The 576716-nt window shown below is 37.3% G+C and overlaps 2 protein-coding genes across 11 annotated transcripts; one reads left to right on the top strand and one right to left on the bottom strand.

Moving 5' to 3' along the window:
• Window positions 1–112096: 112096 nt before the first annotated feature.
• On the top strand, window positions 112097–493785 carry TENM3 (teneurin transmembrane protein 3). 8 transcript variants are annotated; one of them, XM_018070569.2, is made up of 32 exons: window positions 112097–112225; window positions 176288–176590; window positions 190603–190881; window positions 317049–317258; window positions 357018–357255; window positions 376393–376631; window positions 397433–397555; window positions 402153–402367; window positions 408881–409091; window positions 409590–409691; window positions 409837–410031; window positions 411338–411538; window positions 414429–414614; window positions 427580–427606; window positions 429177–429194; window positions 430118–430264; window positions 437756–437972; window positions 439022–439141; window positions 439540–439801; window positions 446328–446595; window positions 447151–447294; window positions 450044–450293; window positions 450715–450735; window positions 455851–456083; window positions 456646–456800; window positions 457632–458506; window positions 475036–475211; window positions 475898–476133; window positions 481124–481420; window positions 482631–484242; window positions 486164–486294; window positions 490179–493785. In XM_018070569.2, the coding sequence occupies exons 2-32, from the start codon at window positions 176359–176361 to the stop codon at window positions 490932–490934; spliced, it is 8376 nt and encodes a 2791-aa protein (XP_017926058.1). In that variant the 5' UTR covers window positions 112097–112225; window positions 176288–176358; the 3' UTR covers window positions 490935–493785. The 8 variants fall into 8 exon arrangements, with proteins under 8 accessions (XP_017926058.1, XP_017926098.1, XP_017926083.1 ...); XM_018070594.2 differs by lacking the exons at window positions 112097–112225; window positions 176288–176590; window positions 190603–190881 and adding exons at window positions 295988–296194; window positions 314293–314382; XM_018070584.2 differs by lacking the exons at window positions 112097–112225; window positions 176288–176590; window positions 190603–190881 and adding exons at window positions 296733–297011; window positions 314293–314382.
• A 32751-nt stretch (window positions 493786–526536) lies between these two features.
• On the bottom strand, window positions 526537–545909 carry DCTD (dCMP deaminase). Of its 3 annotated transcripts, none has more exons than XM_018070549.2 (7): window positions 545809–545909; window positions 544479–544529; window positions 541738–541849; window positions 540206–540341; window positions 531032–531148; window positions 529754–529850; window positions 526537–527839 (listed from the first exon to the last, which is right to left on the bottom strand). In XM_018070549.2, exons 1-7 carry the CDS (start codon window positions 545841–545843, stop codon window positions 527761–527763), a joined length of 627 nt encoding a protein of 208 aa, XP_017926038.1. In that variant the 5' UTR covers window positions 545844–545909; the 3' UTR covers window positions 526537–527760. The 3 variants fall into 3 exon arrangements, with proteins under 3 accessions (XP_017926038.1, XP_017926050.1, XP_017926043.1); XM_018070561.1 differs by lacking the exon at window positions 545809–545909 and adding an exon at window positions 545649–545682; XM_018070554.2 differs by lacking the exon at window positions 544479–544529 and having other exon boundaries at window positions 545809–545908.
• Between the last annotated feature and the right edge of the window lie 30807 nt (window positions 545910–576716).

Genomic DNA, 576716 nt, shown 5'->3' with positions numbered 1-576716 from the left:
ATAATGGCCAAATATATATGCATCTATTAATTTTATATATGTATATATTTTTTAAAATATATTTCTTTTTCAGCATTTGTATTAATATACTGCTTTGGTTTTCAGGTTTAAACTAATAGTAAAAGCTATTAAAAAAGTGAAAAGTACAGTACCAGGGCTTCACCAAGTATACCCTAGTCTTCACAGTGTGAGGTAGGAATCATGGTCTTGAAGGGGGAATGATGTGGGAGAAAGATTGGGGACAGAAAATTGATGTCATAATCAAAGAGAAAGGAGAGTTGTGTCAGCCTTTAAACAGTTTAACACAAGTTGAGCCTCTGAACTGAGCTTGACACAGCATCACAAAGTAGTTATCAAGTCCGATGCTACAGTCATCTCTCCTTTCAGTTCTAGAGATACTATGATGCCTGGCTGAAAGTGTTATCCCACCACTGCTTGTTTTCAGCATCTGTTTTTTCTGGAAGAAAGTTTATGCTGTCTGCTTCTTAACAGACGTAGAAATTCTTGCTTTTCACTTTCTCTCTTACAAAAGAAGGTACAACCTTCCCCTTTTATGAGGAGAATTAATGAAGAAATCTATGAATGACAGTAGAGGATGTTTTGTGCCTTTCACGTTTCTAGTGCATCCTCATATATATGCTGTACTTTGGTGGTCCTCCTCAGCCTTACTGGATAGGTGTACAACCCCTTTTCCAGAAAGCCTGAAGTCTTTGAAGGTGGGAAGCTTAAAGCTGTACAGAAAGCAAGCCAGGCAACACAGTCAGTGTAAATAGAAATACTTGAGAGGCAGAAATAAAATAATGAGGAAAAATGTCAGCTGCTAAAGAAAGAACTTTTCCCTATCATCCTCCACAGATGACATAGTGAACCATTTCATGCTACCTGCAAAGATGAATCCTAAATATTTGGGATATGAAGAATGAACAGCTATGTCACTGAAAGTAATACAGAATCAGAAAATTTGTAATTATTGCATATGTTTCTGTGATACTTACATTGTTAAGGTCAACAAAAGCCTGAAAAAAATGTAAATCAATAACCCTAGAGGAGAGCAAGGTAATTTACTTTATTACTGAATAATGTACCATGGAAAATTATTAGGCTTGAGGGGGCAAGCCTTTTCACTGATAGGATAAACAAAAGCAATTGTAACACAAGGAAGAAGAAACACATTGGTTGAAACCATAAGTTTTTGCCCATCTTCCTTTCTTCTCTAGAAGACTGAGGGCACCCACGTTTATTGCAATGATCAGAAAAGGTAGTGTTGTCAAGGCAGAGGGGCCTTGAAGCCATTAAGAATCTGATTGCCCAGTCTCACAAGCTTGCTGAGAAACTGAACCACCAAAGGCAGGTCCTGGTGGATGAGTAAGAATCATGTTTTCCTGATGTGCTTCTGTTGTACAGTAATTTTTAGAACAGCAAATCTATTCAACTCTTTCTGTGAGAAAATGCAGTAAGCTTATTCTTGGCATTTTATTATTATTAATTATTATTATTCTAAAGGTAACTCTGACTGACCAGTCCTTCTGTAACTTCTTTTAGAGAACAATTAATTTGATTAGATTATATACTAGTTCTGGAGTAGGTCGCTTCAGATACCTCAATCAGTTTTAGGATTCCCTGGGAAGCCCCAGGTCAGTAATACAGCAGGGAGCAGGCAGCAAGCCAATAGCATGTGATGCAAGCTGAAGAAAACCAAACATGTCTCTTACTCTGAACCTATCATGCCACACTATGGAAAGGTAGTAACATTTTTAGCTCCTAGGAAATCTATGGGTTTGTTGCAGAACACTTGTCTTAGTAGGGTCATTTAGAGACCAGTCTTGACTACTTGAACCTCTAAGTTGAATCACTGAGGAATGTAGAGTGCTACCACTGAAAATAGCCTACTGTCTCATCCTCAGCTATACTGTGTCAGGATGGACACTGGAGAACAGAAGTGACTTGAACTTCTTTCTAAACTCTTATTTTGTTCCTTTCCAAAGAACCATCTCGGGAGATTGAGATGACAGAATAAAAATTACGTCACCTTGTACAACTTTGGGGGAAAAAAACAAACAAAAGAACATTTTTAATCTGAAAGATTTAGGCAATCAAACTGAAGGAAGGTGTGGGGCATCCTATGACAGCTGTTTCCTCTGACATTGGCTATTTCTTAGCTGTGACTTTTCTGATGCCATAAAAAGTTGTACAGCCAGAAATATCTGCACGTGTGGATGGTGTATTTTCAGTGTATACAACTCTGGGTTCTCAGAAGAGCATCAGTTGCTTTAGCATTTGTCTTAGAGTTTGAGTCTTTATTATTGGAGAAATATCACATTTCCAAATACGCACAGGAAAGCTCGTAGCTACAGTTTGAAGTACACTTTACAGCATCTTAGGAATGGAAGTATAAATGCTGTGCATTCCTTCTCTTCTTGTATATTTAATATTAATACTTTGAGAAAAGGTTTTCCAACAAGCAGAACAAATTGCTTGAAATGACAGCACCTCTTCTGAGCAGTTTATGGTGCCTTTATACTAACTTAATGTCTAACAATAAAACACATTTCTAAAATCACACCAAAGATTTTAACAATGTATGACCAGCAGGTCAAGTAAGAGAGAGCAGAGTAGATTCCAAAGCAATTTAGGACATTTTGTGACTGCCAACCGTTTTCTGTCTATGCACTTTAAATCCAAGCCAAGGTGGAAATGAACTGATTCTGGTGATCTCAACCTTATCTTAAATAACAGTATATATATTGCAGAATTACTGCACATTTCAGCATAGTTATGGGAAATAGTATGTCTAAATGAGGAAAGCTAATGTTTGCTCAAGCAGTGAGGAAGCTTCACAATGTCTGTAATTTTTTACTTTAACAGAATATACCAACTTCCAAACTACCAGCATTCCTCTCTGAGATTATTTTTCAGGAAGAGCTTTTATAAGAACCTGTGAACATCGTTGATAACATTTTAAAAAATTTGTTGTTTTATTAGACTTTTTTTCCCCACTGGTGTATTATACTCCAATTTCTTTTTCTACTAAAGATTGTTGCAAAGAATACCACCTGTTGTTTCCAGTTTTGTGAAAGGTTTTCAAGCTTCTTATTAGTCATAACACCTTTCTTGTGAATATCATTCCAACAGAGTAATTCAGCCAAAGGGATACAAAGGTCTCACCAGGAGGAAGTCATGACAGAGCACCAAGTTCTAGCTATGTATATATAAGCAATTATCTGTAGCTACTCACTATTTCAAAATCATTGGCTCAACAGAGTGTTTTCTTGAGAATAGAATAACTCTTATTGCTTGGTTTTTGGCCATACATTTGTTCCTGTTTAAGCAAGGCACAAGTCTCGTATATAATGAAAGTTCATTACAAGTTAAAATGGGAGGTACTTGTTTATGTCATTTGGTTTTTTTGTTGTAGATTACAAAATATCCTCTTATGGTTTTGGTATGCTGTATCTTAAGAAATACAACCAAATCTAAAATTTCTTCTTCAGCAATGAAATAGGATTATACGGTTTGGCGTTACTGATTTCTGGCAAAAACCTCTGGGCTTCCATTTTAATGTATAAAGGTTCTGAACGCTCCCCCCAAATTCAAAGATGAATTACAGATAAAGTTAAATTAAAAAATTAATATCTTCAAGAAAATTCTGATGATATGCTGCATGCTTTCAATTACTGAGGTAGGAAGAACATTTAGTCACATTTAAGACATGGTATTTTAATATATGGATTAGCCAGCATATCATGTTTTAGAGACTATATATATGTTCAAAGAAAGAATAATTTGTTCACTTTGAGTAAGAAGAACTAAATGTATATTTATTCAGATTAATGCCAGCTGCATTTATGACATCATTAATAAGCATTAAAAATAGTAAACATTCATGTGTTTAGAGAACAGTTTGCATCCCAGTGCATGACAATAATATGCTATAATGTTCCCTTTGCCAATGCCTTATTTTATCATCAGGAGAGGATAGAGAGGATCTTGGATCTAGAAATGATGAATTCTGTTTTTCCATTGTCTTCATATGATACTATCCATTTTAGAAAGATTTGTTTCCCTTTTCCTTTGCCTTCATATTAATATGGTATAGCAAGACATAATGCCACCTGTTCCACCCACCTACAGTGAGAACTACAGAGATTATGTTTAAAAAAACTTTCTTTTTCCAAGTTTCCCTCTTTCTTGGAATTAGTTTCTACATCTGTCTAGTGATATGGTAAAATAATGCTTTTTTAACAATATTTGAAATTATACAATTCATATTTCTAACACTGTTTTTTAAAATCAAAAATCAAAGATAATGCTTTTGATCAGAATTTCAATAGTTGGTTTGATTCCTGCAACGTACATTACCTATTGTGGTAAGTGTAAGTAGTGTTATTACTGGTTGGTATCCGTGATGTTTTGCCAGGAACTGGCATAGTCCCAAAGACTTTGTATCCAAGCTTCAAAGGGATTAAGAGTAAGAACTTGTTTTTGCAACAGAGCCATAAAATTTATGCCAAAGTGTGTCTAGCTGTAATGCTTGGGTGTACATTACTTCATATTGCCTTCTCTTTTATCCTAAAAGAAGAATTATTTGTTCCAAAATAAATTCAAAGCACAGAGCTGAGCCCACACAAAGTACCATTGCTGACTTTTTGCCAAGCATGTCTCATCTGTCATTCCAATGTCAGTCCTCTAATTCCAGACACCTTCCTATTGCACAGACCAGAGGAAGAACACTGTATGTGAAGCAATACACGGAAAATCCAAATACTTTATGTGTGACCTGTATAAAATTATCTGAATATTCTTTTTGTGGGTTTGTGACTATTATTTTTTCTGAAGAGTTAAGTTTTAATCAGCCAACTTTCTAATTATTATTCCAAACCTCTTTCTGATGTACTCTGCAGCCAACAGAAACTGTCTATTCCTACAATGCTTATGATGTGTTAAACTTGTTTTTAATTAAGGAATTTTTGAAAATTAATTTTTCTAGTTGCAGCATTGTATTGTCATAATAAGGTAAAAATGCAACAGAGAATCTCCAAATTTTTGGCTCTACGGATCTCATTCTGTGACTAAAATTATTCTTTTTTTCTATCCTATTTTAAGAATTGCATGTAAATGATAACTCTTATTCAAGCTTAAAAGAAAAAAAAAAACAACAACAACAAAAAATGCCCCCTGGAAAGTACTAATATTTATCTGTAATGCATGTGCATTAATTTAAAAAATAGTAGGTAGTCTCTTCAGTATCAGTATGAGTGTAAGTTTAGCTTTCTCTGTGACAGGTTCAATATTTTTGGATGATGAGATAATAGCTTTTTTGTGGTTTTGTTCATTCGTGAGCTTGGTAGAAGTGAAGGTGAATAGACAAAGCACTGCACCAAGATTCTTGTATTAAACTTTTTCAAAGAAGTTTAGTCAACCCAACTGGTTTCTAAGTATCTGCCATTTGAATCAGAGCAGAGTATGCATAAAATGCTGAAAACAGTACAAGTGACTATTACAGTCACTAGGCCTTTGTACTTATTTTCACAGATGTAATTAAACAATGTGCAGCACAGAAAATAATTAAGTCTAGTAACCTTGACAGTAAAATTTTTTAGTTTATGCTGCAGTAACTATTTTTAAGTAATACAAAAACAATAGAAACCATATGAGGAAATATGGTGAAATTCCCATTTGTCTTGAATGGTCTTTAGCAAATTGTTATAAGTGTAAAGGATTTGGCAGAAAAAAATTACAGGTTAATGGAACTTAGATTTGATAAATCACAAAATTAGGAAGTAGAGCCCTTAAAAGAACATAACTATAGCATTCGTAAGGAAAACTTAAAGTTGTGTCTGTCATCCTGTTCATGATAACAGAGTTTCGTAGTAGAAAGGCTTGTACTGAGGGCACTAAGATTTCAGGTCACAAGCTCCTATTTTAGATAGCCATGTCATCGTGTTCATGATAACAAAGTTTCGTAGTATTAAGGCTTGTACTGAGCAGGACACTAGGATTTTAGGTCACAAGCTCCTGTTTTAGATAGCCATGTCACGAACTTTGAGAAGATCCACTGAAGTTGGAAGGCCAATTTTGCTATCCCTATTTCTTCAGCTAGTCAGCCATGACTTACACTTAGTTCTGAGCTTCATCCCTTCATTTGCTTGTTTTGGACCCAATGGCTCTGTCTAAAATTCTTTGACACCTCTTCAGTCTGAGAAAATTGCTTGTTGGTGCTTTCTCTTTTGTCACTAATGTGTCTATGAAGAACAATTTCATTCCTTCTCGTTTTTCCAAGTTTTTTTTACTACTGAAACGTAGGCAAAGAATCTGAGATAAAACCATGAATGCAGATGTCTATTTTCCCCCTTATCTGTATAAGGTTGTTAGAATATTGTATGCACTATTGAATACTGTCAACATATGACAAGAACCAGCAGAGGCTTAGCTGGCTTTCAGCTAGAAAACATGCATTAGGTACAGGTCACAGAATAAGTATAGATATAGGAAAAAACATTCAGAAGGAAAACATGAAAATTAATATATACAAGCACAACAAATTTTTATAAAGTACACATTAACTCTCTCGGTGCCATCTCATAAGATGTAGTCAAGAGTGACACAAGGGTCTGAAGTAGTTTCAAGTCCTAAGTGATCTTAGAATATAATTCCACACAACAGTGCTTCTGTATGTTAGGGTTTGGCAGTGATGGCTGTTGTCCTAAATGTAACGTTAGAGAGTTACAGCAAGAAAAGGGAATATGAAGCCCTGCTGGAACTCATTAACCCTTGCAGAATGCCTATGCATGGCACATCTTTTCTTCAGCACGTGCTTCCCTGGGAAGAACATTAAGCTAACAAGGCTGTAAGAATGGCAAGACTATACTTCACAGACCTGCTCGTGTGTCACTCACTTATGGCTGCTGTCCTGAAATGTCTAGGTGTTAAGCTTTAGCAGCAGTCACAACGAAACCTGCATCAAAAGCTGAAACTGAAGCCAGACCATCCTGTGCCTAAGTCAGATTCCTGGGTGCTTTCTTTCCCTAGTGAATATTACTGCTGTTACATTAGCACTGCCTCATTTGAATGTAGCAAATAGAAGGTTAGGTAACAAATTAGGAAAATAATTTAGCTCAATCCAGTTTGCAGATTTTTTTGAAGCGTCACTCGAGCAAGGGAGTAACAAAGACCTATTTGGTACAAAAACCCAGTGTTAAATTCTATTTTATTTAAAAGAACCAGTGCAAAAACTTAATTCTTTTTTTACTTTTAAAATGTTCACCATTTCTCTGAGAACATGCAGCGTTTATTCCTCATTAGAAGGTGAGATAAAAAGTCCTTTCTGCAGAATTTGTTTTGCTAAGGGTTCATAAAACACACGGCTGTAATTGTGCAGTCTTTAAGCAATACTTATTCTTTTTACAGATTTATTTTTCAGTTATTAGAAAGAGTATCTATTAGAAGAGTTACTTACACATCTGAACTTCAAAAGATTAATGGTATGAGCAGATACAGGGTATATCATGACCCATAGAGAAAGCTGCAAGGGGAAAGGGGAAATCTCAAGGAGAGTTTTAAAAACTGCTTGATGTTAAAAAGATAGATCCTAGGTTAAGCCCTAGGGAGCTTAGGTTTTAAGTCAGCATCCAGAAATTTTGTTTTCCTTTTACCATGACTCTTGAGTGTGTATATAACATTTTTCCGCAGAGAAAAAGCTGACATTACAGGTGAGTTAAATGAAATTTGATGGGTTAAAGATTAAAGTTATACCTTGATCCAGACTCTTAGGAAGAGGAGAGGAATTGTGGTGCTGAAACGTAAGCATACACTAGATCATTGAAGCTCTTATCTGTATATTGTTTATTACACTCAGTATATACTGATAGTTCAACAGATAGAAATCCAGAAGGATATACAGTTGGCTATATTGCAGGACCCATGTGTATTTTTTCTCTCAGAAACAGTTTTTTCTTCTAATTGACCACAGATGGTTAGATCTCTTTCCTTTAGAACAGTAAAAGCCAAAAAAACCATAACTGACAACAAACTGACTGCTTTTCCCTTTCACAAAAACTTGCATAGATTACAGGTTCTCTGAAAAATGTCTCTAGAGTTTTAGAAATTTCTGATACACAGTCACATTAGAATTAACAAGCATTTGTGTGTGACAGTTCTTTTATGCACCAGTGTAACAAATTGAAAATCAGCTGCAAGGGTGATTCCAAACTATCATTAATTTAGGCCTTTTGTAGCCTTAGAAAAAGCTAAGACAAAGAATAATCAATTTCATCTTCTTTTATTGAATCTTCAATTAAGAAATTAATTACAGTATTTCTAATAATTTCCCTTTATTATTGGGGAAATATGATGTTTGCGAAGTGGAGTGCAAATGCTGAAGTTCAAAAAGTTCCAAAAACTATTGTCTGCATATCTCTCAGGAATATTATAAACCGAAGTTTCAGCAATATTGAAAAGAGTAAACATAAATTTAAAAAAAAAAAAAAGAAAAGAAAGAAACCCAATGACCCTTAAGGAAACAAAGAGAGAAATACAGTAATAAAGACACTAGAGACTTGACTCAAAAGATCTATTATACTCCTAACTCTTCTAATGTTTTCCTGTGTAGTTGTAGGCAAATCTCTTTGTATTTCCATTAACCTTCAAAAAACATCAACACTGACTGCTTCTTTGTTTTTGTTGTTTATTTAAACATACTAAAGGCATCAGAGAAAAAAAAATAGCCATTTTTCTATAATTTCCTGTTTTATTATTCCTACACTACCTTTTCTTTGCTTTCCAACTGTAGAAGTCAAATATAGATCCTGCAGATCTACCAACTGCTGGAAAAGAAGTTGGTCTCCCTCTTTCCAGGAGGCCAGTTTGACAACAATTTTAATCACTTTATAACCCACCGTGGGCCATTAGTTGGGGAATGGAACATAGATCTGAATTAAATAAAATGCCACTCATAGTCAGGAGTCCTTTGGAGCTGTTACCATTACAATAAGTTATTTTTATGACTGCATTGAAGTATTGATTTATGAGCACACAGTAAATCCAAAGATTAGCACATTTATAACACAGAAGAAAGAAATATGAGGAAAAAGAGAAATGTAAATTCCTCCACAATATGTTCTTTAGAGTAGCCAATGTTTTTAACGAATAAAAGAAAATATATGTCATAAAACTGAAATGATAGGTGTAGTAACTTGCAGTAGGATAGTAGCATCATATAAAAACTCTTGGAGAACAATAGCATTTAAGTTCTCAGCTGCCAGATCTCTTTTAAAAATGGACCAAATATCCTTTGTCTTTCATACAGTTTATCAGAATCGCCTGAATGGTTCCAGGATAGTTCCACTCGTACACCTTGTTGCAATGCCAATACAGAATTTTGTCTGAACCATACACCTTGCTGCCTCCTGATTGACATTTATTGGTATTAACCCTATTCTTCTAATAGTATCGTGGATGAATTTTTGATTTCATGGACTATGGAAGTTAGGAGGACCATATATTCGTTACTGACCAGATGCCAACCAATACTCAGCTTACAGATTGCTTTTTATGTGTATGTAACAAACCCTTTATTAAGGATGCATTGGCACTGCTGCTCCCATTTAGCAAATCAGAAAACTGAAACATATAATATGTAAGTTATTAAAAAATTTGCTGGCAGGACATAGCTGTTCTCTATGGTTACTTGTTAGCAGAGGATGCTACCTGACTTCCACCAGATTTTCTGGTAATAATTATAGCATAAAAGGCTGACCTAGGACATACAGTAGATAATTTATCACTTCAAGGTGGAGATATAGATTTTTTTCTATCCCATTGTTTTCCAACTGTTCTCTCTTCATACATACACACAACTAAGGTCTTTTGGATTGTTCTGGTTTTGGATGGAAAATAATGAATTTCCAAATATTCTTTCATTGTCTGTTAGCAATTCAGAATAAAACAAGTACACTGACTTGCACTGTATATTCATGACACTGAAATGAAAACTTTGAAAGGTCTTTTATTATCAATAAAATTAAAAGCAGTTGTTTACCCTGACACATGTAATTTTGACTAAACAAAACCATCTTAAAATCTTTCCTTTCTGACGTTCACTAGTTTTAGTAGAAATAATTTGATTCCAGTGCTGCATTTTTTTACCTTAACACTCCTTCCCTTAGATGCTAAAAAAATGCCGAATACAACAAGGTCTTAAAGGTTACTTAAGCCTTTTAAGGTTTTAGTGGGTCTTAAGTAATGCCATAGTCCTTATGCTGGAACACAGCCCAGGATGAATTTTACTTTTGATGGCAACAGCTGTGTACCTATCAGGTTTCTGAATATGTGAGGAGGGAAGAGCAGGATGCTGCAGTCCCCAGGCAGCTGCCAAAAGCAGGGGGAATACAACTGCTGTGCTGGGATCAGGGCTACCAAGTAACAAGGCACCAGCTGGGATTTTTGTCCTTTTTCATTTGACCCTTCTCATTTTGCTCCAGACCTTTCTAGGAGTTAGGTGTTTTGGAAGGCACATTTCTACCCTGTGGACCACCTCTGTTGCAGGTGTTAGTCCTAGAAGCAAGTATACTGCTTCTTTTTCTCCTCTTAGTAATCCTACTGTTAGCAGCAATTTCCCATGTAAATGTGACAGCTAGTGGTTGCACTCATGAGTCTTGAAAATGAAAAGATTATGGGAGAAAAACTTTGCAAATAAAAAATTATAAATATTGAAATGCTTTGAATATTGCAAAATCAAGAAATTACATCTGGAAAGCAATAAACAAACATCTAAATAATGTACCAAGCTTTTATGCTTCACAGAAGATACATGACAGCTTGCTTTTTATTACTATTATTATGGATGTTTATACAATATTTTTTAAGATTCAGCTCTATTCTTTGATAGGGTTTTTAAGAATGGACAAAGAGCAAAGCTGAGATTTTTTTCTACTTCCTAAAGAGTTTAAGCATAAGAAAGGGAAAACATGATGGCTTTGAATATTTCTTCTAATTTTAATTTTTATTGCTTAATATTGAATAATGTCATCTTTGATTATTTTATCATGTGGAGACTGAATGACCTAATGACAATTTAGCTAAGAATATGCACAGAATTATAAAGATTTGGGCTTACTCATTGAAAGACTGCTGATCATCACACTTCCAGGATTTTTCTCAGTGATTCACATCCCCTCCACACCAGTGATTCATGTCCTCTCTACACTGGCAATATAATCTAACACTTCCCCAGAGCTGTCAAGAAGGGGGAGGCAGCAGCACTGCTCTATGTCCTCTCTCTCATTGCACTATAAGCAGAATCTGCAGCATCTCCTGTGTGTTGTCTTCATCTGGGGGACCCCTGCAGGTTTGGGACCTGTGAGGTCTGCAGTAACTGGAGAGCACAGGAAAGGAAGAGGGACCACATGTTGCACCAGGCAGTTGTAACTAGTCTGCCTGCAAAATAGCACAAGTGCTTTAATGTAGCAATCTCTAGTTCAAATAAGAGTCAAGTCTTTCTTAGCAGTTTATTAATATAAAAAGGGGGACAGTAGGGTATAAAGAGAGCAATTATACTTTCAGTTAGACATTTGAGTTGATTTAGGTGATTTGTTTTCAATGTACCTCTTCTTGTCTATTGGTCAACATCCACTGAAATCAAGATACCTTCCTGAAAATCTGTTCTATTTCCTTCACCATCTGAAAAATAAAGACATAACTGTGTTGCAGTAAATATCTCTATATAAGGAACTTTTCACTGCATTTCACTGTCTCACCCTGTATGTCCTGAAAATCAAAAACTCAATGAAATATGTTAAGAATTGAATAGTCTCCCAACTGCTTTAAGGCACCTCAGATATAGTCTCAGTCATTCCTGAGCTCCTCTTTCTTCCCTGCAATAATGTTTCAGACAGATATTTAAGATCAACTGACCCACATTTTTGTATTTATTCCCTTTTCTGTCATGTTTTATGGTTTTATCATTGGTACATTTTTACTGCCAGTAAAATACTACTTGTGGCCATTCTACATCTCCTCACTCTCACCCCATTCATGTTTCTGTGACCCTCACAAAATGTCTGGGGCTCCCTTTAATCCTTTCTCACTTTTCTGAACTCTAATTTGATCTTGTGCCATTCCCATTCTGTGAAGTCCCTTAGAGAATGTTTTTTTCTCGTACTATCCCTACTCCTCGTCCTCTTCCTTCTCTTGCATATAAACCATACTTGATTGTCTACCTGAATTTTTTTCCAATAAAGACCATGAAATACACAAAGCCTCATGACTAAGGAAGATCATTATGATTTTCAGCAATATTTGCAACCTTGACATGAATTTATTGGTTTTTACTGTGGAGGTTACAAATACACTATTTAATTCTCCTTTCATTTACACCTATTCTAATATAATTCCATTTGATTCAGACAAGTTATTCTTAAATTAGCAATATATTTGAGAGGTTAATTGAACTAGAAGGTCAAAATTTGGATTTGCCTTCCTCCAATCCTTTGTAATAAAAGATGGAATATTCCCAGGGAGAAGTTAAATAGAATAAATGTGAGAGCTTGAGAATAGCTTTTTCTAAGTATCTATTTCTAAAATTTATTTGGAAGGCTGTTGGCTGTGTATATATTTTTTCATCTCTTACTTTTGTCCTTTCTGTTAACATAAATCCTGCATACATTATGAGAATTTTTAAATGCTGGAGATAGCATATATTCTCTTTGCTGAGGATATTTTCTGTTGGTAGATATGAGAAGAGAAAGTGAACTGTGATCCATATAATTGATCAAAAACCTAATTCGTTTATTTAGACTGCAAAAGGAAATTCATCTGTCATCTTCACATGCATCTTGTTTCCTTCTCATAATTCTGACCGCATTTGTCCTACATAGAAACCGAAAGTAAAAAAAATAAAATTACAAATAGCTTAAAATGTAGACGAGGTTTCCAGGGTGTGGGCAATCGGAGCAACTTTGTACTCTAAGTGTTTGGATTTGTGTTTTCCAAGACAAAAACTTGATGCTGATTAACAAAGATTTTATTTCACTTTTCATTTTCTGCCTATAGTATGTTTCATTCATTCAATTCACAAAATCAATTTTTTTAGATTTTTTTTTTTTAAATTCTGTTGTCTGAGCCAATCATGACGTAAATGCAGACAAAAAAAAATCTGTATAACTTGTTAGAATCAATGGAGACTTCAGCTCTGATAATTTACAGAAAATACTGTTGTTTCTGCAATTTATAATCTAAAAATATTTACTCAGAAAAGCATTTACTTCAATATTACCTAAGAGACCTAGAAGGCTCTTATCTGAAAGGCTGCTTAATAGAAAAAAGGATGGTTCCTAAAAATACTTGATAAATAGTAAATAAATGTAGAGCTATTAAATGAAAAATAAACTAGCAGATACACTGCTGAAATGTAAGCAGAAAAAGTTTGAGAAAAAAAGGGAAAGAGAGTAGAAGCTGGAAATGGAGTAGAGAAGAGAGAGAATGATGGAAATATTCTTGGATACAGGGAAGAAGAGTGGAGGCTTAATAATAGTCAGCCTGCTCCATTTCTGCCAAATTTGGTTACTGTTGTTTTGAGAAAGCAGACTTTGTTCAAATAAAACTTCTGCTCAAATAACCTAAAAACATTTGAAGCAAATTGAAATCTGTTCTTAAATGTCCATTCCTTATGTGTTACAAAAACAGAGTCTTTTCCTACTTTAATGTTTGTTTTACTAGCATGAGGACAAATACCATAATACTAATAAAGTAGATCAGGAATAGGAAATCTGTACTGATATGCAGACATCTTTCTTCTTACAGGATTATCCTTGTGACTGGGGCAATTACTAATTCACAAATATTGAAATTAGTACTGATAGAGATAAAATAATTTCTCATCATTTAATAATGCTAATTACAGGAGCAGTGAAGACCTACAACTGTTGGCAGTAGGGCAATGTGAATTTTAGTACAGAAATGTAAGGTCACAGATTTCACAGTATGTTCTGCACTGGAAGGGCCCCACGAGGATCATTGAGTCCAACTCCTAAGGGAATGGCCCATATGGGGATCAAATCCACAGCCTTGGTGTTACTAGCACCATGCTCTAACCGACTGAGCTATCTCAGGGTCAATAACAGTTTTTCCTCTGCATTACATGAAATTATGTTGCTAAATACTTCTTTGGTTAATCTACATTATTTTACATTTCTTCTGCTATTTTATCTATTGGCAAATCTTTAGGTCAAGCTCTTCTAGCAGACAATCCTATTCAGTTAAAGTCATGAGAGATTTTGTAGCTGAAGGCCAAAGAGATTTCATGGTTTTATTTTACCCATTCTGTGTTCCCAAATGGCAAAATATTAGTGCTAATTGGTGTCATTTAGTCTTTCATCATCTTATCTTATTCAATTTCCTAATAAAATGGAGAAGTTGCTTCATGTAGGAAACTTGTGCAGTAAGTTTCTTATAATAATATTAGTAAATTCTGATACATTTAAAACATGAGAGAGAAAGTGGTTTTCTAGTTGCCCATATAAGGCTAACGAAAATGAACTAATTTTGAGAAAGCAAAAATCAGCGTCTTTATAACCTGCACTTCCTTAGCTGATAAAATGCCTTATTTTGAACATAGTGTAAATGACCCTCTAAGTCCAAACTTCTACTAAGAAGTTTCATTAAAGTACATAAATTACTACAACTGTCAGAGATGGCATTAAGTATTCAATAAAAGTAGACTTAACACAATTAATAGCAATTAAAATTATACTTTTATGATGTCAGCCACCAGCGCTGTAAAGATATAATTGCCTGTAAGGACTTCTCTACCATATTTATCCTCTAAAACTGTCCAATTTATATGAAAAATGCCAAAAACATATCCCAAATGGGTACCATTATCTTCTCGGATTTTTAAAAGTGATCTGTCTTTATCCAGCCTGTGCACATTAAGCTAATTTACTTTAATTAGTTTTTTTTCTCTTTGTCTTAATAGGCATGTTGATAAGGTTTTATTGGGGAGGGGAGGGGGGGATATTGGTTTTTTTCTTTTTCTTTTTCTTTTCCTGACTACGGATGTTAAACTTCATTCATTAAATATCTTCTAAGAGACTACTACCTGGAATCCTGTACTTCCCTGTTCCTATGCTTTGTCTTCTGTTTGGTTGTCAGATACAAACATACTGAATGATAGAATGTTTAGTATTTTTTAGAAACATAAAGCAATTGTACTTTGGTTAATTAACTGGTAATTAAATAAGAGACAACGACATTTTAGGCTGTGCTGTGAAAAGGATCTTTGTTTTGGACATAACAAATTAATTAATTCCTAGAACAGTTACTTGTGTCTCTAATATCCAAACAATACAATATCTGTGAAAAAATGCTAGAGTCTTCAAGCGATATTAAGAACAAAATACAAGTGTGTCATCAACAGGTTGGTGTCTGACATTAAGATCTAGTCTCAGCCTTTGAATTTAAATACAAAGTTCTGTTAGCTCCCAGTGTAATTGGGATACCTGTGTAATCAATAGCAAGAGTGAAGCTCCTAGCCTAGGTCTTAGGAATTGCCTTTGGAGACATATAAATCACTCTATTGAGTGTGCAATTGAGTTTCTAGTGTGTCATCACCAAGCTACCTGCAATCTGGATGTGTGAAGTTTAACAAGAAAATCTTCCCCACCATATCATCTTCAGAAATATTCTCTGCTATCTAATAAAGTTTGGAAAGGTATGTCCAGTGTTTCAAAAGCATTCCTGCAGGGCTATTTTTTAATTCTGTAAATTTCCCTTATACAAAACGTGAGAAACCAAACCATTAGCAGAGTTTTATCAGATTACACTGTGATTTGCTCCTTGCTTTTCCAAACACATTTAATGCTCAATATGAATACTTTGCAATACTGAAAAGACAAATTGATGACTGATTTATGCTACTGGATGGATAGTTCAATTTTAAACCAGCACTGCCACAGAGTCTAAAAATCAACAAACTATAAAGAATGCTCAGAATTGGATTACATACAAATTTCTGACAGTGAAAATAGCCATGCATGTGTCTTAAAACTGTACAGATATGGAGAGTTTTAAAAGTGCTTGGGATTCTTTAGAAATTAAAAATTTGTTTTTGATAGAAATTCCTCAGAAAAGCACAGAATTTAATGATGAATAAATTCTAAACACTGCAGAATCAACCCCTGATTCAGCTGATTCATTTGAGAATAAGAAACTTCAAATACATTTTGGATACTGTTAAATTAATTTGAACTCATTTCTCATTCTTAAGCATTTACATGAATTTGAAGAATGCCAGAAAATTATATCCTGAGGAAAAAACTGATAAACTACTTTAAGAATAGGTAACAAGTTTATATATAATATAATATTATAATAATATATATTATTTTACTGTCATGTATTGAATTACGTTCAAAGTAATGATAAGGAATTCTTGGTAACTAAAGTATTTGTATGAAGTAAATGAAGGAGGGGTTTACAACAGAGCCAGTTTGTGTAAGGCGGAACTCTCCAAAGGTTTGCTTCCTATCTGGATTGTAGCCTCTGGTGATGGATGTTCAGCGAGAGGCTTGGCCCTAACCACTCAAAAACTCACCTCCTCCCCTTTGTGGGGTGCGCCCTGTCACCTCCACAAATCAGCAATTGTTCTGAGTCATTAACCATTAACATTTCAGTTTCTGACAATAATATGTAAACTTTTGAAATTCTAGTCATAGGGTATTTTTCAATATAACCATTTCTTGGCATAATAGGTGAGAAAAAAAAAGAGTAAAATAACCCAAAAACCCTACTTATAGGAGTAGCACAGTTCAACTTGAAAAATTCAGTTAAGATCTGAGATAGTGCCAGGGTATTGTGAAAAAATGTACAGTTCTTTCCTGTACAAGGTAAGATGAAGGCTTGAATTTGTCTATTCTTATTCTAAATTGTAATAAGCCAAAGAAACAAAATAGATGTTTGAATATTCTGGACAAGTGTTTGGAACTTTATTAAATCTTTACTTTTAAGATAACTTTTAAAGGAGAACTGTCTCATAGGAACACTCAGTGTTGTTTATAAAAAATTTCCTTGAATATTTAATGCATTACAGCTCTGAAAACTAGAAATCTGGTTTTTTGCTGACATTCAGGGCTTAATTACTTCCTGGTCCAAGAACTAAACTCCAGACACAACAGTATCAGAAGAAAGAACTGAGTAAATTTAGGTGTTGTTCAGTTCCGACTTTTGATATGCTGAATTTGCAGGATATTTGATTTTGCAGGAACATCTCTCCAAAGCCATAATCAGTAGAAGTGATATGGGTAAGAGTATAAGAACAGAGAAAATGTGTGCAGCCAATTCCATGAAATAAATCAGATTACTAGAGTAGCACCTGAACCCCCTGTAGAAATTCTCACAAAAGGTTTTGTGAGCTATGTCAAGTTGTAAGTAACATGCAAATTACATAGCAATTTTATGTCATCTGCCTCTCAGTGATGTGATTTGTAATTCATTTAGACTTCTTCTGTATCTAATATTTATCTAATAAAATCACTTGTCATAATGGAATTGACAATTGAAAGTAATGACATTGAAAAATAAATTGGTGTTAGAAAACAAGTCTTGGGATTTCCTTATGAAAGCAAAAGCATTCCAAGGGAAGTGGCACAAGGAGCCATAAGTATTCCAGATGGTAAATTATTTTCTATATGACATTTAGATTTATCTGTAAGAGATCAGCATTTTTGTACTTTTATAAGATCTGCCTTGTCTTTAGCTTTTCAGTATTGGAATATATTTTAATCAGTGATGGAAATCTGATAGAACCTAGCAAATATTTCTCAGATTTGTATGCTGATTATACAAGCAGAGTTACTGAGCTATTGATGACATTGGAGGTGGTGATTTTGCACTTTAATACTAGGAAATATGAATAAATCAGACTATGGAAGAAGTTTCATAATAAAACAGAACTGAAAGCATAAGTCGAAAAAATTGAGAATTCATTAGCCTTAGTGTTTTATTAACTTTTACAGTGTTATATCAAGGTGTATGGTTGTCTTCAAAACTAATACAACTGATTCTTCACAGTTGTGTCCAGATATTAAACTTCCAGTTGCTAACAGAAATACTTTTTGTATATAATCTTGATTTACCTATTGTTAAACTTCATCCCATTTCTATTACACCAATCTTCAAGGTCATCCACTGTTTCTTGTATGATATAACAGTCATCTTCTGTATTGGAGCACCTTCACTTACATTGTGTCATCTATAAATATCATCAGTGTGCTCCTACTATTTTTCCTAGCAAGACCATTAATTAAAATATTAAATTGCATAACTGAAAAATCAGGCTCTGAGAAATTCACCTATGTTTGGCTTTTACCACTTCTAGCAGGTATCTTGCCTTCAGACAATTCCTTGTGTAACCTCGATTACCATGAGCTAAGTTTATGTGGCATTCTATCAGTTTACTGATGGTGGTGGATGAGAGCTACTATATTTCCTATTTCCAGAAATAAAATGGATATTTTTATTAAAGAGAGGGACCAGTCTAGCATGGTTTAATTTTGATGCATAAGATACAAACATATGGAGTCAAACAAGTCAAACTTCTAAAGGAAGAGTACAAGAAGCATTTCTGACCAATTCCTCCCTGTGTATATCCTCCCACCACTTGGTAGGCAGTGGTTTACAGTCTTGTTTTATATCAGAGGCCATATTTGGGTCATTATGTTTGATAAGTATTAATGAACCCACTAGATCTTTTGAATTATTCATGTTTTTGGGGTTCATCATCTTGTGATGGTGACTTGCACAGCTTAATTATGATTTTCTTTAGGAAACCATTGTGTTTGTTTGTTACAACTTCTCTTGTGATAGTTAAAATGAAAGATTCCTATTCTAATGTCATAGTAATGAGAATTCCCTATATATCTTTATATAGGCCTTTGTCATATCCTTATTCAATTATCTCTTTTTCAGGTTGATGAAGCATGGTCCATTCCACCATCTTCTGGTATGGAATGACTTCAGAGTCTCTCTATATTCTTTCTGCCTTCTTTTCCGCTTTCCTAGATCTCATCCTTTTTTTTTTCTTGAGATGCAGTGATCAGAAACTAAGTGTTGAACTTGAATATACAGTCGATGGATTTATTGCATTAAAAAAAGTTTCTCTTTGTGTTTTTCTTTTTACCTAATAATTTCCAATGTTCTAATGCAGGGTTTTTTTGACTGGGGTTGGAAACTAGTGCTTTGACAGAACTAATCACAATGACTCCCATATTCTATTTCAAAGCAGAATTTAGAATCCACTGTTTTGAATGTATAGAAAGGGATATTTATTCCCACACAGACTGAGTTGTATTTATTGGCACCATTTCACTCATTCCTCTTCTATGTACCATTCACATCTGTTGTTTCAAACAAATAGCTCTACCTGATGGAACTGTCATCAGGGAGGACTCTTGAATTACATGTTCCCAGAGAAATCCCAAAAACTCTTTCTAATAAAGGAGGTCACGGTACAATATTGATGCATCTTTTACTGATGCATCCTCAATTAGTAATGTCGAGTTGAGAAATGGTAAACTGCAGTGATGTAGAATTGCTTCCCGGACAATGACAGGCTATGCAATTGTCATGAAATAAGTAATCTTTATTTGCTTGTCCTTTATGATAGGAAGAGAAAGAATATATTTTAAAAATATATCATGTTAACATCATGTTAACATCATGTTAACAAAGGATATGTTTAAGGCCAAGTTGGATGGGGCCCTGAACAACCTCACTGAGCGAGGGGCATCCCTTCCCATGGCAGGGGGATTGGAAGTAGATGGTCTTTAAGATCCCTTCCAAGACACAAACCTTTCTATGGTTATATGACATTTGCATGGAACCTGGATAATTACATGAAATTCTTCCACATTGCTATGCAACTGAATGAAAACTTGCATACAAAATGAATCACAAAGAGTATTAAAACTAGATTGTCTTAATTTTGACCCTTCAACTTCTATTCACTTTACTTTCTAGTGTCACTTACTTCCTAAACATTAGTTTTCAGACTGCAAGTGCTGTGTGGCACCAATATTTTTTTTGTGGGTTTCAAATTTGGCAAACTTGTGACATTTTCAGCACTTCTCTGCTAGTCCTACATATTATTATATAGATAGTATTGAAGCAGCTAATTCAGATTAGTAGAAAAACTTTCATTAATATCAATGGAGAATCAAAATGATAATGTATATAAAGCTATGCTATCTTTCAGTATGTAAAAATTAAATGAAATGCCATGTCATTTATACCATGGCACAGTAGTTCTGTTATCTTTTGAAGATATCACAAATCCAAATGAACATATTTCTTCAAATGCCCTTGCTTATTTTTGATAAGACTAACAATTAAAGATCAGAAAATCTACAAGATTAAATTATCTACCTTTATTTACAAGAATCTCTGTCTTATCTGTAGGAAGAGAAATATAATGTGTACAAGATCTTCTGAGGGGGCTTCACTGTATCCACCATGATTAGTTCAGTGATGATGAAAGAGTTCAGTTTCACAGTATCACAGAATCACAGAATATGCCGAGTTAGAAGGGACCCACAAGAATCATCAAGTCCAACTCCTGGCCCCACACCCATTCCCAAGAGTCACACCACGTGCCTGAGAGTATCATCCAAACACTGCCTGAACTCTGTCAGGCTTGGTGCTGTGACCAAATTTCTGGGGAACCTGTTCCGGCATCCAACAACCCTCATTTGATTTAGCAGAGATTGCCTCACTGACTGTAATTGCTTTGTTGGCAATGTATGTTCTCTATATCTTAGTGCACAGATGCCTGTATTAGGTTTCAAATTCTGCATGTGCACATAACAAGAGACTTTATCATTGTTTTCCCACATTTCAGCTGAACTTGTTCATTCTTGCTTGTATTAGTTGAGTTTATATTGAAAAAAGTTAATCAGATCTTGCTTTCTTTTACAGGAAATGTGAATTTCTTAAAAAATTTCAGACCAATAAAAATACATAAATTAAATATAGTCAGTGAGAACACTTTTTTAGAATAGACATATTTTATACAGAGACAAACACTACATTTTTGTCTGCTTTTCTACTGGTATTTTACTCATGATAATGTGTACATCTTTAGTGTAAAACAAAGTATATATGCTGTTAGGAGAATAGAAACTCTGCCAGTAAAAATCATAATTCATAAGCAGAAGCATTAGTACTTTGGTGTAAATGATGAGAGGTGGTCTTCGGTGTTCCTGTCACTGCAAACTGCAGGAGGAAGGCGAAGACTCCAGCCTGCCTATAGTGTCAGTGAATGTTGATTTTTGCATGCAATGTTGTTTTCTGAGGAATAACACACGTGCATAACTTGCTGTCAGTTTGCTCTAATTATTGTAGATCATCTTCATGATCTGCCACTTGCAGCCTAATATATTATGATAGTTGAAGTAATATGTTCTGGTTATAATTGGTTGCCACTATTGATATGGGTAATGGATCTCTCCTGTGAAATACAAACAGTAACTAGATGCACAGCATGCAGGTGAGTTAAGTACCTACACTACCCAGAAATCAGCAGGTATTCTTCATGACTTAGTCTCTAGACATATTTTTTCTGGAAGCTCAGCATATCTCTAATTGCAATTATATTTTGTGTCCATCTTGTCTCAGATCTTAGAAAAGGAGTTTCTGTGTATAAATATTTAAGTATGAAAGTAAAAGGCAATACCAAGCACTTTTCTGCAGACTTGGAGAAGTATAACTGGCATAGATCTTTTCACAGAATTCCAATTTATATAAGTAGAGTTGGTCTCAAGGATACAGGAAAGAAAAATAAAGAAGAAGATCAAATCTTTAAACTGGAAACTGTGAGCTACATTTTGACATGACAGGTCTTCATATTACATATTTAGTTCAGTGTAATCAATAGCATTAATAAATCAGGGCATTGACTGAATTCTGAAAGGATTGTATCTCTCACACAATTAATTGATTTTTTTGTTCTTCATGTGAACGCAGAAACACCACAGTTAAGTGCACAGTTGGTGTAATATTGACTTTTTTTTTCCTGATATTTAGTCACTAAGTGTTCAAGGTTGACAAGGGTAGTTATATCCCACTGTTTTCTATCAGTAACCATATTTTTCTAGAGCACTGGTTTCCCCCAAAGCACTTCTTGGATTTAAAGGCCTACCCTCTTTTACATGTTTTGTTCCAAACTTCTGAAGTAATCTGGAGATAAAATTTACATCCTTGCAAAGTATTATCAGAAAGTTTGATAAAAAAATGTATGCTTGAGGCAAATGTTTGTGGTTCAGCATAAGCTCTTTAAGTATTTCACTTGGTTTCTCTAAGTAAATCCAGTTATAGGTATTGAAGAGCAAATTGTCAAACCCCTTAAAAGGCTTACCCCCACTTTTCTCATCCTCCCTGGTTTACACCTTTCTAAAAAGACTTCAAAAATAAAAGGAAGTGCAAAGGACATTGCATCCAAAACCACACACAGGGTTAGCCTGGGGTGGTTATCTAGTTTTAGTGAGCAAGGTCTCCTTTGACTTTGTATATTTCAAAACTAACTTAGACTTGGATGTTATATTTGTGACATCCGTTGCAAGAAATCTTCAAAAAGAATAAATTGCATTCTATTCTATTCATTTTTATTTATTTGACACTTTCATGTTGCCTCTAAAATACATGACAACAGTTTTTACTGAATTTTCTGCTCTAATTACAACTTATCTAATACTAACCTGATCAACTACCAGACAGTGATTATATTTCTGCATAACTTGCAGAGTTAGTGGAAATGTGTGACACAATATAAATTAAATGATTTGAAGGAAATTTGTATTTCGTTACAATTTGTCAGTTCAATAGAAATAGTTAAGTAGATACCATGCATATAATACATAGATAAAGCATAAGAGAGAAATGATACAACTGGTGAAATCTGTGTATCACTTTCATTGATGTTGGCAGCTGGAATGAGGGGGCAAAAACCACTTGAAAATGTTGCATGCTTGGGCTGGGATCAGAATTGGGGGCTGATAGCAGAGGTCCTGGTACTGCAAAACATTCATTTTCAGCATCTTGTTGTCTCTTCTTAGAAACACTACTTTTGCTGGTCCATAATCTAATCTCAAAACTTATTAAAATAGTAATTATTTGATTCATCAGTGAGGAAATAGAGTTCTTTTAAAAGGCACTCTCCATTTAATTAACAACAATTTGAGATTTTAGACAGTACAGTTCTGAATACTAAAATTGTCTGATGACTGGTTTTCAAATATGTTCTCTCCTAAGTGTTCAGTGGTAATCTGTGGTCATATATGCTCATCATATCATTCCATGTACATTGCCCATTCTTGGTTTCATCTGAATGTTTCTCGTGATCTAAACATACAGTATCAAGGGAAGGGCAGAAAAGAGGTCTATGCATATGATGACAATCATAATATATCTTAATCGAAAGTAAATGTAGAAATGCAGTCTTTATATTCCTAAAATTGCCTTCATATATGCAGTCATCTTTTGACTTTTCAAGAATATATATTGATAATTTTCAATCTACAACTTTGCTTAATAAATTTTTCATAGTGCTGTTAGCAGCAAAATTAATTGTATTCTGTGTAAACAAAAACTCCCATTCTTCTATTTAAGACATAAATCCATGTTGAAAAGATAGGGCACATTGCTGGTTTATGCTTATTCAAAGCTTTGTTGAAAAGTTAATAAAAGTGCAAAAATTAATGTAACCTTATTCATAATAATTTAAGCAATTAAATATCCCATTTGCTCATAAACTCTTTTACCTTGATCCCTCCTTTTTCTCATGCTTTACTCTTCCTTTCTATTAAGAAAAATCCAATAGATATTTAATGGCAAAAGTGTAGTTTGCTTTCCTGTTTGTTTTGCATAGTGGACTTAGTGTGAGATAACACGAAGCTGAAACAGTTGCATGCTATGGTTGAACACATAACCGAAGTAAGTGGTCTTTTGTTCAAAAGAGCCAGTAGTCATAGCACGAACTTCATACTTATAAGCAGTTTAAGCAGTGCCAGGATTGATATGAAAAGGGACGCACAGTGCTCTAATTATTACACATATTTTTAACATATGTTCTGCATTATATCACAGAGAGACTTGTTCTTTAATGCTGCTTCCTCTTGTGTTACTTTTCCTGTGATACCAATTATTTTAAGCATGTATGACAGGTAACTGGCATCTTTATAGCATCTCAGCAGGTTTTACCAGTAACACTGTGAACATGAAGATAATATGTTAAAAATCTGTTCTATGGAAAAGCATATCACAGACATAGAAAAGGCACTAAACATCCTTCAACAAAAAAACCCCAACAGTTGTTCATGAGCTGAAATACATAGTTTCTAAGTAATGACACTTTAATATTGAAATGTTGCATAATCCAAGGTTGTCTTTCAAAACTGTTCGAATTTAGTATCAAGAGCTCTAGTGAATGCACATCACTGTTAGTAACCAAATTAATTAACAGCATGTTGAGGTTCCCTAGAGACCATATAGATATCCTTCTGTTGCAATTAAATAAAAAATGTGAGTTTCTGTAGAAGGAGGTAAATCTTTATAACTAATATACAGTTATATAATTGGGTTTTACTGTGGCAAGGTTATAAAATATGTCTATAGAGTACACTTGTTTTTTCACACAAGCAACAATGTAACAGTTTTGTACAGAACAATTATATGTTTAGTTATATATAACTGAAGATGTATAAAACTAAAAATTTATACAAACATAAACACATAAATAACTACTTATACATGACTGTAGTATTTGATACATATTTTTCTATGTATGTTTGTTCTATATAAACTATATGTATGAATATATATATATATATATACGTACATACATATATATATCACAGAGTCACAGAATGGGTAAAGTTGGAAAAGGCCACAATGGGTCATCTGGTCCAACTCTCTGTTCAAGCATGGTCATCCTAGAGCACATTGTACAGAATATCTATCTATACTTTTTAATTTTCATTGTATTTTTTACATGAATTTTACCCAGATGGATTTTCCTGGACCTGATGTTCTAACTGTGCCTTTCAGTTTTACATAGTTGTTTACATCACAGTTTCTATTCTTAGTACAAACACTGTGGTCCCTAGTTTCTGGCATCTCTGGGATCATGGTAGTAGACTGTTGTTTACCACAGTAGGCTGTAAAGGCCATCCATTCATACTGCATGAGGCTGGTGCTGAGAACCTGGCGTTATTTATTCTCCACAGAACAGCAACTTTTGACTGTTTCTAATGCATTTGTTACTAAGAACTTCAGATCAATTATGCTAATGATTCCACTCAATAAACTAGTAAATAAAAACTACCTACATGATCTTTGGCTGAGGACTTTTTTCTACCTGTGTCTAGGAACATGACTTAAATACAATTTATAGAAAAGGACTATTCACAGAAGTAGCCAGGTTGCTTCTTTGCATTGATGATCAACGTCTAGCACTATCCATTCTGTTCCTTATAACTTGTACTATGGGGAGGGTCCCATTTTGAGAGAAGGTACTTACGTGCTTAGTTTCAGTGTCATAAATTGTAGTTTGTTAGATGGCAACATCAACTCTACCTTATGCTAGCTCCTCAATTTACAAACACTTGAGTCATTGTTCTTAGGGTTCTCAGGAGTCCCTATCAACAAAGGTGGAGAAAGAATATTTGTATGGAAAAATTCACTACCTATTTTTACCACCTCAACATATAGCTGGGCAAAAGAGGAGGAAGTTGAAGTTCAGTGTCCTGAAACCATGCACACTTTTCTGGTGTGCAAGGTATTCTTCCACAATTCAAATCAGTTTAAGCTTTCTCATGGATGTTAACATAGCAATATAATCACTTGAGTTCCAAGCTGGTAGAACTTTAAAGTTAATAGTCAAACAGATAGGATGTGCTCCATCATTTCAGTGTTTTATCTGGCAGGCAGCAGGACAGTTTTATAAGGGTTTTTTGAGTCATTTTTTAAATAAAATAGCATTGATGTTTTACCATCTCTTCTATTTTGCGCTTTCTCCATGGGATAAAATGTTCCACCTCAAAACGTATAATATAGATTCCATTGACTTTGTGTGAATGGTGAGCAAGAATCACTATCTCTAGCTGACTACTAGAAACTGATGTCATTGCATAACCCTATATGTCTTGTCCTGCAGGGATTAAGACCTACTGCCTCTTGGAAAGGCAGCTGAGGCAAGGCAGTCGTATTGCTGCCCTGTTGTGTGGACTATATGACTTTCTGTTGTCTTCTTCCAGAAGATAGTTGGGAACAATTGGGTGTAATTTTAATTTTCTTGTTCAAGTTTGGCCATTTACATGTTCTAACAATAAATTCCTCTTCCTTTTCTCTACATGAGCCTTCTGCGATGCTGGAATACTTGTCCCAGGTCTGCTGTGAGAGCCTGTGCATTGATTAACAGTCACTTTTTTAATTTTAAAATTCCTATTCACAACCCCTCTGCCAAAGATTACATTTCCTGTTAAAACCAACAGACTGATTAATTCGACTGAATCAGGTGAAACTGAAGAATTCCACATCGGAGCACCTCAGAAAGAGCTGATCGGGGATAAGCATCTGTTGCTATTTGTTGGACTTTGGCTGTTATTTTCAGTTTTCTTTCCCATGTTACTGAGGGCAGCACTCTTTGATCATGCTCCAGTAAATGAAGATCAGAGCATCAAAGGGAGTTTAATATGTTGGCAGTGGGTGTCACCAAGCCTGACTTTCAAGTGTGCAATGCTAAGAATATATTCAGAAATGCTCATTAAGTGAATCAGGACAGTTAGGCACCTAAGAAATGAAATCATGAAGGAAGGAAATTTGAGCACAAGATCAATTACCTAAATCTAGAAATAGGAAATGTTGAAGAGAACAGAGAGATAAAGCTTCCTGCTTTTTCTTGAATCTGTTATTCACAGTCGTAAAGTCATAACTAAGAACTTATTCCTGAAAGTGATAACATATATAGAAAACATAAGGTTGTCTTAAAACTCTTTTCTGTCTGGGGTCCAGAAGCAGGCTATGTTAAGATCTGTGGTGCAGATACTTTGAAGACACAAATAAGAATGCTTAGACACTAGGTGAGGAAATTAGGTACACGTCTGTTTTGTAGTTGTGTTTATACCAAGAACAAAATTTCTCTCATGGTATGAATCAATGATGTGGTAAATGGTCACCATGTGATAGAACATTTTTAATAGTGATCTTTTAGATTTCAGTACCTTACCACCATATTGCTACCATTTTATATTAGTATTTGTCTTTTCTGTTTATTTTGCCTGTACAGTCAAGTTGTGTATTCATTTTATTATATGTCTGCACATATATTTAAAAAACATTTCATTTACAATCTAGGACTTAAGGTAAGAGACTTAAGTTCTGTGTTTCAGTAACATATGGGAGAGTTTTTACTGACTTTTTGTATCTAGAGATACCATAGGAAATTATTTTCATGGTTCAGGTAGAACTTGGATGCACACATCCAATATCTACCCACTTTTTCAGGCTGTAGAGCCAGTCAATCTTATGATCTAATGTAGCATTTAGCCAGGTTTCTCCAGAAGTTAAAAATAGGATGTTATCCTCTTAATCTGTGCCTGTCAGAAGTTTGGAGACAATATTAAGAATGACTTTTCTGCTTTTTATGGATTAATCCAGGTAGGCAGCCAAGTCCCACAGGGCCAACCACTGCCCCCAAGTGAGATGGGAAAGAGAATGGGAAGGGTAAAAGTGAGACAACTCATGAGATAAAGACAGTTTAATAGGTAAAGCAGAAACTGTGAGCACAAGCAAAGCCAAATAAGGGATTCATTAATTACTTCTCATCAGCAGGTAGATGTTTAGCTGCTTTCAAGAAATCAGGGCTTCATCATGCGTAACAGTTATCTGGAAAGACAATACCATAACTCCGATCATTCCATCCTCCTCCTCCTTTCCCCAGCACAATCTCATATGGTGTGGGATAACCCTTTGGTCAGCTGTCATCTCCCAGCTCCTTGTGTATGGCCAACTGACTCTGTGGTGGGACAGTGTGAGAAGCAGAGAAGGCCTTGACACTGTGTAAGCTCTGCTCAGCACTTACAGCCCTGAAAACAGCCCTGTGTTATCAATGCTGTTTGGCCACAAATCCATAACACAAACACATACTCGCTACAATGAAGAAAGTTAACTCTCCCAGCCAAACAAGTACATTAAAAGTACATTACCATTATTTGGATCATATTGATACCTCCTCATCTAATTCTTTGATCAGTCAGTCTAACACATACCTCCAAAAACAAAAAAATCCCAGAGACTGCTGATCTTTTACACTTGACCTGTTTTGCTTGAAGTAAAAAATAAATAAAAGAAAATATTAAAAAAAAAACCCACCGGAAAAAACTCCTTCACACCACATTTTTAAAATGAGAAAGTACAGTGAAATGAAAACATTTTGTCATGGGAAAAAGTATTTAAACAAATATAGGAAGTGTGCATTTTTTTCACATTCCATCCATCATTGTAAATTATTATCATCAGTTGCAAAATCACAGCTTCATCAAAGGTTCAGAGAAAAACTGTGTAGGTTGTTTGGATTCTTGTTTGAAGAGGAGTTCTAGCAACAAAAAATTGTGGTTGTTCAGTTCGACATATTGTAATTTTCTTCCTTCCCGTTTTGGTAGACAGTACAATGTGAACATAATTAGAATGCAAGAAAGATAAGAATGAAACAAGATTTTCAGATACTTTTGTCATTTGCAAGGGCTTTATTCCATGTATCCATTTCATTTATTAAAGCTCAGTCTTTATATGTGAAATGCTCCCAAATTTCTGTTTATTAAACCAAAAAATCATTTTATAGTTTATTTCAGAACACTGTACGCTTGTAATAGTTATGAAAAATACTTTCTGAAAATAGCTCTTTGTATATATTCTAAGTGCCATTAGGTTTGGTTTTTTTTAAAAGATTATCTTTTCCATATGTTTTATGTACATTACTGTTGAATATGTTTGCTTTGCAAAGCTATGACAGGGGATTTATAATATATTTGCTAGTTCATACATCAACAAAATTGCTAAGTTGCAATTGAAAATTCATGTCAGCTGTGTTGAAGTTAGGAAGACCTTTCTCTTAAAATTTTTATTAAATTATCAGCCACGTGATCCATTTTCCACAGTGTCAAAAAGGAAAGAACATTTTCATGTGTGACGTGAAGGAATCATATGTGAAAGCAAATGAGGTACAATGAACATAGACCTCTAAAATGCCATTTTTACATTCAGTATTCAACATACAATCAACACTTCCATATGGTTCAGAGAAATAAAATTGCGTTTTACAGCATAGTAACATGTCAGTCCAGCAGTAGCTATAATAAATATTTTATTACAGATAATCTGCATCTCATTTAGATTTTAGGAAAGATACACAGTTTATGAACACATCGTATATCACAATGAAAAGAGGAAAATAATGGTGAAGAAAAAAAATTATCATCTATCATATTCTGTTTTGATTTTTGAGGCTACTGCGGTATTCTGTAATAATAATTAAACAATTACAAAATAAAAATGTTTGATAACCAAATTCTTTATAATCTGTTCTCATTGCAGATCCCTGGCTCTTCAGAGACCTGCTCACATAACACCACATAGAAAGCTAAAGGTAGGATGAAACATCCTACAACTTCAAGCTCTGGTGGAGCCTGTGTATTGTATTGATGTTTTTAAAATGACACCCCACTGTGTAGCTGACAGAATACAGCAAACTACAAAATTTCAATAGACCAGTATGTGCTCGGTATACATTTTCTACTGACTTGCCCATTACCAACAATTTATACTGTTGTATCTAATTTATTGTTTTTGCAATAACAGTGCAGGTCAAAATATAAAATGGGATAAATTCACAGAGCACAAACTTTGACAGATATAAACGTTTTGTTCAAGCAGGAATATCTAGGGTGATAAATTCTCTGCCCTGATGCCAGACTCATCAAGAATAGAACATAATTGAATAAATAATAAAATTCTTAAAATGACCTATTAAATCTCTTGTGAGCACTCAAGTTTCCACAAGAAACTACTGTTGCCTATGTATACCCTATTGTGATGCTTTTTAATGATGGTGCTCTTTAGATTAATAATTTGCAAATGTAATTTGTAACCATGACTTCAGCTCAGCTGAAAGCACATGAGGTACCAGAGCTCTGAACTGGTGTCCACTCAGAAATGTTTGAATTTGGCAGCAATCTGGCTGTGAGCAAACCTTACTGTCTGATCAGTACTTATGTAACAACTGTACTGAATTGAACAAGTACATGGAGTTTAGGTTTTCTTCCTTTTGGTTTTAGGTCTCCTTTGGATTTAGTGATTTTTCTCAATGGTAACCAAAGTCAAGTAATTTATAGCTTGTGAACCTCACAAAAGGGTCCATTTACAACCATATTCTGCATTTTGTGACACCAAATGGAGAGTGTGTTCCTCTATGTGACTACAAAAGATTTTATAACAGCGATCAGAAACGTGTTCTGCTCGTTAATGTTTGTACAGTAGCTGCCTTAAAAGCGCTACAGTTTCCTAGAGCAAGTCATTCAGAATTCAACTAGGCTCTTTAAGTTTAATAGGTTGAGCTCTTTGAGTTCCCCTACCTCCTCCTGATTGATGGTTTGTTTCTTCTTTTAATACAAAATTCAGTAAAATTTCCCACAGTGAAAAGGCTCTTTTAATTATAAAACACCAGCGTGTGGGAATGATTCAATTTACACATCAGAAAAGTTCAGTTACTTGACTATAATTTATTTTTTGTGCTGATCATTTACAGACCACAGATTCTTCTTCATCTGTCCCCCTCCCCTTCTTGCTTGCTCTCTTTCTATATAATAGAATAAAAATCTCAATAATCTGGAAAAGGCTTTAGATATTGTATCACTTAGTCATCAGAACTAGAGTCTTCATTATCAGACTTTTTTGTACCAGCTTTTATTCCTTTCTCATTTCCTAGATATGTTGTCATATTTAATTTAAATATGTTCTGTAATTGCTGAGTAATACAGTTTTTTCTTGCATGTGACAAAAGGATAGTGTAAGGAGGAGTATGGTATCACACTAATGGAACTGTGAACATAAGAGATATTCCCAAAAAAAGATATTTGCAAATCTAATGTTGCATGTGACACAACTGACCAGCTGTTGATTTTTTTTTTTAATCTAGTAACTAATTAATATTGAAATAATGGTCTGGAAGGGATGGGAAAGTTTCGTATTTCCATACATTTTCTCTATGCAGTACTAGTTGTCTTTCTTGGTTTATTTTCAGAATACAGCTTAGGACTTGTATTTGTAGATAAAGCAGCTTTTAATGACATTGCTTTGTAGATTCTGGATATGATTTTCCTAGCAAAATCAAAAAATTTAATCTTGCTTTGTGCTCATTTTAAGCAAAAGAGAAATAAGCAGTAAAAATATCCAGAGTAGCATTTATACAAATAGTTTTAAATATAGTTACACATACATTCTTAAGTTTATTTTGGTTTTAATCAAATATGGGTTTTGACTATTAGATTAGACTATGGTCATTTCAAAATGAAAAAGTACCTGTAAGGAATTGTAGGTATGCATCATTTATTCTAGGTTGTATATATAATTTTGGTTCACCTGAATACTTAAGTATATTTATTGATTTGCGATTTGTTGTCACATACGTATGATCACAATATCTGTAATACTGAAATACATTGTTATTACTTCCTTGCTTTCTTGGCATTTGATTTACTCTGTTTTCCACTTTGGGAGGGATATATTGAATGTCACTCTAGCAAAATATGTCGTACTTGGGGGCAGGGTCATTTCTTCTAATCTTTTCAAATACTTGAAAGGTGCTCCTCCTTTACCCTGAACTGAGTACTTAAACATAAATCCAACATGAATGTATGTTTTGTAGTGTGTTTATGAGAAAGAAACTAAAAGGCTATTTTGGAAATATCTGTACCTGCTGCTGTTTGGGGATATGCTTTTATGTAGAAATACAAACGTATCCCTGGATAAGATCTGAGAGCTGAAACTAGCATGTATAAGAAGCCGATGCAAGACGTTCTCTTCCATTGCCCATTTAGCCATCACATGCTAAAGGAAGTCAGTAATTCTACCACTTTGATTTTACAAATTTAAATTTCCACTACTGCAGTTTTTTCTAATTGAACTGTACCTTACTGTATCCTCCTCAGTAAAGGGAACAATTTTGATAATATGAGGACAGCAATAATCAACATCAATGAATAAAGTAACAGGTATCTCCAGTTCTTATTCATGTTCATACAGGCAGGCATCTCAATACTAAGTGCACTCAGTATTTATTTCCAAAAGATAATTTTTTAAATTCTTTAAGATCCCTGAATAAGCAATAGACCTTTATATCTTCCGAGTGGCACACCCTGCTAAGATGCTCACATATGTGATCTCACAAAGATTCACATGGAAAACTGGTTGTACTTCTCTTACACAAAGCTAGTATCAGATATATACAGTTATTCTGGTTTTTTGTTCATTCTTTTTTTGTTTTAATGCAATCAAACTCCTCTCTTCGTCTACATCAGTACACCTGAAACCATGAGTAGGCGGTGGTTTCAAATGACTTCCAAGGTTGTTACACTATTCGAACATCGTGTATCCTGAAAGATGTGACCCACCACTTGGTACTCCTGCTGCTGGTGCAGCAGATGTCCTGTGATGATGCACCTTATTCTTCTTGGGGTTCTTTTGGTATTCCACATAATTACTTCCGGATCTGTTTCATTTCTCAAGTAAGCCATGTAGTGTTATTCTCAGTAGGTCTGTGTTCCTGCAGTTGTCAGCAGTTTGCAACAGTGTAAGTCCTCAGTAAAGACATCTACTGTAGGGATTAAAAAAAAAAAAAGAAAAGTTCCTAGTATCAAGGGGGTCTCTAGAGGGAAGAAATTTTTAAATAGTTTTAAATCTCTATTCTTCCAGACCATTATCTTATGCCATTATCTTATGACTATTTACTACTGTAAACAGTAAGTTAAAATCAATATCGGTGTACAAAACTTACTAATTTTGATGGAAGTCTTTGCTCACAATTTTTATCATTAAATTTTTTTGTGATCATTTATTTCCAACTTCTCTTCTCTGGCTTAAACACTAACATTTTGTATGAATTGCATTCATGACAGTAGAATGGTGTTGAACACTGTGTTAAAGGTTGGTATTTTAGCAGAGGTTTCTATATATAATAGGTGTCCCGATGATACAGTTTTATGGTAGAAGTTATTATTGTGACAAGCTTTTTTTTTGTTTTCCTTTCATGACAATTACATGGGAGTGTTGAGCGTCCACAAGATTACAGTGTTCTCACACAAATACAAAGAGCTTATGGTTTCTGCTATGTTGTATATATTTTTGGACACCCATGGAATTTTTCATTTAGTAGGTAGGGATTGCTGTGACTTTGTCCTGTTGTAATTTGACTCTCTCTCTATGCACTAAATGTTACAGCATCTCAAGTCCTTGCATTGCTGATATGAGAATCAGAGATCCCAGATGATAGTAGACCCATCTCCTTGGTACTACACATATCTTATTCTTTTGTTTTGTGTTTTGGTTTTTTTACAGTTGACCATCTCTATATTACTGTTTAAATGCTGCTAAGATTCCTCCACATTGCTGTCAAGTTCTTGTCAGGCTACCTATATTTATGAGCTGTAGAGAGGCATGCCAGTGGAAATAATTTTTTCAAATTGTCCTCAGTAGAATAAACAGGTATCGTAATCAGTCTTTTGAATTATCATCTAGTCACAGCAATCAGTCAGTCACTATATCATTGGATGAATGTCTTCATATTTTCAGATGCTTCTAGCATCTTTACACAAAATTGCACTGTTTGGCATATTAGTTGTAAATCTCAGAAATTATTTAAAAAAAAAAAAAATCTTAGCCACCACTAGTCAGTGGTTGAAAATGAGTTTGAAATCACTGCATCGAAGATGAGGTCCACTTCTGAAGTCCTGAACTGCAAATCAAGTTATCCTGGGAGTCTCCCAGGCCTGAATTCCTGGACATAATTGCCATAATTGAAGACAATTTCTCACTTTTTCCATTCAAAATCCAATATGGGATTACTGATGAGGCTAGTTTCCGTATTTAGAAAATTATTTCCTTGAAATTGGAAAAAATTCTAGGTCCGTCTCACAACCATGTATCTCCTTTCTGAGCAGTAGGAGGAAACATCATGATTTAGCCCAGTGCTTTGTGTAAATAGTTCTGGAAATATGAATTAGAGTGAGGATTCTCCTCTCCTAGTCAAATTCCACCATTTCAAGGGAAGTATTTCTGTCTCTAACATTCAGGAATGTGGTGTACCTCCAGTGTATAGCCCCTGTTGAAAACCTCTTCTTGAGAAGTATTAATTTATTAATTCAATCTCTCAAGCCAAGGACAATACTAAAGCTATAAATTTTAGTCTGTTATCATCACAATCCACATCATACTTCTAATCAGAAGTGACCAAAGTCATTTGATCACTAATTAGCTCAATTTTGTCAGGCTATTAAGTTCCTGAGCATATCTAACTTAACCTGTGTAATAGCAGAATAAAGTATAGAGATACCTCCTTTGAAAAGTTCAGATGGCCTCAGGTGGAAAGCAACTGCTAAAACATATTCCTGTTTTGCCACATAAGCAAGATCCTAAACCTCTTGGGATTCCAGCAGACAGTGGAAATTAGCCCTTATTCTTGAGCCTTAGCATAACCTACTGGCATAGCCACAAGCAAGAGACAGTAGCTATAGAGTTAGTGCTGTTTCATCAAGGCAGGGCTGACCTAGTGCATACAGTTCATCAAGTGACTCGCTGTGAAGCGTTCTGGCAAATATATCCTCTGCGGACATGGCACTTAGGGACATGGTTTGTTGGTGGGCTTGGCGGTACTGGGTTAACAGCTGGACTTTGGTGATCTTAAAGGTCTTTTCCAGCCTAAATGATTCTATGATTTTTTTGTTTTCTGAAAACCTGAAACCTTGCCTTTGTCCTTAGGAGCAATTTCTGTTCTCTGTTGGAACATAAGCAGAGATAACAGGCAAAGTCATGGGTTCCCTTTCAGAATACAGAGCAATGGAGAAAAACACTGTGACTAGGGAGGTGCTATGTCAGAACAATCCAGGATTTTCAGTAATGTCTTTTAAGATCCTTTACTGTTTGGCAAAACTTGCTTTTAGTTCTATGGCTTGTTGCTGTTAACAGTGATGTTATTCGATCCAGCATCAGAGAGTAAATATCCCAGATTATAAAATCTAGAAGATACTGTCATCGCTGGTCTATAAAAAAATTATACTAGCTGGATAGTGGAATAGTAACATTTTGCTTTCTATGTAGAAAACCAAGGATGTTTTTTAGGAAAAATATTTACAATTAAATAGAAGTTGGGGTTTGCCGCATACTGTTAATACATTTGAACTAATTAGGGTGTGGGTGTTTAGAGTAGTATATCAGATAAAAAAGAGCAGAAAAATTTCCTTTAAAAAGTCTCTCTTCTGTTTTTCTTTTTTTTTTAAATGTTCTTTTGTTCATACTGTTTATCACTTGCATGCCAAAAAGAGAAGGTAATGAAATGAAGATTTTGTTGCTTTCTTAAGAAAAATGTTAAATAAGTTTGACACAGTTTCACTTTTGTGGCATAGTAATAACATGTCTAAAATAGCCCAGTTGATGCTTTGAGTTGCCACAAGTATTGCAGCCATGTTATTTGAAGAGGCTCAATTATTTTTGAGCCGCTGAACTACTGTTTCAAAAAGCATTTTTGTTATTTCCTTTCAAGAGACTAAAATCACTTTCTTGTGGTTTGTTATGGTTCTTTGAACTACTTTTTAAGGCTAATTTATGGTAGATTTTGTATTATGATTTTTTTTTATTTATTTAATCTACTGAATCCTTCTGACCTGAATAGCCTGAGGGAGCTAAGTCAGGAAGCATAGAAATCAAGAAAACCTGAAGTTGGTACTTCGAGCTGAACCAGAAGCTGGTAGAACTCAATTTGTCAAGTATTTTGCTGACAGAACTAAGAACTTGATTTTATTCTTTTTCCCAGCATTCCGCTTTTGTGTTAAAAAAATTGTGATTTCTAAATGTTTTGTGTGAAATAAGAAACAACATTTGATTTTTTGCTGGTTTGATGTAGTTTAACAATCTCTATAGGAAGGGGTAGAGCTTTCTGAAACCAAGATTTGACCTCCAGATCTATTCTGAAGAGGTTTGAGGCATTTTCCTCAGTTAACAGTGACAGAAAAGGACATACTGCACTTCTGAGTTGATGGGAAATTGGTCTCTGGTCCAGTCATCATCTGTATCCTTTTTTTCAGCGTCAGACAGATATAGAGAAGAGGCTGTGCACTGGTTCAGTATACTTGATGCTACTGTACAAATTATGTTGTTCACAAAACTCATTTTAGCATTATAGTAAGACAAGCAGAAAGGTGAACAGAAGCTTTATGGGTATCAGTAAGATAGTCATTGACCTAATTTTCTTTTAGCAGAAAAAAAATAAATTAGGGCAGATCATTTGAGTGACACAAGTCAATGAACCAGGCAAAACTCGTCAGAAAATAGGGAACTGGTTGGTTATACAGAGACTGCAGAGACTTCCCAAGAATTGTTCAGCAGTATATAAATTAATAGTAAGTACCAAAATCCAGATGTACAAAACGTGTAAGATACAGGTTCCATGTTAAAATTTTTATGTAGTTGATAATAGTTGTGTCAGAGAGTATAAAGCAGTGTAAAATGTATGCTTCCTTTATTCATTTGTTATTAACCAGCCACATGGGCAATGCTGTTTATACAAAAGTAAGAATCTTCAGCAGGGTCCTACTGAGTTTTGGTAAAGTCTCAAAAAATTGAAACTCCAGCACATGTGAAGCTGAATGTGAATGCACGGTCCGATTGCAATTTGATTTTTAAGCGGAACTTAGGTACATACTATTTCACACCCCATTTGTGAGCAATCATGTAACTATGCTGGTTTTAAAAGACAAAAAAAAAAGTTTAAAAAGTGAATGATTGTATTCCTCTGTTCTACTCGCTGCACAGTTGATGAAGGTAGTTATTTAGTCACTGAGACTGAACCTGCTGCATGATGCAATACAAGCTACCTTCCAGAAATATCTAAAAATATGGTAAGTGTACCCAAGTACACAAGCTCCAGGTATGATTTTGGAGACTTTGCAAGTATTCCCATTACTGAGTACATGTCTATCATGTGGAAAAAAAGGTCTAATCTCAGCTGTAAATGCTGAGAATTACATGTCATTTCCATTTAAGCAATAAATGCTCTTTTGTCTATCTAGATTTTGTTATATGTTTTTCACAATAATTCCTAACAGTATGCTATGTCATTAAAATATCAAAATCTAATAAGTCAGCTGGCAATAAATGGAAAAAATAGAAATCCATAGCAAAGATTAGGGATATCTAAAAGTGGTTTATGGGTCCTAGTGGGATTCCTCCTTTTTTAACAACAAAGTGCAGAGTGAAAGAATATGCACAGCTTTCTTTGTCTTCCTATTTCTTTTGATCTGAGAGAACAATCAGATAAGGCTGATTTCTGAAGACAGTTCAGAATGAAGGGATCTCAATTGCCCCCAGTGATAACCATCATTGTCAACAGGAGGCATTCCAGGTACTGACACTAGAGCCTTAAATGTTCAGATACTGAACATTTTATCTTTTATTTTAAAAACTACTGCTGGGAACTCTCTTTATAGAATGCAATGGATGATGAGTATTTAGAAGAAGAATGAACCCTGAAGGAGAATAAAGCCCAAGCCTCAGAGACTGCCACTGAACACCAGAAGGACAGAATAATTTAAGGTTATGGTGGGGAATATCACGCACACAGAAAATCTGAAGCTGTGAAAAAAAATGGAAGGTTAGAACTCAGGAGTTACAGGCTACAAAACAAAAATTAAAATAATTTTAAGGCCCTGGCCCTTATGGCCATTTGTCCAGATTAGTGAATCAATGCACATTCTGTCAGAGTTCACCAAAACTAAGTGCTTCTTCATAGGGAAAGCTCAGAGTTGGAATATGTTGAAGTGTTAATAATGAAAGTTGAGGTATCTGGATTAAACCAGTATGCAGAAATGCTAATAGCTACCTTCTGTAAGCCTTGTCATTTAACAAGTGTTATCAGTCCCTCTAAGCGCAATCTTCAGTTCTCAATTTTTGAAGAAAATATTGATTTTTGACACAGTGTGACAAGTTGTGTTTTACATGACCCATGTACATTCTACAAAGCTCACTGAACATGGCACAATGCCAGGCAGTGTGCTATGAAAACTGATGGCTTACAAATGTTAAAATGATAATATTTTTCTAATTTAAGGTTATTTACATTTTACCTGCTGCCCAATGCTGCTGATTATTTTTTAAGTTAGTACTTAACTATCTTTGTGATTATCTAAGTTAGCGTTGATAGCTTAACATACCTCAAAAATATAAAAAAATACTATTATCATTAATGAAGAATAACTAATTTTGAATGAGCAGATGCCAATGAATTCATAATCAGAGGGTTTTTATGTGCTTCTTACTGCCACTGCAAAACACATGTTATTCCTTATCTAGTCTGTTTTCAAGTAGTTTTCTTTGTCTACCAAACCCACATACTGCATTTAAACACATTGACTCCAGTCCCCAAACTGGTGTCATTGTTCCTTTCATGAGGTTTGGATAAATGCCTCTGTTTGGTTTTACTCTCATAACTGGAGCACAGTTCAGTTTTGGAGAGTTTACAAATAGGACATATGTGTTCCCCTGACATAGAAGAGAAATACAGAGTTTTTGGAGATAGAGTCAAACCATACTGATATTTGTGAGCCTGTGGGTAACACTTCTTTTGTTTAAATCTAAAGAAGTCTTAAGATTATCTAATTTTTACTAGTATCTGGCCAGACTTGAGTAGAAGGCAGTGAATCTTGTAGTCCAGTAGGATTTTTCAGGTTGTTGATACAACAAATGCAGGTGCAGATGAGCCGATGGCCAGGTTTGTGATTGTGGATGCCTGTGAGTAGTAAAGTAGATCAAAACACATATTCGAAAGAATATGTGATAAGTACAACTAAAGGTCTCTTCTCTTCTTCCTCCCTCCAATACCTTGATTTAGTCCTTGATCTTTTCACCAGTTTCTACCTGTGTGAGAAGCACATGGTTTTCAGTGCCCACTCAGTATGTATCTTTGAGTTGGCTGTAACTATAACCACCCTTGTGGCACATTACCCAGTTCCCTAAGCGTACAGGAGTGCCTGTTTTTCCCCTGAGTTTCCTTTATTGGTAAGTTACTGCCAGTTCTGACCTGCAAGGAAAATGCAACCCCATAACTTTCACCTATATCCCTCAAAACAGATGGAAGTTTTTCTGCAGGAAGATCGGGGCAAGAAAAGTTAGGAAGCACCAGATTACTTTTGGGAACTCCATGCGTGCCTCTCTAGCATCTGTTTTTCCTACCACCCAGCAGCAATACGTGTTAGATAATGTTCTAGGAATACAGTTTTAAACAAAGGGTTGTACGTAACATGAACATAATTACTTGTCACATTGCACAAAAAAGGTTGCAGTGATGGCAGGTGAGGAATGTGATTTCTCATTTATGTATCTTGAAACAATTTTTTGAAATGCAAATGTAATATACAATATACGAAAAACAAATATCACTTTGACTTATTGCATTTTATAAAACAGTTTCTAAATATATGTGTATGACGGCAATTGAAAACACTGTATAGCAAACACGTGTCAGAAACACCTGTAAACTTTAGGATGGGCTCTAGGTTACATATTTATGATGGTGAAATACATATTAAACAGAAGCACTTAAACTGTAAAACTGAAGAGAGTGTTCTCTTTAAATAAGCATAATCCAAATTTTAGTCATGTGGGACCTTCAGAATTTTTACAAGATTTGTGTATATTGGGCAGATAAGCTTGACCATTGTGGTGGTGTACTCTACTGCTAGCAAACATGTACCATTAGGCAACTGGAGATTGAAACTGTACTGTCAGCTTATATAAAACTAGACAGCTCCATCTTACATTTAAAGTATGTAGAGCAAAAACCTGATGCAAAAGAAAATACATTTTCCAATATATTTTCCCCTAAAAAATGCCAAAGCTGTCTTTATGTAGTGAGTTTTTATCAATGACACTGATCTGAAAGCCCACCTTGTTGATCTTTTTTCATGACTGTAGTGCCTGCATATTGCTTTAATTTTTATGTAAAGTTATACAGTGTTGACATGTTCTGTAGCCCTTCTATGACAGGGCAGTATGAAAACCTTTCTTTCCATCCCAACTGAAGAAATCATTGGGGTTAAATGACAGGGCTCTACCAGTGATTTGCCTGTCACAGAGGACTGTAAATTGTAGCCTGTCTCCAGGATAGTGTTTAGACACATTTTGAGATTAATGGTTTTGCATAGACACTTTTGACTTCAAATGATTTTGAGACAAGCTCCATCAAGAAGATTCTTCCAGTTTGAACCCAACTGAAAGTGCTTTGCATTTCAGCTCTGTTTATATGTGACTTTGTTGGTACAGAACAGACAGAATCTGATACAAAAATGAAATGGTTTCTCTTATGTTCCAGACTACATAAAAATTTTCACCTTCAGTTTAACTCTTTGTGACAGATTTCTTTCTTTTTTTTGGTAGTTCTTAACACTTTCAGATAACAGACAGCAATGAGGTATTTTATTTACATGACCGAGCAGGTCACATATTTTTCTCTTAAAGGAGCATAGCTTGGAAGGAAGGTCTGTATCATAAATTTAAGGAAGATCAAGCTAAGGTGTATTAATCACCTAGAAAATCTATTTAAGAATGTGTTAATTCGTTCACTTTTCAGAACCTCAATTAGTAGTATGTGTTCTGCAGTAAATGAGATGTTATGATTCAGAAACTCTAACTTAAGACAGGTAATGATAGGGTTTCTATTCTGTTTAACGTGGAAATGAGAAAATGTTTATCAGAAGAATACAGTAAATGTAGACATTTCTTTATTCACATGTTCTCCAGTCTCCTCTTAAAAAAAAAAAAAAAAAAAAAAAAAAAGAGGAAGAAAACACCTTTTTCATTATTATCAATTGGTTTTCAGCTCTTCTAGTAGGTACTGAAGGTCATGTCGTTTCAGTAGAATAGCAGACAGTCAGATGCCACAGCAGTGGTGGAGCCATGCAAGAATCAGCATAATGGGCTAAATATTTGTATCTTTCTTATAAGTAATGTAAAGTTCATGTACACTGCCTCTCCCACTGGGGTAGGAGAAAGAATCTATTACTTAAGCAGACATTTTAAAAGATTCATTGTATCATTGACCAAATATACCCCACCAGAGTCTGACAGCTTGTGGCCTCCGTGTGTTACTTGGAGTAGGAGTGGGTGACACCGTATATCTTCCCTGTTCACCTTAGTGCAATTACATGATCTCAGGCTTCTGAGTCAAATCATGTGATTAATGGAGAATTAGACGGTCTTTTCGGAGGGAAAAAAAAAAAGCTTTTCTTTGTGAAATGATATGCAAATTTGTTCAAACATTTTTGGAAGCATCTTCATGATTTTTTAATTTCGGGGTTTAAGTTTTTACACACAACATCTGTGATTCTTTTTTATATTTGTGACTGAAACATTGATTAAGATATACTGAAGACTGAGGTGAAAACAGATAGATTTGAAAGCAGGTCAGAAGTTTAATAACCTCATGTACCAAATATTAAATGGAGTCCGGGCAGGAAGTTACAGGGCTCCCTCCTTAAAATCCCACAGCAAATGCATAGTGTCTTCAGCCAACATGTCAGTGATTTTGATGATCCCTCTTTCTCCTCCATGTCAGGTAAATAAGGTAGAAGCTGGTTGCTATGGATAACAAAAACCTCACATTGCTGATTTGAAGGACCAGCATCCACTAGGAGAATGCAAAAAATTCCAGCTTCTGGGAGCAAACCAACTGGAATTTTTTTCACAATTGGCACGGGCCCCAGCCTCCTAGTCACTGATTAGCAACCATACTCTTTAAAAGCCATTAAAAAAAAAAAAGCTTTCTTCCATGATATTGTGAGACAAATATATCCAAAGCAAGCCAAACTGAAATCAGTTTGGGTGTGGAAACTGGTTAGAGCCTCAACAACTGGGGACAGAGCTCCTGTAGCAGCATTGTAGTTCAGAGTTCGTGAAGTGACTAGATGAAGTGAGGGGCTTCTGAAGTCCTAGGGTGAAGTTTGAGTGCTGAATGCAGGAAATTAATTTAAAAGTCCCTACTTCCCTTTGTCAGAGAGGTCATCTTTCAGGAGGAACCAATTTTATGTTACTCAGTAACATGCATGATTTTCTTCTGAGTAATGAGGTAGACTACCATTGCTTCACTTGCTGAAAACTGGATAGGCAAGTGACTATTTAAAGTAAAAAAAAAAAAAAGACAACTCCAAACCCCAACATAGTGCCAAAATTCTCAAGCTATAATCGCTTAATTTTTTTGTTTTAATGCAGCAATGGAATGTCTTCATCTTTTTTTTTTTTTTAAACAATCAGAGCCAAAGTCTACAAAAAATGTAAGGCACAAATAAGTGTATGTAAAAACTCCTATTCTGAATGTGATTAGTGCATGCCACTTGCAAATGTCAGCAGTTATTTTTAGAGGAGAGCATTTGTAAGATCTGGCAGATAACTTTTGAAATGTCAGGAGGGTAAGAGGAAGCATAGCAGAAGCCAAATACATATATAAATATGTTAGAGGATTTTAATACTAAGTCCATCATTTTTTGAAAAGCAAGATGCAGCTATCTTGAAACCGACCTGATAGACCGTAGTTCGCCTCCCATGTCATAGGTATTGTGCAGACATGACATAATTACTTGAATTTTAGAAAGAAGCTTGGTTTCCTTGTAACCTGAGGAAAGAGCTCATTCTCTCTTTCCCTTCTTTTTCACAGGTGGGTATTATTAAACAGTATTTTGCACTCTACTTTTAAGTAATGTGTGTTACACTTATGTAATTTCTTTCTGGCAGATTTATCATCAAGATTTGCCTCAAAATATCTAAGAAAGCTTATGCTCTGTCTTATATGTCTACAAAAATACCTATTAAACCCTCCTGGAAGCTATAAAGTGAAGGGCAGTTCTTTCACAGTGTTGTTCCCAAGCTCAGGAACAGTGCTGTTCAGTGCTGTTATTGTTTTGTTTGATACAGTAAAATACTTGCCAGGTATACTCTATGAAAAATATTTTCACAGTGAAATATGGATCAGACTTGTATGCAGCAGTATTTCAATCACACCTTTTGTCTCACAATGATTCTCACTTTCTCTACTGTTTCTATTAACACTAATTGTATATTTCTGCTTGCATATAGCAAGGAAAGCTACTGAGTCATTATTGGTGCAAAACTTGATATCTCTTAAGATTAAAAAATTTAGGTTCACGTTTGTGCAGGAATAGCACTTTCTTCTTTGATAAACATTGTACTCGCAGATTTCATGTCAAACTCAAGTATGACATTTTCCCTTACAGGTTATGTAGAGGTTTTTGTTTGCTGGTTGTTTTGTTTTTTTCCCCAAAGTCTACTACCTAGTTCCCATTGTAAAGTAAGTCCTGTATCCTTCACACTTACCAGTGCTGGTGTCTTTGCATCAGAACTCTGTCCTCAGAAATCAGTCTGAATCCCTACAGTTATTAAGGTCTCTTTAAAAAGACTCCAGACATTGGGATTACCAGGAACAGAAGGCCTCCCAACGCTTTCTTATTATACTTTTCTCATTGACTATTGAAATATTGCAGGTGCTATACCCATTTTACAGATGTTACATGCTTCATTGCTTTCTTGGGTTACAGGAAAGGTACTTTTCATCCTTTAAAAATAGAACAGGTTATGGAAAATTACACTCAGAGTTGAAGATAAAATGGACCATCTGGGTAAACAAATTGCATACTAGTGGCCAAAAAATCAACTCTGAGTTCTCTTCTATTGCAGTGCATGTTCTGAGAATTAAAATATAGGATTTATTGATAGACCAATATATTTCTGCTTAAAAAAGAAATTACAGGATTGACTGATGGAAAATGAAAAAGAAGAATAAACAGTACCTTAATTGCATTAATGCAATTAACAATTTTAAATGTGATGCATTTTTCTTGTTTTGGAACAAGTTAAAAGTGATTTTTCAGAGTTCCCTTAAAAATCTATAGCAAGTAAAAATCCTGCTCTCTGCCTGATCCTGGAGGATTTCAATAAAAATAAATAAATAAGTAAGGTTAATAAAAAAGCTTAAGGGACATAATCAAATTTTGACACATCCAAAATCTGAGCTAACGTTCAAAAAAAAATCTGGTTTTATATATGCTCTTAGCCTGAGAATCCTGCCAAAATTAAAGTTTCAATACAAACAAAAAAATCCTAACTAGGCAGTCAGATCACATTAACATAACTTCTTCCTTGCGTTTGCAGGTAAATCTCCTTTGTCTGATTACTTCCTTCTTGTACTGAATACTTCAATACATACGTACAACATTCTGAAGCACTTATAAAGTATGACTCTCCTTTGCTCTATTACAACAATAGAGCAGGCAGACAGTAGACTTGTGTGTTACCAAAGTTTGAAAATATATGTGTGAATAGGATCCATGTTGTGAACTCAATTTACAAGTCTAATGCAAAATAGTGTTTTCTAAATTTATATAATTATTCTGTGAAATTTCAGCTATTTAATATCAAGTATTTGGATAAATACTAGTTTTGGTATGAACCAAAAAGAGGAAAAAAAATACTAAACACAAGACCATTTCTTTTTGTTGCACTTTATTCATACAGAATATTACCAGTTTTATTGTTGATGAAACTAAAAATAAGAGAAGATAGATGTCAGAAGGCAGATCCTTTTGAACTGGTATGAAAGAAAAATGGTTCACTTAAAAATAAATAACCTTGATATTATAAAAATATTGAATATAAATACATTTTTTCATGACAGAGTAGGAATTTTTTTTTAATGGGGAATGGGTAATGGTATAAGAATGATTGAGAAATTGCCAATGTCAAAGTACTGTTTCAAGAAAAATTACTAAGAGGAAAAACTAGGGCAGGGTTCTAAAAGATTAAAAAAAAAAGGCAACCTGAGTTTAGGACCTAAATCCAGATTCAAACCTCTTATTTTAGAGCTCATATTTGAAAAGTGGTTAACACACAAGTTTTCCCACAGGGTCCTAGGGACCTGGGCATGAATACAGACATTTAACTGAAAGCTCCTATTTTTGTGATGCTTGATTAATATCTTAATAAATAGCAGAGTATAAAAACCTTAAGGTAATCTGTAGAGGAAGGGTGAGGGAGAGCTGTGTTCTTCATCTGAATCCATGGAGAACCCAGAGCAAGAGATGTAGGAAGTTTTACGTTGGCACTACCAAGAAGATCCAGTTACCAGGAAGGATGGAGAGGAGACTGTCACTTTTCAAAATGTCTTGTCTTGGAAAATAAATCAGAGATTGATTAAGAGGACCGAAAGTGTTGAAATGAGGTGGAAAAACAGATCAAGATGTGCTGGACCTTAAAGAAGTCTAGAGATAAAAAAAAAAACATCGTGGAAAAAAAAAACCACCAAGATGCAGAGTTCTTAGGAAAGCAGAATTTGTTCTCAAAAAAATGCTAATCTAGCACAGTATTATTTGCCTACGCAGTTTGAGTGATGTGTGGGCCGTGGTTGCAAAATACACCAATTCATGGGATATACATCTGTGACATGAATATATAGAATTATAAGGAACTGAGAGACTTAGGGCTATGAATCTCCTCTTTCTCTATCCTATATGTCATTCCTGATTTTTACTTGACCAAATAAGTTATGAGTATATCTTAGAATTACTTGAATCTAAAAAAATAATAATAAAAAAAATAGAAAAGCCTTAGGAAAATTGTTATACATAAATTTGCAGAATTTTTAGTGTGCCGTTTTGCAGTTTAAGAGATTTGCTTTCCAGGCATTTGGCCTACACTAATCTTTGAACCTAACAGAAAAAGAACACTGCTGTGGCAGTTGCATTGCAGCACAGTGAATATATATTGCTGGCAAGCTGGATATTTTGGTTTTTCTTGGGGAGTTCAGACACTGCTAATAACTTGGTAACAAAACAATTAAATATGAAAATAGTGTTGTATAGCTTGTCAAACAAAAGGCATGCAGCATCATTTTAATTTCTCAAAAGAATCAAAATTATGAAACTCTGAGGATGTACTTGCACTTGTCCAACCCACCTATCTTCTGTGGCTATTCATTGCAGTCTTTATTGTAACTGTACTTCTGTTGATTTTGTGAAACTAGAAAAATTTTCTTCAAGAAAATGTAACAGACAGTAGTCTGGTTCCTTCTGAGATGTCAAATGCCTACTTTATTATAGCGAGAAAGTGACAGTCAATTTAAATCAGAATTTATTGAGAACATTAAGAGCTGGAAGGGCTTTGGCTAATCACTGTAATGTCCTCAACAAATGGTAAATGAAAGCACGAGGAAATTGAGTTAACACAAGTTAAAAGTTCACATACTTACTGAATTATATTAAAAACCCTATAACCTAATTAAATTATCTAAAACTACTCATTTCACTCTGTCCTATTGTACTAGTGAATGCATATGATGGTATTTTCTTAGATGTGTAACAGTTGACAGGTTTAGCATGAGTCAGATAAAAACCCAACCAACAAGACAAAAGGATGAATTATTTACTAATCTGCAATCTTCTGAATAGTTATACTTAATGAAGAGTTTTCATTGGTGCTTGTTTATATACTTCATATTTTTAACTTTAAAGATCAGTGTAGTCAGAACTTGCATATATAGATAAAATGTACCCATTTCTCCTCCTTTATGGAATTTTGGAGGGGGAATGCTAGAGATGGTATAGTAGCTTGTGTCATGTATTTATATCCATAGGCATGTATTTCTGGTAACCTGACTGCAAAAGCTGTATTTTATCTGGTTTACATACCATCACATTACTTAACAAAGATCCTTTTACATGCCTAGATTTTATAATACGATGTAACTTTTGAGATTGTGTTTTCTAAGTTCTTATCTCACTGGAAAAATCTTTCAATTCCTTTGCTTTGGTTTTAAAATAAAGTCAGAAAAGTACTTCACTAGTATAACTGGCAAATTTTCTACAATTCCTCTTACAGATTCAAGGTTTATTGAAAATAATGGGTAAAGGACCTTTTTGTGGTTTCAGGTTATGGCATAGTAATTCGTATTTGAAAATAATAGGCAGATCTTTGAGTATCTATGAGAAATTTGATTCAGCAGTCAGATAACGGCAGGTATGTGAAGAATCATTCTCACATCTAGCAGCAAATAGGACTGTTTCAAGAGAAAAAAAATTGGATAGTGAACAGCATAAATTTTTGCTATTTGGAGAGGTTTGGGGTTTACATATTTGCTGGCTTTGCTTCCCTGAAATGAAGAGAATCGTGTAGGATTTGGCTCAATCCTTTGGCTAACCACAAAGGACAGAACCACCATCTGAATAGCTTTTTCTAGAAAAGTCAAGCACTACAGAGGAGTCATCTCTGTCACCTAACACACAAATGTGTAAGGAAAGTCATTGATAATGGCAGAAGAAAGAGACAGTTTTCAGTTCTATGGGGAAAAAAAAGTGATAATGTGACTGTAATAAAATATCAAGATGGCATTCCAACAACATTCAAATTGGATGTATCCCATAGGAAGTTTCATCTTTTATTTCACCCTGAGAATGTATTCTTCTCCACAACTCTTACATAGAAAAATAGTTGATTTTCAGACAGAAATAGGGTGTTACACATTTGTTTTTAACTTCTTGCTGAAAGAGAAAAGCAAATGTAGAAATGAAACTGTTCTCCAACCCTCAGAAAAATAATTATTTTATGAAATGAGATTTTATGGTTCTGTGACCTGTCTGCTCCTATTCTAAGTGCTTCCTTACCAAAAAGAAAGGCTATCATTGATTGTTTACTGCTGACACCAAGATTAAAGAAATTTTGTCAGTTTGGCTCCCTGATGATTAGTTTGACTTACTGAAAAAGAAACAAAAAGTACTATCCTTTTTTTCCCCCCTCAAATATTTGATACTTTTTCTTCATTTAAAACTAAGAAACTTAAAATATATCAAAGGTAATACATGTATTTGAAATAAATAATAACAGCTTTTCTGTGTAGAAAAGAACTGCTGGTTTTGATGCTGGTTTTCAAACACACACACACACACAACCAAATAGAGAAATAAACAAAAAATAAACACTCTATATTATAAAAAGGATACTTTGGCATTTCTGAGTAACTTGAAAGCAGCTTTAGATAAATGTTTGAAAATAATCATAAGTTTACTTCTTGCAAATGCAGAAAGAGCTCCATTTAAAATTGAGGCATTTGTATATATTTTCCCTCATGACAGATAAAATCCCATCAATTTCTGTCACAGTCAGAAGCGAATGGAAGGTAAAAGTCTCTGGGAGCACAGACCAGCTCAGAAAGCCCATTACAGTCTAAGATGATGACCAAATCCAGAGCAACTTTCAAATCTGCAGTGTACTCTAAAAGCATGAAGAATTATTCCAGTGAATGATCATTTTGAAGTGGGGTGTTTTTTTTTCCTTTCAGTATGAATGCAAAGAGTTGTTTTTAACAAATGAGGAGAAGGAAAGAAATATATGTTTTAGCTCTGAAGTGCTTTCTGAAATTCCAGCATCTGTAGTAGGTAATCGAATTCCCTTCACTTTAGCGGTAAGCTGCTCGTCCTTGGTGATGAATGCCACATATCTTACAGTCCTGATCCCTCTCTCTGCTAAGCTCAGTGCTGGTGAAAATTCCACTGAAATCAATGCAGTTATACTGATGTAAATCTAGCCTAATGCAATGAAGGAACAAGCTCTAAAACTCAAAATTCCTTATGTGGCTGTCAAGTGAAAATAGTCCCTGCTTTTAAAACCATTTCACAAAAGACATTTGTAGATATTTTAGTGGGATTTCCCAAGGTCTTTTATCTTAGTACTTTTTCCTTTAGATTGCCCAAGTGGAGGTGAAAAAACCTTTCACTTCACTCACAGTGGCATATGTGCTGTACATCTTTGTGCTTTCAGAATATTATGCAATTGCTCTTGCTCCTGAGAATACCACATAACACAGAAAAAGATATTTCCTAATACATAGCTTATATTAAAGAAATAGGACATGGTATGTCAGATTCCTTACAAGTAAATTCTAATAATGACTTACAGAGAAATGAGAGTATTTGGTTCTCTTAGCTCTGAATTTAAGAAATGTTGCAGGATCTATAAGTATCTCTGATTGCTGCATAGACATTCCTTACACTGAAATTATTTCCCATGCCCAAACAAGCTTAAACAATATTTTAAAGACACTTCTGTAAACCCATTCTTTAATTTTACTAAAATAATGAAGAGCATATATTACTGTAGTTTGCAAAACACTGAAATGGTAATTCATATGAAGTGTTTTCACTGAACATACATATTGAAATATGTTGTATTTTTGTATGTGAAATTAAAAACTGTTCCTTATTTTTCATTTTTAGTTTTTCTTTTTTTGTATATTTTGCAATAAGATGCATGGACATGTTAAAATTTTACCAAAGTCTCTAGACTTTATCATCAGCTTAGGCCATCTAATATTGAATATTGAATACTGCACATAATAAACATGAGTTAAATAAGAATATTTGTTGTCAACAGACAACAGTGAAACAAGTAGCAATTTGAATATGCAACATCTATGTGTGTTCAGATAAAAAAGATGGAATTAAAATGAGAAAATTACACAACAGAAAAGAGAGAGGGCCCAATTATTAGTAGGTAAATGGAAAATTTTAGCATAATGAGAACAAAGTAAACAGGGATGAAAATTCTTTTAAATTGCTATATTCTAACAGAGGAAAACTATTCTACCATTATTTATGAAAATTAAGTTACACTAAACTATGAATTATGTTTATTCATTTTCTAGACACCTTTAGAAGTGAAACTTTTCCTTTTAAAAAAAGACTATCCAGATCCACTGCTATAATACAGATGACTGCAATGAGTTTGAGATAACAATTCCTTTTTTACATATTACATTATTTTTCTCTGTTAATAGAACATATTTGCATGCAACGTCAGGTTGCTTTTGGTGGGTTTCCATCAAGGTAACCTGTCATTTCCAATCATCATTCAGAGGATCTCAGCAAATGACTTCTTTTTTTTAATTATTATCGTAGTTTTATATTTTTCTCCTATTCTTTTTTTCTCCAGCACTTCCCTAGAATGCTCTCCTTCTCCCAGTTGTCTACATGCAGTTACTAGGGTTGAGAGTTTATTTGGGTAGAGTAGTTGTAGTTACTCAGGTACATGAGATCCCTGAATGTTTCGAGGTTTTTTTAATTAATACACATTTATGGGAAAGTATTTTGGGGTTGGGTTTTTTGAGGCATTTTTTGTCCCCAAAGTATATCTAACATTGCGACACACAATTTATATGGATTTACACCAGGAATTAAATTGATGAACTACCATTTCTGCTTTGGGAATTTTTGTAAGAACATTCGAGGGATTTGGCTAGTAAATTCAATTACCTAGCTACAGTGACAGGAATGCAGACCCTTGCATATGGAAAGATCCCTGTGATTTACAAAAATAAGTATTCAGTCTGAGATGCTTATTCGCACAGATTTTCCTGACAGATGTATATCTTCTACTGCTTTTAATGGGCCTTCTTGTGGGACTAAGGATTATTTCTGCAGCATTTATGTAGCTAAACTCATAGTAAACAAACTGGAAGCTTTTTAAGCATAGGAACTGCATTACAGATATCTAAACATATTTACTTTTTGTTTTAAATATACCAGTATACTTTTAAATAAACTTAATTTTTGTGTACCAAACATCTGACCTTATGTTGTTACTTTCAGAGGATGAAATCTGAAGAGATGTTACTGAAACGTAGTTCTTTGTTAACATATAATGCCACAGTTAATAACTGTGAACAATAACATATTGCAGAGTGTATTTGATTCTCAAAACAAATACATGTGCCTGTTAAGCACTGGAGCTCTGTGTCCTGTAAGTTCTTAGTGTGTACCATACCAGTATGCTATAGCTGAATATAACATTAATATTAATGGAGAATGGAAGCTGAGAAATAGCAACTCTCATTCTTTTCCCAACCCCCTACATGCTAAATCCATTAGTATAGATAGATTAGCATTAATAAACAAGGAGGACAAAATAGCTTTCAATGTAGGGACAGTTTTGCATGACCTTTGGTACAATAAGCTTGTACTTGGTCATTGTGATGCTCTGAGTTGACCTATGCAGCAATGTTAAATCTGATGTATCCATAGAGAAATATTTTCAGTGCTTCATGTGCAACTTCAGTGTTACAAGCTGCTGAGTTTTAGGGGAAAGTGTTGAGCTTTTCTGTTTGTATATCCTTATACTGATTGCAAAAAGGTTTCATCCAGGGATCTCAAGTGTAAATCTGTAGAAAATTACTTGTCAGGGTCATTAGGGAAAAGAGGTCGTTTATTGCTTTATATTAAAAATTAGTACTTTTATGCTGTGATATGCATAAAAGCAATACTGTCTCAGGATCCAGATTGTTTCTGGACATCCACTAGAAGATTTGTTTTTAATTGTTAAGGCTCAACATAGTCCCAACAGATTTCAGCATCTAAAGAATTATTCATCTGATCAAATTTATACTTCAAGACACTTAGAAATTTCTTGGAGATTAAACACTATACTCTTGATGCATTACAGGTCTGATAAGAACACTGATTACACGAGTTTTGAGAGCTACAAAACTTTAAGAACTCTTTTTTGGAAAAAAAATGACATACAAAGTATTATTGGTTTCATTCATTTCCAAGATTACACAAATGAAGCTTTAAATGTAGCTTCCACATCTTCCATTTTATAAAGCTTCTGTCTGATACTGCATGGCCAGACAGAGGAATTGTGAATACTTACAAATAATTATGAATGTCCTAGAAAAATGACAAGAGCATTCTTGCATTTTAGTGTGTGTACAGCAGTAGAAATGACCATGCTTACAGTATATTAATGCTTCAAATCATAAATGGTACTTGCAACTCACAAGATAATTCACTTTTGTAGAAGAAGGTTGTAAAGGAGGCAAATACTAATTTTTAAGTGATGTGTAAGTAATCTTCACACAAAGCTGCAGGCAGAGTACAGTGAGCATAAGACCAGGGCTGAGTGTGATCTCCTAAGCCAGGATTTAGAGTGCTAGCCTCACTTCTTTCCCAAAACTGTTTCATATATAAAGCTACTTTAGCAATTTTAAAAGTATACCATTCTAGTTAGGCTCTTTTGAGTACATCAGTATGTGCTTTTTGTGTACAGCCTGAGGGAGGTACCTGTGTCTTTATTCAGCATAGTGACTCAAACAATTTTGGTTTCTGGTTAAACAGTTGGCTTTTTTTTTTTCCCCCATAACTGCTGGTTTTTACAACTCCCACAACCCCTCCATGTTCCCAGCAATAATACTGCTGGTTGATGTGGGGAAATATGGACATAATCCTACTTCAGATTGCAGTGAAAACTTAAAATTATGACCTTCTGGGGCAGGGGGGAAATCCTGTCGTATTCGTAACAATGAGTCTGTCACTAGGCAATATAGCTGGGCTCTGAAGAAATTTCCCTATGTGTATTTTCCCTCTTATGCATTATTAATACTGCCACTTAGATGCAATCTAGCTTCCCCTCTTCTTTTTTTCTTTCCCCCCTCCCCAGTACTTCTGTTTACTATACTATCTGGACTCTAGCTAGCTGCTCTGGTTGGTTGATGGAGACTGCTGTTCAGAAACTCATCATCTCAGCAGGATGTTGACTATTCCTGAAGCATCATCTCTGCTATAGGAGGAAAGGCAGTGCCCTTCTCTGGGTTGAGTCATCAACAGTTGTGGTAAATACTTCTCAAATGAAAATATTTTGTAGTATATTAAGTTCTAAAATGGATCTAGATTATAAAAGACAAATTCAGACCAAAAGGAAAGAAGTGAAATGTCACTAACATTGATGAAGTAAGACTCGGATAAATTTTTGTATTCTGTACTCCTTTTCATTCCATTTTAATCTTTTGAAAAAAAAAACAACAAAAAAATCCTTCGCTTTGTTAATTTTAAGCCATTTCAAATTAAAACCATGTTAACTTCAGGAATGTTACCTCAAAAAATTTCACAATATTTCTCTCTGCACTCTCTCTACAATCTGAAATATGCTCCCTTTTATGACCAACAAAAATATGATCAGCAAATCATTTGATCACTTCTAGATAGTATTTTGTGAGTCATACAGTAGGAATGTGACTGATGAGATCCATTCTGGATGCCTTGAAAAAGATCATCATTCACAAAATGCCTTGTAATATGTGCTTACCCCAACCATTTTTATGTTCTGAGCGATACTAGATGTTACCTTAGAAGGTTTGAAGCCTGAAACATTTTAAGTAAATACTGAAAAAAGAGAGAAAAGGAGGGAAACTGGAAACAGTCAGGAAAGGAACATACATTAATTCTATCTCATCTCATTTGTCTGATTATTTCCTTGAGTATACCAAACTTAGAGCCTCTGCTTAACCATATATTTATGCTTAACAAAGTTCTTGTGTTAAGGGAATGCAACAGATAAAATTTAGAAATACTATTATAAACAAGAGAGGGGAGATTGCTATCACACGTGTTAATCAGATGGATTGGCTCACTTATTTGGAACTGAAGTCTCCCACTGCCTACATCCAACCTCCAACTCTCCTGGAATAAATCCTCTGCCTTCCAGATGATAAATGCTGATCTCTCTTTCTTTGGGTAATCCATATAACTAAGACCTTCAGGCCACTCTGAAAACACTCTCCCTCTTGAAGCTGGTTCCTTGGTGTTAAAAATTTCTTAGTGTTATTTTACAATTAGGAATGTAATTATGTAGAAGTACAATGTTAGCTGACTAGTTTGTAATATTGGTTAAGAGGAAGGCATCAAAAATATTATTAGAGTTTATAATTTTTTTCTCATCCTTGTCCTAATTCCTTACTGTGCAAAACACACATCCTTCTCTGCTCCTTGCATTGTTTCTGTTAGCAATTACATCAGTTTAGTGTCTGTCAGGCGGAGAAAGCTGGTTATCATTTTAGTAGGTTATTTGAATTAGGATGTTTCAATAATAGTACGGCTGCCCCACCAAGCTCAAGTATGTCACCTTGGTAACATGCTTAGTTTTCATCAGTCTTAGATTGTTTATTCACTCCTGAACCCAGTTTCAGCTGGTTTTTGAATACACTCCACCAGGACACAAGACCAGCTGTTTCTCCACTCATTTTGGTGAAATCCATATTTCTCCTCATGACTTAAATAACTTGTTTTCCTGTTTTACCTAAATTAAATCATGCAGATACCACAGTGTCCATGTTAGAAAAGGCCAACTACTTCCAAAAATTATTCTCTTTTTTTAAACCTCTACTTTCAGACGCATTTTCTGAAGGATCTATGAAGACTCATAGAGGTCTTCTTGGTTCAGGAGGAACATCCAGTATTTTTCTCATAGTGCATACTTGTCTAAAAACTGCTTCAGTCTTTCCAATACTACAAGGAAAAGGGAGGGATGAGAAAATATGTGTAGCTTTAGCTGTCACTTTTGTAGCTTTTCTTTTCAAAAATATACAAATTATATACAGGATATACTTCCAAAATATCTTAGTTTTGTTCAGAGAGAGATGTACATTATTTACAAATTTAAAAATCATCACTGCATCAGTAAGAAAGGGATCAAAACCTTTTAAAAAGTAAGTTTTAATCTAACCTCTGTTCTTTAAATTGATACTTTTCCAATTAGTCTTTTTATGTAAGAACTTTGAATATTATCAGTAAAATTAGAGAAAGCATTTATATTTTCACATGCTTAATACTAAGAAAATAATATAGAGGATATATATATTATGTAAAAGTAGGATTTCTTTATGTAAAAGTCTGCATTAATGAGTATGTATCTAGACTGCAGAAATATGATATTTCTTTCTCAGGCAATTATTATGTAGGACTCTGGCATTAAAAGAGGCCTAATTAAAAGAAAGAATATAATGATTTTTTTTTGTTATGATACAGAGCAAATATCAAACCATTTCAACTAGAATCTAGCTCTTTCACAAAACTAAGAAGTATTTGGGAGCTCCTAAATCCAAGTTCTCTTGTTTAACTGTGGGAATTAGATGTTATTGTAAGCATCATACCAAAGAGTTTTGACTTGCCATTTTCAGTATTCTAAAAGAAAGGGTAGGAAATGCAAAAGTAATTGCTAAGAAAAACTTTATTGATAATTTTATGTGATAGGGAAACTACAGTGCTTGTTCCTAACAACAATCAAAAGCGACATTCATACTTGACAAGTATTGATTTTTTGTAAGTAGAAATTAAAAACTGCATATGCAGAAAGGTCCTGTTCGGATTGGCATTGTTGTGTGAGAAAAGGACTTGTATTTCACATTCTGTGTACGTTGTTTTCTGATCCTGAGAAATAAGATGGGCTCTGAAATTTGAATTTCTTGCATATAACCTGCAAATAACAAATGGAACCCTTTTTGCAAAAAAAAAAAAGAGCAATTATAAACATATGACTGAAGGGTTATAACAAAAAAGTAGTATTATTAGAAAGACAAATAGATCTGGCAGTCTCAGATATTAGCAGGAAACAAAGATAAAAACAAGAACTACTTTTGGTGCCTACACTACTGTATGCTTGATCTATGCCATGATTTCCATATAAGGCGTACATACAATAATTACTTATTTTTTTAGGCTGCTTTTTTATTTAAAAAATACATTTATTTGTAATGTGCTAAAGGGATGTTGATCATTAAAATACAATAAATCTGAAGTGTGCATTGAATTATTTTTCTTACCTGCAATCTTAAAATCATAAAGTGTATGAATAATGATCTTATTAAAAAAATTGTTTAGTTTTACATAATTTTAAACATCAATGGTTAATAAAGATTTAAAATAGGATGAATTGAGAAGTATTCTTATAAACATCAAGTAAGTGAGCTTTTACATTGGTAAAACTGGTAGCAATCCCATTTATCAATAAGAAACTGGGAAAAAACCCTAAATTGTCCAGATATATAATCTTTAACTGAATTAAATTCTTTAAATCATGAAATTTTTATTGCAAGTTCCTCCTTCATTCCTTAAAAAATAAATAAATAAAGGGGAGAAGTGGTGAGGGAAAGAGAAACTTATCTAAATCTCCCAGCATTAGTTTAGGAATATTACTACTTTGTCAGTTAGGGCTTGGTAAACAAATTTAAAGGTGCAAGACCCCTGAAAAAAAGAGATGTCCTTTGTGATTTTTTTTCCTAAATTCAGGCCCAGCTTTTGGTTTTGTCTGGTGTCACATGTAATAGGAAGCCTTGGTTTCTCTACTTTACAGTGGGCAATCAAATAAAAAAGGGATGAAATACAATCATTAAAACAGTCTATGTTCTTATTTGAAATGGCAAAATTACTCAGGCCATGCTTTAATTAAAATCTGTGTATTTTTGTTTCATTTTTCTTCCCCACAAAACAAAGTTCTTCATGTTTTTACCATGTCAGGGTGAACTATGTGATACTGAGAACACATCTTAAGTGACTGATCCAAACCTAAATAGTTTTTAAAAACCGAGTAGCTTTACCTTCCTCCCTTTGGAGCTGCTGGTTCTTCTGGATGAATCACTTAAATCCTAGTATTTCCAGATTTTAATAATATTGTTAATTTTAAAACTAAGCTGAATCATTAGTCTGATATTCAACTACCATGCACAAGTTATTTGAGTTTCTTAGATCCACCTTTAAAAGTAACCACACTGCGAGGATGTGGGTTTTGGGTGATAGAGCAGCACTGGAGGTGGTTTCGCTGCAGCCTCTGGTTCCAGGTGCTGCCTGGCTGAGCTAGACACCTTTTTTCCCCCCCTAGTCTGGGTGAGTCTTTTACCTACTCTGCATTTTGCTTGGCTCCTCAGGGAAATAAAGATGTTAATATTCTAGCTGTTAAACCTGGTTTTAAAGCCTGTTTTCTCAAACAACTTCTGAAATGGGCTTCACTATATTAATACCTAATAGCACAGGTAATAATCATAAGGAAGACAATTACTATGTTATTATTTTGATTTTATTTGTCTTGAATGATAAAGGATATTGACAGCGTATAGTATTTAAGTGACTGTTTTTACTGAATCTGTATTTACAATGATCTTCTTTGAAAAATAAGTAATGGGAAGAAGTCTTCATATGTATTTGAACCTCTCTATTAGAAAAGAGGAACAACTCATTGTTCAGTTCAGGTGAAGACTTCATTGTAAATAATAATCAGCATCACTTAGCCTTCAGTGTGTATCTTAAAACCTTAAGGAAGTTTTTTGGGACATAACCTCTTATAGTACATGCACTAAACACAGCTGAAAAACCTTTAGTCTTGTCTCTTGGAGAAGCATGGTTACTTTTGTGTTGTTGGCTCAACATTTTATTTCCCACTGCTACAATGTTAGATAGGTGATGATAACAAAAAGTGCTTGAAATCCCTAGCAACTGATGAATTTTGATTATCATGAAATGTATTCTTCTGTGGTTTATGTTAAGGTATTGAATTATTATTTATAGAATGACTATTGAGAAAAAAAATTTTAAAATTTCTACTGGAAATACCAACAGAGCTTTGACCATAATAGCATAAGTGCTAAGACAAGCCAAAGGAGTTTGCAAATTCCTATGCGAACTATGCTATGCACAGGACAGAGGGGGGAATGGATAGACAGACAGATAGGTAGCTAGGTACATATCGGACATTATAAGGTATAATTGCCATAGAGTAAAGGAATGCATGATATGAAATTAAATACTTGTGTTAATGAAGTAGGGAAATTGTATACATTTCAGAATTGTTCATCTTTCATTCACATGGGTACACAGAATAATAGTACCTGACAAAGAACTAAGAGGAGGGTTAACATCCAACGTGAGGTGGAGTGTTTAATGGATGAACTTAAAAGCAGATAACAATATAGCATCCCATGTATACTTTCATAATTGTGCATTCCCCCAGAGATAATGGATATCATTATCAGCGGCGCCTGTCCTAAGAAACTTGGCAAGGTTATGATTGTTTGTTACAGCTTTGGTTATATTAACATACACATTAATATTTATAAATATTTGATGTCATGTTAATTTTTCATATAAGATGATTTATGTAATGCTGCTGTGCCCTGTTAGAGGGCATTTGCAGTGTGCTTCATAACGGAAGAGAATTGATGCATGTTCTTTAAAAGGACTTGCCTGTGTATTGCAGTGCTCACAGTGCATTATTCTGGAGAACAGTGATTTAAGGATAAATTATCTGAATTGCAGATACACTCCATTAACATTTTAAATAAAACATAAAGAAAAGACCACTATAGGAAATACAACAATGATATCAACATGGGGGTTTTTTTCCTCCCAAATAATAAGACTCCTTGGTTTGACCTACATTCCAAGGCCGTTTTTGTATATTGGGAGAAATTAATAATTATATTCAGGGTATAGCTGTCAAAATTTGTGAGGAAATACTGCATCAATTTTGCAAATAATTATTGAGGAAAGAATAATTTTATGTATATATGTATGTATATCTCTCTCCTTTGATGACCCACACAGCTTACTATAAATCCAATCATAAAGAAACATAAAATTTAGCTCTGTCTAAAGCAGTATCACATGAGAAGCGATAGAGATGTAAACGATTACACTGTTCAACCTCACTATTTCTCACTAATAACTAGAAACATAATAACAAATCTCTGAGTTTTTGAATTAGTGTATAGAATAGTGTCTAGAATCTCTATAATCTGCACCACAATTACCCAAACACCCACCTTTGTTACTGCAAAGTCTTTTGACTTTTGAAGTCAGATCTTGGGATTTCACTTGAAATCATAGATGTGAAGGAACAGTATCTCTTGACTTTAGGCCAATCTGTTTTTAAAATATTTCCTCTGTTTTTGCTATGAAATATAAGCACATCTTCAAAACTGCATCTATACTATTACATAGACTTTTGCTTTCAGGGATAATACTTTGATGAATCTGTGATTGGATTTGGTCAACAAAAATGATAATATTTTAAAATGAAATGAAATAAATAAATAAATATAAAATGAAATAAAATAAATAAAATAAAATAAAATAAAACCTGGCAGCACTTTGACCCAGAATTGGATTAGATAATGTAGTGTGAGTGTTGTGTAAGACCCTACACTGTAAGTGAGAGTACTAGAGACAGTATACATGGATTTAGGCTACTATTTCTTAAGTCCTCTTTTCAATTTTCAATACCAAATGAGAATTTCATCAGAGTTAACTACCATGGAAGGGGAGGGTGAGAAGAAATTACAGAGAATCTCTGGGCTGGAACATGATTAAGTAGTCATACAACACAGTAACTGAAACGACAGTGGACATTAATTGGTCTTCTCTGTGGGAAATGCCAGTATGGGCAGCAGATGCTGACAGTGAGAAGAAATGGCACATTTGTACAAAATATAAGCCCTTATTATCTAATGAAAATCTTATAATAGATTTGATCACTTTTAATGGGAAGATTGATTTATGCAGGGTTTAAAAAATAAATCTGTGTTAGGCCAAGTGCTGATAGCATTATTAGAAGTATATTTCACGCAAAAGGCAAGTGTAAGGCAAAATTAACAAAAAATATTCTCATCACTGTTTTTTGGACCAGTAAAATGAGTTGTTATCAATCATATTTTTTACTGATAAAATCTTAATGTTTGCTAGAAAGAATATACAAGGATAATGCTTATTAACTTTCTTTACCCACGTTGTGAAAAATTCAAACAATAAACAAAAATCATATATAATGACAAGTACATTGAATAAGCAGAGGGAGGAAATTCTAAGTAAATCCTGAGTGCTATTAATACCAAAGCATGGCATTTGCAATATATGTTTGTACGGTTTCTAGCCTTTTAAGCTTTTAAGTGCTGAAAACCTGCCTGAGGAGTGATCATAGACATGCACTGGCAGCAAGAGGAGCTAGGGAGGGAAACTCCATAGCTTAGCTATGAGCATAGAAGCAAGTGTCCTGTGTTTGGTGTAATGCAAAGTAAAACAGCATAATTCCAATTAACAGCTAATTTCAGATTTTAAATATTCACACGTATCTAGAGAAGTGATTCAGTGAGACTTTCTTGTTTGTACTTTTTTTTTCTTTTTCCTATTTTCTGTTTTCCTGTTGCGATACTGGGCAGTAGGTAGAATGTAAGGTGTCCAGATAAGAATAGATGTGGCAGAATGTGCTGGAGAAAAGAAAGCAATAAAAAGATCTTGTTGAGAAGTTACTATCAGAGTGGTTATTCTGTAAGGAAGAAGTTCACCAGTTGATGATACAGTCGGAATGGAGATTCCTTCTAGCAAAGAGAGATCTGGAACCTGCCCTTAATTTACAAAATAAAAGGTGGTGTAAAGTCTTGCACTATCCATGATATTAAACTACAACAGAATAAATGATCACCACAATTACAAAAGGAAGACAATAAGTACACAAAATAGCAATGCTCTTTTTAAGCAATGAGTGATTTTAAATATTCATTTTAATAAAATATTCTAGTAAATAGAAATACTACAAATGCTCAGTACTCTATACAAATCAGAGTAAAATACAAATACCAGTAAAATATTTAACATTTCATTATAAAATGGTGATATATACACAAAAATTAGTTTTTAATGCACTGATGGAAAGGCATCCAGCTGTAACTGACATTTCTATGCAACAGCAACAAAGAAAGGTGACTAATTCCTTCCCATCAACTTAGCAAAAATGTTTTGAAGTAGGAAAAACACTTAATGGAGCCTTTGCAAGGTAAATTTAAAAAACTGTCTCTTTCCACAGCTTAACTTTCTGATAGCTTTTTATTAAGTATTTTTTAAAGTTGCTAGTACAAAGTAAATGGTACAAAGTGAGATCAGTAAAGTCATGCTATTTTCTTCTAACCTAAGTGTTTGAAATTCTCACCTAACATATTAATACTCTCTTAAGCGGAAGTAGGGTGTTTTTTAATTATTTATTATTTATTCTAAATTTATTTACTTGTGCACAGATGGATACAACGAGTGCTCGGCATCACAAGTGACCACAGCTAATCAAAGAAAACCCCGTAACGAAACTGCAAACCTCCCATTTCTCTTCCTTGTCAAGCAGGAGGCAAAGCAACAATCTAGCCGTTTGAAACTGTTTCCTATATTTGACACAAACAAGGCAGGCAGATCAGGAGAATAAAAATAACAGCAGAGGGAAGGAGGTGAATGATACATGTTTCCTACAATCAATGACTAGTATTTTGAAGGTCTGGTTAGATACATTATTTACAAGATAGTAAGCGCTGCTAGTTTTCCTCCCGTTCATTCACACTCCAGATATATTTTGCAATGATACAGATTATTTGTTATTCTATTTTTAAATTTCCACCAGTTGTATAAACATGGCTGGGAGTATTGTACCTGCCAGCCATCTAAATATAAAATATATTCTAGTGAAATTTTGTGTCAAAGTAGTGAGAGTTTGTAACTCCAGTTACCTTAGAGCTTCAAAAGACTAATTTATTTTATCACTTTGTGAACTAAATTATGAAGCATCTTCTAGAAAAAGTGTAAGTTTAGGCGAACTAAGCAGTCTGAAATCTATCGGCTCAGTATTAAATGCTTGGCATGGCTGAATGAAAAAATAGCTGAAAAAGAAGGTTTACAAGTAACTATTTTGAATACAATGTTTCAAAAATTTGGCTGTTCTCCTAAAACCATTTCTTTTCCTTTCATTGAAAATTGAATTTAAAAATTAAACCTACTTTCTGCTATACCACCTCCACCATTTTTGCACCATTTGGAGCTAGCGCAGAAGAGAAAGATTTTAAGTCACTTCTGTGTAGTTAAGTGAAGGTTAAAATGGCCCTAGAAAATCTTCCACTCATTTTCTGGTTATTTTGAATTAAATGGGTTGGAATGATGACACAAGGGCTACTCAAAGAGCCAAGGTTAAGCTAAATCACTTCACTGATACTGGTAGAGTGTAGAAATGTCTTTTAATGAAACCCTTACTGGCTGACAACTAGCAGCAAAGAAGAGGTACAGTGGAGCTAAGTTCTGGATAATGTTCCCTGCTGGGAAGGAAATGTCCCCTTTGGAAGGTGAGGTTTCTGAAGATACTTTCTGAACTAAGTATTTCCTGCTTAAAAAATGCAGAAGTTTCATCTAGGCCATTCTGTCTAGTTTCTGAAAGGGCACTTGTTGATGACCAATGGAATTTAAAATAAAAAGATTTTTCTTTTCCGACTGTAGTCTGTCTGCTAGTCCCAGCACAGTCATATTTTAGTGCGCTGATGCCCACACATCTCCTGTGGTCAATTAAAGTGTAAAACTGAAGAGAAAGTATTGCAAGCATGAGAGCACTGACAGGAAAATCAGGTGGACAAAGCTGTGGAAAAAAATACAGGGCTTAAGTAAGGTAGATTTCTGTCTGACATGCGTGAACTGGAGGGGATGTACTTGGGGAGAGCGAGTGAATGTCCTCAGAGAAGCTGACTGTGTGATCACTGATTTAGTCTGATGTCCAAACAGAAAAAAATAAAAGTAGAAGAGGACTGTTTCAAGTAGAACTGAAACAGAATAATGGAGAGGTTTAAAGTGACCAGGGAAGGAGAGTGGGAATCAGTTTCCTAAAGCAAACTTTTTTTCCCTCCAAGTCAGAAATGAAAACTCTTCCTTCATTTCTGATCATTTAACTTTGGTTAACATTTTAATTTCAAATTGCATTGGGTTTTTTTCTTTCTAAGAAGGGCATTCCAAAATGAAATGTGATATTACCTAGTTTATTTTAATGTTTTTCAAAGCTGTTTGAAGGAAACTGATAGCTGAAACTGAATAGAAAGAGAATAGAGAGATGTTCCTTTCACTTAGTCCACCATCATACAAACTTATTAGTTGATAAAGATTTTTTGACCAAAGACTAAAATTTTTGAATACTTACTGTGAAAACTAATGTTTGTCCACCGAATATAAGTTTTTCATTTTCATGGTTTTTTGCCAAGAAGTTATAAGAATCAAATAAGTATTAAAATCTGTGAAACTATATTCTACAAGAAACAGCAAAATGTGGGGTGCCCGTGAAATATTATTTCTGTGGTAGTGTTATGTGATTTAATTAAATGATTGCTTCATGCACAGAATGGCCAGACCATAGAAATGAATCACAAATTTGTAACAAATGTGTTTTCCTTAGAGTCTTTTCTTCTTTAGTTGAAATTATGAATGTGTGTTTGTGAAGGATTGGAAGGCAAAAGGTGATTTCATGGTTAGGGAACATAACATGTCACCTGAAGAACGCAATCATCAGTTTGCCTCTGCTAAAGGTTTTTATATGGTTATGGCTGAGTCAAGCCCAAATGTTCTTGGCTCTGCTGGGTTAGGTATTTTCTAGAAACCTTGGCAATGCTATGCAGCACAATGCTTTCTGTCTTCAGTCTGCTTGTATATTCCAGATTAGGCATGCAAAATTTCTACAGAGTCAAATAAGTCTAGAGTTTGAATTCTGGGCCCCAATATGTTTCTTTTCAATGTAAAATACTAAAACATCATGTTCACAGTAGCACAGAACTCCTATGACAAAACTGATGCTTTCATAGAATCATAGAATATCCTGAGTTGTAAGGGACCCACAAGGATCATCAAAGTACAACTCCTTTTTATTCAGTGCATAATTCTAGTGGCATGTAGTAAGAAGGTCAGGCAAAATCTATTGATTGTAGGAGATAAAACTACATAGCGATTAACAGTCTTTCCTGTAAATAAGATGGTTCTTCACAAAAACTAAATATTTAGTCATTAGAGTATCCTTATATCTAAAAGCAGGATACAGAATTACAGTTACACAGGCAGCCTTGAGTATCAATGGCATTGGCTGCTTTTTGATTGATATAGCAATCTCATTGCTCTTTGTATATCACTTCTCATTTTAAGGTGTAATAATGAGTATACGTGTTAAAATAGCCTGGTATCGTACATGGGCATTAACACATGCAGATGCATTTTTTGAAGCCAAAGTGGTACTTACAAATATAGAAAACATAGAAAAATGAGGAATATTATCAGCATAGACACGGAACCTATTATCAAATTACCAAAGGAAGTGGTGTGTGAATTTGATTATTGCCAATGTTGTTACTTATTTGTATTGCCATGGCTTCGATGAGCACTCAGACTGTGAGAGCTCTCAGACATGCTGCATTAGACATAGCAGAATGGAAAAAGACTCTTCCTGCTTCCAGAGAACTTTACTTTCTAAGCATTAAACAAAAGCAGCAAGGCAGTGCGGATAATGGCAGCACCAGGAGTACTGGTCAGCACAATCAGAAATACTGTCCAAGCTTTTTGAAGTTACCATGGGAAATAAAATCTCTAAGCAGCAGTTAGAAAACAAGTGAGATAGCTGGCTTTGTGGTTTTTACCAAGAATTTCTCCCAAGTGTGAGAGGAATCAGGGCGAGGGGGAGGGGGAAGGAAGAGAGATGTATTTCAGACTTTAAGAGTTGGCAACAGCGACTGGCATCATATGCCAGGTTGACATGGGTGTTGAGCTCTTGACGGAAAGAAAGTGCTCACTGGCAGGGTGAAAAGGGGCAGTGGGAGAATAGTTAAAAGGAAGACAAATAGCTTAAGTTTGGTACTAGAGAAGAAGCTGCCAGAGGAAGTAAGTGCTATTGCCACAGTGCCTGAAATAGCCAAAATAGCAGGCTGCACAGATACAACCATTGCAGGAATACTCAAGAAAGTCAGTACTGAATGTTTAGGAAAGAGGAACTGTAGCTGTGTGCTTTAGAAAGCTTCCAAGGAGATTTATGTTGTAAAGTGAAGCTAGTTAGAACTATTTCCTTTTCCATTTTGCCTTATTGCAAGTCCTGTTCCCAGAATAGTGGGACAGCTTTCCTCTGAGTAAGTAAATGCAAGAACTGACATTAGGGCTGAACTGGGATTTAGGATTCAACCCTTTCATCTGAATTCAGGGACTTGCTATGATATCATCAACACATCACCAGTGTTCACTGGTCTGATGACAATTCTGGCTTTTAAAAAATCCTGCCATTTCATCTGCTATTGATAGCCTTAATGAATACACTATTTTGGATCTAGAGAAGTAATGTGGAGTCAAACATGCTCTGTGCAATTATACTGCCATGAAATCAGCAACTCAGATGTTGCACTGCTATGTTAGTAGCTGTGAACTGAAAATAGGAAGATAATGAAAGCAGAAGTGGGTTTTCTCTTTTCATCTTCCATTCTGCTTCATTTTTCTGTATTTAAATTCCTGAAAAAAGGAACAGAAAGAACTCATGCATCCAGAAGTTGTGGGTGTTTCAACATCACCTCAACTAGTATAGGCGATATTTAATAGACAATTGACAGAAAACACAAACAGAAGTTTGAAAGCATATGATGGAAGAGATTACAGCAGTCCAAATTTCTATCAGTCTCAAAACTGTCTCCAGAGTTGATGGTTCTCCAGTGCTGAGATGAAATATGTCGAAGAGTACAGAGTCCCACTCAAATTGCTATGTTTCTGCACCCACATATAGAAGTCATGTTCTGAATATGAGCTGAATATCATTGAATCCAAATTTACATAACTCTAAGTGACTGAAACCACTTCTGTACTGAAAAGCTATTTGAGGGCAGAATTTTTTTGTATGTGTAATTATACTGAAGACATTTGGAGTTTCTTTAGTTAATTTCTAGTGATTTAAGAACTCCTTATATTCAATTCAATTTATTTCTGTTTTTAAAGCAAACCAACAAAGAAGCAAAAGCAAAAACAAAACTATATTTTTTAAGTGTTGTAAATTTTTCTCAAGCTTTAAAAATAAAGACATTTGAATAGAAAAGATTTGGAAATCAAGAATGAGGATAATTCTTATGTCCTGAAATAGCATAAATGTGAAGTTAAAAATTTAAGTTCTGGTCTAGTAAAGTTGGTAAAAGGACATCAATATTAGCACGTGTGGTAAAGTTTCTAGTTGATCTGTCTGTATAAATCAATGCTTTTTTCTCTGTGTCACTTCCTTGGTTTTCCTAAATGGAAATCTCTCTGAGAGGATTGGCTTTCTGTGTTATATTTCTTGTAACTTTTTAAAAGGTAATGGTGGTATGTTGTGATGCTGTTAACATGCCATATTAACAAAAATCTTGGTTGTAGTTGCCATAATGACTGGTCTGGTAACAGAGTGAAGGGTCTCTACCTTTTAAATTAGGAGTTACCATACTCTCTCATCTTCATAGCTGGTACCTGGACGGTGACGAGGTTCTAGAGCTTATCTGTGTCCTCGCTCCACAAAATAGTAGGTAAGAAGGACCCATGAAGTCTGAAGGAAGGGGAGCTTACATCTTGATTCCTGGCTAACACTCCTCCTCTTCATGAGTTCTTCCATCATCAGGTTGCCCTGCTTTTCATAAGCAGAAAGAAGACTCCTAAACAGCCTGTGGGGCTCCACATGTGATTATACCAGCATACACAGCATAGTACCTTACCAATATAGGAAATTAGCATTTTAGCTCATATTATTTTCTTTCCCACAAGACTCGTGTTTTGAATGTCTATCAGTAGAACTCATTTCAACAACAACAAATATTTTTTTTTAAAGAAATCTTTCACTAAGAAGTTACATTCCATTGCCATGGAAACACATGATAAACCCTACAAACCAGGTTCAAAAAAGCAAATAATGTTAAGAAAAACAGATTCAAAACTGACTGGACTTGCATATATTAGTCCTTAATCATAATACATCATTTATGTTGCCATAGGTGAGATATTCTGAGAATATATGAGAAGTAATTGTTTAAAAAAACCCCACAGTTATTTTCTCTGATTAGCTGATACGATTGGGAAAAGGACACAAGCTTTCAGATATGGAGTTCCTTCCTCAGAATCTTCTCTAAGGTATGATAGGAAAGTGTTTCCATTAAAAACTAAGATAGTACTTGACAGAGAAAGTGAATATATATATGTTTATATTTTTTAATTTTACAAAGAAGCACTGAAACATACAATGTTTTTGTGAAAGCAGGGGAGAAAAGAGCTCTATCTTGAGGTTGCAAAGACCCAAGATGGTTGGGGTCTAAATTGGTATTTTTTTATAACCTGAAGTTCCATAGTGTCTGTGCGTATACAGAGAGGTTGTAGCCCCATGGTAAATGTGTGATGTGCCAAAGTTAGGCTCAACAATCCAGCTCTTCTGAGGCAACTCCTGTGATTCCAAACCTCTGAGTTACTTCAAAGAATTCCTGTTTTAAAAAGTATCAAAGACATGCTGGGGGAAAAAAAGAAAGTATCCTCTGAATAGAGAACAGTACCTGTCCAGTGGTCCCAAAGAAAAGTTAACTGGCAGAGCACTGTACGGAGTAGGCAATATTTAGGCCACAACAAGTACTTAGTTTAGCATTTGCAGCCCCATGACATACCAAAGTTTTTGTACTATTAGAAAAAAAAGGAAGAGTTCCCTCTTCCAAATACAAATCAGTGCTTGCTTCTGGCACTGAACATCCACACTGCCATTCAGGAAACAAGGAAACCTCTTACCTCGTACAACATAGAAAGCACAAGATTCCAACACAAAGTATTAGAAAAACAGAAAAAAAAAAAAATTAAAAATATGTTATTTATAGGTTTGGGTTGGTTTATTGGTTTTTTTTTGTTGGTGGTTTATTTGTGTGTATGTATGTGTAGAAGAAACATGAGGTATGTGTAAGCCCTTTACCAGCAGAGGAATACTAAGAATAGTTTAACAAGCAGAGTACGTATAATAGTCCAAATACAATAGGTATTGTAAGAGTACTCATTTGGAGCAATCTGCCCACCTCTGCTTTGTAGTGTATATCAATAAAACCAATGAGCCACAGCATTGTGTGCTTTCCTTTCTGGAAACAAAGGCATCAGCATGAGTTTTTAATGTATGTGCAGGTTTGTTATAAACAACACATACATTAGTGAAGATATTTCAGGATCTTGTGGTGCGGCTTTTCTGAGTTAGAGAAAAATTATTAGGCTTCAAATTTCCATTTGTAGAAAGACCATATCACCCAATTCTCCTTTAAATACATTCAGGTACTATTTATTTTTAGGCTGCTACAATTATGCCATATATGATTTGATTATTAGGGTTAGCAGAACCATGGCTAATGGAATCAGTACCATGGCTACAGCAAGCTTTGTCAATTCTTCCTGCCAGTTTTCTGCATAACTACACTTGTGTCACTCACGCGGCACAGGAGAACTCTAACAATTAATTGTAAACCAGGGGGAAACTTTTAATGGACCTCTTCTTGAGATCTTGTGTTAAAAAAAGAAAAGTTCCCATGAGTGAAGTATAAGTTAGCTTTTCCAGGAGGAAAAAAAAGGAATGAATTACATTTCTCTTCTTGTCCTTTAAATGAATAGCATAGTTTGGGTGAAATTATCAGGCAATTGCATGCCTTTTATGCAGATAATGCTATTTGATGAAAGCGGTGTTTTGATCTGCTGAGGATAATACAGATCCAGGGCTGGATTCATTGGTAAGAGTAAAGCTGTCTTCTGTGATAACTTCATCTCAGCATGAGGTCAGACGGGGAAAACTGGGATGGGGGATTAAAAAATGACACAGTCGGAGCAGTATTCAGTTCCCTGCTGTGCTCCTGGCTGCACACTATAGCTTATGTTTCTGATCTGTTATGGTATTGTCTGCTTTTCTCTCCCAGAGCAGAAAGAGATTGCTTAAAACTTTTCTTTTTTCAGCTAGAGGGATTAGTTCGGTGCAGCTTTTTTAATTAAAGAAACTGTATCTTTTTCAATGTAATTTAAGGCTGTACAAGAAGGCCATCAGCATTCATAACGTAGCACTATTACCTGTAACAAAGCCAAGCCATTCATTTTAAGTTCAGAAGAAGAAATCACTATTAAGAGTTTTGAGGGTTAAAAATTGATAATTGGCCCTATGACTGAGAGAATCACAGTTAACCATTGTCTCCCAAGAGTTTTCTGTGAAGGAATTTCAGATTGCTTTGCTGTTAGTTTATTTGGGTTTTCTTAATTAAATCTCTGTGACGTCAGAATGGTTAAAAAATATTCTGATATGCGGAAATAGATCTAATCATATTTTCTCCCTCCCCAAAAAATAAAAAAAACCCTCAAATATTAAAATGACATCTATAGAAAATGACTCTATAGGATCAGCAACTTCTGCTTTAGAACAACATTTATTTCCACTCAACAGATTTTCTAAATCTCTAATTAGTACCTTTATTAATTAATAATAATATGCAAATAATTGACACATATTCATTATACCTAACAGTAGTCAGTGTGTATGCATATCTGTAGATATAGATGTGTGTTTATGCATATATGTGTGTGTATGTATGTCTGTATTCATACATATACACATATATATTCATATATATGACAGATATACATATAAATACACAGTTATACATATTTTTCAGCTCTGAGAGTTGAATTTGGAGCACAATTTAAACAGGGTTAATGGCTAAAACCTTCAAATGTTTCAAATAAGGCCCATATGGTGATCACTTTACAAAGCATACAGGGACTGTGCTTAGGTTGCAACATACACATTTCCAACTAAATTCCATGCCAGATCAATTAGAAACAGTTCTCCTGAGCAGACAGGAACAAACACAGATTGTTACCACTCCACTGCCTGAACTCTTGTCTTCCAGGAATGAAAGCAGTCATCTTGAATACAATATATTTTACTACTAGCAGCCTAAGAATTCTTTTTAAACTAGTAGTATTTTAATAAAATCTCTGTTTAGGCACATCAGAGCAATTAACATCCAAATTATCGCAATAAAATAGCAGATTATTGTCCCTCATTAGAGCTTTTAGTTAGAGAGGTATTTTTCCCAGACTGCATTTGTTAGCGATGTCTTCTACTCGAAGGAGTACATAGGAGAAGAAGAAAGGAAAGGATCAGACAACAGAAAAGCACATTTAGTTTCTTTTTTCTTCATTCTATGTGCTTATCTTTTCTGTACATTTCCTTTATTTGAACAATTAACTGGTGGTATTTCTTATAATGATTTCTAATACATCTTTCAGCCAGAAAGCTATAAAGGAAAAAAAAAGTTAATTATGACTATGAAGCTTAGTTAAAACAAGGTTTCATTCTTCTTGCAAAAATCATAAATTCTGAATAAATGCGATTTACTTAAACTTCTGCATATGCATATAAGGTCTGTATATTGACTTCTGAATTGCTATAACTATTCTGCATTCCTCCTGTTAATGGAAAATATGGATAGTTACCCCCAGCTATAGTTGCTGGGAAAGTTATACCAGCAAACACAAATCTTACATTTTTTTTGTCTCGTGTACTAACTCACGCACTGATGGCAGTAACCGTGCTTTGTGATGGCTCCTACTTATGAATACAAGGTGATTAAAATGATTATGTGTTTGATTTTAAGGCCATAAGTTTAGCTCAGGCAGTAGTTCCTAATGCAGAATTAACACCAGATGAAAGGCATTTTTGTATTCCAAATCGTATGCAAACTTCTTCAGGTTCTTTCCTAAGGACCCAATGAAGAGGGTCAGCAGTTTTGTGCAGCTGAAGTGCATCATTTTCACCAGAGGTCAGCTTCCCATATAGCTTTGTTTTATGCAGTGGAACACAAACTAATGTAGTGGAAAAGCATGACCCCCATTTAAAGGTTGATTTGTATGATAATCAGTACATTTAGTGGCTTCGAAATGAACGTGTGTAAGGCCCTATCTTGCTTTAATTAAGGTAATTAAGACATATTTCCCTCTGCAGACAGCTATTTAATTTTATGGTTTTGTCAGTGATCAGATTAGAATATTTGTTTTACAATTTCACCACAACTCGATACTCGAGAAAAAAGTGCCTCTCGTTCCGCTGCTGGCAGTGAGACGGACGAGAGAGCTCAGCCCTTCCCGCGGAGAGAGATCCCAGCGCAGCTCCGTGTGTCCCCAGACCCCTCCAGTCCGTCATTCGCGTTCCCCCAAGGGACTCCCCACTGGGACTCCCCCCTGACTGCGGCGCGGCTCGGGCGGCCCCTTCTCCCCAAAGTTTCCCTGTTCCCAAAGCGGGGCGGGGCGGGGCGGTTCTCTCCGGGGCTCAGGGCACAGCGTGGTCACGGCCGGCTCGTCACCTCCTGCCCCGGTCCCGCCGCGCTCGGCGCGGCGCGGGGGCTGTAGGGGCTCGGTCGCCCCGCCCGAACACCGGGGAGGGGAGCGGGGCGGCTCCGCCGACTGCTCGGAGCGGCCGCTCGGGCGGCTGCGGAGTCGGTCCCTTCGCGGGGCTTTAGCAGGAGCAGGAGTCGCGGAACCGACAGCGCGGAGAACTAATGGGAACAGCTGCTGTAATGTTAGGAGCGACCAGCAAGACTGAGTTAAAAGGGGCACTTTTTAATTTTATTTTATTAGGGTTGTGATTATGAAGTATCTTGGTGAAGGGTAATGCTGCTACTTGTTTCCATCACGTAGAGGCAATCCCTACCTAGCTGCACTAAGCCGCATCTTGACGCTTACCCCGAAGGAAAATGGGTGGTTTAAAACAATTTCTTCTTCCCTGAGCTGTAGACCCGGGACCGTTGACGATGCAGAGATTTTGAGATCTGTTGTTTCAGACACGCGAGTATCCTAAAGAGCGTGGAGTCCTGGTAGCAGAAAGTGCCGATAAGCCTGGCAAAGCCCGACCTACCATTCAAGTACGGAAGGACACGTTAAGAGCAGCTTAAGAAGTTTGAAAAGAACGTGACAATGTCTTGAATTTGTCTTATCTTTTGGGGTTACTGGGTAGATTAGTGCAGAAGCCGACTGCGTCTCGCATCACAGGACGTCCTGCTCTCACTAACACCTACTGTCCAAAAAGATTTGATAGTCCCATTTAAAAAAAAAAAGTCTCTCTAAGTCAATAAGGAATGCATATTCTTTTGGGTTTTTTCTCTGCTAAAATACGGAGCTTATTTGCAATCCAAAAAGTAAGGAAGAGCTGGAGTGTGATTTTAGGGAATTTAGTCACATTTAATAGTTGACATTAGGAAGATAGTTTCCTACAAAGCTCTAACTCAAATGTGACTGCACACTTTTCAAATTAACTTAAACTCTGAAGACTGAAATTTAATTAAACTTTGGTAAGCCTAGTAATGCTGCTTCAGTGATGTCTAAGTTAAGAGCACCAAAATAACTTACTCTGAACTTCAATGTGTACTGATAAGTAGTTGACGTTTGTTGTTTATCTGGTGGGTTTTGCACAAGGAAGGCATGATGTTATCTTTCTATTTATAATGAAGCAGCATCTTAACTCAGTATATTTGAAGGTGGTAAAAAGTTCAGGTTAGTACTAGATGAATGGATTTAGCAAAGGTATTGCGAATGAGTGTATTAATGCAAAACTGTAGTGCTTTAGACTTGCATTTGCAAAACACCATTTTAAATTTAGTGTTAGAGGACTGTAAGCCCAAAAGGGAAAAAACTGTAAGTAAAGCCCTGAGTCTACAAGATGTGCTTTTAGTTTAGCAGAAATACTATTTTGTATAATATGCAACAACAATTGCAGCATTTGGTGTAAATTCAGGGTTGAGATTATTCCTGCATGCCTAGCCAAATGCTATGAATTTTGTGTAGCTCACGTTTTCACACCTCGAGTGCTTTCTTATAAGGACTAAACCCTTTGTAGGATATTTTATTTGAAAGACAAGGTCATGATGATTCCAGTTCTACCTGTATTGTCTGTGCACTTACCTGCACAGAACTCTCTCTAGAGAGGTCTCTGTGACTCCTACCTTCTAAAATGAAATCCCTCCATTTCTGAGCCACCCACAAAGTCAGCACAGATTATTCATTTCAATCTCATTTGTTTAGTTGTTGCATCTTTAAAAGAACTTTTCCAAACCCGTATTTAAAAGTAGTTACTTTTATTACATCTTTCCTGGTGATGAAGACAGGTTATTTCCACTATAAAATACTTTTTTGGTTTTTTTTTTTTTTTTTTTTTTTTTTTTTTTTCAATAGTATGAATTACACCTTGGCTGTCCACTTAAAAAGGCTTGAGACAGTTGTGGTTTTCTATTACGCTTGCTGCATAACGGTGCTGTGTGATGCTGGCTCTGTGTGTGTGGTACCTGCTGTAATTCTCAAATGCTGACCTCAGCACTGTCGAATCAGTTTATACACCCAGGTACTTTGCCTCTCAGGTCGAGCCCAGCGCAGCACAAATAAAAAGGAAAACACAGGGGTGAAACACGGGCATGCGAGAGAAAACTGCTGGACTTATCACAGGTAGACCCCTCACAATGCCCGTCGGTAACACCTGCAATAATGTATCCATGATTAGGAAGTATTTCTAGTTATTTCAGGAATGTAGGGATTTTCCTCGGGAGCGTTAAAGATAACACATCCGCAGAGATGCGGAGGATAAAGTTTGGAAAATCAAAGTACTGCAGTGGGTAGCCAGCTAAACGTTCAAAGCTGCTCATCTATCTAACTTCGAGTGTTTCGTACCTCGTGTGTGAAACGCCTTTGAGTTTAAAAGGGAAGGATAAAGGAGTGAAAAAGAGAGCGGTCCTATATAGGTAGGTAGGGAACATCTCAGTGTGTGGAAAGTTACAGCTACTACTTTGAGCCGAGAGGATGCTGAGGAATCAGGGAGAAAAATAAGCAGAAGCGCCTTTGTAGGCGACGGAGAAATGGCTTTAAAAGCAGATGTTTAAGCTGTAATCAGGTCACTCGGAACCCGGATCCCGCCCAACTCCGAAAATTGCCGGGGTGAGACGGGAAGGCCGGGCGAGAGGGTTGCGTGCGTCGGTGCAAGGGGCGGGCTGCCGGGCCGGGGAGCCCTGCGGCACCCGGCCTGCGGGCCGGCCGTGCCGTTGCCGTGCCGTGCCGTGCCGTGCCGTTGCGTGCCGTGCCGTTGCCCAGGCTATGGCGCCAGCGGCCGAGGTGCTCGGCGGGCGGGCTTGGCCCGCGGGCGCCGGCTTCTGCTCGGCGAAGGCGCACGGGTCCCTGCGGTGCTGCAGGGAGCCGCGGATCATTTCCCCAAATTCTCCCCCTCCCCTCATAAAAATAAACAAGTCCCCGCGGAAAACAAAATGCGGCGGAGGTTCCTGCCCCGCCGGGAGGAGGGAGCGCGCAGTGGAGCCGTGTAAGTTCATTAGTGTTTGCAATCAGGAACACGCAGACACGCTCATCAGGGCAGACAGCGGCCAAGAGCCATTCATCAGCCTGAAGAGCCGCTCGCGGATGACCCCTAAATCACCGCCGGCGTCGCGGATGCGCTGATTAGGCTCAGCGTGGGAGCCGCGCCAGGCACTCCACGCGAGCCGAGGGCACGGGGGGCAGAAGGCTGAGGGTCCGCAGACCAGTGGGTCGGGTCCCGTCCCGGGGCGGCGCGGGGGAGCAGCGGGGCCCTCGACCGGGTGTCCCCGCGCTACGGCGCAAGTAGGTGCTGGTGCTGGCAGCGGCGGCTCCTCCCCGCGCTCCTCCCCTGCTCGGCACGTCGCTGTGCGCGATCTTCGCCCTCCCCTCCCGCAAGAAGAGGGGCCAAACTCCCTGCCCGCCCGGCGGGGCGCAGGCAGGTCTGGGGATCACAGTAGAGCTCCGCGGAGGCGCGTAATGCTGCTCGGGCGTGGGGCGCTTGTGGCCACGACAACACGTGGCCCTCCGCTACTCCCGCACCTCGGCCCTACCGGCCTCCCGCTCAGCGCGCCCGCCCTCCGCTCCAGCGCCGCCCGTGTCCTGAGCAAATTGCTGGCGCGTGCGCCTGCTTCTATCCCCGCGCTGGCTGCCAGGGGCGCGAGGGCGAGGCTCGCGCGCCGCCCGCGGTAAGTGGCGCACCCCGCTCCGCGGCCTGCCCCGGCCGGCGGCGGGGCCCCGGGAGCCGGTGCCTCAGCCGGAACGAGGCGGGGGCCGAGCGGACTGGCGGCCCGGTGCGCGGGGACGGGCGGCCGGGTTCCCTGCCGGCCCCACACTCCCTTTCTCCCCTCCCCTTTCCCACCGCCCCCAGGTGGCACCGTTGCGCGGACCTTCGCCAGGCGGTGGGCGGAAATCCCGGGGTACCCCGGACGCGCGGCTGCGCTGGAGCGCGGCCGCAGTAGGGCTACGCGGGCGCGGGGGAGCTGGAGAAAGGGACTGGGAGCAACTTGAATGGTGGAAACTCCGCCGTGCGGAAAACTGAGCTGGAAGGCGGGGGGGGCCGGGGTGTGGCAGCAGCGGCTGCGCTCTCGGCGGCCCGCTCGGCTGCGCCCCGCTGCTGCGGGGAGCGGGGCCAGGGCTGCGGGCGCTGGCGCAGATGCTGCGCGGGGCTCCCCGGCCCGCAGGCCTGGCGCGCTCACTGGGGGCCACTGAGCGCGGCTCAGTATACCCACCGGCGGCGCTTGGCGGCGGCGGGACTGGGCACCACAGCAGTTTCTTGGTGCTTCCCCCAAGTCGGCATCCTCACTCTCGGAAGGCAAATGGAAGTGTCCGTACTCCTGTCGGGTGAGGGTAGTGGCGCGGGCAGAGGCGCGAAAGTTCGTCCGAGTAAGTTTGTGGTGGGTTTGGAAGTTGGCGTTTGGCGCTCCCGCCGGGTCCCGCGTCCTCGGGCAGCGCGTTTGTCAGACGGCGGCAGGCGCTGACAGACCCTGCCGGGTGGTCTGTGCTCGGAGATGCTACCAGGGCTTTACCTGCCGTCCTGGTAAAGGAGGGGGTTTCTGAGGCTTGTATCTCTAATGGTCTCTTCAATAAACTATAGTGAAAATCGTGTTACTGTGCAGCGAAAACACACGCTCGAAAACGAGCAAAGAAATTGTGTGTCACTGTGGTCTGGGGAGAGAAAGGGGTGCTCTCCCTCGTGAAACTGCATACATTTCTGTTATCTGGTAGGGTTTTTCTTCACGTGGATGTAGGAAGCAGATCCATTTTTCTGTGGGCTTAAAAGTTTTATATTATGAAGTGGCTTTAAAGCAAAGTAACGTAGCAAGATAAAACACAACAGAGCCCCCATCCTTATGTGCTCACACACTGTTAGAAGTTTTTTAATAGGAGCTATTTCTGTTAGATATGCTGTTGTAGGCTCCTCTGAATATTTAGATATAAAATACTTTTCTTATACAAGAACTTTAGCAGTTTTATTTTTCTGCTTTCTGAGTATCATGTCCTTTACGCTGAGACTTCTTAGTTGGATGCTTGTTTAGTTTCATTTGACTGTTATCCTCTGCATTTTAAATATACTTCTTCAGGCAAAGTATTTTGAATCATTCCATTGAAGAGTTACAGTAATATTCTGTGGATGCTTGCATCTTAAAATTCAGTCTAGTAAAGAGAGTACTGAAATATAAACATTGCTCATCTATGGTCTTACAGAAGAGTTAATTGTAAAACGCTTAAAGACACTCTCTGATGAAAAAGACAACTGCTTTTCCCTTCTAATATAATCCAAACGCTATTCAGAATTATTATTGCATTCACATCTAGGAGATTGGTTTAATATTGTATGTGGGGAAAAAATTTCATAAATTTGTACTTTGATGTAATGTAAGAATAGTTAGGAAGAACAGGCCCTATATGGGTATGAACATATATGAAAAATGTATCATTTAAATTTTCGAAAAATGTAACAGGCTGAGAAAAATATTATTTTCCGGTTCCAAAGATTTGCTGTTATGACCTTGCTGGATTAGATTCAATGGTCTAGTAAATTAGGGGAGGAAAAAAAAGCCAACAATGCAAAAATATTAGATACGTACATCTGATTAAAAAGTAAAATGAGTGAACATTGAGATGAAAGATGCTGTTTGGTAGAAAAAATACTTGACCACATTGAGAAGATTCTTTTGTTTAATATTTTTTGAGGAAAAAAATCCAGAATAACATTCATAATCCAGTTAGCGAGTTAAGACTAGTGCTTCAGTCAAGTCTCTTTGAGCCAGGAGTAATAATTCTTTGTTCAAATGGAAAAAGGAAAAAAAGGATTTATGAGTAGAAACTAGATATAAAGTTACATATCAATAGACAATATCTGCTTTTAATAAGAATCTTTTTGATGCAAACCCCATAAAATATAAGAAAATTAAATAAAAATCAACCTGAAAGTATTTTTTTGTCATCTCCCAAGCCCAACAATTAACATATTATAGGCTTGGCTCAGTAAGATACTCAGTACCTTTACCTCTAGTTAAAATCAGTGAGCATTAGTTAGGCAGACTGATGCCCCTGTGCCCATGTAGATTGATGCAGAAGCTCCCATTGACTTGCATCAGTTTTGGATTTGGCCCAATAAAAACTGGGAGTGATCAGCAACTTAGAGGATCAGGTGCTGTTTGTGGAGGGCCATTGTGTTATATAGACTTAAAAGAAAACACCAGAGCTCCTAAGGCTTTAGGTCAAAACTACTCTTAATTTTATGGTTATACTGCACTTACTCTACCGAATGCTGCATTTCTGTTATAGAAAATTCATCTCTGTCAGTGTACAAAAGAAAATACAAAATTCTTAATGAGAAATCGTAAAAAAATATTTTTTCAAAATATTATGCAAGTGTGTTGTGCTTGTGTAAGATTTAGAAGCAGATTTGAACTGTAGTGGTATTACACATTAGAGATTGTTAATAAGATTAGCATATCTATATAATATTACTGTCTTCTAAGAATAACTTTATTGTATAATCTGTTCTATTAAATGAATGTATGTAAATTTGTTAGGTTTACTGTTTTAGCAAATGTAGTGATAACGTGACTTTATCTCCTGCATGCTTGTGCAGTATCAAGTCCACAAAATATTATCAGAAATAATTTGCGTGTTTATTGGAAAGCCTTTGGTTTGATGAAATAAATTTTTTACCTCAGGCTATACTGGTTCAATAAGTAAGTTCTTTCAGGATGCCTGCATGCGATTTTTCTTCACAGACTGAAGAGTATCTTGTGATCTTAAAATAAATGCTTTAACTTTGTAATAAAGTAGTATTATTTGCAAAGAGTTTTAGCTTGTGGTGAAATATATCAGGGACCCAAAGTAAGGATTGGGGTCCGTACTGTCAGCTGAGTAATTAAAACAAAACCCTGAACATTTAATTTTTTGAAGGTAACAGAGGCTTTAAAGAGTTGCCATTGTAAAAATGTGCTTTAACAGCCTTTCCTTAGTTCTAAAACTGATTAATTGCTGTGTCTTATAAAACCTGATTTATTTCATACTTTTTTCATACCAGGCATTACCATTATGAAGCTCTCCTTATAATTGAGATTAATGTTTCTGAGCAAAGAAGTGGTTTGGAGGGCTGCATTCATTTTGAGTGCTATTCTAATCAATTTTAGATACAGTATTTCACAATGTATCAGTCTGCATCTGATCCTGCCTTATTATGTAGAATTAACTTGGTAGTGATTGATAGGAAGCCTGCTCTATCTCCAGAGGTGATTTGTTTGAAAACAAGCGTTACAGCTTCCAAGAGTTTACATACAGGGTCAAACGACTCAGGTGTCCATTCTGTGGCCTGACTGAAGCTTGGCAGAGTAGTTAGAAAAAAATGCTGTATGCTTATGGAAAAAAAAAAAAGCCAAAAAACCAACAAAACCCAAAAATCCCCAAACCAAAATGTTACACCTCTGTTGAATGGTGTTCCTTGAACTGTGGTATTGGTCTTCACAAACAGTCTGGACTTACAGGTATAATGCACAGGCAGTGTCTTTGTGCACCACTACGTATTGTCACAATGCATGTCTGCTAGATTATTTTAAGAAATAACTTCAGTGTTTGAAATCAAAACTTACAAGGCTAGTTTCAGATGACAAGGTGCACACCTACTGCATATTTCCTGCATAGTTAATGAAAGACATGCTAATTTTATTTTTTATCTTTTAAAAGTAGCAAGGCTAGTACTCGTTTCAATAGCTACTGAAATATTTGCACATTTTGTCTCTGCAGCTTCTGGTCCCAGTTTCACCACTGTTTAATCCTTAACCAATAGGCTATGGTCACACACTCTGCTGAGTGTAATGCATAAATATTTAAAGTTCAGGAAAAAATGGTTTCTCAATAGTGAGAGAAAAATAAGTTAAAAAAGGTCAAACTGAAAAAAAAATGTGAGAAACTTATGAAAATGGTAAACAATTGTAAGAAGACGTGTGTGCATCTATTATCAGGATGGTGATTTAAATCTGAATTTTAGTTATTTATGTGTCTTGCGAGACATGGTAATTGCATTCAGTACATCTTTAAAGTTTGCATATTGGACTAGTTACGTCACTCTTTTAGTTCAAGTATGCATATAAACAATAACAGAACGTTGCAACTGAGGCATTGCATAAAAATATTTCTGATCTTATGCAGATCAGAAGTTAATAAAATTATAAAATGTTTACCAATACCAGGCTGCAAGTGCTCCTCACCACTTAGTTCAGTCTTTTTTTTATGGAAGAAACAGTGTCAGTAGAGGTCCATTTTAATATGTTAAATAGCTGCTACTGAACTAATATGAAGAGAATAACATCTTAAACATATTATAAAATAGTGAGTATAACACAAACTGTATCTTCGATTACCTTCTTAGATGGAAGTCTGTCCACGTTACATACTTTCATCCTACAGTATATTTACTGTTGTTGTAAAATACTTTTTATGTAAAGCTGATGCTTGGATGACATAAGGTAGAAAAGTAGTTTAAGCCTGGAATTGTTTTGTGCTGATATATGTTATGAGTCTTGCAAAGGAGTGGGTATACTTTTATAATTTAGACTGAAATCCAACATATAAGTTCAAGCCTAGCTGACCTAATTATTTTAAGTTTGTCAACTTGAGTCTGTGTAACAGATTGAGGTTGTTGATACTTGATGTGTATGTTTGTGTCTACAAAAAAAGTTAATTGTAAACATTAGTGCCTAGATATACAGAAAGCAAACAGTAAACTAGAAACTTCCAAGTGCTGTACTAAATCCAGCACTGATTAGCATACTCTGCAAATCCACTGAAATCAGCAAATTACCTGGATTGCTATGTACTAATGAACTGCAAGGCTGTTGTAGCTCTTTGTGTTAAAATCTCTTTATATATTAACTGAGCGCTATACTTTATAAAAGCAACCGTGGATTACTTTTACAGTAGGCTTTCATGAATGCAAATTCAATCTTCATGTATAAGAGAAAACAGTTTTCAACTTGAGAAAAGACATGTTAAATTATTTTCGTTTACTTTCCTGTTTTTTTTTTTAATATTTTTAGCACACTTCTAATAAATGTTTGAAATGAGAATCTTAACATGTGTTACCTATAGATTATAATTATGTGATAGTAGAGTCTCATATGTGATAATAGAAGCTCTGTTTCTCTTTTTTTGTTCTCCTTATCCACCACTCCCCCCCATCCCTGGCAAAATGCTGGAATGTTAGCAGAATTTTGTAGTGAAAAACAGGTTTGCCAACTTTGTTTACTCTTTCAAGTATTTTATTTTAAAAGGAAGGAGAATATCTTTTATAACAACAGTCTAAAATCTGTAATCTATAAAAGTTTTAATTTAAAAAGTTAACACACCAGAATTTTTGCATCTGAATTACAGAAGTGTAAAATAGCAGTTTGCAAAAATCTTAAGATATTACAACTTCAATTTTTCCTGTGACAGCATAGAAAAACATTCAGAAAAGCAGCAGATATTATTGTAAAAGCTGTGCTGATGTAGAACTTAAAATGTGTTGTGTTGAAATCAGTGGTGCTGGTGGTGTTATTTTTCAATATTATGTTGAATTTCTAATAGTATTTCTTGACAGAGGTTAAGCCAGCATACAAAGGAACTAATGTCTTATTTCCTTATTTGAGTCTTGACAATTTTTAGTGTCTTAAGAAAACTCCTGTCAAGGGTAAAATTGGTGAAATATAGATTTAAAATATTTTTCTTGGCAGGAATTGAATAGAAAGCTACACATTAGAGTTTTTAGCGGAGGGGGGAAGAAATTAATCAGTACGTAACTTACTATAAAACAGCAATAGTTTCCTAAATCATAGAAGTCCTTGATAAATTTTGGCTGGATCATGAAGGGGGTGACTGTGTAGTGGTTGAAGAAATCATCATTGCTAATAAGTGTTACTTTAGATTAGCAAATGAAAGACTGCATAGTCCTTCAAAGGCCTCATCCATTCTCATTATAATCCTTTGAACGTTTGTCTGACCTTTCTAAAGAAATCCTATGAAACTTTATGCTTAGAGTTCCGCATAAATAAACTGACCAGCACTTGTCTCAGGAAGGTTGTAATCTAATGACAGGAGCAATAATACATCTTTTTAACACAAAAATATCAAATCTTACTTGCCACAGCAAATTGTTAATTTATTTTAAAATCTCCTTAATGATGTAATGCCTGAGACTAATGAATGTGGAGCAGCTTTAAAAAAGCAAATAGTATCACAGTTGTCTAACAAAAATCTAAAGCCAGATTGTATTGCTAATATTTTTCCTCTCAGCTTTATTACAGTCTATACATTTAGAAAGCTGGGGTTGGTGGAATAGTTTTGGTTTTATGGCTGAAAGTGTGAGGGTTTTTGAAGCTAGCATATGCCCAGCTAAAGCAAAACAGCATAGCTCTACTCACCCCAGTGAAGATGTTGTCATTTACCTTCTAGGTGATGAAACAAAGGGCTTATGCTCATGAAACACTTCAGATTTCACTTTAACTCTTCCTTTTTTTTTCGCTGTTGTAAAATACATTGCTAATTTGAATAGGCTTTGGTGCCCATGAAAAGAACCATGGCTCATGTTTTTTTCCATTAAAAGAAAAAGAACCTCATTCTGTTAGTAAACTTGGCAAAGCAGAAAATAATTCATGTTATTAAATCAGTTTTTCTTAGAAAGACATTCTTTATTCATGCTACTGAATATAAATAAAGTGCTTGATATCTCCCTACTCCTCCTAAGAGATATTCTTGATTTCAATGTCAAAAGGTTGAGTGGCAGCATCCAAACCTATGCAACAGGAACCGAGAAAAGATTTGATACTCCAACAAATCAGCTGGTTGAAATCTTGGTTACAAGTTGTGAGCTTTTGTGTATTGCTTTAGCAACAAAGGCAGAGTCATTGGAAGCCTTACTGTTCAGGCAGCAATTACTAAAGTACCATTTGTTCACCACTGTTCCCATGCTGGAAGGTAGAAATGTATATTTAAAGTAATGATGGAACTTGAGAAATACTGGCTCTCTGCAAATGATTGAGCTTAGTCCAAACAAATAAACAGCTAATTGGGAATGCTGAGAACTACTAGCTTGCGTTTGGTATGCCATACTGATAAGTGATAAGCCTTCAAATTTGATTTCCCTTCATCCATAACTAGTTAGAAAATTAAAATTTTAGGCAGAAGAGATCCCTTTAGTACTCTACAAATGGTAGGAAGAATTATTTTTCATACCTTGCTTTGCTGATAATACACGCAGGTGCACACACACACACACACACGCACACATGTTTTTAATTGTCAAATCTTCAATAGTATTAATATGATTTTGATATAAATTGATGGCAAATGAATGAAAAGCTTTTCTGACAGCTTTTAAAAATATAGATATGTCTCTGTGTGTGCATGTCCTTTGACTATTTGATATGGTTTGACTTAATAAGCCTACAGTACAAACTTATAGGAGGATTTCCCCCCATTTCCTTTCACTTATCTGACAATTGCAGAAGTGTGTGATTTCAACAGAGGCAAATATGTTGGGAGATGTCAAGAAAACTTAGAGTCTGAAGTCCACAGTGACATCTCAGTGAATGCTGGAAGCAGAAATGCTCACCACCTTTCAGGAAGTTTTTCAGTCATTTGTATATTAATAGACTATGAAACAAGACTCACCTAGTAATTCAATCTTTCTAAATGTCTGATAACCCAGAACAACATCTATGAATGACTGTGCTCTACAGGAAGCTTAGAAGTAATAAGTGATCAGAAAAGCTGGAGTTTCATTTTCTTTTTTTCAGTGAAGAATATCTTAGCATGAAAATGAAATATCAACTACTACTTAACATGAAATAGTTATAATTGCATTTAGAAATGTTTTAAGTGGCTTAAAAATGCATATCTACTTTTATTATTCTTTTGATAATTTTATGTTAATTGTGCAATGATGCAGGGTTAATGATATAAAATATTAGCACTTCTAATGATATGTTTAAGAACAGCACAGTCATTAAATTCAGTAAACTGAATATGTTGACCTCATAAATAAATGCTGAATTATAATACAAAGCACACCATGACCAAATTAATTAGTATGTTTAATCTAGTGAATTCCAGCTAGGCTGCATACAATATGGACAGGTATTTAACTTCTAAATTTAATATTAGCTGCATAAGTCAACTGTCACTTAATCAGTGCAGATCAGTAATAGAAATTTATTATATCTGGTGTTTTACATATATTTTTTCTTTTTAAACTAGATGTTTTAACATCGTTAGAGATTTTAAACATTGTCATTAAAAAAGGGATGTGAGTAGTAATGTTCCCCCTGTTTTCCCCATAATTTGTCATCATCAGGATATAGAATTCCTGAGGTCCAAAATAAAAAATTCATTCAGTCAAAATGCTGACACTCATTAAAATTCATTCAAGGATCTAGGGCAGAATATTTTGTACTTATTTGATACAAAATTTTTTGTTGGTTGCTTTGCTATGATTATTATATCAGATTTTTATTTATTCAGGGAGAGTTAAAATACCAGTAGAATCCTCTTGTTTTTTCATTTGAAAGCCTTACTTCTCAAAAAAAGTTGAAAATACAAGACTATTTTATTTATTTATTTATTTTTAAAATTACTTGTAAGTACTTTACTTTTTTCCTCTTGCAGATTACAAGTATTATATTTTTATCGCATGAATTACAGGGCATACAGATTTTCTTGAACTTATTGTCTGAATTCTCAAGTGTGACTTTTAGGACAGAAGTAGGAAGTTGGGTGGTGTTGAGTCCAGTTCTGCAAATCTTGAAATAATCTGTTCGGTTGGTAGTTCCAGGGACTTCAATGAGATTGTGTAATGAATAGGCATTGTGCCTGTGATCAGTGGAATATAGGCTTAGGCTCATTGCTTTCAGAGAATAGTCTAAGATGGAGGAGAGTTTGAGAATAATCAACATGTTTTTTCTTTTTTTTTTTTCTTGATTTGGGATTACATGCTCTGCCCATAACCTTTGATATAAATCTATCTTTGTTTTGTGTTTTTTTGTTTTTTTTTTTTTTTTTTAGTAAATACTTGACTAGAAGTGACTTGATGAATACTCGGTTTTCCTGGAGAGCCCATAAAGCACTGAGCGGTCTGACTGCACTCTGCTCCTCAGTCAAACTTTCTTGTTAAATATATTTAGGATGATTTCCACCCTCACTCCCAGCATTTTGAACAAGCAAATCGAATTACTGTTTATTTGCTGGACCACACAAAAGAGAATACTTGCCCAAGAGGGAGCACAATGAAGTAACGCCTGTATTACCATATTAAACACCATGCTATAACTTTCCCACATAGTGGGACACAATCAACTGTATGGCTTAACTCTTGAGTGTCCTTAGAGCATTTTGATCTGTACTGATTTGTGTTACCCTCAGAAAATTCTTGGGTGTCGTTCTGAGTTTGAGACTGGGGACATGTTCGTGGGACTTTTCTCATTAAGCACTTCGTAACTCAGAAGTTAAGACTTCTTACTAGCACAGCTTTGTTTTAATTAGACCTGGTTTAAGTATGGTTTTGGACAAGATGACCTCCGTAAGTCCTTTCCAGCCTGAATTATTCTGCAATTCCAAGCACGCTGTCTGCACTCCTTGCAGTCCTTCTTGGGGATGTTGCATGTACTAGTTGGGTGTCATATATGAGTTCAGTGTTGCCAATGATAATTCTATTGACTACACTTCCAAGAATAGTTAGGTTTAATAGGCTCAGAATTAAAAGCATTGTATTTCTGTTTTAATCAGTTTTAATGAATGAATGTTAGGGTTTTATAATCTGTTGTAGGAGTAAGTTTTTATCCACTCTGCTTGTATAAGATTGTTCCTATTAACTCATCAAGAGGATTTGTGGGAGTGGACAAGTACAAAGAATGTTAGAAAGTTCAAGGTGTTCTTGAAAAGAGATATCTCACCTTTGGAAGTTAGCTTTTGTAAAATATGTTAATCACAGAAAAAGAACTGTAGACCTAAGTCTTTTTTCAGCTCTTATTTCGAACTCTAGAATCGTTGTTGGGTGCAGTAAGTTTTCCTGCACTAGAAACTTCATACAATTAATTCAAATATTAAGAAAGAAAAAAATAGCTTCATTTTAGTACACATACCTGCTAGGGATACTCACTGCTAACCTGACAGAAGTTTATTGTATTCTATTAAGTGCACAATAGCTAGCATTACTGTTTATGTGCAACATCGTATATGGAACCCAGATTGACAACTTTTTGTCAAGGTTTTTATTATGAGACTGGATTAAAGAGGATATTAACTGACTTATTATGAGAATCACAAATCTGTGGGAGTTCTTTTAAAGTTTTTTTTTTATGTGATTTGTTAAAGAATGGGCAAGAATATCAAACTGGTTTTTTTAAGATTAATGAAAAAGTAATAAAAAAAATTGTTCACTAACTCCCTGCTTTTCAGCTCTGAAGAAGCTTTGCTTACATCTAGCCTGAATGGAAACTACCATCACCAGATGTTGCACTGAATTGACATAAACCCACTTGGATCTACAGATTAGATGTTAAAGCATTTACTTATCATGGGATTGAACAGCAGTCAGGTACCTGAACTGGCAACTGTGTGGGCTATAGTCCACTGAGCACAAGCAGTTAAACCAAACCTAAGGGCAGGTGCCTTATGAAGCCCTTCTTTGCAGTGCTTCAGTGTCATACCCGCTTAATGGAGGAAAATAAATGAAACAGCCTATAAAGGATCTTGTCTGTCTCAGATTAGCACCCAAACGGGCTATCGTTGGGAAGGTCTTTAAGGCATGTCATGACCTTCTCTCCATTGCTTTGAAAGTTGGACACTTTCTGCAGTAGCGCTGCTTTGAAATGCCTAAAGCATAGTCTCACTTTAGTGATCTAAGCTAAAGAGACAGGATTTCATATATGCTGCCTCAACTAGAACTGCATTAACAGCTATGAAAGTATGTAAAAATAGTGTGGAAGTTAAGGGTTTCTTTAACTGGAACTAAAATAATTATTTTCAGGTTTGCTTTATTTTTTTAATATTATAACTAAAATCACATTAGAAATATTTCCAAACTGCTTCATTATTGATTTGTAGGTTCAGTGTTGTCCCTAGGTTAAAACAGGACCTTGACCATTAACATACATGAACTGCACATTAGAAACAAATGTCGCTGCAAATATGTAGGAGTTTCCATGTTTTTAATATGACTTGCATTGATATTGTTTCAGAAGAAAATACTTTGTAAGTTATTTACTTACAAACAGATAAGCACTGTATCTACTGCTATTTTGAATATTTTTGCTAAATGCAGTTCAAACAATTTTAAATTAGAAAATGTGCAAGAATTGGATTAAGTGCATTTAATTATTAAAACTCTTCTAGCTCACTGATATTTTAAAAAATGTAAGGAGATAATGGATGTAGATTTTCCTCCCTTCATAACATTACCAATATATTTAGTTTAATTTCATATCCTACAAATCAAAAGTATCAAGGATTCTGAAAGCTTGGTGTTAATATTTCTTCTTCCTCCTTTACTGTGCCATTCATATGACTGTTTCACTCAGCCCTGTTATATTTCTCCCTGATGGCTGAAAATGACTGTTAGATACCAATTTTTACTTGCAGAAGATGGGTTATACGATTTTTGTGTGACAAGCACAGGAACTGCATGTTCTTTCATCTCCTCTGTGGTGGTTCATAACTGTCTTAAAAAACAGTAAGGCTTTGGTTTGATTAGCATTTTAAGCTTTCATAAGCTGCCAGTACTTTCTTTAAAAATAAAAAATTACCATCCTGTACCCTTTACAGCCTGTCCTCTTTGTTGCCCTCTTCCTTGTTTAAGCTCAGCTGTTTGCCTGTTTGTATACTGAGTTCAGAGCAGCAGTACAGTTAAAAAAGATTTTGAATGGTTACTTTTCAATTTTTATGATTTTCATTTCTTTTTTGCCAGGTTGGTAGTCAGCTCACTGACCCAGTTCAGCAGATAGCCACAGCATAGTGGTAGGTGGAGGACAGGGATATAAGGAAGATAGGACTGACTTTTCAGTTTATTATTTTTAAAAAAAAGAGCACACCACCTACATTTTCATGACTTATTAAATTAGAAACACCTACAGGAGAAAAGCAACTCCTGAAAATGAGTTTGCAATTAATGTTTTTTTCTTCTCTGTGAATTGCTGTTTCATGCTCAGCACCACAGCAGAAAACTTTTGGGAGCAGGTTAACCAAGAGAAACCATAAATAAAAGAGAGGAAAGTGAAATACAAGACTGCCTTTTTTCCTTTTTTTCTTTCCTTTCCCCTGTCTCCCTCCAATAATTGTATGTGCATGCATATAGCAGGACCACACGGTTGCTTTGTGGGGTTATTTTTCCCCATATATACCATTTTATAAAAGTAATGATGCTGAGAGTCTAAAGGAGGGCCACCAAGATAATTAGAGGTATGGAGCATCCCTCCTACAAGGAAAGGCTGGGAGAATTGGGTTTGTTCAGCCTGGAAAACAAGGCTTAGGGATGCCCTTCCTGTACTTGAAGGCACCTACAAAATGGATGGAGAGAGACTTTCTACAAGAGTGTATAGTGACAGGACAAGAGGTAATGGCTTCAAACTGAGAGTAGTTTTAGATTGGATATTAGGAAGAAATTCCTAACTGTGAGGGTGATGAGGCGCTGGAACATGTTGCCCAGAGAAACTGTGGATGCTGCATCCCTGGAGGTGTTCAAGTCCAGTTTGGATGGAGCTCTGAGCAACTTGGTGTTAAGGAAGGTGTCCCTGCCCATGGCAGGGGGTTGGAATTAGATATTCCTTAAGGTCCCTTCCAACCCAAGCCATTCTATGATTCTACGATTCCCTTGCTCTGTATTCAGATTGCATTAATTCTTCAGGAATTCAATCAGCAGCAGAAGGGAGGTTGCAGCAATCAGCACTTGTTTACAGAGGATATAACATGGCTGATTTCTCTAGCATATGTATTTTGTATTTGAGGTTTTTTTAAGAAGCAGATGTTGTCAGTATAGTGTCAATGCTATTTATGCCTGTATTGGTACTTTCTGCCTTTTGAAGTTTTTTTAGGAAAGGCTAACCTGAAATTGATTGTTTTGTCTGAGAAACAAAGAGAGGTGATGCAGCTTTTCCCTCTGCCCACCTATTTCTCTTTCCAGACATGGATTTATAAGGGAGTCACAGGGGTTTTCACACTTTAACCCTGCCCTCCAGTACCAGCTGATGTAACAGCAAGTAATTCTGCATTCTGTGATGGACTTATGGTTATGCCTTGTGCAGCCTTGCTGTTTTGAGGCGGCACAATTCAGTTCCTGTTCTTTCCTGGAGAAGGTCATCATCACTTAGCTATAGGTTATGATGCTGCTACTTTTATTTTTCCTATTGGAGCTGTTCTGCTTCCCATGAACAACTTAAAGATTCATTGTATCAGAAGAGGGCAAAGAAGGGAGGATGTGTCATTGCAGCCTGATGCTTAGGGCATGCATCTGAAAAGGGGAAAAATTACAGCTTCCTTTAATCTGCCAGAAGTGTCCTTTTCCTTCATTCCTGGTGCTGACACGAGTGCTGGTATGCCTTTGGGCTGAGCCAGAATTTATCTGTCTGAAAGCTTTTTTTTTTTTTTTTCCCCTGAAGTTATTTTTCCTTTTCCTTTATTTTGGGGTTAGTCTTTGCTAACTCAATTTTCAAAGTGTCTCTTGGTGCCACAGTACAGTTGCTAGTGCTGGCATGCAAGAGGAAGGAATCAGTAGCCAAAGCTAGGAATAAGATATTGCTAAGAAGGCTGGAAATACACTTTTAAAAGGGGTTATATGGTATTAAAGTGAGCGTGTATCTACAACATGAATGCATAGATATTAAAAAGCTAGAATGGGGAAAACATGATCACTTTCTACTTGTAAGGGATGTTACCACTTTCCTAGCCCAAATCTGAGTTTAAGCAGTCCCTTTTTGGATCAGACTTTTGCCTTTCTCTCTGGAGGAACAGTTGCCAATTTGCCCTTTGGGTCAGACTGTGGTCCTGGATCATATGGGACTGATTTTGTACATGCAAAGGGAAGAAATATAAAATGAAAATAATGTGGCAAAGTAAACAGTTCCAAAATTAAATATAATAGATTAAAAAACAAATCCTTATTTCTTATGTTGTAAGCAACACAGTGTTTCTGATGTAATTCCACAGATTATTCCTGAATGCATGGGTATCCTGAGCTTGCCCTCTAATCACTTGTGTGCTTGTCTCCCCCCAGGAAGAGAGGAATGACTGCTGTTGTTACAGGCTGAAACACAACTGACAGTATAAACCTTTTTCAGTTGTTAATGAATAAAAGTTACCAGTGGGGTTTTATTAGATATGATAAAACCTATGGAGTTTACCCTTATTTTACAGACCTGACCACTTAGGCAATGAAAGACCAAAGGCTTGTAGGAGCACAAGAACTTAAGAGTAGAGCCCTCATATAACCTGACTCCTCATTAGGCTGTATGGAAGATGTTTCTTGTTCTTTACAGGTTTATTTTTGGCTTGCTCTTAATTTTGACTTGGTGCATTAATTTGTCTTAGAGTTTTCTGGAACCATTCACATATACTTTTGTATAGAATTAAGATAATGTATTGAGCTCTGGATTTGAGTTGCCTATCATCAAATATGACCATACTTCAAAGTGGAAGACATTTTCATTCAATTGCTTTGGTTTAAAAATCACCCACCACTGTTGCTTCCTAGTTCCAGTGTGATTACATTTCCTTGCAAAACTTTGCTGACTAACCTAACACCTAAAAAGGTGCTGACTAACTGTGTTAATAACATTTTTAGGTGACAGTCTCAGCAACTCACACATTTTAATACTATGAATTTCTTGCTGCTACCATCAGTGACAAGAGTGATTGCTTTTAAGTGTACATGGTAGCACAGGCATAGCCTTAAATTAAGTAGTCTCAAAAACGTTCCTGTGAAGGTGCACATTGTGCCTTCTGATTGTAAATTTGTTGTTTTTTTTCTTAGTTGCATCTTATGCTTTAAAGCTATGAACCAAAGATGAAGTCAAAGAGGAGAAATGTTTTGTATCTAGACACTGATGAGCATGTCCTTCAACTTGGGTAATAGAAGTCTGTTGTTTTGGTGTTACAGAACTGTTATTAGGTAGTTAACTTCACAGATTTGTATAGATCACAGTTAAAATGGGCAGAAAATTATTGTCTTTCTATTCCCTCAACAGCATAAAAGTGTACAGTAACAGCTATATGAACGTATTTCACAAAATCATGTAGTCTGGCAAAGACCTTATATGACTAAGAATTTGCCAGTAGTAAGAAATAATTAAATTTCAATTGAAATATTAATTTTAAAAATAATTTCTTGGATTAACTTTCTCGATCACAAACCTACTTCTATATGTATAGTTGCTACTTAAGAGAATTTTGATGCTGACTCATAGATGAGGTAGTTATCAAGGAAAAGAAATATTAAAAAGGTAAAGATACTGACAGTATTTGGAGCCTGAGCATGCTTCTCTGTAAGGGAGCATTGAAAGAAAAGATAATGACATACAGCAGTCTGTTCCACCCATGAATCAGTTACCTGTTCAAAAGAAGATGGGAACTCTTTCTAATAAAACAATGATAAAATTCTGGCATGTTTGAATCCAGGCTGAACAGGTATTGTTGTGGTATATGTGTATATTGTTGAGCTCTACTGGGTTTTTACCTACTTACCAGTTTACTCAGTGGACAAGTTAATGTTAGTCTGGTTTCAAACAGTGGCTGAGCTGTGCTGGGGCAAAAGAGGCTGGATGGAGGTGGCTGAGCTCCTGGTTGAGTGGTATTCCCCTAGAGGAGGAAGATTGTGGGCAGTGCTCAACCTCTTTAGGTCCATAACCTGTCACCCCTCCTTCTGCTTCCCTGTATGAAAAGGCTAGGGATAGAGGATGCAGCTCACCAGAAGGGATTATTTTTCCAAAGGGGAAAAACATCTTTAGAGAATTCCTAATCAGGTGTTATATGTTTAGAAAGTTCTCCGATAACAACTGAGATGAAAAAGGCATACTCGTTTAGTGTGTAAAACATTTAGTCTCGAAAATCTCCTGAGATTAAGGACAGTTTTCTTGAACAGAGAGAATGTTTCATCCATCCCCTTTCCTGATTTCAGTTATGTAATGTCCTTGGAGCAACTTGGAAAAGTAAGGTTAGAGACATAAGATTTTTAAGCTGTCTTTAGAGAGAGAATCTGAACAGGTGAATCTGAATAGATGAACTATGAATCATGAACTGAAGCTTTGCCTATTGCTTTGGTCCGTGGGTCACTGTTCAGAAGGCACTGGAATGAATGCATTGTACTCCAGAAAAGAGACAGGAAATTGACTTTTGGCTCTAAGAGATGTGCCTTCCCTTTCTTCTACTGTCAACTGATTGTTAACGATTTGTGGTACGTCTGAGATGGTTGGTTTTGATTTGTCAATAGGGATTGGCTAGATTATTTTGTAGTTCTTCCAGCTAGACTTTTGTATGCTACTTTGGCTCAGTGTCAGTTTGATTTAAATCCTAAAATTTTTTCTCAAATTTTTAGTGTCATTTTTAGCTGCTTTTTCATTTCTATATGCACTTCTTATGTTCAAGTGATGTACAGAACAGAATATCTCCCTACAGTTTTTTAGTGTTTAGCATTGCTGAAATGTTTAATGTAATAGTTTTTTTTCTTTAAAAAAAACCCCAGTGATACCTAGTGATCCTGTTTAGGTGTTGTAGTTATTTCTTGTTTTAGACTTTGCTTAGAGAGACATTGCCTAGAGTGGCTTTGTGCTCTGCACAGTGAACTAACTCCCAGAGCTGGAGTTCTGTACTGCTATTGTAGAAGGAGTGGGTGTGTTCAGGACGGAGGTAAAAGCTTGCTCCGTTGGTGTGGGGTTAACAAATGCAGTGGGCAGGAGAAGTCATACTGTTCTGGTACTGATGCCAAGCAATTAAATTGGATGGTTTTACAGACTTACTTTGCCAGCTTTGAGGACTAGATACCTATATCTGCTGACATCAATGTGAATCATAGTGGTCCAGCTCCCATGCCCATGATTTCAGTGAAACCAAAAGATTTCCTTCTGAGATGAGGAATCGAGGTGTTTAGCTAGCTGATTGTTCTGGTAAAGTAAAACTCTGAACGTGAGACTATATGCCAACTGAAATTGATATTGCACCTTTATGTAAGTATTGGGAGTGTCAGTGTAGGACACTGTGTCCTTCTTAAGCAAGACAGGCATTTTAGTTAAGCTGTCTAGTGTGAAGGTAGACTCATGCCTGTGAGGTCTGTGTCAGGGTAGCAAGTGTGCTTGCAGTAATATGTCTTCAAAAGCTGACCTACTCTAAACAGCAATGGTAGAGTGACCTTGCAAGTGTGCATCTGCTCTAAGTTTGATACAGAGGTCATTTTATATGCTGTTTTCTTTAAAATCAGGTTGCCTCTGCCTTCTGCAGAGTCTACATTTTTCTGTTTCAAACTACTTTGTGTAAACGTCATTTTTTACCTTAGATTGCAGAAATATATGAGATATATGGTTATATTGGATTTGAAAAGAAAGAAAACTAGTCTTTGTAAATCACCAGCCTATTCTTTTTAGAGTATTATGTCACTAAGAAAATATTTTACTTATTAATGTAGAATGCAAGTATATAAACATAAATATTCACAAAGAAAACTAATAATTTTACAGATACCTATCCCACTACTTTGCTATCCTGTTTCTTCCTCCAAGTTGTTACTGTGTATTACAGTTGAAGTGTGATATGTCAGATGTGCAAAACCCCTCAAATTTCAAATAGGGTAGCTTTTTTATCATACTTTATATAGCATTTTTTATCATACTTTATATAGCATTTTGCCACAGGACAACTTTCTCCCAGTGGCAGGGCACTGAACAGCTTGCATCTGTAGGAAAGTGGTGGCAAAACTGATGGAACAGTCTGTTCCTGACGATGTTCATTTTGATGCCCCAGAATACGGCTTTCAGTATATATGCTGCCAAAGCATACCCTATATTGATGGGACAAAAGGAACAGCCTGGATTTTCGTGTGTTAAAGTGAGGAAATAAAATCTTAAATCTCATTTGGGTTTGGAATTAAGTGGGTTTGCAATGTTTGTGGAGTTCAAATCGGGGAAAAGATGAGTCTTACTCCTTCCTATCATGCAGGCCTCTGAAAGGGGTCAGAAGTGTTTAGTGGAGGGTAGAAGCAGACAAACAGGAGAGCTTTTCTTGCAACAGCCAAAACTGAGATGAAAACTAAGAGAAAGGGGGCAGATGTGAAAGTCTAATGAAAAAACATGTGGAATTTAAAATGTACCTCAGGAAATATTTAGGAGAACAAAAATGCTGTGCTGTCTGCAAGGCGAAAATATCTCTGGTTTACTTAAGACCAATGATCCCTTCATGTGATCTGCTGAAATGCTGAACTCTCTGGGGCAGCCCTAATTTATCATCTAATTTTTTTGAAAGGGTTCACAAAATTCCCAATAAGGTACCAGAAATCATGTTGCTCATAAGCAATTTTTTTCTTCCATTTTCCATTTTTTTGAAAGCAATGGGACCTCCCTCTTCTCCCATTCAAGCTGGAGAGAAGGCTCCTGTTGGTGTGAGCAATTTAGGATTGGGCACTTTTTATAAAGGAGGTTCTTTTAAACAAGTGTAAACAAAGAAATTGCAATGTTACTTATAAATATCTTCTGCTACTCAATGTGAAATTGCCATGAAACAGTAGGGTCAGGAATGCTTATAGAACAGGGCTTTTAGACTTGGATACATGCTCAATGTACATAAAGTACGTACATATGCAGTGTGTGTATAAAAACCCACACCTTTATTAATTTCTTTAATCCATGTAAGGTAAGTTTATAAAGATGCTGGTTTTCATTCCATTCACAGTTGAAGCTGTTCTTGCTCCTTCTGCCGCACTGAGGTCACCAGTATATGAGTAGGTGTCTGTTGCAGCAAAATGCAATGGCCACCTTCCTTCCTGGCTTCATTGGAATACTTGTTTTATTCCTAATGGTCCGTTAGGAAGTGTTGCTCCATTCATCAGTCCTATAACCAGAAGACCGAAGGAATCAGCTGCAAAGCTGTCTACTGCTCTTTGACCTTACTGACTTAGGTGAAGATGCCAGCATGGTTTTTGGCATCAGTAATGTAACTGGGGCATTCTGTCCTATCAATGACCCTTCCCAAGGACTACTGTTCAAGAACTACTGTTCAGAAGTATACACTTTGATTTACTCATACATCATTTGTATAAATTATGTTTTTACATAAGCACACGCAAAAACTGGAACATAAAAGTTCCTTTTTTTTCCCTGAGGTTTGGTTGTAAACTGCATGATGTCATTATTCTAAAAAATTAATTAAAAATTATAAAATTATCTAAAAAATTTTTCTGTAGCTGAAGAGTAAGCTTAAGATGTCCCTCAAACTATGTGATATTTAAAAATACCAGTGTGTCTTAAATTTTAGACTTTCCCCCACCATTTCTTCTGAGGAAAGCCAAGTACATAATCTTTGACTTTTTTTGTTCATCAGTGAACTAATAAGACATTTCTATTGTAGTACTAATGTCGGAAGTACTTTAGTCTGTGTCTTGCTTATAGAGCAGGTTTGTTCCATTAGGGGTTAAGAATATTTAATCCTTTAATGCTGACATATACAACACATAGCCGTGTCAGCTACAGCTGTTTCCAAACATCAGTAACAAAATTATAGATGGTTTTGAAGCTTCTGTGTTGGAAATGAATACATTTGAGGATTCAACTTGCTGACAGTGTTTATGTAATTTAATCTTGCCATCTGGAAGAAAGTAAACATTTTTTAGGAAATTGAAGTTAAGGTAGCAAGCCCCTTGTGGTTTCTGGCTGCTGCAAATAACTTAAGTTGTACCAAGTTGATGAAAATCTTCAATAAGGAGGGATCATGGTTATATTTAGAAGATTGTTAAGCTAGTGCATTAATGCATAAAATTTTTTCAGAATATCTGCGTTATTAACTTCCCTGCTTATTCAATAGTTAGGTGCCTTTCTTCTGCTCAGACAATCCAGCATGTTTTTCAGTGAAATATGATAAAATGTAAGAAGCATATGCTTGCAGAATGCATAGGTGTAACTGAAGCAGTTATATTTTCAATGTGGGTTTTTTTCCTATTATTCCTTGGGTTTTTTTGTTCTATATTATGTTTTGCTATTTTTTTTTCTTTATTTGTCTGCTTTATTATTTGCTGAGGCTATTCATTCAAGGTTTTTGCTTGGTGTTCTAAAGAAACAGAATTTAGACATGCCATGTGTGCATCAGTCCCACTGTAGTAATTTTAAACCTGTTAGCCAATTTCAAATAAACATGAGAGTAAGAAAAAGATTCCAAAGGCATTGATTTTCCATAATGTTTGAGTCCAGGTGGCTTGGGAGAGAGGAAACACCTTAACAATGCCCTACAGCATGAGCTATATGGAGAGAGAGGAAAGATTAGAGATATTTTTGCAAACTAGGTTTAATTACGTTATTCATAAAATTGCTTAAATGCTAGCCCATTCCCTTTGCTATTCCATTCTGTTTTCTGTTTGTGCAGTCTGATGAGAAGTTCTGCATGATGGTGGGGAAGACAAGATACTTTTCATAATTGTCACAGCCTAGAACATTTATATAAATAAAAAGGTATTTATGGTAGGCACTGATTTTAGATATGCATGATTTGAAAGGGTGGACAATGTCAGCCATTTTACCCATGAAGATTGTGTGATTGATGGGAATGGGTGAGACAGAATTGAAGCAAAGCACATGAAAGTTTGCCTTTAGGTTTTAAGTCTTCAAGATTATCTTTGTCATTTTGGAGGATATTTACTTTTTTTTTACTATTCTTTAGTGAAATCTTTATGTTAAGATCTCTGAATTAGGCAGGACTTGTTGAAAAATCTAGGATTTTCTGAAAAGGTCAACAAGGGGAGAAGGGAGGGAAAAAATAACAGAGATATGAACTCACCAGAAATAACTTGGTAATAGTAAAATGAGAACAATGCTTCTCAGACTCTGTAAAGGGTCCATAAAACCAGGAAAAAGCTATAGGCTGTTCCTGCTTAACTTTGGTGTCTGGTGGTTTCAGCTGGTTCTTTCAACCTCTGTTTTCTCTGCTCTTTGAGATTATATTCACCTTTCCTTCTTGATGTCTAAATTCTATTGCTTTGCTCTCTTGCTTGAAGCATTGGTTTATTTACTTAGGCTTGTACAAGCATGCTAGTGTTCTGCTAAAGTTAAAAATATTGTTGCCATATAGCAGCTGGTCAAAGAGTGGGATTTTAGAGTAAAATATCTAACTTCATATTCAGTGGAAGCTGCTTGTCAGCATCTTTATAGGTTTGAATAGGCATTTTAAAAAGATTGAGCTCTAAGCCTTGATAATTGAACTTAAGCTCATAAATTTAAGTCTTATCTGTTCTTGAAATTGAAACCTGGACCTTGTTGTCAAACTGCAATGAAGATCTATATGAAAATGAAATAGGATGTTAATGGAGAATTTCTCATTTAGATTTGCTTCTTAGCTGTACAAGCAACAATTTTAGGAATGTTGATCTCATTTTTATTGTCTTGGATATGAATGACTTTATAGAGTGAGCTATTGAGTGCCCAAATCATGTCGCATTCCAACTTTGTCAGTGTAACCTAGGCATTTTGCTTGAAATAAATATGACTGGTGACTTCGTAAACATTTATAGCTGTACCCTGTGTTAAATAAGGACTATGCTTTATTTTCATGCAATAAAATTTAATTAGTTGTAAGTCAGGTTTTGCTTTAGTTGTAATTAGTTTAGCATATAATTATTTTGTCTAATAGCAATTTGAAATCTGCAAGCATTTTGATCTTATTCCAAGTTAAAAAAAACCTCCTCTTAGTAATGTATTCAATCAGTAGCTATAATAGAATCTTATTAGTCAACCATGTTACAGACTGTGTAAATCTTTAAGTGACTGAAGCAGTGTTTTCACTGATGCTTGTTATATATTGCATTAAGAAGGTGTATAAATAGAAATGTTTTATATTGGACTTGGGGCTTTTATGTGATTCAGAAAAAATCAATGATCTGTGTTTTCTTGGTGAGCTTAATATTTGCTGTTTGATTTTTAGCTTGTTTTAAATTTTTTATTTCAAAATTAATTTTTAAACTCTAGATTTCATAAAATATAACTGGGAACTGTGTGTGTGAAAATAGTAAAACTTCAGTTTTAACTAATGGATATATAGTAGATCTCGTAATTTACACACACATATTATTGCCTAATAAAATGTATTATAATGGTTAATAGTTATTTTTCAAATAATATCTTGTGTCTTCTATCTTTTGGTTGTGGCTGGATTCCATTTCTAAAGAAGTTGCCCTGCCAAGGAGTCTTCTGTCAGCTCTGCCTGTGGATTTCTTTATGGGAACACCATTACAGCAAGAGATAAATGCAGAGAACTGCAGTGGAGTAATGAGGAGCAGAGCTTCTGTTCTTACTTCCAGTCCAACCAGCTTGTTTTTTGCTAGCAGTGGTTTGCAATATTGCTTGCTGGTAATGTTGCACTAAATTAAATTTCACCTATATTATTAATTTTAAAGTTCTTACATTTCCTTCATAAAAGGGCTCATCTTGCTCTCTGCTGATCATTTCATCAGCCTATAGGTCAGGAAATTATGACTAATCAGAGCATAGAGAATGGTATTTTTTAAGGAATTGAATAAATGGACAGTCAACAGCCTTGTACTTGATGGATTTTTTTTTTTTTTCAAACACTATAGTCTGATTGATAGGGATAAATGACTAGAAAAGAGACAACTAGAAAAGAGACACTTGAGTATTGACAATTAAAAAGAAATATGTACTTTGGCCTAGGACGAAATTGCCTCATCTTTAAGGAATAGGATTTTCAGTTCCTTCTCTGTTTTTGCAACTACCTGCCCTATAACACCCAAAAAAACGCAGATATTTCTGTTAAATTTAGCAGACATATCATGTGAGTTAACTTGTAATTTTCCCTTCTAGACTTTCTATTTTACTATGATGACTAGGGTACAGTTCTTAATTCTGTTTCAGGTATTTTGAAAGCAATCATATTTATATCATCAGACATATTTTTAAAGTATCTTATAAGAACAAGTGTGTATTATTACCTGTATAATTCTTTGTATATAAATACTTAAGTATGGAGGTATCGTATGTAATTGTAGAACTCAATACTCTGTGTAAGTGGGAATATATGTATAATACAGAACTAAAAGCTTAAAATATAGAACACAGTTGTGTAGAAACTTGAAGATGTTGCACATTTCACTTGTTAAATACCATTATACTAAGGCCTCAGTGAAAGGCTGTTGAAAGCTCTCAATAACAATGCTGTTTACTTGGTGTTAATCTCTAGACTAACAGTAGGGAAAATACAATTTTTTAGTTTGCCTCCCCCCCAACGAAACTGACCTAAAAATATTTTAATTATCAAAACAATAGGGAAAATAATCTTGCTGAATATAGAGTACTATATTTTGTTTATTGTGCTTATTTTTTGCTTCTAGGCTACTTTAAAACTAGCTTTAAAACAGCACCCTTTAGGTATCAATGGGTTGAAGTTCATTCGCAACACAAATGTAATAATAAAAATAAGTCAAATATATTCCCATTATCACTCAACATGCTCTAGTTAGAAGATGGATGTAGATATGGCAAAAACTATCCAGCTGCTCTACATCAAAAACTAGTCTAAGTATAAATAAATACTTGGAAATGTTTTGTCTTTAAATTGAAAGGAGTCTTAAAATAAAGAGTGATTCAATTCACTGTGACAAATGAAGTATGAATTCAATTTTAAAATAAGTAATAGGAAGGGTTTTATTTTTGTTCCTTTAACCGTGTTTTACCCAAACATATGAATATTGTATTTAGTACTGAACAGTTTTATAAGGTGAAAGTTGCCAATTGTTGGAGTCAGTGCACATTTTCCAGGCCACAGCCACTGAGCTGACCCAGGAAAGCAGAGAGATGTGAAAATCTAGAATAATAGAAAGCATTCACGTCTCAAAGCTGAATTTCAATTGTGTGCTTGAAAGTAGAAAAGGGCAAATATGGGGGGAAATATCTCTTCCCCAACTCAGACAGTTTCAGAGGGTCTTGCAGCCATCTAGGGCACTTCCTACGGGGTTATTACTCATTGCAGATATCCAGCAAAAAAAAAAAAAAAAAAATCCTGACTTTTTCATGTGATAAACAATGACAGAAGCTCTACTTTGGACTCAGTATGATCCTTATATTTTATGTAGTTACAAGGGTAAAGCATCCTGGACAGGCAAGAAATTATTAAATATCCATGTCAAGGAATTGGAAAATAACTACCTTTGCTTTCATTTGTGTTGGGGTATTTGGGAGCAGCACTTCAGGAAATAAAAGCAGTGTTTTGCTGGGTGTAGTGAGGTAGAGATCAAGAGCAAAATAATGGGAAAAATGCTCCATTTATTAAGCAGGTTTTCTAGAGCAAGGATCCAGTGATTCTGTTTCCTCTTGTCCCATCCTTTGAGGGAGCACATGATTCTGGCCTACTGTGTAATTACTGAGCAAGAAGTTTTCAGGTTGATTTATATGGGGTACCTGTTGGATAAGCAAACTAGACATTTCCTACTTGGTAACTTGTTCAGTTTATGGGTTTGGTTTCGGACTTTACTTGCACTTTTGTTCCTTTCAGGATATAATAAGTTCAAAAATGTTTCAAGGTTTGTTAAAACTTGCATGAGATTAAGAGATTATAAGACTATGTTAAGTTTTGAGGACTCATGGTGGACAACTAGATGAACTTCTGGAGAAGAACGGACAGAAAAGCCAGAAGAGCAGGTTAAGTGACTAACTTAAGGAAGATGGATTGGGCACCAGGTGGCACCCTTTTCCCATATCAAGCTAGTAGTTGATGGATGATAATTCATCAGATAGTTTTGATAGGCTTTCAGTAATTTCCTTTTATTGACACCAACATCCTCTCCCCATAGTAGCTTCTTACTTATCCTTTCATTGGTTTTGGCGTTGTTGTCTTTGGCTCAGCAATTTGGGAGGCAGCAGATGTTGTGATTGATGCAGAGCTGCCAGGGTGCTGGTTGGCTTGTTGATCAGGAGCTGATGCATCTGTCCACTGGCTGCTTCCTCAGAGCTGCTAGAGGAGAGAATCAAACAGGCAAGCAAATGTCTGCATCAGATGAAGAATATGTAGGAGGCTAAGTGCAAAAATAACAGCAAAAGGATTGGGAGAAAGGAGGAGTCAGGAATTTATCAGAAGTCATAAATAACTGAAAATCAATGCTATGGACAGCAAGGAAATGGAGAAGCATATAGATAAGGAGACTATAATAAATTTGAGGTAAAGAAAATCATGGAAAGAAGGAAAAGCAAATGTTCTGTCTGCTCCTACTTCAGGAGTTTCAAGAAAAACACCTAAAACAAGCCCTATTACGAAGAAAATAAGTAGTCATAAGGAAAGAAAGAATCCAAGAGAAAGTCAGTTCAATTTTTTTTTTTTTAAGGCAGTTTATGGAAAACCTACTTCAGGCTTTGATGTGGGAAGACGGAAGGGACAGCTGAAACAGAGTATTGGATACCTGATTATATTGCTATTTTATTGTCTGCCCAGTCTAGCTTAAACCCCTGGTTGTTCATGATTATAGAGCAGTAGCTTTTCCATCTGGTAGCCAAGTTTGTGCTCTTCAGATTTGCATCTCCACAATTTGAATGGCACTGTTGCTTTTTACACTTTTTCCAGAGAGGCTTAAGGTAGAGAATGTAAACATTGAAGCTGCCAAGACAAAATGCATTCTGAACCTATAGTTAAAACCATCATGTTTCCAGGTAGTACTTCTTGCTGAATCCTGAAGCATGTAATAATGCATTGCTTTGGAAAGCATTTTGTATCCTTAAGATAGAAAAGCATATTTCAGCATCTGATAACTAAAAAGAAACTTTTCCAAGGCTGCTGACCCAGATGCTTTAAGATGGGTTTGAATTTAGTTAAATTTTATTTCAGGCTGCTTTTACTGACCTTCCTTCCCCCTCTCCTCTTGCACATTCCCTTGGTGGTCTTTCAAAAGCCAGGTGTCTGGGATTGTCTCCAGCCTACTCTGAAAGCACCCCAGGCCTCGGATTAATATGTGAGTGCTGCCTTTTATTTAAGTCCATCCATTTACATAATGCCTGCTCAGTCAGACCTACTTGTGATGTACAGCCAAGTTGAACCAAAACCTCAGCAGGTCAGTAGTGCATGGCCCTGTTTTTTACTGAATTTAACTTAAAATGTCAGACCTTTTTGCAATGAAAACCAAAGAATATTGCAAAGGTGTTTTGGATTTATGATTCACAGAGGGATGTTCTAGAGATGTTTGATCTTTGTGTAAAAGAACTGGAGAATGAATAGTATGTGAAAATGTGCTTCTGCTTAAAGGGTGTGAGTGTCGATCTAATATCAGGGTGAAAATTTCATTGTGTATACGTGGCATGACAGTACGTTATTAGTATCAAAAATAATTTCTGTTACACATAGAACAGATTTACCTGGACTGCATCAATGTCATTCTGTTGTACCAAGTTCTCACTATAAAAGCATTGTTGCCATTAAATGAAAGACTTTGAGTCTCATTTTCTAAATGTAGTTCTGAACTACTGAGACCTCAAAAACCAAACAAATAGTTTCTTGTTATCCTTTGCAAGCATGTTGAACTATGGATTGGTTTTTTTTTTGTTTGTTTGGGCCTTTTCTGATGGTCACAATTGTCAACTTTTATACCTTGACATTGTTTTTTACTAGAGTCCTTCTCAGTATTGTTGAAAGTGGGTGACAGGACCTAACTCAGGAGTGGAAGGGACAACTGCACAAAATAGTGAACTCGACTTAAGACTGTGTTTTAAAATGTTCACACTGCTGAATTTGCAAGCAAATGGTGTTATTAGAGATTGTTTTGGCAAAAGGTAATATCCAAGTTCTCCTGCCTGGTTAGCACTTGAGCAGCAAATAAACAAAGTACGGACTTCTATGAAAATAAAAATGATCAGTTAAAAGAGACAAATTTAGGAATACTTGTGACTTAGTGTAGTGATAGGCTTTCTTGTCACAAGTTTCTATTATTGATGTTGTAGTTTAGTATGAATGTATTAGAAGGGCATTATTGTCTCAGTATTTGTCTCTGCTACTTTTTGGGGGTTTTTGCATGAAAACAGAGCGTTTGAACCATCAGTTGATTCCAGAACTTAGATATATAATATTCTTGGTACTTACATAATATGGTACTGCTTGATTTCCCTGATGAGCAAATAGTTGTTTCCTGTACTTTGTGTATGTGATTCACATCTTTATGGATATATTTCTTTAGATTGGAATACTGTATTAATAAACTGTCAATATGAGATTATTCTTGCTCTTAGTGTATGATGCTATTGTTTATAGTTCTTCAATGACTTAAGAAATTATAGTGATTGCATTTTATTACCATTTCTAAATTGTCTTATTGATGAATGTTATCTGACTTGAAATTTTTAATTTTATAGATATTCTGAACATGTGCATGCAAAAATCATAATTTTCTTTTGACCCTGAGTTATCTTTTTCACTTTTAAGTTGCGGGTTTTTCCATATAAATCAGAATTTTTTGCTATATTTTTTATAAAATGTCAAGATTTTGGTTTTGCCCTGCACTTACACTTATGAATAAAGCAGACACTCATTAGGAATAGCTTAAGAACACACTATTTAGTCTACAAACTAGTTATCTACATTTATTGTAAAATCTTGACAGTAGGCAGTGGAGTTATACTAAAAGTTTTCTTAAAAAAAGGGAACATAGAAATTATTAGATTCACAGCTGATCAGGTCTAATATGGGGAAGATAATTGCATAAAATTGGTGCCAGATTGGGTCTTGTTTCTCTATTACAGCAAATGGTTAGGCTAAGAAGAAAAAAAACTTCAACTCTTAAGATAGATTATGAAAAGAGATATGAATATTTCTAAATACAGAAGTGTGAAGGTTGTAAATATTAAAAGTGATACTTAAAAGTTTTCATAATATTGACAAGAAAATAACAGAAGTAAAAATAAAAAAATTGCAGATTGAAATAAAAATTCAGTGTATATTGTGAAATAGAGATATTTATTAGGTTTGATACTCTGTTGGTGAAATTGTTACTATGACAGGACATCATCTTGCTCATGGATTTACCTGGTTCACCATGGTGTAGAGTGGGCAGCATAGAGGATATTGGGATCCTTGGTGGTATTCGATAGAATTTTTTTTCTTGTTTCACCATGTCATAGTTTAGCTGAAAGGTAAATACTATAGAAATTACTGTGCTCTTTGCTAGATTTTGATGTTACTGAAGGGGAGAGCCTTTCAAGAAGGATCTGCCTTCTATCTAAAATGTCCTGTCAACACCAAAAATGTGTGCGTGACAAAACAAACCTTTGGCATCTAATATTTTCATCATAGTTAGCAAGCAGTGATCCACTTAAGAGCAAGTGCTGATTTTATCATGGAGGTCAAGATTTGATGGTAATGCGCCTTTTATGTCCAAGGCAGCAGGGATGCTTTGCCTTTCAAAGCATACCTCTTGGCCCACACTTCAATGCTAGTTGGTATCACAATACTTTTCAGTAGTCAGGGGCCCAACGTGTCCAAATAATTCTTCTTTGTCAGTGGCTTCTGGAAAGAGTTCTGTGGAGCAATTGGCATGGATTGTGGTGAGAGTTTTCCAGTGCATGATGGTGATGGCTTTACCCCAGCTTACGCCAGCATCTTCAGCACAAATGGTCTATGGAGCTTTCCATTAACTTCTGCAAACACTGAGCTCCCCTTTTCACAAGGTCACCATCTATCATGAGAATTAGTATATGACCTGCAGTGTTTTACATAATGCAGTGGCACTTTACTCTTCCTATCCTGCCTTTTCTTCCCTGTCTGCAATGGTTGAAGCTTATCTTGGCATCTTGGTATGCAAACCTCTGGAAAAAGCCCCAAATACAAGTAGCTGATAGTGTGTTAACAAAAGGTGAGCACTGAGAACACGTTCAGTGCCATTGCAGGAAACTTGCAGAGTAACTCATTAAAAAAAAAAGTCAAAAAGTTTTAATACTCTTGGAAATTTAGTTCTGTGGCCATATTTTGCTGTTAATGAAACACATCTTAGTCCTGGTTTCAAAATGAAGTTTAAAGAGATGCACTTGGTCTTTCAGTGTATTTCACTAATGTATATTTTAACTAAAAGTAAGAATTTCTGAGCTCAACTTGTTGGAAACAATTTCTATAGAGGGTTGAAAAAAGGTTGAGTTAGTGCAGATAGTCTGAGGGAAAGGGCTCAGACAAAAACTTGGTCATTATGAATGTATTGATCAGAGAGAAAAAGATAAACCATTGTGACTTAAGGTGAAAAGGAGGGAAATGCTAATAATAAATGCATTGTAGGTATTTAGGGAGAGGAGGAGGATTTTGTTGCTCATCTGGCACAGATTTCTAGATACCCTTAGCCTAATTTCATGAATTGTTCAGTCAGAACCTCAAGAGAAAGACAGTTGTGACTTAAAAAAAATGTCTTTGACTAAGTATTTTGTGGTTGGAGATTAGCTGGAAGAATCATATGTAACAGAAATCATATTTCTCTCTAAATATTTAGGATTTGACAGAAATATCTTAAAATTGAGAAGCTTAATTACTTTTGTTTATTGTTACTTGATTATCTGGCACTTTTTTTTTGTTTTTATAAATAATGCAAAATAAATAACAAGAGAAGGGGGAATTAAAGTATTCTATTTTCTGGGGTTTTTTTCCATATGTGATTTTTTTCTTTTTTTTAGGGTTTAAAGAGCATTAATATTGTGAATTGTGAAACAATTTCAAGTGTGAGTATAGTAAGGCAGGATCCTTGATTTAACCACTTGAAAGGGTATAAATACATTATAAGCAGAAAGCTTCTATACAGAACTGACAACAGCTAATTCTGACCACAGTATAAAAATTATCTATTTTAAAAGGCTGAAATGCACATAAATGAAGTATACAACTTTAAACATTTTAAGTGGTTATTTTTCAATCTGCAAAACAAATGCTATTTCCATACTAGAAATTCTTGTTAAAGAGCAGGTTTTGTGATGACTATTGGATTTAAATTACTAGCATTCAAAAGGCTTCTGTATTGACTTATCTGTCAAAAAAATTGTCTTAAATAAAATTTATTGTAGCATGTTGCAGTTTTAGTGGTATGAAAATTGCTTAGCAGACTGTGTAACAATACTTGATTCTTCCTTTGTGCTGCACAAAACTCAGCGATAACAAGAGAGTTTTTTTAATATGTGTTAATAAGGCATGTAAATTTCCTCCCACTTTTTAACCTTTGAGTCATCCTGTCAGTTTTGACATTTTTCAAGTCTGCTTATGGAGGAGATTTGTGTTGTGTTTTTGAATATGGTAGGAAGGTTCTAGAGATACATACTGATACCTTTTCAGTTCCTAAATATCAGGAGGAGATTCAACAATGCAACAGTGGAAGAAAATTGAGCTTCTGTTATCCTGACAATAGGTATTTTGAGATGAAGAAAACATATGGAACTTGCTAACAGAGAAGTCCTAGAAGTAGCCAAGCTTAAGGAGGTTGGGTTGTTACTGTTTTTCTTGGCTGGTCTTGATGCTGTGTAGTAATTACTGAGGAGTGAGTGGAGCTGGAAGTCATGGGTTCCAAGCAGAAACTTGAGTTCAATCTGGTTTTTCAAGGATGAAATATAAGAAAGCTTCCATTAGAGATATATCTGATACTTCAAGGCATAATGTGTGAGGCTGATCTTGGGGGAGAAAAAAAATCACACTGATAATAGACTGCAAATTTTAAAAATCAATGAAACTTTGATACAATATCACAAGAGAATGGGAAACTGTCTTCAAGAAGTAGAATTTAAAATTCAAAATTGGGAAGCTTTTGAACAAATGCAAGTTGTTCAACTTGTTTTGCATTGGCTAAGATTAGGAGTAGTAATGATCTCAGATTAAAACTTGAATCTAATGCATGACTCTGTAAGACCCCAGGCTCTAAGATACAAGCTCACCAAAGGGGTTTTGCTTTAAAAATATACAAGGCTCCACATATTTGCCTGCTGAATTTATTAGAAGAGCCTTCAGTTCTTCTAAAGCCTTAGGATAGCAAAAAGGAGAAATGCTGCACATGTTTTCTCAGGGGGTACTTTTACTGGTAAACTTTAAAGAATAAGGGAACTTGGCAAAAGTTTAAAGGGCAACATTCAACCAAAATAAAGCATTCCACAAAGCATTGACTTAGCACATGCTAACCTATACAACTTGGCCAAATCCAACCTGTCCGGTCATAAGCTACCCAAAATATTAAGAAAGGAGATTAGGAGAATAAGAGGAAGTAAAGAGGGGGAAAAAAAGAGAATTATAGCTACCACCTCTAGATCCAGGGTAGATCCACATACCAGGAGTCCAGAAGATAGTAGGGCTCAAAGGAGCATGGAGAGCACATTGCTGCTTTTGTTTGCTTTGGCCCCCCTATGGCCACACCCCCCCAGCCCCCAGGTGGGATTTGCGGCCCACTGACCACTCTGGGGCTCCAGGGAGGGGTGAGGGGCGAGGGGCACTCTCCTGGTGTGTCAGAGGCTTGTTTAGGGAGAAAAGGGGATGTGGTGTAGGGCAATGCTCCCGGGCTGCTTTTGACTGACAGCTGCCCTGGGGTTGCCCAAGGAGACTCCAAGGGTCTGAGTTATGGCATAAAGAGTGTCACCTCACCTTTGTGAAACTTGCCCTGTCGCTTCCCTCCACCCCCCCATTTGAGATGGTCCAAGTCAATAACAAATATAATAATCCAATGTCTCACAGACTCACACAGCAAAAAATAGCTGGGGTTTTTTTCTCTGTTGCACAAGTCTGGATCTTATTTTACATTAAGTTAAAATATTTTTTTTTCAGTTGTAGCAAAAGTACATGTTGAATATCAACCACTTAGAACTGAAAAGATTTTAACAATTAGGAGAAGGAATGTGCTTGGTATCCCCTGCTTCAGGCTTTGATCCTTTAGAGTCTCGCCCATGCCTTGACAACAGAGCTCAGCTATGATGCAAGGTTTGTGCAGGAACAGGTAGGAGCAAGCAAGAAGTGACCAGGTGAAGTATCAAATGAGTGAAAAAAACGCATGGTCTTTGGTTTGGAATAGGGAGTGTTGAGCGATACAGGTATAGTGCTTAACTGTTTACCTTTGCTAGGAAATTTTTTAAAAGAGCTTTTTAAAGAGACTGTAAGTCTTTGTGATGGATTGTTTAGTGTTTGGTTATGTTGTGTTTGTTTTAGAGGGGTTTGGGGAGTGGAATTGTTTGTGTGTGTGCTGGTATATTTTTCTGGGCCAAACAGGTACCTCAATCATATTCCTTCAAGGTAGTTTTAGAGCAAACTGCTTTATTATCTGTATAATTCCTTGTTTTGTACAAAACATATTACCATAATTCATAGTATTTTTTTATGCTACAAAAACCTCTGAGACAATCTCAGGATTTTCTCTCAAAACCACTCAATTTTGGTGGATTTAGCACTGTTATACGTTGAGACACCGTTGCTTTATTTTCTGTATACAGAATTTTGCAGTGCTTATGGTTACGTGTGGTTAAATGTAACTGTAAGGCCCCAGTCTCGAAGGGCAAGTTTCTTAAAGGGGCCTTGGTTTTTTTATACCATGAGAGGGCACAAGGGAAAAACCACAACAATGTTTTTCAGGAGCTTAAACCACAAACTTTTACTGGCAAACTTTAGAAAATAAGGGAATTTGGCAATTTTCAAAGGCAAATTCAATCACAGTTAAGCATTTCACGAAGCATGGACTTAGCAAACTGCAGCCCATCCAACTTTTAAGTTACCCAGATTGCAAGAAGAGGAAATCAGAAGAAAGAGAGAGAGAGAAAGCAAAAATATAACTACTGCTGTGGTTCCAGCATGGTAGGAGCCAAGGACAATAGGGACACAACACATGGAGGCCTTGTGCAACGATTTTTATCTGGTCTGGCTTCCTGCGGGCCACCTCCCCCCCAGGTGGGGCTTCCAGTCAGCCAGCCATTCTGGAGCTGGGTTAGGGGTTCCAGGGCCATGTTGTGGAGCAGTGCTTCCAGTTTGCCAGTGAGCTCTGGAGCTGTTCCAGAGGCTCTGGAGGGTGGGGAATGTGAGCAGTGCACTGTCTCACTTTGGCAGAACTTGCCCTGTCCCCTCCCCCACACACCTTAGTTGTTTCAAGCCAGTAATAATATTTTCCAGTCTCTCACAGTAACTAAGCTGGGCTTGCAGCTTAGGCTGTGCAATATCTGGCCTTATGACCTTTTTATCAGTTTCCATTTCCTAAACACTTCTGTTCACTATTTTTTTTTTTTAAATCATTTTGGGAAAGATGTATATCCGAATTGACTAACATCTCAATCACACTTTTTTACCTAAAATCAGTCAGTCCTGTGGGATAAATCAGACTGCTGTGTGGACTTTTTTTTGTTACTGAAACAATCCTTCATATATTCTGTAAAAGTCTATTTTTATTTCTTTTGTGAAAATGAATATTAAAAGTTTAAAAATGAAACTAGAGTGCATGCTACAATGATTTGTTTAATTGAGTGACTTCTGTTTAAGTAGTTACATGAGCCACGTACCGTGTTCATATATATATATGTAGTCATTTTCAGCTCTTAACTGGAGGTAATAAGATTTAAATTTATGAATAAACAGTATAGTCTATAAGCACTTGAGTGTTTGACCAGAAAGTGTTATAGATCCTTGCAGTGATCCTCTGTAGAGACCTTATCATGAACCTGACCAAAGTTACTGAGTCACGCAGGTGGTTCTGACTTTCGGAACATAAGGTCACAGTTTGAGTGAAGTCTCAGATAGCAAAAATGCTTTCATTTTTACTGAGACAACAAAGGCCTCTTAACACTGCTGGGTAGTTAATGTTTTCTGAGTGGTCTCTCAAAGACAAAGTGCTTGTTGGTTACAATTCCATTATTGTTCTTCCTCGTGGTCTGACAGTGCCGTACCCTTCAAAAGAAGGAGAGCACTGAATTATGTTGTATGCTGTATGTGTCCAGTCATCTTTTCTGACCAAGTGAGTGAAAAAAGATGTGGAAGATCTTAAACCAAAACCCTTTCTTTTCAGAAAGTTTCCTGCCTCTATTTACTGAATTCATCTGTGAATGAAACGTGCACTGCATGTACAATTTACAGTGTAAGATCAAATTGTCCAGAAGAAAATACTATTTGTCTATGGCAAATGCACCAAAATATTCTATCTGGCTTATTTTTTAAAAATGTCAATGCTTTCAGTATGTGCTGCTGCAAGAAAACAGGACATTTTATCAGCAGTTAAGAATCTGTCTGAGCTGTAAACCCTAGGATAATTAGAATAATTAGTCTCTAGCCTAAAATATTTCTACTATGTAGTTAGTTATTGTGAAGTAGGAAGCAAAGTACATGTTTCTTTGGTAAGCAGATGATCTAAAAGTGTGTCAATTAAAAGATTCTGGGTATGAAATTCTAAATGTACAGGTATCGAAGGGGGCAAACAGAATGAACCAAATGTTCAAAAGCACTCTAAGATGCTTTAAAAGAAAAAATTACAGAGAAGAAAAAAATCAAGAATAGAATATTGATGATGTAAATAAACATTATTTCCAATTTTAAATTAGTTTCCTGATGATATAAGTATACACCAAGATGTGCTGGGCAGCTTGTTTATTCTGTACTTTCATTGAATGAGTTACAGATATTAGGGCTTTCAGGTAGATATTGTTGATGTTATATTTATGTAATCTCAATTTTATTTAAGTCTTCTATATTTTGAAAATCAGAGCACACAATTTAAAGATATTATATTACCTGCATCTAGCACATCCTCAGTTTTGAAGTGCGTGGAAGGCTTGTTCACTGTTTATTAGTTTTTTGGATAAAGTTAAGGAAGTTTCACCTGAAACCAATATTAATATTACAAATCAGACAATTAATTAGTGGTTAAAGATATTAACATTTGCTCTATAGAATACCGTAAAGGTATCGTAATTATGGACTTGGATTCTTTTCATGCCTACCACCAAATTTATGAAAATAACATTTCTCCCCGGTTTTCCCATTATCAAACTGGAATACTTGCAGTCCTGATCAAGTGCTCTGATGCTTGTGGAAGATAAATCTCCTTTGTGAGTGTGTTCAGTGTTATAAGTAGCATTATCCCTAGAACATCAAGAGTTCCTTCAGGAGAATATATTTGCAAGGACAGTTTTTTTCACTTGGGTTGCATGCTCTTTATTTTGCTTCTTTGTATACAAATTTAAGGCTAAAATGGGGCTCGCATGTCAGCATAATATCTGATCAGCAGAATGCCCTCTGCTGAATAATACTGTGAAATATATAGCACAATGCAATAAATTGGGTAGGAAGTAGTAGCTTCCTATTTTGGATGTAATTAATGTAGTTTTATATTTAACACCTCAGTCTTTGCATTCAGAAATAAGTTGTCTTTCTAATGCTTCTTATTAATGCTTTATTTTAGTAAGTGGATGTACAAATAACTTTCCAGTTTGATCCTAGTTAGTGTGAACCTTCTAAAACAACACTCTAAGCTTAAAGCAACTTACAAAAAGTGTGTGTTATATACCTACTTATAGTTTTCTCCTTTTCCTGCATTGTGAGAACAGGTGTATTGATGGGGAAAAAATATTCACTGACATGCCTGAGAGATGAAAAATAAGCATTTATAGGAAAAAATGAGAAACTTTATAAAAATATGAAAATTGTCTTAAAGTTTATTTTCCCTTCATATGACTAAGCAAATTGCAAATAATAGTGAAAGAGATTAAAAGGTGTTGATATAGGATGGAAAAACTAGAGCCATGCTTAAACAATTATTTTTCTCTGTAAAGGCTAAAAAACCAACCCCCAAAAAACCCTACCTTCCTCCTCATCCCCCAGAAAAACCAAACCAAACCAAAAAACTCAAAACAATAAGAATACTCAAACAAACAGAAAAACAAAACAAAACAAAAGAACTCCCCATGGCCTCCCAGAAATCAATTGCTGAAAACATAGTTCAGGAGAAGCAAGGAATATCCTTGTTTTTATTGCTTAGCTGTAACATAGAGTAGCCAGTAGCCAGAAGTTTAGGAGTGGGTTTTGGGATTCTTAAGTAGAAAAATGCAGTAATTGATATCATAGTTAATAACTGATTTGGGCTGCTGCTCTTGTATACATTGAGTCTTTAAGCTGTATAAAGCTGCGTGGTCAGGAACTGTAAGTTAAAGATGTGAGTCAATCAACTACATGGTTTTATCTTTCAGTCTTTGTCACAGTAAATTATACAGGACTCACAGATACGACCCCAGGTTTGGGTGTTGTTTGGTAGAGGAAGAATAAACAGTAAGAAGTTGCAAATCAGAAAAGATAACCACTAAAAAAAGTTGTTTTCAGACTACTTTATCTGAAGGGTTCTTGGGATGTGGGGATCGCTCTGGGTTGCAAGCAAATATTTTGGCTCATGTAGTAACTATTTTTAGACAGTAAAATAAGGATAATCTGGATGATTCTTTAAAATGTTGCTAAAGCTGTAAAATGGGAACAGAAATGGGGAGTTAACACCTTTGTAAGCTGAAATATCTTTTAATATAATTGAATTTTTACTAAATGTTCTAGTATGAAGAATTTGTGTCAAGAATTGAAATGGATTCCTTAGGACAGCTACCAATATATGGTCTGTTGACTGGTTTAACTGTATAGAAGAGAAATAATTAAAGACAATCTGGCATTTGTATATGTGGTTCCTACAGCACAGAAACTACCTGAACATTTTAAAGGTAATAAGATGATATTTTTTCTGTTAGCTTGTCGTAATTTACTTCCTTTTTTTTTAATATGTGTAACTGACAAAATAGAATGTGCCATTTTACTCAAGTAAATGCACAAGCAATTTAGTTAGGCCTTTATGAAGCATGGTACTTGTCTTACATAAATAATGTCCACAATTCAGATGAGTATTGCACTAATTAATGCTATGTGGTCTGCATTGCATTTAACAAACAAAATAGCTTTGTTAATGCATCATTAGCAAAAAACTTCATTCTTTTTCATCTCTCATAACAGGGTATGCATATGTAAGCCACGTGTTTGCTGTCCTGGACTATAGTAGGCTTGTTTTTTCAGTCTTGCTAAGTTTCAAATACTATGTTGATTAGCTGTACCAGTACCGTGTGTAGTATGATAAATGGCTTGAGCACCAACACTAAAAAATATCTCAAGTAGGCTAAACTATATTAATGACTTAATAGCAGTATGTTCTTACATATTTCTGTGTAGCAGATGAAGTGTCCCACACAGGTACTTGCGCCAAGTACTTAATCTAAAGCACTGTCAAGTGTACTTTTGAAGGTGTCTGCAGGTGAATATGCAGTACTTCTTGTCTGTCCAAACAGCATAAACATGGAAAAATCAACTGCAAATGCAGAATGGGAGAAAGTAATGTCTTGCCTGCTGTGAGGCTCATGAATCGAGAGTGAGTTTGTTAATGATTCCTGTAGCGGAGAAGAGCATAGTAAGCCTAGACTTTTGTTTTGAAAGGTAAACAGAAGTTACTGGAATAGAGAGTTGTTTCCTTCTTCATGAACAGGTGTGGACTGACAGGTTTAATTTTGTGGAAAGAAAAATTTGTCATGTTAGTGCTAAATTTAAGGTATTGTCTTTTAGCTGCATGTTTCTTCTGCTCTGCCTTTGTAGTCTAGATTAACAGTGGAAATATGTCCATAGAAAATCTATTTGGGAATAAAAATTTGCAGCAGAATGAGGTGCTACACAGAGATTCATAAGGTTTGGGCGGGGAGGAAATTTACATGGGTTAGCTAAAATGTGGAAATATTCTCTGGGGTGGTATTTAATGAGATATAATTAGATAAAGCAATCAATCTGTTTTTATACTATCTTGGAACTTTCTTGTAGAATGTGACAGAACAAAATTCAAGTTATGTTGTTTCTTTTGTAGTATATAAGGCTGTATCCAGTAAGGAACTTAAGGAGAAAGAGGAGGGTGGGCAGGAAGGAAAATTTCCAAGTACCTAGATTATTTTAACAACTAAACCATGGAAGAATATGCTATTAAGTTCAAAAAAGAAATGGAATGTGTTGCCATAGAGCATTCACTGAAGTATATTCATGCAAGTGAAATACTGTTGTCTGAAAAGGATGAGTTAAGGAAGGGCTCTCCTTTCTGAATGAAGAGCACATAAAAGCTTCTGAAACACTGGGAACCTTCCCTCCTATTAAGAATTAGTTTCACAAAATCACAGAATATGCTGAGTTGGAAGGGACCCACAAAGATCATCAACCTTAGCCCTGCACAGGAGCATCCCCACAAGCCACACTATGTGCCTGAGAGTATTGTCCAAACATCTCTTGAACTCTTGTCAGGCTTGGTGCTGTGATCACTGCCTTGGGGAGCCTGTTCCAGTGCCCAACCACCCTCTGGGTGAAGAACCTTTTTGTAATATCCAACCTAACCCTCCCCTGACTTCAGGCCATTATCTCAGGTTCTATCACTGGTCATCACAGAGAAGAGATCAGTGCCTGCCCCTCCTTCCACTCATGAGGAAGTTGTAGACTGTGATGAGGTCTCACCTCAGTCCTCTCTTCTCCAGGCTGAACAGACCAAGTGACCTCAGTTGCTCCTCATACAGGTTCCCCTCAAGGCCCTTCACCATCTTCGTTGCCCTCCTTTGGACACTCTCTAATAGCTGAATATCTTTCCTATATTGTGCCCAAAACTGCACACAATATTCAAGGTGAGGCCGCCCCAGTGCAGAGCAGAGCAGGACAATCCCCTCCCTTGACCGGCTGGTGATGATTTGCCTGAATCCCCCAGGACATGGCTGGCCCTCCTGGCTGCCAGGGCACTGCTGACTCATATTCAACTTGCCATCCACCAGGACCCCCAGGTCCCTTTCTGTGGCACTGCTTTCCAGCATCTCATTCCCCAGTCTGTACGAACATCTGGAGTTGCCCCATCCCAGATGCAGAATCCAGCACTTTCCCTCGTTGAACTTCATATGGTTGGTGATTGCCCAGTCCTCTAATTTGTCGAGGTCTCTCTGCAGGGCGTCCCTGCCTTCGAGGGAGTCAACAGCTCTGTGTCATCTACACTTGCTTAGTATCCCCTCCAGTCCTGCATCCAAGTCATTTATGAAGATGTTGAAGAGCACAGGGCCCAAGATGGAGCCCTGTGGAACCCCACTAGTGACGGGTCACCAGTCTGATGTTACCCCATTCACTATTACCCTCTGTGCTCGACCCATGAGCCAATTGCTCACCCACTGCATGATGTGTTTATCCAGCTGTGTGCTGGACATTTTGTCCAGAAGGATAATATGAGAGACAGTATTGAAAGCTTTACTAAAATCCAAAAATATTACATCAACTGGCTTCCCTTGATCAACTAAGTGGGTTATCTTGTCATAAAAGGAAATCAGGGGACTTTCCTCTCCTGAAGGCTTGCTGGCTGTGACCGATGACAGTGTTGTCTTTCAGATGTTCTTCAGTACTTCCCAGGATAATCTTCTCTGTAAATTTACCATGCGCTGAACTGAGAGGCCTGCAGTTTCCAGGGTCCTCCTTCTTTCCCTTCTTGAAAATCAGGACAACATTCATCAGCTTCCAGTCAACTGGGACCTCTCTGGATTCTCAAGACCACTCAAAAATCATTGAGAGAGGTTTTGTGATGATGACAGCTAGCTCTTTGAGGATTCTTGGATAACACCCTTGATTTTGGTTCCCTCTCTCCTTTTCTTTAAGGGTAGTGGAGGGGGGGTAGGGATTGAAATTAAATGATAAATAGTTATTATATCAACAAAATAAGAGCATATCCCAGTGTCCTGGAGGCTGTTAGCTCTCTGAGTGTTAATCTCAGAAATTCTAAAATTCACTATTTTTGCCATGTGCCAGTCATTTAATAATGTTTTGTGAATCATGAAGGATGCTATACTCTTCAGGCTACTTGCTATGGCAGGAGTACAGCGAGTCTGAATGCAGAGGTTGTATTACTGGAAAAAGAAATGCTGTTATAAATTGTTCTTTGATTGTATGTGAGTAATTATTTAGGTTCAGAGGGACCTCCAGGTGTTTCCTCGTTCTTCTCCTTGGTCAGCCCAAAGTAGGCCTGGTTAGATTGGGTTACTCAGTGCTACGTCCAGCTGAGTCTCGAATACCTGCACAGTGGAGACCCCATGCCCTTCTGAGCAACCTGTGCTGGTGTTGCCCATCCCTATGGTAAATACTTACTGGTTTCACATGAACTAGCAAGCAGGAACAGACTGCTTCAGCTTTCTGTTACTGTCTGCTGACCCCTTTTCCTCTTCTTTCTGAACCCGAGCATAAACCAGAGAAGATGCTTTCATACTGCACTCTTGCTGGACTGCAATGAAATGCAGAACTTGCTGCTTCCCCCACCTCTAGTCGGCGAATAGATATTTTGAATAAGTATGCTGCTTCCGTCTCTCAATGGCAGTAAAAAAATACTTTAGCTGTTTGTTCAGTTGTTTAACTACGATAATGGACTTCATAGGAGTCTATATCTGGGGATATAGTTTTTTGCTGAGGCAAGGTGAATCACAGTTTTTGCCGGAATGGTATTTCCCTGAAGTTTCTCACAGTGAAAAAACTTTATTGACTGAAGATGTGTTTTACCTGCTTCCAAAATAATGCACTTCTCAGCCCCTGTGCCCCAGGTTTGAAAATTGGGCACTCACTGTTTGTATAAGGGTGGTAGTAACTCTTAATTTATTGGGCAAGGGAGGGGCTACCAGAAGAATGAACTATTGATTTTATTTTTTAACATCTCAAAAACTTATATTTGGAATATGCTGAAATATAAATTTGAGTAAGATTTCTTTTCAAAGAAAGAACTGCATAATATGTTTCTGCACTGTGGAGTGCAACAATTTACTAGGCTAAGGATACACCAAAAAGGTTAATCGTGTGTCCTTGTTTTCTGAGGCAGCTATTTCTAGGAATAACTGTTTCTAAGCTTTTCGTTCCAATGTCTGTCAACTAGATTTCCACAATGAACAGCCCAAAGGAGCCTAAACAGGAGCTTCTGTTGTGGAGTGCATTTTCTTTTTATTTTAAAGCAGTGATTAACCCTTTTTAAAACTTGCTTTTGATGTGACCAGACAAAGAGAGACTCATATAGCCCTTTGGGATTTGCTTGCAGTGTGAACCTTCTTCAAAAATCATGACCTTGGCTGTCCAAGTGATAAGGCTCTCAAGTTGTTAAAGTAGATTTAAATGAGAAGAAAGCAGAGTGTCAAGTGTGTGTATTTAGTGCTGTAGATCTAGTGTAGCAATACTTTGTACTAGTTAAAGCACACGTGAGTATATTAACCACCCAGGTTGTTGCTGACAGGATAGAAACCAAAATTAACGGCATGCAACAATACAGTGGGAAAAATATACCAACATCCTCATATCTTAACATGTAAGCATTTAATACATAAAAATGAATATAGGTTATACTTAGTTTTGTCTGGGGCTAGGAATATTGATGAAGTCTTTCTCAGTAACAAGGACATTCTTTGTGATGTAGATATATGTATACCTTTTCTTTACAGTCATAACGACTTCTTGTCAAATGAACCAAAAAGTCCCAAGCGAGACTTTCCCATCATGATAGAACAAGAACTCAATAACTTGTTATTCAAAATCCTGTGATAGAATACATTTCTGTCTTGAGAAATTGGGTTCTTTACACATTTCCCTGGGAAAAAATGCACTCCAGTGATTGTTTCAATGTATGCAGTGGGTTATAAAGGGAGTTTCAGAGATACTGTACTTATCAGCTGCACATGAACAGTTTGTGGTTTGAAGAGGGAACCTGGGATGGTGAAATCCAACCTTCTGTATCCAATTTTACCCAGTGGAATATGGCATTAAACAACCCTATTGTGTGTTTAAAATTTCATTTTGTCTGTTGGAACACTAGACCATATAGTTTATTTGGAGAAGCTTATGGATAGTTTGTTCACCTTTGTTTCATTTTCTACTTTATATATCAGATAATGTGAGGAAGTATATTGTGAAAATCAAAGGTAAACCTCGAAGCTCACTGTGGTGTTAAACTATATCTCATGTCTTAATTATTTTAGTGGAGCACAAAAGCTGTGCCCCTTTGATTTAGGTTGTACCTTTGAATTAAAGTCAGATTGAAATGAGGACTAAAAATCAGATCATTGTGAAATATTTAATTAGGAAAGGGTATGGATCTTTTGTTTCACAAGAACTAGCTGCAGACTTAAACGTCCTCAGAAAAGAAATTATTATTCCTTTTAATATGTGAACCAGTCTTTGGCTATATATTCTGACATCAGCCAGTCTTTTTGATTTTTAAAGAATGTGCTAGTGGTGGTGGTTTTTTTTATTTTTTCCACTGTGGCCTACATTTATTTCCTTGTCATCTTTTATACATTTGTTTTTATACAATAGTTTACAAATGGAAGATTTTCTTAAGATATATATTTAGGATATAGTATAGCTAATCTGTAGAAGTGCTTAAGCTATGCAAATGTATATGCTGTCTGTGTGACATGTACTAGAAAACTGTATCACTGTTTATAAAGCTTTTAGCATTGTTTATTGCAATTTATTTAGATCCATGTTTTGAGCGTGTTGCATTGTTCATTACTTCTGAGACTTGAAGTGGAACAGCCTCACAAAGAAATACCCTTTGATGATAAGATTGCAAAGTAAGAATGAATGAGCAGAGAGAGTATGCTAGGACTATAATAATGTTTGTAGCATTCATTAAACTGTTGGTTAAGTAATGTATTCAGACTGACTAGTGTTTCCCAGCTTCTACATCGCCCATTATATGTTCTAGTAAATTAAAACTAGGAAACCTTTGTTGGAGTTAGAGTGCTCAGACTGACATCTAATTCCCCCAGACAATAGGTACAAGCCTGCAAGCCTCTCTAATTCTTTCCAGCCTTTACATTTATTGATTCTTTTGCAAATGTGTTTCATCCAATCTATTACAAACAGCACTGGTTAGAAATGTGAAGTTTACCACCTTTGACCTAAAGCACATTACAAATTATAGCTATCTGACATACAGTTGGGCATCCCAGACATACTTCTAATCAGAAGAAAATTTGGACCCTTAACTGCTCAACATACCAAGCTTTGCCAAGAAGGACTGACATTAATTCTTTGATCTGTCTGGTTTGGAACTGAATTTAGTTCAGCTATCATTTGTATTCTAGGCTGTAAATGTTTTATTACTTGAGTTTGCTTATGTAAGTAGTTTATTTTGATTCAATACTTCATTTTCCCTAGTCTTGATTAATGTTTTGCATATACAGATGTAAGTTTCTTACTGCAAAGTATGGATTCAATTTTTTTTTTTAACGTCAGGTTTTTTTCATCTTTTATTATTGAAAAGTTACCAAATAATCCATTCATAATCTCTGAATGGATAGAAAGAACAGTAAATTTTAATGAAATGTACACAATACATTTTTATTATTTTCTGCATAACTTATACTGTAAAACATATGCAATAAATAATTGATAGTAAACAAACACATCTTATTCTTCCCACTATATTCGTCACCAGTTTCAAAGCTTTGAAGTTTAGTAAATAATTTATGATAGTTGTTAGTGTAAGGAAGTCTAACTGTACTCCTGATCCTGCTTGTTTTTTTGTCCTTGTTGCTCTTGAGCAGAACTTTGATTGGTAGCCAAACTGAATGATAAGAATGTATGAATAACCAATGGGATTCATTAAACAGATTGAAAATTAAACCAACTACTTTTTATTTGAAAAAAAAAAAATTCTTAGAAATACCTAATGAAAATTTTGGAGGTTTTTAATTGGGTATGAATTGCATAAGACAATGATGGAAGTGAATGTTTTTGATACAAAGTGGAACATGTTTTCTACCTGCTTTTGTTCTCAAAACTTCAATCACAGTGTCTTTTAGCCTGGTTAAATATCTTGCTGAGATCTACTGTATTTGCTGAGAATGTAACAAAAGATGCCAGAGTTCAAAAATAAAGAAATACATGTTTCTGGCCTTTACTGAAATGTTCCGTAGAATACATGTTTAATTTCCTTTTGTTTCCCTTGTTTGCATGAAAAAAACCAAAGACTTTAGAGAGATTTTTAATCATTCAGGCTCTTCAGGATGGCTTTTAATTTATGTTCTTATAAAAGTTCTTAAATACTCCAGTAATATATTGTTAGTTTTTAACCTGTATTCTGACATACCTAAAACTTAAAATACAGCAGAAAAAAAAAATACATGACTTCAGGCAGAGATATAAAAATTCTGTGTAATTCTGTAACTTCTAGGTACTATTTTGTGGTGTCTCTAACCCTCAAAAAAGAGTGAAATCAGAGCAAAGAGATTTAAATCCATCCTCATTTTGGCTGCAAAAACAATGCAGCATAAAACCTCCCATCTCCCGTGGGTGGGGAACCATGGTAAAAGTTTTTACTAAGAATTTCTCTGTTCCTCTTTTGGCATTTGTTTTTGTTTTGTTTTGTTTTAAGCATTGTGTACATACAAATGCAGATGCATGATAGTAATTATGCAGGTGACAGGACTGCATAGGAATCTTTGGCCATTCTAACTTCTCTGTGTGTGGCTGCAACCTGCAGTACTGGTCTTGCTGTGTAGTTTTGCATATGTGAAGCTCTAGGTCTCTGCTTTGTGTCTGACAGAGTTGGGACAGGGAGCACAGCATATAAATAGGTTCTGTTTTATACAGCTCTAATTATGATGAGGCATCACAGTGAAGCTTTAAAGAATATTTTCAAAGCAGGGCTGAGTATATTAGACACTAAGAGGGGAAGGCTGTTAAGGTATAGGGTCTTCTGGGTCTGAGGTATAAGCTGGTTTGTTAGGCTTTTTATTTAAAGGTGATTTATAGGTGTCATGAGCTAGATGTTGTGAAAGTTAACAAGAAGAGCAAGAACTTGTTCTTGCCTTTCAGAAATTTGTTGTCTCTCAAGATTTCCTGTACACCACTGTTATTTCCCTTGGAATCAGTATGGGACCTGCCTTATATTGACAAGACCACATTAAGCTAGTATTGTCATTAGCTCACTAATTTTTCTTGTGTGGCAAACGACAGAAGAGGAAAGTTTTGGGAAGTTTCTGACTTTGACCAATATGGTGATAATTTCTCTTGGCAAAGGCACATTACTACTTTCTCCCTATTTAATAGTGAAAAACTTCTCCAAAAAATGAATTTTGGAGAAATTAGATCATTTTTGGGGGGGGAGAATAAGCCACCATCTTTTATTGTTGAAAGAGTTAGCCTAAATGCAGATGTTATCATTGACTGCTCAGTGTTGTTGGACAGTGGCAAATTGTTTCCTTTAGGGATTTGTAAATGCTGTGGTGAGCAAGTATTCAATCTTCACTTGGTAGCTCTAGTTGCTTCTTGAAAAGTACTTTGGTTTGGTTTTGTTCTAAAAGCTCTTCTTTTCCTTTCCTCTGCATGGCTTCTGCAATGCTTGTCTATTTTTAGCTGCTAACACTGCAAAACCAGTGATAAACAGTTGATAAAGCTAATGGTGTTTGCAGATGAACACCCATATTCTTTTAGAAGCTTTAAAATTGTTAAAAGATTATCAGCAAAGAACATTGCAAGAAACGTGTGACTACAGTGTGACCTCATGCATGTTAATTCTTCAGTGCAAGAGGAACCTGTATACTTGCCTAAAGCATCACTGGCTTCATAGATCACTTTGAAAGATTGGGGCTTGCTTTTTGTAAGGAACATGGAAAGTATTGGTCAGCTGCAGCTCCCTGTTTGCAACAATACATCACCTTTGTATCTTTCTTTGGTCGTAGAGAGAATCTGCTGACAGCAGGGTTTTGATAGAACAGACCACATCCACCATTGACTTTTTACTTTCAGTGTCACCTTGGGGCATCATCTCTAGTTTCCAAGTAATGATAATGTCTTAACGGCTTTTTAGTACTTATCTTTTTTGTTGTCTTGTGCAGCCTACTGGTTCTTCAAAGGCTAAGTTCATGTGTTGCACAAAGTGGGCACAAAAATGCAATAAATCTCAGTAATTTTCAAACTGGCTTCTTTTGTAGTCAGGTTTTGTGAATATTTTTAAGAATTGCTTTAATTTTTATTAAACTGTAATCTGTTTTTGAAGACATCTGGATTTCTTGGCAAGGAATATGAAGGAGAAAAGATGGAAAAAAGGCTAACTTCCAGAAGGGTAAAATGAACTTCAACTAAAGGAAACAGGTTAGCAATTATCTGTGCACTGCCAATGTTCAAGATAGAATATTGTTCACGTGCAGAGCTCAGTTATCTGCAGAACAAAGGAACAGCTTCTGTACCTGTCTGTACAGAAAGATCATATTAGTAATCATCGTGACCCCTTATAACCTCATAAAAGGTTAGGTGTTCTCCTTATTGAAAATCTTGGGAGTTAAACTAATAAAACAAACTTGCGTAGCTACCGGTGAATGCCTTCATGAACTAAATGTTCGTTTTTAGATCCCTAGAAGCACCAGTTATTCCAACTATCAAAAGCAGTGTGCTTTAATTAAAATAATTTTTTGGGTGAAAACCTACTTGAAGAAACAAGTAATTTATGGTAAAAGAGATGAAAATTGGAATGTGTATTTGTACATAACCTTCCTATAAGTATTGAACTCTGTCTTTAATGCGTATTAGTTGCTAAATCAAGTCAGATGTCTGGGGCGAGAACTGGAGAGCTGATAGCAAATATTCATAGTGCAAGCTGATAACAGCCTTAATTAAGCTGCTGCTATCTTTCCATGATAAATTTAGAACTTCTCCATAAGTCACCTGACTCACTGCTCTATTTGCATCCAGGAGTATTTGATTTAGATCAGTGTTTTTGTTAAGAAGTCTGCAGATGTCTATTTGATAGTCTTAGCTGTCTCTCAGAGAAGAAGAGCCTGGGAGCTTTGTTTCTGCTGTGTTCCAATGTCGAGAAGGAGGTGTACATTGACCTAAAGCTGACCTTCCAGCATTTAGCTTTTTCAGGATTGACATGACCTGAGAAATACTTCTAATTTAACACTAGTGTTTTCTCATACCAGTTCTTGAACTCAAAATTCCTTAAATTTTCAGTTTGAGGAAGATAAAAGATATGTGCAATTAGGTGGCTAATAGTTGTCCTTGCTAACACTTAGCAGTGAGATCTGTTTCACAGAGGCTGTTCCACGCAGCTGTGTCACATATGAAATTTTGCGCATTTTGTTTTATATGTTACATTTAGAAAGAAGGACATCCAGCTTCTGAGGTCATGAGGCTTTTATTTGGGGACAACTGCTTTACTGAAATAAACATTTTGATGTACTTGAAATTATATTGGGGAAGACACTGAAGGTGGGTACTCTCAGGGCTTAAAAAAGAGCATAGTTTTTGGAGATCATTCAAGATATCATAATCTACCAATTTTACAAAACGAGCTCAAAATCTTGATCTAGACTAAGTTGCAATAGTTGAAGGTAAGAAAAAAAATATATATGTTGGTCGGAAGTTTTCTCATGATTATGGCAGATTTTTTCCATTTGCATATCGGTGGTGATTTGAGAGTCATTCTACCCATGTGTCTTATTCCCTTCTGGTGCAGATTTCACTGCAGTTGCCCGTTTCATCTTCATATTCTATTACTGCACAAGATGTCTACCTCTAGGCAAAAAAATAAGAACAGCTGAAGAAAACTGTCACCCACTTAATTTCAAGAAGTTTTATCTTGAAAACTTTGGCTAACAGGATAATTTCAAGCATATTTTTAGAGCTTTGGTGAACACAGTCCAAGACAAGTCTGTTCATGTAGTGTTAACTGCAACTAAACTGAAAGGCTTTGGGATAACAACTCATTTGATGAATTTTTCAAGTAGCATGTTTAGTATTATGTCACCAAATTATTTGGATGGATTTATCTCCTCTATTTTGCTTTCAGGAATGGTACACATTGCAAATGTGTCACTAAATCATCATTGACTGAACTGTCTGACAGAGATACTTGTTTTTATTTTAATTCTTTTCAGGAAAGAATAATTTGAATTGAAAGTTAATTCTTGTATTGGAATTTTTTGCTCAAAAAATAAAATGCAACATTTTTTTCCTGTCTAGAAATTCTGTCATTGTTTCTGAACTAGTACATTTTAAGTATTCTTCATTTAAGTATTCTTCTTTATAGTTCACTTAGAAAAATTAGAGGGAATGTCCAGTTATACTTCCTCACAGATAGTGAATAAGCACTGTTCAGAAACTGTAACTCTTACAGTTGTCTAAATTTGAGATGAAGCGGATCATTAAGTTGTTGTAAATTACAAAAGTCATCTGAATGTTTGGTTAAGAGTCCAGTAGTCCATTTTGTATCAAAAGAAACTCAGAAGGAGAGTTGTGTCCCACCAGAATTTGAGAACAGGTTTGAAAGAAAAAAGAGCTCTGAGTGAATGGTGTAGAGACTCTGATGCATCTGACTCCTTATAACAGGCAAAAGAAATCAAATGTGTTCTGCCATAGTTCTGCTGGCTATACTTCTATGTGCTAACATTTTTTCCTAGCAATTTTTTTGCTTTTTACTTGTTTTGCTTTATCTTTTTTCTTTTTTTCCAACTTGGTATGCCTCTAGATTAATTTTTAGGATTTTTTTTATTAGAACCTTGAAATTTAATTTTAATTTGTGTGTGTGTTCACTTGTGCATGTTTGTTGCACTATGATACTGCTGATTCAGCAGTGTTTCATAGCTTCTGGGGAGTTAGGATTTCTTGGTGTCATGCCTTGGGGGCAGGAGGCAGAAACCGGTAAGAAATATGAGCCAATATGCAGAACTGACATGCTTAAAGTTACAACAGTGATTGAGGTTTTTCTTTGGGCAATTGCCATTTATGAGAAACTAGTGGAAGAATATAATATTGGTAGTTTTCTTATCTATCCAGTCATTAAGGCAGTGGCCAGTTGAGTGGAATTTGTACCTGGAATGATAAATTTTTGCAATGGCAAATTTTTGCAATGACATCTCTGGATGATGTGTGTGGTACATTAACTAATCATATGTATCTCAGAAGTAGATGAAAAATACTTTTATATTATAAAATTATATTTAAAAATAATTATACATTTCTCCAGTCTGTAATTAATCTGTTATAATGTCTGCTTGTAATCAGATCAGTTGCATATTAAGGAAATTGAAAACAAAGGTGTAAATGTTTCTCTGTGCAGGGTTATGTTACTTTACGGAGATAGTATGAATGTTTCTGGACAAATAAATATTCTGTTTGAGTAGTTCTGCATACCAGCAGGTGTAGGAGCGTCAAAGAGGAAGATACAAATCCAGGATGCATGTGGTGCTTACATTATCTGAAGAGATTCTCTGGTTTATGATTAGAAAGGTGACATATGTAAGTAACTCCTACAGATGAGTGGATATCAAAGTTTTGCTTTGTTGCCTCTCTCCTCTCAGTTTACATACTACTCTCTTCACTCCAGTATTTGGCAAACACTTCACTGAGGTAGCTGTGTTTCCAAAGAGCTGCTGAGAACAGAAGCAGATGGCAGCTCAGTCGTTTATCCATCCTGCACTATTTATTTCTATTATTTCTCTGGAAACTGAAATTAATTGATGTTTAACTTCTTACCTTCTGCTTGTTTGCTTTTTTTAATTTTTTTTTTATTTTTTTTTTTAAGAGGAGAAAATAGAAATCATGTCTGGTATCTGTTGGTACTTTTTCTTTTGTCCTCCTAGTCATGAATATTTCAGAGCTGTAATGAAGGGTCTTTGAGAAGTGGTGGAAGATGACATACCAGAAGACAAAAAAATAACCAAGATAAATTAGTTTATTCTGTCTCTAGAAACACACATGTCAAGATGATGATAAGAGTATGCCTGAAATACAATTAGAGTTGAAGGTTTGTGTGGGTCTTCTGGGGGGGAGGGAAGAGGACACCAGTCTAACCTAACTTCCTTCCATTTTGGGTCCTTTTGAACAGTGTGCGTTTTTAAAGGCTTTTGATGACTCCTCATGTGAAATAAGCAGCTACCTTCCTCTCTAGCAGAAGCTGAATTTTTTTGCTTGCTTGTTTGTTTACATGAGATGGTGGAAAAGACTGTAGGCTTTTTGAACTTAGTCATCAGTGCTTTAGTATATGGTTAGAATTAAATAATCTTAAAAAAATCAATTGACATTCAATCTGGTAAAAGAGAGGATTTTGCTCTTCGGAAAACACCCCCTTCTTTGGAATAGTAGACCATCATTTTGTGTGGGCATATTTCACTGGATATATTTAAATTATTGCTGATGGGTTAGAGAAATGAACAAAATAAATCCAGGATGATGAGTGTATACGACCCCTACTGCCATTTCAGCAAAGAAAAATATGTAAGGTTAGAGTATATCCCATTGCCTTACAGTTGAGGGAGGGGGATTAAAAAATTTAAGCAAGCCTAAGGTTGAGCTGAAGTTTATGTTGCAAGATCTATAATCAATACTGCTAAGACTTCAGCTAGAGTTGTATCCTCTGTTTGGCATAGTCCTTAGAGAAATAGAATGATCACATAAGACCTACGTGGATAGACTTAATTAATAGAGATTGTTAAGCACGAAGAAGATGGTGGGAGAGAGAGAAGCCATTAAAATGGGTTCCTGCTCTCACCTCTCAATTTGCATTCTGGTATTTGCCCTCATATTTGTGGAAAAAGTAGTGTGAGTGAGAGAGCAGGCAAACAGTGTTGATCCGTTTGAATATAGTCCCTGCAATCTTCTGGGTATCTCTGATTTGAACTAGCATGCTACCTTGCATTTGTGCTTTGTGCTGTTTGGAATGTTTAACTGGTGGTGTTACAGCAGAAAGCAGGCCGACAATTAGCTGAGCTGTTACTCACAAGTCTGTGTGGTGCTCAGATTCCCACTGAGAATAATGTGGGGTAAAGAAAGCAAAGTGACTTGTTTTGTAAAAGGTGGCTGCATACTTCATTACGAATATTACAAACAGCGTGGATTTCACTACTGATTTATGTGAATGATACTACATTTTGAATGATTTTTTTCATTGCCTTTCTTCAAACTGAAATCTTGGTCTGGAAGAAAGAAAGGGCCCCATCCTGGACTGGCTTCCCATAGCACAGTAAATGGGGCAGGAGGAGGCTGCTCCTATACAACTTGTGTATGCCTCCTGAAAATTCAGCTTCTGTCTCCTCTTGGATCTGATATACAAACAACTGTGAATGCAAGAATGATATTATCAATAAATTGCCTCACATTAATTTCTATTCCAATTCTGAGTAGCAGATGTAAGTGAAAATCTTGAAAATACGTTTGCTAAATCATGTGGTAAATGGCCTTGTTGATGACTGCACAGTTGCTCTGGGGTTGGAGCTGTTAGGTACTTATTATGGGAATCCAACAGAGCAAATTAAGAGAAACCTGTGTGTGTCCTTGTTATTTTAGAACTTTTATGCTTGTCTTCTGAGACCTCATGTAGGACCCTATGACCTAAAAAGACTTGATATCTTTTAGTCAGAGGTTAACTTCTGAAATCTCAGTTACTGACCTATCAACAATGGAAATAATCACCTCCAAGGGAGGGTTTAGTGTTATTATTCTTTAATGCTAAATAGCTGAATATTGCTGCTAACAATACATATAAAGTAGCTTTTTAGCATTCTGTTTAGTTGTACGTGGTATTTTCACTCATAACTGAGTCTTTTTATACTTGTAAATTGAGGGGGAGAGGGGAGATATTTTGTTTCATTGTAAGTAACTGTCGAGTGGGTTTATTATTTGTAACACCATTATAAGCATTTCTTTAATCTGAGAGTATTCAGATACAGTGGGTGGAACTTAAATCTATATGTGAGTGTTTCTTGGAAATAGAAAATACTATTCCAAGTACACAAAACTGCTGTACATGGTAGAATTTGCCATTATAATAAGTTCTGTCTTAGAAGAACTAATGCATGGTATTTTTTGCTGGTTTTAACTGTTACATTTCAAGATTTAAATGTGTAGTCCATTTAAAACAAGTATAGCTGCTGTTTAAAAAGTTTATTGGATACTTTTCCAGATGTAGGTCTTTAGAGATTTAACAATTTTTAATGCTAGTATACAAATGTATACTTTTACATAAACTTCAAATTTCACTTTGGAACAGGTGAATCATTTTTCTCCCTATTTCTTTTTCTAACTTCATTTAGTTTTCTCTTGAATATCAGATATCTGAAAACCTGTCATAGTCTTCTAGTGCCATTTTACCAGGATTGTATTTTCAGTAACGTTTGTGAGCAGTATTGCTGATAGGTCTTGAGTTCCAGCTAAATTAGTTGTCTTTTGATGGCATAATTGTTTTGCTAGCCATCATGTTTGTAACAGTGGAACTCACCTTTGAGGAAAAAAAGAGATCATTCGTCTTTTCTAAGATTCATACATGAGCTTTATCACTATAGTAATAAAGTTCATTGCTTGCTTGGTAATCAGAAAGGGCTCATACCACTGGAAGATGTAACCACACTTATGTACATTATCATGTGCACAGTTAAGTTTTAGAAAGCACATGGTAATGTGAGTATAGCATACTAATAAATACGGAACATGTGTTTTGGTTTAATTTATGGAGTGTTGCGAAGTTTGAACAAAATCTTAAAAATACCTGAACAACATTCTGTCCTTCCTGTTTTACCTCAGGTTCCTTTGGTAAGGTTTAAAGATTTTTCTTATTTCTTATTATAATAATACTTATTATATATTATATATCTAATATTCTAGGACCCTATGTTGTCTTTAAATAGCATTTTCCCACCTTCTTTGTCAGTTTATTTGTAAGGCTCTGTATCTGCAATTTGCATAGGCAGTGTTTAGATGGCTTCTCCGTAAACTATATTCTAACCATGTATATTCACTAGTATTCACTTTTCATTTTCATATCTGTCTTTTGTTTGAAGCATTAATAAATGCTTCCAAAATTAGTTGTATGTATGGTTACCAGCTGCGTTGCATTACTGAGATACTAATAAGTAATGAAGAAAAGAAGAGAGCTTTTACTCCTGCAGACTACAGCTGCAGAGTATTTCAGAATGTTGTGTAACAACAAGTCACTGCAAGCTATTCCGTACAAATGGTGAAACTGGATAAAATACCATATGGTGCCACAGAGTACTTCAAAGAATTATTTCAATATTTTGAATGGGCTAAAACATCCCATGCAGATTTACCCAGTCTAATTGGGATTTCACAGTTGTACTGTTGTAAAGAAGAATATCTGTGCAAGCTAAGTTGTGGACAGGGGAGGTGAAATCAGGCTATAGTACAATATAAACTAGATGAGAATTAACTTTTCCTAAAATGCATAACAAACATGATCATGCTGTTAGTAGCACAGTGGGTTTTATGGTGCTTTTGTAATTTGGATACTCTGATTTGGAGTCTAATTGGATTCCTGGGCAACACTGAATGTCTTACATTCTTAAGTTGTGTAAAGACTATTTGAAATAATGGGATTGACTTTAACCTTTTAAAGTTTCCTTTTTAAAAATCCATTCGAAAAGATTTAAAAAATAAGCCTCAGTAGAATTAGAGATTTCAAGAAACATTCTAGTCTTGTGTCTTAAGACTATAGGCAATCATTCTGTTTGGCTCTGTAATGGATAAAATAAATTTACATTTTATTTTTTCCTGACCTCCAATTACAAGTGTAAACCAAGGGGCTAAAAAACTTACAGTTCAACTTGGAAAGAGCAGCTGCCTTGAAACAGAGCCAAAAAAATGTCATTTAGGAACTCAATAAATACTTACAGCTGATCTTAAAATCAGGAAGGCACAGTGTATTCAATGATTTTGTGTTTCAGGAAAGAGATGCTGATATAGATGCGTTGAGTGCTTCTTCTGTGAGGGCTTTTGTTTTAACTGCAACTCGTTTATGAGCTTGGTGTTCTGTTGCTGTTTAAGCAAAAGTAAGGCAGGAGTGTGCTGTTCTTTTGTGTCATTGCTGGTGCTTATATAAAACCAATTAAAGCTGGTTCAGAAAGCTACTCAGAGCAAATATTAACCTTAAGCTCCCTGTATTTCCTCCAATATTGTTACTACTTTCTGAAACAGTGCACCTTTCAGTCATTACAATGTCAGAGCAAAAGAGGAACTCTGTGGCCAGGGCAATGGGGAAGGACAGAAACAGTAGTGACTTTGATTTCAACTGTTATAAAACTTCATTAACTTCATTAGACTCTGATGTACTTGGGATTCTTATCAGTGTGTGGCTGAAAGGATGCTGTGATGTGTCAGGTAATCTGATGTCTTTGGAGTATTGATTCTGTTTGATGCTGGTCTGTGGAAATACAAATGTTGGGCTGAAAACATCACAGGAAATAAAATTCATAAGTGCAAAAACCTGTTACTGCAAAACTTTCATCTGTCATAAGCCTAATAATGATGTTAATGTTTGGTGCTTTATTATTAGTATTATGTTTGGTGCTTTATTATTAGTATTAAAGGGAGCATCCTTGGCAAAGGAATAGCTACTGACTAGACAAACTGGTTTTTCACATCTGAACTCACAAGCAGTTAATCGTGTTTTAAGGGGTTTTGAAGACATTTTTAAGTCAGATCTACAGGCCGCCACAGAAAGAGAACTGAGAATTCTAATGGGAGCAGTATTTCCCAAAGCATTTGGGAAATATGTGGAGAAAGAGGGAATATGTGCAGTCTGGTCTCAAATTCCTTGATGGAAAGAAAAAGCTATGTTAAGAGAAGTTTGGATATGCAAAATAACTTTAGCTTGAGCAGTTTTTTCTTGCTGGTGAGGAAACTGAGGCAGGGAAATGAGTGTGCTCTTACAGTTCTGTTTGCATATCCATGTGTTTGTTTTTACATCATTTGAAGTTAAAAACCAAATCTGGGCTCACTGTTTGTTTTGGTGCTATCCTTCTCACTCATTTTCCTGGAGATATGACCTGTTAATCTAGAATGCCTTCAAGTTTTAGAGCCCTGTGGAGCATTGCACACAAAGTGAACAGGATTTCATGAGATCAGACTCTTACTAGGAGGCTTAATCATCTCAACCGCAATGCCTAATTTTTGGACTGTGCTAAAGTCTCTCCAGAGCCTTAAGCTCCTGAGACCTGCAGTCCTTCTTTGTTAACTTTATTAAAATACTACATCTCTATTAGTTTACTGGAAGACATTCCAATTGATTTTTCACCAGAAATCACCTTTTCAGGGTAGTATAACAACTTTTTGTTTATTTGTTTGGGAAGCTCATTATTCAGGTCCTGGATGTATATTTTGTTGTTCTAACAGCTCTTGTTAGTGTCTTATTAAGGGGTTGTCCAGTGTGCAGTAAGGTAAATCAGGGAATAATTGCAGTAGTAAGGGTATTCTGCAGGTCTTGTAGTCCTGCCCCTTGCTCAAAGCGGGGCTACCCTTGAAAGTGTGGTTGAGTGGCTCAGGGTATTTTTAAGTTAAGCTCAGAAAATCCACAAGGATGAAGATTTTACAGCATCTGTTGGCAGGCAGTTCCAATGCTTAACCACACTCATTTTGAAGCTACAGAAAGGGGTTTTCAGTGTATTTTGCAGATTTTTGATTCTGATGCTGACTTGACTGTCTTATTTTTTACTTCTGGGTAAGATGCAGATTAATTGAACATACCAAGCCTGTTTGGTTTTGAGCTAGAGCTTTTAAGTTATGCCCTCTAAGAATACTTAATTGCTTTTAAATTGGTGTTAGGATTTGATTTGTTGATATCTGTTTTGATATATTGGAGCTACCAGGGAGTGTTTTGTAAATCCTGAAACGTTTATTCTGTTACCATATACCATAGTTTATATACATTTGGTTTTTTTGTTTCAGAAATATGTAATGGGAGTCCTCATTCTAGGCTAATGCTGAGATGAGGAGCTTTTACCCCTATCTCCAGAGAGTGTGTCATTATTTTCACCTGGGTTCAGAAGAAGTAGTGTTGTGCATCAAGCTGCTACCTTGAGAATAGTAATATTCCCCAAAGAATAAAGGATCTGAAAGTAGTCGATAAGCTAGTTAAAACTTGTTCTTGAGGGGCAAGTAAAAGTGGAAAGCTGTAAAGGTTTTTCTCATATAACCCTCTAGCTAATCAGGGGCTTCTAAAATTACATAGGCGGTTGAAGATCAAGTTATCCATAAGGTTTTATCACTTTTCATGTCTGTGAAAATGATTTTTTTTCTGTATGAACACTACCATCTTTTGAAGAAAGGGACTCAACTGCGGTGCTAATGAAGTGTAAGGAACTAAAGCTGTCACTGCTGCAAATGATATTTTCAGGAATGAGAAGTTAGTTTACTTGATGCCTCATAGCAAATGTCTTCAAAAATCTAAGGTGCTGTCTGCGTGAATTGCGATGAAAGCATTGAGAGAGGAGGTGTTTATATAGTCTGTCTGGTATGTCTTTTCCAAAATACATCTTTTGGGTACATCTTTTGGGAACATATTTTTAAAGCAAAACTAGTACGTTTGGTGCACTTCTGTTCCATGAGTTAAGGGAACTGGCAGCTGGTGAATTACATAGGTGATTCCAAATGTATGTCAGAAAAACCCATGCATATACTCTGCTCTGGAAGTTTTGACCATTTCACTGAGAAACTGTTATAAAAATATTTTAAGAAATATTCTCATATTACTGTTACTAATTTTATAGCTTTTTAGAGAAAATTTTGTGATGCATTTTTCCAAGACTTTTTTTTTTTCAAGATCCCTTGATACCTGCTCATACTAGAAGTAGAAATTAAGTCTTTTTTGTAATATGAACCTAGAAGTTGGAATGCGTACTGATCTAGTGGAATATTACAGCACTTCTGTTCACCTATGGCTAACTTGGTAGGTCACTGGTTCATCATTGCAAGGAACAAAACAAATAACAGTTATGCACCTGTTACACTTATATTTTTGTGGTAGTCTCTGATCCTGTTAAAAACCACTTGGACTCAAAGCACTTGAAGTGAATTGCCAAGCATGGACCCTGCCTTGGAAAATGGGAGCACAGTCCCTATTCTGAGTTTCAGTAATAATCTCTTGTCAAGAGACAAGGGTTAAGACCCTATTTGTATGTATGGAATTAGGTTGGAATTTGGACTTTTGAGAATCCCTGGATACACCCTTCTGGTATCTGCAGTACCCTATGTATTCGTAATAATCTTTCTGCTAGTCTCCTATGGATTTTTATTTTTTTGTCAAGTATGTAAATATATATCTGTTCTTTGAAACTGAATATTATACAATATATTTTATTAACATTTTAATTATTTCAAGATTGCTGAAGACTTGTTACACTGACTTAGTGTCGTAGTGGATCTATTGTCTACTTGTTCCCCAGTGACCCTGACCTTAATGCTTCAGCATTTCTAGTTAGCATGTTTGTCAATAGACCCTTGTTGGAGGGAGCTGTACTGCACTGCACGTTGCACAGAGATGGACATGATAGTCCTTGCCTTAGGAATACATAGTGTTAAAGGTAAATCTAGCACGTGAAGTCCTCCAACCAGCTATGTGAGTATGGGCTGAGAAAGGTGGAATATGTGTTAACAAAACCAGTTGATGATTTTACCATCTAGCTGCATGAAAAATTTTCCTTTTAGTTAGTCATGATAAGTACACTATTACCTACACTTTTACTAAATACGTAATTGAATCTGAAATGCTGAATACCAACACTTTTTTCCTGATAAAATAGTATTATTTGTGTCTTAGAAGATATGCATTAGAAATGCAAGTAAATCCTCGATTTATGCATAATTTTTGTCTTGCAATCACATGTTTACTGAAAATATGAATAGATGTGCTGATCTTGCATCCAGGTCTCTTCAATATTTATATTCCTTACTTGTTCTTCTAAAACTAAGGAAGATTATTGTTGTGTTGCATAGTCATTTGTTATGGGTTGTTAAAATGCTGCATAGTCATTTGCTATAGACTTAAAATCGTGTTTGGCCATTTGTTGTGGAGAGTTAAAATGTTGACTGCAATGTGAAAAATTGAACTCCACTTGGATTATTAACTTCCCTCCCCAGTTGATATCTCAAGTGACAGAACTGTCATTAAAAGTATTCGGCTGCTCTAGCAATATCTGACAATCGTGAACTTATAGCCATAATAGAATTGCATATAATGGATAACATCAGAAATTTGGGTGGGGAATTCATAGCTATAATTTACTTTCTGGTTATGCTGAGTTTTCTTTCTTAGAAAACACTATTATGATATTTTTTGCGGATAACTTAATTGCCACTTGACAACATGTATGTTTTTCTTTTTGTGTGTCAAAAGTCATAAATTTACTAGAGATTCACTTGCCAGTGTGGGATGGAGAAAGCAGAGTTCTAGCTACATTTACTTCATCTCAATCCCATCTCCTTGACACCTGCTTTTCAGCTGTGGCATCGATGACTTGCCCTCCAGTTTGCTGCTGTGACTTCTCCCTAACTCAAGCCCTGTGTGGTGGCTGGGCTCTGCTTATCGCATCACACTTTCCATCTCTTTAGTCAAGTACCTCTGGTTTGTTGTCTTGAAAGTATGCTCTGGCTTAACAGTGCAGTAAATCGATCCCTGGAGTATCCAGTACCTGAGCACAAGGTCAAAATGCAGATTCTGATTCAATATTAATTCACTCTGCTGGTTTTGTTTTATTTCAAGTTTTTTTACTTCTTATAAGAAGTCTTTATGTTGACTCACATTTCACCTATCCATACCATTCTTACTTGGGGCAAGACTGGATGTTGTCTTCCTTAAACTTACATAAAATCCAAGTAAGACCGGCTAGTTTGGCAGATGTAATAGTCTTTTTGGTTGAGACCCAATTCTCCAGGTCAAATTTGTACCATTAGTGCTCCTCTCAGCTGCCACTGTTCATAGAAACTTTCCTTGTTAACCTAGTCAGCATTTTTAGTTTGAATGTTGACAGTTCAACCATTGACAGAGGTAAATTTTACTCTGTATTAATGCAGAAGGAAGGAGGTCAAGCAAGCATTTTTCTGCATTCTTTTTACAGTGACCAGTGACCAGTAAAGGCTATGAAGTGAGTTAGTCTTTTGGGTTTGATTCTGTGGAGTTGGTGTTAGAAATTCTGAAGTGGTCAGAGGTTATGAATTCTGAAAACAAATACTTACACTAAAGAAGAGGCACTGTGAAGAACTGAAAGATACCTTTTTCTGAAAAAGTATAGAATTGATAGCAAACTTTTTATGACTTTACTGTATACCATGTGGTTAATGTAAGTCAAACTTCTCTGGCAGAACAAAATTTTCAGCTCTATTTCTTAACACGAAGCTTAAAATAAAAATAAAATATTCTTTAGTTCTTGCACCAATTCTCTAATGTATGTTTGGGTTGTCATAGAAAATATTCGTTGTATGTCTCACTCTTGGGACGTTCCCTCTTCCTCATGTATTATAAGGGGAGAGGCATGTTGCTTTAATGTTTAGGGAAAGAGGCCATAGTAAAATTTTGCAGAGAGAAACTGAGGTAGTCCAGAAGGTTGGATTTGTTGTTTTGGTTTGCTGTTGGGGGGTTGTTTATATTTCTTTGTGATTTTTATGTTTCCCCCCCAACTTATTTCTCTCCTTGTGCCTGTGCTCAACTGAAAAATACTGCACAATACTTTACTGAAGTCTTCTTCAGTTTCTGTGAGTCACTAAACTCCTTTGTTTATGTCATATACTATATGGCATAGTTACAAAATTGATCCAGAAGAAAGGAAATGCCTTTCCTTCTGGAGACTTCCTTTAAATTTTCCCTGTCAGTGATGTAAAGATAGTGGTCAAGTTGAATAGACTTATAGGGTGCATCCTAGGAAACGAAACCTCTTCCAGACTGAAAACCACCTTAATATCACTATCTCATTCTGGTTATTCATGCACATCTTTTTATGACAGCATTAATTGTTAAATCTCATAAATACTATATATAATAAATTTAGACATCAAAGTCAAGTACAATAGACACACAAAATTTAGGAAGTTGAGAAATTGTGTTTGCAAGCATCAATCTTATACTGTTTTCCTCTGGTATCAGTCATGAACTCTGTAGCAAATATGTGATTATATAATTAAAGGTTGCATCAAAATGCTTGAAACTGAAAGAACATATCTCAGTTTATGTATTAATATCTAGCTTTAAATGGGAAAAATCACCATCATACGCATTTCATTCCATAAATTCTAGATGATCACCTTGCAACATGTAGTTTTAAGCGTGGTTCTTGAACTCTTAATTCTTCTCCATTGCAGCAGTCTGCCATATAAACTGCACAACTATTTAATCAACACCTGGAGAAGATGACAAGTTTAGATTTAGGAGACAAATTTGTTTGAGAGATCTGGTTGAGTTCAATCCTTGTTTCAGTAGTTTGGAAGATCTCTGTTACTCTTAGCGGGCTCCTGAACTGTTTCACTTAGAGGGCTCTCCGGCCAAGTCCAAGCTGTCTCCTCTCCCCTCCCGCTCTCCCCAAGCGAGGCAAAAAAACGAACCAAAGAAAAAAACCTGAAAGAAGTCTGAACAAAATGGGAGTATATCAAATATATATATATATATTACATATATTTACAATTATATATATACAATTTGAATATATTATACGCAATAGGGAACTGCCGAAGGGGAAAGGGAAAAGGGAGGGGGAAAACAGGGATAAAAGAACTAAAACCAAATATCTTCTAAATATACACCTTCAATAGAGAGCTAGCGAATAAATAAAAAAAACAAATTAAATACTTCCCTGAATGGGACAGCAGAACTAACTCCCCACACCTCCCGAATGGAACGGAGATAACGGCAGGGCGGAGCAGCAGGCCCTGGCCTATACAAGCAAAGCCGTCTGCGAGAGGGACCTGTCGTCTTCAGCCACTGGAAGAGCGAAGAGGGCGAGCTCTCTTATCTCCGCCTTTTTGTATGTTGTGCTACGGAAAGGGATGATATGGAATCCTTCCTTAGATTTCTGACCCCGTTACTAAGGAAGGCCTAAAAATCCAAGAAACCAACCTACTACAGCAACACCACATACCAGACTGAGTGACTGTTGCCTCAAACGAAATCCTGATTGCTACATAGGTTCAAGTGTTTACCCCAAGAAGCAATAAGGTGGCATGAGGCTTGCTGTTTCCAGCAGCATGGACTTCATACTTCTGTTTTAAGAGCATAATCTCTCTCCTATCCCTTTGGCTGTGTTCTTACACTGTTAATTGATTTGGGACCTTGGACCATACCTTGAAAGTGTAGTGATAATCTTCGTGGAATATGACAGAATTTTACTGGCCAAGACGTGAAAGCAAATAGAGGTTTCTGACAGGTAATAAGGAAATTGGTTGTGAAACAGCTGATCGAAAGAAGAAAAGATACTTTTGCAGCTTGAGACACATATTCATTCAGAGTCCCAAAGTCAATCTTTGCACAGTGGGTCAATTTATCTTTAAAAAGTTACTCTTTTAGTTTACAATGACACTTGTAAGCAACCAAAATGCCAGGTGTTCCCTTGTTATGCTGTTCAACTTGGTTCAGTCACTTCAGGAATAGATTCTAACCCTGAAGTTAGCAGAGAATCACCTATGAGAACAAATGGGAGTCATGTGCATCTGAAATAATGGCTTGTGTATCACTTACACTATTACCTTTCGTTTTGTTATTTAGCTGGTCGAAAAAAGAATCTCCTTAAGCAGAGTGTTCACTGTCATAAACCTAATTTTTTCTGCCATAAATTAAAAATACTTAAGGAATAGGTGTCTGAGCTCTAAACAACTGGACCTCCTGTTTCTATTGGTCTGAAGGTGTAATATCTCTAGCAAGTTCTGTGAGCTAGTGAAAATAGTGAACGTCATTTTATGTGATGACTTTCCAGTACATTAAGAAATTTCTAGGAATAAGATCAGTACTGTTACTCAAACATACTTTACTGATACATATCACTGAAAAATGTTACCAGTTTCCCTGCACAGAGTTGTGCATTAACGTTTGCTTTCTAATGGATAGTTTTGGTTGGAAATGTCTGAAAAAAAGCACTACTCCTCTGACTTTAACATTTTAAATTAAAGCTGTTTCTACTTCACCATTAAAAGATATAATTTGAGAAAACTGTAACTTTTCTAGGGTTCTTCTTCATACAGATATGTTTAAAGATGAGTATCAGGGGTAAATAGAATATGGTGCAGAAAAAAATAATCTTAGAACTGAGAATTCTCTTCTTTCTTGGCTGTATCTAAGTCAGTCTGACCAAGAGCAGTGACTCTCATAGCCATTGTTGTTAAACTGTTCAGGTCCTTGACAGCTGGATCATTTACTGACCCTTCTCTTCACGTGATTTTTTTCTGGGATCAAATAAAGTACTGCCATGCTGAGCATTTCCCAAATGTAGGAGGACTGATAAAGAGACAGACTTATCTGAGGTTGACAACTAGATTGATGGTAAGCAGTGCAAGAGGTTCAAGCCTCATGCTAGCATAAATTCATTTGACAGATAGAAATATTTGCTTATAAATTGAAAGAGTAGGTAATAATAGTGTTTTTTATGATTACATTACATGATATTTTATGATTACACAGACTAATAGCTAGCAGATGGCAGAGTATACGTTGTACTTGTTTACCAAGTTGATGGATGGCAGTGATTGAAAAATGTTTTTTTCCTTGTTGCATTACTCTGAAAGCTTGTAGTGGACAGGCAATTTACAATATGAGTTAACAATAATTTATATCTGCTCTAGATTTTGGGGGACATCAGTTATTCTATTTCTTATTTTATTGGACTTCTTTACTTCTTTCAATGGTATTTTCTTCTCAGAGGAAGGGGAAAAAATGAAATGTACTTTGAAAACCAGACCTTTAAAAGGATGCATGTGTGCTTACAGTCCACATATACAAATAATATTTACTTGTATGAAGAATAAACGGTGAGTGGTTTTTTCCACTGTTCTGTTTTAATGTTTATCATATTGGACATTTTGATGAAAAGAGATATGCTCTGTCTTTTGTTTAGGCACCTCAGCACAAATCTACATTGCTATATTGCATGCTCCCAAGATAGTTAAAGCTGTCCAGTCACAGTAATAATTGCAGTGGTTTTCATCCCTTTTGTTTAATTGGTATTGACTTACTCAAATTATCTATGTGTATGTTCATATGTATCTGCTCTTCAAGTGTTCTTTTGTTTTTCTTTCTTAGGTGCTATGGCTTGAGAATACTCCATAAGTGTGGAGTTGTTTCATGAGTAGTAGACTTAAAACCTGTATTTTTTTCTAGGTTCGTTCCCTGTGTATTTTAGTGTCCAGTGTCAGGTACCCCAGGTCCCTGCCATGTCCCTCAAATGCGCCATTCATTTCAGTCTCTCTCAATAGTTTTTGGCTTTATTAGGAGCATCATGCTTGTGGTTTCAACAAATAGAACCTGAATTCTGATTAGCTAGTAGATTGCTTTTTCTTTAAGCTGTGGTTACTTTTCCCTCAAGAGTTGCTGTGTTGGGTCTTATTTTTCTGTAAAGTTTCTAACTTCTGTGAAATTCATATTGGAGACATCAAGTATCTTGCAAAATTTGATAGAAGTGGAAAACATGGTTCAGATTTTATGTTTTCTGTTTAGTCTTCTCATAATAGCATTATTTTTCTGGAAAAATTAGGCTAAAACGATCAGATGGTACCAGAATGTCGTTTCTCTTTAAAGAATCAATCAAGATCATGGATTTTTTTCCCCCTAGTAAAAGAGGAAGGGAAATCATTGCAATAATTACTGGGACTGGACAGGATAAAGCATTACTTGAGATTTTTTTTGGATAAGAAGACTCTTGCCTTTTAGCCAGAGGACGCTTCATAATTTAGATTTCTAATAGCAATATTGAGTTTAAAACTGTGCCTTGAATTCCCTTTATGAATTCACACACATGACACCTGAAAATATATTATTAGTAGTGTGTTCAGTTTTATATCAGTCATAGATAGATCCATCTATCTATGGAGTTCTCCATAATTCTACCTTACAACTACTGTCTCTCAAAGGGTTTTCATCACTCCAAACTGCTAGTGGCCTTTCAGCAGTGACAAAGCCTATGATATTGTCTCACCTTTTGTAATGTGAAAAGAAAAAAATATATTCAGACAGTTGCTGGCAGCTTTAGTGAGCTTGTTTTCCATAGTCCTTATTCCCCAGGTGCACTTCTTTCCTGTGCAGTAATTGATTTATTTTCTGTTTCCTTCATCTGCTTTTCACCACTGCATTCAGATTTGGGTGGCAAATATATATGTATACGTGTGTCAATGATAACTGTGTTGTTCAGCTTCCCACCCTTGACTGAATTTTTACTTCTCATTCTCCACAAGATCCAAGTTTCAGACCAGTATGATAATATGACATTTTCTAGCTTGTATGAGTAAAGCTGAAATGCCTTTGGTAATGATGCCTAGTTCTGGATGTAAAGAAGAGAATAAGAGCTAAACAGTAGAAATCTATCTACCACGACTCCAAATTGATTTTGTATGGAAACCGGACTTATGCACCTGAATGTCACTGGTAAATGCTTAAGGTCAGCAGTACAGGAGAAGAGCAGGAGTACACAAGAGGAGAAAGAGCAGGGCTTGTCTGGCCTCTTTAAGTTTTTATGGTGTTTTTGCTGGGAGAAGGTGAATACTTGAGCAAAAAGTGACGGTTACCTCAGAAACGGTTTTCAGGTCTGGATTCACTGTGTAATGCTTGCCAGATTCAGATGATGAAGCCAGGTTATGGGGTGAGGATCACAGTTTCATGAACACTGCAGGAGTCCCTGCCTGTGCCTCTACCTGCACGAGCATTGAGTGGCTGGATGCAGATACAGGCAGGGGAATGGACCCAAGTTAAAACTGACTTGGTGAGCTCTGATAACAGCGACCCCCCAAACTTTGGGATGGAATAAGGGGCAGGGGTGCGCAGACCTGGGCAGAAGCAGCAGAACACACAGTGTTGCTTTTAGCACTACTGTGGGCTTATACATGTGTAAAGTTCCATTAAAACTAATATTAATCTTATTGTAGAAATACACATGCACATTTCTGGTTTAGAAAATGACAGTGGTTGATGTGCAGGTGGTGTTATTGTGCAAATCACAGAGTTTTGCCAGGATCATAGATCATAAAATAGGCAATAGGCCTTAATTAAAGAATATATAAAATGTACAGTTGACTTCAGTTGTCTTTGTTCAGATTTTTATTAGCTTTTTGTTTGCAACATTGATTCTTATTTATGCATGAGGTCTGCAGACTGGTGGATGTCCTTAGTAAAATAATGTAGCAAAATTTTAAATAGTGGCCTTTTAAGAGTATGTGCTTGTGATATCTATCTTACTGCCACAAAGCTGCACAGCAGTCACTTTGTTGTTAAAGTTGCTTTTTTGTATATGACATATATTTTAATATTTCTCTTTTTGAGAGGGAAAAGGACTTTGCATTTTGTGTGTGTATCTAAATTATGCCTTCCTGGTTTCAGTAAGATATTTTTAGTTCTATTTTCATCCTGTTTACATGCTCATGTAAGTCACTTTGTAACTCTTCTAACGACTTAATACTTCCATTAACCATCATCAGTATTTGCAAACAGCAGGTTTATTCACATTGGGTAACAAATACTTTAATGGTTCTTCAGAGCAGTCTCAAGGAATATACTGCAGCATTTTTACCAATTAACTTGGTATGTAAGATGGTGTAAGTATCGATCAAATTTCAAAATTGAACCTCTGTATTTTGGGAACGTAGTGAAAGTTAACCACAAATTGTCATAACTGATTTGCTATGTATTTAGTCAGTGAAGTGTGAAGGAGTCTAAGAAGTCTATGGAAACTTTTAACTGTTGTTTTCCCAGAACTATGTCCTTCCAGGTACATTTTTCTTTAGACAGCCTTAAGAGCTGAGGGAAGTTCTTAGAGATTGTGGAGGGAAGTGCTGTTGTCTGTGCAAAGCAATAACTAATGTGCCTGCTTACTCCCAGATTTGCAAGCACTGGTTCAAGTACCTGCATGCTGCTAATTTGTATGCTGCTAATGTGTGTGTCTCCAAGAAAGGTGGTTCAAGTGTATGTCAATATTAAAACAAATGGATTCAGGTTTTCTGAAAAGGACTGTCTACCATTCAGAGTTTAGCAATAGATTTTGTGTCTCTACAGGAAACAAAATGGGTTTCATATCAAAGATTTTTATCTCTTAACTGTTTACTAACTGGTATAAGTAGAATTTGTTATGACTCTTAGAGATTTTTGGTTTTACTTTAGTTTTTAGAGAAGACAACCTATTTTATTATTGTCTTGCTTTAGCTTCTAACCAAAACCAAAGCTGAAAGTATATAAAATGGTGCACTGGTCCATCACTACATCAGTCGCTTCTGTCTGATCCAAGATGATTGCTCTTCAGATTTGAAAATCACTACTTCATAAGGACAGTGACAGCAGTTTTGGGGAGGTGGTGGAATTGATGGGTTTTGTTTTGTTTTGATTTAAAAAAAAAACCAAAAAACCCCAAAAACCTGTTGTGTCTCTTTAGCAATTAAAAAAAATGTATATATTTACTGTCTCACATATGACAATGTTTAAATGCCCAATTCAATTTAAAAGAAATATTTTACAAATAGTTTAATTTTCTGAATTTTGGAATGGAAATTAGCCATTGTATTCTGTTCCTTAGTCAAAAAGCTGTGGGTTCAATACCAATGCTAATACGAGGCAATGCAATTGTATGCATGAAGGGATGAGGGAAAACAAAAAAAATACAACAGAAAACAGTTCATATCTCCACGAGAGATATTTTTAGTAACAAGAACACTTTGTTCTTTTGTACATTATGATTTTTAGTCACTCTTCAAAATTAGACTCTGGTATTTGCAATAGATTTTAGTGCAATTTGCATATTGCATACAGAAGAGAGAGAGAATATATGAAGTATATGTGTGTAGCTCAATGCAGAAAAAACCGCGTCTTACAGAATACACCATCTAAGGAGTCTTTCAGCTGTGCCTTTTGCAATCAGACATGTCTATCTCGTATTGGCCTCATTAGCCACCAGCGTGCCTGTAACTAATGTGGATAGAGCCTTCCTAAATCTTGGTTTGTGAAGCCCAGCCATGATGGTGATGATGATGTGTGTAGGTATATTAATTTATTGCAACAAGTCACTTTAAAGTATTAAAATTGAACAAATAAGACCCAGTTCTGTACTTTAAAAAGCAAATTGATTAGAAGTTTTCACTGCTGTAGATTCGCAAGATGTCTTGAAAGAATGAAGGGGGGGGGAATTGTTGTTGTTTCCCCTCTGTCTGTGTTGTCCATGGTGTCCAGTCCCCTCTTCCCTTGCTAAATGACACTGATTTGTTTATATGTTTTGATTAGGAACCTGGGCACTTGATGTTGCTCATCTTCTAGATGCTAATGTTCATGAGATAGGAGCAGACATCTTGCTCAAGGTCACAACAGGCAAATTCAGGAGACTGAATCCAAAATTTGTTCTCTCCACTTAGTTTGCTCTTTACCCTGTTAAAAGCTTTTTTGGAAAATTGAGTAGTATCTGTTTGTGCTATCAGTTTTCTGTGAGAAAAAAATTATAATAGTGAAAAGTAGGATATTGATCTGGATGACATCCCTATATAATGAAACATTCACTGACATATCTTGTGTATTTTCAGTCTCTTCCTTTTAGGCAAGATCACACTTTTTCCATTTACTTAAGAATAAATAATAATTTTTTAAAAACCACTCTTCTCACCCTGCAAATGATTGACTGTATTTGTTTAGATCAGTTACAGTGTCTTAGGGAAGCTAGAGGGGGAATTGGAAATGTATCTACTGTATCTCTTGTGTAAATTAGTTTTTTTATCGTTTTGATAGAAGATAATTGCTTAAACATGACAGTTAATTTGTGTTTTGTGTTTCAGTGTAGAAGCTTCAGAGAAAGTGTGTTACAGCATGTACAGCTGACTTTACTTTAAATTTTTTTTACTTTATACCAGAGGCATTTTTATTTCAGCTTGAAGTACAGTACATGTTTTTTGCAGTATGCTAATACAGCAATCTGTGCAAGGAATACAATCTTGGGTTTAATCTTACTTTAGAAGTTACTGGCAATGACCATGTCTTTGCTATAAAATGCTACAAAATTGGGAAAATGTAATATTTAATGTCTGCCCTTTAGTACATAGGGTCTGGAAATCTTAGCCGAAATCAGTTTTTCCAAGCAATGAAAATTACAACTGCATATGTTTTCTATCAATAGCCTATAGACAAGTTAGGTTAAAAGACTTATTTTAAACACCCCTTTATTGGCTATATTCATTTGTTATAGTATATGGATGATTAGAAACAAATAAATTTTTGCTTCATAATAAAGCCCCTAATATTCTATCCTTGGATAATAAACAGGCGTTGGCTTTTGATGAAATAGTAAATGAGTGAATAATCATATTTACAGTTCTGGCTATAAAAGAAGAAATCCAGATGTTCACTATTTGCCTGTCTGAATCAGTTCTCAAGTTTTGATATCTGACATAAATTGAAATGAAACAACCAAATTGTAATCTAATGCTGTGTTGTTACACCTCAGTCTTAAATTGTGCTTGTGCTCAGAGTAATTTGAATAAACTTGGATATATTCATGGAACTGATGCTGCGTAATTAATGGGAGTAACGAATTGCTGTATAATTGATCCTGCTGTGGTGTTGCTGAAGAAATGAAACAGGAAGGAAAGTATCTGAAGGGAGCAAAACAAGCAAGGAACTTCTGTGGTATTGGTTTGTTGTATAGGCTCTGTGCCCGTGCCTTGGCATGCCCTGCTAGACAAGGAGTGCTTATGCTGTGGAGACCATTGCGTTTTCAGTCAATCGTTTGCGTTAGTTGCAGGTCAGGAGTTCACTGAATGCCCTGCCCCAGTACTTTGCTATTAAGACAGCACCATATTTAGCTATAAGAATTAATTTTAAAATAGTGCCTTGACCATCTTTCAGAACCTTTTTGCAAGAGCACCGTATTTGTTGTTAATTTATTTTTGAGCAGATGCTTTTAAGATTCAGTATCCTTTATCATAATTCATAACAGCAAAAATCTTAGAGAATCACAGAAATGCTGATGACCAGACACTGACTTAGAAGTAATACTTTCACTACTTCATCGTTATGAGAAACATAGCCAACCTCAATGATTCTTAAGACCTGAAGCAGTTGCATGGAGAAGAACAAGTCTAAGGAGAAGTGTTAGGCTTGAGAAAGCACTGATATTTATGCCTCTTGTTTAATGTTTGTCAGTCTGGATTTTGGATTTATACCGTGGTTCCTAATGCAGCCAGTGACTGTGATGGGGCAGGCTGTGCTGCTTAACCCATCCTGGGTTCCTGGTAGTTCATTGTGTTGGAGGGGGCCTGGTGGCTCTTCCTTCTTTCCCCTGCCTGCAGTGAGCATGCGATCAGTAGGGACGCACTGACTAAGACCACAGCACTTTGGCATTTGAAGAACAAATGTAGCTTACCCTTTCGGTGCTTATCTTAAAATTGCTGTACTTGTGAACAAAAGTCTCAGTAATGGGTGTAATGGTATTTTATAATGTCATAAAAAGTAAGTTTAATCTTGATTTGTTTGCTGCTATGGCAGAGTTCCTGAAACATCACCTCTGCTTCTTTTCCTGAATAAATTTATTCTCTTATAGATTTTGGTTACTGGCCTGAAAACTCTGCCCAAATGTAAGAGTGCTGCTGTATATTAAAATATATCATTATTCCTCTTGGTACCTAGCATGATATATCTGAAGTAAAACATTTTTAAAGGCACACATACATCTTCCTGAGACAGATTTTTGCAAATCTGTCTCCATTTACTCTCATTAGTATTAAGTCAGTACAATTGATAACAAATGTCAGACTGTAATGTTTCTGGTGAAGCAGACCATCTGCCTGTTTTGTAATATGAACATTTATGCTTACAATCAGTATACTTCAACGACTGGGCTCAAAATGCCAGGTAGTAATGTCTGTTATTTGAGGTCTTTGAATACATTATGTATATTGGAACAATAATTAGTTCCATGCTTTCTAGCAAATGTAGGTATTAAAGGAGATTCTTTCTGAGGATTGCTTGCCTCTCTTGAAAGTATCATCCTCCTCTTAGCCTCTATTTTATTTCTCTGTGATTGATTGATTGTTTCTTACCAATTTATTTATTTTTAAACTAGTTATCCTTTCTTTGAATACATTTAATTTATGAAGGCTGACAGTCTACCAACTAAAATACTGTTGTGATATTCAAACAGAATTATCTTACCATCAACTTACTAATTTGTCGTGATGAAAAGTTTTCTTATGAAAAACAAACACTAAACAAACTGAAAGAATACAAATATCTGCAAAATCCCTCAAAACATCTAGGACTGAAGTATAACTTGCTTTTCTTCTGCAGGGAACAATGGAAAGTGAAAAATGAATTGTATTTCAGGTGACTGCTTAGTTGTCCTTCCCATATTGATATATGTTCTTTTACTGGGAAGGATTGAAGATAATGGGCTTCGGTCTCTTCAGTTTCCCATAAATCTGACTTCTTCACATCAGCAGTTGAAATCCGTATGTTTGTAGTGAGACACTATCGGTTTTTGATTCACACTGCCAGTCCCTGTGCCGCATGCTTTGAAAGTGGAGTCACTGTGTTTGGGAGTGCTGGAACACAGCTCGTTCCTGTACACCTCTGGTCCTGCAGAATAGATGGCACCCTGCAACCACAGAAGTTGACATGGAGGAAGCAGGAAAGGGTTTAGCACCAGGTCATTTTACAGAAGTGCTGTTTTGCAGGTCAGTTGCCCAAAAAACAGGGAATGCCTGTCTGAACAGGTCATTTATTTAGTAGCATGACTTCATGAAAATCATTGGCAGAGAGGAAGAGAAGATGGGAGAGGGATATCTCTGCTGTTCATTGACACAGCCTGGGGGAAAAAAGGTTTTTTCCACTTCAGAGATAGAGGATGAAATGGACCTTTATTGAAGGGAGGAGCCATCTTATAAAGGGTAGGGAATGGAAAGTGCTGGAAAAGTGGGAGGAGTTAGGGAGGAGAATGCTAACGCAGACCATATAAGGAGAAAAAAGGGAAGTCCTAACCAAATAAGAGATTACTAAATAATGAGTTACTGCAATGCGACACTTATGAGCCAATCAGGGAGAAGGGCATAAACTGGGGTACGGAATGCTGAGGATTTTTATAAAAACCAGGGAATAGGTTACAATAAAGGGTAAAAATACAATTAACATTGAACATGAACACAAATGCAGAGTCTCAACAGTCCCATTCATTGTCTAAATGCAGAAAAGGTGTTGTCCTCAGGGGTGCCGGAGATCTCTCCACATATATCTATTTCTTTTTTCCGCTGCTCATAATCAAACCTCTCCTGGTCTCCCACAGTTCATAGTTTTCCTCTAGCCTTTTTCATGGAAGAGGAGACTCTTCAATGTCTTTGACTATGGAACCTGTTGAGACTCTGGTAGAAAATAGGGAGATTGGGGTTTTCTTGAGACAAACATTACTATGCCTGAAAAGAAACTGGAGAATTGTGGTATATTAATAGCAAAGTTGTCTGTTATGCAGGCATTTTCTTTACGAAGAAAAGCTGTAAATAACATCCATGAAAAAAATGCTAGATGCATTCTTTCATCTGTTTTGCAGTAACCATTTCGATTTGAAAATGAAACAGTTGTTAACACTTAACACTGCACTTACAGTGGGTAGAGAAGGTTTGCTGAGTTATTGCTAGTGATACATGAACTAATCTTGTGCTTACTAAATTTCTTTCTCCATTGTGATTAGAGAATGAAAGATAATTTAGCTATTCTTTTGATTTTTCAAGATCAGCTGACTTGAAATAGTATTTGACAAAAAGAAACTTTGTTTTTTGCAGGGTTGGGTTTTTTACAGGGCTGTGCTACTGGTTTTCAAACACTGGCAAAGCTACTTCCCCACTTGTGGAATATGACACTGTTTTTAACAAACTTTCCTCCCTTTGCTGGTTTATTCAGTGTTTTCAGAGCAATATGTTACACTCCCAGTTTCATGCTTGGCTTGGAAACCTGTTTAAAACTTGAAAATAAGCAATATTCATTCATACATCTCGAATTCTTTTTATTTACTTCTGCAAGGTTTCTTAGAGTATTATGTCTGAGTAGCTACATATGTAACTTGTAGGTATATATATAGTGTATGGTGTGTGTACTTAAACATTTATTTATATGTTAGATTCTTGCATAAGTACTCAGCACATGTTTGTCTTTACCAGTTGAAGCAGGGCTAGTAATCTGTCCTGTAAAATATAAATATCTGTGTTTCTGCAACATTTGTATTTCTTATTTGTCCAGCGAGTCTTAGTCTGACAATGAAACAGAGATGTATTTTGTGTACTGAATGTTAACAATTTTTGGATGCTTCAAAGCATCAAGATTTTTAAGCTGAGGAGTTTAGACAAAGAAAAATCAATTGAACAAAACCTTTGCTTAAGATTAGTTCTTGATGCCGTGATTCTAAGCAGAAGGTCTGGTAACTTGTATGTAGAGTTACAATCCTATAATAAAATCAGGGCCTGCAAGTTCTGCCAAGTTTCTTAGTAAGTAAATATTTGGCAGACTCTGTCATTTGATGTTGAAGAATGTAAGAGGTAGCAGACATGTAAAATTGCAGCAGGTTTTAAAGCTGTAGAGCTGCTTCAATGGAATTAAAATGTTTTAAATCACAGGATATGGTATGCACATCCTTATAGAACATTTAAATATAATCATATTAGGATGTTATGTTTTTATGTGCTCTGTAATGATGTGCATATGATGCATTGTTGTGATTTAAAACATTTAAATCTTCATTTATTCTTTTCTCTTTCTAGGTTTCTTTTTTTTATTCTGATTTTCCTGATCTCAGCAATAAAAGGCAGCTTCTGCTACTCTGTTTTCTTTTCTTTTTTTTTTTTTTGGAAGACAAAGTTTTGGCAAAAGGATGCAGTACTTTTTGGATTTACAAGCCCACTTGTTAAGATGGACTCTGCTTAATTCATGTAAGAACTGGAAGACTAGAGAGGACTTTCCCGTTTTCACCTCCAACCCATGTGAAGGACATAACAAACATTCATAGGCCATAAATAGTTGTCATATGAGTTACATGAAGCTTAGAATGTAGATCTGTTTTCCAGGCTTAGAGTTAAGCATCCCCTAATATTTGATCAATATCTACATAGTAAAAAAAAAAAAAAGTTACAAAAATTTGCAATTAGTTAAGACTTCTTTCTTAACAAAACAGTACTGTCCTACTGTTTTAGTTTTGAGTACATTGATATGTATGACATTGATAATGTCATTCTGTTTTCTCATTAGCCATTTTTTACTGTTATACCATTATACTAACATATGTTTATTAACCATTTATATCATAAGTGTTTCCTGTGATGACAGTTTAGTTTTTTTCAGATATTATGCATATTCTGTCAAATCTTCAGTTTGAGAGAAGCAAGGAGGTGATCTAGAAACTGTTCTGGCTCTGAGAAGAAACTTAGGCATGGACTGAGTTGTTAGTTAGTCAGATGCTTATAGAGTCTTCAATTTTGGTTTGTTTATGAAATGTGCAGCACCAATTGTAGTTGATATGTGCTGACAAGTGGTATTTTCGCTTTACAATTCTATCTAGTTAGGTAATTTAAATAAATGGGTAAATGTACTCAGTACCTGGAGTGAGCTAGCCTGCCTACTGCTTTACTTTCTAAGAGTTGGCTTAGATTGTTCAGTTCATAACGGTTTTAAATGTCATGTCTGTAAAAGGCCTGATATAAAGTCCTCCAGTGAAGGAACATTTTTATCATGAATTGTTTGGTAGTGAAAAGAGAAGATAGTCAGTGTTAGACCTTACTCATAGTCTTTTCCATAGTAGTTATTAAGAAATTACATTTGAGATTGACCTAAGTCATAATAATGATGCCTGCTGTAAGGAACTCTGTGCAGTCTCTATGTGCAGGTATTATTTCTTTCATTTTCTCCTCCTTATATAACCACTATATTTCTACAAATCTTTCATCCAACTGCCTGCCCTATCCTTTTATTGTGGACATTTTTCTACACATCTCTTAAAAAATAAAAGAAGGTGTGTGTTCATTTCTTATGTGACAAGACCCTTGCTCTCTCGAGTCCCTCTCACAAGGGTCACTTCTTGGCCATTTGCTCTTTCTTATATACTGTGTCTAAATTATGCTGCTAACTGACAGTTCTGTGCTTGTGATTTTCAGCTGTACATATTTCTTGACACCTTTAATGACTCTTCTCTGTTTTCTTTGCCTGCTGGTGTTGACTTTCCCTCTAAATACTTCACATGGATGTGTTTCTCCTGAGGACAAATCAACTGTTCTTCTTGTATAGTTGCTATTTAGACTTTCTGTGAATAACCTTGGTAGCATGCTTGATCCTGAACTTCTCAAATGATATTTTTCCTCTACTTGCAAATATGATTTAATATATATATTTAATATATATAACACTGGCATTTTTTTTAGTACCTTGTGGTCTGAATTTCCTGTCTGGGCAGTTTCATTTCTCTCTGTCTCTTCTTTGTTTCTGTATTTCCAGCATATGAAAGAAGCATTCATTCTTCTGACTATTCTATAACTTGGCTGGCTTCCAATCAAATTCAGGGATCAATATGCTGTCTCTTATATTTTGCTTTCAGTGTTTTCCTTTCATTTTAGCACCGATTTTAGTTACACAAGTAAAAGGTATTTTAATAGGAGCTCTTGAGTAATGCATATTGCTTGAAAATAATTTTTAGGCTGTCATGTTATTTGGGTGAATAATTTTCTTAAAACTTAATTTTGAAGTTGTTTGCAGTTGTTTTCATTTGTTAGATTTTCAAGTGTATGTATGTTTACTGTGATTCATGCATGACATTGCATACAGTCCTTCAGCTTTTGGAGAATAACAAAAAACCAAACTCCCTCTGCTGTGATGGCTATTAAGAGTATTTCTACACTACCAAGTCCAATGCTGAGGCTTGTTGACCGATTTAGGCAGACTTTAAAAAGTACCAGTTCTAGAGGTCTAGTGGCTAAGAAGATAAAGCACTTATTACCTACTGCTTCTACATTTCTCTGTGTAAAGTTTCAAGATACCTGAATCCATTTTGGGCGGGATGCAAGTGTCCGTCATCATTCTATTCCGTATAAGCACTTCTGAAGATATAGACATTTTGCTGGAACAGTCTTGTAAGACTTATGCATGTTTTGCTCAGTGAACTGCCTGGGAAGACTGCTTTAATGGCTACTGCAGTGACTATTCACAATTAAGCCTACGGCTGATTTTGTTTTGACTTTAAATCAATGTTTACTCCACTCGTTTTCACCCCTGAAGTTTCTTTGCTCGGGATGATCTCTGCATTACTGTTGCAAATAAAAGCAAATAAAAGCAAATATTTTGTAAACAACTTTGATTTGTTCCAGTATCAAAGAAGACTATTTGAGATCCGATCTACAAACTCCTTATGACTGCTTTGTGCACTGATTTGTACCCCTTTCAGTGTCTTCTCTAATTTAAAATTAATTCTCAGCTTGCATTTGCATTCAAAGAGTCAGTCTGCCTGACCAAGAGGTATTTATATGGGAGCGGTGAGAGCTAGAAGCTGATTTTGTGGAAACAAGACCTTGCCTGTATGCAGTGCAGTGGAAGCTGCCAGCTTGCACCACAAGCAAGGTGTGAGAGGCAAGGGGACAAATCCCAAGCTGTGTTGCTGTGTGATAGCCATAGAGGTGAACGGCAACAAAAGCTCTAGCTCTGAACTTGAGTCTTACCTATATTGACAGTGTTTCAGCTCTCACCATCTCTCATCATCTGCAGAGCTGATATAATGTTCCTACCATCAGATTCCAGCCAAAGGAAGTGTGGGATTTTTTTCTAAATGTCAAGGGTTGAGGCACTTTGGAGATTGTTGAATGCAGGCAAATTGTTCATTAGTGTGTTGTTGCTGGCTACAGCTGCAGAACTTGAAAAGAGGTGATCGGTTATGCAAAGGTCAGAGCCTATTTGGAGGCTTGTGTTTGTTTCAGTCAAAATGTTTTAACTTCAAATGTGAACTAAGGAAAACCAGTTCCTTCCACATTGGTGTTTACACATCGTGATAAATTCAGCTAGACTTCACTGACCGACCAGGGAGTAGCTCTGAAAGGTATTATGTTTTGAAGTTAATTCTGTCTAAACAGTTACAAGATGTTAGCAAATTTTCAAGTACAAAAGAAATTTTTACCGAGAAGACCTTAAAGTCTCTTACTTTGTTTGAAAGTTTAAAATTTCATTTTTTGTTGAAACATTTTTCTACTGTAATATTTTGTCTATCATATATAGTATTTCAATATTTTAGGAGTATGCAGAGATCTGGAGGGGTTTTTTTCAGATGTAATTTAGTATCTTCTTAGCAGCCATAGTGCAGACAAGTAATTGTTAGGAGAAGTTATTGTTGGGATTAGTCTTCTAAGTTGCAGAATGAATGTTCTTCTTTTGAATGGAAACATAGTTTAAACATCTTTAACAGAGATTCTGCAAGGGTCTAATGATAATTTCTTTATCGTTTAGATCTAAAGGCAAGAATAATAAGATGTCCTTAAGAGCTGTCTTGGAATAGAAGTTGGGGATCAAAAATTTATGGCTTAATCAGAGTATGAAATTATGATGCCTCTGTCAGTGTAGGCATATATTTATTATTTTCATTAAGTTTACCTTAATAATGACTTGTGGTAGAAATAAAATTTTAGGTTTGATATATGACTAAGATTAAGTTAGTTTCTTATTATAATCTGGAATATTGTTTTATGTTGACTTTACATTTTGGTGTAAGGGGAAAAAAAAGTTTTATTCTGTTGTTACTATTGGTCTAGAAAGGGATGTTATACATGTGAATACTCATCTAGAGGAAGTGGACTGTGGTTAGCTAAACACCTCCCTTATTCTTTTGTAGAAATTGATTTCTTTTGCTTGGTGACAGCCCTTTTTTGTTTCTGAACTAGATTCCCCCCCCCAGTTGCTGAGTTTCTGGGTTGTACTTGTGGAAATGCAAGTTCTTTTCTCTCCTAATTCTTCATTCTTGCTCTTTCCCTAAGATGGTTGCTCTGACAGTCAAGGCAGCACATCATACACATCAAAGCAGTCCCCTCTTACTGTCAGATAATAGTGCTGAATGCTCAGCTTCCTTGGCTACTTACCTTGCTCATTCAGAACCAGTGTGTTCTCTGTCCTTGGGAACATGTTCTCCCTCTTCCTGGTTTGTAGGTGGCAGGGTTGTAAGTACCAAGCTTTGCTACTTGCCATCACTTTGTCATCAATAGTGTAAGCAGTCTTCTCAGCTCTAGAGAAGCGGCTGCTGTGCTTCACTTTCTACTACAGGGGCGAGAGATTTTCCTACAGCTAGCAGCTGTGTATGCTGCATGTGTTTCCATCTGCTGGAAGATGCTGTCATAAACAGTATCACTGTAGAAGTGTCCAGCAGCTGCGCTCGCAACAATGCTCAGGCTTTGGCAGGTGTTACTTGGAGCACTCTTAGCAAAAGACACCCCAATGTTTTTCACATTCACAAAGTTAAAAGTGCTAAGTGGCTGTGAGGTACTGGTGGAGGCTGATGCGGCTGGCATCCACACCTGGCCATCTGGGATCTGCAAGTAAGTAAGAGGGATAAACCTTTCCAGTCTGGACGAAAGGATGCCAGTAATCTTAGAGTTCTGCTGCCTGCTTATGACCAGGATCAGTGACTGCCAAACACTTTGTGTTGATATTAAGAAGATTATTTTCTTTTTTCCTGGAAGGCATAAAACATCTATTAAAGGGTTAGGAACTTGGAAGATACTTGTTTTTCATAGTCATGCTATTAGACATTCATAAGTAGTTTTTTCTTTTGTGCTTTCTTGCTGCCATACTTGGTGTAAGTCTTATGCAAGAGACTCACGCAGACTCCTCAGCAAGCTTCATACAGAATATAAATGTAGCAATATCCCTAGTGATGTAATATTTCTAGTGTATTTATTAATAAAGAATAACAAAATATTTTTATTAAACTAATGGAACAATCTGTAAACTTGGGGAAATTGAGAAAATAAATATGCAATGTTTCTCACTTAGTCTGTCTAGGCATCCTTTGCCTAAAGACTGCAGTAATATTTTGCTAAATTGTTCATACAAAATAGACATCTCTGAAGAAATGTTGCTTCAGATGAGTGTTCTGAGTATTCATGAAATGAAGAAACTAGAACTAATACTTTTCACACTGGTAAAATTCTACTTGGTCCCCCAAATCTAAGAACTGTTCATTTCAGAGGGACAGAACACATGTATTTCTCTTAAACTATAGCCTTCTGTATGTCCATTTCAATGGCATTTCTACTTGAAACTATTTAACCAGGGCAAAGGAGATAGACCTGTCCTCTGTCCTTTAGTTATCTTGCACTGAATTTCTCTTTTAAGCTTAAAGATTTGGTTTTAAAAGCTCTCTCCAAAGTTCAAGATGCACTTTACAGAATATTGTTAAATAGATGAAATCCAAATGCAAATAGATTTTTGTTGAATTGTGTTTGATTTTTTTTTTGTATGAGCAATTTTTTTATTAGTAGTAAAAATAACACAATACTGGAAAAAATATTGAAGCTAGGGTAGATGGCGAGATAGAATGTATCTGAACAGAAAGTTAACCTTGCTGCAAACAGACATTTCACAGTACTGTTTTCTATCTTAGAAGTAGTAATTAATACAGTGAATTCATCAGAATATCTTACTTAGAGCTATGGCTATGATTGGCTCTTTCAAGCTAGGTATTCCTAAGAATCCAACACTTAGGTATTGAATTATTTTTTATTCGTACACCATTCTCAAAATTAAGATTGATTTTACCTGCCAGCATGTGACCTTTACAAATCACAACAGTACTTTATCACTTGATCCTTTTTCTGAGGAAAATCTACGTAGATAACGCAGGTCCCATTTATTATTATCTTGGAATCAATACATTCCTCCTTTACAGAGGTTGCTGTAAATAAAACTGTATAATATGGAAGTGATTTCTTTAGGACAGTATTTGTGAACTTAAGATTTGATAAGTATACAATATTTGAAACAACCCACAGTTAGATTTGAAGAGTCAGCTATTATGAAGAAGTTACAAGCAGTAGATTTTGTTTTGGAAGTGTGTAGATGGAAATAATTTTTTTGTAGATATGATAGCTATTTTTATTCTGTATGCCTCAAATAATGTGCACTACACAACTGTAAACCAGTAACATTGCATCTTAGATAAATATGCTTTTCAAGCTAAACAAAACACTTTCTGCACGTGAACAATCTTCACTTACCTATAGGTTTTCAAACTTTCTTTAGTTATATCCTGAGTCTTCATTAGTTTTCCTGAGTTTATCCAGAAAAATAAGTGTTTTGTAACTATTATTAATAGCCTTAATAGAATGTTTAACTATGTTTGTTCTTTTGTATACACTGGTATGTAAGAGAATGGAGACAACCTAAATAACTTGTCACTACCAAAAGATACCCTTCTCTGACCTGTGCCATTTCTTTCACTCCTTACACCAGCTCTGGAACTAAGCATGGTTTGAATTTATATGAGTTGAGGAGGTTGCAAAAATGGTGTTTGTAATTGTAATGGCTTTGAGTCTAGGCCTTCCTTCCTGGCAACCAGGAAGGAAGGAAGGAAGTATTCCATCCTATTCCTTTATGTAATCAAACATATAAATAGACGAAGAGAGAAGCCTCTTCCTTTTTTCTCTTCTGGTGAGGTTTGGGGAGCTGAGGCCTGGCTGGCCCTACGGTGTCTGTTGTTTCTGCCGATCCGGGGTCCGGTAGCGTGGCAGTGGCATTGAGTGCGATTGTGCTATCTCAAGGAAAGTATTAAGGTTTTCTTTGGATAGTTCTTTTTTTTTTTTTTCCTTTGATTTGGTTTGGTTTTTTTGTTTCTTTGTTTTTTGTTTGGTTGGTTTTTTGTTTGTTTTTGTTTTGTCCCTTTTCCTTTTCCCTTTTTTGTTTTTGGGTGTCGGGAGTTTCTTCCTTATGTGCATATAGTTGTTGTAATTGTATAAAAATGTAATATAAGTGTAAATATATTTATATATTGCTTTAACTCTGTCTTATTTTAGTTCTCCTTTTTTTTTTTTTTTTCCCCTTGGTTCTGGGGCGGGGGGGGTAGCTCTTACAGTGGGGTTTGGGGACTTGGCAGGGAGCCAACTCCAAACCACCACAGTAATGGTGGTAATCTACTTACAGTAAGGTCAAAGTTATGAAATTTTCCATTTTTTCAAATGTTTTTCCCAACCACCTTCTTGCTATTTGCGTAACTTGCAACTCTCCATAGGATAGGACCTTATTTTAAGTGAATGTGTGAAGCCAGTGGCTTTTTTTCCTCACATACTCCCTCTGTGGACTGATGAAAAACAAACCCACCAAAATCAGTTGGCTGACTTTCTAGCTCATCCTGACATACAGCTACTAGATAAAGCACTGCAAAGTATGGATTGGGGAGAAGGGAGTGGATACCACTTTTGGCAGTGGCCTTTTGATAGTTTGAATTAAGAAATGCTGCAGCTTGTGCTACTGGGATTTTCTAAAATAAAAGCATAAGAACAGACATACTGGTGAGGCCCAGCATTCAGCTGGTTTACTGTACTGTTTCCGTCTGTGCGCGTATATAAAAAGATATGAAGAAATCCCAATTTCTTTAGTTGTAAGAGACAGTGAACAGTTATATCTTCAGTCTCATTTAATTTCCTTTTTTCCGTGTTTTATGAGGTTTTCAGCACAACTCTCTGTGGGACCTTTCTCCATAGAGGAAGCATTTATTTGTACACTATTTTGCTATTACCTGTCTGTTAGTTTCTCTTTGGGAGTATTTTCCCTGTTACACCACAGCAACTTAGATTTTTGGATCCTATCTTTCAAGGAACAGTATCAAATGTCTCGTTTTACTTCTGTAAAAAAAATTTCTTCTAGAGACTTGAAAGATCTAAGAGAGCAGTAAAAACAGTAGAGTATTCTTGACTGAATCAATGGTATATTGGATGTATATCTTGTGTGCATGTGTAGATAAACAAACAATTTCTTTACCATTAATTAACCATTCATACCTTTACCATTTCTTGACAACTACTCTTCAAAAATCTGAATTTGATTATTGTAATTCAAGAAGTTACAGAGCTGCTTTGAAGTTTAAGACCTGAACCTTTTGTCTCCGATGCAGCTGTCTGACAGATGTCTCCAGGGCATTGTTTTCAAATGTTATCAAATTGTCGGGTCAATGAAAAAAAAAGTTCTTCCACAGGGTGAATTCAGACTTTCCTGCTAGTTGGTCTCTTATGCTTGTTGTTTTATTGCATTTATATTCTTATGACTCCCTAATATTCTGAAATAGTTTTCAGTGTGGAGGAGTTAGAAGACAACATCTGTAAAACTAGGGATGAAAAAAATCCTGTGCCCTCTTGCAATTATCTTACTGTTCCTGTTTTTCATCCCTTTTTTTTTTTAAGGAGTCTTTCTGTGTGTATAAAGTAGATTTTCCTAATGTAATATTATAATCTTAGAAGATCATCTAAGATAAACATTGTAAAATATTTGTTGTTGATCACAACATTTTGATTGAAGGAAAAAATTTTTACATTTTTTCATTTACCAAAAATACTCAGGGCCAGGTAGCTGGTCTTGTCTTCAACTCTATTTTCAACAAGCCAGTAGAAAACCTTAAAAGTCACCTTTTACCCCCAGTATGACACATGGTAGCTATACTCAGGGTGTTAATCTTTTCAGATTATGATAAAATGGGATGATTCAGATCATTTGCCTTGCAGGGAAAGTTTGGAAACCACTAATGCAAAGGTATATGTTTTTGTAAATTAGCAAGCTTTATATGACAAGTAATGAGGGATATTGAATTCAGCAGCCCTTAAATGAAAGACACTTTCTTTACAAATCCATTGGGTTCTATGCCTGTAATTTATGCCTGAAATCTTTATCTCCCTTACCTGAGTTAAATTCAGTGGTTAGCAGTAAAACCAGAAGAGTACATGGTGTGGGAAGAGGTATAGGAAGAGAGAATGCTTGCAGCCCCTTTGCTGTAAGCTTGTTTTTGGTGGTTTTGAGTTGTAGCAAACCTTGACCTGCTATAGAGGAAGGGAGGGAAACCCTTTACTTCCTCCAACAGCTGCTGCTGGCTCCTGCTGGAAGAAAAATCAGTGCAGGTGTATAAATTGGCAAAGATTCCAAGACTGGAAGAGACAGGCTTATTTTGGCACATAAACCTAAATTTTTATATATTTAAATTGTTTACATTTCCCAAGAGAGTGCTTCAAGCCATACTTTACACATTGTATCTTTTAGTGAAGGTTGTGATTTGTGCTTGTTTTCTCTATTTGAAACACGGGTTTCAAAGCATTATGCACCAGTGGGGCTTCACTGACAAGTATTTTTTACACTAAGTAAGCTTGCTATTATGTGTTCTTTATGTAGTTTGTAATGTAGCTTCTAAAAAAAAGGAAAATTTGCAATAAATCTTAGTCTGTGTTGTCTATTAGGTTTGCTTTGTTGTCATGTAAAAGCGTACTTGGAAGCCTCTTGAGAGGCACCATATGAACCTGAACAGCCAGATATGAAAATATTAGGGGTTTTGGACATTTTTATACAATCCAGTTCAAGACTTTTTTGTACAGAATGCACAGCTGCATATGGATTGTAAATTATTATGGTAGGCAATTAAATAGCCATGAAAGAAACAGCTATGGTAATTATAGATAGCATCCATACACTATGTTACAAACAATGCTGTTCTTAATACTCATCACAAATTCTAAATTCTGACTAATCGCTCTAAGGAGAGTTGTCAAAGCTTATTTAAAACTGGAATGCTGGAATGCAAATTATTTGATGAGCAAGACAGATTTTTCACAGTGATATTTATACATGTGTGCAACCTTGAAAACTGCGTGTATGATTTTGTTCCAGGCATCCGACTCTGCAAAGTAGTAAGATTAAGCATATATGTAAGTATTAGCAGGTTTAGCGGCATATGGCTGTGTACACACTCCAAAAAATCCATTTGTTATCATTTTTATTTAATGCCTGTTTTCCTCTGAGCCTGGACCATAGTGCCCTCTTCCTCCCTTCTCCACCCTCCAATAAAAAATAATGAACAGGCTTTTTTACTGCTCCCAGTAATGCTTAATGATCTTAGTTGAAAGAGACAAGCAATTCGCAGTTTGAACATATTAGGAGGAGACAATGGGAATCTCATAAATAACAAATACAAGTATCTTTTTAAGATTTCATGTTGATAATGCATTCACTGAACATACAAACTTTAAAGCAAGTACCAATGCAAATCTTTCATGTAGGTGTTTTCCATCATTCATCAGTGTTTTCATGTTAATTCAAAATTTAGGAAAGAACCTTAAACTGAGATGCTTTAATGGGTTTGATTCATTCTGACAGTTGTGTATATTTTCTAGATATTTCTTACATGCGATAGTTTGAATATAAAAACTACAAACTGTATCAAAATTGATAGTGCCTAACATTAATGTTTCTGTTGTATGCACTGGCTGTGTTTTAACAAGAAATTAGAAATATTGAATTCTTTTTTCTTAGTATAATTTGCATCAGCGATTGTTTTGAGGCATATAATACAATAAACAAGTTGTTCCTGGTAGTCTTTAAACCAATTCCTTGTTTACAGCTGAAGACAAATTCTTAGCTCTCCATTTTTTTTGCCTTCCTTTTTCTTCATGGTGTACCATGAAGATTATCAGTGGTAAGCAAATCCAGCAAATATTTCATGTTCATGAGCACTGGTTATCAGTGTTCATCTCAGCAGCCCAGAGGACAGGGTTCTGAAATGGACAGTGAAACCTGCTGGTACAAATTTATTTGAATTAATTAGATTGAATGAAATGTCTCTTTTGCTCTGCTGCTCAGTTTTCTTTCACTCTTCACCAGTAGAAGTGTAAGAAACTGAAACATTTGACTCTTTCCAACATGGAAAATCACCAACAATTTTACAGAGCACAGTGATGCTACTGGTTGTTATTGGCTTGAGACAAAACAGTGGGATACGAGTTATTTCAATTTCTTAGTTAAAAGTCTTGGTCGAAGTGGGAGTTACTGTGCCTATTGATCAGTTGAATGTAGTCTGTATTGACCTTACCTTATGCTTTTTTGTCCCTTGTTTATAAAAGCTAAATAGCTACAGTAATTTGCTGAACCTACAGTATGAATTTCTAGGTAGGTCTCCTGTGTGCTGGTTGTCTTGCTCTGTCATGGCATTTTTGGGAAGGGGGGGGGTATTTTGTCCTGAAGAGTCAGGCTGGTTTCTAAGACTTCAGTATTCATTTTAAGATGAGAAGGAGCAGCCTCGAGTCTCAAGTGGTGCTGGGGGGAGGAAGTGTTTAGATTGGATATTATGACAAATTTCTACACCAAAAAGTTTGTCAAGAACTGAAGCAGACTGCCCAGGAAAGTGGTTAAGTCTCCATCCCTGGAGATGTTTAAAAGACTTGTAGATGTTGCACTTTAAGGACGAGTTTTTGTGATGGACTTGGCAGTAGGTTCACACAGTTGGACTCGGTGATCTTAGAAGTTTTCTTGAACCTAAATGATTCTATGATTCTACAAGTTGTTTGCCTAAGGAGAACCTGCAGTTGCCTCTCGTGGACAGCAGCTCATATTACTCCCGTTTGTAAGTGCAGTAGCTGCTCTGTTAATTGGTAGGAGAGTAGCCTAACAACCCACAGTTTCTTCCTGTCTGTCAAATACACAGGCAGCATCCCTGTTGGGTTTTTGTTGATTGGTTGTTTTTTTAATTTTTGTGAAATTGAGTGGTCGTGAGTGAAGGACACTTGGGAGAAAGGTTACCCTCTTCAGGATAGAGTGCTGCTCTTCTTTTTGCTGAAGCCTGAGAGAGGAGTTCATTGATCTCAATAATGAAGACATTGAAAAGTCCTTCAGCAAAACCAGGGAGACCAAATTTGACATTGTGATATATCTAAAGCTATTTGGTGAGAAAGAAGGAAATGGGGAAAAGATGTCAGGTTATAAACCACAACCTGCTAGACCTTACTTGAACATTAGGGATTGTGGAGGGGTTTAGTTTGTTCCCTAGAGAGGGGGTTTGGGTTTTTTTTACAGATTTTACTTTTATTTGAGAGGGAAAGCATCGTAGTTTTTCATTTACCATTAGGTGGTCATCTTCCTTGATCATTTAGTTAATTTCCGCCAGAGGAAGAAAAGAATTAGATGGGTAAAAATACTTAGGTGCTATGCTCTGCTGTATTAACTAGGATTTTTTTTTTAGTATCAAAGAATACTCTAGCTTTCCTCATGGTTAAACACAAACCTGTGAGTCAGTGCAGCAGCCTTCAGTTGGGTGCATGTTAGAGTTCACTACAGTGTCAAGTTAAAGTTTTAACTCATCATCTTTTTTGGAAGATGAAGCATTCACTATAATACAAATCCTTTGCATATGCATTTAAAATAAGATTTCTTGGCCAAAAAATGGTTATAATTTAAGTGAAGGGAGGAGAAGACTCAAGTAAACAGTAATTAATCCCTGAAACACTATATTGCATGAGTCTGTTTTGCTCTGACAGATACCATTTTCAAATAAAACTGCATATTGTATGTGTATATATTGACAGCCTTCTAGTGCACTTGTTAATCACAAGATTAAAGAGGAAGTGGCATTGAATTTACAGACTTGTCAAAAAGGCTTGGAGTGGTGTATTCTCAAGTGTTAGTCTTTGGGAAACAGGTGATTATAGTGCTCATACTTGTGTTTAAGAAATGTTTTTCAAGTACCACTGTTTCTGTGCATCACTACCAGATTGCCCAGTTACAATACGTATGCTGGCATCTGTCTATTTTATAATTAAACATAGGACTATACATCAAGTATCTGAAATAGCTACAGCGAATGTGAGTCCTGGTACTGGGTGTGTAACCACTGAAACCTGTCATTCCTTTGTGCTCCTATTATTTCTGGAGTCTAAGCTAAACAGACTAACTGCTGCTAAGAAGCTGTCAGGGGATGCATGTCAAACACTAGGTGTATCATGCGATCGGACCAGTGCTGGGATAGAAAAGTCAGTTGGAAAAGGAAAAAAAGTGACCTTTTTCTCTCAACATTGTCTTTACACTGAAAGGAACAGATGAGTTTCTGAATTATTCACAGTACTGGAAGCTTGTAATCGTTAGCAACAGTGGCAGCAGCAGGGTATTGAGACGGGCTGGGTTTTTTGTAAAATGCCTGATTCTGAAGCTCATCAAGGGATTCATTTCACAAAACAGTCTCTGGGAATATGAGTATTTAAGATCTGTGGGAGCAAGGGCAATTTCTTCCAAAGAATCAAGAAAGAGAATATTTTCTTCTTATTTTTGTAAGGATCTGTGTTGAAATAAACATTAATATTAGTCACAGGTCTTATGCAGTAGTGGAACAAAGAAGCTCTGTGAAAAGGGTGTGCTGTTTCACTGAGTAATCTCCAGGAGTCAGTTACAGTGTTAAAAAAGCAGATCTTTTAACCCATACTATTATTATTAGATCTATAAATTACCTATCCATCTAAATGAATAAACCAATTCCCATAGTAGCAAAAGGTACTCCAAACTGATATTTGGTGGAAGGTAAGGCTTTTCTTGATGTCATGCATAGTTTTGCCTGCTTAAAATACAGACTGTTTATAGTTTCCTCGAAGCAGTTAGCTTCTAATGATACAGTGGTTAAAGTTCTTCTGTTCCAGTAGGTCAAATTTAATACTATATTCTTTAAAGTTTCTTCTCCTTTTTAAATTCTGAAGTATATTGATGCTTATTATTATGAATCTGGAAAGCAGGCAGTTGGATGCAGAGTGTAATAATTATGCCATGGTTTAACATGTCATTAGTGTCCAATGACAAACAATCATCAGTCAGATGCTATTGCCCAAATGAGAGCTTGTGTGGCAGCATCCATTATCATCATTACTCTCTACTGCATATTACTAAAGACAAAGGTTTTGCATATGCAGAGAGTAAGGGAAAAGCAGCAGAAAGTGACTGGAGAGTTAGTCTACAGCTCTCAGGAAAACATGTTTTTTAAAATCTTCCAAAGCTTTTGCAGTTCTCCTTTGCTTTTAAAAACTGTTCCTCATGGATGAGAAGGTGCACTTCGTTGATCAATTCAGAACCAACTTAAAAGGACACATACTATAGGTAAAGAACTAACAGTTTCCTAGTAGTCCAGTTAATGTTTTAACAATCTAATAGTCCATGGAATGGAGAAAAGCATCTTTAATAATAACTTAAGATTTTTAAATGGAACTTCCAAGTGCCTACCATTTTTTATGTTAATTGTTCCTCTGGGTTGTGAGGGTAGAAATGAAATGGTGAGGGGGAGGTTGTTTCCATGAAGTCACCAGCATTCCCTGCCCTCCACCACGGAGTGTTCATGATGGGTCTGGCATCTTGATCATGATCCACTTGGGGCTATTTGTATGTGCTTTATTGTAGCCTGCTTTGTTCACATCAGTTCCCAGCCTGGGTTTTGAGGGTTGCTCCAAAGCCTTCCCCAGCCTCAGGTGACAAAAAGGGTTCTCCTTGTTACCCAGTGATTACCACAGGGTGTCAGACATTTCCCTCTGTATTTTCAGGTTCAGGTCAGGCAATAATTGCTCGACCACCTGGCAGCTGTTAAAACCAGCTCGGGTCAAGAGAAGCTCAGGCACTGTCGAGACCCTGCGCTGACCAGTCAGTGTAAAGCCTCTGGCCTTTCACCAGCATTGGCAAGAATTGTATTTATTAGGCTACTTCGTATACAATTAGATTAAAGCTTTCTGAAATCATGTGCATCTGGCTTTTATTTTCTGTCTGAGGGAACTGTGTTGGCCAATACTACCAAATGCACTCAAAACCAGACTGAAGTCATAGCTGCAGGTCAGAAACTTCTTATTTAAATCTGGATAAAAAGATCCATTTTTTTTTCTTTAGTGGTAAAGCAAAGATGATACAAGCAATAAGCTAACACTGTGCTGCCTGCTTTCTCCAAACCCTGTCAGACTCCTTGTTGCTACCCCTGCCTCATGACCCTCCTGTGTGCTGCACCAAGGCCCAGCTTCAGCGGGAGAGGTGTGGGATGATCCCGGGGGTGCTCAAGCCCATTCAGTTGTGGAGCACTGGAGCACAGAGTTAGTCCTCTTGGATGAGTATTTAAATGAGGGCACCTGCAAGGGGGAGAGGAGGGAAGGGATCTCTCTTACAGTTGCTATTGCTCTTCATCTTGCTTTTTGAAAAAACAAGGAAAAGTGTTCTATTTGATTTTTTAAATTTATTTTAAGTAAATTGTAAGCTTCATTTCTGGTAAGCATCTGCCGAATCCAGTTTGCTTCCTCTTCAGCTGATAGTGAGAACACAGACTCCCTGAAAAGACTCCCTGTAGTTTTTTTTCCTGTAGTTGCATGAAAACCCAGACTATAGAATTTTATCACCAAGATTCTTGCAAACAGTACTTTGCAACTCTGAACTATGTCTCTTTTGAGGAAACCAAGGTGCTTCATGATTTATGGATAAGGGTTTCAGAAATTCAGTTCGATTCAGAAATTGAGACTGACAGATTGCTTTCGAAGGAAGCTGTATTGTGTCCTATCACAAGCACGGCACAGACTGAAGTGCTATGTGCAAGCGTTCAGGACTGACTGAGCGTGCTGAGGTAAGGTAAGGTACTACTTCATTAGTTCCTTATATTGTAGCTGTTACTGAGTCACTGTGACACAATCTCTAATTTAACAATTCTGCAGGACAGTCAGTGCCCTTAAATCAGTGTCATGTACCAGCCCATAGTGGTTTTGTTGTTGATAACATGCTTTTGTGAAAGGTAAATAAATGCTTAAATAGGAGGTGGAAGATGCAGCCTCACAGCAATGTTTTTGACTTGCTGATAGGCAGTATTTCTTGGGCAGCAGCTCCTGATAAATCTGGCACCTGTGCCAAAAGCTGCTAATTTCTCCCTCAGGTACACTGGAACATAGCCCTGAGGGAATAACAGGTTAGGAAATATAGTAGCCATATTTTGCTATTTTTAGTGGTGCTGGTTTTGTTTCTGTAATAAATTTCATTTTAGTTGAATAAATAGATAAAAGAAATTTGGAAGCAATTACAGTCTTATGTTTTTCTAGCTTCGAAGTTCACAATAGTACTTTGCACATTTGACTAATTGTTCTGCAACCTAAATTTAAAAGCTTATTCTTCAGGGGAGATGGAAGAGAGACTATTTAAAAACTCAACTTATAAGAACATTCCTGCCTTGCCTCTTCCTCCAATGCTCTCTGGTTGTCTTGGTTTGGTCACTTTTACCATAATTTTATGAAGAGACAAATTATCAGCATCTAGTTGGTTTGGAATATACAATTGCTGAAGGTGTAGGGGAGTCAGATTAGTTACATGCATTTCCCAAGCTGATTTGACTTAGCTTAGTTACATAGTGGGTTTTACTTTATATTTAAGAGAAGTATACTTCTAACAATACTTTCCCCATGGCATGTCTTTTGTGAGTGGTTTCTATTAGTATATATAAAAATTTATTTTTATGTGTACATATAGCTTCACATTCACAGTTCACTAGCTTTGTAGTGTTCAATTAAGCTTTTTAAGCATTAAGGAAACAAGAGCTGCGCATGGATTAAGATCTGATGGTTATGTGTCTAGTCATTCCACAGAGCTATAAAATGTCTCTTCGTCTTTCCAATCTCTTTTACCTGCTTTGCTCTCCATCAGTATACTTCAAACTCTTTATGCAAGTCCATCTTTGTTATAGCTGTACTTGGTGTTTGTGGGTTTGTTTAGTGTTTTTTCTGTGTTTGCACTGCTTGCTGAATATGTGTCAGGATTCTTTGATTACATATACTTAAGTTATACGGAGATATAAAGATATACTAAGATTTCCTTTGTCTCTCCTGTTCCCCCATATGAGATATAAACTCCCCCAATACCAGCAAATAACCTATGTTAAATCTTTTTCTTTCTGTCACCTGTTTCTTGGAAACCTTGATTAACTTACAGACAAAACCTTGTATTACTGATCCTACCCAATGCCTTTGTGCAGCTGCGTATGAGGCAGTGCGAGCTGTATGAGGCAATCTGTGTATGAATTGGAGGTGTGCAGTAGCACATTCATTGTTCTCAGCTGAATGAAACCTCTCCAGAAGATGAGTGTGTCCAGAAATGATAGCTGAGCACTCTGAACCCCTTCATTCATCCTGCTGCCTGTGCTCATCCTTTCACCTGGATGCGTTAAGAGCCTATGATATTAATCAGAACGGCTCCAGTCTCAGAGCTTATCTACATCAGTGGTTTTAAAAGTGCACTCTTCTGTCAGCATCACTGCATCTGCACAGTAAATTTTGCTAGCTTAAGCTATGACTTCTAGTAAATTCAACTGTGCTGGCAGAACTTTTCAGTACAGACTGGATCTCTCAGTACTGTGCTTTTTGACGCATGTTGTTCAGCTGTGCAAATACAGAGACAAGATTTTGATGCCACCAAGTTCAAGTACAGGTGTTAGGTGTTTTTTCCTTTTTCTAATGCCTGCATTTCTTCAGTCCTGGACCACCCCTCAGGAGTAGGAGAAAATTATCAATTTTTTTCTGAAAGTTAAATGTTTCTAAGCATAGCTAATGTAGTGGAAAGAACTTTAACTTGAGATTACTACTATGCTATAGAGTTCTTCACTTTAGGAGGGGCATGAGCCCCTCTACTCCGTTGTGTAGATCAAGGCAACTTCCAGATCCTGCCTCTTCATGCATCCCATGCTCTCTTTCTGTTTCCTAGACAATTTGGCAAAAAGTTAATGCTTGGAAGTGCCTATACTGCAATGAGATTTGTGTCCTTCAATATACAATAGGAAAATCACTAATAATTTCATATTAGGTATAGGACCATGCAAAAAATTAATGTTCCACTCTGTGTTTCATATTCAAAAAGAATTAGAAATACTTGAAACGAGATGGAAATTAAAATGGCTGCTCATCCATCCATATAGTCCATATGGACTTGTCTGAGGCATTTTGACTGTCGCTATGGGAAAGATTCTCTTCATTGTTCTGCTTGTGTTTTCCATGTCCCGTAAATGAGTGGAAGCCTGCAGTGTTCCTGGCTTTCAGTCTTGCACCTGTGCTTGCTAAACTTACTTGGTAAGAAATACAATTACATATTGTTTAGTTCTGGAGTAACTGAACTGTGGAACTTCTCTACAAACTCTTATTGGATATAAAAGGATTTAGTTGGTAATTGTGAAATATTTTTATTATTCAGTTATAGTTAATTGTCCATGTGTTTAGAGACCAGATTTTCATTTATGTTATTAAGAGAGATTTTTAAAGGATGGAAATTGCCCATCCTTTAAAGGTCACCTTCAGATCTGTTCCTGAATTAGAAGGATTTTTAATCAATTATTGTACTAAGAAATTCCTAGTATTATATTATGTGGTAATTTAAAGGATTTAAATAAGCAACTTCCCTTTCCCCTAAAAGCATAATGTTAAGCTGCTCAGTACTTACTGTAGAAGCTTGTGCTTATTTTACAAAACTGGGATCACTTGTCAATAAAGCATTTTTTCAAATTGAGACCGGTTTCTCTGAGATGTGAGTGCAGTGGGCCAGGTGCTGTCACTGGATTCTGCCAGCAGCAGGTCAGCTGCATCCTCATGGTCAAAATTTGGTGGCATGTGGAAGCACAGCCAGGTACCTTAACTACAGATAACACACACCAGTGGAAGAGGAGGTCAGCAGGAGGTAGTTCTTTGTCCTAGTTCCCCAGCTTCCTGAAGGAGATTTTGAATTATTAAAAGTTAATTGTTCTTTAAGTACTGTTACCAGAGAGGATCTTGGTTGGTAGTCATGTAGGGCCATGCCAGAGTAGGCTGTGTAGACACTTTCAGAGGGAAACACGGTCCTTTGAACACAATTGCTAATTACTGTGGGAAATTTTGCATCTCACATAGTTAGCCAAAGAATTTACTTTAAAAATGCGTTATTCTTTTGTTTCCCCTAATCAAAGTCTTAGTTCTGTTGAAATTGGAGACAAAACCTGGGAGGTAAGAACGGAATGGGGTGATTACAGGACAAAAAGGTTTTGTATGACCTTTAAGGTAAGGCTAAAAATCTGATGCAATGAAAGGCATGGTCTAGAAGAGAGTTAGAACAGAGATTGCAGAAAGGAAGTGATCCAGCAGGGCAAACAACCTCCAGTCTCTACTGTCCACTCGTTGGATCGTGGTGAAGAAGAGACAATTAGAGGTTGTGACAAGAGGACACAGCTTGTGCAGAGAGGGAAGCAGGAACCTGGGGAATAATAGAACACATGACAGCTGATACAGTCTGAATAGATGGGAGAGTTAAATACAGTAGAAGGTATTGCTAATGTAAACATAATCAAGCTAAACTGTGCTTTACTACATGTTATGTAGGCATTAGCTAGTAATTTTTCACACTACTGTGTTAGGAGCAGTAAATGAATGTTGTGACAGTATGAATATAGACTACTTGTGTTTCTGTGGGGATTTTCCATATTTGGGACTTTTCTTCTTTGTATCTGCGTGGTTTTGATTTGTTGCTGTTTTGAGAAAGTCATGGGGTGCAAGGGGATAAGTTTGAACAAAACAGAGTTCTTGAGCATTAAAAAAATTGGCAGCATGCTTTATAAATCTTCCTAGTCACTCTTTATTAAGATGAGTCACTAAATAATTCTCCAGGCTGCAACAGGATTCTAATTATAGTGTGACTCGGACTGAAAAATCTGGTTACCTGTCAGATCCTGATGAAAAGAAAAATCTTGTGAATGTCTCCTCTTCATGTGGAATTTCAGTTTTCACTATGAGAATCTGTACTTGAAAACTAAGGCTGATGCTGCATATCTCCTATGCCATGCCACCACAGCAATAGCTTCAGCACCTACCCTTAGCTATTTTTTAATTCCCTCTCCCATGTGTCCTCAATGACGTTCTTGTTGCAGTTTCCTCATGTCCTCCTTTCCTTTCCAGACACTTTTACAATAGTACTTTCAGCTCACCGTTGTGACTGTATGCCCAGCTCTTGCATGTCACATGCAATATATTTCATTTCCCTTATAGTGACTTGAGAGATGGATTGTTTCTGAAACCTCACTACTGTCAGATTGAAATTAACTCTGAGTTGTTGAAGGGGGAGTTGAATGATCGACAGCTTGTTCAGATGGTGAAGCTGACATACTGAGAGCTTTGTTCACCAAACAGAAATGCAGAAACAATTGTGCAGTGCATGCTTGGGGACTTGGCGACTGTAGCACCTTTGCTGATCTTCATGGCTTGCTATATGTTGTTCTTGTGTCAGATTCTCCATCACACTTGTTTTAAAAATCCCTAGATTTCTGTGGCTTTGTTCCACAACAAAAGAGGACTATGTGGAAGAACTCAGAAGGTGCAAAAGTAAATTTGAGAGACACCATTTGAGAAGGAATTATACTCACATAAATGAGAAGACCATTAAGATAGGTTGAGTAAGAACATGGTGAGGGAGAAATAATGTGTAAAAGATGGGAACAGAAGGAGATGATGTCATAAAGGATGAATTTCAAGTTTAAATGAGTAGAGGGAAGTATTTAGGCCTTTTTAGTTGCTGCTGAGTAATGAATTACCCAGTGCTGACTCTCTCCGAGTTTATTACTTTTCTCTGAAATGAGTCACAAAGTTTCCCGCTTCTAAAGTTTTCTTTGTTCTCATCCTCTACTCCCTTTTTGGTCTTAATAAGTGTTGCTATAATGAGTGCTACTGATTCTGTCTCCCTCCACCTTCTGTCCTGAGCTCGTTTTGTTATTCATTTTTTTCTTTATCCTGCAGCACTTCTGCTCTCTTAACTTCCTTTGCCTCTCCGTCTTTTCATCACATATTATCATTCTCATTCTTTCTACAGGAGCACACCACATTATTACATTCTTTCGTTCTTCATATTCTCTTTATCACTTAGCTCTCTCAGCCCTTTGAGTTAAAACACATCTTACACAAATCCCCCAAATTAGAGGCAGACACTTCCACTTAAGATCAGAGTTCATTGACAGTTCCTACAAACCATTCCTCCAATGGAGGAAGAGAAATTGTCAGTTTAACCCTATACCAAGTTCCTCTGAAGAGGCTGTTCTTTTTTACGGAGCAGTTGGTCCAGTGTCTCAGTCCTTCCTTCTTGCAAGTTATAGTTTTTCTGCAGGGCTTCCTTGGCGACTTAATAGGCAGCACAGCCCTGGGCTGTGTGTGTGCATGGCCAACTCAGGGTTAGTTTCAGTTTTCTCTTCAGGAGGTTTGTAACCTTGCTGTGGGAGGGCTTCCAGGGCACAGAAATAGCTATAGCTCTGTCTCAAATGCTGCTGTATGGTCGTAGTACCCTTACAGGAAAACGCCATCCAGAGAAGTACTCCCTTGATTCCCATCATTACAGAGGGTGCATTATCTCTTTCTGCTTATATGAGGGAAAGCATGATAATACATGTTCTTTCCCCTCCCCCCCCCCACGCTCATGGATTTCAATTTTAAGTAATGGCAGCAAAATTGTTATACGAACATCAAGCTCTATGACTAACCAGGATCCTGCAGAACTCTTTATCTTGATGATTTTCCTGACTCTTATTGCAAGAAACTTTTGTAATGAACATAGAGTACATTTATTTGTTGTTTATCCTGTCTCTAATGTAGTTAAGATTTTTAGATAGACTATGAAAGTAACTTTTATATTAACATTACATCCTGTAGTGATGGTAGATATGAGTGTTCTGTTCCCCTGACATGCAGAAAAATACAAAACATTTTTACTGATCTTCCTTATTATTCTTGTGGTTTTCTGTTTCAGTTTTTTGTTTGTTTGTTTTTAATCTGATTCTAAAATGTAGGGTTATTTAGTGACTTAAAGAGTTTGTAAACTGCCTGTCTGACAGGCCATCTGTTTCCCAATCCCCCTTAAGAAGACTGACTTGGGATGCATCCTCTCTAGTGTCTGTGCTGGAAGACAGACTTTTTATATTAAGAAGTGAGTTTCTAGATATGTCCATGTATTAAGAGTCATCAGTTTGACTAATGGCATACCATGGCTACAGATCATCCTAAGCACCTCTTCAAAGTGTCATTTTTCCAGCTCAGTTGATTTCTGACATATCTCACTTTATCAACCATTGAAGTGGAAATTTCATCACTCTTTTATGCTTTCTGAGTTTTTCTTAGTATTTGTTTGTAATAGGTTTTATGGGTGATTAGTTGTGTGAATTGTGAAGGATTTTTTGTGGACAGAGATTTTCTTAATTTTTGCATATTGCACTTTGGCTTTTTAATCTACTTGTTTGCATGTATCAGTTGAATTTGCTTTTTTTTTTTGCTATTAAGAGGCATCCAAGTACTATACCTAATGCAATTTGTAACTAATGCAATATTTACATTAGTTTAATCTGTAAATAATTACAGATTCAAATGAAATTATTATTACATTAAAATAATGGCACTTGCAGTCATGTGTCAATTGAACAGCACTACTTAGATGCTATTTTCAGCAGCCATTGTCAATGCTGAGAATAGGCACTGTCTTGACTCACAACCTGTAAAATCCTCCTCTGCTCTTATTCCAGACAAAAGTTCAAGCCTGCTTCTTCTCCCCAAAATCTTAGGGTTCTTGTACTACCTGTGTTTATGTAGATTCTTGTACTATCTGTGTTTATACATTAGTGTATCACAAAAGGAGATTTGGTCCCCATCTAAGCCAGTGTTCAGACTGTGCTTGTACTAAGGGGTCAGTGTAAAAAGAGTGATCATTCTTAATTTGTAATAATGATAATTAATAACAAACATAATAGTAATTCAATAATAATGAAGGAATTATTGGGAATACTATGATTCTTTGGAATGCATAAATTTTTTAATTTAGGTGCTAGGAGGGAAATTTGTGATGTGTAATATTTAAGTTCCTTCCCTGGCTCTGTTTTGCTGGCCTCAGGGAGCAAAGAAGGGCTCTGCTCCAAAGAGCATGCTGCTTGCCTTACTGCTGCTTCTCCTTGTGAGGCTGAGTAAGAGAGATGTTGTTTGGCCTTCCTAATAACAGTATTTCAAACTCTGTTCCTCTGTAATAAAGAAATGTACAAGTTTTATCTTCCCATTTTTTAAATATTTTCTGTTCCAGCCTTGCATATATTAATGATGCTCATTATTCTCAGAACTTATTCCAATTTTGTTCTGTGTGTTTTGTCTAAAATGGAGATAGACATTGAAAGGGACTATAAAACACACTATAGTAGATCCATAAATCAACCCAAGAAGTGACATAATATTTTCTATACAATTATCTCTTCATTTTGGTAACAAACATTTTATTTCTTACCTCTTTACTATGTCATGCCTGTGTAAATTTTTAGATATCAAAGGACATAAAATATTGAGGTATATTTAGACTTCTTAGTCAGGTACCTTGGTGTTCATTGAATCAGATTTATTGCTGGGAGAAGGGTCTCTGAGTGAGAGATGGGGAGGGGGCACTGTGTAGAATAGACATGATTACCATCCTGTTGGCTAAACTGTAATAACCCCTTGAGGTACTCACAATTGAAGCTGCTGAATGAAATGCAATAATTTTCCATAACACTTTAAGGGTCCTGCAGGCATGCTAAAATTGTACCTGGTTGTTTTGGATAACACTGTAGCATGACCCTAATGCCTCTTTTACATCTTGGCAATTAAAATACATACTATGCTTTATGTCTGTTGTACTTTTCTATATTGCAGTGTAGAACTTTAATGTTGAGGCTTTTTTACTGTAAAAAAGGTAAGTAACTGTATTGTGGAGTTTTTTTTTCCTTTTTACTACAGTGGCCTTATTTCATGTTGCAATAGATGATTAAGAGGAACTGATGAAAGGCTGTTTTGGGGAATTTTAAATGCAATATAAAACTTCTAATGGGCATCTGTCAGCTTTGTATCTGAGACTTCAGTTCGTTTAAGCTCCCATGTTAGCTTCCACATTTGTGTGTGAATATGCCTTGTGCTCGGTTTTGGTGTTTGCACTTGGTGTCTCTACAACACTTAAAGTAAATGAAAGAATTTTGATAATGTATTTGTTTTAATTATTGTCTGTCACTTATCTGACTTGGTAATTAAATATTGTACTAAATGTGTTAATGATGTCAGAGGTCTGCAACGTATCCTGACGCATAAGGCAATGAGCTCTCTGGTCCCAGTGATCTGGTCATGACAAGAATTGCTTCTCTGGTTCTTCTGCTTCTCTTCTAACTTAGTTTGAAAGAAATATTTAAGTATTAATTTTAAAATGGGCATTTCTTCTTTATGGTTTCAAACCGTTTTTAAAATTTGGAGTGACACTGAGAAAGTACAGTGTGAGTCTGCAATCAGCTAAGCTATGTAAAGAAATGGGATGAGCATGACCGTATAAGAGCTGACATGTCAGTCTTGTGATTAGCATACACCCTCCTGTGTAATTCAGCCAGGAAGATTCAGCCTTTGGAGAGATCACTGAAAAGGTCATGGGAGATCCCAATGCTCAGTGACACAGATGAGCATCCTCAGTTTTTATACTTCGAAAAGTATTAGACCAAAACTTGAAGTAGTGGCATTCACCAGTTAAATCTTTTTCAATTTTCTATAGTATAAGCAGACAATTTTAGGTTAGCATTGCAATATAATGCGTAGCGTTATATAACACAGTTGTTTTCACATGCTTTTGTGAGTGTGTGAGTTCAATAGCTTTGTAAATATTGCTCTATGAAAATTTCTTAATTTAGTTGGAATGAAGCTATCTGATAGACCATAAATATTGACATATGGGCAAAAATTCCTTGCAGATGAAGGCAAGTGTTTTTATAACACCACAAAATAAATTTAATTTTATTTCCTTTAGAATTTTAATCAGATTTTTCAAATCAGTTGCTGTGCATTTGGGTAACTCCCCCAAAGATACCGCTTTTATATTATAGGAAGCAGAGAAGAAGAAAAAAAGAAAATGTATTCAATTTTGTGCAGCAGTGGTTCATTTAAATCTGAAGATTTCAGTTGGAAAATTTGATAATATTTTAGCTACAGTGATCCTTACAAGAAAGAAACTAAACAGATGCAGTAAATGACAGTTTGGATTTTTTAATTAAAATAGTTTTCTCAGTATTTGAAAATAGTTCTCTTATTTGGGGGTTAGGGGTGTTTCTAGAAAAAAAAAAAGGCAATGATTCATAATGGGACTAGTTAAGATTTTACAAGGCCATCTGCAGGTCTTCTTTTGTTTGACTTGTCACTTCTGACTTAAACATTAATACAGATATTTGTTTCTGTGTTCTGCAGCTATATTTGTGCTCTCTCTCTTTCTGCTTGTTGTCTGATCACTGTAGAGAACATTTATTTGTAGACAGATCTTTAAGAGAGCTTTTATTCTGCCTTCTTTTGAATAGGTGCAGTAGTTCACTGAGGAAGTAATTTCAAAGACAGGAGCCTGAAGATGTTAACTGTTCCCTGAGACTTGCTGAGAGATACTATTAGTCTTAAAAGTTAAAGTTTACTGAAATTAAACAGGTGTTTCGTATAATGCCAGATTCAAAAAAATTAGGTTCTTAAATCCTAACAGATTTTTTTTTTTTTCAAAAATGCCCACAAAAAAATGCACTAGTCTTCATTATTGTGGCAGGCTAATCACTGCTAAAGTGTCTCCATAATGTGGAGCTTGAGTTTTTTTAACCTTTTTGTTCTTTGCCTGGACAGGCAATACATAACTCAGAGAATTGCTTTTTGAAATTTTATTGTATTCATTGACTTCTGTGGGAAACAGATCAGTACTTCCTCCATGCTACAGCAAAGATTAAATCTTTGAGGATTTCAGCTTGCTATAGTAACAAAGTTTTGAGCAAAAAGTTTGATTTATTGGTTTGGGTTTTGTTGTGGTTTTTTTTTAACGTTATAAAGTATTTTGAAAACTTGGAAAAAAATTAAAATTATTTCCTCTTGGATGGTGAATAGCATACATATTTTTCCTATGGTGCAATTTAGAGATCCTAGGAATTAGTGGCCCTTTAAAGTCTTGAAAGGCTTAGATAAAAGGAGAGATATGCTTCCACAAAGTTGTTACACTGCAAAAGAATTCCTGTGTGTATTTGTTAATAATTATTTTTAAATTACAACTCAGTCTAGTGTTAATAAAATGCAAAGTTTATAAAATGCCTAGAATATTGTTTTCACATGGAAAGAACTTAGATTCATTAGTCAATCAAATATTTTAAAATCTGAGTGTTTCATATACCTAAAAAGATGAGCTATGTGGGCATGCAGATATCTAAACAGTCATAAATTTAATAAATTGCCCTACTATAATACTTCATTTTTTCTGATCATGTAGAAATTTCTTTTTTACCATTTAACATTTGAGAATAAAAATAGAAGAGAAAATAAGCATAACAGCTTAAGTGAAAGTCTTTGTTACTTTTTTTAGTCTAAATTGAGATTTACATGGGTCAAGAAATACAAAAGCTTTTTTGGAAAATTTCAAAACAGAATGATAAAGGACTAGCTGCCATTCACAAGCTTGAATTATATTTCTGTAGTAAATTAAATATTCTCTAAAATATTCTAAGTGACAGCTAATTAGTTTGTTTGATATTATATGTTTAAATAAGTAAAGAGATATAAAGCAACCTCATTTTTGCTGAAAAGGGTGTAAATGGAGTTTGCTGTTGCTATGTGGTATGTGCTGTAAACTGTCATTTTATTTCTACATCACAGAGGACTTGACTAATAGTACCTTGTAAAATAATCAGTTGTGTATTTTTTTTAGTTTAGCTTTTCTCAGTTTTATTTTTTTACTGTTAAGCACTTGAAAGTGAGGAAAGCACTGAGGAGAAAGTTCTCCCTGAGACAGAAGAAAGAACCCTAGTATATTAAGGTATTAAATAAGAAATATCAAGGTATCAGTTTAAAAAGTGCAGTTGCAAAATATTAAAATTGTTTATATGTTTTGTCAGCTGTTTAAAGATACAAATTATATTCTTTATTTTATTTTAGCACTTCTCTTTAAAAAAGAAAAGCAAAATTTTACGGACTGTTCCTTTCTGTCAGAAATGTCGATATTTTGGTTAAGGGTTAAGTCTGGTTTTGAAAACTAAGTGTAATGAAATATTAAAGAAAAATAAATAGTCATAAAACTAAGATTCTTACTATAATATTCCTTAAAAACTTGAGGGAAGGAAAAACTTTTTCTGTCGTTTACAAATCAAATATTTTCTTGCTTTCTAGCACAACTTATGTAGAACATACTGGCTTGGAGAAACCTTCCTGAACATCACCTAAAATGTTTTTGTAGCTTCCTATGAAATCATGTGTTCATGTTCTTTGATGAGAACAATATTCATAGATTAGAAATTACAGTAAAGTTAAAGAAGTCTTAAAGTATAAAAAGAAGTATAAAAACCCAAACATTAAACCCACAAATTTCTGACAAGCAGAGAAGGAAGTCAGATTTGTCCTTAAAACGTACATTCTTCTCAGAAGAACAGAAAACAGCTTACATACAATTAAATTTAGGCAAGTAACACATTTCTAAAGCTGAAAAACTTTTTTCCCACCAAGTTCTCAGTCTGCTTTTGATCTTCTAATCTGTTCTGTAAAATTCAGTAGTATTGTATTGTTGTTCACAAGAAGTTCTTTGTTCATGCTTTAGATCAGGGTAGCTTGTGCATGGAACTCTGGGAAGTCTTGCAGATATGCACAGAAGTGCTTCTCACTCGTTGAGCCGATCTTTCTTTTTTTCTCTTCCAGACAGTTAGGGAGCAATTACAGCAATTAGAGATCATTGTAACACATCAGTGGTTGTCTTTCTAATTTTATTATAGGTGAATGTAAGCTGAATGTAGAGAAGACTTCCAAATAAGCTGGACTGATGTGCACAGAGAAGGAATGAAGTATGGATGTGAAGGAACGTAGGCCTTATTGCTCCCTGACAAAGAGCAGACGGGACAAGGAGCGGCGCTATACAAATTCTTCTGCAGAAAATGAGGAATGCAGAGTGCCCACGCAGAAGTCTTACAGCTCCAGTGAAACCTTGAAAGCTTTTGATCATGATTCCTCTAGGTTGCTGTATGGAAACCGGGTAAAAGATTTGGTCCACAGAGAAGCAGATGAGTATACCAGACAAGGTAGGCAAGATGTTTTAATTCAGAGTGTGTAAATTCAGTAGTTCCAAGGCATTCTTGCTGCAGGAAGAGTATGCCATTATATCAGTTTCATTGGTTTTAGTAATATTCTACACACATTGTACATTTCACTTTTATCTCCCTAAATGTTTACAAATATGAGGAAGCATTTTGTACTATCTTTGAAATAAATAATATAAGATGCATAGGAAGTAAATGGCCTGTGTTGGGCAATGGGTCAGTGACAATATTGCAGAGTCAAGTGTGAAGCGTTCAGGCTTAAAATTCAAAAACTAGACCCCCAGTTAATCAACTCATTAACAGATTTCCCAAAAGTTTGAAGCTCCTGTATATCTAAAGTGTAAATAGCTTTAAAACTAATAAAAAATAAACAAATACAACCTTTTCAAGAAGGCCAAGCCCTAAGAATAGGTTTGTGGAAACAGTATGTGTGGATGAGCATCCAAATAATGCATTAGCTCAGTGCCTTTATTTTCTAGCTCACAAGGGCAGTAACAGAGCTTTGTACAGTGAGTAAGGTGAGTTAGTTCACAATTTACGCATTTGAGTGTGTTGGAGGATTTTTTTAGTGGATATCTATGATATCTAACCAGATGCTAACAGATTGCTAAGACTCACTGGATTTTCAGGTCCATCACTGGAAAGACATGAGAAGTCTAAATATCCAAGGAGATTCTATGATCCTGGGCATTGTGCTGTAACTGACTGTACTTAAGCAGAGGGTTAAGACTAGATGATCTCAAGAGGTCCCTTTGGACCTCAGTGATTCTGAGAGATTGAACTTGGCTCCAGTGAGAGTTCAGCACTTGTGCATCACTATTGGATTCAAAATTGTAGTGTTGGGAATTGACATTTTTCCATTTCCACAACTAAGCTACTTTATTATAAGGAGGGGAAAAAAAGAGTTAGAAAATGTGTAGAGTATTGCAGCCCAGTTATCTAAAAGTATAAACCTAGACCCAGGACTGTGTGAACTTAAGCCTCAGTCTACTGTTTAAATCTATCTTCTCTTTTATGCAGAAACAAGAATAGATTTAGGTATGGAAAAATAAATTTTTCTTCTTGTGAGGAAGTCCTTAGTTTTAACTTCAGAATGCTTAAAATTATTTTCCCCATTGGTGTCTTTTCTTTGTTCCACATAGAATAACTTTACGTTAGAATGAGAGCTGGGCAGGTGGTGTTGACTTTTTTACCTACCAATGTTTCTAAGGCAAATTAAAATATTTCTCTTAGGCTTATGTAGCTGAGGCTTGCTGCTACTGTAGTCTACTTTCTGCTGTTTATTTTTGGTTTCTGTGATGTGTTGAAACTTCAGGTCACCACTGTTTTCTAGTTTTCAGGTCATTAGTCACCTTGACATCATTACTTTTATAAGGTAAAGTCAAGACGAAGTTTTCTAAGACCTGTACTCTAGGCACTTTCTTAGTACTAGTGAGGAAATTATATCAAAACAGGCATCATTTATTTAATGAATTCATAAACTATTACCTGAATAGAGTGCTATTCTTTTTTAAATAGCAATAAAAAATTGGAAGAAGTTATGTGGTCTGGCAGATGACATATGGTGGTGCACTGGGCCTTGGGTTTTTTTTCCCCTTCACTCTCTTCAGAAAAGCACATAGTATTTAGCCAATACTTATTGCCCAATATGCAATAAATTATATGTCTATAGGCCTAAAATGGTAGTCTGGGATGTATAATGTCCTCTTCACCTTTCAGTGGTCTCAGCACTGTCATCTGTGCCCACTTGATTTCCCTCATTATCCTTTCAATTCTTTTTTTGTCACTTATTGGCTTCCTGTAATGCGTGCTGGTGTGGCACCTTTGGGGACTACCTGCAGGATTGATAGGGTCAGGTAATAAAGGGCTTGTTTTGCAGTCCTAAGTAGTGTATTCCTTTGATTCATCTCTGACTGAGAATTTTCAGCTTCTGGCATGGGACGTATTTTATGGAAAAGGTCTTGAAGTTCATTCCAGAGGATTTTAAATAATATATAAAACATGCTTCCCCGTGGTTTTGGGTTTTTTTCCTCCCTCTGCCTAGAAATAGAGTATAGATACGTGGCTTTGTTAACAGGCTGCTAAATCAATAAGAAATAAATCTATAAGAAAAAAAGGCAAGCTTTAATAATTAACTTTAATTGGGAACTTATTTTAAAATTAATCATGATCACTGTTTCACTTCTTTTGGCCCAGACTGTGTAAAATAACAATATGAAATTTCCAGTGTCCTCGGGAAAGTTACTGGAGCAGTTATGCGAGTCTCTCCAATGTGGCAGAATTAGAAATGTCTGTCTTTTTTTTATGAACGATATTTTAGGGTAAAGCCTTTCAAAGCTTTCTGCTAATGAATCAGAACTTTCCCATCTTTTCTTCCTGAGTTGATTCAGTACACGTCTTTGTGCTTCCTGCTTCCCAAAATCCGAAGGCAGAAACTCAGAAAGGGATACCGCTGTTGGAGTTAGGTGAGCTTTATTTAGTGGTAGCTTTATGCCTTGAGATCTTTACTTGTGGAGAGGAGATTCTCCAGTTGTCAGGAGAATCAGTTACAGGATCTTTTTCCTCATCTGTTGAATTTCATTTGCTTTAGATTAATTGTATAAATAGAAATAAGAGTCTAAAAATATTTGTTTGTCATTATAATTCTAAAAACAGCATTTAAAATATATTGTACAATATTTAAACATGAAACTGTTATATAAATGGGTTTATCTTGTCACTTTTGAACCCAATTGACAAGATTGAAAGAGCAGGTGTGCTTGTTTAGGAAATTGTAGCTACTTCTATTCAACATGCTTTCAGGTAATGTCAATGAAGACCATTTTTCTCAAACCCCTTCATCTGTTGTAAAACTGTTTTCTTTTTTAAAAGCTTTAGGTAAGGATTATTTAGCCTACTCTTTTTAGAACTTCTAAATCAGTTTTTTATAGTTGCTTAGTTTATAAACCCCACATAAGAATGAAAAAAAAATTGATAAGCCTATGAATACTTAAACTCAACACCCAGCCATGTAAATGAAGGCCATGAGCTTTTTTTCTTAAAAGGAGTTTTTAGATACTCAATTTTGTATTGCGTGTTTGAGAATATACCTAATCTCATGCTTGACAATGGACGAAGCTCAGTGAAATACTATTTACTTTCCTAGATGCAATGGTATGATTTTTTGCTGTTTATGTGTTAGGGAGGAAGAAGACACTTATTTTCTTACACTTTGAAGTATCCAACTATAAAGAGCAGCTGATTTAAACTTCTCTAATTGAATTTAGCAACCCAAATGCTTGTAGTTGATCATGAGTCCCTGCCTATGGCTTCTTCCAACCCAAACCATTCTGTGATTGATTCTATGATTATATATTGCATTCTACCCAACTCTTGCTGAATTCAAGATTAAAGCTGACTATATGAAGTTGAATTTCTGTATAGAGAAGAATTCCTATGTTTAGGAAATTAAACTACTGTGTGAAGTGATATAAAGTACAGAGACTGCTATGCAAAAGTATCTGAAAGTATGACATGTCTGTGGTGTGAGTGGAAAGGACTGTAGAAATATAGAAAGCAGTATTTTTGAAATTTTATTTGGAAAAAATAATTGGAAGTTATATTACAGCAATATTAAAATAATTTGAAAGACATCATGAATCAAACCTAGATTCAGAAGGACTGAAAAAATTTTGTATTATTAGTAAGAAAAATGCAGGCAGGCAAAACCTGTGTTTTATTTACCATCAGATACATGTTAAGGGGAAGAGAGGAATACTCAATATCTCTCAGGTAGTCATTATTCCATTTCAAAGATTTTTGTTGTTGCAGAAGAGTATAGTGGTCCTATAGAGTGACTCATGTATCATGTCAGTGAGTTTTTTCACAGGAGCAAGAGGCTGAACCGTAAGCACAGGTGGCAGGATGCAGTGCAGATTTGTGAGCATTCATCTTTCCTCACAAAATAATCAGAGCACTTTTTGCAAACTGTGTGCATTGAAAAGCTGAGCTGCAGGGCACCTTTTTCTGTTAGAAGGTCCAATGAGGTAGTGCAGGTTTTGTTAATTTTTTACTTTTTGGAAACCTGAATCAAATATGGTTTTTACTGCAGGTAAAGGTATTTGGTCTTTTTAGATGGCTGTGAGAATGACTTCACTGTGTTTATCAGTCAAACAATTTATTGTCAGCCAAGCCTCAATATCAATTTATTTTCATGCTATCCCTTTCAGTTTTGCAGGAGAAACTACTCTTATGCACGGTTTTGTACCTTTACTTAAGTGCCTAAATTAGATTAAACGACCTAAGAACTCCTTGAAGCTGCTAAAAGAGAGACTGAATGTACCAAGTGAGTAAAGAAAAAGAATTCCTTTCCTTCACAAGTCCACCCTGGATCATTGATACCAGGGTGCTAAAAAGCAAAGCCATTTACAGTACATTACAGTGTGTGGATATATCGCAGCTATTGTTCAGCTGCTATTCCCGTGACAATTAGATTTAGGTGCTGGAAAAATATCACCATTCAGCAAAAGAGGGACCTGAAACAGTGATATATATGACAATTTTATTTTATTATATAAGATATTAAACACTGTCAGAAATACATTTTTAATACTTCAGAAACCTGAACCTTAATTGCAACTTCTATCCTAATGTCTAGACTCCAAAGTCTATTGCTTTTAAATACTAGTTGCTCAAAATGAATTATTTGGATAGCAAAATGTTTAATCTTTTTAGTCACCATAAATGTCAACTGTAGGATTAAAGGATTTAAATGGTCATGTTTTTAAACCTAAAGTTTGAGTAGTTTAAACCAGCCTGTCTGAAGCAGGAGAAGGATAGATACCCAAGACCATTTTTGATTTTCCACTACCTATGCCTTATTGGTGAGCTGGCTTTTGACTATTGAGTAGACAAGTGATCCTCAAGAACTGAATCAGCTTGCTTTGCAGGTTATTTACACAAAGGTATGAAATAATGTATTCCTGACTTTATGATCTCCCAATGAACAAATTAATTACCATTCAGTGACATGTCAAGCGCTGTCTCTCAAAATCTGAGGCACATATTAGAATTAGTGTTTTATGTTTCCTGGCTGCAGTGCAAGATGTGTCCGAATTGTTGTCATGAGAGATCCTTTTTTGTTATGCTAAAACATGGCCACCTGCAGTGTCTGCCTGATTTCAGTGGGTAACTTCTGTAAGCAGCATACAGTGCCAGTATGTTCTGGATAATTTTGTGGCCTTGAGCTAAGCACATAACCTTCTGCCAGAGGTTTTTTTTTTCCTTTTTTTACTTTCTGTATTATAGGAATAATACCACCTACCCACCTCACAGGCATGTTGGGAAGATTAATTAGTTTCTGTTTGCAAAATGCTTTGAAGATGAAAAGCACTGCAAGTGCTAAATAGTCTTATAATCTCATGTTGCTATACTAGTTACTTAAAGCAACAATAAGAAGTTAATTGGTTTTCAGGTTCCAGGTGATAAGGATCTGTTGACTTTTAAAGTTACTCTATTAGCTACAAAGTGGTACTAAGAAAAACATTTCTCTTTTTTTTGATTAGAAGTATATTTAGCTCACACTCAGTGATATGCACACATGCTCTAAGGTATTCATCTAGTTGAAATTGGCCCCTTGTGGGTCATGGCCTGTGTATGAGCTACAGATCCAGAGACAAAGGGCAGTTGTGATTCTCCAGGGAGAAATCAGCCTTGGTTATTGGCAATAGACTGCTTGATCAGGCATTTCTACACAGCTACTACAGGTCCATGGAGTAAAAACCTTGTCTTCCAATAGTCCAGTTGCAAAATAGGAGAGTTAAGTTCTTGGTCATAATGATTAAGGATTTATAAGATGAACAAGGGGCCTTCACAAGGATTTTCAATCTCATGGAAAGGAAGATACTGTAGAAGGTCTGTAATCCTTTTATGTCTTTCTTGTATCATATACTGAGATGTATGAGATGCTTCCGATGCTTCTGTTCATAATAAAAGCTAAACTGAGGACTAGGGAGATGAATGGATCACATGCATGGCTATGAAAGATGACTTCAGGATGTTAACATCTATGGAGAGAATAAAGCCAGAAATGTGTGTGGTTAGAGATGGGGTGAGGGGAGAATGAGAGAGGCTGAAGAGTCCTGTCTCTGCTGTCTGTTGATTTAGTGCTTAGGTCTGAGATTCAGGGCTGGAGGCCAAGCTGTGAGTGATTGCTTATTCCATCAGTGGCAAATAAATGCATAAAGTGAAACAGAAATGTAAAATAGGAGTAATTCCTCAGAAAGTTCCATGATACTTTCTGAAATTAGTTTGTAAAGTGTCACAACCTACTGGCTTGAGAGACAGTACTCTGTGTTACTGAGCTTATTAAAGCCAATGGAGGAAATGGCAAAGCCAAGGGAACATATTTGCTTCAAGCTTTGTTTTCCTGCCTTTTTGTTTTGCAGTGCCATAAATACCTCTGAGTCATAAATCCCTTCTTGTTTTCAGCATAATGGACATTTCGTTAGAACGTCTAAATTAGGACACTGCTACACTACATTTATTATGGGGGTTTACAAAGTGGAAAACCTCTTGAGGGATTGTGACGGGTAGAGTGATAGAAGGAATGAGAGGTTTCATTTCTGCAGAAGTTTTTGGGTCTGTATTCTGTGTTGTGGCTTGCATGTAGCTGCAGTGATGGTCTGAGCACCTCACTCTGTCCATGCATTGAAGAGTCAGTTCCCGTACTTGTGGGATACTTCTATATGAAATTCCACAAATTGAAATGTATAGGCTACTTTGAGTAGGAGTGTTGGGTTCTTCCTTTGTACCAGTTCATAGCCTGTAGAACTAATCAAGTTTTCTACTATGCAGAGGGTCTATATGCTCGCTTGTGGAGGTGGACATGCTTTTCCCTCATGGAAAGGCATAAATAACTGTGGAGTTTTCTCTCCTCCCCATATGGAGGAATAGCAGTAAGCCTGAGCTCTAGTTTGCATGCTTCTCTTCATGCTGCCTCCTTCCTCTTCTCCTGCTTTCCCCATTTCAAGCTGTATGTCATATTATTAGCATTGTACTGGCTTTAATGTGACAGTTCATACCTGTCAGATCTGTGGTTGTAGGCTCTTTACATACTGGATATCCATACATTGCTTACCCTTGGGTCAAATTTTCTTCACATCTATCAAATTTAGGCTTTATTCTTATCTTGTAATAAATGGATGCTAGGATGTTGATGATTTGGTCTCAGGATGCAAAGATTAAGACAGAGGCCTAAAATGTCTATACTGTCACTCTGCTCATGATCAAGACTTTGTGTTCTTTGTCAGTCGTGGAGTTGTATTTCTTTTCTAAATCTTCAAATCCTTTTTTCCCCTCTTGCAGCCTGTGATCAGGACAGCTGTGTTAGTTTCTCTCAATTTAGTTTATATGCTATGTAATTGTAGTAATAAAATCAGATTTTTATATCAAATCCCCAAATTTGGAACCATAATATTTAAATTATTAATTCCCTTACTGGAACATGTTTTCTGTAGCTTCGAAGCTTTGAACTGTGCAATTGCGAAATTATCTTCAGCTGACTTTAATCTTACTCTGCAATAATTTCAGAAGGGCTTGACAAACAGTCTTTATCCCTATACTGGTTTAAGCAGTGTTTCTTATGTTCTAGTCTGTGGATTAGTACTGAAGATCCCCTGCCACCTCAAGCCTAGCAGGGAATAAAGTTTATGAGTTTCCCATTCTGCACTGGAAAACCAGTGGCAAGATGATACTGTTTTGTTCACATCAGTTCTTCTCTATATCAAAAAATAAAAACTTTCCCAGGCTATCTTTTCAGTCAGTGTCTCCTTGTGATTCTGTAGTAATAAAAATACATGGTTGGTTTAAATAACAGATTTAAAATACTTTATTTCTCACAAATGTATGTATGTACTTTTTTTTCCCCCAAGAATTGACTTGGGTTTTGAGTATTGCTTAAAGCTCTTCTATAAAGAGTTGCACAGTAAGTACAGCTCAGAGAACTTACAGTATCTGTCACTAACCTTTTCAGAAGTCTCCAAGACCACGTCTTATGGCCCCAAATACTTTTGTAAGTCCATGAGGAAAGGGAGAACTGTGTGGTTAATATTTTTTGAGAATAATGAGGATTTGAAAACTATATGCACACTCGATGAAATTTAATATAATTTAATACTCTTTGTTATTTGCAGTTTACTGGATATATTAGAGAAGCAACTGTGTTTCATACAAATCTTACAGCTCCACTCCAAGTCACATGATGACAAGAAAAGGAGGTTAAGATGGAAGAGTGAATAGAGCTGAAAGGTCAAGAAAGGGAGATTAAGGGGTGACAAGGAAGATGGTTGTGATGAGTGAAAAGAAAAACAGGAATTAAGAACAAGAGGAAATGTGATACAGTGGATTAGGATGGTTTAAATTTCACAGATAATTTTCTCAAAAGCAAAAGAAAAAAATCAGTCTGAAGTAATAACAACAAAATACTACACCAAATCAGAAAGAAAACATTAACATAGGCAAAGCTCATTGCTTGTCATTCTTCACTGCAATTTCCTGCATCCTAGCAAACAGAATTCTGCAAGTACAGCTTTGAAAACTCCTCTTAACTAAATATATTGTGACGTTTGTGTGACAGAATGGATGTATTACATCCATTAGACATTCTGTCTTTTGTATAATTGCATTCTACCCACCTAACATTCTGACTTCTGGAGGCAGCATTTGTACGCTTCTTGTTGGAGTTTTCTACAGCATCTGAGGTATCAGTTTTGCTATTTTTAAAAAAAAAACCAAACCTTCATCCTTTAATTTCCAGCAAATCTGTAATCCTACTATACATTTATTTCCATTTCTATGTCCTTCCTCTCAAGACCTTTCCTTACAAAGGACCTCATTGTAAGTAAGTGTGTCACACTGTATTTGCCCCAGTAAATGGAAAATAACATTTTCAAAGAAGTTACATATTTTCCCTTAAGAAATCAGCTAGAATTGGCATTTGAAAGATGATGATTCTTGTTAAACAAGTCCAGCTCTTCTTTGATGATCTAGGAAGATGACATCTACCCCATCTACCCCATGTTCTTATTGGTCCTGTAGTGACTACTTAATACCCTGCAAATAAAAGGTCAGTTTTACTGCCTACTATCATATTAAAAGAAGCTACTTTTTGCATTTTGACTAGCATGCAATTGAACACTATTTTTCAGGAATTAATAAAGTGAATAGACCAGCTAGTTTGCATTTAAAAGAGCCATTTCTTCATACTTGTCATGTATATGAGTTAGGATGGCAAAGTACTGTTGAATTAGGTCAGTAGTGTTGAGCTCTTGGTTGTACAGACATTATGAAGCATTTCAAATATGGTGCAGCTGTGTTCTGGCTTGTGCTTTTTAGGAAGTGTTTGGAGGTATTGAGAATGAGCTCCGCATCAAGAGCTTCAGCAGGAAAAACATATCCCCTGTATAGTGTCTAAATATGAAATCAAAAGGAAGTAAGTACTTTGCCCATATCAGAATGGCAGATTCTGCAGTATGGTCCTGCAAGAGCCAAACTAAACAGAATTTTGAGTATGTACTTGAATAGGTTTGGGACTTCCGCCTTTTTGGTACTGTCTGTCCTGTTAGGACAGGACCAAAGTCAGTAAAGGCTATAATTCCTCTGGTTTAAAAACTAGGGGAGTATTTTTATGCTAACTAGGCAGGTGCTTGGGAGGCTTTTCAGATTTATATTTTTTTTTCCCTCTTTTTCAAAATAGTCTATTGTTATTAAAACCTGACTTGTCAACTTATCAGGGGTTAATGAATTAGTAAGGCCAGTGCTGATGTCTGGAGATGCTGACGAACGTTCTTTTGGCTATTTTTTTAGTTCATTCCTTCTGTTCATTTCTTTCACCTTTTCACAGTTTTTAAGATAATATCTCTGTGTATGTATTTAGTATAGATCCAACTTAGAGCAAGGACTGATAACTGAATAAACATGGGATCTTTTCTTTTGGTTAGTAGTTCTCTTCAAAAAACCATTTCTGCACATAACATTTCCAATTTGAAGGTGAAGTTATTATGGATATCTTTGAATGACTTCCCCAGTTTAGGCCAGGGAAACAAATGTGGCACAAGTGCGGCAGCTTTCAGTTTAATTCTAGCTTTTTACTTTCTAAAGTAATACGTCATTTCTGAATACATCAAACTTGCTTTTAGCAATATTTGATTAAACTAAAAAAAAAAATCACCTCCATTTCTAGACAATATAACCATTGTGATTCTGGCAGAGAAATATATATATACAGTTTTTTAAGAATAATAATTATAAATATTGACTATATATATCATAAGTAGTTGGTATATGTACAAAAAAGTATGTATTTAACTTATTTAACCAATCGTATGTGGATCATTGTTTACACAGAAAGTAGTTACAACATAACAGGTAGGCTCATATGATTACTGTTGGCAAATGCTGTGTTTTTAGAAGTGATTGCTGCAGAAGCTTCTGAAAATTTTTTTTAGAGTTACTAAGTAATTTTGTTCTTGTGTACACAAATGGGGGATGTCAGCAGTCCTTACAATAGCCATTAATTGATATTCCTAGACAAGAGAAATATAGTATCTAATGGTTGAGTGGTGGTAAACAGCATTATTGTCAGTTTTTAAAATGTAGCTTCATGACACATCACCCCAAATTGTCCAAGACCCCCAAAGGTGTCTCCAGAACAAGTCTCCTTGAAATGTTGCGTCTAATTTTGTTTCATACTTTTTTAAACGAAAGGAAAAAAACCACAAAGCATTATGCCTATCTGTTTGTTCTGTGCCTACATTTTCTTCTTAGAAATTAGTTTATTACAGTGGCCAAACTGTTTTTAAATCTTTATGAACTCTTGAGGCACTTACTGTCAGTGGGAGAAATTGCAAATGTGTGTATAGTGTAAGAAACTGATGATTAAATCCCCGACATGGAAGTCATTCTGGAAAGGCTAATTAGAAAATCTACAAACACAAGAAGAACATCCTCTCTTCATGCTCTTTTTTCCCCCACTAAGCTCCTACAACCTCCTTTTCAGCTTTTATTTTAATTTCATAGTATTTTTCATTATCAGGTAAAAGCTCCCAGCTAGTCTGCTACCCACTAGGTCTGGGTCCCAGCTGTGTTCAGCTTCCACGGGATGCTGAAAGATTTCCTGTTTTCATTGTTCAGGAATCTTAAGGTGATGTAAAATTTTTCTATTACATATATATAATTTCCTTTGGGATATAAATTCCTACACAAATAAATATTTTTATTTTTCCATATCAACTTTTCAGTTTGGCGTTTGTGGATTGTTTGGGGTTTTTTTGTTTTGTTTTTTCATTTGTGTAGGCAACTTACATGGAGTACAATCCTCTTAGTGAAGCTCTTAGGAAAGCTTTAATTCAGAAGATTATGTAGCCTGATGATTCTAAAGCTGTTACAACATTTCTGGGATATGTTGTAAAACTTCTTAGTGTAGTGAAAAACTCTAATATATCGAATGGGATGAGAAAGCAATATTCAAAACTGGTTCGCTTTTCTGTTTTGGCCCTATGACATGCAATCTTGGTGGGGGGTTTTTTAGCATTCATAAGAGGGGGAAAAAAGAAGAAAATATTTTATGTGGAGGTAGGCTGTTGTAAACTTAAAGTAAAAAAATAAAATACATTAATAGATGGTAGAGGTGGTATATTGTGCCTGATACCGACTCTCCTAGAAAGATCAAAGAAGATGTTGTTATATAATGCCTGAAGTAGTTTCTCCTAAAAATAAGTGTTTAAGAGGAAGATAAAAGTGTGTATGTGTGGGGAATAGTCTCTTCAAATCACTATGCCTGCACAGATCTCTCCATGAGTGCAAAGAGGCTGTTTTTGCAGTTGGGGAAGCCTGGAGTGTGTGGTGCAGGCTGGCAGAAGAGCTGCAGGTTGTGATGCTCAGCCGCTGCAGCTGGTCCTGTTGTGGCTAAAGAGGCACTTTTTGTTTCTGTCTGCATCCTTCCTCACCTTCACATCTCAGCTCTGTAAGGTTATGGGGACCATAGGAATAACAGCTTGCAGCATTGAAGTCAACAGCAGTTTTGTTAGTGGTTTAGGTAACCTTGTCTTTGGTCAAAAATACCTCTTTCCATTCCATTTTGCTTCTCAAGCCTCCTTTTGTTAGAACAAATGAGATGCTGCGTGTGCAATTGTGTATACACCTTAGCCCCTCCATATGTGTAGAGACACCTGTATACATACACTCGTGCACATAGGCTTCTCCTATACTTGTATCTGACTTGAGGCAACTGTTTGAAAATGTAGGTTCACATGATAATGTACCAAACACATAAACTAGTGTTCTAGACTGTCACCCTTAGCGTATGTATATCAAAATGCAAAATAATAATAAGCATATTAGACACTTTACTACTTTCAGCTCTGACCCTATTACCACTGGGCGGTTTGTTTGGCCTGTTTCCTTCGCTGATTAGTTTCAGCTCTCATAAAACTTGAAAATTCACATACCATGACAGCTTAAAAAAATTACAAGATACTATCAGTATGCATGGTAATCCCTTTTCTTATACGTTTCACACTGTTCAGACATAGTCATGGATATGCTTACTCCTTTATATTTACCTCCCCAGCTATATTTTCATTAAAATAATATATTCACGCCTGCATAATAAATACTTAGATTTTTACCTAATTGTAGTAACTGATTTTTATTATTTATGAAAGTCATTGTCAGAATTCTTTTATGGTTCTGGCTGCTAAGAAAATTATAGCAACAGCTTCATGTGATTGCAGCAATAAAATAATAGATCACTTAAAAAAACTCAGTGACCAGTGCATTAACTCTTAATATTTCAGGAATTATTTACACTTCTGTATTCACACTTCTGCAATTCTATTACTTTCTCATTGATAGGATTCTGTTCTTGCCATATTATAAGCTTTAATTATCTTGCTACTGTGTTTTTGTGTTAAGTGACTAATTTTGGAGAAATTAGGATGCTTGTCAGATTCAAAGATTGAATATATGTTCTAATTTGTTCTCAGAGCTATGAAATAATTGTGGGCTAGGGTGGAAAAGCATTATGGGTATAGGCATGCAAAGGAGCTTGCCAAGCGTCTATATATCATAAAATGTCTTAAATTTACAGACATAAAAGTAAGATGAAGACACAGCCATTAAAAAGGCAGTCATTTTTGAGTGTCGCATAATTTAGACACTCTAAGTTATTGAAGTGTCACAAGTTTATTGCACCTAATTTATTAATACAATCATTTGGGATTCACTTATGTCTCTTGCTCTGCCCCAAAACAGAGGCTAAAAGTCTGTTAAAATGCATAGACTCTGCTTCAGCAGTAAAAGTGAAAAATGCTTCTCAAAATGTGGTGACGCAAAAAATAACAACTTTTCTGTAGTACTTGCAGGTAACGGGTGGCCATATTTCTGTTTATTTGTATTTGCGTATTAAAGTATGGCAGAGGGATCAAATAACCAGCTGAGTTTGATTCCCATTTAGTTTTCCCATTGTCACATTAGGGGACATCTGCATGGGGAAAATAGCCTGGTGCTTTGGCCTCTAACCAGAGTAAACAAACAAAAAAACCACTTCAAAACCAACCAACTAAAAATCCTGACAAATACCCTGTTAAGTGCTTTGGAAGATAATTAAAAAAAAAAAGTAAAAAATTTATAATTTATTTTTAATCCTTTCATGTACTGAATTGGCTTTTCTTAGTTAACAGGTTCTGTTTTGTTTATTTGCTACCCAGGAGCACTTTTGATGTGTTTAAGCAGTTGACAAAACAGTGCTGAGGTCTACTGTGAATGAAAATGGGCACTGCAGAGAGCTGGAGACAAAAGAATCCACTTGATTGTAGTACAGACAGAGCTTTGACTAAACACCTTATGTGATATCTGAGACAACAATTATACATGTGAAGAGTTTTAACTTTTAGATTCTTTAAAACAAAATAATTAAAAAATTCTCACCTTTTGTTATCTTTTTTTCCCCTAATCAGGACAGAATTTTACCCTAAGGCAGTTAGGAGTTTGTGAACCAGCAGCTCGTCGAGGACTGGCATTTTGTGCGGAAATGGGGCTCCCCCACAGAGGTTACTCTATCAGTGCAGGGTCAGATGCTGATACTGAAAATGAAGGAGTGATGTCTCCAGAGCATGCCATGAGACTTTGGGGCAGGGGGGTCAAATCAGGGCGCAGTTCCTGTCTGTCGAGCCGTTCCAACTCAGCCCTCACTCTGACTGATACCGAACATGAAAACAAGTCCGACAGTGAAAATGGTAAGTTCTTACACATATGCCCCTATATGAATTAATGTTTCATTGCTGTTTTGGTTGACACCCAGTAATTTTAAATCATTAAAGGAATGGCCTTGAATTATTTACCTTCTTTTTTTCCCCCTCTCCTCTTCCAGTAAAGTCAATATTCAGTGTCAGTCCTAACTAATGCAACCTTTGGGTGTGATGTTTTAGCTGTAATTTTGAAAGAGTTTAATCACAAAAATAGATTATTATTGTCTCAGGCCAAGTCACCTGTTACCCTCTGGGGAACAGCTTAGCGGTAATAAAGTTGTTCCCCAAGCCAACTTGCATTCAAAAGTTTCATTGTAAACTGTTCTTCAAGACATCTTGGAGAAGCTGCAGAATCTAGAATGAATGAATGAATGCAAAGAATAGCCTATTAACAGGACTCATGTGATTGGAAAAGAAATTTGATTGTGCTTTAAACTTCTTAGCTGATGAGGAATTGGAATTGTGGTGAAGAGGGACATGTGGCCTTGGATGTGCTAGTGGGACTGGATTACTGTGCAATTACAATCTATAACAAAAATCTTAACAGAAGCTTTGTAGGATGTGGGATATGACCATTGTATATTAAGTCTTAGTGGTTAAATGAATATAGGTTAATACAATTGACTGATTCATTTTTAAAGCTTTTCAAAGTTTTTTTACTTCCTCTTGATGTTATGAACAGAATCTAACGGGTTGTTAAATGCTAAATGCACAGATCTTCTTTTTACCTGTAGAAGTTTTTCAGCTTTACTGGAATTAAAATGATTGTTCTGTTAACTTCATGACAAATTCAAGAGGAAATTAAAAAGAAGAGTGACAATGAAAATTAGTGATGGCTATTGCCTGCATGTCTACGTGTAATTTTATTAATTTATTAAACCTGTCTGTTCAGCTGTACAAAAGTCAGAGCAGTTTTATTGCTATCCTCTGGCAATAGCTGTAACACATTGTGGGAAACAGCAATGTAGGTGTGTATGTATGATAATCCCTAAAAGAACAGTGTGTTTTTATTTTAAACTACAAGCAATAAAGTTTAATTTTTCCTATTTATTATTTTAACTTCAGTTTGAGAAAACAAAACCAAAGCTATATTTTGGTATTATTCACAGTTGTTGTTTCCTCTGGTGGCTGGTTCTACCTGAAGATGCCTGTGCAAAACAGCTGTCTCAAATGGGACCCTCCTTTTTGTGTTGGACTGAATGCTCCACGGTACCTGAGCAGACAGCTCTGTGTTCATGGGTGTCTTGTGTCATGCTTGGAAAACTTTTTTTGAGTCAAAGGCAAGTTCTGAAAGAGGAGCACAAGAGTACTTGCCTAAAGCTTTTTGGCAGTGAAGTTTCTGTGGGATAATGTTTGATATTTCGGCTGCAAAGCAATCTAGAATAAATTGTTGAGCAGTCCTGCGATTTTTCCTTTTGAAAGGTCTCTTGAACCTTTTGTAAAACCCTAGGTTAATGATCTTGAAAATATGGATTTATATACACATGCATGCAAATAGACTATTTCCATAGAAAGCCATATCTTTACATTACCACAGAGGTGACTGCTTCAGAAGTACCATAGGTTTGCTATACTTTTTAATAGGTTTTATATTTACAATTTTTAAAAAGGCAAATTGTCGATTGCGATATGCCAAAACTTCCTCCATCAGTTTAAAGTTAGTGTTTTGTTTTTTCATGTGTGAGAAGACTGTCAATATGTTAACAAATACATTATTCTGCAGTGGTTAAAATCATGCAAGGAATGTCTGGCGTTTGATACAACTTCAGTGAAGAGTTTAGCCACTAAAAAGGATTACAGTTGATTTATTTATTAATAGGGAGGCCAGCAGTCCAACTTAAGAATATACTGGGACTGCTGTGAGGCTAATGAAATTTTGATGGTTTGAGAGTCCCCTAGGGTTATGAAACATATATAATGTGGACCATGTCACGGGCTGCTGTTTCAGTGGCAGTGTTAGAGTGGTGAAAAGCTTGATCTTCTTTGGTATTTTTCTCTGAATTTTTGTTCCCACTGAACATGGAAGACTTGGCTGAGAAATCGTTTTATACACGTAGTTGGAATTCCGTATGTTTAATCCTCACAGTAGAATATAAAAAAGAAAAAAAAATCACTTAAAACCAAGGAAGTTGGTTTTAAGTTGGCACCTGTAGTGCCCTGGCAGGAGCAGGTGCCCTAATCAAAGGACTAAACTGCAGATGTGAGTTTTGTTAATTTATGGCCTAAAGTTAACAGCTGTGCCAGTATACTGTTAAAATCTGACAAACCTGATAAGGCTACGAAACCAAAAGTAGAGTTACAACAGGTCTGCACTGCACTGCATCCCCCTTTGTTGTGTGTGAAAGATTCTTGACTGAATTTTGATGGAACTGTTTTACAGGTAAATGCATTTCTATGGAGCAGGTTTATCTCTAAGGTGAATAAGGAGCAACCAGTTATGATTAACAAAACACAACACCACCAGATCACACTTTCCTCAAGTAAAGGCCTCATTATTTGAGTGATCCCAGTAAAACTATTCATTGTTTAAATAGTCCATGTCCATAAGCAGACATTATTGGAGTTAATTGGACTTGTCAGGGTGATGATAACTTTGACTTATCCTATAGATCTTTGACCTCAGGATTAACAATTTGATGAAGTACTTGGGGTTTGCTTTCTTGCAAGTTAGGCAAGAAGAGGAGCTTGGCAATAAAATACCATTTCCTTTCCTTCCTTGTAACCATTGTGTATATTTGCTCTTCTGAAATAATTGTGGATTGCATATCCCTCAGGAAGCAAAACTTGCAGTTCTGTTGCATAGTTAAGTAAGTGGCATAGTTTGCTGAAAATACTTTTACTTGTCAGGTCTTAACAAAATGTTTCTAAGATCCTAAAAAAGTGACTTAAATTTGTAAATAATATTGGGATGTTTAGAAGTTTCTTTAAACAAATAACATTGCACATGATCAAGTTGCAAAATTTTATATATACTAAGAACATACCATGAATGCCAGTAGATTTTTTTTTTTTAAGAAAAAAATACAAGGTTTATCAAACATAGGGTTTATAGATGTATTCTCACATCAAAGTTTTAGGTTAGTGCTCAGTAAATAATTCTGAATAGAAATATTTTTCTTTTACTTCATTCAAGTTCCATATACGACTCTTGGCATCATATTCTGAGAGATTTGTCATGTCAGCCTCCCTGAAGGAGGACCTGCATCCGTTAATCTGGGCAACCTACCAGTGTCACGTACAGTATGGTGTATTGGTTGGAGCACACCGAGATGTTTCTTCAGGCTTTCTTCTCCATTCCCATTGCAAGTTGTTTCATAAATGCTGCATCTAGAAATTTATGTTGGTAATTGTGCTAGGAGCTGTCACTTTGAAATACAAGCAGCCAGTTACTTTATGTTGTTAAGATATTCTAAGATTACTAAATTTGTCTTTTAAACTGGATAAATATTCCAGCAGAGTATGAGCTAGAAGCTGTAGTTAGGCTTCAAATGGCCCATTTCCTTAAAGGGTCAATATATTTTTAAGATATCTTAGAATCCACTTACATATTTAAATTATTTTTAAATCCATTAAACTGCAATCTCTGACTTAATGAGACATCAGAAGGTTAAAAAGCAAGACATGAAAGCTAATTGAGCAAGTTACTCCAAAAGTGCAGCACCTTATTATTATTTATCCCTGTAAAGTTATTTGATCAGTTTTGTATGCACTTTTTGTGCTGGCCTGAAAGTCAGGCTGTGGCAGTGATTCTGATTGGAATGTCACTCATATATAAGACTCAAGACTTATGTCAAGTCCATGTCACTTTCTACTCCTTTGGAAGCAGTAGTGACAGTGCTTGTGAGAAAGAGTGGGGTGCTCCAGAGGCATGCATACCACATAGCTGACAACCACGAAGACTACCTGGGCACATAGAAAGTACTTCTGATGGCACTAGAATATTGGGATTATTTTTTTTTTATTTAGTGAGAGTTTTGCACTGATGGGTGTTAGAAGACCAGGGGAGATCAGGATGTAACAAAATAAAAAGAATAAAGGGAGAGAGGAAGTGTAAGTTCATGGTCTCAGGCAGTCATTCAGAATTGGTTAGATAAATGGTTTGAAACTTGAACCGATTTTTCACAGCTACAGAAAAGTAGGTATTGCTGGTAGAATGTTCATTGCTGAGAGCTTCTATAAAGAGAAAATATCAGTTTATCAGATGTGTGAGCACCTGCTTGTTTGCTCTCCAAGTTCAGACAGTTTCTAAAGACAGCATTCTTGTGAACCTAATATTCTCTTGTCCTTCCAGAATGATGAATTTACTGGCATTCAGATATCTGAAGCCCAAGAAATACATTGGTAAGATACTTGTCAAGACATTTTAAATCTCTTCTCTCTAACCCAGTTCATCTGTAACATATACCTGAACTCTGTATTCTTAAATAATGCACATAATTCAGGAAGTAGTGTTACACGTTTTCACCCATTTAACGTCTCTCTTTATGATAAGGCCCAAAACTTGATTTAAATAAACTCTATTGAATAAGAGCTGCTTGGTACATGCCAACCAAATGCTGAGCCTGCGGATCGAAACCAGCCACGTAGCTGGTGAGTTAGTCCTCATCTTACTCCCATATCACCAATTACAGCTTCTTCACTCTTTCCCATAGTGTTCCATCCAGAAATTGTCTACTTCTCATTGAGCATGCCAATACCTCTTAAATCTTGCTTTGCTGCTAAGAAATTTCTTGTCCAGGAAATCAGTCTGTTTTATTGTTGACAGCAGTCAGCTCTGAAATAATATTTAATATATAAATAGGTATACAAATTTTTCTTTGGTTACAGAGGCATGGAACAGAAATCCATAAACAAAAGTAGTCATCTGTTTTTTTGCAATATTATCATAAGTTTTCTATAGTTATGCAAATTTTCAGATTCTATTATGATTATAGTTTAGTGGATATATTTCAATTAATTATCTTCTTAGCATTCACTGTTAATGCAGTTGAAAATCACGTTCATAATTCCTTTGGCTGATGGCAACAGCTGGGCTGACCTTTTTGCAGTAACTTTTTGGGATCTCATAGATTTCAGAGGTTTAAGTCTCACTAAACCTGCTGTTGAGGAAAAGCATGAGATTCCAAAGGACCATCTTAATTATGCTTTCACCATGGGAGCCTGGTACAGAACACAGGCCAGAGGATGAGGCTCTTTGGCAACACTTAGACAAATCTGATGTGCAGGAACTCTAGGTTTAACAACTGCTGACAGCAATAAAATTAGAATTGGAGTCTGTAAGGGAAAACAAATCAAAGCACAAAATTTCAGAGAATTCACTTTTGGCTGTTAAGCTTATAAATCCTTCTAATTTTAAGGAGTGGTGGAAGAGGTATCTAAAGACCAACTATCATAGCTCAGGATTTCTCCACATATCTGAGTTTTAAGAAAAAAAATGCAGAAAAAGGAAGGAAGGTCAAATTTTTGAGGAGGAGCTTACAAAGATGCTTCAGGAGGACTTTGGGGAAATCCAAGCATACAATTAAAATTGAGACATGATCAGTAAAAAGTAGAGTGTTATAGAGAAATATGAATGCTAAGAAAAGGGAAAAGACAGAGTTGATTTATTACTTAACAGTGAAGGAAGACTATATTGCTGATGTGTTTTCTTCTGGTTGTTTGAGTTTCAGCATTTGCTACCTGAGTAACTGAACACTTATACTCTTAAATAAAGGATTACAGATTACATAGGTAAATAAATTTTGTCCTGCATGTATAGAGTGTCTACAGCCTCTGGGCTTTTTATGATTCATGTTTGAGAAACCACTGATGATGGATATGGTTCTGGAAGGTAAAAAGGAGGACGAATCAGTGCCCAATCAGTTAGATGGGAAACACCCAAGAAAAAAATTGTGAAAAGTTTATGCTTCTTAACAATAAGTATGTGTTTGTACTAAACGAGTCTTGTCAAGGTGTAGTGCTTTCCTTCTGTGAAAGTGTAAGCCACTCCTTGATAAGGAAAATGGAGCAGATGCTAGTAGTAAAAGGTGTTTTGATACTGGGGGGGGCTTCTGACGCTGCCTCACTCCTGACATACTCATGAATAGGAAGATGAGGTCTATGTTCATTATTACAAGACAAATGTACAACTTACTGGAAAAATCCACAGGAAATAATTATCATTACTTCATGAACTGACAAGTTGAATCAAGTAATGTGCCACGTAGTGTGTTGAGATTTTCTTAATGACTTAGATAATGCAAATAGAATGTTGTAACTCAGAAAGAATCACATAGACTTTGTAGGACAGGATGTAACCTGAAGAAATAATTCTGCAAGAAAAAATGCAGTTCAGTAAATACAAGTGCAAAGACTGATTTAGGTGAGCTTGCTCAAAGTCTTGTTCAGTAGAGTTTTGAAATCTGCAAGAGAGAGAGCACATCATTTCAAGGCAACTATTCTGGTGTTTAACCAACTTAATTGGGAATTTTTTTCCTCTTTATATCTAATCAGAGTTTCTCTTGCTGCAGTTGTGACCACCAAAGTTAGATTTCCGCCTTTTGCCTCTTCCGAGCTCCCTCAGCTTCTCCTCAAGTTGTATGCGCTCCAGTCATCATGGGCAGCCTTCACTGAATTCATTCCAGTTTGTCAGTGTTGGACTGGCAAGCCCCACATGGAATACTGTACTCTAGGTAAGGTCTTCAAATGCTGACTAAAAGGAACTAATGGTTCCGTGGTATGCTGGCTCCATTCTTTTGAATGCAACCCAGTATGTGGTTAGGCCTTATTGTTGAAAGGGCACACTGCTGAACTTGTCCACAGTGACTCCCCAGGTCCTTTACTGCAAAGCTGCTTTCCAGCAGGCTTCCAGCTAGTACTGTTAGATGTGGTTATACTGCCTTTGGAGTTCATGAGGTTTTTTTCAGCCAATTCTTACAGCCTGTTGAGATCCCTCTGAAAGACAATCCTGCCCTGCAGTGTGTTGATCACTCTTTCCAGCTTGGTATCATCCACAAACTTGCTAAGGGCACATTCCATCCTATTAATTCTCAATATGTTAAATGTAGTACAGACATAAAACACTATCAATCCCAATATTAGCCCCTGAGGAATGCCAGTAATGTCGACCAACAGTTGCTCTTTGCACTACAAAACACTATTCTTTCAGCCTCTTCATACAACCGATTTTCCACAAACTGCACTTTGTAACTCACCCAGTCAGTCCATCTCTCTCCAGTTTGGCTACCAGGATACTATGGGAGACCATGTTGAAAGTCTTGCTAAAGTCAAGGAAAACAATATCTACTGCCTTCCTTTTGTTGACTGAGATTAGCTGTTCGTTAGCCTAATGAGCAGTCAGGTTTTTTGGGTGTGATTTGCCTTTAGTAAGTAAGTACATGTTGGCTCTTCTCATTCACTTTCTTTTCCTGGAGGCCTGTCCCGGTGTATGAAGAATGACTCCAGCAGTACTTGTTCCATAATCTTCCCTGGGAGACTGGGGTGAGGCTGACTGCCTCTACTTCCACATATACTCCTTACCCATCTTGAAGATAACATGCCCTTAGTCTTCTGACTAGTCATTAGGAGCCTTCCTCCATTGCCATGACATTTCAAGGAATCAGACAGTGGCCTTTCAATGACAGCCTCCTGTCTGGGCCCCTGGACTTGTGTATGCCCGTCGTGCAAACATGGTGCCTAAGAGCTCGCTTTTCCTCTGAGGGCTTCTCAGCTGTGGTTGATCTTTCGCTTCTCCATTCCCCATCCTGCATGTCCAGGAAACATGTATGTATTCCCCCTGCATAGCCGTCACCTCAAGGTCATAGTGGTTATTGGTCAGGAGTGTTTTCTGTGGTATGTAACTGTTTCTTCCATGAGTTTATAATGTGCCTACTCAAATAATCCTGCTGCTGCATCAGTGCAGTGCAGACAGAAATAACCGCATTTGTGACTGGTCTTGGGACTTTATTTTGAGGAAAATGCCAGACAACGGGAGGCTTAGAGAAAGGTTAACAAGCATGATCAGTAGTTTTAAACACATGACACTAGGACAGATTGGGAGAACGTAGCCTGCTGTGTCTACTGTGTTCTGTCTAGATATTGCTGCTGTTACAAAGGCCACATATGGCAAATAGGGCCAGAGGCAAATAGTGTGAATAGCAAAAAGTACAAGTTAGTCAGACAATGGCATTCCAAGAGTAGCTCAGTGAAAGAGATTGCTGAAAGAGATGCGGATATTTAATAATCTAACATATTTTCTAAAACAATTTTTAAGTGCTGGTGTAGTTACTGTTGGTCTTTGTGGAAGAGGGTGGACAATAGAAATTCTTCACTTCCTTTCTGGTTTTGTTTTTTGTGAGTCATTTGTTTTATTCAAACCAAAAATTAATAAGCAGGAAGCATGTTGAGAAAATTAAGGCCATAAAAATGTTGCTCCACAACGTAATATAATATTAATATTTATATAGTTTTTTCTTCTAATTGGAAATGGGTAACTTTTCATAGACTTTTTTTTCTTATTATAAGTTTTATATAAAAATATTGCTTTTCAGTTCCCCTAAACAAAATGTGTCGTTCTGGATGTACTTCTGCAAAGAAACCTTAAAGCAAACAACTCTTTTTCATCTAAGTTATGTTTTAATTGTGGCGTTGCTATGAGAGTAAAGCATGCTTTGCACAGCTATAAACCAATAATCTCTGCTGCTTTGATTTGGAATGTGGTTTTTATGTCCTTGAAAAATAACGGTGGTAGCAATAAATGGTTTCAATTAATGAATTAGAGAGGAAAATATTTGCTGAATCAGATTTATTGACATAATTGTTATTAGAATAAAAAGGAGGAAAAAATATCTGTCAGCTGTGATACTATTTGATTTTTTGTCATTTGTAAGAAAGTTTCTCAACTACCATTTTCTTAATTTCTTGTATAGTTATTTTGATACAGTGTGGGGGGGTGGGCATACGTACATATATATAGATAGATATTATTATATTCATCAGCTAAAACCAAAGAAATGGTAGAGGTAAAGTTTGAATAATACCTGTTCTATATAAAAAGCAGGCTTATTCATATTCAATTGTTTTAAAGGTGTTTTTTAAGCTTTATCTAATTTTGATTTGCAATAAGATTTTAGTTGCATTTACTTTTATAATTAAATATGTCATATTGAGAAATAATCTAATAATGATTTCAACTTTAAAATAAACATAGGTTGTGCTATTGTAAGAGTATCAGTAATAATTACAGTTGACAGCTTTTGTATGCTGGTCAAATAACAGCCAGAGAAAATCTATCAAGAAGATTTCTTTTTTATAGAAAGCTGCAAAGGCTTTTGGAATAGATAGTTCTTTGAAACTAACTCTTATTAAACCCATGTAATTACTTACTTTGATGTTTTCTGGATAAAAAGTTTATTTTTCTTTGATTCAAATGAGAATTCACTGTAGAATTAAATTTCAAGTCAGATTTGAAAATTAATTCTTTTTATAATTATTAATATGTGGATGAAACTGTTCAGAACTTCTTTTGGTCTATATAATATACTGATCTGTTGGCAAAATTTAAGCTGCTTTTATTGATTTAAGGTGAGAAGAGGATGAAGTCTCAAATCTCAGAAAAAGAAATGCTTGATAAGAAGCGGTGGTTTTGATTTTTATTCCACATACTCCTTATCCCTGCCCATTCAGTATACCATTTTTTCCTTAGTTATATCAGGTTTGTGTTTAATTATCTATTGTTTTCACCTGTAATTGTAAAGAAGAAGAAATGTGGTTTTAGCTCACTAAAACTAGGAAGAACAATTTTTTTTTCACTCTACCTTAGAAACCTTTCAGTGGAAAGGCCTTTGATGACTGCTGTGATTATTGTGGCTTCTGTATAGTACATGGAAATTTGCAAAATTCATATCAATATCTTACTTTGATATTATTTCTTTTTTTTTAAATTTCACATTTGTGAACCCACAGCATCAAGTAAAGAAAGATGAAGGGAAACCCTTATGGATTAAATTACAAATATACAAATGTTTAGTAGGTGTGTGTATCTCATATCTGCTCTAAAATGTCCATAACATATAACAGTTTTCCCAGAGTCTGAAGATTCTGTGCAGCTGCTGTGCCAGATCTGTACTGCTGCTGCGAATCTCTCCCTGGGCTACTGTGGCTTCTGACTAGGTACATCTGAGACAAAATGTGAGCATTTCCATCTTTGGTGCAGTATTTGCAGCAGAAAAAGAAGCTACTGACCTGGGAAATCCTGGTTCTTGATTGTCAGGCCACGACAGAGAAGAGACTGACAACAGGATGATTTCTCTGGTTGACTGCATTATGGTTACTTTTTGTCTTGTGGTGAAATATATTAATAAATGCGTGTATATGGCTATGTGTGCATATATATGGCTATCCTTACAACAACTTTTCTTATACGTTTTTTCTTACAGCTCATACATGTGGCTTTCATACAGATTAAACATATAGGGCTGAAGATTGGTTGTTTCTTCTTCAAATGACCTAGAAACTTCAGAGCATTTTCCTGGTGAATCCATGTGCAATCATGAGCATGGGCAAAGGAACTGGTGTAACACATCTGCCAGTTGAAATACTGTATGCTGGAGAAAGAGATTTGCTCCCCCCTCCAATCACTGGGGTTTAATAAATGTAATACTTCTATAAACTACTTTAAAGTTACAAATAAATTGTTTTGGATAATTGCTGATGACTAATACTATGAAGTCTCAGTCTGCACCTGTGGCAGACTAAAGAGTTTGAGTTGCTTTGTTTGTCTACAAAACTTAAATTTGTTTTTGTAGTGGGTTTCACTGAACCCAACTGTATTGGTCACTTGTGCTGTTTGAAGAAAAATAGCAGAAATGAGAAGTGTAAGATATTTTTGGGCAAAATTTAGTTCTTTGATAGGGTTTCAGAATTGTCTTTTCTGCCTGCTGTTGAAGATGGATATTGAATATATCAAGATAGTTTCTAATCTTTTAAGTTCTTTTGAATATTCAAAGTTTCCAAGATATCTGGGTCAAAATGACTTTGAAAGAAATGGCCTTAGTTAAATGAATAGTATCCAGTCTCCTTCCATGTAGATTTAACTAGAATTGTTCAGGCTGCTAAATTCTTCATTGCATGATTGCTGTATACTCTATAAGGAGATTTATTTAAAATTGCTTAAAAGCTGCACTCAGTAGTGGGGAATTCTACTGCTCATTCCCTTAACTACTTTAGCTGCAGAGAACATATGACGTCTTTTTCATTAACTGTCTTTGCTGCTTGTTTGCTTTCAGTGGAGTTCTAGGAGATTGTTATATTGTTTTGTAAACTCAATATTGCTGGATCCTGGCTGCTTATGGCAATTGAGATGAGATTAGATGCTTTTGTTAACAGGCCCCAGACTTTAAATTTATAGGGACTAGGCACCATCTGTTCTCAATTAAAGGTCCTGAGGTCTGAAATTAATTCCTTCCATTGGTCCATTAGACTCAATCTTTTGACCTGAAGTCATGATAAGGTTATATTAGCCTCTCGAGTCTTGGAAAAGTGAGGAGTTCACGCAGGGGCAATGCTGAATATTCCTATTAGTCCTTGTATCAGTGTAGTTAGAAGGCAGAAAGCAATGATTGTTTTTCCATTTTACAGGTAGAGTGAGATTTTTTTAAAAGCGCCCTGGAGATTTAGACCTCACATCCTCGTGAGTTGTAATAGGACCTGTGCTTCTAAATCATAGAAGTGCTATTGAAAATCTTTCCCAGAAAAATCAAATTAGTATAGAGAATGTTGATTAAATTCACAGAAAGACTTGATATAGAAGTAGGCTCAGCATATAAGTCTATTGTTCCCAGACTCACGTTTGCTCGTTAGATTAGCTGTGTTGTGCTTCAGCTGTCTTTCATTGATTCCTTCTGCAGCTGCAAAATGATGGGGGATCTTACCAGAAGTCCTGGCTCTAGAATTGTTCAGCTAGTGCATTTGCTGAATTTATATCTGTCCTGTTGTGTGTAGATGGTGCAGAGAAGAAATGGATGGATGGACAAATTGGTTCATATTTTTGTGGTTGTTACTCCCCCTCCTTCTCATTTCCTTTCTATATTTTACTGAAAATTGAGGTTTGCTCTGTCAAAATACAGCAGGAAATACTGTGGAGTAGAGGGAATCTATAGCCACAAGCCTTTTAGTTTCAAAGGAAAAGCTCCAAGGTGCCAAATAGCTGTGCTAGTTACTTAAATTTACTGGCAGTTCCTATACACAGTTCTAGTTTCAGGATCTGGTAGTTCCTCAGCAGACTTTGGTTTTATTTACACAGTGCTAATAATCTCCTGGAAGACAGTTTGTATTGTTTTTGAAGCTGAAGTTTCTTGAATGTCTTAAGAGTATTGCTGCCCTAACCCAAAATGCAATTTATCAGAATGTTTTGGGATTTGCTGGCCATTAGGCTATGAATAGCAAAGCAAAAAGAGAGTTCATATTCCTCTTTTTGTTCCTATCCAACGATCCCCGTGACATAAAAAATGCAGCAGCATTTGACTTCATACAGGGAGCAAACAAAGTCAAAGTGACTGCCTTCTCGGCATGAAAGGAATGACTTGTGACTACTCCACCTAAGTGTTGCTTGTTGGCGACCTGTCAGGCAGAGGTTAAACTCAGGAATTCAGGTTTTTTATTAGTTCTTCTCAATATTTTCCTTAAGTTCACCTCACTCTCTGTCCAACTCATAAATTTCTCTGGGCAGTGAGGATACTTACGCACTTACAGTTTTATCCCTTCAAGGCTGGCTGCAGTGCAGTTTTCTTGTGCCATCTTGATGCTGCCAAAGCAGTTTTATGTAGTTGTGTCGTTCCTCTGTTATTTCTTAGGTTGCCAGAAGATGGGTAGCTAAGCCCTGTAACTACTGGCTGAAAAATACCAAAATACTTTTTCATGTCGATGGGGAAAACCACTCTTCTTACTATTCTAGCAGCTGCAATGCTTAATTTCCAGCAAGACCATGTCTCAAGCTGACCAGAACCTGACTTGAAAAAGTGGATTTCACCACAATCTGTGTGTAGCCATGTACAACTTTCTAATAATTCTTTTGTCTTCTGCCTGCGATTAGGAGTTCATAAAATGTATTAACTTGGAAGTTATCTATTTTTCAACCCTACTTAAACTAGAATAATGTTGAAGTCCCTGTGATAAAAGGCATTATTTATCAAGTGTGGCTTAGACGGCTCTGTGACATATAGATTTTGAAATTCAGTTTTAGTCGTTACAAATGCCCAGACACATTTTTTAAAAGATAAGTTAGAGTTCTTACCTTTTTCCCAAATGTAACGTAACATATAAAACTATTAAGTGAACTTACCCAGAAAATGCTGGTGTCCACTTCGCAGACTTTAATAACATTCTCCTTATCCAGAGAGTCATTTTTGCACTTCTGAGATTTAGGGAACACATTTAACAATGCTGTAACAATATTGAAAATATGGTAACAGATTCTATGTACTTTTAGTTAGCAATTTTCTTTAAAAAAAGTTCATTCTTTTCTTGTTTTCCTGCAAATTCTTTGTTCTTTGCAGTATCAAATGCATTGATTTTTATAAAAAAAAGTTAATCAGCTTATCTTCATTCAAAATGGATTTTTGTTCCTCTGATCAGCTCTACACAATTGAATTTTTCATCCTCTTTTCGGAGGTATTTCAATGTTATGAAAAAAGCATTAAAGAGAATTCTGATAAATTATTCCTTTAAAAAAGATTCTACTGCAATGTTACTTTTGTTGAGGCTGGAGAGTTAATTGAACTGAGAAATTTCTCTTTTGTTTTCAATGAGAAAGATATCTATGCTTGGTAAATATGAGACAATGTCTCATGGGGAACTGGTTCCCTACTGATTCCGGTTACCCCAGAATTTTTAATGTGAATTTGAAGTAACCGTTTGGTAGTATTGATTATTTGAAAATTTGTGATTTAAAATATTTTAAAGTAGGGTTTGAATATGTAATTTCTGGTCATATAAACAAACAAACAAACAAACAAGGCTTTCTGAATGTTTTTTATCACACTCTCTGGTTCTGCTTTTATGGAGCAATGGTTCAGAAGCCAGACAGTGTAATATGTTTTTATGCAAAATGTGTGATCATGCTCTTTTGCCTTAGGAAACAAGAAAACAATAAAAAACCAAAACAAAAACAACAAATAAAGCCCAACCCAAAAAAACCTCCCACAACCTTTTTTCCCATTGTTGTCCTTCTTTATATTTCCTTTTCAAATCAAGCCTGACCTAATCTTTGAGTTGTTTTTGTGTCTGTATTACCTCAGGCTGTGCTCTCATCAGCATTCACAAGCTAAGTGTACTTGAGTTTTGGGCAGTCTGTGGAAATAATCAAAAAAAATGTACCATACTCCTGGATGTGATGATAATGGTTCATTATGTCCATTAAATTTAGTACTGATTCAGTGCTGTGTGTTCAGGTCAGACAGGTTAGACTCTGTGTCCTGATCACTTGTAATTACTAAAGCTCAACTGTTAGCTCGGCTAAACTTCGGTTCCAGTGACTTTCGTTCTGCTTATCAATTTCTTCTGAACTTTACATATGGGAAGCCTTCAAAGTATTTGCTTTGAAGTAAGAGATTCTGCAATGAAATCCTGATTTGGTCACTAATTTGCTGTCTCTGCATTTGCACATTATCTTTCTAATTTTGTTTTCCTACTTAAAAATGAACATCATACTGCTTGTTGTCTATCAAACTTATAACTCTGCCTTTTTTACCTTCTTGAACTAAATAAGTTAGGAATCTCTTGTGTATATATGTGTATGTGTGTGTGTGCGTATAAAAAATAAAAATACAATTACATTTTCAGTAACTTTGCCAAAGGCCTAACTTTTATAAATTCAGAAGGGCTTCTGAATCCTGCAAATAATCTCACTAAATTTTATGCAACTAAAAAAATAAGATGGGTGCAAAAATCTAGACAATCTCTCATAATTTCAGATGAGATTGCAGTAAAACTACTGCACAAATTATATGCATTTTAAGATGCTCGTGTGTGCACATTCTGAATAAATGCATGTATTTTTGTACATTCTTGAAGTGTATGTCAAATTGCTATCACTTTACCTACTTTTACAAGAGTAAAAAAGCAGAGATGTTACTGCCCCTTCTTTGGTGGCATGGCACCTCCCATTATAGCAGAGTACAGCTGAGCTAGTATTCTTGTACAGGCTTTGGCTAAATTGCTACAAACTTCCTGAATTGATTCTTTTGATTTTTGATTATATCAGTACTCTTTGATCAAGTACTGACATTTTTCACACTCCTCTATAATACCATTTTTATGTTTTCTCTTATCTCTTGGTCAGGGCTCTTTAACCTGAGGCTTCAAATTCTATTGATTAAGTAAGAATAATTTTCTTTTTTTAGAAAATGGGCACAAGTGTCTCCCTCTCCTGTTTTGGAGAGCTGCACATGCTGCCGTGTTCAATGTGCTTGATATTTTCCCAGAGGATTCACAAATCATGAGAGAGAGGAGGTAAAATTGACTTTCTGGAACTATCTGTACTGGTCTCATTGCATCTAGATGAAGCAATGGCCTTTCCTCCCATTCCACCAAAAGCATAGTAGCAGCCCTGTCTGGTCAAAGCATCACCTTTTTCTGCTGAGTGCTCCGACACCACGTGCATGTGCATCTGACACGTGTCTGCCATGCCATATTTTCTATGCAGCACCTACCCAGTCCCTCCTCAGAGTCTGCTGTAACCAGAAGTGGCCTCGTTTGTTTTGCAGCTGTAGATGATGACACGGCAGAATTCAAGAGAAAATGCCTGTGTGCGTATTATTTTCTCATTCTGAAATGTTGGGTGACTTTAACCTGTCAGATGTCAACATTTAAGAGATTCAATAAATCCATACATTTCTTGTTGGTAAACCTTCTCATTTTGGTGCTTCCCTTCTTCAAACTCTTCTGGTGCACAGCTTTTTAACTTGTAAGGCTCTTTTGTGAGAAGTATTCCATTTGCAGTTTCACCACATGGCCTGTAACACAGGACATAGGAAAAAAAGGATTTTCCAGACAGCTAAACATGACAATTTATCAGTTCTGGAAGTGTGCTTTAGGGGGGACCGAATCTATGTGCAGATTGACTGACGTTTCCAGAAGACATGTAAGGCATGCAGGATCAACCAGAATGTCATAAAAGCTGTAACATATCAGCTTATACTATTCTAGATTATAAGAGTTGTTTGGAGCCATCACCAATCAGGTGACTGAGAGATGGAAAAAAGTGCAGCCCTATGAAGGCAGTATGTGGATAGCTGGAAATGTGAAATCATGCATGCAAATGTATTGCTGCTTTCAAGACTTCACTCATAAGATATACAGGTTTGGCTGGAGTCTGCATACTGCCCTTCCAGGTAACACCTGAACAGGCTGATTACATGGTTCAGACTGATTTTATGGAGCAAGATTCAACTTGGTGTCTGCATGCCATGAACACGTGGAGATTTTGTTCTTTTCTTTGTTGTGACTCTTCACATCAAATGCACCAGGCAGGCTGAGTAACTTGCAGATACTTGTGATGTTAGAATGAACACAAAGTACCCAGTCTTTCTTCCAGGTTTTGAAATTTGTCAAACTGTCCCACACAGTGTTTTTCTGCATGTCATTTTTGTGACGACTTCAGAGAACAAGTCCTGAAAAGCAACACACTTGAAAGCTAAAAGGATGTGACATTCATTCATCTCATCTTTGCCAGGAAGGAGTCTGCTTCACAAGGAGATCTTATCATATAAAGTCTCTATTTCCACGACTTCTGCAGTGATCTGGCATTTTCAAAGTAGTTAAATGATGACTTAGGTGTGGCTGCTGAAGGGGTTTGTGTGGGCAGTGTGAGAGTGTCCTACCTATAAAAGATTCATTTGCCACAGAAGAGAATACCAAATTAATAATTTCTACTTCATTGTGAATTGGGTTCATTGCCAGATACCTTTATTTTCTAATCATCCTAAACTCATCTGTGTGTTGGGGTTTTTTTCCTGATTGTCGAGAAGTGTCCGAGCTTAGCTGGACAAGGCTGCAAGAATATTGTTCCAACCAATTTCAAATACCAGAGCTATCATCAGTTACCTCCTGCGCAATGGATTGTCCTAGTTGGGGCATATTCTTGCAGAACCAACATCCTGTCTGATCCAGTCATTTGGGCTCACTTTAAATGTCAGTGGCTTGAGCACCACTATGAGTTACTGTACTTTGCAGATTCAGGTAATCGCTTTACAAGGCAGAAAACATAAGACTTCTACCCTAAAGTGGATGGATTTTACAAGTGAGATGTGGGATATTTGGATCCAAAGAGAGCTCGAGTAACATAGAACCTAGTCAGGCAGGACCAAGTTTCACATCTGCAGTATTTGATAATGAAACACTGGTACCCGAATTCCTTAGGAATCTCTCTCAAACAAAATTGGATACAGCTAACCTGTGGAATACTGTGCATGTGTTCAGTACTTTTTTCTAGAGTTTGCATTTTTCAAGTAGCATATACGACTAAATTAAATGTGGAGACAATGGACTTTTTATTCCACTTCAGGCCTTACTGCTTTCAATGGCAAAATGCAATTAAAATCAGGAAGCATATAGAGATTTGAAATACATCAGTTTAAAGCCTTTGCGCTGAAGAACTTGCAACTAGAAGTCTTTAAAGTAGGCAATAGACTATTAAAAGTCTAAACAAACTGCTGACTAAATTCGTTCAGAAACTAAATTATTCAACAGTATCCAATACATGTTGTCATAGCATGAATTTATAACTAGCTACTCTTCTTGGGAGCATTTTGTGCAATTGCTATGACTTGAATAGTAGGAACTAGATTATTCAATCACTTCAAACGGATCTGCAATATCTGCAGAAATTGGATATGCATGCCTCCAAGTCCCTGGCTTTTCTCAGATTTAAAGAAAGTATTCACTTATGTAAATGTGAGTATATGCAGAAAACGGTGCAAGTCTGTAGCCTATATGACTTTAATGATGTTTTTATGATAGCATACTTCATAGAAACACAAATATGATCTTAAGATTTGGAAAATGCCTAAAGGGTATTTAAAAATTGGTATCTACACCTTGTTTTATTCAAAGAACTATAATAGAAATGATCTTGTCTTTCAGAACATTATGCACATATCATGCTGCTGTATTTAAGGAATTTTAGTTGAAAAGCTTCATAGAAAGCAGTTCAGTATTTCTCTGGATATATTAAAAACTTAATATTGAAGAATACATCAAGGAGTAAAAAAGTTACTAAAGCACTCCCCTGAGCTGCGATTAATTTGTGTATTATCAAAGTCTTTATTATGAATGCAGTTCCTAATGTAGGCCTGTAATAAACAGAGTGTAATTGAATTTTCAATATTTTGCCACCAGGGAGTGATTTTCTTGCAAGACCTCTGCTCCATCTTCTGGCTAATTGTCAGCAGTTACTCAGTATTACTGCATTAATGTCACCAAACAGTGAAAACAGAAGTTACCTGCTTCCATTCCATGAAAAGATATGTGATTCCAGCCCTTGTCTATTTACTGATTTTGATGAGTGTGCCATTATCACTTGCACCTTCATTAACAGCAGGAAGTTTTTTTAAAAATACAACCTTGGAGACAAACTGAACTTCTCGCAAATTTGTCTTGGTGTAAGGTTTCAATCAATTTGCGTATTCCGTGTAGTAAATACAGAAGCAACCACAGCATTACAATTGGACTCTATGATCTTGAAGGTCTTTTCCAGCCTTAATGACTCGATGATGAGGATTTTCAGACACACCAGTGAGAATAGCCTTTTATGTAACCCAGGGATGAGTATTTTGTTTTGTGTCTTAGCAAATGGAGTGATAAATTTGGGAATTTTAGAATATACATTGCATTTCACTTCCATTACATGTTGTGTTACACCTCAAATATAAGAACAACAAAATTACAGACCACTGTATATGCAGAGGAAGGCTGATCAGTCTACCAGCTAAACAACCAGTTGCTGAGGTTTTGTGAAAATGTTGGTTCCACTCCTGGTGAATATTTTCATGAAGGTTTTGCAATGTTTGGAGTAATTCTATAAATTTTTCCTATCAGTGCCAGGCTAGGAGGAGTCACAAACACTTGGCTGGAAGGCATGAGCATTACAATCTTCATATGTTGGACTTGTGAGCATAAAATTTTAGTAAATAATCTGCAATTCAATAAGTGAAAGTGCAGGTGCATTTTTAAAGTAATAATAATTAATTCACAACAGGATGGGATAACCATTTGACTTGCAGAAATTCTGTAGGAAAGAAACTAAGTACTGTAAGGGATTGTTTATAGGCTATGAATCAACCAAGTAATCATTTTGTGAATTGAAAGAAAAAATAAAATCTGTTGGGATGTGAGCATGAGTGTCATATGACATAATCATAAAGCAATTCCTTCAGCATCTCTCAGCACTTGTAAGACCTCAACTATAGTACCACCCACCATTGGGATTCGCAAATCAATAAATTTTGGACCTAAGATATTGGAAAAGAAACAGAATAATCTGAAATACGAAGTGCAGAGTATTTCCTGTGAAGAAACAATGACCTAACTGGACTTTTTCTGAAGAAGGGAAAAGGCTTGAAAGATCTTGTACATTTTCAGGAATGTACAAGACTGATAATAAGGGGCAGGGAACAACATTCTGGGTCGTTCTGTCAGCAGGTCAAGAAATAATGTGCTAATTGTTGCAAGAGAGATGTTGCTTGGGCATTAGGGTAGCTAAGCAGTGTTTGAGATGTCTTGGGAAGACTGTGAGATCTGTCTCCCAGAGGTTTTAAGACTAGGTTAGTGTTCTATTAAGAATGGATAATCCTTCTTACTGTCTTTTTCATTACTGTGAATCTATGGTCCCTGCAGATTGCTGTACACAATGTGTAATAAAAGGTGCATTTTGAAAGCTGACAAAAATAATATGTCTAGCATCTTTCACCTATCTCAGTTAGCTGGTCTTAAAATAGTATTTAATAACTATGCATATCTGTTATTTTTAACACTTTTGCAAACTGGACAGTTGAGAATTGTTTTGATAATTTATTTATTTTCTCAAACACCTGCTGGTTTGAGAATTTGCCAGTTTTTTTGGAATCCAAGTGCTGTATTTCAGATTCCAGCCCAAACTTCTTTATTAGCACGAGAAAAAATAATCCCAGAGCAGCAAATGTCTTACAGGATTCTGCTGGCAAATATGCAAATACTGTTAAGTGTATTTTCAAACTGACAAATGAACATCAGTCTATAGTTATGTAAATCAGTAGCTTCCTTCCTTGCAGGGGGAAACACAAAGAAATGTGAAGACAGAGAATGTGCTAGAGTAGGAATTGCTACCTATACTACAATCATGAGAATTAATTGGAAATGCTGCTGGGTGGTTTGGAGCATTGACAAAATGGGGGCTGATAGTTGTGCTTGAAAATGTGGATGGATTCAAAACTGAGGCAGGAGAAGTTTTCAGTGTGGACAATCCTTGATCAAAGGAAGAAACTTAGGCATGTTTATAAGATAAGAAAGCTGACAATTCTCTTTCTAAGGAAGATTTGGAATAATAACTTCACAATCAATTAATCAACAATATTGTGTGATGCTATACTTGTTAGTTATGTATAAAAAATTAACTTACATAAGACATGAACTCAGACTCAGTAGCTGGATCATAGTTGTAATACCCTTAAAAATGTGTCCAAGATAATTTTGAAGGTCAGAATTAAGGTACAGATGCCATAGTCTATTTCCTTGTCATCCATTAAGAATTACTTGCACTTCGCTGTTCAATATAGTCAATATAATTTGCTGTAAAGCATGCACCTGAAATTCCATATACTATAGTCCTATTGTACCTGAGCTCTTCTTCCAGCATAAAGAATCTGCATGCTTTTGATTCTTTCATGTTACTATGCAAAGAATATTTGCCCTGAAAAGACATTAGAATAACTCTATAGCGTTCTCATGCCTCCTGGAAAGCTTACAAGAAGTTCAAAGTGAGGAAATGCCTTTATTTCCCCCTGGTCTCTTTTGGTATGAGCACTAGGACTCTGCTTTTATCAGACCTGTCAGGTCTCATGATTTTAGTGGGAGACTGATTTCGCCAGAAAGGTTTCTCTGCCATTGCTTTACAGGAAAACAGTGCTGGAACACCTTGTGGTACTGTAATGCTTTGGCTGATGCATTTGATGGGTAGGACCCTGTAGCAGGGTCTTATAGCAAGTGAAGAGCCCTTGAAATAGTGTGATCCTCTACTTTGGCCTTGCACTGCCGTTCCTCACCTCTTGTGTTACTTGTTAGTCCTGGCATGTTTCATGAGTTTCATCTTTTAGATTGTTTAACCTTATAAATTCTCTTCCCAAATTTTCATATTGACAAAAATAGCTTTTCTGGTTTATACCTTTTAGCTGTAAGTTTTGAAGTGCTTCATACATCTTTATTTTTTTTAAGGTGTCACAATTCCTCAACATTTCTGCAAAGTGTATGGTGGTGTGGCTCCTCTTCAGATGCACAGCAGAAATGTAAAGACTGGTTTACTGATTGGGCCAGGCATTTGTTATAGGGAAAGCAAGTATATACGAAGTTAAAAGTATTGTATTTTTCAGCTAAGGAGTTAAGAACTGCTTGTCAAATAGTACACAGGCAGGTTGAAGGCACATGTGAAGATAAATGTGAAGATTTTAGTATCTGGTTCTTGGATGAAATGTGCTGGCTGTATGAAGAATGGGAAATTATCTATTTCAGGTGAGATCTATCCACTTAAAACCAATTGAAAAAAACCAAACCACAATCACCATCAGTAAAAATCACTGCAAGATTTTGAGGTATGTTCCTACAGCTCCTCAGCAGCGGGATGGTTTTGATAGCTAACAGGTAGACAGTAATTGGACTGAAAATTAGACAGCAAGGTCATTTACGATGACAACACATAGGGTGAAAATTACTGCTTTGGTTGGAAGTGTACACTATGGGTTTTGCAGCAGATGTAAATTAGAAGAAAAATTTGCATGTGGTCAGAGGTTTAAAGTGGCTCTCTTTGCCAGCCTGGTCCCCTTCCATGAATGGTGGAAATGTAATGTCAGATCTTCTGGGAGTTTCTGGAAATTCTCAGACTCTTAACTATATCCTTGAAATGAATTTGCATAGCTCCTGTTGAAATAACAAGGACATGCAAATATCAGTGCGAGATTTAGATGTGTGCTGTGTTTTTTTGCTTTTCAGGTGGATAAGGAGTTTTTTTTGACCCATAGGGTGAGAATACTAAGGTGCAGAGCAGACAAAATCGAACTAGGAGTGAGGTGCAGGTAGGTTGAATAGCTGAGCTCCTCAGGACCAATGCTATATAATTTATGTGAAGTGTCTGTAAGGGACGTGACATAATCCCAGTTAAGACCTCAGAATATAAAGTTCAGCAGTTATGTGAATTCGTTCTTTTTTCAATGTCACTTAAAGCTGCTACAAATTCAGCACACAATATGCACTTGGTATTCAGCTTCTGAAACAGAAAGTGTATCTCAAAAATTGTCATTAAAATGTGTAAAAAACACTTCTGTAACAAATAATTTTTCCTATTGAAAGGATAAACTTCTCTTTACTTGTCATTTTGAGGCTGGAAAAGGTATATTGAGAAAATACATTATATTGAGAAATTACAGCCGTATGTTATCTTATATTATTAAACATACAAATAGATCTTGTGCATTTCTTGATTGCCTTAAGAAACAGTGTTAATAAGGTGCTAGTGAAACTGCCTTGAAAATAAAAGCAGCACTGTTTTTTCCCCTCTTCTGTATTCTTTCTCTTGAGGAATAAGATAGTATAACTGTAGTCTGTGTTTTCTTTGGATTTAAGGTTTAAGGTGATGTGTGTTTGATACCACATGCAGTTTTTGACATTGCTTTTTCACACTCTTTTAAAATACCATGTCTCATCTTCTCACAGCCTCTCTGAGTTACGCTGCTTTTCTAGCTCCCTGAGGTCTTGTCTGTATTAGCACAGTACCTCTGATAGGTGTTTTTATTTAATATACTTAACTAATGCTTTCCAAATGCATTGAAGCACATGGATGTATTCTGTTCGACTTAAAGCATTGGTATAGGGGGGATTCATCTCCCTGCAGGTTTCTGTCAATTCTGTATTCTTCAGCAGATTACAACCTTCCCTTTTTTTTTTTTTTGTCTTTTATGTATGTAATGAATGTATGAAATGTATGTAATGAACTGGAATGAATAATTTTTTAGTCATGAGATTTATGTCAGCTGTGCTTTTTTTTCCTTATAGTTATTGCTATATTGTTTTGTTTAAATTCAAAAAAATCTGTGATTTCTTTGACTTCTTTTACAAGCATAAGTTCTCTACGTGCAAATGGCAATCTTATTTGGCGAAGTTAGCACAGGAAGGATTTGTCTAAAGGGAGGCTATGCCTTTACAATCAATGCAGAGAAACTTTAGGATGTGGTTCAAGTACTTTGGGGCATAAGTGGATGCCCAGGTTGATTTTAGATTATATGCTTTTAAATGTGTGTTTCTTTGATTGTAGAGGAAGCATTAAAAAGCATTATACCTGAGTTTAGTTGCATATTTGGACTATTGAGATTTTAAGTCAGTTTAAAAGAAATAATCTTTTTTTTTTTCCCTGGTGTAAAATGTCTTCTTTGTTTATATGGACAAAAAGTTCATCCACAGTTTGCTTGGGAAAATGTGATTTTCAGAAATTAGATTAGAGGAGTTGAATAATTCTGTTGTTAACATAGTGCAGGAAACCCAAACAAACCAACCCCAGTCCTCCTTCCCACAGCAGCCACCACTGACAACAAAACTGAGAAAGCTGTGGAGCAAAGCAAAGGTTCAGGTGGTACTGATATTGAAGGGAACGTGTATTTTGCAGCAAAAATGTCATTAAAGTGTAATCATTCCAAAGACTGAAAATAGCAAAAAATGAATAAAAATCATAGAATCCAATATAACTCTTCTTATAACTGGCTGTTTCCTAAACGCTCCTTGTTTTTTGGGAAGGAGTGTATGTATTTGCCTTTTGTTCCTAGTTCAGAGTACGTATTATAGGGGCAACAGATACTGTGCACTGCACAGAATATGGGAAAAACAGAGACCCTCTGTGCTGTAGTCAAATGTGTGTGTGTTTTCATGCCTCCAAGAATAGTGTAGATCATGGTACCATATGCCATTTTAAAGCTTAGAAATTAGTTTGGTCATTTCTTCAGCCTTCAGGGATGTAGAGGTAAAACATATTTTTGTGACTTTGCTATCATATTTAGTGTACTTATAGTATTTTTTTATTCTTTATGAAATTTGTAGCATTTACCTAGAAAAATTAATTATTATCGATTAAGCTATTTTGTATTCACAAGTTTTTTCCAAACCCAGCTGCAAAAATTAATCTTTTACTTTTCCTGTACATGTGCTGTTGATGCTACTGGCACCTTCAGGAGGTGACACACTTCTTTTTCCTCCAGTAGTAATTACTAAGCAATCAAAATTTGGAAGCACATGCATCATGTCCAAGCTGAGAAAGAGCAGGTCAGGGGGAATGCTAAACTTGGTTTGGTTTGAGGGGTTTTGTGGCTGTGGTATGGCCAATGACTCTTCTGGTCTTTAGCTCTGAGAGAGAGTTGTCTCTGAATTACCAGTATTACAAACAATTTTTTTCCCCAGCAAATAACATTAGGTATGCAATAGGCAAGAGGTCAGGTCTCTTTCAAATACAATGTTAAGATTTGATTTTCACTTGTTCTGCTTTACAGTATGTTCCTAGCTTGTTTGCCTTTTTTTACCATTTTTTCCTATGTCATTTCACAAACATATTCTTCTTTCCATATCATACACAGTTTTTACTCTGGTCTGTTCCTAATAGTACAATTTTCTTTATCAAGATCATAAAAAATATCATGTCCTTGTTTATCATGTTCCTCGTGATAGTACCCATCAAACCCAAGCTATTGCTCTTCTGATAAAATGGGATAATGTGTTTGGTTGTTCTACTGATAAAACAGTTATGAAAATGCTTCCACAGGCAGTGCAAGTTTGATTTTTAAAACAAACCAAGAAGCCAAGTGAGTTTCTGGGCTTTTACTTGTCACTGATAAACCACTGGCTGCTATAATTTTAAATTAGTCCCTTTAGCAACTAATATCTGGTGTGCTGAAGTGTGAAAATATGAAATGCAAAGAAAACACAAACAAATACATATATACATATGGTAGTTCAATAGAAAGAGAACCAATGTAGTGCATGTATGTCATTGGGAACAAATCACAAACATCAAGGTGTTTTTGCAGATGCAGGGAGCTGTACTTAATTTTCTATAAGAAGGTGACTGTTTAAAGGTCATCTCCCAACGCATAAATCAGATTCTTTGGGGATGTATCCTTTAGCTTCATCTAATGTTTCATTGACTGTATAAGCATTAAACTCGGTGAGAATGACAGGTTATAGTAAGTGGATCCCAGGTGGGCCTTGGGAGCTGCAGAGCCAGCTGTTCCCCAGCTCCGATAACTCTTTCAGATTTGCAGATCCTTTTGCATCTGACATGGCATGCCAAGCCTTGGTACTGCCCAGTGCTGATGTTATAAAGGAGAATGGCTTAATAATTTATTAACTGCTGCATTTTCTTTGGGCTTTATCTGTGTGATGCTGTTGAGTCACTGAGATGTATAAATAAGTAGAAGTTAACAGAAGCACAGTCTTTAAGAAAGCCAAAGTTTTCAAACTTTTTATTTTTCTTTTTTTTTTCCCCAAGGACTCCTCTGAGAATTTATTGGTTTTTTTTTCTTTTACAAACAGGTAAAAAGTTCTGCTTTTTAGAGCTGGGCTGAAATGTGTTTTTTGCTTGTAAACTTCATGCCCTTCTCAAAATAATGCTAATTAATAGTATAATGATGCTGTATTTTCCTGTTTATATGCATTTTTACCTATTGATATTTTTTCAACCTACTACCAATATCAACCTTTTTTAATTTCTGTCTCAGCGTGTAGTGTGTACATGTGTCAGTTCTTTCCCTTCAAGCTCAGGAAACATATTCTTGTCCATCACCTGAGCCTTTTTATAGGCTTCCGCCAAGCTTTTAAATATCCCAAATGCCACCTGCTCCACAAATCTAGAAAAGGATGATGAAGAGACAGTAGTACTTCTTCAACATTTCCCAGCTAAGAAGAATAAAATTCTGTCTTCTGGTTCCCTGAATAAATACAGTAAAAACTGCCTAAAAATGTCACATTTTGACACTTGCTTCTTTAATCCCTACTATCCACTTCTAGAAAATCAAAAATTCATCTTCATGCATACAGATTTATATCCATTTAAATATCAGTCCATATTTTCTGTTCCATATTTACAAATAAGAACTATGACACAGAATTACAGAATTTGCTATTACTCTTTTCAATAGTATTACCCGTGCAGCAGGAAAGCTGTGATGTAGTCACCATCATGGAAACATGGTAGGATGACTGTCATGACTGGAGTGCTACCTGGAGTACTGTGTCCTGTTCTGGGCCCCTCAGTTCAGGAAGGATATTGAGGTGCTGGAGCAGGTCCAGAGAAGAGCAACAAGGCTGGTGAAGGGACTTGAGCACAAGTCCTGTGAGGAGAGGCTGAGGGAGCTGGGATTATTTAGTCTGGAGAAGAGGAGGCTCAGGGGAGACCTCATCACTCTCTACAACTCCCTGAAAGGAGGTTGTAGCCAGATGAGGGTTAGTCTCTTCTCCCAGGCAGCTATCAGGAGGACAAGAGGGCGCAGCCTTAAGCTGTACCAGGGGAGGTTTAGGTTGGATATTAGGAAGAAATTCTTTACAGAGAGGGTAATCAGGCATTGGAATGGGCTGCCCATGGAAGGGATGGATTCTCTGTCCCTGGAGGTTTTTAAGATGAGACTGGATGTGGTACTTAGTGCCATGGTCTAGTAACCACGGCGATAGTGGATCAAGGGTTGGACTCGATGATCTCAGAGGTCTTTTCCAACCCAGCTGATTCTATTATTCTATACTCTCATAAGCTGGAGTACTGCAGTAGTGAATTTGGATCTTTGCAATATTTATTGGTCAGATAGAAAACCCGTATAGTGCTGTTTTTTAAAAAAAAACTACTATTTTTGTGTGGTCATGTAACATAAAGATGTCCAAAAATAGAAGCATGAGAGACTGCCTTTAAATACAGTTTCATGTCATTATTTATACTTATGTTGTAAAAAAAAAAAGAAATTGCCAACTAGAAACTTGAATAATGTTCAGTGCCTCCTCTCTTTTCTTCTATCAGGACTCCACTTTAACTTCATGGAAGGACCAATAGGTATTGGGAAGCAAGGTGATAGTTCTCCTACAGAAGAAACAAAAAAGTGGGCTTTTTAAGTTTGTGGAAATCAGTCAAAGAATATCTTTATACCTGAAAATATGTGGTAAATAGTGTGGTAGAATAAAGTGATAGAAGTTAATCCTGATACAACTGAGTTTTCCTACTCCAGCTGGGGCAGTCACTTTCTCTGTGCGTCCCTAAGCTGGGGGACAATTCCATACAGATTTTCACATGCTATGTTACTGCTTTTATTTCTGTGAAATCACCAATGCTTCATAGCTAAAAAAAGCTGAGATAATGATTATAGGGCACTTGCAGACTGTATGCTGGTTTGAGCATCAGGATATGATAACGTGATTTATTTTTCATCTGTTCAGCAGCATTCAGTCTCCGTGGAGGCTGAGAGCATTTTCATATCAGAAAAATAGTAGACCAAGCCTGATAGTTATCAACATTCAACAGAACTGGTTCTTAATGGAAGCAATGATACATTCTTTTCTTTAGATAAAATAAGCAAACAAGTCTTGCCATTGAGAGGCATTCAAGATTTCCCTGAATAGGCTTAGGTTTTCTGGTGGAGGTTTGATGTGTAGCTCTAATATGAAAAGAGGCTCTGAGGAAATGCCCATTTCTGACTCCTCTGCTGGGAGCTTTATATGCGCTCACAGTTCAGTTTAGTAATGAAAATGCTGATTTATAAATCCTTTGGTCTTGCAAAGTTAACAGAGCTTTGGATTAGTGAATTGTATATTGTCTGTCCCGGTCTTGCTTGTAAATTAACAAAATTAGGTAGCTTTAAGTAAACATTCAAACTTTTCTCTTCACTGCTTTTCCCAAGGTGTTTACAGTGGTGTTTTACTGATGCAGCTGAGACAGAATTCCCCAGAAAGAGCAGATCTGATTTAGACCCAGGAGGAATTGTTAGCATTGGCAACTATAAAGAGATTTTATTTGTAAAGGCAACAAATCCAGCATTGAAGTTATTGAACAACAATTAATAAAGAGTTTAGACATGCATCTTCAAAACAAAATAATTTCATCTCTTTTTTTTTTTTTAAACTCAGATTATATCTCTGTGGGTTTCCACAGTTTCCAGACTTACAACTGGCTTTACAAACACCCAAACAAAAATACAAAACTGTAAAAGAGATCATTATTCATTAATGTATTTGTTCTTTGTGTTCAAAACTTAACAACCTCCTTTTTCTTTGTGAATGAAGTTTACAAGTCAGCATTTTTAAAATAGATTTCTAACACTGTTAGAGGAAACATTACTTCAGAGGAGATTCCACCTACAAGCATGTGTCTCATACTACATATCCACAAAGCCAAATATCAGTTTGGTAACCCAGTTAAAGAGCTCATTCCTTTGTGAACTTTAAATAATTTTTCACTTGAGGCAAGTTTGTGTTTTGAGCTTTATAAAGAAAGCAACAGTTACTAATTTTTTCTTATTTAAACGGGCCATATTCAAGTGGAAAACTATGGATGTTCAGTAGAGACTGAACTGTAGGAGAAACTGCTGGCTGATCACTGGTTAGCTTCCTTGGGTAATTCTTGGACAGACAAAAAAAAAGGAAAAAAAGGATGGAAATAGTAAATGATTACTCTCAAATGTAGATGCATTTAAAGAAAAAAAAACCACCAAAAAGACAACATATGTAAAAAAGGACAGTACTTTACTTTTACTGAAGTTACTGTTTGCTTCAGTAGCTTTGCTACTTCAAAAGTTCTATCTTATTAAACAAAAACTATGTTTGATATGTATTTTGTAAGGGTTGTAAATCAATCTCACCTTATTCAGTAGTAGACTTTCATTAATTTTGTAGATCATGTTCCTACCGTGATATTGCTTAGCTGAGCTCCTTTGACAGGTGATATTACGGAGAAAATTTTATCAAAATAGATGATACATTTCTTTAAGAAACTAATTTTTTCTCCAGTTTGTTGTATCACCTACAGACTACTAGTATCAATAATGACACTCTTATGCACTCGTTAAAAATTAGCATTAGCTAACTAATATATTATGCCTGGATATGTCTACATACACTGGTCTTGTGGGAGTGATCAATATACACTGAATGGCATAATTTGGTCCCTTCTTATTTATGTTGCAGTAGTACAATACTATAAACCAAAGAAGTTGTTCTTGTTTTGTCATTTTTAATAACATTCTGTTTTGATTTAGGCATGTTTAATCTGTTCATTTCTGATCCATTGATCTGTAACTAGGCAGAAATGAAATATGCTCATGAAAAGGAAAAAAAGTTTTCATCTTAATCAGTCAAGTGCAGCCATGTTTGGACCTCCTGGCTTACCTACTCTAATCCCACATTAGTTTTAGTCAGATAAATTTAATTAGTTCAATGCACAGGAAGTATTATGAGAGGAAAAACAGAGTTTTAAAATCACAAGTTTAGAAGCCCTGATTAAGATCTATTTGTTGTGGGTTTTTAAAAATTATTTTAGTTAATCAGACAGACTGAATGGAGTACCTGTGGTAAAGTCCAAACACCACAAGCCTTTTGTGACTAGTTTAATGTTAAGAGATTTTAGAATGTTTCCTTGGTGTGACTGGTTGGAATTTGTGTCTTATACATACTAATAAATACCAACACCTTATAAATAAAGAGCACTAGAAAAGCATTGTCCCTAAGAAGGGATGCTAATTTCCAAAGTCCAATTAAGTGCCATGAAATAAATGGACAGGAAATGTACTTGAAGTCAAGCATGGCTATATGTTTTCTCTCATGATTTGGGAGGTTTACTCTTAGCAGGTAAATAGGTGATATACATTGTTGATTATTTTATGTGTGTCTCCTACCACACTGTCAAGGAATACTTCCTAGTATATGAGTTTAGGTCAGATTACCATGTCAACCTTAGCATGTACCTTGAAAAATTCTTTGGTTATGACAGAGGGCATGAGCAAAAGATTTGCGTCTACTTAGTTGGTGGCCTCTGAGGTCTTACTGCCCTTCATCCCATCAGTCTTAGTATCAGTATGTGCTTATTATATTGATATTCTTTTCTTTTGCAAGGAAATAGAAAAAAATTATTTTGAAAATTAAATTGCAAAATAATCTCTTAGCAAATGTTAGAATTGCATCAGTCTGGTTTATTTGGGCTAACCTGATTTTCAGAGTATTTTATTTGCATTTTGTTGATTAGCAAAAGCTTTATTTCTAGTCACCTTGCCACTGTTGTTTAGAAATGCATTTTTGAAAATGGAATTGATTTTTTTATTAAGGAGCCTTTACTTTCAGCTACAGATAAGCCAAATTGACACAGAATATTCTTACAACATATGCAGTGGATTGTCTGAATTCCTAAGCTGTCTTCTCAGGTGCTTTGTTAATGTGGCATTGATCAATCTGCAGATCCCGAACTGCAGAGAAGTGATAGGAGTATCGGCCACAGGCTGCACTATGGGCCAGAAAGATAAATTGTTTGGGTTGTCTTTTTGTAAGTTTAAGGTCACAATTCATTCATCTTGTTACTTTTCTGTATCCCTTTAGTGGCTTCAATTGGAGGATTAAATATTGAATGGTGGCAGATCATTCAATATATGGCTCTTCTACTTTGGCATTAGAAGCCTTTCCATGCTTAAAATGGAACAATGTGCACACAGAGAGCCAAAGGTAGTCGTGCCGACGATCTATTCTGTAAGATTAATCCCACAACAACATTATCAGGCAATTCTTAACACATCGATTTATTCCTGATATGACACTTCTGAAATGAATGGATAAATGCTTGGCATATACTCAGCATCCTAGAGGGGAGAATGTGGAATTGAACCCTCTACAGAAGAGATCCATATCTATAATTAACCCATTAAAGGCTTAGTCAGGAAATAGACTGAAATTCATGGCCCCTCATGCAAAACTGGTCTGTAAGAAACAAGAATGGGGTAAGAGAGAGGATTCTTCCCCAGAGACCAGATCATAGTCTGCAGATTCACCACACACCTTGTTTACAGAAATCATTGTGACATTATACTTTTCAGCTAGAGAAATGTTTCATGTTTCAGTGTGTCTGGCTTCCCTCAGAAAGGCTCCTCTTTGCACCCCTGCCGGAGTCTGCTCCAAATCCCACAGGAAGGAGCAAGATGCCTTTCAGACCTTTGCCAAACAGCTCTCCTCTTACAGTTAGCGAGCAAGGGCAGGCTTTACAAGGCTTTTAGTTTTCTGCACCAGTGAAAGGAGCAAGAGAATTTTACCTCTTAATGATTGTCACCAGCACAAACTGCATAAACACCTTCTGTCTTTTCAAAGAATATTGCAGAATGTGAAAAGCAGCACAGCTGTTGAAGGTAGATGCATTTGCAGGTTTTCTAACTAGCCTTATGATTGTAGTACAAATCAGCTAGAGGGAGTTCTATTGATTCTACTTTTAAAGCTGTTTTCTATGAAGCTTCAAAATTGACGTATTTTGTATGGTATGGGATTTTTTTGTTAAATCTGTCTGCAAGTTAGGAGAGAGCCTCTGGATTTGAAAAGCACATTATTAATTTCAGCATGTGAGAAGTATCAACAGAGATAGTTTTGCTTTTTCAAGTTGTATTTAATGATTAAATATATGTTACATACGAGTTCAGACAAATGTGAGATCCAGTTTCAGTCCTGCATCTGACTTATGGATACACTTCCTAATGGTGTATTAATTACATTGCCTGTGCAGATGTCTTACACTGATATTCACAAAAGATTGAGCCATTTTGCAGCATCACTCATGTACCTAAGCAAGTGCTAAAGAAGAAGGTGCTGAAGAAGTAATACCCATGAAGGAACTTGTGCCCGGGGCTGTAAGGTGACACCTGAACATTTACATTCATAATAAAGGAATTTTTTCCTTTGGATCTGAGTGCTCCAAGCATGTCTACACTTTCTTGCAAAATTAGGAAATGCCCTCTATAATTTTGTCTTTTGGCATCCCTCAAAAATTACTACAGATAATTAGGTTATTTACACATACGTACATATATCTAGAACGTGTATGTATTAAAACCCTCTGTTTACAGAATTATTTGAACCCTCATCTCATGAGAAACGTTTGAGACTGCTGGAGTGTCAGTACTTCTGACAGTCATTTGGAATATGGAGGAGTCTGCTACCAGTACCACATGTGACTAAAAGTTTTCTAGGCAAGGAAGAACAGTTTTAATAGAGAAGGCTGACAGACACTTACCCAAAGATGTTCAGTGTGGTAGTCTGTCAGAACACATTTCTTGAAAGTCAGAGATCTATTTTAAAGCACTTTCAGAATCAAATCCTTACAAAGAATCATTCTTGTGCCGTATTTGGTCATTTGCTTGGTCATGATTCCTCTCATTTGCTTGGTCATGATTCAGTCTGTGTGTGTCTGTAAGTGAAGCATACCCCTGGTGCACTTTTCAAAACAGAAGTTCTCTCTTGTAAAAGAAATGAGCTTAGTGATATTAGCTGACTAGAGATATTAGGACAAATTTTCTAAGGTTTATTCTCAACCATTAATTTAGGTTATGGTCTTAAGTGTGAAAAAAACATATGCTAGGCAAGGTCAGGTTCTTAAATTAGTGGGTTTTATCCTGTTGGACTTATATAAATATTAAGATGCATGAGTTCTGGTTGTCTGACTGCCAAAACTTCATCTGGGTATGGTTACTAAGTATATATAGCCACTGTTTTAATGTCTGTAAATATTCAGGCTAGCTAACAACACTGTTGCTTTCTTTGCTGTTTCTTCATGTAAGCGATTCTTTAAACAGACCATTTTAATACGTTTGGAGTTTAAATATCCATTGAACTGATTGAGTTGAATTGAGAGTTGAAGCTTATGCATATTCAAGATTTTTTCCTGCTACCAGTGAAATGTTTTTGTTGTATACACCACCTTTTACAGTTTGTTTTAAACTGGTAATGTATTTGTTTATTTCTAGTGCCAGTAAGTATAATGACAACTTACTTGGCAATGGTTTTTACTGGAAAATGGTGTATGTGAAATCGTCTAAGGCTGACCATATGTATGTTTCAAAAAAGTAACTTCTATGTGAATAGTTGTCTTGGTTATGAAAAATTGGCATCCTGTTTCCTTTGAATTTGGTGAAAAGTAAGTGATTATATTCAAAGATTTGCTACTAGAATCACAAATAGTCTTGAACATAGAATTAAAATATATATTATTAGGGCTTTTTCTTTAGCCAAAATCCTTGCTTGTACCAAGGGGATATTTTAATTAATTTGGCTGCTGTTCATGTCATAACATCATGTTAAAATGAAATATGAGCAAAAGCTCCTTTTTGTGGATCAACAGTCTGTTCCAGTATTTGTGCTGTAGATTCTTTTTTATACTATCCACCTATCATCATGGCAGATTCCTTTTGATCTCATGGAGAATTACACATACAAATTATCTACAGAATATGAAGTAATTCGGATTCAGAAGACAAATTTCTCCTTGGTGTTTGAAAACTTTTTTTTTAATGTCTTCTGATACAATTAGATCCCATATGAGTACATTCTTAGATAGCTACATGTGCTCCTTAACTACTTACTTCCTGTAACATAGATTGCAGATAAATTGCTGCATAGGTGTCGTAGTGTAGACACCACAAATTATAATGAAATTCTCTTTTTTTTTTAATTGATGAAAATGTTTCTCCTGGGCTTGAAGATGAAATAGCAAGATGAGAAAAACAGCATGTTACATTCTTAAATCTACAGGATGATAGAATGGTTTTCCTTGTTTTAAAAAACCTACTTTGACTTAGAGGTTGATTTTTCTGCTTACCAAGAGATTTAATATGCTCATTTCCTTTTTCTAGATTCTTTTTTAGCACTGTAAAATTAACCTCATTATCGCATACTCACTAGCCTTATATTTTATTGTTTCATTTTTGCCTGTTAGATGGACATACAACTCAAGGTGCACTTTTGGAGGTGAAAAGCGTCACTGGCCTGGAGATTTGACTTCTGATATTTATAAAAATGTGAACCCACACTTCTCTGTTGATAAGCAATATATGTGACCCATGACGGGCAGCTTGCAATTCTGATGGAGCAAAATATTACAGCTAGAGCATGCAGGCTTCTGCTCCACTGGACTTGGAATAGATTAGTAAAATACTTCCCCAGCTTCAGGGATTTTAGTTTGGTTTTTTTTTTTCCTCATGATGGATTATAGATAAACTCATATGCAAGTTTATTGCAAGATTCCTTTGAGACTCTTAGATTTTTATGAATGAAAAGGTCATTTATAAATGTTCAACATCATTGTATTTTATTATTTTTCCCATAGGGCAAGATTGCTGTGTTTTCTGTAAGAGACTACAATCGGATTTTACAACCACACAGATTTAATGTTGTACATATTACTTGGGTTCCATAACTGAAGTAAAAATACTTTTGATTTCAACCCATAGAGGTCTATTTATTCATACATTACAATCTTCAAACCAGAACACAGACTTTACCAAGGCCAGAAGCTTTCAATTCTAAGTTATTGATGCAGGGTTGATGTTTGTCTAGCATGTGGTTTTCTGTAATGCTAAAAGCTTCTAAACAGTTTTCTCTGGCATGTCTGATACTTCTTTGTTGGAGTGGCCTTGAAGTCTACTATTCGTAGATCTCTGTTTGAACCATGGGGTCATATTGATGCTTAGTTTGGTCACTCCATTATATTTCATATTTGTATTTGCTGGTCTTATTTCCTGATCTTACTCCTTTGGGCATAACACTTCTTCAGTCACTATAACATCTGGTTTGTCATCATCTATTTTAAAGGCATTAATATTAACTAGAAATGTCTTTACCCAGGAAAAGTCTAGGACTTGAACGTCTTGCCACAAGCTGAATTCATTATTGCAACATAAAATGGCAATTAGTAAATTTGAGAGTTAAAGCCATAAAAACATCTCTGTGATCTGATAGAGAGATTCAACGTCAGGCACTGAAATTATTCAAGCATTTCTTCCCTGGCTTAAAGCTCTAAAGGCAACTTGGATTTTTTTAGTAAGGATTGGTAGCAAACTCCGTCCCTGTATTTGCATTATCACTTCTTCCAGAACCCCTGTGCTCAGTCTTGCACTGGGAGAAGAAACACTGTTTCCAATTGCAAAGCTGTCTATGAGTATTTGAAGGAGAATCACTGAAGTATAGAAGCAGTTTCCCAAAGTCTTGGGAAAAGCACGCGAGTAGAGGAGTTCTTCATCATGGAATATTTTGCATATGGGAGAGGAAATAATCTTTCCATATTCCAAAGCAGACAATTGGTGAGGACCTCAACTATTCCCAAGAAAGCTTCTAAAAGATTTGTGTGGAACACGTTCTCCAGCATGCAGATGTATCCATGACTAGTTTGATATTTGCATTTCTTACATTAAAGAGAATGGTTAGATTGCTTTCGAAGTGCAAGGTGCAGGACTGTATTCCTATCTCAAGGGAATATTAAACTTGGAGTAGGAAGGAGAATGGGAAGTGTCTTGCTCACACACATCAATGTGGGAATACCTTGCAGTTCAAACTCACGATAATTCCTCTTAAGAGGCTTAGGAAAGATGGTTTCTAGACTAATAGATATTTTTGTCAGTAGTGCACAGCTATGTTGAGTACACGTTCTCCATAATGCATTCAGGGTCTCATGAGGCTTTAGATTTGTAGATTCAGCTCAGTGTGTAGTGTTGGACGCAGATGTTGGGTATCTCTATCGTATCAGTATTTAAGTGGTGGGTTAGGTAGGACTCTTAACATACTTTACCAGAAGTTTTGACTGTTTATGAATTGCACTGTACTAGTGGGCTTAGGCTGCACAAGGCCATATTTTTAGAAACTGTTTAACACAATCCATTGGCCAAAGAGAAGTGAGTCTGCTCTTTTCACAGTGAGGTCTGTTATTTCACAAGGTAGTACAGTGGTTCCTTGTTCATTTGTTAGTGTTCTAAGACAAATCAGTTTATTCCCTTGAAGAGAGAGCATTATGGGCCCATAGTGTGTTTAACAGCTTCAGAAACATCAGCTTATTGTGTAGGAAATCTAGTAACTCTTTTCTCTGAGAGGTGTCTCCAATTTTTGTGTTGAAATTTTGTAAATACCAAGGGGTAGATGAGGTTCTTGCAAGTACTCATGAAAGATTATTTTGATAAGACATCCTGAAGCCAAATGATTTTGAACCACTGCTTGTGGGGAGTATTAGCAATGATAAAGGCAAGATAAAGGCAACTGTCAGTTGGCAAAGAAAGTAGTCTCATTCAAGAAAGTGTCAAAAGCGACAGTATTTGATAGAGACAAAACAAACTTTTTTCCTTCCTCCTATGCATTTTCCATAGTTTTTTTCATCTAGCAATAGACTAGTTTATGTTTTCACTTCAAATACCTGAACTCCACCTTGCACACAGAGACATGCCCATACTGTTTTTCCTAGTAAGTATCTTGAGTAGACAGGATATGTAACAGCCTTTTTGGTTGGTCCAGAGAATAATTGTCCATGTTCCCCTGAAAATAACAGAGTGCACTTTCTAAATAAGGACAGCTGGCATTCATGAGGAGATGCAGAATAAAATACATGTATACATGCGTGTATTGTGTGTCTTTTTTGAGGAAATCTGTGATTCCTCTAGGTTGAAGTTCCTGTGTGCTGTCTTGGTAAAACACTCAGTTGTCAATATGGGCAGGCATACATTGGGTTATTTTATCACAAATGCATAGGTTTGTTGCTCTCTGTAGTATTTGTTCATGTGTGTTACATAGAGTTGAATATGGCAGTGTAAGAGAAATTACATTGTGTGGCACAGTTGAGTTTGCACATCAGTTACCTTCAGATTTCTTCCCCTCCTTTACTCTCCCTTCCCCTTCCTTCCTATTAGTGAAATTTAAATCTGTTGTCTGGGGAAGTGAAGTTTGCCATGGTATAACTTTACTTATGAACCAGACTGGATGTTCATGGAAGTTCAGGCACATACTGACATGTAAACTCTGTCCAAAGCTGGTTCACCACCTTCTGTGTGTTCATCTGTGTGCTGTAAGAAGACATTAGGCAGGGTTCCTCCTTAGCGCTGCCTTGCACTAGGTAAGGTCTTTTTTAGCTCTGTTTTTACAATTCTCTTTTCTGAAAGACAAGTTGTAATAAAACCAGCCAGGGCTTTCTCATGAGGTTCAGCTACTTCTACAATGTACCCCTCAGGACTTCTGAGTCCACTCGACAGTCTGTGGTTTTCAATTACTGGCCACAGATGACTTTTAAGGGACCTGGCAAAGGAAACTCAGAAAATTGAGCTTGGCAAGATCAGATTTGCTTTATAGAGATCTTCATGGGAAAATTCTTAAGGCTTTGTGTAGAAAAAAAAAATTAATGAAAAAGGCTGAAAACTACACATAACTCCTCTGAAAGTGACTTTTATATCATGATAGTTCAAAAAAATCATCTGGCCTCTAGCCATCAGAATATACCAGCCTTTGGCAGGTGGGAGAAAAGATTCTTTGATAGGTTATTGGAGTTAAATGTATCACATAGTTACATAGGTTTCTTCATTCTATATGAATTTATGTTAGCTATGTTCTTATTCACTAGACATTAGCTTGTTCTAAAACTGAGTAGCACACTTGTGCATCTGATGTCTGAAGATGAGAAGTGTATCTGAAATGTGTTATCTCCCTTACCCTTTTTCAGTTATGTGTTTCTCATTCTTAAAATGATGAATATAAGAACTGCTGTTTTATCTCAAAACATTTGTGCAGCTATTGGGTATGTAGTATCACATTTATGGAGTGTATCCTTTGGATGTTTCTAAACTAGTGACATGGATGGAATCTACAGATAGAGAAAACCCTAAGTGAAAGTTGTGGCATTTGGATAGTGAAAGTATTTCATATTCACTAAGAAAAACATGCAAATAGCAGCAGAGTTACTCATATTTGTAGGCATATTGTACCACAATCCTCGTTGTAGTAGTATTGTATGCTATTTTGTTGGTTTTTTTTTTTAATTTTTGCTAATCTGTATTTCTTATATAGCAAAGGGCCAGAAATAAAATTTGGGCTATAAGGAACTGCTGGTTTCCCTTTTAGCATGAGCAAGAGAGCACACGTGTTACCAACTGAGCAAAATATGAATAGTGATATACAATTTGCATTAATTTAATGTTTGTGATGTTAAAGTGGCTGCAGTTAAAATTCACCTCTGGATGGCAATGGAAATACACATCCAATCTGCTGAGATGGTACTGACCTGTATCAGGGGAGGAGTTACTTGACCTTAGTTTCCATTAGTTGTTTCCATAGTTTGTCTTTTGCAGCCATTCCCCATCTGAGTTATTATTATAAAATACATGAATATATTTTTGACAGCAAGGCTCAGAAAGTACAGCTTGCAGTTTATTAGCAGAGTTGTAGTATTTTGCCCTAACAATTTAGAAAATTATATTCCCAGAAATCTGCAGCCAGAATGCAATTTGCTTACCTATAGAAAGCTCTGCAGTTGACTTTTTCAACAGCTGGTTGAAAATTCAGGCTTGTGGGGCCCGAATTATTATGTCGTCTTCCCTTCCTTAGTCCCTTGGGCCTGATCTGCCTTTCTTGGAAAGCCTCAATCAGGAACACTCAATGTTTGTACCTGCTTATTCACTGGGTTCCACCAGCGTTAATCACCAAAGATTCTGGTCCACTGTACTGCTGATGATACTATTTATACTTCTGGCTGAATTTAACTGAGGGAATTACAAATTGAACTTAGATACCCTCATACACACCTGCTTATAACTCCTGAAATATCTGAACAGAAGTCATCATTGCAACACTATGTAAAGTACCAAGAGAGACATTTGAGAAGGCCTGAAGCATGATCCAAATGCCAGACCCCTTCACAGCAGTTTCAATATATTTATATTTATATACTATATTTGTATAAAATCAGATTAGAAATGTTTTTCCCAAGATGTGTGAATAAAATCCTTATTAAGTGAAATATAATTTGATATAAAGGAACTCATAGGTCATCTTTATTCTATTTTAAGATTGTGTGTTCACTGTCAGGAACAATAGATGCTTATACATTATATAAAATAGCATCTTTATTCCCCCTCCAGTTAGTGTTCTAACTAATTGGCTTTTCATACATTCATATTATTGTACTTGAAGTTTAATATTTAAACTGCTTAACATGCTAATCAATTAGTAGAGGGTCAGACCCTGCTATAAGCTTTTATCATGTAATTTTATAGACCTATCTGCACCTAGTTAATCTTCTCTTATGAATGCTATCAAATTGTCTATCTGAGGTACTTGCAATTCCTTTAAAGGCACAGATTTCCACTGGAGACCTATATTGGTTAGATCTTATAATGGTTGATAATTCTGGCAATTTTATTTATATGGTGTAGTACTCTAGTCTGTCGGAGCAGAAGATGTGTGAACTGGGACATAAGGTGAAGACTTTTTGTTGCTCTTCTTTTGTCAGTCTTCTGGAGTGTCCAAACTCCAGGTTTTGTATGTTTCTTAGCTGTTATATAGCTGCAGATTTGCTAAGTTACCCATTAATGAACCTCAGGAGACTTGGACACTGTGTACTGCTAGATTAGAAACCCTCTATCATCTACTCCACAGTGAGCTCAGTCTGTCAGAAAACTTAGGGACCAAAGGCAGGTACAAGTCTAAGCATCTTTGGGTATTGAGCGGGTATGATTCCCTCATTAGCACCAGCACAACAAAGGTTGTTTTAGATGGATAATATCTGGTGATTCTTGCTCAGACAAGCTTCTTCCTACTGGCAGCACAGCAATCCTGATTCAAAGAGAGAGTGAGGATGTATACAGGATTGGGCCAAGAAACGAGGTTTTCCTTGGTGCTCTAAGAGAAGTTGTGTGCATGAAGGGCATTTTGTGTCAATGCAAGTGACGTGCTGTGGGATGGCTGCAGTGTGTTTGGATGTGGGTGGATGCCAGTGCGGGGACTTGGAGGAACCTTTGGGAGTGGCCTTAATGTCCGTCTAGTTTTTTGATTTTTCTAATTTTTATAAGCTTTATAAGTAGTTATATAGCAGAAGTAGATTTAGAAGCAGCAGCCCTTATTTCCTTACCCTTAGCACAGAAGTAACATAGATTTTCAACCCTATTACCCCATTCCATGCTCCCCATATCAGTTCTACCCCTTGAATTCCAGTGGAAATGTTTAGTCTCTCTTTACGATAGGCCTATTCTGTTTGGAGAATGCTTGTACCTTGGCCTAAACCGCAAAAGTGCAGTCAAGAACTGGGTGCATATATACCCCCTGTACCCCGAAGAAGATGAAGATTGATGAAAAAAGGGTCTTGAAATGCCCCCAGCCCCAATTCCCCAGGGGCGAGATGGGGGTGGATCAGGGCAAAAGCCACAGGGTGGACGAAACCAGGGATTGGACAGGCAGTATTATAAATTGTAACATCTCAGACACAGAGGTGCGTGCGTCTTGTAATCTTATGCCTGGGCACAAATTAAAACCCTTTCCTTATCTCACCTTCAAAACTAATTTGCGTTGGAGGTTTTTTCCTCCCTGAATTTTCTTTTAGGCATCAGCTTGGGAAGCCAGAGGTCACTGTACTGCATCATAGGGGAAGGATACGAGGGATACATGATGTAGGAACAGTATGTACAATGGAATGGCAAAAGTAGGGCTTTTTTCACCTTTAAAATCTTTTGTGCTTTGGAAAAATGAGGGTATTAGACTTGAGCTAGCATGGTATTCCTTTTTCCTTTTCTAATTCAACTTTCTGACTGCTAGGGACAGCAGAAAAATCATTAGTGAGTTGTTTGATTGTTTTCTTTGTGTTTTTAAAGGATGAGGCAAGAAGTCAGGAAAATGCACTTTATGTTTTGATTTCAAATTTAGTGATTTAATCAGCCAAACTTAGTTTTGAAACTGTGAAGAACTGCTGTTTCGCAACTTGGTAACATTATTCCTTTCCAAATATTATAAGGCTGTAATTCCAGGCCTAGACTTAGCAAATTACAGAAAAACAGAGTGTAATTGCAAACTCTGTTTTTCTTTACAAGAGCTCATCATATTTTTCTGGCAGCATGTCAATATGGAAGCATTTATATGACTTCCTCCCCACTAAGCCCGTTATATCTGTCTTTGGCCATGGATTTGCTCTGTTAATATGTCATAGACAGAGCAAGCGGGTTACTAATCAGAAGGTTAAAGGTGACTTGCTGAAATGGAACTACATAAGCCAGACTTAATGCAAAAAGACAGAGGAAAGCAGGGAAGAGACAAAGAAGAGAACAGCAACAGCTTTTCTATGATCTGTGAAGTGTGGATGAAAATAGCCTGCATGTTCCCAGCTTATTTTGGTGCAGTTTGCCCTATTTCAGCATATCTGAAATGTATTTATTCCAGCAGGGGTAATTTTGCTAGGTTTTTGTCTAAGATTAAACATTTCCTTAAGTCTGATTTGTGTCTTCACTACATGATCTGTAAAAATAAAGTAAAGGTAGCAGTGTTTCAGAGAAACCAGTGAAAAGATGGGGCTTATTTTACACTGAGCAATGAAGTGCAGAAAAGTCCCAGTTTGTACTTGACCACGGCTGATGGATCTGTGTGTTAAAAAGCACCACTCCAGTCATGCCACTTTGGGTGCTGAAGTCTGTCTGCATTAGCCAGGAGCTTCACTCAGACTAATAGACCTTGTCAAGAGGTACGGCATAGTGCTAACATGCTTTGATGTTTTGCAGCTCAGAGGTACTTGCATACTTGCCAGGTCAGGTATTTTAGCATCTGTATGTAGACACCCATCCTTAGATGTGTAACTGGAAAAATGTTTATATAATAAATGGAAGGAAGGCATTCCCTATTTTACAATACAGCAGCAAATTCTTGAAAGTAACTAAGTTTTTTGTTTGGCACATTTGTTTTTAAATCTACTCTGGCTCTGAAAACAAAGAGTAATCAATTCCAGAATCAAGATGCAAGTGGCAGATTCTTACTATCTTTTCATTACCATAGATACTTGTATGTTGGTTACATGGTAATTATTGCTAATGTCGCACTGATTTTACCGAGAAATGAGATTTGTTTTCCATATAGAAATTTAGTAAAACCTCAGCATATTAACTCTAAGATAGAATGAAAAAGCACCCTTACCCTTTTTAACATGTGATTTAACATGCACCCATATAACTAGTGTCTATAATATTTTTCCAGTCATTAAAATCATTACTAGTGAATAATGCATTGTGAAAAAGCATTGTAAAACAATCTGTAGCCTTTCAACTAATTTCTTTCAAGCCATTTCATTCAATTTAAACCTGTTTGACACTGTCCAAGTTAACAAGTTACTCTTTTCTGTTCGGCACCTGCTGGTGGCAACCCGTAAATCAACGTCTCATCCAGAAGCATGAAAGACCTCATTAAATCTATTTTTGTGTGAGTTAACAGATCTCCAAATTAACCTTTCTTTAAAACTAAAACAAAATAAGGTAGTAAAGGTCAGCCTTTTTGTACAACAAAGTTTGCTGACCACAGAGATTTTCAAGCCTGATGGCACATCTGACTGTGTGGTTGTCTCATCATTTTGGCAGTGATCTGTTTGATGCCAGTGAGGAACACTTAGACTCTAACTGTCTGAAACATGTTAACATGTACATTTTATATTTTTTTAAAAAGTAGAAAGTGAGAAGTGAAAGAGAAAATGCTAAAACATTCTTCTTTTTTTTGGTTTGTTTTTTTTTCTCAACAGTAGTAAATCATTGATGTGAAATGACTTTGCTGACAATTTGTGGGGAGAATTGTTCATCTATTAATTCATTTGCCAACTCCTTGAAAGGCAATACAGTCTTGAATTTTACATTTTCTTTTGTGTTATAATTCTCTTTATTTCACTAACAGGTAAATACAAATAAATATATTTTGACACAATAGTTGCAGAAGGACTACCTAAGAAAGCCATGCCTTACTTGAACACAGACTGTTAACAGTTTAAGGCAATTAATTGGACCTGGAAAGCAAAACTTAAGCTCATATATGCCGGTAGTCTTAATGATATTCAGGTATGTCTGAAGATGAAGGAAAAATTTATTTTAAGCATATTACTTTTTCAGTATAGGGTATAGAACCTAATGTACTTCCAAAGGAAATCGCAAATGTAATTCACCTACCTTATACATAAAAGACAAATGACAAATATTTCCAAAATTACAAATGGGAATGCTTATAAATAAAAACACTTTAGTAACACCAAATAAAGGTAGAAGAAAAAGGACAATAAAGCACTAAGAAGAAAAATGAATATGCTAAGAGTACAAATAGCATTTTAGTAACAACGTTATTACAGCAACATCTATACTTCTGAGTTGGTGTGTATCATAGAGAACTAAAATCTGATTATAAAATATGTTGAGTAACAGACAGTGCAGAATGCCAGTATTTGTAGTAAGGTGCAAGACAATTTATTTATGACATTGGTTAAAATTACTGCTACACTGAACCAGCTTCATTTTTTCTTGTCATTTTTATTTCAGTTTACACAATTTAAATAACAAATAATATGTTTCCACAGAAAGACTGTATTGTATGGCCAATATGGGGTTTTCTGCCTTTTGTCAGTACCTAACAGAACATGTTAGCATTAAAGTAATTGAGTCTGAAAACATGCTTAAAGTTAAACTTGATCAAGAAACTATGACAGAAAATCACACTGGGGGACAATGTGACTCATTAAGAACCTACCTATAACATCTAAGGGGAAAAAAATTGTATGTGTTATTGTGGGGACTTCAACAGAGAGATAATGTTCTGTATGCCTTATGAAAGCAGTACTAAAATTATTCAGAGCATTCAAAAAAATAATAGATGACTAAAATATCGGTACAATAAATTCTTTATTAAACATATATTGATGACTAAAAAAGAAGAAAAAAATCACAGTTAATGTTGGCTTAGATGAGTGAACAGATTAATTTATGACTGTTAAATAGAGGAAAATGAAAACCAGAAAAGATTCTGTGTGAAAGACTATTAATGGAAAAATCTATCTTGGCAAATTAAAAATGTACTTTACAAACTCAAAAAAAAAATTCAAATCCAAAACCTGAAATGATTCTTTCAAGTTTGTGTTGAAAACTGCCTTAGATAGAAAACAAAAAGCCCTGTTAAATAAATCAGTTTGAGAGGATGTGTATTGAAAAACAACTGGAGGAGAGCATAATTTGATAATAAGGAGGATGTATCAGCTAAGAAATTCATAAAACTGAAACAGCAGAAGGGAAAAGTAGGGAGAAATCCATGACCAGTAAGTTTGGTGAGTTCTTTTCTTTTTTTCTTTCATTTCCTTTAATGGGGCAGATGTTGGGTTTCTTGTTGTGGCTGTTAAAATGAAATTGAATGAATTCCAACAATGTTAACCAAATCTAGACAAAAATAATAGAATTCCCCAGAGTAAGGCAGAAAATGCTGAATTATTCAATAAATATTTATCTTCTGTATTTGGGTGGAGGAAAAGGAGGCAAAGAAGCAGTTAGATCATATGATAAAATATTTAGGTTTTCCATGGAAATATTAAATTGCAGCTATCAGTATTGGATGTTTTCAAGCACTCTAGACAGATAATTTCATTCAGGAGTGCAAAATATGTAGTGATACAACAGATAGGCATAAAGAAAATGAGTTAAGACTGCAAACAGAGGTGCCAATTTATAGTAAAGTTCCATTAGGAATATTAAAAGATCGGGCTGAAAGGCTTTTGCAGTTGTTAATATTGACTTCTATAAAGTTGTCTAACACTGGAAAACTTTTAAAGAAATGAAAGTAAGACAGTACTGTTCCCTATGCTTTATAAATATTGACTGTTTATAATTTTACAAGGCTGACTGTTTTTCTGGCAAAATAACTGACTGAATGATGCAGAAATCATTCATGTAAATTTTAACATTTTACATTCAGTGGCATTTTAGCATCAAGACTGATTAACCACTGAATCCACCTATACGGTTTTATGAAAGATTTTCAATTGACAGAAATTTTAATCATTGTCACTATTGGTACTTCTGTGGCCGGTGTTCTGTGTGCTCATAGTGAGGTCTTCGAGTCTGGCTTCCATTTGTAGCGTGCAAGATATGCAAGACCATAAACCTTGGCAGTTTTATGCCATGTTACAATTGCATTCTTTATTTAAAAAATCTTCATGGAGAAAGATACTAGGAAACTGCTTCTATAATGTCTGTTTTATTTCCAGCAGCTGTCTGAAGGCTGCTCTTATAGACCCATAGTTAGAATAATTGATATAGAACCTTTTGAGATGGTAAGGAATGTGATACTTCAGACCATCTGCAAAATGGTGGCCTTACAATAAAAATGAAATGAATAAAAGAAGCACCAGGTACTCACTGTATTAATCCTTTTTTCTCTGTCTGTGATCTTTTTTCTTTTACCTGTAATAGAGCTCTAACCTTTAAATGTTCTCTGAGTTGAACAGTTTTTCATGATCCAGCTGTGTCAGGATTGTTTTAGTTCAGTTTAATATATTTTTTGATTCACCATTCAGAGGGGTTTGTTTGAGTTATTTATGGGATTTATCTCCTATGCCAGACACGGGTTAATAAATCATAATTTGAATCATTACAGAATTATTCCAGTTGAATAAATGAATACGACCTCATTATAAAAAGCTCTGAAGACCATTGTTTTTTTATAACAAACAGCTGTTTGATGTTACTTTTCTAGGCACTTTCTCCCAATAAAATATAAACATGCCAAATCACTGATTCATAAGATTAAAAAAAAAAAGGTGAATTGAAGCATATTGATATTTTCTTGATCTGTTGAAGTAACAATTTTCCCCCCACAGTATCCAATACAACATCCATATGTATTTAAAGGGGATGATCCCATCCCACTTGACTCCAGACAGATGCTGTGGCCATTTCTTTTGCAGACTTAGCACGTAATTACACAGACACAGAGCATGTCAGTTCACTCACTGGATGATCCAGGAGTGATGGTCCATGCTAGTGTACACTGTGTTGGTACTGCCTTCATCCTGAGTCTTGCTATGCAGTGGCTGTCACTTCTTTGTATTGGGGCAGGCTTTCATCCAAATTCTTAATGATCTAGTTGAGGCCATTGAGCCAGCAGAGTATTATTCCCTGATCTTCTCCCCACCCCCTCTACTCCTAAATTCTTTGCATAGTTTCCCCGAAGATTTAGTAGCTTGAACTTGCTCCCCGCAGAGTCAGACAAACAGCACAGTTGACAAAACACAGGAGGCAGGATTTGGAGAAGATGGACATAATTGCAGCAGCACTAAATATTTTAATGTCAACTTTAATGGAACCTAACCCTGAAAAAAAATCACCTTACATCGCCAGCCAGCTGAACTGACTCACCCTGCGGCTGCATAGGCTGATCTAATAAAAGGAGTAGGAGGGAGGCAGGCAGGCCTGGGACCTCCCCTTTTGGCAGCTTTAGACTGGCATAACTGTAATACAAAAATGCTTAGGGTTTACTGAAGATCTGGAAGTGTGTGATTGAGTTTTACATCACCTAATTTGTGCTTGCATGTACTTTCTCATTGCTCATTGCAACTCATTTACATGACAAAATTACTTGTGAGGCAGCAAAAGGAGGAAATTAATTCAAAACAAAAATTTAAAAGTGCAAATTGGACTTTCCATAAATAACTAACCAGTCAAAATATCTATTTCAAAACTAAATGTAAATTTATTTTGGAACCTGATGGTACTCCCTCTTGTAGTACACTGAACTCCTTGTACGTTGGTACGTTCCTATTTGACCTCTCATTCCCAGGAAGGCACAAGGAGTAACAGGAATTCACTATCTGTTCACTTACTTGTTCTGCCTTTATTTTCGTGGGCTTTAGAAACTGGGTCTCAAGTTAGAGGGAAGAGGTGGATCTTACCATTTTCATCTAGTGCTTGGATCAAGCAGGAAAGGGTCATTAAACAGGAGGGAGCAGGACTGTTATGTCTGATGCAAGTTATTCCTGCTCCAGTGTCACTTGTCTCTTTCTGACCAGGTTATACAGAGAGGAATCTTTTATTAGGTAGGATGAAGAAAATAAACTCGTTGGAGGGTCTGGTTTTAACATCCTGTTAAGGAAACCTTTAATACGTAAGTTTGTAACTTTCCAGATTGCCGCTTCCCTGTCCTTAGGCAGAAACTAGAACCACCATAGTAAACGTGAGGTAGCTGGATGTTAGTTATCCTATATACATTGATGAATTATGACTCAATGCTGCGTCATCTAAAAGTAGCCATGGGATTTGTGAGATTAATAAAAGTTTCTTTGTTTCCTTCATTGTTCATCACATGTTTGAGTAAGGAGGGAGTACATGGTGGTAATTGTACTTTCAAGTATCTGGAATTGCAGACCCAGGCTTAGAAATTAATGGTCAATATTATGTTAAAATAAGAAAGTTACTTTATAACTGAGAACAAACAGTGTATAAAATTAAAAATAAACTTGTCCTTCTGTAAGCTCTGTTCAAACAACTGTACTGGTGGGTTTGTGAAGCTTGCTGGGATGTGCCCAGAGTCCTGTACTTCAAAGATAATAGCCACTTACTCTCTAGAGTCCTACTAAAGAAATAATGTTAAAGTTATTTCTTCTCTGCTAGTTTTGTCAAGCCACAGTAACTACCTATATTTCACCTGACAGCATTCTTGCCTTTTCCCTACATTTTGACACCATGACAGGTTTTGTAGTTACAAAACTGAATCTAGCTCTGTGGTTTTGAGAATTAAATGCTTTCATTTATCTTAATTCAAAATTAATAGAAGCAAGATCATAACTTGAAAATTAGTAATGCAAAATATGAGTCAGCTAGTGATGAATTTTTGTCTCCAGTCTATAACAAAGTAATAAATTCATGAATAAAGATACTGCTGAAAATGTAACATCTCCTCATATGTTTTCAAAATTAAATATTATTACTTAACACATTTAATTTTCTGCAAAAGTGTTAAAGTGTTGTATAGTCATTATTTATACAACTGTTAATATCATTGGTGTATGGACTTCACACTGGTAAGACCCCGCCAGTTGGTTCAGACACCATACTAAGGCTTGGGTTGAACTTGGATCCTTCTTCTATTCTTATAGAGTGTTTAGGAGGGAATAGAGAAATATGAGCTCACTGTCTGAGTTGGGCAGTCAACTCCTTTAGCATATCCAACGTAACTATTGCCTTGCTGTTTTCTCTGGATCCTGAGCCATTATACTTACAGAAGTGTTTTTGCACTTGCTATGGGCTTATATGGCCCTATTATGCTCTTCTTTTCATGCAAAAGGACTTTTCTGCTAGTATTGAATTGCTTCAAGAGATTTCCCATAGCAGAAGAGAAAAGGATGATGTAATTCAGTGAGGTAAGGAATTGCAACAGTCTCTTGAAGGAAGCAGAGTTCCCGTTATACTTGGTTTGGTATGGGTACTTCTGTGCTCTGGAAATAAATATATACTTTTCTGTGTATATATATGTGTATTTAAGTGTCTATTTGTAGCTAAATGAAACTTGAAGACTTAAAGTGTTTGCAGTTAAACACACTTGGCTATGAGCTTTCTCAGCACCATGAGGTAAGAATTCTTTTCAAATGGTGTGCACCTGTAGGTGCTGTAAACTAGTAGAGCTGAGATAATTTATGCTGCCTGTTACTTAGCTGTTTTTATCAGTTAATCATGCTTTGTCATTAGTTCTCTATATATATCACTCTATATGCTCTTTTTCCCCCCTGCTTCCCATATTATTCACAGGAAATGTAGGTTTAACCCATAAAAGAAGTGCAGTATTACTCTTACATATAGAGAGAAATAGCGTATTATTACAGTCCATATGCTCCACTGAAATTATGTTTCACTGACAATTTCACAAAGCTCAAGGAAAGAGGTGTAGGTGAATCTAGAATGTCCTGTAAGTTTATCTGCATGTAGGCTACTGGTTCACAACTAGATTTATTTTGCTTTATTTTGCAGCTCTAGCCACCAATACAGTAAGATTGCTAATGCACCGAATCTTCTGAAAAAAACAAACCTTCTAAGTCAATGTTCATTTCTAGTATCACTTGAGCACCACATGAAAAGAAAAGTATGTAGGAAAGTATGTCGGTAAACAAATAAAGCATGTCGATAGCAGTGTGACTGAACTCTTATCTTTTTTTTTTCTCTTGCATGTGTGGGATGGTATTTTGTTTGGCAAGATACTTTAAGAACAAATGTTAATTTGAGGATGAGAAACAATGATTCAGCTAGGAGGCCCTTCTTTCTGTAGTTACAAAACACATTAAACTGAGACTGTGGGATTGCATAAAGCCAGGGTTGAAAGGGATCTGTGGAACTGATCCAGTCCAACCCTCTGATGAAAGCCAGGCCTTAGACTTAGATGATGAAGGACTATGTCTCAAGCAGAGACTATTTGAAATAATCTCTATGAGGTGGGAGATTCCACCTCATACTTGTGCAACTTATTCCAATTTTTAATTGCTCTTATAGTGGAAGGTTGGTTTGTTTGTTTGTTTAAATCCAGACAGAATATCCCCTGAAGCAGCTTGGACCCACTGACTCATGTTCTGTCGCTGTGCACCTCTGTGAAGGAGAGTACCTCCATCCTCCTTCTAACCTCTGTTTAGGTACTGGGAGACTAGAAGACTGTCATTAATCCCTATGAGCCTTCTCTTCCCGAGATTGCCCGAATCCCTTCTTGGAACTTCTCTTTATGTTGCAAGTTCTCCAATGTCTAAATCATCCCGGTGGCTCTTCACCAGATTTTCTCTAGGTTGAACTGGAGGGACCAAATTGTTGATATTTACAATCTCACCTTAAAAATATTTGAAGAGGGCAATGCGTATAAATTTGTGAAAGCTGTCAGTTTAGTCCTACACTCTGTGTGTTGTCCTATACATGGTTTAAACCTGTGTTTATGTAGTCTTTGTATATGTCCTAGACAGGGTAAGACATTGTGGTTTTTTTCATCTAAAGACATCTATGTTTTGTTGCAATGTTTAGCAGCGTTAAAGCATTTCAGTTATATATCTCCATACTTTTCTTTTTGTTCTTTGTATGGTGTGGGTTGAAGGCTTTAGAGGGATGGGAGTCATAAATGTTCCTTCTTTTTTAAAACAAAATAAAGGGAAAAACTATTCATTTGCTCTTTTATATTTCCCACCGGGCAAAACTGCTATTGTACCAAGTACTGCTGAATAGTGAGTGTTGGTTTTAAATAATCAACTGCATAAGTGAACATATTTTGAAGCACAAACACAACATCAATAGGTTTGTGTACTGGAGTTGAACTGAAATCCCAAAAGTAATAGAAAAAATGTTTTTCAAGAAAATCCAACAACCAAAATTGTGTTATTGTCTTAAGACAATGACTGACGGCATTTGGATTACCTTATATATCCTAAACTCTGATGTTCCCTGACTCATGTTAACCTCTTTCACAAGAATCACAAATCTTCAGAGGATCTCCTATATCTATGTAATTTACTCTCTGTCAAGCATATAAACCAGTTCTCAGTAATACTTTGCATTAGGGGAGGAAAGGAAATCTCTATCATGGCTGGCCCTTGCAGTTTGATTGTCCAGATGAGACAGATGTGAAAATCCATGTTTCAACACTCACAACCATAGTTAGACTGATCCTTGATTAAATGCATTAGCTCATAGAGTCTGTTATAGTTTTGTTGTGGGGCTGGTTTTGTTGGGGTTTTGTTGATGTCACAATATTATTAATAGATACTTTTTAAATAAGATGGTTAAGATTAAGCATCAATTAATTAATTAGTTAACCAGAGTAATATTAATATTAAGTGTTTAGTTTTAGCTTCCCTTTAAAAATAAAATCAGCAGAAATCCTGGGCAGAAAAATGTTTGGGAAAGTTTTTACTCTCTCAAGTGCTTTCTTAATTGTGGCTCTTATTTCTTTCTTGTTATTGTGCTGGGCTTTACTTTGTGATTTCTACTATGTCCTACTTCAGTTATAATGCTAGATCCCTCCTATATCTTCTCCATATTTCTTGGTTTGTAATACAGATCTTTGTTTCTGAGTTCTTAATTTTTAACTTTCGTGTTCTTATATGAAATTGGAAATATTTCTGTATCATGACTAATGGTGTAGGTTGACATATTCTTTCGATCTTCTTCTTGCTTATGAGCTTATTTTTGTCCTTTTTGGTATACAAGAACGTGTATGTCTTTGCCTTAAAATGTGATTATTTTAACAAATGTTTATCCATAGTTTTGAATCTCATTCTGTTGACGTTACAGACTAAAATTTGACAGCTGGAGAAGTTCTATTTAAGAGCATACTGTGCTAAGAGCATATTCCTGCAAAGAAAAACAGTCCTATTTAAACTGAAAAACTTAAAAAGAACAACTCTTCAGCATCAAATTTCCTAAACTTCCTTTCCAATACACATTCAAAACCTAGGAAAAGTCATTTGGGATTACACCCATACCTTCAACCCAGACTGCTGCTTTTTTTTCGCATTTTCTCTATATTAGGAGAAAACCTGTGTACCCATGTGTTTAGGTTAAAATCTAGTTTTGGTAGTGAAGATGTAGAGTCTTTCACTACTATGATGAGATAGGTTAAATGCCTCCTTCAGGGAGTATGACCTGTATAGATTCCAGAGTTTAATCGAGGTCCTACTTATACCACTTAGTTACAGTATCACCAGACCAATTATACCCACATCCAGGCTTATCAGAAGTCTTGGCAGCACAAAGTCCAGAGCTATTCACTTACCCTCGACATTGCAGTAGCTTAAATTTGAGAGCTCTGAAAACAACCACATTGCTGCACTGCAGCTGGGCTGTGGACAAATGTAATTTTAGTGTCTGATGCTGTCAATCTGGCATCTTTCACAAGTAGGGATTTTATTATATAGAAATGTAATCTGTCTGCTATATCCTACAGGGTCATTATGTAGAACATGATGCTTCTTTAAAAAAGAAAAATAAAAAGGGCTAAGACTCCTAAAAAGTTGTTAACTGTGAGAGGACAGATTTTTGAAAGCCAGTGCACAGTGCCAAACTCTTGTATTGAAAAGTTTTGGCTGAAATGCTGGGACATATAGATAATATTGTCCTCAAAATCTTGCCAAAGAAACTGCAGTCAGAAATGTAGGAAATTGTCCAAGATTAGGCCTCAAACATGCTGCATTCATTACCAGCAGCTGTGCATATATGAAGTGTTTCTTTATACCACACAACCCAAACCACTGTGGCCTGTCACTGTCATTTTTATAGCAATTTGCTGACTTTTTAAGAAACAGGAAAACATTTAGCTAAAACAGAAGTTGAAATGACTGACAGAAGATAATTTAAGGGAATTTTAATGGCTACTGACTGTGTACTGTAGAACTATGCTGAAAGGCACATATATTTAAGACTTCGCTTTATGTAATAAAACTCACTAAGAAAACAAAATTATGCTAATAATAGTTTAATGTTTATTTTAAGTCATAGATACATACCTTAACAGATTCCTTAGAAAGCCAGAAAGGTGAACATGATGTAACAGTGTTATTTTGGGTGTTAGGATTTTAAGTTATCAACATTTTCTTTCAAGATAAATTCAAATATGCCTCCATTAGGGGGAGATACACATTCATCACTCAGAGCTTCAGATTTTCAGACACTGTTTGGTATGATAGATTTTCTCTTCGATGTTTTTGTTAGCTTTTAAAATACTCTGCTACTACCACCTTCTTGTACCACCAGCTTGTTGTGGGACATGTTTTTAACTTGTTTAACCAGCATGCAAAAATTTGCAGGAAAAGAGAAGGCCCAACTTTATCAATTTCTCAACACTTCAGGGGGAAAAATTATAACAGTAGAAATATCTTTATTAATTGGAGGATTTTCCAGAATGAAATATAGATGTTAAGATTTAGAAAACCTGGAGAAAATTCTGTCAAGCAGCTTTTCCTTTGCCCATCTTTTCTTTTTTCCATCCATGAAACTGCTTCTGCCTCAGGGTAGTTCAGCAAATCTATCAGTGTCTGGTTTGTTTACTTTAGGGCAAGAGCGTTTTAAACAGCAATGTGACCCTTGTGCTGGATGTTAGTATGAGTGCTATCAAAAAAGGCAAAGAATACTGATGGACTTCAGTTGATAAATTCTTGTACCAGGCTTTAGAGCATAGTAGTTTCAGATGAGGTATTGAAATCATGTTGTTACATGCCTAAGCACTCTCCATCTAGCTATCCTGTGTGGATAGCGACAAATCCCTTTTCGTTATACAGAGAACTGAAACCCACAACTAGTTGAATTCACTGTGGAATAAGTCCACTGCATGTTTGCCCTACAATCACAGCAAGTGCCACTGTGCCCTTGCATAGCCCTTGGAGTACTTTTTCCAGTGTCTGTGGTCCAGCTGCAGGAAGCACTGGCTCCTGGGAAATTTCAGAAGAATTAATGGGAGACCATATGAATAGAAAAAAGGATTTCAAACACCAGGATTCTGGTACACCACATTTGAGGGCTTGTCTCAAAATTACTTCCAGGATGAGTCTCTGCTCTTCAGCACAGAGCTCTACGGGAGACTTCCTGTGTCACCCCCATAAAGTTATCACAAAGGTATGTGGACAAAATGAGAAAGGACAATTCAAGGTAGGGAGGAGAAAAGGGGAGAGGAAGGGATGAACTGATGGCAGCAATTCTTGAAGTTCATTATTCAACAGTCACTGCCTTTGCCTAGATAAATGACTGAGTTATGTATGTATATATCACCTCCATTGTAGAAAAAGCATTTGGGTCTCTGGGTGGTAGACACAGAGATGTGAGAACAATACAACTACTAAAAGCAAACTGAAACATTAAATGTGGAATAGAGATCTTGTAATAAAATTAGGGGGTTTTTACATACATTTACCATGCAATTTTAAGAAGAAACTGTTTTCCATACTTTTCTACTCTTTTGACACCACTTCAGCCAAATACTGAGCAAAAGTAGTAAGATCACTATTTCAACTCTCATGAAGCACTAGCATCCCCAGCAAATTGGAAAGAGGGAACAGGAATCCCAAAGTAAGGGAACATCCAGATTCTTGAGAAAGGGTTGACGATGCTTCTTGTAGTATAATAGATAGCAGGGAGAAGCAAAGGCAGGTTGTGTGTATGTGGGGAAATACTTTAGGAAACACTTCTGTAGAAAGAAAAGAGAACTCTGAGACACTGGTTATGCTATAGCTGCCAATTTACCAGTATTAAGGACAGCTTCTGTAAATTTGATTATCTTCAGGATATTTGCAATAAAAGCTGCCTATTTACTGAATGCTCTTCTTATCTTTGAATCCTTCTCCAGCAGGCTTGGTTCTGACCATCTCAGATTTTTGGCCTCAGAGCTGATTCAGTCACATTGGCATTTTTAATCCTAAATGTGGCTCCCCTCTTCCATGTAGGTTTTCATTTAGGCTTACACTTTGAGTGTTTTGCTCTTTAAGTGTCAGCATGTGGTGAGTGGGAAAAATGTGGGGCTGTGTGTGATGAGTGCTGGTTCATCTGTAGTCTAAAAACCTGTGTCATGCCATTAGCTTTTGTATGCCCTCTCTCTATATATATTACATTTAATTGATTTATTTTTCTTGAGAAATATCTTTCAGGCTGAATATTCTACTACTTGTTCACATTTTAAGGACTCTCATATGAGAGAATTCAGCTGGACTTTGAGTTCCCTCTCTTGGCAGATAACACCAAAGCCTGCAAATCTGGCAGTGCTTGTGGGAAGGTCTTTAGTGAAATGCAGTTAAGTGAAATCATTTAGATGATGGAATTAGGAAATGATAGTGATAAAGTTGGCTGCTGTGAAAATAGCAGCTGAATGACAGAGCCAAAGTAGGATTTCTGAAGCTGTTTAACACACATGGATCCATGGCAGTCTGACATCTATGCAGTGGCATGCCAAGCAAATAAATAGAGTACGAGGAAGTGCTAGTGGGAAGAAAAACTTTTGAGACTATTGCATGTGATAATTTCTATGTAATATACTGTGTTTTGGAAATCTGTGCAGTGGTTAGTCTTGCTTGAAGTAAGGCGAGCCCAAGTGTACCTGTGGTACAGCCTCATGCTCTGTGTGTGAGCACAAAATATAAAGGAAGAAATATTTTCTTATCCTTTCTCCCCTCTTAAGTAAATGGTAGCTTAAAATTCTTGATAGTGTCTACACCCTGTTTCTGAATATGCAATGTCTGCTGGTATAGAATAAAATTATTTCACTAGCAGTTTGTCATGTTGGCAAATACTAAATGTGTTGGGTTGAATGTGGAAAATGATCACCTGCTCTGTAGGAGAATGAATATCCAACAGATCACTTCAAGGTGTGCCATAAATGCAATTCTAGATGCACTACAGCACTTAGTCTTGAGCTTAACAACCCACCTATCACCAGGCATTCATCATCTGCCTGAATGTGTACCATGGGAAGGTTTGTTCATGTAGGCAGTTCTAAATGTACATAAAGTATACATAAATCCTATTCTAATTATTTATGAAAACCTCTGTTTTTTTCTCTAAGAAAAGGTAATAAGATGTCTACTTAACAGCAGCCTGAAATGTTTCTTTTTTAGAAGATACATTTTTTTTAAAAAATAAACCCAAATTAATATTTTGGAAAGTATTTATTTTATTTTACGTGTATGATTTGTATAACCATTTTGTAGATAGACCACTTGCAGGGATAAGGCTCACACCAGGTGTCAGAGGAGTGTGAAATAATTTTTATGCCACCTTTCCAAGGCAATAATTGTCATATAAGCATACAGAAGTGCAGATATAGTACTTTCAGATGAACATTCTCGAACTGTATATAAAAAATCTATTTGACAGACTTACCCAAAGGATGACACTTTTTTCTGATCTTGCCAAAGCAGCAACTGTGTAAAAAGAAAATTTGCTCTGGTGGTTGGTATTTTTCCCCAAGGAGCTATGATGTAAAGGGAGGGAGGAGAAGCTGTAATTAGGAGAAAAGAAATGATTTCTTTCTACTGAGCAAAAGAAGAAATTTCTGACCTAAATGACACAGCAAGTTTTCAGTCATCTTTCTTACAACAAAAAGCCAAAATAGAAGATGGATGGCAGCAGCTGAACCCACAGTCCAAGCCACATAGATTGTGTCATGATCTGTATAATACTTATTCCAAGAAATATGTGAAATATTTTTTGTGGGAATTACATGGTTATTGATTTTTGTGTTTGTGTGCGTGCCGCTGATTTTAAAACACCTTTTTAAAGATGTAATTTTAGAGAAGTACCTTGAACCTTTTTTCTTTTTTTTTTCTTTTTTTTCCCAGATAATCAAAATACAGTTAAACTTTTCTAGAGGCATGAAATTCTAGCTTCATCATTAGGAATAGAATGGTTTTTTAGAGCTTAATCTCTTATACTGATAGGATTTCCCTGCTGGTGGTCTTTACCAATTCTAAGAGATTCACAATAGGCTGGTTTGTTCACAAAAGCCAATTCTTTTTGGCAGACCTCTATACAAAACTATTTTACTCTAAATGGATTGTTTCAAACAGCCTACACATACCTTGTTTGTTAAGAGATGTCCTGTGTCTCATGAGTTTACATACCAAATTGACTCTTTTTCCTTCCAGTTACTTTTTTTATGTCATTTTCATTTGCAGTAAATATCTTTCTCTTTTGCTTCCTGACAAAAGTGTAAATCTTTAATTAAAAAAATAATCCAGTAATCCAGAGGGATTTAGAGCTGTGGACCCAAGTATTAAATGTAAATCAAAACTTAGTCAGTTGGAAGCTGCTTATTATGAAGATTAGACACTCAGTCTCCAGTTCGGAGCATTAGCTGTGCAAGCAACTGCTTCTTTGCCTTCTTTTACTGATGAAAGGCAGTGAGTAGCAGCTGCTGATAGAGGCTACTGCAAAACAATAGGAAAACAATACAAAAATGAAGGGAGGAAGGTGCCACAATTGTGCATGTTTTAGGATCTTTAACAGTTTTCCTTTTAGTGTCCTGATGAGGCATTGAAATGAGTACCACAAATACAAACAAGTTTCAAATTCATAGAGAGTTCAGTTTAAAGAAAGATGTAAGGTTCAGATTATAGTTGGACTTTTCTTTCTTTAGTGAAGTGTTTAAAGTTTTTCCTAAAATATTATTGCTTTTCCTCAAAAATTAGGTAAAATGACCTGAAAACACCAGAGCATTATTTTTTTGCTCCATTTCACTACTGTTATTCATATAGCAGTTCTTCTGAAACAAATAGCATTAATCCTTTTTTTTATTTATTTTGGAGGCGGGATATTTCTTTCAAAGGGCTTATTGATACATCATCTAATCCCCTAGACCCTTCATGAAAATGTCCTCTTCCTCCTCACTTGGCTGTACTATAAGATAAGGAAAGCATGTATTCTTTGTGTTTCCAAGAACTGTGTTAATCATTCAAAGCATCTGTGCCCTTTTTCTCTGCCGGCTGACTGGTACTGTAGATATTTAAACACAGGAATGTATCAGTGAAAAAGTAACTAAAAACTATATAAATACTATGAAAAGCATCATGATTAATATTTATGTCTTCAGTAATTCAGAATTTGGAGCTCAAGATATTCAATTTGTATATTAACTGTAAGTTTATGTTTTCCCATACCCTTATATGTGACCAATTATATAAGCAGGATGATTCTAATCAGGACATTCTACTGTTAAACAGCAAAAATCTAGGTATTGAAATACAAAAATATTTTGCATTTTTTACTTTGCCCTATACTGCATTGCTGGGAAATTATTCATTATATGAATCTGTAGCACTCAAAAATCACAGAGCAAATGTACACTGAATAGTTTTGTATGGCTTCTTAGGAAAAAAAAACCAACACATATTACCCACTTGCATTCCAGAAACATGTCATAATTTAATCCTTTATTGAAAGGACTATGTTTTTGCTATAACTCTTTTCCTACCCCAGTTACATTTACTTGCTTACAATTTCCACTTGTATTTTTAGAAAAATGCTGATCTGAAACTGCAAAATTCTTGATACAGTCTTGGAAGGGGTTATAAAAAATAGAGTTAGACTTTATCAATGTAAATGAAAAGAAAAAAGTTTATTGTTTTCAGATTTGAACACTAAATCTGTGAGCTCATCAAGGTCTTAGTCTGTTCTTGTTTAAATCAGCATCATTACTGCATGAAAAATGGTTCATCTTAATCTTCACTTGTGAGAAAAAAATAGTCAATGTAGCATACTATTTAAATGCTTAAGAACTACAAGATGTTCTATATTAAATATATTTGGGCACGTGCTTTCTCATGGGAACACATTATCCTGCTAATCCTGTTGATATCAGATAGTATTCTTAACACCTTCATTTCTAGACATGAATTTACCTTTTTTTTAAACACATTTCAAGCAGGAACTGGAAAGCTGTATTATCACTATTTTGTTTGATCAAGTCTATTTTGTAAAATTGATATTGTTATAATTGATATCTTATCTAATAAAAATGTTTACATTTCGTAAACCCTGATTTTTATAGAGTTGTAAGAAAAACATGTTCCAAAGTGATATACTGATGCTGTGCAATTTCAGTTTCTAGGTAGATACTCCATTTTTATTTCTTTGTAATACACACAACAGCATCCCTTTAAAGTACACCTAGCATCTCAGTAGAAGTAGCTGTAACACTAATTATTTATGATAGGATGTCTTAACAGGGCACTTAGGCTACTACTATTCAAATAGGTGAATTAGTATTTGGCTAAAAAGGTGTTTGTTCCCTTTTAATAAAAGTCACTGGTCATCATGAATATTGATAAATAGCTGAAATGATAATCTTGATGAGGAGAAGAAAGGCTCAGCGATTAGGATAGGCCTCAGATTATCGGAGGCATCATGTTTTCCCTCTCCCATGGTACTACTTTTGTGGTACTGACAAGTCAGCTTTGTGCCTCCATTTGGCAGTGAAAAATGGGTACAATAAAGTTTTCTTTGGTATGATGGCACTTATGGAACATTACAGTAAGGACTGAGTTGTTATGTGCTGCAAGGAGTACAGCTTCAGTGCCTGGGCCACTCTAGTCTAATGACTACCCAGAGTCACCTCCAGTGTAACCTCTTAAGTCCTTTCCAGGTGTCAGCTTTAAGTGATGGAATTACTAATGTGTCAGTTTTCTGTGATAATACTTATCTTTATCAGAGAGTCAGTATGGCTGCTTGTTACCACCTTTAAAATCCTGGATACCTGACACAAATTCAAATGTGAATATAAAAATTAATCATTGTGACTAAGCTGTAATAGGCCTCCCTCCTCAGCCAAATGCAAACCAGCCAGTTAGAAAGCTGAAACAAAGCCCTCCCTCCAGAAACTAACCACATTCACAGTTCTCCCTGTTTTCATACACTCTGGAAAAATATGAACTATGCAACATGCTATGAAGGCCATAAAATTTGAGCTCTTCTGGATCAGGGAAGAGAAATCAGTTCCAAAAGCTTTGAGTTCCCACAAAGAACATCCCGTTAGCAGTTTCTCACCCTCTTATACCAGCAAGGCCCCTAGCTCACTTGTTTTCACTTCTCTGTATTGTGGCAATATGACAGAGACAGTGTGAGAGAGGAAGAGAAATTCTTTCACATATGTCAAGGCCAGCTGTGTGGTACCTTTCAGTTATTTAAAAAAAAGGTAAGTTTTCAGGTGACCCTTCTGTTGACCTGAAAAGGCCACCATGGCTTGAGTTCAGCAGGGGATGAGTGTCTGTTGCCCATGAAATGCAGTTCCCACTAAAGAGAGTAAAAGTGGCTACAGTAGTGATAAATGTACCTGCAGATAGCCGCATGGATTAACACAGCTCTAATTTATTCCACATTAAGAAAAAGGACTATAATGAGTTATTAATAAAGACTAAAAATGGGTTCAAATTCAATGGTTAATACTCTGCATAATTTACTATAATAATCCTTCTGACCAAATAATTTTTTTAGAAGTGCTTGTCTCTTTTCCTATGAATGAAACACATGCTATTCTTCCCACACACACACCTACCCCCAAGGTTTTGTTTGATCTTTCTTACTCTTTGGGCGTGAGCTATGTTGGCATAAAGTGTTGGCATATCCATGGTAGAGTTTGCTTCACCCCCATTTGTCTACTCCATATAAATATTTTCCTAAGCAAACATTTATGTTCCAGATTTCTTTAGTGTTGCACCTAATAGATTTCATAAATCATTTGTGCTGGCATTAGTGGGACAGTGGAATCTCAGCACAGGAAATCTCATAGCAAAGGAAAATTCCATTGCAGCTGGCTGAAAATGGAGAGAAGTGGATCCACTGCAGTGACATCCATGTCTTATTTTTTTGATAGGCTGCAGTTCTCAGTGTCTTTCCTTCCATAGCATGTGGCTCTTGGAGGACCCAATATCCTGCTCTCTGCACAGGTCCACAGCAGTATTCTGTAGAGGGGGTGCAATTACAGGTGCTCTCAGAGGGCAGTAATTCAAATGAGCTCTGGAGCTCTGCATGAGCTGACTCCAAGCATCCAGTTCTCATTCCTCCTTCTTTCAAGATCTCTAAGGATATATGACTGAATTAATTACTTAGTAAATTTTTCAACGGCAGAAAGCGCTTATCCATAGGTACTCCAGCAGTTTGGAAAATAGTATTTGTCTGATCTAATACCCCATTTATTACAACTAGAGCTCTTGGAAGAGATGCTGAGAATATGAATGTTGCTGTGGAATTGCTAGAAACTTCCTTAAAATGACTACATTAGTTCATGATTTCATCTCATAGGTCTTTCTTGGCTGGTCTTGCAGTTATCACAGATAGGACTCTGTCCAGAATTTGAACTGCAAAAAGCTTCCCATTTTTATCAAACTGCCCCAAAAGCCTGAGTAAAGTTTAAGTCAATAATAACTACATTACAGTTTCTCTCCTGTGCTAAGCCAAAGCACATGTAGTCTGTTGCATATCTGATTTGAAGACCTTCGGGTCAAGATGTACTATTAGTGCTATTACTTTCGGATTTTTTCAGTATTTTCCCCCCATGCCAGCCAGGACTGCCCTCATCAAGACATGGCTACTTAGACCATTATTCTCCCCCTCGTTTTGCAGAATTCTACTGTTTCAATCTGTATAGTCTTTGTTTCTCCAGGAAGTTGCAAATGAGCACTAATTGTGTGAGCTTTTTGAATGTTATTAAATTTCTTATGAATAATACATCTGAAATATGTGCTTTTATTGCAGCTTTCTACATAACAGTGTTGAAAACATATTCTGGAAAGATACCATCTTCCCTGGAAGTATTGTAGAAACATTAACAATATCTTGATCTGATTTTTGGCAAAATATGACTTCTGGGCAGCTGCTGTGATAACTTGGCCTGTGTCAGCAACAGATCTTTTAATTGGGTGAGGAGAGTTAAGTTAGTTGTTTTTAGCAAAGGTCCAAGGTAAAAAGAAAACCATAATAGGAGTTTTGTAGGAATTCCTACATGTCACTGTATTTTCTAAGCCAACTCAGAAGGTTCTTTGTGTAGTAGTGTTAAGAACGAGATAATCATTGGAAATAATGACTCACACAGACATTTTAAAAGATTAAAAATCTGTTTTTTAAAATAAAGACAGAGGCAGTAACTTCAGTTTGATTACCAGCTGAAAACAAAATTTTTCTGGTTTTAATATTTATATCTGCATATTTTGTAGGCATCTTGTTGTTCCTGCTCTCTCTACAGTATATCAGAAATTAATGGTAATGTGAATGCTTCATTTTGTACCTAATATTTGATAGCTTTATCTGACAGCCATGATGCATACTGTGTCCAGTCAGATCGAGCTGCAGCTCCAAAGGCTTCATTAGCAGCAGACTTGATTATAAATTGTGAAGTAGTGTTTTGAAGTAAGCAGGGTCTATTATATTCATGCCTCTATAGACATGAAGAAAAACTGTCTCCTAAGGTGGTAAATGGAGGGGGAGGTGTTTGTGTTTCAATTAAAGCACAGGTGGTGCGTGATGAGGCGCCGGTGTCACATCTGCGCGCTCACAGCTGCGCTCTGGTCCCGGCCCGGTCCCTGCGCTCCTCCTCGAGCTCCGGCCGTGCCCGACCGAACCCGTCTGCTCACACCGCCCTGAGCTCCTGCCCGCGAACGCCTTGCGGGCTGCGGGGACGGCTTGGAGCAGGCAGGTAGTTTACAATAATATAACAACTACCTCGCGCGGCAGCGAGTTTATTTTGTGTCAGGGAAAATCCCCGCGTTTTGCGGTGAATCGCGGCCGCGGCCCCGCGCTGCCCGTGCCGACAGCGCTGCAGCGGCGGCTCCGCGCTCGCCCTGAAGGATCCCGCTGCCTCTCCCCGGAGCTTCCGGCCTCGGCTGCACCGCCCGCCGCGGCCCGAAGGGTTAGCGGTGCCAGGGCCGGCCCGTCCCCGCGGGGGCACACGAGCGGCTGCCGCCAGCCTATGGTGCGGGGCCGAGCCGGCGGCAGCGCTCTCGGGCCGCAGCCGGCGGCCGGGCGCGTTCGGGCGGCCCGGGGTGCGGGCGCGGGGCGGGCGGGGGCGGTGCCGGGCCGGGCGGGGCGGTGCCGGCTCATTTTGCGCGGCTCGGGTGCGCCTGGAGTGAAGCCGGCGGGCAGCGGGACCCGGCCGCCGGGCGCGGGTGGTGGGGCTAAGCCGAGAGGTAACCGCTTTTGTCCTGCTTCGTGCCGTGCTGCTGAAAGAGCCCGACCCGGTGTCTGGCTGGGATGCGGTAGGAGAGATTTGCGGGATCGGAGATGTAAGAAATGAGAAGTTTTTGCATAATTTGCGTTTGAGGTATCGCATCTCGCTGCGCAGTGAAGCCTTCGAGCTCCCTCGCCCGACTCTGTTACGCTCGTGTGATGGGAAAAGTATAAAGTGCTTCTGATTTTTGTGCTTCCTAGAGGCTGCGGTAGCTGCAGCACTGGGGGGGATGTGGAAGAGATTGTGCTCGTTCAAAAGTCTAGAAAGAAAAATGTAACTTTACAAATACAGTGCAAATTATGCAAATAAAAGTACGGAAGAAATCAGGCCAGAATAATTTCGAAAGGATTGTAAAATCCTTCATTTAAAGCTTAGTGTAATCTTTGACATTTACGTGGGCATCCGAAAAAAAAAAACAACCCTAAAGCAGAGCTCTGGTGTGGAAGTACAGCGCTGCTGTGAGCAGACACATTTGTGTCTGCTTCTCATTTAAAGTGCCAGCTCCTTCTTTTTTGTATACCCAATAAACAATATGCATAGAATATACAGCTGGGTCACAAAGTCATTCTATATTCTTAAAGCTTAATATAATCAAATTCATTGCCTAAAGATGCTGTAGTTGAAGATTTGATCCTTTTTCACTGAAGTGGAAATACTTTCAGTAATTGAAAGCAGATTCACGTCTGGAGTTGTACAAGCCAAGGTTTTCATTTTTAAAATAAACCTTTTGTTCTTCAGCTTTAAATCTTTCAGTGAGCCACCCGGAGACCTGTGTTAATTGCTAGAGTAGACTTTAAGGAAGGATTGGGTGAAAAAAATCCTTGAGAAATTTATGTCAGGAATTAAATTTACATGAAATTATAATGTCTGTATTCCAGTGCATGAACATACCATTGCATCTTTTGTGCACACTACGGTTTAGTTTTCCTGTTCATCCACGTGAATCTGAATTTGAACTACCCATCTGTCTGCAGAGGGTTTTGTTTTAAACTATCTTCGCTTATGTTCACCTTACTTAAAAATCTGAACTTTGAAGATTTGGGGAAATACCAATCTGCTCCAGTAAACAAACGTGACACTTTGCAGTATTAGCTCCCCTTTGTTAACTTTGTGCCTGCTTTCTGGCTGTTCCTGTGGAAAGCTTTCAGAAACCTTGCCTTCTGATATTTCAGCGATGGGGAAAGAAACTTAGGATGTTAACTACCAGACTCTCAGACAAAGAAAGAGCTACTCTCAAGCTGTTTGTTAGCAGCTTTGAAGGTAAAGAACAATGGAGGGAAAGGAAGGGAAGTACCTTCTCTCCTAAGCACTCTAATCCACAGAGTAAATTCACTAAAAATGCGTGGACAAGTTACTGAAGATGGCAAGAGTCCCCTATCCTTTAGAAAGTGTATTAATTGCTGAACAGACGCAAGGATCTAATTGCCTGATGTTAAGTACTGGCTATCATTAAGATAAGAATTTGTAATTTACATAATAGTACTAAAGGGACCAGGTTTATTTCCCTGAACTTCTAGGTGGTGTGCACTTAGCTGGTGTAGTTCACTCTAACTTCTTTTCTTTCGAAAGGTAAATCTTTATCCTCAGTAAGCTTAGGTGGAAGTATTTGAGTAAAACCTGGGAAGCGGGAAGTGCTCAAACAAGAACAGAAAAATCTAGCTTACCGGTTTTTTTCATCCCTCACATTGGGGCTCAAAACTGTCAAGCAGTTCAGTAACTACAAATGAGATGTTACAAAATTTTTCGATTATTCACTCTGTAATTCCGTGTGGAGAATGGCCTCATATATGTCATAGTACAGGGTTTTTTTCTTTCAAGGAGTTATAAAAATAGTATGTTACAATTTAGCAAGAAACCTACAGCAACAGGACCTCTAAAAAAACATTTAATGATTAGATGGCTTTGGCTTGTCATTTTTACTTTCTGAACTTTTTGTAGTAAAGTTGAGAATACAAGAAGTTATATGTTTCATGCAGTATGGGATACATTTTATTTTATTGTTTTCCTTTTGGAGAAAAGTAGCTGATATTGTACCTGTCTAGAAAAATTGATAATTGATGTTTTAAAACAATGTAAAATGTTATGTCAGATGTGTGTTCATTCTAAAGGTCCACAATAGAATGCTGCCAAGCACCCATCAGCTTTGAAAGCTGACTTTTCTTAATTACAGATAATGAGTAAGAGGTTGAACGTTGAAGTAAACTTTTCTAATAGTGTCAAATTTTAGTACTGTAGAGTTTGTCCTTTGGCTTGGTAGATATAGAAATATCTCTAAATATCAGTGTATGATGCAAACAGACTCAACTTAAGGAATTTGTCTTGAGCTGTACTCTTGCATTTCTAATGTGCATCTGTGAAGATTTAACACAACTTTTCAAATTACTGAAATGGTCTGATAAGCAATTATGAGATCAGACTTTATAACTTTTATTACTGTAACTTTTATTGCTTCCCAATTCACTTGTTGAACTAAACAAGGGAAAATAAAAGGTCATAATATGTACACTTTGTACGACGTAGGCATTTGAGTGGTGATATCAGAAAATAGGACTTAACTGTATTGTTGTCCAAAATGAGAAGGGACATTATATTTCCTATCCTTTTTGCATGTATACAAAGGCCTTATTGCTGGTCATTACATTCTAAATATGGCTATAGACACTCTCTGGGGTTTTGAAAGACTTTCTCCAGAGGTAGTTACAGATTTATGCATTTCAGAACAGCAAGAGGGCTTTTGTATGTTCAGTGATGTACGAAACATGATGCTGTGAGCTGGTGACTTCTGTAATGGTTTGAAGATGTATACCTCTTTTTAGATTTGAAGGGTTTTATACAAAATAAGGAATTAGGATGAATAAAGTAACTGTACTAATAAAATGTTTCAGTAGTTTTCCAATTTAAGTTAAGCTTTTCACATGTTAGGGACAAGTGAAAAAAATGACACTTGTGTTCCTATGGAAAACTTCACCCATGTTAAAACTCTCAACAGGATAGATAGGTGGTTGTATGGAAAACAGTCATTCACCTTCATTGTCTAAGATTGAAGGAATTCAAAGTGCAATTATACAGGAAAACTTCAGAACTCACTGAAGGTAACAACAAAGGTACATAGTCTTCTTTTGAGGTTGGCTAGGGCAGCCATTTATCCAAACTTGAAATAATTGTTTTGTGTGAACTGCTATAATGTAGATTGTTTATGAAGCAAGTCCTTTAAATGTAAGAAGGAGGTAGAAATCTCATATCTGGAGACAGTATATCATTCTGGTGGGATCGACATGGTAAACGAAACACAGGGTTATAATTTTGAGGCCTAGCTCAGAGTGAAAAGCTTATTAATGACTTGTTATATACAGCAGAAAGGATTTTTCACAGCAACGGTATATGAATCATTGCAAACTTCATGTTTTTGATATGGTAATCACTGATTTTTGTATTGAGTACTAGAAGGTATCTTTATAGGAGGTTTAAATTCTGGTGTATTTAGAATTCAGGAATTGGGTCTGCATTAAGGAGTGTTACAGCAAAAGATTAAGCCAAATACCTGAATATGTTGAAATTTGCACAAACTACATCTGCAACTCAAAGTAACGGTGGCCTGACAAAAAGGCAGAGGTAGACATTGGTGTACTTTCTGAAGACCTGCACTATGATAAAACTTTGATTAAATACATGTAACAGCGTTTCTGCATACTTTATTTTCTATGGCAAAGGAACAGCAATTTTTGCAGTAACAGTGAGCTAACGTATCTAGTATCACATCAACAGTGAGTTATGGGTTTTTGTCTTTCTGATACATCTTGCTGTTTTGCCTCCTTCTTGCTTTTGAAGAGGATTCAGACCTATACAAAAATATTTCTAAGACGTTTAGAAGAAAAACAGATTTAGAAGGAAAACAAATTAAAATGAGATCTGTTGCATGAAACTGCAAAAATAACATGCAACTGCTTTACCCACTTTTTTATTGTTTTTACTGTGTTTCAGTTGTTATTAGTCCAAGAACTATTGATATGGAGCTTTTGTTTCTTGGTATCAAGAAAAATTAGTATCCTGGAGAACTCTTTGGAGTGTAAGAGTATATATTAATCAAAATTAAAGAAGAAAGCAACTGCTGTTACAGAATTATATTATTTGGTTGGTTTTCATCATTGTATAAATCATGAGAAAGCACTACCTTAGGCTTCCAGATTGTCATAACTGCCAAATTAATTTTTAAACTACTTTAATTTTCACCTCTAATATAGTTGCTGACCATACACAAAGGAAAAAAAAAAAGGAACCGAAATGCTTTTTTTAGAGCAGCTTTTGGTTTAATCATATAGACCTGCTTTTTCATAAAATGTTACAGTACGTATGTATGAATTATAACCATTTCCAAATCTGCAGAAATTTCAGAGTTGTTAATTTTTGCAGAACATTTTTCCTCTTAAGTCATAAACTGTGTTAAAGAAAAGACTGTTATCCAGGGAGTTGTAAAAAGTAGCCTGGAAAGTCTTTTATGTTCTTTCTTTTAAATAGAATAGAATTGCCTTATGTAACAAAGTTAACTTTGTCAACCTTTTATAATTATTTAACCATTATTTCATTTTACCCCCTGCTTAAACATTGTACATTAATGCAATAGACACCTGGCTGTGCTCTTAAAAGTTTATTTGTCTTTCAATTCCTGTGATAGTAGGGGGCAGTATATCTCCTTAATTATCTTTGTTCAGGGAAATGTTGAAAGGCCAGGGTAGTTAAACAAGGCCATTTGGATTTGCAGTAAGGTCGAAGTCAAATGCAAGGAAAGTGGTTAAATGCATTATCATCTTATTGAGCACATCATCAGTAAAGTGACCTTGATGGAGGTGGAAAAAGCCATTTGGCTATTTTATGACAGCCACCTCTCTGCTGGCTTTATCCCCGGCAGAGAGTACTTCAAATAGCTTTATCACAGTCTTCTCTTGTTGCTTTGAAATCTGATTTTTCTTAATTACAGATTACAAGTTAGAGGCTGAATGTTGAAATGAACTTTTCTAATAATGGCAAATTTTAGTACTGAAGAGTTTATCCTTTGGCTTGGCAGATATAGAAATATCTCTAAATTGACTATCAAGGTGACCTTTATGTTGATTATTGTGTATCTGCCTGTAAGGGTCTCATATTGATAATCGTTGTTTTTTATTCATTACTCTACTACTTTTTAAACTGTTTTTTAACTACTGTGAGGACAGACAAACTAACTTCTAACCTTAGCAGCAGGGATATTGTTTGTTTTAATGTGTGTTATTTATGTTTTTATGAAGATACTCAAACTATGGGAGGCCTGTGGTTAAGCTGGAAACAAATAGTTTATAAAATATAAAACTAATGCTTAAATTTCTGTCGCACCTGTGTTTTGTAATGGTAGTCAGTATTGATGTTTTAAAAGCTTACAAAAGTAAAATTCTAGCTATTGCATGTTATTGTAAGTATTTAATCAAAATATACTCAACTGTCCATCTTCCTCTCTCTCCTTTTTAACTCTCTTTTCTCATTAAAAAAGAGTTTCTTTCATTTGTGTAAAACTGCATTGATTTTGAATAAACAGTAATTTACAATTTTTGGCTTTTAAAAGACCTTAGTGCTAGGGGTTTTTTACAGTGCTTTCTTTACAGGTATTGACATAATTATTAAGAAAATTTTAAAACAAATGCACAAAATACAAGGAAAAACAGTATCAGGAAAACTCAATCCAAATTTGAGCACCTGAAGATATAGGTTAATTGGATGAAACTCACAGCAGAGCATTAAAAATTATTAGAGACTAAAGGGAATGATTTATAAGAAAAGATGAAAAGAAAGAAACAATAATATAGCATTGTCACATGGCAGATCTGTACCAGTGGTAGAACTTTGTGCAAAATTTTTAAAAAGACCGTGTGGACTCAGGTGGTATATCTAGATGGAATAACATGAAATTAAGAACCAAAGTATTAAGCTGCATATCAAGACTCATTTTGTAATGATAACATCCTGGAGGTTATGGAAAATATCTCAGCACAATTGATAGAAGTCGTATTTTTTTAAGAACAAGTATTACTTGTTTTGTAGTAGTGTGTTGAGTGTGGCTGTTATACCTTTTGTTCCTAAGTTCTGATTATATGTTGTCATTTGGAAGGTAAATGTATTTAACTTCTGCTTTGTGACCAGTGATCTCTCATTCAGCATGTAGGTGATCTCCTAAGAGAGCAGGGTTCTTCTTTCCATTATCACCTCTGTCCTTGGAGCTGGAAAGCATCTAATTGTTGTCTTCTCACCAGTTTTACAGCAGTAAGAAAGCATGTTAACCTTGGGTTTGCAGTATTTTTCTGAGACTTGTTACTTTGGGGAGTTAGGATTTTAAAGTTTCCAGTCGCCAGCAATGTTTTGGCATGGTCTTTAGTGCTGGGTTGTAGAGTCTGGGTGTGTACTCAGCATGAAGCATCATCATCCGTGCCCTTCACCTTTATAATACAAAGAATTTTCTTACATTTTTCTTTCTGTTTAATTGTTCTTGCTTCCTCCTGAGCACTCTCCTGGTACTTATAGATCATGTTCTGCCATAAAGCCGGGAGGATTATCTGTATGTGGGTGTGTTTCCATATGCCCAACCAGAAGACAAGCCTTTTGAAGGCGGACATGTAAAGTCAGAGTTTGAAAATGTAATTCTATCAAAGTTGCTTTTTCATCAGATAAGTTCAGGAAGGTTGCCACACAGATAGGCCTGTCCATTGTCTTGTAACTATACTGAATCTTAAGATCTCTCCTATCAACCAAGAGACAAGCAGTGAGCTAACGGATCATTTTGCTGATAGTTTTCAACTATCCCTTGAAAACTGTGCCGAAAGCACTGACAATATTGAAGTCTTTTTTGTAGCCTAGAAGTACCTCAAAAAATTTCCCTTTTCCTCCCCCATCTTCCTTTTCCTTTGCCCCTCCATTGGCCATTTTGGTTTATGGAGCCGGACACGTGTTTCATTGCCAGGAGAGTTTCTTCTTAACAGTTGTCCTTTCTCTAGAAGATATAGTAAGGTTCATGACATTTAATAGGTATCTTCAGAGCATTTCAAATAGTCTTATTCTGCAAACCCTGCTACTCCTCATTTGTGCAAGATCCCTGTGTTTACCACTGTCTTTTTCCCAGGAAGTCAAGGAATCTCAAACAGATTTTTCAGTCAGCGGGTTACTCTCTGGATGTAAACCCTTCTCCCCGATGATTTTTTTTCTCTCAGTGGCATTTGCATAGTATTTCGAGTTATTCCTCAACAGCTCTGCCAGCTTTTCACAGAACAGACCTGTGTATTATTTATCAGTTCTCTTTTCTCATTCCTGCCCTCCAGCTTTTACATTACCCCCTCATCCTAGTCCTTTCTACCTAATCCTAATTTACTGCTGATCAGAGCCATGGCAGCGGAACCAGTTACATAAGAGGGAAAAAAAGGAATAAAAATAAAAACCTACATCAGACAAAGTTATGTTTTTGCCTTTGAGGCAATTGGTTTAGCTTGCAGTGATCTCGGTGAAACCGGGCAGAGCTGAGCATTCTTCATTCCACTTGTATATTGTCTGCTTTTGTTTCCTGTAGTGTAACTGTTCCTTATAAAATAACAGGTAACAAATAGTTCTTTCTGAGTATTTGGTTTCTCTCTGCAGCATACAGCAGAGCTTGTACTGAAATCTGTTCTGTGATTGTTTTTTCCTCTGTCTTTTCGGGTGTAGCTTTATATGTGTGTGGAGTTCCCATGTGTGTTCTTGTGCCAGATGTGGTCAGTATTAAACTCGTATGCAGTAGACTACAGAGTGGTCTTTACCAAGAAATACCAATATATACTGTGTCCTATTTTAGAAGACTGTGAATTACCATAGTTCCATGGAAGTAGGCTTATTTGGTACAGTCTGTATAGAAACTTTATTAACGTAATTTGTAGACTGATTTGTTGGTCTGAAACAGCATATGCATGTATGTGTGTAGTTTGCATTTCAGCCAAGGAAAGGAGTCCCCTACACCCAGCTGGCTTGTATTCCTCTTGTGTTCATGGCTATAAAACAGCGACTCTTTAACATTATACCTGAGAATTGAAAGTGTCCTAGAATACATTAGATAAGAGGCCATGGATGTTGATAAATCCAGAAGCTTGGAAAAGCAGTAATACTTGAGAAGTATTGGAAAGCATCAGTTCTGCTTGCCTGATGAGAACAGCTTGCAGCTGTAGGTGGTGTGCTGGAGGGTAGCAGCTATAGCCATGAGGCATTCCATCCTTGCTTGGGTTTTCCAAATCCTGCGATGTGGTGGAAGAGGTCAACGAAAGGCAAAAAGAGACCAGCCTTTTATTTTCACTACAGAGAGTAAAACTACATTATAGAGGAGGAGAGAGATACATAGTGTTTGTGAGCACTATAAAGGAAACGAGCCAAGGTCCGTTTTCTGTTACAGAACAAGCGCTGCTGATGTGCACATGTGCTTCACCAACAACTTGGGCACCTCATTCATTCAACCTACTGGGAACAGTCTGGGGCCCATACCATTCCTTCAGTTTGTTGGGTGTTATCTGGTTGTTAGAGCTAGAAATTAAGGCAGGAAGAATGCTATCAATTACAAGTTATTGGTGATTTTGTGCCAGTTTTTGCCCTCAAGCTTGGACTAAGCTGCAAGTTAAGTTAGCACAGATATAAGCATTGAGCCTGAGGCTCATGGTAGGGATAAGAGGGGAAATGGTAAAACAAAGGCCTTTGCAGGGACACACCTGTGGCTCTAAACAAATTTGTATTTGACAGAAACCTTTAACACTTTCCAGCATAAACAATGCAAACTTAACAGCAAATTCACCCAGTATGTCTGTCTCAAAATATTTTTCACACTGCCATTCCAGTTACATCTGGATTTCCTTGTTCTTTTTCTCTCCCTAGTGACTTCTGTATGGGGCTGTCAGGCCAGGGGAGGTGGGAAACCTTTTTAACATGTTCCTGACAGACCTGGAGACCCTCTTAAAAGATAGTAATTATCTCCACTTTATTAATTATTGATTTCACGGATTCACTTCCTGTTCTAGGAACATTCAAACTATGCTTTTGCTTCCAGATTTCTTTGTTACATAGCTCTTAATTTAGGATAAGGAGGTTATTTTTTTTATTCCTTTAAAAAAAAAAAGACAAAACCACACAAGAATATGAAATCTCAGTTCCCATTCAGCACTCAGCCTAGTTGAGAGGTTGCATGCATAACTACCTTACATGTACCTGTTCTCGCCAGATTTGTGCTCCTTTATCAATGAAATCAGCTTGAAAAAAGTTCAGCTTTGCCTTATTTTCATATACATTTCCACATTTTTTGGGACAAGTAAAAATACTGTAACTCATACTGGCAGTCACACTTCATTTCTTAAGTGAGATGACTAAGCAACAAGACATATTTTGATGTATTTTCTGCTATATGTAGATATATGCAATACATTTTTTAGTTCATAGAAGGAAGTTCTTCACTTACACACACAACATCCTAAAAGTCATAAACCTTTGTACCATGATATTCCTATTACTGCTACTTTTAAATTGGTTGAAAAGTCTATAAATAGTCCCTTTTGGCTACCCATATGAAGAGCCTGAAGAAATGCACTCAACTCTCTTGTAAGTCAATTATAACTCACACTAAAAATCTTTCTGTGCCAGAGGAATGACCTAGCTAGCTTATGTTTTGGATGGAAGTACATCTCCTTTTATAAAGCCACCGTTCTGTTTAAAGAAAATGTTTAGCACTGAAGCATGGAAGCCAAATTTTTGTAAAATAGTGGACTGATATTTTGTAAAATAGCTAGCTGATCTATTATTCAGTTATCTACAGCTCTCTCTTTCACTTAAATGCTGTTTGTAATTCTGCAGACAGACCTTCTACCTTTGCCTCATAATTCTGGATAGCTCTTCTCCGCCTCAGTAGGATTAAAATGAAGCAGAAAGAAAATTCTTGTTTACTTTTTGTAACCAAACAGGTAATAGGCAATTCACTGTCACTGTGACAGTGGCATGCTTTGAGGTGACACAGGGTCTTTTCAGTGAGGCAGATGTGTGCGTACTGCACTGTTAACGTGCCTTCTGTCCAGACAGGCCAGTGTTTTCAAAAGGAACTCCCATAGTCAAAGTTTCAGAGACTTAGTGGAAGGAGGGTTATCTTATTGGTCTAATCATTTGGAAAAATGTAACAGTAGCATTTTATATATATATATATATATAAATGTATTATATAAAATAACAATAATAGTGCACACTTTTCTCTGAAATACCTGACTTTTGCAAGTATCTGTGATGTAGTTAGTAAAGCAGATTTTATCAAGTTTCTTTGCTCCTCCACATAGTGAACTTGCTTCTTTCCTTTATATGTAGTGCAAGTTGATGTGCCAATGCAGGGAAATTAGATAACCCTGTCGAAGAAGGCCAAAAGCTTACTCTGTAATAAAACATATAGAAAATTTTAGAATTTAGTATTGAGGCTGTATACAGTGTGCATGGAATGAGTATAGTTACACATCTATGACATAAGCAAATCAGGATCAAATCAATGCATCTATATGTTATGTAAGACTTCACTGCATATAGTTTTTTTCTCATATTTTCTTATTGTACTTTCCTGAGTTATGCCAAAAAGAAGACAATGAAAGATGCTGCTATTAGTTACAGTAAATTCATATATCCATACTTAAAATATCTGCTATTGCGTGTCTGCTAACAGAAAACTTGAAAGTAATCTAGATACAGCCTCACAAAATAAGAGTTTTTAGGTTGTTCAGGCTACATCTAGAGTTCTGGTGAGCTTAATGAACTCGCTTTTGAATACAAAAAGTGATGGACATTATTAGAACATATATATGCCTTCAAACTTTAGGGGTATGTCGCAGGTTATTTCAGGAATATGTAATAAGACTTGTCGTAGTCTTGGTGTATTAAGTGGCAGCTCAAGTTCTCTGTGCAACCTGAATTAAACTAAGAAATCTCTTGGAGGTTGAATGTGGGATCCAAAGTCTGAATCTTTGGAATTTTCTATATCCTAATGCAAATTAGGAATCATTGCCTCCCAGAATTATTTCAAGGTAGTGCCAGCTAGCTCCTTGAGAGCACCCATCCCTATTGCATTCGGATGTGTCTGCAAAGATACCCCTCCAGTGTTCATAGTTTCACATTATGGCGCAGAGCTACCTAAGAAGGCCCAGGACCAGTGCAGTTCTGGTACAGTTTGGGTTGGAAACCACTAATCTAGACTGTTAGACCAAGGCATTGATTATTAAAATAAAATATTATTATAAATTTAAATATCTACATTTATAAAAATATCTTGGGCTCCCAAGGAAGAAATCTAAAGCTTTTTATTTCCCCCCACTTCTTCAGAGGAAATTTGTATGCAGGCTGAATAATGTACCAAATTTCAGCCAGATATGAATTAAAACTGCTAAGTTATGAATGCTTGAGAAACAGAGTGCATAGTAGAAATGACAGTTCCAGGACAGGAATGCCAGGACCTGCTATAATAACTTAATATTATAAGTGCAATAAAATCAGAAATAAGCACCCTCATGTTTTAGAAGGAAATTATGACTAGACACATTGCTTTTATAGACAAATTCCCTGCTATGTTGCAGCTGTAGCACTAGCAGGTCTTTACATGCCTATACGAGTAAATCAGTGTAAAGAGGCAGTGTATTCCAAGCTAGCAATCACCTTTTTTCTTTTTTATATATCTTTATTACAAGCGTCTGTAAAGTTTGAAGTGCTGCCTACTGGAGTAAAGTTCCCTGAAACAGATGTCTTATGTGTGTTGAATGTGTCTTGCTTGGCCCTTCTCAGGTCAGGAACTCTTAAAGTCATAAGGTAACAAAATGTTTATTTATTTATTTTACGGGTTATGGTGATATTAATTGCAGGTACCATTCAGATGGTCAGCATTTGACAATGGTTATCCTTTTCATTCTATGAAATCCTTGAGAAAGAGGAAAAAGCCATTTACTGAGAGAGTTGTTACTGTTGTTCAGAAGCATCCTAATCTGTTTTCCATACTCTGTAAATGATCACAAGCACTCGAATGTACGGTGGGGGTTTTTTTACTGTCACAAAACACTCTTGAATGAAGGATTTGGAAAGCAGCTTTGCAGGAAGCAAGGTAATGGGCGTATTTTAAACTCCTTCATTGACATAAAGGAAAAGAATGTTTCAAGTTGTTACTTGCATTGTAATGTGTGAATAATAAAACACTATCAACACTATTAGGCAACTGACTACAAGGTTTTATTGGATAGCAATAGATTACAAGTGTGACTGTGTTTGAAATCAAATAGGTACAATATTTATGACAATAAATACAGTAAAAGCAGTAGTCCTTGCTATCCCTTAGAGAATATTGAACAGTTAAATCCCAAGAGACTTAGAAATACAAATATAATGGGATATGCCTGGTAGAATACATTCCTCTTGTACTTTCTACTGAAATTTAAACATAATTTGAGTAGTAGCTTTCCTACTTGCCTGTGACTGATGTTAAACCTTACATGTTAAGATATTAAAACTCACATCTATAGCCAATAAAATACATAATCTGTGATAATATGAATGGAAAATGGGTAATAAATTTATGTTAGTTATGAACAGAATTTAAATGTGTAGGTCTCCGTGGACCCGGAAAATTTTTTTCTTTCATCATTTCTAAAAGGCTTTGTGTAATGCCAAAATTCCTGCATGAACAGGTGTAAAAAATGGACTTATCAGAAAGTCGGACTAGTCAGCTGAAATATTTTGAGTAGACAATATTTTTCTTCATGCAGTAGAGCTGTGAGAGGAATTGTAGACACTGGATTCTTGAATATATCATAAAACAATCTTAAAATTGTTGAAGAATCTGTGGTTTAGTAGCCTGTGTAAATTTACATTAATACTTTTAAATGATGCATCTGTTAGTATGTGGAATAATGGTGTTTTGATTACAAATTTGGTAGTGGTAAATACCAAGAACATGTTAAAACCACAGCACCTTTTTTACCAGTAAAACCTCCTAACTGGTTACTGCAGATAGATTTTCATAATGAAACAGTGGATCATTTCTTGTAAGAAGCTATAAGGCTAGAACTATTGCATAAAACATGATAAGAATATAATGAAAAAGACCATAGGCTGTTTGCTCTCACTGATGGTAGACCAAGGCTATTACAGGAACATAAGTAACGGGCTTACTTTTTGCAAAATGTTTGTAGGAGAGGTATATTGGCAAACCTTGCATCCTGTTCACAGCATCTATTATTTCAGTGAAAAAATTTTGGTTTCCATTGTTTTAACTGAATTCTGCTGCTGATACAATTACATCTGAAGTAGAACGTTTACTGGGGTATATGTGTTTGTTTAGAGGTATGATTATTTTTCCCCCGTTTCTATTAGGAGACTTGGTCTACTATCATACACATATTCATCTATTTCTTGCAGTTTTTATAGCAAATTGGAATCCCTTAGTTGTAAATATGTTGTCAGCTATTTCACATTAGTATTGTTTTCTCTGAGAATGTCACAGTGGTATTTTTCACCAAGAATAAACCTAATCGGCTACATTGAGAAAATACTGACAGTGCTCACATACACATTTTGAGAAAGTAAAACAAAGTATTACTCTACCCTCCTTATATGTAGTGAGTTTGCTATAGGGACGCTCCAGTGACTTAAAACAAGTGCTTGCAGAGAGCAACTGAGCTTTTGCTTGTTACGTTTTCTCCTGCATGCACTATCACAGTTATATCCAGCCCTGAAAGTCTTATCTCCACTATATCAGCAGTTGGAACTAAGTTTTGTCCCTAAAGCTTTTCAGTCCAAAAAACATCTCCTCTGAGCTAAATCCCTGGCTGCTTAGAGTAAGGTGGAGAGTTGTAGATGTGAAGGATGAGGAGAAAGAAAGTTGAAGTTTATGTTGCTGTGCTGTAATAACGGTGCAGTGTCTGGATTTACAAGTTTATTGAATGGTGATCCACGGACACTGTGTAGTACATGCTGTTTCTCAGGGTGGCTAACATATCTGACAGAGGCATTGATGACAGACTCCTGTTTCAGATGGATTTGGTGTAGGCATTACTTGTCTCTATTATAAAAACATTTTCTGGCAGGATTTGTCTGCATTTGATTTCTTTAAATTATTGTTTAAAAAGATAAAAATAAAACCCAGACCAAAGCCAGGACAAATCCAAATAGCTGGGACAAGGTGCTAGTTTAGAGATTATATAATTATGTGTAGCACAGTGAGAGGCCTGTATTTGTTTGAAATACACTTAAAATATGTGTAAAATGAGAAGAAAATAGCAATATATCTTGAAGTTAAAACCTCTTCATTGCTTGCAGTTTACATTGAATGTCTGTCTTAACATGCTATGCATTCATTAATTTAATACAAAAACACCATCTATATAACAAAGATCAAGATAACTTCTGTTTTTTCTTCATATTGAACGAAGTAGTTGCCAGATAGCATGCAGCAAGAAGAGCAAACACCTTCCCCCTCTTTCCCCACCTTTGGTGCCTGGAGTACGGTTTTCTTTCATATTCTTTCTTAACTGGTGTGTTAGTGGACATTGTCTATGACTGGCATATATCTGAGCAGCTACAATTTTGGTATCCCAATTCTAGAACTACTCTGTTACTTCTGCCTTTTTTGCTTCAAAACCTGACCTAGAGCACAGACTGACTGGCATAAAATAAAATACTGGTGTTTGTTTCCAAATAAAGGTGGGTGATGTGCTATAAAAGGAAGAGAACCTACTGAACTTTGCAACTTCCCAAATAACTGCAGTGCTGCACAAATCTGAACAAAAACCTCATACTAACAGTATCTTCGAGTATACCTTTTTAAGGTGGCTTTTAGTTTCTAACTTGCTGTTCTACTCATCTGTAACTGCTTCTCAAGCTTGTCACCCTGCTGCTTCTAGCTGCTCTGCAGACACGCAGGCTACCCAAAGCTTTACGTTTATAAAGCATTGCCCTATTACTCTGTCCTGCTGGTTGATCACATTGGACAGGAATTAAGGTTCCTGCTTATCTCAAATTTTAGCAGAGACCCCACTTACTGTCAGTGTAAGGAAGGCAAACTGGTCTGGTACTAGAACAGACAAGTTCTTCTCCAACCCAAATTTGCAGGGACCCAATTTTTGCACATGGAACAAGATTTTGTGAAGGATTCAAATAATTTTTCTTATATAGAATCTGCCCATACGACTGTAATAGGCAGGATTTTCTATGACTGTTCTCAGGGACAGGAGAAGATAAAAAAGGGAAGTTGTTTCTGCCATTATGACCCTAAATCTTAGGATGGAGTTGTTCTCTAAGGATTGAGCCAATCTTGAGCCAACAGTTCACTGCTGCTGAAAAAAATAATACAGAAGAAAACAGGTGGGGGGAAAAGGGCATAGTTTTCTATTGGGTTAGCAAGTCAAATCAGTTCCCATGGAGATAGATGGCTAGTAAAGGGCAGAGAGGGGGAGGCAGGAATGGCTTGCTAGAGCAGGTGGAAGGTAGGGTGGGGTCACCTCATTTTGGTGATGGACAATGATGGCTCACCCTTAAACTATAACTTCAGCCTTTGTTTTTAGCGCTGATGTCAAATACTTGTGATCTTTTAAAACCTGTGTCCTTTTTTGCATCTTCTTTAGCATTCAGCTGAAGGCACTGGTGGTGGCAGAATGGCTTGAACTTCTGCAGAGAGATATCTGATTTTGTGCTCCACATCAATCTCTTGTTCTTTAAGGTTATTTCCTTGCACTTGCTATATATGTAGGGCACAGACATATTAGTTAAACGTGTACGTTGATGGTTGCAGTATTGGTGACATTGAAGGTTTCAGTGCTGACTTGCAGTGTATTTGTGATTTATTTACTTTTTGGGATACCCAGTGGGATATGAGAGTGAACTTGTCCTGCTCTTATTTGAGCCTCTGTATGCTTACTGTGCACATTTGTGCAATTGCTGTGAAGAAAAAATCACTACAATAGACCTGTGAAGCTGAGCAGCTGTAGTGGCTTTCTCCACAGAAAAATGTCTATCCCAGACACCCTGTGAGTTTGCTGTTTGTGTCTTATTGCTACTGTGCCCTGGCAGCACAGGAGCATGGTCCTGCTTGAAAAACATGCTGCTGTACAATCTGGACTGCGACTGGTCCTCTCTCCAAAACCCTGCCACTCAATCTCATTGCCCTCCTGCTTTATGAGACTTATGTACTCCTTAAAAACATCTCTCAAACAGCTGCACAAGGTGCATGCAGGCAAGCACTTTTAAATAATATGGCTCCTTTAATAGCTAGTCTTTAGAGCAGAGTGAGATGAGATGAGCTGAGCTTGATTCACAGAGCTGAATGTTTGCCCAGTTCCTCTGTAGCATTCACCCCTAAGGAAAAATGACAGTGTGCAATCACTTTGGCATAGCTAGATGCCATGTAAGTGTCATACAGTATCCACAGCTGGTTACTCACAAGTTAGAGAAGATGATGAAGTATTTTGAAAGAATAAGAATTAAAGGCCTATTCCTTTATTCTAGAAAAAAAACCAAAATGCTTTGTTCTCAACGTATGAATCTCTTTGCTGTTGGTCCCTCAACCTTAGTACTAGGTGATTTTATAATCTCTTGAACAAAACCAGGGACTGGTGGGCAAAACAAGACAGTGAAGCAACAAAGAATTCATTACTCAAATTTTTTTTTTTTAATAAGCAAAAAAGTTTATATTGAGTCATCCCAGCTCTCTCCTAGTGCTTCATTTTGTGTGAGTTTGCAAAGAAGATGCAGAGAGGCCAACGTTCCGGGAGGAGATCTCATCTAATCCTGTAGCCTACAGAGAGGAAAGGCTGGACAGAAGGATTGCATGTGCTCTTGTTGCATTCATTTATGGTAGTGCAGCTTTGCCATTTGCCAACCAAGTAGATATTTAAAAGTGGAGAACGTCAGTCTGATAAATTCAATTACTGTTTGTAATAAGGCTTATCTGATAAGCAGTATTTCTGTAAGGTCAGTTCTACATTTTAGTTGTTTTACTGCCAACTCTTGCTAATAGACTGGACACTTGTCTTGAGAGGTCAGGTTTGTTCTGTGGTTTTGTTAAGGGTAAGAGCTGTTAGACGTGATATGAGGCTGTACAGCCTTTTTGGACAGCAAATCCCTGCAAAAAGCCTCTCACCCTGTGGGCAGGGACAGCACATGGCCTGTAGGCACTGAGCCCTGGTGCTAGGTCTGAAGCTTGCTTGAGTTTTGAACGAGTGCATAAATGTCTCCAAGTCCAGTTTGTTTCAAAAGAGACAATGCCCAGAGAAGCTTACTTCTTCAGATATCATTTGACTTCAACTATTTTAATTAGTTTTACTGACAGTAAAGGAGAGTGACTGTGATATGTCAGCAAACAAACTAATTTTTGTTCATAGCATGTAGTATTAATAATACTGAGCAGAGCATTGAAATGCCTGATGTGGAGCCCTCTTCTGCAAACGGAAAGATACAGAGTATCTTTGGTTCAATAGTTGCATTTCATCAGGTTTACTGAAGTTCGATCAAGTGTAAAGAACATGCTGAACTGTTTTGCAGAATTTGATAGGAGATAAACACTTGTTTTAGTGCACAGAGAGGTCCTTGTTTGATGATAAAGCTGAGATTAGTATCAGCGGATGAAATGTTATATTTTCCACAAAACCCTTCATTTACGAATTTAAATATAAAATGCTTTCAAAAAGTGAACTTTTAATGTAACTTGATTCAACTGAGGGGAGAAAACATTAAGAAACAAGAGAAAAGTGATTTTTTTAAAAACATTTTATTTTTTATTCAGATTGCTTGTACTTGACTGTTGGTTTGTAGTGAATCATCCACTCTGTTCTTAGTAGAACACAGACATTAACTCTTGCTTTTAATTCAGTGTGCGATGAACAAGGCAACTTCATGGGTAAAAGTTAATTGTTAGTAAAGCAGGAGATATGTGTAAAGAGAGTAGATAATCCAGATAAATTGCGAGTTCACAGTAGCCTTATACGTGATCTTTTCTGAGAGTAGGTTAAATCAAACAAGCCTGATTGCATTTATGAGGCTTCATTCCAGGCTAACACTGAGTAAGAAAAATGCTGGTTGCCATTTCATGGGTTGCCAGAACCACAAATTCTTACCAGACTCTGGCATACAGGGAGTTTTTATCAAGAAATGCTCCCAAATCCACTACTGGAAGCATTTAGTAAGTGCCAATGCCTCTCTAAATTTCTACATGATAATTTCTTTGTGCTTTTTTTGTAACCAAACCTAACATTATCTGAAAAAGAAACTTACTGTATATTGTTTTATTGTACTGTAGGTGGTTTCACTGTTGGTTCTTAGTATATTCACAGAAGCAGACATCGCCCTCCATTTAGAGAGGGATACACTGTCTCCTTAAAATGGCACTCTGGAATGGGTCACTGGATGTGTTGTCAGACCACATTTAAAATAAAACCAGGATCAGAAGCTTTCATAGGTTCAGAGTGGCATAGGCCATATCGTACAGAAAGTCAAATACCTCACCAGATAAACATTTCAAGTCACTTCCCTGTCAGAAGAGTCTCTTTATATTTTCCTGCTAGTGCTTGGGACCCCAGAGGCAGTGTCTGTAGCCACCTGCAGTGTGAGTAACCTCAAAAGACTTTGAATATTCCCTATTGTCATTCTGAAATTTTTGTGCATACAGTGTACAGTGCTAGTACCTTGATGAGCCCCTTTGTTTTTGTCGTATGCCAGGTGCTGCTATTGCATCCCCAAATGATGGTGAAGGGTTTTGACGAGTAACTTTCATTATTTCACATATTCTAAAATTATTTTGTGTTTTAACTGTGGGAACATTCTGCTTGAGTTCAGTACTTTATGAACTTAATTTTCTTAAAATGCTCTGTTATGACATAAATCCACAGAGGGGAAAGTGTGTGTCAGCTGGTGTCATCCTGCAGTGTTTGGTGAAGGCCTTTTTGCAGGACTAGAATATTTTAGTACCCATGCAAAGTAAACTGAGTAATTTGGGAACTCTGGACTTGTTGCTTTTAACTGCCCTAATTGTAGCATGTTTAACAGTAAAAAAAATTTGCACTCTTTTATGAAGGGCTTATAGGTGCTGTGGCAGAAGGGTATGACTGAAATATGGACTTCTTTTGAGAAGCCAAAATAAATGGCATCATTTTACTTTTTTGTTACTGTTGTCCAAGGTTTGTCATGTTTCTAGTGTTGCTATTAATGTCTTCTTAAATGTCAGCTTCAAACTGCTGATGGTGATCATCTCATGTCATATTGCTAAATATATACAGGCTGTTGAGAATGTCTGATGTAAATGTTATGCCAGACACTTACATATGCATATTAGAAGTCTTCTTATGCTAAATAGCTGCTATCAAATACATACTTAACTATTTTCCTAAGTGGTATACAAAACAAGTTGAGTCCTTTTTTTTTTTTCAGGAGTCCTCATGCTGTTGTATTATTTTAAATGAATTGTGATAGGGAAGATCTTGCTTCTGAATAATTAGGACACTAAATGCTGCTAAGTAAGAAATTCCAGATATATCTTCACTGTTGAACTGAAAGCTAATGTATTTTTCTTGTGAATGTTTCTCTGAAAGATCTGGGTGCATGTGACACTACCACCTGGCAGTCAAATGAAGAAAACCAAAAATGTCTCAAGGACATTCTTAGTTAAACTTTATAATATGTTCAAAAAAAATGTTGGTCCTTGTAGTCTGATAAATTCAATACAATTTCAGTTGTTGTTAAATAGCTCTTAATTTTCTTTTCTCTGAGTCATTTTGAAAATTAAAAATCGTTTTAAGACAGGTTCTTAGGGCCTTTGAATTGATTGACTGTGTGTGTGCAGTGTAAATTGTGGTGTTCAGTTTACTACTTCTTGGAAGCACTATGTGTGAAGTTTTTCTCTCATACATATTGAATTTCATGTGTTTATTTGAAGTATGCTACATTTGTAATTGGGATTGAGACATCAATTATATGCTGTTGGAGCTATTCTTTAAATTCTTTTCTTTATAAGAAATCACCTGTAGCTTCACTGTGTAAATAAGATTGCAAACATAACGGAAAAATGAGTTAGTATCTTGTTGCTACTGAAAGTGGTTGCAAATGACTGTGGAGATTACATACCAAGGGAATAAGATTTCGCCTTTACGATGGTTTTGTGATGTTTCCAGTGGCCTTTAATATCTGCCATTATGCTATTTTCATGGTTCAAAAGCAAGGTCTTGAAATTCTAGAATTATAAATATATTTATTATATTCACCACATCCACTAAAAAAAAGATGTATCTGACTTCTAGCACATGAATACATAATTGAGGAATTTCAAAGTGCTTGTATCTTGTTAGAACAGCAAACTTTGGATATCAAATAGGCAATTTTGAAGAAATGAGGGATGCTATTTGTTTTTATTAAGCTGGGATTTGAATGTTTGGAGAAAGCATTGGGGGAAGCATTTCTTTTGAAATGGAAGTAATATTCCTCATTTGTAATGATAAAAATGTTATTTTGGCATAGTTACATTCTTTATAAATAAATCTAGGAGGCTGTGCCTAAAAGAAATATGCTTATTTGCCATGTTTACTTATAGCTTTGGCTTTTTATTATTATTTTCATTTTCAGGGCGTTTCTGTGTAACACCAAAACCATAATTGAATATGCTGCTTTCTAAATGTGCCATTGTTGCTTTGTGATGGAAAGGCCAGTGTATTGATTACAGAATATTGATGCATTGAAAACTCCATGTTCTATTGCCAAGTCATAAAGGAAATTAGTGAGTGATGTTTTTCAGTCAAGGAATTGCAGAATAAAGTTAAAATTAACTATGTTAGCTGACCACAAACAAAGAAAAAGACAAGGATAAAAAAATGAGCTTGGAATTCAGCCATTTCCTCTCTTTTTGTTTATTCAATTAACATCTTTCCATCTTTTGTGCAGCTTTTCACTCTTGTCCTCTTGGTTATTCACATATTCCAAGTCTTGTGTAAGTGTGCCTTTTGTATCCCGAGAAGCTTGCACTTTCTATGGAAGATTAAGGTTTCAGTTGGTCAATCTAAATTTACAGAAGCCAACATAGTTGTATGATTTTAGATGTAATGTACAATAAATGAGATGATGTAACGGAAGTTTCTTGGTTTAGACCTGTCTTATATCCTGATTGACCCTCTTCCCACCACAAGAAATTTTAATTCTTTTTATATATTTCAGTGTCCAACCTTAAGACATTTTGTACTGTTTCTCTAATTACCTTATGAAGTGACATTTGGAGAACCCTTATGGACTATTAGGAAATAATTTTCATAAAGGTTGCTCTTCAGTATGGGTTGTGGGAAAAATTAGTTCTTTTTTGGTAGGTTATGTTTGTTTACAAGGAAATTGCACTGGCTTTACCTTATTAAGTGTAGGATACACTCTTCTTCATGCAGTTATTGTGTCTTCTGCTATAAATCAATAATTCAATACAATCTATTCTAGCTCAGGCTTACAATTTTAGTGCATTTTGTGCTTATGGTGAATATGATTATTCTTAAATGTGTTTGAAATAAAGGACAGCTTTATGAACTCAGCATTATAAGTGTTGATCCTGGTTTGGATGCCTTGTGTTTCAGCATAAGCATGAGGTCGTTTGTTTTGTTATCAGGAATTCTTACAAGAGGTCCATGTGCTGGAAACGGACAAGCTAGTGTGGAGAAACTGGCAAATACAGAGAGGTGCAATCAGCAGAAAAGGAAAGAAAATTTTCTAAAGTGATATATATCCAGTAATAACAGAAATAAGGGAGGAAATTACAGTATGGTTGTATGACAGTATATGTTGGAAATATGCGTAGATAGGAGAAAGTTATCTAAGTCCTGGATTTTTTTTTAAGAGTAGACTGCACACAGCACAGAGAAATAACACACATAAAAGCAAGGAGAGGGAAGGGATAATTCAGTAAGTCTTTTCTATCTCAAACTTACAGCTGAAGCCTCTATGTGAGATTCAGTTGGACATGAAACTTGTGCCATAGATTTAAGTGCTATACGCCCTTCACCATGTCCTGAACTGTGAATCAGGAGCAGCTGAGCATATGATGACCCTCTCTTGCTTTGGGTAGATCAAATTAGGACATTCTTTACAGTAATTCAATACAAAAATTTTAGTTAATATAGGGGAGGATTTAACCTAATGGTAAAGAAGACTGTGCGTGCATGAAACTTAGGATAGCCCTTGCACTGGAATGTTCGGTGCAGTTGAGTTATTTTCCTTTAAAATTTTTCTTTTGGAGTTGAATAGTGCCAATTCAGACCTTGTCAAGCCTGCATTTTGTGTTGTGAAATACAGTCAGTGGCAGCCATCATGTACAGCAGGTATGATACCAAGAGGACTGTCTCCATGCAGCTTGGATGGATCCACAGGTGTGAGTGTCTTATAATCCAGTCTTTCTGAGCACTCCCTCCCTTTCCAAGATTACACCCATGACAGCCCCACAGAGGTATTTGTTGCTGGTCTTGATATTGTTAATATTAAATATTAAAATTGAGTATTAAATATTAATATTTTAGTAGTTACATAAGTCTCCGCACATCTTTAGAGCCTCTTTGTACTAACCACTTTTCAACCATGTAGAGGCATGGCCCTGTCCTCAAGAGCTTGTAATATATAACAAGGGTATATGAAAAAATGGGGAAGGATAATTCAGTCATATACTTTATCTTATATATTTTGATTTTTATTTATGAGTAAAAAGCCAAATATTCCTATTTTCTCTTCAGCCAAGCTGTTGGTTGGCTGATCTGGAAGGAGAAACTGCAAATAGATATGCATTTGGATTTGCTTGCCCTTCCTTTATACTTAGGCATATGTCTGTAATATATAAAAGCTTGTCGCTTCTCTTCCAAATTTAAAAAAAATAATAATAATTTCAGATGCAATATTCAAAAATATAAAGAGAATGAAATTTATAGGTCATGTTCCTGGGCTTCCCCTTATAGTTTGCCATCTAAAGAATATCCCAGTGCTAGAAAAATGCCTTTTATAGCTAAATTTTACTGACTTTAGTCAAATTGACAACAATACAAATTGATTCCAGATCCAGGATCCAGATTTATTGTAATTGTTTGAAAACAGATGCTGATTCAAATCATTGCATTTAACAGCTGGAAATAAAATGCCATTGTTTGGTGGTAAAGTGTTAATTTGTATGACTTGGGGTGCAGAGCAAACTGCTCCAAGGGGAGCCTCTGCTGTGCCATTCGTGACTGTGCTGCTCAGGAGAGGCAGTGGGGCAAAGGCACAAGGAGGAGGCTGTTGCAACAGGATGGTCCTCCAAAATGGCTTGTTTTGGTCAGCTGGGGCATTGGAGAGTCCCATCCAGGAGGATGCTCCAGAGCAGATGGACAGAAGCGGGGCTGTGTTTGCTTACAGTTGCAGTGATCAGGAATAAAATTTGTTTAGATAAGATTACCTGAGGCCAGCCAGTTTTTATAGTATAGTCTGAGCAGAAGCAACTCTGGGAAGACAGATGCTTTATTTGTAATGACTTGTAAGGATTACTGCGGTCCCTACTACACAAAGCCCCTCAATGCACTCTGATGATCAAGGATGTCTGTCACGCAAGAACTGCTGAGTTCAATCATACAATCTGCTCCAATATGGCTTGTTTCCTTTTGTGGTTGTATGACAGTATCAAAAGTTCCTGACCAGTTTGCCTGGCCTGCTGGCAAGCATGTCTGATTTGTATGGCGCTCCTGCTTTTGGTCAGAAAGGGATCCAGTCTATCCATGCTTCTGGCTTTTCTGCATGCTCTGTTTAGTGTCATGTTCATTTTCTCCCACTGACCTTAACCTCTCATATCAGTGCTGTAAAAGTTCGTAATTTCTTGAAGTGTTTCTGCTTTCTGTGAAACCTAACTATGAAAAAGTGATGTTTTAAATACTGTGTCTTGTTCTAGATACTACGTATTTTCCACATATTAGCATTTCTAATGTTGTCTGTTTTTGAATGGTTTCAGGTTTTTCTAATTATTACTTAATATTAAAAGTCATCTTGCCCTATAAATAACAACTATGTAGTGACATGAAACATATGTCAATATTTCATATTCTGTGTTCAGGAATAAAGTCTCTTCATGAAAACACTAGTTAATGTTAAAGTGCTTTGTTTATTTGGGGCTTCTAAGCATTACATGTTTTATAATCTGGTGGTGTATGATAACGTGAGACCGTGGTGTTTTTATGATGTTTTACATTGACTTACATACATACATTACTGCAAAACTTACAGTTCTGTGGTCTCTGTTTTAACTGCCACAGTCCTTTAAATAAATCTCTGGGAATAAGGTTTAAATCTGTGTGATGACAAATAGGACTGCAATGTTTTCAAATTGATGTCTTCTCAGAGCAAAAGAGGGCCATGACCACTCTGTCCAGCCAAGCAGTGTGATAGCCACACTAGCTCATCATGATGTCACTCTTCTTCCACACTTCTTTGCTTCAGTTTCCATGACTGGTCATCATCATTTTATAATCATTTTTAAGAATGTGCATGGTCCAACCTCTCTGACTCTTCATTACTCCTGTTACTACAGGGTTATATAATTCTATGGTGTCCTTCATGTGTTTCCAGCATGTTCTTCTTATCTCTGAATCAGAGTTCCTAAACTCTACAGAGTATGGCAAAGCTCACTGGAAACCCACGACACTGTTGTAGCTGTTGAGACACAATGTGCTGATTCCCCCCAAAATTATTTTCATCTTGTGTTCCTGCCCCTTTCACTTTTTCCATAGTGGACTCCTCCTCTAGCCCCTTCCACACTCCTGGCAGTAGGTGAACTCTGTGTTCCTGTATTTCTTATTAGCTTGAATGGGGAGTTATAAAACAATTCAAGTGAACTTTTTGCTCTTGACAGTCACTCAGTCACTAGTGCCCTCAGGGTTATCTTATTGGAGCTTTTGTTTCCCTTTTCAGAGTTAATCAGAGACATAAAGACTATTTTGTCTTGAGAGCTACAACCACTGAAAAGCAACGAAGGATCAGCACAAATCACTAAACTTCTTATGGCATATAAGTCTTGGTCATCTCATTAAGTATTTATCTATGCTCTCTTTTTTTTCCTGCAGCTGTCATGTTTCTCAGAGGGGACATGGTACCTTATCACCACATCCACATGCCTTTATGCCTCTTTGTGAAGTAGCAATGGGAAGCTCAATCTTTTTTTTAGCAAGTCAGACATAGAAAAACTGCTTTTAGTTTAAGCATTTTTCAGTCTTGCAGGAGAATATTATGGTGTGAGCTGTTTTAAGTTCTGTTTGCCTAAGTATGACCTGGCTTTCGTAGTTCATTATTCTTTGCAGTATCTGAATTCTTTGGGATTTGTTTCTGATGGTTTGGTTTGGGTTTTTTTAATTTAACTGTTTGTTTGGATTTGGGTTTTTTCTTTTTAGTGGGTTTTTTTTTGGTTTTGGTTTTTGTTTTTTTTGTTACTAGCCTTGTAGTCTGCATCATTAGTATGGTTTAAACCATAATGAGGCATTTCCCTTTTTTGCGGTCTTATTTCTTTTCTGAATAAAGGATTTCAGTCATGGGAAGTGAATACCTGGTTTTGTACAGGTTTGTTCATCTACTGCATGAAGGTTCCTGTACTTTTCACATTGTTCTTGATGTCGAGCGTCATTGCAGCCTAGATGGGTTGCCCATGAGTGGATTGCTCTTCTGCCATCTGGGTCACTATGTATTTAAAAGTACTGAGCTTCAGTATATCCCAAAGAGTACTTTCTGACCCAAAAGGAGAAGTGAAAGTACAGTTGTTAGAACTTGGCTGTAAAAAGGAGCTAAATTTTTCTATCAGTAACATCTATATGTACTGAAGATTTTTTTTTTCACCTGTCCCCACAGGGTGAAATATTCATATTATGTTTTCTGTATTATTTAGCTTTGGAAGGACAGTGGAAAACTCTGCTCTGTTTTTATGTGTTACTGTGTACTGAAATTCTGGCTTTTCCTGAGTTATTCTTATATGTATTTATGGACTCCTAGTCTCGTTTTAGAGGACATGTATGCAGGGCTTAGTATACAAACACAGCAGCTTTTTATGATGCAGACTCAGAATTAAGGAAGTTTTCTTGTGCTTCTGTATTTTTGATTTTGTCAAGAGGATTGCTAACTGCTCGCTTCTGTATGTTGACGGGAACATTTGTATTTCTATAACAATTCTGGTCTGGAATTCATTCCCTGCTACAAGTTTTTCCCAGTATTCTTTTTATCCTGTATGTTTGAAATACTGTATTTCACTTTCTGATGTTCTACTCAGTATGGCCATTGAACCTCTCTACTATGCTACAAGCACAAAATTTTGATCCTATTTTTATCTAACATCTCTGTATTTCAAACTACTATCATGATGCATAGCAACTATTAAGTAATTTGCTGCATTTACAATCTCCATAACATTGCTACTAGAATTTACTTTTCATTCTGTTTTTTCAAGTTTGGCCAAAATTTGACTATTTCTCTATTTAAAAGAAGATGTTTTCTTGTGTATGACTGATCCTTTGACATCTTTTTTTAAATTATTTTCTCTTTGGATTAATTTAATTTATTCTGATGACTGATACTGTGCTTTGTGTAAATTCAGTGAGTAGCTTGTCTGAGAAATTCACACTAAAATGCAAGCAGATGAGATGATTTCTCTGAGTAAGCCAAAATAAGTTGAATAGAGGAATATCCTTGTCAAAGAAACCTTAAAGAAAGTTTTATGTCTGAAATTGTGAAAGACAGTTTCATTTGTCAGCTATTTTGAAGAAAATAAAAAGTTGAGGCCAGAAAATAAAGAAAACAAGCATCAGTTGTTGTTATCATAAATTCTTGTGTGTGATTCTGCTTTTTTTCTTCCCTTTCATGAGTTGTAGATGTTGACAGTGGCCATAATACAGAAATTTTACGGGAGTTTTACCAGAACCTTTACCAATGCTGAAAATCTATTTCCAGAGTTGTTGTCTAGATCCACTGTAGTGCTTGAGTCATTAAATTCTCTAATCTTGTGGCAGGGGGGGGAAATTAAATTAACAGGACTTTAAAATGTGCTTAAACTTGGGGCTAGTAGTGAATTAGGTTCTGTGTTCAGGGCACAACAGACTTGAATGGCTCCTTTGAAGGAATCCTACCCTAGAGGGCTGAGTAACTTCATGCTCATTAAAAGTAGGAATCATAACTTGACCTTTGGCAATAGATTCTCTATGCTTTTGACTGTGCTTTAGATGAGGCAAATAAATGCGGTGCTTTAGATGCTGTTGCAGTTTATATGGAGTAATGAAAGAAAAACTCGTCTCCTTCTACGTAAAGACATTTTCGCTCCCCCTGTTGCTACTACACATTCAGCGGCACTGACATAGAAAAGAGAGGCATTACCAGAGTCAGCAAGACCTTAGGGACCATTGTTGTTTTAAGTAGTGCAACTGAAACATGCTCTGAACAAGGTAAGAGGACAGTAGTCTGGAAACCTCTCATAGCTGCCCCTTTCTCAGCCATACAGCTGCTAGTGGGAAGTGTCACCGACATGACTTGGTGCGTCGGAGCCTTTACAGTCCTGGATGGCTGCAGGCAGCTCTAATTATTTGTTGAAGTCTGCTGATAGCACAGCAGGTAGTGTCCCAGAACAGTGCCGCTCAACTTCACAATTTGCTTCCTGCTCAGAGGTGAGAAGGGCTATTGAACAAGAGCTGTAGGATTATCGGAGGTGTTGAGAGAAGCTGCTGCCTAGAGGGAATGACAGTTTGTTTTGTAAAGTTGTTTTTGTTTGAAAGTATATTTTAGCAACTGTTTCCACATTAGCTTCACAAAATATTTGAAGCTGTATCTGCTTTTCAGGTAGAAAATGTCTATAAAGTAATCTCAAGATATTTACCAAACCATTGTGGCTTTTTCCTATCCTTTCTTTGTCCTCTTTTCATCTTCTAAATTGCATTTTCTGGAAATTAAATAATGATGGACTTGTTTTGTCAAAACTCCTTAGCCACTGCAGCATTACAGCCCAAAGAGAGTGTGGGAGTTTTCTAGCAATACATTGAATTTCTGGTCTGATAATTCTCGGGAACAAAAGTGTGATTTCAGTTGCTGAAATCCCCACTGCTGTATTTTCAGGTAATTACTGGGAAAAAAAATCTTACTGTATCGGAAATGGCGACTGAATGTACCCTAATTTTCAACTACTAGTAAGTTTAGAGAATGCCTCGTATAATATGAGTAGCTTTTGCTCTTATACATTCATTAGATAAGTTATATACCAGTCTTTGAAATGTTTTTTCATCGCCCTTATCAATTTGTGATGACGTTTGGGAGCTGTTATTTTATTCGAATGTATACTTGTTTTTGCAGCTATATCTTAATTTTATTTCCTTTCCCTTTCTTTCTGCTTTTTTTTTTCTTCACTTTCTACAGCTTTCTGTTGTGTGTATACAGGTATTACAAAAACAGAATTTATGGTATTTTGTAGTGTCTCTACACCATGTTGTACATAATACCATAAACAGAGCAACAAAAAGTCAGATGGTGTTTTTAAGGAAGTGCCGCACTAAAAATTACTGCAGACATTAAATAGTAACATTGTCACGTGCCTCTGATCTTGACAGATACTTGGTCATAATTGTAGCCTGTCTGCAAAGATTTTGTATCTCATATTTAAGAAATAAAACATGGAATAATAGTGCACGTGAAATGGTTTTGTACATTTTTACTTGTTAACATCAACTTTGGTGCTTATCAATTTCTAAAATTTTCTAATTCTGATGAAGATTAACCATATATTAATTTTTTACATTCTTGCAAAAATGGAAAAATAATAAAAAATATATTAATTCTCATTTTGGTGTGGGGCAGGATTCGGATCTAGGGTACTTTACTGGTTCGTTTGCAGGTGGCTCCTGACTTCAGGTATCCTGTTTAGCTTTCCATCCTCCCAAAGGCTTAGGCAAGCAGCCCCAACCCTCAGTTTCTCCCCTGTCACTGGTAGTGCTCTCCGTAGCTGGTGGCAGGGACATGCTCTGCCTTATTGTCATTTTAAGGTACTGCAGATTTTGCATTTAGCACTGTCTAAGTGCCACAGCTTCTATTAGGAGGAAAAGGATTTCTTTAAATAATTAAAAAGGGTTGTGTTCCCTCTCCTGGTGATGATTTGAAGGAACAGGGAATTGTGCTGAGCCCCATGTCATTGGCAAGTGAGGGTTGCAGTCAGACAAGCCCCGCTGGCAGCGGCAGAGCCATGTAAGAGGTTTCTGCTGCCAGCTGCTTGTCCTAGCCTTCCCCTGTGTGTGCCAGCTAATGCCCAGGTAGCTACTCCCTAACCTGGAGTGTCCAAACAGTCCCTCATGCATTTCTAATAACAAAGCCTTTTTAACCTGGTTTTTTTTTGACGGGAGGGTTAGGAAATGAGCGTGTAGTTGTGATGCTGAGAGGTGGTGTTCCCTGGCTCTGCCTGCCGACTCCCTGGGTATCGAGCAGCTGGAAGCAATAACCTCTTCACCCCACTCAGATGCATCCAGGGCAATGCATCTGACGATGGCCTTAGGCAGTCAGAGCTTTCTTATGACTTGAGAGCCTCAAGGGATTTTAGCCAGTCTCATTTTCGGTTAGTGAATGGCCTGGAGATTCAGTAAGGGTAAGATAATGATAATGCTAAGATACTCAGTAGCAGAATTCAAGAAGCTCTTACAGTTTTGCTCGTGAAAATTTGGACCTCTGCAAGTTCTCACACACATAAGGTAGGGGGTTTTTTTGTACTGAGGTGCAGAAATTCCCATTGTAAGGATGCAAGTTTTTATAGCTCTTGCCTGAGTTCCAGTCCTACTAGGTATATAGGCAGGTGACTTAACTGTGATGTAGCTGTGTATACAGAGGTATATTTCCAAGCAGACTATGCCACAACTCATATTCCCCTTCTTCATTACAATTTGATGTTGCATGCTTATAAGACAACAGAAATAATCTGCATAAATATTCTTAATAGAATGAAAGAAAAAACAGCTTTAATGTTTCAGAAGGAACACTGGAATACTTCCATTCCAAATCATAACAAAATAGAAGTCCTCAAAATTTTCATGATTGGTAATACAAAAAAACCCCCAACAATTTCACTGTAGTTCATTGGAAACATTTCCCAAAGATAATTTTGAAATGCTTTGTTTATATTTAAATTGTATACAATAATTTTTAATATTGATTAGTTTACATTTCGAATCAATATATTTTAAATAGGCAAATAGGAGTATTTCTGAGATATTTCAAACTGATCACAGAGGAGTGCTTTGGAGTGCTCAGTTTTGTAGCACCTCCAGAAAGTTTAATCAGTGTCTCCTTAAAAAATAAGGAGCCTTTAAGTATAGCATTCAGGACTTCTAAATCCCTTTTGGAAAGAGGGGTTTGATCCAAAAACGAAGACAACAGTATTAAAACACCATTACAATGCTATTTTTTTATTATAATGGCATTTCAAAATACACGCTATCTAGAGATGCAGACTTACAAAATATTGTTTCAGAATATGTGATGTTGGGTTGATTGGCACAGAAATGGATCTGTACTCATGTGGGTTTTTTTTTAAAATCATGTTTAATGTTGTTGCATAACTGAAACTTGATAATTGGGTTTTCTCCCTTCACTTTGCTCCCCCATTTTTTTTTTTTACTCTTAAGTGCTCTTAATGCAGTGACATAAAATTACAGTAATGGAGCTAAAGTAAGATGTCTGTTCTTAAAGCATGCAACATAGTTTTAGCATCACATCTCTCATCTTTGCTTTGGACTGTATCAAAGCAAAAAACAATCCCTTCTTACCTGGCTGTTGCAGATTACTTTTAGCAGGGTGATGTCATGTGAGAGGTGCACACTTGTATGTTTGCTTCAGAAACCATGACCGAATGCTGAGAGGGAAAGAAGGATTCTTATCCAATAATTTTGTATATTTATCAGTGAGAGCGTCTCCCTCTGTAATACTTAAATCTGTGCTTAGAGAGGTCACACTACACTGAGTACTAAAGGTTGAAACAAAATTTGTGTTGGCGTGTATTTGCATCCATGCAGGGGGAATCACTTTGATATTTTAGGGGAGAATTACAAATAGGAGGATAACATAGTATGATTTCTTTCTGTGTACCAAAACACACATGTTTAAATACAAAAGCTTTTTCCATACTTTGGGATATAACACATCAGATTCTTTATTTAAATTCTATTTTACTGAAGGAAGAAGAGAAAGGGGGAAAAGATACTTCTTTCTACCAAAGCTACTCTCTCTGAAGAGAGGGTACTGCTGCCATTTCATATTCAAGCTTTTAGCGATGACCATCAGTGCTTGTTGAGATCTACTGAGCCTACAGTAACAGTCACCTTATTTTATCCAATATTGGCATTGTCTGACAGGCTCACGGTATGGCTGCAGACCGCTGGCTTCTTGTGGCTTTGGGGAACAGTCTTAGTGTAGCAGCATCAGCCTGGATTGCTGTGCATCTGAGCTGCAGGAGCCAGGGACAGACTGAGTCAGGGCCGAAACTTTTTTTTCCTCACTTGCAAAAATAGGCTGCGTGCTTTGTTTTAATACCCAGCTTTTTTGTCAGCTGTGTAAAGAGGAGCTTGTTCTTCAGTTTAAAAAGACACTTCTCTGTCTTTTCCCTTTAAGGCTGTAGGCAGAGATGATCAAGCTGATCTGAACACCTGTATTCAGTTTTAATAACTTTGCCATACAGATTTTCACATTTGTGTTGGTAGGAGACAGTGTGGTAACTACATTGTATTAAAAAGGCAAAAAGGAGGCAGGTCTATCTGGACCTGTGTCTTCGCTTCTCTAATTGAAGGGAGACCCTGTCTGCGTGGCTTTTGCTTCTGGAATTTTAATGACAATTAAATAGTTCTGTTTAACAGTATTTTTCTCATGCATATAATTTTTCTGAATTAAAATTATTCTTCAGTCTTTAGGCTGTACTTATTCATCAGAGAAAGTAAAGCAAGCAGTGAGCTTCACAGCAAAGCCGCTCCTGTCAGAATAAAGGGTTACAGACCAAGGGAACTTATTTAAATCCTGAATAATTACCACTGCTTTCAAAATCAAAAATCCTTAAAATTCACTATACCTACTCACAAGAGCAGTGATTGGGAATTTTCCCTAGTGCTGCAAATGGTTTGCTAGTCCTTGCAAATCCAGATCTTTGGTAAATGGCTTGAGGAAGTAAGTGGAAAATTCATAGTGCCGAGCTTTAAAACAGGCAGGGGTGATGGCCTTGGGGGAGGGAGGGACAGGAGGATTTTTCTTTTATGTGTTGCAGATTTTTTTTTTTTTTTCGAAATGCATTGACAAAGAGAAAGGAAAAAAAAAAACCAGCATATCTGCAAATGGCTACTGCCTTATGTAACCCACTGAATTAAATGGAGTTCCCTACAGGCATGGAGATGTGGCCACATGGAGGAAGATGTGAGATTGAGCCATAGTTAGAAGATTTAGAATATTAATGACTTTTTTTTCCTTTTACATTTTTGTTCATTGTAGTTTTTTTCATTTTCTCTGTGCTTTACACCCACAGGAGTCTCCCAGGACTCCTTTTTGGTCTTTCTGTGTTAGGATGAACTGTTACCCAGTCTTGTGAACAAAACTGCAATTACATTGTTAGAAGAAGATAATCTGTGTGAGCACAAACAAGATCTTTGAGCATGTAAGCAAAGGTGAGGTAGGTAGGCTTACATATGAAAACAGAAATTAAACTCATGATTTCCAAGAGCAATATAGTTTTCTGTGATTATCCAGTATTTTTGATCCTGATTGTTGTGGTAAGAAATTTTATTAGAAGTTGAACAGCTGCCTGGAATATGAGGTGTGTTTATATATAAAATGGATCTCAAATCTGTCTGCAGAACAGAGGAAGAATTGTTTGCTTATGATTGAGGTAGTACTGTTTTTGAGGCTGTTTTTTTCTATTCTTTTTCCTAGATTTATACCTGACTTTTATAGTTTGAAAAGATTGTTTTTTCCCAGTTGTACTTTTTTAAAGAATAATTTGTTAAAGCCTTGAAGAACTAGTGTTGGCATTCATTGAATAGACTATAAATGTCTAAAACACAAAGTATTTTCTGACTACAGTCTACCTAAGATGATAAATCCAAACTAACAAGGCCTTGAAAGTAAACTGTTGTGTTCTAGCTTGCCAGACTAAGGGAGACAAAGGAGCAGAACCAGGCAGGCTACATAGCCCAATGAAGAAAAAGAAAGTAATCCATTTTTGTCTTCTTGTCTGGTCTTTTGGTAAACCAGACTTGCTGAAAGACTTGTACTTCCTTTACTTTCTTGAGTGAAAAAGTATTTGAAAAATAAGTATGTGGTTTAAAAATCCAGTGCTCCATTGATGATATTAATGAAGCCCAAAAAAATCAATAACTAATTTTATCAAATATACCAACTTCCAGAAGCATAATTAAAATTCAGAAATAGCAACAAGCATAGTGCTTAAGTACTATACTGTTTCAGTTTGATTTCTTTTAGTATTTTTAATGGATATCTGTATCTCGTTCAGCATTTTCTCAGTTTGACAGTATGGTCAAGTAGCATAGGAATGTGCAGAGCCAGACTCAGATTTTTTTCTGAGCCCACTCACAATATAATAGCTTGTAGCCTATAAATGTCTTTTCTGCCCAACACATCACAGGCATGTATTTTTCAAACAAAAGCTTTGTGTTTCAAATTTATATTTTAATTTAAATGCAGTAAGATGAAATGTTGTGGCGAGAGCAGGAATGTCTTATTTTATCCTTATCTGATTGTGAAGGGGAGAAAGAAAAGCTTATTATCTAATCAGACATATTTTTAGCAGGCTTCCATAATTGGCATGAGACCCTCAATCTAAGTACTTTTTTTATAATGGAGATGAGCTGATCCTTTCATGTTCACTGGTTAGCTGGAACACAGTATCAGTTCACACAGAGCTTTGATACTCTCTCCTTTAGGGGTAGTGCCTAAACAAGGTCCGAGTCTCTAATATTATTAGTTCTTATAAGAAATTATGTGCTTATTCATTGTAATAATTGCACTACACTACCTAATTCCACTATTCTGGTTTGCATTTTTAAATTAATTTTGTCTATTTTATTGTAGGATTGTTAATTTAATTTAGCTAATTTCATTTATAAATCTTGGTACATGTATGCCCATTGGTGCTGCTTCTCCAGATACTCCTACTCTTGAGTAGATCCATTTAATCCACAAAGAATTTGTGTAGAGGTACCCAAGTTACTGCCCAAACACGAAGTAATGTATTCATGTGAGCCTAAGGTAATCAGAAGCAAGGCTTAATAGCCTGTGCTCATTACTATAGTGAGGTAGTTAAACTGATCCCAAGATGCAAACTACTGTTTGCACATTTGGCATTGTGTAGAAATGTAGAAATACACTGGTTCCCTCAAACAGCCTTCTTTTTCTGTTTGTGCTGCAGCCTTCAGTAATGCAGAAATTATCAAAGATAGTTCAGACAACTGCTGCCTACTGAGAACATTCACCTCCATTTTAATATTTAATTCAAGTACATGTAAATATCTGTGAAAAGCTTTCTTCACAGTTGTGGTCCAAAATAACTGTTTTTTCATTGAGAATTTCAGGTGTGCTCTGTGCCAAAATAAACTCAATGTGTGTTTATATTCTAAAAGGTTAATCTTGTAAACCAGAAGTTGTACAGGAAAGTGTTATCTGTGATGCCTGGGTGAAGTGAGTGAAGCCCATAGCTTGGTGTGTTCATTGCGTGTTTCTAATAAGAAGCTCCATATTCACTGTCAAAATTAAGATGGTTTGAGAGGTGTCTTACAGGTTAGTTTTGAATGAGTGTTCATCTGTCAGTTACTACAGTTGTCTCCTGCTTGCTTGATCTGTGATATCTCTCAACCTTCAAAACCAGCTCAAGCTGAGTAATCAGAAGCATTCGATGGGTGATAGTGACTCAGGAAACCCTCTCAAACTTTAGGCTTTTCTCTGTTGCTTCAGTGAAATGAAACATCTACACCTCTCTTGGGTCTGTGAGACTTTGGAGAAAGAGGCTATTGGACTTTCATACAGCAATGAATAAAACATAAGCACTGAGAGTTAATAGTGCATAGGACTTTCTATTTTTTGTGCAAGTTTTTTGTTTGTTTGGGGTGGGTTTTTTAGAATAAAATGTCACCAAATTTCACTGCAGTTCTCTGTGTGGAGCAGCACCTTGTGTCTCACTGAACAGCCCTTTTACTTTGAGCTACTGCATCTACCTAGATGTGTAGTTGATATCTGGACAGTTGGGTGTCCACCTTTAGCAAAGATTGTCAGTAGCATTTCTCCAGGCTTAATGTTTCTGAGTGTCCTCCACAAAGCGTTTTTTCTCAGCTTGCCAACTCCGCCCAGTGGAGGACTGGCCAAAAGAACAATTCTAAACTAGTTGATGTTTGCTACCTTTTCTGAAAGCTAAGAATTCCTAAGTGGCAAATCATCCTTTTTGCTTTGAAATTTGATATGTAAGCATCTCACTTTGGGGGTTTTTTAATTTAGGTTTTCAATTAGGGAAAAAGAGTTGTGGTACAGATCATAGGGCAAAAATACTTTCAGCCAGATTTGTGTGCTTTGATCTAAAGTAATGCACCAGAAGTAATAAAAGATTAAATGGCCACAAACTTTAATGTCAGATTTAGTAGTCATTAAGATCTTTCAGGTGTTCTGTAATTGTTAATTCAGTTCTTGGTTCATTCAAAAGTATATTTTTTTAATTTGCAATTGCATTGGAACTTCAGAATTATTTTGTTATTTGCAAAACTTTTATGTCCTCTGTGTCATAGCTGCCATTAAGCATTTTCAAATACAACATTTTCTACAAAGCAGGGTCACTCTTGTATTTTAAAGTCCTTTTCACAAATAAAAAATGCCACTAAAGGACCTGCATCAAAAGTACTGTACATACTACGAATTTCTGTGCCTAAGAGGCACAATTCTCCCTCACTCCCACAAACCCTGGCATGACACAGTCATATGTCAATTTTCTTTTTTTTTTCTGAAGATTTTGCAAATGCCCTTTTTGTGAAAATACCAAGGTGAACTTACTGAGGAGTGATGTAACTGTTCATATTACTCTCTTTGATAAATGTCTTGACAAAACTTCCTTACCAGGAGTTCCTGTCGGTTTCTCTTTTGTTGTATTCTCTAGCTGTTGAAGGGTAAATAAGTTAACTGAATATTCAATGTAATCAGCTGGGTGTTCTATTCAGGTAATCATTCGATCAGTACAGTCACATAGGTATTTTTGAAGATGTTGTGTTTATTATGAGAGACTCTACAGTAAAGAGATGATCAAACAATAATTTTTTTGAGCTGATATACAAATGGAGTTTTTATCAGGTACGACCATCTCTTAGGACCATGTTGTTTAGAAAACCAAGTGTTCTGAGTGTTCTGAGCTGAAATATGAGACCTGAATTCGGGGTTAAAATACATGGTCTTTCAAGGCTTAAATAACTAATTCAGTTTTAGTTCTGTGATTTAATAGATATTTTATAATGTATTGATCTGAACATTGAGTTGGACCCACACCAGAAAGTCCCTTTCTTCCATATTTAAAGTAAATTTTAATGAGGAAGAGCTGGTGAAGGTACAACAGAGTCGCCTGGATTCTGACACCTGTGTTTAAAAGCAATTTCTCAGACAGGTAGTCCACAGTAGGTAGAACATGCCCATACATTTGGTATTAAAAAAAAAAAAAAAAAAGGTGGGTTTTCATGGTATGATGCATCCACAGAGATGTAAATAGTCACACAACTGGAAAAAAAAAAACAAAAAAAAAAACAAAACAAAACAAAAAAACAACCCTTTGAGTGGAACAACAGTTGGTGTTTGATTTGAGTATGTCTCTTGGAATTTCTTTAGGAACCTCAATTTTAGAGTGCCACTATTTCAAATTTCTGAATGGTTTGCACTTCATCAAAGAAGCGTATACATGGTATGGTTCGTGTATATACATATATGAGTATTCTTATCGATTTATGTGGTTACAAGTATAAAATATTCATACCCTAATAGAAACTAAAACCAGTCTTTATTGAGTTAAGCTGTGAATGTGGACACCAGGCTGCAGAAATGATTGATGGTTTTCTTACCACATGTAATAGCCTAACAGGATTTCACAAAACCTTTGTTCACACACTTAAAAATTACCGGAGCATTTCCTGAGCATTTCCTGAAAGTAAAGAGCAGATAGTATAATCTTAAACTGCTGCTTGAGAGAGATTTTCCTAAATGTTGCTTAAAAAAATTGGTATGGGATTTAAGGGAATTTTTTTTTTTATAAATGAGCAGTGTAGATTGCAGTTGCATATAGACTGATATATTGTTGTAATCATTTTTGTTATGGCTTTTTTAACACACACTTTCCAACACAGAAATTAGAAGTAAGGTTAATTATAAAATATGATTCTATAATATTTTTTTGCTTCTGTCTGGAAATTACCTGCAAGTATATTGAGAAAGAGTACCAATTGGATTTCACCATTTATCTTATAACCTCCTAAGCCTGCACTCCTTTTAAGGTCCCCACCCTTTGCACCCTTATTACAAAGCTGCCACTATTGCTTCCTTGCTCTCTAGTTTACTGGAGTGAACTCCACACCTCACTGATGGTGTTATGCATCCCCTATGACATACCTACTACAGTTGTGTTTTAGTGTGGGTCAGGACTGTGGCCTTTCAGCAGATTTCCTGGCTTACTGCACTTCAGTGTGTCTCACAGAGCACTATCAGACTGGTACGTGTTGGGTGGCATGAAATTGGAAAACAGTATGCAGAAGCGCTCTTCCCATCCTCAGCTGCGCACATGGTCTTGTCTAAAGGAACATGCTGGAATTAGCATGAAGTGAAACCTTTAAAATACAAATCACTTGGCCATTGGGTTCTTGGCAGCAGCTGCTCTGCCCAGCAGATCTGCTCCTTTTGGCATGCTTTGTTTTACAGTGTTTCACGTAGCCATGGCTTATGAGCCCTGTGTATAGGATCTGGGGGGATCTGCTGGGGGATCTGCTTTCCTAGGGCTGCAGCGTTTTTCTCTGATCCTCAACACAGTTTTGATCCTGTGAAGAAGAATTTGAGAGGGAGCGGTTTAAACTGGGTACCAGGAATTCACGTCATTTGTTGGAGAGGAGTATTCATGCTGTATGCTGCAATCACTGTACTTGAAGACTATAGTACTATTTTGTTGTGGGTAGCACCCTCCTGGTATTTTTTTCCTAGCCCTCCTTTTTCTCAGGCTTGCTTATCCTCAGGAGTCAAATTATTCATGGACTATGTACTTACTCCTGTATCACCCCAGTAATTTACTACAACTTCTCTGTTCCTTGTTCCCCTTTGATTGGCCTCTCCATGTAGTCATGTAGCGCATAACACAAAGATGGATTGTACGGCATTCTCTGCTGGGGAAAATCAACACATAGAGCAGGCTCGCTGCCAAGATGCTCATAATTAAACTGTTGCTATGGACAGGATTACATCAATGTTTCTATCAATCATTTGCTGCAGTTTTGTGGCTATTCGTACTTGGATTTTTTCTAGGTTTTAGTTTTTATCTTCCTCTACTTGCCTTAGTTTTCAGTTGAAGCATTGCAGCGCATAAAGAGAGATGTATAAATAAAAATAATCATTGAAAGACATAGGAGAAAAAGAGAAGCCAATTTCATCATTTTGAGTTTGTATTTGAAGGCAATATCTTGGTGAGGTGTTTGCATTATTTCAGCTAATAGAAATGGCCAGATGCGGTCATTTCCACTGAGCAGTCATCATACTGTTGTGACTTAAGAGTTGATGCAAAGCTGCCACCGCACGGTACCAGTCTGGACAGACAGAGTGTTAGCAGTCTGCGTTAAAATGTTGCAAATGTGGTAGAATGGCGGATGAAATAGAAAAACATCAGCAAGAGGTTAAACCTTTCATTTCTATTCTTCCCCCATCCTTTCTGATTCACGTGCAGTAAGTTGTGAGATGGACTAAGGACGGTATAGCATGGAGTACACTGATGGATTGGAACAGACCTTGCCTGAATACAATGGCTGTGCTTCACCTGCTACTGTGTCATTGCTACTGTTATCCCTTATGACGATGATCTTCAGCAAGTAACTCCCTTCTGTAGCACTCAAAATGTTTGGTGTTATAGCTAACTAGTGTGCAGTGCATTAAACGTAGAGAGATGCAGGACTGCGGCCAAAATAAGGTAGTCTGAGAGGTAACAAATGATATCGAGTGCAGCTGAGATCACTGTAACAAGATAAACAGTGTGGTGTCACAAAATTGTCTCCCTGTTGAAAAAACAATCCATATTTTATAGATTGCGTAAAAATTGAAGGATGGAGTCAATTATAGCCAATTATGATGCTACATTTACTGGAGTATTTTTTATATCCTTTGGGGAGAAATAAGGAAATGTTCAAGTCAGTTAGAAAAAGCTTTTGCATTGGCTTCCCTGTTTTATCTGAATGCAGTTTTTCCCCATTTCTTCAGGTGAAAACTGCATATGATAGCTGGGACTAAATATCTCTAGGAAAAAGATTTTTTTTTTTTTTTAGTTATTTTCATTTCTTCATGTTGCACAAAAAATTATGATAGATAATATCGCAAATAGAACAAGAAAATAGTACATCAGCTCCCCTCACTTACATTTGGGTTTACTCAAAAGGAATTGTAAACGCAGCCCGGTCATGGCAAAGCCTGCTTAGACTGTGCATGATGACATCTTGAATTTGACTTGCTTCTTTCCCAAAAAGGAGCCTTCATGTCCTTTAAGACATACCTATTAAATACTACATATTTTTTATTTCAGTCTATTAAAGTAAAAATAAAGGAGTGAGATCATAGAATGGTTTGCTGTGCCCCACAGTTGCTTTTCAGTGAATAGATGTAAAATGGGATACAAAAGCAGTATATTGAAGATGAACAGACAGACATGTGTTCTTAAGAGATCTAGCCATCGTCTGAGTGGCTGAGAGGCAAGCATTTATTTAATGGCATTTACTCTGTCATTTAGATTATCTCCCTCCTCTGTTTTGATTCCCAGATAGCTTATGGGGGAGCTGTGCATCCCATCTATCTTGTGCTGTAGTACTGTGAGGAGTAGTTTCCTTTCCCTAGCAAAGCATGTTGTTGGTAATTAATGAAAGATTCACGTGTATGGAGAAATAAAAGCTGTCAATAAACAAGTTGTATGAGTGATGTTTCAAAGTGTTATCCTCCTCCTGTGTTCAGGATTTCATTCACCAGCTAACTTCAGACGGTGACCTAGTACATGTGCCAATGACAAAAGCTACTTGTAACAATTCAGATCATGTTTTCTGCTTTATGAAATGGGATTGTAAAAATCCTCTCAAAAATGACATCTGAAATAGCATTAAAACACAATTTCCCTTTGATAAGGTTTTAAGGCACTCATATGAAAAGTGACACTGCTTTGAGTAGCTCTGTGTCAGCATTATGCAATGTGTTGCACATAAGTGACATTAATCCATTAAGGGTGTGAGGTTCACTTATTTTTCTCATGAAATCATTAAATACCTTTACTGATTTCTGTTCAATCAATTGCATTCCGCTCCAATACAGCAATCTCTAGACATGCTAATAGCGCTGTTTCTAATAAAGTTTATAGGCCACAGTTTTAAAGACAGATATTGCTCTCAAATTATCATGCCTAAGTGAAACACAAAGGAGCTTAGGGAAGCAATAATATTGTGCTGTTTGCAAATTACCCGAACGTACTTTAATGCAGAAGATGATTTTGTGACACAGATACTCTAAAATCAATAATTAACCATCTTCAGTACATTCTTTGCTTTTTCTAATTGTTGAAAGTTTGGACTGCTGCTGTTGCATGATGGTAAAGCATCTTTTATAAATCAAAAGCAAACCTGTAAACCCTGTCATAGTAAATACAAAATTTGTAGTACTAGTTTTTATGCTGAAGACTCTTTAAAACTTGAATCATAACAAATGCTGTATGTTGCAATGGTGTGTACTTACTGTATTACTAGCTTGTTTTGTCATGTGAAGCAGTGTGCGTGTATAAAGTGCTAATAGATCAATACCAGTAAGAATACCTTTCTTCTTAATTTTTTTCATGATGGAACAAATCTCTTAGGAGGAAGTACATAAGACTCAATTAAATATAACACGTGCATTTTAGCGCTGTATGAATGGATGCGTACGAGACAAAATAAAAAAGAAGAATCTTCTGTCCTCCTTGCTTGGATGCCATCCTAATGACTTTATCTTGACGGCCTGAGCTTGTTTCCTTTCCTTATGGATAACTTCAGTTGTATTTTCTATTTTTCCTACTTATAAGGAAATGAAGCTTCAGATGAATTAAGAATCTGACGGAAGACTTGTGATAGTCCTGTTAATTTTTGCAGTTATCTGCTTTGTAGTCATTGCTTTTTACCTCACCACTTCTAGCTTTTTTCCCTTTGGATGCAAACAGTTTCTCAGAGTAAATTGCCGACTTTGCCCTAAGCATAGCAAAAGCAGACGGGTACATTTATCTCTGCAGCTAAAACGTGAAATTTTTGTTTCCAAGCAGTGAATCGCATCTTGCAGAGGAATTACTGTTTGTTTTTTTAGTTTCTTCACTTAGGACCCTTAAGGGACTCTGACAGGTCTTGTCAAATAGTGTCGGTCATCCTTTTCTCAGACACCAAATGATGCCAAGTAGTGGCAAGTTTTATTGCATTGTGTCTGGAGAAGCTGTTGTTCACTCAGCATTTTCTTCATAGGCTGCCTGCCTGATTTCGTTGAAGGAAACCTGAGCAAGGCTGTGTTATTAATGAATTATGACAAGCCTTTTGCCTGTCAGGCAGAGAGGCTCTTGCTATCTCCTTTTAAGACAAAAACTTAATGGAAGATGCTCAGCTGGGCAAGCTCTCTGATGATACTCCTTAAGTGCTCATCCCAGGCTGATGCGAATACGCAGAGAGCCGTGAAGCTGCAAGTGGCAGCGTTTAATACCATCTCCCTCATAATGCCTGACTAATTTTCCGGAGAGCGATCGCCGCAGCTGCTGTGAACGTGGTTATTTGTTTATTTTTCACCTTGGTCCTGGCGGATTGCTGACCTGGCTAATCTGCCGCAGGCGGGGGGCTGGCGGCGGGGGGGACACGGCGGCGTTTCCCGCTGGCAGCGGCAGCGCTCCCGAACGTGACAGGATCGGCAGCCGGAGCCAGGGAGAGTTACACGGGTTGGCTCCCAAGTCCGCCCTGCGAGGGTAGCTAAGCAATGCTGGCGAAGGATGGAAGGAGGCGATGAGGGAGCCGGCTTATGTTTTTCTTAATGGATGTTTGTGAGCAGGAAGGAGATGGCGTGGGCTGTCGCGGTGAGTTATGGAGCGTGTTTCGCGATCTCCCTCCGGTCGGGCGGCTCATTATGTTAAACAGTGCAGTTTTTAAAGCGCCGTAGCTCTCCTTTATGTGCCTTGGCCTTCATTTGCTGAAATGCTTCAAGTTCACAGTGCTCAAGTAATTTTGGAAACGGGATGTAATTACAAAGGTTTCTTATGCTTACCAACAGCTTTTTTGAACCAGTGTAATTATCATTACTTGCGGATACTGTAAATTGAATATCCCCTCCCTAATTACATTAAACTCAAGGGTTGGCTGCTTAAGCAGCCAAATAAGAAAAGTTCACCCGTTACTATAAATAGCAAAATTGTTCTCTTAGTTCTGCTGACCTTTAAAGCGAAGTGCTTTACACGATGTTGCCAGGTGTACATTATAAAGATAGCTTGTAATTAGACCTGTAATGAGGAATTCTGTTGGAATGGCTTTCTGAAAAACTTAATTTATTCAGTGTTTTCTAACTGCGTGACAGAATTAAGGTTTCAAGGTGCATCAGGACTTTTAGAAGGGCTGGCCACCGTTTTGCACCTCACCTGTTCTACTGGTGCTTTGTAACTGCCCAGTGCTAATGCCAGAGCTCAAAGGCAGCAGCTGCAGCAACTTAGCCCTGCCTTTTGAAAACAACGTGGGGTCAACAGAATGATTTATCTAGTGATCCAAGGGTTTCTGTGATTAATTAATATTTCTTCTCTCACTCGAGGAGACAGATAATGACTTAATTTGTAGCGGGCAGCAGAACAGAGAGAGGAAGGAGGTGGTTCGTTGCCTGATTTGGGTTTTCTTTGGTTAACAAAGGTAATGTAGTCTTGCTGAAATGTTGTCTCCTGTGATAGAATGATGCAGAGCTTGAGTTAGTGAGTTGATGTGCTTGCCTTGGGTTCAGTCTGTGTCCTGTGACAGCTTCACTAATTCTGTGCGTTGTTTTATGAACACTGGAGGCATTTCTCTGAGAAGTTTGATTGGCTTCCACTTACTTGCAGTGACTGAAATTTTTAGTGTATTACTACCAGCTAATATTGACTTTGCTTTTTTCATTCCACTTTAATTAAAACTATACTGTTAATTCCCTGTAGAAGCTTTTTTTGTTAGTTGGGACAACCTATGTTCACAGAGCTCTTCCTGCTGAGTGTCCTTCATGACCTGTCTTATAAACATGCTTTAAAGGACAAATTGAAAAGTGTCTTCAAAAAAGAAAGAAACTTCAACTACAGTGGAATGGTAGAAAATTACAGCTATAGGAAAAGAATAATAATAAAAAACCCTTAATTTCATACTGTAATACTATAACATTTGAATTGAAATAACTCCTAAGTGATTTTTAATTCAATGTAAGGCTAGAACAAAGGCAAAAAATTATTTGCAACTCAGTCTGCTTTAAATGTGTTGTTAGTCCATCTGCAGCAAGTCTTAGCTAACAGGTTAAACTAATGAAATACCCTGAATAGTTTTATTTCATGTTGAAAAATACATTCATCTTTGATACATTTTTGAGTTTAATTAAGGAGTAATTATTTATCACAGTTCTGGTTTCCAATGTATTCTCTCTTTCTGTATTTATTGTATTCATGATGGGCAAAGCTGCTGTAGAGATTGTGATGGTAGTGTATTTCTCTTATACACAAGCATGTGAATATGTGAAGTGAATAGACAGTATTTTACGCAGTAAGTAAGTATATAGAGGGTAAGTAAGTAAGTAGAGGGTACATTATATGTAGCCACTGCTGATAGACACTGCTGATTCTGTCTGATATTTAACAATCCAGATGAAAACCAGAACAGTCTCATGGCTCATGCAATTAGACAGAGATTACGAGTAACATCAGTCCATTAGCACAAGACAAATCTTTTCTCGTAAAAGCAAGAAGTAGATGTTGTAGTAGAGATGTGTAGAGATTAGCTTGAAATCTGAAGGCCTAGACTTAATTTAGTTGTTCCCTGTTACAGAAGCTCAGTGGGTAAAAGCATTTGTCTGTTGTTCAAGCACCAAAGAGTCTGATTCCAGCAGCACCTTGAGCAGGCTATCTGATAGGAAAGAAAATGAGGAAAAGAGAGCAGGGAGAAAAGCAAGACTTTAAAGATTTTTAGATTAAGTTGTTTTTACTTACCCTTTTTGGGAACTTGTACTTACCCTTAAGACTCAAAATCTTGTTGCTTCAGGATGGCACAGCAAAGTGATTTTTAGCTGGCTGTATACTGCTGGAGTGAAGGCAGATCTTCAAACTTGTCCTTTCCCAGGGATTTGAAATACTGATAAAGCTTGTGCATTGAGCTATAGCTAAGCTTTTGATGTATAGTAATGCCTTTTAATAGAGCTTATTGATTATATGTGTGTAATTCATCAACTTCTTTTTTGAATGGTTTATCAGCAAGTATCTAGAAGACGCTGTCTCCTTGAATTTTGGATACAGTCTCAGAAAAAACTCTTTTGAAACTGGGATGCAGTGTTAAAACTGTTGTCTTTGTCCCTCTAATTATAGGTCACTCTTCTGTTTTGAGCTGCTTTCTCTTCTGCTCCAACTTTTGTAGAAGTAAACATAAAATACTCAGTGATAAAGCATGTCCCTGGAAGCAGAGACAGTATATGAACTGGGTGACATTATGAAGTGGCATAATTGTGTTCTCTGTGTTGTTTCCTGTTCAGTTCCTAACAATACCCAATATTTGGGCTGCTTTCTTTTGGCAGCTGAGCACTGAGATGACATTTTGATGGCACTATTTATTGTAACCTCAAGGTCTCACTCCTGAGTGATAATGTTCAGCTCAGAGCCCATCACTGTACATGTGAAGTTAAGGTTATATTTTCCCATTCCCTCTACACTTATCCACACTGAATTTAATTTGCCATTTCATTGTCTAGTCGCTCAATTTCATAAGGTCCTGTGATTCTTAACCACTTGCCCTCATCCTTACTGCCATGAATAAATTTGTATCATCTGCAAATTTGTTTGCTTCAGTGCTCAGCTACCTTTCCAGGTCAGTTACAGGTATGGGAAAAGTAGCAGATTCCAGCACAGATCACTGTGGTACTCCACTGGTAGGCTTCCTCCGCTATGCAGTCTTGACCATTTACCACTAATTTCTGGTTATGTCTCTAAACCAATTCTATTGCTCTGTGGAGACCTCTATTTTGCCATGGGTGCTTAGTTTCTTTAAAAGCCTTTGGTGAAATACTTGCTAAAAGCTTTTTTGAAATCCATGTAGGCTGTGTTGACTGGATTGCTGGTTTCATATATTTGTTTGAGCTATTCAAAGAAATGGGTTAATTTTGTAAGACTTCACTTAATGAAAACTGAAATTTGATTTTTCTTAGACATGTGCCCACTTAGTCTTTTCATTATTATAGTTTCTATTAACTAGCATATAGATGTCAGGTTTGCAGGTGTCCATTCCCCATGAGCTTCTTGGGAACTTGTATTAGAATTTGGCAGCACATTAGCAACATTGGAAACCTCACGTAGCAAGGCACTGTGGAGAGGGATGATACATTCTCGTTAGTAATTCAGCTATTCTACCTTTTCAGTTTTCACTCTCAGTGAATGCTGTCTGGTGCCAGCCATTTGTTACTTCATGCAGAGAAAGGACTGGGGGGTTTTCATATACTTCTGTAACACCTAGCACAACAGGGTTCCTTGTACCCAGTAACGTAATAGTAGTAATAAATTAAAATCAGATCAGTTGTTAAAAGCTGGGTTTAAAAAATGCAAGTCTTGCTTCTGCTATTATCTGCAAGTTTTAGTAACATACTATTCTGTTTTGCTTTATTTGATTTTGTACATTTTTATTTCCCTTACTGGTGTTTGAGAGAATTATGCAAACTGCTTAAGAACAGGCGAGATTTCTCTTACAGAGAATGGGACTTTTAAAATCCTGAAAATTTATAGAGTTGTCATTTCAGTTAAATAAATCCAAGATGTCATTTGAAACCATGGTACTCTAGAAAGCAAGCAGTATTTTTAATTTGGCAATTTCCTTTTATTAAAAACACATATGGCCTCCATCAGTAATTATCAGTCTTAAATTACATTAGACAAATTTTGGCTTGTGGGCAATAAATATGTGACAGCACCATGTGCGCTTTGTGAGTGAAGCTTTTGTGATGCTTCAGTTTTGGGGAATATTCCTGTGACATTCCTCATTACACAACTCCCATTCAAAGCTGAGCAAACTTACGAATTGTATAAAAAAGGAGATGTTTGGGGTCACAGTCTATCATTTCTTTAGACAAAGCTGTGTCAATATTTGTATTATATATTCAGATTTTAGGGATTTGGAAATTATTTTTACTCACAATAGGCTGAAATTTTGAATCCTTCAGGTTTCTAAGTTCTTTTAACTCCCTGAAGTGGGGTTCTCACTCCACAAGCCAGAAGAGTATTGCAGGTAAAATGCTTGACAGCAGGTCCTTTTGCTTCTTGAAAGCAAAGAGCAGTAAAGCTCCTCAGGTGTTTGCAGAAGTGTAGCCATGATTTTACTGCAGAGCTCTGCAGAGGAAGGCTCTGTCCCACTCCGTCCATGGAGGCAGAGCAAAAGATTGTCTGTTCTTGTGTTTTTATCTTACAAAAATGGGCTTTGTGGTGCTTTATAGAGTCCCACGTGATGTGAAAATTGGCAGCTCTGATCCTCCAACTCCGCTTTGCTCTGTGTTTCACATCCTGTCAGTCCTCAGTGGGAGAAATGACTGATTCTCTTTTTCTTCTGCCGTGGGCGTTCAGGGGCACAAGTTATGATTCATCGCAGACAAGCCACTCAGTCTGATACTCCATCATGCTCGTACTGGAGGAGTGAGAAAAGAGTACCAGTGTAACTGGGATTACAGATTTTTTCCAGTTATGCTTAAGGACTTTGCCAGTTATAGGAAGAAACAGTTTCTGTATTGATATGTTTTCCATTTTTCAATATACAAGCAGGAAAGGTGAAGATAGAGCAAAACAGGGCAAAAATCACTGGATAATGAGGTAAAATGAATTATAAATAATACATGGAACTAATATGATGTACTGGAATGGTTAGTCAGGTTAAGATTAAATGAAAATTTACCCATAGAATTGAGAATTGCTTATATAGAATTATACAGAACTGCTTGGTAGTGATTTTGTTCCTGTTCTTTTGTCGATTACTGTGGACAGACCAGGAAACCAAAGTTACTCTCATAATTCTTCGCCACACAAGGAAATACAGTGTAAAAGAACCGCCAAGTTCTGCTCCAACCCCACTTTTTTAATGATAAGTACATGCATTTTAAGAATTTCAGGGTTCAGGACAACTTCCCCACATCCCTCCCCACTGTATTCATAATGTATAGAGAAACTTCAGTGTTTTGCCTTCAGAAAAACCTTGGCAAAATATCTTGGTAGTGTCAGAAACAGGGCAGGGAACAAGTTGAATATCAGCACTCCAATTTGCTTGGACACTGGCAAGATCCAGTTGTCAGAATTGGTATTGAGGAAAAAAATTCTTCATGGGTCTGAATGACAAAAAAATTTGAGGGCTTTCTTCTTAGGTTTTGCTTTTAGTAAGAATCACCTGCTAGGATTACAGAGACAAATTACACCCGTATTAAATCTAGTTCATTACAGGGATTTTGAGCACTGCTCTTCTGGGGACTAACATCTATATAATAATAATTTGGAAAAGTATAGGAGGGAAACTGTTTAACAAGAGTATTTTTGAAGTTTGTTTACAGCATAAAATAGATATAGATATGGAAGAAGACACAAACTACTTTTTAAAAAAAGAACAGCAAAGTGGGAGTTTAAGTAAGGATGATAAGAGGCATTGTGTAGAAGATAGTCTGGTCTTTGGGAGCTTTCTGAGGATATGCCAGTGACAGGCATGAGCTGTACGCTTGTGCATACCAGCAGCTCATGACAGCTGATTTTGTAGTAGCACTGCTTCTTTGTATGTAGCAGGTCTAACATAAGACTATGTATATCCACACATATACTTTTTCACACCTGCCTGGTGTTTCTCTAAGATAACAATGTTGATTTTCAGATTTGGTATCAGACATGATACTTACTGGCCACGAACTGGCCACTTGTACTTCCTTTCTAAGTAGTGCTCTTGGAGTTGCTGTAGGGAATAAGAGACCTCAAGCACAGATAAACTGGGTGACCGTAAAATTATTTCAGTAGGTGAATTAAAATCCAGGTATTTTATGTAGGCACTTTGTTTTGAGTGTTCTTTCAACTCCTTTCAGGGAGGTACAGCTCACAGGCTATGTGCTAGCTAGATTTGCAGCCCAGTGGTTAATTCAGTCAGATGTTTGCTGCCCTTCAGGGCCTGGCTGAAGTCTTTTGGTGATTGGCTTCCTTTTCTCAAGCTCCCACTTCTTCAATGCACAGCAGCAGGCCAGCCTAGCTCACAGCCAGCATGCTTTCTGTTCCAGAAAGGCATTTGGTGAGGAGGGTAACCAAGGCCAAGCTGTGTGAATTATTCTTCAGTCACAGTCTGCTCCCAGCCGCCCTGTTTCCTGGCAGCAAGGGAGCAGGCAGGGACTGCGTTGGGCACAAACCCAGGGTAATGGTCATGCAGAACAGTCATTGTGTACAGGTTTAGTAAATCCAGGTTTTCTGGGAAGTTCTATGCTTTCTGCTATGGCTGTGCACTTGCAGTCCGGCTGACTGTCCCAGGATCGACCCTATCTGGCTGGGCCTTTAGAGCCTGCAGACAGTGCTGCCCCTGTTGTGGTGTGGAGTTGAATCTTGCTGTAGTGGCTGACGTGGCTTGACGGATTTGTTGCCAAATGTACCATCGTTTCACTGGTGACACTGAGAATAATTTCTAAACTTCACTGGTGTAGGCACTACCTCCTTAAAATGTAGACTGGGAGAACAACTAGGAGATTCCTCCTTTTTGCCTGTTTATTTTAGGTCTTAATAGACTTAAGTATTTCAGGACTCTGTAGTAAAATAAATGCCTGAGGGAGCCTGAAATGTTCACACATAACTAGGGCTGGCAGGAGAACAAGAATTCAGTGTCATGAAAAATTTAGCAGGCTTGGCATTCGTCTTGATGAGGAACTAAACACAGTTCTTCAGAGACTGTAATGAAAAAAAGAGGGAGAACAAGTTGCTCTGCTATTAGCTGTGGGCTCATTAGCTGGAGCACTCATCTGGAAGGTAGGAGACCCAGACTTAATCCTCTGGCCTGAATCAAGCAAAACATTCAAGTGTCTTTTCTCTGGTTAATTGCTGTCTTTGCCCATTTGTCTCTCTCACGTGGACCAAAAGTTGAGGTAACTATCTGAGGTGCCTCTCCAGTAGCAGGTGGGAATAAAGGTAGTTCTGGGTATCTTTTCATGTTGAAGAGTCTGGAGTTGCTATTGGTGAGTGGTTGTGGGATAGTCCATAAAGAACTGCCCAACTGTATCTACTTAGGCCATTGTTTTGTAAACATGTCTTGAGTTTGCTTTCGTCAAAAATAAGCAATGACATTACCAGTATTACCTGTGTCTTTATGTTATTTCATGTACATGTCCCAAAATGCTGTAAATAGTTTCTAAGTATATTTTAGTATGCCAGTGGTTTTACAGTAAATGGCATAATTATTTAACTAGTGCTACATTCAACACTCCCACATGTTCTTGTCTTGATAATTTTTAGTGGAATTTTAGTAGAATAAATTAATGAATTTTTAACAGAAAAAGTGTCTGAAACCTTTTACTTGTGATGTGAGGCAAAAAAAAAAGTGTCCATTAATGTGTATGGAAATAAAAGAGCAAGCAGAGGTAAGATGGAAGCAGAGGTAGAGGTCTCCTTGGCTGTAAAAAGGAAGGTTGAGACGTTTGGAAGCCTTGTCTCTAGAAGGTCATAGATGTAGGTGGCTCTGCCTTGACTTTACATATGTTGTGCAGCTTTCGGAGAGATGTTGCCCGCCCTATTCACAGCATTCCGTTCTTAGCCTTTGCAGGGCATAGGAGGCACGCAAGATAAAAATACAGTATTTTGGAAGAAAAAGAGGAGAGAACATGCATTTCTGCCCTCAAACTGGGATCCTGGTAGGAGATGCCTGAAGCAAGAAGATAATTTGGTTCACTCTGTCCAGCAACTTTACATTCAGCTAGCATGAAAGCTCCTCCTTCAAAGCCTGTTTTTTTGTTTTGTTTTGTTTTTATGGATAACATCAATGAAGACTAATTTGAGCTGGGGTGGGAGGGAAAGAGCTGAGTGCAGTTTAATCCAATAGATTCCATGAAAACAGACTGTAACCATAAAAACGTCAAATAAAGCAGTTGTGTTGTATATTATTGTTTATAATGAATTGTTTTCTGCTTTTTCTGCTAATCAGGCATTTTCATAAGTGTATTTTCCTTCCAAATGGATATGTTGTTATTCCCATGGAGCAGCTGTGGTAACATATTGTACTTGCATGTTAGGATTTTTTCTTTCAAATGGAATGATGTATGAGTCATTTATGCCTAAAACATAGTAAAACTTATTATACCATCGTTCATACCACATCTTCTGAAATAAATAGATCCAAAAAGACACTTACAATGAAAGTTGGATTCCTGAGAGTTTGCATGGCCTGATGAATGTTATGGGCTGATGCATCACTTTTATTCAGAAGAAATTTGTGTATGGTTCTTAATATTGCTGCCTGCTCACCTCAGCACACATCATCTTAACATCAGTGTGGCAGAGGGGATTGTATTAAACTGCATTGATTAACAACCTCCTCTATTTCACAGGATCTGACTTTGAAGTATCCTGTGATTTGTTTTCTACTCGTGGATGTAAAAATCCTGACCAAGAATGGATTTAGCAGGCTGTAACTACTTCAGAAACAAATAATGAATGGTAACTGCATCAAAAAAACATGTAATGAATGACTGTTTGGACCACTACCATGCCTCAAAGATAAATAACAAATACAAGCAACACCCAAAAAGAGAAACCATCTCAGATAACTGAGGAAGAGAGCTAAGACTATTCCTTTGTCTTTATCTCTTCATGTAGAAACCATGACATTTCGAGTGTAGGAGGCTAAATTAAGTACCATGCAGTAACAGCAGCTGCATCAGAAAACTGCATGTGTGCTAGGCGTTAACATGCCAAAGGACAAAATTAATGAAATGTGGGTAAACGTGACTTCAGTTCTGTGTTTCAGTTTTTCTCAGTGCTTATGAATTACATTTTAAAAGATCTGCTCCTTTTGGAACAAGTATGTTTATCTTTTAAATGTTCCTACATAATCTCTTCCTTACATAGTGCTACATAATCAAGCATCTTATAAAAGTAGTTACTTTGTGTTGATATGAATGCAGACGAAGTCAAACCATTAGTTGACTTTTTCAGGGGCCATTCTTATAATTGGTTGCATTACATCTTTTTATAAAAGAGGCACTGTGTGAATACAAATGTAATCTTGGCCAAGAACCTGTTAAAAACTGTCTTTTTCAGAGGGGAAAGAAAACAAGTAGAGTAAGAAATTTGTTCATGTATTTTCTTATCAGTAAGTACTTTGATAGATGTTTTGGCAGTAGAGATTTATGAAGGTTGATGTGAGGGAGTGGATAATCTTGGAAAGCACGTGCTATAAAGTATATGGAGAATTTTAGTTTTACAGGGCAGGGCTTCCAGACCAATTTCTTTAAGGGCTTTCTGTGTAGTAATTGGTTTTTATCTGACAGGTTTTACAGGTATGAAGGGGGGGGCATCTTGAAAGTAGAATGCTTCAACATTAATAATTTTTCAGGAACTCGGAGACTTACACAGCTTCTGCTTGCAACCCTACTGTTCAGCTGAAGAGCAGTTGTTTCAGAGTTCACAAAGCACTCAAATGAGAATTTCCTTTCATCTCTTTACAAAGAGATGGATAATAACCTCTGCCTGTCAGCAGATATGGATGGCCCAGCTGGCATTTCCCTTGTCCTTGGACAAAGGCCCAAGGATTCTGGAAGCAGCTTAGTAAAGAGGGTTTGTTACCCTTGGCTCCAGTCAGGCGTAAACAAGTATTTTCTCTATTTTGGAATTTTCTTTATATGTATTTTGGCCCAATCTTTTGGACCTTTTCTGTTTTCATTGAGATGAAACCTCTTCGCAGTAATCGGTGTGGTTTACTTTACTTTCATTTTTACTACTCTGAAGTGGTCAAATTGGCAAAGAAATAAAGATTATGTTACTACTGCTGGATTTTAAAGCTAACATTTAATGAAACTTTACTAGAACCCCCTTTTGTTCATTAGCTCATAACTTTATGAAGAACACTTTTGGAGTGAAATTTTCCATGTTTAGTCTGAGGCCAAAGGGCGTTTTTTTACCTCCATTCAGGATTTTGTGACCTACCTAAGCTAATGTGAGGGGTTTGTATATTTTTTAAAGAAATGTTAAGTCTGTATTCTTCTGAACTCAAACAGATAACTAACCCTATTTGAAATTTATGGTTTTAAATTGTATGTATAGCTAGAGCACTACCCAGTCCTGCCAAATGTAAACACAGATAAAATGTTAAAAAATTAAAACCCACCAAATAGAGGGTTTATATAACTAGTAAAAAAATATTCTGTTTTAGATAGCAATAATTTCTTACGGTGCAAGAGTGAGTAAAAATACACAACTTTGTAGTGCTTCACAAAATTTTCTCACCAGTTAAAACATTATTGTTTATATATTTGGGTTTTCTGTTTAATGCTGAATTTTCAGAGACACCTAAATAAGGAGTCCAACTTTCTCTCCATTCTCAGAAGTCTACAGTTTTTATTGTTCTTGGTTTTCTAAGTCACCCCTCTGTGAGACTTGGCTTTGTCAAAAATCTGGCCCTAAAATGCCACCTCTGGCCCATTTCAACGCTGCTACCTTAGCAGCTTTGGTAGCGAGCTGACTTCAGTGATCATGCAGTGGGTTTTCATTTAAGCTTTTCATCTTCCTGCCTGTGGTGGTCTATTTGTTTCTAAGGTAGAAACATTTTCTCCACATGGGCAAAGCTGATAAGTTCTCTTCCAGCAGAGAAATAAATTACATACTAGATGTAATGAGACATCAATGTCCAGTAAATGTCCTGTTGCTTGCAAGAGCGGTACTGTGTGAGACAACAGTCAATAATTTTCTGGTAATTCTCTAATTCCTCCCCTCCCCAAAATTCCTTTGTTAAAGAGTTACATTTAATGTAGCAGAAAAAAGCCCTAGCAAGGAACAAAACTTGAAAGTGCAGCAGGAAGAGAAGGGCGTTTGAAAATGAAGCAACAAAGAGCTAACAAAAATACCTACTCAGTTGTGTTACCTTCAGGCATATGAACCCTATGAAGTTCAAGGCTTCTTCACTGGTTAGGTGAGTTTGATGTTTTGTTGTCAGGACTTCTTTCTCCTTTCTCTTTGCTAAATGCACGTTTTTTGAGCATTGCATAGTTATTTAGTTTTATGGGAAATTTTATTGGGAAAACGCAGGGTGCAGCAGCATGATGTTTTAGTTCACATGGAAGGCTCTGGCAGTAGCACTGCTCATTCTGATGGCTGCCTGACAGCATCCTGGGCCTTGCAGAGCTGTGCTGGGAGGCACAGGGAGCTCATGGGGGCACATGCCAGTGTCTGCCAGCTTTTAATCAGAAGCTGGTGAAGATGGCAACAGTCATTGCATCCTTCCTCCTCCTCCTCTTTTGCAATGTTGCGGCCCTGATCTTTTGAAATAGGTGGTGTTCCTAAAATGCACATGCAAATGTGGATGTAAATAACCACACTAAACAAACTAATTGTTTAGAGTGTGGTGATAATAACACCAAGGTCGCAGGTCCGTACAGGCCACTGACTTAAGAGTTGGACTCGATAATTCTTGTGGGTTCCTTCCAACTCAGAATACTCTATGTGATTCTGTATTAAATCACATATTGAGAAATAAAATTATTTTTGTAGTTAAGTTTGATAGAACACTTTTTCTCTAGTTTGTTGTTCTTTGTTCACATTATCAAAATCTCTAAATTGCTGTATTTCATTCTAAGAAAATAAGTCATATTCTGTGATCTGCAAGCATAGGCAATTCAATGTCATTAAGAGCATCTCTGGATGCTTTCCTTCAAAGATGTGGTTCCTTTTATAGTGGACTGCAAGGCAGTGGCCACGCTGGTAGCAAAAGTAGGCAAAACTGGTATCCATGCATTGCTTTGACTGCTTTTCTCATAGAGGATCTCATAGAATTAAGAAAAACAAATTTAGTCAGTTAGTATTTGGTTTCATTCATCTCTTGACTGCTGCTTATAGAGGTGGGAGGAATGAGGGTTGGAAATTACCTGTTTCTAAAATGTGAATGATTTGTGAATCATTCTTAGAAGATTTATTTCATCTTGAAGAAGCCTCTCTCCCACTCCCTTCCAAAAAAACCTTCAAGTTGTCTTGTGCTCTTCAAGATGCATTTCCTGTCTTATTCCAAAAAGACTTTTTCTACCTGCCCTAATTTAGCCCAAAGCAACTTTGAAACTACAAAGTGCATCGACTGCCACAGAGTCATGCTGGAAGAATGATGAACCAGATATGACATGGCTCAATCCATTTCACCTCTAATAATAAAAAGTCATGGATAAGAAGAACAAAGATGCATTTCTTCAAAGGTTACTTTTTTAGGTGATTACTCTTTACGAATTGCCATCTGAAAGAATATCAGTATCCAGAAAAATTACAGTCTTTTACAAAGGTCAGGATTGAGAGTGAAAACTTCGTAATCTCTTCAGCCTCATCACTGAGTGAATATAAGACACACAGAGGCTGAGTGTAGCTCTCCCTCATACATCGATTATAGTATATGCCAGCAGCTGCGTTTTTAATGCTTGGTCCCATTTCTGGAAATGCAGGGAAAAAAACAACTGGAGAGTTTTTTTCTCCTGATTTTAGCTTGTGTATGTGATGTGTTTATAGTTTGGGGTGATTTTTGAGAAGGACTGACTTCTTTCTACAGCACTGTGTGTTGCTTAGTTTGTTTTGCGTGTGAGTTGAAGAATAGGGAGTAGAGAGAATGACTGGCTGCACATCCTCACTGCTCAAGAGATCTCTGCTGCCCTTTCCCATCCTCATGTACTGGTCAGTGAGGCAGCAAGCCCAGGCAGATGTGCACAGCCATTGAGGGCTGTGACTGATGCAGAAGCCATTGGCCATAAACGATTTGCATTGCATTGATAATGCAGCTGTGCAGATGTGCCTGCATGTAGAGAGACCGTGCACCTCTGTAATTTGGCACCAACTCAGTGGCTGGGGTCTGTGTGTGAGTCACGCAAGTCAAGATGGGGACCCCAGGAGCTTCCCTGCCTGCACAGTTGAAGTGCTCTGTGGCCTTGGACACCTTCTAGCCACGATGCTTCGGCTGCTGTGTGCTTGCTGCCAAGCCTTGCAAGTTGGTTGCAAGTGGTACTTGGCTTGACCAAAACTGTGACTGTGTGACTTGTACAGCTGAGTTGGTGGCTGAGCTGGTGTCGTCTTGTTCCGACTGTGCTTATGAGACTCCCATCACAAGGCTGAGGACCCTGAATCCCAGCAGATTCTAATGGAGAGGTGACATTTTCATGTGAGAACTTTTGCATCTCAAATGGAGATAGGAGTTCATTGAAATATTTTGCAATCTGGCATTGATTTCAGCTTGCTTCTGTCGAAAACCGCACCCCCAACTCACCAAAGAAGAAGAATGTTTTTCTAAAAATGTGGAGACCTATCACTTAAAATGATTTTCTGAAGATTTTCACTCTTCTGGAAATAGCTCTCTGTTCCCCTTCCAATATTTTGCATGCCCACTTTTCATTAATATTGGGGGAAATAAAGTGCAAGATTCAGTTGAGTCGAGCAGAATAGCTTCTGAAAAGTAAAACCTGGATACTAGAGGTGCTTGAGGTTTTAGTTCAGCTTATGAACTTTCTGCCTAGATGAGTGGATCATTGCTCTGCACCTGTCTCTGAAGCTATAAGGTAATTCTTTTTGAAAATAATAACAGTAAAAAATAATTTAAAAAAGTAAGAAGAGCAATGCACTTTGGTTAGGATACTTTGTCTGTTAAGACTTAGATTTTGCAATTTCGTTACAGACAAAAACTCCCATTTAAAGTGAAGATGAACAGTGCCTGAACTCAGGATTGAAGAAGGAGCTGTTGTGGTCATTCAGTCTGACCCCTGAAAGAACAGGGCACTCCTTTTCATTTAGCAATCTGCTGAGCAGCAGCTGTTAACTTTCTGAAAAAATCAAAATGCTTCAAAACACAAAGTGTTTGCTTCAGAAATGAGTGTCAGTTCTAATGCATAACCATTTTTCTCAAGAAATCTCTCTCTTTTTCAGAAGATAATTACCAGCTTTATATTACAGACTGTGGTTATTATACTACGCTTCCAAAAGGGGAAAAAAATTACAATATTTCAGGGCAGTATTTCTCTTGCTTTCTAATGGATTACTTTGGTTTTTCAAATCAATGTCCTTTGATTATAGTCTTATAAAGTTTCAGCTTTCACAGTCTACAGAATTAGTTACAACTTTGTGAGTTAAAATACATGTCAGGATAATGCATCTGTTTTGTTTAGAAGTACTAAATTTCCAAGGAAATCTAGGGAAACTAGATGTCATTTGTGTTTAAGGTTTGCATTTGACATACAGTCACAGTTCATCAGCACTCAGAAGAATTTGAAATTTCAAAAGTACACCTCCCAGTTCACGGGTAAAAAGGTCATTATCCATTTTGTGTACAAATAAAGCAAAACAAAAACAGTTAAATAGAGAACCCACAGTAGACAGTAAACATTGTTTTTATGCATTTGAAAGATATTTTTGAAAGAATTCTTGGTACATAGTTCTTCTTGCTGCAGTGTTTTTCACTATAGATGGATTTATACACTCTTATTTATATATGTGTATGTATTTGAAAGACTGTCTATGCATGTATTTCCTTGGGGAGATCTTTCTTCACAGTAGCTACAAAGGTAGACTATGGTATAAGCAGATAAAAAGAACTGTGTTGGTAATGAATAATTGTTCTTTGTGTGCTATACCACAGCACTTTTTGGTAGTTCCATTTGCATGTAGAGTATTAATTAAGAGATAACTGTCACTGCAGGTTGACTGCAGAAGGCTGCAGGATCCAGCAGAGAGATAAATGCCAGTGCCAAGTCATACAGGTTGGAGAGCATACAGGGAGTCCATAATAAAAAATGAGTTTACAATTGAAACTCACTAATGACTAACTTAATGCATTATATGCAGAGACGAAGAGGTCCAAAATCTGGTCATTAAGGGTTGTACATACGAAGTGTGGGGTTTGGGGTTTTTTTTATGAGGCTTTTTTGGGTCAATTTACATGTGATACATTGGAAATTGAAATTTTGATGTGATCAGTAAATTTGTTAGGAGGGTATAGGTGCCCTTCTTAACAAGAGTGTGTTACAGCTTTCAGCACACTGGGAAGTCCTAGAACAGATTGCAAAGAGTCATCTCAGCTTGATTCAGAAGGCCTGTAAGTGTCCTTCATGTTAGAAAGTGTTTTGGTTTCTAATTAACTGAGCCAGAAGACGTGTTATTTCTGACCTCCAAAAAGCACTGATCTTATCCCAGTTAAGATCACTTAAACTGTTTTATTAAAAAAAAAAATAGACAACCTGTCCTTTCCTGTTGTGAGGAGCAAAGTACAAAATGGATATATATAGCTACTGTTAGTGAGCCATTATATGTATAACATATTTTTCCACAGTATGGGGTATGTTTTGGGGTTTATATGACATAATAGTGCATTTAATATAACATGAAATCTTCATTTCCATGAACTCACCAACAAAAATCCCATTAATTTCAGTAAAGAAAAGAGCTATCTACCTTGCAATTTGTAATTTAATAGCGTTTTCTTATTGACAGTCGGTAAGTACTCCTTACCACTAACTTCAAAATAAGACTCTCCTTCTGTGTCTTTGAGATGCAGACACGGGATTTTTTTCCTTCAGTCTCAGTGACATGGGCTGCCAAGACTATGAAAAGAAAAATGCACTGTTCTGCCATAGTTACACAGCCTAAACAGAACTGTCTGCTCTTGCATTGCCTTAGCAGCCATCAGAAGTTGTACATAAGTTAGGCATAGGATTTATGCAACCTGATTGAGATTAAAATAATGGCCCTTCAAATTTTTATAGTGAAATTATTTATTCAAGGTATGTAACTCACAATGCATCTTATGGAAGTAAATTGATTATGGCAGGTTTTGAGAGACAGTCTAGGTATGCGAACAAAAGTTCTGCATTGAAGAAATCCATGAAACAACAAAAGCTTTACATGTTTTCAAGATCATGTTTTAGTTCAGGAAAGTTTTTGTTGCCTCATGAATTATAATCAGAAAAGAAAATAAACAAGGTTTTTGTTTCTTCTTAGTGTCATATTGCCAGCAAAAACTTTAGGAGTTTAGTGGGAAGTTTTCATAAGTACATGTGTTTTAGGGCTCCTCAGAGACTTTCTGGGTCATCTATTTCAGCCCACCCACCCTGCAACAGCAGGAGATCATTACTACTGCTTCTCTTCCATCCTACTTTTCTCTTAAATGCCGTGTTCCAAAAGTGTCCAATACTATTTTCTTTAAAATACATCTAGTGCAGATGCAGTTCATCTATGCGCCCATTGTTGTTTTTGAAGCAAAGTGCTTCTTTAGCATGTGATGACCGAAAAAATACGAAAGCTGAGCAGTTTTTTGATTCATTCTTTGTAACACCATGCAGCTAATAGCTTTTTCTTCTTTTTTTAAGGGAAAGGTTCTAGGAAACTTGTACATAACTGTAAGCTGTGGGTTCTGTCCAGGTGGGAGTGCCCCTGAGGCTCTGGGGGTAAAGGCACAGCTCTGCCCTGCTCTGTCCTCAGTCCTTGCCACATTCTGCAGCAGCCTCACTTTGCTTTCCTGCTCTCATACCCGTGGTGTTGGGCAGCAGCAATTGCCAGAGGCTCAGCCTTAGACTTAGTTAAGCCTTAATATGCTTCATATAGAAATTCCCATGCAATGCTACCAGTCTATTGATGGCAGTCTTCACCCTTGTTTATTTGCTATCTTTTTATGGGTTGCACTTATCATACTTGTCCCTTTGAGCTTTTCCATGTGACATCAGCTCTGCTTCCAGCTGTTAATTTACACCGTCTTTTAGATCAGTGCTGATCATGGCACAGAACAGTACACATTTTTTTAACATAATTACCTTGCACATGTGTATTTAATGTATCCATTATTAGCTCAGGTGGGTTTTTTTTATGTTCTCCTTACAACCAGTTTTCTTTGGGTTTTACTTTCTTTGGGACTCATATAATTTCCTTAGCAAATTTATTCACCTCTTTAAATATTGCTATGTTGAATCTGTTCTTGCTGGAGTTTGCCTATATTTTCTGCAAATCTTTTTTGCTTTTTCATGTGAAATAATTTTTTTGAAGTATTTCAGTACATTTGAAGTCATGTCTTTTCAATTATGAAAATGCCAACAAACTAAAGTGTGTTGATCCTCATAACTGACCTAAAACATGAGATTTAAGCACTCTTAAGTCCAAAATACTTGCCTGTGAAAAATAGCTTATTCTTGTATCAAAGTCACATAGTAAACATGGGACCTTTTCCTGTTTTTTAAAGACAGGCAAGAAAGTCAAAGCAGAATAACAGAAATTTTTTCTAGGTGTATACCCAAAGAAGCAGAACAGGGGGAGAAAATCGGTAGTTGTATCTTTGTGGTTTTTCTTAGAATGAAGTATTCTTTGTGTTGTGTGCCTCTATGCTGTATGGAAAATATAATTGGCTTTTTTCATGCTTAATGATTTTTATGATTTATAAATGTGTTTAAGACTTCAGTAACAGATATTACCAAATATTTTTAGATGTCTTTCATTCCATGTAAAAACAAATTGGAAAGGAATATGTACATCATTTACGATTCCTCTAGAAAGTGTGTTAAGTTTTTGGGTGGTTTTTTTCCTAAGGTGCAGCATATTCTATAAATGGCAGTATAGATAGCTATCTGTCTTTGCACTTGGAATCAAAGAGGAGCTTGCTGCAGAAGTCTGCCAGTGCTGGATGAAGCTGTGCAGAAATACGTGTCCCAGCTGGTTGGCCTAGGCTTCTTGTGAAAAATTGGCTCATATTACAGCTAGCTCCCTTTTCTCTGCAGACCATGTAACTTTGTGACAAGAAAGCAACAAAAGGAGGGCTAAGGAGAATAGCCATCCTTTACTGGACAAAGGATGAGGAATAAGCTGAGGTAACTCAATGCCTTCTTTTCCTCAGTCTTCAATAGTAAAACCAGTTGTCCTCAAGGTACGCAGGCCCCTGAGCAGGAAGACAGGGACATGGAGCAGAATAAAGCCCTTGTAATCCAAGGAGAAATGGTCAATGGCCTACTACACCACTTAGACACACTCAGGTCTATGGGGATCAACCCAAGGGTACTGAGGGAGCTGACAGAGGAGCTCACCAAGCCACTTTCAATTGTTTACCAGCAGTCCTGGTCAATCAGTGAGATCCCAGGTGACTAGAAGTTGGCAAATGTGATGCCCATCTACAAGAACGGCCAGAAATAGGACCCAGGGAACTACAGGCCTGTCAGTCTGACCTCAGTGCTGAGGAGGTTGTGGAGCAAATCATCTTGAGTACCATCATGGAACATATACAGGACAACCAGGGGATCAGGCCCAGACAGCATGGATTTCGGAAAGGCAGGTCTTGCTTGATTGACCTGATCTCCTTCTATGACAAAGTGACCCGCTTAGTGGATGAGGGAAAAGCTGTGGATGTCATCCACCTGGTTTAGTAAAGCCTTTGTCACCATTTTCCACAGCATTCTCCTGGAGAAACTGGCTTCCCAAGCTATGGGCGACTGTACTCTTTGCTGGGTTAAGAACTGATTGGATGGCCAGGCCCAGAGAATGGTGGTGAATGGAGTTACATTCAGCTGGTGGCTTGTCACTTGTGGAGTTCTCCAGGGCTCAGCACTGGGGCCAGTCCTGTTTAAATTTCTTATCGATGATCTGGAGGAGGGGATCGAGTGCACTCTCAGTAAGTTTGCAGATGACGCCAAGTTGAGCGGAAGTGCTGGTCTGCTGGAAGGTGGGAAGGTTCCACAGAGGGATCTGGACAGGCTGGATCAATAGGCTAAGGCAATTTGCTTTGTTCAACAAGGCAAAGTGCCGGGTCCTGCACTTGAGTCACAACAACTCTATGCAATGCTACAGGACTGGAGAAGAGTGGCTGGAAAGCTGCCCAACAGAAAAGGACCTGGGTGTGCTGGTCGACAACCAGCTTAACATGAGCTAGCAGCATGGCATGGAGGTTTAGCTTGAATATTAGGAAAACTTTCTCTACTGAAAGGGTTATCAAGCATTGGAACAGGCTGCCCAGGGAAGTGGTTGAGTCACTATCCCTGGAGGTGTTTAACAGACACCTAGATGTGGTACTTAAGGACATGGTTTAGTGGTGGGCTTGGCAGTGCTGGGTTAAAGGTTAGATTAAATGATATTAAAGTTCTTTTCCAACTTAAGTGATTCTATGATTCTAGGACCTGCCTGCCAGAATTAGATTTATTTATTAAAAGTTGCATAATTTCCTAGTGGTAATCGCTTGATTTTGACAGTAGCAGAGATTTATCCCCACAGAGTGTAATAGTGGGAGCTTTGCTAATAGCCTCATGCTTCCACTCCACACTTGACAGACAATGTTTTCTGAACTGAGAAGCTCAGTAAGCCAGAGCAACCAAGTGGTGCTCATTCTGAGTTGCTACTCATCAGTGTAGCGTACTGTCAGGGAAACCAATTGATTTGGACTTGTCAATGTATTTTAGAGATATTTAAGATATGACATGATAGGATAAACTGAATATGAAGGAAAAAATAATAATTAGCATGATTGTAGCAGTGTACAAGGGAGATGGAGGGAAGGCAATTCAAGCTATTGGTGCCAATATGATTTATTGTATTAAACTTAACATTGAGAAGTGCAACACCTCTCCAGCATAACTGTACTGCTGAGTACCATAAAAATAAATCATTACATGATGAAAAAAACCCCTTTCCTTCTATTTTAAGTTTAGATTCATAATTATGAATGATAACCATGCAGGTTAATCTAATTTTGGTTTTAACATAAATTATGTAATAAAGCTACTTCATATTCTGGTACAATTTCCCACTTACAGGCAACATAACACTTTATTCAAAAGTAGTCCAGCAGTCTTACTCTCTCAGAGTAAGATCTGTGCTTACTAAAGACTTAAAGGAATCCATATAGTCACAGGGTAAATTATTGTTTAAATTATTCTGGATTAATTATTGTTTCATTGAAGGACTAAATGCACTGTTATGGTATCCTAAAGCTTTATTTAAATCTGTCTTCCTTCATGGTGCCCTTAAAGTACTTTCAAGGTGCAGAAATGGGATGTAGTCATTTTATATGCATGTTTTAAAACAACTTGTGCAGATGGACACAAGTTTGACAGGTGAAACATTTTAATAGCTTTTAAACAGTATATGTGTCTGAGAAACACTGCTGAAAACTAAAAATCCTGTCAGAGCAACTTGTATGGTAGAAATTTAGGGTGGTGAGTTTCCTTATGTGTGAGCTTGGAAAATTCGTCCTGTTTCTTTGCTTATCTGTATTATTTTCTGTCATAAATAGATTTTAAGATGGAAGTGTCCCACTCAAAGAAGAAGCCCTGTATGATAGACACTGTCCATTGAAATATCAAGTCATGGCATTGTGTTATGTTTTCTAAAGCACTTAAACCAATTTATTACAGGCAATTGTCATTTTCTTTGTCCGTCTCTTTTTATTATTTGAAATAGACTATTCATCTTTTGGTAATGCAAAAAATAAACTATTTGTTTTTTGTAATATCTTGATCCATATTTTAAAATTTTTTTTATTTTTTTATAGGTCCTCCCATGCCATCCTCCTCATCTAGTCCATCAGTTACTGAACATTTACACTCCCCTCCTCCATCACCCAATCTCCATGACAACCAGAGGTGGTTATTAAGTAATAATGCCAGCCAGCCAGTTCAGGACTCTGATACAGATGAGGACTATACTGCCAGCTCATATCTAGTACAGACCGGTACTAATCCAGTGTCTGTCCCAGGTCATGGTAAGAAGAGGACACTTTGTCCATAGTTTAAATACCCTTTTATTTGCCATCCTCCTAAGAAATTGTCTAATAAAAATTAAATATATCAAAATGACTTTGTATTTTAAACTGCTTTTCCTTTAAATGTCACAGATTATGTCTCTTTTTTACTGTAGGATAAGCAAGAGTAGAAAATAACTTCTAATATGTAAAAGCTCATTTAAGTAATTTTAACATGCAATACTTACATTAAACCATAACCATTATTGATTTATTATGTAATGTAGTTTTTAGCAAGTGATTAACCTTTAGTTGTGCTTTTTAACAGGTAGGCTGAAGTTGGTTAAACTGTCGTGATATTTAGCTTCAGAATAATGTAAAAGGTATCATCAAGTTCAGCAGGTTCCAGCCATTCATTTCATTTCCTTAGGCAAGGAGAGCAGGATTTGTATGTTACTGGATAGGGCACTCAAGACTGAGAAAAAAGTTCTAGAGGAAGAGAGCTGTGTGATGACAGAAGGCAGTGGTGGCTTCTGAGATGTATGTTTCCATGTTTCTCATCCTCCCAACCACTATGAGTAAGTAATGGGAGTGACATACTTAAAACACCAGTCCCTGCTTATGCATCATGCTCTAAGAAACCACAATTTTCCTTTTTTTTTTAAATTTTACATTCAAAAGTACAATAGCCACAGGATTTCATTTTTGTTGTATGATTGAACAGATTTTCTTGGTGTAGGCACACTGGAAGAATAATTTGTTAATTCACACTCTTCTTCAGTAGGTCAGCAAAGCTTAGAACAAACTGCTTCACCTTCTAAGAACCATTTCTGTCTTTTGATTGTAAAGAACTCACCTATGGATGAACCACTAGAGGGAGTTTGGAGAAATATTTCTCTGCAAATTGCACATCAGCTGGTTGGAAAGAATTATTTTGCCAAGCAAAACACCAGCTTTGAGCTTCTCTTCCTGGGTTGGAGTGGAACTTTGGTTTTGTGTCTAAAAGGCCAGTCTGCTAAGAGTAGTCATGTGTGTGAATTTGATGCATTTGGATTAAGATCTTTAAAATTAATAATGATAACTTTATTTTTGCATGTTCAACTTGCTCAGTATTTAATCTGTGAAGAACTCCAAAACCTGATAAAGCATTGTCATAATTAGGGTGTGTTATGAAGATGTCTCCTTTCTTTAATGTCTAAGAATATGAAATTTGTTAGAAAATGTATGCATTATCCAAAAGGTAGCCTGGTTTAGTTCAAGAAGTCAATACATTTAGATTACTGTACCTACCAACCCATCCTTTACAAATGAAAAAATGCAAAAGCAAGACAAAACTGCTAAAAATTTTGAATAGTTGCGATGATCTCCTTGCATCTCTCAGCCTCTTATGAAGCTCGTAAGTGTTCATCATTCCTCTAGATTTGAGCATTTTGCTGCTTCTGAAATTCTGAACAGTTGCTTGCCAGTCAGAGTTTGCCGACCTTCAGGAAATGTTCCTTAACCCCTTTCATTCCAGACTGGCTAAATTAATTTCATCTGGTCCCATGCCAAGTCAAGTGTTGGCCTTTTAGCAGGACAAAATAAGGGGGATTTGATTACAAGTAGGACAGAAGTTCAGACCACGGTGTATGTTGAGAGCGTTGTTCTTTGTAAGACTTCTGCTAAGCAGAAGGGAAATGTGGCATACTCTGCAAGTATATGTTCATTTTCCCTTCCCCTCTCTCTTCCCACTGTGCTCCCCATCTCCTCTATCTACAGTATACACTCACCCCTTCAGTGTATATTTGTAGCAGAACTGCTTGCAGTTCCTGCTGTCAAAAATTAAATCAATAATATATAATACACTCATAGTCTGGTAGTGCTGGTGGTCATTCAACACAGCTAATAATCTTTCTCCACAAGATTAGACTTGTTTTTAGAAGTGCTTCATCTTACTAACCATGGATACTGTATATATAGTGATTGCTATAATTTAAATTGGGCTTGCTTGCTTTTCTACTGGATAAGGAGAAGCCCACAGGTGTTCTGGTAGTGGGCTTCCATTCCTGGAGTCAATTGCAGGATGAGGCTTTGTGTTATTAGAAGAAAGATTTCTTTCACCCATCACATATATGAATGTTGCTTGGATTATCTACTTGGTTTGCTTACGGTTGGTTTCCCATATCGTATGCTGATGGCCTGTTGATGGGGGGAAAGTATGTTTGTAAAACAGGGAAAAGCAGAATTTGAAAAGTATTTTCTGAGTTAGCTACAACTTTCTTCTACTCAGTGATTTGCATTGTTGTGTAGCACTGCGTTGTAGTATGTGGATCTCTCCAAAATGTACCCTAGAAAGTAAATACATTTTAATTGTGTCCTTTGGTACAGTATTATTTGAATATTGTATTTTCTTTAGCTAAAATGATAAATAATGCAGCATGTGTAACACTTTCACAGAAAGAAGTTTTTTTTCATCAGTTGTTTTTTGTTTTGGATCTGGATATAAGCTTTCCATGCTATCTAATCTTAAGGGGTACGAAATAACTCCAGTGCCAAATTCCAGATGACTTTGTCCAATGTTTATATTGGTAGAAGGTCGGGGATCACTGCTGAAGGTACTGATCTAAAACAATTATATTATTGAACTACTTCCATTTATATTGATTTTATTTGAATAGCAAGTTGAATTAACATCTCTTTAGTCTATGCAAACATCTGTTTGTTTTCCTTTAGAATGAGTTCATTTGATCAATGTAGTTTATTTGATCAACTCACTCAAAATTTAAAGGATCTGATTATGTATTTAGAATTATATTAATCTAAGCCTTTGGGTCTGATTAGTTTGTTTTGTCAACCAGTGGGAATTAGCTTCCTTTTCAGAAATGAGCTAAAAAAGAAATAAGAATTACTAAAATGAGTTATCAAATGCTTGCCACATGTAAGGTAAAGTCTTCATGGAGCTATTGCTAGTAGCTTTAAAAATTCAGATCAAGTGAGGGCTGTTGTGGACAGTTTAATAAGAATCATTTAATTTCTCTAAAAGCACTGTGTTAATAAGTCGTAAAATTCAGGAGGATATCAATTTTAGGACCATCAGTCATAACTCTTCCTTTACATAGCACCGCTGATTAATTCTACTTGTTCCTCTTCTCCACAGTGCAGCTCAGTGTATGGGTTGTTAACAGCAGTCAGCCTGTTTGGCTTCTGACTTCAGAACAATTTACTAGTTTTATGTTTCTAGAAGAAGAGTGAAATGGTTTATAAGAAACAGGGACATCTCAATATGTCTGCAGGGAAGGTAAACAGTTGTTTAAGTGAGAGGAAGAGTGAACTAGGTCCTGGGAAGAAAGGATTCTTGAATGTGACTGAGGTAGAGGGTTTCCTTGTGTCATAAAGTCTTATAAATAATAGAAGTCACGTGAAGTGTGTATTTAAGCATCTTGATAAGCTTCTTAATCTTTTTCCATGAAAAATTATAAGTTAGTCAGAATTCGGAGGGGAATTTATTGAAATTAGTACCAGCTTATCTTGACACAGAATTTAATATAATGAGAAGTACTGTGCTAAATTCTTAGTTCAAGCAGTGACTATGAAAACAGGATATAGTTAATGCTTGCTACTGATAATGTAGTTGAAGAGTCTGAGTTAGAAATTCAAATTCAATTCCCTAAATTGGAAATATAATGGGAGAACCATAAAATGCAAAATATATGTATTTCACAGTAGCATTTGTATAGTACATTTGAACATTTAATTTTTATGAGGTTCTCATGTTTCTTATTAACAGTTTGTGATGATAGTTTATCTAATGGAAAGATATGAAAAAAATTCAGTATAATATAAACTGGTTTTCACTCTTCCTTGATCAAGGTCTTGCCAGGTAATGCACAATAAACAAGATTTTGCTCCAGCCACATGGGCATTGGAGATTGATGGGTTTTTCAGTTCAAAATGGCTGAGGTTTCCTTCAAGGAACAAAAAAATTGGGAAATCTAGAGCATAATTCTGACTGTAAATTTGTGAAAGAGAAAAAATAATGTGATAAAGCTGGTTGAATGAAAACATACAAGAAGTCTCCATATTCAGAGGTCTCATTATAGGACATCTCACTCTACAGACACCAAATGTACTGTGGCATAATTCTTGTATAAACATAATTTGAGGACTTCAGTTCATCATGACTTATTAGAATTTGATGGGACAGGTTATACAAAGGTATCTGCCATACTGAAATTACTATTATTTTATCATACCACAATGTAGAGAAGCCAAAGTCAGAATCTTCCACTTTTGTACGAGTACCTAAGAGAATAGGGGCCAAATGCTCAAGCGTGGTACCAGGAATGACCAGATATAACACATGTACAGAGCTTAAGTGTGAATTCCATTAGGGGGTTGTTAGGGTTTTTTTACACTTCAGATTTTCCTTCTAACTCTCATGTTTTATTTTTCTGCATAAATACCTCAATTCATGTATAACCACCATAACTGAGCAAGCTGCCTCACTTCTGCCTTTTCCTCCTCACCAAAAGCAAATGAAATGGAATTATGAAGAAGTACACACAGGGGATCTGCTTTAAAAGTTAGTGGAAGACACAAGTGACTTTAAGGCATCTTTTCTTCCTTTGCAGCTCCTTTGAGGGTGGAAAGAGGAAAATGTGATTTCCCCTTTCATACTTTCCTCTTGTGAGAAGGTTGGAAATAACCTGTAGATATTGAAAAGGCCCATGGCAAATTAAGTCAGTCTTATCCAACATCTTGGAAGTATGCTGTGTGACTTTCTGGTAGGCCTCCTTTAGTACCTACAAGCCCAGATCTTATTCCATCTCTGCTTTGCCACAGTTATTCCACAAGGGAACCTACATGTGCTGGTGAACTAGAAGTTCGTAGCCGAGCTGTCACCTGCCCTGTAATGAGCAGCAGCTTAGTAGTTCTCATTACTGGGGAACAAAAGAAGGGGAAGGGGGTGGGCATGTTCTAGGACAGAAGAAACAAACTTGGGGGAATGAGATTGAATGCTTAAAAGCTGTTAAGGTTTTTTTTTTCTTATGGAGTATAATTTTCTTATTTTTCTTTTCATCATTCTAAGAACTGGAATTCCCTGGAATCTGTGAGGGTATCCACATTGTTTAATGAGATTTTTTTAATCTCTTATCTCAAAATTCATGATAAATTAGGATTTGTCATTGTTGTATCAGTACATACAATTTGTCTTCAGGTCTGACACTAGTCTTAAGATGTTGCTTGGAAAATTAACTCAGACCTGTTTGGTTTGAAATAAACTCTGGTAATAAATTAAGAATAGTAGTTCAAATAGGCGGAGTTGTATTGAAGAACATCATGGGGAATGCTATAATCTTGGTTTTATTTAACATCCTCATTAGTTATATGGATGTAGGAGTAAAAGTGGCACTAAAAAAATTTCCTTATGATACTAAACAGCAAGTGTTCTGAGTGCCAACTGGGGACAAAGTGTTAATAGAAGAGGGCAAGGAAGGATCATTAATTGTATGGCCAGAAACTAATCAAGCAAAATTAGAATTGAAAAATGTAAGCTGGTAGAAGATGCAGGGTATTCAGGAAAAATCTAAGGAGAAATGGTGATAGAGAATTTTAATTAGACAAATCTGCAACATGGTCTGACTCACAAGTACAGTTTCAGCTGGGTACAAATATATCAGCAAAGGGGGATTCATAGACACAGCATCAATGGAATATAAGTTTGGAATTTGAGCATCTTGCTTTTTCAAAGTTTCTACCAAATTCTCTTATTGCTATTTATTCTACTGTTCAGATATATTTGTATGAAAACAATTACGAAGTTAGAGGTATTAATATATGGGAATAGGTAAGAGATTAAAATTTTGACTCAGTGCATAGTCTAAGCACTAATTAAGTGCTGGCAAAGGGAAACTAATAACCCAAGATGGAATGGAACATGTTGTATATGTCATAGAGATACAATTAAAAGTAATAGGGTGAAAATAAGGAAAGATTAGGCACATCAGAAAAAACTCTTTAACAGTATTAAGATATGTAAGTCTGTCCCAAGGGAAGTGACAGAAGTTTTGTCACTTTGTAACATGAAATTAAAATAAATAAAAATGTAACTTGTACTGCTGAGAACAAATCTACATTCACTTAGGAGACTGTGGACTGAGGTAACCTTCTGGAGCTTCTCTAGCAATACCTGTGTGCATTTCAAATCAGGTATACAAGAGTTGGTAGTTTATGACAGAGATTTTCGTATTAAGCTATGTTAAGTGTGTTATGTTAGCAGTCTGCATGTTGCAATGCATTGCCTGGGTAAACATAACAGAAAATGATTTGTCCTGTAGACCAGACTTCACTCTGAAATTGTCCAGACTTTCCACAATAAATCATTTGCACAATAGGCACTTTCCCTTCCCACTTGCTGAACCATTTTATATCCTGCAAAATTATAAAATAAGGTTCCCAGATCTCAGTGAAAACTGCCAATGTCTTCTGGACATGTGCATACTCATGTAAATATTTTGTAAGTAAAAACATTCAATCATTCAATACCCATAAATTCAGAATGTCCATGATGCTGAATAGATGCACTTGACAAGCTTTCTGTAAATATGGAATAAGTTCATATTATAAAAATACATGATGGCTTCTTTCCTGAGGCCAGAGACAGTTATATTTCAGCCACTGTGTCTTCCTCGGTAGCTACAGAAGCACCTAAGTCCAAAGTCAGACACTGCAGGAAGGCAAATAGCTTTCAGGTACAGATCAACAAATTTATCTGTTCCACTTGCTTGGGGCAAATATAGTTGCTTTAAAAACTTAAAAATCATGTCTTGAATGCTAGCCAGTTAATTTTTTATCTGTTTTTGATATTTGATTTCAATTTCATGAATCCATCTTTTTATCCTCTTTCATTGGTTTTTAAGCCAAACTTCTGTCAACATTGTTCCCTTAATGTACAAAAATGTACATTTGTTCAGTTTAATTAAGCATTCAATCTGTTTGCCAAGAGCAAATTACGGTTCCCCAATCTCACCCTCATCCCTCCAAAATCAAATTTTGCAAAGTAGTGGGCAATTAGTTTTCGTATCTGACTGTTGTAAGTCATGTTTTGCTCTTAAAAGATTTTTATCGTTTTCGATCTCTTTTACTTAATAGAAGAGCCAAGACCAATTATTTCTCCTCAGATTGTGGCCTTTGTAGCCTTCAAAGAACAGTCTCCCCCACACCTCCTGTATCATTAGCTGCAAAATATCTTTCCAGAGATGATTTTGGCCTTTTCACAAATCAGAGGATTCAGAGTGACAAATTATCCGTCTTATATTCGAATGCATGCCAGATGGGACAACCTGCCAACTGTGGATATGATCTGATGTAGAGACATTTCCTCTGCTCCTCCCTTCCCCATCAAAAATCACATAAAAAAAAATCATGCAAGTTAAGAAAATCTGTGAAGATAAATTCATTCTGAAATACAGTGAACTATAAAAGCAGAATATAGTTTTATCAAAGGAGGAATGCTGCATCCAATTGTCGTATCACTTAAAATGAACTAACATGTACCTGGCACGATAGATAAACAAGAGTCAAAAATGTATCCTTCCATGCTTGCCAGTGCTTGCACTTGCATCATCTCCTTTGACTAGCTTGATTACAGAACAGACATTCCTAATTGAAAGATAAGGAGTTTGAATTTAAATTCTGTTACAGTTTAATGGAAGAATCCTGAAGTCACGATTAGAACAAGGATGTACTGCTCTTGTGCAGAAAAATAGGCTGTAAGAAATTTATGGTAGAAGTTAATGCAGAAGGTAAAAGGAGAAGGAAATAGTCACGTAGAGAGTTTATTTTCATTACAAATTACAAAGCTGAGAACTTTACCCAGCTACTGCTTACGCTGACTTCCAGAGGTACAAATGGTGTGCAAGTGCTTTAGACTAGGTTTGAAGGTGGAAGGGTTTGAAACCAGGCTCTCCAGAGAAGAGCCTAAGCCAGGGTTAGGAGTGATATCAGCAGCCCAACTGAAGTGCGTGCACACCAATGCACGCAGTTTGGGAAGCAAGCAAGAGGAGCTGGAAGCCATCATGCAGCAGGAAAGCTATGACATAGTCACCATCACAGAAGCATGGTGGGATGACTCACATGACTGGAATGCTGCAGTGGATGGCTACAAGCTCTTCAGAAGACATAGGCAAGGTAGGAGAGGTGAAGGGGTGGCTCTATATGTCAGAGAGTCTCCTGACTCTCTAGAACTTGAGGTCAGTGACCATAACATTGAGTGTTATGGGTCAGAATCAGAGAGAAGGCCAACAAGGTTGACATCCTGGTGGGAGTCTGTAACAGACCACCCAACCAGGATGAAGAGGCTGATGAATTATTCTACAAGCAGCTGGCGGAGGTTTCAAAATCACCAGCTCTTGTTCTTTTGGACGACTTTAACCTGACAGATGTCTGCTGGGAACTCAACACAGCAGAGAAGAGGCAGCCTAGGAGATTCCTAGAGTGTATGAAGCATAATTTCCTGTTGCAGCTGATAAATGAACCTACCAGGGGTGAGGCCCCATTAGAGCTGCTGTTCTCAAACAGAGAAGGACTGGTGGGAGATGTGGTGGTCAGAGGCTGTCTGGGGCACAGTGGCCACAAAATAATAGAGTTTTCAATACTCAGAGAAGTAAGGAAGGGCATCAACAAAACCTCTACCCTGGACTTCTGGAGGGCAGACTTTGACCTATTCAGGAGGCTGGTTTGGAGAGTACCTTGGGAAACTGCCCTTAAAAACAAAGGGGTCCAGGAAGAATGGACATACTTCAAGAGAGAGATCTTGAAGGTGCAGGAGCAGGCTGTCCCTATGTGCCAAAAGGTAAGCTGGTGGGGAAGACGACAGGCCTGGCTGAACAGGGAGATTTTTTCAGGAAATTAGGGAAAAAAAGAGTCTGTCGTCTTTGGAAAAAAGGGCAGGCAACTCATGAAGTGTTTAGGAATGTAGTTAGGTCACATAGAAAGAAAACTGGAGAGGCAAAAGCACAATTTGAACTTAATCTGTTAAGGACAATAAAAAGCGTTTTTATAAATACATCAATAGCAAAAGGAAGGGCAAAGAAAACCTCCATTCTCTGTTGGACATGGAGGTGAACATAGTTACTAAAGATGAGGATAAGGCTGAGGTACTTAACACCTTCTTTGCCTCAGTTTTCAAGAGTAAGACAGGTTGTCTTCAGGACAGCTGGCATCCTAGGCTGGTAGACAGGAATGGGGAGCCAAATAGCCCCCCTGTAATCCAGGAGGAAGAAGTTAGTGACCTGCTGAGCCACTTGGATCCTCACAAATCTATGGGACGGATGGGATCCACCCAAGGATGATGAGGGAGCTGGCGGAAGAGCTTGCCAAGTTGCTCTCAATCATTTATCACCAGTCCGGGCTCACTGGGGAGGTCCCAGATGATTGAAAGCTGGCAAATGGGACACCCATCCGCAAGAAGGGCCGGAAGGAAGACCTGGGAAACTGCAGGCCTGTCAGCTTGACCTTTAGTGCCTGGCAAGGTTATGGAGCAGATCATCCTAAGTGTGATCACACAGCACCTACAGGCCGGATGGGGAATCAGACCCAGCCAGCACGGGTTTAGGAGAGGCAGGTCCTGTCTGACCAACCTGATCTCCTTTTATGATCAGGTGACCCACCTGGTGGATGACGGGAAGGCTGTGGATGTGTCTACCTGGACTTCAGCAAAGCCTTTAACACCATCTCCTACAGCACACTCCTGAAAAAGCTGGCAACCCACGGCTGGACAGGGGCACTCTGTGCTGGGTTAGGAACTGCCTGGAGGGCTGGGCCGAGAGTGGTGGTGAAACGTGCTGCATCCAGTTGGCAGCCGGTCACTAGTGGTGTCCCCCAGGGACAGGCTGGATAAGTGGGCTGAATCCAGTGGTATGATGTTTAACAAGACCAAGTACCAAGTCCTGCACTTTGGCCACAACAACCCCGTGCAGCGCTACAGACTGGGGACAGAGTGGCTGGAGAGCAGCCAGGCAGAAAGGGACCTGGGAGTTTGGATTGACAGGAAGCTGAACATGAGCCAGCAGTGTGCCCAGGTGGCCAAGAAGGCCAATGGCATCCTGGCCTGTATCAGGAACGGTGTAGCCAGCTGGACCAGGGAAGTGATTCTTCCCATGTACTCAGCGCTGGTGAGGCCACACTTGGAGTACTGTGTCCAGGTCTGGGCCCCTCAGTTCAGGAAGGATATTGAGGTGCTAGAGAATGTCCAAAGAAGGGCAGTGGGGCTGATGAAGGGACTGGAATACAGGCCCTATGAGGAGGGCTGAGGGAGCTGGGGTTGTTCAACCTGGAGAGGAGGAGGCTCAGGGGAGACCTCATCACTCTCTAGAACTCCCTGAAAGGAGGTTGTAGCCAGGTGTAGCTGCCTTCTCCCAGGCAGCTATCAGTAGGACAAGAGGGCACAGTCTTAAGCTGTGCCAGGGGAGGTTTAGGTTAGACATTAGAAAGAAATTCTTTACAGAGAGTGATCAGACATTGGAATGGACTGCCCAGGGAGGTGGTAGAGTCACTGTCCCTGGAGGTATTTAAGAAGAAACTGGATGTGGCACTTAATACCATAGTCTAGTTGATAGGGTGGTGTTGGGTCATGAGTTGGACTTGATGATCTCAGAGGTCTTTTCCAACCTAGTTGATTATGTGTGTATGATTCTGTGTGTGTGAAATATCTTGTATGAGATCAGGAGCAGGTGCAAGTGTGTCACATCATCACATTAAACTCTGTTGTTTATGATTTGTCATTATTTTATTTCAGGGAAAGGTCTAATATTTTTAACTCTCTGATTTGTCTCCTCATTGGCTTTTGGCTTCCACTTGAACTTTGTTCTGAATAACTGTAAGTTGGAGGACAATATTTTAGGGCTTTAAACATGCCGCTTGCTAGAACTAAACAGGACTCTTGCAAATTCTGCTGGCAGATGCTTGTAGCACTAGTTCAAAGGAGAAATACTAGGGATTTTGCACTTGAGTCACTAAGCAAAAAAAACAGCTAAGCATTGGATGATTGGGAAAACAAAGCTTATCTCCAAGTTGCTTTGAAAAGTAAACAGCTAAACATTTGACACCTTTAATTTAACATCCTTTATCTTTTTTAATATTGTCATTGGTTTTAATAGCGTAAGGACTGTGCTTAAAGCATGATTTCTCTGCTCTTCTACCTCATACACAAAAGTATCTTTCTATGTCTGATGTAGCATTGACATGAATTTATTTGTCACTAACCCATTAGGAGTACACAGGAGTAGTAACCCTACTTTTTAAGGATGCAGAGATCTGACTGGAAGGCACATCAGCCTTCCTTTCTCATGCAAGGCCAAGGATTCCTATTGTCAGATGCAGTGGGCATGAAAGCAGCAATTTTACAGCACAAAAACTCCAATAACATTTACTGCGGTTGGCTGAGATTGCAATGCACACAGGCACTGCTCAGTCTTGGTTGCTTAAGCACCAGCTTCCCTTGGCTTTTTGCCAGCCTGCACGCTCCAAAGAGACAAGTCCTTTAAGGGGAAAGAGTTTTCCTTGTAACTTGCTGTGGGGTAAACAGACCATTCAGGCATAGTTTATTGCATTACATACTTGACTATGCATACTGGAATGCAGGAAAGTAATTGGTAGAATTATTTTAATCGTTAGAATTCATAGGTATGATGTATGTTCTTTGAGCCAGGAGGGGGGAGAAAAAAAATAAGGATGTTTCTGTCTGCTAAGTCGCTGATTATTTATTACAAAAGACTAAAAATATTCTCTCCATGGGAATTCTGTATGTTTACATTTGTATCCCTGCTACGGTTACAGAAAATGGAATTAATTTGCCTCTTTATTGCTATTCTTCTCTTGAAGATAAATCCCATAACAGTTAGCAGCAAGATACAGTGTCAAAGAACAGTTGTGTTTATGTAACAGGATACTTTGTTGTCATTAAAAAAAAAACCACAGCCCTCATTTTGGAAATACTGTAAGTGCAGGGTACTTGCAAATTAAAAGGAAGTCAGTTACTGTAAATTATGCCATCAATCCAACTCATCTTTGCATTGATAGGTACTCTTTTGCAGTAATCAGCAGTAAACTTGGCCCATCATTGCCATAATCTGGAGAGTCCACAAGAAATAGTCTCTTAAATATTATTTCGTGTGCATTTCTTGAAGCTTCAAGTTAACAGTGCAGTAGCTATTCAAACAACATATAATGGAATTTATTTGTAATAAAGCATGTTATGATAACTGAATATACAGAAGGCTGACTTGGCTGCCACTGAGTACAAAATATCAACTCCTGCTTGTTGAGTCTTTACGTTCCTTCAGAAAGCTTCAAAGCAGAGTAAAGCTTTCCCTTGATTTTGTTGCTAGTAATTGGTGTACAGTGGCTTGTTTTTCTGTTCATTCTTAAATGCAAAAAAACACAAGGTGTTTTTGTCGAATGCTCCCTCAGTGGTGTCCTACAGTGTGTTTAGGAAAGCTTTAAAATACTATCTGTGGTATTTCTTGAGTCTCTCTGGATTACTCTCTGGTAGCTTGTCCTCTGCTGAGCAGTGAAAAAGCAAGGATAGGGGTGACCTTGCACACGTCTCTCTGTGTACACCAGCGTCGAAAATGCTTTGGAAAGCAAGTGAAGCACTTCTAATGAATTGCGCTTTTGATTCTTCGAATCCGCACAGCATCTCCATCAGCTTTTTACAGCTGGACTCTTGCTGTAATTGCTACTGGGGTGAGATGCGCGACATGGTGTTTTGGAGCTAAGTACTTACATTGTTTTACTGGCCAAAAGTATATAGCATGGAGGGAGCAACAGACTTCATGAAATTCACACTTATATATCTTCATGTTCCTCACCCCTTTCCAACATGCTGCTGATTTGCCAGCAGGCAGTCTAGATGGGGATGATAAAAATGGAAAAGCTGAAAGGCACAGTTTCTTAAAGCAGCAGTGTATTAGTAAAGAAGTTGTTTGTTATTATGAATGTGTGATACATGTCCAAAAATCTGTTTATTTTTACTAAAAAATTAGAAAGAAGCACTTCACCATTTTAATCTTCTTGACATCAGAATATAAAATAACACTCAGATATAAAGTATCCACCAGTAGACGTAATAATTGATACCTTATAATTTTCAACATGTCTCCAGGTATGCAGCATTTTTGGCATATTTACCTGGCTAATTCAAAGGTAATATTTCTTTTCAAGTCTTTATCGTGCATTTTTCAGGAGATACAATATCGAGTTGTTACTTATGCCTTGTAATGTATAGTTGTCAAAATTCACTGCAGTATTTTTCTTCAGATGTCCTTCCTGATCTATTTCCTCAAGGTCCTTGATCAGTGGCTTGCAATGTGGAATATTTTTCTGTTTGTTTATAGTTTTCTATGAATAACTCAAAATATTTGGCATCAGAATGCTCCACAGCATCATGTATGGATCTCTTCTTTGCTCAAGTTGGATTATTTCTTAATCTAGGCTCTCATTTAAAAGTCTTTGTTGTCTCCCTTGACTGTAGTGAATTCTGGCTACTGTGTACCTAAGCCAGTAAACCTGAAGGCAGAGATGGAGGATGGGTTAGTTATTTTTAAAACTCCTTTCTAGCTTCCAGAAAGCCCTCCAGAATAAACTGGTTTGCAAGCCTTCTGGGACAGGAGGCCCTGAGGGACATTCCTAGGCAGGGTGGAGGAATCAGCCAGTGTACTTACCGTGTTTTGAGCCTGAAAGGGAAATTCTTCCTTTCCCTATTACAGGGATTTATACTGTTAGCTAGACATTTAAAATGTCTAGTGTTGTTAAGACCAGCAGAATAACAGCTAAGTAAAACAGTACTATCTGCCCTGGTTTTATCCACTTGCTTTATCATTAATAATACTCAGATCAACGTTTCTGATAAATAAATTTATCTGGGAGTTCTTTTGAGTCAGTCTTCAACTTTGGGTGCAGCTTTGGTTCATCAGTAAATTTTCATTATCATTATCATTTTCTATAATCATGACCACAACAGACCGTTTTTTTTTTCCTTTGTGTGTATAAAATTCCTTGAGAGAGAGTTAAAATTCAAACTAGTAAAGAATAAAATACTTAAGCATTTAAACCATACATCTCTGTAAGTAACCTGAAGTACCAGTTCTGTGTTAGGGAAGTTGGGGAGGCTTCCATATCCCTCATGCATGCTTTAACAATGTTGATGTTCTTGTAAGGTGCACTGCCCCAGATCTCATCTGTTCTGTCATTTCTTAAAGGAACAGACATTGACTATGAATTTCGCACCTGGAATTTTAAACTACTGGGTATTTATATGGTTTTGAGTGATGGATACCTCTTCCATGAAAAGTTCAAGAAATTTGAAGGCAGACAGAAAATCCAAGAGAATTGTTAAAGACTGTTAGATGGTTTTTTGTGTATGGTTAGTAGTACAGAATTTTTCTGTGACGGTGATCTTCAAATAATCAAATGTGAATACTAAGTAGTCTATAAACAATGCACTGACCTTTCATCTTGGTGATAATGATTAGTGATTCTCAATTTACAAGTACAAATAATGGCTTATATGCTCACAGAATTAAGTTGTAGTTAATATATGTGTATGTTTCTGTTTCTTGTTACTGTACTTCCATGATTACAAAAAAACCTGAAAATGTATTTAAAGAAACATGAGAAGTGTACTCCTGTGGTTACAAAAACTTGGACAATTCAGTGGCATTTGCAAGATGACCTTTGGGAAAAGCTATTAAGAGGTATGAGGTACAGGAACCTCAAGATTCAATGCTCTTCCACTGCTGCATCAGTGCTGCTCAAGTTCTGTTTGGTTCTTTGGGAGATATTGAGTAGCAAAGGAAAAAAATGGTAGCAGGTCCAGTATTTCCAACCGCAGAAGACTATGCTCTCTGCTGACATAAGTACTAGACAGCTCCTTTGCCATCATTTCTGCCTCCAAGTGCAAAGTGGGTTAATAGTCCTAAAATGGCATGTTGTTTCCATTACATTATCTGAATCTCTGAAGGGAAAGAAGTTGCCCCTTGCCATACCTGTCTGTTAATATGAGATATGAGCAAAGACAAGTGGTGATGCATCAAAGCCTCTAATTTTGAATCCACAGAACGCACTGGAAAACTGGATCCCTTTTTCTTCATGTATTCGTTGCTTACCATAGTATGAATAATGGTTTCCATTGCTGCTGTGAACTGTCAGCAGGCATCATAAGCACAATTCCCTCATGTGGAACAGTAAATGAATGAATGATGGAGACTGCTCATCCGCATTCCATATCAATTTCTGATGTCGTTCAGATGTCTTATTGAGGAGCGGGCATAAATCCCCTATTCCACTAGGAGCATATGAAAGTATTAGGGGACAATTTTTTCCGATACTATCCATCATTTTGGAAAAGCAGGCAGGGAGATGTTCTTTTCAGGCTCTTCCTGAGCCTGACTGCTGGTAGCCACCTTGAGGCAAAGCAGAAAAGAGGTGACTGTCGATGAGAAAGTAAAGATTGTCCTGGACTCCTCTGCCCTTTACTTCATCCTTGATGACTCATCTGTTTAATGCTCCTTAAGCACTCAAAAGTGCTGAGGAATGCCTTATAGTCAAATGTATGATACAACAGATGAAAACAGGCATGAGCCTTTTGCTCCCTGAAGTTATCTGTATGCATGGATGTGAATTTTTTATTTTTGCCTTTTCCTTCCCATTCTTTGGAGAGGTTGGGTGTTGTTTTTTAGCTCTAGTTCCATCTTAGTTTTAATCCTTCTTATCCTTTAAGTGTGCTCTTTTAATTTTCTCCTTTCCGTCTTTTTGCCCTTCTCCTTTGAAGGCATCTTTTTCTTACTGATTAAGTCATTTAACCTTTATTAGACCATACCATGCCACTCCATCCTACTTACTACTTTCTCTTTTATCCTTTTTTCTCTTTTTCTTTTAATGGACTCTTTTCATATCATTCTCTCCTTGTTCAGGCTTTCTACCTCCCCTTCCTCATTCCCTTTGTTGTTCTCTCCATGGGACAGGTATATCTCATGAAAAGGTGCTTTGTTCAGAATGTGTCTGCCTTGGGCAGCTATTTAATGAAAAAATCAGCTTTCCATTCCATGCTTCTATCCCTCTGAAGCCCGACGCAATAAATGCCAATTACAGTTCTACATAATTAAAATAACCATGTCGTATTTCTTTTTTAATAATAGCATCTTCACATTAAAGGAATGGAATGGTATGCATCATGTATGTTTTTCAAAACAAAAACCTCAGAATTATGCTTCTAATCCATATTACAACCCTCATTATCCAGAATTTTCTTTACCCCTCTTTTCTGTTCTGAGAATATTCTAACCATCTGTAGAAGGGTCAGCAAAAACACAAACATGAATACTTATAAGAAGTTTAGTTCCTTTATAATTGGGGATGAGAACTAACATCCTGCCAGCTTCTGATCCTTCTTACCCTTTTGTGGCAGGAAAGCTGTTAGAAGAGATGAAAATTGATCAAAAAAACCCACAGTCTTTTCTCTTGATGGCTAGTGTGGCTATTGGGAGAATTTTCAGTCATAGAGAGGACTGAAGATACAGAAAAGTGTCAATCTCATGTGGTTTTAACAGTGCAGGATAATCTTAACGTTTTGGGTGCTGGGCTACTTGTCCTGCCCCAGGGAACTGAGGTGTTCTTGGATACCTTAATAGCCTTACAAAAATATTAAAAGCAGAAATGAAGGAGATGTTGGTACTGGTAACGGCACTAATTTCTCCAAATGTGACCTCTTTTGCTATAGAGAGTAGCTGTTTTCAGACTTCTCGGTGAGATGCTCCTACTTAACCTGAAACACCAGTGTTTAATGTGTACTTTTGATATCAAGTGGCTCTTTACACTCACTGTGTGAAAGTTAACATCTGGATTTGTGCTTTTCCCCAACTATTTTCTTCCTCCTTCTTATTTTCACTTTATATAGTTTCATATTCCTGCTCGTAATGCGCAGCATTGTGCAGATGGATAGATTTTAATAGCTGAAGCTAACGATTGCTACAGAAATGAATCTGTTTCAGAAGTAAGGGTCTTATTCCCTCCCCCCTGAATGTTGTTAATATTATTAGATTATATTTTAAAAGTCATATTTTTAACAGACAAATGTCAAGTTTGGAATTGCAGATTTCTCTGAAGAAATTAATTACATAAATGAATTACTGAAAGCAGTATTAGGAACTGTGTAGTGTTCTCTGTAGTGTTTCATGCTCGGTTCATTCCATTAGAGAAAGTCTTTTTGTTCAAGAGATGACAGGCAGTCAGCAAGTAGGACTTCAGCAGCAATACTGTATATAAGAATGCTTTTTGCATAAGTGGAAAGATCATAATATTGGAGTGACATCGGGATATGCTTGCAGTGGCGGTGACACGTTTGTATCTGCGTGTGAGATGAATGATTAACTGGTGGACAAAGAATAAAAAAGAGTTTAAAAGTGCTGGGGAAAACAGTCAGTATTCTATCTGCAGCATGGAAGCATTTACAAAAAAATTACTCCGCATGGACACACATCACCACCTTGTTGACTCTCACATTGCACACAGGTGAGATCACACCTGAGAGCGTTATCCACCCCTGAAGGAATATGTCTCCAAAGGGAAAGCTCAGTAGTTAATTCTGACCAGCAATTAATTCACTAGTTATGCTCCCAGCACCCTAGCTAGTCATCCAGCATCATCTGAGTGGGCCTGCCATGCCTTCTCATCTGCTCCAGAGCGCACAGTGCCCTCAGCCATATACCCTCCAAGCATGAGTAAGCAGCCCTGCAAAGCAGTCCTGTGGTGGTGCTGGTGGTTTCCAGAGGGCTTGAGTGGTCAGAGGGAATTGACTGACATTGTAATGCAGAGTGGATGAAGTCTGTGTCATAGATAAGTGATCCCAGGATCTCTTCCAATGTTCTAGTGGTGTAGTTGGGACTAATCTGCTTTAAAGGAAAGAACATTTGGGCTTTACGGTTCTGAGGCACCCTGGGACATGGTCAATAAAAAAAAAAAACAACAAAAAAACAACAAACAAACAACAGAATTGTTCTTGGAAGAAACAGGATAGCTGCTGCTTTTATGTCCTAGGACAGAAGTTCCTCTTGGGTGCCTTCGTCCTTCCCTTGTCAGCCTTTTTTCTCATTTTTTTTAAAACATCTTTCACTGTTCTTTCTTCAGTGCTTTTTAATTCTCTTGTATGCTAATAGAAACATCTTTGACATGTCTGAGTGGTTGTCTCTACATATTTGCCATTGTGCTTTGTTTTTTCCTTTACCAGATGTTTATATTTTTAAGGGATTTCATGGCCTAGAGGCTACTATTTCTTAAAAAAAAATGGAGGGGGAAGTAACTTATAATTTTTTTTCATCTCCTGTCATATTTTAGAAATTTATGAGAATTTCACTTGTGATTATATTATCAGTTTATCAGTCTAGGAATTTCTCCATCATATTTCTCAACCGTATCTTCATTATGTCATTATTACCTGTATGGTGCAGTAAAATACTGTGTAACAGAACAATGTGAATTACCCTGGGTATATTAAGATTTACAAGCAATCACATAAAGAACTGGGGGGGAAAAAAAGAAAAAAAACCCAACCTAACAGAGTGGATTTCACATTGTTATAATCCTTCAAATATTATGTGCCCTTATTTTTTTTTAATTATAGATATTTTCTTTTGTATTTTCTTAGTATGTAGAAAGGAAGCACATTGACTACAGAAAAAACTACCTTGTAAAAGAAATACCTTACAAGGGTGAAATTTCCGTTTGTTAATGTTTTTGAACTGATTAATGAGACCAATATAATTTTGTATCTCAGAAGAAATAGCTCGAGTAATTTTTTTCCAAATTGTTCACATTTTATTGGCTGTTTATTTTCTATTACCCTGCTTTTCAGATTTATGGAGAGTACTTGTAATTATCATATCCTTCATTTGATGCAATGAACATATTTTAGTGAACAGCTTTATGCATTCAGTGTTACATTTTTTGTTTTGCAGCTGAATACCGATTTTCTAATTGTGCTTGTGCACATAGATGTTTTGAGGTCTTTTTCTAAGCTGCTGTGAATTTTGCGTTTGCATGTTAGGCATGTGCAGTACAGGACTAAGTAAAGGATTTTACAAGTTGCAAGTCTCAAACTCTCATTAGCTACTCTTGTAGTTTTCAAGATTGCAACTTATCATTGCACCATATATTTGCAGTTGAATTTTAAATAATAATTTCTAGGTCAGTACCCAGTAGTGGTTGGTACAGAAGCAAAATGTTTGTGGAAACTTTTCCAAACTGTTAATTGAACTTTCCATAATATGCCTGTCCTGCTAAGAGCAAGAGCAAGAAAGGAATACTTTTCTGCCTGGGGCTTTTGTGCTTACATACCATGGAGATAGGAGCTGTATACAAATTTAACTTTGTCTTTTATAGACAGCACTTTGGATTTTGCCTGAACCCAATGATTTTAAAACATCGTTGCAGGAGTCATTTTCTCTTGCAAGTAATAAACATGCCACATCCTTAAAAGACAAAGTGTGAGACATAGCTGTAATCACTCAGTTTTGGTACAAGAATAAGTTGTTAGAAGAAAGCTTAGCACCTTATCCCTCATCATGGCTAGGCTTCGTGAATGAAGATTTGGGAAGGACTCTACCTGCATTTGCTACAAGCGCGCTGGTGGCTAAAAAGGCCAATGCAAGATAGACAAGTCCAGTTGCAAAAGGCACAGCAGAAAGACTCCTTAGGTGGTATCAACAAGACACGATTCTTTCTGCGTTGTCTTTTCTCCTCGAGAGTGAACCTGCGTGCGTTCTCAAAAGCATCAGCAGCGTTATAAACAGTGTGTCTCCAGGCCTCCCAATTGGACGCCAGAGTAGACCAGTGATGAAGATCAGTATGACCAAGGCTGAGATGTTGTTTCAGGGAGTTGTTGTATCTCCTCTTCGGGGCTCCTCTCCTGCGGCAGCTGGTGGCAAGTTCACCATAGAGCACGATCTTGAGGAGGCGGTGGTCCTTCATCCTTGAGACCTGTCCTGCCCAACGCAACTGTGTTCTCAGCAACATGACCTCAATATTCGTAGCTGCTGCCTGTTCTAGAACAAACATATTAGTCACATGATGATACCAGTGGATGTTTAGGATTGTACGGAGGCAGCGCTGATTGAAGTGTTCTAAGAGTTGCAGGTGGTGGCAATAGATGACCCACGATTCGGATCCATATAAAAGAGTAGACAGCACTATGGCTCTATAAACGCTGGTCTTTGTACTTTTCTTCAGGTGTTTATTTCGCGAGACTCTTTTATGGAGTTTTCTGAAAGCACTATGTGCCTTTGCTAACCTGTTGTCTATCTCTCCATCAATCTTACCAACCAAGGAGATGAGGCTACCTAGGTAATTAAACTGCTGGACTGATTTGAGCTCTAATTGGCCAATGGTGATATGGGGATGATGGAAGACTTCCTGAGGTGCAGGTTGATAGAAGACTTCTGTCTTCTTTAAGCTGACTTCCAGCCCAAAAAGCTCAACAGTGTCTGCAAAGCAGGATGTTAAACGCTGCAGAGCTGCCTCTGTGTGGGCGATAAGGGCAGCGGTGTCAGTATAAAGCAGCTCCTGGACAAGTTGGTTTAAGGTCTTAGTGTGGGCCTTCAGTCGCCTTAGGTTGAATGGGCTTCCATCGGTACGATATCGAATGTAGATACCATCTTCTTCCTTGAGGTCTGCCGTGGCCCTTTGGAGCATCATGCTGAAAAAGATTGTGAGTAGGATTGGTGCAAGAACGCAACCTTGTTTCACACCATTGGTTATTAGAAAGGGCTCAGAAAGTGCATCACCATATCTGACTTGTCCATGCTGATCCTCATGAAGTAAGATGATCATTTTAAGGAACTTGGGGGACATCCTAAATGTTCCAAAATCTGCCACAGACCTTTTCTGCTCACAGTATCAAAAGCCTTGGTGAGATGTAAATTATCACAGGCAACACCAGACACAGTAACTTCTCACTTGAGTTCTAATAAACAGCAAGGACACATCACAAGTATAATAGATATTCATGAAATAATATTAAAAGGTATTTCTGACACATATTTATATTTTTATTAACAGTAATTTTGTATGCATATGCACAAATCCCTCTAATATGAAATATTCATATTCCAAGAGCTGTAACAGTGTCGCAAATAACAAAGACAGTATGATTTATTCTTTATTCTGTAACAGTAGATGTCTTTCCTAGAGCTGTGTGTTCCTCAGTGTATTCCTATGTGAGGACAAAAAGAACCGTGGGTGAAGAGGGACTTTATTACTGTCGTAGCAGTGAGACTGAACCTATTAGCTTTCTTGAATGTTCTTTCTTGAGGTTTACTTTTCAAATAAGTTTTTATTTGCTCAGTAATGATTCTTGTGTGTAAGTTTCCTTGTCCCCACCAAAAAGGTAAGTAGATACAGTAGAAGAATGGTGGATATGGTTAAGCTCATTAGCTCCTTAATGAAATGACCTAATTGATAGACACTGAGGATACTTTAAATGGGGGCAAACCCATCTGCATAGAAACTAGTCTGCTACTCTGTCATGTTCTGTGTGCATAAACTAAACTACTCAAAATGCATCTCTGTTCAGTGAACGTTTTTTCTGATGTAAAAGAGGCACATACCAACTAGGGTTGACCTTTATGGCATGAGTACCAGTAACCAGAAATACTCTGGTTTTCTCAGGAAGAGGAAACTGATATAAAGCTGTTTGAGACTACTGGTATTACCAAAAGCCCTCACAGTTAAACAGACAACTGAGCACTAACTCTAAGAGTAAATCTGGCATCTTTGCCTATGTTCAGCAAAGATCTGTGCCAAGTGCGACGCAACTTGGAGTATCTGGAGAGTTTATCATGTAGGAGGGATTCACCCATCGCACTGTACTCAAACTTGATGAATTGACCAGCTGGGACTATGAAAACTGGTGTGACATTAGCTGGTCATGTAACTGTTACAGAAAACCACTCAGGCATGAGCAGCAGCATATCAGCCATCGAATTTCTTTCTTGGGATTTGCTAAAGAAGCGGTAGCATAATTTTTCATTTCAGCATATGAGTCATTTATTTTGATGGCCCAAACGATTTTCATCTGTATTCTCACAGTGTGAGGAATATTCAGTAGTACACCCATGGCCTACATTTCAGTGAGGATTGAGTATAAGAGTCATAAAACAGGAATCATGCCTCTGGCAGATGTGATGTTTTTCTACAATTTCATGTTTTGGAGATGTGATAAACAATAACCAACTGGCATTTACTTAAAGAAGCTACAAGACTCCTACTGGAAAGAAACAATGAACAAGATTTATGTCAGGTCTCTGAGCTTGAATGAAGGATGGGCCCAGGAGCATTTGCAAGTGCCTTCATTTTATATACTTTCCTACTAGTCTGATGGATCCCCAGGTTATTGTCAGAGCTAGTCAAAACCAAGACATACTCATCCGTGTAGTTGTCTGTTGGCCAAGGGTGGACTTTTTGCATGGCAACAACCACAGCCAGCTGGGTTCTAGAAAAAGTGTATCCGTTGTGATCCATGGGATGAGGGTATAAATTTCTTCTTGTGTCTAAACTTCCAGCATATTGAGGTCTGGCTGGTAGCTGCGTGTCATGGTGTAACCCCGGCCAGCAAGTAAGCATCACACAGCCACTTGCTTACTTCCCTGCCTCAGCAGGATGGAGGAAAGGGAAACAGTAAAAGGGAGAAAACTTGTGGGTTGAGATAAGTACAGTTTAATAATTGAAATAAAATATTATAAAAAAAAATTGTAATGAAATGGAAAATAACAAATATAAAGATAAATAAAGCCTAAGAAAGACAAGTGATGCAAATGAAAAGAATTGCTCGTCGCCAAGTGACTGCTACCAGTCCCCAAGCAGCAGCTCCTCAGCCAACCTTGCCTCCAGTTTATATGCTGAGCATGATGCCATATGGTATGGACTATCCCTTTGGTCAGTTGTGGTCAGCTGTCCTGGCTGTGTCGCCTCCCACCTTCTTGTGCACCCCCAGCCTCCTCACTGGTGAGGTGTAGTGAGGAGCAGAAAAGGCCTTGTCACTGTGTAAGCACTGCTCAGTAATAATAAAACATTGCTGATTTATCAACACTGTTTCCAGCACAAATCCAAAGCATAGTCCCATACTAGCTACTTTGGAGAAAACTAACTCTACCCTAGCCAAAAACAATTGGGTTTTCTTCCATACCATTTAAGTCATACTCAGGTCTCACACTATTCAATACATCTTCATTAGCCACAATTCCTATTAATCATCATAGAATCATAGAATGTTAAGGGGTTGGAATGGACCTTAAAGATCATCTAGTCCCAGTCCTCCATGCCTCTGGCAGGGACAACTCCCACTAGACCAGGTTGCTTAAGGCCTGGCTTCAAACACTGTCAGGGTAGGGGCATCCACAGCCTCCCTGAAAAACCTGTTCCAGTGGATCACCACCCTCACAATAAAAAATTCTTTCTGATATCTAACCTGAATTTCCCTTCTTTCAATTTGTACCCATTACTCCTTGTCCTGTCACTACAGTTCCTGATGAAGAGTCCCTTTCCGGCTTCCCCGTAGGCCCCCTTCAGATACTGGAAGGTTGATATGAAGTCTCCACACAACTTTCTTTTCTCCAGGCTGAGTAGCCTCAACTTTCTCAGTCTGTGTTCATAAGGTAGGTGCTTCAATCCTCTTATCAACCTCGTGGCCCTCCTCTGGACTTGCTCCAACAATTCCATGTCCTTATGTTGGGGCACCAGAACCATATGCAGTATTGCAGGTGAGGTCTCAGCAGAGCAGAGGGGGAGAATCACCTTTTTTGACCTGCTGGCCACCCTCTTTTTGATGCAGCCCAGGACATGGTTGGCTTTCTGTGCTGCAAACACACACTGCTAGGTCATGTTGAGTTTTTCATCAACCATCACCCCTAAGTCCTTCTCTTCAGGGCTGCTCTCAATCACTTCTCCGCCAAACCTGTATGTGTGCCTTGGATTGTCACAGCGCAGGTGTAGGACCTTTAATACAACAGAGATATCATTCCCTTAGTCTATTGACCACCCCCATGAGGTGTCTCTAAAAAGTCCTTAAATATCCACAAATATCCACAAAATGTCCAGTAAGTTCATTTCGTCCATGACTTTGGGCTCCATCTGTTCTGGTGGTCACTCAGGACCGGAGAGGTGTTGCACTGTATGGGCACCAAAGCCAGCTCAGGTTGGGTCACTGCTGCACTGCAACTGCTTCTTGTAAGGCTTCTCCTCCACTGGTTTAGTTGGTAGCTGCTATAGTAATTCCTATAAAATGCAACTCAGATCATGGGTTACAATAGTTTAAAGGTATATCCATTACACTCTCCACCACTGGCCCCTTTGGGCCAGGTATAGGGTTTAACATTGCAGTGAACTCCTCCCCTTGCTCCTAGCCTGGCTGGCAATGAGAAGTTCCAGCTATAGTAATTCCCATAACATGCAACTCAAATCATGGATTGTTTTCACTGGGGGTTGAATCACATTGAGGTATACATTGGACTCCCACATCTTTCTGCATTACCCACCAATTGCACACAGGTCCTTGAGCAAAAACAGTCCCACAAATAGGTTTACCCTTTCTTGAGGTAGGAATAACCCCAACTCTTAGGTGCAGCGGTTCTAATTGGGCAGGGCTAGGTTGACTGGCAGATCCTCTATGGTTAACTAGGCAACTGTTTTCTGCTAAATGTGTGTCCTAATGCTTGAATGTCCTAGTATCCATTGCTGAGAGTGTAATTTTTAACTGTCCATTTTATTATGAAGTTTTCCTAGAGGCTGGTGCACAATAGGGGACGTGATATAGCCCCTCAATGCCATGCTCCTTGACCCATGTGTCTCTAAGGTTGTTTTGCAAATGAGTCCTGTTGTCTGAGTCAATTCTTTCAAGGCTGCTGTGGGGCCATAAAACCTACTTTTCAACACCTAGGACAGTATTCCAGCCACTGGCATGAGTCACACAGAATGTTTCCAACTATCTAGTAGTCAGTTCCACTGTTGTAAGCTCGTGGTGCAGTAAGTTTGTGGTAGTGTGATATAATCAATCTGTCAGTCTTCCCAATAGTGATATTTCAGCCTTCAGTCTCTATACCAAAAAGACTTTAGCTGCTTAACTAATTTGTTTATGGTGCATTTGACCTTCATGGATAACCTGTGCAATAGCATCCATAGTCAAGTCCACCCCTCAATCACAAGCCCATCTATCTGTTGCATCCCTTCCTAAATGTCCTGGTGTGTTGTTGGCCCAAGAAGTTATAAAAATAGCCCACCCTTATGTTCGCAGTCTAGATCCACCCGAGCCACTTCAATTCCAGCAGCCTGGTCCACCTGCTCATTGTTTCAATGTTCTTCAGCGCCCCAGCTCTTGGGTACGTTGAGTGTCTTGTGATGTACTTTTACAACCAGATTCTCTACCTGAGCAGCAGTATCTTGTCATAATCTAGCAGCCCGGATGGGTTTGTCTTTGTGCTGTCAGTTGGCCTGCTTCCACTGCTGTAGCCACCCCCACTGAGAACTTGCCACTATCCATGAGTCAGTACAGAGATAAAGTACTGGTCAATTTTCTTGTTCACCAATGTCTAAAGCCAGCTGGATGGCTTTCACCTCTGCAAACTGACTTGATTCACCCTGCCCTTCAGTACTTTTTGTGTCTTGTCATGTAGGACTTGGCCAAAACCGTCATACTGTAGCTATTTTGAAGATAAATTATTGTTTACCGTTTTAAAAAGTTCTGTATAGTTAGAAAAGGTTCTGAATATAGGTCACTGAATGTGAAAAGTCTTGAAATTTTCCAGTTGTCTTTAAAAAATAGCATTTAATACATGTAACATGCCACGAAGAAGTCTGTACTTACAAAAATTCATTAAATCTTCACCCAAACTTTGCTGAGAGCTATAAAATATTTTGGAATCTGCACTTGAAGTTTGTGCTATTACAGAAGAATATTGCAATGCAAACATCTTATTTTGTAACTGTTATAGGGAACTCTAAAATAGCTCTTTATCTCTGTTTAGTATCTCAGTGGTATTCAGAAATTTGTAAAGTCTTGATGAGGCTATCTACAACATCAGGTTTGACTTCTACACGTTTTAAAAAATTAAAAGAGCAATTTGATTCAATTATTATTATTAAATGGTAACCACTAAAAGAGGAAGACTTGGAACTGAAACATACCTGTTTAAAAATAAATATTCACACATGCAGGGCTTTACTCTGTTTTCCTTGCCAGTTTAGGCTACACAATTAATCAGTGCTTCTGTTATCTTGATAATCTGTCTGCTTGCTGTTGTAAATAACTTACACATGCTGATGGAGTTGCTGACAGCTATTTAGGCCTTCAGCTTTCAAAAATGCTTTTAATTTTTGCAGCTAATGTACCTCAAAGTCTTTACTGTTTGTTTGTATTTATTTTCTTTAGATTGGTATTTCCAAAGTGTGAATCTCTGTAATAGATTAATTCACCTGAGATTAATGCCACATGTAACCTGTGAAACATCACACCTTGGGCAAGGATATTCACATGGAATTTTCACACTTACACCTACATGGAGCCAGGAAAATTGGGCTGCAAGGAATTCTGGAGGGAGCAGGTGGGATGGGTTGTATGTCCTTCCCTACCCACAGGTGGTGGAAACTTGACCTGTATCAGAAAAAATCTGGTATTCTGAGTATCCCCTTGCATTCCCAAAATAGGCAACAGTGTGGAGCCACCCCTCAGCAGAACACAAAGCATACCTTTCCACCACCTCTCTGGAAACACATTAATCTGTGCACTTGTCATCATAAATTTAGTCTGAGAGCCTGGGACCTGTACCCACCTCTGTTGTGTCTGTTCAAGTTTCACCGATAGAACATCTTTCATTTCAAGAGCAGCAAAGAGCTGTTGGGCACATAATTGATTCCTGCAGCCCCTGCACCTTGGCAGGTGTTGTTAACCAGCTTCAGCAGCAAGACCGCTGGATGTACAAAGGCTTGTGATCATGCCATGAACCACTGGCTATGCCAGGAATAAAAAAAGAGACTTCCTGACATGCTCTGCTGCAATCTTACCACAATAAAATTCTTCCTCCTGAAATGTTTGGTTTTAGCCCCTGGTGGTAGTTATAAAAGCATGTTAAATACCAGACTTCTCAGCTTGAGACCATCTGTTTCCCTTGCAATCACGTACCACCCCCACACATGGGTTCCTTGTTACCAGTGTTATGGTTTCAGCGGAAGACAAAAAGAAAGATATTTTCCTGTATGATAGTTTAGGCAGAAAAGGGACGAGGGAAACGTGTTGGGGTGGAGGGGGTATCATTATGCTAGAAATAGAGGGGTGTTTCCTCAGGAGTGGAAGGCAACAGGCTTCCAGGGACCCCAGTCATTCAGATCTCCTCTGGCTCTATGCCTTGTGAAGTCTTGTTCCCCTTGACTGGGGCATAGCTTACTTTATAAATCAGCAGTGTTACATAGTGAGCAAGCTGTCTTTACAAGTGCTCTCACAGCACACCTAGAAATGCTTTTGCCAAATTTGTTACTGGTGAAATGACAGCTGTTGGGTATAAAGGGAGTTTAGACACTTTCTGCACATTAAGTAATTTGAAACTCAAATTCTGTTTATGTAGAAGTTAGATTACTATTAGCTTCCAATTCAGTTTTTTTTTAAGAACTAAATAATGTGCAAAATCTGTAATTCTGACAGGACATTGTAATGAATCATTTTATTTAACCTTTGCTTACCCCAGAAGAATCAGCAACATCTCTTTTGCTGCTACAGTGGTTTGGAAGACAGGAACATAATGGAATTAATTCAACTTGCATTTGCTAATGGTATATGGGAGATTTTATCACTTTTCACTGCACCATGGTGGTGATTTACTTTGTGCTTATTTGTGGTTTTTTGGCAATTGTTTCAAAACCTTTACTTTCAAACAGTTTCTTTTAACTGGCTCTTTTGGGGTCTTTCTGTGTATACTATCTAGTTGGCCACATAAATCAAAGGGTGTGGTTGTGAGCTGTGATTTCTGTACCTTTTATCTGTTCTGTCAGTGTCTGTCTGAGAACTACAGCAGTGTTATTAAAAGGAAGAGCTTACTATGACATGAATCAGTCATGTTTTTTTAAGGAGCTTGGTTCAGGCAAGAAGCTGTAGAGTTCGGCTGGAAACTGATGTGAAAGATCATCTACTAGAAACAGCTTTGTAGCAACAATGCAACTAGGGCATATTGAAGATATGTACAGAAGGCAAAACCTACAGTCATTTATGAAAATATATATGGAATTTAAATGTAAGAAAGGCTGATTTTCTCAGTTTTCTGTTTTATAATTTTTTAAAAAAAGTTACGGAATTTCCCCCATAACTTTTTGTTTACTATTGGACATAATTGTTTATCATTAATTACAGTACAGTCTGTTTAAACTGTTCAGCATACTGCTGTCCTTCACAGCACTTGCAAAATAAATAGTGACCACATACAAATGTCTAATTAAATCACTCTCCATGTCAGCTGATACCTCTGAATTTTCTTAAAATGCATTGCTAGATATAAGAGAGTTTTGTTGATAAGTTACATGAATTGAGGCAGATTGAAAGGTAGTTTTTGTTTCAACTCTTCCCATTTAAAGTTTAGGTTTGATTTGAGGGTTAATAAGTTTGTGACTTGATCTTCATTCTGAAAAGGGAAACAGCTGTACTGGAAACCCAGAATATCTTTAAGAAATCTTTTGCCATGGATTTGTTCTTTTGATTGATACCTGAGTAGATTTGATTGTCATTAGAATAGAATAATATCTTACTAAAATGAAGAGTGGTTTTGTTGTGGGTGTTTTTTTTCATAAGGAGGAAGAGCAAAATTCTGATTCACATGTAAGCCTAAAAAGCTTATTTAAAGTCATTAGAGAACAATAGTTCCTCAGTTTGCTCTTGTAAAGGCCTCACCCTATTATGCGTTTCTCTTCCCTGAGACAGTTAGGAGAAAAGTATTTAAAAGCTGCTTTGGAAGCTTGGTTCCCTGTTCTTTTCCTGTCGGTCATAATGTACATATTTCTTGTATTTGATAGCAGATCAATTAATTGATGGAGACGAAAATTCATCTGGTGACCTATTGCTTTATTTCCCTATTGCTCTAAGGCCCAAGCTGCAGTCTGTAAGAATTTTTCGCCTTAACTCTAGTGGCCAGGATTAAACTCCTTTTTCTAAAAGTCAAGGCTGTACAGTAAGCATCTCACTTCCATGTTTTCCATGGAATTTGATTATTATGATTTACTAATAAAATTGTGTATTATTTCTCATTTGTCTTAGCATTTTTCTCTCCCCTGGTCACTTTTTTGAGGTCTCTTGCATGTATTATTTATTCAACCTCTTTCCTGTGCAATTCTACCATTTTTCCCACATGGTTTTCTTTCCATGTCACTACCCCTGTTCCTTTTTCATTTCCTCCAAAGCAAGGCATCTTATCTGAGTTCTTTCAAATCTGATGAGACAAACTCACCTATTTGTGCTTAGAAGTTTTACATTGTGTTTTCCCGTTCCTAGCTTATCTTTCACAGATTTTATTAATGTGGCCTTGTGTTCTCAGACAAGGTTGAGCATGAAGAAGTTGGTCAAGAATTGAATTGCTTATAGTGAACTAGTTTTGGGGGCGTTTCAAACTGCTTTTGGATTTGTAAATTTGCAAAATGTTCAAGGGATGCCATTAACCTTTGCAAGTCCATGGCAAAAAAATTCAGTTGACTTATTTAGTGCAGAATTTTTCCCCTGGCTCTTGGAATTGAGGAATTGTAGTGGTTTGCTCCTTCTTTATGAATGTCAGCCATATGTCAGTAAAAGTCAGGTTTTGACTGGGACAAACTGTGGGAGGGGGGCTTGAACTTAAAAATTAGATTCTTGAGAGTTTCAAACCACCACAGTAGTAAAACAGCCTTTAGATGCTATTTTATTTATTGGGCAGAGAGGCAGTTTTTTGCAGCAGTGGTTGTGTCAGCTGTAAGCATTACATAATCATGACTTGAGTGTATTTTTTCAGGTTAAAGGTTTTGAAAGTTTAGATTTTCTTAACCTATTCAGTAGTAACTGTGCTTCTAAAATAAATAGCTTTGGGAAATTGTTTTTCTTGGAAGTGTTAAGAAATAAAATCAGAAGACAAAGAAAAACATACACATAACTCGCTCTGGATTAATGATTTTGGATAGAAATCAAAGTTATCTAACACCTGAAAATGCTAGGATATCTATTAAGAAGTCGTACATCAGACTCTGCAATGCATACTGCACTCCATAAATATGTGGTATGAGAACATACATTAACACACTGTCATTCTGACTGAACTGGGATTGTAGAATTTAGCTTGAATCTGAAGCATGGCTCTTCTTTTTCACAACATATATTTATAAATCACAATTTTTTCAGTCAAAATTAAGTGGCTGTCTGTATTTGGTAGGAACATAAGGTGCTGGATTAGCAAAGCAGGAAATTACATACTCTGCATCATTTTACCTGTGTTTTACAGACAGGTTTTGGCTATATACTCAAAGATTTTTCAGGTTAATTCCATTTCCCTGTCAGCATTTTGAAAAGCTGTAAAACCTCTTTTCTCTCTGTAAAACCTCTTTTGACTGGACTTCTCCCATGTTTGCTTCAAGTTTTGTTTTCTTTCAATGAAAACCTGAATTCTCTGTATAAAGAGCTATCCTTCAGTTTGTGATCTGAAAACATACTTCCCCACTGATTTTTGTGAGATTGTCTGAAGCTAGGAATAATTGTGTAACTTTCTCACTTCTGGCTCTAAATAAGGATGAAAGGTGATTTCATTTATGAAGATGCAGATAGTCTATTCTGAATAGAAGCAACTGTGACTTTAAGTGAAACCTGTGGTCTTGGTGATCCCCAGCCTCAGGGAGCATTGTTCTTGGGAGACTGCTATCCCCCAGTGGGAAAAAAGACCACAATCCTGCAAAATATATGAATCCCACTGTGGTGAAGCCAGGCCAGGAGCACACAAATGAAGGCTGCATTGTTATATTTGGAATCTCTGCATAATGTAAGCTGAGTGTCATTTTTGTGTCTCAAGTGAGCAAGCTTTTGTCATTTCTCACAGTGTGATAGCAACTTTTCCGAGTTCAATCTCCAGGTAAATTGTTGGAAATAAGTCAGTGACGTTTTACCAATGAAGGATTTTGTTTGGATTCATAGACCTCAGGTCCTAAAAAGATAATATAAATAATGTCTATTAGTATCCTTGCTAACTACTGTGTGGGTTAGGCTTGGGTGGAAGGATATGGCATTTGTGTAATACAACAGCAGGATTGTAAGTACACTATTGCTTCTTATTCTTTCTGTGTGCATAGTTACCATAATGTGTTTTATGTTATCTTTTTTATTTCTTTCTCCTGTAAAGCAAAATCATAAGTATTTACCCCATCAGGTAAAATTCCAATTTATTTTAGCAGTGTTTCTGTATTTTTCTCTTTTCCTCTTTCTTCTTAAATCTCTCTGGGGTTAAAGAGGCCGCTGCTAGGAAAGTTGTTGGTGAACTAGTTCCACTATAGCTTTTTTCACTGAAGCTCAGGTTCAGCTTTCATAAGATGATTAAGCTTCCATAACTCAGTTGAAAACTGGCAAAGTGCAGCTTACTTTGTTACTTAAAATGTCTGCCTTATGGATGGCAGCAGCATCATTGGTTTTCTTTGATACAGATGAATTTGTTTTCCCAACCTGAGCTCTTTCACCCCGTATGCTTTTGTAACTACCGTCGTTAGCCAGGCCCTTATATAGCACTGGACAAGAACACATTATCACTATATGGTATTTAAATTAAGCAGATTTTGCCTGCCATAATATTAACCACATGTTACACATGTACTAAAGGGGTTAATGGAGTGGTTGCAGGCTGGACGTGTCTATGTTGGAATACTTCAACAATCAATTCCAGCTAATGGAAAAAATGCTTTAAAAGTGAGCTGGTTCAGTTCCCACAGTGAACAACAGAGAGTGGAAACAACATTTAATAAACCTTTCAGAAGTAAATCTTGCAGTTTTTCCTTTCACCACCGTCTGAGGAAGAAATGTCCTCTTTCTTCTCAATGGACAGTATTTATTCCTGCAGTGTATTTGCCGTACGCTCTTAGGTATCAAGAGAAAGCTCTTTATGTTTTTGGACAAAAAAATTTGAAAAATATATTCTGCTCATGTGTCCTCTGAGACTTATGTTTTTTTGACTTTGCACTTTTTTTTTTCTAACAGCAGGTTGACCAAAAATAACCAACTGTAAGATTCCTTCTCAACTGCCCCTAACTGTCTGGTTCCCAGAAAACTGAAAAAGTTTTAACTATCCGCATCTTGTTTTATGAAGATGGATGCTGCAAATTAAGATCTTTGTTGTACTTGGATTACAGGGGAATGTCGCATCTTCTGATTTAACTGTGTGCCACATTCATTTTAAAAATTAGGGCACTTAGAAGATTTGACAAATGTAACCTTTTACTTGTGAAAATAATATTGTTTTGTTTTATTTTGTTTGGAGTTTTGGTGTTTTTTACTTCAGAGTTCTCAGGCAGAGTTGAGGGCTTGCAATAATATTTTTGCTTTGCTAATTAAGACAATTATATACAGATTTAAATTAAGGAAAAGGGTTTTTTTCTATTGATAAACCTCGCTGAAAAATCCAAAGTTTATTTTTCATTCGAGAATTGGCATGATTTTAAATGCAAGGCATATTTGTTGTGAACCATGAACAGTCTTTATGAAACCTGAAGAAGATTTGTGAAAACAGCCTGTGATAAAAATCACACATGCTTCACAAAACACTACTTGATAGATATCACTTGCACCATTAAGAACTAAACGACAAAGGATGTAATTTCAGTTCTGGCATGCAATATTAATCGAAAGGCTTTAAAGCATCTTGTTGATAGGAACTATGACAAAATGATGTTGAAGAATTACAAAATAGAGACATCTATCTTAATCAGATTTTCAAAGTAAATGCCATAAAATAGAAAGTTATGTTATCTATCTTCACAGGGTCACATATCATATAGAGTATAGCTTTTTAGCTTGTTTATTCTGAAAACATCAGGGAGAAAAAATTCTGCCTTTGAAGTAAGTTTGACGCTCAGTTCATATACTTTTACAGAGTTTTTTGTGACTAGATTAGTAACTGGTGGTTTCTATTTCTGCAGTAAGATTTCTAAGACATGGAGAACTGAATTATAAAACAGAGCTGAGAATGCTCAGGTGTTATCAGTATGACATTGTTGAGGGGAAATACTATGCTCAGTGGATGTGAAATAGAAAGGCAATGCTACAAGTGTACCTTTAATGGGAAATATAACACTCCTGTAGACAGCACAACTGAAAAACATTGGTAAATGTATTTTTTCTTCAGTTCCTAAAGCCTGCATTTTTTGTGCATGACTTGTTTCTTTGTCTTTGTGTGTATCATCATCATGACTGGACTTCACGAATGAAGACTTGGGAAGGGCTCTACCCACAGTTACTACAAGCGTGTTGGTGGCTAAAGAGGCCAATGCGAGATAGACAAGTCCAGTTGCAAAAGGCACAGCAGAAAGACTCCTTGGTTGGTATCAGCAAGACACGATTCTTTCTGCGTTCTTCGTGTGTATATTTAACTGGTAAAGAGCAGCATCCTTATAGGGTATGGGAAATTGTCAACGTACTTTGTAGTACATCTGGTATTAGGCAGATAACTTGCTACATGTGAACAATGGGATCATTTTGAGTTTCTCCACAATCCAATAAGTCTTTCCTCCCTTTCTTAGCAGAAGTCTTTATTTCTCTTTAAACAGTAAAAGAATGTTGATATTTAATGGAAAATGTGTCATGTGAATAATAAAATTCAGGTTTTCTTCATTATTTCTACAAAACTTAGGATCATAAGCAAAGCAATGCAATCTTTCAGAGCATATCCTGCATTAAATTCACTGGTTAAATTCACTGGTAAATTCTCACTCCTAGGTAACTTGACAGATTGTTAGACCCTACAGGTAGTGTACTGATGAGACAAACATTGGCCCACTTTGATCAAGCTGCTTGTATGACTTTTTCCCATTTTATATTACAATAGTATACTCACATGCAAGATGCGTATCTTGATCAAAGTGTCCTTGTCACTTCTCCTCATTCTTGTCAATATGCATCTAACACAGAAGCACAGAGTGCTTTGAGAGGAAGTCAGCAGCAGTGGCTGTGGGTTAATTCTGTTTCCATCTGTATGTCCATTATTTGTAAACCAAGCACAACAGAATGGTGCAAGCTGACAACAAATCCTAGTGAAAGGACTCTCCTGTGGTGGTAGGCACTGTGTCACCTCATTCTTGAGTTGAGTGTGTGGTTTGGATCGTTAAAGCAGTTTGCAGAGCAAAACCAATTTGGACATGGATAAGATTAAGCAAATATGTGGGATTAACCACAAAATGGGCACATACAGCAAGATATCTTGGAATACCACTATAGCTTGTAGTAAATGATCAGAAAGGAAACTTGGAGTCTTGCGCACCTTGGCAGAAATAACTGAAGTGAGGCAGTGCTTCATTCAAAAGACAGATCTGCCTATTTACAAATTAACACGTAAATACACGGGTTTTTTTCTGAACCGATAACCTTCTTTATGTTTTCATCAATTCAAGGCAGCTTCTCATGGCAGGTGTTCCCAGGGCAGACTTCTGGAGTGACTGGTTTTCCTTGCCCGCAGAGTCGGTGAAGCCCTGGCCGTAGTAGTCCAAGTAGCTTGTCTTACCCCTCTGTAAGCAGGCACTTAAAAAAAGAGCTCCTTTGGGAGCTCTAGGAATAGTTATGCCATAAATACCCACTCTTTTCAGTTTGCAGCGATTTCCAAGGTAAATCCCACTTCTGCTTACAGTACTTTTGGAGATATGACCGTGTGTCAATTAGGTAAAATTTCAAGTCAATCAAAGTGTTTTATTGAGGAAATCAAACCAGTTCTTACGGAAGTTACTTTTGACTGCATGCAATCAAGGGCTAGCAGACCAGGGAGAAGCGACCTGGAAACAAAAAGTTATCTTTTTTGTTACCAGTTTTCTAAAACACTCAGTCTACTCTGGATGCTTACTTATGGTATATATTATGGATATTTCCTTTACCATGGCAGAGACTCTTCTGAAGAGAGAAAAAAAGAAGCAGTCTGACTAGAAAGAGTTAAGACTCTCACAGACATGGGTATTGAATTACATTTTGTTCACATTTGAAATGTTTATATTATAATGGAAGACCGCTTTTGTCATGGAAACTCAAAAGTTCACATTAATTATACACTATTAAAAAGCCTAATCCTTATCAAATGGAAATCACCCCTTTTCCCTAGATGAGTAGCTAGTTGACAGGTCAGTGATCTGTCTGTTATAGAAAGGCTATCATGCAAAATATAAAACAAATTACCTTTTTTCATAGGTACTTGGTCTGCTTTTCTCCTTCTGAATTAACCCCTCTCCCCCACGTGACCATAGTTATCATAAATGTCTCTCCTTTTCACTTTCACGTATACATTTTTTCTGTATTCTTTCATATGCTATTCAAATTCTTTAACAATTAAATGATAAAATTAATTAAATGTAAATTACTTTTTAAAAAAAAAAAGAGAAAAGGATTTTGTGAAAGGCTACGGAGTTGTATATAATTTACCTCTGCAATTAAAATGGCTGCTTTGCTTCAGTGTGGTTCCCTAGGGTAAATAACAATTTCAAAATGTTTTGAAAAAATCATGTAACTGTAGCAAGACAGCTTTCTACCCGATTTCTTGTGACTTTTCCGAGTTCTGTACATATGGTCACATGCATAATTATCTGATGCTGACGTATGGAGCGCATGCCTCAAAAATGTGGGATTTGTTTGTTGCACCTGAAGAACTTGAACACACAGGGTAGTTGCTGGGCCAACTTACATTTGCTTCTTGCTGCAGAAATCTTCTCTTTAAGATTAATGGGATTGCTCTACAGTCATTAAGGTCTAGACCGAACAAGACCGTTTTAATTAAAACTTACCATTTTTAGAGATAAGCCCACCTGTACCCATACCTTATTTTTGGTGTAAATTAGACATTCCCATTTAGATTAAATCAATTACGATGGCATTTAAAATCCAATTTAAAGCAAAGCAACTGTACCTTTCTGCAATAGTTTTAAAGTATTTCAACACAATTGCACTTTATCACATTTGAATGCTCTTTCTTCTTGTTGTGAGGGCCCTGGCCAAGTCCCAGGGCTGCTGATCTTTTCACTAACCAAGGGAAGAACTGTTTCCTGTAGGATTCCCATTTTCCAACAACCTGGTTGATAAAGAAGAAGAAGGAGTTACAGGCTCTTGAGGAGGACACTACAGGAGTAATGTCCAGTGCTGCAGAGCTCATGAAGTATCTATCCATCTGTGTCATGAAACTCCTACTATGCTTATCAACTCCTTAAGTATGAAAAGCAAAAAACCAATACTTTTCTGGCTGTGGTGCTGATTTCTCAGGAGAGCTGTGTGAATCACTTAACGTATATGCCTCAGTTTCCCTGCATATGCAGTGAGAATAGTTTCAGTATCACAGGGATGTTGAGAAGCTCATACCGTAAAACCAACAGCTTTGTGTGAAAGTTACAGTAATACTGAAAGCTGTTCTTCAGCTATTAACTCCTTAAAAGAGGAGTGAAAAAAGGGAATTTTGCTCCAGCTTAAGAGCAGCATTCAAAACATGACTATTGTGATGATTTTGTCTTCCTCACAAATCAGTGGTGCAACATTGAAGTTTCTGTTAGAAATTGCGTAGCAATCAGAAAAACTGTGGAGTGGGAAAATCTGGCAGGTTGAAGAAAAGATTGGAAGAGCAGTCCTCAGTTATGTCACATTCAGAATGACAGTGTAGGACTGAGGAAATGTAGAGAAATATAGATTTTAACTCTACTGATGTATGGAAGATCTAACTTTTAAGCGCGTTTGTACCCATAGCTCTTGCACAGTTAGAAAAGAAATAAATTATTCCAGATTTTTCAGGCTTTTTTGATTTTGTGGAAGTTGGTTATTCCCTGCCAATTGAAGCCACCCTCAGACACTAGAAAATGTCACCTGGCAGCATCCAATGGAGAGAGACAGTGGGCTTTGAGGACATGTGATTTTTGCCAAATTGCACTTGCTATGGTCTTCTGGCTCCCTTCTAGCCTCTCTTAATTTATTTTATATGTTCCTCTGTATGTTCAATGTCAGTAATGTTATAGCAGAAGAGCCTTGTAGGTTCATAGTAAATTTCTGTGGGAATAATCTAAATCCCCAATAGTTACCTGAGTAGCTGACATGGTCTGGGTAATACAGTTTCACTCTTCCAGCATATTATGAGTGCGCTTACTAGATCCATGCATTTACTCAGGCACTGCATAAATATCCTTCACAGAAAGATATCCATCTTCCTCACTGGTAGATGGGAAGGTCTGCTGTCTACCTGAGGCAAGCCTGCAGACCCAGCATAGTCCCCTTACTTACACCCTCATTTGGGCAAGAGAACAATGTTAACTAATCCTCTGCTTTGGTCTTTACCAGAGGATAGTGCAAGATCTTTAGCACTGAAAATTATAGACTGAAAAACTGATTTTCAGCTGAGATTGTAAATGAGAAGTTAATGAAGAAGCAGGATGTGAGAATAACGTTTCAGCCAGTAGGAGTTGCAGAGGAGGATTTTGCACTGATCATGGCAACGCTGTCCAAGCAGGCTAGGCACTTAGGAGTCAAAAAGGGGAATAACAAAGAAAATTCAGATCCTGAGAACAATTTAGATTAATTTATTTGATTAAAAATAATGTGAATTACTTAATTCAACTTGTAATTTTTCTCTTGTGTGATTAATCATTTATACATATACAGTTACATATACACATGTGTAAATATTTGCATAGACACATGTGCACATATCTATATTTTTATACATGCATGCACCTGTATATTATAAAATGTGAGGCCTCTTTTTACTCTGCACCAGCAGATAAATAGCTTGTAATCTAAATCACATAAAATTTTAAGTAGACATGGGGAAAATTCTTTGCAAATGTTGGTCTGTTAACTTTCCTTTAGCTGGCTTGTTGAAATGTGGCTTAAAGGCCATGATAGTGATTGTAATCGTGTACAGGGACACCCTTTTTTGTGGTGTTGGTGAAGATAAAGTTGATCAGTTGTATCCTACCTGAAAGGTAATTTTTCTTTAACATGTTAGGGATTTGGTGTTGAAAACCTTAATGGCAATGTAAATGCAGTCATTCTTTTTGTAAGAGATTCAGCATTGCCGTTGTTTGTGACAAAAGTCATGTTGACCATGCAAGATCACTGGAAAAGAGAATGACGTTCTCAGAAAGAAAATTCTTTCAAAGACGGGTTTTTTTTGAGCTTAGCATGTCTATTCCTTAACATTCTCAATTTGTCTTATGTTCACAACCTGGGCAATTACTCACAGTTAAGTGCATTTTATAGTAGTCACCTGTAAGTTATTGGAAACATCTGTTTCAACAGAAATACTGTTCCTGTGTTCTGTGTACCAAGGTATTATTATTGAGTTTGTAACAATTTGCAGTTATAACCAGTTCCAAACAGGGAATTGCTTATGAAAATCAAACAACTAATTTAAAGACTACCTGAAAGCATCTACACTATAAGCAAAGTGTATTTTCTGCTTTGCATAACACTTGCATTTATTTTATTAAGTGTGTTCTGCTACATTAGTTTAGGAAATAGGCTGCAATTTGAATTCCATATTGTTAAGTGTTACATGTATAAGTGTCATCAGTCATTGCTAAATCACAAAAAATTAAGTGTCTAGAGGTTTCCTTAATTTTTTGTGCATTGTATTGTATGGCAAGGTTTGTCTTCTATTTATCACTTATTTGCCACTGATTTTACAGAACAGATTGTTAAAACCTAATATTGATGGAAGTATTTGATTGCAGGTTTTGCTGTTTGTAGATTTTGGTTTTAAGCTTTACGGGCATTGTGTGCTTTGGTTAAGTCAAATAATATTTCCTTTTGTTTTGATGGCCTGACTCTCTTATCACCTGTGACTTCCTCCAAACTGTAGTTATATTGCATAGTGTGAAATTGGAAAATCTGTTCTGTGTGTGTTCTAATGGATGTGACGGTCATTAAGTATATGAGTCTTCTGACGTTGTAATCAGATGTGAATCAGTCTGTTAAATATCCATGAAGCAACATCTGCTTCACAGAGTGACCTTCTGCTAAAGAATATTTAGCATCTATTAGCAGATCATAGTGCAGCTCCGTCTTATTTGAAATGCACTAAACTAGAGTAGTCTACTGCTGTTTAGCAACTAGCTTGTAATAATTTATTGCAGTTAAATAAAGCTTAAAAAACTCCATTAAATAATTATAGGGATTATATGCATCTTGAAAACCTTTGTGTTCTACTGAAATTGCCCATTTAATTTCAGGGTTGGTTTGTTAAAAAAAGCTGAAGTCTAAAGGCACATTAGGGGATCTGTCAGATGCTATTTTCTGTAGGTGTTAATAAAACCAGATTAAAAAAAAAACCCTGAAACAAATTAAAACCAAAAGCAATTTTACCATCTGTTGTATATTAATTAGGACTTGGTGTATCAAGGGTAAACTTGCTCTTGGAGAATGTCACCGAATGTCTGCTAATAGAATAATATGCAAATATATTAGACGATAGGATTATGTTGAATTTCTCATTCTGTTTGGTTGTAGCAAATGCTGAGATGTTTTTAACAAACTTTAATTTTCTTTCTTCTTAGAACAACCTCCAAATAACCAAGGCCAGTCGACCCTGCAGCCTTTGCCACCTTCTCACAAGCAACATTCAGCACAGCATCACCCATCCATCACCTCACTTAACAGAAACTCACTGACAAATAGGAGGAATCAGAGTCCGGCCCCGCCGGCTGCTTTGCCCGCCGAGCTGCAAACCACACCTGAGTCAGTCCAGCTGCAGGACAGCTGGGTCCTTGGCAGTAATGCACCACTGGAAAGCAGGTAATTACTTAGGTACTACTACAGACTGTGGCACTTCTAAAGAAAACATCTAACTTAATGAAAGTTGACCAGCAGCTAAACTTCCCTTCATTCAACAAACAAAACTGAAAACTTTTCAGTACTAAAAAAATCTATCCTCTCTCTAAAATCCACAGTGACTTTCTTCTCCCTTACCATACCTAGTGCAGAGTAATTGGACTCAGAGAGTATATTAATTTTTCCAGACATGCATTTTCCTTCCTGTTCATAATCTGTGACTTTTGACTGTTGAAAGAAATTTCTTTTCTTGCTTGCCAGATATTTTATGTGTCAAACGTACACTGTCATACAGATCAGATGTCAAGGAACTTTCAGTAATACTTTGTAACTCCTATAGTTGGTACCTTTAAAGACATACTTATGTCAGGCTAGGTATTTTTTTACAGATGCCTAGGATATGATGAGACAAAAGAACTCAGTTCTGGTGTAATGATAAATTTGTCCTCCCTCTTGATAACTGGCTCTAGGAAAGAAGCAGCTAATACAAAGGGTAATGCTAGCTTCTTTAGATGCAGAATGATGTATGATGCAGAATGACCTATAAAAACATGTATAGGAATGATCTATAAAAAATGTATACTGGCACAGAGCTGAATTTACCTACAGTGATTAATTAGTACTCATGTAACAATCAGCACTCATTTTTTATTAACGAAAGCCATAATATTCCAATTTAGTCATCAAACTGAGCATTTATTACTATATTGAAGTTGACAGTAATTCTTGAAAATATTTGTGAAATCCATTCAATTCATTCTTTGAATCCTTTTAAATTATGCTTTGTTGATTTTGACTATTTTAAAACATACACAACCTTAAGATTCTCTTTTAGATAGTTTTTGTCCCCATGAGTGTTTCAGGCAACTCCTCTGTCAGGCTGTTGGGAATGGCTATTCATTTTCTTAGTTTTCTTGGGCCCTCCTGTATTGCTTGAGTCATAGACACTGTGGAATAGCATTCTGCTGAAGAGATTTCACCATCATACCCAAAAAGTGTAGTACATAAAGAAAGAATTTTCTTACAGAAGAAGTTTATAGTGGAAAAAAATGTTTGATGTTTTCCTTATGCTAGTTAATCTTAGATAGACCGGTAATGTCTTCAATGTTTGCTTCTATTGTCATATATGTGTTTACTGTGTTTATAAAGACATAGGACTTGAATGAGAATGCCACTTCTAACTTAGAGCAAATATTTTTTGCAGAGTAAAGTCTTTTCATCTTTTAAATGTTCTTGATGAAAAGCTGAGAATATTTGAGTGTTTGAGTTTTTTAACACTTGTGAATAAACTGAAATGTAAAAATTTCACATAAAAACTGACAGAACCCTGCTACTAGTGTTTCCTATAGTCTCAATTGGTTGGAACTCTGGAGGTGAAGAACCCATCTTGTTTGTCATTGGTTTTTCTTTTTTTGGTTATAGTTCCCTACTGAGTGTGATTTTTAGGCTCAGTTTCAACTACATTAACAACTTTGTAATAGGTCTCTTCCTTCATTCTTTTCTTAGCCTACACATTTATTTACTCTTTGACAATACTTTAGCTTATGCTCATAATCGGCTTTTTTTTTTTCTCCCCTCTCCTTTTTTTTATCCATCTAATATGCTGGCCATTTAGAGGTGCAGAATGTGAGTGTCAGCGTATATATACAGCACAGTTATCTTTCTGTCTCTATAGGCTCATACTGGTGATGGGTGGCGTAAAAATGACACACAGCTCCCAGTCATCTATAGCTGGGTAGTGAATTGGCTGGCTTTGTGTATGTGCATGTAGGTGAGAGGGATGTATTTGCAGAGCCTGAGGATGGTTTTAGTCCCTGTCATTCTGCAGTAGTAATGGAAGTGACTTTGAAATATGTATTTCATAATATTGGATTCAGTTGTGTATTTAATAGAATATACTCCAGTTTGACTCTATTAACAAGAGTTAATACTTTTGTGTAAAGCATTGCTGTTACTGGCAAAATAGATGAACTGTGAGGTAACAGATCAATGATGTCCAACAGAAATTCCAATTTATAATTTATTAAATATAAAAAGACTCTTTGCTTAAAATTTTATGAGGACCTAAAACTGTAACATGGATTATGTGAATGCTTCTTTCATCTTTGATGCTGTCTTTAAATGACAGTGATGTTACTGAGCAGTGGCAGAAATTATCTTCCCTCTGTTTGGGCTCGGTAACATCTACATTAAAAAACAAGCAAGACAGTAAGAAAGTATTTCCTGCAGACTGCAGGACCTTTTTATTGGACATTTAATGATCTCTACTATTTGACTGTTCCCGAACCTGCTATTAAGTTAGATTCAGCTATAGAAGCAATATATCTACTATAGAAACCAGCACTAGAGAACAATATGAACTTTTGAAGAAATCAAAAAACTTTGCATTTTGTTCTTTGAATTACTGATTGGACAGCCGAAGTCATGCAAATATATGACTACTCATCATGTGTCTGACTATGATAAGCTATGATTTAGTAATTACATATTGGAAGGTTTTTTATTATCATTGATCTTTAAGTTTTTATTCTCCTACTTGTTTTAGTAATGATTTCTTGAACATTAGTTACATTCTCGGCTTTGAGTTCTAGTAGGATCTAAATTACTGATATTTAAAAATATTTAGTAAATCCCTTCTTTAAATACTTTCTCTTAAATATTTGAATGTGCAGAATTTTTCTACTGCACAATCAGTTATGAATGTTAGAGGTGCACAGAGAAAAACTGTATTAGAACTTGTAAATTTTTAGATAAAAATAAGCATCTCTTAAAGCATTTCTTGGGTGATATCTCATTAATTTTAGGCACTGAGCATCTAAGGTCAGTTTGTTGGCAAGGGGAAATTTACATATTCCAGTCAAGGAGTAAATCTCTGAGAATATAATATAACTTTATTCAGAATCTGTGCTAAGATGTCAGTGAATCAAAGAAGAGCTTTGCTTCTCCTTACTTGATTTGCTATATAAAGTACCTCCTGTTTTAAAAGATGGCTGCATTTTGTATGACGGACTGTGAATTTTTTGTAGAAACTAGCCAAGAAACTAAAATGTTTTTCCTAGTTTGTGCTGGTACTGCTTAGTCTTCTCTTACCGCTTGAAGTAGAGTGGGTATAACATTACTATATCCAGTTACTTATCTACTGATTTTACCAAGAAGAAAGAGGGAATTGGTTGAAGAAATACTTAAAGGCTGGAAAATATTGTAGCATTTTGAGGGATTTAAACTACTAGAATACCTCAAAATGGTACAGAGAAAACGATTCCTGGAATTCTGTTACTTTAAAATTGTTTTGCAAGCTTGATTCAAACTTCATTTTAGAATGTGAAGATTTTAGAAACTCCCTAAAGTGTGATGAACATACCCATATGTCTTTATTGGGGTGGATTGCCAATGAAGCTGGTGCCTTCGATATTGATTAAGGTGTGAAAGGGGTGTTGATAGTTTCCAGGGAAGTTTTAAATCAATTTGGGTCGAGGCTGATTGATTGTCTGCAAAAGCACAGGGTTGCTGGAGGTTAAAGTCTGCTCAAAGCAGCTATTTTACACATTCCACCCACTAAAACAGTGCCTCATTTAATCAAATTCAAAATTGTTCTGTTTTGTAAGTCTTCCAGGTTTTCACACATGGACTTGATTAGACATGTTACTTCTACTGAGAAGGTGCATGGTACAAAATGAAGGAGAAACTGGGGTTGTAATTCAAGTCCTGCTCTTCTGAAGACCCCGTTTATCACTGTGGGCATGTCGCATTGCTGGTCTGCAAGTTGAGGGAACAGGACTCTGCTTAGATTGCTGATAGCATGAATGCATTTTTAAAGATTGACATGCCGTAATTATGGGATCAGTATATACACATGTTAGACACATTCATTAAATCAAAGAACCAATAGTGTTTTCGAAGACTAAAGTCGAATAAAAAAGTTCTGTTTTCTTCTGACATTCTCTTACAGTCGAGTTCTCACTGAGCATCTGTTTGAATCCTAAAACACTGAGTCCATATGCTTATAAGCTTCCTTTGGTGTCAATAGTGTCTTACTTTAGATTTTTGCTTGATCTCTCTGGCATCTTTCCTGCTCAAATATCCCTTGCTGTCACCATGAGTACTTGCAATTTGATCATGCTGTGTATTTTCTGCCCTGGCTCTTAGGCAAGCACCGATAGTCCAGAATTCAGTAGTATTTGCACAATATTCCTTGAGTTTATCATTCCCCTCTTTAGAGATACACAGTCATTGGAGTAAGAATGGATGCAAATATTTTTTTCCCATGTTAATCATTCCCTGTTTTAAATAGGAAAAGAGAAATATGCAGTTCTAAACAAAATAATAGTTCATAACCTTGTTTCTCCACCCTCTTTTTCTCACCATTCTGTGAGAGAACAAGAGCCTCTGGTCCTTTCCTTCCCTCCCCTGATGCTGTGCACTGTTGTTTGCAGAACATGAGATCTCCACTCTGGTAGCCAGCACTCTGCACATTTCTGGCTGTCTGACTGTGCCAAGGAACCAGCAAGAGAATGGCTTTTTAGTCTCAGTTCGTTTTCATTACTTCATCTCTGGTCCAGCCTCGTGAAGTAAACAACATCCCCCACTATGCACTGTTCAGTCCTTAAGGCCGTCTTGCCACAGGCAGCAGCCACGAATTTTATCCAAGGACTTGCACATAAATAAGGGATCACCAAAGGGTAATGACTACCCAATGGTAGTCTTCAGGTTACAATCCAGCGTATATAGTTCAGAGGACAGCCTGGAAGGCACATGAGTCCCACATTATGTTTTGCACATCCATGGAAAAAGAAAGTTATACAACAGAACTAGTATATTCTTTTTTGTGGGATCATCCCATTCTTTAATTTGAAATTGCATCTCTAATTTCATCTTTTTGTATCTTTGTGTATAGAGAATTAGAAACTCAAGCAGTCCTTGCAAATGGTCATGACAACCTTATAGAGATGGATGTGTTTTCTCCAACATATCACGATAGCAGTTATGGGTATGTGACTCTAAGTGTTTGCATGATGCTAACTGTTGACACAGAAGACAAATTGTGATTTTAAAAAATATTATTGCAATAGTAAAAAAAAATCTGGGACAGAATTCCTCATCTTTATGTCTGATTTTTAAAATCAGGCTTTAAATAATTTGTCTTACTGACTCATGGTAGATAAAACATGGTAAACTTTGACTGCTGAATCTTGTTTGCTTTCACTTAAGACAATAAGACTGCAATTGATGGTATTAATTCTCTATGACCTGATTCTGCAAGCTATTTGTATGACTACACATTTGCCAGATCGGATTCTTAGTTTGTCATTTATTTACTACTTAGCAAATGTTTCTTTTAAAATATTATAACATTAATATCGCATAGGGAATGACCATTCAAAGAAGTTAAGCAGAATTATTTACTTCATCTGTAATATTTTTTACCAGTTAATTTGAAATTGCAACTGCTGATAAATGTGCAACTGTAAATAGAGAATTGCATATAAATTAATATTTTGATTTCTTTGAATAAAGTTTATATTTTAGAGCTGTTCCATAACTACTTAACTTGCCATTCTTACACCAAGTCAGTATAATTCATTTCTGATACACAAACATTGTAAAAAACCCTGAAAAATGATAGTACCCTAAAGCAGTACTATTTCTAATGAGTTCCAACCTGTTAATCACCACACTACGCTAAATTTTAATAAAAACCTGTTAATCATAAATTTACCTTTGTTTGTACTATGATAAAAATCAGTTCTTCAGGTCTGAAATCTGTTTTGATAATGGTAGCTCCTAACTTAGAAAAGGGATAAGGTACTGTTTGATTAAATGAGATCTGCATCTTCCCATTAATAAGTGATTAATCTTCAAGATATATTGGCACTGTACATTGATCTACTGCTTATTCCAAAAACTCATAAACTTTCACTTTGTCACGATTTACAATCAACAGCAGGGAGAGAATGGTGTGTTAAATTCAATTAGTCAGTCATTATCAACAAACTCTAAGATATTGCAGATATTTGCCAGAAGACCCTAATATATTGTTTTCTTCCAAAATGTAAGCATACTGTATTAAAAATAACAAAGCCAAATATTACTGTTCCCTGTAGACCAATTACCATACAATACTGATTCAGATGCATAATTGCTGGAGTTAATAGAACCATGCCTTGTTTATGCTTTGTAAGTTTGTAATGGAACCACCAAATGCAAGTATTTTAGCAAACAGACTATATTGTATGAAATTTCTTTTAGTTGATACTAATTTAGGTAACAATACAATGAAATTTATCTTGTTTGTAATCCCTTCATTTTTAAAATTATGGTAGCAGGAATCATCTCCTGGTGTGAAAGTTGTCCAGAGATGATAACACATCAGTTCCAAAGCATAATAGATTTGAGACTACAACATGCTATCAGCATGAAGATTCAGTTTATCAACTTCGCTAACATACTGTGTCACAGCTAGAATCATTATATATTTGTTTCTTTGTTTTCATGTCATGCGTGTGTTACATTGTGATAAACTATTCCTTCATTTATATGGCTTACAGAGAGAATATTAATCTGATGAATTTGACAATTTTAGTGTTAAGAATGATAATAGAAATAGACGTTTTTCATAGACATTCTAATGATTCATAGGCCTAGACCTAAAGAGTAGTTGTTTATAGCTTTGAGAGATTTGTGCACAGTTCATTAATTATCATAAGACAGCTGGAAATCTCAAAATATTGTAATGATATGTGTTGTTTGGCTTTATTCTTTTCTCTAATGTGTAAACATATATTAGTATATCTGTTGACAAATCAGCTTAGTTTGAAGTAAGAAGTCTGTTTTACCCAATCTGATAGTCCTGTCAAGTTATTTAGACGTCAAAATCTGCAAATATGTAGGATTCACTGTCATTGAATGACGGTATTTATATTACTTATAGATAAAGCTAACTAGCATTTTCTACTTCTATAGGCTCCTTGTTTTCTGAAAATTTCATATTTTTGAAGGATTGGGGGTTTAAAACTTCCTGTTGTATTTAAGTAGGAATTCTTTGCAGTTGGTTGGGGATTTTTGTTACCCATTCGCAGAAAAGTTCAGGAGAGCTGAGTTTAAAGGAGGTCAGGTTGTTATAAGGGCATACTGAATTAAACTTGAGAGTGGAAGAAGTCAGCAGTGCAGACTGGAGAGGAGCAAACTCAAAAAGACTGGGCCCAAAAGGGGTAGGAGTGGGTGTCCAAATGGGTAGACGGAGTAGTCCATAAGGAGGAGACTGGTTGATTATGCAAGGTAGTGCATAGATAAAATGCTAGAGGACCAAAGGCTGAATATCTAGGATGAAAACTGAGATAATTTCTTGTCCTTTACTGATTGTAATTACTTGCAAAGTCCTTTTAAATCGCATGCACCTCATCACCTACAGGATTGACTCAAGATGGTGAGAGACCTTGGCTGCTGGCATACGCTCTACTAGTGACAGAATCCAGAAATAATCAAACTAAATTTTCTATCTGTGATGGGCTATGCAGATAGGAAACCTTTCAATATGATTTCTGAAGTTTCTTCAAACTCTCTTAAAAAAGTCACAAGTTGAACAAAAGAACACTTTATTACAAAATTGTCATCAACATCATAAAGTCAAGCACACAATTTACAAAATTAAAAGTAACCTCTTTCTACAGTTGCATGTCTGCAGTTGAGTTTGCCATCCCAGTAAGTGCGGCTCGAGTTGAACCAGAAAGGAATTTTAACAGATTCTGGAGATTCTTTCTGTCACATTCAAACAGGTGAGGAAACAATATCAAATGTAATGGCAAAACAAAAACCTGGATGACTGTATAGTGTCTGTATGCCACATCTCTGATAATACTGATTGCAGAAAGAGAAGTCCAGCTCCAAAAAGACCTGTGTGGAAATGAGTACCATTAAAGATAAAGTTCTGAGCACAAGATGTAATCCTCTGCCTTGTTGAATCCCTAAAGGGTGATCTCTCGCTTCTATGAAACTTGGTATGTTGCATATGAGAGACTATGCGAGCATAGTACTCACATTTTCACCAAGGAACAAAAAATAATGGAAAATAGGAATAACAGTTGCATCACATGTGTGTGCACAGTTACCAAGTTGGTGGTAGTGGCTGTAACTCAGAGGTTATGACAGTGCTGTTGCTGTGGTGACACAAGTCTGGCTGTGTGAGTGACTGCTGATGGCACAGTAGTGGCAGCACAGAGTTCATCACGGGTTATTATGGACTCTGAATTGCAAGAGGAACACAGATATGGACTTCAGTGAGCTAAGGTTCACAGATCCATTATGATGGAATCTTCAACTTGCTTGCAGCTTGAGGCAGAATGAGATCCTATCAGTCACTGAGAGAATAATATTTCACTTCTTTAGCTTCCCACTGCTTTTTATTTTAAAATGTCCAACAGCTCACTCAGGCCTTTCAGGGGCAGACAAAATTTCAACCTTTGTTCCAACTTCTGAATTAATCCTTATGTAAATAATGCATCTCTGAGTCTCTCTTAAAAAAAAATTCTTTTTGAAATAGTTTCCGTGTGCCTTTTGAGATGTTAGAGCATAAAGTTCTCTTTCAAATTTATGAAGATGGCAAGGCTAGTAAAAAGATTGGAGGAATAGCTATGCACTACCTTTCCTTGATTTTCTACCTGGAAAGCTTAACTTATTCAATATTCAAGACAGGAGCTGGCCAAGGTTAGAATGCCTCATCTCACATACAACTTTTCCTGTCTCTATCTTGGTAGGGATATGATTCAAGAAGAGCAGAGAACAAGATAAGGAGTTGCAATATAAATCCTTACTGCTCACATGAGCATTTCAGGTCCTTACTGCAAAATTCAGATGCTTTCCTCTGCTCTCTCTTCCTTTGGAGACAGAAGAACTGCAATAACATGAATATTTTGAATATCAGAAAGTGCAGTAAGGGGCTGTCAGGTTCACTCCAACTGCTACCTGCTTCAGAAGTGAACATCACCAACAATATCAAGAGCCAAGTCACTTACTGTAAAGTAGATGGAATCCTCTATAAGTACTAGTCCTCTAAGAGACCCAGATGAAGCCTGTAAGAAGAACAGCCACTTGATATTTTTTCAGCAATACATAGGTTTAGTTTCACTCTCATCTGGAGAGTAGGTAATGGGACAATCCTGCAATGAGCAGTATGAGTAATTAAACTGGGCTAGGTTTCTTTGCTTCCTAACATGAGTCTTTCTTTGCACTGGACTCTCCTGTGCACTTCTGCAAAGTGTGGCTTAGCATTGTTTATTCCCCTTGTTCATCTTCACAGAGTGGAGCATAGCAGAGAGGAGCACGAAGGAATGGGATTGGCAATGCCCTCTCATCCTATCGGTTCTTTTGATCCTGTGATGTGTGTGTGATACATATCACAGAAGAGAAGTCCTCCTTCTCTGGGGTATAGAACTAGCAGCTTGAATCTGAATTTGGAGGAATAAATAATAGGAGAACAGGTGCCCTCTGCTCACTGTAACACTATATTCTTTCTTGCACCACCAAAAAGGTAGGGGCAATGCAGAGGAAGATTTACTCTTGCACACCAAAGAAGAGGAAGTTTGGGGCTTTTTTCAGTATTCAGTCCTTCAAGTCACTGTGTCTTGGTGTCTTTCACAGCAGATTGGGATACTGTCTTGTCCAAATTGCTCTTTGAAGCTTCAGCTGCATGTTGCCATGCCTGAGTTCTCCAGTCTTTCTCCATCAGCAACCAGCAGTGGAGCGGTAGGCTACCAGGACCAGATGTGAAAGAACACACAAGCAGTAAGGAAGACACAGCCCTAGTAGTACTTTTGTTCTTTCTTGGCTTTCAGTGTTCAGTTTGTAAAGAAAGCAGGTCCTCGGTGTAAATCCATCCAAATTCAAGGAATTGTTACCATATGTAAAGTGTTTTTCTGAAACATTTGAATAAGCTGGTAGAAGAGGCTTATCTCCAGTTCTCACAGATGTTCCTCTGTTTTTGCATATGGATAATAGCGCACTTCTCTTTCTTTCTTTCCACCAAACTTTGATCATAATTTCATGTGTTGTGATCTTGGAGCTTTTTCCAGGATTATGATAGTATTAATACTGGCTCCAAGGAAGCGGAAATTCACTTTTATCTCTTCCTAAGCAATTTTTTGATTGCAATTCTGCCCAGAAAATAAATTAAGACAAACTCACAGTGTAACATGTTTCTGCGATGCCTTGGATTTATGTTAAATGTAGCCAGATGTTTCTGTGGAAGTCAGTCATAAGCCTATGCTAAGGGCAAACACCGCCAGCTACAAGGTTTTGTCTCAGAAGAACCTTAACAGAAGATGAACATAGGCATAAAGTGTTCACAGAGAAACAAAAATCCAATTTCTGCTGGAGCCTGCTGGGAAAGCTTATCTCATGCATCAGTGAACCAGAGTTCAAATGAGACCTAACCAGTAATTTCTGTTATCTTTTACATCTCTTCTATAATGTCAGTCGGCAGAGATTAATCTTTTTTTTCCATCTGTTTCCTCAACTCAGTACAAGGAATCATATTTATTGATGTGATCTATCCATTAGTGAACCAGGCAGAGCTCTCTAATGTCAGGTGGCAGGTGAAGGTCATGGTCTCTCTCAGAGAACCTAGTTCAATCCAGCATGAATAGGGTCTGTCGGCAGAGAGAGGGCACAGCAGTCAGTAGGTGTAGTACTACGATTGATTGCAGTCTTGGACCGCTGTCTTTTCCACAGTTGATGGTTTTTTCTGATTCTGACAGTTAATGTATCTGGTGGGATTTTTTTTAGCAAACAAAAAGCAAGATAACCCATTCCCAGAAGGGAAAAATTCAACTGTTTTGCATTAATGAAAGTCAAAAAAAAGCTTTAATGAGAGAAGTTGGAGCAAACTAAAATAACTGCAACTGGATATATCCATCCTCTCTTTAAGTAACTTTCTTAAGATTAATTGATTTCTTTGTATGGAAATGGCAAAGAGATAGACATGCCCTATTTCTGTATGTGTCAGTGGTGAAATCTTTGAGGTAGAGAATGAGAGTTTCCAAACCTGTCTATTCTATCTGACTTACCTATGCCCATTTGCAGCATCAGAAAAACAGAAAGATACAGATGCAGCTACCCTTATGTCTTATTTGCTTACATTGGCCTCATGGTGCTGCCAGACTTTTGTAGAAGGTGCCTTAATGCTTTTGAAAAGCAGAATTAGATTGCTTCTGTCTCCAGATAGGTGCATTGTGAATTGGTACCATTTTAGGGCAGAATCTGGTGGTTTATTTTTAATTTAGGTGAACAATTATCATAGTTGTGTTCATCACAAAACAGAATAGTTACAGTTTTTATTCCCAGAAATTCAATAATACCATTCATTATATTAAACGTCAAACCCAGGTCATTAGGAGTACTATTGAATTCTGAGCAGAGAAGTCATGTCTCCTAAGTATTGGTCCTGAGACCTAAATGTGTCACCAAAACATAAAATCACTAAAATTTACATTTCTCTTAACTTACATTCACTCAAAGTGGATTTGATAAAAGTTTCTTCCACCTCTGGAGGCTTAGGAGAATGCAATTGATGTGTTCCTAATTCTAGATGCCTAAGCTGTAGATGCTACCATTTGTGCCTTGGAGTGAATCCAGGCTAACAGACTGAGGACCTTAGCAGAATGCATACGATACTTTACCTGGGCTTGCTTACAAGTGTCTTAATTCATGTAATAATATCCACAGATTCAGCACACCTTGGAGACAAATAAATAATTTTTAATAGAGTTAGATACTGTCAGATTTGAGTTGGTTTTTGGGGGGAAGATTAGCCTGTGCTCCACATTGTAAAACTCGTGTGCTCCTTTCGTAAAGTATTTAACTTGTGATTACAGAGAATGGTATTACCTTAGCTGGACCAGTCATGTAAAGTACAGTGATGTTTTGAGCCAACAATGGTCTCCTGTTGGTAATTGCTGTTGTGTCCAAGGTTTTTCTCAAGTTGCAAGGAGAACAGATGACTCAAATATTACAGATTGGTGGACTTGTTACTTACATGAAAGAAATTTTTAGACAATTACAGATATATCTAAATATTTGGGAGTCCTTTGAGATACCTAAGGGTAAAAGAAACAAATGCAAAAAATATTAGGGGTAGTTTTTCTTTCCTTTTTCACCTCTCCTCAAGTCACTTTCTATTCCGTCAGCTTCCAAATGTCACTTCTGTTTTATTCTGCACTGAAACAACAGGTATCTGAAAATAGCTTTCCTCAACTCCACAGTTGCCTTTGCTGACCCATAAAAAGCCTAAGTTTTGCTTTTTTGCTTTAGGCAATTACTTCTTAATGCTTTTGTATGTTTTACCCTAAAAATAAAGTGAATCAAACAGTAGTATTATAAAAAATTGTTTTTGTGTATTGCAGTGCAAACAGTACATATTCATTATACAAGAACAAGGGAGTGATCAGTTGAATTTAAATTGAAATTGATAGAGGGAGATATATTTTGATACAGTGCGTGTTTAGCCTACAGAACAAAATGCCACAGAACATTAGTGAGAGCATGAGTTTTGGACTGTTTAGAAAAAGAGTGAGCTGTTAGTGAATAAGTAGACTGGAAGGCATTCACCCCCACCTTTGAACTGGCCACTTTCAGATAGGGTGTTGTTCCTGGAATTACTGCAGTAATTCCTGTTTGTGATTTTTTGGTTACAGTTATCTGTATCTCTACACAGATTTTGTACCTGTAACTGCTCTCTATCAAATAAGATGTTCTCTTTCTCCACAATTTTTGGAATGGAGTAACTTGTTCATTGTACTGCGTTATGCTTGGGGGAATCCTACCCCTTACACTGTTTTTCAGACAGCGTAAGTCTAGGCCATAGATAGTCCGAAGTCTAGGCCATAGATAATTTCTAATGTGTACCTTTTGTAGTGCTGTCTTCTGAGTGTTACAGCTGTTCTCCCTCAGTTGTCTTCTAGTAGTGGGCTGTAAAGATCTGATGAGCCACATATCTTTAACACCATCATGGAACTGACCAAACAGATTGCATTTAGGACAGTACAGGAGACAGTTCTGCAAGCAAACCTGTACTGCTGTGGCACTATGACATTTGTCATAGTGGGTCTTGGTGGAAGCTCTCTATTCAGAAACATGAGCAAACTGATAGATTTATCCTCCTTCAGATTTTTCAGGTGCTGTTAGTATACAAAAATACACAAGGTTCAAAGATTTAGGACGGAGAGATTTAGGTTTTTAAAAGCATATATTCTAAATATAATTTTATTCTGGATCAGTGGTATTATAGCTCTTAAGATGAGGAGTGTTTTGTTATTGTAATAAGGCCTAGCAATATTGACCTTTATTGTATGACAGCAGTTGTCAACTAAATAATAATACTGCACAAAATAACAATTGCTACCTTTAAATCTCACTTACAGGGTGATAAACTATATTTTGACATACTTTGAGAAGTTCAATAGAATTTTGCTGGACCTTATTCACTAAATCCATATTTAGTACAAATTTTGTAGAAGTCCTGTGTGACTTAATACGTGGTGGCATACTTACTGTGGACTTCAGCACTCTATTGGCAGGATGGTGCTGTAAGAAATAATTTAAAACAGAACTAATACACTGCCAAGAAAGTTGCTTGAAATGGTAAGGTAGGCTCTTTCACATGTCTTTCAAGTATATGCAAAGCATTCTATATATATGATGCCCAAAACTGGAGAAATTAGTCTTTTGCAAAGTGAAGCAATTTCAGCATAAGCTAAAAAAAAAGAAGTCATGTATCTAATGTAAAAATTATATTAGGAATATTAAAATTATGCAGTAACTCTATACAAATTGAGACCAGTCTATTTATAAAATAATGCATAATATTCCTTTATGCTTGGTCATAGTTTATTTATATATCTCAGCTTCTGGCAGTCTGGAGTTTAGGGCCTTCCAGATGTGTTTATGTAATATTGCATTCATTGATGCATAGTATCCATTTTCTTCTAAACTGCGGTCAAAAGTTCTTGTCATAGATCCTTTAGTAAGGAAAGTTATTTTAAATCACATTTCTGTTGCTGGACACACGGCTATCTTATATCAAAAGTGTTTGGGCTTCTGGGCTGAGTCTTACTGTCCTTAAATATTTTGATAATCTATCTCTATTTCTCTAAAGATAGAGTTTTCAGTTAACTTAGTCTTTCTGCCAGACTCATGGATGGTTTTTATCACTTTTTTTATCCCTTCTGTTTTCCCATTTACTGAATTTACTAGAGAGTGCTTCAGTTTTATTTTCCACAGAGGATGTGGCAGCATAAAGAAAATCTGATTTGATGTGAACCCCACCCCACGCAAACTTGAGAAGGAAGAAGCCATCTGCATGTCAGCCAGTGCACACCAGCAGTTGGTTAAACACCAACACTGAGTTAAATTAAAAGCATGATTATTTTACTCTTATTCATGTGCTTGTTTTCTGAGCTGACACCTTTGAGGTTTTTGATGCCGTATTTCTGTCCTTTCTTGTAAGGACAGGAACTTAAATAAAATGCCTTCCATTTGTGAAATAAGGGGACTTCCAAACTCTCTTTGCATCCAAGGACTGTTTAATAACATAACTTTGTATTTTGCTCTCACTCTGTAGTTCAGATTTGTTAGGTACTAAATACTCCCCCCACTAAAATGTTAAGATTAACTGCACCTTTTATTAGCAACATCTATTGAATAAGCAGACAGAAATATATATTGAATAAATATAAAAGTAGAATATTATTTGCTTTAAAAGTTGAATTATTTAATAAAAACAGAACTGTCTTGTCTTGTAAAATACTAGCATGATTCACTGCATTTTTGTACTCCATAGCTTAATAAAATATTTAAAGTGCTGCTTACATGAAGATCTAGCAAGTTCATGTTATGTGATCAATTTTGAATGGAAGATACACTATTCCAGATGCTATAAGCTCCCTGTAAGATGAAATATAGTGTAATTGTAAGTCAGTACCTGGTCAAGTAGTGCAAAGAGTTTAGGCTTTAGAAATTAGCTATTTGAGTTCCATGGTTTGAAATGACAAGATATATGGATATTTAGATAATTAAAATCATTTGTGGATGGATTATAATTCAAGAGCATAAGAATTTCAGCACTATCTGGAAGCAGCCTGGATTTGTTGTCAGATACCATATCCTTCTAAACGTCTCATAGGAACAGTTTGGCATGGCTCAGTGAGGCAGACAAGATGTGCAAGTCTGATAGCGTTGCACTTTAAATACTTATCACTCAGAGTTAATGTAGCAGGAGAGTCTCTGACAACTTTGTTAGTAACTGCACACATTAGAAATAGAGAGAGCCAAACAAATTTTCTTGACCCAGTAGAAGATGCCAGACTGGCTTTTCTGTCATTATTTTTCCCTCAACGTTAAGCTGGACAGTGCAACCACTCTGGCATTGTATTCATGGGAATCAAATCAAAAGAGAATAGCTTAAAGTGAGGAGCTGTGCTGTGTGCTGCCTAAGACTACACACTGCTGAATTCCTACTGCTGAATTCCCACAGCATTCTCCTGGAGAAACTGTCCATCACAGCATGGACAGGTGCACTGGGTAGAAAACTGGCTGAATGGCCAGGCCGAGAGAGTGGTGAATGGAGTTATATCCAGCTAGTGACCAGTCACAAGTGGTGTTCCCCGTGTCTCAGTATTGGGACCAGTCCTGTTTAATTTCTTTCTCAACCATCTTTATCAGTGGTTTATTGATGAGATCAAGTGCACTCTCAACAAGTTTGCAGAAACACCAGTTGGGGTGGTAGAGTTTATCTGCTGGAGGGTAGGAAAGTTCCACAGGGGAATCTGGACAGGCTGGATTGATGGGCCGAGGCCAATGGTATGAGGTTCAACAAGGCCAAGTGCTGGGTTCTGCACTCGGGTCACAACAATGCCATGCAGCACTACAGACTGGGAGAACAGTGCCTGGAAAGCTGCCTGGCAGAAAGGGACCTGGGGGTGCTGGTCGACAGCAGCTGAACGTGAGCCACCAGTGTGCCCAGGGGCCCAAGAAGGCCAATGGCATCCTGGCTTGCATCAGAAATAGTGTGGTCGGCAGGACTGGGGCACTGATTGCCCCCGTGTACTCAGCACTGGTGAGGCCGCACCTCGGATCCTGTGTTCAGTTCTGGGCCCCTCACTAAAAGAAAGACATGGAGGTACTGGAGCAAGTCCAGAGAAAGGTAACGAAGCTGGTGAAGCGTCTGCAGCAAAAGTCTTGCAAGGAGCAGCTGAGGTAGCTGGGGTTGTTTAGGCTGGACTAGTCTTTGAGGGATCTTATCGCTCTCTACAACTACCTGAAAGGAGGCTGTAGCAAGGTGAGTGTCAGTCGTTCTCAAGAGTAACAAGCCACAGGACAAGAAGAAGTGGCTTCAAGTGGCACCAGGGGAGCTTTAGATGAGATATTAGGAAAAATTTCTCCCCTGAAAGGGTTGTAAAGCAGCAGAACAGTCTGCCCAGGGAAGTGATTCAGTCATCTATCATCCCTGAAGGTATTTAGAAGACATCTACATGTGGCACTTAAGAGCATGGTTTAGTGGTGGGCTTGGCAGTGCAGAGTTAATGGTTGGACTCGTTGATCTTGAGGGTCATTTCTGACCTAAGCAATTCTGTGATTCACATGTAAAAGTTACAATTCTCTTTCGATGCCAGAGATGAACTGTCAGAGCTATGATGGTTCACACCACCACTCTCCTCTCCCGTGTTTATCTATGGAACTAACTCCTCAAAGGCTTTGAGAATATGGATTACAGTATGTTGTGCTCCACCAAAGCAAATGTCTCAGCTCTCACTTTCTCAGAGAAAAAAAAAAAAAAAACAAAAGGAAAATATCAGTGGCAGACTGTTTGTTGCATTATTTTGTTAAAGGTTAAAGCATATGGAGTTCCATTCTAGTGCTCTTATTATGCCAGTTCCCATTTTTAGTCTGTTGAGTCTACCAGTGCAACAGAAGGATGTGAAAATTGCAGGTTGGTCAGGCAGCTTCTTATTTTTAACATGGAAGTGGATGTTTAGGAGGAGTATTATTACACCTACTCTATGGCTTTCCTTCTGTCCCCAAAATAGTACACATTGCACATGGAAAGGGAAACAGCTACCTTTGTGTTTGGCATTTTCTTGAGATCTGTATAGACATATTTTGTGAAATATACCTGAAAATAGCATTTACCATATGTAGCCAGAAATGAAAGAACAATAAAGATCAAGTGGATAAAACACTTTATCAGGACTTAATGAATTTACATGATTCTATGAATTTGCAAAACCAAAGCAATGCTTTTGTAAGGCGTAAAACATTTTTAACGTAGGACTCATATTATTATTTTGGTGTTTGGTACATAGCAAATGTCACAACTTTTAATGAAATACCTTCTTAGGAAGAATTTAAACCACCAGGTCTTTGTCTTTTGAATTTGGTGGTAATCCTCAGAATTCAGAAGCCAAAAAAATCTGGGATGTGCTCTTGTGCATCAGTAGATCTAGTGCATATCCTTTTGTTGTTACTGCCAACAGGTTTAATATTGTTCAGAATGAAGTAACCTGTGTAACGTGTTTTGTGGAATCATGTTTGTAATGCAAATATTTTCAAGGAGAGGGCCTATGCCATGATGTTCTAGTTCACCTGTTAACCTTCCATAGAAAAGTCATCTGCAAACAACAATCTTATCAACTGCTGGTATTTTTCACATGCTGCAGTGGAGCAAATTAATTTTTCATGTCTTTACAATGTATTTCTGAAAAATCTGCTACATCTGTGTAAATTGGTCTATTATTATGCAAAGATCCAAGGATGGGTCCCAGAGAATGAAAGTCCCATCAGCTAAGAAGCAGTCCACAGTGCCACATAGTGTACATACTAAGGTTTTTCCCCTCCACAGCTGGCTCATTTGGTGCTAGATCCTCTGACCCACAGTTGTATAGGTGACATGCAATAGGCAAACACAGTGTAGGCATGCACTTAGCTTTGGGAGGACCTGGGTATCAGCAATTCATGAGCATCTCTTACCTATTGAAAAATGCAAACCACTCTAGTTTGTTCACCTGGGGGGGTTGGTAAGTTCAAAAGTCTCCGCAGTGTGCTTTCTTACCATTTTTAGCTATAATGTATTCATTTTGCCATTTGTAATTAGGTAAGGCCAAACCATATGCTACAGAGTTGCCAGCATAACAAATTGGTGGAAAAACCCCTGGTGCAAAGATCTTTCTTTGAGTTTTTGTTGTTTGTAGAGTTGTGTACGTGCATGAGGAGAAAAACTCCAGTTAGTATATGCCATGCTTAGAGGCTCTTTCAAAATAATTATGCTTGCATGAACTAAAATTAAAGGATTCTACCATAGAGAGGCTCAGGGAGTAGTATTTCCTTTGGAAATTTTAATTGAAAAAAAAAGTTTACTGCTAACTCACAGTGTGTCTTAACTTTAGCTTTTGCTTTTTGTGTCTGTTGCTGGCTGTGGTTCCTCTTGAGCACTTACCAAGTATATTTCTTTAGAGTACTTCTCCTAGGCTGTAACTAGCTGCTGTATCCATAATCAGATCTTTTTATGGTAAGATTATGTGTGAGTAGATGTGAATTACTGAACTGATTATTTAGGACACATACCAAAAAAAATCTTTTAACTGACTATTTTTGACAAAGTTGCCAAAAGTTTGTAACTGAAAGATTGCTGTTTTCCTTGTACTTAACTCAGGAAAGCTGTGATAAGTAGTGTGGACTGTAGTCACATTGCTCATTATTGACATTTTAATGGAGTTCCCTGTAGTTTGTAGCAGAAGCCAACACAAATAAACAGCAGCAGAAAGCCTGTCCCTACTTGTTAGATAAACTATGAGAGACTTCCTCCCTACTACACTGTATTTTGGGTAGTTCTGTTTCCTGTCTGGATACCAGTGTATTACTAATGTTTGGGGGGCTTTGGTCTTTACTTTAAAGAAAAGTGTCTCTTTATGTGTGAGTGTCGTGACAAGTTATTGCTTCTACGACCCTTTGTAGATCGGATGTTGTGAAAAATCGGCAACATTAAACAAAAGATATGTGATTGCCTGTGCCCCAGCTTTATTTACTTTTATACTTTACAATATACTCTTTCTTTCACAGGCATTTCCTATTCAAAACAGGAACAGGGACCACACCGCTGTTCAGTACTGCAACACCAGGGTACACAATGGCATCCGGCTCTGTTTATTCCCCTCCTACTCGGCCACTACCTAGGAACACTCTATCCAGAAGTGCTTTTAAATTCAAGAAGTCTTCGAAGTACTGTAGCTGGAAATGTACTGCACTGTGTGCTGTAGGGGTCTCAGTGCTGCTGGCAATACTGCTGTCCTACTTTATAGGTGAGTCCCATTTTTTATAATTATCAGTATGAACAGTGGTGTCTGATGTACTGTGTATGCACTGTGACATACTAACCTTTAACTAGCAAAGTCTTTGGTAACACTAAAAGCCACAAGGGTTTAATGAAAAGTACCAATTGTTTAGAGGAATTAGAAAATTTTAATACATTCTGTAGCTTGATGGTCAGTGAATTAAGTATTTGAACTCCCATTAAACTATGTGGTGTTAAGTTCTTATAAAAGTATGTGTAAAATATAGGCTGTAAAAATTCCATTATGTGAATATAACTTGCAACATATCTATAGAACTCTTCTCCTTTCATTTTGCTTGACATATCAAAATGTTTAAGAATGCTAACAATCACTTATTTCAGCATTACATACATTTGTGTATAGAGCTAGAGCAAAAGTCTAATACAGACATTTGATTGCAAGATAGAAAAAATAATAGTCCAAAAGGATAACGTGCAGTGAAGATGTAGACTTCTTCCTCTCCTATGGGTTGTTTATTTTTAATTATTGTCACTTTTCTCTATTTGTTTGTTAAATTCCATTTCCCAGTTTTTATTTTAGGTTTCCTTTATTTCTTCATCTCTTTAATTATTTTCATAAATGTTCACTACAAATACTATATAATTTGAGTTCTAGGCAGTTAATGGGGTCAGTGTTTTCAATGAAAAGATGTCATTGACTTTAATAAGGGAACAGAACAGGATCATTTTGCACTCATAGCTTCCTCTGTGGCTTTGTCCAGATTACAGATTTTTTAATCTCTGAGTCTGTAAATGGTCTTCAAAGACTTTAATGATTTATTAATTAGATTAATTAGATTTATTAATTTTAAGTCACCACAGTTACAAAATGTAAGTGCAAGGGTCTGGGTTTTGTTATTGGTTGCACACAAGTTCAGAGTCTAAAGGAGTCAAGGAAAGAAAATAGAAAGAGAAGAGTCAATCTCTCTTTCCCTCCCTCTTCTTAAAATCAGTGTAAATTAATAATAAAGCCTAGAAGGCCTTAAGATCTTTAATCTTCATTGCCTTTGTTGAAATAAGCTTTTCAATGCAAGACACAGCTTAAGCTGTATAAAGCCTTTGAAGTAGTTCTTACTGGGTTGGAACTCTTGTGAACAATGCAAGAAACTGGGTTGCTGAGTAGCTGGAGAAATTGCTCTCTGCCCCAGCAGAGCAGAGCCCCCTGAGCACCTTTTCCACCTCAGCTGCCAGCCCCAAAGAGCAAAAGGCATGTGTGCAAATGTAGGGCTTGCCACTGCTGTTGAGCCCCCTTCAATCACTGGATTTGTGGTTATTTTGTGTGAATGTGCACAGGAGTTTAAAGGTGTAGTTTAGAGTTAAGCTTTGACACTGGATCTTTTTTGAAGTGAGATTGACATAATCCCACTTATAAAACACAGTAATTGTGCTCAGTCTCTGTAATACTGCCTCATAAGTCATCAGAAGTAACATCTGCTACTAAATAAATACATAAATACAAAAGAAGGAATTCAGCATGAAGTATCACTGTCAAGAGCCAGGAAAAACAGCCATACATATAGTAAAATACTGGAGACCTGATTCTGAGCTGAGCTCTACACTTTGCTAGCCTGAAAGAGCCAGATTACTTATGACTCTGAGGGGCACAGGAAGATAGCTGTACCAGCTTATTTCTCCCAGAGGCACATTAAGAAATATAAGCATGTCTAATGCACCTCTGTTCATGTATTCAGAAAAAAGAGCCAAGCTTTCCCAGTGAGTGAGAGCTTTCAGCTCCACACATCATTTATTCACATACCCTGTAAAAAAACCCAAAACCCAAATATAGCTGTACAACATTTCACTTCATGGGCCCATGCCAGCTCATATCCTTGCTGAAATAAACAATGCACAAGGGCCTTCCTCTGCCCATAGTCAATAGGGAGCTCTCTGCCTACTGGTGATATTACACATATTTCAGCTAACTCAGCAGTCTAAATATAAAATTCGGCACTCAGGAATGCTCTCTAGAGAACTTTGGGTCCATAAAATCACAAATGGATTGCACTCATTCATATATGTGGTTTTCGCATCTCTGCAGATGTAATATCAGAAATATTCTCCATTTAATAGGCCATCCAAGTGTAAATCAGTAGAAATCATTAATGTAAGATAGAAGCAGCCCTTTGTCTTGATTAACTATTTCATAGGATCGTAGAATGGTTTGGTTTGAAACAGACCTAAAGATCATCTAGTTCCAAATCCCCTGCCATGGACAGGGACACCTTCCACTGCTCAAAGCGCCATCCAACCCGACCTTGAACACTTCCAGAGATGAGGCTTCCACAACTGCCCTGGGCAACCTGTTGCATTGTCTGACCACCCTCATAGTAAAAAATTTCTTCCTAATATCTAAACTGTCCTTACCCTCTTTCAGTTTAAAGCAATTCCTCTTTGTCCCATCGCTACCCACTTTTGTGAAAAATCCCTCTCCAGGTCTCTTTCAGGCCACCTTTAGGTACTGAAGGCTGCTGTAAGGTCTCCCTAGATCCTTCTCTTGTCGGGGCTGAACAACCCCAGCTCATCCAGCCTGTCCTCATAGGAGACATGTTTTATAATGTAGGTGTGAAAGGGAAATGTCTGAGTAGGAAATTGGTCATAACATAAAAAAAAGGGAAGGACTGCAGTATTGTGTGACCTCTAGCATCCCATGACATGTCTCCAACACAGTGGTCTGGCACATCTGCTGAGGTTTACAGCAGCTGAGATGGCATGTCACATTTGTAAAGCCAGTTTGAGACATGTTTTGAACTTCATAAAGACACATTGCCAGAAGCATGAAAATGTTACATCCTTATAGCATTAGTATGAAAGAAGGAATTCAGTATGAAGTGTCATTGTCAAGTGCTGGGGAAAACAGCCATTTTGCAGCATGATTGCTGCAAAATATGCCAGTACACATTGATAAGGAACATAGTGTGGCTGATGTCCATTGTGTGACTGTGGCAGCTGCAGACTGAAGAACTAATAGGACCACTCATCCAGTGAATGGTGGTGTAACCAGGCCCTTCTCAGAAATGCAGAGACATGAGTGTGTCATGCCCAGGCTTATTTTAATTGCGGTGAGTATGGGGTAAAGAAAGTAACTTGAGATCCCACTGCCTCTGCTCAGGCAACATAAGGCAGAAGAGACAGTTTGCTAGACTTCATGTCTGCCTTTGCAGAACTGCTCAGTCAATTACTGCTCCGCCAATTAGCCCAGCCAGAGGAAGGAGCTGCACTGGGAGTCTGGTGTGTCTTGCACTTCTTCCATCATTCTGACAGGAAAGACTCCTACGTTTACAAAGTCTGCAAAGATGAGGTGAGAGCAGGGGGTGTCAGCATGGGTAGGGACCAGAGCAAACACTACACTGTAAAGCCACTTAATGCAGTCTTGGAGATCACAAGGAATTGAAAATGTTATTTCAGTGTAAAGGAGAGTCTCTTTTCTAACCCTTCCTTATATTCTTGCTTTTCTAGCCCTCATGGTCTCTCTCAACCATTCTGTGATCCACAAAATATTTTAGTATTCCTGTCAATTAGCTGTACTAATTTTTAGGGAAATAGAAGTGAGTTGTGGAAAATATTGGTCCTTTGTTTAGAGGCTTCATGTACTGTTAAATGGTTGGGAAAGAAGTTAAGCAACAGAAACATGCAAGTGTTGAACCAAAATATAGTGCAGCAACATATAGAAGAGTAGAATTAAAAAATAGCTCTAGTATAAAGCAAAGGATTCAAGGAAAAGCTCCCTGAAATAATGAGGTTTAAAAATGGGGAGTAAAGAACATAAACTGCCTTGTTTTGGGATCAAGTTTACACTGGAATTTCTTCAAGCTTCTGATTTGCTCAAGTCCTGTCTGTAATGGGATTTACAACCAAGGAAGAAGAAAACCATTTTTTTTCCAACATGAAAATTTTAAGATCTTTTTTCTTCTTTGAAAGACTAGGAAGAGCATATTAAATTTAAGCCATGAAAGAGTAAGAAGTATGAAGTTGCCTTTAGTTTGACATTAATAGTTTCACCCAACTTGGTACAGGAAGTCCCTGTGAGAGACAGAAATAGAGTCCAGCTGTACATAGTGTGAGACAAAACAGAACTTTGTCTTTTGTCTCCCTATGGCTTACTGCCTCCTTCAGCATCCATCTTTTGCAGTGAATGAATGAAGGGAAAGTTTTGTAGAGCACCTCCTAAGTGAAAATTTCATACGTAAGTAACCTCCATCCTTCAGTTCTACTTTCTGGGATCTTCTCTGTCGACTTTTGGTTTTACTAAAGGGAGGAGCTTGTTGTTCTTGTGGGTTTTTTCCTAACAGAAAATCCACTGTGTAATTATGGGGAACTAAGCAGTCAGAAGGAATTTTTTCCAATGTGTTGTTGCATAGCATAGACTCTGACCAGCTGTATTAACAAACTGATTTGTACTGTACTAATTATTTCTTCTGTAGTATGGATTCAACAACAGGATAAAATTAATCAGAATTTGGAGACATCAGGACCCCTCTTTCTTTCCCAGGAATTGCTCTGGCAATTGATTCTCCAGTGCCAATGGCACTGTCTTGACATTGTCTAAATCAATGCAAGAAATTACTGCCATTGTCGCTGTACAGGGAGCCGAAGAGGCTAACAGTTTTCCTCAGTTAGTGCTGGCATTGCACAATACCAGATTCACTCAACTAAGCTGGAAGAGTTGTACACTGAAAGGTTGTGTTCATCTGTCATGAATTTTGTCTTACGTCTACTAAATAGATTTGTATGAACATAAAACATTCTTTGTATACACAGTAAGACCTGAGCTACTTAGTCAGGCCTCTGCTGTCCTGACTTCTTCACAACAATCTGTCATACTTCCAGATCTGTTGAGCGTTTTACTCGTTGTGTAACAATTGATGATTGGGACTAATAATTTTGTTAGCCTTAGCTGTGCAGTCAGCTATCCTTTGTGATAAAGCAAATATTTACATCAGTGATAACAGGAGGACATCTCTTCTGTAGGTTAAAAAAAAAAAAGGAATTTATTTAATTAAAAAGGCTGCAGAACTACTTTTATCACTGCTTCTTTCTTTATCATTTTTTATCACTATTTTTTTACTATTTACTCAAATCGATTTTGGACAGAAAAGAAAGCTAATGTTTAGACTTAACCGGTGAAATATCTTCTGGGAAAACACGTATTTTAGTTTATATTTCAGTCTATGAGAAGCAGTAGAAAAACTTATGTTCTGCTATGACATAGAGATGAACATACAATCATAATGCAAATTGCAAATGAAATTTGAATGGAAAAGAGATACCAGACTAGAAAGCCATGTTTGGTAATTACAGATAATTTGTATTTTCCGGACTGTATAAAATAGCTATACTGTGCTTATTCTGTAGTTATTGTATTGTGCACTCATACTTTTTGTCCATCTAAAAATGTTGCTGTTTTATCATCATCTCAAGATATTAAAAGTAAGCTGAAAATTTATATGCTAATATATTTCTAATAATGGACAACTGTCTTCAGAGTTATCTCAAAAACTTCCTGAGAGTAACAACAGAGTAACTTAAGAGGTTTTAAGGTAGAAAGAAGAGAAGGAGGTGGCCAGGAAAAGCACCAAAGAAGTTTCATCATTTGAGGAGATTGACACAGAAGGATGAAAAGTGTGAAAATTACAGCTGAGAGTCAATTAACTATCCCTCAGGCGAGTTTTAAGTAATCATTAAAAATTATTAAAGTGTAGACTGAGGTTAACTTTCCATGTCTTCAGTGCACTTTCCAAGTTTGTTGTCTGTGGTTCTCCCATATTACTCAGGATTTAATATGACAGCTTGCTGGCATTCACATCTCTTCCATATTGTGGAGGACCAGATGCCTTCCCTGTTCAGTGGTTCAGTGGCAGAAGTCATAGTAGAGCAAAACCACCCTCCCCAAAACTAATGGATTTTGCAACCATGGCAATTATAGAACTGAATTTTGTGTCTAAAGCAATGAGTAAATATAACTGTAATCAAAAGGAATCTATTTTATTTTATCAATAAAGACCAATATAATATTTCTTTTTGATTACAATGCCAAGTTAACGTTATTCTGCTATTTTTAAAGCTCAGGTACTGACAGGAATAAGGAAAACAACTTAATTAATAATGCCATTTAAATGGAATTTTTATTACAATACTCAGCATAGGTATTGTAATTAACAGGCATGAGGGAGAGTATGGTTTAGTTGCCATTAATCACTTTTACTTTCATTATGTGTTTATAGAAACTGTTTTTCTCTTTGACATGCATTTAATTTTGAGTATTGTAATGTTATTGTCACTGAGAGTTTCATCAAAAACTTTTGGTTTTCCGCATTCTCTTCCCATTTCTGTCTATGGTGCTTGGTTGTGCTGGGATGTTAACTGTGCCTAGAGCTCAACTGAGGTGTGTGGGTTGAAAATATGTTCCCCATCTGCAGATGTGTGGCAGATTTTTACAGCTAGCCAGGTTTATGTTCTCATCCAATGTCTTTTTCCAACACATTAGAGACGTGAGGTAAACTAATACATTTATATATATGACTCTTAAAAAAAAGAAAAAACAAAACAGAAATATTTTGTCATTCCTTTTTGCCTGTTGCCATCATTTGAAGAAAGTCCTCTGAGATTTTACAGTTTACAAAATCTACATATCATAATATATTCGAACTATACCATGCAAGGGAAAACTACAACAAGGAGACTTCTCTTATGTAAACCTTTTTGAGAAAGCATGCCAGTTATCTAAGCAGGGCTACTTAGCCTTGTCTGATTGCACCAAGCACTTTGCAGAACCACATTGATGTCTCACGTTCTTGCTCACTGTGTGCCTGTATCTGAAGTTGTGAAGGCAGCCAGTGTCTCCAGCACTGTAGAAAGTACATGACTCCTTGCAGAATGTAGACTACTTCTCATTTTACCAATCCATGGGGCTTTCAGGGAAGGCTCCACGTGTCTCTAGTGCATTTGGAGGCTGCAGCAGTGTTCCTTGTCATCCTTTTTTTTTTCCGAGTTAAAGCTTGGTAGGAGTTGGAAGTGACCGATTGTCAAAGTAAGAAGCTGTGGATTAGGTACAAAGTGGTGTCGTGCTTCTGTCCAGAATGGACATTTCCAGGTCTCACATAGCTCTAAGTGTCATGGGCAGCCAGAAGCTGGCTGCTTCTGATGGCAATGCCATGTGTAGGGCTCTGCTTCCCCAGCATGTGTGGCTCTGCTCTGCACCTGTCAAAATCTGGTTGCTTGTTGTTTTAGACATCAGTGCCACATGTTGCTCTTTCCTGACAGAAGAGCAGATGTGTGGTCTAACAACAAGTCAGGACCAAAGGGTGTGTAGTCCCTTTAGTTGGGCCTTCAGTGTATGGTCAGATACATGGTGAATGTAAAACAACAAATGGACCTTAGAATAGTCCTTGAGATCTGAAGTACCCATTTCTTACTTCTATTTCAATACTTCATAATCTTAAAATACAGAACTATAAAAGCTGGATAATTGATATATGGTAGCCATTGCCTTACTAATATCAGTTCCTCTCAGTCATTTCTGACATGTGCTTGGAAAATGGCAGTATTCAGATACACATCACTGTTCACTGTTTTTATGCTTCAACATGAGAATTAATATTACAGCTAGAACTTCCATGACTTTCTGCATTACAGAGATTTTCAGCTCTGTCTAACATGAGATCACATTATTTTTCTTGGTATCTCATAGCTATGACTTTTAGATAGCATAACGTTTACAGCATTGATGATTAGCTCATTGGGCCTCCTTGGTGGGGAAATGTATTATATTATAAACAGTAACATAATTTCTTATGTTGACCACCTTATTGGACTGAAAGTGGTTTTTTGTACTATTGAAATAGTACAAAATCTAAACATATTGAACATCTATGTCTTGAAGCATAAACATTAAATATACTTGCAAGAATACCATTGTGGATAATGCCTTTGGTTGATGTTTTTAAAGCAAAAATCTTGTAACTGTGCTTCAGATTAAGTGCAAAGCGTAATATTACTGTTTCAGGAGTTCACAATATTAATTTTTGATTGGTGTTGTGGAAGTCACTTGCTATTATTGTTGCTGGCACTGAGAATAAAGCGTTCATTGAGAAAGATAATCTTCACACAGAAGAATGTAGGAACATGTAATTGACAGTCAGGAGGTTAGAAAAGACTTGACAAGATTTCAAGGGATTTAGAAAGTTAATCTGTCAAGGAGCATACCCACCTCTGCTCCAAAGAAGACTCATATTCTTAGTAAGTATTATCAGAAGGTTTTTGGCAATAGTCCTGTCACCCTTCCACTTTTGTCTGCTGGAGCAAATTGAAACTCATTAATTCTGTCAATATAATAGGTGTAGTAATAAACTGCAAGATGACATGATGTCATTGTCCATAGGTCCCACATTTCAATTCTACCATCATATTGTGATGCAGTATGATGTGTTTTTTTCAAAATCTGGATGCTGTTTTCAGGAATACTGAAATCTCTTGCAAACAGGTTATGTACAGATGTGTGTCCTTCTGCATTCATCCTATAGTCTTCTCACAGACTCCCAAATAGTAGCAATTTTTCAGTCTAATGAGAAATTCAGGTAAAAAGCACCATTTTTTGATAAATAGCAAGCTTAGAGTAGTTTAGAGATGTTGTTTCTATTTTATCTGTCCAGGTAAACATGTACTATATTTTAGTAGTATGTAAACATATGTAATACTTTAAGTGTATGCTTATGTTTAAGAGGTTTTGCAAAGCAGATATTAAATTACTTGGGTGATTACTCAAGTCTTTGTGGACATAGGATTAGTCTTCTCTTCTTTGCTGGTAGTTTCAATTCATTTCTAACGCATGCGTGTGAAGAAAGAAGCCAGCTCTTAGAGATGTGCTGTCTGCTGTGATATTTGAATTATAATACATGTATTAAAGCTGGTATCTTTGTGTATCAATTACATCTTTTATAAATTGCATCTTTTCTGTAAATTGAAATCTTTTCTTGGATCTTTTTTTGTGAAGAAAACTGCTTGGTCTCTTTTTGAATGCTTAAAAAAATTCATGCTGTTAAAAATTTCTAATTTAGGTGAGATTTTGGTAAACCTCTCCATACACAAGGACTCTAGAATGAAAAGGTCTAGTACATGTGTCCAACCTTGCTTTAAGCAACAGCATTACACTTATGACTGAGATCAGAAGAACGCATGGGTTTTATATGGGTGTATTTACCCCACTGCAGAAATTAATTATGGATGAAAGTTAGATGTCCTCTGAAGTAGACAAGAATCTTTAAATATGAGATACTTCATTTTCAAATTGATGCCATTTCAAATAACTTCATTCACAAAAAAAAACCCAAACCCACTGTCTCTTAGGAATTGTCACCTATGACAGCATTGGTAGTTCCCCAATCCAGGAAGAAGTGGGCTGCAGCTCTTTGGATGGTGTGGATATTTGCATTTGAAATGCTTAATTTTCCTCAATAATAAAACCAGTCAAACAAAACCAGAATGGTTTTGACAGTATTTGATGAAATAGGGTCACACAAATGCATGTCTTTTACTAACTCTATAGAAGCAGTAATATAGGAGGGGGTTAGGTGTTATAAATGAATATCAGCCACTTCAAAAATTAGCTAGCTATAGAAACCTTTAAGTATAGAAATAGGTATGTTTCCTCTGTTTTTTTTAATTTAATAATGCTTTTAAGTTACCCTTACTATGGTACAGGAACAGTAGTGTTTTTATTTCAATAATAATTGTTGAAAATTAAAACAATACCCAGCTGCATAGAGTTAACCTGTTGCTAACCACTGATTTCATGGGTTCACAAGGTGTTACACAATAACTGGGGACAATAAATTTATCTTCACTTTTGAAAGTGTCATCTTTGAAAGTGTTTAACCTTCTCTTTCATCTTTGAAATGCCAAGTCTCAAACCACTTTTTACTGAGGTATTTTTGCTGGACAGTGGGTCCTCATTTGACTCACTCCACATCTCTCTTATTTGAATTCAGCTATAGCCAAAAGTAGAGGATAACTTTAAAACACATCCTTATTACTGATCCAATGTATTTTCACACAGTAAAAGGAGTAGTTGGTTTTCTTCATGAATTTTATAGGTGACTTTAGAGCTAAGATTGGCTATTCTTAATATCGCTTGTAAGATTTTACAGTTCAGTGTTGTAGCTGATTTAACTTTAAAGGGGAAAAAAATTAATGTGAAACTCTAATCCTAACTTGTTTTTCCCAAGGCTTACATAACTGTTACAAAATACAGAGTTGCTTACAAACTGGCTTGCAAGTGATCACTGACTTTACAAACAATTAACAGTAAGGTTGTCTTTATGTCATAGTTTCCTTTCATAAATCATATATGGTAAATTATTTTTTCTGTTTGCTTTTTATTGATAGTATTTCTTATGTACCTACTGTATAACTTTGCAGGAGTAGTTTCATAAAAACCACATTTCACTTTAGTGGAGAAATATAGCGTGTTATTCCAATGCACATAAAACGTATTAGTGACAATATAATAGAGGATGCTTCATTTAGGAACCAGTCCCTAGGGTGGTGGAGAGGTTTCAGTAAGAGCATGACTGCTGTCAATGAGCTTGGGGTTTTGAACCAAGGATTTGCACAAGATATTTGCTTATGCAGGTACCTAATGGCTTACAGGTTTACACTGGAGGTGTTGGAGTAAGGTAGAGTTGTGTAAAAAGGCCTCTTTGATGGTAAACTCAGCGTGTCCATTCTTTGTGATCTTTAAGTGTCCAAATTTAAGTGAAAATTCTGTGGGTTTGCAAGTTGACCTGCATGGAATGGTTGGTTTATGCATATATATATATTTGCTCAGTTCAGGTAGGTAAGTGGTAATTGTCATGGATAGGTCTAAATCACCATGAAGAAGTTTTGTAAAGAGGTTGTAGGCTGTTTTCTTTTGGCATCAGTCATGTACCTTTGATCTACAAGTGGACTGCTGTAACTGTGATATCATGAAGCCTAAAAAACAGCAAAGGATTAGGAAACCTATATATTGACTTGCACGTTCAATCAACTTGCATATGATCTCAGCAGGAAATTCAAAACAAAAGCTAATTTATGGAAAAATATGGAGTTCTAATCACAGTTTAGCTCTGTGGGGTTCCAAATAACACACTACAATCTCTACATGCAGATGCTTTCATCTTACATTTCAGATTTGGTGACATTCCAAAAGTTCTTATCAAACCTTATTATCATCTTCTATTAAAGCTTATTACATTTCTCCTTATTGCATGTTTACTGTAGTATTCTGTCATTCTTAATATGGAATAAAAAAGCTTTGATCTTTTTTAGCCAGTCATGAGATGGAAATATGCAACACAAGTGTTTTGCTATATACTATAAAATCCCAGCTCAGTGTGTCCTTTGAACATTGCATTAATTGGCTCCTGTTTTCTTTCTCCTTTGGTTCATAAATCTTTTCATCAGACTGCACTTCTCTGTGCCATCAACATGCAAATAGGTTATGCATGATCATATAGTGCCACTTTATTATTATTATATCCCTAAGAGATTTGTGAGGTTTTTTGTTGGGTTTGGGGTGTTTGATTCTTTTGTAATAAATAAGGTTTTTGAACTGTAAAAATGGTTGGATGATTCATCGATGCTCTTGCCTAAGAAAGGTGTTTCCAGCAAATTTTGAGACATGACATTGTCGTTGCGTTTCTTAACACTCTTGTGTTATGAAGGCTGTGATCTAAAGGATGAAGCAAGACTTCTTGTTGGAGTCTTGTGGGAAAAAACTAAAATAGATAAGGACAAACCTGAGCCTCAGCTGTTCCAGAAAGTAAGTTTAAGGATGGAAAGGAAGGAGTCAAAGATTGAAAAGGAATAAGGTAAGGAAATGCCTGAAGGAATACAGAAAAGTTATTAGCCTGCAGTCAACCCAGTCTTGAGAAGTGTAAATCAGGGGCATTTTTTTCTCCCCCACAATACTTGAAAACAAAATCATTTATTATGACATTATTAGATAGAAACCCAAAATTTACAGAATGTTTTCATGCTTTTGTGTGAACTAAAAGAGACAGAACAGCCCTTGTCTCAGAAGAGTCAGCAATCTAATTTGCACTTCCCCATCATCTCTTCACCTGTAATGATTTTTCACCATCTTGTTAGACTGTAAACAACATTAGCTGAAAAAAAATAAGCTATATTCAGGAGAAAGCCCAGGATAATACTAAAGACCATTTAGGTAACACTGAAGACTATTACAAAATGGGGTAGATTGGCTGTTCATCAGAATAAATGGACAAATCTGAAACAGGACATAACAGATACATCTTACTTAAATAAGAGGCTACTGAATAATGATCTTTGTTTCTGTTTTAAGAAATCTGGATTCTCCCTTAAGCTTTGAATGTGCCTCACATAATGCAGTTGACAGAATTAGACCGTTGTTACATAACAAGCCACCAGGCTTGACAACTGAAATGAGACATATAGCTGTACAAGTTTTCAGAGGAACCATTTTTGGGTGAATGTAGTAAAAATATTTACTCCAAGACCACCACACATTTCTTAACAGTTCAGATGCAACAATACTTTAAAATGGCATGTACTCATCTTTGATTAGTGGTCAAAGAGAGTAAGTTTATCCATAGTAAGTAGTTGATATATCTTTGTTGCTATATCTTTTTCTATGAAAATTTTTGTGATGTATTTTGCAAATTCTTTGTTAAAAGGCTTCAAGAGAAAATGAGAAGTAGACTAGAAAGGTTGGATTTTTTTTGCAGATGAAATAGTAAAATCAATAGACCCATTCAACTGTTCAGGATAAAAGGGAAAAGACCACACTTTTTCAGTTACTGTATTGATCTTGATAGTTATTACTAAGTTTTTCATATAATGCTATAATAAAATGTTTTACATTCAGAGTATATGTTCAGCAACTTTTATATGATGCTGCTGGTGACTGATTTTTTGAAGATGCTCAAAAGCATGTACTTTAAAGTTATTTTAAATTTAAAAATAACAGGCTTTTCATTGATTTGAGAAAAACAGTAATAAATAAAGAACCTGTCTTTGTAACTTTTAATTCACTTTATTTAAAATTTTAATTAACTATTTTTAATTCACTGTTTGATCTGCAGCAACATCCAAGGTATCCTATTATCTGAGAAAAAAGCAAATGAATGCAAATCACTGACAGTTCATTTGCACTTCTTGTGGTCCACTTCAGGTCCTTCAGAATAAAATAGGTTTAGATTCTAATTATGGCTTCAAGAAAAATATATGGAAGATAATTTTAAAAACCACTTCAGTGTTCAAATATTTCATTTTAAAATGTATTGCCAGCAGGGAGATGAACTAGAAGATAATCCTTCAACAAGATTGAGCAATAATTGCAATTTGCTTAGTTTAAATTATAATCTTTTTGCCTTGCTTTAAATATAAGTTATATTCACTTTGCCTTGTATGCAAGTGTGCATATATATTATTCTATTAATTCTAGGGAAGCAATCTTATAAATTATGGTTTGAAAGCACTGGCACCCAGAAGTATGTAGCAGTGGCAGTCCTGGAAGATGAGTTCAATATCTTACCAAGGAGCTCATATTCAAGCACATCTTCGTTAATAATAAGACTTGATTACCATACCTCGTAGAACACATGGGAGAAGGGGAGGAGGATCGCCAACATCATTCAATTCCTCTTGCCAACTTTCCCCACTGCTTTGAGTTCTTTATGTTTGTAGAACATCCACCATAGACATTATCTTCAGAGGTCTTGGGGAGATGCTTGCTGTTAGGGATAGACAGTGGGGTTTTTTTCTGCTGTCTAGTGTTAATTTTTCATCTCTTGTTATTCTAAGAAAAGCAACACTGGAAGCACCTTTCCCAATTCAGGCAACTCTGTTTCTTCTTCTTTCTACTTAAAAGAATCCTCCCACGTGTGAATTCTTCTTCCCCTGAAACACCCTGTGTCACCTTTAGAATTCTTTCCTGAAAAAGCAAGTTTACCAGATGCAGAATGGAAGCTGTTGAATTGCTGGCACTTGTGACTGGTACTTCAGAGGGTTACCCCCTCTACTTACTGTAGGACTGCTTCTGTGAATAAAGCCTCTGCTTGTATGTGTATGGTTTTGTTTGTGCATCCTTATCATCTGCATCTGTTAAGCTTTCGCCTGCACAGCTCACAGTGTGTTTGCTATGCCCTTTGTTTTTCATGTGAACCTAATTGTCATTTATAGTACTTTAGAAAAAAATGTGGCTGATCCTGGTGAGTTACAGTAGAAACATCCTTGAATTTTGACCAGAACAATAAGTTTCTCTGGCTTTTACTTTATATTGCTACTCTTTTATAAAAAAAAATATTCTTCCTTTCTGATAGCAGTCATAAACCCCATCATAGTGTGTGTATTCACATCTGAGTCCAAACTTTGTTTTCCATTCAGAGCTACATCCTGGACACTGGATCATTCTAACACCTGTCTATTTTCTTTATTAACCAGCTGTCTGTATCCTCTTATCACTGTTAACCAAGTGTACAAGAAGGGGGAAAAAAATTCAGACAAGTCCAGTTCTTGCTAAACAGAGAAACAGCTACATAAATTGGTTTTCTGTTACAATTCTTTTTTATGCCTGTCATAACTTTGGCAGAAGAGAACTTTGAGATAGTGAGCAAGGCAACAAAGGGAAGGCACTCCCCAGTCAAATGCAGCAGGTAGTTGTCAGCTCTCACAGTTCCAGTTCTGCCACATAATTACATAAATTATCCATTTCTCTTACTACCTACTAATAGAGCCTGATTTCATTTTGGATGCTAAAGAATTGAAGAGGGTTTTGAAGTGATAATACAGTGTGTTTGCTCAAGAACAAGTTCCTTGTAAAGGGAATGCATAACGCACAGAAATACTAGCTTGAGAAAGGAGCATGCACAATAAATGGGATGGCAATGATGAAAGAATGAAAAAGCCTGATAGCCTGCAACCTCTTCCTGAAGCAGATTATTACAAAATGTTTTACACAGTGTAAACTGGTCATATTTTTTCAAGTGTTTGCTGTGAAATGTATTCTTAGTTGCTATTTTAATTATTGAGTGGACATGAAGGTTTTGTAGACTGGTTACAAACCAAAATAACTAGACCTCAATTACACAGTGAAAGACAAGATCAACCAAGCTTGAAAAAGCAGTTTAACATGGTTCAGAAACCCTTCAGTGAACTCTGTGGTGACAGGTGGTAAGATTGCCCAATAGCCTGCAACAAATGATAGCATGTTTATGTTAGCATCAAGGCTATTGTAGGTATAAATGTGCTCCTTTAATCTGAGCTCTGAATTTTTGAATATCACAGTCCATTTGGCATGGAAGTGGTGGGGGACCGCAGGGGGCAAAAGCCCATCTATTAATTTGTTACTGCTTTTATGTTTGAGGTCTGTTCTGGTCAATTTAGCCATATCCACCAGCACCTCCCAGACACAGACACCAGTGCTGTGTTCATGCCAAGAGCAGCCCAGATCCTAGGGAGCTTCCCTGTCTCTGATACCTCTTCTTCTCACTCTGTTAGAGAGAATGGTCTCCTCACCATTTAAACTGTCACCACATTCTAAAGGCTGGCCAGGCAGATAATTTGTCCAGTAGCTGTACAAGTACCACCTTAAACAACTCAGTCCCAAATGCTGTCGTAGCTTCAGCAAACGAAGATCTCTTGGTACCTAGAGATTACTTTGCAGAATAGATACGGGGACTGAAACAGCAGACTAGGAAGAAGATCCTAGAATCATAGAACAGTTAAAGATGGAAAAGACCTTTAAGATCAAATCCAGCTATCAACCCAGCACCACCACCATGTTTACAATTAAACAGTGTCCTCAAGAGTCGTGTCCAAAAGTTTATTGAACACTTTTGGGGATGGTGAGTCCACTACTCTGGACAGTTTGTTCCAATGCTTTGCAATGCTTGCCATGAAAAATTTTTTCCTAATACCTAATCTAAACCTCTCCTGGCATAATTTGAGGCCATTTGCTCTCAGCCTGTTAATTGTTACCTGGGAGAAGAAACTGATACCCACCTCACTACAACCTGTTTTCAGGTAGTTGTAGAGAGCAAGAACGTTTCCCCTCAGTCATGACTGACCACCAGCTCGATATTATTCCATTCACCACCATTCTCTGGGCCTGGCCATCCAGTCAGTTTTTAACCCAGCAAAGAGTACACCCCCGCCCATACCTTGGGAAGCCAGTTTCTCCAGGAGAATGCTGTGGAAAATGGTGGCAAAGGCTTTACTAAAGTCGCAGTAGATAACATCCACAGCCTTTTCCTCATCCACTAAGCAGATCACTTTGTCCTAGAAGGAGATCGGGTTGGTCAAGCAGGACCTGCCTTTCCTAAACCCATGCTGTCAGGGCCTGATCCCCTGGTTGTCCTGTACATATTCCATGATGGTACTCAAGATGATCTACTCCATGACCTTCCCAACACTGAGGTCAGGCTGACAGGCTTGTAGTTCCCTCCTGGGTCCTGTTTTTGACCCCTCTTGTAGATGGGCATCACATTTGCCAACTTCCAGTCACCTGGGACCTCTCTGATTTACCAGGACTGCTGGTAAATTATTAAAGATGGCTTGGAGAGCTCCTCTGTCATTTCCCTCAGTCCTCTTGGGTGAGTCCCATCGAGTCCTATGGACTTGGTGTGTGTCTAAGTTGCATAGCAGGTGACTGACCATTTCCCCTTGGATTATGGGACCTTCATTCTGCTCTGTTTCTCTGTCTTCCAGCTCTGGGGGCTGGATACCTTGATGACAGCTGGACTTGTTATTCATGACTGAGACAAAGAAGGCATTAATTACCTCAGCTTTTTCCTCATCTTTTGTCACTATGTTTATCAAAAAAAGGATGGAGGTTCTCCTTGGCCCTCCTTTTCTTTGCTGAGTGTTTGTAAAAACAGTTTTTGTCATCTTTTACAGCAGTGCCAGATTTAGTTCTAGATGGGATTTGGCTCTTATAATTTTCTCCCTGCACGGTGTCAGAACATCCTTGTAGTCTTCCTGAGATGCTGGCAGTTTTTTCCAGAGACGATAAACCCTCTTTTTCACACTGAGTTCCATCTAAAGGTCTCTGTTCATACAGGCCTTCCTCTTCCCCACCAGCTCATCTTTTGGCACATGGGAACAGCCTGCTCCTGCACCTTGAAGATTTTCTTCTTTAAAGCACATCCAGCCTTCCTGGACTCCTTTGCCCCAGACGTCATCATCTGTTCTTCTGTTCATCTGTTCCACAATGGGAACAATCATCCCAGTCTTGATACAAGTAAAAGGAGCTTTTGTTAGGGTTTGTGGGCACATTTGGAATTGTGATAACCTGTCTTTTCTCTCATCCCCTGAGAATTCATCCATGCTTGCACCTGTGGGTTATTTGGATTGAGTAGTTGTGATCCATGACCACAGCCATCACAATCTGTATGCCTTCTGGTTAGAGGCATCTGGCATTCTCAGACAAGTCCTCGCTGGCAGCAAAGTTATACCAGTATTGAAAGTCATTCCAGTGTTGGCAGCTTCATAGATTTGGCAGACTGAGAATTAGTAACTCTAGGAAGGGTCTCTTGACTTCATTGTCATTCTCTGACATCAAATAAATGCAAGTTCAGTGAGAATAAACCAGACTTGACAGGCAATATTTAATCCAAAAATCAAGAAACTGTCTTACATTAGATTTGGGACTAAAATAGCAGCAGGAAATAGAGAAATGTATTTTCTTCATGTGCTTTTGCTTTAATTTTGCTTCATATATCAAATTCATTATAGAAAGGAATAAACCTACTATTTCTCTGAACACAATAGAAACAGAGGAGGGGATTGAACTCTTACATCCCCATCCCAAAGGTAGAAGAAAGCCTTCATCCTTTTCTAGATCAGAGGAAATCAAACAAACATACACCACTGCAGTCTGCCTGCATCAGTCTCCCTTTGGAAATTCAGAACTAGTTCATACCATTTGACTTGAAAGTCTCAGATACCCTGCTGCGATACCAGTACCAAGTGCTGCTTATCAGATTCATGGTGACATCAAGAATTTTTATCAGGGGCCTTGCTGTCCTTATAAAACTGATAAGGACTTAAAGTTTGCTTTTATATTGATGACTGGCTAAGAAGAGACCAATTCTGATTGACAAAATAGTGCCTGAATTTGTCTTAATCAGTCAATTTACCCGTGTTCTTGAAGTTCCCCATGTCTAAAGAAATTCTGTGTTGTATTTTGATACTTTATCAACAAGCCTGTTTCTTTCATGTTTTTCTGATATATTTGTACTGAAAGGAGAATTCTCTAAATGCCATAGCACTATCTCACCGAGATTAGATAGTTGAATTATTTAGTGTAGTAGTACACACTGTAAGTTTTAGGATGTCATTGGAATTGTCTAGCAACATTTTTTGTCTGCTTAGAAAACATTCCTCTATTCACAATCTGTGAAACAGCTGCATATATCCATCTGTTCATTTTTATTAAACATTGTTTATTGAACTTTTTGTTAGTTCATTGTCGAAGTTGAGAGAGGAATAGTATTTTTGAGGGACACAGCTAATACTATGTTTGACAGTAAACTACAGTAGGACTCACATCAGTAAAAACACAAAGAAAAGGTAATTGTCACTTACCTTGCAGTAGCTATGGTTCTGTGAGATATAATCAATATAGATCCCACAGTCCTTGCCTTTGAAGACTTCGAATTCCAGCTGTTTTGAATTATGAGGGAATGGCTGAAAGGTCATTTCGGAGCTTCCCCTTCTGATCTTCCAGTGGACTGTGAAGAGGCACAGGGCATGTACATAGTACCAGCAGATGTTAATGATATTCTAAGCTCATGTGTTCAGAAGGGATGCACTTCTAGAGCTACAAAATTAATGTCACTTTCTTTTTCTTCCTTCTGAAGAATTAATAAGAAGAGTTAGAAGACAACATAATTAAGAGAGGTGATTTAGACCTCCAGACTGAAAATAAGAAATGTACTGGGTTTAAATCATGAAATACTTAGCTATTTGTGGACTTTAATTGCTGCAAGGAAAATGAACTAGCGTAACATATAGTAGAGTTTGACCGTAGAGATTTTGTTGAAATATATTAAAACAAATATAATCATTAAATGATTCTTAAATAAAGATTAAATGATTCATAAATAAAGATTTCAGCTGAGGTACGGTCAAAATAAAAATGGCTAATTCTAGTGATGTGCCAGAAATGGTGACAGTCAGATTTATGTCTTTAAAAAAGATGAGAGGGGAAAAAAAAAAAGAAGTTTTTAGGGTCAGGGAACATTCTACATTATCAGGCTTTGACAGGCAATTTAAGGTCTGAGAAGGAAGAGTAATAGTAGAGTCAGAGTCTCGGAACAAAGAGAATATGTCATGTGTAGCGTGGATTTCAGTCTCTGAAGTATTCAGTAATAGGTCTTTAGTTGCATTCTGGTTTTTTGTTTTGTTCAAGTTAAGGGGGAGGTTTTAAGGCAAAGACCTAGCAGACAGGATCTTAATTCTGCAGTTTTTGCTGTCTGCCTGATGAAACTTCCACTAATGCCTGTTCATCTTAAGTAAGAGTTGCTATGGTCAATACAGAGAGATCAGAAGATCAGAGATGAAACCAAAAGGGAAGAAGAATCTTTTGTCATTTGGATAGAAGAAATTAATAACATCTACTATAGCAGTGATCTGCTTCAGAGACAGAAGGAGCAGAAGCAACGAAGTACAGTGAATTATCTTCCTTATATTTTGCACTAATAGTTAAAATACATGATTAGAGATTTTTTTCCAGTGTATTTTTATTCCCTGTTAGCACTGAAAGAACTGCTGTCATGGAATGAGCAAACTTGTTATACCAAATGCAAAATAATTACAATAAAATATATTTTGGTGGTATTATAGAGACACTGGAAGAGAATTAAATAATCCACAGATAGCAGAAAATTGCATATGTTGTGTGTATCACAATATAGCATTCAAGTGATTTGTTTTTTCATATTTTTGCTCTAAAAGTTTAGATGTGGGGTTCATTCCTTAATCCCTGCTGATATCAAGGTCCCTAAAATTCCCCCTAACACCGTGGCAAGTTGACTCTGTCTTTCCTAATTAACTTAGCTAAACTTTTTAACATGATCTCACCTTTTCTAATAAATGTGGTTGTGTGGTATTAAGTACTTCAGGAACTTAGCTTATCATTATCAGAGCAAAGTGCCCCAGTGTCTGGCTCTCCTTATGGTCTTGGCCTTGTTCTGTAGACTAATGTGAGGAATGGTCATGTAACTGGAGGTTGTGCGGGGTGCTGTTGACAGCATGAAGTGTTCATGTTTAGGTAAGCCCTGCAGCACCCACAGCACCTTCCTTCCTTTTTTCCTGCGTTTTTTCTTTTTCCTTTCTAAGCTAACCAGGACGGATCTGTCTGCTGGGGAAATAATTTATTTTAGTAGGTCATTTAGGAGCTCATTTAAATGATTTGTCTCTTCAGAATGATCAAAAATGAAAAAAGAGAAAAGAACATAATTACTGCCTATCCTTTTGAACATTGATTTGGGACCGGTAAAAGGCTCAAAATGAGGCTGGTGAGCTTTCTGTCAACTGTGCTCACCGAAAGCACTGTATCATTAAAGGACAGTGGTAGTAATTGCTTAGTGCCACTGCTAAGTTGAACTATTAGTCTGCAAATGCTTGTTCATGTAATTTAATTTTTTAATGTATGAGTTGATATTCCAGTGCAAAGCATGAAAAGTCATTATTTGTGCTATTTGTCATCATGGTTAAAAGTATCAAATAACCTGTATCCTCTACCACCAGCAATGCATCTATTTGGCCTCAACTGGCAGTTGCAGCAAACTGAAAATGATACATTTGAGAATGGAAAAGTGAATCCTGATACTGTGCCAACACATCCTGTAACAGTACCTGCTGGAGAAAATGGTGAGTGAAACAGGCACCAATCTTTTTCCTTCTTTCAGAATATTTCCTTCCTTTATGTCTTACTTATTTCACCAGACTTTGTAACAGTTTTCTTCCAAAACTCTGCATATTTCATTTGTAAGTAATAGTAATTTTAAATCAATAAACAGGAGCACAAGTTTCTCCTACCTAGCACGTGAAGGGGGTCATGGATCCTGAGCAATAATGTTGATCTTACTAGGAAAGCTAGCTGTCAACCAAAATTTCTCACAGGAATTTACATGTCATATTTGATGAGGATAGAAAAGCTCTCATCATATCCAGAGAAGCAGAACTTCTGCTTACTCTAAAATATTTGATAACACATTGGTTGTTGTGGGGTCCTCAGAGATAGCAGCATGATGCTGAGCCTGGCTTGGACCATCCTGCCTTAGAGGCCAGCAGGGCTGGGGTCTTGTGTTGTAGAAAGGGCCACAACAAAGCCAGGGAGCTCAAGGTGGCAGGTCACACTGTTTCATAAGGGGGACCTGATACCAAGATTCAATCTTTGGGAGTTCCAAGAAGCTCGGTATAGTTTTCAGGCAAAACATTATATTTGTGTGTGTTACCCCCATGCCCTGTCATAATCTCTTTTTCTGAAGAGTTTACTCCAGAAAAGACACTTCAGGAAGATTTTGCATATTTTCAAAGCTTCTCTCTTAGCTGTGTTTAGAAGGCAACTCATGATCAAGAAGCTACATATGGCATGATGTCCTCACTATGGAATAGCTTGGATTTTTCTCTACGGAAGATGATGTTTTCTTCTCTTTTTTTTTTTTTTTAATTTCTCTCTGAAATTTAATAGGTCAGGTATAATATGTTCATTTGTTTTCTCAAAGTCTCTAGTATGTAATGTTGAGTCTGAATCATCCAACCAATTTATAAAGTAAGAAAAAAAACTTTCCTAATTTTGTTGTAGGAGCTTTTAAAATACAAACCACATAAAGGGATTATTTTTTATCGACCTTTTTCCATGTTGCCCTTTAAGATTCTCAAAACATTTAAGAGCTTGTGCACTTCTGGCTAACAGAGGCTTCAAAATCAATAGATTTTGAATGGAAAACTTGATTTAAATGGTTGATGAATGCAGTGTTTGCTTCATTACACAAAAATCCATTTTCCCATTCACAAGGTACAGCTGACCTTACCACTGAGAAGGAGGAAGCCTCTGCCTGCAGTTGACATCTTGAAAATATTTCGAGTTATCACAGCTCCAAGTTATAGAAAAGACACAGCTCAGTTCACTCTTTTTTTCATCTTTGTAAGCCTATGACACTTCTCCAGCAGGACTTTTTCTTCTTTTGTTTCTTTATCCTGCTATTTTTTTCTTGAAGTTAGATAGTCCTTATCTCTATCTGTGTTCTTGCTTTGAATGAATAGCAAAAAGCTACTTAATGGTTAATGAATACTGATGCTGCAGTGACAGCTTATCATCCTGTTGTCTTCTGCCCTCCATAGCCAGTATACTTTCTTATATAAAATATATTGATTTTTTAAAATATTTTATAAATACTAATTGTTCTTTTTCCCTTGATAATTTTTAAATTTTTTTGCAAACTAAAACCAGTTATACACTGCCTCCAAAATAAAAGGAAATAATAAGTATATCAAATCCCATTTTTCCTTCCTTATGTCCCTAAATACTGTGCAAGAGAACAGGGTTAATTCTATCCACTGTTAAAATGCTGTCCTCTGCAGAATATGTTAAGTGGTTATTTATCAGCATACATCAATACTAAACAACAGATAGACCAGAGAATACACATTTTAAACCACAAAAGGACTGGTTAGGCAGACAGGAAAGTGTGATGACTAGATGTGAAATTTAAGGAGCAGGGGCCCCATGCTATCATACCAGTTATTGAAAACTGTAAGGACAAATCAGTGAAGCCTTGATTTGAATACTTTGACAGCTGAACAACTTCTGGTACCACCCTTTTTTAGTGCCCTGGTAATATCCTAATACTCTGATTTAGACTTGAGAAATTCCAACCACCCTCACAGTAAATGTGAATGAACATGATATTTCATGTTTGGAATTAAAGCTGTGCGTAAGAACTCTTACTGTTTAGACAGAGAAAATATGATAATGACACTGCAAGGATCTTTCTTATGCTCACTGAGATACAGCAGGGAACAAAGAATAATTAGTGCCCTAACCTTGAGAGTGCAAACAGACAGCGACTATTTTGAGAGAGGTGGTGGGGTGCTAAAGGGGCATGTGGCTACAGGGTAAAACTGCCTCTTTTTTGGTGAAGAAAATGGGAGTCCATAGGAATATTATCTGCTAAGTTTTGAACCCCAATAATAGGCATTCCTGGCAAGTTGGTCAAAACGTTTGATAAACTCCAACTGCCTAAGCTCTCCAGTTCATGTTTTCAGTAGTACAAGTCAGTTGTTTTTCATGTGAAATGTAGAAATAGGGGAAGCAGCAGATCAATACTGCAAACAAGTGTTTATTGTTTAGTGATTACAAGTCATCAGTGTGTGAATTTATACAATACAATATGCTTAAATTTGAAGGAAGAAGGTAAAAAACAAATGCTTAAATAAACTGAAATAGTGAGTACAGATCCATCTTCTAGAATAACATATGAATATTATGAAAGGTTAAGTCCAAAGTTAGAAAAGCATCAGACTCATCCTTAAAAGTGTAAAAAAATGGTTTCTGCAAGGTCAGATATTTCACTGACTCTTCTCAGCAGAACTCTGATCAGTGTGACAATGCAGTGAGACATTTTCAGTGACTGCAATGCGTTGTGACACAGCTCTGATGATAATAATACAAGCCCCCACTTAAGGCCTCTCAACAGTAGTTCTGTACCTGTTTAATTCAACAGCAGTTGCAGTTCATTTTGGATGCACAAAAAGTGGTGAGGATCAATCTGTGACCTCACCTGGCATTTCAGATTTTAATCTATTTTTTTTACAGTCTAAATGTTTGCAAAAAGGTTGTGTCAGTTTGTTCCATCAAATGATGAATAATGTAGAATTTGAACATAAAAGACAGGGCAGTATTGTCAGTTCTTCGGAGCACTTGTATGCAAACAAGTCAACGTCACATTCAGATGGATTTAGTTCAATTTTTGTAATAGGCTAGCTGCTGAAAAAAAATGTAAATTGGTAAAAACACAGCAAACTCTAAGACTATAACAGCAGTCCTATTTTTCTTTATATTTCTTCACTCAAGCCTCACCTTGATGTGCCAGCTGCTTAAATATGTCATTACTTACTCCAGAGTTGGCATATATTGGTAAGCAAGTTCTTACACCCATCTTTGCATCTTAGTCAGTATTTGACAGCACTGATTCCATCATGTTGAAGTAGGCTTTGACCCTGGCACAAACTTCCAAGACTGCCTATGTCCAGCTCCACAGCTTGGAGTCAGTGCGTGAACATCAGACCTGACTTTTTGGCCTCAAACAGTCTTGCTGCAAACTCACCTAAACTATCCCACATTTTAAAGCTGGGTGGTGACGGTTTGTGCAAAACACTTAGCAAGTGCGTCATTCATAGTAATTCTGTTTCCTACAAATCTAGCAAATAGAAGACACTTTAACAACTAAAACCACAAATTTTTTTTACTGTTTCCTGGACCTAGCTACTTGAACAAAAAGTTTGTTGGGGATATCTAAAGTTCATGACTCAATTTCCCTCTTCTTCAATGCCACAACCAGTAGTCCAGTTTTTCAGTGTTAGCATTTAGACACCATGTGTCTTTTGCATGTTAGCATCTTCTTTGCTTGTTGTGGGCATTTTCAAGCCATCATCCCTGACCTCCTAAGCCTAACTGATAGTTGCACAAATGCTTTATGGAGAAAAATCATTAATGAATTCAGTGCTATGTTCTTACTCATAGTGATTGGACTGCAAGATAAATGCATATTCATAATATAAAAAGTAGTGAAAGTACCAGCCATTGACATGCTAGTATACAAATTGTTCAGGAAACAGTAAGGATATGGAGGTGGATAAGGAGGTGATAACAAGCCTGAGACTAAGGCTAGGGAGTGCAGAGAATGTAGGCATTATGGCATAAGAACATATGCCATGGAGCATGGGCTTGCAATGGAGCAAGAAACATTGCCTTTTGTGAGGGGGAACACAAAACGAAAAATAGGGAAGTAGAGCTGTCAATTTTGTAGCATTGTATAAATGCTCTGATATTTAATATGGTAAACATTGTATATTAGTTCTCTTGACTACTTATGTTTATGTATCTATTATTCTTAAAATCTGTATGCTGCATTTCCCTTTATCTTAATTTTTTTTTAATGTGAGACTTTATTCTGGAAAACTCCTGTTAAAATGCCTGTGGGAAAAAAAAAGAATAGTTTAATGTAGATCCTAAACTGTCCCCGTAATGCTCACCCTAAGGGATGCTACAGCATTTTTAATTGGTAGGTATTTGTGGTATCTTTGCCTGTTTATTCCAAATCAAAGAATTCCTGGGATCTTATATTGAGAAACATTGTCAGGTAACATTTTTTCTGAGGTGATTTGAAGGTTTATATGAAGAATGATTGAAAACCAGAAAGGAACACTAATTTTTTATCTCCTTATTATTCTAATCTGTCAGGAAAATTAGGGGGATTTGCACAAGAAAACAACACTATAGATTCTGGAGAACTTGATATAGGCCGAAGAGCAATACAAGAAGTTCCCCCTGGAATTTTTTGGAGATCACAACTCTTCATTGATCAGCCACAATTCCTAAAATTCAATATATCCCTTCAGAAAGATGCATTGATTGGAGTATATGGTCGAAAAGGCTTACCACCTTCACACACTCAGGTGAGAACTGCTTGCTTTAAAAATAGTACACATTATTGAAAACTGTGAGCTTTTGTCTTTTATATATTTTTCCTCTCTCTCGATTACGTACTTTTCCATTTTCATGATTATATTTTTACTTTTTATACTTTATTGATCTCATGTGATGTCCAGAACATTTGCAATACTCTAAGTGTTGGGATCCAAAATGGGGGTGGAGGGTGTTCTTATTTATGAGCTGTTCTAATGCCTAATCAATAATGATGCTTCAGATACAGAATCGTTTTATGCACAGTTTATGGGTACGTTTTTCCTCCTGTAGTACATAGACATATCTTTAAAAACCTAAGCAAACTAATATAGCATCTGTGGCCACACACGTGATTGAGAGTGCTTGAGAAACAGCACATTAGTGAAATTTCCAAACAAGAAGACAAGCAAATACTACAGTATTTACAGTTTGGTGTCTCACTAAATAAATACATAAAAGACAAAATATGTAATATGTGTCTACAAAGATACAGTGAACTAGGGTTGTAAAAGTGACAGTCTTCACTAGGCATCTGGTGTCTTGAAACTTTGTTCTTAAGTACCCCAGAGGATTTATTCTGTTCCACCCCTCAGAGGTTTTTAATGGCACTTTTTATTGCATGTGGCCACACCTTTGCCTACTAACAAAGAAACACTCTTTATCCATAGTTAGAGAAAAGTTAAAGTGTAAAAGAATGAACAGTCTTCTGGATTGGCAGGAGAAAGGGAGAATCATTGCCTGAGTTGGTAATTTAGAATCAATTCTATTCATATTTTATTTTAAAGATTTAAGACCCTCCAAGCTTAGATTTCTTTCAGTGCAATATTTATCAAAGTCCTGTCTCTGATCCGTTTTTCCACCTGAAAAGGTATTTCAGCTCATGCTCTTCTATTCCATTTGGAGTAACATCTTACTGATTTATATTTTAAGTGTGTGGATTTGCCCTGGACAAAAATCTAAGTATAGCAACCTAATGGTATAATTGGATCGAAGCTTGACTAATTATGCCTGATACACAGTTGCAACAGCAGATCCATAACTGCAAAATTAATATATTTTAATGCAATCCCATTTTTTTTTTAATTTTGGTTTTCATGCTACTGTGCTATTTAAATTTATTTTGGTTTTTTCTTCAAGCATATTTTTTAAAAGATGCAGAACATAGAAATATATGTAATTATTACACTTATTTAACAGTATCAAACCACAGAGGAAGGGTCAGCAACGCAGCTAAAATCACAGAATGTTACATTAACTTTATTTTTTAGTTTAGTTTCCATTAAATTACAAACACTTCACTGAATGCAGAAAGTACAGTTACGTTTACTTAAAAATTTGATCCTCATAAAAATGATTAAGTGGATTTTCTTCAGACCTTCACGTATGAACACCTACCCTCAGGCAGACAACAAGCATAAGAAAGTCTAGTGTAAAGAAAATTGATTCAGAAAGTTATCAGCCATTGGAAATAGGGGTTTGGAATACAAATGCCATCTCAATGATAAAAATAATAACAGGAGTTAGGGGAATACATGTGTGGCAAGAATGAATAAAACTGAAGAAGCTGATCTGGATTGTGCATTTATATGAGAAGTCATGCAAGTAGGCAGGTCTATAAAAAAAAAGATCCTTACTTGATTCCTTATCCTCTTAAAAGGGTGAAAATTAAATAGAAGTGTCCTTTATCCAAAAACACAGAAAGGGAGACTACTAAATCTGTTTACCATCACTTGTGTTACGCAGATTACTGGTTCTTATTGATGTTTAAGTATGATGCAACAAAAAGAATCATAGGCAAATTCTGCTACTGTATTTTCAGTAGTTTCTGTGACATTTTGGATATATTGTTCTCAGGATATAGGTCAAGCTCTCTTGTCCTATTTTTGCCTGGTATATAATTACAGTATTTTTTACAAACCATTGACTGACACTTGATACATTGAAAAATTAGGCATGCTTACTTATCAGTGCCCTAGTGAACTTACAGGGCTGCTGAAGATTCCCAAGGGTGCAAGTTTATCAGAATGTTTATATGACCTTGAACCCAGTGATGTCTACTTAAGTACCTGAGATAAAGCACGTATGTAATCTCCTAAAAAGGCAGTTTCAGTGAAAGGTTATGTTTTTTTGGTGACTGTGCTCCTGCTTGTGGAGTAAAATATCTCTCAACAATTTAGGCCTTTCTTCAACAAAGGGATAACACAGGACTTGTGTCTGATGAAGACACAACTTGCATTGGTAAAATATGTATTTATATCAATATGAACTTACATGAACGAAATAATGTATTTAGGTAAAAAGACATCTAATGAAACAGAAAACTGAGGGGACAGCAAGCATAAATCGATTTATTGCTTTCTTATTTCCCTTAACCCTTATGGCTTGTACTGACAAAAGTTCCTAACTGCAAGCCAGGCATAGCTAGCAGGGTCAGACTAACAACTGATGTTGGGCTTCACTGCATCCTTCCATCAGACAAGGCAGCTTACGCATATGGTTCCAAATGTCATAGGAACATAGTACAAAACCACATGAATGTCTACACTGAGTTTGATCAAAGGCCTATCTAGCCCTGCCTTCTGTCTGTGATGGTGGTCATATGTAGAGATTAATATAGCAGCATGACAGTACCATAGTTATTCTTCCCACAAGATGCTTTTGACCTCCAGAGTTTTAAGGCTGAAGTACTTTACTGAGTCAAAGATGCTGTCTTTGTATTTTACAGCCTTAGATAGTTTATTTTTTTCAGTGAGTTTGTGTGGTCATCTTTGAACCTATGGAAGCTTTTAGTATTTGTGACATTTGCAGCAAGGCATAACTACACATCTCACACTGTACTCTTAAGTGTGTTTTAAGACAGCCTCCTGGTAGTTTTTGTTTCTCTCACTGTTGCTAGTGTTTTGGAAGAGGCAGTGGAGAGTTTCTCACATATTTCTTCTCCATACCACCCTCTTTTTATAGATCACTAGTGTCATGAGTTGTATGTTTTCTAGTGTGCTTTCTCATAATTTTTATTAAAGGTGCTTCAATCCTTTGGTCATCCTTGGCCTTTTCTGAACTTTCTCCAGCTTTAAGGCAGCCTTTTTGAGGTGTGGAGACCAGAAAAACTCAGAACATAACAGGTGTTTAACTATGACAGTTTCATACAATGCCTTAATGATGTCTGCTTTTTGCTTTCTTTTTTTTCTTTTAATCACAGAACTGATATTTCTGTAATCTGTCTACCATAGGTCCAAGGTCTCATCTCAAAATGATAAAAATTGGCTCAGGGCCCATGTAGATGTGAAAAGCTAGGGTTGTTTCATGCAGACTTTGAAAAGTAGGATCTTACCCATATACATCACTTCATGTCTGCATCTCTTGAATGCTGTCTGTGCTTATCTCCTAGTCACAGAGTGACAAGTGCTAATAACAAAATTTATGCAAAGTGGCAACTGCTGCTTGTCTCTCAAACATCAGTATTTGAATTTTCAGACCTTTTGTTAAATAATAAAAAACTCATTATTACCTGCACTCTGCTAGCATTTGTCATCATCATCATGGCTAGGCTAGCATTTGTAAAATTGCCTTATCACCTGTCCCCCTCCAATATCTTTGCTAATTTGCCCGTGATACCCAACATGCATAACCACATACCACAATCTTCTTTAGCTCCTTCCTTTCTGCTTTGGTGTTTCTACCAATGTCTGCCTTCTCTCCATTGTTACCTTTGACTGTAATAAGAAACTTGCTTGTTACATTTACCATCTTGTTCTCCACTTCTCTCCTGTACGCTTTACCTGTTTATCCACCTCTTTTTTGTACCCCGTTAAAACCTGACAGTAAGTAAGAAGAAACTGGAGTCAATACCTGTCCATAACTGTGCAACCTCTGATGACAGTTATCCTACCAGTGCAAGGGACATAGTAAAAGTATGATAGAAATGAGATTGGGAGAGATCTCAAGAAATCTTAGTTTACACTCTTGTCTTGGAACAGGATGAATTGTATATAAAACATTCCTATCAGTTGCTTAGCACTTTATTATTAAGTAATAAGAGAATGCAGCAAATTTAACTCTTGTTCTGTCCCATAATACAAAATAATAGGGATGCAGCATATAGGAAGTGGTTTGATGTATTGTAATCAAGAAAGAATTTTTGGTTGCCTTGCTGTATTTTCTTTAGGGGCCAAAATTAGTCTCAAGCACAGCTACTATGTGTGTGTCACAGACTGATCTGAGATGCATAGTTCTCTCTTTCTGGGGAATCATAAATAAATCAACTAGAAATAATTGACGGTGGCTGTCCATTCAAAACCCAATCAATGCAAGCCTGAAAGTCTTTGTGACACTTTCTAAAAATGTCAGTTCCATTGCAGCCAGAGAATCAATATGTTTATTTAAAGAGACTTTTAAGAATAAAAAAGGGATTTTGGTTTAAAGGAAAACCGTATGAATGGTAGGGCAAATCAGTACCTTTAGGCTCAATATAAAGGTAATTAATTTATTCTAGTAGGAGGAAAATTAAATTGGCATGGTTTTGCTTACGAAGATAATTGTTTTTCCAGTCTGTTTTTGTTATCATATCCTAAATATAAAAATATTAAAAGAGTTAAGATCCATTATTGTTTTTTGCTGGGGGACAGAATGAACAGTAAATTCCTTTCTGTATGACTTGTGAAATGTAGTCTAAAATGGTGTTATGGTAACAGCATATGTCCTTATTACATTACAAATATGAAATCATTAATTGTACTGTGCTTGTCAGCCAGCCATTAGTGGTCAATCTAGTAGTGTAACCACTTGTTTCTGTATCAAAAATACAGTTTTAGTCTGAAATTGTCCTTCTACAAAATTGATCTCCTGCCGTATACAAATGGCAAAGTCGCTCTTAATGTCTATAATTGACTTGTTAAAACTCAGAGCTCCCCAAGCTTTCCCTTTTTTAAAATATTAGTGAGAACCACCAGAGAGAAGTGCTCTTCAGTCAGGTGAGAGTTAAAAAAAATAAAATTGTTTTTCTCTCTCACACAAAATAAGATAAATATTTAATTCTCTGACAAATGAGAATGTTGAATGGTTGTGAATAATTGTTGCTCTCCCAAAACGTTTGCATTCATTTTAATGTGATGCAGCACATACAAAGCTACTGAGATACTGCATCCTAATCACATTATATTCTATTCTGCTCATTCAGACATAGCTGGGAAAGTGTCTCAGGTGTTGATGGAGGCGTATTAACAATGCATTTCCTTCACATACTGGGGAGGAACAGTCTTAGAGTAGCAGTGAATTTTGGCCTGCAATTTCAAGAAGGGATCATAAGCACTTAAACCCTTGTTCCAGGACAAAGGCTATCATATTTTCCTTTGTCCTGGGAACAGTTTCTGAAGGTCACAAGTCAGGGTGTAAAATCACTGATTATCTGGTCCTGGGAACTGATCTTATCCCAGCTCAGCTGAATCAGTGGTTTCATATGCTGGCCTTTACTTTAATAGGCCCTGGATGTAATTCCATTTGAGAAATATCTCCAACGTGTGGGAAGATTGAAGGTTTATGTGTTACAGTTCACTTCATACAATAAACATGTGTCACAGTAAAAGGGAAACTTTGAACAGTCTTGGCAGGAAAAGCAGACACCTTCTACCACAAGCAAGAATGCTCTTTAATTTTCCTACCTGTTCAATTTTGCTCTATACATATTGATCTTTACATGCAAAAGAGGCAGAGGACAACTTTCAAGCCATGAGAACAGACTCTAGATAGTGTAAATAAATGTAGGGCCTGGAGCAGTTTTATCCCTCCAGGTCCCATTAGCCTTAGTTAAGGTTAACATACATCAAACCTTGTGTTGTGAGTTTGCTTGTTGTATCAACTGAGATACCACTACATTTTTCAAAGCCCCACTGATGATTGTTAAAAATGCAGTATGTGCTGTCCATTGACTGGAGGTACCATGGTTTTTTTTTTGTCAGTTTGTCATTTTCAACAGTTGCAATGTTTTCTGCTTTCCATCTGCTCTTTTGAGCTTCTGCAGTGCAAAGTAAAGCTCTTGCTTTCCTTCCTCCACAATTCCACACTGTGCAAAAGGGGAATTGAGCAGTTTAATCCTTCATCTGAAACTAAATGAAGAAAAGTAGATTATTAGTGTTGGATATTATTATTAACCCATATGCGTATAACAGAGTTGGAAAGTTAGGTCTCACCTGTAATTCAGGTGGCAGTCGTGACTGAAGACTCATTTCAACTAATGTTTTCTTCCCCCAGTGTATGTAATAGGTTCATTGGCCACTTGTCACTGAAAAAGCCACTCTAATAAGCATGAGAACTAGTCAGTAATTTTGTTTGAATGCTTCTCAAGGGGCAAAGAAAGAAACAAGGTTTGGTTTCAGCTCCTGCTTCCCTGCTCCAAAAGGAAACCCTCGGTCAAAATACAAGCATGTTGTCAGGGTGTTGTGGGGAAGCTGACGATGCCATGGGTCATCCCATGACTTTGTCAAGTTCCTGTCTGTTTCTCTTTGCAGTACGACTTTGTGGAGCTCCTGGATGGCAGCCGGCTGATCGCAAGGGAGCAACGCAACCTGCTGGAGTCAGAGCGAGCGGGGCGGCAGGCGAGGTCTGTCAGTCTCCACGAGGCAGGTTTTATCCAGTATTTGGATTCTGGCATCTGGCACCTTGCCTTTTACAATGATGGGAAAAATGCAGAGCAGGTGTCTTTTAATACCATAATTATAGGTAAGCATAATCTTTAAAGCTCTTACCAAATGCTAGTTACTGGTCAGGTTTTTTAGAAATACATAGATAAGTTTTCATAGTTAAATGATCTTTTTTTTTCATGGGTTTTCCAGTCACAGTGTTTCCTTTGCTGCTCAGAATAAAACACAGAGTGTATATTTTAATTTCTTCATATAAAGCATAAGGGGTGTGCCTTCTAGTAAAATTATGTTTGAAAGGACACTGTTTTGAAATATTTGTTAAATGACACAGGGCACAGATTTTAAGTATGGAGCTCATATAGTTTTACCATTATAATTTTAGCCTTTTTGTTGGAATATAATGTCCTAAGATACTAGAGGCATCAGCAATAGAAGATCACAGCTATTTGTGCTCTTCAAACAAACCAAACATAAACACTTCTTGGAGCAAGAGCACGCTGTCAGATAGTAGTGGTTCACATGATAAGTACTTCATGCAGTGGGCATCTGTAAATTATCCTTCTCTTTTTCCCTTTAGAGTCTGTGGTGGAATGCCCCCGAAATTGCCATGGTAATGGTGAATGTGTTTCTGGATCCTGCCATTGTTTTCCTGGGTTTCTGGGCCCCGATTGTTCGAGAGGTAAATCAACCCAATGCTTTTCTCTAGTCAGTCTAAGTGAGCATGAAGACAAATACATCAGAAAAGCAACTTCTTACATGTTCTTCTTTATAAAGCTTTGATGAAGACCTTGGTTTTAATTTTTCTGCCATGTTTTGTTTCACAGCAGCCTGCCCAGTGCTGTGCAGTGGCAATGGGCAGTACTCCAAAGGACGCTGCCTGTGTTACAGCGGCTGGAAGGGCACCGAGTGTGATGTGCCTACAAGTCAGTGCATCGATCCCCAGTGTGGGGGCCGGGGCATTTGCATCATGGGCTCTTGTGCCTGCAACTCTGGGTATAAAGGAGAAAACTGTGAAGAAGGTAAATTAGGATATATTTACACCAACGTCGGCTGTTGTTTACAACAGGTTTACAGCTGGCACATCCAGCTCTATCAATTTTTCTAGATCTAGATCTTATGCACTAACCATGTTTCTTCAAAAATCATTTTAGAATACTACAAATCAAGTTTGGGAATCACTAGTATCTCTGAATTCTACATAATTATTATGCCTTATTTTTTCTTAGGTAAGCAGTGGGAAAATTCTGAGTAACATGCATTATCTTTTTGCTTTACTCACCTAAGAAGAAAGCACCCAAAATACAGATGTAGGAATACTTAATGAATTTTCACGGTATAGAGTGAATCGCTAATGTATTGCATTTGTTAGTGATCTTTTCCACTGACCACATTGTGGAAAGTGCTGATACAAGTGCATCAGAGTGAAAAATGATGCATCATTTTTGTATTCCAGAGATGTGTATAATAATATTGGTTCTGGTGTGCAGCAAAATGCAGTTCGTTTTCCATTCTGCTTTTTTAGGAAGTAAAAAGTGCCATTTTCTTCCTCAATCAAATTGATTTTATTGATCTCCACATACAAAGTAATGCAATTAAGTCTCTGGAATTAAATTTTCAGACCATTGACCCTACAAGTGTAACATTTTATTGAGTCAAATTGCTAAATTAAATCTCGTCATCTAAGGCACATTAAAGTGAATTAAGACAGATAGACAGGATGCAACTCATTCATTTCTGAGACAAGTTGAGGGTCCTGTACAGCTGTCAAAACTGTATAGCAGTGGATGGAGTCAGTTCATACCAAGTGCTGCAGGGAATCCCAACACTTGTTACACTGTGATTAGGCAGAATCAAGATCAGTGGCCCAAGACTCAAAGCCAATCTTCTTGTTATTCAGAAAAATTAGCAAACCTTGAAAGATTCTCCGTTAACTCAGTGGTAACCTGTAATTGTCTTCATGACAGTTATGTGCATGCACAGATTTCATAGTATCAGAAAGTGATGTGGAAACAAGGTGTTCTTACAAGGAAAATTGCAGCTATGCAAGTAGTGATGACAAAGAGTGATTTAACTTGTAGCCAGAGAAGGGAGGCTGGCATCAAGATACCTTGGTTCACTCTGTCTTTTCCTCACTCATTGTAATGAAAGAAAGGTCAACTTCTCAGCATCAACTTACTAATGTTTACTTTTGAGATGAATGCAATGCTGCCTATTTCGTAAGGTCTTAAAATATGAATTAAGCCCAAAAGTGCCATGAGCATCTAGGAGTTGATTACTGTTGTCAGGAAGGACAATTTTAAACTGACCTTTCTCATCTCCCTGCAGCGGATTGCTTGGACCCAGCCTGCTCCAGCCACGGCATGTGCATCCACGGCGAGTGCCACTGCAACCCGGGCTGGGGTGGCAACAACTGTGAAATCCTGAAGACAATGTGCTCTGACCAGTGCTCTGGTCATGGCACCTACCTTCAAGAGAGTGGTACCTGCACCTGCGACCCCAACTGGACAGGTCCAGATTGCTCCAATGGTAAGAGTTCAAAGCACTGGCATTTTGTAAAATGTTCTTATCCTAAATAGGAGCATTTTAATGACAGTATTTTGTAAAGGCCTGACCTGCTGAGCTGATTGATGTCTTGGAGTTGACTTCAGCATGAACTGTGAATTGATTCAAAGGTTCAAAATAATTGGTGAGTTTGAAAGATTTGAAAATCAATGTATTTGTTTGTATCTTTTCGCTGCATTCACCTGGTAACTTCAGGTATTCTGCATAATCTTACCTCATACATCTGTTTAGAAACTTGAAACTACACTTGTGAAACCAGAGACAGTCACATTTTAAAAATCTCTTCTACTATTTGGAGCCATTTTTCTTGAAAAACAGACAGCATTCAAGTTTGAAGGCAAAGGGAATGTGAGAATGAATCTTAAACAGCTTTCAAGGCAGGGTACAGGCTGCCAGGGTAGAAGGAGTTGGTAGGAGTGAAGAACAGAGGGATTTCTTGAAATATGAAACTGAGCTTATTAAACTCATTGTCTGAGCTTAGAAACAAAAGCAGAAAACTAGAGGTAGTAGCACAGAGAGCAAAATCTAAATATTTATAAAGTATGACAGCAGCTTTTTGACAAATACGATTTTTTAGGATCTTGTTTGGTAGCCACATATCAAAAAACAAATCATGTCTAACTGTGAGACATATATTTGTCTAAACCAGTTCACCTAAGAACTCAGACATTTTGTTAATGAAAACTGAACACATGGGCTAGCTGGGTTTATGCCAGCTTATGAATAAATATAACTTTTTCATGAGGAACCATCTTTTTAAAACAAATGTACTTCCTGACCAGGATCTGTGATACTCCATTATGTTTTATGCATACAAGAGTGATAGGACAGAGTTCCAAACATTCAAGAAAAAGTGACAGAAGAAAATGTTGTCTTCTGTGAAATTTGTTTAGAAGAAAAAATTCTTCTCTGAGCATTTCTGGCACTAAAACTGACTATTTATGAGAGACCCTTCCTACTTCTCAGACAAAACATGGATCCCCTATTTCTTGACACGATGTTCTCTACACTTTTTTTTGATGACCAATTATGCTTCATCTTTTACTTATGTTTCAAGGAATGATTTGTCATTAAAATAACATAAAATGTTTCTTATCTCAAATATTTCAAGTATGTCAGACTCAAAAAAGAGCTTTGTAAAACCGTGCGCAGATTATTTGCAGAAGCTGTGCAAAACGACCTTCAGAGTAGTACACTAAAAAAGTAAATGTTGCCCATAAACATGTTGTTAAATTGCTCGATGAAGAAAAGAATGAGTTATTTCCATCAGAGGGTTTTATAGGTTTGAAATCAGCAGAGCTTTCCTCTATCTTCATCAGCAGTTTGTCCGTTAATTAGCCCTTCAATTCCACTTCAATTAAATTAGCTCTAATTAATAAATTCATTACAAAGATTGACGCATCTTGCTCAAAGGTAGTGTGCTAAAAGCTGATAAACACCTTCACCCTAATGAAAAATTGATTAGATTGAAAAGAAATAAACCTTTCTTTCTTGGAGCTGCGTTGACGTTTTGTGCCTCCTAAAGTTAACCAAACCATCTTGCATCTCTTAATCAAAAATTTAATTCAAAGTAGATATAAAATGCTATATAAGGGGCAAAAAAAAGGGGAGGGGGAAATCACAGCTGTCTTTCTCCACAGAGGTTTTGGGCTGTTTCTTACAAGAAATATCGCAGCTCCTTGATACTGTTTAATGTTCCACAGCACTTTGAGACAGCCAGAAGAATAACACTGTTGATTGGGAAGCTAGAAACCTTTCCTGCACTGATTAAATTTTCTTTTGCTGTTAAAAATAGTTTTGATCTTTTATTCCTAAGTTACTTGTTGTCTTTTACAAGAAAACAAAAACTAAATACAACACTTCTGTGAACCAGTACATGGCTACAACCAGCTATATGCCAAGAAATTAAAGAAGTCCCTTAGGCTGTATTGTATCTCCTCTTGGTTTTCTGTTGTTTGCTTAGCAGAAGTTTGCTGGAATCTGACTAAATGAACCAAAACTGTAAATGCAAAATCTAGCAGTCTAAATTATCATCTTGTATTAGCTGAGACTTAATATGCGTTGTTTGGGCTCTGACTACCTTTGGCTGTTAATATATTTTTCAATTATTCTATCAGATACAAGATCCTGTTACTATATGACAAGTTAAATTGCTGTATGTTGATTTATTTTTTTTTAACAAACTATTGTTTAAACCAGACTGTTCACAGCTGTCACTGATACAAATTTACTGAAAGTAAAAGAGAATCATCTTTTATATTTAACAGATATGTCAGTGTGTCAGCATAGTAATAATTTGTCTCACTAGGGCCGATTCTTTATAATGAAAAAATGTGTCAGAAATGGCACATTTTAACTTCGAAAGAAAACAGGGAGAAGGGTATGGAGGGGAAACCTTGTTAAAATGAACTTCATCATATTAGATTTTCACTCAGAACACACAATGATCTAGGTATATGTTACATTTAGTCACCGTGAGTACAGTGTAAGTTCAGCTAGGTCTAAGTGCCATGTAATCCAAGATAAAAATGGTTATTCTTAAGATATATGTGATCACAAAAAACATGATTGAAAATTACTCAGAGACAGCAAAAGAGCTGTGAATGCTTAAACATCACTAAAGTATGCTGGCTAAGTGACCATGAGCAAAGAGATAAAACTGTACTCTCTGTTCTGTTGGATCTTACATAAAAATGTCTTTCACAGTAAATTCCTTTGATTTAACTTTCAAATAGTTTGCCTTTTTTATTCTTCACATGTTGAATTATAATGTAGCAATGCTAATTAATGCATACCCTCTCTCTCCCCTGTGCTCTCTGCCCCCTTTTCTCCCCCTCTCTCCTCTCAAATGCAGAAATCTGTTCCGTGGACTGCGGCACGCACGGTGTGTGCATGGGTGGCACGTGTCGCTGCGAGGAGGGCTGGACGGGCACAGCCTGCAACCAGAGAGCCTGCCATCCCCGCTGTGCCGAGCACGGCACCTGCAAAGACGGGAAGTGTGAATGTAGCCAGGGATGGAACGGAGAGCACTGCACCATTGGTAGGCCGGCTATGCTTTACGCTGTCTTCGCTGCAAAATTCAAACAGCCAGCACTGCTGGCCATGGCTGAATAAGAAGTGCATTACTTTGAAGAATGTTTCTTCAAACAGAATATTAGCACATGTCAGTCTGTGGAAAGGAGTTGATATTTTAAGAAAGGAAATGGTTATATAATGGCTCATGAGTTCTTTGTACCTAGTGTGCTATGAAAACAAGGTGGATGAATTTCCTTTTCAATCTTTTCCCTTTAACTGCCTTTCTGTGAGGAGGAAGTTACTTTTATTTTTAACTGTAAATATATTACTTGATTTGTGCTTTTCTGTTTTTATGTGATAGCTTTATGTCTTTTGGAAACGAAGCTTCCTATTGTTTTTCTTTCTTTTTTTTTTTCTTTTAAGGAGAAGAAGCTCTATAAAGTGACTTACCTATGCAAAAATTTTGCCCAAATTTATCTTCCTGTCAACATAGTGTTCTATTTTAGAATGCTCTCAAATTTATTACATGTTAATAATGTAACAGCAGTTTAATACAGCTGATTGAGAAGAAGCCATCCTTATTACAGCTTCTGTGTTTCTGTAACCAAGTTAGTTCTAGTACCTGAAAAACTTTGGAAGTTACTGTGCCTTTATCAATGGAGCTTTCCATACTCAGTTATTTACAGTCCATATGTCCCATATACAGTAGGATATCTTTCTCCGCTATGCAGGCTTTGACAGTGAGCTGGCATGAGAAATTATGCATGTAAATAAGAAGACTAAGAAAAAGTGGAGCTGTGGTGCTAAGAAATTCCCTTCCACACTAATTCCCCTTTGTACTAAACGCTGCAGGTCTGTAACTATTGCATGGCAACAGGTAGGAAACACAGGCAAAGGAACTGGCAGTGGTTTACATTCAAGAGATGTCTTGTTTGTACTTAGATGTACAAAGCTTATCAAAGGCTGTGACACGAGTAACAGTGCGACTGAAGTATTTATGGGACACATCTCCCAAGTATGAGAAACATCATGGCTAAGCACTTAGAGGTGGATTGAATAGGCAACAAAAGAGGTAGCCACAGGTCAGACAAAGGCAAGTGTAACATTGAGTGATGAGGAAATCACAAACAATCTGAAGAGTCGAAAAAAAATTCAATTAAAAATCATAGTTTTATGTTTGGAGACATGGAGGAAAGACAGTTAAAAGAGGTGATGTAGCTGAAGCAACAGGATAGGATGGTAGGTCTAACAGCAGTGGAGCTGATAGATGTGAATATGGAATTATTTGCTTTTAGCACAAGCTAAAAAGAGGCTGGAGCATCTTAACTTCCATGGAAGTTTTGGAAGGACTCTAATTCTGAATGTGTTAGCATAGCTAAGCCATCACTGAGGCACAAGTATTTTGAAAACAGTAAAACCCAAACTGCGTTCCTGGCTCGTTTATAGCCCTGACTAAGAGGTGGGTGGGTTTGCTGTGCTTGGTGTTCGTGAGAAGCAGTGGTGAGAGCTTTGAGGGCAGGGAAATCGAGGGCCTGTTACAACTGTATTAACTGACGACCACATCATTGCACGAGGAAGGCAGGGTTTTGTTTTGTAGAAGGGAGTCAGGTGTGAAAGTAGTAAGATTGACTTGTAAATTATTTTTTACAGCAATCACAACTGATTTTTTTTTTATTATTATTATTATTATTTACTAATGAGACTGCTCAGACATAGGAAAGAGCACGAATCAAGGTGCATCTGCAGAATCACAGGGAGAATCAATAGGGTTAACATTTTTGAGGAGCTTCCAGAAAACATGCTGACAAAGAGAGTAGAGAGGTGGGGAGAGAACTGCTTTCTGAACAATAAAAGAAAGTAAATATTTAGAAGTAGGATAAAGCCTTTCCCTTGACTGCTTTAACTTGCCAAGGAGCAATTACTCAGCAGATTGCTCTGCTGTTGGTCTCGCTGACCTTGGCAGCATTTCAAGGGTTGTAGTTATATACGGATGAACTGCTCTTGAACAATTTTTCCAACATATTAAGCACAAACAAGTTTTTCCTCAGCACTGGGCGAGCAGGTCTGTCTTCCCACCTGTTTATTCTTTAAATGGGTGTTTACTTTGTGGCTGCTGCTGTTAAGATAGTTTGATTAGTTATTATTGCCCTTACAGCCTCCAATACAAGTAAGGAGGTACAAGCTCTAGCCTGCTGTTATGTTTATTTTTTAGAGCTGTTTTTTTCAGGAGCCCAGTGTTACAGAGAAGCCAGGTTATTTTATTGCTCATTTCCAAGAGTACTTACTCTTTGTGGGGTAAAAATTGCTGCCTCCTCAGCTTGGCAGATGAAGAGTCAAATTGCTTTTCTCTCACCCGCCCTACAGTAGGTAATAGGTCTTTCTGAGCAGTAAATTTCAGAACACAAGGGACTTCAGAATGTTTTTCTATGCAAACCAGTTTCTTATGGTCACCCCCCATTTGTAACTCAGGCATTTTATGCCACTTACAACTCTCGACTTAGTAGCAGAATCTTTACATAATTTGTGTTATGCATATGAAAGACTCCCACTCATTCTGCCTTTATATGTCTAAAAATAAACAATTGCACTCTTCTTATTTCTGAAAGTCATTAACAATTTAGCTGCCATACTGTGAAGTACTTTAGAAATGCAAATGTGTTTCTTTGTTGCAGCTATTAGCTGGAAGCCTGTGAAGGGCAACAGCCAAAATTTACAACTTCTTTGGGAAAGGAATATTCCAAAGGAGTTGCAAATCTTAAAGGCAATTGACTGTATTCACTTTTTGGGAAAGGAATAGACCTCCAGATCTCTAGGTGGATGTAAAGAATGGGATAGATATGTATGCATTACTCATGGGGGCGCTAACTGGAATGTATACTGAATCATCTAAATCCATAACTCTTTTGTTCAAAGAGTTTATGGTATTTTTGTGAAGCATGAATGCTGTTTAAAATGGTAAAAAAAATTTTACATCTCAGCTAATGATTTTTATATATTTCTAAATACTGACTATCTGTCCAGTCTCATTTTCAGTTAACCCACTGGTTAACTGTTGTAAGTTGATGTGTTCAAAGGTAGAATGAAGGAAAAAACAAACCTATCTCCTTAATTAAAACAAGGTAGTCCTCAGTTTTATTTCTCTCTGATATCCTTTAAACCTTGATTGCTTTTTGAGTTATGCTGATTTTTACATGTATTTCAAAATATTCAAATGGAATTTAACCAAAGGAAATTCTGATTGCCCTCAGCTCCCAGATACCTTTTGTTGTGTTGGTTTTTTTTATTGCAAAACTTCAGAATGTTGGGAAGCGAAATCATAGGTGATTGCAAAGATTTGCTTTTTTTGTTCAGAAAAAAAATTAGACATCTGCTTACCTGGTTAAATCTCAGCGTTTCCGTAAAACTGAGGAAGACTGGATTCGCAAAATAATATACATATGTATTTTATATACTTTGATTTGTGATAGAGAGCATAACAGACTAAGTAAAGTGGGGATTTTTTTATTTGTTTGAAGCAATGTGTATAGTAAGGTGGGGAAGATTGATTTGACTAATGCGGTAAACCTGATGTGTGTTGCTGATATCCACTGTTCCATGACACGTCTTTGGCACAGGGTAGCTCCAACTTAATACCACACTTGATGTCAGCCACACTTGTGAATCATTCCCTTTGCTCTGAACACATACTTCTACATATTTATATCAAAGATCTTCATCAGATAAGTGTGTGCTCAGTATTTTGATAAAATGAATCTAATGAGAATTAACAAAACTCAAGACCTGGTGGTATTGTTTAACATCTTACAGGTTTGAACTAAACACTGACTATGTATATTTCACATTCTAAACAATTTAAGGCACCTCATTTGCTTAACATCTTTTCCCTCCTGAGAACTTTAATCATAAAATGATAGGATCACAGAATAGTTTGGATTGGAAGGGACCTTTAGAGATCAACTCCCCCTGCAGTAAGCAGGGACATCTTCAAATAGATTTAGTTGCTCAGTGCCTCGTCCAACCTGGCCTTGAATGTTTCCAGGAATGGGCATTCACCACCTCTCACTTGTTCCAGTGTTTCACCACCCTCACTGAACAAAACTTCTTCCTTAAATCTAGTTTGAATCTACCCTCTTTTAGTTTAAAGCCATTACCCCTTGTCCGGTCACAACAGGCCCTGCTAAAATGTTTTAACGTAATGCTTTGCCATTTCCTGTATCCCCATGAGAACAGATTAAATCAACAGTTTGCTGCAAAACGATGGAAAATCACCTGTCAATTGTTTATTTAGTCTGGAAGTGACATTCTTGGGTCTGAGGTGAACATCCGTATTATTTTTTGAAGCTCAGTCTGCATTTCAGTGTGATACAAGACCATGCATGCGTAGCTGGTGCCCAGGTGATAGCCTGGATGAAAATTTGCTCTGTAACTAAGTTTTCATAACACAGTTGTACTAAAGTATGTTTTTGTTTTCTTTCTGTTCTGGCTTGCAATGAGTTCAGTGACCCTCTCCTGTCTGAGTAGTTGTTTTGTGAGATTAGAACAGATACTGTTTCAGAAAGTCTATTATTTTTTGTGAGATAACTGTCATGGACCATGAGTATATTAAGTAACTGTCATAGGGAGCCCATAAATATGAATACTTTTCCTGCTGCTTTTCCATTAAACTCTGTTAGCTGAATGAAATTAGTAAATAATTGTGTTGGTGGGGAACCTCCTGTATCTATGTGCTGTGTAATATCTCAGTTTTACAATGCAGCTTAATTTTTTCTATAGACTAAATTAGTTTTAGAGTAATCTAAATTGCAAATCGGCCAATTTGCATTAAAACTATGCCTTCTTGTTCAGAATTGTCAACACCTCTTTTTTAAAAGTCTTTAACATTAAGCATGGGTGGGTAAGACCATCTGTTTATAAAGCTTGCCTGCAGCTCCATTACTTAACACAAGACAGGTTACAGCTGTTTAATTGTTATCATGTTGAACGATTATCTTTCAATCCAAAATTAATATTTAAATATGTGTGCATGGAAAGCATATCATTAAACATAAATGAGGTACATGTGGATTAATGTCATTAAGCATTCATATTAATCCCTCGGGAGGGCTAAAGTAAGCATCATGGTACTTCCGTGCTACTATTGAGTGCTGCATGAGGCTGCTTTACCTGGTATACAGAACTGAAAATCCAATCCAGTGGTGGTCCACTGAGAAGTAAGTGTACAGCCTGTGTTTATATTCCAGTGAGAATCGGGATCTAATTGGTTTATCTTCTAATAATTTCCCCTAAAATTTTGTTGAGGAAAAAAAATAGCAAAAGACAGCAAAGTATTTATTTTAACCCTTTTCTTTTCATGAAAAGACAGTAGCGTGCCAGTCAAACCAAAAAAAAAGTTTTCTTCAGCAAGAAGTTTCTAGTTTCAGCTGTTTTAGCCAGAAAAACAGGAAAGTCATCTGGTTTAGATATTCAGAATTAAGAAAAAAATAACATGTAGAGCACACTCCCACAAGTGTGTTTCCATTAGCACAGACTCTGTTCTGGTGACTGCTTAAAGTGGTTTTCTGACTAGGGACATACATGAAGGCATCTCTGTGCTGGTCTTCTCTGTGACCAGTACAGAAATACAGCTAGTGCTGAGGAACACTAAGACATCATCTGCTCCAGTAAGTTATATGGTCTGCACCTGTTCTCTTCACGTGTTTAGCTTAGGGCTCCTTATATTACAGATTTCAAGTATGACTGCAGGGAAATGACACTTTATCTCTTTATGGATCGGAGAGCAAGTAAAGACAAATGTGTTCCTCCAGCTAATTAAACAAAGTGCTTATAGGAAAATTGATGTGGCTATATGTCATTGCACTATACATTTTTGACACCTGGGCTTGACAGAGTAAGTCAGGGACCAGTTGGAGGGCTTGATCTGTCTTCTCCACATCTGCATGTTAGCGGGAGAGCAGCATGGATAACCAGAGTTACAATCACCACCGTCATTTTAGTGTTGATGCTAGTTGCCAAGTATAGTTTACTTTTCTCTGGAGTTGAAATTTCTGACAGTATTTACATTTCATAGTGGTTTAATGTGTCACATATTAATTGTACCTTAATGCATTCATGGGAATTCTTCATAAATTTTAAGATTCTTTTGAAATTTTAGAATTTTGATTAGAAGGAAATTTTTGTCCCTTAAATTGGAATAATTTCTGCTGTATGAATATGTTGTGTAATTATCAAAATTCCTAAATTTATGTTTTTCTTTAGTAGTCATGGATTTATACCTGAGTACAAATTTCATCTTAAAATTAAGATTGTATCTGAGCGAAGGTATGACCTTTGACATTCAAACAGTCTTTTATCAGCTTAAATCAACCAAATATTCAAAATTAATTCTATCCAATATCAATTAGTTCACCACAGTATTGACAGTGAAATTCTACTTTCAAAACACCTGACTACATTGCAGTTGGGATTTCACAACAATATTTATACCAGTACCCTCAATGCTAAAGCCCCACAAAAAAGAGATGATGACTTTTTTGTCACACAGAGGAGTGATAGCTACAGTTTAGCAAGATTTTGTGAAATCTAGAACAAATTTGCTTTTGATCTTTCCTGTGCCTAAAGGTCATGTTATTAATTATCCAGGCCAAGCCTTGAATGTGCAAAATATTTGTCCATTTGGTAACCATAAAAATACTCAATTACCAGGTGAATTTAAAGTAGTGCACACGTTTCTGGAACTGAAAAAAAGTGGGCTTTAACACATTTAAAGACCAAGTATGTCAAATACAGATTATCTGTTAGCGTACTTTAAATTGCTAATTAGTTGATTTGCATTTAAATGGGGACCACTTGTGAAGTTCAAGTTTGGCACATTTTCAGAGAACAGCAGCATTTTCTGAGATGTGAAGAATTTTAAAGCATGTTGCAAAGCTTACTTGAGCTGAAGTGGCCAGGGAGCAGGTGCTTTTGTACACTGCATAGTTGCATGCTGGTCAGACACATTCTGTAAATACTTTCAGTGAGGAAGAAAGATGCAAACAGTAATGCTTCCCATCCTGATCCATCCCCTAATATGTTTTCAAGCCAAATTCACCTCTCATGCAGTTCTTAAAGTAAGCATTAGGTTTTACCTGCCTCTGAGGCAGGTCTTCACAAGTTTGTCAGTGGTCTCAAATGGACATTTGAACTCTTTCAGCCTGTACATGTGGGGTAGTTTTAACGCCTTAGTGGCATATACACTTTCTTCTAAATCCTCTTAGAGCTAAATAGATGTTAAGTGGGAAACAACACTGCTCATTAACTTACTGGCAGTTCCAAATTTCCTATGTCTGCTACATCCTTAAAAGTAACTGAACCTTTAATTCTAAGATATATGTGGCTTTCCAGTAATAATGATGAGAAATCATGATGGTCTCCAGAACAAAAATCTAAAGGACAGATATGCCTTTGTACGTAAAAGCCCATAAATGGTTGCTGCAAAGAACGGTTGCAGTTCTGGCAAGGGATAAGTTGCAGTGAAATCAGGTCTCTCTGCAGATATCTGAAGTGCATAAATGATGAAGAAGGTATGAGTTCAGGGTGAGGGTTATGTTTTGACCTTTGTATGGAGGAAAAGAAATAAAATCATGTGAAACTAAAGTTCCATCCATGTTCTCTCCTTTACAAGAAGGGCAAAATGGCAATTTAGGAGTAAAAACATATCAAAAGGGAAGAGTGTTTGTAATCCTTCTCTATTGGCAGCAATGCTCTGAACATATGGTATGTCAAAGACAAGGTTCTTAAAAACTCAGAGAATGGATGACGACCATGAGCTGCTTACAGTAGAACATGTGCTTTTAGTAATGTTCAGTGATGAATAGAAGGAATTGCATTTGCAAATTATACCAAAGCCTGTCACCCCCCAGCACTTTGGAAGACAGGACAAGAATTTAAAATTACTTTAACAAATAGCACAGACTATGCAGAAAAATAAGGTGCAATTCAACAAATGCTGGGTTCTGTGCTTAAGTAAGAGTAATCAGCAGCACAAATCCAAGATAGGAAGCAGTTTGCCAGACAGAAAAGACTCAAGAGAAGACTGTAGTGGATTTGAATTTGTAGTGAATTTGACATGAGTGAACCTTTCTGAAGACAGGCTACAACAGTAGTTTTAATACTTTATGAATTCTGGACTCCTCTTAAGTTTTCTGGTGGAGGCATGGAGCTCCTCAGAATTTGCATATGGATGCCTGGCTTTTTTTTAGTCGCTCTTCAGGAGTAAAAGCAGTTGCCTAAAGAAATCAATATGCTACTCCCTAAGTCTGCTGTGGATAGGATAAGAAATACTGGGCTTAAATATTATGAGGGATATTTGGGGTTTTATGTTCAGAAGGCGTTTTCATTGTCAGGATAGTTAAATTGTGGCTGGGTGTAAATGAGAGAAAATAAGGATGACCTGCTAGCCATGTCAGGAGAAATAAACCACTATGGACTGAACCTTAAATAGATTAGAGAGGTCAGACCAGAGCTGTCAACTCTGAGTTTTGTACTCAGTTCCTCCTAAACAAGCACCAAAACCTGTTTACAAACTGCGTTCTCCCTAAAGCTTACAATGAGTTTTCTGTTGCCAAGTGTCTGTGAAACTACTGATGAACTGTGTGCCTCAACCCCTGCTACTGCTTGGCTGCACAGGGAGTAAGAAGTAATGTTCATAACAAGAGACAGGGTGATCTCCTGGTTAAGGATAATTTTGAAGAATTTGATTCCACCCTTGATTCTACCATGTGTTTTCTGTTAGTTGTTCACAAATGCAGACTTTAAAGAAGTGTTCTCTGACTGTTATTCACTTTCTGGGGACAAGACTTGCTAAAATACTGGTTTGCGTATTATATCCTATATAATTCTAAGTATTCTGGAAAATCGCATCATAGGTGTTTGTATCCAAGTGGATGGAGACTTCTCGCTTTCTCTTTCTCTGCCTTAGTTACTCACCGGTAAAATGAGATAAGAATATATTCTCTTCATACCAGTAGTATGAAGATATTATACTACATAATTTTTACTTAGGAAGGAAGGTGACAGAAAAGTCTATACAAGAACAGTTGCTTCTTTGTTTAGGTTAGCATAGTGTGCCTGCTACAAAGGCATCAGCAGCTTGTCGTTTGTGAGAGAAGGAGTACTGAATGAGGACTGTTAGATCTGTACATTCACAAAGGAATAAGTGTATAAAACTTTCACAGGTAGTCGTAAATCAATCATTGCCTGAATTAAAAATTAATAAGTGAAGATATTAAAGCTTTTTAACTCTAAACAAATAGATAAAAACTTAAGGGAAACAGTATAGTACCAACATATCATAGTCTGCTTATAGGAATTTTTTATTTCAAGAGAAACCTGCTATCTCCTTATATGACACTTGGTGCAAGGTTATGTAGAAGTTCAGAATGACTGATGCAAGATACGGTGTTCACATGTTCCTGTAGAAAATGGGTATTGGAGAGCATGGGGTTTGTGTTAGCAGCAAAGATGCTTATGCAGCTGTTCACCAGTGAATGGGAATTGCTATAATGAATTGTGGGAGATGGGGAGAGTAAACAAAGCAGAGCTTGCTCTGAGAGGAGCAGAACAGCATTCTACATTGTTGTTGCATACTAAAAGTATTTCTTCATCATCTCTTCTTTTTTTTCTCCCCACCTTCAGCCATCTTTTCTCTTCCTAATTTCTCCTTTCTGTTTTCTTTTAGACAAAGAGGCTGTAATGCAGTAAGGAAGGGAGAAAGCTGACAGTAATAGTGGAGAGGAGGCAAGAGTTTGACTCTCACTTTCAAGGTGTAGGAAGCAAAAAACCTTAAAAGTTGTTTTTTATTTAGACTGACCTTGATCAATATGGCTTTGGTCACATTCATTTGTATTTTTGCTTCATGTCTGATGGTACTGTGAGGTCAAATCTGCTCTTGGAGCAAAGTGACTCATGACTTTTGTGGATCTGTTGAGTTGAAACTGTAACGAGACTATATATACACTACAAAAATATGTGCCATGTTGTAGTCTAGCGTACAGGTTACAAAGACTATGATAAGTGAAGATGTCTGATGGAGGATAATAATGTAAAGTAAGAGAGATATAAATTTGCCATACAGCATTTAGAAGCATATCACTGTTATAATCCTTTATGACAGAATAATCGGAATAAAGCAGTGTTATAAGTATCAATTAAGGAACATCAAATCAATGGGTATGTGACTCATGCTGATTCAAACAGGAGCTGATTGGAATAAATGGATTTAATATGTACTTTTATTCTTAGGCTGTTCTGTCATACCTGGAGGAAGTAGCATATGAATGAGGAAGACATTGACATCTCTGATAGGAAATTAATGGGAGACATTACATTTAAAAAAAAAAGTCAGGGTTTTGACTGATTATGAAGTATGCTTTGTTAAATGTGAATTTGTTTGACTGTTTTTTATAGAATAGATTTATCTGCAGCATATTTATATAAATATCCACACAGATTGATAGCATCATTGATATTTTATGTTGCATGAATTTTGAATGCCACTTAGATCTTCTTGGATTTTGATTAGGCTAGAAAATATACAAATTTTGTATCTTCATTTTTGTTTTTCTTTGTTTTATTTGGTGCTATATTATGAAGTCCTTCTACTCCTGGAAATAATAGCAAGATTTTAAATAGCACAGTCTTAAACTCTGCAAGAAAACCCTTGTAGGTACTTTGCCTGATCTGTAATTAGACTTCTAAAGGACATAACATAACCTATATGTGCCAAATGTGTAAGTGTCTTGCCAAGGAGCACCTGCTGAGATGCTTCATCCTACTGAAGTGCTCCAAATCCCACCTGGAATTTTCTATACAGAGGGGAAAAAGGCTTGAATTTTGTAATTCCACATAGGTTCATTCCTCTTTCAGTTGTAGTGCTGTGAAGACAAGGATGACAGCATGGCTGGTTAAACTTCACTGCAAAGTTATGCTATTTTTGGTCATTCATTTTCTGCTTTATGATTTTTCTACAATGCTGCATATTAACCAAAATAGTTTCTAAAACTGTCCTTACTGTCAAGTGACCATGAGTAAAAGGATGCTGTAAGGTAGAACTTGTTTTCTGAGCATTATAGTTTCATGTTCTGGAACTGACTTCTTATAAGACTACTGGATACAAAAAATCTTAAAGAGCATTTTCTTACTTTTTTTTTTAATGAAGATTGGATTTGTGAATGGAAATAGCATGTGGGGGCATGTGGGATTGAAGGGACTATTTTCAGTTGCTTAGGAGTTTTTTTAATGTTCTGTTTTGTTATCTATCCCTACATTTGTAGAGGCATTTAATGTTTTACTGGTGAACAGATGCATTCCCCAGACAGACCTAATTGCTTCCATTTTATGAAATAAAGCTTGATTTTTCCTCCATGCATACTACACCGTGTTTTAAGCAATGTAGGAGCAAGGGGAATTTTCCTGGATGAGTAAGAGAAGAATTTGATCCACCCTGAAATGCAGCTGTATCACTTTTCTTTTTGTTTGTGGTTAATGTGAAAAGCTACTTAGTTTGTTGCTGCTGCTCTAAGTGTTCTGTAATTGATGTTTTCATCTTCTTACTTTGTCTCACATTAACCTTACCATTATAGGGAAAAAAAAAAAAGCTGTGCAGTGGAAACCTGACACTTTCTTTAAGAGAAAGGGACTAAAAAGTTTCCACCTCTTAGTCATAGCAGTGACTGTGGCTTCTGTGATAATATGTCTCTCATCACCTCCCTGCTTGGACTCAAGAGGAACTTTTTCCCATTCATTCAAACTGGAGGAAAGGCTATAGTTGGAAATGCCTTTCTTACCCATCCAAAGCAATCTTAACGAGTGACAGAGAACTGCCAGACAGGGGCCATCCTCCACCAGGGATTTAGAAAAGGTCACATTTTGAAGTGAAGAGAACCCCTGAGGGCTGTGTTGAGAGACCTTGTCCACAGCAAAAACAGGGGATTGTATCCAGCATTGGCATGTCCCAAGTGCAGTGGTCTGTAATATCCCATCACCTGAGTGGGGTTTGATGGCTGGGTTTGGTAGCCTGTGGTGGACCTGTCCTATGTGGTTTTGCTGTATGACATTAACCCCTTAAACACAACTGCAGTTTATGTGTGTTTCCTGCAAGTGAAGAGGGAACATGTAACCCATCTGTGCTGTGTCTTCATGTATTAAAAGCAGGACCTGCTGCTTGAAATCCGTCTTACGCTCTGTATGTCATTCATCCATCTGCCTCTCAAATTTTTTGTGAAAATTTGTCATAACCTACAGAAAAAAAAAAGTCTTGCTATTCTTGTATATACCATGTTATTTATATTTATAGTTCTGAAACCTAAGTTTAATTTTTACCTGTTTTTTTCAAATGAAATGGATCACCACACTACTAACCCCACTACAGCCTCTTCCACCCTCTATACACAGTCCGACTTATTTTATGTACTTGCTTTGTGTGCTCAGAAGAATAACTGTGGCTGAAATGAAGCTGAAAAAAAAAACCTTCCTAAAAATCCTGTTAATCCAATGAGAATTAAGATAGTGTGATGGTTGTGCTGTCATACGTGACCTGCAAATCAAAGATCTTCCCGCATGGTCAGTGTTTAAAGCTTATAAACTAAGGAATTGCTCTTACATTGTGTTGAAAATTGAATTTTTTAGCTAGCTTTAATTATGTTTTTGTTATATGTAAAAATCAAAGCATGTGAAGAGAATTCAGAAGAAAAATGTAGTCTCAGAGAGGTAGCATCTCTTTTTCTTCTGCGGGCCTGGTTTCTAAAATAGTTTCATTAAATCATGATGATGTTTGCTGAAAAGAGAATTTCTTGCATTTTTAAAAGCTTTGAAATACATTTTCAGTTTGTAATGTAAGACCTCTCATGTCAGGTGCACCTGCTTGATTTGCATGTGAATTCTGAACAACTCTTGTTTTATGTGACACTTCTGAAATGTCTGTCTGTTTTTTTTTTCTTTTTAATTCTCAAGCTCACTATTTGGATAAGATAGTGAAAGGTACTGTATATTTGCTCTTTGATGACATGCCTATACTTGCATATTTTTTTTTATATAAATATATAGTTAAAACCATACTAGTCTGGGCAAAAGAATCTTCTCTTACATACATTCCATGGATTATATATATAACTCATATGGCTTTCAACTCATCTCAAAATAAAATTTTACTTCTCTTATATGGTAACACTTTATCAGTAGTTATACATTTATATACAAACTGTATACATGTATTAGATTTTATCTGAACCAATAACTGAAGATAGTATTCATTTGCTGTTTGGAGCTTTTGTTGTTGTTGTTAGTTTTGTCATTGGACCTCTACCTTTAAAACCCTAAATATTTAGGAAACAAAGCGAAGCAATACTCGTCACAGTACAAGTGCCTTTAGTTCTAAAGAACAGATTAATTATAGAGATGTGTGTGTTTGTATACAGACAGATCAATAAAATACCCAAGGCTAATAAGCTTTTGATTATCTGAATGTAGAAAATCTATAGGAAATTATGACTTGTATTTTCTATGAGTCTAGAAAAATCTTTTATAGTCTGTGCAACATTTTCAGTTAAGAGGTTCAAGGATGCAAAAACCTAACATGAAACAGCAAAGATTCTTGTATCTTCAGTTACGGTGAAAAATTGTTTTAGAAAAATGTTTAAAATATTCCTACCCCTCTTTCCCTGAGTATCTTTCTCTATTCCTTGTGGGTTTTTTTACACTAGAATATGGCAATATTGATGGCAATATCCAGGCTTTCACACAATAAGTCTTGAGTGTACCCAGTTGACTCCTAAAATGCTCTGTCAGTATTTCAATTATATATGTAAGTCTTCCATAAATCAATTAGAAGAATATTAAGAAAAAAATAGATCTCCGTACATTAACAAATACTATTAGCAACTGCAGTCTGAAAAAGTAAGAAGAGTAGCAAAATTAATTTCAGCCTGGTATGATGGCACAATATCCATAACTGTAGCATCCCTGTTTTCCTGATTCTCTCCCTTCTGAGAGTGATTTGACAAGAGTTAAGCACCCTTTATAACTTTTTTTCTGGGCATGTTTGTAATTTGGAGCTACATGGTTGAAAGGAGTCAGTAAATTCAAAAATCTTTAAAAGAAAAAAAGTAGACTATTACTTCTGAAAGACTGCTCTACACTCAACTGAAGTTAACCAAAATGGAACAGTAAGTTAGTTCACAAAGATAGTTGTTCAAAAAGTGAAGAATTGTCTACCCAGTTACATAGGGCTTTTGGATAAAAGTTTACAGAAAATTGTTGTGTCCAGAAAAACCTGATTTGTAGCCACTTTCTCATAAGATACTTAGTACCACATCTGTACTTGCTTCTGTCAGTGTCTTATCATAGTCATAGACAAGGAACACCAAAATTACATATTTATAGTGTTGTCATCCTCATATAGATCATGTTGGCTGCATGCCAGATTTCATCACTAGGAAGTGACAGATACTGTTTTTAATGCAATGTTAGACTGAAAACAATTATCGATTTTTGGATATATTAAATTATGTTAATTGTTTCCCAAATTTTCCCTCCTTGGCCATAAAAGCAGACAAGATAGGATATAAAGGTAACAGCACAAAAGCCTTAGGGAGATTGTCACAAAAAATCACTCTCTGCTATCTGTCTTGAAGCACGTCACTACCGTGTTTTTGTTCAGTCTATCAATGTTTATTGTGGTCCTTATGGTATTTCATTTTGTCCGTCCTAAGTAATCAAATACGCACAGCTATTACATTTAGTTGGAAATCCTGTTGGTCCTGTCCCATCCGTATGCAGCCTGAATCCTAATGTTTGTTAGAATAGATGCTAAGCTGCTTCACTATTTCCTGGGCTTTGCTTATTCTGTGAAAAGGAATGTACTTTTGGCATAAAGTATAGTCATTAAAACTGGCCTATACTTTGTGCAATTATTTAACGCACTGTAATTTCACATGAATACACGGCAACTCTGAGACCAGATAAAGTTAACATTCTCTTTTATTATGTGCCTAAAATCATACCTATTTTTCTACTTAAGAATTTGGAGGGATTTGTTTATAGTAACAGGGAGCTTAAATGTTTGTGCCAGTAAGTAACCACAACCGCATAGAGCAAATAATAATCTACTCTATGAGCACAGAAAAATGTACCATTTTACACAGCTGTGTTTGCACTATGCACTCATCTCTTGTTAGTTTGCCAAAAAAAAAAAATTAAAAAGAAACCAAACTTAATTTTGTCTGGCCTGCAGGTATTTAGAGGATTGGTGCATTTATTTCCTGCTTGTACAGGTAAGTGGTGTCTCAAGTGTCAGGCCAATCAAAGATGCCACTTTGTTAAGAATTACATTCCCCAGGTAATGTTGCTGTTCCACTCCATGTGCAATTACAGTATTTGTGCTGTTCCTAAGGCCTGTTCCCAGTAAGTGTCCCTTGTTCGTATTTTTTTTCTTTTTATGTTATAACAATATTTAAATTACTCGTGATCGTTCTTCTTTGTCTGTTTCAACAGAGGGCTGCCCTGGCTTGTGCAACAGCAATGGGAGGTGCACGCTGGACCAAAATGGTTGGCACTGTGTCTGCCAGCCAGGATGGAGGGGAGCAGGTTGTGACGTAGCCATGGAAACTCTCTGCACTGACAGTAAGGACAATGAAGGAGGTAAGATATACCAACTGGATCTTTAACTGTGGGGAGAACATGTTGAGGAACAGAGATTTTACAGTCAGGTGATAAAATACTGCCGTGAGAACCACACGCACGTTTTACCAGCTTCTGTACCTGTACGAATACACTGCAGTATCCACTGCTTTTATATGGTATATCAGCAAAGCCTTACAAGCTGCATAGGACAGGTGAGATATGTACTTAGAAAAAGTTGGGCGTCACCTTAGTTTCCCTGCAGTGTTCTTTTATACTGGAATAAAACATAGTCTTAACTCGGTGAACTGTTGTGGAGGGGAAAAAAGAAAGGAGTTCATAGTTTCAGTGACCTCACAAGGAAATTTTCCCAAGAGAAAAGGCTGAACCAGGAGTTTACATTTTGACCTATGATACTATTGCCGGAAACAATTGGTTGCCCACCCCACAGAGAGTCTTTTTTTTGGCTTACTTTTCCGCAGTCTGTCATTCAGGAGGCAGGTAACAATCTGCAGGGAGATGCAGGCAGGGCTGCTGACTTAAGGAATCAATCTGCAATTATTGCTGTAGGTTAGCGAAGCTAGAGGGGCTGTGACTTTGGCATGACTCCAGAATCACATTAAAAAAAAAATCACAAAAACAAGATTAAATGTGGATGCAGTAAAATATTAGATCAGCATAATGCTTTTATTGTCTGTCTTTCTTCCCCTTCTCATCAGTTCATTTTGCTTAACACCTTCAGATTCAGAGCAGAGATAAAAACTCCATTAGGGCCTCTGGATGATGATAAAGTCATCTGTGACTTTGTCTTTCTGTTTTAGACTGCGTATGCCTTTGCAATTGCTGGTTGGCTCTTTGCTCTCATATCCTGACTGCAGCTGGGATCTTAGACATCACAAATCATAAATAACAGCAGCATTTACTTCCTAAAGAAAATAAATACCACTGTTAAAACTGTGCTCCTGTTTATTGATGTACACATCTTTTGAATTGTAATCCTTGTCTGTTACATATGACATATTTTGAGTCAGTTTTGCACATTTTGGGGCCTAAAGAGCCTGGTACAGATTCTGTGCAGAGATGTGCTGTTTGGGGAATTAAGTTCTTGTGGGCCAGGGAATTATGGAGATACGGAAGAAAGGGAAACCTGCAAACATGAAAAGAGACAAAGCAAGGAAGAGGAGAAATTATGTGGAAGCATAAACAACTTGGAGGAAAAAAAAAAGATCATGTAGGGAAAAAAATGGGAAAAAACATTGAAAGCTGAGTAATAGACTCAAACAGATTCGGTAATTGTTTAAGATCACAGAATGATGTGACATACCAAGGAAAGAGTCAAGAGGAGGTAATGGGGAAGGAGGAGAAAGAGGGGCAAGGTGAACAGGAATGCTGTAAATGAAACAAGGGAAAAGAAGCTGCTACTTCAGACTGAAAATAATAATAGATTTTTGTGAGGAAAGGGGGAAAAGGAATGAGGAATTGGAGCAGAATAATCTAAGAGGATGACTTAAAGTTCAAGAAAAAAGAACAATATTTGGGGGGGGGAAGCTAATGCTGATATCTTGTTGCTTTTTTTCTTGTTTTTTTCATTATTTCCTTTACAGATATCATTATGCAGCTATGCATGAGGAAGGGGTTGGCCAAACACTTGTTTTGCCATGGTTGGCCTGCCATGATAATGGTATTTGTTCATGGCATTTCTCTAATTTATATGCTTTGATACAGAGCATATTCACTTCAGTCTTTGACTGTGGCTGAGGAAAAGGGTTAAAATGTGACTATTAAATCAAATTAAAAATGGAAACATACCTAACAGAACTGGGAAAAGAAAGTTTTCTTTGAAACCTACCTGGAGACAGAGGTGTTTCTTCCCTTTGCAAAAGTACCTGGAATCAGCCCACTAATCTCCGGGCAAGCCATTAAAATTTCAGACAGCTACAGGGAATGGCATAGGGATTCTTCTGGTGTATTTGTTTATTGTGGGAGATTAGGTTATCTCAGCACTTATGCTGAATTTATAGCTTGACTGCGGGTAGTGTGATCTACATCTTACTAGGCTCAGTGGTTTTATAATTAAAGTTATCTCAGTTGTTACCTATTTATTATGCTGTGGTTAATGTTTATACTTTATCCTACGCTGGATGAAATACATTTCATATATAATACGAGTACAGTTCATTAATAAAAGTGTCTCGCTTTTTCTGGGACTGATTGTTCAAACTCTGTGAACATGAGCATCCCAGGGACCTCAGTGGGAATACTCTCCATAGGAAATCCTAATGGCATCAAGGCATAGATTATTTTCCCTTCTAGAAACTGTTGGTATATGACGGGATGGTTATTACTTATCTTCCTTTTAAACAGATTTCTGAGAGCCTTGCAAATCACTTCCTTTTTCTTTAAGGCTTGCTCTTTATTTTCCCCTGTGATTGATCTGGATTTTTCTTTACATTTTAGCAGCCCAAAAGGAAAGTGTGTGCAATAAGCAGATCTTAGGCTGAATTAAACTTCTAATGACTTCGTGAGGAGAGGGAAAGTCAAAGCTCTCTGTGGGTGGAGTAAGTCTAGCTTCTTGGGAAAAAAAAATGTGTCATTATTATACTTTAATGAAGTGGGTCATGCTCTGTTATTACTGTAGGAAGAATAAGCTGTTTACTCTTTAGTTTAGATGAGTCTTCATTGAACAGATTCCTTAGTTAAAGTTTGCTTTTTATTAACTCCTGTGCAATTATTAAGAGTAGTTACAGGCTTCCACAAGCAGGATTTAAGGGATCATTAATATTCTTTTTTTCCTGAAATGAAAATAAATACTGTAATAAAACAAAGCATACTTAGTACTACTGTATTTTTTTATTTCTTTCGTAGTTTAGGATAGCCTGTTCCTGCTAAACATTGTCAGAGTAGTACAAATTCAGCCTAAAGATTACCTAAACCAAGACCTCCTCTCTTATAGTGGATAATAGCAATTGCTTAACAAAACACTTTAATAGGGTAAATGTGAACTTATACTTTCTTTTGTATATTAATAGGCTGCTAATTAAGTAGGAAATTACTGCCAGAGAATATTTTGAATGTCAGAAGAGTTGCTAAGTTCAAAGATAACCCAAGCTAAGGAAATCTTAGAAAGTATCTACTTGAACTAGGAGTGATACAGTGGCATGCTCATGTACTCTGGTTTGTGCTTCAACACTTCCCATTATTCTTCAGCTTTTTGTTTGCATCTGTGGTTGCTGGTGAGTGCTAGGTTGATATATCCATAGGACTTATCCACAGTGACTCCAAGATTTCTTTCTGGAGTGGCAACTCATTTAGCGTTGCATATTTTAGATTTTTGGCTTCTTCACTCCAACAGGAAAGCTGAATTTGAGTACAAGTAGGTATGCTTATGCAATAGTAACATTGAACAAGGTCCTTGCTCGCAGTTTAGTAATAAAGCAAGGGCTACTTGTGCTTTTTTGGCCTTTCTGATGAGCTGCTCCTACAGGCAATCATTTTTGTGTCTGTGATTGAGTCCATTTTACAACAGTCCACAGCCTGTTGTAAAATAATAAAATTGTAAAATATGAGGGTAACTGAGGTTTGTTAAAACAGTTTCCTGTGCTTTCCAGTCTCTTGCCTTAGTTTGCCAGTCATCCAGACTGTCCTGGTGGGATGGCCAGAGTCATAGCTCCAAAACTATATTCTTCCTATGTAGGCCCTGAATTTCACTTCTTGGATATTTTTGTTACATAAATATATAATCAACTTATTTACCAAGAATGTGATTTATGTAGGTCCTTGGTTGCCATCTGCCCTTGACACTGGCAGAAGTTGTGCCCAGGACTTACTTTGTCCCCCTATTTTTCTTCCTTCCAGCAGTTTTACTCCGTTCAAAAGCAAACACTCCCACAGATATATCTTATCTTTTAGACATGCATCGTGGGAATCCTGTCTTTACTCCTCTCATTTAATCACAGAATCATAGAAAGACTTGGGTTGGAACAGACCTTATTGATCATCTAGTTCCAACCCCCCTTTTGCTATACCAGGTTACTCAAAGCACCATCCAACCTGGTCTTAAACACTTCCAGGGATGGCATGTCCACAGCTTCTCTGAGCAACCTGTTCCAGTGCCTCACCTCCCTCACAGTAAAGAATTTCTTTCTAATATCTAATCTAAACCTACCCTCTGTCAGTGTAAAGCCATTCCTCCTTGTCCCATCACTACCTCCCCATGTCAAAAGTCCCTCTCCAGCTCTTGGAAGCCTCCTTTAGGTACTGGAAGGCTGCTGTAAGGTCTCCTTGGAGCCTTCTCTTGTCCAGGCTGAACAACCCCAACTTGCTCAGTTTTCATTGGAGAGGTACTGCCACCCCATGATCATCTTCATGCCCCCCCGCTGGACTTGCTCCAGCAATTCCATGTCCTTCTTACTCTGAAGATCCCAGAGCTGGATGCAGTACTCCAGGTGGGGTCTCACAAGAGCAGAGTTTTGGTAGTTTTATTAATCTCCCCAAATGAGCAATGTTATTAACAGACCATGCTCCATTGCAATTTGGTGCATTTTGCAGCAAAGGTAAAAATTGAGATTTTTACAGCTAGACTTTAGCCTTTGAGGAAGAAAACAATAAAGTAGTCATTACGTCTTCTGTGTATAGACTTAAGTCTAGAACAAGAAAATACAAATAGCCTTCTGAGACTGATAATGACTGCCTAGCTGCCTGTAGGAGTTTCTATTTTCTTTATAATTTCACTGTCATATTTGAGTGATATAACTGACAAGCCAGTGTTGAGCTAAGTCTCATATTTTTCAGGCCAAACAAAATTCATCAATAATTTTGCAGAGCCATTTCAGAAGGGAAATTTTACTCAACTTAGCAGTACTAGATAGTTCTAGCCACATAAGTACAGAGAAAGAATGAAAAATGTTTTCTCAAGTTATAAGGAGCCAGATTCATAACCATCCGTCACTCGCCTGGGCAAGTTACTGATAAACTCCACAGGAAAATAACAAACAGCATATCCCTCTATCTTGGCTGGTGAAAATGAGATTCTTTCTCTGATTGATGTTAGTGGAGAGGCTTGTAAAAATGCATTTCCAACTGATTAGTTCAGAAGGTGTCAATCTCGTGCAGTTTTATGACCTGCAGACTATACTCCAGATGTACATTTCCTTTTTATAAACTAACAAAGATGAATGGAGAAATTTGAGCATTTCTTTGGCAACTGCACCAGATATTACCTGGGAGACCCTACAGATATATAAAACCTCAAAACTATGCATTTAACTGTCAGTACCCCCAGCTTTGACACTGATCCAGTCTTCTAGAGTTAAAACCAACAAGGGAGGTCAGTACTTTGGCTAGGAAAGGGTTTCATATTTTACAAGATTGAGACTAGAAAATCACAAGAGTCACAGACTATTCAAGGTTGGAAAGGCCTCTAGAAATCATCTAGTCCCACCCCCTGCTCAAAGCAGGATTAGCTAGAGTAGGTTGCTCAGGGATGTGCCCAGTTGGGTTTTGTAGGAGACTCTGCAACTTCCCTGGGCAGCCTGTTGCAATATCCAACCATTTTTACAGTAAAAAAAGTTTTTCTACTGTTCAGACCAAATTTCCTGTGTTTCAGCCTGTGTCCATTGTCTCTTTCCCTTTGCTGGGCACCACTGAAAGGTGGACTTTTTTACACCCTCCCATTAGTATCTGTACACACTGATGAGCTTTCTCTTCTCCAGCCTAAGCAGTCTCAATTCTCTCAGGCTTTCCACATAGGAGAGATGTGTCAAGCCCTTAACTGTCTACATGGCCCTTCACTGAGCTTTCTCTGGTATGTCTATGTCTCCTGTACCAGAAAGCCCAGCCTGCACACAGAGCTGTGTGTGCAGGTGTAACCTCCCCAGTGCTAAGTAGAGGTAAATGATCACCTCTCCTGACCTGCTGGCAACACTCCTGATGCAGCCCAGAATGTTGTTGATGCCTTCTTTGCTGCAAGGTCATGTTGCTGCCTCATATTAATTTCATGTCCACCAGGACTCCCAAGGTCTTCTCCACAAAGCTGTGTTCTGGAGCAGGGGGTTGTTCCTCCCCACGTGCAGGACTTTGCCTTTCTCTTTGCTGAACTGTGTGTGGTTCCTGTCAGCCCATTTCTCCAGCCTGAGTGTCTGTCTGAGTGGCAAGACGACCCTCTGGCATATCCTCATTGCAGGAAAAATGAATGTTCTTTCTTTTCTTATACAAAAGTTTAAACTTTGATATACTTAATGATGCCTTTTTCATCCCTTTTATTTTCCCTGAACTGATTTCAATGTCAGCTGAGTTAAATAAGAACTTCAGATGTGCAAAAGAACAGAAATCCCAGTCCTTTACTAGCTTGCCAATCCTCTAACTGATCCACATAGCACAGCAATACTAAGAAGAAAGCCTTTAGAAGATCTCTGTTTACTTACACTCTTTCAACATGTGATTGAACAAAAATGGATGATATTTTTCCCTTCAGAAAGAAGTTTTACTCTAAAGGTAGATTCTTTTGTGAGAGAAGCAGTCATGGCCTTCCTCCAAGTGCTCCATTGGTGTATTTTTCAGTTTAGTGCAGCAAGCAAGCTCCCTCTCTGATCTAAAGTGAATAATAAAATGTTTGAGCTATTTCAATCTTGCTGTTCTTTTGGGGAAACAATTATCAGCTCTGTGATACCATATTACATTCATCTAGAAATTTCCTGTAGCTGACATTTCCAGGCTCATTTTCCTTACAACTTTACTTACAGCAAATTAGTAGTTATCAATTTGATCTTGATTTTAATCTTTCACCAAATTAGATTTCCACTGATGTGACAGATCTAATGCTCCACATATGTGAATATTTCAGCACATAAACATAAAAGCACCCGTGTGTTTAAATCTTGTTTATACTGGCCAGCATTTCTTAACAGTTTATTCAGAATAAAATCTGAATGTTAAATACAGATTTTGTTCTCTCATACATTTTCATGTGAAAAACTTGTGGAAATTGCCTTTGCCACTAGCAACAAAATCTTTCTGCCAAGGTATAAAGGAATCCACCTTGATAAATGTTGTGAAATATTTAAAGCTACTTGCAGCATAGATATGCTAAAAAACTTGAGGGAAACAGCAGAGGGGAAGTTATTTACTTCTTTTCTCTAGCAAACCAAATAACCTCACATAAAAGCTAATTAGACCCACTTGAAATGTTTGATATTTGTAAGTTACCAGTGTATGCAGAGCCTGAGCATCTTCGTTTTCTGGTTTGTTCAAATTGTTTTTATAAAAGTGTTGAATAAATAGGTTTAATTTTTACATGATACTGAGTATATTCAGTTTGTATGGATTTCCATGGGAGTTTAAGAACCCAGTGGAAACAAACTCACTTTCTTTAATTGAAAGTGAATTCATTAAAATCTTAATTATGAGTATTCTTTCATACTACATAATTTTTTTAATCTCTCTGCTGGCTGACTCATTCTCATGCAGAGGGGCAGGAGGAAGAGTTTGTTCATTTATGTGACTTTCTGCCAACAGATGGGCTAGTTGACTGTATGGATCCTGACTGCTGTTTGCAGAGTTCTTGCCAAAACCAGCCTTATTGTCGTGGACTACCTGATCCCCAAGATATCATCAGCCAAAGCCAACAGTCTCCATCTCAGCAAGCTGCCAAAGCATTTTATGACCGCATCAGTTTTCTCATCGGAGCAGACAGCACTCATGTCATACCTGGGGAAAGTCCTTTTAATAAGAGGTGAGCATGACTCATCTTTTACTCATGAATACAAAAGAAATTGGAGAGTGTGTGAGATTCATGTGATAAGATCAACTATGACTGCGAATTTCATGGTATGGACTTCCAGCAAAGACTTTTGCTCTTAATATTTGAAATTGCTTGGGTTTTTCTCATTTCCTGCAAAATTCAAATTACCAGTGCCAGTAGGTTACAGAAGGTACTTGCCATGCTTAGTGTCTGTATTCTAACAGGGCACTTCATTAATGATTAAATAAATCTTTATTTAACCAGTTGATTTAGGCTAGCACAGTTGGAAATATATCAAAGCAATGAAAACACTTCAGAAGGAAAAGCAAAGCTGCACTTTTTAAACTGAGCTCACTAAATAATATAAATTATGAATTAATGTAATAGAACTGTTAAGTGCACGACAGTATAATTGCGTAAACTATTTGACTGGTGCTCTATGAAGCAGTAATGACCTGAAAATAAACCAGTAACAGGAAGCAGGTGTCTGGGATCTCACTGAGTGAAAGAAGATGATTTACACTAGAGCTACTGCGTTTGCAGTAATTTAACAGCATTAATGCGTCTGGGCACAGCAGTTGATTAAAAGTTGTTGCACCAATGTTCGTTATTGCTCTTTTAAATTTTGTACTTCATAGTCCCTGCAGTTTTGCAGATTGCTTTGATACTAATTGAAAAGTACGTTTTTCTTTAAAAGTCTGCCAGAGCTATGACTTACAGTGAGAACATGTAGAGTTTACAAGTTTTTAAAATTCTTCAGTGAATTTCTGGTCTTAGTAACTCAGTACAGACAAAATAAACCAAAGTAAAATCAACAATACTGAAACAAAATTATTATCTGTAGATTTTGAGGCATTTGTTTATACAATGTAAATTATGTAAACTTGTAAAAGGGTTAGAGTCTGAGGAATGTTTTTTTAATGATAGTTGATAAAATGGGGGGGGGAGTGGATGTGTGTGTGTTCACTCACTAGCTTTTATTCATTCAAAAGAGAATGAAAAAAACAAGCTTGTAATTTAATCCTGCATCTTTTTCACAGTCTTGCATCTGTCATAAGAGGCCAAGTATTAACTGCTGATGGAACACCACTCATTGGAGTCAATGTCTCCTTTCTGCACTATCCAGACTATGGATATACAATCACTCGCCAGGATGGAATGTAAGTTCCCTTTGAAGCACTTTTAAGTCACAAAGACAGCAAAGGCTTTACTGAAGAGCTGCTTGTAAAACTAAGATAATAATAAAATAATGGAAACAAAAGACATTAACAAAGTGATTGACTAAAGTTGTACTTTGTACATTCTTCAAATGTAAAACATGCTGATTATATACTGTAGAAGTAGAAGGGCTGGCTTAGTTTAAACGCAGGATCCCAAACTCTCAATTCTCTCTGTGCGGTATTATGTAATATAATTTAATTGATTTCTCCATTGTTTCCAGTAGAGTCGTTCTGCCTTCAGAGCAGTACAATGGAATGAAGAATCAATCCATAAAATAGAGTTTGTGGATGGCTTTGGGAATTGCTGACTAGCTAGCCCTCTTGGGTTTTTTTTCTAGGTTTGACTTGGTAGCGAATGGTGGTGCCTCTCTGACACTGGTGTTTGAGCGATCACCATTCCTGACACAGTATCACACAGTATGGATTCCCTGGAATGTGTTTTACGTCATGGATACCCTTGTCATGAAGAAGGAAGAGAATGACATTCCTAGTTGTGATCTAAGCGGATTTGTAAGGCCAAACCCCGTTATTGTGTCATCACCTTTATCCACCTTCTTTAGAATTTCTCCTGAAGATAGTCCCATCATCCCAGAGACACAGGTAAGGTGTGCTTCAAATAAATAGAATTTTATCACAGGCTAGTATTAAGCAACCGTAATGAAAACAGTGCAAACTACTGTTCAAAAATAATTCTGAATAAGTGCTAAGAGTTTGCAATGTGATTATTTTCAGAACAATTTATTTTTTCTATGGGACGATTTTTAAAATTTCATCTGAAAAAGAAAAGTAAGAAAGCTGGGTGTACATCAGTGTCTGGTTTTATATTTGTTTGCATCATTTAATTTACAGAATATCTTCATCAATGAGGCCCTGGCCCATAAAATCTGACTCTGGATTGCCCTCCTGTTAGAAGTGCACCTCAGAATTTGAAAACGAAAGGTGTTTTTCACTCTGTCTTAAAGACTCATATAGTTCGATTTTTCTGTTTGGTCCTAAACAGATTTTTAAAAACTAAAAGAACTCTGCAGCACTGAGGGCAAGCCAATGACCATGTGTTTTAATCTACTTCTTCAGAATTTGAAATACCAAAAGTAAGACTTCACATCAAAATCTTGATTTAAATGGAAAAAGCTGTGGCTGGAATGGCTTTTTTTAATTTTTCTAAGATAGATGTATTAGATTCATCCATTAGTCTCTTGGCTCTTTAAGCATTTCAGTTGCATTTCAGAAGTGATATGTGTCTCATCGTTGATTTTTGAACTTTTCCTAGTGAAAGAAACAGTCCTCCTGCCTCCCTCTTTCTCTTCCTTTCCTTTCTCTCTTTTTCTCTCCCCTACTTTCACTATGTCATAATTACATAGGGCACTCTTTTTCCCATTCACTAAGAAATGTCCTTGCCTCTTCAAGGGAAACACAGAAAATATATTCAAATGTTTTCATGCAGAGCTCTTAAGAAAAGAGCTAACTCATTAAGCAATTCGTGGTAGTACAGGTTTCAAGGAAAGATGTAAGGAAATTACAACTAGACACTCATACAAGTCTTTACTGTGTTAGAAAATTGTTGCTTTTATCCTCACTATCATTTCTGTCCCTTTGATACTTGCAAGTCAATTAAAAGAAAGTATTTGCAAAACAGAGTCCACTGAAAAACAGCTCTGATTTACTTGTTTTGGCAGCAGATGATAGATTCCATTCCTGAAATTATGGAAAATGGCTTAGATAGATGGGGTATAAATCAAGAAAAAGATAATAATACAAGACTGTCAGAAAATACAAATTTTTAAAAAACACTTGTAATGTTGAGGTAAACAAAGTTATTTCATGAGCAGTGGGACTAATGAAGTCTGAATTCCTACTACCTTGATGAAATTCCACCTATCTATCACATCCAATCCTTTCCACACTGCATTCAGACTTTTTTTTTTTTTCTCACAGGAGTCCCAACTTGACTGCTTCTTCCCTACCTGAACCTTTTCTTTTTGTAATAAACCTAAAGGAACTGAATTATCTTTAGAGATTTCTATTGTTATTTCAAATGTGGTTGAAATTGGTTTCCATGTTCAAAGTTAAGAGGTGGGAGGTCTGATAGGCAGGACTGTTGGGTCAAGTTGATTTCCCTAGGAAACCAGCTGGAAGGCAAGATCATGTTCTCAGTGGATTCTAGGCAGTTGGTGCCAATAGGTCATTTATGATAAGGTAAAATGGTACTCTTGTTACATATGCAAGAAATCCAGTTCCAGTATTAAGTAAAAAAACCTTTAAGTACTGTTTTCTTCTGTATTCTTTGCTTATAGCACACATAATTTCCTGCTTCAGCAAGTGGGAGCTGCACAGCCATGACTGGGACGTACCCCTTCCAGATCAGGGTCCCCTCAGAAATGCATAATGCTCAACAATATGTCTCCCAAAAAAGTCACTATTCTGAAAAAAGATAGGCAGAACCAGATCCCATTCAAAACTGTACGTTCAGCTCCAGAGGAACTCCCGTAGATCTTTTCATGAAAAAGAGTCAATGCCAGTTTAAAGTGTGAGAGACTGGATGAAGGCACAGAGAAAGAAATCATTGCCCATGTTCCTTCAGTCAGTATTAGTCACCTTGTTCATGTGATGTGACAGGATTCACTATCACATACTACAGGAGAAAATGAGTGCTGCTGTAATCATCCTTTGAAGTGTTTCATCATCTCTTGAACGTAATATTTCCAAGAGTGTACTTAGTGGCTTATGAATCTCAGATTGATCAGAGGGGGAATTAAAGTCTGTACCAAAGAAGCAGCAAGAAAGGAAACTGAAAAAAGAAGGCAAGTGGTAAAGGGGTGATCACAGACAGATGGTTATTCAAGAAGGATGATAATAACATGTTAACTAAATTTGGACTACTTAGGCATAACTTTATCTACTTTTAATTGCAAGTTACCATGCTTTGCCTAGACTTAACTAGCTGAGATTGATCAGTGTGGAACGAGACAGTAAACTGCATGCAGATGAGGGAGATCAGGTTAAGCTGGAAATGCTTCTACGTTTGATAATATTGTTACTCTCTTTTTCCAAATACAGTAAATGTCTGTTTGCCACATATCACCATGTAGTCTGACAGAAACCCACGAGTCACAATGAACACTTCTGAAACTGAATATTTGAGGGATTCCTTGTCCTAAACTTCTGTTATTCGCTGTTAGTGTGCCTTCTGCAAGTCCTGAGCAGCTTGATTCTGTCACCTCAAGTGTGTGGGAGAATGAAGACTGAATGTTTTCCTTCAAATTATATGTTCAAGTTTCCTTTCCTCAGACTCTCTCTCACTACTGGCAATACTATACAGCAGAAGTTGACAAAAATTATTTACCTAGAGGAATTCAGGATAAAGTATGGGCCTTGATGACTTAATAACAATGATTATTGCTAATTTAAGGTTGGCCAAATTTTCAGCAAATAAATTATTCCACTTTAACATTTAAACCGGCAGTATAATAGGATATCTAGCTATCCCAGCATTCTCTGGATGCTGCATCCTAGTTTCACTTAGCTAATATCTCCACAACTTCAAGTTTGTACTGAGAAAAAAATGGAGATTACTTTTACAGCCAAATATCTTCATTCATGTGTCCTTCTTTTCCCGCACAATTTCTGGTTTTCTTCTCTTTTGCTTTCTGAAGCTTCATATACACCTCCTTTTTCTGTTATGGACACGTTTTTAGGTTTCTACATGTGTATGACTTTTCCTGTTTCTCTTCTCTGTGGTACCTCAACCATGTTTTAAATCTAGAAAATACAAGTATTTTTCCCCTTTTTATTTCTCCTTGCTTTATAAGTTAACTTAAGAGCCTCAATTCTAGGGGAGTGCTTTTTTTAAAAAGGAAAAAAAAACATTTTTGTATCTTGGAATGAGCAATTTCAGCTTCTACTTTAAGTATAACTTTGGTACTCTTTAATCTCAACCTTTATGTAATAGCAATGGTTGCCAATATCTAGCTGTATCTAAAAATGCTATCTTTACCCCTCTCAAACCAAGATGATGTTCCATTTCAATGCAGCACCTTAGCTGTTACTTCTCAGCAAACAACCTTTTACTGACACTAGGACTAAAATTTATACTCATTTCTGAAATTTGTCCTCAAATCTCTGTTGAAGTTACTCAATTTGCCAAAAAAATCACAGCAATACAGCAGCCATTTTCCCCCCTAACTTCATTACTTATTCAAAGTTCTTAATACCATCTGAGCATGTCGCCTGAATCATACTATATTTTGGGGCAGGAAAGCATTCCAGAGCCTGGACAGCTTTAGTCCTGCTGGCCACGAGAGACGACGAGTCCTGCACAGTTTATGTGACTCAGACACGAGCATGAACTCTCAGGACAACAAACTGTCTTTGTGAAAATTGAGGTGACCCTTATCCAGTCCCCTAGGTTAGATATTTCATAGCTGTCCTTCTGAGAAGCTTGATCATCCATAAGTAAAATGTCAACCATTAGAATTTGGTGGTTGGCCTATAATTCAGTCCCCTTAGGGTATCAGCCTTTCTGAAAATAGTTTGATACTCTATCTGGAAAAGGTAAAGTACAGACAGCTCGGTTGTGTTGGCAATTCCTGATGTGACTTTTATCCCAGTGACTTTCTTGATTGCTTTACAATTGATGTGTTGTCATGGCTCCCATAGGATGCTCTCTGCTGTGCCTGATGATTTAACTTTTCGGATGAACATTAAACTGTTTAATTCTCTTTGTAATGCTTGATTCTGGGAGAGAGATTGAGTTGCATAACCCTACCTCTACATTTCTAAAGTTCTCAAGAAAATAAGCTACTACAGGGGATATTTTATGGAAAGAAGAAAGTTATGAGTCAGATTTCCAGCAGGTATTTGAGACTTCTGCAGAAACTAATAATAGGGGTTTGGGTTTTGTTTTAAACCTCGCTGAGAACTGCATGAGTGTCCTAGTTTCTAATTTGATAGTAATCCAAATACACAGTGGAATGTCTTGAAAATTGAAACTTCAAGGTGTCCTCTTTATTGCCTGTTATCTCAACCAAGAGTACTGGAAGACCACCTATGTGTTTAACACTGCTCTTCCAGAGTTCCAGTTGTAAAAGAAGCAATGGTCGTAACAGGAGACCAGTGAAGTCCATTAAATTGTGCCCTATTACAAGCATATTATTTCTTTTTCTACTCTTGCTTACAGAGACCTCCATCTGTTAGACTGGTTTTAATGTGCAGTATATGAGACTCCTGCTGATGTCTTGAGGAGGAATTTATCTTTTGTTCCTGGGTGGTTTGTGCTTTTCCCTCAAAGTCTCAGAAAAGGAACGTCTTCATAATCACTTATCTCTCTAGAGAGAGGTGTTTTTGTTCATGTAGAAAAGATTCGCATGTTCTCTGGCTTAGATACTGTCTATATATGAGGCTGAGGGAAAGCAGACTACATTTTCAAATAGAAATGAGGCCACTCACATCTTTTAAGGTGATGATGCTGCTTGTCATTTCTTCTCAGTGATGGCAGGCTCTTGGTGAGTAACAAAGAAATATTAAAAGAATGAGAATTAAGAATTTATAAATCTGAATTTGATTTGTCTTGTATCTTCCAGTTCCTCATTTATTTCCTACAGCTCTATTATAATCTCACTGGAGAACAACAGTTTTATGTCTACATATATCAGATGTAAATAATTATAATGTCAGACAATAAGTCAAAATACTATTTCTGATTTTTTGATACTGTTATTGGGAGGGAGGCAGATATAATTAATACTGTATAAATCTTTCTTTAGATCCCAAAAAAGTGCTTATTTAGAGGATGGTGTAGCACCTGCTGCCCTCCTCAAAAGCATAAACCACATTACTTGACCCTATTCAAGACAGACAGTCAATTGTTTAGAAGCAGCATCCAAGCATAGAGCTAACAGCACTTGTTTAGCAGCCAAGTTTTGATCCCACTGAAGTTTTAAGCCTAGTATTTGTGACAGTGCTTCCTAATGTCTGCTTTCTGTTAGTATTAATTAGTGTTTGGTCTTCAGACTTTAGGACCAGGACACAGAAGAGTAAAATAAAGCTTTCCAAATACACTACCCTGAGAATGTTCCTGTAAAACCATCGAGGTTCTGAGCTTGTGCTTCAAGCATCCTTTCCCTCTCTTTCCACTAAAGAAACATTACCTTTATAAATGTGCCTAGATACATTTTTCCTCTCTTTTTTTTTGTTTGTTTATTTGTTTGTTTTGTTTGGGGATATTTTGTTGTTGTTGTTTGTTTTGGGGTTTTTTTTTGTTTTGTTTGTCGGGTTTTTTGTTTTTAATTAAACCAGGACACTTGGTAGCTGTTTATCCAAAGTGCTGGCTGCAGTGCTTCTGTTCTGACTGAGGTATAGGACAGTATGGGCTCTCATTACATTACGTAGAAATATTTCATGTCTATCCATCACCCACAAAAGCTCCTCAGCTCAGATGAAAAGACAAGCTAGAGGAGGGGAGGAACCTTTTAAAAATGAAATTGAATTATTGTGCCTCTCTGAAAAGTGAAAGTGATAAGCTGATACCTGAGTAGTGAATATTGATCAGGAAATGTGGAAAAAATTTTCCCTGAGGCACCCTACTTATCTGTCTTCAAAATAAATGGAAGAATGCTCTAGTTCAAAGTATTTGCAATCCAGTGGTAATGGAAATAATAAAATACCTAAAAGTTCTTCCTGCTCCTACAGAAGCAATTAGGCATCTCAACTCAAATGTGAAGCCTTTATTACATATCCACAGTTGGGACATGGATGGCAGCCTAAGAAGGGGCAATTTTTGCTTAGATTAAAGATGCTTTTTTGCTTTTGGAAAAAACAGTTGGGATGTTTTCCCTTTCCTCCATGCTTCCTTTCCTCCCATAAAAATAAAGGAGATGTCTTTGAAACCCTTCAGCAGAAATTATCAACTAAGCAACTTCAGTATAATGAAGAATTTAGACTTGACTTTTTAGAAAAAAAGGTGAAAGGTTGTAATTTCTTACATTCTTAAGTGAAGACCAGATATAGATGATACTTCCTAATGGATTGTCATGTAACATTATGTCAGACATCCTTTTATGATAGCTGCATTGTTCTGTTTAATTTTCAGATCTTTCAAATACTGTATTTTTCTCTTAACAATGCATAGGTACTTCACGAAGAAACGACAATACCAGGAACCGACTTGAAGTTGTCATACTTGAGCTCCAGAGCTGCAGGATATAAATCTGTACTGAAGATTACTATGACCCAGTCTGTTATACCATTTAATTTAATGAAGGTTCATCTTATGGTGGCAGTGGTGGGAAGACTGTTCCAAAAATGGTTCCCTGCATCCCCAAATCTAGCATACACTTTCATATGGGATAAAACTGATGCATACAATCAGAGAGTCTATGGATTATCTGAAGCTGTTGGTATGTGTTACAGAGGGTTTTTTTGATTCTTAGTGTTGTCTTGAAGATAGGGAAGCAGATCTCAAATGCTTGTATCCATCAAGTAGAAAATGCTTAGCAGAATAAGATGAGAAATAACAATGGATATTAAAACATATTAAAAAATACTAATCTAAACATTGCATTATAAGAAAAAAATTCCTTTTAAATGGAAAAAGAAACCACTATCTTTTTTCACTTTAATTCTTCCCCATGAAGTAGCCCTCAGCCTAATAATACAGTATGATATTTAGTCTGCATACTCCATGTACTTGAAAGCACAATAATAACAATCTGACTTACATCACAAAAGGGCTTTCCTCTGTATCTGTCCTAATCCACTTACTCTTAATAACTAAAAATATTTTAATAACCCAGGATTTGTTTAATACTTTCAACACATGTAAGGAAGTCATAGGGACTTTCAGGTAGCCTAGGAGAGCAAAAGAACATATGTAGATTAAGGAAATCACATTCTTTAAACTCTTCTTCAGAACAAGATCCTATACTTAATGAGGAAATGTACTCTTATTTCAGTGTCTGTAGGTTACGAGTATGAGTCTTGCTTGGATCTAACTCTCTGGGAAAAGCGGACTGCCATTTTGCAGGGTTATGAACTGGATGCCTCCAATATGGGTGGCTGGACATTGGATAAACATCATGTATTGGATGTTCAGAATGGTAAGGAGTTCGTTTTCTTCTTGCTCATTTTACTACTCCACTGCCCTGCACTTCAGGTCTCTCCTTCAAACTTTTTGACTATTTACTCTGTTATTTTAAAAAAAGAAAATTATAGAACATTTTGCATATGGTAAATGCTTTGAGCTTCCCTGGCTCCCCAGGGAAGTGATCACATTGCCACGCCTTGCCACAGTTCAGGAAGCATTTGGACAATGCTATCAGGCACGTACTGTGACTCCTGGGTTTTTCAAGTGCAGGACCAGGGGTCGGACTCAATAATCCTGTGGGTCCCTTCCAGCTGAGGATATTCTGTGATTCTGTGATTTACAGTGAATGTCATGCTTCTTCATCCTATAAATACATATGCATAAATAAGTTCATCAGATACTATCAGCCTTTGTTGGATATACTGTTTTGGGTTGACCCTGGCTGGATGCCAGGTGCTCACCAAAGCCACACTGTCGCTCACCTTCCCAGCTGGACAGGGGAGGGAAAACAAACCAAAAGACTTGAGGATCAAAATGAGATCAGGGAGAGATCACTCATGGGTTACCGTCACGGATTAAAAAAGACTCAACTTGGGGAAATTAGTTTAATTTATTATCAATCAAATCACAGTAGGATAATGAGAAAGAAAACCAAATCTTAAAAAAAACTTCTCCACCTCCTCTCTGCCAGCAGTGCAAGGACACAGAGGATGTGTATCGCTTCTGACTGGTAGAGAAATAAGGTAACCAAATCAAGGGAAAAGGTGTCATAGTACATAATTTTAAATTAAAAGCAAAACAAAACAAAAACAATAACCCCTATGCAAACTACTGTAAAGTAATGCATCTAAAAATATAAAGAGCTATAATTATAAATATATATATAAGATTGCTTCTGTTCACAAGGTAAATTGATGGTGGCTTTAAATTATGTTTAAGAGTACGTTTGACAAGTAATGACTTTTCAAAGTAGCATGTGTCTAATTGAATAAACGAAGTGGAGAGTTGTAATGACAAGGTGGATGAGCTGCATAAATTTATTCAGAAGAGAGTGCAGACAGTGTTTGTGTGAGCATCCCATACTACTGCAGTAAATAGTCTAATGTACATCTTTTATTCTGTGATAATAGAGGAGAAATGTGAAGGACCAATTTTTCAAGGTAATGACAGAATAAATCAGATGCAATAGTGCACTGTGCTGACTTGTAGAATTCCTATGATGAAAATTGTAGAACTCAGCTATTTCAGGGAAAATTATAGTACCATGATTGTCATAAATGATGTAATCATAGGAAAGGGGATTTTGTATACTGTTAATGCATTCAGGCTTTACCTATTCATGAAAAATATGTTCTCCCTCTTTTGATTTAGATTACTTGTTTAGATTACTTGCCATTAGGTTTCCATAAACCGTTTTCATTTTTTCCAATTTTATCATGTATATTTGTTTTACATTTATAATCTCTTGCATTTTATGATATTAAAAGCAGTGAAAATACCTCAGACATTCAAAGAAGAAAGCAAAGTTGTTTTTTCTCATACCTTTCAGTATAAAGAGTACACTTTGGGAATGACGAGAGAAAAAGAAATGCATCCTAAATTTCTTATAAACATCTCAAAAGATAACTGTATCCCTCAGCCCCAAACTGCCTTGAAACTCTGGGCATGCAATCAATAAAACACAGATCACTGTAAAGTACAAAGTGACACGTGGTTTACATGGATTGTACCACGGAAAGACATATTGTGACTTATGAGTATAACCATAATAGCTGACCATTTGTAGAGGACACCTTAATGGATTCATTATGAGATTCAACAGTGTGGTCCTGGCAACATTTTAACACACTTTTTTTTTTCCCTAAGACTGAGGATTTAACATAAAGCATCCATTTTTCCTCTCAGATTTCCTGTGTAGGCTATAATGGAAGAAAAATACTGCTGGCACATTGCTTTGTCTTCACAAAATTATTGTTTCTTTCATGCCTCAAAGCAGAATTAAGTTTTAGAAGTAGGTTGGTCTGGCAGCACATTTTTTTTGTTGTTTTGACATTTTTAATAACTGCCTATAACTGCAGACATGGTATTGAGGCAGACTTTGTTGCCAGAGGAACATTTTCTTTGTGAGCTGAGTAAAGCATCTTTATAATGCAAAATTGAAGCAATCTACTACTTTTTGAAGTGGCTCTTTAATTAATATTTACAATTTGCAGCGGTAATCCACTTTAGATTACATTCGACATTATATTCATAATTAGATATACTAGGACTTCAGGAATACAATTTGCAAATATATTTTTTCTCTTTTTCTATAACAAATGCACAGAATGTCAGTCATTTCTGGGCAATTTCAAAACTGTAAAGATGTAGGAACATGGACCTTGCTTTCATCAATACACCTTATATTTCCTTTAACATGACAGTTTTTATTCTGAATTAAAGCTATTAAAATTATTAACATTTAAAAATAAGAAGGAAGGAAAACATTTTTGTGTTATAAGTGCTAGAATATTTAGTATTTCTACTACATCTTGTGGACAAGGTAATTTAATATTTGCATGTCTGTGACTTAAATATAACTATAAATGTTTTAACAAAGTTTTATTACTTGTAGTGAGAAAAATATGGTGGTGAAACAAAATTCATTAAAGTTATTCTAATCAGCTAAAAGAATATTTAGAATACATGTGCATCATTTTGTGTACATACATTCAGAGTTTTTAAAAACTGGTTTTTTGGGTTTTTTTAATGTCATCTGCCAGGAATCCTCTACAAAGGAAATGGTGAAAATCAATTTATATCTCAGCAACCTCCAGTTGTTAGTAGCATTATGGGCAATGGGAGACGACGCAGCATCTCCTGTCCGAGTTGTAATGGTCAAGCTGATGGTAATAAGCTACTGGCTCCCGTTGCCTTAGCTAGCGGGATAGATGGCAGTCTGTATGTGGGGGATTTCAACTACGTTCGTCGGATATTCCCGTCTGGAAATGTAACTAGTGTTTTGGAGCTAAGGTATGTTTTTTTCTCATGTTGGACTTTTGGAGTTGTGAATTACTGTGGCAAATTAAAGTATTAATTGATTTCTAAAACGGTGTAAGTTTGAGTTTCCAGATGCTTTTGGGAACAAAAAAAAAATTGAGTCAAAATATTTTAAAACGTTTGAAAAAGTATTTAAAACTGAAGTGAAAACATGTTATCCTCATAAAATATTTTAACTGTGCTTATCTAAATGTGAGAACTCAATCTACCCAGAGTCATAATTCTGTGGATTTTAAGGGTTAACCTACGCAATCAATGTAAGTGGACAAGAGATGATCATTCACCACTTCACTAATGATAGATGTAAATGTTGTCTTCTTCTCATCTTTTAACATCCTTTCTGAATGTTTGTCTAATAATGTTTTTCTGTTCTTTTTTACTTGCTCCCACCAAGAAATAAAGATTTTAGACATAGGTAAGCATTCCTTAAAGAAGATTTATATTTTTCTAACTGTTCTTCTTTCTTTTTAACAAATGAATGCTTATAATGGAGAAGTCATTTCTGAGATGTATTACTAGAAAAGAGGAGTATTTTTCAAAAATAATGAGTTCATATGTTTTAGTTATGTCAGCTGTCAGGCGGTATCGTCCTTTCGGATACAAGTTCCTCTTTTCTCATCACTCTCTGTCCGCAGTCAGCCTTCTTTTTATGCTTGTGTATGCCCTCCTTTGCTGTTCCCTCATTTCTGCTCGCTCCTTGCTGGCAGCACTTTTGCTGATCCTATAAAAACTCACTCATTAATCAGATACCCCAAATACGATGAGAATGGCATATAAGTAATAAAATTATAAAAGTATCAAGGGAGTTCATTTCATTAGCCTTTTGATGTTGAGTCTTTTCAGGCTCACATTTAAGAGATTTGTTTCTTTAAAGATGAACTTCTTTTAATAGTGGAAGTTGAAATAATAATAACAGAAGTCCAGGAGTTTTTAAAATATACCAAGACTCACAGGACTGGTCATAATAATCAGAGGATTGTAATACAACATCCTGGCATTGTTACAATAATGGCAAGAACAGAAGAAGGTGGATGCTTAGAATTGCTTTGCCACAACAGTTGGTGCTGATAAGTATAAAAAAACAAGAGTCATGCTAAAATCTTGTTGGAGACATGAAACCCTGCAAACCTTAACAGAACTGCTAAGTATACACCCTAGCAGGCCCACTGGTCTCTTTCTCTTCTTTTTGCTGCCAGTCATTTTCCTTCCTTGTTTTTAAACAAATCCCACTGAGTCATATCTCTCTTGTCCTCATTTTTTAAATTCACTTTTCTTTGGACATACTTCTTTGTGAGGAAGGGTTTCATGTTTTAAGAAGCATGTTTCAAATGTGTTAGGCAATAAAATTCCATGACTAAATAAGGTGTTCGCATTGGTGCTAATGATCAGAATTGGAAGCTTATACAAAGTCTAGTTGGTTTTATGGGATTTTTTTCCATGTGTGACTCAGAGGCAGTCTCTTCTGTTTGGTGGGTTTAGGTTTTCAGTATTACATTTAGTTTGTATTTCTTCCATTACTCCTAAAAGAATTATATCCCTTGTGGTGTCACAAAGTTGTAATTGCAACTGGATAAGACACTGTCTTGACAAATGTATGGAATGTGGAATAATACTTGGAATGTGGAATGTACAAATAGGATTAAAGAGCAGATGCGTATTGAGGTTTGTTTTGCTGTGATTTAGTAGCACCACTGTCTCCTGCCTCTGGCAGAACTATGGTCACGGGCTCAACTGCGGCATTTCAGAAACTGGATCCCTGTGTGTAAGAAAAGTTGGTGGGGAAGAATATTGAAGCTTTTTTGCTTTATTCATGTCTACACATGCAGAAGCTCGGGGTAGCAAAATTGCAATCATACCACAGAAATTAGTGTAACAGCATGTGCCCATATAGTGGCAGTGAAGTGGGGGTTCCTCCCGAGGCAGAAGGAGACGGAGAGGACTGTGGAGAACTGGCTCTGCAGGAGCCATTTTGGAGCCAGTAGGCAGGAGATGTGGAGCCCACTGTGCAGCCTTCCAGTTGCAAGGTTGGCAGCTTGTTGGCAGCTTTTTATTCTATTAATTTAGCTGTTTCTCATTTAAGATGGGTAAACTTTTAGGATCCACCAAATGCTATTGCCATGGGCTCCCTGGCTAAGAACAGACTGGAAGACCAAATATCTTCTTTTGTCTGCATGCATTTGTACAGAGTCCTGTGAAATGCTGTAGAGGGAAACACATCTGTATGGCCTGTAAGAGAAGGGAGCAAAGGTCCAGTTTCACTGGCAAACCCTTAAGGACTACTAAGGAGATTCCAGCTTAAACTGCAGTTTGGAAAACAGCCCTCAACAGATCACTTTGCAATGTATAATTGCTAGGTATTAGAACTAAGAAAATGCGTTCCTCAAGTAACTGAACAAGTCTAAATTCTAGTTCAGGTCTCTTATCTATTCAAGCATTCAGCTTTCCTTTCTGTAAACACAGTGCTTTAGCACAGAATGTGATGTGTCTCCCACCTCAAGTAGCCTGTACTCTAAATTAGAGAGAGAATGCAGATCCAATTTATCCTCTCGTGTACTAGTGACCTCACATCTTTTCAATCTCAAAGCTGAACTGATGTCTTTATACACACTGCTGCCTGTGGGTGATTAATGCTGATAGGCATTCATGGAAGAAGGAATGTTTAGAAGGACTTTGAAGATAGGGAGGTCATTTGTAGGCTATGGCGCTATCCCAAGTCTGTAGAGAGCCAGAAAAAAAAGTTTAGCAAAACATAAAAACAGCTTGGAGGGTATATGGTTTAGAGGGCACACAGTGAAGGCAAGAGAGAGGGGGACTGAAGCAGGAAGAGTATTTTTAAAAAAATCTGTGCATAGAGAGTAGTGCAGGTGATCTGCCTAGATTGGCCTAAGCAAGATAAAAGCAAAGGGAAATAGATCATTACATAGCTCTGTGCACACTTTAAATTCAAAGCACTTAGTATTATTTGGCATAGACAGAACAAGTTAATTTTTAGTCATTTGTCTTTACAGGAGCCTGTGTTGGTATATATAACTGCATGTTTTGCAGAGCTACTGACGGCAATTAGGCAATAATGAATGAGTCAAGGAGTCACTGACTGTGGATTTTATTTCTTTGCATTTGTTGTTGTTGGTAGAAGGCAGAAGCTTAATACCATTTCAGGGTACAATGAAATAGTATAAACCCTGCAGCTTTCCAGCTGCTGTCTGCTTATCCCTCTACTGATTTTGAGATCTGCATAGTGCACATGGATGTTTTCTGGCTCGAAAGCAAATATAGTTTTCACTGGACAGTTACTCAGTTCCTCAAATTGTGTCTTGCTCCCATGACTTACTGGGGTTTTCTATCAGCTAAAACTGCCTCAGCTGTTCAACCTTCACCTGAAAAGAAATGCCGAAGAAATGCCTGTTGTATTAGCTCAGAAAGGAGCCACTAGACATCTACGTATGGCAAGTTGGAGAGTATATATTGATTCAATAGTAATATCTCATGCACTCCCAAACTTGGGGAGATTTTTTAGTACCATGACAAAATACATTTAATTTATCATGTGTATTTTTTTTATTTGATGAGGATACACTCATCAAATAAAACTCACCCCCAATGTTTTTTTAATGGAATTAATTTGAACATAGAAATATTTTCATATTTATAAAGAAAAGAGCTTTAAAAATTCTTTTTAGAAAGAAATAATTGTGTTAGGCATAAATTACTTAATTTTTGATTTGATGACTCCTTATTCCAGTGGTTAAAAAATATGATTGAGGCAATGTTAGATGCGTTGAAGAGAGGTACTTCAATTTAGATTTCAGTAGTATAAGAAAGGACTTTATTTTAAATTACAATGAAATACAATTTAATTGCACATTTCACATTTTGCAATGTGTTTATATTTGAAGTGTCTGCAAAGTTTCTTAAAGACCAAAGTAATGATGTAAATGGGTATAATTTAATTTGCAGTCTATGGAGGTATAAATAATTCGTACACTACGTAGTCATCATATTAAATGATCGCTGCATAAAATTAAGGTTTTGAAAATACCTTCCAACTGTTTGGCAAACCGACAGTAATAGATTTCTAACAGACAGAAATTTAAAGTAAGCCTACATTTGATTGTTTTCAGACATGCCGTACAACACTCAGTGCTGTTGCAGAGCTTTTTAAGAGGTGCTAATCACTGTGTATTTGATTTCATTAGTCTGTTTCACGTGATTTCTTCGTTCTGAACCAACATGTTAAAAGTCTTAAAACCAAATAAAATCCTATTTATGCAACACTTTTTTTTTCCTATGTTTCTGTAATTGGATAGCTGTAAAAATCTGTCCCTGCCAAAAGACATAATTTGTTCACAAGTTGTTCCCATTGGTCTCTTGTTGCTTTTTCCAAGTGGTAGTACATAAAAATGTGTTACATTAGCACAGTTACGCATTTACAAAATGCGAAGTATAGCATTCTGCAAACAGATGTTTGGCTATCACCAAACTGGTAGATCTGTATAAGCAGCACTTTTGCAAACATCAGAAGTGACTGTTCTGACACTTTGCTTCAATCCATGAGGGGAGCATCTGAAATTACCTCCTGTATTTACATGACCTTATTTCAGCTCTTTATACCATAAATTAGGTCAGGAATCCCAACTGCAGTGGGTTAAGTTTCTACATCATAATATATCAACACAAAAGGTAATCTCCTGGGCTGTTTTTTTCACCAGCAGGGGAGTAAAGACAGTAATTCTCAATTATGTGGCACCAGTGGAGAGGCAAAGTGTAAGTTTCTGGGAAAATGGTTAGCAATATATATTTTCACTGTAATAAAGATTGTGTTGGCATAGTTAGCGGTTTTGTGCCAATGTGGAGGTTATTTGAAATATGACTCTGAGTTAGGAAGAATGGAAAAGCTCTGCTCAGTGCTCTGGTGGAAGAGATGACTTTTCCTAATGTGTTAAATCATGCATATCACATACTTGAAAGCAGTGGATTAAACAAATACTTATGAATGATGTCTTATCTCTTGCCTGTGAACTCATCATTCAAACTACTTTTTCTGTTTATGAATTACCTAAACCCAGCAGCCTTATATTTTTATTATAATTTACTATAATAAAACAGGTAGGATAATAGCAACAAAGTGTAAGCGAGGGCTGGGGTCCTGCTGCAAAATTTGGAACTGGTTCAAGGTTCCCAGAACTTCTGGAAGGTTTTAAACCACAGTATTTTGATTTGGCCTATTACAGAAACACACATCATCTGTAATATACAGAACATTGAACTGGCCTGTGAGCATCACGGACAAAATGGATCTTTTGTCCCCAAAGCATTAGTCTGGATTGGGCTGCCTGTGACACAGGCGAGAAATATGAAGTGAAAAAGGTCTTGTGGCCATGACCTGTGCCACCTATGCATAGAGCATCACCATTGACTTTAACTTTTTATGTATTGCTGCACACTGCATATGAACTGAACACTTTTCTTCTTGATCCAATGTTAGGTGCAATTAATTACAGCATATGCAATGTGTAATTCCATTTTACAGCAACAACCCAGCTCACAGATACTACCTTGCAACTGACCCCGTGACAGGAGATTTGTACGTGTCTGACACAAACACACGCAGGATTTATCGGCCGAAGTCGCTCACGGGCGCGAAAGACCTGACCAAAAATGCTGAGGTGATAGGAGGAACAGGGGAGCAGTGCCTGCCTTTCGATGAGGCAAGATGTGGTGATGGAGGCAAGGCGGTGGAGGCAACTCTCATGAGCCCTAAAGGTAAAAAGAGTTCTCCCTTTGTAACTTTCAAAATAATGCAAAAGCTCAGAACTGAGGGCATGAGCGTGTTTAATTACTGAACCCAGTAGTTGGCTCAAAAATTGGGGTTTTGAGTAATTTTTTCCAGCTGGAAAGACTACTGAGGAAGAAAGTTATGGGGACTGATTTTTTTGAAATCAATTAGGTTTGATTTTTTGGGAAATATTTGGCTTGAGTGGTTATTGCGCATTTTTAAATGCTCATTTAGATTATGTGCTTGGCAGGCAGTGATGAAGATGTAAAATCCACCTTGCTTTTGGTCCCACTTACCCCATGTTTTAGGTTAACTTAAGAGCTAGTCCCTTCTCAACACACAACAGCAAATGAACAGCAAATGCAATCAACAGTAGTAGATTTCATACTGAACATTGGTTAACAAGCTGTTTTACTACCTACTGCCTGAGACCAGATTTTCTGCCTGCAATTTCCATTAGATACATACTACCTATATCCTTAGTTATGGACAATATATTCACTGCTAGTACAGCAAAAAAACACTAATTTTTTTTTTGCTTCACTAAAGGAATAGCAATAGACAAGAATGGGTTAATCTACTTTGTTGATGGGACTATGATCAGAAAAGTGGATCAGAATGGAATAATATCAACTTTGCTTGGCTCCAACGACCTGACCTCAGCACGACCTCTAACCTGTGATACCAGCATGCATATCAGCCAGGTACTTTTCAGTTGCTGCTAATTTGAAAAGCTGAGCCGGGGATAGAAATTGAAATGCAGCTTTGTTGCCCCTTAAAATAAAACTGGGTGGAGTGTGTAATGGATATTTCACAGCAGATTTGGGGGAGAAAGCAACCTGTTCCAAGGGCACGAATTGCAGTGTGTTTTCTTAGCTATAAACGCTGCTGTATTCAATTTTTCTGCCCATAAAGCTCAGTTCAGTTTAGAACAGCAAAACTATCAGCAGGAAACATTAAGCCTGGTAGTAAATACTGGGAGAATGGCATATCTGTTAGAACTACCTTGGCATGGTGATGTTTTCTGAATTGCTAACATCCTTAGCCTACTAGAGTGAATGAGAGGATTTACACAACCCCCCCATATTTTTCTGTTTTTCTCAAGAACTTGTGTAGGCAAGAAGGGACATCACTAGTGGTATGTTCAAAAAATGGAGTACAGTGTTTTGTAATCTGGAAAGTAGTAAGTCATTGTTGCTACAACAAGAATGAAAGATGAGTACTGTTGTTAAGTATGTGTTCAGATGTTGGTATCTGTCTCAATAGTTACTTATGATATAGAAAAGTATAGCATTTATTGGAGGGGAAATTCAACCTGTATTATAGTTCCAGTGCAGCTGGCTGTTTTCAATAAAATGGATGCCTTGCCTCCCTGAAAAGCTTCAGTTTGCTGCCTGTATTCATGTGAGTTCTTTTGTCATGATTGCTTACAGCAGATGGAAAATATCCTTACAGCTCTCTCCAAAACTGAAGGTGAATTAATTCATTTAATCTGCACTGGTTAACTTTTTAATAAAGCACTTCTATTTGTTTAGGTACGTCTGGAATGGCCTACAGATTTAGCTATCAACCCAATGGATAACTCCATTTACGTGTTGGATAACAACGTAGTTTTGCAGATCACCGAAAACCGTCAGGTTCGCATTGCTGCAGGGAGGCCGATGCACTGCCAGGTTCCTGGGGTGGAGTATGCGGTGGGAAAACACGCTGTCCAGACCACGCTGGAGTCAGCAACTGCCATTGCCGTGTCCTACAGCGGGGTACTCTACATTACAGAGACTGATGAAAAAAAGATTAATAGGATAAGACAGGTCACAACTGATGGAGAGATCTCATTAGTTGCTGGAATACCCTCAGAGTGTGATTGCAAAAATGATGTCAACTGTGACTGTTACCAAAATGGAGATGGCTATGCTAAAGATGCCAAACTTAACGCTCCTTCCTCCTTGGCTGTGTCTCCAGATGGCACCCTGTATATTGCCGATCTGGGAAATATTAGGATACGGGCTGTGTCAAAGAACAAACCCTTAATGAATTCAATGAACTTCTATGAAGTTGCTTCTCCAACTGACCAAGAGCTTTATATCTTTGATGTCAATGGTACTCACCAGTACACTGTGAGTTTAGTCACCGGAGACTATCTGTACAATTTTAGCTACAGCAATGATAATGATATTACTGCAGTAACGGATAGCAATGGGAATACTCTTCGTATCAGACGGGATCCCAACCGGATGCCAGTAAGAGTGGTCTCTCCTGATAACCAAGTCATCTGGCTGACAATAGGCACTAATGGATGTTTGAAAAGCATGACTGCACAAGGACAGGAGCTGGTCTTATTTACCTACCATGGCAACAGTGGACTTCTGGCAACTAAAAGTGATGAGACAGGATGGACCACTTTTTTTGAGTAAGTACATAAAATAAAGTCAGATATCTTATAGTTTTATTGAGTTCTACAGGACCACTTAAAGTATTTCTGGAGACTGATGAAGTAACTGTAAAGATGACCCTTGGCAACAAAAAGCACAGAAAGATACTTTTAATTTCCCGTGCTGTCTTCCTTTTTCTGGCTTCTTCTTGAACAGAATAATTTTGAATTCATTGTTTTGAACTTCAGCTTTGTATCTTGAAATAATAGTGAGCCGACTCTTGTCAAGAAATTTGTAACTCAGACAACCATGGTTGTGTAGATTTGCATCAAAAACTATATTGTCATCCCACTTGCTCATTAGATTGGCATCGCTCTGCAGCAAATACTGACAAGAAATTTGTCTTCACCGCTCAATTTTTTTTTATTTCTTTTTTTTTGTCTGCATGCTCTCCTGGCCCCCCCCCAAAAAAAGTCTGGGTGGGTAGTAAAAGGTTGTGTTTCACAGAGTGGCAAATAATAAGGAAGGATCTCCTGGATGGCACAGCAGTTCTTCACACAGGTGGACCCAGTTGGAGAAAGCTGAGAAAAGAAATGTGGGCCATGGGGAGAAGTGTCATTCCTGTAGGAATAAACTGAAAACACAGAAACCACCAGCACCATGTCGGGTACAGGTGCAAACACAACAGTGAGAGGTATTACTGGAACAGTAGGACTTGTAATTTTACCAACCTCAGAAAAAAATCCTTTCAGTGAATTGCTTTAGCCTGTGTTACAGTCATTAAGTCATCAATGCCTGTTCATAACAGACAGATTAGCAAACCATTTTACAGAATCCTCAATTATATTGACTAAGAAAGGTCATGACAATTTGTAGATAAACTAGTAGAACCAGAGTTCACATACAGGTTTTATAGGCAACTTCATCTCCAGGTGAGCTGAACTGCAAACTGATATGCTAAGCAAAATGTAACAAAAATACAGCTTAAAACACAAACCAGTATTTCAAAAAAGATCAGTGTAGAATTAACTCAGATTTTTTTCAGTCATCTCTGCCAACTGGAAATATACGTGTATTTTTAAATCACATCCAAGACATGGTGAGGTTGGGGAAAAAAAGGTGTCTGTGAAGGAGTGGAAGACAGAGCATTAGTATGATAAGTAAAAGTGTTAGAGGGCCCTTAGATGAACTACTCAGGATTACAAAGGGCATCATGAAAATCCAGTAAGTCCCTCTTCTTTTTTTTTTCCCCCTCTTCTTTTCTCCTATCTTTATGATGAAATGCAGTAGCAACTGCTGCCAAGGTCAGAGTCTAAAAAAAAAGCTTTCAATTCAACACACATGATAAAGAAAATAAAGTGCCAGTGTCAGACAGTGGCAGCAAAGCCAAACATCTGTGTTCTGAGATAACTTCATATTTCTGTCAGCGTACATTTGGCTGAGGCAGTGTGCAGGAGGACTCCGAGCACCTGTATCTACTCTCCAGCCTTTACATATCCCTATCAGAGACACAAGAGCAGCAGGTGCCGCTTCACTGCATATTGTGTCCTGAAGTGGAGACAGGACTAGAAATGCTGATCCCTAACAAAGACAGCAGGTGGGATGGTGGTGCTGCCAGTTTTAAGGTATTCTTACAATAATCTGTAAATTGGCAGGGCTTTGGTAGCAGGCACATTCCCAAAGCATTAGCACACATCTGTAATATTTAATTGTGCATTGGTGCATCCGCTGCATATCTTTTTAGGTCCTGCCAAGAGGACACAAAAGCACAGCGAGGATACACAGAGGAATGAGAATGTGCTCGACTGGGAGGGCATGTGTTCTCCGTCTCATGAGTTAGCCCTGTTCTGTATGCTGAGAAGCCAAAGCACAGCTTTAGATGGGCTGGGAGTAGCCATCTATTTCCGCAGAGTAAATTTGGTGTTTAACTGTGACACACACAACCACTTGTTTCCAGTAGGCGAGTTGGGCAAGACAGTCAGTTTGGGGGATAGTGAAGTCCTGTACAGAAATTAAGGCATCTGCTGGGTACAGCAGGCAGTTTAAATCATGCTGGCATTCATACTGCCTAATTGAGGACCTACAGTTTTAATCAGGGCAGTAATTTCTCACCATGTTGCCTGTAGTTTTTTGTAGCCTACTGTGGTGTACCACAGAAGTAGCTGGTGGCTCCTGAATCTATCTTAATGGCGTCTGCGTGATCACAAAAAAGTGGATATTATATTCATTATTAAGTGGTTGATAGGTCTGTATTTTTCCTCATAGGGAGAATTTAGGGTACTGTGTGTCATGAAGTACATAGCTATTTCCCGAGTCTGTAAATAGCCATCTTTCACACCTGATCTGCTTTCATGCAGACTTTCTGGTCTAAGTTAGGTTATGTCCAGCTGCCTTATGGAGAACCCAAAGGGCAGGCTATTCCCCTCAGTAAGTATTAGTATTATTTCCAAGCTGCTGCTTATGCACTTCCTGAACAATTACCTCCGACCAACTTCTCGTTAGAATTCCCAAGCTGAAGTAATTGCAGAGAAAGCTAGGCGATTTCACTCTCTCTGAATTTGCAAGTGTATGAGGCTTTCACAGAAGCAAAGATGTTTATCTCCTCCCTGTAGCCATGGTGAAGCAGTAATCTGTTTAATTGCAACAAGGAAGATTCAGATTAGACATTTGGAAAAACTTCATGGTGAAGATTTTGGAGCCCTGGAGCAGACAACAATGACAGTGACCCCTTGTCCTTCACAGACTGTCTTTAAGAACAGATTAGACATCTTTCAGGACCAATGCAGGAAGAACAGATCCTGCCTTGGGGTAGAAGTTGGATCGCATGACCTCTCAAGGTCCCTTCCAGTAATGTTTCCTATGATGCTCTGTACAAGTTAATACCAAAAATAAAAAAAATGCACTGATTATGTGAAGCTACAGGGAATAAGAACGGGGAGGAGGAAAGCACTGTGTTATTTTTCTTGCCAAAACAGCATTCTTTAAAAACATCCATCGGGCATCATAGCTGCTTGCTTCTTCTTAACATAAAATCCCCATACACCAAATTTGTGTCTGTATATTTCCCTTTTGAAGAAAGATAGTTGTAAACACAACTATTTTGCAATTTTTTATTCTAAGATCAAGTATTATTGTGACTTTTTGGTGCTGATGATTTGTAACATTAAATCTGACAAAGCTGAGTTTCTAGAGGTTTTTGCTACTGTTGCTAAAATAGATGGCAGCCATGTGTATCATAGAAGGGTTTGTGTGGGGGTGACATGATGTACAAGCGTGTTATCTCTCAGCTTCTGCATATTCACATTTGTAGGTAGTATGGACTAAAAGATTTTCAGCTGAAGTGTTTTCTGTTGAAAAAAATGAAGTGTTTTTAAAACAGAAAGGTTTCCCTCAAATGTCACGTGGGGAATAAGAAATTATGAGAAATCATTTTGACTTCCTTGTAGCAATAGCAAAATATTTCAGCTTCAGTGCTGGATGCATTTTCTTTTAACATCACAGTTTATTTATATATTTTATTTACTATATTATTCAAATTCTCAAAATATTTTAAGACGATGATAAAATTCATATTCCATGGTGAATTTAGACTTTCTTCCCACTCACAGTTAAAAATGTTCAACTATTTGAAGGTCCAGTGGACTAGAAATGCCTTTTTTCAACTAGCTTTGAGTATGGCCAGGTTGTTTCACCCTTTGCTTGTCACATATGTGTTTAAATGGCAGAAGGTACGTGGAGCAAAAATACTGTGGGTTTAGCAGTAAAAAGTTCGGCCTTTGAAGCAATTCAGGAATAGCTTTTTTGCCTATTTTCCTGTGCAAATCCGATTGTATAACTGGAACGTGGATCCAAAGAATTTAGATCATTTCAGCTGATTCTCAATGATTTAAAAGCAGATTTATGCAAACAATTTAAACTTTTTTTTTTCTCCTTTTCCAGAGCAACTTTTCAGTGAAAAGAGGAAATCTTTAAAAAAAAAATTGCATCCCAAAAGTTGGCAATCACTGCTCTGGCACATACTAAAGCATTTGGCCTTGTTTCTTCATGGCTTTTTTCCACAGTTTAAGTCACACTAATATCAGAACCAAAAGAAGTTTACTGCTTTATTTCATACAGCCTGGACACTGATTAATTGATAATTTATTGGTTTTAGTCTTCTCTTTGCCTGAAAGACTGACATACAGGAAATATTTTTTTAAGACTCTAGTTTTTAAAGTGAAATTATAAGTACTAGCTTGAATTACTTAGGATATCATATAATCTGTTTTCTTTGTTTGTTTACAGACTTCGGGTTTTTTTAATATCTTTATGGCAAAATGGATTTGTAAACTTCTATTTTGTTAAGGGTTTTAGTCTGCTGATCAAAACGGACACCTTATATTTCAAGAATGCATACTTTTGTAAGACACTGTTACTCAAATTCATAGTAACTTATAGATTTTTGAAGGTCTAAAAACTTGCTGAATAAAAATGATATTAACGGAGCATTTATAAAAATGATTGAAAATGCATGCATACTAAAAAACCAATGGAGCCATATGAAGCTAAAAGTCATCCAGATTAGGTTTTTATAATGAAATTATAATATTATACAAGGTATAAAAGTAATCAGCCTAATCGAATTCTGCTGTAAATTTGTGAGATATCTGAGCTGGAAACTATTAACTGTAACTGCATATTATGTATGCATAATATGAACACTTAAACAGATAAATCTTGAAAGTTAAGCTAATTATATGCATATTAGCATTTTGGAAGTGACACTTCCTAGATAGCCTACATGACATTATTTCTGTGCAGCAGTTTCCATTCTGAGTTTACATACAGATGGCTGACAGGTGCACAAGAAGAGCATTTTCTCTAGACCTAAATTTTTGAAGCATCAGAAGTGAATGCCTAGAAAGCCTTGGAAGTGCCCCTGTGCAATCACTTGGTCTTGTAGGTCAGGTCACCCCCAGCCTTCAACCCCAGGTCTCCATTAAAGACCTGGCATGCCAGCAGTTACCAGCCAGGCAATGGAGAAGTCCTTTGGTTGAACCACTGGCTTGCTGCTGTGTCAGCCTTTGGCTAGTTTGTGCTCCTCAGGTTGCTTGAGGAACTGGCAGAGGCTGCTCTGCAAGGGAGAACCCCTCCAGGGCAGGCAGACAGCCTTAGCTGTCTGGGCAGCATCTGCTGAGGTTGGGCTGCACTGCAAAGGCTGCAGTTTATGTGTGCACTGGAGCACTTGGCACTCAGGTGATCTCTGACAGACATGTAGTCCTTCCTTAGAGGTGGTTTAGAACAAATTGTGGTCATCCCAGTGTCATGCACCTGGAATCTGTCCCTCGAGGTTGCAACCCAGGTACTTCTGCAGTCTTCTCTGTAAAAAGGCAACTGTTCCTTCATCTCACAGCTCTCCTGTAAGGTTCAGGCTGCATGTGCTTTCCTTAGACATAGAATCAGAGAATCAGTCGGGTTGGAAAAGACCTCTGAGATCATCGAGTTCAACCCTTGATCCAACACTGCCATGGTTACTTGACCATGGCACTAAGTGTCACATCCAGTCTCATCTTAAAAACCTCCAGGGACGGAGAGTCCACCACCTCCCTGGGCAGCCCATTCCAGTGCCTGATTACCCTCTCTGTAAAGAATTTCTTCCTAATATCCAACCTAACCCTCCCCTGGCACAGCTTAAAACCATGCCCTCTTGTAGCTGCCTGGGAGAAGACACCAACCTGCACCTGGCTACAGACTCCTTTCAGGGAGTTGTAGAGAGTGATGAGGTCTTCCGAGCCTTCTCTTCCGCAGGCTAAACAACCTCAGCTCCCTCAGCCTCTCCTCATAGGGTCTGCGTTCAAGTCCCTTCACCAGCCTTGTTGCTCTTCTCTGGACCTGCTCTAGCACCTGAAATAATTCCAGTAGCCACTGTTTCTTATCTTTCAACCTTCTCTTCTTTTGCCTTCCTCTTAGCAGTATCAGCAGGTGGAGACTTGATCCAGACTAAGATGGCTCCTCTTCTCTGGAAATTCACTGCCTTTCTTCCATGTCTCTTTTTTCACTTTCCAGACCTCCTATTTTGTTTCCTTACTTTCTTACCTTGTATCTTGCTCCTTCCCACATCTCCCATTATTTCCCTAAAGCGTGTTTGGCTTCCCTGCTTTTCCTTTCCCAGTGGTGCATTTCTTCCTAATCCCCTCCTGTATCTTTTGACAGTCCATCCAGTGTTTCCCCAGGCACTTCATGCCTTGAGTCATTTATCTTCTCCTTCCCCTCCTCCTTCCCCCACTCAATCCTTGTCTCCAAGAGAATGCAACAGGAGGCAAAGAGAGTGACCTCAGCAAGCAGAGCCCTTACAACTTTACTTTGGTCCCACAGTTAAATTAACAAGCTTTCCAGCTATTCTGGAAAGGTGGTGAATTCATGCAGAATATGAAATCCTTGCAATAATTTATAGACTAGAGCGAATCACAGCCAACAATCTATTTTCACTGTGTGCTACGGAGTATCACCCTTTGCATATTACGCTTTTATTAACAATGCTTTCAGTGCTGTGGTTTCCCAAAAACTCTGTGATAGAGAGTAAGATATTGCCTCTGGCTTGGACTTGCTTAGTTTCCCCAAGTACCAGGCACATCATCTGTAACTGTCAGCATTTGGCAACAGAGAACAGATGACATTTTGCAGTTTTTCTCTTGCTTCATCTTAATACATTGCTTGTGGAGTCTGACTTGGAAATACCAAGACTGGGCTATAGAAGACTCTATGGAACCTATGCTGAAAGATTTCATTTAGATAAAAGCAGGTATTTCATCTTGATCAGATGAAAATTATCCCCCCATAGTAGTGTCAATTCACTTCCACTTTTACTCTATATTAAGAGGTTCAAAATTCAGTTTTCATAATCAGTATTTCTATGCGATTTCCTGTATTTAAAATATTTAAAAATACCTTTTCAGGTATTTTTATCCTTCTACCATCAGCAGCCTTTTGTACCTTCTGGTTTTACTGCTGCTGCTTCTTGCTTCATCAGTGTAAAACAGAGTGCTATAAAGTAATTAACCATAGTCATTCAAGCAGTTTGGTTTAGCTGATTATCATGTTCTTGCATTAACTTTTGTGGCATCACATGAGCCTCTGACTGCAAACTGTGACTTACAAGTGCAGTGTCTTTAATCTTCCCATATTATATATACTCAAGTAACAAAAGATGTATTCTCTTCATTCTTAACTGTCTCTGAACAGTCTTTGTGGGAATATTTTCGGGATATCCAGTCCTTGCACAAGTGCCCCTTTATCCACATTGTCTGGCACAATGCAGCACACAATACATGTATTTCTCTTTTAAAGCATATTTGCTTCTCTTCCTCCCAACATGACACAAATTGAAGATTTTCTAAACTGGAACTGTAACTCAACTTTAGAGTAATTTCATAATTATAATACTATAATAATATATACTGTTATAATATATAATAATATATACATATGTTTTATACTTTAGTCTTTCAAGGCTTGTGTTGACAGTAGAGCACACAAACTTGCTGTTTCAGACTCATTCTGCTTAATGAAAGAAACAGCCATGTTAAAAATAATTCATTAATATATAACATTAGATAGCAATGTGAAATTTTTTCAGTGCAGTGTGTCCCCTAATTGTCCTGATAGCAGTAGTATATCTCATCTAATAGACATTTATCCATTTCTTCATTCTCAAATGTTACTGTTCCTTATCCCTTAGAACTAGAGCAAGTAATAAAAGCAGACCTGAGAAACCATTGAATAGATATTAATATCAAAATAGCAATGCTGAAGACACATAGCAATATTATTACATCTTATATGTATGAGAAAAGAAGAATTGCTTTGATTTCTGTCAAGAAAATCAGCATGTGATGTCTCTGTGGTTTTGGAAAGCACTCAGAAGTAAGGATAGTACAGCCAAAAAAAGAGTTTTGTTCATATTAATGACATAAATGTTCTGCATTGTCAATCCAATCAGCTCTGCTCAGGCTCCTGAAAGTATCCCTTTCACTTCTGGCTTTATCAAGAACTTAATAATACCATTTGTTCAGTTATTGACATGTTAATATTCTTGTTCCGTGTTAACTTCTTTGTCAAACAGAAGTCAGGGAGGCTATGGTAAAGCTAACTCATACTCCTTCACACTGTCTTTACAGGGAACCTGGTGCAGTGAGGGTGGAGGGTCAGCTCTGGACTGCATGTGAAAAGGCTATTCTCTATTTTCACTCATGCTGTATTTAAACACATTTTCAAGCCTCATCAAGAGACTGGGTCTTCCTTGATGTCCCCAGTGAGGCCAGACAGCTCTTTAGGAAGCCTACAAGGCAAACACAGTTTAAAGTCTTATCTTTGGAGTCCCCTCCAAAGGGGGGAGAGTCTCTCACTTCTGAAGCCTGCACTGGTTGGGTGTGAGTTGTGCTCTAAAGGAATAATGATGTTATTCTAAATTATATATATATATATATATATATATATATATAAAATTATATATATCTAAATTAACCACAGAACCTGAATCTAGCAATAATTGTTTGCTGTCTTGGTATTCCATTGTCCTAAAAGAAAAACAATGCAGCCATATAATTTTTTCCTGTTACTAAATTTGCTTTTCAAACATAATATAATTTAATATGTTGATTGTGTCCACTTTTTGTGACTCTGTAAAAACAGCTTCATGGAGTTTTTACCTTTCAAAAAAAAAATTAAAAAAAAAAAGAAAACAACAAAAAAACAAACAAAACAAACAAAACAAACAAAAAAAACCAAATAAGAATTAAGGGGAAAAAAGCAACATTACAGCTTATTCTGTGAACAAAATACCTGGCGAAACAAACAAGCCTTACATCCTTTTTTCACTAAAAGCCTGTGCCCCCAGCTCTGGTAGTATAAGCAGACCTTACAGCAAGGAACAATCTGTCATATAAAGTATATATACACACCAACATTTCTTTTATTTGAAAGGCCATACTCAGGTATTTATATTGACAAGGCACACAGTTTATTTGTACAGTAATAGATGAGCTAAGAAGGCAGGGGGAGGTGACACAGAAACAAACCAGAAGCCTTGAGGAGCCCTGAGATTAAAGACACTCAGCGCAGGAAGCTGCTGTGGGACAGGAGCTGGCTCTGCACACTCCGGCAAAAACCAGAATCCAGCCTCTACAGACCCTGCGGGGCTCAGGGGCAGCGAATTCCCATTAGAGGGAAATTGAAAAGCAAGGAACGAGTGTTGAGGTCTTGCAGATAAAAGTCTAGCTACTGTAATTTAGTCTCATCTTCATAAGAACAAGCCCCCTTCAATTGCTCTTGAATTGGCTGCACTCAGTTCAAAAGGGTGTGTGCTGCTGAGGTGCAACCCCAGCCCTGGGAAGCTGCTCCATCCCCCAAAACACCTCTCATGCAAGCTACACTGCCTACATCCCACTGCTCCGAGTGCACCCCTTCTCCCAGCACATACACTGCAGTTGTACTTCCATCTCTTCAGAAAACACCATCAACATTAACACTGTTTATTTGTGCAAGTTCTTCTGCATGTAAGATGAGTGTCAGATATGTGAGTTATGAAAGACTTTTTGGTTTTGGGAATCCTTATGAGAATATACATGGCAGGTGCTTGCTGCAGCAGTCAGCACAGTGTGGAGGACTGCAGTGCCATACAGCAATGACTGAGAAGTTTGGCAGTCTTCTGGCACAAAGTAAAGCGGTCCCAACATGCTAAATTGATGTATTTCTTCTTTTGCTGCAAAGCACCTCTCCCCCCAGATATCTGTCTCCAAATACCTGGAAATCATTTTGGATTAGGCTGTGAAGGTGGTCAGTCTTACTTCAGCACAAGCGCTGAACTCGAGCTTGTTTGCCTGGTTGTGCAATGAAGTGGAAAATGAGCATCAAAACCTTCTCCATATAGAAATGAACAAGCTATCACAGAAAAGGTGTTGATTCATTTCTTTGAGTTCCCCTTCCAACAGACACATTTCCTGCAGTGTTTCTCGTTCAGAGTGTGCCTGTTGTTTTGCAAATAAGTTATGGCTGTCAAAAAAGGCCTATTTAAGTGAATTGTTCACGTCTGGTGTGCTGAATGCCAGTTGACAAAAAAAAAAAGACTGAAAACTGTCCTTTTAACATTATGACAAAATAGACACACCAAAAAGAAAAAGCCTCAAGAGCTGCAGTTATAACAGGATAAGGTGAAAAGACAAATTGTCAATCACTTTCCAGCTGAGGAAATCTCTTCATTAAACGTGGGCTGAAAGATTTGTCCTGACAACATTGCTAAGATAAAAGACCATTACCTGAGTTATTTAACCAGCTGTGCAAACAGTTGCATAAGACTTTCCCAGATGAAAACAGGATAAAGACCCTTTCCCCATGGAAAAGCCATCAGATAGAGGAACAGGGAAAGTAGACCAGCTGCTCAAATTTAAGCTTGAGTTGTCTGACACTCTGGTAAGGACAGAGAAATTTAGCTGATCCTAACACTTTTAATGACCTTCTAGCTTCTGTGGTTTTTTGGGATTTTTCTGCCCAAATTCCATTAAAAAACAAATAGACCTATAAATTCTTGTCCAGAATTGGGCTGCCAGCCATAGTTTAATTCAGCTCTTTTGCTAGAATCACTCCTGGACCTATTTTCTGTTACTCCTGTTCATCTACTATTTTCTCAGAGGTAGGTACAACGGAAAGGAAAAGGGAAAAGGAGAGAAAGAGGGGAAAGGAATAAAGCAGGAAGGAAAGGGAAGGAAGCTTTTTCCCCCCATATATTTAGAATTCTGTAAGGCTGCAAATAATATTGATTTTTTTTTCATAGAATCATAGAGTAGGCTGAGTTGTAAGGGACTCACAAGGATCATCAAAGTCCAATTCCTGGCCCTGACCAATGCACAGGATAACCCCAAGAATCACACCATGTGCCTGAGAGCATTGTACAAACTCTCCTTGAACTCTGTCAAGCTTGGTGCTGTGATCACCTCACTGGGGAGTGTGTTCCAGTGCCTGACCACCCTCTGGATGAAGAACCTTTCTCTCGTATCCAACTGAAACCTCCCCTGACAGAGTTTCATGCCGTTTCCTCTCAGAGGAGAGATCACTGCCTGCCCTTCCTCTTCCCCTCATGAGGAACTTGTAGACTGCAATGAGGTCTCCCCTCAGTCTCCTCTTCTCCAGGCTGAACAGACCAAGTGACCTCAGCCGCTCCTCACATGACTTCCCCTCAAGCCCCTTCACCATCTTCACTGCCCTCCTTTGGATGCTCTCTAAGAGCTTAATATTTTTTCTATATTGTGGTGCCCAAAACTGCACACAATATTCAAGGTGAGGCTGCCCCAGTGCAGAGCAGAGCGGGACAATCCCCTCCCTCGACCAGCTGGTGATGCTTTGCCTGATGCCCCCCAGACATGGTTGGCGCTCCTGGCTGCATTTCTTCTCATGCTGAACAATATTCCAGAGAAGAACAAAGGAAAAATGCTATCCCTTCTTAGACAGTAATAAAATAAAATAAAATCCACTTGTTATAATTTACAAGCAGCTAACATACATCAAATTGTGATTTGCTTTCTTCTTGTTAAGGAAAACAAAAAATATTAGGAAGACATACTGCCATCGTATCTTTTATTGTTCATTTTTTATAAAAAAATTACTTCCTCCAAAGGAAGTTATACTGTAATATTTCAGGTTTCCTGATCTATTTGTACTGTAAAATCACAAGATGCTAAACCTTCTGAGATGTCAAATACACTGTTTGGAAATAAAGGAATATTTGCATACAGTATTTCAATTACTTTTTTTTTTAAAAGGTAGGTTATAAATGAGTAGATATGGATCCACTGAAGTGTGTATTTCAATGAGACTACATGAAAAATGCATGAAAAAAAAAGAAGAAATCATTTGTCTGTCCACGAATCTGTAGACTATTTTCACCTTTTTCATTCTTAGCAGGTTTATTCAGTCCCTCTTCAGATATATAAAAAGCAAAAATGTATATCAAAATGACAAATGCAATGTAGAAATGGAGTAAAAAAATAGCAAATTTAATTATGTTCAAGTTGAAAGTTTTTTACTTTTTTTCAACAACCCATGTAATGGTTAAAGGTGGCCAGAACTAGAGCTTCCAGTAAGTTGCCATGCCCAATTTTAAACCAGTGGAGGACAGGAGAGCTCCATACATGTGGTGAAATGATAATAAAAGTGATCGTATATAAACTGTGGGCTCTGTCCTTTTGATTGGCAAGATAACCATTTTGATACTGGTTGAGCACTCAGTGAAAGTGCTATTAAAGTGGCTCCTCTTTATAAGTTTTCCAACTTTGAATTCACTATTTGGGAGGGGCTAAACCTGCAATGTGCTATGAGGCTGAATACAAGTGAAAGAATGTATTTGGAAACAAAAACTCCTTAATGTTAAAGACAGAGGTCCTCTGTGATGGCCTCGACAAGCCAAAGGAGACATTTCATTGCCAGGTTAGGACAGATTTTTCAGTATGTTGTCACAATGGTACGCACCTAAAACAACAGCATGTTGCACTCCTGAGCATCAACTTTGAACCTTCTGTTCTTACCTGCCAAGAAGTAGCACTCTGGTATATAAGTCTTCCCATTAATAGTTTGAAACAAGTAGGGGTAATGTTCCATAAATTTTTTAGACATTCTTGGTAATTTGAGATGCATAGAGGAAATACCTCTGATGTGTTTGGAGTGAGAGTGTAACACTACTTCTACTGTCAAAATTATACATGTCTATATTACAAAATGCATTTATGCCTCATTTTGCTATTACAGTATCCCAACTGATAGTATAATCTGTAACCAGTTTTTAAAGAAATATACAATATACATTTGGACTGTATGTCTTGTTATCTGAAACATGCAGGAACTGATGTTTCCTTGCATTTCAACCTGGTATGTTTACAATAGCAAAAAAAAAAAAAACAGTTACAGAATTTATTTTGTTAAGGGAGTGTGCTGCAGAGGTCTGTGAAAAATCACTATCAGTCATAACTTAGCAATTGGCTTTAGGAGCAGCCTTTACTATACACTTTATTTCGACAGCTTCCTATTTTACATTGAAGTTACTTCTGATATAAAACATTAATAATTCTCTGCAAGTTGGGGTTGAGCTAAATGTGCTAAGACTAAGATACAATGCACTTGAGAAATGAGTCAGAAATAAAAAAAGTAGGACATTTCCATCTGTGGCAAGGCTTACCAGGAAGTTATTACTGTAAAGTGAAGTGTCCTACATAGCCTAGAACAGAAAATGGTCTGGGAAGGCATGTAATTAAAACTGAAGGAGATGAGCAATGGAAGAGAGACTTCCAGCAGGTGAAGTGCAAAAGGTCAAGAATCTGGGAAGCTGATAATCATTATCTCTGAGAAATTCTCACTGCAGAAGTGGAAAACTATCTGGCAGTGGCAGATCATCCTAAAGAAGAAAAATAATTTGATGTAAGGGGAACTTAAGCTAGAGGTGGCGGCAGCTGCCCCCACTGCTGTCTTCTGTAGTTATTGGCCAAATATGAAGATTGTTACATTCATGCAAACGGATATGAGTTTATGGGATTAATGCACATGAGGTCACACTCAGGAAGCAAGTGCCCGGTTTAGATTCTTCAAAAGTTTATGTGTGACTTGCTCTTGAGGAATTGAAAAGGTTGGTTGAACAGCTTTGCTGTGGAGCCTGGCATAAGAGAAGGATCAGCGGGCTCCATGGTAACACGTGTGCATGAGCTTATGTTTGGATGAAAAGATCAAAGAGTCTGTGAAATGCCAAATATAGGCACTCGCCCTCTAGACTTCAGATCTCATTCCTTTTAGGGCAATTTCAATATTAGAACACTAGGCAGATAAAAAGAAATCTCTCAGTCCAAAACTGACAATCTTGGATGAATAAATTCACCTTGGCAGCGGAATGCAAGGATATTTGAATGTAATAAGAAAAATGGCTGCAGAATGCCCAAAGGTATGAGTGATGTTGCTATGCTGTGATTGATAAAGCTTTGATTGTGGGCAAGAAGATAGCAAGTATAAAGTAAGTTTAGTATTCGATGTGCAGTGAACAAAATGAAGGACATACATTGCAATCCACCCTAAAACGGAATATGTGGTGAATTGTAGAAAGGGCCATTTCCCCTTTTTCTTTTTGTTCCAGGGTATAAAAGCATGAGTAATCCTATTCTTACTTTTCACATCTCAGTCACATTTTCTTCTTGCACTAGGATGCCTGAACCAAGCAATCAGAGCTTTAAAGATTCTTGCAGCTTTAAAGTCATGTTTTTAAGAACATGAATGTGTAGCATGATTTTTTGCTGATCTTTGAACTCTCCCCCACTGTAATAACATTAGCTGCTTATCTCAGGCTCCTGATGTGCTTTCAGGTATTTATGAAAGCCAAGACCAGTTCAGGAACTATAGGCACAGATTCAGAAAAATAATAATGTGGAAACAAGAATGCACTGAAGCCACACAGTGCACTGAATACAACTGATGTGTAGCTTTTTCCAACCCATGTGGTATACTGAGAAATATGTTAATTCATTTCTCACAAATATTGTGATTAAAAGGGTATAAAGTTCTTACAAGGAAATCTTACCTTCTGTGGTTTAAGTAAGCATTGTTTGAAATAAAGACCAATACTTGGCTACTGGAATCAAAGGATGCAAGTAATTCCCAACAAAGTAATTTGATACTATTTTCAAACATAAAGCGGAAAATAGAAAAGGACACTAATTGGACAATATATGTTCCCCAGGGAGTTGCAAAGGGAAGTTGTGCATGAAAATAAAATAAGTTCTTGGAACTGAGGAATGAGACTGAAGGTCATGAATAGGCTAGCAGGCTCATTCATGCACGAGTAACATCGGTACGTTTGTTTTGGTCTCCTGAATAAATGCAGTATCTCGGCTTGCCAAGTCCAGTATGTGCAAAAGAGCCGCAATTAGGGCTAGAAATACACTGAAAGAAAACCCATTATCTTGAAATGTACTTAACTTCAAAAAATAAGTTTCCCCACTTGACTTCCCTGGCTTGCAGTATGCTTTCTGATCTTTAAACATTCTTTTCTTTTCCCTGTTGCTAAGTGAAAGTCTTACATAAACAAAGGAAATCAACTGTGTTAAAAGGATGGAAATGACTGTGTGCAAAAAGCTGTCAAATCTACAGAGTAGGCAAACTGGAAAAAACCATTTCTTAACCTAATCCTTTCAGTTACAGCAGTGCTGTGCAGTACTTATGCTGTTCAGAGAAAGTGTGGTGTGGGTTAAAACTGTTGGGGATTAATTCTCTCAATTTAAGAAAAAGAGTTTCGGTAGCCTCAGTGATATGCTTGAGGCTTTTGGGGGGCTTTTTTTGGTTTTACTTTTCTTTCCCAGAAGGAGTCATTTTGATGCTAATTGTCAGCATGAAATATCTAGCGTGCTGTGAGGACCTGCAGGGTCACGTTCTAGTTACTTTAAGAGGCTAAGGCTTCCTTCAGCTTCTCACTACATGGTCACAGGAGAGGGATGGAAAACTCCTGAGGGGCAAGCAGGTCATATGTGGGCATGGAATCATCCTTTGGTTACTTGTTTCTCTCCATTGCAGCTACAGGCAGGCTATACTTCTAAACAAGGAGCTTCAGCTGAACACCTAGGCTGATGAATTAAAACTGTAGTACTGGAAGAGCTAATCTTAAAGACAAGTTTTATGACCAAGAAGCTGTCGTAATGCTTTACCTGTCTTTATACTGTGACCACAATGCATGTTTGGATGTGAGCACGGTCTCCGGTCATGTACCAATGGAGTATACCTAACACAGCATAAGAAAGACATAGTTTAGATGTCATAGATCTACTTCAATTACAGAAATTTTATCTACCTATTCATATTAAATGGATGTACAGCTGTTGGTTTAAATAAATGTCAGTAGGGCCAGAAAAAAAAACCCACCTCCCACATGGTTTGTATCACAATTCTCAAACTATGATGCACAGGCAGTTAACAAGCTATAGATGCTAGCTGTTCTGGTTTCCAGCTATGAGCACTTTAAGTAGACTAAATATCACTCCAGATTCTGTGTCTTAGTAATACGAGGGATGTTAAGCACTCAGGAACAGGAGGACAGGTGGTCTGCATAATCATTGAATAGGAAAGACCCAAGAGACACTCTTATTAAAATACCCTTTTTACAAAAAATGTTGAGGACTTCTACAAGAACAGCAAAATCTAATCCAGTAATAGGAACTGTGTACAGAATGCTACAGAATTTAGCACCAGTAAATATGCTTCCTTTGAAATGGTGAATTAGATGTGCAGCAGGATCTGGTCACACTTCAAAGAGTAATATGCAGAGATGAAGATCCATCTGTTTGCTCTTGCTATCACCATTGAGGCTGCTGTATGTTAAGCAGTCTTTTGACTACTTCAAAGCACGTTTGAACTCTTTGCTGTGCCTATCCCATGCACAAAAAAAAGGCAAAAGTGCCTTAACAATATGAGTAGCTGGTATTTTTGTTCATTTTACTTGTAAGTGAAAACAATTTGTTCCTGCTGTGTATCATTTCTGGACTTTTTTTTTTCTGGGTTTTATTTTTTTTAGCTACGATAGCGAGGGCCGTCTAACAAATGTTACGTTCCCAACTGGAGTCGTCACTAATCTTCACGGGGAAATGGAAAGGGCCATTACAGTGGACATTGAGTCATCCAGCAGAGAGGAAGATGTCAGCATCACTTCCAATTTGTCATCAATAGATTCTTTCTATACCATGGTTCAAGGTACTGTAAACAAAAGATTTCTCAGCAGTTACTGACCTGAAAATGGTTTTCTTATGGTACAAGCAGCTCCAAATAGAAGTGAAACTTTAGGATAGTGTTTGGAGGAAGAAGTGCTACATACACATTTTTACACATTTGTAGAAAGAACTGTTCAGGGAAAGAGTAGTTGCAACAAAAGTAGAATTAAGTAAGTTTTCTAACCAAATAGCTCTTGTTAACAGCTGCAGAAAGTAGTGAGAATACCCACTTTGTATTAAAAAGGAATCTTAGAAAGAAGAGATGGATTGAAAGGGAAACGGGCACAGAAATAGCATGAAGTGAGATTTTAGCTTTAAAATAGCATGGGACGTCCCAGCAACCACATCCTTGCAAAAGTGAGTAGTCATATATGCTTAGGATTAGGCCAAATATGCCTAATGAAACAGCAGAAAAAGTTTTGTGCCAGTCTGAAGAATATACTGTGAGGATGGGATTTTTTTTAAGTGTTTAAGTAACTTTGATGATAGGTCCTAAAGGCATTTGTGCTCCTATGTGATACAGATATTCTTAACAATCTCACCCTGGCTGTTTATTAATTACCATTGGGTCAGTTATGTGAGGTCATGAATACTGCATAAAGTGTGCAGAACAAAGGCAGAGTCTTAACCCAGGGAGGTAACCTGTAATTCTCTTTTTGGCCTTTCCAGATCAGTTAAGAAATAGCTACCAGATTGGTTATGATGGCTCCCTGAGAATCCTGTACGCCAGCGGCCTGGATTCACACTACCAGACAGAGCCCCACGTGCTGGCTGGCACTGCCAACCCGACCATGGCAAAGAGAAACATGACCCTCCCAGGGGAGAACGGGCAGAACCTAGTGGAGTGGCGATTCCGGAAAGAGCAAACCCAGGGAAAAGTCAATGTGTTTGGCCGAAAGCTTAGGGTAAGCATGCAAGCGTGCATGGTATCTACTGCATTCTCATGAAGGAATAAGGAAACGTAAATACATTCCTGTAGGTACTGACATCCAGCAACCACAGAATATTTACCATAGACAAGCTGACTGAAGATCTGGAAGTACTTGTTTTTATTACTTCATTTATTGCCTGTTTTTACTTATTAATTACTCTTTTCTGTGGAATTTAAACTGTTGGGTTTAGCCTGGAATGGGTAAAAAGAATAATTTTCCGCTTTCCTTCACTGTTTTTGTTTCTGGTACTAGATTAACTGAACCAATTTTGAATCCTGTTCTAAATTATTCTACCATAAGTTAGCACAATTCCTGGATTTTATTTCTTCTTTTACTTTAAATGAAAATTGTTCTAATATTTATGGTAGAAAGAGTTTAACTGTGTGTTCATGTGTATGGCATATTCCTCTAACATATGTCTTTACCATTTTGTTGGCATTTCTTTTTCCTATATAGTGAGTGAATTACAAGTAGGAAGCAAACAATGATTTATGACAGCCATTTGGTAAAGACAACATAGATTAAGCATTTAAAATGGTGTTGCCAGGAGACCATTTCGAGACCACATCAGAGGTCTGACTTACTATTAGAACTGAACTAAGTTCTTTAAAATAAGGCCTAGGCAGTGTATCAAATGAAGGTAAGTAATTTCAGACCCCTTGACTTCTTGCCATTTGAAATCTTAAAATATTTTATATCTTCCACTGGGACAAGAAAGGAAAGGATGCTGTCATGCAGATTATATTCCTCTTACCACTTTCTCTAAAAGAAGAATGGACTTTTTGCCAAGAAGGCAGAATATTATGCTCAGTAACTGCTGCTTAAGAACAGCATATTAGTACCCACCTGTGGCAGCTGTCTTACATGGATAAGAAAGAGGAAAAGGAAGCCATGCTTCTGGAGCTCATCCTTGTGGTTATGGCTCATAGGCATGCCATTACATAGCACAGTGGTACAATACACCTGCCAATTCATTTGTGAAAGCAGCCCAAGAGAAAACAAAATAACCATACCAATGGCATTTGGCTTTGGCAGTGAAACAAATCACCATGAGTGCAGTTCTCAAAACTGATTTTTGGCATTCAAGTGCAGAGGAAGTAAAACAAATGTCATGGGCAACTTTAACTTGGTAGAGTTAACACTGAAAAAAAGGAATATCAGAGCAAAGGGAAAGATTTAACCAGATGGAGGGGAAAAGGAAAGATTACAGATTAGAGTAATATAGTAGTAATTTAAAAGTAGTAATTAAAATTAGTAATTAAAAGTGTATATACAAATGGGAGAAGTAGGGCAGATGGACGACATGGGCTAGTAAGAGACAAATGCCTCAAAAAAAAAGGAAAGAAACTTGTCAGCAATGGGAAAAAAAAGGAAGCTTTTGTGAAATTGATTTACATGGGAAGATATTACTGAAATGTCACTGGGGGATGGGTGGGGGGATGTAGGAAAGTAGAAAAAGAAAACAACAGAAAGAAGAACAGGAATAACTTATGGAGCTCATCATTTCCATCTACAGACAGATATGTCACTAACATTTGGCTACAAAGAAGACAAATGTAGACAAAAACCAGTGACAAAATGTATTGCCAGTAAATGTACTCGTGACACTTCCACTGTGTTATATATATTCATTATCTAATATTACAAAATACATTCTCAAGTACTCTCTTGGGTTTTTATCTTGTATTAGTTCTACCCACTACTTGTAGACTTTCTAAAGAAATTAATTAGCAATTATGTCACCCTCCCTTAACTCAACAGTCTCTGTCAATCTTGCCTTTGTTCAGACTTGTTTTGTTATTGTTTGATAAGCTAGTTTTGTCCCTGGACCTGTGAGTTTGGTCTGTAGGCCAGTCTTAGGCAAAGGTCCTGGTCCTCTGCATGAAAGAGCCTTTTTAGGGCCTTTGTATTGAGGGTCTCACAAAGGTCTCAAAGAAAAGAACTCATATGAACTCCTGTCTCAAGGGATGCACCCAGAGTAGACAGGTAACACAGACAAGGGAGCTCACAAGAAGAGTTTGCTCTGCCTCCTGCTGAGACCTGACATGCTCTTTCACATGACCTCTTGAATCTCTCTGTAAGGCACAGTAATATTTTCCTACTCCTAAGGAGGAACCACAAACAAATTTCATGCTTCTCACTAGAAAGAAAAACAGGAGTTAAAGCAAAGCAGGATAGATGGAGACCTAAATTACTGAAATGTAGCAGGATAGTAGGTAGGGACTGTCAAAAGACTCAGTTTTGTGTCATTAAATGTTTCTTCACTGAAAATTTCCCCAAGGACAATTTTTATCATAATGGAACCCAGAGGTTTCAAATATATTTGGAGTGAGGTTGTCTCAGACACAATAAAAATGTTCAACTCTTGCTGTAAAAGCATTTTGGTAGCAGAGCTACCAAATTGTTTTTAAGAAGCACTTCAGTTGAAGGCAGTGTTTTAGCTGAGATATGTTATTCCAGCCCCATATTGCCCAATGAAAGAAGCTATATCACCAAAACTTGTTGTTTTTCTAATTGCCATCTGTATTATGAGATTATGCAAGCACAGCCAAAATTTCACCAAAAGCTCGCGTGTCTGAATGCAAGAGCTCTGTCAGCAAAGTCTGAAAGCATAAAACTGGCTGGAGCAAGAGACATTTCCTTTCTTTCTCCTCGTATCCTGCTGTTACACAGACCAGACAGATGGGAAAGGGGGAAAGCAAGGGATGTTATTATCCCATTTAGCAGCTAGGGCAGTGAGACAGCCGGATTAAGTACTTTGTTGCTGTTTACACCGGAAGGATGTGCTTAGCCAAGAAATTAACCACAGTTACCTGGAAGTCTGCCTTAACCATAAACCACCCTTCTTTCCTTGCCAGTTCAGAAATCAGAAGTGCCCATTTTCACTTCAGTGTCTAAGCCCAAGAGATAGAAAGAAAAATAATAAAAATCATAATTAAATGTAAAATAAGGAAGAGGAGATGAAGAGAAAGGGAAGGAAAAAATCAGAGAAGCAAAACAGGCAGGGAGATGCAGAGATGAGTGCAGGCATGTGTGGGAGACACTGAAAAATAAAAGCCAGAGAAAAAGAAAATTTAACAATGAATTTAAATAAATGAGCTAATATTAGATGTTGGAAAATTTAAACAAAAACTACTTGAAAATAAAGAAGTAAAAAAAAATTACAAAAAGGAATTCAGTGGGAATATTTCATATCATAAGTTTAACTTACTTCTAGAATCAGTCTTGTAGCACTAATTTTTCAGATTATATTTAAATAATATTTGATGGCTGATTAAATAGGTAAAGTAGCTGTTCTGCATCTGCTAGACTTTGTGTTATTTACTTAGAAGATTTAAATGAAAACATGATTTTTTCCCTAAACTGACAGTGCAGATTCCTCTCATGTCAGTGTTTTCATATTATAAAAGAGAAAGGTAATGCACATAAATAGACAAATGAACATAAATGAACAAAACTGAGCATTTGTAGGATTTTTTTTCATATTTGCCTATGACCTGTCACCAACACTTTAATACCTTTTATATCAATAAATCTAATTTATATTGATCTTTTAGAAGCTTATCAGCCTCAGGGTGTAAGTACCAACATCCATGATATATGGATTTTTGAACATGCAGCCCTGAAAAATGCAAAAATCTTCCAGCAATTTCTTTAGTCAGGATATCTGTTCTCTTTTTTGTTTCTGACTGTTATTTAGCCATTTTTCATCACCTCTTTTTAATATATGTGTCAAGTACTTGAAAATGAGTTTTCAAAAAATTCTTAATACACATAGTTCCATGTCCATTTCTTCCCGACTTCCTATATGTTAGCAAAATACAGCGTTGAAAAATCTCAGTTATCAGTGTTTCACCCCACCTGGAATAACTTTAAAAAGACACAGCAGATACAGAAATGGTTTACAGATGAACAAAGAAATCCTCAATGCCTGTCGAAGAACACTAAAACACAGTTCAGTGCTGAGGGAAATGTAGAAGTGCAAAGATACTGACATAGGAAAAGAAAACCAGACATTTTCCTTTCATAAATTCAAAAATGAGAGCTGATTCAATGAAACTGAAAATTGGCATATTTAAAACACTAGAAGAGGGGAAGGGAGGAGAGATTTCAATGTAAAAGTATTTCAGAGAAATCACTGTCCACTGCTGTAGTTTATATATATCAATAATAAGGTTTTCAGCATAAATGTATCCAGGCTAAGGCTTTAATTTCAAATCAAATCAAATTTCAAATCAAAATAGTTACAAACTTCAAAGCATTTATAACTGTTTTTCAGTAGTTCAGTAGTCTTCCTGTTATTTATGGCTTTAAGTGGTCAGTAAACTAGGAGAAAGACATGATCCTCTACTAAGGCTTTCAGCCTCATAAATATGTTTCAGCACTGGATATTATACTGAGTTAAACTTCCATTTGATCCAGAAGGGGAAAGCCTATGTTCTAAAAACTGGTTAACCTTCATTTGAAGAATTAACATGCTTTTGAAGATCTTCATTTTGTATTTACCATTTTGAAAAATACTTCCTGTGAAGAACTGGGATTCAATTCTTTCTAGCATGATTGTTATGAAATGGAAAAGCAGTTGCTAGGAATATATTTTGACAATAATTTGCTATATATACTTTGCACTGCCTGCAAAAGATGAGTTTGTTCATTGAAACGGGCCCATTTATTACAGAAGTTTTCAGTGCACGTCTCTCATTATTTTCTTAACAGTCGACTAAGCATCAAGAAAGAACACCTTGCAACAAATTCTGAGCCATCTCTTCATATAATCAGACCTTCTAAAGTAGATACTAATATAGTGCCTTACATTTATATGAAGAAGTCACTAAAACAATTTATGCATACAGCAAATCAATCACTGTAAATGGTATTTAAAGATAGCTAGCTTTGTGGGAATTACAGGTGGCCAGGGTTTGAACAGCATGATTTATTGTGTCATTTTGTTTGCTTTAAAAAGGTTAATGGCAGAAACCTCCTTTCAGTTGACTTTGATCGAACCACAAAGACAGAAAAGATCTACGATGACCACCGTAAATTTCTGCTGAGGATTGCCTACGACACGTCAGGGCACCCCACGCTGTGGCTACCGAGCAGCAAGCTGATGGCTGTCAATGTTACCTATTCATCCACGGGTCAAATAGGCAGCATACAGCGAGGGACGACTAGTGAAAAAATAGAGTATGATGGACAGGGAAGGATAGTGTCTAGAGTGTTTGCTGATGGGAAAACTTGGAGTTACACATATTTGGAAAAGGTAAAGAACACTCAGGTTTTAAAAAATGCTTGGAATCTGCTGAAATTCTGCAGCATCTCACTGCTGCTTATAAAGCCAAAATAGGTAGTAGAAGTACATTTCAATTATTCTAAGTATCACCATGTGATTCCAAGGGGAATGTTTCGTTCCACAGATATGTAATCATGCTGTAGCTAATTGCTAGGAATTGATGTGGGTTTAAATTATTTAGGCCACTAACTAACAAGGAACATCTGTATTTACTTTTTATCTTAACACTTAAAATAAGGTACAGAGACTATCTGCAATTCAGTACAGCTGAAAATAATTTGTTTGCAAATGCTTTACTGTTGTGAGTTTGTTTTTTTCACTACCAAGAAAAGCTCTTGTTTCTAAATAGATACAGCTATCAATTTGTACTTGCTATATGTTGCAGCATCTAAATAAGCGATAGGCAAAAGATAAGGAATCTTCATTATATATAAAAATTGCTCAATGATAGCTCTCCTCCTAGAAATATCTGTGAAAATCACCCTTCTGAGATCTCATGTCTGCTATGTGGAAAGAAAATCCATTTCTTTCTGGGGTTTACATATATTTCTGTTGAAGCTGTTGCTCAGCAAATACTGTTTATTAATTACCGCAAACATAACTTAATCAAGACCTATGATACATAATAGTCATACATCAGAAAAATGTCAGAATAATTCCATGTGGCTCCTTTTGATATAAATAATGAAACAATGGTTTTGCCTGTCTCAAAAGCTTACAGAACAAGAACACAGCATTCAGAGATCTCAGGCTATTCAAATTCTTCAAAATCATCTCTTAATTGTAGGGAAGAAATTGTATCTTCCATATGTTGTTCTCCTTGTGAGTTAATGGCTCTAAGACAGTTTTACTTCTTCCCATATTAAACATGACTTATCTGAATCCATTGACAATCTGCTGTTTAGCTGTGAGTGTTTGATAAAAGAGTGATACAGTCATAACAAGTAGCAAATTATGAATGTGGAACTACTAATTACAGAACCCCTTACAATTAAGCATACAAGTAAATTGGGCAGGGAGATGCTAACAACATGTAAGGTCAGGGATAACTCAATTAAAGAGGAGATAATTTTCTCAAGTGGGAATGTCACATCTTTATGAAGAAATAGTATCAGTATATGACGGGAGGGGAGATACTGCACCATTTGTCACATGGTAAAAATCTGTTCTTAATTTTCAGTCAATGGTTCTTCTGCTTCATAGCCAACGGCAGTATATCTTTGAATATGATTTGTTGGATCGGCTTTCTGCTGTCACCATGCCCAGTGTTGCTCGTCATACCATGCAGACTATTCGCTCCATTGGCTATTACCGGAATATATACAACCCCCCGGAAAGTAATGCTTCTGTTATAATGGACTACAATGAAGAAGGGCAGCTCCTTCAAACTGCTTTCCTGGGGACAAGTCGAAGAGTATTATACAAGTACAGACGGCAGACCAAGCTCTCAGAAATTTTATATGATAGTACAAGAGTTAGTTTTACTTATGATGAGACAGCGGGAGTCCTGAAAACAGTAAACCTCCAAAGCGATGGTTTTATCTGCACCATTAGATACAGACAAATTGGCCCATTGATTGACAGACAGATTTTCCGCTTTAGCGAAGACGGAATGGTAAATGCCCGATTTGACTACAGCTATGACAATAGCTTCAGAGTGACTAGCATGCAAGGTGTCATCAATGAAACCCCATTGCCTATTGATCTCTACCAGTTTGATGATATCTCTGGCAAAGTTGAACAATTTGGAAAATTTGGAGTTATATATTATGATATTAACCAGATCATTTCGACAGCTGTAATGACATACACAAAACACTTTGATGCACATGGCCGCATCAAGGAAATTCAGTATGAAATATTTAGGTCATTAATGTATTGGATTACGATTCAATATGATAACATGGGACGAGTGACGAAAAGAGAAATTAAGATTGGGCCATTTGCCAACACCACAAAATATGCTTACGAATACGATGTAGATGGCCAGCTCCAGACAGTCTATCTGAATGAAAAAATAATGTGGCGATACAACTATGACCTGAATGGCAACCTCCACTTGCTAAACCCCAGCAGCAGTGCCCGTTTGACGCCACTTCGCTACGACCTGAGAGACAGAATAACTCGACTGGGTGATGTTCAGTACAGATTAGACGAAGATGGATTTCTGCGTCAGAGGGGTACTGAGATCTTTGAATACAGTTCAAAGGGCCTTCTTACTCGAGTTTATAGCAAAGGCAGTGGGTGGACGGTGATATACCGTTACGATGGACTTGGACGACGGGTTTCCAGTAAAACTAGCCTGGGACAGCATCTCCAGTTTTTTTATGCAGACCTTACTTATCCAACCAGGATAACCCATGTATATAACCACTCAAGTTCTGAAATCACATCTCTTTACTATGATCTGCAAGGACACCTTTTTGCCATGGAAATTAGCAGTGGAGACGAATTTTACATTGCGTCAGACAATACAGGGACACCACTGGCAGTTTTCAGTAGCAATGGTCTCATGCTTAAACAAATTCAATACACTGCTTACGGAGAGATCTATTTTGACTCTAACCTTGACTTCCAGCTAGTAATCGGATTCCACGGAGGCCTGTACGACCCACTGACCAAACTAGTCCACTTTGGAGAAAGAGATTATGACATACTGGCAGGCCGGTGGACAACACCTGATATTGAAATCTGGAAGAGAATTGGGAAGGATCCAGCTCCTTTTAATTTGTACATGTTTAGAAATAACAACCCAGCCAGTAAAATACACGATGTGAAGGATTATATCACAGGTAAGAGAAGGTTACTGGACTGCAGCTTGGACCTATAGACCTGCAATTTAGAGGCAGTGAGACTGTAAGGTAGCAAGGGCAGGCAGGGTCCTTCTGTGACTTTTTAAGCTCATTGACATCACAAAAAATATTCACTGGAAGTTGGTTGATATTTTCCAGGGTAGGCTTTTGCAAGGCTGCTAATGTAAGTTGCCCAGTTATCTCCAGAGCCAGCACAAAGCCCAACAAGCTCCAGGGCCAACACAAAGTAATGAGTACACTGCCAGCTGCAGGGAAGGAGGAGAAGGATAGTATAGAAACTCATTCAGCAACAAAAAGGCGCTGAGGTGCCACTTCTGGTAAATCTGAATTCTTAGGAAATCTACATACTTTTTGTGGTTCTAGAGTTAGTGATGTGCAGTATTCTCCATTATTCTACATACCAAAAATCTGATTGCACGTCACCAGAATTTTTTTTAAAATGTATGGCTTAGATACATGTGATTTTTCATATTTATAGATTAAATAGATGTAAAGAACTAAAAATATTTTACACAGACAGCGCCAGACTACGGGAAGGGCTCAGCCCCACTTACTTAAGAGCTGTGAGACTACCACTCAGAAGAGCATCCTGGGAATCAAGTGGGTTTGCATTAATTTAATAAACAGCAGCTATTAAATGGGTTACTAATGGGCTGCCTGGGAGTAAGGATAATAACAGAAGTTTGGATCTGTCCTCTTTTAGCAGCATGTGCTGTAGGGGATGCATTTGCAATCAGATTCTTTGTGGCATTGAAAATTATGCACCTAGTTCAGAAATTACCCTCAAAATACAGTTTTAGTTCTTTTCTTAACATCTCTGATATATGAAATACATAGACACACACTGCTTATATAAGGTTATAATTACAATTAGTAATTTGGCTGACTAGCAGTTTTAGATGCAGAGCCTCATGAGGCATTAGCACTTATTTGAAAATGTTAGAAATTATTTTTAAATAAATATTTTTTTGTTGTTTTAACATTTGGAAAAATTTGCTTTCTTTTTCCACTTATTTGGAGTTTTCTTAACTAAAAATTACTAGACTTGGTAAGGAGTACTCTGCCAACCTCTAAGCTTAGTATTTGTGAAAGATAGGGTCAGAAGACAGAAACAAGGCAGAGCGCTCATTCTTGCCAAACAATTGGTAACTAATTATTGGCATCCCTAATGTATTTATTTTCAACAGAACATAAAATGTATTATAAATAATGTTATCTAATGCTAATTTAGTATCCTGTCTGCTTACTGATGCAACTGTAATACATTTCATTAGCTTTTAATTTCATCGGTCCAACTTCATCTTGAAGAGGGGGAGATTTCTCTTGAATCAACATAAAATATCTGCCAAATCATTTAAAAGGTAATTGACCATATAGGTGCTGTTTCAGGGGTAATTTGAAGACATTACAATAATACATATATACCAAAAGGACAGGATGTGCCCTGCAGTACTTTTTTTTTCTTGCTTCATTTTAAAGTATTGACGATGAAGGTGCGACATAAAGCACATTTAGCCTGACCATGAAATCCCAGTTAGTTTAGGCTGTGTTAGAAGGAAATCTCCTTTTAATTGCACTTTATAATTGTTCTGGAAGTCACTGAGGCCTTCAGAATTGCTGAACCCTGCAATGCCTTTCAACTGAGCCTCATGAAACTCATATAGAACAGATGTTTTCTTGTAAGTTTAGAACTGCAAGTGTCCTGTATAGCCTTGCTATTCTAGCTGTACCACAAATCTAAATCCATACATATCAAAACAAAGACCATTGAATAATTTTCATGTTTCAGAAGAAAATCGACTATGCCAAAAGCTATTCCATGTAAAAATTGTATGGTTGAAAAATATAGGACAATTCTAATATTTTTCTCTCTTTTTTTCTTTTAATAATTCTCTTTCAGATGTTAACAGCTGGTTGGTGACATTCGGCTTCCATCTGCACAACGCTATTCCTGGTTTCCCTGTTCCAAAATTTGATTTAACAGAACCTTCTTATGAACTTGTGAAAAGCCAGCAATGGGAAGACATACCAGTAAGAAACAAAACTAAACATACAAATGGAACGAGACAGAATGTTTCCTTCTATTCAGATCTTATTAGGCATGAATAATTCTGACAGCAAGGGTTACTTGCTAAGTTAAATCTGAACAGTACTTTTATCTACTTTCAAAAGAATTTAATAAATTACAGATGGAGCTTTTTCTTACAGATCTGATAAGTTAGATACCATTTTAAATACACTTTTGTTTGCTTTCAGCAATAATAAAAATGCAAAAAGACAATAATCAATGAAAGGAAGTTTAAGACCCTTTAAAGATGTCTATTTTTCATAGCAGAATCTACAGACATTAGATTTGTACTAACACGCTGCCTGAAGGCAGAAAATGAACACAATAGAAAAAAACAGACTGAAATAAGCAGAAGAACAGGTGATATAAATTATGCATACCAGGCACCACTACAATTTTACTTCTCTTTAATGTTAACCATGCATTATGGACACCATGTTTTATATTTAAAGATAAAATACTGAAAATGAAATTACCTGAGGCTAAAGTCTATTACATTACATAAAACCAAAACTCCAGGTGCTTATGAAGTTCTTTAGGAGCAAAAAAATGAACTTTCATCCTGAAATCCTACTACGGTTTTAAATTATGGAAGAAATAAATGTGGAAGTGAATTCTAAATCTGCTATTTAAGAAAATTATATTTACAAATTAAACTTACTCAAAGATCAAAGACCTATGCCCTCAAAAATCCTATACTTCTCAGTTAAAAAGGAAGAGTTGAGACATTAAAATGGGTGATCCCATTGTGAGCAGTCAAAACCAGATCTTTTTACAAGAATTACAATAGAGAATGTTACAAGATTAAAAGATTATATAATCTTAAAGAATTCTACAACCTAATGTAGACAAAAAATCATTAGAAGGGTGCCCCAGCAGAAGGGAACATGTGGAAGCTGACTTTGCATGCAGGAAATTACCTGCTATATTTATTGGTTTTTTATTATTTTTAATAGCAAGGAATTGAGTAACAGGGAAAGACCTTAGAGCACAGCATGAGAATATTGTCTCCCATGAGTAGTAGAAGCAGTGAAGGAGGAGCCTGGCAAGCACTCCAGGCAAGGTGGTTGTACTGGGACATGACAAACCTGACATCAGGCATGGCTGTGAAGAACTATCAGAGGTTGTTTATTTAGATCTCAAAGGCTAAAGAATGAAATTATCCACTAACGCTAGCAAAGGTGCACCAGGAAGAGAACCAGTTAGGTCAAAGAGATGAGAGCAGACAGCTAGTTGTCAAAAATCTTCAGGAGAGAGCTCAGTGACATGAGGAGTGCCCGGGGCATGTGACATGACAGAGGGAGAAAGGAGAGGAAAACAAAGATTCAAAATTCTCAGGTAGGAAGAAGCTGTGACTCTGATATTCACTGTTAAACAAGCAAATGCAAACAAGAGATAGAAGTAAAAACACAAACCACTTAGTATTTTGAAACATTCTGGAGTGAGTGAGCTTTACTGAGCTCAGAGGATACATGTTAAAAATAAACAGACTTTGTCATTATGAAGTTGCTATAGCATCTCATTGCTCTCACTGATGATTGCTGTCTACAGTATATTTTGAGCTCAATAGCTTTCATGTAAGATTTACAACAGCTGAAATCCATACTTGTTAGCAAGTGCAGACAGGAATCTGCCACATTCAAGAAGAGTTGAGAGTCCAAGTCAATTCATGATTCCCTCACGAACTGTCACCTCCAGAAAAGCTGCCCTTGAGGCAGAGCAGAGAAGCCTTTGCAAACTTTTTGCCAGGCTTTGATTAGCATCAAGGCTGAATTAAGGTTGTATGAGTCTTAATAACTCCTGCTTGGTCCCCCACCCAGAAATTTGGGAAAACAAAACAGGCTTTGGACTCGTCAGCAGTGAATCAAATGCTTTAAGCAGTATTTTACTGAAGAGAGAAGGGGTCAAATGGAAGATAAACTGGATCATCATCAGAAACTAAGTACTCTTTTTCAAAAGTGCAGCCAAAGCTATTTAAATCTTTCTCTCTGTTTCCCGCTGAGACAACTGCTAGGGCAGATGTCGGCTCCCTACCTCCATCAATACTAGCTCATTCACAGCTTGTTGCTGCTAAGACCCAGGGCTAGACAGATAAGGCGTGTCTGTTCTACGCAGCTGTAAGGTCTCATCCCAGCCACAGTTGACCCTGTAATTTGAGCTGTCGTGCTATCTAGCTGTACTAGCTAACAATTCCTGCTAGCTGTTCCTGCTCTTTCAGCTGTTCTGGCTAACCACAGCAGTTATGCTGCCAGGTCCCATTCCCCAGCCATCCTCTCTTTACCAAGAGTGCATCTGGCATAGTTGGCTACACATAGCTCTTCCTTGACAGATTCTCCTATCCTAGCTTTTCCATTAGACTGGTCCATTGGTTCTTTCCATTCATTGCCCCTTGTCTTTGCTAGCTGTCAACAAAACACTCTGCTGTATTCAGGGTTGTACCTGTCTGAAGTTCCTGGGGAGAAGCTCTTTTAGGCAGCAGACTGATACCTGGAGTGAAATGGAATTTCGTGCAGCTGCATTGGCCGCAGCCTTTTCAAACATCTCCATTTATCAGTTTCTGCAAGTATTTGCAAGAAAGGGCATCAGTCCCCAGTACTCCACCTCACTGTAAATGGTCTGTACCATTTGCTTACCTCTCTTCTATTGTAAAGACTGTCATTACAGTTTGATTCCCCGCCTTCCTCTAGCAGCTTGAGGGCTTATGAGAGCCTCCCTGCCATTTGGTCTCAGACTGCAGCTACCCAAAAGACTCCTATTTCCTGAGTCAGTGAAGAAAGGCTTGTTCCTGTTCTAAAGCACAGCTTCATGACCTGCAAAAATCAGCTCGGTTTGGATGGACTCACAGTAGACAAGAATCATACTTGAACAAGCTCATAGGATGAGGTGACACGATAGTAAGACAGCTCTTAGCCATATTAACATAATATGACCCAGCAGTGTGCACTCACAGCCCAGAAAGACAGTTGTGTCCTGGGTTGCATCAAAAGCAGAGAGTGATCAGCAGGTCAAGGGAGGTGATTCTGCCCCTTCGCTCTGGTGAGATCCCACCTGGAGTGCTGCATCCAGCTCTGGGGTTCCCAACACAGAAGGGACATTGACCTGTTGGAGTGAGTCCAGAGGAGGGCCACCAAGATGATTTGAAGGGTGGAGCACCTCTCCTATGAGGGAGGACTGAGAGAGTTGGGATTGTTCAGCCTGGAAAAGAGAAGGCTTAGGAGTGACCAAACTGCGGCTTTCTAGTTCCTGAAGGGAACTTACAGGAAAGATGGGACAAGACTATTTACGAGAGCATGTAGTGACAGGACAAGGGGGAATGGGTTCAAACTGAAAACAGATTAGATATTAGGAAAAAATGCTTTGCTGGGAGGGTGGCGAGGCATTGGAACAGGTTGCTCAGGGATGTTGTGGATGCCCCATTCCTGGAGGTATTTAAGGCCAGGCTGGATGGGACTCTGAGCAACCTGGTCTAGTAGAGGGTGTCCCATGGCAGGGGGGTTGGAACTAGATGATCTTTAAGGTCCCCTTCCAACCCAAAGCATTTGATGATTCTGTGATTAAGTATTGGCATTGCAAGTCTGTCCTGTACAGCCCAGTAAGTAGCCTCTGAAGTTAAATCTGATTTCTATGCAGGCTCTCAGGGAGACAAAGAGTAAAAGCACTGAATATTAGCAAAATAGTCTTGTAACTCAGCATAATAAGCAGTATGTAGATCTAATTAACACCCTGGTACTGTCAGTTGTGGCATATCCTGTTGTTGTCCACAGGCAGCACACCAAGAAAGCCTGGCTGTTTGGCATTTAGGGGGCTACAGATGGCTGGTAAAACTTCTGTCTGTTCTTGTTTACAGCCAATTTCTGGAGTGCAGCAACAAGTGGCAAGACAAGCAAAGGCTTTCCTTTCCCTGGGAAAGATGGCAGAAGTGCAGGTCAGCAGACGGAAATCCAGTGGAGAAAAGTCGTGGCTGTGGTTTGCCACAGTGAAGTCTCTGATTGGGAAAGGGGTGATGCTCGCTGTCAATCAAGGCAAAGTGCAAACAAACGTGCTCAACATTGCAAATGAGGACTGCATAAAAGTGGCAGCTGTTTTGAACAACGCTTACTACCTAGAAAACTTGCATTTCACTGTGGAGGGAAAGGACACGCACTATTTTATCAAGACCACCTCCCCTGAGAGTGACCTTGGGACACTGAGGCTGACAAGTGGGCGTAAGGCCCTGGAGAATGGCATCAACGTCACTGTTTCCCAGTCCACCACTGTGGTGAATGGCAGGACTCGTAGGTTTGCTGATGTTGAAATGCAATATGGTGCTTTAGCACTTCACGTCCGCTATGGCATGACACTTGATGAGGAAAAGGCCCGAATACTGGAGCAAGCCAGGCAAAGAGCTCTTTCCAGTGCCTGGGCCAGAGAACAACAGAGAGTAAGAGATGGAGAGGAAGGCGCCAGGTTGTGGACAGAAGGAGAAAAGAGGCAGTTGCTAAGTGCTGGAAAGGTACAAGGATATGATGGGTACTATGTACTCTCTGTGGAGCAATATCCAGAATTAGCAGACAGTGCTAACAATATACAGTTCCTCAGACAAAGTGAGATAGGAAAGAGGTAACACACTGGCTTAGCTCAGGCTGCCAAAGAGACTGTGTACCAGTGTCTTCTAAAAAGGAGACCAAACTGTTTTGCTGCATTACTACTTGAGCCTAAGCTTACATCTTTGCTCAGATTTTTTCTGTAGCACAATCCAAACAGACTCTGTAATGAAAAGAGCGCCTTCCAGAGGAATGATACTGCTAATGACAAAACTTTTTTTTCTCAATGACCTTAAAGGTGATCTGCTTTAAAGAATATGTTTACATATGCATATCGCTGCACTCAAGTTGGACTGAAAAGTATTAAAAAAAAAAGAAGAAAAAAAGAAAATAAAAAGGCCTACAGATTTTGCAACAGGCTGTCCGTTCCTTTGAGGCACTGTATTTAATTAAGATACAGACCCATACAGTGTTTTCAAATATTACTGAATTGTTGACCTTTGGTTACAAGAAGTAGTCTCTCTTTCTCTCTCTCTTTTTCTCTCTCTTTCTCACTCCATAGGATGTGGTATATATCTGTTAATTTTAAAATGTGGGGCAAAAATTATTGTTTATAGACAACCCAACTGCTTTAAACTGTGCTGCTTTCTAAAAGGACATTGGCACAAGTGACTTATGCTACCATGGAAATTTAATAATGCATTTTACAATGCTAACATGGTTTGCCTTGGGGGGAAAATGGCAAGTAGAATCCTTGTTGCATAAAAGCAAAGGAAACCCTGATTTTTTTGTAAATTATGTGAGACAAGTTGTTTATGGATTTTTATATGAATTACAATTTACTGTACATCAAATATTAGTCTCAGAGGAGTTAATTTATGTAAAGTGTTTAAAAAAGTTTATACTTAAAAATAAAATGATAAAAACATGTGCTGTGTGTGATTTTTTTTAAAGAAGAAGGAATTGCACCTTTTATGTTATAGCTGTACAGTATAAAGGATTATATTGTAGAGATATAACAGTGATGACTAATGTCCAAAAGTGTTAATATTTTTGTATTATGTTTAAAGCTGTGCATCTATCACTCTGCTGATAGGATGGGACACTCCACAAAGTAGCTGGCTGACTCAGACCACCACTCCCTCCCTTCCCTCTCCTGTCACCCAGGCCAGTGTCACTTCATCAGTCATTGTCAGAAGGCACAGTAACCAAATAAGTCTCATTTATTATGATGGAAGACTTTAATAGGTTGGGTTTTCCTTGTCTTTTTCCAGCCCTGATGTAATAAATGGACAGTTATTCATACCAGGTGGGGTTTCTGTTGTTTTTTTAGAAGCTTTGTTTCACAAAGGAGAGAATAGTGTCTCAGGTGCTTGGCAAATTGTATGTAGAAGAAGAAGAAGAAATTATGTAGTTTCATCCAGTTATGTCAACTTTGTCTTCTGTATAATACAGCTCTTTTAGATGTTAATAACTCCAGATAGAAGAAGCGTACCTCTGATCTGATGCTACAGAATTGCTCTTTAGGCAGGCAGGCTGTTAAGTAGGTTCATCTCCAGGCTCTCAGCTGGCAGATCAACTCTAATTACTGCGAACACTGAACTTGGGGATGGAGAGGATGGTCTAGTTCTAGTGCCTAGTCTACATCTCTACACCACTGCATAGATTTGGCATGCTCAGTATATTTGTTGCAGGACAGAACTGAAGTGTAGAGCTGGTTCCTTATAGGAAGCCTGTGATGGCATCTATGGCATCTGTTGTACATCTTGGCTGAAACCATTCTTAGAGCTTCAGTCTCATGAGCACTAAATTCAGCCACAAAATTAAATATTTTTAACATGAGACAAAATTGGGGGGTTTTGATGTTCATTGAAATATACACAGTATTTCTATCCATGTATTATAATGACAGAACATAGTAAGTGAACGTGTCTTAACTATGAATGGTTCAAGTGGATGTAATAAAAATAGTTTTCTAACTGCTTTGTATTCTGAGAGTCTATGGTATTACATACTCTAAATTGCACATTAGGATTGTTTGATAAACAGATTTGAATTTCTCCCAGCCAAGTCGCAACTGAATCTACAGTATCAGTGACATTACTGTATCTGTGTATTTGGTAGAGCATACAGAACTAATTACACATATAATGAACGCTAATCATCTATTAGAATGAAAGCACAGATTAGTTGTTAGTATTTTTACCCTTGAAGTCAAGGGCCCTAAATTTAGAGAGGATGGTAGGTATGTCAGACCCCAGAGGCGTGTCATTGATCTACATATTATTTTTAAAGATGTAAAATGCTAGGTGTTTGCAGTTCTGTTGGGTGGCTCTTCCACAGCACTGTATTTAGCATGCTGTAAGTGCTCTCTGTTGAAATAGGCTCATATTCTAAATTATGTCCAATGTTTCTGTTCTGTTTGAATATGAAAAGCTTGTATAACATGTCGACATTGAAATATATCTTCTACTTAATGCGTACCAGTTCCTTCTCCTTTGTTCTGGCACCAGTAAACAAAAAATTATAGTATCTGTTGGTGATCATTTTAGATACAGTCAAATCAAGCCAATTAGTGGCCTTGTTAGTAGGTATAATGAGCCTATTTCTTGCTAAAAAAGACTTGCGATCTGGACATGCTCCTGCAGGAAATAGGGACCTTGGGGAATATATAAACAAAAGATCTTTTTAAAGAAAAAATATGCATAGTTAAAGAAGCATATTACAAAAAAGAAAAAAAGAAAGGAGATTCTAAGTATTTTAGACAATGCCAGTCAAAATGCTATCCTGATATTTTGAGATGTATATTTCGTCTGATTTGTATTGTTCTTTTAATTTGCCTTCTTAACTTTATATGTGTCCTGAATTTTCCACAAATTGATAACTATAGATTGCATCTAGGCTTTCCAATAAAAGCCAACCCAATGTGTGTGTGTGTGTGTGTGTTTATATTTGTTTTTTTAAATGTATGTCAGATACTGCATCTGTGCAACTGCTTTTCTCGTATCGAAGAAGCAAACTGATCCCCTTGCACTGGTATCGATTCATTCCCTTCACAGTTGGCAGTATGTTTTTTGACTGTGTCCAATGGCTTCATCTGCTAACTCAGCAAAGTGAATCACTCCATGGGATCTCTCAGGTGGCCTACTTTGGAGAAAACATTAAATATACCTCACAAAGCCAAATCTTTTATAGATAAGGAAAGCCAAAGGAAAAAAAAAATCACTTAGAACTGTTTTCTTTCATATCCTCCTGAGTAAAAATATGACAGAAAGTATTTGATTATAAAGAATTAGGTTGGCACTGGTAGTTACATATATACACAGAAGAGATCCTTCAATCTGCATTAAGGCCCACTTTGCAGGAACTGCTGACTTCAGCATTGCTCTACGTCAAGAGACTGCTTTCATTTTAGTTGGAACAGGCAGACTTCACCACACTTACTTTGTAGTGACAACCTTGAGCTGGTAACATGTTGATCCAGCACTAATCAGGTCACTGCTTAGCTAACTGTGGCCTAATTTTGTTGTTTAAAAAAAAAAAAAAAAAAAAAGGCAAGCCAGTAAGATATCTTTGCATATTTACACCTGGGAGGTGAGAGATTTGCATTTGACAAGAGGGGGAAAAATGCCAGTTACCACTGCCACTCTTCTGAGGCACTTTTAAAGTGATAGCTGAAAGGCTGTAAAAAAACCTCACACATAAAGTAACAGTTAAAATTGTCTATGAGAGAATAGGCTGCATTTGCAGAGAATCAGATGACAGAATGTTTGAATTTTGTTTTCAGGAAAAAGACCCCACCAACAACAAAAAGCTGCTGGAAGCCTCGATACCTTGCTTTACTGCTAACTCCAGAATGGCAAGCTATGGCTATACATATGGCCAGCTTGAGAACCTTTAAGAAAAAGACTAGTGCATAATTCTTTGGGGATGGGAAAGCAGAGACACTTATTAGAAACAGCTCCAAAGCAGCTTACTAGAAGCTGCCAGGGTTAAAAATAAGCCAAAGCAGAGAGCATCATCCCACAGCATAAACTGAACAGCACAGACACAGTGATATCATACCCTAACTGCAAAGCCACATCCAAACCTGCTGAACTTATCAGCTTCTCATCTACAGCCAGTTAATGCTAAGGAGTAAATACACAATGCTTATAAAATTAAATTGATCTTTGCACACACAGGTTGCTGGGGCTCAGTGACCCAGAATAAAAAAAGCCAAAATGAAAACGAATTAACTGATGGGTATGTGCCAGTTTTTCCCCCTGGGAAAAAGGGAACACATGGTCCATAGCTGTCATGCTGACAGACAGAGCTTAAGACTTCATTTTTTATCTCAGAAGTTTTTAGCTTTTTAGCAGAGTGACAATATAAGGCAAATTTAACTCTGTGAGTGCCCAGGCTAGACCTATTTAAAAAGTCAAAACACTAATGATAGATAAATCCCTGCTTGTTCCCCCCAGCCCATTTTTCAGCAAGAGTAACATAAATAAGGATGCCAGCACTTAATTAGATGCACCATGAAAATCTGAAAAAATGCAGCTTCCCTGTTCACCCATCCCAGAAACCTGAATATTTGTTACTGATCACTAAAAATGTCTTAGGCCTTTCAGGGTAAAGGAATGGTGGAAAGGTTTGTTTGTCATGCCCCCTCCTAATCACAAGACATTATAGTGGTTATTGCAGTTGGCACTGTGACGGTGACAGAGGAATAAGAACATGGTGTCTGGCACTCCACACAGTCTGCCCTGCTTTAGTAACCAGATGTGCTGGGGATGGTGGGGGAGGGAGAGGGAGATGACTTTTCGTTAGATGGTCTAAAATGCAAAGTGAGAGTGAAGTCACACAGTACCACACAAATACTGACATGAGGATTATCTTAACTGCACTATTTTTTGTACACATGCCTAAAAAAAAAAAAAAATCCTGGCCTGATTTCTAGCATAACAAATGCCAACTGCATGCAATCCTGAGCAGTGCAAGGATGACATAAAATGCATCCCTAAGTAAAGATAAATCCGCTAAATATTGGTCCCCACTTCTAAACAAGAAGTTCAAACAGTAACACCATCCCTTTCTTTATGTATACGAGAGTCTTATATGCAGTTTAGAAGGTAAAGAATAAGCATAATAAGATAGCAGCTCATTAGAGTCTCATGTTTTCACAGAACCTACTTCATTGCAGGTAAACTCTCTTGCTGTTAATTACTATAACTTCCTAGGTAAATTGAGTAAACCTTTTAATTTACTAAGTTAAAATTCCATCATTGAGGAACATAAATTTCTAGATATGCGTACAATGTTTTTCCTACTACTAACTAAGTCAAAGCTATAGTACTGTAATTACGCAGCTTAAAGTTAATGGTTCCCACAAAGCTGTCTTAATAAAGCCTTTTGGGATTCAGGAGGAAAAGGAAGAAATTCAGAAATGAAGAACAAGGCTGGAAGGCATCAACATGTTTCAACTGGCTCTAGTTACTCAATCACACTTAAGCTGTCTGAGACAGCAGGGTGAGTGCCATGCATTACAGAGGCAAGAGGGAAATTGTTCTCCCAACACAATAAAGTATTTCCAAATTCCAAGCCCAGGAATCATTTTAAAACTGAAATTACAGGAATGGCCATCTAATGAACCAATTAACCTTACAGAAATAATAATTTTTTTAAAAAAGTATAAAGATAATACAGGAATCAGTTAAGAATTCAAATCTGAGTAACTAGAAGTGTGTTGGAAATGCTATAGAAAACTCCATCCACTGTTTGTAGATAAGAATTACTGTGGAAAAATGAGCTGGAGAGGGGGTGTGGGTGTACAAGACCATAATACCAGGACCAGGTGCTAATCACCAACTTCCACAATGATGGGGAAGCACACATAAGCAAAAAACAAAATAAAAAAAAACCCCAGTGACACCAATATCTGCAGATGACAAAAATTAATGGAGTGGCAAATAATGGCTAGGACAGAGCAGTCATACAGAACAATATGAATCACTCGCTGAACTGAGCCCATTCAAATAAAATGCATTTTAATACAGGCAACTCCAGAAGTAAAATATCTCAGAATAAGAAATGCAAATCTTGCTATGAAAGGTATGTAGCCGCCTACAAGAAAGCAGTGACTGGAAAGAACAAGGAGCACATAATGGATAAATAACTCATTGTGAGATTCCAGTACAATAGTGGTGGCAATGAAGAGCTCATAGGGGTGGAGAAGCTTAATGAGATTACTGGCCTTGTTAAACAAGGGAAATAGGAAGGCAATGTTATCTCTACATATGGTGCCAGCAATACCACTCTGGCATACAGTCCTGATGCATGCATCGTGATAACACTGTTAAGATTCTGGAGAGAGAACACAAGGAGACATCACACATAAATCTAAGTCTTGGCAAAAAAAAATAATCTTGCAGGGAGAGATTTAAACAGCTCACCACCACCCCATCCCCCCCCCAAAAAAAAAAAAAAAAAAAAAAAAAAAGGCATGAAAGCATTTCATGACAATAGTGTTTAAATGACTTCATAGAGAAAAGCCACATTGTAGTAAAGTGCTTGAAAACAGGAGGGGAGAAGAGAAAGCAGGTGTGAATGCAATTCTGATAACTATAGGAGAAGTAGTTTGCAGAAGCTTTTGGCAAAACAGGTAGCTATTGGAGTTACGTATAATGGATGCAGGTGATGGGAGTTCAAACCAGATGATGGCACCGTTCATTTAGCTGCACAGGAGACGGCAAATTGAAAGCTTTATAACTGGCAAATGCCAGGCTGAAGGGTTTGGGTTTGTCTTCTCCTTATCACCTCTTCTTTTCCAACCCTGAAGTATCCAAATTAAGTTGATACAGACTGAAGCCAACAAAGATTACTGTAAAAGTCCCAAATCTTTAAACGGAGAATGCAAGGCTGAGGCATTTTAAAAACATTCCTTGGTTTCCACAGCAGAGATACACTGTTCTATTGCCTTTTATAGCAGTTGATTATTAAAACTAAAACAAACCTCCTCATTCTCTATTAACATAGCAGGAGCCAATATGCCCACGTTTATGTCTCCAAGGCACACAGAGGCAAATGTTTAGATTAAAAAAAAAAAAAAAAAAAAAAAAAAAAAAAAACAAGAAATGGTAAAACTTTGTGCCATCGCTGACCGCACTCTACCCCGGGCGCACGTCGCCCTCAATGACCGACGCTCCCTTCCCAGGTGTATCACGCTCCGTCAGCTCCGGTTGGGTGGAAAGCCCCTGGTTCTAACTCGGGGCACCACCGGGAGCTGCCGCCGGCAGCTCAACTAGAGGACAGCCGCCCTGCCTCACCCGGGGAGAGCCAACTGCTCCCTCCGCGTCCTGACCGCTTCAAAGCGAAGCTCAGACCGAAGGGAAGAGATTAGAGTGTGCTCCCAGCCGCAAGCGAACCGCTCCCTGCCCGGGCACGGCAGCCGGGCACGGTGTCCGCGCCGGGACCGACACGGCCTCCCGCAACAGAGGGACCCCTTCGCGATCAGCGAGCAGGGCCGCAGCGAGAGAGCGCATCGCCCCCAGCCCCTAAAAGCGGCAGCGCAGCCTGGGGCAGGCGGCCGGGGCTGTTGCCCGTGCCCGTTCCCGTTCCCCGTTCCCGTTCCCGTTCCCCGGCTGCCCTTCCCCCGGGACACCGGCCGTGGCTCGCGCGTCCCCCTGGCGGGCAGTGCGGAGGGGCCGCAGCGGCCTCGGGGCCGCCGGGGGTCTTGACGCCATTTTAACGCCGTGTGGGACCCGCGGTGCTCTGGGGAGCGGCTCTGGTGAAGCGGGGTTCCAACAAAATAAATACATAAATAAATATATAGATGTACATACGCACGCACATTGATATATACATACATATCTACATACTGCCTTAAGATGCCGTGTCCCCTAGAACAGCACCTCCTGCCAACTCGCAGCATGGTGCCCGGCTGGCAGGAGCAGGGCAGGCAGCCTGGCACGTCTTGCTGGGCCAGGGACATCCCGTGCCCCCTCTCTGGTCTCCCCATAATGCACCGTTCTCATGGGCTGTGGAGGAGGTAGCAGATGCTCCCCAAGGGCAAGCACCACAGTAGGTCCCACTGGTGGTGCTGCCTCGTGCTTGTCCAGCCTCTGCTCCCTCGCACAGCCCTGATGGCAAGTCCCAACCTGCCATCCTAGAGCAGGGCCCTCTTGTTGGCAGGTCAACAACAGCAAGGTTGGATGAGTAGCAGCACTCATACGACCTTGTTCCTTTTCAGATGCAACCAACGGTATATGCATGTAGTAAAATACATGGGGTATTTTTGTTCTTAACTGCACAAAAGGTATTTACAGATGGCTTTCATCTGCAGCCAGTGAAATGCAACAGCATAGGGAACTGCTGCTTCAAGCGAAGAGAGCCTGTTCCTCAGTGTGGCAGCCCCATGGGCAGTCAGTGGTGGTGGGCATGGCCATGGGCACTGCTGCAGCCTCATACCGATGCTGGGCCAATAGTTCAGTCAGCTACTGCCAGGGAAGAGCCACCCAACCAGGAGGACACAGGGGAAAGGCTTGGTCTGGCACTGTGCAGCAAAGCACGTGTGTGCATGCGTGCCTGGAAAGTTAATTTGTAGGTTTTGCTCCTCAATAAATCAAGGCAGATGCCCCTGTAAATTCTGCTCCTCGGGAAGAAAGAAGAAGGGCAGGAACTGCATGGAGTAGAGAACAGAGCTATTTTTCTTTTCAGCGCCAAGAGCACATCAGTGACACTCAGTGCTGTGCTGGGTCAGGCCTTCACCCTCTGCTAAGCTAATACCAACAATTCCTTCATTTAAAGGGCAGATAGTAACAGTAGGGCCCGTCTTGCACTATTCTGCCTTTCTTTCCTCCCATTGCAATAGCAGTAGCCTCTGAAGGGACTGCACTAATTAGCTGCTATTACACTTCTTGGGTGGCTGGAAGAACATACTGCCTCTGACCTCATGCTTTGCAACATACCTTAACAGCTTATTACTGCTATTGCATGGCAGCAATGGTTCGGTTTATAGTTACTTTGAAAGAGCCATTCCTCTAGTGCTGAAAAATAATCTAAGACTAATGCACAGTCTCTCCAGAAGAAAGACTGTTAAACTGTCTATAACCAAGTGTCCAAACGCTGCACAAAGCTGTTTCATTTGCTTAACATCGACTCACTAGCAATTAATATGCCTGACATAACAGCACACTACAAGGCCCATAAAATCTGTAGCAGTAGGGGAGTGAAATGATTATAACTTTTTTTTCTTTTTTCAATAATACCAGACTACAGTTTGAGCACTGTAATCTTTTCAAAGCAAGAAGCTGAGCTGCATCTGAACAGCTGTTGTTTACTGAAGCAATAATTAGCAACAAATAAGTCAAAATACCTTCCATAGCAGCTCAGAGGACACTTGTACCCTGCGCCTGGAAGCAGAGAGGCTCTCGGCTTCATATGTAGACTATACTTAATAAAAATCTCACCTAACTAACTTTAAGAAAGGAAATATTTATAATGGCAGTGTCTGCCAGCCTTATGCATACAAGTAACTTCAGTGAACTCATTGTAAGCTGAGAGGACCGCAGCTCATACCAGATATCCCTAGCACAGTAGTTTTCAGCTGATGAGGGCCAGGGCATGCTGCAGGTGGGGGATAGGACATTCTGCAAATAAGGTCTTAGGTGCAGTCCTGCTTAATGTGCCCTACTGGCTGCAGGCAAGGTCAAACTGCTCCCTGCTTCTGGGACTGAAACCTCTGGGGAAGCATGTCTGCAGAGCCATTTGTCACATCTGCAAGTCTCCTGGTCTTACAAGGTTTTTTAGCTTAGTTTGACAGAGCAGCAGACCAGCAGTAAGAGACAGGAAGAGGGCTGCAGAAGACAAGGGAGCAAAGCGGTAGCCACGTTGAAGATGGACCTTCTGACTACACACCTGGATGAAATCTAGAGATCTCTATGTTCTTCCAGTGGGAAAAAGCAAGCCATCCCACAGTAGCCCTTTGTTTCTTGATTAGGGCTTGCTGATAGTACATACGAGTTTGCAGCCAGGAGTCTGAGCCTGAGTGTTATGCAGTGTCAGCTCACATGCTAACCACCTGCTTACACCATTGTATATGTATACATCCCCCTGAGGCTGAATGAAAACATTGGTATACATCCCAGGTAAGGCTCAGAATTTAGGGTACCAAATGAGGCTATAGCTATACCATTCTAATGGCCTGCTGCTGTCCAAAGGGATAGTCATATGCCATTCTCCCATCTATTCTCAGGCAAAGCCTTCCATCACTTGTGCCAGCACTTATGTACATCTGAACCTGTTGGGAGCCCTATTTAGGGATGACCTAAATACTTTCCTTCCTAGAGGTCATTCTCCATAGTTCTGAAGACATGCATGAGAGGAGCATGACTCTGGGCCCAAGTGAGAGGACAGAAATGTGCAGTCAGGCTTGGTGTGAAGGGGAAACAGGAGCAGGACCTCACTGACCTAAAGTTTAAGCAGCTGTCCCATAACAGTTTCAGTCACCTGCTCCCTCTGTGGCCCAATAAATATTTAATTACTTAGTTAAACATGAAATAGAACTAACTCAAGATTGAGGAAGCCATACCTCATACTAGCGGTAGCATCCTAGAGCTCTCTCCATCTAAGCATTAGAGATGAAGGTTTGAGTCTCCAGGTTTTAAGTCTCCAAGCTGTCAGAGCACTGGAAGCAGTCTCCAAGGGCCCAGGGAGGGCTGCCAGTTGCACTAGAGGAAGTGGGATGCTCTGCAGACAGGCGTCTGCCCTGCTCCAAAGATTCCTTCTCCTGCGTGAGAAGACTCGCCTGCCAAAACTGATAGGTACATTTCCACTAACAGTTGTCAAATCAGTGGCTCCTGGCTAGAGAAAATAAAAACATTTTGACAGAAAATGCCTGACCAGCAGTACACAATAAGGCAGAAGCTGACTTATCTCATTACACCTGCAGTGCCTTAGAGCTTCCTTTTCTGGATAGTCAAGGTGTCCTTTTGAGGTGGAGCTCTGATGTTAGAGATACAGGAAATTGGGACAGTCAGTCATGAGCTTGAGAAGTTTCAGTTATATGAAAGAAAATATTCTTCAAAGTTAAAAATTTTGTCAGAATTACATTTTTTTATATTATTAATAAATCATTCCTATCACTTTTGTCATTGGAAATCCTACTAGAGTCACTGAGCTAGTTAAAAAAAAAAAAAAGCAGGAAGCCAGTACAGACCAGGCAACAAACAAGTACAGTTTCACTGGATGAGCTCAGCAAAGTAAGAAATGGCAAACAGTGAACATGATTTTAAGAGAGATCTTCCAGATTGAGATGATAGGAACTAACTGTCCTTTCAGCGAACTTTACCACCATGGAGCTGCAACTGCAGAAGTTTTCATTTTAAAATAAACATGGTGATATTTACATAAATGTAAATAAAATCAAGCCACAGCATGCCATATCTTTCAGGTCTATTAAGACATACCACATGTGGTGCTGTAAGGCACAAGGCCAAATGAGTTCAACAACCCAAGAAATAAAATAGTGCCCTCAAAGTGGTTGGCCTGGGGTGTTATTAAACAGAAACCTGCAATATCTGGAAGCAGAAGGAATTTGAATTTCCTCATTTGTGTTGGCATGTGTGTAAATCACTGAAACTCAGTAAGGAAACCATTTGTTTTACAGAGTCTTATTTCTTTTCCCAGTCAGAGCAGACAAGAAACATTGAACTACACGTGATGCTAGGTGATAAACAAAGGGAGATGCGGAGCTAACAACACACAGTTAAGAAAGGCTGCTGAGCCTGGATCTTGCAGCCCACACCTTGCATCAGATCACATTGTGCCTTAGCCCACCAGAACACGCAGCCAGAGGAGCTCAAATAAAAGCATATCTATACATAGAAGGTAACCGTGCTGTAGGAATTCAGGTGGTACAAGCCCCATCAAAGGGTTCATACAGGTTCAGCTGCTGTGACTAATGGGATTTATACAACCTTTGATCAAAACAGTTCCATTGCCAAAACATTTGTACTGTACAAAATTTGTAAGACCAATTAGGATATGACAAGCCTTCCACTGAAATTCCTGGATAGTGTTGCAGGGTTAAGAGTTAAAAAAAAAACAAACCAAAGCCAACTGCATATTACAGTAAAAACCTTCCATTACATATCAATTAAGGAGAACAGTACAGTGTTTAATGGTCAGATATGTCCCAACCCAATACCCCCACCCCAAAACTGCTTGTGTAGTGTATCTTTTTAGTAGGGAGGAGAAGCAAAGGCTGTAGAGGGGATGGCTTTGAGCAGCATAGCCTTGCCTTTGCACTGTCTTCCAGACCAGAAGCCACTTGTACATAAGGAGAAAAGCCACCCAGCTTTGCTCCCTGCCCAGGGTGACTCTTAACATCGGTTCCTGGGGGAGCAGCTTCTCTGCACCACATTGCAGAGGTGGGATTTCAAAAGACCTTGCCCTGTGAATTTGCTTCAGGGCCTTGTCTGGAAAAATCTAAAATCATTACTCAAGCTCATGCTGTGGCATATGTACCAAGCCACAGGTCAGGTACAAAAGCAGAGGATATCCTAGAGCTGGTGATACACACAGCCTAAACAGGATAGAGCAAGATCAGGTCCCAAATAGGAGAGGGGGAACAAAGTGAAAAACAAAAAGAAAAGAAAGTACTAGCTAAAGAAGAGGCCATTGATTAAACAGAACACCGGGGCAAGTAAAGGAGCAGGAAGAAAGCCTCTGTACCTCAGCATAGCACAGAGAAGGCAATGTCACAAGGATTGGAGAAGGGAGAAGGCTGGAGGTCCTGATCCTGCAAGCTGTCATGTACCATACAGGACCTCCTCTCCATCTGCCCCTCAGGCACTACCTTCTCTTCCTAGTGTGTCTCCAGAATTTGAAAGAACATTGAAGGGTTGAAGACTAGGGATCTCTGAGATGTATAGGGCAATAATCACAGTTACAATCTTCTGTTTGTCATTCCCAAGTCACTCCAAGTCTCCGTGGGAATGGTAGAGGGACAGGGTCCTTTTTCCCATCTCCAAGCCACCAAGCTTTTCCTTCAAGTGCTTTGCAAATGCCTGAGAATACCTACACACACTATGTGCTCACAGGAGCAGCAAACAAATTTTGTTAATGATATCTTGATAATCTACATGCCCAGAGAGAGAACTTATTACTTTCTTGGGCTTTCTTACTTTCTAAGAGCTATCTTCCCATTTATTTTAGGATATATTCTCTGGCTACTCTCCTGGGGAAAGCCAAGGTGAAACTATTCACTCTTCCCCCTCACAAAGTTCTGATTCAGGCTTTAATAACTATGGAGCAGTATCTGTCTGGGCTATTATTCTAGGCCAAAGTGGAAAGTTTCCTAGGGTGAAATTATACAATTATCAGCCCACTGCTCAGTGCTCCTACTAGGCAAGCTGGCCTCAGAAACAGCAGTGAGAGGCTCACGAAAGAGCCTAAGCACCTTCCAAGGCCACAGTGCCTGTAGTATTTCATACCACAGGGGCGAGGAGGAGGTGAGAACAACAGAGGTTCTTAATAAAACTTAATTCTTTTGAAACATTGCTCTTTGAAGTCCTCATAATATTGTACAAAAGAAGCCAAGCTTTATCCCTCTTTTACAGAGATAAGAGTTACAGGCACAGCAGGCTAGGAGCAGAGTAACAAAACAGACCCCATGTCTCCCAGTTTCTACAGGTCTAATGGTGGGAACAGGCTGTTGTCACGGGAATCGTTTTGTAAAGACAGTGTCTCCACAAAGGCACTGACATTTTAGCACTAATTTTAAAAACATATCCACCAACATGGAAATGGGATGCAGTGGGATACTTAAGTGCTGAGGTAATTCTCATGGAAATGAGATTTGAAATAGTTCCCTGTGAGATCCTCAAAAGTTAGTTTGTATTACAGCTGCCTTTCAAGGAGCATTCAAGCCTGTTTCCAAAAATCAGTTTAGAAGCTTTTCATAGTCAGGCATGTCTTCAGCCAATCAGCAGATGCTCTTAGGAAGTTTTCCACTTGGGTGAGATCCTCTGGAGAAAAAGGAGATCTTCAAAGGGATAATGGTATCTATTTCTGAGTAAAAGCCTAGCCTAGTATGCTACTTGAACATCACTGGGTGCATCTCACATAGCACATTCCAACTGGCAGTGCATTGAACATTCAGAAAAAATATTTTTCTTGTCCTGTTAGTTTTTATGGAATTTAAGATTTTAAATTATTCTTGTCTGAAACACAAGCACCCTACATTCAACAGAGACAGCCCTGGACTGACTCTGTTCAGAAACAGTCACTCCTACTCTACACCTCCTGTCCCAAGCATACAAGGTATCATGGCAAAGATCCTCTAGTTTTCCACTGACACATTGTTGGAGTGACCTGGCAATGGTTAGCTATCAGCAGCTTCCAGAATTTAGAGCAAGTGCTTGGGGAAGCCCAAGTCAAATTTTATTGCCAGTGTGGAGTGCACTGCTGCGTTTACTACTCTACCATTCTGTGCTGCACCAAAAGCTGTGTTGCCATAGCAGGAGCCTGGGCTCCTCGCACTTCTGAACAGTGAGCTCAAAATTAACTCAAATGACATTGTAAGAGAAGTGACCTATGCTTCTGTATTTTAAACATCAGATGTGATTTCCTTATGAGCTGCTACCAAAGTATTCCTGTCCTCTAGGTAACCTGCCTCTCTTGTTCTTCCATAGAAGAAGCTTCACTGCAAAACCCGTGCAAAGGGTGCCTGTGTCATGTCTCCATCTGCTCCAAGGTTATCAGGAGTCCAACCAGATCCCCACATCCCATAGCAATGCTGGATTCCTGAGTGTTTTGGGGGCCTGTTAGCAGCCTGCCTGCATATTCATGTAATAGTCTGTTAGGAGAGTAAACCTCAGCTGAAGCATAGATATTTGTTTTATTAGCACAGGTTTTTGTACCACTTCTCTGGGGAGAAAAGAGGGAAATTTCTTCCCTGCAAGTGTGACTACTATTCAGACTAAGTTGTAAGAGAGCATAAAAGCTGCTGCCACTGTATAGGCAAGAATAACAATAGTATGGACATGAGAAGCCAGGAGAGACATTTGGTATGCAGTGAAACTCATGTAAACTACAGAGCCTGACAACTAATGGAGGAAGGGCCAATGAAGGTCAAAAAAATTTCATTGGGAATCTCTGCACTGCTTTTAAACTAGGAATGATGCCTGTTGCCAGTGGCCTTTGATGTAGTTTTCACTGTGTTCATATGGTAGCTATTCAGTGTTGGGTAATTATCGTGTTTTATTTTTCTATTTATTTATCAAATAAATCAAACTAATAAAATTCCAACCCATGATTGCCATGGGAACACTCCAACAAGGACAGATGCAGTGTATAGCTGTGAGGAAAGAAAGCAGGCTTCAACTTTATTAAATTATACACAAGACAATCAATACAACTTAACAAAAACAACAAAAACAGCCCTTGCAGGCTCTGCACTAACTATCCAGAAGGCTCAACAAGTAACTTTAGACATTCTTGCAACACCAAACCTTAACAACCACCATGCCAAGCTTCGATAAGGGCACATACTCCAGAATGGAGTCTTTCTTGCCCTTCCCTCATGTTCTGATAAAGGGAATCCCAGAAATCAGGTAGTCTACTTTTCCACCCCTTAGACATGTCAGGTATTTTTTCCCTCCCTAAATCCAGTAGATCTGTGTTGAATTCTTGCTCTGGCATTCCCAGAATTTGCAATGAAAATTTAGTCCTAGTTAAAATAATACATTTAGACAATTTCAAACAGTTTCTGAAAGCAGAAATCAAATCAATTGCAAACAAATCTGAATTGTTGTTTAGCCTAACTTTGTCACTATCTCTGCAAAGATGGATGGCAAGAGACAGGAAAATAGAAAGCACAAAGGAGATTAAAGCGATAAAGGGCCGACAAAGCTCATAGCAATTTTTCTCCTTAATTTCCTCATATTCAAGGTAATGCCACTGAGAGGAAGCCAACAAAAAGAATTACATGCACTGCCCAGACTGTATTTGTAAAAGGCAGTCTCATCAGTCCTGATTCTTTCTATTGCTGGCAGTGAGGGTTGTCTTTCTGGACACTGCAGGGAGGGAAGGTGCCAGGCATTTGATTAAGCCAGATCACCAGTCTCCTTAAGTCCCCCAGCTGGGAACCATCTGGCAGTAACTCGCTCTGTGCAGGTCATTCTTTCTATTGCTATACCTTCCCACTGGCCAGAGTGCTGTGATCATACTCCCTGCTCACATCCCCTTAGACTTGTCCCAGCCGTGCTGACAAGATACCCCCCTCACCTCTCATTGCAGAGTTAGGAACAGGACCCATCTCTTTTCTGCACTGGGCATACTGAAGCAATCTTAAATTCTTCTTTCTTGCTAGTCCACCTCTCATGACAGTTTATCGGGAATCAGCTCTGTGGTTAAATAATACATATACCAAAAACTTTGCAGAATGAAAGATAATGTTCATTGGCTTTAATCCCTCTACCTATACTCTTCCTGGCTCTGGAATTATTCACTCTTTCATTTCCAGTACCAGCCAACATCATCTCTAGTCCCTAGTGAGAAAGATACACTGTCTCTGCCTGGCAGAACTGCAGCACTGAGCGTGCAACTTCAAAACGAGGAGACAATGATCTTCCCTATTTAAGCCACCAGTGGGTGATGCCTCTTGTAATATTGTTTGCCCAGGTCAGTCATCCAGCCTTCATCCACGCTCTCTTGCAACATCTCCAGGACAGACCTAATGTCTTTTCATTACTTGCTCAGCTATATGAAATCCTATGTGATGCTATTCCTTTTTGCCTGTTTCCCTGCATACAAAGGCATAGATACATTTAGATAAGTTTTCCTCAACTGCAGGAACAGTGCTTTCTTTTGTTAAATGCAAATAATCTGTCATCTGTATTGCATTATTCCTACTGCACTTCTCAGCTCTTTGTGTTCTCAGTCACCATCCTATTGCACACCAGAGGGACTGGCAAATTATGCCACTGCTTCAGTGGAAGGAAGGCTTGTGATTGTGACGCATTGAAACGGGAGTTTCTGAACAGAAGTGGTTGCAGACTGAGGCATTCAGAGTTAAAACTGTTGCTTCCTTATTACAATCTACTTAGCATGTTGTTTATCTCTCATGTCCTCCTCCATGAAGTATTAAAGCACAGACTTAAGTGTAATATAGTTATTGCTAACAAGATTGTGTTTATTCTCCACTGCAATGCACAAGCACACAGTTACAGTGTGTGCCGGTAATTGAACAGTGCCTGATTCACCTTTACCATAAAAAGTTATTGCAATCTCTTAATTCTCCTCACTTCTGATCGAATAGTTTTAGGTAACTTAAAGTAACCAATCAATTGTTTTCATTCTGCTTAAAATTCATACTCCTAAGTGCATTTCATCCTTGAGGCTGAATTACTGATGAGTGGCATTTGTTAGGGAGTTTTCCAGAGTTTTGTTTCACTGTTCTTTTTGCTGAACCTCATTATGGCCAGCCTGCTATCATAAATGAGACACGATCATTCTGTAAGTGAAAAATGTTTCAAATTTAAGCATAGGGCTGTGATAAATATTTCCATATAAAATTATTGTTTTCTAATTAGCATGGCAAGGTTAGTATCATTTAGAGTGCTAAAGTATGTCTTTAAAGTAAAATATGAATATGTATTTTTTCATAAAATCAAGGTAAAATGTTCTGTTGCAGCAACTTCATTATTATGTGGCAAGGCATGTGTTTTTAATACCAGTTTAGCTAAAAACAGTGACTGACTCATGAGGAAGGCAGCCTGCACTGGGAAGCTTAGGAAGGTTCTTAATTTCTTCATTGAAGTGTTTAGTTCCAGTGAGGACTGTCCAGTAAATCAGGATGCTTGCAAAGACCAGAGCAGAGTCAATGATAAGTACTGTTAAAGCATTGTCAAATCCGAGGACATATTGATCTGGAACCTAACTTTACAATGACTCCTAGCCTCAGCCTGGAACCAAAATCCAAGCTCTGAAAGGCCTTGAACTCTGCAAGTTCACATCTGGGTCCAATCAGACTGCTCAAGCCCGTTTCCATGCAGAGGCAAACCAAAAGGCATGTGGTATGCTGGGGAGACAAACCACAGATGTTTATTGTGCTCTTGTGCCCTTAGCAATTGTTTTAATGGGTTGGAGCTCCTGGGAGACCATTTGACTTTTGCTCATGTCTATGCTGTTCTCTTATAATGCTGACTGTGCATAAGCATGAAGCTGTCAACAATCTACTTCCAGTGTTATTTCAAGAGAAAAGTGAAGTGACATCTGATCTGCTGAGAGAGGATGGGGGGGGGGGGATTTTTAAAATATAAAGCAACAAAAATCTGTATGGAATCAATACCTCAGTCAATGCCTTCTGTCCCTTTGGAAAGCAAGCTTAGTATGAAACACAGGATTCGTTTTACTCTGTTGCAACAACTATCCATTAAAAAGACTAGTACTTACTTTGCCAAGACCACATTGTCAGTAAGTGTTTTGAAGCTCTGCAATAATGACTATTGTGCAGTATTGCATTTTAATAATTCAAATAAACCATGGAACATTATGATCTCTACAGCTAAGTAAATCCTCCATTTCAGTGGAGTGATCTCTTTGCAGAAAGGAGCGGTTTGAAACCCCTGCTTGCCTTCACAAAGAGCAGCCCTGGCTGCTGCTGGTCTCCTCTGGTCTGTGCAGAGGGGAGAATCTATGTTTGTGAAGATCATCTTCATGGGAGAACTGTAGTCAAGTGATTTTTTTTTTTTTGCTGTCTGTTGTTCTGCAAGACCTGTTCAAGCAAGAGGTTACACCCCTACATGTTAGGCATTTAGCTCCTATCCTCTACACTGCAATCATTGAAACAAAATTTGGAACTGGAACCAAGTCAATGCTAACAAGAAGTACCTGCATGTTCAGGCAGGAGTGACACCATGGCATTTCATTTTTACATGGTGCTACAGGACCCTGATTTAACACAGAGAATGTGAACTGCAGATGTTACTGAGGTGAGGTGTTAGCACTAGCCATGAATTTCCACAGTTCTTCTTAAATTCAAGGGTAAAACTGGGCAGAGAAGGAAAGGGCCTTCCTTTCTCTTTGAGACAAAGCACAAATGGTGAGAGAGGCTTTGTAAAGGGCACTGGTGAAGGATGCGTTGATTGGGAAGAGAAGACTCAAGGACAGTGGAGGTGAAGAAATACTACAATTTCAAAGGAATGAGTAGAATCCTACAGGAAAGAAAAGAATTAGACAAAATTAAGAGAGAAAATAGAGGTCAGGATTGAAAAAACAAGTGTGATTACTCAAAGGAATCGGTTTCAGGGGGAGAAGAGTTAGGAAACATATTGCTTAGGCTAGAAAGTGCACTAGGGAAGGCTGTCAAACATGGATGTCAGCTATGTAAAAATATACTGTGGTATTGTTCATCTGGACAAACATATGGCACACAAATTCCTGGAACTCCCTAGTCACTGGGAATTTTACAGACTACTTGAAAGGCATGAGGATTTCACTTACTGTTTTGCCCTAAACACGTCTCTTTGTGGCCACTGAAATTTAGATAGTAATGAAAGTGCAAATTCTTAAAAAGAGAATGAACAGGTTTTCTCTTGCTGAGGATAGAAAACATTGTCTTTTCAGTTCTTACACGAGTATGACAACACTCATATATGAGGCTCATTTCATTATTCCCTGCCTTAAAAGTGTATATATTTGTGTTGCACAATTATACCACTAAAAGTCTGGCAAGGTTGTCTGATCTAATTAGAATGGAACAGTAAAGACAAAGGACATTTTCTAATCTGCTAAATCATGTAGCCCAAGGATCTCTCCAGTGTTATTCAGGTAGTTTTCTATAACCAACCCTCAAAAGATAAGGTTAGGTTAGATGGAATACTATCAGAACTAGGATCACTAATGTATCCCCAGAAAATGAAAGAGGAAGTTGCTGTCTAATTAAGCACAACAAAACTACTAAACAGGAAATGCGTGAGTGGCTACAATAAATCAAAGCTTAACAAGGCTTTCAATCTCTGTGGGTTTTTGTTTGTAGCAGAGAACTGAAGAGGCTAATATTTCTCATTCAAATTTACATAAAACTATTCTTCACTGTCTGCTAGGACAGAGTCCTGGTGGGTGCAGACACAATTTCCCTGGCTTCTGAGAAGTCAAAATAGCCATGCTTTTGAGGGAAGTGTTGCTCTGACAAACAGCAGAGTCACAAGTACTCTATGACAGGTAGAAAATTTGCATTTCCATTAGCAAGGCCTTCGTCAAATGAGATCCCTAAGGGCAATAAAGAATGTGTGTGGAAGGAAAATGCAGTGTATTAATTCACTACCCCCTTAGAAAAAAAAACAACAAAACACTTTATCGCTCAATGAATAAGTTAAGATGAAAGGTAGAAGGAAAAGATTTACATTCCAGGTGGGCATACAATAAAGGGATAGTAATTTATGTGTGCTTTTGCCACTGGATAGCCCAGAAAAGAAATGCTGTTAGGTAGCTTGGTTGGCTGTTAATTTATCAAGGACTCTGTTCCTCTATCCTGTTCAAAATTAGCAGATGCTCAAGTAATGACATTAAGATGTACTGAGTTAGGGCACGGGAATCAAGCTGAGTCTGCACCTGAGCCACTTTTCTCTTCTGAAAGGCTTGTCCTAGATGCTCAACTACTTGGAAAAATGAGCCAAATTTTTACCTTTTTTAAGTTTATCAAAACATGGATACACTCTAAAGGATAGCACTTCATCTTTTTGGTTGATGTCTTTTAGAAAATAATGAAAATATTATTGATTTTAATGAGATTCTTATTCTTCTATGCTCTGTGAACTCTGATTTTCATGGATGAAATTCTTACTGGAAATTAACAGATCATCAGTGGAGTTACAGATAAAACAAGGTACTATTTAATGTGAATAAAAAGGCCATAAATTGGTCCTAAGTTTAATTTGTCCAGCCTTTAAAACACATCAATACTATCACAACTAACCCTCATTGGTTTAGGATGTCTATATCCTGCACTAGTTCTTCATTTATATCCAGATATTTATCATCAAGGATCACTTTATCTTAAAACTGATGGAATTAAATTCATGGATTTGGCCCAAGGAATGCCCAAAGAAAAACAATAATTTATTAGTTGATATTGGTTTTCCCAGAAATGTTTGAGCATTTCAGGAGAATATGCATCATAAAAATGAATTTAACACTGTACAGAATGTTTTCAAATCTTACCAGTTTATCGGTGTATTTTTGACCACCACAGCCCATTCCACCAAGTGCTGTCCCTTTCCTCAGCATTACTTTCCCTTCTGACATGCCTTCCTTTATTCTGGTGCACCTGGCACGTTAGCTGACCTTGTTGCAGTCCTTACCAGCATTTATTTTAGCTTATCTACATTATTGTATCTGTGCAATGCCAGCGGTTTGCCTGGACTTCTACACTGAGATGTGGAAACAGGATCCCAGCTCTGAGTCATTGAGGGAGAATGGTTTTGGATGTCTGCACTGTTGATAGCTTTAGGAGAACCTGCATTCTCTTTACCAAGTCAGCTAATGAAAGTACATTTCTTTCCCCAAGAAGTCTTTTCAGAAACAGCTCAAATATTTACATGCTCCTTTTCATGCAAAACTCTCACAGGTTGACTCTACTGATCACAGTTCAGATAAGAAAACTGTCAAGTAAAATTATAGTAGTTCTTGATCAGGCATTCTTCTAGTTTATTCCTCCTCCTGTATACAGTCATGTTGTGCCAGCACATGTCCCTGTGTGGTGCTTGCAAACGATTCCTTCAAAAGAAAATCCCAAAACTTGACCTCAACCAAAATAGTCATATTGGAACAAAGGTTATGAGTTCATGGGCTTCAGAAGCATAAGTCTTAAGAGTATCTTCCCCTTCAATGGGATTTCTACTCTAAAGTAATTTACAAGCTTTCAGAAAGTTTTTCCAGGAATAAATGAATATGTTGTGTGACTATCACATCCCTACAGAAAAAATCACAACCCTACCAGAATGAGAGTGCATGTTCTGAGCTGTGATCAATGTCTATGATGAAGCTGTACTTTCTTCAAGCAGTATCTACCTAGATTAATTGAAGAACTGAGAGACCATGCACACTTGGTAGGGTAGCATCCTATTTTCTAGTTGTTCAGAAACAGGTGCAAATTGCTTTCATTATGCTTTTATAAAACAGTGGGTTTTCTACAGGCTCTACTAAGTATTACTTTCTGATTTGGGCTCTTTCTGCCTCTGTACTTATTTATTCCTGCCTCACTAACTTTATTGATAGCAAAGTTTTTCAGCATTACTTTATTTTTGTCCCCTTTTCATATGGCAATAAATATTATTCAATTCAACAAATGCATACAAATGGTTTCCATTAGAATTTTAATCTACTCTGAAAATGAAAGAAAAGCTTTGTATAAATATTTTTAAATTACCAGAATGTAAATTCAGACAGGGACATCTCCACCTAGGCAGAGCAGGGGAGTTCACGGCCTGCTGTCCTGGTTCATAAATTAATTGAGGTCTCTAGCTGCTGTAAATGAACAGTGCATCCTGCAAAAGATCATATCTGTCAAGATTGCAGATGGGTTTCTATCAGAGTTTGCAAAAGTCAGAGCTCACAATGCTTTCATTATGTCAATGAGTATGGCTTCCCAACTGGAAAGAAATGTGTTTTCTTCTGTTGGGCCAAGATTTACAGAAAGCAATTTTCCTCCATGCTCCAGCTATGACAAACCTACTGAAAAATGTCATTTCACTACTTCTTTCATTCAGTCACCTTTTTACTGAAAAATATGTATTATTTCTCCTCCACATGTATGCACCAAATGTGACATTTAAAGGCCAAGGAAGGTTAATCACAGGTGAGCATATATCCCTCTTGGATATTGCAAGCTATACTGCATTCATTGCCACTTTTCCATTATAAAGTAAGCATGGCTTTAGCTGACTCACACAACTACCTGTTTTATATTACAAATTCATAAATTTTTTAAAAGGCTCCCTGAGATTCTGAGCACCAGCCAACATATCCATGAATACCTCTTAGGCATCCTAAATTACACTAAGGTTGTGACAGAGCATGAAGAGAGTCAAAGACAAGGTGGATATTATTGAGTCCTTGGTTTCTTCCCCTTTGCCTTCGTGCTGTTAATCTGCAGGCATGTGAGGGGCGGAGTAAAGAAAAGAGAACATCAGATCCCAGAGTCTGGGAGGTGAGGGTTGTTTTTGCTACTGTGTTTTTTTTAGTTAGTGCCCTATTTGACAATGATGGCAGGGACTCTACACACTAATGTATATAAATATATGTATATAAAAATATTTATATATATAAATACCAATGTGTAAGAGTTTGGGAATTAAAAGGAGGGTAAGACTGACCAAAACAGCCCATAACACAAGTGAGTAGAATTTGTACTATTTCAATTTACAGGAAAGGGACTAAACCCCAAAAACAACACAAGCACATATTTCCTTCTTTGCTTATGTGAGCTGTGCTGGACTTTCTCTCTTCACTGCTAAAGCTTCTACCTCCCTAAAAGAAAAATCTCCCTGTTGGGGTGCACTGAGTATTGCCCAGCAACTGAGCATGACTGTTCTCTGGAAGCAATAGAAAGCCATCATATCAACTCTTAAAAACAATGGGGAGATATGCTACAATGACAAACACTGGTTGCAGAGAGGTCTTGGTGGTCTTGGTACACAAAAGACTAGTGAGGAAGGTCTAGAAGGGCATACTGTGGTATTTTGTTCTGTAAAATACACACACGACCTTTTAAAGAATGCAGATTATTTATGTGCTAAAAGTTAATGCGCTTGTTATTCTCAGTTTACAGGCTTCTGCCTTAGCCTAATAGTGCCAACCAGTTACAAAGGTGGCTGCCAGCCACAAGAGTCAAATACATACTGGAAATCAATTATTTACTTGGCAGGCTCAGCAGTCACTATATTATCAGAGCAATTGGGGCAATTGGGGTAGTTTAGCTTAGAGAGCATTTAAAATAAGTATTTAAAATATAAAATTGCTCTGCACTGGGCTCAAACAACAGGAGAGAAATTTCAGGCTGGAAGTTTTATTGCAACAAATTGCAGATGCCTGAAGATATGGATTGCGGTGGAAACCCTGGTAGCATGCTCACTGTAGCAGGGACAAGTCAATATGATGTGAAAAAAAATCCTCCTAAGCAAATGCTCATGCAAACATTTTCTGTTGTATGCCTAATGCATATTATAGGTATGTACCTCACTCCACGGAATAATCGCAGGAAAAGGAATAAAGAAAAAAAAACCCCCAAACCTTTAAGTGTCTATTGGACACAAATCAAGCTGCAGAGATTTTTGTGCAACAATGATTTGGTCCCCAAAGCTGTTTTGCTGTTACAGGTTGCAGTGACTCTCTCAGAATAAAATTCCTCTGAATATTTAATTTTCCCCCTTTCTTTATTTTAACATACTTAGTCCATTAGTCCTGTAACAGTCCCTAGTTACAGTCTTTTGAGCCAAGTAATCCCTCCCTATAACTTTAAATATTTGGAAACACCTCAGTGTCATTTAGGCATCATTTAAAGAGGTTACTTATTTTGAATTTTCCCCTCATCCCTTGGTTCCTAATCATTGTTACACCCTCTGTGTATTACCTAAAGCAGAAACTGCCCTAGACAGGACTTCAGCACCTACCAGTGTGCAGAACACCTTGCAAAAGCATCCTATGAGAAAGAATAACTTCTCTCTTCTCCATGATATTGTCAAAAAGTCACACTTGTTTTTTGATCTATTATATCCCATTGCAAATTGATCTATTGTGTTCTATTGACTAACTCTTACACTACTTAATAACTTTTTCCAATATTTCTCCCTCTCGGGGACCTTCCGTGTTTCAGATTTTTTTTTCCCAGATGCAGTAGTTTTCTTTTCTCTCCTTTTCTCTCAGGGTGGAGAGTGGCAGAAAAGTGGTTATGGAGACTTATGTTCACTTGCAGTGAACACAGACTTGAGGGCAATTACCTGTGTAATTGCCTGGAGCAAAACCCAATCAGCCCAACTAACTCCTCATTCATCCTGGGAAGTCTAACACAATTGAATGTGATATTTTCCTCAGACACAACTGATAAAAGAAACTTTCACACTTTAGACACATTAATCTCATGTATGACCTTGGCAAGTAAATGTTTGACCTTGATTTGTCCACAGTCTAAGAAAAAGAGAGGGAAAGTCAGTGAGACTTAACAACCCTCTTTCCTTCCCTGCCCCCTTTTTCTACGAAGGTTTGGCTGTGAATGTTTACCTTCAGGTGACTAAGGCAGACCACACCAAACCAAAATCTTGAGACAACCAACCTTGATGCAGGATATAAACTCAGGCAGTTACTGTTTGGTTTATAGAAGCATAATCCCAGTAATATGCTGTATGTATTTCTTCATCAAATCAGGGGCGGGTTTAACTGATTTCAAGCATACAATGTGGATTCCCATTAAAGTATCTGGCTAAATGTAAGTGTATTTGATTTGATTGCAGACAGTTCTGATGGTCCAGACAACTCCCTTAATGAAGGTTATGCCTACCAAATGGATCAAAGACCCATGAGCTCTAATGCCTGGCATCAATCCCTCCCTACCTTTGTCTTCTGCAACAGTCTCATGGTGCATTCCATATTAGTAACTGAGGTTCTAATGACCACAATACAGAAGCAAGTACAGAGTTATGCACAAGGCAGGAAATTAGCTCTATTTTTTTTTTTAATTCAGAGATGGTTGATGGAAGTGACTACCACAGCACTTCTATTAAGGTCTTGCTTAAGAGACCTTAGAGGAAAGATGTAAGAGGAGAGCTAGCTCACACAACTGGTGCACGTTTTTGTCCTATATGCATTCTTAGAAAGTGGCAGAGAAAGTGATTTGAGGTTCTTGATTACTAAAACAAAAAAAATTAAGGAAGGGTGCTTTATGCATGTGCCTCTATTAGGTTTACATGGTGAGGAGGGGGGCTTAAGAAGTGGCTTCTATGAGAAGCTACCAGAAGCCTCCCCTACATCCAGTGGAAACAATGCCAGCCAGCTCCAAGATGGACCTACCCCTTGTCAAGGCTGAGCCCATCAGCAATGGTGGTAGTGCCTCTAGGATAACCAAAATGGCAAATATCAGCTAGAGAGAGAAGGATGAATATGAGAAAGCAACAGCTCTACAGACAACAAAGTCAGTGCAGAAGGAAGGGGAGGAGGTGCTTCAGGTACCAGAGCTGAGATTCCCCTGCAGCCTGGGGTAAAAACTGTGGTGAGGCAGCTCTGCCCCTGCAGCACATGGTAGTCCATGTGGATCAGTGAAGAGAGAAGGCCATGCTGGAGCAGGTTTACTGCCAGGACTTGTGGCCCTCTGAGGGTTTCTTGCTGGAGCAGGCTGTTCCTGAAATACTGCACCCCGTGGAAAGGGACACGCACTGGAGCAGTTCATGATGACCTGCATCCTGGGAATGATTCATATGAGAGAAGTTCATGAAGACTGTCTACCATGGGAGGGACCCCATGCTGGAGCAGGGGGAGAGCGTGAGGAGTCCTTTCACTGAGGAGAACATGTGATGAGACAACATGTGATGAACTCACCACAGACCCCATTCCCTGTGTCCCTGCACTACTGGCAAGAAGGAGGTGGAGAATTCGGGAGTAAAGTTAAGCCTGGGAAGAAGTAATGGATGGGGAAAGCTGTTTTTAAGATTTGTTTTTCTTTCTTATTTTCCTACTGATTTTCCCAAGTTGAATCTGTTTTACTTGTGATGATAACTGGTGAATGATCCCTCCCTGCCCTTATCTTGACCCAGGAGCCCTTTGTTTTGTTTTCTCTCCCCTGTTCAGCTGGGGAGGGGAGTGATAGAGCAACTTTGATGGGCACCTGTTGTCCAGCCAGGGTCAACCCACCACAGTGTCCAAAGAATATTAGAAGGATTCTTTGTTAAGAAACTGTATTTCTTTATGGCAGGTTTTCCACTATTGCTATTTGGCTGAGGTGTTATAATAAGCTCTACTTCACTGAAGTTTCCATCCACAGTTTTCAACAGAGATAGGATTCAGGAAGCCAAATTTAAGAAATTAATCTACAGCCTTGCTGTGGAGAAACACAGACTGAAACACTATCCCATTTCAGGAGCTTGCATTAAAATGCGCCAGAAGCAGGGCAGAAAGCAAATGTTCCTATCAGTGCAGGTAAATCTACATTTTGGAATAAAATTACAAAAGTGCAGTGTTTTGAATACTCTACTGCTCTCATTTAAAAGCAGAAAGAAAGAAAGTATTTTCGTGAATTACTGAGGGGGCAATGAGACCCAGCTTTCATGTGACACAGAAGAGTACACTAATCACCAGTGTCCAGCCCCTAGCAAGCAATTCATCTCCACCGCAATCTGGCTTTTAAATGAAAGGTGCCTGCTCCTTCTGAAGTTATTGGATTGTATTCTGACAATAAAGTTAAATTACACAAGGAGTATCTAGAATATTTCAACACAAAATCAATGTGCATTATTTTATATTTTGCTTTCTTCCTCATGACTTGCATACACACACACACACTCATCTATGAAAGTTTGTGTTCAGTAAGAACACAATTTCAAAAAGCTACTGCTGCCTCAAGGAAAATACTGAAATATATTCTAAGACAGAAATAATTCTATTTATCAATCATTTTTCTTCCTCACCTCTTTGCTATTTAGAATATTTGCATGAAAATGGGATCTTTATTTCCCAAGAGTTCGTCAGCTGCTCCTGATATGATATAATTTCCATGGATACCAATTGTATGTGATGTTGCAAGCATGCAACTAAAGGATAAGGAATAAGGAAGAGAGAAATCAACTGCTTTATTGTTTTACTCTTAAGTAGCTTTTCAGTAACTCCGTAAACAAAACTTAGAGTTTTTTCTAATTGACTCATCACCTACACAAGTAACCCACTCAGTCCCCCTCCTTTCCAAGCCCTCTTTGCAAAAATGTCCCCACTTATTTAAGTATGTTCAGTCTCTCAAATATTATCTGCTACTGAATGAGAACAAAACTCAGGACTTTATAAGGTGACAGATTAAAAAAAAGTAATTTTAATTTGCAGTTTTTTAAGCCAAATTTTAAAACTTGCTAACTCAGAAATTTAAGTGGTAAATTTCTCCATTAAAAAAACTTAGTAACATTGTCTTCAATAAAACGACTAGTAACAAAGAATTACAGTTACAGTAAAACTCTATCTATTAAAGAAGGCAGAAACAACAAAAGAAAACAGTAAGTTTCAAAATGTATTTGTTTCATCAGTAAGTATGGTAATTTAATGCAACGTGCCTGAACAGCTACAGAAGACTGTGTTGCTTCACAGTCTGATGTGGATTTTGATGCCTGTGTCTTTTTAAAAATCATTGGAAGAATATGTTTTCTTTTGTTTAAAGCCATTTGTAATAACAGGTTTTGGATGAACAAGTTTTCTCATTTTGTAACTATACATAAAATATTTTTCAGATAAGCTTGATCAGACTATGACCCTGGGATTTCAATTTAGCTCAGAAGAGAAATATCCAGAAGCAAACAGCAGACTAGGCAGAGAGAACTGTAGTCTCCATTCATCCATGGAACCCTGATGTGACTCACAGACAAGTCCTTGCAATATTTTGATGTAGTAGTACCACATGTGACCTATACAGATGCAGGAAGACAGTCACAGCTATAAAGCCTTCACCATTATCTATGGTGCCTCTTTGCAATATCTCAAAGGAAAGGAGACATTTCACAGGGAAGGAAACACATACACGCAATGAGATCACGAAACTTTGCCAGAGTCAAAGGCAGAGTTGGGACACAGAGCTACAGAGAGAGGTCCCACCTGAGAGCACTAACCATCAAGGCACAGCCCTGGTTCAAGGGTGTTCAGAGCATGGCAGCCAGGAAGGAGCACTGGAAATGTCTCACTCAACATATTTTTCCTGATAAGATCTCCACCAGCATCTCTCAAGTCACTCCTTAGTTACACTTCGCAAACAAAATCAAACCTCTCTGCCAGCAGCTAAAAGTCACTGACCCCTCAGTCTCCCTACTAATTTTGGTTTTATTTATCCCAGGCTCAGGCGACACGCTCAGGGAAGACACAAAAAGCCTCCCTGTAGCTTGCAGGCTCCTGCCTAGCAAGCCCATTCACTAGCTGAGAAGAAATGGATGTTAACCCACACAGAGGGAGAGCTTTCTCCCTTCTGCCATGGAAGGTTCAATGTAAATATCAGGCTGGGGTGATACAGGTTGGCTGCTGCACAGACCCTGGGGCAGGCAGTGTCCTGAAATTTTGTATGTCCTCTCAGAAACTGAAATTCAAGATATGCATATCGGGCAACACACAGGGGCAAGGCTCGAAGTATGCAATTCTTGTTCATTCTCTACTTATCTCTGGGTTAGAGATAAACTTTTTTTTTTTAAACTTTGCTCATCTGTCAAGTCTCATTGCCTGACATCAAGGAGATCAATCTGCCTTCCTTAAACTCAACTCCTGGCTCTTTCGAGAAGCTTCCCTTTATAGATCTTGGTCTCCTAAGCTCCTCTCTACAGCCTGTCTCCCCTGCTGCATCCTTCAACAGATTTTTTCAAATCAGAACAGACAACCCATATAGGCTGACACGCTTTTTGCAGTGCTCACTGCTCATATCTGAATGTTACTACCCAATTTGCTGACATTCCTGGGCAGCACAGCAGAGGAGAGTGGGGACGAGAGGTGTCTGCTACATGTGTATAGGCATGCACCTTGGAAAGGATTCTTTTTCAGAAGTCAATAAAAATGACATGGGTGAGGAAACTCCTAAACATTACTGCCAGAGAGTTTTAAGCACCAAGACCAGAAGTCTGTGGGATATAAAAAAAATAAAAGTAAACCAAGAAAAGACAGTACCCCCCCCACTGTTACCTGAATCTGCCCTCTCTTTTGGAGGTTTTTCTTTAGAAAGAAAATACATTTCGGTGTGTGAATGCATGACCTGTTCTCTCTTGAATGCCAAATTCTCAGAAACATCATTCATCTAACTAGATATTCCTTCTCTGCCTGAGGTGAAGTCAGTCAGTTCTGCATGCCTGATACTGGTAGTTATGCCTTAACCTTAAAAAGCAGTCAAAATAAAACAAAAGTGAAGCTCCAATTCCACACAGTTATTTCACCTTTTATAGGGAGTTACCCATTAGAGAAAACTGTGACCTGAAAGTGCTCTCCTTTGCTCTTCCCCAGTCCATTCCCAACCCCACTAGGGATATGTAAAAGAACACCTTAGTTACTTCAGTTTAAGCTAGAAGTGCATTTAAAATCAATCCAGGTAATGTGTAGCCCCACTTGAGGGCAGAATCTCAAATCAGAATATTTATTACTGAGCTGTAAAGCTGTGTTTTTGCAGACTTTGTCAGAAAGGAGATATTTGAATGCCAGTAGGGACATCAGGCTCCATTTCTTTATAGACCCTGGATCAGGAAAGGATGTTAAGCACATCATCAGCTTTAGCCCTACTGACTTAAAGGATAGTTAAGCATATATTTTACATTCTGTCATGAACAGGAAATATGTAGTACTATATTCATCTTAGCTGCAAGGGGAATATACACACTCACTTATACAGGCTACCTAGCTCACTGCAAAGGATGGGTACAGCTTTTCTTGCACTCTAAGCTATGATCAACAGAAAAGGAACTGGCCAGGAGAGAACAATGGAATCAGTCTGTTAAGGTTTTTGTTCAAACCAAATATATGAAAGTACCATTTTATTATGCCTCACAGAAAGAACCATCCCAGACATTTTGCTCGGCAGAAAAGGACCTGGCGGTGCTCTTTGACAGCTGGCTGAACGTGAGCCAGCAGTGTGCCCAGGTAGCCAAGAAGGTCAACGGAAAGCCTGTCAGATTCATAAGAAAATTACTCTAGTTAGGACGAGAAAACCCAAGATTTTTGGCATATATATCACCTAGACACTTTGAAAAGTTCCTTCAGTTTAGAACAGGGTTGTCCAACATGCTCAGGCTCTCCACCCTCCTTCTTATTCCAGTTATTTTTCTCCAAATTCTTTTCCCCCATTTCCTGACACCTTTATTTGGCCTTGAAGAGCTTGATAGGTAACAGACCTCTTGCACAACCACTCACTTCCTTTTTTTCTCTTCCTTTCATTCCCAGACTTCAATATCCCATCATAAATTTGTTGTGCTGTCAAGGACTTTCTAGTCTCACTCACCTTCCCCTCAGGGCAAGTCTCCAAGCACCAACCAACACTCTTTTACAGTGTTTCCACACTTAACTAGCTTCTGGGTTTTCTCCTCTGGAAGGTAGATAAGCAATGAGTAGATTCATATAGACTAAGCCATTCGTGATATGGCTGTTTGATACAGTATGATGTCCCCAGCTGTCACAGAAACATTTCTTCCCCATGATATTTTAAAGAAAAAAAAAGGATATCCATAACCAATATAATTAAGTACAGTCACCCTTGAAAAAGAAAATGCATGGAATACAAAATCCTGGCATCTGAATGTAAAACTCTTTAGCAAAACTTGTCATTGCTTCAAGAAATAAATATGAAAACTGTACCACAAAACACTACATGCATTATTATTAGTATATTTAATAACAGTAGAAAAATTAAGGTGCCATATTGTTTACAACACAAAATTAAAATTTTAATTTCAATCAGTCCTGTTTATCCAGCAACACTCTGATTAGCAGTCAAAGTTGATGGAACAGTGGAGGAAAGAAAATCCTCCCACAACAAAATATGCCACATAAAAGACTTCAGCACGAGTCAACAAGCAGCAACAGCAGAGTAACACAGGCAGCTAAAGCATGTACTTAAGTCTCTGGCAAACCAAGACACAACTTATGCCACTGAAAAAGTGATTTGAATATATTTCGTTTCCTCTCCTTTGGTGCAGGGAGCCTTTCTGAATATTTGCATGGCAGAATTGAAGTATGCATTAGCTTGAAACAATGGAGGAATAGGGAGATAGAGAATGGAGTAAGAAATCCCAGGAAACCGTAGGCAATTGCTTCTTTATTATGTATATTTTGCTGCTGGAGCACATTATTCTCATTCTCCTCAAGGCAGGGTTTGTTAAGAGCACAGTAAATAATGTCAACAACTAAAAATGCAGCACATCGAGCTTGATTTTTTTTTTTCTTTTGCCTCATATTTGGCAGGGGGAGCTGCCCTGGCAGAGACTAGATTTTCCAGCACAAATCTTGAAGTATAAAAGACAGAAGTAGCAGTTTCCCATTCCAACCTCTACTCCTTAATTCCTTCTAAAAACGAAAAATAAATCAGGTAGAGGCACAAAACAAATGACTGTAATTCATGTATCCTGTCACATACATCTCTGTTTTAAGTGTTGCCCTTCTGCTGCACAGTTCACAGAAAGATGGTGCCCTTCTAGTTCGTTTTTCGGAGTGGCAGGCAGCAGCCCTTGCGCCACAATTATCTGGTAGTGCCTTCCAGGCATGAAGCTGCCCAAGATACCTTCCTCCTGGGACACCTCCTCAGCAGGGAGGGGGTTCAAAGCTCAGCCACATCAGTGCCTTTGAAGCATTCAGACGACATAAATCCACTGCTCCTGAAGATGAGCAATGTTAGGAAGCAAGCTGCTGCGATTAAGCTCTTACTCCAGGAAAAAAAAAAAAATGAAATGCTGCACTCTTCCATAGCTTGATTAACCACACGCTTCATTAAAGCTTTCACTGCTGTTTAACTGAGCTGTAATTGCCAGGAAGACAGTGGCTTTTTGAATGAGGCTGAGACAGTTCATGATTTTTTTTCCCCCTCTCCTTTTCCCCCTACTCATTTCCTTCAAGCCAAAGAAAGTAAACAGGTGAGTTAAGTGTAAAAGGAAGGGAATGTGGATTTACAGGTTTCATATAGGGTTTCTTAGACAGTCAGCTCAGTTCAGTGCTTTTGCACTGTGCCTTTCAGTAGCTCCCAAGGCTAAGAACACAGAACAGATGCAGACTAAGCACTTGAAACAAGTTTTACCCCTCTGTTCTCAAATCAGAGAGAGTTTTACATTAGATAAACCTGGAGTTTAAAGGGAAGGGAGAGAAATCTGCTAAAAGAGGTTTTAATGGCGCAAAACCTTTTGAGCCCTCACCACTCAGGAGAGAAAGAGTTGGTATCTCACACTTTCAGCCCTCTATTATATAAATCCTTTTCTTACCTACAACTGAGAAGAAACACCTGCAAATAAGTGGGCTTTCAGCTGTGGTCACTCCTGTTCTTTATCCTTAAGTGCTCCCAGCGTAGCACCAAACCAACCTTGTTGGATTACTAGAGCACTGCTTGCTGTTTCTTTATCAGTCTCATGCTGCTTCACAGCAGCTTCCTAGCTCCCTGAAGCCCATCTGCTTCCCACACCCCCCGCTGCACCTCATAAACTTAACCCAGGCCCCGGGGTGACAACTAACCTCAGCCCCTTGCAATTGATGCTTCAGGGTAATCAGGTGAGGCCTCTCTGCTTTCTCCCACCTCACTTGCATAAAGTCCCCCATCACCCAGCTTCAGAAAGAAAAGTCAAGGGTTGTTTTGCTCATTCTCAACAGCTTAAAATCCCTGTAAGATTCATTTTGTTAGCAGCTGAACTACTACAGCTTCTGCAGTTATGTACATAGAGCTTTCAGGCTAAGCAACACACCAGAAGAGCTTTTATTGCCAAAGTTATCATAGGCTATTTTGGAAATCAGAACAATTGTACTGGTCGCAGCACACTTTCTGTTATCTTTCTGAAAGTATTCCTAATATACAAAGCAATAAAATGCTCAGTCAGCGATCAAAGCTTCAAAGATGGAGATTACACTTTTACTCAGTATGCCAGCCTGTGAAACCATCCTTTTTAAAATGAAATTTATGTAAGTAAGATTACCAGTTCCTTGGGTTCTCTGACAGAGGAATGGAATAATATTTATAAGGAAAATCTAGATCATGGCAGGATTTAGATTTAACTGTTAAGACAGATTTATATTGAACTGGATAGGATCTCACCATTTCATTGAATGTGATTTCTTCCTCCTATTAACGCTCCTAAGGTAAGTGCTTTCCAGAGTCTCCTTTCACACCTCTGTACCAGGCTTTTCAAACAATCCCTAATGAAGCCTCAGCTTGCAGTCACCTCCCCCTTCCCCAGCAGCCTGGAGGGGTGGTTTGCCATGGGAGTGGTGCTGGTGGCCACAAAAGGGCCTGTGAAGTTTCATTTCAGTGAACTACCAGCCTCAAAGAGCCAATGGGTCAAAGTCCAGCTAAATTAATGGCTGGGGGAATTAGTTGATAGAAACACGATGGAGTTCTGCACCAGGAACAGAACAACTACCTGCTGGCTGGGTGCCCAGTGGATGGAAGGCACCTTGATAGAACGGGATCCACATGGATCCTTCTGTCCACTGGATGGATTGTGTTGAAGTGCCCTTGCTGCTGAGAAGGTGTGTCAATAAATACCAAGTATAGGAATGGTTGACCAGAAAGGCTGCAGAATCTCTGATCTTGCAGACACTCACCTGGACAAGGCCTGAGCAACTGGATCTAACTGGTAAGTCAATGGTGCTTTCAGCAAGGGGTAAGACTAAATACCCTCTAGAGATCCTTTCAGTCCAAATGGTTCTATTGATTTTGAACTTCAGGAGCAGAAACACGCTTTATTATATTTACCTGTTTTCTTTGTCTCCTCTAGTAATTATTCTTTATTTGGAAATCAAAGCACTATCTCCTCAACTATTAAAACAAACCCAAGAAAAGGCCAGAAGCGGATAGGGCTTTAGACATGCACAAAGTAAGGATCAAAACTTCTTTAACATTTGCTTTAAAACATTAACCTCAAACTAAGCATGTGCTGTCTCAAGAGCTATGCACGTGCTTTCCCTTTCCAGAAAAGTGCCTTGGATATCAGAGAGTCCACTCACTAGCCTGAGTCAACTGACAAGTACTCTGATATCTTGTATATGTACCTCTACCAGATCAAAAACTTATCAGGAGAAATTTAAAATCCTATCATGTTCTCCAGTACTGGTTTTTGTTACACAAGCAGGACAATACTTAGGAAACAAAAAAAAAGCAATCATTAAAAAAAAGTGCTTTCCTAAAAACACCTGGACATTGGTTCAAAAAACTCCTGAGTTTTCATGCACATTATATATTCACAGTATGCAAGGCCTGACATAAAAATATTTTTAGTAACTAGAATCACAATGTAGATATCTTTGAAGTCTGATCTTAGATCAGCAATTATCTATGAAGGAAACAGCAATTTTGCTGCCAAACCCAAACATTCTGCTTCTCTCCCCTCTGTCCTTGTGTCAGACATGTATAACTCAAAATGTTTCTACTTACTAATTCAGGCCAAAGAAAAAGATGTGTATAAGGTGGTTTAGTGACATTTTATTAAAGTAATTTTTCAGGCTTCACCCTCCCCTACACATATGTGCAAATTTCTCCTTCTGGCACTAAGCCACAGACCAATTTTGAGGTGGAAAACAGTTGCAGGAAAAAGAGAGAAACACAAATTATTTTATAAGTGGACATATCTTATAATACATTACAGTGGTCCCTTTAGTAGTCAAATGGTTCATGAACATTATACTTTATGTAATATCACAAGTGCACCAAATATGCTTTCCATATGATTGCAAAAACAGCAGCGCTCTGGAGCCAAGCGCATGACTTAATATTATAATAATGAGTCTACTTCAATGTAGTGGATTTTAATAAGACTTTAATAATACTGGTATGAAGCCAAATTACATAATGTCCCAAAATATGAAACAAGGCTTTTATAGAGAAAATAAAAGCTCATTGAAATATAACCACATAAAAACCCCAAAACAAACAACCACCAATGTTATCTAAACAAAGCCATTAGGCATATTTAATTTTTAAAACTCAAATTAGAGAAAAGGAACTCAAATCTATTCCCAGATCTCAGGGTAAAATTAAAAAGGATATTATTTTAGGCAACACTTATGAAAATGGAGGTACTATGTCAGCACTGGGAAACAAGCTAACACCATAATTACCTCTTTTGGCACAGATCTGGATATGGATTGACTATCTCCAATTTCTCTCAGAGGACAAAATATGATTCAGTTACCTTACAGGTTGAGTTAAGACTGAGCTATGTTGGATTATCTAGAAACCATTTAGACCAATAAAATTATTTCCTTCTATGCATGAAAACAAGCTCCAAGTAAAAGTCCCAAAGGTAAAGAGACAACTTATTTACTCCCCTCAACCTCCTCCAATTCTGGAGTCTTGGGGAAAATAAGGACTTGAAAGCACTTGTAAAGCTCCATCAGGCATAGACAAATCTCAGAACAGCTTCCTCTGTCACCCCTCCCCAAGTATGGCAGTGTTAGATAGCAATTAAAAGAAAAATCAGTATTTTATTTGTTGGATAACATATGCAGAATGCCACACATTCTTAAAGCTGTAAAACCTTTTAAATATTAGTGTTAAGCTAGTTGGAAGATTAACATTTGCATGGATAACATTTTTTGTCCTTTATTAGGATCAACTGTTTAGATCCACATATCCAACAGAGAGATCAACATATATTAGCATATTCCAATGTACTACTGGTGCATATTACTCTTAAACTGAGGCTAAATCAATGCTGACAGCCCAACAGAGCATGTGGTGATGAATATGAGAAGAATCAGAGCAGTTTTCTTCAAATATATTGTTTCATCTACGTGTCTCCACTTTTTAAGCAGTTTTGATAAAGGCATGAAAATTTTTAAAGTAGATTTAGATTCCACATGACAAGATTAAGTGAGGGGGACATTTTATGCCTTGTATTTCTTATAAGTCTACTTTAGCTACAGAAACCATTAAAAAGTTGCAAGTAACTTAAAGATGAAAGGCATTAGCAGCTTTTTAGAAAAGGATAATCATACTCTTCTAAAGATTTAATGAGACATAATTCACAGAAGCTTTTGACTTGGTTTACTGTTAATTGAATCAAAGTCGATGATGATCTTGTTACACTTTGGCTTGAACTCCCTTAAAAAAGAAAAATACAGATATTAGTTAGTGAGTAGTTAAAACATTTTGCTTACTTCAGTTCCAACTAAATTTTTGAAGGAATAAAAAAACCAAAACCCACATCCTTGGATTAACATAGTTTTCTTCTCTATGGGAGCCAATTATAGTGCACCATACTGAGAGAAACCTGGACAAGAAAGACTAAGACAAAAAGACACAAGGGGTGGGTTAGCCTGTACACTCTTCAGCTACTGGAGTTTATAAATTACCCAGGAGTCAAAGGACTTTTAATAGCTTAGCTGCAGGTGGTGCTATCATGTTACTACGGCTGGGATTTTTGTTCATATATATTAATATTTCAAATATTTTTAATATATATTTACAGATATAGGTATATAGAAAAATATTTAAATATACTGTATGCATATATAAAAAAGATATTTGGAAATATATTTTGATACGACTGATATTTTGATTTATTTTTTCCTGCCAAGTTTTCAAAAACACTTTCAAAGTCTGTGTCAGTATATTAAAACATTTTTTGTGCTCGGGAAATAGATTGCATTATGCATCATACTGGGTAAAAACCAAACTAGTTAAGAGGGAATCATTTAAAAATTTTAACTTCAGAACTGTAAAATTAATACTGCCACAAAATGTTTTCTTTTATTATCATTAGAGCATCTGCTACAGCAATTAGCAAGGAAGGTATTTGGGGACCCAGAATATATTTTCCAATCTATCAGTAAACAAAAGATTATGCAAATAGTGTAGATTTAGAGCCTAATTAAGCTCTGCAGTTCAGTTCAAGAGATTCATTAAGTACCACCTACATCCTTAGCAATCAATACAAGGATAAGTAACGGTCAACACAGAAAACACATGCTGCTGACCACAGAAACTCTTGAATGCTTTGTCCAGAAGAGCAATCTGAAATGCAAAAAACATTTCTCACCCTGGAGAAGTTACAGGATTTGACTTGCAAGAGAATGATTTATGCTTCTTAGTCAAATAGTCTTAGTAGACAGGAAATACACTGAAGGACTAAAACTGAATTTCAAGTACTGCTGTGTTTTTTCCATGGATGTTTCTTAGCCCAGTAGGTATCTTTCATCCCAAAATTTTATCTGTCAGAATTGTTATGTCTGCAAATTTTTCAAAGTCTTCATATTAATACCGTAAAACTTTTTAGAGTTGCAAAGCCTCCCTGGCTGCATAATTAGCCTCACCCACAGCATGTTACTCCTATCAAACTCGCTGTTGAACAGATTGTCTTTAGGTATCTCAGTCAGTGTCTTTAAAATCCCCACTCTTCAAACATTCTTCAGATTCTCATTATTTTAAGGCAAATATTTCACATTTTATGCTTTTCTCACAAAAAAAGATGACCACAGAACATGGACAGCTATAGGCACCACGAATTAATTTTGGCTGGCTAGTTTGACACCTTCCCAAATCAGTTGCAATAAAAAGATACTGAAGTTTCAATAAGGATCAAGTTATTCAAACACATGCACAAAAAAAAAAAATCGGCTGGTCATTTCAGTCCAACTCATAGGATAATTCAAGTTGTAAGAGACTTCTGGAGATCATATAGTCTAACCTCCTGCTCAAAGCAGAGTCAGTGATGACTCTCCTGAGTACAATGTAACAACCATCACGTTTGTAATTTCACTTGCATTCTAGAACAAAACTAGCAATTTTCTCCTACAATTATGAAATTGAAATTTAACCATACAGAAGCCAAAGAATGGTGCAACAGTCTGTCAATCCAGTACCTTTTACAAAGAAAACCATTTAAAAACACAACAAAAGAATAAAATGCTGCACAATGCAAAGAAGAAAAACTTTTCTCCTAAAGTTGGTCTCTTTCACACACCACTTTTTCCCCCTTTCCAAAGTAAATATAAAGTTAATTCAAAGTTCTCTCACCTGTATATAATACCTGCCAAATCAAACATCCGCCGTGCAGCTGTCATTTCCATAGTGTCATGATACTTGTCAGACATAAAAATAACTTCCTTTATGCCTAAACAAGTCATATAGAAAAGATGTTAGAATTACGCTGAAAAAAAATAACTGTGTCTGGAGCACAAAATCAGAAAAGGCAGCATTCACCTACATACTCTAGAACTCCTTGGTATACCTCTATTTATAGTTCTATTCTGTCTCAAATTGCTGAATGATCTATGCCTCAATTACTTAGGCAGGGGAGAAGCATAAAAGCTTCAAAAAAGAATTCACAAGGTTTCAGAGCCTATCAACATCTTCCTGTGTTTGCCAGACAACATGAATATCAATACATTGTAATTTAGTGCTGATATAAGTGCATAAGGAAAAGGATGAGTGACTAGATTGAGAACAAGGAGCCAATCTACCTTGAATACCATTTGATTCTATAAATAAGGGACTCGTAGCACAAATGCAGAATACCACCATCTTTCCCTCTTCACCTCTCAATTTCAAACCTTACTGAACCAAAATAAAGAAGCGTTCTGTTTACTACTTTCTTCCTAGATTCCTGTGGCAATCAATAGAAAAACTCCCCAGAACAGCAATCCATGCTGGAATAGCATGACTTCACTCCATGAGCAAAATATACGCTACTTTAAGCAGAGATTTTTACGGAACTGAAGCCTGCTGCAGATACTGCCTAATGTGAAAAAAGGAGACACATTTAGGCCAGCACACTTGCTGCAGTGGCACAGATTTATAACAATTGTAATGAAAGACATAATTAAAGTAGGATCATAGAAGTCTTATGACATTTATGAGCAAAGATATTTTAAAATCTTCAAATATCTACCATGCATCACATTCAAATTAAAATTTCATCTATATACTCCCACCAGACCTTTTCTCATGCAGAAGTTTATTTCTTTCTGCCCCTACTCTACTCAATGTGTCAGAGCACAGTAAAATTGACAGTAATTATATGCAAAGTCTGTGTTGTTCTTTAGCAGCTCCTGGTCTAAGAAGTTACAAACCTAAATTAAAAGTACGATTAGAATCACAGAAGATGCAATTAGCACTGGAAGAATTTGGCACCATTCAGATGCAAAAAACCCCACAAGTAGCATCTTATGAAGTTGACAGTGCAATTAATTTAGATCTAAGATCAGCAATTCAATATCAAATACATCTATGATAAGATACCAATGAGCTGGCAGCACTGGAACCCTGAAAAATCAGGCTGGCACTACTGCTTACCTGCCTGGATGATGAGCTTTGCACATTCATTACATGGAAATAAGGCAACGTACATGCTGCAGCCTTTCACATCAGCTGAGTTTTTGTTCATGATGGCATTCAGTTCAGCGTGGCACACTGATTAAACAGGAAAAGAAACAATTCATAATACCGATCATTAAAATAAATCAGTCAAACTAAAATTAAAGTGTTACAATATAACTGCTTATATCTTTTCAAAGGCAAATAGCGTGCACAGCTTGTCATAAAGGGCAGAGGAAGAAATAAAAGCAGAAGTACCAAGATCAATGAAGGTCAATTGTTCTGACCAGGCTGTTGATTAGTAATGATATCATTAAGTGCATAAGCATTGCCATTTGCCAACACCTATTGCAGGCAACAAAGCCGTAGGCTGTGGGCCAAGTAGTTGCAACCACCCTAAGTGAAGCAGTATCTCACAGCTTCACAACTCTCTGGAGTATCTAATTGCCAGTATAAAACAGCTCATTTATGTGTTTACATGCACAGATAGGAACAGTCTTATGGTTGTAAGAGTGCACTGTACGCTCTTAAAGGCAGGAGAATCGTGAAGTGAAACTGAGCAGCTCTGTCCTCTGGGTCTCAGAACAGCTCAGCGCTGCTGCGTGATTCTCTCACCCCCAGAATACTCAACACACACTCAACCATAAAAACGTCCCAGCTTTAATATTAAACTGACGTTACTGCTCATTAAAAGGTGCCAGACTTCCCAAGCACGAAAACAAAGTCCTGTATTTCTCCATGGATTTGAGATAGGCCAGGTAGCAACAGACCATCCTGCCTTATTTCACCATAACACAACAGTTCTTTCTGGACAGACAGCACCTTAGGGTTTAAGTGTTTATAGGGTACACATCAGCAGATTATCTAATGTGTTACTAACACAGGTGAGAAAAGCACAGTTTCTGTGTAATCTACAACGAACCTCTGAAAAAAACATTAGGATCTCCGTGAGAACTTCCTGTTTACTCCTAGGAATAAAAGCAAGTTGCATAATTTATATACCTACCTACTAAGAAACTGCCTGCTGCCCTGACTTTATAAACAGATGCTGAAGTCTGGTGTGGGTTTGAGCTCATTTAGAGACAACATTAAAAGTTTTTCCACTGCTCGTTTCGAAGAATAGATTTTTTAAAAAAGTAGGTTTTCCTCTCCCCTGCATCCATACAAAGATTAAAACAGACACAGTTTCATAGCACAACTTCACAGTAAATTTGGTACTTTATGCTGACCTCTATATGAATGATCTCACCACACAAATAACTGAGTGCAGTACCTTCAACACGCAGGAATCCTTGCTGAATGGAAATGTTTTCCGTATGTGCTGAATGTCTACCTGGAATTTTCTATGTAACAGCTAATGCACTACAAATTTACAGCCTAACTTATAGCACACAAACTTTCCCATGCAGATGAGTCACAAAGGACCAAACACTTGATAAAGAAAGCTCAGTATTGGCTTCTACCATGCCCATGTTTTGCTGTCCACATACCTTCTCATAACCAGTAAAGCCAGAAACTAACACAAAAAATAGGAAATTAAAAAAAACCAACCCCAAAGCCAAGCACCATCACATTAAGGTTTCTTTTACTATTATTATTGTTTCTATTGCGGTTGTTATCGAGTCACACCATATTTTAAATGTATGCCATTAAGTGTAAGACGGACAGTTATATGAACCTATACATTCAAAAAATCCAGAAAACATGCTGAACTCCATGTATATTACTAAATTGCAACAATCTTATGTAGCCTTCACAATAAACAGTCAGAGAATTATTTTTCTGGGGTTACAGAGTATTGAGTGAAAATGACTGTCATTATTTCCACAACTAGAACTAGGTTATGTCAACAGGACAGAAATATAATTTTTAAGTTTCTTTGAACACTATACTTATGTTGTAGGCAGCAGTCTAAAATATTGAAGGCCCCCAGAAAGGATGTTTTCAAAGGCTCACAGAACTAAAAAAAAATAAAACTAATTCCTTCAGTAAATATTTTTCCATCATTAAAACTCAGAAATTTTCAGCCATAAACCCAGACAAGTTTCATTATTAGTACTGCAACAAGTTTCCTTCTTGTACTGAAGAGAGAGAAAGGTTCTTTTGGCAGACTTCTACAAACTTTCAACAACAAACCTCTTCCCAAGCAAAAACAAGATCAGGCCAAAACTAATTTATAGAAGATAATCAGCTGGAGCAAGGGAAAAAGAGAAATATTGCTTCTTGACCATCTAGCACAATCTGAAGTTAAGAACAATTACAACTCTCCAATGTGGACAGAAGACACAGAGCCAGCAATAAGGAAACAGACTAATCATTTCAGGACAAAAACTAGTTAGGGCTCCAACAGATCCAGCAGGCTTCTGTTTCAAACACAAAAGGAGATAGGTTTTCATGCATGCAGTAGCCTAACCAAGTATTTCTTACTGAACTTATTGCAGAAAATAGTATGGGACTAGAACTTTGCACCGATGCCAGCAGTCATCTTTTTCCACCCAGTATTACTTTTTTTGTAGTCTACTGGGCACTTAAATACCAAACCCTTTTGACTCAGTTGCTGTGACTTGCAAGAATATTCTGGGGAACTATCATTACACGTGTCATTGTTTTATACATTTCCCAGACTACAGGGGCTTACTGGCCCCTGTAAGGGATATTATGCTAGTTGGTCCTTAAGAAGGTTTAGGCATCAGACAAATATTTTTAGGCTTCGTCTCATCACTCTTAATTTCCTCTTACTCCTATTTACCTCTCTCTGACAGATTGGCACTGATAAGGTAAGACAGTCTATTATCTCCAGATTTTTCTTATAGACCTGCCAAGCTTTGTTAAGAGATAGAAAACAAATCCAGGAGTCCAAAATCTCTCTTGCTAATGACTAACTAGTTTGCATTTGGGGTGTTATGAAGTTTTCTAATCTCTTAAGAGATCCTGCTAATAGTTACAAATAGCTCTTTGAGATAGTAAAAAGATAACCTTTCACAGGTACACAGTATTCAGAACTCTGAAAAATGTATATTTAAGTAGACTAGTAAAAGTAAGAATTTTTACAATACCCCATGAGGGGCTCCAGAGTTTTGGGGGGGTTTTTTGTTTGTTTTTTTTTTAATAATATTCACATATAGCCAACATAATAAGTCTGCAACACTGTTTTCCATTCTGGAAAAGTGGCTTGAAAAGTATTCTCAAAAGGCTTCATTAGCTGAAGGAATAACCATGCAATGAGAAGTTAAGTGTGTGCTCTGACATTCCCACCACCTGCTACTATATTCATGGGGGGGGGGAGAAGCAGATGAATGACTGCTTCATTACTGATAGTATTAATTGCTAGTGTTTCTGTCTTTTCTCATTGCATACTGGTTTGTGTTGCATATATGAGGTAGTACTCATCCTTAAACCCCTACTTAAGAGGGGTTTAAGGATGAGTAATTAAGAGACCCCTACTTGTCTTATAAATGGTAATTTTTTGGGATTGAACACTTAACATGAACATGTTCTCAGTGGGTTGCAGAGTCAGAAGCACTCTTTCCACCTACTAAAAGTGTTCTGACTAGAAATTTTATAAGAACCACAGGACTAGTCAAAGTGTTTCTTAATACTGTTTAAAGGGTTACATGCTTGATGACGAACATAGTAAGGACCACCATAACTTTAAAGAACTTTTAAAGAAGCAGTCAGAGGAAGGGCTAGAGGGAATGACTTTTTAATGTTATTAATTACTGAGCCAGACTAGGAATTTTGAGAAAAAATATGCACTAAATATGGTGTTACATTTGAAAAGAATACATTTCAATGCATATAGATTGTCACACAGCAAGTTTTGACTTATTTATTAATATAAGTCTTTACAGTGTCATATCAACCAACTTGACAAATATTATGGGTTCCCAGTACAGACACATGGTAATAGCACAACATCCTTCAACATAAACCTGGCACAGGATTGGATACAGGGAGTTCTGTAATTTGGCCCACTTCTATTCAATTTATTGGTAAAATCTTCACCTTCTCACATTCATCCCTTGACCACTCCATCTTTGCCCAAGCTCCACCTACCAGTTATCCTTTACTTGCTGGATCTCTGACACTGAACATAGCAAAAATCATAAGAGGTATCAAAATAATAATTAAAAGAACAGAGTCTGGAATGACAACCACTGGCAACAGTGGTTGATGAATCTGGAATTTGTAGAAAAACTTTTTTTTTTTCAACCTTTGTGAAAGTGTAGGGATGGTTGCTAGTCACTGCATTAAGGGTAGGTAGGACACTGATGCTGGGCTGACATTGCCCTCAGCCCTTCCTGCCAGTCTCTTTCTTGCTGTGTGCTGGATAAGAGTAGTAGCTGTAGTCAGGGCACAGAGGCAAGGATAACACCACCAGGTTTTGTTGGAGTCCTAGCCTCTTCAGATTGCAGTAAGAAAAACAGAACAGCCCCAGACTCAGTGCTTTCTTCTATGAGTTAAGAGAACTGGGAAGTGAAGATGGGAACTGCTCAGCCCATTCGTGAACATCCCAAATCCATGCAGGACCAGAGTAAGTGGAGTACTCCACGAGTAAGTGGAGACTGTCTTCTATAGATCGCCTTTCCAGCTGAAGTCTCAGCTTTGCACTGCCAACTGGAGAGAGAGCATCACACCTCTTCATAGTGCCTTATCAAATTTTGTGCTGTCAAAATAACAGCTTCTATAAAACTAACATTTGCCTGAATATTGAGTGTTCATTTCTCTGAAAAATTGACAAAAAGCTCATAATCCTAACACGAGGAAATGTTGATAACAGTTTGTTTCATTTTTACACAGCAGGTACTGTTCAATTAGAGCATACTTTTTGCCACAGCACATATTTTATCATATCTGAACCTGTATAAATATTTGTAAGCATATTTACTCAATATTTTCTGTATTGCTCAGAGGCTTCTAAATTTGCCAGTCATTTTAATTTAAAACTCTTAATTAGAGACTGGTTGTCAAATGGATGTTCTTAGATTACAGTGGAGACAGAGGGCATAACAAGAGCACAGCAACTAACATTAGTGGGAATATTTGCGTTAATAGGAGAAAAATGTAATATTTTAAATGATTAGTGAGAGGAAGCTGAGCATCATCAAATCCTTGGATTCATCTAACAGAAACAGAGGGCACACTTTTGACTCTAAAAGCCAGAATTCTGCCTAATTATTAAGAAGCTTCTGCACACAGTACTGAACACAATGCTTCAAGAAGGGCTTTTAACAACATCTTAGTAAAGCAGGTATTCAAGCCTTCCATTTCTCTCATGTGCACAGACACATCCCCACTGCTGTCACTGACTGGCAGCCTGGAAACAGCGAGTTCCAACATAACAAGAAAATCCTGATTTTGTGCTGTGAAAAATGGCATTCTGCAAAACACCCTGTGCTTTCTCACATAACAAGGCTATACTACTTAACTGTTCAAATATACACTACAACTAGAAGGAAGAGTTTTAATCCGCTTTAAGGCTCTCATAAGGAATGCACAGTATCAACAGAGGTGATCCACAGTCACTATTCCTGTAATATCCAAATGCCTTGCAAACATTTGTATCCTCTAAGGTAAAGTGAGCACTACCCACCACATTTTAATGCCTTCTTTCAGTAGCAGCTCAGGTTGCACCTAGACTCCTTAATCAAGCACAACACTGTCCCTAACAGTGAGCTGAGCAGAACCCACACTTGGGGTGGGATAGATATGTACCATGTATTGCAGCAGACAGAGATAACCAGACGCTGGTGAATTTCGAACCAACAAGTTTAAAGATACAGCAAAATTCAAGAGTGACAAGACTGATTTAACCCTACAACAGAAGTTCAAAAAGTAACAGTCATCAGTAAATGCATGGGAAAGGAGAAGGGTTAATCACAGTGAATAAGAAAAGCTAGAAGAACAATCCTGGCAAAAACAAGAACCTGTAAACTAATCACAGATAAATTTAGGGTGGAAATTGGAAGTTTTCTAGCCACAAAACAATGAATCTGATCAGAGATGTGGGGTCAATGCATCCATCAGTTCTGCTGGAGCTCAATAAATTTATTATAGGATCATCTAACACACTTCTGCAGAGATAGCCTCTGGGTCCAATCCCCTACTGTGTCTCTGCTGCTAAACATGACAGGGCCAGGGACTGACCCTTGGCCCTGAGGCCAACTGGCACAGACTAGCTCGTGTTCATGTTACCCAGGGCTCCATTGGCATTACATGGTACTTGGCCCTGGGTTTCCTCAAGGCTCCACGTCTCAAGAGCCCCACGACACCACATACTTATTTTGCATGTCTCAGTTCAAAGGGCATAAAGAAGTGAGATAACTTTTTTGCAGCTCACCAGAGAGGTATTTTCAGAGCATGAAACAGAGTATGAGTTGCATATCCCCCAGTATGGCCTGAGGGAAGAAGGAGGGTTAAGCATAGCATCTCAGCAGGCTTTGCATTATAAGCCTATACAGGATGATGTTTTCTTGCAGCCTTTTTTCCACCTTGCCTTCCGGAGTACCATTGGAGGAGCAATACTCAGGCTTTGTTCTAGAGAGAGCTAGTCAGAGTGGTCCGAAACAGATGGGAAGTGAGCTCATGTTTATGCCTCACCTACAACACTACATAAGATCAGAAGGTCAGCATTCACATCCTCCCCCAGCCCTTTTCTGTAGCACTACGGATGCACAAAGTAGCTCTAGAAAACACCTTCCAACTTAGTGTGGTGGTACATGCACAATTACTATCAGCTTTATCTAATAAGCTACACTGCAGCTCTAGGGATGAAAGTGCCACCATTCCCACAGTTAGCTAATGGAGCACACAGTAAGTTTGTACCATCTCTGAACAAGCCAGTCAGGAAACAACAAGAATAAAAAGTTCAATTTACACAAATACTGTGATGATTAGCAAAAACAGAAAGGAAAACATGACAGTTTAATGAGATTTTAGCAGCAATTCTACGTGTACCAAAATTTTTTAAAGCAGATATTTTTTTTTATATATACTTGTCTGGTCTGTCAACCGTGCTATCAAGATTAATAAGAAACTGCTAGAGTTTAAATGATCTGTGAATTACAAAATAGGTTGTTTATTCATCACAGCAGACACTTTGTGTTACAAAGTTGTGATTTTTTTAATGAGGTGGAGATTAAGATTCTGAGGAGGAAAGGCAGTAGTTAGACCAATTCCCAGAAATCAACTTGTCTCTCCAAGCTGTTAGTGGTTAGTGAATTTTTTAAATATCACATGCTCCACATCTTTTGGAGGCAGAGTTAACCAAAGAAGTAAAATTCTCAGGTCATCTTGTACAAAGATTTTTCACAGCACTTTTAGTTTAAATTGGTCAGCTTAAGGTGCCTGGAACATGCTCAGGTGCCAGAGACCACCCATACCAATCTTAGTTCAGAACTGAGATCTTACAGCAGCATAAAGGTTCAATCAAAATCAATATTCCGTTTTCAGTGCTTTATATTTAATCAATTGGCTAACACTTGTTTCCACATCCTACAAATAAAGAGCAGTCATACCAAATTGCACCACTATTGTCACAACATCATATGTAAAACCAGTGGTTTAGAGCAGACTTCAAATTTGGCTGGAGCAGATTTCAAATTTGGCCCTAGTACTGGGAATACATCTCTTATGAAAAATAATATGAAATGATCTTGAGCTTAAGAGTTAACATGAGAGGTTTTATAATAAATCGGTAAAGTGAACAAGGACAAAGTACTGGGGTTTCAAGAACTCAGAAATATCAAACTGATGAATTATGTGCTGAGCCACTGCAAATCATCTTCCACTTTAATGCCATGGGAAAACAGAAAACGTAATGCTGGTTTTTAGAGAGAGCTCTGGGTGAAGTGAGGCAATGTCAAAACTCATGCAAGTTTAATTTCTCTATCAGATCAATTGTTAAAGTTACAAGTGAGAAACAGAATTAGCAGGCAGAGATAAATACTGTACACCGGAAAAGAGCCAGTGTTTCTTTGCAAAAGGTGAACTCTGGTGCTTATGTCCCCCCACCCATGCAGGGAGAAGGGAAAATTTCTCAAGGCTCTTGCTCTATTTTGTTATTCTTCCCCCTGCCATTCCTGCGCCCAGGACAGGCTGAGATGCAGCACAGGATGTAGTTCCTAATGCCTGTTTTTCCTGTGCCCATGGCTTCTGCTGCATCGGCCTCACCCACAGAGATGCAGCAGGAGCTGGAGTGAGTATAGAAAGACGAAGAAGGACTTAAGGAGGCACAGGGAGTGTACAGTCTCTTATTAGTCCTAATGAAAGTTTCTTCCCAACATCAGCTGTTGCAGACCACAAGGCAGCTCAGCTCCATTTCCATGCCCAGAAGACAGCAAGCATAACATGAAGCCTGAGGCAGCTCAGTCTCCTTGGTTCCTGCAAACCACACCAGGCTCAGAGGAGGAACTGTACAGCCCTGCTGACAGGTGCACAAAGACTCAGAGGACCCTTCAAAGGACACTTACAGAAGGCCAAACTATGCCTACTGCAAAGACAAAGACAGGATCCAAAGCAGCACTCAACCACATTCACCACAAAACCATCCTTGCTCTTCATTCTGTTTGTCCATTTAATATATGTGAATCAAATCAGAGGCTGAAATAAACAACAAAAGTCACCCCACCCATGGAAGGGTAGATCCAGTGCACACCACATGAGGCAAAAGTGGCATGGAATGACAGAATGCAATCACACACTCCAAGACAAACAAAATTCAGTTCCTTCGTAATAGATATTACCTATGCCATCGATACCTGACATGGAAATTTCTCACAAGCACTGGAGTTCACAATTTTAATACCTGCATTTTAGACCCAATTATTTGTTTTGCATACATAAGCTCTCTGTAATTTCTGTGGAGACGAACACACGGAAGCAGCAATCATCTGCAGAAACTGCAACTGTGTGCTAATGAGCTGCTTTATATTTACAACCTTTCACTATCCGATCCAAAACAGCTAATATTTATGAACATATTTCACCAGGAAGTCAGCTTTTCATAAAGACTGATTTTTATCCTGCTGTACCACATGTAGGCACATTAATGAAGTCAAGTGAGTGGAAAAAAAACTGATCAATACTTTACCAGCTGAACTTTCACAGTTACAGATATCACAAGTCTAAACTGTCAACCACAAGAAACCTTACCATAAGGATATTTTGTATCTAGTCTGTTTGCTGCTGTTCTTGTCCAGGGTAGTACATCATCACTGCAACCATTAGGCATCCCATTGTAGCCAATTCCAACAATCTTGTTTTCTGTATTTACAATGCAGGCACCAACCTAAATAAAATCAGATTTATATAGTACCAACAGCATGCAAAATCACATATCAACAGAAAAGATGAGGCAATAATAGTTTTTCATTTAATAATTTTCATTTAAGTGATAAAAGTTTCACTTAATATATATAACCACACTATTTAGTGAGCAAGGCTGCAATTGTACCTAATTGGTTGGGCTTTAAAATAAATCAGGGCAGCAGCAACCCAGCTACCCCTTTGGTCATGCCATTCCTATCTCAACCTGCCAGCACCGTTCCTTGTCTGATTATGAAGTGAATCTAGTTCAGGGAACAGCACTGATCTAACCTTAGTAAACTTGTCAGTTCAACTCCCCAAACTAGCTTTTCCAGCAGCAGTATGAGCAGCAGCAGCAAAAGAAAAGGTATGAAAGATGGAACAGAAATACTGTATTATATTCATCTGTAATATCTGTTGGCTTACACTATTGTAAGCTGACAGTATTGTTGGCTTATGCAGGCCTCACAAGCCTTTGTGCCATGTTTACACAAACATGCACCAACATACCAGACCTTTTAACTCCCACCTTTCATTGCTTCAATCCAAGTCTACACAGGGGCTCTTCCAATAGAATGATAAAGTGTCCCATTTTTATCTTTTCTCCCTATATTATTTACTGAAATGGCAACAGTACTGATTTTAATTCACACAACCTGTTTATCAACTAGCCCTTGGTAACAAAACTTTAGCCCCAAATGAATACCCTTCAGTGAGCCAAGTGCCGTAACATACAGAAGGCAGTGAGTAATTGAACAGATTGTTTTTCTGGGATCTGCTTCCTGAATTTTTTCACACAAAGGAAGACTAGCAGGATGACTGGATCCTGCAGAACATCATGTTTCTGATGTATCAATTGCCTCAAATCAATATTGAACAAGACTGAACAGAGGCACATGAAAGATGTAAAAAATGGGAACAGACAGTGAAGCAGAGGGAAAAAGGGCATCTTGAGGGAGGACCCAAACTAGAAGAAAATTCCTGTCAACCCAAGAACAAACAAACAAACAGGTAAGGAAAAGAAACTTGTAAAATGCTCTGTCTTAAAAAATTACAGTCAAAAACTTTCAGCAGTTTTACCCTTCTCTAAAAGTGACTATATTTATTGGAAAAAGGAAAGAAAATACAAGTGTTATTTTAACTTCTAGATGAAAAGATGATTCACAAAACACCAAGCTGCAAATGTACACACAGAATTATACACGAGGTCAGCCCCAATAAGAGAATTTCTGTAACAAAAAGTGCTGACTATGTTAAAAATTGAATAGCTATACACTAAAATAACTTTTATTAAGAAATCCCTGGAAGTGCTACATGTGCATCTGATGTGATGTGCAATATAGATTAGGTTATGTTATTATTATATGTTGCCTTCTTACCTGAGAGCTTGGATCCTTGCTTCTTTGTGCTGACAAAAAAGCTACTGCCATAAAATATTCAGGCCATTCCAAATAATCTTCTCGTTTTTTGCAGGATGTTTCATTGCTGAAACTATAGTTTAGAGAAAAAAACAGCCATCAGCAAGCAACACAGACCTAGAGTTACTACAAATTTTATTCTTTTAACATGCACAAGTTTAAAGTAACCAGAATCAGAATGTGGCTAAGACTACACATGCACTAATATTTCAACAGTAAAACCATCACTGTGACGTGCTTTCCAGGAACTTATATATGCAACATTTTCTTTTGGGGGGGAAAAGCATCCAAGCGCGGTTACGGGTTTCCGTTTTAGATAAGAAGGTTGAGGTATTCAGAGTCACTGAGCTATTTCAAGACAGAGCAACTTACCCTTTATAGATAACACCTTGCATATTTCTAAGAGTCAGGTATATCATGTACTGGCATTCTTCTCACCAAACAACAAAATGTTTTTTATGATGGCTGTGATAACTGCAAGCCTCTAATCTAAGTTATTTTGTACTTCTGCCTATGACAAGTGCTTGCCAGATTTCTATTTGGTAGCTTCCTCTACAGTCATTCATTTCTGACCGTACAATTATCACCATAAGTTTGCTTCTTGTTACAATATTTACCACCAAAAATCTAAGGTCACTCCAGTAGTCCCCTGCTAAGTTTCCCTTGAGATTATGTCCTATGAAAGCCTTCTGAAAACTGACAGGAGATGGGCTCAAGAACTTTTCCTTGACATATAATTTATACAAGCATCAGAACAGGTTCCTTCTTTCCCTGCACTGAAGGGTATATTTGGGGGAAGGAGGAAGGAAAAAAAAGGTGATGCATCATTTTCTCTTATGTGCTGGGACTGTGTAAGACACAGCAGGGGAATTTCTGTGCTCTTCAGCTCGAAGAGAAGAAAGACAAACACACCTCTCCCCTCTCCACACACATATCTAAGCTTCGAAAATTTCAAGAAAAAGATCAAATTCAAAGAAATTTCCCCAAACTCTCGCACCTATTATTGCTACACCTTGAAAACCAAACCAATGGAACATCCCAAGCATAATGTCTAGCCTATCAAAATACAAGGGGCACAGTACATTTCTTCTTGGGCTCTTCTTACCAAGGACTACAGCTTAAGACTGAGACACCCATCTAGGGAGGTACAGCCATGCAGAAAAATACATCACAGGTAACTGCAAACAACAAGACATCTCCTAGCAACACTAGTACCAGCCCCTTCAGAAGACAAATGTGAGAAATCAAGTGTTTAGTTAATCATTATTTTTATAACCAAAAACCTGTATTAGAGAGTTGCAATTAGCTTGTCATAAAGAGGTTACACTGTTTCAGTGAAGATAATGCCAGCACATGATAAAACTGTACTTTAGAAACCTACAGGGTGCTATTTACCAAAGATAAATTGCTGGTTTTGAATAGTTTGTATGTGGCACATTACAAGTTAGCAATTTTGGCTTGTTCTTGGAATCAATGAGGATCATCCTTAAGGCTACTGTCTCATTGTAAGGAGGGAGAAACACACACCCTTGGTGTAACCCAAACACCTCTCTCATATTTTGACAAGAGTGTAAATAGTGCCCAGAACTGTCAATTGTCAAAACACATGAATCAAGCATGTGATTCTGAAAATGCACAAACTGGCTTGAGTCACTATAACTAAAGGATTGGGGCTATATCCTACCAAGAAGGAAAAAGTGTTCAGAGAACAAGAAGCTCACAGCATAAAAGAAAGATTGAAGACATTCCCTCACACTTCTTCACGCCAAACAGAACTTTGACAGGCTAACTGAAATGTCAGAAGAGTTTTTGAGCTAACTGATTATTTAAAATACCTCACAAAACCAGATTTATAAAATCTAAAACACCATTGGACTTTATGATCAGTTTAATACATTCCTAACTATGTGACATTCACAGTGACATCTTTGGAGAGAGATGAAACACAACTACAGTGAATAAAACATGCTGGGGAAAGGGCTCTAGAAAGACACTGCTACTCTGAACTAAGAGGTCGTGAGTTCTCCTTTTGTTAAACTATTCCCTAGCAACCCTATTTATCCAAAACACAAAAAAAGCTAGTATTTACTTTTCTAATAAATATAGAACTGTATGTAAGTGGAGGTCCCTCAGAGTACCAACTTCACAGGGAGAGAAGCATATCTAAAAAGCGAGCAGAAGGCTTACATCAAAGAGAACAGAAAAAAAACCCAAAGCCCTTACTCAATTACTTCTACTTAACATCACCGTATTTGGCGAGATAATTCCCTCAACTCAGTGCACAGGAATGCAGGACTGTGAAGTGGGTATAAACCACTTAATTTCTGATTGAGCAGAAGCCAAGGCCTTGGCTAGCAGTCAAGCACACACAGGAAAATTAAGTTTATGGATTTGGTGCAGCTGATCATCTTCTTTATGCTCATTTGCAAGTTCTATAATTGCATGAATGAAAGCTACTCTAGAAAAATACCACAGCTAGCTGTAAAAAAGGCAATTAAGGTTTACCCCTATGATAACCCATAAGAACTTATGAACAAAAATAATGGGAACTGAAACCCATGAAAAAAACACTGCTCAAGAAGAACAAGAGGGAAAAAACACTTAATTTTTTAAAAAATTAGTAGTCTATAGAAAAGTTTGTGTAAACAGTATTTCAAATAAAAATAGAGAAAAAGATTCTGTAATTAGAGAACACTGCCTCCCTTTCCACTTCTTTTTCATCCATCTTGGCTTCAAGTAAGCTGTAACACCATCTGAAAAAGGAACAAATGTCATTCAGCTACTTAAAAAAAGGCCTACCATAACTAAAAACTTCACTGAGAATCCTAAAACAGAATATATCACCTCAAATCTTTTCATACAACAATTATGATGGTCAGCTACACATAGTACAACCAGAGAACTAGTGAGTATCAAACATTCCCCTTTTCTTAAATTTTTCCTCTGCTTTCTTATCTTTGATGTCATGTTTATTATGTTACAACTCTATTTCACAAGTATTTTTTCCCCAGTATCAAGTATACTCCTAAAGACCAACTATCAATACTTTGTCATTTCAATCACAGAAATTAAGGTAAAAATAAAGTGTGTATTAAAAATAAGAAATAAACATCTTCAGCAATGCTCTTGTTCCCCAAAAGCCAAACAGGATATGGGCTCTTGCTGCCTTTCAAGACAACCTTCTTCTTTAAGTCTCATATTTTATAATCACTATTAGATCAAACAAATGTGGTATTTCCTTTACTTGAGGCTTTTCACCTTTCCTCTCATTTAGGTACTAAGATACGGTCATTACCTATTCCTTACTAGGAGGGAAGGTTTTGAGAGAGAAAAATCAACCTTTCTTGGAGAAAAACGATACTCGGTACATTGAACATTAACTATATTAAAAATTTTCTTGTGAGATAACCCACCAGACCTGTAAACATAAACATTGTATAGAAATACTGAGCCCCAATAGAGCAATACAAGAACATCTCCCTTCACTGAACGTATTTCACTTTTACAGTCACTTTTGACTTTAATTAATTGCATGTTGCTCACGCCGGTCTCCATTTCCGGAAATAATGCACACGAGACACCCTGCCTGCTCTTTTTGCCACCACGGAGATTACAAAGCCCAAGGAACACAGACGGGCCTTCGGAGGCTCCAAGGAACGCCTCCCCGCCGGGACGGGTTTTCCCGGGCACGGCCGCGGCCGGCGCCGCCCCGGAGAGCTCCCGGCTCCGCGGAGCCCTCCTCTCCCTGCCTCTTCTTCCCTCCCAGGACACCACCTTCCCTCCCTCTTCTTCTTCCCTGCCCCGAAGGACACCGGCTTCCCTCCCTGCTGCCCTCAGCCGCCGGGACGGCCGCATGGAGCGGCGGGCCTCACCCGCGGGCGGCAGCGGCCAGGCCCGGGGCAGAGAAAGTTTAGTCAGCAGGAGCATGAGGAGAGCACGGTGCCGGTGGAAGAGGAAAGACGGGCGGGAAGAGCTTGGGAAAGCCTCCCGCGGGCCCCCCCCCATGCCCCTCAGCCTCCTCCACCCGCGTACCCGTTCTGGCAGTGGCCGGGCTGAGGGCGGCTCATCCCGCCGGTGCCAGCGATTCTCTTTCCTTTCGCCGCTTTGGCGCCACAGCGGAGCGGGGCGGGGAAAGGGGCAGCCCCGGCGTGCCCCGGCCCCGGCCCCGGCCCCGGCGGGAGGGCCCCGGGTTGGGTGCGCCCGCAGCGCCCGGGAGTTGGTCCTGCTGACCCGGGGGAGGCCACTGGCGCTCCCGGGCTGCTGCTGGAGCCTCTGCGGCGTGTAAACGGGGTGCTTGAATATCTGTTTGTGTAGTTTTCATTTTTTCTGACAGGTGCTGTTCCTAGCGTTATGCTTTGACACAAGCATGAGGGTTTTCGCCCGGCTCACGCTCTTGAGGTAAATACTATTCATTAAAGCTTAACATTAACATATTAAGATGTCTAAAAATCGGGGTTTTTGTTGTTGTTGTTCTCTGGATATGAAATTGATATGTAAAGGGAGTTATGGTTTATTAATACCTCCAGCTGCTGCCACGTTTTAGAAGTCTCCTAGGATGCACAGGTAGCTGAACATGTATATTGTCCATTACAGTGCAAAATAAGCAGTATAATAATAAATATAAAATGTTGGTATGGTGTGTTTGTCTTGCTTCTGTGAGAGCTCCCTGCCCTGGCTGGCTGGCTGCCACAGGGGCCTGCCTTTATGGAAGCACTCAAATGGGAGCACAGTACACATGTTTGCTCCGTGGGGCTGCAAGGCATCAAGTGAAAACTGCCCAAACCCAGCCGTACGTGACCAGTTCGGTTCCCACTGGAGGCAGTGACAGGTGCAGCATACTCAGTGATGGACAAAAGGAAAACACTTGCCTTTGGGAGCATCCCTGAGAGGGGTTTGTGCGCACAAGCCATGGGTTCACGCTGCGTGTGAGCTGCACCATTGGTCTGAATGTGGTCAACAGATATGACTGAGAGAGTGGTTTCCTGCAGCCTGGTCAAAAATCCTCCTCTTCATCCAGGAAGATGCTTCGGGTTGGAAACAGGACATTTTTTGGAAGCTGGGCATATAGTAGTCCTATCCTGGAAGCTGTCTTTATAGGTCCCCGTCACTGACCATATGCATAGCAAATTGAACGAGTGGGTACACCTTACTACACCAGCATGTGTGCAAGAAGACAGCTAAATCAAGGAACCTGCCATGCTCAGAGTTACTTTTGAAGCTATGCCAAAATAGAGAGATCCTGCAGTGATCAAAACAGAGGAACACACTGCTAATATGTTTTCGTATTTACATTGCTGTATAAGCTAGCCATCTTTTTCTTTTTTTGAAACAACTGACAAACCATCAAATATGAAAATGTTACTTAATTTCACAGATATTTCTATTCATTTGTAACCAAAAAACTTGGCAAAAGCAGCCTGTTATATTTCAACTGACAAGTTTTTCAGCCCTCAGAGTGGAAAACATACAGCTATTTCCATTTGCGAGACTTCTATTATCACAATTTCATATGGACAACACATGTTCATGTACGGTTTGTTAATGAATGAAAAGAAACTATTTAAATGCAAGAAAAAGAAAACAAATTTAATGAAAGTAGCATCATTCAGGAAAGCATAAGCCTGGAGGTAAAATGAAAGACCTGACTATGGCTGATCATGAAGAGAGTTATGGAGCACTCATTTAATTAATCTGGAGAAAAAAATAGCATAATTCAATTCTGAAAGTTTTCTACTGTCTGTATATCTGTTTCTGTGCTCTTGAAATATGAATTAAAATAGATAGTGCTGCAATTACCCATGCCAAATTTGTTATTTTTCATAATTAGGATTCTGAGGACAGACCATAACACCTACTAACCTTTAAAATTTGGTGCTTTTGTGCTGATCATACATAGTGAATGATTTTCTGTTCTATGAGCACTGGAGTTCTTACAAACTATTCCCCTCCTCTGAACTTATCACATTTTCCGGCTAACACCTATAAACAAGCCAGAACCAAACTCAAAGTAATACAATTCCCATTTCTCAAAAAACAAACTAAGATTCTTGCTCCCTTCTCTTTCTCTCCTATTATACAAGAAAAAAATATACTTTGCAAAGTAACTACTTATATTACTAAGCAATGAGGTTTTTAATTTCGGAGTGGAGTTTTCAACTTTCTATAAAATCACATAAGAATGATATATTTTTTGAAATGCAAAACTTAGATGTTTTCATCATGCTTGGCAAATAAGCTTCCATAATAATTTGAAAGTACTGTTGGTGGCCAGTCACTTGTGGTGTCCCCCAGGGATCAGTATTGGGCCCAGTCCTGTTTAATGTCTTTACTGATGATCTGGTTGAGGGGATTGAGTGTACCATCAGCAGCTCTGCAGATGACACCAAGTTGGGGGGGATTGTCAATCAGCTGGAAGGCAGGAGGGCTCTTCAGAGGGACCTGGACAGGCTGGAGAGTTGGGCTGATTCCAACGGGATGAGGTTCAACAAGGCCAAGTGCCGCGTCCTGCACTGTGGCCACAACAACCCCCTGCAGCGCTACAGGCTGGGGACAGAGTGGCTGGAGAGCAGCCAGGCAGAAAGGGACCTGGGAGTTTGGATTGACAGGAAGCTGAACATGAGCCAGCAGTGTGCCCAGGTGGCCAAGAAGGCCAATGGCATCCTGGCCTAGATCAGGAACAGTGTGGCCAACAGGTCCAGGGAAGTGCTGGTGAGGCCACACCTTGAGTACTGTGTCCAGTTCTGGGCCCTTCAGTTCAGGAAGGATATTGAGGTGCTGGAGCAGGTCCAGAGAAGAGCAGTGAAGCTGGCGAAGGGACTTGAGCACAAGTCCTGTGAGGAGAGGCTGAGGGAGCTGGGGTTGTTCAACCTGGAGAAGAGGAGGCTCAGGGGAGACCTCATCACTCTCTACAACTCCCTGAAAGGAGGTTGTAGCCAGGTGAGGGTTGGTCTCTTCTCCCAGGCAACCAGCAGTAGGACAAGAGGGCACGGTCTTAAGCTGTGCCAGGGGAGGGTTAGGTTGGATATTAGGAAGAAATTCTTTACAGAGAGGGTAATCAGGCATTGGAATGGACTGCCCAGAGAGGTGGTGGATTCACTGTGCATGGAGGTCTTCAAGAAGAGACTGGATGAGGCACTTAGTGCCATGGTCTAGTAACCATGGCGGTGTTGGATCAAGGGTTGGACTTGATGATCTCGGAGGTCTTTTCCAACCCAGTTGATTCTATGATTCTATCTCAATCTAGTAAAATGACAAATTTTTATTTTTTTTAAATTTTTCAAACATTATTGACTCTTCTGTCTTGTTGTTCCTCAAACCCCAAAAACCTGGCTAACAATATTCAGCATTTCTTATAATACAACAGTGATATATGGCCTGAGGAGGAAAACTTTTGGTGGAATTTTAGTAGATTGCTCCTATAGGGTTGCTAAATGACACATCCTCTGGAAACCTTGCTACATTTTGATTTTTCCCTACATTTTTTCAAAGAATTGTACTGCAAACTTCTCTTGTGGCCAAGTTGTGACTGTTCTTCTGACAATATGCTACATATCTGACATTACAGCCTCTTTCTTCAAGCACACTTGGGAAGTAGGTTACACCTGGATTAGGTAAGATTTCACCAGGATCCAGTGGTCTAAACACAGGATTGTGCCAAGGGTAGGTAGTTTGACTTGCTACAGGTATGGGGCAGTCATGCTGCCTGGCAGGTTCCGTAAGACTTCTCTGGCAGCTGCCTGCTTTGCAAAAGCAGCAGCTACTCTGGATCTGCTGTCTGAATCCTCCTCTCCATAAACTCTGCAATCTGGAAGCTTATTTGCACCCTTCATCTGTCTCAGAACCATTCAGATCTCTTTGACAGAACTAGAGGGCTCTTACTCAAAGCTCCTGTTAAGACAGACGTGCACTCAAATAGACTAAATTTCTTTTAATTTTGTATCTAACACTCTCTGGTTCCACAGAAGGAGGATGTATGTCAAGAAGACTGGAATACTTCAGATAGTCTTTTATAAGTTATCTTTTTTGTGTCTCATTTCCTTACGTGGTCCCAAGCATGGATTATCATGACCTTGCTCTATAGACATCAATAAACAATCTGAGCTGATTACAAATACTTTAGATGCTTTTATTAATGAAGAGCGATACAAGTATGAAAGACATGCTAAATATATAACCATCTGTCAAGGTGTTTATATTTTTAGCTTCCTGCTTGTGAAACATTCATATCTACCTTTTGTCAATTTTGATAAAAGCAAACTAAGTTGAGTTTCAGGAACCCCCAGGTTCCAGACCCTCTCTTCTCCTTCTTACTGCTTGCCAACAGACTCTTTTAACTTTGCTGGCAAGCAAGATCTCTCCTCAAATGTACCATATGTATAAGTCATGGCTTGGAGAGTAATGGTTGCTATTTGCCAGGATATGGAGCATGCAATTTGGTAGACCACACTCAAAACTTAAGGGAAAAGTAAAAAGAAATTGCTAACAAGCTGTTTTCTTTTTCTGTAGTAGAGTGAATTTTTCAGAAACTAATTACTAGGTTTGGAGAGAAATACAGATAAATAAATATGACAATATGTCTTTATATCTTAACATCTGGTTCTTACCTATCTTTCAGATGATAACTGCTCATTGACAAGATAATTTTCATAGTTAAAGAACATTGTTTTTTAGGCAGGTCTCATCTTCTAAATGTTTTTCCAAACAGGAATTTCTACCTGAGTTAAACTTTCTCTTCTATACTTGCTTACAGACAAAAACCACATTAAATACAAATGCAGCTACAAATTTTGTAGTTAATTTAATCAGGAATATGAGGTTATGGCTTCCTCACTGATCAAAAAACATTTGTTGCAATGTCAGGCTTTGTACTGTGAACAAAATACTATTTTGGAACCTCTATGGCAGAAGACATAAACAGGGTTAGCTGCAGCATCTTTTCAGTAAACCAGCCCCTTAACAGAACTGCAATAAACTGCTAAATTTTCATATTGTAGCATTTTGTACAGGGGCCATAAGCATTTCAGAATCACTACAGGATTTTTAACTTGAGCATGTAACTCTTTATACTACATAATTTTGTAACTACTTATTGATAAAGATGGTAAGAAATGCAACTTATTACCAGCCTATGATGAAAAACAAATTGTATGGTATCATGGTAAATTAGGGGCAGATAGAAGCCTGTTAAAAAGCTAGTATTTTCAAACTCAGCTAATAAAATTCAGGACATTGTAATTTGTGTTTAGATGCCTACCTTTTTGCAGATTTGTAAGCAATGAATGCCAGAAATTCTTGTGCCTGATGAGTATCCCTGACAGAATCAAGGCAATACTAAGACATCTCTATGTTTTTCATGTCCTAGTGGAAATCTTCTCTTTATTCTTAAATTTTGATGGCTTCTGTATTACTTTACCTTTCTATAGCATCTGTTCCTTGAAAACTAGAATCTAGTGCTAAATTTAAGTTTTCTTCCTTCCTGTCCAAGTGAGATACTATTTTGAGTATCACATTCTCAGTCTTCTAGACTCAAAATTCTGCAGTTTACTAACTCCCTAAATCTGGAATTTTTGCACTTTATTCTGACTGGGGTCACAAATGAGTATATAAATAATACTCTTAAAACAGTCTTCTGATCCATTTTTAGCACTACAGCTATTTTTCGTCTCACCTAAAATTTTTATAGACATACGGTGCTTTCCTAATTTTGACAGCTCTCTTTTTTATTCAGATTGACAGTTGTAGTTACAGGCAAATATTGTCTTTGCAGTACCTTGATCACATAGTTGTTTCTTTGGTATCAGTATATTCTCCAGCTAGATTTGTTCTTTCTGTATCTTATTTGCTGATGTTTTCTCTGTTTGTGTTTCTGTAATGTTTGTATCTAAGTCTCTGACCAGTCCTCTACTTTTAAAACTCCTTGTTCCATTCATACTTGCCCTTGCATCCAAATTCCCTGTTTTATGTAAGCTAGTACAATTCTCATACTGAGAATTTTACATCTCATACAAAACACAGCACTGTACCAGCTACTAAGAAAAAACTTAACTTTATCCCAGCTGAAACCAGGATAACAGGACAAAAATGGGTGCTAGAAAAACAGAAGATATTGCACGTGATATTTTTTCGTATCTCCATTTAAAACTGGAAATCCCAGATAATCTCACGAAGTTGTCCTTTGGAAAGTAAACTGAAACACAAAGTCTCAGACTGCAAATCCTCTGGCAATCATAGTGTTTTCTTCCAAAATATGAATTACCTTCTTTGCCCACCCATACTGGTCATGACCACAGATATTTCCTAATTAGAAGTGAGAAATTAATTTTCTGCTTTCAGTATAAAATTTCACTTTCTTGGCATGCTGCTTCTGTACTCAGCACCTGCCTACATACTTCACAGCTTTCTATTTCTTCTGTTACCTTCTCCTTTTTTTTCAAGGCTATTTTTAATATCTAAGAAGATTATTTTCTATTTCCATCCCTTCTGATTTGGTATGATTTTCCTATCATGATGAGGTAGCTTTTCACACTACATCCATGAACTTTCCTCAAGTCCCAAAATCTGTTGCAGTATGTTAGCTTGCAAAAACTCCAACTGGACAATAACACTACCTGTAATCACTACATCAGACACGTTCTGAAGACAGAAACCTTTACTCTTCCATACAAATAATATTGAATACACGTATCCCTTCCTATCTGGGCAACTAGTTTGCTGTTAGTAGTCTTTCTATTTCTTCTCCTGATACAAATTCCATTTGTGTTTGTCTTCTATAACCTCAGTGAAATTTCTGTCCAAATTTGTTCTTGTTCCTCTCAAATTCTTTTTCATTTATGATAAGCTTTAGATTTCCTCTGAAGAGAATTTTCCTTTTTTTATGTATAATTTCCTGTCATTTATCTTAACTGTATCTTTAGATTTCATTATTACAGTGTGATAATACTTAAATCTTCATATAAGAGCTGCTATGCAGAATCATTTTCTTACATCTTTTTATGGGATTCAGCATGGAAGGTTTTAAGAAAATGTGCTAAATCCATTCTGTGATAAGAGATGAATTACCCTTTCAGCTAACCTGTGGATTCGGACAGGGGGGAAAGACAATATCTCAGGATTCTCAGATATACTGCTTTAGCTAAATTAAACTAAGTTAAAAGAAATAAAAAGAAACTCTGCACTCACCCTGGGTTTGTCCTGTATCTCACCTCAGCATGATGAGATCCCTTTGACCTACTTGCCTTTCAAGTTTGCCAATATTCCCAATTCCCCAAATTAGCATCAAAGGCATTTCCCTTCCTCAGTAATAACTGCTCCATCCCTAGGACATAGCACTAAGAGAACTATGAGACAGGAGGCACAATGCCTTCATTTTGTAACATCCTGAGTGTTAGCTTGGCATCAGGGCAGAGAGAGATCAGGTGCCGCTACCATTATCATATTATATGTGACTACTTTTCATCTCTTTTAAGTTCCAGCTGTTTCCTAAACTCACTGAACTAATTACAGAAGAGCAGCTAACAGCCACGCTGCTCTAACTTATCAATAATGAAAAGTGAGCTGGAGCTGTCAGGAAATACATTTGACATCCTAACTTGGAAGAACGGGAACTCTGTGCTCTCTCTGTAGATATGAGGGGAAATATAACCATTAGTAAACCTAATTTATTTCATAAGCTGAGTTGACAGCATGATTCCTTTTCAATATTTCCTGGCACTTTCCTATTATGAGATTCTGCTTTTAGTTGTCTACATCAGACAAAGATGATTTGTTCAGGCTGAAATAACCCAAGCTGAGCACTTGCTTCTACCAAGATTATTTTTTTATCTTTCAGTTTGTATCCGTATTTTTTTTATGCTCCTGTAACTTTAAAACCATTATAAATAAAAACATATTCACTTTAGGAAGGCATTGACTCAGATGGCAAAGATAGTATATGGTAAATGAGGAGCTTTGTGCTATAGAAAAGAGACGATTAGGTAAAGAAGGCAAAGATCGGGATGTGATTTTTGAAGCAGGAGTCATTAAGGAATTCAAAGATGAGTGATCTATACATTGTGGAAAGGGGAGACAGCCCTTAGTTAGATATATCCAATTCCTATTTCTCAGAATACAACAGAATGTTTTTAGGGTTCAAAGTACTGAAGAAAGACTGTCTTTTGAGATCAATCTTCACAGAAACCTAGGGAGATAAAGAAATTAAATAACAGATGTTCTTTACTTTTTTCAAAGCTGAGGAAGCAAAAGGAAAATGAAATACAGTATTCTTCATTTACAGGAAAGTAAACTAAAAAACTGCCTTCTACAAAAAATTCAGTAGGTTCTACAGGGACAATAGCAAGGAGAACTCTGAATCTCTCTCCTGGTATGTACGTCTTCTGGGGTGAGCATTTTTCCACAGAAGAAGAATGTCTTACACAAGCAAAATAAGAAACAGACCAAAAGTCATAAGAATTTTATGGGCTTTGTGAAAACTGGCTACCCTTGTTAGTACAACTTTTTAGAATAAAAATGTTTCCATGCAGAGTCTGTTAAATTGACTTTAAAGGATTAGAGAATGGAGGATTCTTGTTGGGAGATATTATATGGGTCGGTTTATCTGTGCATTTTGTGTTAGAAAATTCTTCAATATTTTGAACAGCACTTCAGCTGATCTGTGGTATGAGAACCTGAAATTAGCTAGCACAGTGGAATCAATACTGAGCAATATTTTGTCTCTGAAAGAAATTCAGTCTGACAGAGAAGGGTAAGAGCAGTGTGAGGAAATGGAGACTACCTGAAAAGCCAGATACAGAAATTTCCTATAAAGCAGTACAAATTAGTTGATGTCACTAGAGCAAGAAAACCATAGTGACAGAATAAGATGTTATCCAGGTTCCAGAATCCTTTATTATCACCACCTTAGGTCACTAAGCTTCACAAGCTATATCCATCAAGTTTGATACCAGTATATATACTCACAGCTGAAGCTAGAAGGTGCAGTGCTTTAATGTACTAACAATTTACATTAAGACACCTGGGTTCAAAGTCAGTTTATGACAGAAACAAAATGAGTTTGTTGGTCTCAGCCTGCACTCTAGTGGACAATTGCACATAAACCCAGTCCTGAGGAGAGTCCCAAGAATTAGATTTGTTGGCCAAGGCAAGGAGAAATTCATGTTCTCAGAACATTATTAAAAATAAAATATCTTTGCTATTCTGAAAATATCTGCTATTCTGAAACACTGCAAGATGACACATTCCCATCAGCATCTCTTAAATACTGTGTTCAGTATTCTTGTTACCAGGATTTGAAAGAATACAACAGAAGGTGAAACAGTGCAATGGAAGGCAGTAAAGGAAATTAAATGCTTCCATGTTAGGGGGAAAATGGAGATAAGATGACATCCTGCCATGGTAGACATATATCAAGTTTATGACTAGGTAAAATATATGTCTTTATTAACCTTCTTTCACTGTACAAGACACTGAAAAACAAAAAAATGACACACAAAACAATGATAAGAAGCAATATTTTCTTGATACATAATTAACCTGTAAACTCATGTCTGAAAGACATCTTAGAGACAAGAGCTAAATAGGACTTAAATAAAAGATTTTGCTGTTACATGAATAATAAGAATAGCAAGGGTTATTTTAGATAGTATTAAAATGTATGAGGGATATAAACTCTCATGATTCAAGTTATAAAACAAACATAAATTACCTAAAGCATGGAAAGAAAATATACCCACAGATGTTTTATTTCATTAGTGCATCCCGTAGAATGTTTACACGTACTTCAGGGAGCAGGCAGTAGAATGCTGGAGTCTCAGATTTGTGTAGTCTGTGGTATTTCCTATGCTTCCAAGATAAATTCCTTAGTGATGCATTTGCAGAAATTAGCTGCAAAAAATTGTCCAGAACTCTGACCCCCTTGCTCTTTACATTGTTTAACCTTTTATTAGTCAAGAGAACAATATTTAAAATTGCAGTCACAATCGTGCCAACTACAGAGGCAAAGTAAAAATTTTATTGAGTTATCCTGTCTTTTCAAAACAAAAATAATATTAGCTATCACTAGCTTAAAAGTGACTCTTACATACTACATATATTATATTAACATATATATGCACTATATTAAAACAATTTTTTATGGTCCTCTGATCTATCCTAGTCTAAGATGACCTTTCCATTGGTTTTCATCATGTCATCTACCTCACTCATTTTCAGGAATGTTTGAACCCTGCTACATTTTACAAGCCTACATTTCAAGATAATTTAAAATTCAATTTTTATGCAAATAAAGTTCACCTAATGAAGTGTCTACCATTTACCATGTTTAGAATGCTATATTTCTAGATTTTCTATCATTAAAAAAGCGGTCTCTTTTTCAGTCTTTTAATAACAGAGCAGCCTCTCTGACATTATTCTGATTCCAAATTTAGAGAATCAGAAATATTTGTAAAGAAATAATTTTGCCCTCAATTTTGCAAAGAAATGCAACTCCAGATATAGAGAATCACAGAATCACAGAATCTGCTGACTTGAAAGGGACCTACAAGGGTCCTCGAGTCCAACTCTCAGCCCTGCACAGGACCATCCCCAAGAGCTGTGCCTGAGACCATTGTCCAAAAGCTTCTTGGACTCTGTCAGGCTTGGTGCTGTGACCACTTCCCTTATCCTTATCAAACATTAATTTCCACTGTCCCCTCGGTTACTTTTATACTGTTAGTTTATCAAAGCTCTTCTTTCCATGGTGCTTTCATAATTACCATTTCTGACTATTTTATTCCCAATCTTCTAGTTGATGGTTTTCTTAAAGGTTGAACCAATAAATGTTAGTGTGAAAATGTGAATTATTATTAACAGAAAAACTTTTTTTTAGATTTTTTAGATTAAAGTGAATTTTAAGTACTTTTCAAAGTTAACTAAGTGAATCTGAAAGCCCCTAAAATAACAAGGCAAATAAAGTCAAATCTTAATCTATTGGAAAAGGGAGCTGACTCATAATTTCTGCTTATGCAAATACAACAATGTGCTTCCATGAGTAAATTCTTACTCCAAAACTATGTTTTTGCAGAATAGCTTGACAAGAATAACTTCCTTGTAGATTAAAAAAAAATTAGAAATATTAAATAGTCCCTAAATTTGTCAGACATAATGCAGAGGAACAAAACAGCAAAGACTCATATAACTTCAAAAGAATTTGAATTATGCACTTAAATTCAGACTTGTGGCATGAACTAAGATAATTACCAGGAAAATAGCAGCTTTTGCAGTCAATAACAGCCATTGGATTGAGTTTGTCAATTTTTCAGAGCTGACAAATGAAAGCTGATAGCTGCTGAAAGAACTACTGCGGTCCATAAGAGCTAATGCTTTTATTCTCAAAGCCTGAAGCTGTAAAAATATTAATAAAATCATTTATATTTCGCTAGTTGTAGTGCATCAGGTACCCAGTACAGAAAGGTTCCTTGATGGAGGTAGTCATTGCTTCCACTTGGCATCAAACACAGCTTTCTAAAAATGTTTTTCTGCTCTATTCTCCTGATAATTCAACAGCAGTAGGACCAAGACAACCTTGTCAGAAGTACTGACTGCTTGCACAGAATTTTTGTTGTACTCATGGCCACCCGCTGGCAAATACTAATGCACAGAACAAAAATAAGTAAGATAGCTATGGCTCAAAATGGATAGTGCTGGAAATGGGATATAGCAAGTGTACTGATAAAGGAGAAATCCCACCCATAATAGTGGTGCCTCACTGCTAGAGAACAAATAAATAAAGGCCAGTATTTATGCTATGCAAGATCTTAATCTTTATTTGTGATCTTACAAAAGAGCTTAAAATACTTTACTTTCTGCAGAGCAGAGATCTAAAGGACGAACATACTGTAACCACGACTATATATTCCAGGGATATAAACCACCGAATGACAGCTCAGGATCAGCCACAGCTGATCAAAGCCTCAGGAATTTTATCTCCCCAACTTCTGTGGGACCCCACTGTGACAAGCTTATCTCTTTGATCCTAAATTTAGAATATGCCAGAATGGGTTAATCCTACATGTTTATTTTCACATTTGACAATATTTTTTAAATTCAAAGAGTAGGCAGGACCCTAGCTTTCAATTTTCTCACTGTTTTCCATCACCTGGAAAGTGCCATGGCATAGAGAAAACTTTTGAATTTCACCTTTTGGCTGAAGTATTTTCAGCTTTTCTCCAGCTCTTCTGCAAAAGGTTTCTGAATTAGTTTGCAGAGAAATATGAGTACTAAAAAACCTTAGAACAAAAGTTCTTAAAAAGTACCATGAAAAGAAAGTGAGAAGAACCCCAGTCTGTTACTATTTTTACACCCGATTATTTTGAAAAGTCATTGATTTTTTAATGCTGTAATTGAACTGTCTTAGACATGGTACAGATTTCCTAGACCAGACAGTCAGTTCCCCTGTACCCAAGAGTATAGTATGATTCAGACAAGCCCTGAGCAATGGATCTTCTTATGAGCCTGACTGGCATCTGAGTTAGCCAAGGCATGCAAGGTCTCTTATGTGAAGTTGATGAGAGGAGAACCCTACACCTTCCTTCTACTCAGTCTCTCAATCATTCACTGCAATCTTCACAACTGACTTCTGCATAGAGGCCTCGGGACTGAGCCACTCCCTTTGGTCCTGCTGACCCTGTGTGTGCCAGACTCATGACACAGCTGGGTCACTGAAGAGATATCACAAAGATCTGTCCCTGGTGCTTCAGCAGGGACGCCTGAGGCATACATATAGCTGTAGCCTTACTGTGCAGAGCATCACTCTGATTACCATTGTCATTCCAGATAGGATGTCAGTAGGAGCGCCACAAAAATACAAATGGGGACAACTGTTCCCTGAAACCGACAGTGCTATGAGGGAGAGGAGCACAGGCAACTCCATGAATTAATTATCCATAGGACTAGGGGGAAAAAACAAGGGCAGGTAAGTACACAGAAAGTCCTAGAACAGCACATGCACATTATTCCCCCATATCTCCCCATATTTTTATTTCTCTATTCTCTACAGACCCAGCTCTGAGGAAGGGAACCCTGCCAGGAATCTGCTTCAACAACATCTAGATAAGATCACAATCAGAGAACAGCAAGAGACTTACATCCAGGCACTTCTTCTCCACAGCTTTGTTTTAATTCAAAAAAGAGTAATGAAGTAAGAAAGACATATTTTGTTACAAGGAAGTGAAGGGCAGCTCAGAGTCTCAACTCTGTACAGGCACCAAAGAACCTATTTATGAATATTGTAGTAGGAATACATACTTTCTCTTAAGAACGACTTCAGAAAGGGCAAAAGGAAGCTGGTGTAACTAACCGGCAGGGTAAGTAAGGTTGTTACAAGCAAAAATCCATCTTTGAAAATGCTGAAGTTATGTTCCAATGACACAAGAAGAAAGAGGTACAAACCCTGTGAGGTTAAATGTGAAAACATGATAAGGCAGACCAAAAAAATATCTGAATAATCACTAACAAAGGAATCAAAACTAATAATCCTTTTCACTACAAAACACATCAGAGGCAGGAATTTTGCTAGAATCTGTATGGCAAGTTCATTTTCAGGTCATGAAAGAGTACTCAGAGAAACAAGGTCATTGCAGAGAAGCTAAGTGAACCCTTTGCATTGGTGTTCGCTGTGGAAGGAACTGGAAAGATTCCAAAACTGGAACCCTTCTTGGTGGGGGACTTGTCTGAAGAGCAGTCTGAAATTGAAATTACTGTAGAAGAGATTATGGAATAAATAGATAAAGTGAAAATCACCAGGACTGTATAGTATTCACTCCAAATTTCTAAAGGAACTCAAGGACAAAAGAGCTGAATTACTCACTGCAGGGTGTAACCTATTGCTTAAAATTGCCTTGCTTCTGGAAGGCGGCAGATGTGACATCAATTCTTTAAAAAGGTTCCAGGGAAAATCTGGGAAATAGTAGGAATCTAAGTCTGATGTGTATTGGGCAAATTACTAGAAACTATGATAAAAAAACAAAATTAGGGGACATCTGGGTAGGTCTGATTTATTTGGGAAGAGTTAGCATTCTGTTGAGGAAAATACTGCTTTACAATTCTGATAAAAAGTTTTTCAAAAGAGCTGTAAAGGGTGTGGCTAATATGGAGATGATGATGATGGTCAATACACCCTACTTTGATTTCCAAAAGACTTGAGTTCGGGTTAGAATTAGGGTTTGCTAAATGCATATGTCTACGGATATGGTAAGACTAAAGGTAGAAAAAAAGACCACCAAGGCAGGACTTCAGGGGTGGCTTATAGGCAGCACATTATGTGAGGGCATTGTGAGCACGTTCAGCCTGGTCTGACATAGGCCTTGGGGCATGATTAAGGAAAAGTTGTTCCAAAGGGTGTGACTCTTGTTCCCAAATGGGGGATAAGGCCCAGAAAAGCAAAGACCTTGTACCGGTAAAGTGAGACACTATTAACTGTATTGTTTTTTCAGTGCATTCAGAGGTAGCTCTGTAAATAGGATTTTGCCAATACAAGTAAAAGGCCAGAAACTCTGTTGTGACCTGACAGTGCAGGGTCTCAGGAGCTGTCTGGACTTGTCTTGACATGACCTCATTTTAATTTTTTTGGGTTGTGTGTGTGTGTGTGTTCTATGAAAATCATCTAGTGAACAAGTGGGTATTGCCTAACTAGGTTGAGCGTGGTCTATGTACACTTTATATGGTAAAAGCCTAACTACCCTGTTGTATCAGTGGCTTTTTATGTTGAAAGGGGCTGTAGGAGGCTGTGGGCCAAATTTCAGACTTCAGCAATGAGAAGGATGCCAACTATAGTAAGGAAACCCACGCAGATCCCAAATCAGAGGGGAAAGAGACTCCTACTGTGAACATTAAACTTTTTCCATCAAAGGAAACAGGAGGCAATGACTCATAGCACCTCCATTTCTTACGCACTCTTTTTATGGAAGATGGAAGTTGTCGACCTTAGCACCCAGTGGGACATACAGCAGGTGAGCACAGCACCAGAGAAACTAAGTAGGAACAATGAAGTTTATATACAATTTTAACTGTAAATTTTAACTGTATTGTTAAAGTATCCTTTCTGTATTAATGGAGTAAATTGTACCCTTAGATTATTAAAACATTAACAGGACCAATGCTACATTCTTACCTTCTCTTTAAAGGCACAATGCCTTTAGCCCATAACAGAATGTGAAAGTAACATGAATCCAGCCTCAGGCTGGTTTGTCTCAATGGCTAGGGTTAAGGTTTGAAAAGCTAGAAAGCTTACAGGGGGTGATAAGACTGATGGTAGAAAAGGGACTCCAAGGAAATGCAGGACAGGTGTCCAGGAGATTCCCAGGGAGAACAGTATACAAGGTGCCTTAAGCATGCTAGGAGGCGTCAGTCTAAGCTTAATGTTAGCCTTTGACAAAGTTCAGAAAAGGTGGTTGAAAAGAGTGTGCTTCTTAATTAAATGTGGAAGAAACAGTTTGGAAAAGCAGAAAAGACCTATCGTGAGTTGTGATATATGTATATATCTAAAAAGCTATGGCTGCTATATTGCTCTTTCTAGATTTGTAGAATCGTAGAATCATTTAGGTTGGAAAAGACCTTTGAGATCATCGAGTACAACCATAAACCTAGCTCTGCCAAGTCCACCATTTGAACCTAGTGCATTTGAACCTGAGCTCTGGGCAGGTGATAATTAAGGTTTGTTTCAATACAATCCTGATAGGGATGGTGGGACTGAGGGTAAGAACTGGAACTCCATGGGAGTAGAGGGCAGGCCTTAGGGACAACGTTAGGCAAGGGAACCCGGAATCTATCTAAACAATGACAGCTTAAAAACAGAGTCTTCCTGCATGGATAAATAGTTGGTTAAAAGATAGAAAAAAGAGCATCAGAGTAAATAGTAATTTTTCATTGTGGAGGAGATCACAAGTGGAGATTTGCAGTGGTCTGCCTGAGATGTTTTCCAGTATATTACTTTAAAATGGGAGCCAATAAGGAGATGTCAGTGTGTGTTGACAATGTGATAAAATTAATGGTTAGTGGGACAAAGGTTTGTTGTGAAGAACTGCTGCAATCTGAGAGACCAGTGAAGTCCCTAAACATATAATACAAATTGTCTCTCCTCTTTGAAGGGAGTGAAAGAGAATATGCCATGAAGGATACTCGCTGGTCCAAGATTATGTAGAGGGAGATGTCAGCTGTCACTTCACTATTTAGCTCCCAGTTACAACTCTATCTGGTGTGGTTCAGGGGGCTTAGGGCTTGCATAGTCTGCAAGATCAGGTGTCACAATGGAGAACCCCAGGGGCCAGAAACCCTCAAGAAACAATGTTAGGACACATGAATCAGTGTAGCAAAAGCATTAAGTCACATGAATGGTGGAGAACCAGTCCTCTGAGGCAGTCTGAGGCTGACTAGGGAAGTTGGCTGTAGTGGTCAAGTTAATGGGACCATGCTTTGCATATGGAACACAGCTGTCTTCTCTCTGCATGGAGAGTCACAAACCCAGGCTTTGTTCTGATTCCATGAAGCAAACAGAGAAGATGCTCACATTTTCCTGTTTGTTTTTGTCATTGTTTAAAATCCATATCAATTAATAAAGCACAAAGAAATATGACCTATGCAAGGAAAAAAAACCCCTATTGCTAACAAAAGTCTATGTTGCCCTTAATTGCCCCAAATTTTTAGAGAAGTAAAAAAATAGGATGTGATTAAAGTCTCAAATCAGACTTCTTTTCACCATGAATCCCTATGGAATTCATAGGAGTTTTGGTGGCAAGACTTTTTAAAGGATTTCCAGTTTTAAATATATAACAGCCTAATATGTTGGATCAGTAATTCTTCTTCCATTAAATTTAATGGGTACTTTTTAGATTTCATATGTTTGTGACATTTTTGCAGGTTCATATTTCCTTTGTTGTCTTCACATTGCTACAGAGTTGCACCCCAGGGTACTTTATGAAACTGTTACTGATGTAAAAACTTGACTGGCAGATTTTTGTGCATAAAATATATGTTTCATGACATTTTAAAGTATTTCTTGTTGAAATCTACTTTGTTATTAGGCTGTAGTTCATTTCTGTTATGTGAAAACATATTTTTGCATTTGATACAGTACCAAATACACTGCTTTATGCACTGTCAGTAAAATGTTAAATATTGCTTATGGCATTATGACAGGTATCTAAAAATACAGGAAGAACATTTCTATTTTGGTAAACTGCCCAGATCTTCCATGCAAATAGAATTTTTAATATTTCAGTGTGAAGATTACCAAAATGGAAATCACATATAAAAAACTAACTTTATTTCTTTGAGGAAATGACAATAAAAGCAGACAAAAGTAGAGAAGCATATATTATTCACTTGGATTCCAAGGAAGTTTTTAATCCAGTACCAAATACGCTATTAATGAATAGGGCAAGAAGGTAAGGAAGTAATACTCAACTGGACAACAAGCTGGCTTGCTTACAAAATCAAGGAATGACCACAAATGTGAAAGGAAGATGACAAATGCAGAAAGCTTAGCATTAGACTCTCATTTTTACCATATTAATGGACAACTGACAGAGCTTCAAGGTGTGCAATTTGATGTGTGAGGAATACAGGTAAAAGCTGATCATGAACAGAAAGGAGGAAAATATAGTTCAAATTGAATGGGGAAAAAAGAGTGGATATGTGTATGCCATAAAAGTGAAGATATAAAATGTATAAAAGTAAGCATAAGGAACTTAAAAAAAATAACAGAGATTATGCTCTAAATTATGGGCTGTACTGAGCATGTCAAAGACCTAGCAGTGTTCAATACAAAGTTTAAAACATCAGGTAATTAGATAAATGATTACATTAAATTATGTTCAAACTATTTGGTAAAAACATTAAATACCATTAGCCATTCAATATCTGGCAGCAGCTAGAAAGGACAAAAATGATGTGCAGAAGATGGAGAATGCTAAATCCAGACTCATAATACAACGGAGTGTGGAAAGAATTGAAAACTAGAATATTAGTTTGAATTTGTCTCAGGAAGACAAAGATTAACACGTCTTGCCATCAGTCTACTTGTTTGTCTGTCTGTGCAGTGAACTGATAATTATGCCAGCAGCTACAGAATCACAGAATCAACTAGGTTGGAAAAGACCTCTGAGATCATAAAGTCCAACCGATGACCGAACACCACCCTGTCAACTAGACCATGGCACTAAGTGCCTCATCCAGTCTCTTCTTGAAGACCTCCATGCACAGTGAATCCACCACCTCCCTGGGCAGGAAGGTTGGACTAGATGATCTCCAGAGGTCCCTTCCAACCCTAATGACCATACTCATTAGCATCAAGATAGCTTATTCTTTTGTCAACAACAGCTCACAAATGAACACTTAGCTGAAACTGAAGCAAAGAAATAAGTGATGGTACTTGAAGAGCTCATAGAAAATAGAAGAGCTCTGAAAATAGAAAGCAGTAAGTGGCTAACTCAGTCCTTAATTCTGGACTGTTTGTGGATTCTTACATCTTTGCATTTAAGACTAATGCTCGCTCTCAGGTAGTTGTTTTTATTGAACTGCACTAGATAATGATCTTGTTTTATTATTCTTACTTCAGTTAACTATATTATAGCAAGGCAGAGTAAAACCTGCAGCTCTCCAGGTGCTCTAGCCTACTTCTTATCTTCTGAAAATCAGAGTCAATTCTGGACACATAAAATTCATTCTGCACTCTTCATATTTATTTTTCATTGATTTGAAGTCTGAAGATCTGAGATCTCAGTATTCTGCAGCCTCAAGCCAAGGTAACTGAAATCTAGAGGGTGAAGAATGTGATTTTGGCAGAGTTGCTTCGCTGCCAGCCTATGTCAGAATAACATGGCCTGTATGACAGACAAAATTCTGGAAGGACTGAGGGTAGGGGGAAGAAGAAAAAATAGAATCAATCCTTACAGAAAGAAAAGACAATCCCACAGGGTCACTGCCTTCCGTTTCATGAGCAAGACCAGCTAAACCATGAAAGAGACCCCTCCTCGATGAAGCAAAACAAAATGACATATATGTTTCCCCAGTGTTTTTAGGGCAGAGGTTAAATGAGGATAGTCATTGTATCTCATCATTGGAAGGAATTCTAATACTAAGATACTAAGTGTGGCATGAGAAAATGAATAAAATAGATAGGTCTTTTTTTTCCACAATGAGTTCTAACCTTCACTATGTAGAGCAATACAGCTGTCTTCCTACTGATGTCAAATGCCTATGGAGAAAATAAGACTGAAAGCAGTGACGGTGAGGAATCCTTCCTGAGAGGTTTTTGTGCTGGAGATCACGGTACTCAGAAGAAAATAAACCTTCTCCTTGCCCCATCTGAATCCTTCTCACAGCAAGGGGATGAATTAATCTCTGCCATGCTGACCAGTTCAGTGCTGGTCTTTGTAGTTCCTCTATATTATTAAACATTTCTAAGTCAGTATGGAGATTGTTCATGGTTTTCCTTTATAATTCTCTTGAATTAGCCTGTGGCTGTTTTTGCTTAATTTTTAATATATCTTAGATATTTTCATCATGTTACTGGGTGATGGTAACATAAAGGTGCTGTCAAACTCTCTGATGAATCTTAGATCCATACTTCATATCTAATATTTTTTGTAAAGAATTTTTCCTTAAAGACATTCAGATATTCACCTTTGGTAGACTTCCAGATTTTGTATCCACACATTAAGATGCAAATTATCTCTACTCTCCCTCCTCAAAGCAATCTCCTAATGCTTCTTTTCATAATATTGTCAGCTTCTAACTTTTGAATGCTGAGTTTTGCAATACTAATAAACATTTTTGGTAGAATATGCAAAATAGAGCAATCTGCTGTTAGCATGTCTGGCATCAGTGGTATTATTCCTACTCTTGGTGAGTACAATGATGAATACAAATAGACCCAATGCATTTGAGAACAGTTTCTTGGGATCCTATTCTGGACAATTTTCCATTTAATTGTTTCTTTTATGAAGCTTTCAAGACATCCAGAATTTTTCTATAAGTCTTTCTAATAGATTGGAAGAAATATAAAAATATATTTAATAGGCATGTAGTGAATGAAGCTATGAAAATGAAATGAGGATAGAAACAGAAATGGAAGCAATCTTACTACTCTACTTGAAAGAAAGGACTTTCTGTGAGTTGCTTGCTTTATGTTATTATATTGAAAAGAATTATTATATTTAATGTACTTATTGGTAGCTCATTTATAACTAAATGGTCATCAGCTATGGTCTATATGGTGGTCTTACATTATTTATTAGCTCCTGTATCACAGCATCTAAATGTAAGTGGTAATCAATAAATCATCAATACCTCACTTCTTCTTTATTCTGTGGGAACTAAATTATGCAGCTTTCTGGTATATATATGTGTATATATATCTATATAGCTGTATATATATACACACTTATATATGCGTATGTGTGTGTGTGTGTGTACATATATATAAATGTATATAATGCCCAGAGTCTCCAAACCCATCAGGAATAAACTTATTTCTAATCAATAGAGATGCACCTATCATAATAGGATAATAGTTAAACAGCATAGGATAAAATGGCAGGAGTTTTTTATGCATTCCAACTTTGCAGACTTACAGCTTTGAATATGAACAGAACTAGGTTCAATGTTTAGACAATGTTTTTATTTTATTGTGAATTGTGCTCATGTGACATGAGAATAGAGAATCCTCAAGATCTCAAACTCGTTGAGGAGAGGAGGGGAGGAGAGGGGAAAAGAGGGAAAGAGGGGAGGAGAGGAGAAGATTTTAAGTGATTAATAAGGAATGGTAAAACTTAATAAAAACAGAGAATTTTTTTCAATAAAATGCTTCCTTCAGGAAAGCAAGTTGGTTAATGATGCAACAGTAAATGCTAAAGACACAGCTTGGCATACTTTCTGTAATGGAAGTCATGTTAGGCTTGTAGTAGGCCTTAGGCTGGCTGTTTAAGCACAGCTGCATTTCACCCACAGGCTTGAATTGAAGTTCAGTTTAGTTAAGAATTCAACCAACTTTATTTCAAACCACAGGGAAAAAAATCGCAACATTTAAAACTTCTATTACCCCTAAACTTATTTTAAAGGTGTCTTTTGATAAGAAAAACTAACTCATTAATCTGAATGACAATTATTACTGTTCTCAAAATGAAACCACTTAAATAATCTGGGTGTTCTTATGGAAAAGTTTAAAACTATTATACTTCAAATTAAATTTGAAGGTGTTGCATATTGAGTTGTCTTTTTCTTTTCTCCCATCGATTTTAATTACTAGTACATTTGCATGAAAATAAGATCTTTATTTCTTGAAAGCTCATCAGCTCCCGCTGCTCATTCTTCATTGAAGATATCATATGCAAAGGGTTAGATCTTCGGGTGAGGTAGAATCAAGAGCAGATGTGCTTAGAAGAAAGAAATTTTTTTATGCAAATACTATTTTTAATAAAACAGAAGAAGATAAAAAGTGAAAATACCTGCTCTGAAAGCAAAATTCCAATCTCTCTTCCAGGATATATAGATGTCCCTCAAAAAAAAAGTAATTTTGAATTTAAAAGTTGAATATTGAACATGAAAATACAATATGAAACACTAAAGACTTACTAGATCATTGTTTACTCCAATTACCCCAATTTCATACTCATGCCCTTAATGTACAAGAAGGAAACACAAGTCCCAGGCAGTCAGGTTCATTTAAACCCTCAAAATAAGACTTTCCCTATACAAAGGCTTCTAATTTTTGATTGTCCTTTCTGAAACAAATGGCTGATTTCACATGGCTTAAGAGAGGCCTTCATATAGTAAAAACCGTAAGTCAAATGCTTATGTGAAGAAACCATGAGAAGCCAATACTGAATACACACGAACTATAAACCAATTATTGGCCCTCTCATGTGCAGATCCAGCTGTAATGCAGCTCTAAGGGAGTTTGCACCACCACGTGTGCTTTCAAGGACAACTGGAGGTATTTAACACTATATTTAATAGAAGAACCCTGCTTCTGTTTCCTCATAGTGTAGCTTGATTTCAGCTACCAACAAAACCAAGTATGTGAAAATAGTAATGAGAGCCTTAGCTGTATTCAAAGTATGGGAAAAACCATCAAAGACTCACACACTGTTTTGCTTTAAAACTGCTCTTATGCTCTACCAAATTTTACCGAATATTAACTCATTTTCAGAAAGCTCTGCCTGTTGAGGTAATCAATGTGGCAGTTATGTTTGACAATCATTGCAGCTGCCTGCAGCCTATCTGGGAAGCATCCTGAAGTTCATACGCTCCGGGCACCAGACTGGTGATGACAGTAAACAAGCTGTTATTCCAAAACTGTGCACAAAAGTTTGGCTGTGTAAATGTTTTGGAATGACAGAAGGGCATCAGTGATTGCCATGGTCAGATCTCCAGTCTGTGTAAAGTAAAATTTAGGTAGTACTGCCTCTCTGATGAAAGGGGGGCACCACGGTAAGGGAAGGAAGGGGAGGGGAGGGAAGGGAGTTTGGGTTTATAACGAGTCCTACTAAGAAAAATACAGTTCTGTCAAAGCTCCAGAAATAGCATTTGACCTCATTTCTTCTGGTACAGAAAATGCCACAGAGACAGAGGGAAGGCCCAGAGAGTATTTTACCTGCAGCCAGGAAATATTGACAGTGCATCATATACTCAGATTCAAATCTGCAAAACAAATAAATTGCTACTAATAAAAACAAAGCACAGAGTCCCTTTTACATTGTTTTATCCTGTTTAAAAGACAAACATTTGCACACTGCAAGCCTCAAATGGATAAATGCTACCATGAGAACTTATAAGCCATCTGCTAGCTTCCTAATGAAGCCAGTAACTATTATTGTTTACAGTTGAACACCGGGGGTCATGTGTATTTGCTGTAATGAGAGAATCAATGCAACACTGCAGATGCTAAAAGATGGAACGTTTTTTTTCAGACAGCTAATTATAAATACAATAAAATAGCAAATTAAAAAAAAAAATCTGTTCATTTCCATAGAGAAATAGTGCTTGGCACAACAAACACAAAATGCAGCATTGCTCTGTTTTCTAGTAGTCTCCACTTGACAGGTTCAGCTTACAGAAAAAAAATCACAAAAAAGTTACTCTTCAATATATAACAAATAGCTGATCATCAAGGGGTGCTTAGTCCCTAATTCTCTAACTTTTACAAACCTCCTACATTATTTAATTTTATTGTTTATCTGAATGTAATGATGAAGTGTGCATTAGCAGATATCTCTGTTGCTGTTTCACTCTGTATATCTTGCTTGAAGAAGACACCATGATATATGAAAACTTTGTTTGGTTGAGCTATTAAAAATGTCTTGAAGTTTCTTGGATTTTTTAAATGTTTGCTGAAGAGAAACTGATACTATACTCAGCTATTAGGACTAAGCACTCCTCTGCTCAAGAGAGAGGATATAGTGGGTACACACCATAGGTCACCCTGTGGTTTTATCTGCGTGAACATGGAAAGGACACAAGGAAGTGGGATGAAAAATCAAGCTCAACCCTATAGGGACAGGTACATGAGTTGCAAGAGTGCTCAGTGTATAAACTAGGGGGAAAACTGGCCGGAGGCCACTGCTTGGGAACTGGCTGGGCATTGGTCAGCAGGTGGTGAGCAATCACATTGTACATCACTTGTTTTGTATATTCCAAGTCTCTTTCTTCTTCTTTTATTACTGTTATTATTCCTTTCTTTTCTGTCCTATTAAACTGTCTTTATCTAGAACCATGAAGTTTACTTTTTTTTTCCCCCAGTTCATTCTCTCATCCCACTGGCAGGGAGGCAGTGAGCAAACAGCGGTGTGGTGTTCAGCTGCCTGCCAGGTTAAACCATGACAATAATTTAGTTATTTAATTTGACAATGCTTCCATCTTTGTGGACTTAAGTGAATAACTATTTTATATGTCTTAATTCTCTGTTTCATAACATGTCTGAGATAAGACTTTCTTCCTCAAACAGGCAAATATGTATGAATATACTTGATTCCCCAAATTACAGGGAGTTAGTTGCAAGAATTAATTAGTTAATGTTTGCTTCGAAGGCAGAAACCATTCTGTAAATGCTAATTACTAAATCAAAGGTTTATCTGACTTTATTACTAAACCACTAATAAAATAAGTTACATAGCTGTTGCATGTTGGAAAAAGCACTTTTACTGTCTAAAAGATATAAAGGTTTTAATTAGCAAACATTTTGAAAGCACTTTACTGAGGAAAAAAATGCTAACTATTAATACAGATTTCCCCTAATGACAATGGCTACAAAATATTAACTCCTGGATGCTACTGTAACTTCTGCATATATTATCTAAAGTTTTGTCCCATGGCAACGATATTTTTATTTGCAGCACAATTTTTGTAATATTGATGAAAAAATTGTGCTTATCTTTGTCAAATAAATGTTTAGATGCAGCAAGAGATTAAAAGTATCATTCTTAGCAGAGAATAGCAAAACCTAATGTATTGTCAAATTAGACATTAATACACTTATCATATTTTTGCTATTTAACTTAAAATTGTATTTTGCTAAGTTCCCAAGCTTCTACTGATTTACAAGATTCAGATCTTCCAAACGCTGTACTGTACCTGCACATATGTGACCTGTTATCTACACCTGATCTTAAAATCTAAGCATGCAAACAGATTTGAAACGTTTATGTGTAGGCAATTAGGCAGTCAGAAAGACTGAATTCTGAAAGTGCCTCAAGCCTTATTGTATTAACATAACTGATTCTGACTCATCCCCTTCCTACCTGCATTTTAGACATAAACTTGCTTTTAGAGCCTTCCAAAGTATAATTATTATTATTAGTAGTAGTAATATCAGTATTAGTATTTCAAAATTGTCAGATGGTAATCAGTATTTCTCAAGTGCCTAGGCTAGTGGTTTGAAAAGAAGTTTCAAAGTAGATCATGATATGTTTAATACCTGTTGTAGTGTCTGTCTGTGGCTGTAGAAAACTTGGAAGAAAGCTCAATCTATACGAAAAGTCCTATTAGTCTGCTTTGCTGAGAGAGGAGAAGCATACCAGCATCCTCCCTGCTTAAAACTGGGCTGATGGTAGGAGGATGAGGATGCAGTCAGCCAGGCCCACTCACTGAAGCAATGAAGCCTGGCTGCTGAGACAGAAGCTGCCTGTCTCCACAGTCCAGGAGATAAAATACCTCCTGCTATCTCTAGTGCTCCCAGCAGGATGGAGAGGTCCAGGTGTTGCTCCTACAGAAACCAAAGGGGTCTGCTGCTTTCCATTGTCACAGCTGGGTGGCTCCAAAAGGTCCCTTCCCAAACAGCCCTGGGGGAGGCAGTAGCCTGTGTTCATTAATTTGAGCCATAAATCACAACTTCATGTGGCAGAAAAATGTCCAGAATATGCTACAGTAAAGGGTTACATCCATTTCTGTACTCTTACTATAGCTCTTCCAGGCAGATGGGGAGTCAGAGCAACAGCAGGAGTGCTAAACCTTTATCACTGCATTGATTTGTCAACCTGTCCCTGAAGGAAAGATGACTGAGCTTTTTTGGAAAGGAGACAGGGTTCAGGGCTGGGGACATGAAGGACTGTCTAGGAATAGATGGGAAATGAAAAGTGTTCAGGAGACTTGTCAAAATGTTAAAAGGGCCCTTAGCAAAAGAAACTCAAGAGTACTGAATTTCTCTAAGCCCAGGGGTTTTTGAGTGTGTTTTCTTGGCTTGTAAATTCACTTTATAAAAGCAAAATTATTATATCTTTACAAAATAATTCTAGGCTAACTAATAAACAGTCCAAATCATTTTGTGGTTAGTAAAAAAATACACATTGTGAAATAAGGTGTCAATGACATAAAGCAAGAACGGTAGGGCTGAAGTAATGTCTTAATGATACTTTTTCTGTTATTCTTATAACTATTAGCCCTTATTTTTTAAAAGTTATAGGAACTTGTGTGGCCTTTCTGGAGAAAATTTATGGATTTTAAGATTAATGGATGATATTAAGATTATACTAAAAATTTGTGAAAAAAGAAAAATAATCCCTTTTTTAATTTTTTCATGCTACATTAATTAAATCAAAATGGACTCTGGTAAAATAGAATTATAAACAAATCCTTATTTGAAAAACCTTAAAATGTATGTCAGCTTCCACAGAATAATTCTTATGGCACCAGCGCTCAAAAAGACAGGCCTACTTTGAGTTCTCTGTTTTGACTTTGTGTAGTTTAGCTTTTCACGTTCTGATATCACAAATGGTAAAATGGATGGCCAACAGAATTAGACACAATGGAGAAAAAAATCAGACATTTCAAGAAATACTTCTCTTTTGTAGCTGGGGAAAAGGCACATTAAGTGTTAATAAGTGATGCTAATAAAATACTTCCTGTTTTGACAGTAAATTGTGAAAAAACGGGTAATGACGCTGGGATGGGCATTAGAGCTTTGGAATATGATGCCAAAAGTAAAGGATATGGGTTTCAACTGGAAAAATAAAAAATCATGTTATCTGGGAAACAAGTATGTAAGAGAAGGGTGGCCTTAGTCCTGGGAATCAGAAAAGGAGCTTCAGTCACAGTAGCAATCCTTGCACACAAGTCCCAGTGAGGTGCTGTAACAGGAGTTAATCCAATCTATGGCAAAAGTAATGTGGAAACTGTAGCAGAGGTAGATAGATACTACGTATCACTATATTTGGCATTAGTGTGACTGTTGATGGGGCGTTAGTGTTCTTTCTGATATTTCAAACAGAAGAAAGATCTCCTTTAATTGGAGTGGAGTCAGAGGAGAGAAATTAAAAGTATTAAGTGACTGGGAAGTGAGCTTTGCAGTGAAAGCTTACCAAAGAGGAGATTAAGAAGTTATTTGATCATATTATGTACAGTTTCAAAACAGAAATAGTAATTTCCACTTGTTCAAGATGAGATTTAAACGCATCTGATAAAATACAAGAGTGAAGAATTTTGACATGGAAATGCTATAGCTATGCTTAATTCTGGTATATATAAAGCACTAAAATTAAAATTTATTATCTGAACAGGATGCAAAAATGCCCTGCTTGACTTGCTTGCTTCAATTAAAAATTCAGCAGTTACTAACACTCAGCTCTTTGTGTTTCCTGGAATAATTTGAAGGCAACCCTAAAATTTTTCTATTTGGTTTGGTATTCCATTATCCTTGCTTAGTTTAGCAATGCAGTTTTCTTCCTACTTGCTATGCATTTGCTTTCAAGAAAGTCTGCTCCTGTGACTTGTCCTAGAACAGTTTGCTTATACGGGTACACATTAAAATTATGAATAAGCCTAACTGCACGTGGAGACAACCTCACATTTCAGAAACCATGTGTAACTATCTGTTTAGATTATATCCCAGTGTTGGTCAGGAAAAACAAGACTTTGCAGAGATTAAGAAGCTCTGCCATACCCGGGAATTGACACAGTTTGCCCTGAACCCAGGCTGGATGACATTTGGAGTATGGGATCAGGTTAAGAATTTAAATCTCTGGACTAACAGGACTTCACATGGTGCTGCAAAAGTATCAACTGTTGGGTACAGCAGCAGAGAAAACAAAGTTTTGATGTGTTCATTATGCTTTCCTTTCATCCATCATAGTTTGCCTTTGATTTGGGTGGGTTTTTTTGATTGGTAGATTGGTTGGTTTTGGGGTTTTTTTGCTATTTCTTAGTTTTCTGCAAGTTCTTCAGTTTGGTATTTGACATGGTTTCAAAAAATATGACATGACAAGACATCATAATTATTCTGTCATGATGGTTTGATATATTTAAACAAAAGAATTCTCTGTAAATAAAGTGAAAAGTTTTGAAAAAGAATTTTAGCTCTGCAGTCTGGTTTGTTTTGGTTTTTTTTTTACCTTGATTTGGAAATGTCATGGTTCGCTGCAAGCTCACCAGAGTGAGTTTAATGGATTAGAATATATTATTAAAATGAGACTGCTGGAGAAGTATATCCCACAGATGTGGAATACTGTGAAGGGAGATTAAACTCTACTGTATTAAGACGCAGTGTACCACTACTTTTTCTTTCTTACCTTACAGGATAAAGGGCAGGAGTAGCACTACAAGTTTACTATAGCAGAAAAGTTGTATCTATTTTTAGCTTTTCTTCATTAATGTTGATACATAAAAAAAGATCTTTTTAAAGTATATTCAGAAAAGCATTACTCTTTCATGTGGCATTATGGACACAAAATGTGCATATATGTGCTTTTGAGATTTTTTTTTAATATTATTTTTGTGATTTTTTTTTCCTGAAACATGATTTCGCTCAAGTTTTTATTTGATTCAAGAAAATTTCTTTTCATAAACAACTCGTTATCTTCTTCCCTGCCCTGGGGTATTTCTTCGCCTCCTCTTCCCTAAACAAAACAAGAGCTTGTGTTAGCTTGCTCATGATCTGTGAAATCCATCTAAAACCTTAAAAATCTGTATTTAATTGGGCAGATCTTTGCTTTCTCTTAAGAGCATCTCAGCACCGGTGATTAGTGATGCTACATGTAACTTGAGAACAGCTTGCTCCCTGAAAATAGTGTAGAAGGCACACCCATTGCAGAGGTGTCAGCAGCCTGCAAACTCCAGTTCCTGCTTCTCAGAGTCATAGAATATCCTGTGTTGGAAGGGACCCACAGGGATCACTGAGTCCAGCTCCTGGCCCTGTGCAGGACAACCCCAAGAATCACACCATTTGTCTGAACAAGTTGTCCAAAAACTTCTTGAACTATATGGAGTCATAGAAACTTCTTCCAGCTCTCACCAGATGGAATTGCTAGTGTGGCTGTTGGTGCTGTTCTGAGGCCACTGAAGGATGTGCAGCATGTTCCCCTTCACTCACAGCCCCTCCCAAGCAGAATCGAGGCTTAGCACTCCTGTTTTGGCTTTAACCATATTTTTCTGACTCACACGAGTGGGATGGTTTGAATGGTAGCCCCAGCCACTGACTCTAACAGCAGATGTCACTGTCGGCAGCATGGTTTTTGCTGACAGTTCACAGCAACAGGTACAGAGAGACTACAGTCACTTACAAGACTGTTCCGGGAAGGTAGAATGTGGGATCCTCCAGAGAAGGGAGCAGCAAGGTTCATATAGGTATGACAGCACACATTGAGAAGTGCAGTGATCATCAGTGATATATCAAAAATTACCGTGAATTTTGGTTTAAGTACATGGAGTGAAACTAGATGGAAACTGTAGAACAATGAACCCTTGTTCCACTACATTTTGAAGATACACACCACTTTATTTCCTTCGTGTGGAAGGCCTAATTCTGCAACCTAAAAAAATGCCCAAACTTACTGTTTCTGCATTCCTGGAGTGAAACTGCTGCATAAGAGTATTGTACTTCTTTCCCATTTATGTTTCGGAAAAAAGATATTAATGTTAAGTGATCAGAGAGTTTCTGAATGAGTGTTTGAAACCACCATTTTTCTTTATATTAAACCCCCCTACTTTTATTTGTTTCAATTGCTGAAGGTGGCATATTGAGTTGTACAGTCATGTATTAATGCTTCCATAGAAGAAACAAGGTCTTTTGTGAGTGATGACATCCACAATACCACAGACGGCTGCAGAGACTGCAGTATTGAGGCAGTTTATCTCTTGTTCTGATTGCCAAGTGAGACTAAAGGGAAAACAGCACTGATTCCAAACATTCAGCTGCTTGCTTGAAGGGGAACCTCCGGCCTGTGGTTTAAGAAGCCAGTTTGCAGTGTAGCAGTTTCTCTGGTTTGGTGTGTTTGAATTATGTGGCAAGCTTTTGTGCCCTTTAAAGACGTGGAGAAGTGGGCAAACAGGAATCTCATGGAATTCTACAAAGAGAAATGCAATGTCCTGCATCTGAGGAGGAAAAAACCTCAGGCACCAGTACACACTCCAGGCACAGTTGATCCTTGGTGATACAAGGTGATCGAGGGAGGTGATCCTTGTTCTCTACTCAGCACTGGTGAGGACACACCTGGTGTGCAGGGTCCAATTCTGGGCTTCCCCATACAAGAGAACAGCAAAGGGCCACACAAGGATGATTAAGGGACTGGAGCACCTCACATATGGGTAAAGGCTGAGAGAGGTGGGACTGTTGAGTCTAGAGAAGAGAAGGTTCAGTTTTAATCTCATGAATGTATATAAATACCTGAAGGGAGAATACAAAAACAATGGAGCCAGGCTCTTTTCAGTGGTGCCCAGTCACAGGCCCAGAGGCAATGGGCACAAACTGAGACAAGGAAGTTCCCTTTGAACATCAGGAAACACCTTTTACCTGGGAGGGTTACCAAGCAATGGAGCAGGATGAGAGCCCAGGGGTACTCTCAGGAACATAGTGTGACTCTTGTGGATGGTCCTGCGCAGGGCCAGGAGCTAGAATTAATGATCCTTGTGGGTCCCTTCCAACTCGAAATATTCTGTGATTCTATGAATCTCCATCCTTGGAAATACTAAAAAAATATGCCTGGACTTGGTCCTGGGAGATTGGGCAATCATCTCTGGGTGGCCCTGTGCAACCAGGGGGGCTGAACAAGATGACCTCCAGACAACACCATTCCAACCTCAATCATCCCATGATTCTGTGATTCCTTTGGTATAAGCATCAACTATATATCCTTTTGCTTTACTTGTACACCTTTATAGAACAGCTGGTTATGAGCAACAGCTCTGACATTTCATACTCTGAGGATTAATCATTATTTAGTACTTGAATTTTGCAGACTGCCTAGATTCAATTTTTTTTTTTATTATTCAGTGTAATCTTCTTATGCTGTTGGAGGTTGTTTCTTTATTAGTATATTTCATTTATGACCACACAAGTACAACTAACTACAATTTATGCTTTTGTTTTGGTTTTCCACTGAGAAATTCAAAGGATTGTCATGTTTGGATGCAATCATTTCATAACACATGCTTGACCATATGGAATTGATAACTTTTATACACATTTTACCTGAGAATGAGATACC

Source organism: Manacus vitellinus, unplaced genomic scaffold (assembly GCF_001715985.3).
Source record: "Manacus vitellinus isolate BGI_N305 unplaced genomic scaffold, ASM171598v3 scaffold_0_pilon, whole genome shotgun sequence".
NCBI lineage: Eukaryota > Metazoa > Chordata > Aves > Passeriformes > Pipridae > Manacus > Manacus vitellinus.
This window is presented reverse-complemented; position numbering and strand designations above follow the sequence as displayed.

Excerpts from the sequence above, each read along its gene's own strand:
- TENM3 (XM_018070569.2), top strand. The coding sequence starts at position 176,359 with ATGGATGTGAAGGAACGTAGGCCTTATTGCTCCCTGACAAAGAGCAGA. Across the intron at positions 437,973-439,021 it reads GAAAGTCCTTTTAATAAGAG|TCTTGCATCTGTCATAAGAG; the intron begins GTGAGCATGACT and ends TCTTTTTCACAG. Across the intron at positions 450,294-450,714 it reads ACTAGTGTTTTGGAGCTAAG|AAATAAAGATTTTAGACATA; the intron begins GTATGTTTTTTT and ends GCTCCCACCAAG.
- DCTD (XM_018070549.2), bottom strand. The coding sequence starts at position 545,843 with ATGAGCCGCCCTCAGCCCGGCCACTGCCAGAACGG. Across the intron at positions 544,530-545,808 it reads CCCGGCCACTGCCAGAACGG|ATGGTGTTACAGCTTACTTG; the intron begins GTACGCGGGTGG and ends TTCCTTTTTCAG. Across the intron at positions 541,850-544,478 it reads GATGAAAAAGAAGTGGAAAG|TTTCAGCAATGAAACATCCT; the intron begins GGAGGCAGTGTT and ends TCTAAACTATAG.